Source organism: Capricornis sumatraensis, chromosome 17, assembly GCF_032405125.1.
Source record: "Capricornis sumatraensis isolate serow.1 chromosome 17, serow.2, whole genome shotgun sequence".
NCBI classification, from domain to species: domain Eukaryota; kingdom Metazoa; phylum Chordata; class Mammalia; order Artiodactyla; family Bovidae; genus Capricornis; species Capricornis sumatraensis.
The window spans coordinates 15,535,069-16,111,784 of record NC_091085.1 but is presented as its reverse complement, the minus strand read 5'-3'; the positions used below and the strand labels follow the sequence as shown (position 1 = coordinate 16,111,784).

General features: G+C 38.6%; 1 protein-coding gene across 1 annotated transcript; it reads right to left on the bottom strand.

Annotated features, from left to right (window-relative positions):
• Positions 1-204,812: 204,812 nt before the first annotated feature.
• LOC138094050 (IQ domain-containing protein M-like) lies at positions 204,813-478,006 on the bottom strand. The gene is given in 7 exon segments (XM_068990216.1): positions 204,813-204,928; positions 287,773-287,934; positions 418,132-418,266; positions 425,081-425,225; positions 435,055-435,253; positions 477,121-477,302; positions 477,929-478,006. Coding segments are annotated over 7 exon segments (1,017 nt in total).
• Positions 478,007-576,716: the final 98,710 nt, after the last annotated feature.

Below are 576,716 nucleotides of genomic sequence, written 5' to 3'. Positions count from 1 at the left end.
AGAGTTTGGGGCAAGTTATTTTGAACTTACAAATGGGAAATGCAGAGTGATTTTTACAGGATTATTGTATGGCGTTAGTGAGGTTTATGCTGTGCTTCACACAGTACTAGTACAAAGAAGGCATTTAAAATTCTCTTTCTTGCAGTTTGTTACTTTGAGGATATGGGGTTTACCGAATAGAAAAGATAAAATTAAAATATGAGTGTTTTGAGTTTTTGACTTGAATTTGTTACACGTCATACCTTGCTCCCTACGATTAAAGATATTTAACCAAATATTCTCACATAATTTTACTTCCATTTATTCACTCGCTAATCAAAGCAGAAAGAATTGTAGTTGAAGAAACATGATCTTAGAACAAAGTATTATGTGAGAACAAAATGTGATCTCAGGAAAGGCAATGTCTTTCCTTCCAAATGAATTTGGAAAATATAAGGAAAATTTGAAAAAATTAGTACTAGCTGCCAGAAGTCATGGGACAAAATTTGTAGAATTTACCCACAAAGTTTCCTAGGAAACAATGATCTGGAATGTGAACATGGAAGACTGAATTATCTTATATAGGCAATAACACACTGTGATCTTTCATTCTTGATATTGAAATCATTCTCTGGTGACTTCATTATTTGACATTATTACCCTTTTTATACACAGAGCATCTAACAGGATGGGTTCTGAGGAAATGCTCAAATTATAGTGTACCTAGAAGTCTCCGTATGCCTGAGATACTCTCTTTTTAGGTTTGTTATATGACACCATCCTAATGGCAGAAAACAAAGAGGAACTAAAGAGCCTCTTGATGAAGGTGAAAGAGGACAGTGAAAAAAGCTGGTTTAAAGCTCAACATCTGAAACTAAGATCATGGCATCCCATCCATCATTTCATGGCAAATAGATGGGGGAAAAATGGAAACTACAAGTCTGTATAGGCAAAGGTATGGTTTTTCCAGTAGTCATGTACAGATGTAAGAGCTGGACTATAGAGAAAACTGAGCACCAAAAAATGGATGCTTTTGAACTGTGGTCCTGGAGAAGACTCTTGAGAGTCCCCTGGACAAGCAAGGAGATCAAACCAGTCAGTCCTAAAGGAGACCAACCCTGAATATTTCATTGGAAAGATTGATGCTGAAGCTGAAGCTCCAATACATTTGGTTACCTGATGCAAAGAGCCAACTCATTAGAAAAGACCCTAATGCTGGGAAAGATTGAGGGCAGGAGGAGATAGGGGCAACAGAGGATAAGATGGGTGGATGGCATCACCTACTCAGTGGACATGAATTTGAGTAAGCTCTTGGAGATAACGAATGACAGGGAAGCCTGGTGTGCTACAGTCCACAGGTCACAAAGAGTTAGACACTGCTGAACAACAACATTGGGCCCTTTGGTTATGATTCCAAAGAAGGTTTTCTGTTAGAATGTTCCTGAGAAAACTAACCATATATCGTGTCACTTCAATGTAATCAGTTTTTCGTCTTAAACTCTTGGATCGGATAGATTAACTCCTGCTTATACTAGTTGAATTGTTAGGTTGAACCATTTGAAATCATTGCTTTTTAACCATTTAGATCTAAAACTGGATTCCGTCTGGTTTAATCTAATACAGTCCTAGTAAGATAGGAAAAGGGAGATAGAAGCTTAATTTAGCCTGATAATGACCCTGAGGTATAACAGAGTGACAGAGAGAGACAGGAGGAAACGGAGAATTCACTTAAATATCATATTTATTTACTTATTTACTTTTAACTGAAGTATAGTTGATTTACAATGTTTTGTCAGTTTTCAACAAACAGTACTGAGCGCCTGTGTCTTCTACACGTCAAGGAATGGTGCCAGGTGTTTGGGGTCACACTGGGACTAAACTAAACATTTACTCTCCCCTCATGGTCTGTGAGGAACACAAGGTATGTTCTGAGGTATGGTCTGTGGGGAACATGGGGCTTCCCAGGTGGCACTGGTGGTAAAGAAAGTGCCTGCCAATGCAGGAGACGTGGGTGGTGAGGCTTCAATCCCTGGGTCAGGAAGATCCCTGGAGGAGGAAATGGCAGTCTCTCTTATTCCATTATTTCCACTCCAGAAGGAAATGGCAACCCACTCCGGTATTCTTGCCTGGAAAATCCCATGGACGGAGGAACCTGGTGAGCTACAGTCCATGGGGTCACAAAGAGTCGGACACGACTGAGCGACTTCACTTTCATTCTCGCCTGGAGAATCCCATGGACAGTGGAGCCTGGCGGGCTACAGTCCATGTGGTTGGAAAGAGTCAGATAAAACTTCACTACTAAATCACCACCACCACCACAAGACAAGACCGCGTGATCTCTGCTTCTTGGATTTTTAGTCTGACAAACGAGCTGAACCTGTCCATGGGATTCTCCAAGAATAACTGAGTTCTAGTAACAAGTTCTGCTTTGGCTCCTGGAAAGCACTATAAACAGATCTTTATTTAGAGCAGCAATAGTCTGACTCTAAAGGGGTTTCTCTCCTCCTATGCCATGCACTCACAGAGGCCAGCAGAACCCGTGTGTGTCTTGTCTGCTCTGTGGCTCTGGGCACCACGCCAGGACGTGGCCCAAAGTATGTTACTAATGATTGATTGTGAGTTAAATTTACCTCCATGTAGAAAACAAGTCAATCTTAATTTTCATTATAATCTTGAATTAGCTTTCCATCTCCCTGAAGGAGAGAAAGATGATAAATGGAGCGAAAGAAGAGTAATGTGAGAGGAAATAAGATCATCAGGTTTATAATTATTGCAGTCTGGTCTAATAATTGCTAAGTGTTTATTAATAGTCCAGACAATTTCCTAGACAGGTAGGTACCCTTACTTATTCCATTTGACAGATGAGAAAACTGAGGCATGGAAAACTTAAGTGATTTGCCTCAAGTCACAATGCTAGTAAGTGGAAGAGTCAGGATTTGATTCAGGTAATCGAATCACAGAGCCACAATTACCCTGTGGCTCAATGGTAAAGAATCTGCCTGGAATGGAAGAGATGCAGGTTTGATCCCTGGGTAGGGAAGATCCCCTGGAGGAGGGCATGGCAACCCACTCCAGTATTCTGGCCTGGAGAATCCCATGGACGGGGGGATCCTGGTGGGCTACAGTCCATAAGGTCTCAAAGAGTCAGACGCGATTGAAGCACTCCACCCAAGGCTCAGCTCCCTATGGAGCACTGTTATCAAACTAAGTTGTCAAGGTCACTAAAGGGGGAAATTTTCAAAGAAGATTCAAATTTTGCAAATGTGTATAATTAAGAAAACAAAATAAAAATAGTCTAGGATTTGATGATAGCAACTCTGTTTAAGTGCTTTATACTGGAGTTAATCAAGTATAACAGATTTAGTACTACAGTGAACTACATATCAGCTAGCATTTAATATGAGCACAAGAGTATATTCATTCAACAAATATTGACCAGCAGCCGTGTACAAGGCAACATGCTGGTGATGTGGTCGGGGCACACTATGGCAATCAAACCACTAACAGACCTCCAGGACAGGCAGAGGCGAATGAACGGCTGCCTCATAACTGACCGACCCAGACTCTGTGATGTGACCTGGAGAAAGGGCACAGTTGTTTGGATAGATCTTGGGGGACAACTGGCACCAATAATGCAAGACAGCTGGAGGGGAACCAAGAGTGGCGTGGTTCAACTGGTACATGAAGTGCATGAAACCAATGAGGGATTTACAAAATACTGGCCCTGTGTGTGGAGGCCTTGAATACCAAGATAAACAAAGAAGGCGTGTGTGTTTATGTGCATGTGTGTATATGAGAGAGAGAAAGAGAGACACCACGTTATATCCTACGCTTCAGTTCAGTTCAGTCACTCAGTCGTGTCCGACTCTTTGCGACCCCATGAATCTCAGCACGCCAGGCCTCCCTGTCCCTCACCTTCCTTCCATTATCCAGTCGTCTATCTATTTATTGCGGTTTAGTTGCCAGGTCATGTCTGACTCTTGCAACACCATGGACTGTAGCCCGCCAGGCTCCTCTGTCCATTGGATTTCCCAGGCAAGAATACTGGAGTGGGTCACCATGGTGTGTGTGTAAAGACAAACACATCTGTCTGTGATAGAAAGGACAAAGAATTTGGCATGAGTTGGACCTCAGTTTCGAACCAGGCTCCACCTTGCTCTATCTCTGAAATCTCAGGAAAATCATTTGATATCTCTGGATCTAGATTTTTTAGGATGAACTAACCTGTAGAATTATTATGAGGACTGCATTAGTTCCAACCTCAGTGCTTTGATCCATAAATATTAAATCAATATATATTATTTATCTAAGAGTATCAATGTCATCCTTCAAGCAATGCAAAGCTACTGCAGATTTCTAGGTGAGGGAGAAGCATAGTTCATATTATATCTTGGTTCTGATTTTTGTAAAGAACAGAATAGAGACTTGGATTTTTTTTACTTAACTAAAGAATTCATCAGTAGCTAGTGATATGTATTATTTAGTGTTCTGTTTCTATGCTGCTGCTCAAATTTGAGAAACATAGGCCACTCTCAGCTCACAGTCTATGCATTAGGGATTAAGATCTGGTTTGATCTATTCCTTCCCCTGAACACAGGGCCAGCTGGACTTCAGAGACTTTCAGTGGATTGAGGGATCACTAAATTTTGCCCTGTTACTCAGGCACTCTCTTCTACTTTTTTTTCCTGCTGTTTCTTACTAACAAAGATGCCCATAAAAACTGTGGAAAATGATGAGTGAAATACCCTCAGGCCACCTTGAAAGTGAAAGTGAAGTTGCTCAGTCCGTGTCCAACTCTTTGCAACCCCGTGGACTGTAGCCCACCCGGCTCCTCCACCCATGGGATTCTCCAGGCAAGAATACTGGAGTGGGTTGCCATTTCCTTCTCCAGGGGATCTTCCCGACCCAGGGACTGAACCCAGGTCTCCCGCGTTGCAGGCAGACGCTTCAACCTCCGAGCCACCAGGGAAGCCCCCAGGCCACCTTGGTGGAGCCTTTTTGTTGTTGTTCCATGCGCACTCACACACACACACACACATATATTCAGGATGGATGGATGTTCACTATCTATCCTGAATAACACTCTCCAGAATATCTAAGGAAAAACATAGGGACAGTCTCATCATTAAGCATTGATTGCAGGTTAGGCAGTCAAAGGGAAAAAAAAGTGTCAGGGATGAAAAATTAGGATATATGAATATTATGGCAGAAGTAGAATTTTCTGTGATACTGATATAATTTCCATACACTGAATGCCTACTTTTCTATCCCCTCCCTATTTTTTTTACTTCTACGCATAGCTTGAAAGATTTCCTTCAATGTATTTCTTTCAGAGCTTAATCCTCAGGAGACTTTGGGGAGTATATATTCCTTTTTTTTTTTTTTTAATGGCTTTAAGTTCCTGGAATTTTTCCTTCAGAATTGAATTGAGTAAGCCACTTATCACTCCATGCTTTTAGCCTGTCCAAGTCAGTCTAAGCAGTCTTTTGTGACTGCCCCTTCAACACCCCAACTATCCTTATGTCAGCAGATTTTATACTCTTAATGCATATGCCCTCTTTCAGGTCACTGACGTATAAAGTGAGCAAAACTCTATTCTAATATTTATCCCTGTAGCAGCAGTCCATTAGTTAGCCCTGACCAGTTACCACTCTCAATTACTTTCCATCTTAGTTATTCAAGCTCTCTCTTCCCTTCATTCAAATATCTCATTGCCTCACACCATAATTGCTGACCTTATGAAGTCTATTATATTAAGAAATGTCTTAAATTTCAGAGAAAGTATCCGTTCATCACTCTTATTCACTCTAAGACTTTATACCGCTTGTTCAAAACATTTTTATCAGTCTTATAATGCATTCCCTCTTTTAGCTAATCAACCTTATCTCTCCATTTTAATTTGCCAATTTCGTATATACTTTTAGTCTCTCCACTCTCATTTCCCTTTTATAAAAAAGTACTCATTTTTTATTTTATTGTATCTGATTTGCTATACATAAACTTTATAATTTAAAACCTAAGCATATATTTTAAATAGTTTAATATATATTGATTTCTTATTTCAAATGAAAATTAATTTTACATTAATGATACTTGTTTGAATTGGCTATCAGGTCATGGAAATTAAAATGCTTTCTGAGAATCAAAACTCATGTACCATATGAGTGCTTTTATCAGTGAGCTTTTGCCAAAAGTTAATGTATAATTTAACATTTTCAAATTGTTTGAATAGCTAGGAAACATTTTAGAGATTTTATTAGTGACAAGTTTGAAGTGTTAACTTAGTTTTAAAAGACTATACTTTACCAAGTGACTGATCTAAGCCTAATAATTGGTGGTCAAATTTTTTTTTTGAAAATTTGAATACAACAGACTGCTACCAGTTGCAATTCTCTTGAATCACAGGACCCACTATCGACATCTTGAGGATCAAAATTACAGATCTATGCCACAAAACTTGGGGCTTACCAGGTGGCTCAGTGGCAAAGAATCCAATTACAATGCAGGAAATGCGGGTTTGATCCCTGAGTCAGGAATAGCTCTTGGAGAAGGAAATGAAAATCCACTCCAATATTCTTGCTTGGAAAATCCTATGGACATAGAAGCCAGTCCATGGAGTTACAAAAGAGTCGGACATGACTTGGCGACTAAGCAACAACAATGTCACAAAACTTACTTTTGACCATTAATTATAATTAATAAAAACTCTGCAAAGATTGCTTGTATGCATTATATAAGATGATGCTATCATTGTCATGTAATTACCACAATGAATCAAATTGAATTTAATCGCAATGATTCTAGTTGTAAAGAAATACAAATTGCAGCCATTGCTAGAAGACAATTATATTTAAATTTCAGGTAATAATCAGTGAATGTCTACTGCTGGAAACTCATAATATTGACAGAGGGGTGAGTTTTTAAATTATGATTGGATTTTTAAAAAATAATCAGAATAAGTTAATTCATTTTCAGGGTACAGTGTCATTCTAAAACTTTAGGATTAGATGCCCAGAAAGCCTGAAACCTTGGGCTTCTAGGGAAAGTGTGAAAATGGCCTTTCAGTCACTCATCATGCAGGAGCTAGTAACATGCCATTGCTGTCAGTTGCTTATATCTCATGGATAGACAGGTCCACAGCCAGGTCTTCCAATGTGGGTAAAAGGGCCTAGCAATGGATTTAAATTTAAAAACCAAGAAGAATCGTGAAGGACTGAATGGGATCCCATTCCTGATCAGAGAGGGTTATTAGTCTAAAGACTTACATTCCAGGGAAACATGAATCTAGGTCAGGAATGCTGCTAGTGATCCTTGCATTGTAGGGCTAACTTCAATGTGATGAAGTCTATGTATCCTTATAGATTGCTATTGTTCAGTCACTCAGTCATGCCTGACACTTTGCTTTCCCATGGACTGCAAGATGCCAGGCCTCTCTGTCCTTCACTATCTCCTGGAATTTGCTCAGACTCATGGCCATTGAGAAGGTGATGCCATCCAACCATCTCATCCTCTGTTGTCCCCTTCTCCTCCTGCCCTCAATATTTCCCAGCATTAGGGCCTTTCCAGTGATTCAGATCTTTGTATCAGGGGGCGAAACAATCGGAGCTTTAACTTCACCCTTAGTCCTTCCAATGAATATTCAGGGTTGATTTCCTTTAGGACTGACTGGTTTGATCTCCTTGATGTCCAGGGGACTCTCAAGAGTCTTCTTCAGTGCCACAGTTGGAAAGCATTAATTCTTTGGTGCTCAGCCTTCTTTATGGTCCAACTCTCACATCCATACATGACTACTGGAAAAACCATACATTCAGCTATACAGAACTTTCTCAACAAAGTGATATCTCTGCTCTTTAATATGCTGCCTAGGTTTGTCATATCTTTTCTTCCAAGGATCAAGTGTCTTTTAATTTCATGGCGGCAAACACTACCCACAGTGATTTTAGAACCCAAGAAAATAAAATCTGTCACTGTTTATTTTTTTCCCCTATCTATTGGCCATGAAAATATGGGACCGAATGCCACAATCTTATTTTTTTGAACATTGTGTTTTAAGCCAGCATTCTCCTCTTTCACCTTCATCAAGAGGCTCTTTAGTTCCTTTTTGCTTTCTTCCATAAGGGTGGTGTCATTACATATCTGAGGTTATAGATATTTTTCCTAGTAGAAAAAGATGGGAATATCAGGCCACCTGACCTGCTTCTTGAGAAATCTTGTATGCAGGTCAGGAAGCAACAGTCAGAACTGGACATGGAACAACAGACTGGTTCCAAATAGGAAAAAGAGTATATTAAGGCTGTATATTGTCACCCTGCTTATTTAACTTATGTACAGAGTACATCATGAGAAACACTGGGATGGATGAAGCACAAGCTGGAATCAAGATTTCCAAGAGAAATATCAATAACCTCAGATATGCAGATGACACCACTGTTATGGCAGAAAGAAAAGAAGAACTAAAGAGACTCTTGATAAAAGTGAGAGAGGAGAGTGAAAAAGTTGGTCTAAGCTCAACATTCAGAAAACTAAGATCATGGCATCCGGTCCCATCACTTCATGGCAAATAGATGGAGAAACAGTGGAAACAGTGGCTAACTTTATTTTGGGGGGCTTTTTGGGCTCCAAAGTCACTGAAGATGGTGATTGCAGCTATGAAATTAAAAGACACTTGCTCCTTGGAAGAAAAGCTATGACCAACTTAGACAGCATATTAAAAAGCAGAGACATTACTTCGCCAACAAAGGTCCGTCTAGTCAAGGCTATGGTTTTTCCAATGGTCATGTATGGATGTGAGAGTTGGACTATAAAGAAAGCTGAGCACCGAAGAATTGATGCTTTTGAACTGTGGTGTTGGAGAATACTCTTGAGAGTCCCTTGGACTGCAAGGAGATCCAACCAGTCTATTCTAAAGGAGATCAGTCATGAGTATTCATTGGAAGGACTGATGTTGAAGCTGAGACTCCAATATTGGGCCACCTAATGAGAACTGACTCATTTGAAAAGACCCTGATGCTGGAAAAGATTGAAGGCGAGAGGAGAAGGGGACAGCAGAGGATGAGATTGTTGGATGGCATCACCGACTCAATGGAGATGGATTTGAGTCAACTCCTGGAGTTTGTGATGGACAGGGAGGCCTAGTGTGCTGCAGTCCATGGGGTTGCAAAGAGTCAGACATGACTGAGCAACCGAGCTGAAATGACTGGGAATAAGTTATATATTATTATCCATTCCCACTGACTTCTTTCTGTCAATCACATTGCTACTTCCTTCAAGAGAAACTTGCAAGTAGTTTTTCTCCTTTTCAGCAAAGGCATGGAGGCATGGGTGTCTTTGGCATCATATTGAAACCAAAATTATTTGTGACCAGTGAAGATAACTAGCCATTCTCCATGCCATGCCTTAGGGAATATCCTAATCTAAAGCTTCCTACAGAGTCCACTTGTTCTTGAACAGTATCCTTAGTGAATCTTAGCGCTAAATAGATACTAAATGGCTAAATCTGAATTGACGTCATATAATCTCTTTCCCTTCAATGGCTGCAAAAGTCTCTAACTGCTGAGTAATTCATTTGTGCTTGAAATCAGCCATTCTCCATCAGCTACACCCTATTTATTTACCATCCATACCTTTCCCTTCCTATAGACACCATTTCTAAGAGACAATCTCATAAATATCACAACAATGGATGTTTAACAGTGGCTGATTCACCTTTTGATATAAATATTAATCTATTATATGAATTTGTACATTTTTGATGCTAGAGAATTTAATTTTTCACTCTAATGAAATTTTATATATTCTAATACTCTGTAAATGTGGTATACAATTATTATTAGGATATCAATTGTAATAGAAATGATCTCACTGTAATATTGTCCTGTGTATTAAACAGACCTATGGAATCATAGGCGGTTTCCCTGGTAGCTCAGTAGTAAAGAATCTGCCTGCCAACACAGGAGATGTGGGTTTGATCGCCGGGTCAGGAAGATCCCCTGAATAAGGAAATGGCAACTCACTCCAATATTCTTGCCTGGGAAACCCCATGGACAGAGGAGCCTGGCAGGCTATAGTCCACGGGGTCGCAAAGAGTTGGGTATGACTTAGCAACCGAGCATGCACACATGGAATCATAGACCTTATGTCATAGTGCCACTAGGACTGAAGCTTTGTTTAAAATCTTTTATTTTCATTCATTAACCAAATATTTATTAGTAAATATGAACTATGCATTCAGGAACTGTTCTAGACACAAGGACACAACAAATGAGGTACCAGGCCCCACGGGGCTTAGAGTCTAGTGTGAGGGTGAGAGATGCAACAATAAATGGACAATTTGATACTGTCATTTCATATTCAGAAGAAAATAAAGATAGGATGAAAGGAGAGAAATTCACTGGGGCCCATATATCACTGGGGACATGACATTTAAGCAGAGATTTTAAGGATTAGAAACAGCCAGTTATGTGAATTTTCAGGCAAAGATATTTGTGGGTGACGTCATAGCCAAAGCAAAGACCTTGAGTTATGACATAGTCAAGGGGTTCTGAGGCATAGTCAAAGGGTTTCAAGTAATTTGGTTGATGGGGAATGTTTTAAACAAAGGGGAAATGCAGGCCATGAGGCAGGCAGGGGGACAGGGGTCGAGTGTTGCAAGGTCTTCTAGGCTCTGCCAGGAGTTCACATATTATTCTAAGAGGAAGCCACTGGAAAATTATACATATGAGAAAGGTCTGATCTTATTTATGCTTTCAAAAATATTATTCCACAGATATTATTTGTGACCATTCTCCACAACTCTTAGAGAGTTAAGACTCCTTATATTCAGGATAGTCTGAGATTCATTGAAATGTAAACTATATCTGTTTATAACTAAATAGATATAAACTGTATTTCAGAAGTGTAATACAATAAAGATTTATTTCTCCCTCAGAGAAAGGCACTGAAGTCAGGAATCTCTCCTTCATCCTGTAGCTGGGTGACTTAGAACATGCACTCCCCAAGCATTGTCCTTTCCAATGACAAGGAAAGAAAGAAGATTGCAGGACCCTGTAATACATATTGAAGGGCTAGACCTAGACACGGCTTATATTGCATCTGCAAACATCCTGCGGATGTGAACTAAGTCAGATGACACGAAAGGTCCAACAAGGGACATCAGAAAATTTTGCCTTCTTGTGTGTCTGAGAAGAGAAAACAAATGTTTCTACCAAACTTCTTGAGCCATGATAACTCTGACTTACTGCTTTCTAGAAGCATAAGAATATGGTAGATTTTTTTCTCCTCTTCTTTAGGAGTAATGAAGCAAGAACTCCAGGGTTTTGGCATCCACTAGTGACCAGAAACTTCTTTAATCTGACATAGTTTTAACCCCCACAGACTCACAGACTTAAGTGATCTAGGCTTTTCAAAAAGTGATGGTAGTTCGCTGGCCATTCTGGATAAGACTTGACTTACTACTCCAAACTGGAATCACCTAGCTCAAAAACCTTCTCCAGGACCAGGACTCAGAATGGTATACATTTCATACAACTCAGAACCCACAGAACGAGGTGCCTGACATGGCTGGAATAAGCTGTGAGCAACTGAATCTTTGCCCTTTTTAAGTGGGAGAACTGGTCTAGTAAGTACTACCGAGGGAAACTGTTGCTCTAACTTTTCTTAGTAAAGTTGACTTCGCCATCTTTTATTTACAACTCTTCTCTTTCTCTGCGAGAGTGGAAAATTTCTTATTTCAGGACCAAAAGGGAAAGTTATAATTATTTGACTTATGAGACCTTTGCTTCTAAGCCATACAAATACTGGGGATATACAGAGTATTTATTAATTTTCCTTTTTTCAGCCAGTCATTGTGATTAATTCTTCCAAATCCTTTTTAAACCTCACTACAAATGTATGAAGCTGGAACTGTTAAAAGTTGGTAAAACTGAGCAATAGAAAGAGTATGCCCTCTTTCTGGTAATGTAGCTAATAAACAGTGAGCTGAATTCAAACTCATGACTTTCTAACTTCTGACCCCATGCTTCTAAAACAAGAGAAAGTTAAAATTGATCCTCTGCTTATTCTGAGTCATTAAGATACAAATGTTCAGTTTAAAAATTTCATGGCCATTTACTACTTTCCCTAATACCTAGAATTATAGAGTCTATAGTTTGTTCTTTCATGATATGCAAATTGAACATATATTAACCTTTTTCCATTATATAGATATTAAAGATAAAAGTTCTAAAAAATTATAAGTTCGATGGAAGCATGAGGATATGCACAGTTTCTCCGATAACATCCCCTCCCCTAGACGGTCGCCACCGGTTATCAGCCTCCTATGCCGTGTTTGTGTTTCAATCTCTTATATTGCTTTGGCAATAGTATGCTTTCAACAAATATTTGTTAAATGAGTAAATTCATATTTCCATAAGTACCTCCATGGATGAAAATATTTGTAGGAACAGCAAATATTGATATTTTTTGAAATTATAACATGATGTGTGCTTTTGTTTGTATTGAGAGCAATTTTTGTTTTACTTTTCTTGTTACATATTACTATATAATGCATGACAATTATGTTACTGAATTGGTCAACCAGACCTGCACTGGGGTCCTAGCCTGGACCCCTTATTTTTCCAATCAGATTCAAGCTGTCAAGAGATACTGAGACTGGAACAGCACCAGCTTTATTCAATGGCCAAAGAATGAAATGGGAAATTAGTTTACAAAACAATTTCGCAAACAAATTCAGGCAGAGAGAGATATCAAATATATAGGAAGGTCAAGGTAAAAGGGGCTTCCTCAGGGGCTCAGACGGTAGAGTCTGACTGCAGTGCAGGAGACCCAGGTTTGAGGCCTGGGTCAGGAAGATCCCCCGGAAAAGGAAATGACAACCTATTCCAGTATTCTCGCCTGGAGAATTCTATGGACAGAGGAGCCTGGCGGACTACAGTCATGGGGTGGCAAAGAGTTGGATGAGACTGAGCGACTAACACTTTCACTTTCAAAGTAAACGGGAGGGAATTGAAAAGAGTAGGAGGAATATTCATGACTTATCTGAGTAAAGGCCTGTAGCTTGAACCCAGAACCCAATGCAACTTTCCTTTTCAATCCTTGCATGGGCTTTTGCGGCTGTTGTCATGGCAATCGGCAACTGTCATGGGGTTGATGGGTGTGTCAGTTAGCACGCTAATGTATTACAGTGAGCATATAATGAGGCTAAAGTTCTATTAAGAAATCCCTGGTGGCTCAGCAGTAAAGAATCTGCCTTCAATGCGGGAGCCTTGGATTCAGTCCCTGGGTTGGGAGGATCCCCTGGAGAAGGAAATGGCAAACCACTCCAGTATTCTTGCCTCAGAAATCCCGTGGACAGAGGAGCCTGGAGGGCTCCAGTCCATGGGGTGGCAAGAGATCTATTGACAGTCAAATCCTCTGCCGTCTTGAGTCTCTTAGGTTGTAATCAGTTCTCATTTTCCTTTCTGCAGCTTCCTCCTGAAACTTGCACAAAAGCAACTGGTTTTTGTTTGAGGGAGAGGCAGGGGTGTCATTCTGGGGCAACAGCTTCATTAGTAGCTAAAAAGAAAGAAAATACTGATATGTTTCATATAGAATATATATGTATATATGTGTAAAATGGGCTTATGCGGGTGCACTATTTTTTACCTTTTTAAATTTTTCATTTGATGACATATCAGCTTCTGTTCAAGTAAGAAAACTTTCCAGGGCTTCCCAGGGGCTCAGTGGTGAAGAATCTACCTGCCAATGCAGGAGAGAAGGGTTCAATCTCCGGTCCAGGAAGATCCCACATGCTGTGGAGCAACTAAGACCGTGCGCCACAACCACTGAGCTTGTGCTCTGGAGCCCAGGAGCTGCAACTTCCGAGACCACGTGCTGCAACTATCAAAGCTCAAGTACCCGAGAGTCTGTGCTCTGGGTAGAGGCCACTGCAAAGAGAAGCTCCTATGGCACAACTCGAGAGAAGCCCCTGCTCGCCGCAACCAGACAAAAGCCCCCGCAGCCGTGAAGAACCAGCACAGTCAACAATAAATAAAAAACGTTATTTTCACCAACTTTTTAAACCATGTGGACTACTGTCTGGCTAATCCATAAACTTTTCATAGTCTTTTCTTGCTGCAGTCTGCTGGAGAGGAGTATGTGACATTAGGTCTCAGCCACCCTGAGAAATAGCATAATAAGTTTTACTGTTGTGCCAGTAAAATATTCTTGCCTCAAAAATCAACAAGGCAGCCCCAAAGTGAGATTCTTTCTTCACAGTAATACGTACATAGTAGATTGATGCAAAAATTGTATTGGTAAATAGCCAAACAAAACAAGGTCCCTTCATTATGAATGCAGACAAAACTAAGAAAAATAATTAAACAATCATTTAAAAACCTATAAACACAGTGCTCGTGCACACACACACACACACACACACAGAACAGTCTCATAAACTGCAAACCATAAGAAATTAATTACAGATTCACTGCTAATGAACATATGGGCCAAGTACTGACTCTCAACTGGCTTCAGTCGTGAGCACAGAGACAAAGCAGCGCTCACAGACGGATGGTGGGGGCGCGTCAGGGAGCGGGGGCCAGGAAGCGAGATTCCTTCTGAACTATGGAAAGCAGTTCCAAAATACTCAGACAGAGAAAAACGGGCTCCAAAATCCATCCCATCCTGAGTAGGAACAGACCTTCTCCCTCACTACCACCTGCCGTCTCTACTTATAGAGAAGCTGAAAGGTTTGATGGGAAGAGGTTAGAGCAGAGGGGAGGGTCAAGGCAGAGAGGCACCGGCAATAAAAGAGATGTAGGTATGCTTGCTAAGTTGCTTCAGTCATATCAGACCCTTTGCCACGCTATATCCTGTAGCCCACCTGGTTCCTCTGCCCATGGGATTCTCCAGGCAAGAGTACTGGAGTGGGGTGCCATTTCATTCTCCAGGGGGTCTTCCTGACCCAGGGATTGAACCCGCATCTCCTGCATTGGAAGGAGGGTTCTTTAACACTAGCACCACCTGGGAAGCCCCCCAAAAGAGATGCCTACTCCCCTAAAATAAATAAAAAGGAAATTAAGCAAAAAAGAAAAGACCATGTCTAAAGAGTCATAAGCCAGAATCAGACAGCTATCTATTCCAACAGATCATGAGCTAAACCAGAGAGTAAATCACTCAGTGATTGCAGAGAAGTTAAGATGGTGACATTGTGTCCTTTTCCATTTAAATATGCTGACGATTTGAAACACCGTCCTTAAAGATGCAGATCATGGAGCCATTGCCTTTTCATACCCAGAGTTACAATGTGGAGCTCAAAAGAAACCACAGTGACAGAATTTGCATGGCTTTATCATCAGGATTCTTACCTCACTGAAAACAGAAGTCAGCTACGTGGGACTTCATCCCCATCAGCAGGATGTAAGAGCAAGTGGTACCGCCTGGAGTTATAAAAGGGTGATTGCCACCTCATTCCTTGGGATGAACAAATTTCTCTATTTCTATTCGTGTCCAGAGTCATCAGTTCATTATTCATCACCTGTGATGTATGCATTATTCATGATTAAGTAGTTATCAATTCACATTGGTGTTTCTTCCTCTTGAATCACTTTCTTATTCTTACTCATCTGTCTTTCGATCCATTGAAAATGTCTTGTCGATGAGATGGGACAATCCTAAACATTTTGTGTCTTTGTGCATTGCCTATCTTCTTACTTAAAATTATTTTAAGAAATTATTCTCCAGATGTTTTAACTTCCTTTGGAGTTAGGTCACTTAAATATTCTTGCTCTTAGTTCTAGGATCAAAATCATCAGTTTGTGTGATCTCCAATTCTATACTGATGAAGATATCCAGTGTAATGTGGATACAAATGAATTCACTTAGCTTCTTCTAGATAGGAATTTTTCCTTCCTGTCTGTAGAAACTGTACCAATATTGAAAAACAAATCAATTATAAAGCTAGGCAATAATAATAGAGAATATAATTTATCAAAAAATTCTATCATTTTTGCCAGAATTTATTAATACACAAAAGCAAGCCTAGCAAACCATAATTTCAATAATGTAAATGGACGGTAAATAAGACAGCATGATAAATTCCACACTACCCTTTAATGGGCAGTTTGAACCTTTTGTTTATTTTTCTAGCTGTAGAAAAGAAATCCATCTCTAGCTAATGCACTTCCCCAGTAAATCTCCAGCCCATGAAAGAGTATAATTCTATGCAGATAACTATCATACTAGATAGATACATTTTTTATAAATTTCAGGGACCAGTGATTGAAAGTGTGTTTAATCATTACTTTGAGGACATTGAGAAATTGTAGTGAGTTGATGAAGGGCATAGTCTTTAAAGGTGAACTTCTTGAACCTGTTGATCCTTTCTGTAGTTGTGGCTTTAACATCTGAAGAACTTGCTGAGGTCATCAGGGCCTGGTTTTGTTTCTAGGGACCAGACCATGCCAGGCCATGAGAGGGGTCCTGAAACCTCCAAGGTCACTGGTACTGTCTGCCTCTGACCATCTAAGCATCACTTGTGTGTCTCTCCTCTCTGGAACTTCACATAGCAGCCTGACACTGGGGTCAACTTGCCCTTATTTTCTATGATAAACACCTGGAGAAACTGTGACAAATCTATCGACTCTAATATTTTGTATTATTGGAGTCTTGTTGATTTTCTATGAATAATTTCCATTTGATTGTACTGTGTAGAGTTAATACCTACTAGTAATACGTTAATAAAACTATAAATGCCTAGTGTAATATAGAATAGCAATCTTTTTTGTGAGCAATTTATATAGAAAAGTAAGTTGTTTTTTAAGTATTAGGCACATTTCTTTTAGGAACTTAAAATGCTATGAGTTTTTTAAACATTCAATATTTTTAATTTTAAGAAACATTTGTTACTAGGGCCAATTATTTCAGGTAATATTCTAATTGGAATATAGATTTTATTACCTCATATACCTCTAGATTGCCATGTTCTGTTGGAGAAAATATTGCACGATAAATGTGGTCTCTCTTAAGTGTTAAAAATAAAAATAATAAAGCTGAGCTGCTTGCATTCAAATCCCAGCTTCTCCACTTGCCAACTACGTAACCGTGTCTGGTGCTGTGTGCTCCGACTTCGTGTGACCCCATGGGCTGTAGCCCACCAGGCTCCTCTGTCCATGCAGATTCTCCAGGCAAGAACACTGGAGTGGGTTGCCATGCCCTCCTCCAGGGGATCTTCCCCACCCAGGGACTGAACCCAGGTCTTCCACAGTGCAGGCAGATTCTTTACCATCTGAGCCACCAGGGAAGTTCAACCGTGTCTTGGTTTCCTTTTATGTAGAATGGGGAATAAATACACCTGTATCTATGATGCTATATCTACATGTAGGATAGAGGTATTTCAGATTTTTGAAAGCTCACTTTACACCATTTGGCTTTTATAAAAGACGTACTTTAGTACCTGTTTTTGCTAAGTGAAAGAAATCAGAATTGAACTTTAGCTTTTACCAAAAAAAGTCAAATCAAGAATACAGTTCTGTTTGTTTCACAAGGAATCTTGATAGGGGCAGTTGACATACCTTGGCATCACCAAGCTTCCTTCCCAGGAACTACACTCAGTGTCTCAGCATCAAGCTACTAAAACTTTTGAACAGTGTCTGTGAGCAGCTGCACTTTATCTTGATTGATTTTGTGTGTATGTCCGCAGAATGGGCCCTAAGATAATTACCTCTTAGCTTTACACTCCTTAGGCTTAGGAAAGGTTTCATAGGAACACTCTCCTTTTGGAGAGTGAAGGAAACCTGTATCTACAGATGTATCCATTTTGTGATACAAATATCAGTGCATGTATTATACATACATGAATAGATATGTACATATACACATATATCATAGACATAAGACCATCAATACTGCTAAAGACATTTTTTTATGATGTGTTATATATACATGGACAGATATGTATATATACACATATGTCATAGACATGTAAGACCATCAACACTGCAAAAGATTTCGATTACAGTTTGGGAAAGCATTAAAAGTGTTCTCATCTTATTTGCATATTCATTCAGTCATCCATTCAGCACCTATTCCCTTAGTGTCTCTTCAATGCCTTCATGATAAAGTTCAAGCTCATTAGTATTGTCTACAAGTGCCTTCCTGAACTTCTCTCTGCCTCTCTCTGTAGCTATATTTTCTGCTACTCATTCATCTTCTATATTCCAGTCACAAGTTTAGCATGCACTATAATCTTGCCTCCTACTTGAAATTTGGTTTTTCTCTCCTTGCTACCGGGAATATCCTTTCCTGCCCTACTTGGGGAAACTGGAACTCACCTATTCAGAGTCATTTATCTTGACCCACCTGACCTTTCAGATTGTTAGAGACCCCTCATCACACATAAATCTATACCATCAGCTGTCCAATTGTATGATAGTTGCTTATCTTCCAAGCTCCCCGGGGAACTCCCTAACACATCACCATCGCAGTGGGTTTCTTACACAGTGGCTGGCACATAGTAGCAATTCATGAATGTGACTGAGTAAATGGCAGAACGAATAAGTAAACCACCCCACAAACCTTTGGGTCACATGCTGCAGAAATATTCAGGACTTTGTTAACCAAAATACTTTTATTTCTTCCTTTCTTCTAGGGAGCTCTGGAATGGCAGCTTAAAGAGACTGTGAAAGCTTTCCTAAATTGAGATTCAATTTAGCAGCAAAACCACCTAAATTCCAACCAAATCTCGATCTTTAGGTGTATCTAAAGATCTACATGACAACAAAAAATACCAAAACCAGTTGGAGATAACCAAGTATTTTTCTTAGACCTTTTGAGCATAACTTTTTATTGTAAATAATGACACCTACACCTTTTGAAATCTCTTCAATTTACTCCAAGGGCAGTGTGTCTCAAGAAATTCACCTTTATTTCATCTACCTGCATGAAACTTAAAAGTTCTGAGAAATAAAAAAATCTCCTTATGCATACTTTCCCTCACTCATTTCTTCAAAATGGGAGGTTCCTGAAAGCACCAAACACTGACAACAGGTATAGCTATTGAGACTGCCTCCTCTGTCCATTCATTGTGAAAACAGTGGCTGACACAATCAGGGTGCCTGGGGTGCAACGTTAAGAGCTCCCTGGTCACTGGGCTGGAGCCTCACTCAGGTACTACCAACTCCAGCTTTTAAAACATCCCAAGGCTCTTTCTATAAATAGAATATACCTAGCTTGCTTTCTTTGACGATTTTTCCAAAAATCTAACTTAAAAAATCAGGATTCTTCAAATAAAGGATCATTGAGCATCACCAGCTTCTCAAAGCCTGATTCTATTGCAAATTACAAATAAAGCCAAGCACAATGAATGTGCTTGAGAAAGACGCTTTGTCATAAGTCAATAAATACATGAATCTTAGAATAAAAATTATAGCTTCATGCAGGAAATGGAAGATTTTATGCATGCATTCATATATAATTTTATGTATAAGATATTTTATATGTATCTATTTAAAGCCAGATGACCAAATAGCATAAATAATGTATGGATTAAAATTCAATTTGACTTTAAACAATTATGTAATGTTCTGAAATCTTCTGAAGCTGTAGGGAAGTTAAATTTCCATTAGCAAGGCTATTCTACAATATTGCATTGTTCATTAATTGTTGCTTGAAGACTGAGTATGAAGTAATGGAGTCTATGGCACTTACATAATATTTTATATTTGCAAAGTGCTTTGCAATTGTGTGCCAGTTAAATGTTAACTGGCTTTATATCCATTATGAATGAGAATGAAAAAATCCTATATGCAGAAGGACAGATTATTGGAACCTTAAAAATGAGACCAGAAGCCTTTTTCATTAACTACATATGTCCTGTAAATTATTGACCTGTCTACATCTTCCATTTTATGAAGAGCATTTGAAGTTGAAAGTTTAAAATACAACTAGTCATACCTCAATAATTTTCATTCAGATTTTGGAACAGAAACAGCACTGATTCCAACAGCCACATATTTCTCTCTAATCAATATCCATCCTAAATTGCCAATCTACCCTGGATTTTGGTGCATTTTGGCATGAACATTTCTTTTCTTCAACTATACTATAGAAAATCTTTAACAGTTAGAAGAAATATAAAAAATTTCTCCTATTTTATTGATCTTTGTGTTTTTTATGTCAGTCTTTCAGGCTCCTGCTTATTATTTAAATGTGCTCATCCTTCAATAGGACTAACCAATAGTTTTAAAATATATCTTCTACCTTCATATCATATCTTATAAAAATAGTCTTCACAAATTGCATTATTTATTCTTATTAGAGATAACGTTTCTTAAAATCTTATATTAGAATGATTTTTTTATTGGATTTAATTTTGCTTTAAATGAAATTAGTAAAGTGAAATGAAAGTGAAAGTGAAGGTCACTCAGTCGTGTCTGACTCATTGCGACCCCATGGACTATAGAATCCATGGAATTCTCCAGGCCAGAATACTGGAGTGGGTAGCCATTCCCTTCTCCAGGCTATCTTCCCAACCCAGGTATAGGGCATGTCAAATTTACCAAGTGGAAGAAACGCTTTAAGAACTGATATAAATCACATCTTGAAACTTCCTAACTCAAAGTAGTTATTTGTTGATAAATAATTGTAAATAGAATCTATGCTGAGCCACTATATACCAGTAAAAATTAAATTTAAAAAATCTATGCTGATACCTGCTTTAAAAATAGTGATTATAAAATGCATATACAGTTTAATTATATAGTAATGTACCTGATTCTTTAATCAAACAAACCAGGACATTCACATCCCTCATCTGAGTCAGGAGGATTGAATAGGATGCACTGGGATAGTTCAAGGACCCGAAATGGGGGTGGGAGTGATGTGGCTGAGAAAGTGAAGGCAAGACAAGGGGAAGGTTGCTGTAGAACCACCACAATGAGACAGCACACAGTGGAGATGTAGCTGAGGAGAGGTCCAAAGCATTGCAGCAAAAGCAGGCAACAGAGGAAAGACGCGAGCTCAATCTGAGACATTTCAGAATTGGCAAGATGTGTCGGAGGGGGTGTATGGAAGACTAGAGCTAGACTTTGAGGGAGTGGCACGGTGAGGCTGAGGCAGGGCCTATGGATTTTGCAGCCATCTGGACAGTCATTTCTGTGGGGCTGATTTTAAACAGAGATTTGAGTTTGCAGACTCAAGATGCAAATTCGGCTTATTTCTTTCTGCATGTTTTACTAAGCTTAGGTACAGGTAACCTATCAACTATATTATATGATTATATTTCTAATAGAGAAAGATTGAAAGAAATAAAATCATCAAGTACAGCAGAGCTGTTTTATTAATCCTTAACTGTCATCACCTGTTATGTATGTAACTTAAGCTTTTCCACAGAAAATGTCTCAGATACAATCATTTTGGGGTGTCCAACCCCTCCTTCTGGGGCAGGGGTCGGGGGAAGGAATTTAGGGTTGAGGTTAGCCTCAGAGTCCAGAGTATCCTGGCTCTGGAAGAGTGAGTTTTAAAAGTTCTTCTTTTTTCTGATTAAGCCCTATCTATAAGACTTCATCTGGTACCTCAGACGATAAAGAATATGCCTGCCATGAAGGCACCCAGGTTTGATCCCTGGGTCAGGAAGATTCCCTAGAGATGGGAATGCGAACCCACTCCAATATTCTTGCCCGGAAAATTCCATGGACAGAGGAGCCTGGCGGGCTACAGTTCATGGAGTCACAAAGAGTTGGACACAACTGAGCAACTAACACCTTCACTTTCCTAAAACATAAGGTCTTTTTAGATTGTGTGCCTGCTCTGCTGTACCCAAGGGCTGTATAGCCCACCAAGCTACTCTGTCCATGGAATGTTCAAGGCAAGAATACTGGGTTGGGTTGACATTTCCTCTTCCAGGGGATCATCCCTACCCAGGAATCAAACCCACATCTCTTGTATCTCCTGCATTTGCAGGCAGATTCCTTACCAACTGCACCACCTGGAAAGCCCCAAGGTTGTTTTAACTACCCATCTAAACCCATTTAAGGAGAAGTGTTGTGGTTTTTTTGTTTGTTTTTTGTTTTTTAGTATTCTCTCTCTCTGCTCCAAGGGTTCTGTCTTGGGCTCACTTCCTAGAGCTTCTTACATTTTTTAGACTTGGGGTAAAGAAGAAATACAAAAATAAAAAGTTAAAACTCAAAACATGATCTACATTTTTGTGACCGTAAGACCATAGAACTCTACCTAATTAGACAAAATCGTTGTTTCTTTTCAACTTCTACTTTTTAACCTTTGCAGCCATATATAGGTACCCCTGATGGTTCAGTGGTAAAGAATCTTCCTGCTTGCCAATGCAGGAGACCTGGGTTCATTTCTCTGGTCCGGAAGATCCCCTAGAGAAGGGAATAGCTACCTCCTCCAGTATTCTTGCTTGAGAAATCCCACCAGAGGAGCCTGGTGGGCTACAGCCCATGGGGTCACAAACATTCTGACACAACTTAGTGACTAAACACCACACCAGTCTTATCTAACTATTGCTCGTTTGCACTGGATACTTCATTCTCAGCCAACTATGACACATGACTGATTTCAGGTATAAAATAGCTTTCTGAATATTAATATTTATCAATTTCCCTAAAGTATTTTACATACTTAAATTACATTTAAACAGAGCCTTACATTTTAAATATAAAACTCAAGAGAAAAAGAAGTTTAACACAGGTAATTAATAAGGTATGCTGAATGTCCGTTGGTAGCATATGCATATTTCTAAGTAAAATGTTTAGAAATGAGAGTTTCAAAGTAAGTAACTTGATTCTTTTCTGTTAGCAGACAAGTGAAAAAGTTTTCAACTTAATTTGTAGGGATGAACTCTAATGAGAAACGCCAGTCTTAGGTGAAAAATCTGAGAAAAACAAAAGTAGTTACTGATACCTTTGGGGCAGCCTGACAAATAAGAAATGAATAAATTCACATAAAATTAAAAGATAACTTAAAATTAGATAAAATTATATTTGAACATTAAAGACATCCATATAGGCTATATTCCAAGTCATAGTAAACAGCCAAATATACATGCATTTTTCACTATAAAATAACTAGTCTCTCTTTGAATGTATTTAGAAAGAAAGTTTATTGGCAGATTTACTAGCAGACTTGTGATATATTTGTCTCACCACTTGGAAGATGTTGCTTCCCAACCTACAAAGTAATGTTTATTTTTCTAGGATGTGGAAGTTTCAATATCTGTCTTATAGCTTGCATTTCTAGGTGTGTTCTGTGTTCCATATATGATCTGTGGAGTCAGGATGAAAATGTAACACTTGGTGTGTGAGCAAGAACTTTTGTATTTCATGCAAGTTATTTATATAATTCACTGAGTCTAAAACAGATACGATACATTGCCAATTGAAATCTTTACATAAGAATGAAAATATGTGCAATGTGTAAGATAGTGCTCGAAAGCTGTTACATCTGACACATTTCCATGGCTTCATCAATCAATTGTGGATTCTTTGGTGCAAGAGCTGTTTTACACTTTCTCAGTGAGTACACAGCAATACATAAGGCTTAATATCTTTTTTCTTCTTATAGTTCTCTCATTAAACCAGTTTATTTGAAAACATTTTTCTCCACAGTGAGTATGTGAGAGCAGCAACACAGTAATGTTTTCCTCTTTATCCCAAGAATCTACTTAATATCCCAAGCATTCATATGCAAACATTTGTGAGCCAAAGCAAGTGGCTGATTTAACAGGGGTATTTACCAAAGGTTCTACTGGAGAACAAAAAGCCTGGAGGCTGAACCTAACAACCTCTGCCACCGAGCAGAAGTGTCCCCCGTGGATGGTGAAGGGTCCTCACCTGGGACAGCTCTCCAGTAAGCCATTTCCCCACTCCATCCAGCATTTAACCCAAATCATTAACTTCAGGGTAAATCCACTGGTGCTGGAGCGGGAGGCCAGGGCTGGGATGAACAGAAAGCCCTGAACAGAAAGGCACGTGGCAACTGTTTCATCAGTGGAAAGGGGCCTCTAAACAGCCAGAAGTTCCAAGGCCAACCATTTCATTTGGCCGTGTTTTCCTCGGCCACTACTATTAATTACAATCCTTTCCTCTGTTCTCTGCTGTTAGACTCCAGTGGGATGGGCTGGATGGAACACAGATAGGATTGCCAGACTTAGTAAGTAAAAGTGCAGGGTACTCGGTTAAATTTGAATTTCAAATATATAATGTATGTATTTTTTCCATGAATTTTAAGAAACAAAAATAGACTATGTATTATTTGTTGTGTATCTGAAATACAAATTTAATTGGCCATTCTGTATCTGATGAGGCAACCTTAGATCTGGGGAGAAATCATGGAAAGAAACAAACATATGGAAAAGAAGGGAAGAGGGGATGCAGGAGAGCCCAGGTCATATTAGAAGAGCCTCTCATTAATCCTAATCCTCTGGGGTCCTCTCTCTGTCTCTTCTAGAGGCCCATGCTGAGTTTTCCTTGGGAGTTCTTTTCTACTTTCAGAAATTTGAAAGCCTGCTTTGAGATAAGAGCCACAAATATATGTTACTACCTTTATTTTCCTGGTTACTTCTTTGTGAGCCTCTGCCTTGTTAAAACCTCCTCCTGAAGATCACACATTTGAATTCTTCATTTGACTCTTGGAAGCATACAGTTTGTCTCCTAAAAAAACCTAGAAATAATTGGAGCCAATGAGAATGGAAGCCTCCAAAGCACCTTGGGACCCATGATTTCACATTTCCAGATGATTTTATAAAAAATCTCGAGGAAATTTTACCTCTTCTCCTGAACCAACACCTCAATTCAACTTCATACCTAAAACTTGCTTGTCGCTATCATGGGCAATAAACATGTTTGGGACGACTCCCTCAAGGCAGATGCTATGTATGAGGCAGGACCCCTGTGATTCCCTGACATTCTAAAACTGGTGGGCGGCAGCCAAACTATAAAACTGGAAACCTTTAGTCATCGTGGCTGATAAGATGATGGTGCTAAGAAGAAGAAGGAAACGTCGTCCGCCATTTCAGTTCTACAGGGATAAAGCCGTGAGCCATTGCAGTGCACCCTAAGAGGAATTGAGGATAGAGAAAACTATGAAACATTCTGTGTTTTGGATATTCTGGTTCCTAGAGAATTAAGTCACATAGCTAAGGGAAATTTTCAATGACTCTGAGTTCTGACATCTTTCCCTACATAGAAAAGCACCCAAATCATTAACTTGAGATAGCTATTCTTTGTGATTAGCTGTAATCTTTGGATGTTCAACTACATGTTTTTTCCCTAGCAAAAAAAAAAAAAAATTATTTATACATATATATCCTGGTTCTCCCTTCTTCAATGCAGTTTCTCAGAGCTGTCTGAAGGCTGTTCCCATCTACAGTCCTCAATGAGGTCCCTGGATAAAATTTCACTCACACCTTTTAAGTGTGCATTTTCCTTTCAGCCAGTAGGGCACTCAGGAGTTTTAGTCCAATCCCTAATCCGAGTTTGATTTGTACGGTATTCTCCATGTGTCTGTTTTATCGTCTATCATTACTATGTGATACAGCGTGAAACCAGGGGCATCTGGGGTGGAATCCACTGTCATTTGGAGCTGAACCTTCCAGAGGGTTGAACCTCTGGAAGCTAGAGGGTTAAGGGGAAGCACTTCACCATCCCTTCAGTGAACTCATGCCTTGGCTCTCCCCCACGCATATAGAATGAAGCTCACACGGAGAATGAGCGCATGACGCTGTGATCTCATCCTGTAGAGGGACATTACTTTGCTGGCTCCCCCACTTGAAGCAATTTTAATTTCTCAGCAGCCATACATCACCCATTCTGACAGAATTTGCAGGTTTATTCTTTATTCCAAGCCTAATGGATGAAATGAAACTTGGTGAGCTCCCAGAGTTGGACAACCTTCAGGATGCTGAGACAGACCAAATGAAAGAAGAAAGTCCTTGTTTGTGTTCTCCAAAACACAGCATGCCCAGAACCTGTGGTGGGATCCTATTGTTTCAGTGAAAACCCAAGAAAGTTGTAAACCAGCAAGTGGTCTCTATAATGGCAAAAGTTCTGAGATTCCAGAAACTTTGGTTCAGCCTTCTTGTTCCTCTGGTCAAAGAAGATGGCATTTAAAGGACAAACAGTACCTGACCCTCACCATTTAGCAAAATGACTTCCACATGCAAAGTAGATTCTCAATACAATTGTCTCATCCCTGACTATCTCCAAGAGAAAAGATGCATTATAAAGTCTGTCCAAATTGTTAGAGTTAGGTTTCTTTGTTTTGGGATTTGTTTTCTACTTGTTTAATTTAAAAATCATCTCAATTTTCTTCGATTAAGATTGTATTTAGGATTGATAGCCCTAAATATAGTCCTGTTGTACTTGTTTCTTTAACATCGAATAACGATTTTTAATGAATGGACCTTCAGGTGCATCTATTAAGTGTACCATTTCAGGTTCATTTTTTTTCTAAACCTACCTGAAATATATGGATTTCTTATGTAAAGTTATAAGCATATTCTATTTCTTCGGAGAAGGCGATGGCAGGATTTCTTATGTAAAGTTGTAAGCATTGTCTATTTCTTAGCAGGCCATAAATAGGATGAAAACATCTCATATATGTTTTATACATTATAATTCTGACACTGCTTCTGATAATGATTGATATGTGCAAATAGATAAAAGTCTTTGACCTAGATAAAACAACTTTTTAAAGGCTGAGTTAGATTTTTAGATCAGAGTCTATCTTTTGCTTCCTCAAATAAAAATCATATTCAATGGGAAATCTCATAAATATCTGAATGAGTGAAGATATTGTTTCTCTTCACTGAACTTTGCTTTCTTTACTTGTTAGTTAATCTCAGCAAGGATGGAGGGCAGGACCGGAGTGGAATTGATGTGTATTGATGTATTATGAAGCATTACAGCTGAGTTCCATGGCCCCTGGGTTGAGGTCAAGTGAAGGTGGAAGAGATGACTTCATTCAAGTTCCTGCCAGGAGCTTGATACCCGATGTCGACTGCTGACAACAAGCCAAGTGAATTCACTAACATTTGGACACTGTACAATAAGTTTGGTGCCTCATGTGGCTGCCTAATTGCTCTATACACTCTAGATTAAACTACTTATGAAAGCTAAGGAGTTGTCAGGAGGATTCAAATTTTACTACAAAGGAAAAGAAGTGCTTAGTTTTATTCACAGACAACCTTGTTGGCCTGACTCAGGTGTATGTCTGAATACTAACAAATATAACGGACCCATGCATGCACTTTATGTGAAGATAAACTTTAGACCTAAAGTTCCTTTAGATAAAATGATCAGTTCTGTCCACATAATTTGCTTGTGTATTTGCATGTTGCCCACCCCCTCCCATATTTGAATAAAAGGTCCCTAAGCACACTCCAGTGTCCTTGCCTGGAGAATCCCACGGACGGCAGAGCCTGGTGGGCTGCCGTCTGTGGGGTCGCACAGAGTCGGACACGACTGAAGTGACTTAGCAGCAGCAGCAGCAAGCACAGGAATGGCTGTTTTGTTTACAGCTGTGTGTATTCCACATATGTAGAAGAGTCCAAGGCTCATAAGGGGCACTTAATAAATATTTACTAAATGAATTATAAATGATGGAAATAAGAAACATTAAACTCAGGTTCCTGGGTACCACTAGGTAGAAAAAGGTTAAAAATAAACTGTGAAGGGTTACGGAATGGTATCACCAGTAAGTGGAATATCACCTTCAGAAAAGATATGGTATAAATATGCCAAAATGCCCAACTCTCAAAACAAACAATTTTTAAAAAACCAAAACAGAGAAAAGCCTTCAACCACAGTTAAACAGTTGTGGGATATGATATAATAAATATTTTTCACAACTTGTTAGAGCACACACCATGCAATTAAAAATTATAAATGACTTTGATTCACATAGAGAAAAATATAAAATTGTTTTCCTTCTTGTTTTGTCTTTTAGGTTAGTTCTTTTAAAGCTAACTCTTTGCTGTCTTATCAAATAAGTCTGTGTCTCATTTTAATCAGAAATGGTCCTAAGAACCACTTTATGTTACTGTTGCTTAATTCATATCGCACTGAAAGCTATAAATGACAGTTTCAGATTATACAATGCACATAGGCAAAGGTTTAATATATAATGATATATTTGACTAATTTATTCAAGCCCATCCTGATTTTAGAGTCCAAATTACTTAGACAAAAATGCTTTATTAATTAAATTGACCAAACAATTCTAATTCTTTATTTTATTTAGCTTCTTTTTATAGACTACATCCGTCGCAGACTATAGAAAGTGTCCTGACACATATTATATTCTAGATCTTATTCACTGACAAAAATATATTTTCTGTCTCTTGTACTATAAATTAAAAATTCAAAAGTTGAACTTCCATTGATTTTTCTGAATACATAAATGGCAATGCCAAGCAAATAATAAACAGACAAAATATCAACCCTTAATCTCACGTGTTGACACTGACACCTTTAGAGCTAAATTATTTCATTGGCAACTATTTGGCAGGTGGAGATTTTTGCTGTTGTTGTTCTCTATCTTAGACTCAACATGCTTCAAGCTACCACTGAATCCATGGCCTCTACAGGAAGTAGTATAACAGAGCAATGAATACCCAAAAGCATTTTTTAGTTTTTAGTTTCTAATGGAGTATAGTTCAGATGGTAAAGAATCTGCCTTCAAGGCAGGAGACACGGGTTTGATCCCTGGGTCAGAAACATCCCCTGGAGAAGGGAATGGCAACCCACTCCCATAGGAGACTTGCGGGCTGCAGTCCACGGGGTCACAAAGAGTTGGACATGACTGAGCACACGTACACACAAGCACACATAGTTGATTTATAATTTTGTGTTAGTTGCAAGTCTGCAGCAAAGTACTTGGTTATACATAAATATTCTTTTTCAGATTCTTTCCCCATAGAAGTTACTACAGAGTACGGAAGAGTGTTCTTGAAGAGATTTCACAGTGTAAGAATCTGGGACATTTTATAACCCATTTCTAAAATCTTTTCCCTAAACCTTCCTTACACCATAAACAAGGGTCTGTTGGTCTCCTCTCCGTTCACTTATTTATCCACTTATTACTGATAATTATGTGGACATTGTCCTTGGAGAGAAACATTCTTCTCTCTACATAAAGTCATAAGGCAAGTCTAAATATAACTCTTTAGTGCGCTGAGGGTTCTGTTTTCCTCCAGTGGGATGATAAGTGAGGAGAAACAGGTGTCCCAAAAATCATACAGAAAAAGAGTATGAAGATTCTTAGAAGGCTGTCCAACTCAGATGTTATTGGAAATACCTAGGGAATTTATAAAAGAAAAAAAATCCTATCTAAGGCTTTTCTCTAATGTTTTTGGATAAAATTATTCTTCCCCAAACAGGCTTGGTGTACTTTCTCATTCCATGCCTTTGTCCTAACGTGTCCTCTTTTTAGACTGCCTTTGTATCCTCTGCCTGATGGAATGTGGTCCCTCATTGTCCAAGGCTCAGTGCAAAAGGGATCAAACTCTCTCTCCAAAGCTTTCTCTAATCCTTCTGATTCAAGTCATTTCTCCCTCCTCTGAGTTTCCTCAGCATCTTTATTTGGAGATCTAATGACCTTTAAGCATTTCCAACATATTTAACAGCTTTCTATGTACTTTAGGCAATAAACATTTGGAACATTGTGGGTGTTATCTACTTTGTAGCCTCCAACTTAGCCAGATGAATGTTTTGTATGCAATAGGCTGTCAATACATGCATGGTGAATACAAACTGAGTAGTATCACTCTCTACTCTGTAAGGAAGGAAGAGCTAAAAAATTATAGTTTAGCAGAGTATCTTTTTTCATATCTAGCCAGTCTGTCTCCTTTATAAAGTAAAAGTCTGGAGATTCAGCCTATCTATAACTGAAAAAAAAAAAAAGAAATTGAGAAAAAAAAAAAAACTGATAATGGCAGCTATAAACCAGCTGTTATACCTTTTAAGCTCCAGGAATTCAATATAATCTGACTTCCCCAGAATCTCAGAGCTGTTGAATATGTGATTCCACAATATAATTCTGAACATCAGCACTGAGGCTGGTTAGTTAACTGATCATTCAAATTCTACTTCTCTTCATATTCTGTTTGGCTCTTAGCTAAGAAATAGCAACAAAAAAGCTGAAACTAGAGCTCTGGCCAAAGAAAATAAAGGAAAGGGGAATTTAAAGATAAGATTATCACTTGAAAGTATTTGTATCTTTCAAATGTAAAGGCATATGACAAATATCCCAATCAGATCTTTCCCTTAAGTAGTCTGAATTTACCTAAAATTCTTATATTCTTGTTTTTCTGGTCATCATTATCTGAACCTGATATAATTTTGCTGTCTAATATACCTTACTAGCTATTACCTGGGCTTCCCCAGGTGAAGCGAGTGGTAAAGAACTCGTCTGCCAGTATAAGAGGCATAAGAGATGCTGGTTTGATCCCTAGATTGGAAAGATCGCCTGCAGGAGGGCATGGCAACCCACTCCAGTATTCTTGCCTGGAGAATCCCATGGACAGAGGAGCCTGGCACGCTATGGTCCACAGGGTCGCACAGAGTCCGACGTGACTGAAGTGACTTAGCACGCACTGCAGGCAGCCATTACATATTACGCTAGATAATGTGTTTTAAGAGAATTCCTTCTTTCTTATGGGTTAATAGTCATATCCAGGTCACAATGAGTTAATGTTAAAGCTCAGCTTTGGAATCCAGGTTTTCTGCTTCCTAATTTAGAGTTTTGTGTAAGTGAAAATGTTAGCCGCTCGTCATGTCTGACTCTTTGTGACCCTATGAACTGTAGCCCACCAGGCTCCTCTGTCCATGGAGTTTTCCAGGCAATGATACTGGAGTGGGTTGCCACGCCATAAGTTTTAAAAATCCAGGTACCATTAAATATCAAGCTTCCTTTGTAAAACCTGATTCCATTAACAAATAATTCAACCCAAATGGAATTTTTCCAGGAAACATCTATCAGCCAAAGCAAGAGATGGAATAATAAGACAAATGTAATAAAATTTAAAATAAAGCTAAGGAAAACAGTTTGGCCATTCATCAAAAGGTTAAAAATAGAGTTACCGTATGTCAATTCTTTTTTTTTTTTAACAGTTCATATTTTATTTATTTTTTTGCTCTTTATTTTATTTTATTTTATTTACTTTACAATACTGTATTGGTTTTGCTATACATTGGCATGAATCCGCCATGCATGTACATGAGTTCCCAATCCTGAACCCCGCTCCCACCACCCTCCCCATATCGTCTCTCTGGGTCATCCCAGTACACCAGCCCCAAGCATCCTGTATCCTGTATTGAACCTAGACTGGCAATTCATTTCTTACATGATAGAATACATGTTTCAATGCCATTCTCCCAAATCATCCCACCCTCTCCCTCTCCCTGTCCCACAGAATCCAGAAGTCTGCTCTATACGTCTGTGTCTCTTTTGCTGTCTCACATACAGGGTTTTCATTACCATCTTTCTAAATTCCATATATATGTGTTAGTTAAGTGTTAGTTAAGTGTTGCTCAGTCTTGTCTGACTCTTTGCTACCCCATAAACTGTAGCCTGTCAGGGCCCTCTTTCCATGGAATTCTCCAGGCAAGAATACTGGAGTGAGTAGCCATTCCCTTCTCCAGGGGATCTTCCCGACCCAGCAATTGAACCCTTGGCTCCTGCATTGCAGGTAGATTCTTTGCCGTCTAAACCACCAGGGATACTCCCAATATATTTGAAAGAGCAGAAAACATATTTTCATGCAAAAATTTGCACACAAATGTTCATTGCAGCATTATTTAAATAGCAAAAATAGTGGGAATAACTCAATGTTCATCAACTGATAGACACATAAAGTACAGTATATGCATACAACTGGATACTATTCAGCTATAAAAAGGAATGAAGTATTGATACCTGTCCCAGCATGGATAAATCTTGGAAACTCTCTGTCAAGAAAGAAGTCACTCACTGAAGATCAATGTTGTATGGTTACAATTACATGATGTATCCAGAATTCTACAAATTTAGAAAGCAGTTAGTGCCTGCATGTGGCTGGTGGGGGTGGAATAAACAAGTTCCAGGGAAATGTGGAATGACTGCTAATAGGGATGCATTTCTTTTGGGAGTGTCAAAAATGTTCAAAGATTGATTGCAGTGAAGGTTGTCCAACTCCATGAATATGTTAAAAACCCTTAAATCACACCCTTTAAATAGGTGAATTGTATGGTATATAAATTCTTTATCAATAAAGCTATTATATATGTAGATAACTATATATTATATACCTATAAAAGATAAGCCTTAGGGGTTTAAAACCCAACTGATTCATTTATCATTACTATTCTTTCATTCACATCTATTATATTCACTTCCCTAGACTAGCCTTTCCCGACATTGCTGCGTCTCTACTTTTCTGTCAGCGTCTAGACTGACGATATCCTCATAGCACTCCTTAATTTTCCTTCAGGGCACAATTCGCGTTTGTAATCATCCTGCAGTCTTTGTTTATTTATATTTAATTAGAGGATAATTGCTTTACAGTATTGCATTAGTTTCTGCCATAAACGAACTGGAATTAGCCATAGGTGTACATACGTCCCCCCTCCCTCTCAAACCTCCCTCCCGCCTCCCGCCTCATCCCACTCTAGTTGGTCACAGAGCACCGAGGCTGAGCTCCCTGATTCATACAGCACATTCCCACTGGCTGTCTGTTTCGCATATGGTAACGCGTATGTTTCCATGCTACCCTTTCCTTTCCTCCCACCCTCTCCTTTTCCCACTGTGTCCACAAGTCCTTCTCGATGTCTGTGTCTCCATTGCTGCCTGGCAAATAGCTTTATCGGTAACATCCTTCTAGATTCCATATATATGTGTTCATATACAGTATTTATTTTTCTCTTTCTGACTTACTTCACTCTGTATAATAGGCTGTAGGTTCATCCACCTCATTAGAACAGACTCAAATGTGTTCTTTTTATGGCTGAGTAATATTCCACTGTATATGCGTACCACAACTTTTTCATCCAACCATCTGTCAATGGCCAGCTAGGTTACTTCCATGTCCTAGATATTGTAAATAGTGCTGTAACGAACATTGGGGTACATGAGCATTTTCAATTATGGTTTATTCAAGTTATATGCCCAGTATGCTCAACATTGCTCATTATTAGAGAAATGCAAATCAAAACTACAATGAAATATTACCTCATACCAGTCAGAATGGCCACTGTCAAAAATCCTACAAATAAATGCTGGAGAGAGTGTGTAGAAAAGGGAATTCTCTTGTACTGTTGGTAGGAATGTAAATTGATATAGCTACTATGGAGAATAGTATGGAGATTCCTTGAAAAACTAGGAATAAAACTACCATGTGTGTGCCTAGTCGTTCAGTCATGTCTGATTCCTTGTGACCCCATGGACTGTAGCCTGCCAGGCTCCTCTGTCCATGGAATTCTCCAGGCAAGAATACTGGAGTGGAAAGCCATTCCTTTTTCCAGGGAGTCTTCCCAACCCAGGGATTGAACCTGGGTCTCCTACACTGCAGGCAGATTCTTTACCATCTGAGACATCAGGGAAGCCAAAAACTACATTGTGACCCAACAATCATGCAGTCCTTATGACTAAGGCATGACGCCTGTTTGGGTTATAGATGGTTTTCAGGAGGACCATGATGTTCCTGATGTTACATGCAAAGTTCTTTATGTCTGTATGCATTTTTTGGGAGACTATAGCTGTTATCATAATATTTTAATGCAGTCCATGAGCCTCCAAATGACCATTATTAGCCTTTGATCTTAAAGCCCCCAAATGCTAGTGAAATTTAAAACAGGGACTGTTTACTTTCTCACTGTCCCCATCTAACCCAGCATCAACTCCTATTGATAACAATCCTTAAATATTAACTGAATGTGCCCTCATGTCTCTAATTCCATTTCTATTGCTTTGGATATTGCATTTGTAATATACTACCTGTACCAATATAATAGTAGAGAAACTACTCTTCCCACCACCAGCAGAGAGGTGCTTACACTCTTACTCAGCAAATTAGTCGTTTGTAGATATTATTCAAATAACCCTGGGTTGACTATCATACGCATATCTGCAATTATTAGTTTTACTTTCTTCCTTTTCAGTTAGTACAGGCGAAAGAAGCAATCAGATTCCTATGAACAAAGACCATGGTTAATCATCTCTATACCCATGCCGGGAATATTTTAGATGTTAAATAGTTTTTGTTTAATTGAATAAAACTTAACTCTAAAATATCAAATATGTGCTTTGCATAAGGGAGAGATTTAATAATGTAGAGCAAATACATAGCATATTTCTGTGTGCTATGTATTTATGTGTATTCTATGTGTTCATTATTTAGGCTTTCTTCAAAGCTCTCCTGGAGGGGCAGGAAAGGCAAAAGCCTTGAAAACAGCAGGGGTTAACTTCTACATATGTTGCTTTAAGAAACTGATGTGTCTTAAAACCAAAGCCAATTCTCTTAGCACAGAACAACCCCAACATACACACAGTGCAGAGTGGATGAAATTTAATGTAGTGCTGGAAGAAGCTACCCTGAAATTGCGATCTTGTTCCATGGAGATTTCTAAATTATTTTAATATTTTATGTAAATATATAGTATCTTGAATGCTAAAAGTAGTTTTAACAAGAATGTTCCCACTATGTAGAATTAGCCCACTGAGTTTATTCCATTTTGCTTTTTCTTTAAAATCTTTAATATATATTTAGTTATGACCTGATAAAGACCTTGTACAATAGAACCATGGATGCTCATAGCTGCTCTACTGTGGTGCCACAAGCAGCATGAAGGGCTTATTTTGTTTTTGCTTCAGGTTTCACATTGACTAATTTCTAGAGGTGTTCAGTTCCAATAGTTAGATTTTACTGTGTATCCTTTGGTACACAGTACATTTTCAAACTAGGAGGTAAATGCTTAGATTTGAAAAAGTCCAACATATTATTTTAACTGAATATGGGAATAAAAAGACATTTTATATTTTTAAAGAGCAAACCAGTGTTAGATGATCAGTGTCTAGTCACTTTGCATTATATAGATATTACGCACAATAAACCATGGTGCAGCTCCAACTTCCCAAACCATGTTTTACAAAATGAATCCCAAGCCATCCATCATCCCTGGAAGTGTGTTCAGCGTATTTTCCAGATGGCACTTTCCTTCCTGACACCTGGTACTTTCCATCCAACCTTTCACTAGCTATTTGTTTTGGGCAAATCTTTGAGGCCTGATTACATTATCTGTGAAGAGCTTAATGTCGTAACTTGTATCAAATCATGGAGGCTGAAGTAGGTCAAGAATTGAGGCTCTTTGAGGTTTCAGGGTTTAGAAATCCAGAATATATTCAACATTCTCAGGTTTAGTACAATAAAGCAGGTTTCACTAAGATAAAAAATAAAATGGAAAAATTAGTGGAAGGAGCTGGTGACCACTGGGAACTGAACATCTTCAAAACAAAATCTAAAGTCTGTCCCTTTCCCTCCATTCCAACTGCCATTGATTTAGTTGTCCTAAAGTTGCTGGGGGAAAATATCACTAAACTCTGGTTGACATCCCCCCAAAAGATTACCTGGCTTCTCAGCTTGTTCCTGGTAATCACTTAAATGTATTCCACTCTTCTGCCATTTTGACCCTTGATACTCACACAGATCTCTAAATAACTCCTAAGTGTCTCAAAGATAATATTATCTCTTAGAGACCATCCCAGGGGAACTCCCACTACTCTCCACCTGGCATAATCATCAACACCTACTTTATGAAAATTCAGCCACTTTCACTGTCTTTTCTCAAGGCTTGGAGGAGGAGGAAGACAACTTCTTTTCTCATTTCAAGGACTGTAACCCCTGCTTAATTATGAACCTATTTGGGTCTGCCTCCTTTAAATATACGCCTTTGTATGGATAAAGATGATGTGGTATATATGTATATATACACATATACAATGGAATACTACTCAATGATGAAAAAGAATGAAATAATGCAATATGTAACAGCATGGATGGACTTAGAGATTATCATACTAACTGAAGTACGTCAGACAGAGAAAGACAAATACCATATAATATCACTCACATGTGAAATCTAAAATAGAACACAAATGACTTAGTTACAAAAAAGAAACAGTACTGTGTATGCTAAGTCACTTCATCTCTGTCCAACTCTTTGTGACCCTATGGACTGTAGCCCACTAGGCTCCTCTGTCCACGGGATTCTTTAGGCAAGAATACTGGAGTGGATTGCCATGCCTTCCTCCAGGGAACCTCCCCAACCCAGGGATCGAACCTGTATCTCCTACGTCTCCGACATTGGTAGGCAGGTTCTTGACTCACAGGCATAAAGAACAGACTCGTGGTTGCCAAGGGGGAGGGAGGGAAGGGAGTTATGGATTGAAAATTTGGATTAGCAGATGCAAAATATTATATATAGGATGGACAAGTCCTACTGTATAGCACAGGGAACCATATTCAATATCTTATTATAAGCCAAAATGGAAAAGAAAAAATACATACTTTTCTAAGTATTCCCTTTCTTTAATCTATATATGTATTAATATTATTCCTTGCATTCTATAAATATGGTCAGATCTCTTATATCTTAAAAAAGCAAATCAAAAGCCCCTTCAAACTTAACTCCCCTTTTCGTTACTATTGGGGTTCCCTGGTGACTCAGATGGTAAAGAATCTGCCTGCCATTCAGGAGACCCTGGTTTGATCCCTGAGTCAGAAAGATTCCCTGGAAAAGGAAATGCCTACTCATTCCAGTATTCTTGCCTAGAGAATCCCATGAACAGGGGAGCCTGGCAGGCTACAGTCTATGCTGGTGGTGGTTTACTTGCTAAATCATATCTGACTCTTGTGACATTGTGGACTGTAGCCCACCAGGCTCCTCAGCCCATGGGATTCTCCAGGCAAGAATACTGGAATGGGTTGCCATTTCCTTCTCCAAAGGATCTTCCTGACTGAGGGATTGAACCCAGGTCTCCTCGATTGCAGGCAGATCCTTTACTAACAGTCCATGGTGTCAAAAAGAGTAGGACAAGACTGAGCAACTAACACTTTCTCTTTCATTTGGTTGCTATTCTCGTGTTCTCATCCTCTCTCAGGAGGCTCCTGGGAGGAAGAGTCTATGTAGTGTTCTCTCTGCTTTATTTTGCACTCATGTTCACGACTGCTAAAATTTGACCATAGGCAATTTGGGTAAGGTCACCAAGAGTCTCGTTTCTTAAAGTCTAGTGGAAACTATCTGTGTTTAATTAACCTCCACTTGTTCTAGGATTTCTGAATATTTGAGCTTGTTTTACACTTCTTCTTTCTCAGGATTCCAGGATATTTCACATTCCTGGTTTTCTTCCTTTATTTCAACCTCTCATTTTAAACCTTGTTGTTTGTTTCTGTCCCTCCCTCGGCTATTTGGGTAACAAAGGCATCAAACAAGTCAATGCTAAAAGAATTCAACCTTGAATATTCTTTGGGAGGACTGATGCTGAAGTTCAAATACTTTGACCACCTGAGGTAAAGAGCTGACTCAAATGAATGAGCTTAGATTGCCAAGTTTTATATTTTGGAATGGGCCAAATGAGATTAGTTTGCAGAAATAATGGGTGTGTCTGTAAAATCCTTTTGTATCATTGGATGAAAGGATTTAGAAATGTGCTCCACATGAGTTTTAATGGAAAAGGTTATGTGGCTGTATACATAAAATAACTCTATAAATAAAGAAGTCATGGTAGATGGAAAAAAAAAATAAAGAGCTGACTCATTGGAAAAGACACTGATGCTGGGAAAGATTGAATGCAGGAGGGAAAACAGGCAACGGAAGATGAGATGGTTGGATGGCATAAGCAACTCCATGGATGTGAATCTGAGCAAACTCCCTGGGAAATAGTGAAGGAAAGGGGAGCCTGGCATGCTGTAATCCATGGGGTCACAAAGAGTCAGACATGACTTAGCAACTGAATGAAAACAAACAACCAGCCCAGGACCTTGGCTTTTCCTCTCTTCATTTCAGATGTGATTCCTTTGGGATGATATTCATTTCCATAGCTGACTTGAACTACCCTCAATCAGTATTGCATAGATAGTTTCAAGTCAACATGTACAAAATTAGATGAATCCTTTCTCCCACACATGGACCTATTAAGAGGGACAGTGTTCAGAATAAGTGAAAAGAAAAGGTCTTTTGTGTACTCCATGCTTTAAAAAGTAGCATAGCTAAACAATTTTGAAAACTTGGAACAGATTTACAAATGAAAGAGCTAAAAATGGCTGCTTTCAGAAACTTGAGTATACCTAAGCTGATATTGAGAGAAACTGTCATTGTCTTCCAGTGGGACAATCTTAAAACCACTGTTTCCAGAACACTAGATGGGTGAATCTTTTAGGTTTGATTCAAGGTTGAAATTCTTGGACTCACAAAAATGGGGAGAAAATATTTTATGTAGTATGGAGCAGTGAGGGCTTCCCGGTGGCTTAGACAGTAAAGAATCTGCCTGCCAAGCAGGAGACCCTGGTTTGATTCCTGGGTAGGGAAGATCCTCTGCAGGAGGAAACAGCAACCCACTCCAGTGTTCTTGCTTGGGAAATCCCATGGAAAAGGGAGTCTGGTGGGCTACTGTCCATGGGGTCGCAAAGAGTTAGATGTGACTGAGTGACTAACATGTGCGTGCATGTGAACACACACACACACACACATATGGAGCTGTTGAATTTTCAACCCAGGATCCTGGGAAAGATACCATTCCCAGGCACAACATGCTAGATTCTTGTAGCTGGAATAGAAATAAAGAGGGAGGCACTTGGGTCTCTGGCTCTAGCTTGAAAAAATGCTTCAAATATTATGATGATGTATTATAAGTGAAAAACAAGTATATTTATTTTACAATTTCAAATAACATTAAATGAATACTTCAGATTTCATATTTAACAAATTGGGCCTGGATTTCAAAGGTGTGAGAAATATCTGTCTTTTCTAACATGTAGACACATTTTTCAAAAAGGAATCTCATTGTTAAACCAATTTTTATTGCTATACCAATAAATAGGGAATTTTTGAAAATTGGTTTAACCTGAGATTATTTAAAAAGAGAAATATAAGTATTTTTAGTTATTCAATGAAGCAGTGTTAATTCCTATTAGAACTTGAGATTGGAAAACAATCTCATACAGAACTGACTTCCATAATATTATTTGTTAAAACAAAATTCCTTCTTAAAGGGATCTTGACAAGAGACTTTCAGGTTCACATGGAACCTGAAAAATTTGTTATAATCCCTGACCTAGAATATTCACGGAGTTCTCATGATGTCATTTTTCAGAAAGCTCTGTAATTGTATCTAATCTTATGTTTTCATACCTGGTGTCCACAGGCAATAGCATATTTTAATATTTACAGGATTGTTGTGATTTAAAGTGTTTTACTTTTAAGCAGCTCTAACGTGACCTTAATTTAGATAATTTTTAAAGCAACTACAATAAAAGCATTCCAACAAGACATTTGGGTGAGCAGATAAAGAAGAAGGTTAAAGTAGAGAACACAAGTGCAGGAAAGTGTAAGCATATATGGAAAATATTTATAAAGTATTTTTAATTAGGTTAAGAATTTATAGTGGGCAGCAGTGTAACTCATATTTCTAATTGTTACAATATTATGTCCCAAGATGACTCAATCTGCATTTTTGTTCTTAAAGGTATTGTGCTTGAATTTAATTTTTTTGGCATTGAATCTGCTTTCTTGAAAGCTTCCTTAATCAGCAAGACTTCAAAATAGAATTAATTCTCAATTATCTGTACCAATAAAGAGAATAAGAATAGAAAACAAAAATCATACCAGCAAAAGTAAGTAGCATTATATAAAAAGGAGCTAGTAACTCCAAATGGATTACAGTGAACCATAAAACTTCAGGAAAGAAACATAGGTGTAAATCTTCATGACTTTGAATTAGGCAATGATTTTGTAAATATGATGCCAAAAGAACAAGAAACAAAAGTAAATATAGATTAACTGGACTTCAATAAAAATAAAAAATTTGTGCATCAGAAGACACTATCAAGAAGGTGAAAAGACAACTGGTAAAATGGGAGAAAACCTTTGCAAATCATTCATCTGACAAGAAATTAAGTACTTGGAATATAAAAAGTGCTTGGCATATATAAAGAATTCTTATGATTCAATTACAAACAATCAACTGAAAAATGGGTCAAGTATTTGAATAAACATTTCTCTAAAGAGGAAATACAAATAGCCAATAAGTACATGAAAATATGCTTAACATTGTTAGTTATTAGGGCAATGCAAATCAAAACCATAATGAGATACCACTTAACACTTGCTATAATAGCTGCATATTTTTTACAAAGGAAAATAGCAAGCACTGGTGAGGATGTGGAGAAACTGGAAATCTCATACATTGCTGGTGGGATTATAAAATGGTGCAACTACAGTGGAAAACAGTTTGACAATTTCTCCAAGAGTTAAGTGCAAATTTACCAGATGACCTAGTAATTTCACTCCCAGATCTATACCCAAGAGAACCAAAAACATATGCACATGTAAAAATTTGTACACAAATATTCACAGTGGTATTATTTAGGGTAGCCAAAATGTGGAGACAATCCAAGTGTCCATCAGATGATGAGTGGATAAACAGAATGTGTTATAGCCATATGATGGAATATGATTCACCCATAAAAGGAATGAAGCGCTGATACATGCTCCAATATAGATGAATCTTGAAAACATTATGCTAAGGAAAGAAGCCAGTCACGAAAGGCCACATATGGTATATTTCCATTTATAGGAACTGTCCAGAATTGGCAAATCCACAGAGAAACAAATTAGCTTAGAGACTGCCAAGGGATAGCAGGGTATGGGGGAGTGGAATATGTGTGGGGTTTTTTGGGGGTGGTGATGAAAATATTCTGAAATAGGATAGTGGTGACGGTTGTAAAATATTGTGAATATACTAAGAGTCACTGCAGGCCTTAAAAAGGTTAAACTGGTGAATTTAGGTTATGTGTTTTATATCAATATAATTTTTAAAAAGTAATTAGAATGTTGTCTTCATTCATCTTTATCAAGGCAAGAAGAAACACACATTTAAATGGTCATTACTTTGTAATTAGTACTCTGAAATTCCTAGTTAGGCCTCTGATAAAATGATTCATTTAAGACTTTGCCCTCCAGCATATGGGGTGTAGGTTTGATTTCTGGTCAGAGAGCTAAGATCCCACATGCCTCATAGCCAAAAAGGAAAAAAACAACAACAACAAAGAACATAAAGCAGAAATGATATTGTAAAAAAAAAAACAAAAAAAAATTTAATGAAGATATTTAAAATGGTCCACATTAAAAAAAAGTCATTTTTGATAGATCATAGTGTACTCAAGTCATAAGGACTATTTTCTAGTAAAGAGTTCCATCAGGAAAATAGACATATTTTAGATACTAGAAGTAGAGAAGGCATTAATATAAAGAACTTTATGAGTTTACAAAAAAATGAAATATTGAAAAGACTAGGGTGAGGATATAGGAAAGCCATAACTGTGTCTCTAGAATGCCACTGGTTTCTATTGAGTTGGGACTTCTCTGGTGGCTCAGACAGTAAAAGACTCTGCCGCCAATGCAGGAGACCTAGGTTCCATTCCTGGGTTGAGAAGATCCCCTGGAGAAAGGAATGGCAACCCACTCCAATATTCTTGCCTGGAGAATCCCATGGGCAGAATAGCCTGGTGGGCTACAGTCCATGGGGTCGCAAAGAATCAGGCATGACTAAGCGACTTTCACTTTCTATTGAATCAGGCAGTCACTTGGGACACCCAGGTCAGGAACTGTGGCAAATTTCAACCACTTGTCCCAGTTTTCTGGAGTCCTTGGGCAGGCAATGTCTGGGGGCTGCTACAAACCTCCTGGTTCCCATGGCCCAAGCTTCTGCCCAGAGCTGAGCATCTTTCTTTAGCAGAACGTAAATTGCAACTAGAATCCTTGTGGCAAGAGAATCTGACAGATATAGTTTATAACTTGCAGGTCTTGTAAATAGGGAGAAGAAGAAAGAAGTAGGGTTATACTGTAATCTCAAAAAAAAAAAAAAACCTAGTACATTTTCCTAGAGTTAACTGTAGTTAAAATATTTAAATCCTCACAAATGTGATTACTGAATTGTCAGGTATTAACCTCAGTCAATATGGATGCTAATTTCTCACAAGAGCTATGATATGAATATAACCATTTAAGTCCATCTGGGAGCAAGTTTTCCTTTTACCAGTTCTTATTCTTCTAAAAGAAATACCATTTTCCCCATAGCAGTGGACCAACAAGTTATCAAGAAGGTAGATGTTTCTAGAAGACAAAAACTGAAATGAAAGCTAGATTTCTTTAGTTCATTTCAAGCTTACTATGCAAGGTCTTTATTTTGTTCTGTTGTTTTGATGATAATTGTTCTCAGTCTAAATTTCTGGAACAGCCTGACTAATCTGAATTATGTAGGAACCTGATATCTGAAAGAAAAACAAATATATATGGAAGAGATAGGGTTTGAGTCAATATTCAAATATAAAAATTGTTAGATGAATTCCCTAAAATGAGTTTTGGTTTGGAAAGATTCACTTCCAGAATAGCTTAAGAGTTACTATTTTTATGATTTTCTTGAGGTATATGTTAAATGAAATCAATTTACAATGTATTAAATTAAAAACTAAAAAACCAATCTCTTCACAACAGATATTGGAAGGCAGAATTATACTATTAATAGATTTTAGACAAAATTGGGACTAATTCTTTTAAGTTACAACTGTAAAGATAATAATTTCTGCATGAGTTTTCTTGACAATATAACCTAGTTATAGTTGCAGTATTTCCCTTATGTTTGGAATAGAATGTTTCCAAATTATTTTGGACAAACTTTTAAAGGATGAGTTGGTTCCAGTTTACTTAGGCCATAAATAATAGAATCAAGAAAACTTATCTGCTTTGAACCATGAATCCTTAAATCAGCATGAGTGCTAGCTAATATTTAGAATTTTATTTTAGTCTCTTTGAAGAACCTAGGATAATATTTTGGCTTTTTTCCTCTACAGAATGACCTCACTGTTGGCTTATGAAGTAGGTGAAATAATGTTAATAATTCATTGAAGCTATTTTAATATAAATTTATTTGAATTGGAAAACATTTCAGGTAGATGAATTTCTTGTTACTAAACATGTAAAAGAAGTTTTGTAACACAGAGTAATGTTACTGATGTAGTATTTGTTTTTATCTTACACTCTAAGACTTGCTACCACAGAGTAAATTAAAAAAAGAAAAAAGATCAAAAGAAAAGAACAATTAAAAAATATATATCATGTGAAAATTACCTCAAAATGGATCATTAATTAATTAGAACATTTCACAAATAATTATCCACCTTGAAAATAAAAGCATTTTAAAGTCTATGCCAAAGTTGAAAACTTAGACAGCTAATTATTTATGTAATTAAAGAGTGTCTAAAGACTGTCATAGGAGTTTCTACACAGCAAGGATCTGAAACATTTGTTGACTATATTCCAATACTAGTCTAGGATGTTCAATAAGAAATGTGTTAACCAATTGTAAAGTATAAATATTGATAATGGGTGCAGTGTCAATGAAAATATACCACTCAAGATCATAATGATGTTTCTTGAAAAAATTTAAATGTCTAGAAAATTATCATATGTCAGCCTTCCAACAAATGGTAATGTTGCCTACTTTTACTTTACATTTAATATAGCATTTCTTTCTAAAGCATAGACTCTGTCTTAATAAGGATTATGGATTATTACATCTTTGGATAATATGTACTATTTTCTCTTCCATGGTGTTTATTATTTCTTTATGTAGTCTTTATTATGGGGAGAAACAGATTAGTGCACAGGCAAAGACACATAACAAGTGTGAGAAAGAAGGAGAACTTCTGTACCCTCTTTCAGCATGCTGCTGCTGCTGCTGCTGCTGCTAAGTCGCCAGTCAGGTCCGACTCTGTGCGACTGCATAGACAGCAGCCTACCAGGCTTAGCATGAGTGAATCACTAAGATTTACAATTAGTACCCATTCTTTTCAAAGATCTCGCTCAGAAGCTCAGAAGCTCCTTGAGGATTGTGTGAGACTCTGCCCTGCTGGTAAGGAATTTCTTCCACGAATATTCCTATCTTTTGTCAGCCCCTACTGTTAAAAGGAAACAATTTTTAAATTGAAAGGCTTGAGAATTTAGTCAAACTCATTCCTGACAATTTAGAAACTGTCATTAAATTTGACTACCTAGCTAGCACACAAACAAAAATAATGTGACAAGACAGGAATAGACAATGGAATTATTAAATATCAATCTGTCTTTTGGAAGATGGCTTGGAACTAATGTTTGTCAGGTTTTAGCACTGAATGAAACAAACCTTTTTCTGCTTGAAATTGTCACTACTGCCCCTGCGTACCTCACGGGACTTTGATGAGACTCAGTCATGAACCAGACTCAAAATTGAGAAAAACAGCATGACTCTTTATTTAGAAATAGATGTAGAGAGAGTGGGGGTCACAGAAATATTAGGGAGATGTTTTAAAGAAAGAATTCAACAGTGTCAGTAGCTGTTGAGATGCCAGAGAAAGAAAGAGCAAGCTGAACAGTCCCTTTTGGTTTGGTGACATGAGGACTGCTGATGATGAGGGAAAGAGTGGTTTCCATTGCAACTGAGGATTAATGGAAACCAGATTATTGAATGAAAGAGTAAGGAAGCGATGAAGAGGTGGAGAAAGCAAAAATCAAAAATGGTTTGTGAATGCTTGACGAATGAGAGGAAGACAGACAGCAACATAATTACAGCCCCTAATTCCTTTGCCTTTTCTCCATTGAGAGCTGGGATCTACATCCCTTCCCTATAACTGTTCATTCTAAGAATGCTTGACAAAAAATATGCTGTGCCAGTTTCCAGAACTGAGCACAGTTCTGTGAGAAAACCAAAGCCATCCTGTCAGGTGGTATAGTGAGAGGTGATATCAGTACTCAGCGCTGCCCAAGTAGCAGATTTGTGAACAAGATAAGTGATTACGGTTCAAGCCATTAAGTTTGGGGATGGTTTGTTATGCAGTGATACATAGCAGGTGTTTGTGCTGGAAGTGAAATGCTGCAGTAACAAAGGCCGCTCCTCCCCCCAAACCATTGAGTTTAGAATTGGATGGTTATCAGAAACAGGGAGGACATTGAGAAGCCTGTTCAGAGAAGCCTAGAAAACTCAAGAAGATCAAAAAGTAGTGGTTTCTTAAAGGTTAGTTGTAATACGGAATCTGTAACTATAGTGATAACTTTCGTACTCCATACCTTTAAAATTAACTGATTTGGGAACTTTCCTGGTGGCCTATTGGTTAGAATCCACCTTCCAGTGCAGGGGACTCAGGTTCAATCCCTGGTTGGGGAACTAAGACCTCATATGCTGTAGGACAACCAAGCTCACACAGTGCAATTACTAGCCTGCACGTATCACAGCTAGTGAGGCTACGTGCCATGGCTACGGAGTTGCTGCACTCTGAAGCCTGTACACCACAGGTGGAGAGGAACGCATGAACCACAAGAAAGAGGCCAAGCACTGCAACGAAGACCCTATACAGCCGAGTACATAAATAAACGTTTTAAAAAATAAAATTTACTTATTTATCTTTAAAAAAATAAAAGTCAAGGAGAATGCTAATGCAAACCTCAAGGGATAAGGAGAACATTAGTGGAAGTCTGAAGGGCTTCACAATACTGTTGGTAATGTTTTAAAATAAATAAAATATTGAAAACTAGAAGAAAAAGGACCCTTTTATAGTGGCAGAAATTTCCTAACTGTCGCTTGCAGAAATGTGTAAATAGGAACACACTCACTGTATTCAATTACACACTAGCTCAGGAGATTGTCCAGTGTTGAAAGTCCAGCCTGGCTTCTTCATATTATTTTTTATAAAATTAAAGAGGAGAAAAATGAGCTAAAAAGGGAACTGCTAGATTTTGGAGAAAATCTGGAGGAAATATAAATGATTCAGGATATGCTAGTCTCAGAAATAAAAATGTCTTATTCTCAGGGTCATTAGATGACAAAATATTCTCAAGTTAAAATATGGCTTCCACATAAAGGTCAGATCCTTGAATAGCCTCTAAACCCCTTCCTTAACACATTATGAAGATTTAGGACAATGCCTTACAGAAACTTTTCAACAGACAAAAGATTTTCTAAAAGTGTTAAAGGCATGCTTCACAGACCCTCCCTATTGAACAATAGGGCCTCTAAGAATATTTAAGATATGGCTCCTCAGTAGTGCATGATAGAGCAGGGTTTATCTCAAATACATTTTGGGTTGATTTTTTTTTTTTCCTGGTGGAGTGAACTGCAGTAACGTTTATAGAAAATCTGGAATGCAAAGTCAAGTGGGCCTTAGGAAGCATCGCTATGAACAAAGCTAGTGGAGGTGATGGGATTCCAGTTGAGCTGTTTCAGATCCTAAAAGATGCTGTGAAAGTGCTGCACTCAATATGTCAGCAAATTTGGAAAACTCAGCAGTGGCCATAGGACTGGAAAAAGTCAATTTTCATTCCAATCCCAAAGAAAGGCAATGCCAAAGAATATTTAAACTATTGCACAATTGCACTCATCTCACACGCTAGTAAAGTAATGCTCAAAATTCTCCAAGCCAGGCTTCATCAGTACATGAACCATGAACTTCCAGATGTTCAAGCTGGTTTTAGAAAAGGCAGAGGAACCAGAGATCAAATTGCCAACATCCACTGGATCATGGAAAAAGCAAGAGAGTTCCAGAAAAAACATCTATTTCTGCTTTATTGACTATGCCAAAGCCTTTGACTGTGTGGATCACATTAAACTGTAGTAAATTCTGAAAGAGATGGGGATACCAGATCACCTGACCTGCTTCCTGAGAAATCTGTATGCAGGTCAGGAAGCAACAGTTAGAACTGGACATGGAACAACAGACTGGTTCCAAATTGGAAAAGGAGCACATCAAGGCTGTATATTGTCACCCTGTTTATTTAACTTATATGCAGAGTACATCATGTGAAATGCCAGGCTGAGTGAAGCACAAGCTGGGATCAAGATTGCCAGGAGAAATATCAGTAATCTCAGATATGCAGATGACACCACCCTTATGGCAGAAAACAAGGAAGAACTAAAGAGCCTCTTGATGAAGTGAAAGAGGAGAGTGAAAATGTTGGCTTAAAACTCAACATTCTGAAAACGAAGATCATGGCATCTGGTCCCATCTCTTCATGGCAAATAAATGGGGAAACAATGGAAACAGTGACAGACTTTATTTTGGGGGGCTCCAAAATCACTACAAGGTGGTGATTGCAGCCATGAAATTAAAAGATACTTGCTCCTTAAAAAAAAAAGTTATGACCAACCTAGACAGCATATTAAAAAGCAGAGACATTACTTTGCCAAAAAAGTCCATCCAGTCAAAGGACTATTGTTTTTCCAGTAGTCATGTATGGTTGTGAGAGTTGAACTATAAAGAAAGCTGAGCACCAAAGAATTGATGCTTTTGAAATGTGGTGTTGGAGAAGACTCTTGAGAGTCCCTTGGACTGGAGGGGGATCAAACTAGTCCATCCTAAATGAAATAGCCCTGAATATTCATTGAAAGGACTGATGCTGAAGCTGAAACCCCAACACTTTGGCCACTTGGTGCTAAGAACTGACTCATTGGAAAAGACCCTGATGCTGGGAAAGATTGAAGGTGGGAGGAGAAGGGGATGACAGAGGATGAGATAGTTAGATGGCATCACTGACTCAATGCACTTGAGCTTAAATAAACTCCAGGTGTTGGCAATGGATTGGGAGGCCTGGTATGCTGCAGTCCATGGGATCACCAAAAGTCGGACACAAGTGAGCGACTGAACTGAACACATGTTTAAGGATAATGGTTCTGGAAGAAGTGCCATTATTAAAAGTGATAGAGGTAGTACAAAATAAAAAGAATGGAGAACCTCAACCTATGCCTTCTTATGGGCAAGAAGCAGGTGAGGAAGCAATTCAGTTGCAACCTCTATGAAAAGAGAAGAATGATTAAGTGATTGGGACCAAGAGCTAGGAGGATAGAGCTAGGTGCAACAAAGAATCATTCCCAGGACTGGGAGGACTGACTCTAATCTGGGACCTGGCTTACTTCACTCTGTGTAACACTTTCATTGTATATTAACCCATACATGTGGAATCTAAAAAGCGGTGTGAAAGGGCTAGTCACTCAGTTGTATCTGACTGTTTGCAATCCCCTGGACTGTAGCCCACCAGATTCCTCTTTCATTGGGATTCTCCAGGCATCACTGACTCAATGGACATGAGTTTGGGTAAACTCTGAAAGTTGATGATGGACAGGGAAGCCTGGCATGCTGCAGTCCATGGGGTCGTAAAGATTCGGGTATAACTGAGCAACTGATCTGATTAATTTATTTAGCGTATATGTGCTATATCTTTGTTTAATTATTCTCATTGTTTTATGTGTGCATCTCCTAAAGAGATTACAGTGGAGTTTTTCTATAAATTAATATTATCTGGATTATATAGATCAATTTATTTCTGTATGATTATTGTAGTTATTAATATGTTTTATACAATTTTACTCAAAAATAGTTCATATTTTTATGAACTATTATGAACTATTAATAGTTTTATAAACTATTAAGAAATAGTTCACTTCAATATTTCATAACCAGTTGTTACCTGGTATCATTTTTCAGTCACTCAGTTATGTCCAACTGTTTGTGACCCCGTGGACTGCACCACACCAGGCTTCCCTGTCCAGACTCCTCCAGGAGTCTGCTCAAATTCATGTCCATTGAGTTGGTCACTCCTCCAACTATACCGTCCTCTTTTGTTAATCTGGTAAGCTGCTGCTGCTGCTAAGTCGCTTCAGTCGTGTCTGACTCTGTGCGACCCCATAGACTGCAGCCCACCAGGCTCCCCCATCCCTGGGATTCTCCAGGCAAGAACGCTGAAGTGGGTTGTCATTTCCTTCCAACGCGTGAAAGTGAAGTCGCTCAGTCGTGTCCAACCCTCAGTGACCCCATGGACTGCAGCCTTCCAGGCTCCGCAGTCCATGGATTTTCCAGGCAAGAGTACTGGAGTGGGGTGCTATTGCCTTCTCCTAACCTGGTATAGTTATGTCAAAATTTATTCATTCTACTATTTATGGACTTTCGGGTTGTTTCCTATTTTTACAGTTTCAAGCCAGTATATGGTTCTTATCCGTGTTTTCTTGATACATGCTTTTGGGAGTACAGACACTAGGTGACAGAATAGGTGCAGTTTAATTTCACAAAATGAGCCTCGTATTTCTGTGAAATGGCACCAAATTATGTTTCTGTTAAATAGCATATTAGAGTCAATGTTTCTTCTCCTCCTCCTCACCAATGTCAGACTTTTTTTAACTTTTGATGTTGCAAAAGGGTTTGATAAAATTATAAGAAACACTATTGTGGTTTTTAATGTAGAATTCTCAGTTACTAAGGAGACAGAGCAACTTCTGGACCATTCTGGTCTCCCCTCAAGGAAAATGTCTTTTAACAGTCTTTTAATATCTTTTATTCATTTCTTTTCCTATCTGGATATTGTCTTTTTACTGATTCATGGGAATTCTTATATAAATTATATATATTATACATATAGCCAATTTGTTCTTATATAGGTTTATCTATCTAGTTTTTCTTTTTATTTGATTTTCAAATTTTTTTAAAAAATATTTTTAATTGGAGGATAATTGCTTTATAATACTGTGTTGGTTTCCGCTATACATCAACGTGAGTCAGCCATAGGTATGCACATGTGTCCCCTCTCTCTTGAATCTCCCTCCCACCTGCCACGCCGTCCCACTCCCCGGGCTGTCACAGAGCACTGGGTTTGAGGCACCTGCATCACAGAGCAAATTCCCACTAGCGGCCCACTGTGCATATGATGACGTGTGTGCACATTTCCATGATACTCCTTCACGTTGTACCACCCTCTCCTTCCCACTCTGTCCACAGGCCTGTTCTCAATGTGTGCTCTTGAAACAATTTATTAGTATATCTTTTTAGATTCTACATATATGTGTTAATATACAATATATGCTTTTCTATTTCTGACTTATTTCTCTCTGTATAATAGGCTCCAGGTACATCCGTTCATCAGAACTGACTCCTTCCTTTCACAGAAATGCCTTCCTTTCACAGCTGAGTAATATTCCATTGTATATGTGTACCACAGTTTCTTAATCCGTTCATTGATGAGTGGACATCTAGGTTGCTTCAGTGTCTCAGATATTGTAAATAGTGTTGAAGTGAACATTGGAGTTCATGTGCCTTTTTAAATTATGGCTTCCTCAGGGTATACGCCCAGTACAGGGACTGTTGGGTCATGGAATTTTGAGCCATGCTACACAGCATACAGAATTTCAGTTCCCCAACCAGGGATCAAACCCTCACCCTCTGTATTGGAAGCACAGACACTAAAACACTGGACTACTAGGGAATTCCCTTCCAAGTTTGTTCTCATATTTTTATTCTCATATAGTGTCTTCTAATGATCTAAAGTACTTACATTAATGTATTTTAGTGTTTTTTTTAGTATCTTTTGCATTTTGTTTAAGAAATCTTATATCACTATAAAAATACAAAGAACATCCCACCCTCTCCCTCTCCCTCTGAGTCCAAAAGTCCGTTGATGATTTGGGAGAATGGCATTCTATCATATATACTATCATGTAAGAATTGAATCGCCAGTCTATGTCTGACGCAGGATACAGCATGCTTGGGGCTGGTGCATGGGGATGACCCACAGAGATGTTATGGGGAGGGAGGTGGGAGGGGGGTTCATGTTTGGGAACACATGTAAGAATTAAAGATTTTAAAATTAAAAATAAAAAAAAATAAAAATAAAAAATACAAAGAACATCTTCTCTGTTTATTTTAAGAACTTACATAAATTGGTTTATATAATGGCCTTCATGATCTCAGAATTTATTTTTGTATAGTGTAATATAAGAATGCAAATTCATGTTTCCATGGGCATAATTAATGTTCTATTACCATTTATTTAGCATTCCAAATCTTCCACATGGATATTCAACTCGTCCTTTCATTGAAAAATCTTTATGTCAACTTTATTACAAATTAAATTTCCACAGGTGCATGAATGTCATCCTGGATTTTTATTTTGCTTCCTTGCTTAGTTGACTAACTGTGTACTAATATCAAACTGTCTTAATAATATAACTCTATGAAATCTTATTTCATAAAGAAAGCCTCATCCCCAACTCTACCTTGTTCAGAAATGCCTTGGTTATTATTGGCCCATTGTCCTTCAATGTATGTTTTGGAAATGTCTTATACAGAATATGTAAAATAATCTTGTTGAAATTGTTTTGAAAGCTTAATTAATATATAGAAACTTTTGGTAGAATTTATACATTTCTACATATATGAATGCCATCTCTCTTGATCTATTTAGACAGTCTCTCGTCTTTTAATAATATATTACAATATTCTCTACAAAAAGCTTACCCTTTTTTGTGTACTAGTTTTAAAGTATGGCATGTATTTATTGATAATGTAAATGTTACCATTCTTGTTTATGGAATTTCAACTTAATAACATAAATACATAAAATTCACAATCGTACATAAAACAATGAATTCTGGAATTGAGAACACATACATTTAACTAACAAACTGATATAAAAATTGAACATTATCAGAACTGCAGAAAATTCACTCAAGATGCATCTCAAAACTTTCCCATTGTAAAGTACCACTACCCTCTCTAATTCATACATTTATTTACTTGGTTTTTTTAACTTTAATTCAATAAAGTCATATAATGTGTGTCTAGTTTCTTTAGCTCCACATTATGTTTGTGAGATCCATCACATCAAAGTGTAGCATTAGCTGCTTTGTTTTCATTGCCATTTGGTGTTACAGTGCAGTGACATTCCACCACTTAATTTTCTATTCTAACACTGATGTGTAGTTTTTGGCTATTAGTAACGCAGTATGGTTATGAACTTTTTGGTATACATACTAGCAAACATATGTTTGCATTTCTAATTAGTATATACTTGTTAGATCTATAATTTTAATCTACCCCACTTAAAAACTAGTAAGTTAGCCTATGACCCTTTACTGGATGCTAGCAGAAAACAAATAACTGAATCAGAGGCAAATAGTTTATTTCTCATGACACAGTGAGCAACATGCATATTATTATGTCTGTGTTACTTTTCTTTCCTCCCCAGCAACACTAGGCCCCAAATCTCATGGGAATGAGGCAGAAGCCCAAGCTGGATGCCTGTACACATTAAGTGCATGTTAAGTAGCAGTGGAAATAACAAGCATCTTTTTCTTCTAGATAAAGTAGCAAGCTTTCAAAACGTTATCATTAAATACAATGTCTGCTCTATGTTATTACCATTTCTAATATTATTATTGTTAGAAAGTGAAAGTGAATTGCTCAGTCATATCCAACTCTTTAGGACCCCATGGACTGTAGCCTACCAGGCTCCTCTGTCCATGGGATTTTCCTGGCAAGAGTACTGGAGTGGGGTGCCATTTCCTTCTCCAGGGGATCTTGTTGACCCAGGGAGTGAACCCAGGTTTCCTGCATTGCAGGCAGACACTTTACTGTCTGAACCACCAGGGAAGCCACTATTATTGTTATTGTTGTTGTTATTGAAACATAATTTAAATATAATATAGATGTTTTCACAAACGTACACAGACCTCAGTAAGTCCCTGTGGTAGACACAATTCCAAGGTCACCCCCAAGTTTTCCATTCTCTAGGACACACACCTTCTATTATTCCCTCCCCCTGAGACAGAGTGACTCCTATGAATATATTAGGATTTCACTCCCTTGATTATGTTATATTTCTATAGCCAAAGAGATTTCACAGATTTAATTACTGTCCCTTACCAGCTTGCTCCCATCATAAGGGAGGTTATCCTGAGACAACTTTACCTAGTCAGATAACCATAAAGAAACAAGCAGCAGCAGTAGACACCTGTTCTGGTCCATAAAAAGGTAATGAGTCATATTGTGAACTGCCTTTTGAGGGAGTCATGAAGCTAGAACCTGAGGCTGACCCTTAGGTATTAATGATGATTCCTGGCTGAAGGTCAGTGAGACACAGGAACCTTAGTTCTATGGGTGCAAAGAACTAAACTCTTTGAACATCCCAGGAACTTAGAAAAGGGCTTGGGACTTCAGATGAGATGTCAGCTCCAGCTAACATCTTGACTGCAGCCTCCTGTGACCCAGAGTAGAATGCCCGTGATGCCAAGCCCACACATCTGACTTACAGAAAGTGAGATAATAAATGGATGTTGTTTAAGCCACAAACTTTGTGGTAACTTGGTATGCGGCACTAGACAACTACTACACTCCCTTCTGCTGTTTTTCCAGGTAATTTTCATATCCTAGAGGGTGTTCTCATTTCAATCACTCTATCTTAGTCTTATCTTTTCTAGAATTTCATGAAGTTGCTACATATGGATATATATAAAATATAATATATATATATAATATTATGTGTCTTTTTGCTTCGTATTTTAGTGTATATCAGTAGTTTGTTCTTTTTACTGCTAAATATTTTATTATGTGAATACACTGCAATTTGATGATTCATTCACCTAATTTTGATGTTTGGGTTGTTTTCAGCTTGGGGATAATATGAATAAAGTTACTATTTTGAACATTCTTGCCCATAAATCTGGATATATGCTTCACTTCTTTGAACTAATTGCCTACCGTAAAATTGTTGAGTCATACGGCAGGTGGATGTGTATATGATATCACCAAATTGTTTTCCAAAGGATTATATTGTTTTTCACTCCCGCCAGCAAAGTACAATCATGCCAATTCCTCTACATCTTGCCAACACTTATTATTGCCAGTCTTTTTAATAGACTCTGGAGTAAGACTACCAGAATTTGACCCCTGGTGTCAAACACTTAGTGTATGACTTTGAACAGGTTATTTTCTGTACCTCAGTCTTCTTTCTTTTCTTAAGTTATTTTTAATTAGAGGATAATTGCTTTGCAATGTTGCATTAGTTTCTGCCATAGATGAACTGGAATCAGCCATAGGTATACATATGTGCTCTCCCTCTTGAGTCTCCCTCCCACCCCTTACCCCATCCCATCCCTCTAGACTGTCAAAGCACTGGGTTTGAGCTCCCTGCGTCCTACAGTAAGCTCCCACTGGCTAACCCTTTTACTTAAGGTGATGTATATGTTTCCATGCTATTCTCTAGGCTCCTCCCACCCTTTCCTTCCTCCACTGTGTCCACAAGTCTGTTCTCCAAGTCTGTCTCCATCACTGCCCTGCAGATAAGTTCATCAGTATAATGTTTCTAGATTCCATATACATGCATTAATAAACAGATTTTGTTTTTCTCTTTCTGACATGCTTCACTCATATAATCGACTCTAGGTTCATCCACCTCACATTAGAACTGAGTCAAATGTGTTCCTTTTAATGGCTGAGTAATATTCCATCGTGTATATGTACCACAACTTCTTTATCCATTCATCTGTTGTGGACATCTAGGTTGCTTCCATGTCCTAGCTGTTGTAAATTGTACAGCAATGAACATAGGGGTACATATGTCTTTTTTCAATTATGGTTTACTTAGGGTATATGTCCAGTAGTGGGATTGTTCGGTCATATGATATTAGATGTCAAGCTCTAGGTTTCATTCCTAGTTTTTATAGCAAATCTCCATACTGTCCTCCACAGTGGCTGTATCAATTTACATTCCCACCAGTAGGCAAGAGAATCCCCTTTTCTCCACACCCTCTCCAGTATTTATTGTTTGTAGATTTTTTTGATGATGGCCTTTCTGACTGGCATGAGTAATACCTCATTGCAGTTTTGATTTACAGGTATCTAATAATGAGTGGTGTTGACCATCTTTTCTTGTGTTCATTAGTCATCTGTATGTCTCCTTTGAAGAAATGTCTGTTTAGGTCTTCTGTCCATTATTTGATTGGATGTTTGATTGGTTGTTTTTTCTGATATTGACCTGCATGAGCTGCTTGCATATTTTGGAGATTAATGCTTTGTCAGTTGTTCCACTTGCTGTCATTTTTCTCCCATTCTGAGGGAGAATGTCTTTTCAACCTTGTTTATAGTTTCCTTTGCTGCGCAAAAGCTTTTAAGTATAACCAGGTCCCATTTGTTTATTTTTGGTTTTATTTCCCTTACTCTAGGAGGTGGGTCATAGAGGACTGTGATTTGTGTCCAAGAGGGTTCTGCCTATGTTTTCCTCTAAGAGTTTAATAGTTTCTGGTCTGATATTTATATATTAATCCCTTTTGAGTTTGTCTTTGTGTGTGATGTTAGGAAGCATTCTAATTTCATTCTTTTACACAGAGCTGTCCAGTTTTCCCAAACTGGGAATGTTAGTATCTGATCCATAGTCCAGGAGCACCCGATCCCCTTGGGTTTTGCTGGTGGCTCAGTGGTAAAGAATCTGCCTGGGAGACCCAGGTTCAATCCCTGGGTCAGGAAGATCCCTTGGAGAAGGGAATGGCAAATCATTCCATATTCTTGCCTGGAGAATTCCATGGACAGATGAGCCTAGCAGGCTACAGTCGCAAAGAGTTAGACATGACTGAATGACTAACACTCACATTCACACTCACACTCACACTCACACTCACTCACACAGTAGTAAAGAATCCACCATAATGCAGAAGACACAGGAGACACAGGTTCAGTCTCTGGGTCAGGAAGATCCCCTGGAGGAGGGCATGCAACCCACACCAGTATTCTTGCCTGGAGAATCCCATGGACAGAGGCGCCTGGCAGGCTACAGCCTATAAGGTTGCAAAGAGTTCAACAGTAGTGAAGCAAATGAGCATGCACTGATCCACAGTTGTTTTAATGACTAAAAGAGTTTATACATGCAACATCCTGAGAACTGTGCTTGACATCTAACATCATATAAATTAAAATTATTGTTATTTACAATTTTGCACTTGTATTCATAATAAAAATTGTTCTATAATTTTCCTTTCTTCTACTCACCTTCTAAGAGCTTTGCTGACAATAAATTAGTAGTAACATTATGTTCTTACTTTTTCTGTTCTCTAGCAAATTTTATAAAATATTAGAGCTATCTAAATTTTATTAGTGTTTCATTTTGAGAAGAATTTTAACTCCTGATTCTATTTAATTGTCATGAGAAAATTCTAATTTTCCATTTCTCTTGGTATAAGATTGATAAATTATATTTTTTCCATAAATCTATTTTTGTATCTAATTACTCATATTCATTGGTTAATTTTTTCTACAGTCCTTTAAATTTTCATTGCATCTATAATTATGAACTCAATTGTTTCCTAATATCTCTTGCTTTTCTTTTTTTAATTTTTTGGTCTTGCCATCATTTTGTCTGTTCTTTCAAACTCAGCTGTTAACTGTGTTGATCTGCCCCAATGTATCTTTATTTTCCTTGCCATTCGTTTATGCTTTTGTCATTTGTTTTTTCCTATTCTTAGGAAATTCTTTTATTTCTTAGCTTCTTAAATTTGATGTTTGATTCTTTAATTCTCAGCCTTTCTTTTAAATATGTCAGCGTTTAAAACTAAATTAACATTCCCTCTATGCACACTTGGAGAAGGAAATGGCAATCCATGTCAGGATTCTTGCCTGGAAAATTCCTCGGATAGAGGAGCTATGGGGTTGCAAACAGCTGGACACAACTGAATGACTAACACACTATGCACACTGGGTCACCCTTGTAGCTCAGCGGGCAAAGAATCCACCTGCAACATGGGAGACCCTGCTTTGATTCCTGGGTCAGGAAGATCTGATGGGGAAGGCATAGGCTACCTACTCCAGCATTTTGGAGTTTCCCGAATGGCTCAACCAGTAAAGAATCTGCCTGCAATGCAGGAGACCTGGGCTCAATCCCTGGGTTGGGAAGACCCCCTGGAGAAGGGAATGGCTATCACCCCAGTATTCTGGCCTGGAGATTTCCATGTACTGTATAGTTCATGGGGTCTTGAAGAGTCAGACATGACTGATCGACTTTCACTTCGCTGTGCACACTATTAGCTGCACACCAAAAGGTTTGGTATGAATTGTTTTCATTAAAACTTAATGCTAAATATTGACAAATTTCCATTATTGTTTATTTTTTAATATGTGGTACACATACATATGTTTTTCTAAATTCCAGTATGACATCTTTTCTCATCATCTTTTTTGTTATTGAATTTTATCAAAAGATTTTCTGCATTTTTGAGAATATATGATAAAAAGAAAATAGTATTATGTATCTCTATTTTGACAGTAAGGTGAATTTTATAGTTGTTTCTCACATGGTGGAACATTTATTGAAACAGATTTTTTACCTAGGTTATGGTTAAGTTTCCTAAGTATGTTTCCTATATATGTTTGAAAAAGTATTTTTTTTTATTTTTATTTGTGGAATGTAGTATTTTGTATTTTATATATGTATTGATTGATTTTGCTAATCAAACTTTTCAAAATCGTGATCTTACTGATTTTTTTCCTGTCTGCCTGATCTATTGATTATCGAACATTAATTATTTTATTCACTTGTGAACGTGTGAGTGTTAGTCTCTCAGCCATTTCCTACTCTTTGTGACCCCATGGATTGCAGCCTCTGTCCATGGAATTCTTACCTGTGGTCAATTATAATTTGAATTCAGTAATAAACAATTATTATGGAAATTATGACTTTGTAAAATTGAAATTCTTATTTGTAATTTTTTTAACCTGTTTTGAGACTATATCACTAGTCTCATACAATTGTATCTTTCTGGTATCGAACTTATCAGTATATGGTGATCTTTTTCGTCATTCGTTATCTTTTTATGGGTTTCGCTGGTGGCTCAGACGGTAAAGCGTCTGCCTGCATTGTGGGAGACCCAGGTTCAATCCCTGGCTTGGGAAGATCCCCTGGAGAAGGAAATGGCACCCCACTCCAGTACTCTTGCCTGGAAAATCCCATGGACGGAGGAGCCTGATAGGCTACAGTCCATGGGGTCGCAAAGAGTCGGACACGACTGAGCGACTTTCTTTTTTCTGTTACTTATAAAACTACGTTAGCTTCTTTTGGTTAGTATTTATCTCGTGTACCTTTTTTATATTTCATCTTCAACAATTGCATATTTCTATTTTGTAGGAGTACCTAACTAAAAAGTCTAATCTGATAGTCTTTGTCCTTAAAAGTTAAGAATTTAGTCCATTTATGTTATTGTTAATACTTTTTAATGTGTTTATTTCTGTCCTGTTATTTTGTGCTTTTCATTTTGTTTTTCTATAACTAAGGAAGATTTTCTTTGAATAATATAATTTTCCTCCTCTTGCTACTATCTATTTATAGAAAATAAATAAATCTTTCTAGGCTACTTTTTGAATAACTTCTAACTTCTAACCCAATTTTTTAATTCCCTTTTTAACTGAGTTTAATATATAACTTAACATATCCATTAAGTTAAAATTGCTGCTTTTGTGAATAGAAGCTCTTCCTGATTGTTTTCCAAACTTCCTCAAAAAGTTTCATATGCCCTTTTTCTTTGTTTATATACTTAATCTCTTTTATTATTTCAAATTTATTAATGATATTTAATTTTTTCTGTCTTGCAATTTAAAATTATCATGGATAATTTTATATGATTGTTTGTTTTAACTCTGAACTTGTGTTCATTGGAACATTTTGTTTATAGAATTCTTTGAGGCCTAATCTGAGGTGCATTTTCTAGAGAGGAATTGAGTTTGTTTCTGCTTACTCCTAGGAGCACCACTAATCTGGATTCACTTTGCATGAGTTGGCATGAATTTGTGCTATAGACTCACAGGATAGGAGTATTGTGTTGTGATATCTCCAAGGAGAATGTTTCATGATCTTCTGATAACATAATCAATAGAAGAATGATTCTTCTATCCACTTCTGCTAGGCAACCTAACACTGCCCATATAACCTTGGGGGCGGAGGTTTCTGTAAGGCAGTTGTATTAGACTCCGTATTAGTGTGCAGCCATAGGCTGCATGTTGAGTTTCTCCCATATGCTGTAACCAATGGAATTAAAACTCAAGGTCACCAGGGTTTGGCAAGCATCATCAGAGTGGCTTAGGCACTGGCTTACCTCCCAAAGTTCCATCTTTCACTTCATTTTTTGACCTTTGTTGATTCCAACCTTTTTTTTTTTTTTTCCTACCTCTGTTGTGTAATAAAAATTTTATATTTAAAAAAGTTGTAATTTTGCCCAGGTTATTAGTAACCTGGTTATTCTGCAGTATTTTTTTTTTCCAGAGAATCCAGTCTACTTTAGTAGTAGAAATAGAAAAAAGCTATATCTTTTAAAATATTTATAGAATCTGCCCCTTTTCTCTGTCCTACCTACAGTATCTTAAGTTCAGCCCTCAACTGGGTTCTTACCTAGGTCTTAGTTTCACTTTCCTTCACAGTGTGGTACTGTCAAGTTTTTATGGAGTATTTTTCGGGCTTGGCATAAGATCCAAATTCCTTGGTGAAAACAGAGAAGGGATGGTAAATAAGATGTGACTTAAACTGAAGAGTGTGCTTTTAGCAAACGAGACAGTTAAAAATTGGGTTAATCAATAGTGTATCTTGCAGGATATAAGGCCACAAAGTTATTTCACTTTACTTTTTAGTATAAAATCATAGATGTCTACTTTGCAATGAAGAAAATAATCAGAGTTCCCAAGTTCATCACTTGTACTTCAAAGCACATAAAATTATTGGCTTAATCTAAAAAGCTCTTTGACAGCAAGTTTCAAGTACTTAAGAATGCATGGAGCTTCTTGGCCATGAACAGAATGAACAGAAAGATGGATATATGCCTCAATATGGAAGTCTTCCAGCATGAATAATTCTATTGCAGATGGATAATGATATGTTGTCTCTCTTTGTTGTTACTGAGCATTAGAATGTTATTAACACTTTGTTTCTTTATCTGTTACCTACAAAGTAGAGATGAAGGGAGAACCAGGTTCTTTTCAAAATGAATTTTCACAGCTTATTTTTATTAGAGTTTAAGATACTGTGATTTTTAAATCATGTGATCAGTTCCTCCACTCAGTTAATTGAATACTAATTTTAAAGCTTAAAATCTTTAATGACAAGAGAGTTCAAGGAAATACTGAATCAGATAATGCTCTATTTTATTTTTCATTCTCCTGTGCAGTATACAAGGTACACACTCTGTTTCACACACACACACACACACATACACACACACATACACACACACACACACACACACTTTATCAGTAATCCAGTGAAAAAGTTCCTGGCACTTTAAGTTCTTGGACAGAAGGGGGAAGTTTTGTTGATAATATATCAATACATCTAATATATTGGCAAAATGTCATTTAGTAAAAATCTTTAGATAGTGAAAAGCAAATTTCATGAAGAATATTACCATGGTTATAAACAGAATAAGAAACACAGCTGTTCAAGTAACAGTGTTGATGTAGATGTTTCAGAGAAACAATATGCAATCAATAATTCCCTGCCAAAGACCTGAAATTGATAGCACACACTTAGCTACATAAGCACTAGACTTGAGTGGGATGAGAACTATTTTCAATGCAAGTGGTTTGCTGAGATGGATAACTGACTTCATAAAACTTAATCATTTTCGGCCTACGTGTCTTCATACCTTTTGCCTGTTCTTCCCTTATAACTGATGTACAGTTAAAACTGGGCCACTCTGTCTCAAGATATCAGGGTCTTGCTGATTTCATTGTCTTCCTAATAATCATTCCCTGTGTCACAGTAATCAAATGCAACAGAAACCTGACAATTCTGTTCACTGCAGCCCAGCACTGGCCAGTAGAAACAGGACAAGCCAAAATGTAACATAAAATTTTTTCTACCATATTTATAACAAAGGAGAAGAGACAGAGGAAATATTTTAATAATCTATTTTATTTAATCCAATGTCCAAAAATAGTATCATTTCAAATACAATCAAATTTAAAATTATTAATCAGATAGTACACCTTTTTTTTTCAAACTAAGCCTCCAAAATCCTTTATGTATTTTAGACTTCCGGCACATTTCAGTTTGGACTAGCCACATTTCAATATTCAGTATCCAAATGGGACTTAGTTGCTACTGCATTGACGGCGTGTGTGAGCTCAGTTGCTTCAGTCGTGCCCGACTCTTTGCAACCCCATGGACTGTAGCCTACCAGGCTCCTCTGTCCACAGAATTCTTCAGACAAGAGTACTAGAGTGGGTTGCCATGCCGTCCTCCAGCGGATCTTCTCAACACAAGAATAAAACCTGCATCTCTTGCATTGCAGGCAGATTCTTTACTGCTGAGCTGCCTGTAGAGTAATAGACAACATTTTTTTAGAAGCACAAAAAACAGGTTTAATGAGTATGAACTCATCCACCTCAGTGATAATGGAAGTTTGAGAATACACTTAATTCTCATTTTTAATTCCCTAAGATTGAAATACACATCTGTTTATTTAACAAATATTTTTTCTTTGTTGACTGCATTTTATGATGGACTTAGTGGTAGCATTGTAATTGTAAATCATCCCCTCTCCTGTGGATCTTACATTATCATAAGAAGGGACTGACAAACAATTATTGAATATATATTTTGTGCCCAAAACTCCTCTAAGTGTTCTTTATTTAGTATCTCTGGCATGTTATCAGGAAGGTACTAACTATCATTCTTTCCAGTTTACAGATGAGAAAATTATAGTCATTTAGCTCATTGCAATAATGTCCTGTCTCCATAGTATTGAAATTCCCCAAATGAAGTAACTGATTCCCATCTAAAGAGTCCTAGGGCAGTTGTGTTCAACCTTGGCAGCACATTGGAACCAATTGGTAAGCTTCTTAAAATTACCAAAGCCTGAGAACATTCTTCAGAAATTCTGATTTAGTTGGTTTGAGCGTCAAAAAAAAAAAAAAAAGACCCAAATGATTCTAATATGCTGCCCAGGTTGTTTAATCAAGGAGATTTAATCCCATGGTCATGGGAAATTGCTGCCAGTGACCAATAATAGTGGTCCCTTTCTAATTTTTGCTCAGCACAGTATAATTAAGCTTTGGCTTTGTCATTGATACCAAGTTTCAAAGCTTTTACCCAAGTTCCTTTTGTTAATGGCATCTTCTGCTCACTTAAGAGATAACAAATATTTAGCTCTTGCTAAACTTTCTGTTGAGTCTGGAGTCCTTCTCTAAACTGCTACCTCAAGGCAGGACTAAGTTTGCATTTCTAACAATACACAGAAGTCTCTGATGGTGTTTATCCAGGAGGTATACTTGGAGAACTATGGTCTGCTTCATTTCCAGCAGATCACTAGAGGTGAGAGCTTCATCCAATTGGTCATCTGTGCACATCAACAGAAGCCATTCCGTGACTGCTAAAGTGAAAAAGTTGCACGCCCTACTCTGCCCCGGGTACAGGAACCAACATGATCTAGCTCAGAGTCCTCAGCTTGAGCACTGCCCAATATCCCACTCTGGTGCTGCCAGGGGGACTTTGCGCAAATGTGACAGTCATTTGGAAGAGATCACCAGAAAGAAAAGAAGACAATACCACTTGATCCCACAGCAATTTGCAAGCCATTTTCTGACAATACTTTCTAAAGTCTTTCTTGACTCACAAAGGAACAAATACTGCCCCTGGCCACTGAATATGCAGAGATTAGGTCTTTCTAGAGCTACCAACATCACAAAAGTAAAGACACGCAGGCATACTCGGACAAAACTGCAAACTGGGTCATGACTCACTCTTTGTGACCCTGTGGACCATAGCCCGCCAGGCTCCTCTGTCCAGGGGATTCTCCAGGCAAGAAAACTGGAGTGTTGCCATGCCCTCATCAAGGGGATCTTCCCAACCCAGGGATGGAACCTGGATCTCTTACAGTGGCAGGTGGATTATTTACCACTGTGCCACCACAGAAGCCCAGAGAAATGCATGTACGCAATGCTAAGTCACTTCAGTTGTGTCTGACTCTTTGCAACCCCATGGACTATAGCCTGTCAGGCTCCTCTGTCCATGAGATTCTCCAGGCAAGCATACTCAAGTGGGTAGCCATTCCCTCCTCCAGGGAATCTTCCAGACCCAGGGACGGAACCCATGCCTCTTACGTCTCCTGTATTGGCAGGCCAGGTCTTGACCACTAGCGCCCCCTGGGAAGCCCAAAGAGACGCGTGGAACCACATAAACTTGAAGGCTAAGTTATTGTTAACCAAAAAGAACTTAATGTACTAGGGAGGAAAGTGTTGCCTCCAACAGTTTAAACCCTTTTAGTCTCTGTAATAGCAGGTTGTATAGTGTTTTAGGTTGAGATTAGTTGCTCATAAAGTTGTCAAGATAAAGAACCTTTGCCCAAAGTCTGTTTCTCAGCTGCTTTATGATTAGCAGTACAACAGCTGGAGAACCACATCCTGTGCTCTCCTACCTGCTAAACAGCCTCACAACACCAGATTTTTACATCAAATGAAAAGGGCTATTAAAATGGATTTTAGTTTCTGGTGACTGAGGCTTTTGCGGTGTGACATGCCGAGCAACTCTGAAATATCTGATGACTTATTCTTATTATAATTTTGGTATGGTATGTTAGCATTCTGAGCTTGAAAACACAAATTTTAACATTCATAGCATCCTTTTCTTAACAAAGAGAAATGCATTTCTTCTAAAACGAAAAAAGTATTACAAAATTACCTAGACGCAAATATATTTCAAGTGGTTATCCAGGCCCTATACAAAAACATTCCAATGGAAGCAAATCACTCTTGGTAGCATTCTTTGCATTTTTAATTCCTTGCATTATTCCTGCAACTTCAATGGTTTCATTATTAAGTCAAAATGAAGGTCTTGGCAGCAATGTCCTTTGAATGGTGAACAAAGCAGGTTAATTAGAAGCATTCTAATTTTTCTTATGTTACAAATTGTCATGAGTAAAAGAAATGGATTAGAAGTCTCATAAGGCAAGAAGAAAAATGACATTGCATGCTTTCTGTTGAATAAGCTACTCTAAGAAAAAGTATTGTTTATGGAAAGTCTGTAACAATAGTGGGATTTTTTCTTTTAAAAGAAGATTGGCCCCTTGCCATCTTTTTCACTAAGCATCTATTCCCTGTGGTGACCACATCATCAACATTTTATGTAATAATCTATTCTCTCTTCTTTTTCCCTATAGTCATGAACTCCTGTCTTCTAGTCCTTCTTGCCCTGCGTTTGGACAGAAAGAGGATCTTTTTGTGATCACAGTGATCTATGGTTGCCTTTCAATTATCATCACAGGCATTTTCCATTTCCCAGATTCCCTGGGGCACCCTGAGCCAGCTTCTCCCACTGTGCAGCATGCTCCAAGGATAAATTCCCTGCCATCAGTTGCTGTGTGGGCAGGAAATGCAAACTAATTTTAACCTTAGCTTCACCAAACCATTATTAGAATCTTTAAACCAGAGAAAATAAATCCTACAGTATAGGCAAAAGGCATGTAAGAACGATATTTGGAGAAAATCTGGGGCTATTGGGCATTAGGGCTTATTGTAATCTCTGATTCTCTCCATGAATACCAATCCTTGAGAGCGGAGTCTATAGATTTGCATATTTATTATTCTCAAGCACATGTCAGACAGACAATATTTATCTGGGTCAGTGAGCTCAGTTGGTGTGGAGCTAATAAGGCCAAAAGCATGGACTCTTTCCCCTTAGAAACCAGGAAAATGGACTCAGAGAAAAACCAACCTACTCTACATGCACGAGTTGTGTCTCTAAACCTGGCCAGACATCCTGCGAGTGCATGCTGTGGGTAACAAGCAGCATGGGTGAGGAAAAATGTGCTGACTCGGAATGACTCCAAAGTAAGCACTTTAGAGTTGACTCAGAGTTGAGGTCCTTCAGGAAGCAAAGCTGGATGGCGACCAATTAGGAGGATTGGGATTCATATGCTAGATGATATAGGCATATAGAGGCAGGTCACCGATCCTTTTCATAGCGGACTCTTTGGAAGATAGCGTTATCTCTGCTGATGTACACATTGATTGTTCTAAGGCACTGATCATGCGTTTTTGATGGCTTCCAATACTTTCAGTGTTCATCTTTTTCATGTAGCTCTGCCTCTTGGCCACATAGGAAGACACTGCAGAAGTGTCATCTACTTTGAAGTCGAAGACCAGACATCACTTCCGTCGTTTGCATCACTTACTTCTTGCATAGTGCAAAGATACTTGAACTCTCTAAATACTTTCCTCGTATGCAAGAGAACTGTTGGGAGGATTCAGAAAGATAAGGTATGTAAAGCTATTAACTTGGTGCCTGGGACGTAGTAAACGCTCCACTAATGATGATGGGTGTTATTAGTATATCAGCGGATTTGAACAATGAGTGGCGTAGTATCAGGTTTATGATAAGAAATAAGTAAAAATTAATTCCCATCCTTCTTCCCCAGTTTCTGTTGTCTTTCTGTAGGTAACTCCCTTTCTCCATTGTGTTGCATTTCTTTTATCTTTGTGGGGCAATCTCTCTCCCTGCCCAGAGCCTTCCTGCTCCATGAGTGCACAGAAGAGGTACTTGAGGGTCCTGCTGCGACTATCTCAGGAGTGCCCCATCCTGCATCTCTTCATCCCTGCAATGATTCTGTCTCAAAGTCCTCCTTAGAGCAGCCATCTTTCTATTTAGTATTCTCTAAGGCTTACTCATGGGGCTTCCCTAGTGGCTTAGATGGTAAAGCGTCTGCCTGCAACTCAGAAGACCTGGGTTCGATCCCTGGGTTGGGAAGATCCCCTGGAAAAGGAAATGGCAACCCACCCTAGTACTCTTGCCTGGAAAATCCTATGGACAGAGGAGCCTGGTAGGCTACAGTCCATGGGGTCACAAAGAGTTGGACATGACCGAGTGACTTCACTTCTTCACTTTAAGGCTTACTCATGGGAAGATTTGTTGATGCATCCAAAAAATGTATCTAAGTGATGTTATTTAGGAAGCCAGGTGTGATGTATTTGGAAGGTATAGGCCACTTCATTTCCAGAATGTTAAAAATTTGCCTATCTATAGACCATTTCTTTGCCCAAAAGCTGGAGTCTATTTGATTGGTTCAAAAGTAATTGTGGTTTAACATATTGAAATTTGCCATTTGATATTAGAACACATTCTTATATAAATGTGGTAAGGTTATATATCATTTTAATGCACATTTCTCAGTTTATGTTATTTTGGTTAATGATATTACTTGCTGTTTATTTTATATTTATTTCAGACTATGGAAATGATGTTAGATAAAAAGCAAATTCAAATGATTTTCTTAGTTGAGTTCATAATAAGTTGTAAAGCAATGGAGACAACTTGCAACATCAACAATGCATTTGGCTCAGGAATTGCTAATGGCTAAATGTAGAGTGCAGTGGTGGTTTGAGAAGTTTTGCAAAGGAGATATGAGCCTTGAAGATGAGGAGTGTAGGGGCCGGCCATTGGAAGTTGACAAAGACCAATTGAGAGGATTATTGAAGCTGGATCCTCTTACAACTACATGAGAAGTTGCTGAAGAACTCAGTGTTGACCATTCAATGGTCATTCAGCATTTGAAGAAAATTGGAAAGATGGAAAAGCTTGATAAGTGGGTACCTCTAGGGCTGACCAAAAATAAAAAAAAACGTCATTTGGAAGTCATCTTCTCTTATTCTGTACAACAACAGCAATCAATTTCTCAGTCAGATTGTCATGTGTGACAAAGAGTGGGCTTTATACAAATAGCAATGATCAGATCAATGGTTGGGCTGAGAAAAAGCTCCAAAGCATGTCCCAAAGCCAAACCTGTACCAAAGAAAGATCATGATCATTATTTGGTGGTCTGCGGCCTGTCTGATCAGCTACAGCTTTTTGAATCCCTATGAAATCATTACACCTGAGAAGTATGCTCAATAAATCAATGAGAAGCACCAAAAATTGCAATGCCTGAAACCAGCATTGGTTAACAGATTGGGCCCAATTCTTCTCCATGACAAGGCCTGACTTCACTTTGCACAGCCAGTGCTTCAAAAGTTGACCAAATTGGGCCACTAAATTTTGCCTCATCCATCATATTCACCTGACCTCTCACCAGCCACCTACCACTTCTTCAAGCATCTCGACAACATTTTGCAGGGAAAATGCTTCAACAACCAGCAGGAGACAAAAAAATGCTTTCCAAAAGTTTGATTCCCAAATCATAAACAAAAATAAGTTTGTTTATCAAACTTATTTCTCATTGGCAAAAATGTGTTGATTGTAAAGTTTCCTATTTTGATTAATAAAGATGTGTTTGAGCCTACTTAAAATGATTTAAAATTCATAGTCTAAAACTGCAATTTTGTTTGCACCAAACTAATATATTGGCATCATGTTCAACTTACTTGAATTAAGCTCTTTTTTTACCTCCTCTCAATGATACAGAGAGTGAACTTAATGAAAATAAACTGGTAGGCATGAAAGAAATTTATAATAAACCTTAACTCTAGCCTTACATGCTATGATTCTCAAAATTTAACTTTTGTGTAGGGACTCTGATGTTGTTTCTATATTTCAGTGATTAAAGTGGTAGAAATAACTGCACTTAATTTTTTCATGTACATCTGAGTTATTAGTCTACCTTATTGCTTAACTGATACTGTGATATAGAGGGTGCCAGAGATCACTTCAACTCTGCCATGAGAAACAGATTCCTTTTTAATATTCAAGAAAGTGCATCTGTGGGAGAAAAAATTTCATCAGAGCAACCCATAATTCAAGGAATTTCCCCTGGGTTTCCTTGTTCACCTCCAGCTGGCTCTGAGAACAGAGCTACCCTCACTCTCTTTTGCCCCCTTTTTTCATGATGTGTCGTGATCAGATTTGATGTCTTCTACTATTCAAGTATGATCTCAGCTTGTCCTCGATTGTGACTTATCTATACTTTCTGGACTTTGATGACCCATGCATAACCTTGTAGATACATTTGACCTACATTTGTGTTTTGTGCTGGTTTTAAAAACTACTGGCAGGAGTCACAAAGAGACAAGATATTGGATGCAAGGATCTCTGTAGAGGCCCAGTCAGATGAACAAAGACCAATAAATTACATTCTTCTAAAGCAGAATTCCTGCAGATGTGTGTATTTTTTTGAACTCAGTTTTGAATATATTATCTAGTTGGGTCTAAAACAGATTACTCCTCCTTCATTTCTTCATAATGTGGTCCTCCAATGCAAGAACAACTCTCGAGTGTTTATTTTCTCAGATACCTTCCAAAGAATCCTTCTGAAAATGGAAGGAGGCACCTTGGGAGACGAGTGTCTTTAATGTGGGCTGGGAGGCTGATGGTTTGTCTATGACTTATGAAGCCATGCTCCAGTCTTTCCTCAGTACTCCATGCAAAGGGCAGAAGACATATGGCCAAGTTAACTCATTCTTTAAACTAACACATATTAAGCACTTACAGATAAACACTCAAAACATGAAGATGAAGAACACGTTGTCCCTGTCCCCATCTCATAGGGAAAGATAGATATATAACTTAAATCCAAAAACAAAAAGGTTTACTTATGGATAATGGGCATGATTATAATGCTTCATTACCTTATAGGCAATTGATGTGCTTTTCAATACCATTGAAATATTGTAACTTTTGGGAGTAGAGTTAGCAACACAAGTCTCCTATAGCTTCACCATATTTTCTATCCATATCTATTTTTCCTATTCCCTTTTGGTTTTTAATTTCCTGTCCTTCCCCAAGATCTCAGGCCCTCAATCCATCAGTTTCATCCAGTGCCCCTTTGATAAACGGCAGGGCAATGTTATGTTTTGGTCTGTCTGCTAGTCCCCAGATCACTGACTAAATGTACTAAGATTTAAAATCACTTGGAAAAGCTGTTGGTTGAATCTCCAATAAAATTATGCACTGAAATGTACTTGAATTGAAGACAAGTATGGAATGTTTTTGTCTGTGTTACTTTTTACTGAAGTACAGTTGATTTAAGCATGGTATTAGTTTCAGTTGTACAGGGGTGTACAGAATGTATATTCATATACATATATATTCCTTTTCAGATTTGTATATATTATTACAAAAGATTAAGTAGAGTTCCTTGTGCTACATAGTAGGTTATTGTTGGTTATCTATTTCATATATAATAGTGAGCATATGTTACTCCCAAACTCTTAATTTATCCTTCCCCCTACTTCCCTTTCCCCTTTGGTAATCATAAGTTTGTTTTCTATCGACATTTTTTATTGATACATTCCCTTGAATCAAGGACTCAAATTTTAAAACCAAATATACCTAAAAGGAGGGTCATTTATAGTGTATTCATTATTTCAAATTGCTTTCACTTTTTTCTTTCAAAAACCCATAGGACCCAGAGTATTATGTATATTCTTTAAAAGGATATATTTTAACCCAATTTCAGAATGTAAAGAATTTCAATTAGTCAAACTCAACTCATGAATATTCATAAATTTTTACATGTCTTTCCTCCCAAAGACTACCAGGAACCCACAATTCATTTTCTCTTCCCTTTCTCTTTAAAAAAAAAAAGAACCTATGAACAGTAATTAAAATGAACTGAAGTGAAATGTTTAACAGAGCTGACATTTAGGTGCTCATAATTAGGTTCGAAAGTAAACAGATTATTGAGATGGATAGAAGTTATTGTGTCACTTTCTTTTGTTCTAGTGGGCACCATTCCACTGGCAAACATATGTCACCATAGGGAGGTTAAGAAGTCCATAAAGTTTAAAAGAGAATCAAGTAGAAGCTTTACAGAGGACCATCAATTTTCAAAATCATAGACTGAGGACACTCCAATTTGTGTTGTTTCTGTATAAGCTGGGAATTATTCTTTGCCCGTAAACCAACTAAATGTTTGTATGTCTACGTACTTTTCCTTTTACTCCCTTTTGTTGCAATTATATCTGTATTTGCATCTATGTTTTTACTTTTCTTTTAGCCTTTAGAAGAGATTGTTTCTTGATAAGGTGCTATAATGTAAGGAGTACTTCTAAATCTAACGCGTTCATTCTGTGTACCAGAATCCTAACAGAAATTTTCAGTTGTCTCATTATTTAAGCACTGATTTATAAAAATAATAGAATGAAACTTTACTAAATATTAAATCACTGAGGGATAACTGTGGAAGGGCTTCCCGCATGGCTCAGCAGGTAAAAAATCCACCTGCAATGCACAAGACACAGGAGAGGCTGGTTTGATCCCTGGGTTGGGAAGATCTCCTGCAGAAGGGAACGGCTACCCACTCCAGTATTCTTGCCTAAAAAATCCCATGGACAGAGGAGCCTGGCGGGTTACAGTCCATAGGATCACAATCACAAAGAGTCAGACAAGACTGAGCGATTAAACACTTACTTTGTTGAGGTTAAATTACAAATAAAGCCTGGTTCTAATTTCAGCATCCAGTTGGAGCCGTCCTTAAACTGGCTACATTCTTAGAAAATTTGGCTGAAGGATTGACGTTAGCCTCTGTAAGCTTATACCCTCTTCTTTAATTTTTCTGGCACTGCTCTGCTCCCTCATTAACACATAAGTTCTATGAGCCGGGGCTTCTTTCTGTTTTGTTTACTTCTGGACTTCCCGCTCCTGGATGGAGTTAGATGTTATTATTGTGCTCTGTCTATCCATTTTATATGATGGTGGTAACTCTGAGCTTTTCTGTTCAGTCGTCACAGGTTGGCTTTTTCTTTTTTTCCTATTTTAGCTTTTTCTTCTAATGTGGGCCATTTTTTAAAAGTCTTTATTGAATTTTGTTACAATATTGGCTTTGTTTTTATGTTTTTGTTTTTTGCTGCAAGGCATGTGGGATCCTAGTGCCCCCACCAGAGCTCAAACCCTCACCCCCTGCATTGGAAGGTGGAGTTCTAAACCACTGGCCCATCAGGGAAGCCCTATGTGTTCGCTTTTATGTAGCCCACAAATAAATATGTATATATAAATTAAATATATATAAACATACATACAACTAGCATTTCATCTTTTCTCTTTTTTTACTAATATTCCATCATTGTGTTTATTCTAATTTTAAGAAGGAATTTTGTTTTGTATAGTAGAAAACATTTTGACTTAAAAATAATTCCCACAACTTAGCAGAAGATAGCATGGGGCAAGATAATTAACCTCTTTAAGATTAAATTTCCTTACTTGTAAATTTTTTTAATTAATTGATTATCTTTTATTGAGGTATAGTTAATTTACAAAGTTGTGCTAGTTTCAAATATACAGCAAAGTGATTCAGTTATACATACATATATATCTATGCTTTTCAGATTTTTTTCCTTATAGGTTATTAAATAATAATGTCTATCTCACAAGTTGTAAGATTTAAAAATGATAATATACATGAAGTGTATAGTACAATGTTTGGCATCTAGTATATGCTCAATAAATATTATCAAAATAATGGACCTTATCTTATTCTCTCTTTGAGACTGAGGTGCATGGAACAAGACAATTACAAGGTTATGGAATTGCTTGGTGACAAATGGAGAATGCCTGGCCAGAGTCACTGACTGTGAGATTAGGTATGAATGACAAAGCCTAATTAGCCACAGTGTAACTGAATTGCTTGTTTTGGCTTTATTTAACAATCAGTTCTACACAATTAGTTACTATCAATCTAGTCAAAATTAATGGAGCTCCTCCTAGCGAAAGACTTATTATGCAAGCTACACCTTTGTTATTTAAAATTCTGTAGTGTAATTTAATGTAATTTCTAAATCAAAGTGTCTTCTCCCAAGTCCAAAGTAAAAATATTGGTTAAAAAAAATTGATTGTATCAAAGCAAGCAATGTGTCACTGCATGGCAATACCCTGGTTTCACTGAGTTTTAGGTTTTAAGCATTAATTAAGTGTCACTTGATTATAAGTTATTTTCTCATGACTACATGGGCATATGGGAAACAGTTCTAGAATTATCTTTTTCCCACACGTTGCTTCAAAGTTTCAAAACACATTGGTGTCAATCAAGTCTACAGTTCTCTGAAAAGTCAATGAAAAAAGAACGCTGGAAATCCTCAGTTCCTTGCTCTATGCACTGTGAAGTTGTGTCCCACAAGTTCACTAGGTTCTAGGGAGAAGACTTGGATTCAGAGTCCATGTCTCCCATGTTACTAGGGGCTGGAGCTCAACGGTGGTCCCTTCTGACAGGCATGCCTTTTCAGTTCCCATGGGCCACCTTGTCCTTACTTCTGCCACTTCTGGTGAGCTTTTTTGCCCCTGAGACACTGGATTTGGAGATTCTACACTTACAAAGAGTGGGACAAAGTGAGCTTACACAGGAGAGGAAGTGCAATTTATTCAAAGAGTGAGCTGATGAGTGAAGAAAAAGGGACATTCACCAAGGCAAGGTGGATGATACAGCAGGTAGGCACCTAGATGGAGGAGAAGGGGTGTGGGAGAAATGAACCAAGGACTGTGGTAAGTGTAAGAGAAGTGTCAATGCTCATAGCAGTCATGGGTTTGAGAGATTGACCCTTAGCCTGCGCACGAGTACGGCAGCTGTGATGGTGCAGGACCGCGGATAAGAGGAGCTACCCTGCGCCCGAGGTCAGGGGTGGTGGCCGAGAGGAGCTACCCCGCATCTGAGGTAAGGAGCAGCGGCTAAGCTTTGCTGGAGCAGCCGTGAAGAGAGACCCCGCTTCCAAGGTAAGTGAAACCCAAGTAAGACAGTAGGCACTGAGTGAGGGGATCAGAGGGCAGACAGACTGAAACTACAATCACAGACAACTAGCCAATCTAATCACATGGAACACAGCCTGGTCTAACTCAATGAAACTAAGCCACGCCGTATGGGGCCACCCAAGACGGACAGGTCATGGTGGAGAGGTCTGACAGAATGTGGTCCACTGGAAAAGGGAATGGCAAGCCACTTCAGTATTCTTGCCTTGAGAACTCCATGAATAGAATGAAAAGGCATAGGACACTGAAAGATGAACTCCCCAGGTTGGTAGGTGCCCATTATGCTATTGGAGATCAGTGGAGAAATAACTCCAGAAAGAATGAAGGGATGGAGCCAAAGCAAAAACAATACACAATGGTGGACGTGACTGGTGATAGAAGCAAGATTCAATGCTGTAAAGAGCAATATTGCATAGGAACCTGGAATGTTAGGTCCATGAATCAAGGCAAATTGGAAGTGGTCAAACAGGAGATGGCAAGAGTGAACATTGACATTCTAGGAATCAGTGAACTAAGATGGACTGGAATTGGGTGAATTTAACTCAGATGACCATTATATCTACTACTGTGGGCAGGAATCCCTTAGAAGAAATGGAGTAGCCATCATGGTCAACAAAAGAGTCCAAAATGCAGTACTTGGATACAATCTCAAAAATGAATGCTCTCTGTTCGTTTCCAAGGCAAGCCATTCAGTATCACAGAAATCCAAGTCACTGCCCCAACCAGTAACACTGAAGAAGCTGAAGTTGAACAGTTCTATGAAGACCTACAAGACCTTCTAGAACTAACACCCAAAAAAGATATCCTTTTCATTGTAGGGGACTGGAAAGCAAAAGAGGAAGTCAAGAAACACCTGGACTAACAGGCAAATTTGGCCTTGGAGTATGGAATGAAGTAGGGCAAAGGCTAATAGAGTTCTGCCAAGAGAATGCACTGGTCATAGCAAACACCCTCTTCCAACAACACAAGAGAAGACTCTACATATGGACATCACCAGATGGTCAACACCGAAATCAGATTGACTATATTCTTTGCAGCCAAAGATGGAGAAGCTCTATACAGTCAACAAAAACAAGACCAGGAGTTGACTGTGGCTCAGATCAAGAATTCCTTTATGTCAAATTAAGACTGAAATTGAAGAAAGTGGAGAAAACCACTAGACCATTCAGGTATGACCTCAATCAAATCCCTTATGACTATACAGTGGAAGTGAGAAATAGATTTAAGGGCCTAGATCTGATAGATAGAGTGCCTGATGAACTATGGATGGAGGTTCGTGACATTGTACAGGAGACAGGAATCAAGACAATCCCCGTGGAAAAGAAATGCAAAAAAACAAAATGGCTGCCTGAGGAGGCCTTGCAAATAGCTGTGAGAAGAAGAGAAGCGAAAAGCAAAGGAGAAAAGGAAAGCTATAAGCATCTGAATGCAGAGTTCCAAAGAATAGCAAGCAGAGATAAGAAAGCCTTCCTCAGTGATCAATGCAAAGAAATAGAGGAAAAATATAGAATGGGAAAGACTAGAGATACCTTCAAGAAAATTAGAGATACCAAGGGAATATTTCATGCAAAGATGGGCTTGATAAAGGACAATGGTAAAAAAATGGTAGGGACCTAACAGAAGCAGAAGATATTAAGAACAGGTGGCAAGAATACACAGAAGAACTGTACAAAAAAAGATCTTCACGACCCAGATAATCACGACGGTGTGATCACTCACCTAGAGCCAGACATCCTGGAATATGAAGTCAAGTGGGCCTTAGGAAGCATCACTATGAACAAAGCCAGTGGAGATGATGGAATTCCAGTGGAGCTATTTCAAATCCTGAAAGATGATCCTGTGAAAGTGCTGCACTCAATATGCCAGCAAATTTGGAAAATTCAGCAGTGGCCACAGGACTGGAAAAGGTCAGTTTTCATTCCAATCCCAAAGAAAGACAATGCCAAAGAATGCTCAAAATACCACACAATTGCACTCATCTCACGTTAGTAAAGTAATACTTAAAATTCTCCAAGCCAGGCTTCAGCAATATGTAAACCGTGGACTTCCAGATGTTCAGGCTGGTTTTAGAAAAGGCAGCCAAACCAGAGATCAAATTGACAACATCCATGGGATCAACAAAAAAGCAAGAGAGTTCCAGAAAAACATCTATTTCTGCTTTATTGACTATGCCAAAGCCTTTGACTGTGTGGATCACAATAAACTGTGGAATGTTCTGAAAGAGATGGGAATACCAGACCACCTGACCTGCCTCTTGAGAAACCTATATGCAGGTCAGGAAGCAATAGTTAGAACCAGACATGGAAGAACAGATTGGTTCCAAATAGGAAAAGGAGTACATCAAGGCTGTATATTGTCACCCAGCTTATTTAACTTCTGTGCAGAGTACATCATGAGAAAGGCTGGGCTGGAAGAAGCACAAGCCGGAATCAAGATTTCCAGGAGAAATAGCCATAACCTCAGATATGCAGATGACACCACCTTTATGGCAGAAAGTGAAGAACTAAAGAGCCTCTTGATGAAAATGAAAGAGGAGAGTGAAAAAGTTGGCTTAAAGCTCAACATTCAGAAAACAAAGATCATGGCATCTGGTCTCATCAGTTAATGGGAAATAGATGGGGAAACAGTGGAAACAGTGGCTGACTTTATTTTGAGGGGCTCCAAAATCACTGTAGATGATTATTGCATCCATGAAATTAAAAGACGCTTACTCCTTGGAAGGAAAGTTATGACCAACCTAGACAGCATATTTGGAGAAGGCGATGGCACCCCACTCCAGTACTCTTGCCTGGAAAATACCATGGACGGCAGAGCTTGGTAGGCTGCAGTCTGTGGGGTCGTGAACAGTTGGACATGACTGAACAACTTCACTTTCATTTTTCACTTTCATGCATTGGAGAAGGAAATGGCAACCCACTCCAATGTTCTTGCCTGGAGAATCCCAGGGACAGGGGAGACTGGTGGGCTGCCATCTATGGGGTCGCAGAGAGTCGGATATGACTGAAGTGACTTAGCAGCAGTAGCAGCAGCAGCAGCAGCAGCAGACAGCATATTAAAAAGCAGAGACATTACTTTGCCAACAAAGGTCCATCTAGTCAAAGCTTTGGTTTTTCCAGTAGTCATGTATGGATGTGAGAGTTGGACTATAAAGAAAGCTGAGCACAGAATTGTTGCTTTTGTACTGTGGTGTTGGAGAAGACTCTTGAGAGTCCCTTGAGCTGCAAGGAGATCCAACCAGTCCATCCTAAATGAGATCAGTCCTGGGTGTTCATTGGCAGGACTGATTTTGAAGCTGAAACTCTAATACTTAGGCCACCTGATGCAAAGAGCTGACTCATTGGAAAAGACCCTGATGCTGGGAAAGATTGAAGGCAGGAGGAGAAGGGGACATCAGAGGATGAGATGATTGGATGGCATCACTGATTCAATGGACATGGGTTTGGGTGGACTCTGGGAGTAGGTGATGGACAGGGAGGCCTGGTGTGCTGTGTTTCATGGGGTCGCAAAGAGTGAGATATGACTGAGCGGCTGAACTGAACTAATATTGTTTCTACATAAATCATGCCTTTACCATTTGTTAAGGGTGAAATGCATTAATGAAGTAGACCAACACCTTATTTTTTCTACCTGTTGCTTGTATCTAATGCATCCCTATGTCTTATTTTTATCATTTACTTTTGCAATGTTGCTATCAGTTCATTAGTAGCTTTATTTGACAAATATCTGCGTAGCAATTACTGTATGTGGCGCACCACTCTAGGTATTCTTGGTTATTCTCAACCAAGGACAATGTGTGGAAATAATTTCAATTGTCTTAATTTGAGAGGGGATAGCTTCCCAGGTGGCTCATTGGTAAAAAATCCACCTGAGATGCTGGTTCAATCCCCGGGTTGGGAAGATCCCCTGGAGGAGGGCATGGTAACCCACTCCAGTATTCTTGCCTGTGGAACCCAATGGACAGAGTAGCCTGATGGACTATAGTACATGGGATTGCCAAAGAGTTGGACATGTCTTAACGACTAAACAACAGCAATTATCACATCATTTAGTGGGTAAAAGACAGAGATGGTGCTAAATATTCTGTAATGCACAGGACTACCCCTCTCCCTGAACTAAAGCTTAATCTAGCCAAAAATATCAATAGCACGAGTTTTGAAAAATCCTCTATTAATTCCTTAACCTTTATAATAACCCTATAGAGTAGGTACCATTCTTATCTTCATTTTACAGATAAGGAAAATTAAACACAGAGAGGTTAATGAAATAGCTCAAGGTCACACAGCTGATGAGTGGCAAGGTTGATGTGTAAGACTAAGAGGTCTGTGTCTAAAATCCACGCTCTATCAACACACCAGGCTACCTCTGGGTTGTATGAGAAGTATTTTTACTCTTTTGAAATCTCACCAAGAAAGGCCATATTTCATCTCATCCTATTTCCTGACCTCAAGACCACAGAGCTTAGACAATACTAGCTTTGTTCCTGTTACCCATACCTTCAATGGATGTCTTGTCATTCCACTGGAGTGGGTATGTCAGATACAGAGAAGTTTCCCCTCTCCTAAACTGGACTCAGGTCACAGAGCATCCTTAACCCTTCAAAAGTGAAGTGAAAAAGTGTTAGTCGCTCAGTCATGTCCAACTCTTCACAGCCTTATGGACTGTAGCCCACCAGCCTCCTCTGTCCATGGGATTCTCCAGGCAAGAATACTGCTGTGGGTAGCCATTCTCTTCTCCAAGGGATTTTTCTGAGCCAGGGATCAAACCCAAGTCTTCTGCGTTGCAGGCAGATTCTTTACCATTTGAGCCACCAGGGAAGCTCTAACCCTCTTCAGGGATATACTGTCCTGTGGTTTCTTTATCCTCTTCTTCATGATTTCAGGCCTTTTGACTATTTTAAAGCTAATTTATGTAGGCTTCAGAAGGTAGGTAATGGATAATGAAATTCTAATGAATCTATTTTGTGACAAGTGAGCATTACTGAAGAAGGTGTGAATACACAGTTTGGAAAATTATGACTAAAATTAGTGCACAGCTCACTACCTGTGCATTCTTTATAATAAGACTTCTTAGGTCCTTATATTTCTTTTGACACTCATTAAGTATAAATGTGATATTTAATAATTGCAAAAATGGATGTGAAATTGCATGATAAATCCACCCTTATCTGAAAAAATAAAGCAGAACCATGTACTCATATTATCTCTTTGCTGTATTGTGTGTATATTCACTGATGAAACATAGGATTTCTAAGCAATATGTGAGTACTAACATAAAAGATCTGAAGGAAAATATGTCAAAGTGTATGTTTCTGAAAAGCTACTCTTAAGTTTGTAAAACACTTGGCGTCCATTGAATAAAGTGTGGGTGAACAGTCTTGCTGTCAGTAAGTCAGAAAATTTTCCTCAATAATGTTGGTTCGGTATGTATGTTAGGAAATCATGACCCTTGAACTGCCTGGATGTTCAGAAGCCATGTCACAGCTGGCCTGTACCCTGGAATCACCCAATGTGACATACTGATACTGAATAAAACTCTCTTTTCTTTAAACATCTCATGTCTGTGCAAGTGTCATTACCAACCCGGGCTGTGCACATGGATGCTGAAGGAACAGGGGAATACACAAAGGGGCAGAAAAGGGAAGAAAGGAAGAAAACTAGTGAAGGGAAATTGGTCAAAGCTTGAGTCCTCCAACATGAAAGAAAAAGGGATGCAGTCAAGAAGAGAAAGAAGTAGGACAGAAGAAAAATTAGGCAAGTGCCCACCAGACTCCTCTGTCCATGGGATTTTCCAGGCAAGAATACTGGAGTGAGTTGCCATTTCCTACTCCTGGGGATCTTCCCAACCCAGGGATCAACCTCGTGTCTCTTGTACCTCTTACATTGCAGGAGGATTATTTACCACTGTGCCACAATCCCCCTCAAAGTTTTTGGTCCTTTTTTTTTAAATTACCTCTCTCTCTCATCTCTTCCAGTCTAATGTTATCAGCATATAAACAAACTGTATTACTTCCAAGGTAAACTACAAAATAAAACTAGCAGACCTCACTTCCCCCTAGGGACCCCGCTAGCTCTTGCCCATACATTTTCCCCCCTTTATAGCAAAAGCCCTTCAAAGAGATGTCTATGCTCAGTTTGCTTTTCCTCCCTTATCGTCCTACATCTGCTTACCCCAATACAGAGTTTATCTGCAAGATTCCAGAGAAATAACTCTTCTTAACTTTTTGTCCTCCTCTGACAGGAGGAGCAGGGGTTAACATTAGATTCAGGATGTCACAGAATGAGAGATTTTATTTTCTTGGGCTCCAAAACAATGCAGAAGGTGACTGCAGCCATGAAATTAAAAGACATTTGTTCCTTGGAAGAAAAGCTATGACAATCCTAGACAGCATATTAAAAAGCAGAGACATCACTTTGCCAACAAAGATCTGTATAGTCAAAGCTATGGTTTTTCCAATAGTCAGGTATGGATGGATGTGAGAGTTGGACCATAAAAAAGGCTGAGCACTGAAAAATCAATGCTTTTGAACTGTGGTGCTGGAGAAGACTCTTGAATGTCCTTTGGACTGCAAGGAGATCCAACAAGTCAATCCTAAAGGAAATCAACCCTGAATGTTCACTGGAAGGACTGATGCTGAAGCTCCAATACTTTGGTCACCTGATGAGAAGATCTGACTCATTGCAAAAGACCCTGATGCTGGGAAAGACTGAAGGAAAAAGGAGAGGATGGTGGCAGAGGATGAGATGGTTAGATAGCATCATCGGCTCAATGGACATAAATTTGAGCAAACTCTAGAAGATGGTGAAGGACAGGAAAGCCTGGCATACTGTAGTCCATGGGGTTGCAAAGAACTGGACATACTGACTGAACAGCAACAGCAAAAGGGTGAGAGGGCCGGGGGCCCTGCCCACCCTGGTGGCCCAGACTCTGCCCCTGAGCTTCGTTCCGAGATCTCTCCCCCATAAATGAAATGGCCCCAGGCCATGTCTTCAGTGTCTTCTCTCTAGTCTAAGCTGATAATTGGGGAAAGTGAATGTTGTCTTTGCTTCCCTTTGAGAATTGGGACTTTGAAATCAGCCACTGTTGGTCTCTATTCACATTTTGCTGCAGAGGGAAAAACAAAACAAAACAGAAAACACTGAATGTAGTCTTTGCCTTTTATACATTGAAACTTGCTACCTACAGACCACCATTCATCAGTTAAGCCAGGCCAGTGACAAATGATAGAATTACTAAGTCTTTGTCAACAGTCATTCTGAGGTCTAAATTCTCATTTTCCTTTGGGAGGTGATTCTCTGCTAATGGGCATGTGTACAGAAGTACTGTGACCCTCATCTGGGAGAAGAACGTGCCAGAAGGCCAGGACACTGATCTGCTTTTTGGTTGGCTAGAGAAAATTTGCCACTACAGTAACTTTTCACCAAATATAATTGTCATTTACCTTACATCATTTTGAGTGCATGTCTCCATACATTAAGTAGAAGTGGCCTGTGGAATTCATTGTATGACTGTGAAAACGTGTAGATAGGGAGACTCAAAGCCAAACTAAAAGCATCTTAGAACATGGCCCTGAAACACATAAGGGATTCTGTGTAGTAGAGGTTCTCATTGCTGAATTTATTGGGGATTTTTTTAAAAAAAATCCTTTTTAAAATAGAAACATTAAGAAACAACTTGCTAAACTCATTTTTAAAATGTTAAGTTTGTTTTTGGGAAGTGAACATCATTGCTGGTTCCCAGACAACAGCAAACTGAGTTAAAGACAGTGTCAAAGGAGAGAGGCTTTGAGGTCCTAGCATTGGATCTATTCTAATGTACTTGGAAAGAATGAAGAATGCAGTTCTATGCTGAGGGGTCTTGAGCCACTATGGTGTCCCAGCCACACAGAACAACCCAGTGTATTGTGCCTGGGTCATAATGAGCTGAATAGGACTTATAAATGAAAGCACCAGAAACAACACAATAAAAGCAATGGTTTGTAGGCGAACAAGGAGAGAAAAGCAGAAGTGATGCCATAGCAAGAATATCTTGGTAGAATTATGTGACCTGGTTTAGCTTCCAGCTGTGTGACTGCAATTACACTCTGAGCCTCTGTGCTCTGATCTCTACACTGGGAGTAACAACATTGTGCCCACTCCCCATCTGCCCGCAGTGCTTCACAGACACAGCAGTGATCTGTGTCCCACCAAGGGGATCACTCCTATGGGGGTGAAACATAGTGGTTAAGAGTGGAAACTCTAGACGTCCACCACCCCCCGTGCATGGCAATCGTCTAGGCACTCACTGCTTTGCCACTTACCTTTCTCATCTATAACATGAGGAAAACAACAGTAACCACCTCTCAGGATTTGAGGATCAAATAAATACTTTTTTAAAAAATTAATTTTCATTGGAGTATAGTTGCTGTACAACGTTGTGTCAGTTTCTGCTGTACAGCAGAATGAATCAGCCGTACGCACACATACATCCCCTCCCTTTTGGACTTCCTTCCCATTCACGTCACCAGCGTGCATAAGGTAGAGCTCCTTTTGGTATACAGTAGGTTCTCATTAGTTTTCCATTTTATGAGTGAAGTCGCTCAGTCGTGTCTGACTCTTTGCAACCCCATGGATTGTAGCCTACCAGGCTCCTCTGTCCATGGGATTTTCCAGGCAATAGTACTGGAGCGGATTGCCATTTATCAATAGTAATCAAATCAATCAATAATATCGATGTATTTTATCCATAATCTATCAGTTTATAGGTGTCAGTCTCAATCTCTGGATTCCTCCCATACCTCCCCTTTGCCTCTTGGGAATCCTTAAAAACGGTTACTTTGGCGCCTGGCACACAGTGAGTGTTGGCTGTTGACTCCAATGTCCCTCCTGCCCCTCCACCGACAATGGGGAAGAAGACACATTGGCCTCATATTTGCCTCTGTTTGAGGTGGAGTTATCATCCATACAGGCAACTCTATAGACTTGTTCCAGGCATCAAGCAGCAGAATAAAGGGGGAAAGCTTTATAAGTTCTTTACAAATACAAGGCATTGTTATTGTTTGAATTCAGCACACCCCCAAGGAAGAAAAACAACTTTAATGATGCACATTCAACTAAATAATGCAGAATTTAATTAGTTTAAACTGTGGGATTTGGTATGAAAGACTTTTTAGGTGGGTTGTAGCATTGCCTTTAGAAAATAATTAGTCCATTTTAGGGTATGAAATGAGTTTCTAATGCCTTCAAGAATGAATGCACCCCTTGAAGAGCCCTTCAAAAGACTGGCTGGTGCTAGGGCAAAAAGAATTCCTTGTTATACAGACTAATATTCACCCTCCCCATAAACTACCTTGGGCCAGTCATTGAGTGAATCCATCTTGTTATTAATTTCCATTTCACTTTTTAATAAGTTTAAACCTTTCAACATTTTATTATGTAACGTGAGTGCTGTCCATGTACTTTCCGTGTAAAGTTTAAGTTATCTAGACTGGCACAAGAAACTATTTTTTTAAATGTAAATTTGATTCAAACATTGGTGCACTCTAGGTCCATTATTGACTTGACAGCTGAACTCTTGAATCTCTTGACAATTTAAATATTAATGTAGACTTTCAATAGCATTACAGGTGTTTTACCCAATACAATCAAAAGGGAAACTGATGCCCTTCAAGAAGCTGGCATTTGTTATTGTGGACTTTCTGAAGGGCCTGACAGAGGTGCTCTCAAGGGAAAGAGACATCCAAAATATCTGCCATAACTTTTTGTCTGCCGCAGAACTTCTTCTCCACTCCTAGAAAAGGTGAGTCTAATTTTATAGAAGTTCCTAGGCACCCAGCTGCTCCTAGATGTAGGCAATTTGGAGATTCATGGGTAGAGCTTGAATTAAGCAGCATTTTTCTTTGAAATAAAATCTTTATCACTTCAAGAATGATCCACTTTCAGAAAAATGGCTCCCAGGTTTCATCCCGTCATCATGAAAAGTAATCCTGGAGGGGGTTGTTAAATCAATGTTATGTTTTTGATAGATATTAAATGACCAGATGATAGTCTTCAAAGTAAAATATATTACAAAATACAAATGTAAGCTAATTGTCCATGTTTAAAATCAAGTAGCACTGACATATATACGCTACCAGGTATATATAGACAAATGTACACTACTGCTGCTGCTAAGTCACGTCAGTCATGTCCCACTCTGTGTGACCCCCTAGATGGCAGCCCACCAGGCTCCCCCGTCCCTGGGATTCTCCAGGCAAGAACACTGGAGTGGGCTGCCATTTCCTTCTCCAGTGCAGGAAAGTGAAAATTGAAAGTGAAGTTGCTCAGTCATGTCCGACTCTTCGCGACCCCATGGACTGTAGCCCACCAGGCTCCTCCATCCATGGGATTTCCCAGGCAAGAGTGCTAGAGTGGGTTGCCATTGCCTTCTCCAGCTAGCTTAAAACAGATAGCTAGTAGGAAGCTACTGTGTAACACAGGGAGCTCAACTTGGTGCTCTGTGATGGCCTAGAGGAGTGGGATCTGGGGCAGTGGGCGGGAGACGCAAGAGGGAAGGAATATATGTATACTTAGAGCTGATTCACGTTGTTGTACAGCAGAAACCAACACAACCCTGTAAAGCAATTATCCTCCACTTAAAAATCAATTTAAGAAAACAGAATGCACATACATGTATAACTCACTGTGCTGTATAGCAGAAGTTAACATATTGCAAATTAATTATACTTAAGATAAATGTAAAAAATAAAATCACAGGCATTATGTAACATTCACTAAATTTTACATTCTCCATTTTTTAATGAGGGATAAGTAGTGATAGGATAAGCCCCAAGAATTTGCATAGACAATTAAGTGGATAAAATGTGAAACAGGACAGTGATAAATAATCAATTTAGAGTAGAAAAGCCAGGGATTATCTAGTAATATCAAGTCTGCCATAGTTTGTCTTTATACAAAATGATGGATCAAGAAAGTTTTTCAAGAGAAAGTTTCAAGAATAAATTTGCAGCGTCATGCTTTGGAGTTAGTTGCATCTGGAACTGAATCTTGCTTCTAGTACTTATTGGTGCAATGGACAAATAACTAAACAAACACTCTGTGTTTTCCCTGGAGAAGGTGTATGTCTGCCTTTTAGAATTTAGAGGGAAGAATGCAATAATATATTTATTAAAAGTATCTGGCTAATAGAAAATACATATAATACATACTTATATGATAATTTATCCATTTCGTGTGTATGAATGTGTATTTCTGTGGATGTGAGTATATGTACTTTTCTCCCTACATATGTAAAAATTGAGACCCTGACTCAAGAATTTACTTTCCAAGGAACACATACCTCTCAATAGCTTAATAATATTTAAATCTGAGACAGATATTTTAATGTTCCTTCTAGTTAATGTGATCCTCATAATCCTCAATTCTGAAAACAATCAAGTTGTTCTAATTGATTAATTCTATATCTGATTAAGTACTATGGTGAAAACATATATATATATATATAACATATATGTGTGTGTGTGTGTGATTCCCTAGTAGCTCAGCTGGTAAGGAATTCACCTACAATACAGGTGAGCCTGGTTCAATTCCTGGGTCGGGAAGACACCCTGGAGGAGGGCATGGTAACCTACTCCAGTATTCTTGGGCTTCCCTGGTGGCTCAGCTGGTAAAGGATCTTCCTGCAATGCAGGAGACCTGGGTTCAATCCCTGGGTTGGGAAGATCCCCTGGAGGAGGCCATGGCAACCCATTTCAGTATTCTTGCCTGGAGAATCCCCATGGACAGAGAAGCCTGACAGGCTACATTGCATGGGGTTGCAAAGAATCAGACATGATTGAGTGACTAAACTCAATACAGTATATATATAATTGATCTTTCTTAACTACATGTATATATGTGTATGTGTGTGTGTGTGTTAGCATTCAAGTGAAATAAACCACAGATGAGCACAATAGGAAACTGAGCAAGTATTCGAGATGCTAAAACTAGAAGAAAACCAATTAACTTGGGTAGCAGGTTAAAGGTAAGCCCAACAGACAACCTGCTGGGTCTTTATTTAGTATTGGTGAATGGGAGAGAAATGTCTACCCCATTCAGAGTGTAAGCCAAACCTTGTAATAGACATCACAATATTCAGTTCAGTTCAGTTCAGTTCAGTCTCTCAGTCGTGTCTGACTCTTTGTGACCCCATGAATCACAGCACGCCAGGCCTCCCTGTCCATCACCAACTCTCGGACTTCACTCAGATTCACGTCCATTGAGTCAGTGATGCTATCCAGCCATCTCATCCTTGGTCATCCCCTTCTCCACCTGCCCCTAATCCCTCCCAGCATCAGAGTCTTTTCCAATGAGTCAACTCTTCGCATGAGGTGGCCAAACTACTGGAGTTTCAGCTTTAGCATCATTCCTTCCAAAGAAATCCCAGGGTTGATCTCCTTCAGAATGGACTGGTTGGATCTCCTTGCAGTCCAAGGGACTCTCAAGAGTCTTCTCCAACACCACAGTTCAAAAGCATCAATTCTTCGGCACTCAGCCTTCTTCACAGTCCAACTCTCACATCCATCCATGACCACTTGAAAAACCATAGCCTTGACTAGACGGACCTTACTCAGCAAAGTAATGTCTCTGCTTTTGAATATGCTATCTAGGTTGGTCATAACTTTTGCTATCACAATATTAGCATATCCAAAACTTTATTCATCACTCTCAGTTTTACTTTCCTTTCCCCCATTTTTGCTAAGCTTACATGTTTTTCTAGGCAGTAATAATGATCATTAATAATACCTCTTCCTGAAATTCTTCAAACCTTGGAAGAATTTATAAGAATTCTCTTTTAAATTGGTAAAAATGCAAAAGGTAACAGTGTCACTAATATTAACACATGCACACACATTTTCTTTTCTTGTGCACAGGAGAGATATAAATAACTATAAGCTGCAATCTTTGATTTTAAGATGTTTATAATACAGTTTGGGAAAAGGTTGTTTAGAATTAGGTTACTTTATGAATGACAGAAAACTCAAAATATAGCAGTGCAAATAAGGATATATGTTTCCTAGCACTGCTGCACAAAATTGTCACAGACTTCATGACTTAAAAATAAAACACAATTGTATTCTCTCTCAGTTCTGGAGGCCAGAGGTCCAAAATCAAGATGTTGGCAGGGCCATGCTCCCTCTAGAGGTGCTAACAGAGATTTCTTTCCTACTTCCAACTTCTGGTGGCTTCCAGCCTTCCATGCAACTGGGTCATTCCGATTTCTGCCCCTGTCTTCACCGCCTCTTCCCTTCTTTGTGTCTGAGCCTTCTCTTCCTCTGTCTGTGTGTCTCTCCTCTTTGTCTGCAATGAAAACACTTAAAATCGAATTCAGGGCCCACCCGGGCCATTCAAGATGATCTCATCTTGTGATCCTTAACCTAAATATATTTGCAAAGACTATGTCTCCCAATAGGCTTCCATTCACAGGTTACAAGGATTAAGATGTGGACATGAGGGCCATAATTCAAGACACTACAACTGGATTGAAGTTCATGTCTCTCATAAAATCTAGACAGAGAGTCAAAGGCAGATAGGATTCTCCACCATGTGTCTGGAACCCAGACTCCTGTTATTTGCTTTCCCTGCTCAAAGTAGCTGCCTTTCTGAGGACCACCTTATATTCCAAGAGAGTGGCTCAAGCCACCACATCTACTGTTGATCCAGTAGGAGGAGTAGGGTTCATGATAGAGTTTTCCTGGTGAATTGCTGAACTGCTGCCCCTGGTGACCTTATTTTATAAGAACTCTATATTTTAGTACTTGATAAATTAGACTAGCTTTTCCTAAACTTATGCATATTAAAGGATATTGAATCTTGTACAGCAGCATTTCACAGAGTCCAGAAGAAGGGGGATCTCTGCAGCTTAGGTGGTCCACAAAGAGTTGACTCCTGATCATTATAAGGATTGGTGAGATTCATCAGTGTGGGAAAAATGCACTTCCAGATGACTTCAAGACTCAATTGATCTCTCTTAACCATAGCATTAAACCACTTGGATTTTTAAAAGTACTTGTTACCTGTAACTACATGGACTGCTTATTAGGGACAAAAATATACCATTGTTAGAAGAATCCAATGGCAGAGAAGGCAATGGCACCCCACTCCAGTACTGTTGCCTGGAAAATCCCATGGACGGAGGAGCCTGGTGGGCTGCAGTCCATGGGGTCGCTAAGAGTCAGACACGACTGAGAGACTTCACTTTCACTTTTCACTTTCATGCATTGGAGAAGGAAATGGCAACCCACTCCAGTGTTCTTGCCTGGAAAATCCCATGGACAGAGGAGCCTGGTGGGCTGCAGTCCATGGGGTTGCTAAGAGTCAGACACGACTGAGCGACTTCACTTTCACTTTTCACTTCCATGCACTGGAGAAGGAAATGGCAACCCACTCCAGTGTTCTTGCCTGGAGAATCTCAGGGACGGGGGAGCCTGGTGGGTCGCACAGAGTCGGACACGACTGAAGCGACTTAGCAGCAGTAGCAGCAGCAGCAGAAGAATCCAAGACTACCTCTTAGATTCCGCAATGCTGATGGAGTTTAGCTAGGAAAGAAGAACAAGAAAAGACCTAAGATTTACCTAAGAAACAGGGCACAATCCAAGGAACAGCAGCAGCAAACAATGAAAGAGATTTGAAAGGTAAGAAAGATGTGACAGGGTCAAAATTTTGAGGAGGACAGAAAAGAATCTGGGGCAGCTGTTTTTAGTTTTTAAAAACGCTGTCCACCTCCTGTTGGCACCACATTTGCTGCCGCTTAAAGAGAATTCAGAGGAGACATAATATTATCGAAGGCTTTGGGGAAGCACTGTAAGCAGCAAGCCTTAAAGCAGGCATGGGGGAAATAGTTGCACCTCTAAGGTGAAAACAACGAAACTCAACAAACACTATGTAGTGCAGATCTCCACTATAATCACTCAAGATTATCCTGGTTGTAATCATTATTTCTACTCAAGGCAGACACCCTTGAGAAGCTGGGCACTGATCTAGCCACAGAAATATTCACTCCCCTAAAGTCACAGAAAGATGGATAAGTCACACATACAGCATTAGATGTCGGTTGTTTACATGTTATTACCAATAGCCTTAAAAATATCGTGCACATTTGCAAGTAACCGTCAGGAGTACTTTTCCATAAATTATTTTACTCTGCTGAAAGGAGCACAGGCAACTCCTTACTGGAGACAGAGGCACTACGTGTTCACTTGCTACACAGCGCCATCTGGTGGCAAATACTACAAATTTCAGACACAGGGTCCCTGGGTTCCGGAGAGACTCCACCCAATGGAGAATGAGGAAGTATACTATCTTTAGGAACACTTGTCAAAGTTGCAGATCAAGTTCTTTGTTTATTATTCTTATTGATATTCCTAATATCCATAGTTAATAGTTTCCCAACAAAAATGAACTGCTTTATGTACAAACTGATTCTGAATAGTAACAATTCTCAACGGATGTAACACTGTCATTTACAAAGTTTGATTCTAAAGAGGGGTATGGATACTATGCCTTCCTCCAAATATAAAATGAAGCTCATGTAGGTAATAGAAATCGCTCAAGTTCAAAAAGTTGGGAAAAATAACGGTGCTGCTGAAGCTCCAATAAAGACTCTCACTAATCTACGTAATGTCTTCACAATGATCCTGTTTCTTTCTGCTTAAAATGAAGTGAAACAGTTTCAGCTGAAGCTAGATTGAAACTTTAGCTTTAGCAGTAAGTAGTGGTCTTTTAAATTAGGAGGTACTTGGTGGCTTTCCTGGTGGCTCAGATGATAAAGAATCTTCCTGCAATGTAGAAGACCTGGCTTTGATTCCTGGGTCAGGAAGATCCCCTGGAGAAGGAAATGGCAGCCCACTCCAGTATTCTTGCCTGGAGAATTCCAGCGACAGAGGAGCCTGGTGGGCTACAGTCCATAGGATCACAAAGAGTTGGACACAGCTGAGTAATGAACTCTTTCACTTTTTTATAAAAACATAGTTTCTCCTGTAGAATCTAGAGGAAGGCTTGGAAACCTTGGTGGCAATGGCAGTGCATTCCTAAAGTCTGGCAATTTTTTTTTCTTGTTTTCTCCCCAGAACTTGTATTTACTTGCATACAATACCATCTCTGTTTTGCTCTGCTGCCCTATCTTGATATTCACTCTTTATAATTTTTCATCAAAGGCACCGCCTACTTCTCCATAGACCTTCAGGTAACCCTTCACTGCTTCCTAGTAGATGTATTTCTTTCAGAGTTAATCAAAGGATGATATTTAAGGTGGCATCTCTCCCTAGGCATCTAGATGACTTATGCCATTCATATCAGTGAGACCTTTTCAACCCTAATATCTATTCCAGTGAGCTATGGAGCACAGCCTTGAAATTTAATTACGGGGATGTTTCAGAGGCTGATGGACAGCATTAAGCATCTTGCTTTAACATCATGAGACAGTCCCAAGTTTCAGCGTTATAAAAGATTGAAGACCAGCCTACTGCAGGTCCTACCTGCATTTTGATCTGTAGGTATGAGCTGACATTTCTCAGACCCTGTCAGAAGGTTTTTTATCCGATGGCTGTGATATTCCACCTTGTGAAAAACTATTCAAATTTAATGCTATTTTTTAAGAAGCCTATTTAAGTCTTTGGATTTCATCCTGATTCTGGCAGTAAGTATTTTGGTCATTGCTATACAGTTGCTTACATTCTTAGACTTGGGCAAGGAGTTCTGGAACCATTCCAGAAGCAAAACTGAGACTTATTAATGTTGCATTAATCTAAAATAACCTCTTGGGGAAAATGGTAAGTATGCATTTTTATAAGGTATAATTTTTATTGGTTCATCAAAATAATTTAAAATTTTATTTTAGAATGTATCTCAAAATGCAGAATGTTTTCTTTCCCACAGTTATCAGACCACTGAAAACTTCAAATTTCCTTTTTCCTTTAAGCCATTTATCTTCAGCAGCAATAAAGATTGTGGAATTAGAACTTAGGTAGCAATTTTGGGATGATATATTAGCCCTTCTTCAGCTATGTTTGCTTTAGAGAGCTGATTAATATAAATGTCAGTTTATTTGTAAATTAGGTGTATGTAACACAGAAAAGAAGACAGAGGAAATAACAGATAATGCCATTTCCAGAGCTACATGAACTTTAGCTGGGCCAATAAACACTAGAAGTAATATTGCCTAAAATGACAGAAAACACAGAGGCATCCATCTCTTTTCAAGGTTAAGAATTTGCTTATTCTGTTTCAAGAGCTCAGCATATAAATACAGTTTACAACGAATTTTAAATTGATCAGTAAAACCTATGTATCTTCAACTGTTATATCAAAAAGGAGCCTGTGGTGTTGATCAAGCCCAATAATCACTCTTTAATATCACTGGGGGAGACGGCAGCATGACGAAAAGGATAAGGACAGTATAAATCAACTGAAGAAGTTCTGAGCCAAAGACCTTCATTTTTAAAAGGCAGAGATTAAAATCACCAAGCTAATAAGATCTGCTCAGGGACCTAGAAATGTCAGCCAAAAATATGGAAAATGTATCCCCCAAGAGTAAGCTTGACTCAGGTCGGTTTACAAATAATAGTTATCTGCTGAAAACAGACCATTAAGCTTGCTGTTTAACTTAAAAGTTGTATTTTGTTACAATTCTATATACAGAATATCTTATTCATATGTTAATGTTCACATTTTAATGGACAGGAAAAGAAATAAACATTACAAGTAGACTTTGCATGAGTCTCCTAGCTGTTCCCTGACATCTGGCATTCATGTCTCTGCTCTCAATAATGTTGCTTTGCAAACATCTTCCTCGACCCAAGACCCTCAAAGGATCCTCTTTGTCAATAGGTTACCTCCTTCTTACTAAGATATTGATACCTTAGATATTGATACTACCTAAGATAATATCAGTTCCTAAGATATCAATATTATCTATTGGCTGGGCAGTCATTCCCAACAGACTTGAGGTTAGTATATTAGTATATCAGTAATGTTTCTTTCTCCAGGGCCTAGTGCTATTCCTGACAAAAAAACCAAGTGCTCAATACAAAGCACTGATCTTTATTTAATTCTCATTATAAACATCTCAGCATAGACATATCTTGAACCCAGATGGTCAGCTGACATCCCCAGCCACTGAAAATCCCCTCTATGCTTTGGCTTCTACTCTATCCCCTTCTAGGAGGCTCTGATCCTTCTCTACCTTTTCCCTTTTCTTTTTTTAAATAAAATACAGCCTGTGAGACGTTGTTTTCCAGAAAATACAAACTTTCTCTCCTTTCCTTCCCTTCCTAGAGCATTTACTGTTTTCCCCAATTCTTCTAGTTCTTATTAGGACATTATCTTATGTCTTTAGTTACATTTTTAATTCACAATCAAAATTCCTAATCAGGGTAATGTTTTTTGAAGAATAGGAGTCATATATGGATTTTGTCATGGAGCAGTTACCCAGAGCACTGTGTTAAGGCACCCAGGTATTCAGTAAATTTGAGTTTAAAGAACACTGTTTCAAAGTTAGTCTAATGATATGATAGTGTAATAAAAAAAAAAAGCCCAGTGCCAACAACACAAGTACAAACTATGAACAGAGTCAGTGATAAGTGAAAGTTCAGGCTGAAACATGTAATGCACCAGAATTTGAAACAATTAATTTTTTAAAGATGATTTGAACCATTAAGTTGAAAAAGTTGTATACAACTCCTACTCATCATTCAAGAGGCAGAGGAAAATGCCACTTTCTCTAGGAAACTTTTCCTTACCCAATCCCCTTCCCTCCCTAGTGAGTCTTGAAGCAATGACTTTCTGAGATAAATATCCAAAACATAGTATTTATTTCTCAAGCTTTTTTTTTTTTTTTAATCAACCACACTTGGGTACTTATCATCTCCACTTTGAGACTGAACAGAATATATATTGTCTTTTTCTAAACCATAAGGTATATGAGGAAAGGCGATCAGGTTTAATTTATTTTTTAATCACTCCCAACGGTTAGAGCATGGCTTACCTACAGAAACGCCTCAGTGTATGCATGCATGCCTATGTGAGTGAATAAGGATCCATGTCATGAATATAGGGGCATTCTACTTAAAATTCTGTATCTGGAGATTAACAAGAAGCACACTTTTATTTGTAACATTTTCTTTTATATATATATATCATTTTAAAAAATATAGTATAATTGCTTTACAATGTTGTGTTAGTTTCTGCTGTGCAAGGAAGTGAATCAGCCATATGTATGCATATATCTCTTCCTCTTGAGCCTGCCCCTGCCCCTCACCCAATTCCACCTCTTTAGGTCATCACAGAGCACTGAGCTGAGCTCCCTACTCTCTGTAGCAGCTTCCCACTAGCTATCTATTTTACACATGGGAGAGAGCACATTTTTAAATTATAACATTTCTGAAATCAGAATACCTCTTACATTATGTTGATTACTTCTTGCATTGGGTTACTTCTGGACTGTGTTGGGGAAAAAAGCAGTTATTCATCAATAACACATCTTAGAACAAAGAGCATCTTTGAATTGGGAAACTAGTATGCAGGCCCAAACTTCTAAATCCAGGCTAGAGGGGGCACATGTGTCCATGAGAGAGTGCATGGTTAAATGTGAGAAAAAGACATTGCCATCTCCCTAGAGAAGTATAGGGTTTTTCTCCACGCTTGCCTTCTTGGAGTGAAACTAACATTTGCTTTCACTAGATGATATTCTGATCTCTGAAAAACTCTAAGCGACTGTTGAAAGAGTGCTGGCCACTTGTTCCCTGTGCTTCCTTCTCAGATGTGAATCTGCTGGCTTCCCAGTGCCCTGGTATCACTGGACTCATGTCCATCTTTAGGCGTAGTTGCACCTCTTAATAATCCCTGCCGTTCCTCTCTGTTTTCATTCATCCTTTGCCTGAAGCTTCTCATTCACAAAAGGACTAGTTACTTCAGATGTGTATAAAATCATGGGTCCACAACCAAACAGTTGGCCAGCTTGAAAATTACATCCTTGGGTACAAAGAGGTGCAGGAAAGAACAAGACATACATACCACTAAGTGTACCTAGAATTCTACTTCTAGAAACACATGCCCTGGCACTAGATGTGCTGACACTGTGAGGTAGCTCAGGCAGGAGGCTGAGCTTCAGGGCAGAAAATCATCAAGAATAGAGAACCTTCTCTGATCCCCTGTTGCCTGCTTTGAGATTGTCCTTAAGGCTTATAAAAGTGAATAGACATCACACACTGCATTAATTTTGGATAATGGCCAGAGCAGCTGCTTAAGTATATATGTTCAGTAATCTCTGATAGAACAAGAAGACATTATTATTTCTTAGGAATATATGTGGGAAATGCTGTTTATTTTTCCTTTTTCACAGCAGAGCAGTCCAATCCCTGCGTGTCGTGTGTGTGTTCATGCGTCTGAGTAGGGATAAGCAGGCAAATGATCAAGAGCATGTATTCAGTGGAATTGTATTTTGAAATGTAATCATTGCTATGAAAGACTGTAATTGTCTCTACGAGCCTAAAGAGTTAATTTTTTTTCCTAGCATCATTTCATTTTATATCCCAAAGAATCAGATTACTCCCAGAAAAATGCCACTTAAACAGGAAAAATAAAAGGAGGCAAGAAAGGGATTGACAAAAAGCAGGCTTTGAATGCATAATGAATGCTTTGCAGCTCATTGATAGACAACCCTTAAAACAAAGCATTGTTGTGTGAAATGTTCTAGAGAAAAGAACTCAAGAGTTTATCAAATGAGTTATTAGAAAAGAATTTTTTTTTAATCTGCCAGAAAAGTACCAGGCCATTATTGCATCTTATAAATTATTTATTATTCTTAGATATGTCATAAAGTCCAACACAAATAAAGGAAAAATGCTGACAAGACAGAAATATCATTGTGAAATAGAGATAGCTGCCTGAAACCTTGCAAAAAAGTTCTGAGAATTTTTGCACCCTGCCCACCACATTTTCATCACTTAGATATTTTGCTTTTCTGTATTTGAGGGCATCAGCAGTTTCTTTTTCCAACCAGACCACCCATTCCCGTCTTTCTTTGCATGACTAAGCTAACAGACCCTAAACCCTTTTTGCTCTGTATATGTGTGAGAAAGACACCAAGAGAGAAAGAAAATTAACCATGAAAAATTAAGTAAAATATGATAGTGAAGAGAAATCCAATTTTAAAAGCATCTATTCATATGATCACCTCGTTTATATGCATCTCTGAAAGATTATGCTGGGGACAGCCTTAGCTATTCTGGAGTCTTACTTAATAAAGCAGCCAAGTTTATTAAGAAAGACCCTAGTCTTTCATTCTTATGAAGCAGGCTAATGAAATATCATAGAAATGGTTTCATTTTAACACTGAGAAGATATTGCCTATCTGACTGTAAAATATTTTTCTTCTTATTCACTTTTAAGAGTCTTATGAGAATGACTGGTTTAAAGTAAAAGCAGCAATTTCAAAGTTGCCTAGTCACACAAAGACACACCGACACTCACCTTCTTTGCTCTTTGCCCATTAATTATTTCAGAATCTGGAAACACATATTTACTTCTCATGGCTTTTCTAGTGAATCACAGGATCCTCCAAGGCACTTCACCAAATGTTTCACAGATTACCAGGTTCCAAAAATGTTTGTTGATTTGAACAAGTATGTGTTTGGAGTTAAGTGCATGGAATCTTTCACCTCCTACCTGCTGGGTGCTTAGGAAATTCTAGGACACTGAGGGTCACATGACTTTATCTGACCACGGCAGGTGTTTGGGAGGTCACAGCTCTATTCTTTTGTATCTGCTCTATTATTTTGTATCTTAGAACCCCATTAAATGATGTAGTTTTTTTCCAGTTAACTCCTTGTCATAAACACAACACGTCAAAGAAGACAACTTGCCTACTGTTAACTTCCAGCTAAATGGCTCAATACTTTCCTACTTTCATGTTCTTAATTTTATATCTCAATTAAATGCACTTTTTAAATTTTATTTTTAATTAGAGGATAATTACTTTACAGTTCTGTGATGGTTTCTGCCATACAGTAACATGAATCGGCCACAGGTATACACATGTCCCTTCCCCCTCAAACCCCACTCCCACCTCCCTCCAATCCAACCCAACTAGGTTGTTACAGAGTTCCAGCTTTGGGTTGCCACACTACTTACAATAGCTAGGACATGGAAGCAATCTAGATGTCCATAAACAGATGAATGGATAAGGAAGTTGTGGTACATAAACAATACACAATGGAATACTACTCAGCTATAAAAAGGAACATATTTGAGTTAGTTCTGATGAAGTGGATGAGCCTAAATGCACTTTTAATCCTTACATATTTTTCAGAAACATTCCTCTGTACTTTGTAAAGGATTGCTCTGGAAATATTCAGATGATACCAACTAAACTATAGATGGTCTTCCTTAGAGGAAATGGAGTAGCCATTATGGTCAACAAAAGAGTCTGAAATGCAGTACTTGGATGCAGTCTCAAAAATGAATGATCTCTGTTCATTTCCAAGGCAAACCATTCAATATCACAGTAATCCAAGTCTATGCCCCAATCAGTAACACTGAAGAAGCTGAGGTTGAATGGTTCTATGAAGACCTACAAGACCTTTTAGAACTAACACCCAAAAAAGACGTCCGTTTCATTATAGGGGACTGGAATGCAAAATTAGGAAGTCAAGAAATACCTGGAGTAACAGGCAAATTTGGCCTTGGAGTATGGAATGAAGCAGGGCAAAGGCTAATAGAGTTTTGCCAAGAGAAAACTGGTCATAGCAAACACCCTCTTCCAACAACACAAGAGAAGACTCTCCACATGGACATCAGCAGATGGTCAACACCAAAATCAGATGATTATGTTCTTTATAGCCAAAGATGGAGAAACTCTATACAGTCAGCAAAAACAAGACCGGGAGCTGACTGTGGCTCAGATCCTGAACTCCTTATTGCCAATTCAGACTTAAATTGAAGTAACTAGGGAAAACCACTAGACCATTCAGATATGACCTAAATCAAATCCTTATACAGTGGAAGTGAGAAATAGATTTAAGGGCCTAGATCTGATAGATAGAGTGCCTGATGAACTATGGAATGAGGTTCGTGACATTGTACAGGAGACAGGGATCAAGACCATCCCCATGAAAAAGAAATGCAAAAAACAGCAAAATAGCTATCTGAAGAGCCCTTACAAATATCTGTGAAAAGAAGAGAAGCAAAAAGCAAAGGAGAAAAGGAGAGATATAAGCATCGGAATGCAGAGTTCCAAAGAAAAGCAAGAAGAGATAAGAAAGCCTTCTTCAGCGATCAATGCAAAGAAATAGAGGAAAAGAACACAATGGGGAAGACTAGAGATCTCTTCAAGAAAATTAGAGATACCAAGGGAACATTTCATGCAAAGATGGGCTCGATAAAGGGCAGAAATGGTATGGACCTAACAGAAGCAGAAGATATTAAGAAGAGGTGGCAAGAATACACAGAACTGTACAAAAAAGATCTTCTTGACCAAGATAATCACGATGGTATGATCACTCACCTAGAGCCAGGCATCCTGGAATGTGAAGTCAAGTGGGCCTTAGAAAGCATCACTATGAACAAAGCTAGTGGAGGTGATGGAATTCCAGTTGAGCTATTTCAAATCCTGAAAGATGACTCTGTGAAAGTGCTGCACTCAATATGCCAGCAAATATGGAAAACTCAGCAGTGGCCACAGGACTGGAAAAGGTCAGTTTTCACTCTGATTGCAAAGAAAGGCAATGCCAAAGAATGCTTGAACAATTGCACTCATCTCACATGCTAGTAAAGTAATGCTCAAAATTCTCCAAGCCAGGCTTCAGCCATACATGAACTGTGAACTTCCAGAATTCAAGCTGGTTTTAGAAAAGGCAAAGCAACCAGAGATGAAATTGCCAACATCTGCTGGATCATGGAAAAAGCAAGAGAGTTCCAGAAAAACATCTATTTCTGCTTTCTTGACTATGCCAAAGCCTTTGACTGTGTGGATCACAATAAACTGGAAAATTCTGAAACAGATGGGAATACCAGACCACCTGACCTGCCTCTTGAGAAACCTATATGCAGGTCAGGAAACAACAGTTAGAACTGGACATGAAACAACAGACTGGTTCCAGATAGGAAAAGGAGTACGTCAAGACTGTATATTGTCACCCTGCTTATTTAACTTATATGGAGAGTACATCATGAGAAACGCTGGGCTGGATGAAGCACAAGCTGGAATCAAGATTGCCGGGAAAGATATAAATAACCTCAGATATGCAGATGACACCACCATTATGGCAGAACGTGAAGTGGAACTAAAAAGCCTCTTGATGAAAGTGAAAGAGGAGAGTGAAAAAGTTGGCTTAAAGCTCAACATTCAGAAAACAAAGATCATGGCATCTGGTCCCATCACTTCATGGGAAATAGATGGGAATACAGTGGAAACAGTGTCAGAATTTATTTTTGGGGGCTCCAAAATCACTGCAGATGGTTACTGCAGCCATGAAATTAAAAGATGCTTACTCCTTGGAAGGAAAGTTATGACAAACCTAGATAGCATATTAAAAAGCAGAGACATTACTTTGCCATCAAAGGTCTGTCTAGTCAAGTCTATGGTTTTTCCACTGGTCATGTATGGATGTGAGAGTTAGACTGTGAAGAAAGCTGAGTGCCGAAGAATTGATGCTCTTGACCTGTTGTGTTGTAGAAGACTCTTGAGAGTCCCTTGTACTGCAAGGAGATGCAACCAGTCCATTCTAAAGGAGATCAGTCCTGGCTGTTCATTGGAAGGCCTGATGCTAAAGCTGAAACTCCAGTACTTTGTCCACCTCATGCGAAGAGTTTGACTCATTGAAAAAGACTCTGTTGCTGGGAGGGATTGGGGGCAGGAGGAAAAGGAGATGACAGAGGATGAGATGGCTGGATGGCATCACCGACTCAATGGACATGAGTTTGAGTGAACTCTGGGAGTTGGTCAAGATGGACAGGGAGGCTTGGCGTGCTGGGATTCATGGGGTTGCAAACAGTCGGACACGACTGAGCAACTGGACTGAACTGAACTGAACTGAACACAAAAATGTAGAAAAGTTGAAGTATTTTGGTAAGAACTGTCATAGTCATTAAGCAGTAGTGGAAGAATATCAAAAAACACTGAAATTGTCTGTGAAAGATGTTGAAGGAAAGGGACTTGTTTCAATTTTATACTCTTCTTCTTACCACCTCCAAGATAGTGTAAAAACTAGATTGGTCCCTGGTTGAGCCTGAAGCTCTCTAAGACTTTAACATGAATATCGAGTGGGAACATGGCTGGTGCTGAGGAGGCCTTCCTACTAAGAGACTGGAAGATTCCATATATTTCTTTTCTCAGCTACAGCTTATGCCAATGTAAAGTGAGGACATTGGACTAGTTTATTTAGTTTCTCTACCATTCCTGCCGTATTCCATGTAGTCAGTCTGGATTCCTGCTTTTTCCAGGACCCAATAATAATCACAAGGACTCCTGATATTATCTATCCTCCTATTCAGGCCAGTCTCTTGGTCAAACCCTCCTCAATGCAAAGTTTTGTTATACATTTTTTATACATTTTTGTTATACATTTTTCCTACTTTTATCTTTAATGACTAATGCATCCTGTACATTTGGTCTCTTCTAATTATGATTAAATTTCATCTGCTCCAGCTCCAGCAACTTCAAAGATGCCCCATGATCACAGAAGACAGTTCACCCATCTGAGTTCATGTCCCGCTTTAGTCAGAGTCTCATCTGTTTTTCATCTGTTCTTTACTGAGAAGTTAGTTATTAGCAGACTTCCTATCTCTTCTTTCTAATTTATATGTCCACACACTTCATGTCTTGATTTCAAACACTTGTTAATGCAAGGTTAGGCCCCCTTTCTTTCCTTAGATCACTCCACTGCACAGTGAGCTCTGTGTGTGTGTGTTAGTCACTCAGTTGTGTCTGACTCTTTGCGACCCCATGGACTGTAGCCTGCCAGGCTCCTCTGTCTATGGAATTCTCCAGGCAAGAGTACTGGAGTTGGTTGCTATGTCCTTCTCCAGGGGATCTTGTCTCTGCTGCTGCAGGCAGATTCTTTTCCATTTGAGCCTCTTGCAAAGCCCCATGGCACAGCGAGCTCCTTCCTTCTAAATCTCTACGGCACTGCTGTTTACACTCTTTTCTTCCTTGCCATTTGTTGCTTCAATATCAATAATGTCCTCTCACAGTTATTAGGTTGTTACAAAAGTAATTGTGGTTACTGACCATGAATTTTAAATCCTTATAACTAGTCTCCAACACAGTATTTTAATCAAAATAGGAACCTTTACAATCAACACACTTTTGGCAATGAGAAACAAGTTTGTGTATTCCTGTAGTGTAAAAATTCTGGGCCTTGGGACTTGATGAACTCTTGGAAAGCATTTTCTGCCTCCTGCTGGTTTTGGAAATGCTTTCCCTGCAAAAAGTTGTAAAGATGCTTGGTAGTCACATGAATATGGTGGATGAGGCAAAATTTCTCAGCCCAGTTCGTTCAACTTTTGAAGCATTGGTTGAGCAATGTGCAGTCAAGCATTGTTGTGAACAACTGGGCCCTTTCTGTTGACCAAGGCCAGCTGCAAGCATCACAGTTTTCAGTTCATGTCATCGATTTGCTGAGCATACTTCTCAGATGGAATGGTTTCACTGGGATTCAGAGAGCTGTAGTGGATCAGACGGGAAGCAGATGACCAAACATTGACCATGACACTTTTTTGGGGCAAGTTTGGCTTTGGGAAGTGCTTGGGAGCTTCTTCTCAGTCCAAACACTGAACTGGTTGTCCCTGGTTGTTGTGTAAATCCACTTTTCATTACACATCAAAATTCAATTGGGAAATGGATCATTTTTGTTGCACAGAATAAGAGAAGATGACACTTCAAAATGATTTTATTTTAATTCTTCAGTCAGCTCTTGAGGCACCCACATATAGAGCTTCTTTGCCTTTCCAATGCTGAATGACTGTGGAATGGTTGGCATTGAGTACTATGCAACTTCTCATGTAGTTGTAAAAGGATCAGCTTTGATGATCCTCTCAACTGGTCTTCATCAACTTCCAATGGCTGGCTACTACACTTCAACTTCAAGGCTGTCACCTCCTTTGCAAAACTTCTTAATTCACCAGTGCACTGTACGTTTGTTAGCAGTTCCTGGGCCAAATGCATTGTTGATATTGTGAGTTGTCTCTGCTGCTCTAAGGCCCATTGACTGTATATTGTCACCCTGAAATCCCATGGATGGAGGAGCCTAGTGTGCTGCAGTCCTTGGAGTCGTGAAGAGTTGGACACGACTGAGTGACTTCACTTTCACTTTTCACTTTCATGCAATGGCAACCCACTCCAGTGTACTTGCCTGGAGACTCCTAGGGATGGCGGAGCCTGGTGGGCTTCCATCTATGAGGTTGCACAGATTCTGACATGACTGAAGCAACTTAGCAGCAGCAGCTTATTTAACGTATATACAGAGTATATCATGAGAGATGCTGGGCTGGAGGAAGCACAAGCTGGAATCTAGATTACCGGGAGAAATATCAATAACCTCAGATATGCAGATGACACCACCTTTATGGCAGAAAGTGAAGAAGAACTAATGAGCCTCTTGATGAAAGTGAAAGAGGAGAGTGAAAAAGTTGGCTTAAAGCTCAACATTCAGAAAACGAAGATCATGGCATCTGGTCCCATCACTTCATGGGAAATAGATGGGGAAACAGCAGAAACAGTGGCTTACTTTATTTTTGGGGCTCCACAATCACTGCAGATGGTGATTGCAGCCATGAAATTAAAAGACGCTTACTCCTTGGAAGGAAAGTTATGACCAACCTCAGTTCAGTTCAGTTCAGTTCAGTCACTCAGTTGTGTCCGACTCTTTGCGACCCCATGAATCCCAGCATGCCAGGTCTCCCTGTCCATCACCAACTCCTGGAGTACACTCAGACTCACGTCCATCAAGTTGGTGATGCCATCCAGCCATCTCATCCTCTGTTGTCCCCTTCTCCTCCTGCCCCCAATCCCTCCCAGCATCAGAGTGTTTTCCAATGAGTTAGCTCTTAGATAAGGAGGCCAAAGGATTGGAGTTTCAGCTTTAGCATCAGTCCTTCCAATGACCAACCTAGACAGTGCATTTAAAAACATAGACATTACTTTGTAAACAAAGGTCCATCTAGTCAAGGCTATGGTTTCTTCAGTAGTCATTTACAAATGTGAGAGTTGGACTATAAAGAAAGCTTAGTGCAGAAGAATTGATGCTTTTGAACTGTGGTGTTGGAGAAGACTCTTGAGAGTCCCTTGGACAGCAAGGAGATCCAACCAGTCCATCCTAAAGGAAGTCAGTACAGGGTGTTCATTGGAAGGACTGATGTTGAAGCTGAAACACCAATACTTTGGCCACTTGATAGGAAGAGCTGACTCATTTGAAAAGACCCTGATGTTGGAATTGAAGGCAGGAGGGGAAGGGGATGACAGAGGATGAGATGGTTGGATGGCATCACCAACTCAATGGACATGAGTTTGGGTAAACTCCGGGAGTAGGTGATGGACAGGAAGGCCTGGCATGCTGCAATTCATGGGACTGCAAACAGTTGGATAGGACTGAGTGACTGAACTGAACTGAGCTTGAATTTAAAAAAATCGTTCAAATTTGTGTTTTGTCTAACATCATTTCTATAGCCTAAATAAATATAAGATAAACAGAAAGTAATGTCATTAACAAAAAGTGTAAATCGAGATTAAAATGATGTATAACATAAGCACATTCATTTAAGAATGTATTCCAGAGAACAAGATGGTGGAGGAACAGGTGGACGTGGAGTACATCTCTCTCCAAGGCTACATCAGGAATACACCTTCAGACACAGAAGTGCATGCAGAACAAAAGCTGAGAGTGGACAGGAGGACCTGACCAGTAGAAAAGAATATATAGAACCACGCAAAACTTGGTAGGATGAAGGAACTAGGGGGAAAAACAGGAGTGTTAGCAGGACTGGACCTGCCCAGGCGGGTGGGGGAACTGAAGCAGGGGTCCGTTCCCCACATCGGGGCAACTGTCTCAGTCAGAGGAGAAACATTTAAGGCTGAGAGTGAAACAGCTGACCTGTGGCAGCCTAAGTGGAATGAGAATCAGACAGTCCTTGCCATAGCCATATATACCCTGGACAGGAACGCTGTCCCCTGGAAGGTGCAGCGGCTGGGAGATGGAGTTTAGGGATTACAGAGCAATGCCAGGGTGAGGGCTGCTGTTGACTTCAGAGAGACGGATTGAGAGGATGTCAGGGAGGAGATCGTGGTGGGAAATGCTGGTGGAGGAAAGCAGGCAGCCATGGGAGCAAGGCCATACTGCTGAGTCATGCTAGGGGGTGGAGCCGTCACCATAGCCTCAATCACCCCACAGGCCAGCATGGGCAGCTGAACAAGAGAGAGGCTGGTCCATCAAATGCCTGATGTATTGAACAACAAAGCAGGACCCAGCCAGGGTGCATCTTTCAGTGACTGACGCACCAAAATACGGAGTAGGACCCACCCAGGGTGCCCCTTTAAGTGCCTGACGCGCCAATCTTCAGAGCAGAACCCCAGTCAGGGGGGACCCTCTGTGTGCCTGATATTCTGAACAACAGAGAAGGACCCCAGGCAAGGGAGCCCTCTAAGTGCCTGAACAGGCAGAGCTACAAAGACTGGCCAAAGAGGCCTTCTGGTCGCCTGCTACAAGAGGCTCGAAAAAAGACTCTGCTAGGGACATAACTCCTGAGGCAGAGGCAGTCCATGTCCCTGCACACTTGGTGCCACCAGGGTCCCCCCAAAGCCAAGCAGCTGCACCACCTTCACGCTCAACTCTCACTGGGGCAGAGCTGCCACAGGCAAAAAAACTCTCACATCTATGCGCGCAGGGTCACTTCAGTCATGTCAGACTTTGTGATCCTATAGACTGTGGCCTGCCAGGCTTCTCTGTCAGGGAGGGGGGTTCTCCAAGCAAGAATATTGGAGCGTATTGGCCAATACTGGTTGCCATCCCCTTCTAGAGCACTGTATTTCCTGCTGCCATAGCTGTCAAGCCCTGAGTACCTGGTGCTGCCAGAACCCCTGTGACCCAAGCAGCTGTACCACCTCCACACCTGGCCTTCACAGGGGCAAACCCAAGCCCTCCAGGTCAGCCTCAGGAGCAAACCCCAGTGGACAACCCACAGGTAGACGTGGAAATTCACAATTGAAACCCAGGGGGCAGTGTGGCTAAGGAAGAAGACCCAAAACCTTCCCACCAGGTGTACAAGTTGCAAATTAAATACACACAATCAACTAGGCAAATTCTGTCTATGGACTATACAAAAGGCCATTGAGAGCTCCCACAAAAGAAGATGCGCTAGTTTTGATAGCTGTAGACATGGGGGGCAAGAACACACAGGAGTAGGACCAGATTAAAATCTGAGCTGCCCCCACAGCAGGTCCAAAGATCAGCACAGTGTTGGAGGGCATCCTAGGGAGGTGAGGTGGACTATGACTCCAAGCGAGGGAAAGGACTCTGACAGCAGTGACTCAAGAAAAACATTTGTTACTCTTATTTTTTGACTTGTTCTGTAGATTCTTTTGGATGTTCTTTTCTTTTTTTCCCTATCCCCTGCCCCTGTTATAGTTGTTGATTTCACTGGCACTAAGAAATCCAATTAAGCTTGTGAGCTTTTTTTTTTCTTTTCTCAGTTATATCTCTTATTGTTGTTATGAACCTCTGCCTCTGTGTTGGGCTTTTGCAGTTCTTCAGAGTTTTGGGTATTTTTTTTTTTCTTTTTCAATTTTTTTTTCTCATTTTTATAATTTTAAGTTTTATTTTTTTAACCTATTATACTTTTGTACATTTATTCCTTTGTTTGCCTTTCCTACTGTTCTTTCTCCCTTGCAGTTAATCTTTAATGTATATACATCTTCTTCATCTACCTCTGTATAACTTTCATATCCATTCTTTCTTTCCTTTCTTCTCAATATATTTGTTAGTTTCGTTTTCATTGCTTTATTCCCACCTTGGCACCTTGTTTTAGTTTTGTTTTCCAGTTTGTGCTTTAGTTAGTTTTGTTTTTAACTGGAAAATATAATTTTTACTTCCTTTGTTCACCAGGTGAATCTACTGTACTTTATTTTTGTTGGGCTGTTTTGACTTTGCTCATGGGTGTATATGCATATGTGTATATTCCATTATTTTAATTATTATTTGCCTGATTTTGTAACTGCCATTTGCCTGGGGTTCATGTTTGGTTTCTCATTGTTTGATATTTGTTTTAATCTCACTTAATGCCATAACAAACCACTTGTGGAGCCTTTGTTCCTGACCAGAGATCAAGCCCTGAGCCTTTGGAGTCACAGCATTGACTCCAAGACCCTAGACTACCAGAGAACTAACCCTGCTGCTGCTGCTGCTGCTGCTGCTAAATCACTTCAGTCGTGTCTGACTCTTAGCGACTCCATGGACTGCAGCCTACCAGGCACCTCCGTCCCTGGAATTTTCCAGGCAAGAGTACTGGAGTGGGTTGTCATTATCTTCTCTGAACTAACCCTAGGGAGTACCAATAGTGAGAACTCACACACATGAAACCACTTGAATGCAAGACACTGCATCACCCAACCACTAGTAGCACCCTGTGCAGGATGCCTCATCTAAACAACAAACACAACAAAAATACAAATCCAATCATCAGCAGACAGGATTACCACCTCACTCAGCCTTGCCCATCAGAGGAAAAACAAACAAAGGAAAATTCAGCACAAATATCACCCTACATGACACTTATACAAACCACTGGACCAAGCTTAGGAGTGCAAAAACCGAAGGAATAAATCCTTCAACCTTCTTCAAGGAAAGAATCCAACTTTCCTTGAAACCTGGGAAAAGGAGACCTCAAACACAATAAGTTAAAAAAAAATAATGAAAAGGCAGAGAAATACTACACAAATGAAGGAACAAACTAGAAACATAGAGGTCCCAATAAATGAAGAGGAAACAGGCAAACTACCTGAAAAAAAAATTCAGAATAATGATAATAAAGATGATCAAAAACCTTGAAAACAAAATGGAGAAAATATAAGAATCAATTAACAAAGACCTAGAAGAATTAAAGAATAAACATACACAGGCAAACAACACAATTACTGAGATTAAAAATATTCTAGAAGGAACCAATAGCAGAATATCTGAAGCAGAAGAACAAATCAGTGAGCTGGAAGATGAAGTGGGGGAAATAACTTCTGAAGAGCAGAATAAAGTAAAAAGAATGAAAAAAACTGAGGACAGTCTCAGAACACCTCTGGGACCATACCAAATGCACCAACATTCAAATTATAGGGGTCCCAGAAGAAGAAGAAAAAAAAGAAAGGGTATGAGAACGTTTTTGAAGAGATTATAGTTGAAAATTTCCCCAACAGGGAAAAGGAAATAATCAATCAAGTCCAAGCGGCACAAAGAGTCCCATACAAAATAAACCCAAGGAAAAACATGCCAAGACACATACTAATCAAACTAACAAAGCCTAAACACAAAGAAAGAACATTAAAAGCAACAAAGGTGATGTAACAAATAGCATACAAGGGAAATCCCATATGATGCTTAACAGCTGATCTTTCAGCAGAAACTCTGCAGGCCAGAAGGGAAAGGCAGGAAAAATTCAAAGTACTGAAAGGGGAAAGTCCACAATCTAGATTACTGTACCTGGCAAAGATCTCATTCAAAACTGATGGAGAAATAAAAAGCTTTTCAGACAAGCAAAAGTTAAGAAAATTCAGTACCACGAAATCAGCTTTACAAAAAATGTTAAAGGGACTTATATAGTCAAGAAATACAAGAGAAGAGAAAAGATCTATAAAGCAACCCCAAGCAATTTAAAAAATGGCAATAGAAACATATATATCAATAATTACTTTAAATGTAAATGGATTAAATGCTCCAACCAAAAGACACAGACTGGCTGAATGGATACAAAAACAATACCCATATATGTGCTGTCTACAAGAAACCCACTTCAGACCTGAAGACAGATATAGACTGAAAATGAGAGGATGGAAAAATATATTCCATGCAAATGAGAAGTAAAAGAAAGCTGGGGTAGCAGTCCTCATATCAGACAAAATAGACCTTAAATTAAAGAATATTACAAGAGATAAGGAAGGACACTACATAATGATCAAGGGATCAATACAGAGGAAGACACAACAATTGGAAATATCTATGCCCCCAACATAGGAGCAACTCAAAACATAAGACAAACACTAACAGACATAAAAGGAGAAATTGCCAGTAACACAATAATAGTAGGAGACTTTAACACCCCACTCACACCAATGGACAGATCATCAAAACAGAAAATTAATAATGAAACACAAGTCTTAAATGATATATTAGATGAGATGGATCCCATTGATCTCTTCAGGACATTCCACCCATATGTAGAAGAATATACCTTCTTCTCAAGTGCACATGGAACATTCTTGAGGATAGACCACATCTTAGGCCACAAATCAAGCCTCAGTATATTTAAGAAAATTGAAACCATATCAAGCATCTTCTCTGATCATAATGCTATGAGACTAGATATCAGTTACAAGAAAAAACTGTAAGAAACATAAACATATGGTTTCTAAATAACCAAGAATTTACTGAAATCAAAAGGGAAATAAAAAAATTTCTAGAAACAAATGACAATTAAAACATGACAACTCAAAACCTATGGGATGCATCAGAAGCTGCAAACCCCAAAATTAATAGAAGGAAGGAAATCATAAAGATCAGGGCACAAGTAGATGAAAAAGAAATGAGAGAAACAATAGGAAAGATTAATAAAACTAAAAGCTGATTCTTTGAAAAAATAAACAAAATTGACAAACCTTTAGCCAGACTCATCAAGAAAAAAAGAGAGAAGAATCAAATCAACAAAATTAGAAAGGAGAAAGGAGAGGTTGCAGCAGACAATTCAGAAATGTAAAGGATTATAAGAGACTATTATGAACAACTATATGGCAATGAAATGGATAACCTGGAAGAAATGGACAGATTCTTGGAAAAGTTCCATCTTCCAAGACTGAACCGGGAAGAAATAGAAGTTATGAACAACCCAATTACAAGCACTGAAATTGAAGCTGTGATCAGAAATCTCCCCCAAAAAACAAAAGCCCAGGACCAGATGGCTTCCCAGGAGAATTCTATCAAACATATAAAGAAGAGCTAATACCTATCCTTTGAAAACACTTTCAAAAAAATTGCAGAGGAGAGAACACTTCTGAACTCATTCTATGAGGCCACCATCACCCTGATACCAAAACCAGACAGAGACAACACAAAAAAAGCAACCTACAGGCCAATATCACTGATGAACATAGATGCAAAAATCCTTGACAAAGTTTTAGCAAACAGAATTCAGCAACACATCAAAAAGCTCATACACCATGATCAAGTTGGGTTTATTCCAGGGGTGCAAGGATTCTTCAATATACACAAATCAATCAATGTGATACACCATATTAACAAATTGAAAGATAAAAACCACATGATAATCTCAATAGATGCAGAAAAAGCCTTTGACAAAATTCAGCACCCATTTATGATTAAAACTCTTCAAAAAACAGGCATTGAAGGAACCTCCCTCAATATAGTAAAGGCCATATATGATAAGCCTACAGCAAACATTATTCTCAATGGTGAAAAACTGAAAGCATTCCCTCTAAGATCAGGAATAAGACAAGGGTACCCATTTTCACCACTATTATTCATAGTTCTGGAAGTCCAATGCAATCCCAATACAGATTCAATGCAATCCCTATCAAATTACCAATGGCATTTTTCACAGAACTAGAACAAAAATTTCACAATTCATATGGAAACACAAAAGATCCCAAATAGCCAAAACAATCTTGAGAAAGAAGAATGGGGCTGGAGGAATCAACTTCCTGACTTCAGATTATACTACAAAGCTACAGTCATCAAGAAAGTACGATACTGGCACAAAGACAAAAATAGAGACCAATGGAACAAGATGGAAAGCCCAGATATAAACCCATGCACCTATGGGTACCTTATTTTTGACAAAGGGGGCAAGAATATACAATACAGCAAAGACAGCCTCTTCAATAAATGGTGCTGGGAAAACTGGACAGCTACATGTAAAAGAATTACATTAGAACACCTCCTAACACCATACACAAAAATAAACTCAAAATGGATTAAAGACATAAATGTAAGACCAGAAACTATAAAACTCTTAGAGGAAAACATAGGCAGAACACTCGATGACATAAATCCAAGCAAGATCCTCCATACCCATCTCCTGGGGTAACAGAAATGAAAACAAAAGTAAACAAGTGGGACCTGATTAAACTTAAAAGCTTTTGCAGAGCAAATGAACCTATAAGCAAAGTGAAAAGACAACCCTCAGAATGGGAGAAAATAATAGCAAGTGAAACAAGTGACAAAGAATTAATTTCCAAAATATACAAGCAGCTCATTCAACTCAATACCAGAAAAACAAACAATCCAATCAAAAAGTGGGAAAACGACCTAAGCAGACATTTTTCCAAAGAAGACATACAGATGACTAACAAACACATGAAAAGATGCTCAACATCACACATTATTAGAGAAATGCAAATCAAAACCACAATGAGATATCACCTCACACCAGTCAGAATGGTCTTCATCAAAAAAGTCTACGAACAATAAATGCTGGAGAGGGTGTGGAGAAATGGGAATGCTCTTGCACTACTGGTGGGAATGTAAATTGATACAGCTAATATGGAAGACAATATGGAGATTTCTTAAAAAACTAGGAATAAAGCCACCATATGACCTGGCATCCCACTCCTAGGCATATACCCTGAGGCAACCAAAATTGAAAGAGACCACATGTATCCCACTGTTCATTGCAGCACTATTTACAATAGCTAGAACACGGAAGCATTTAGATGCCCATCGACAGATGAATGGATAAAGAAGCTGTGGTACATATACACAATGGACTATTACTCAGCCATATAAAAGAATGCATTTGAGTCTGTTCTAATGAGATGGATGAGCATAGAACCTATAATACAGAGGGAAGTGAATCAGAAAGAGAAAGATAGATAGCGTATTCTAACGCATATGTATGGAATCTCGAAAAATGGTACTGAAGTATTTATTTACAGGGAAACAATGGAGAAACAGACATAGAGAATGGACTTACGTACATGGGGAGGGGAGGAGAGGGTGAGATGCATGGAAAGAGTAACATGGAGACTTACACTACCATGTGTAAAATAGATAGCCAATGGGAATTTACTGTATGGTTCAGGAAACTCAAACAGGGGCTCTGTATCAACCTAGAAGGGTGGGATGGGGAGGGAGATGGGAGGGAGTTTCTAAAGGGAGGGGATATATGCATACCTGTGGTTGTTTCATGTTGAGGTTTAACAGAAAACAGAAAAACTCTGTAAAGCAATTATCCTTCAATAAAAAATAAATAAATTAAAAAAGAATGCATTCCAATATCAAACAGCAAATTTCAAAAATACAAAACTGCAATATTTGCACCCACCTAATACCCTATGGCAGAAAGTGAAGAGGAACTAAAAAGCCTCTTGATGAAAGTGAAAGAGGAGAGTGAAAAAATTGGCTTAAAGCTCAACATTCAGAAAACAAAGATCATGGCATCCAGTCCCAGCATTTCATGGGAAATAGATGGGGAAACAGTGTCAGACTTTATTTTGGGGGGGCTCCAAAATCACTGCAGGTGGTGATTGCAGCCATGAAATTAAAAGACGCTTACTCCTTGGAAGAAAAGTTATGACCAACCTAGATAGCATATTCAAAAGCAGAGACATTGCTTTGCCGACTAAGGTCCGTCTAGTCAAGGCTATGGTTTTTCCTGTGGTCATGTATGGATGTGAGAGTTGGACTGTGAAGAAGGCTGAGTGCCAAAGAATTGATGCTTTTGAACTGTGGTGTTGGAGAAGACTCTTGAGAGTCCCTTGGACTGCAAGGAGATCCAACCAGTCCATTCTGAAGGAGATCAACCCTGGGATTTCTTTGGAAGGAATGATGCTAAAGCTGAAACTCCAGTACTTTAGCCACTTCATGTGAAGAGTTGACTCATTGGAAAAGACTCTGATGCTGGGAGGGACTAGGGGCAGGAGGAGAAGGGGACGACCGAGGATGAGACGGCTGGATGGCATCACTGAGCCGATGGACGTGAGTCTGAGTGAACTCCAGGAGTTGGTGATGGACAGGGTGGCCTGGTGTGCTGCGATTCATGGGCTCGAAAAGAGTCAGACATGACTGAGCGACTGAACTGAACTGAATAGCATCCATGTGGTTTTGGGCTAATCTCATAGCCTCCCAGGTCTTCAGTTGTCCTATCTGTTAAATTGGACAACAGCTAGGTGTCTACACAGGTGAGTTTGGGTCCCACAAATAATGTGTACAAAATACTTTTCACCGTGTTCAGTTCCTAATGGTGATAACCATTATCACCTAGAAAATAGGTATATTGTCCTGTTTTGTTACAAGAAGTTTAATGTTTTAAAAAACTTAATTTTATTGAAGTATAGTTGATTTCCAGTGTTGCGTTACTATCTGGTATGCAGCCAAAGTGATTCAGTTATACATAACTGTCTATCTATCTATATTCTTTTTCATATTCTTTTCCATTATGGTTTGTCACAGGATATTGAATATTGCTCTCTGTTCTATATAGTAGGACCTTGTTGTCTACCTGTTCTATGTAAAATAGTTTGCATCTGCTAATCCCAGACCCTTAATCCAAACTTCCCCATTCCCCTTTCCCTTGGCAACCACAAGTCTGTTCTCCGTCTGGGAGCCTGTATCTGCTTCATGCTACTGCTAAGTCGCTTCAGTCGTGTCCGACTCTGTGCGACCCCATAAATCGCAGCCCACCAGGCTCCCCCGTCCCTGGGATTCTCCAGGCAAGAACACTGGAGTGGGTTGCCATTTCCTTCTCCAATGCAAGAAAGTGAAAAGTGAAAGTGAAGTCGCTCAGTCGTGTCCGACTCTTAGCGACCCCATGGACTGCAGCCTACCAGGCTCCTCCACCCATGGGATTTTCCAGGCAAGAGTACTGGAGTGGGGTGCCATCGCCTTCTCTGCTTCATAGATAAGTTCATTTGTGGCTTCCCTGGTGGCTCAGACGGTAAAGCGTCTGCCTGCATTGCAGGAGATCCAGGTTCGATCCCTGGGTCGGGAAGATCCCCTGGAGAAGGAAAGGGCAATCCATTCCAGCACTCTTGCCTGGAAAACCCCATGGACAGAGGAGCCTGATCAGCTACAGTCCATGGGGTCGCAAAGAATGGGACACGACTGAGCGAATTCACTTCACTTTTAGATTCCACATATAAGTAATATCATATGATATTTGTTTTCCTCTTTCTGACTTACTTCACTTAGTATCTCTAGGCCCATCCATGTCACTGCAAATGGCTTTATTTCATTCTTTTTTATGGCTGAGACGTATTCCATTGTATATATACCATATCTTTATCCATTCATCTTTTCATGAATATTTAGGTTGTTTCCATGTCTTGGCTATTGTGAATAATACTGCTATGAATATAAGGGGTGTATGTTTAAGAAATTTACTCTAAACCACAACAAGGAAAAATAAAAGTAACCTATATCTGGCTTGTGTGTACAAACATATGAATGCTCTTCCATTCAAGAAGAAAATGACCAAAAGTACAAAAAATGGAGAGTATGAGGCACCTGTTGCAAAAAAAAAAAAAAAAAAAGACTTGAGAAAGATATTGTACTCATTGAATTTTCAAGATTTGATAGAATTAACAGCAAGAAAATCTTATTGGCAAAAGATGCTCAGAGGTATATGGCAAGTAATTTCCCCATGTAATAGAGGTGGCCTCATGGGACCTAAGAAGAATAGCTCAGGGATATAGCCCATCAGCTTAATAGCTGAATAGCCCATTAGCACCATTTATTTTGGAGAGCAGAGGATTGGAAGCAAAGGTAAGTTACAGGGCAAAAGGCATTTATTCTGGCAGATGTGGATTGAAGATATTTGAAGGACACTAAGGGGGAATGCCCAGGGCTATGGGCATTTATACACAGCAGGAAGACTGTGATGGGCTTTTCCTTAAAGCAGCAGGACTTTTGTTGAAGAAGCAGTTGATGAGCCATGAGCAGCCTCTCCCAGACCACATTGGTGCCATCGACTACGATGAAAGATAATATCAATAAGTTTATCTATTGTAAAACAGAAGTAGAGACATAGACACAGAGAACAAACATACGGACACTAAGTGGGGAAGAGTGAGGTGGAATGAGCTGGGAGATTGAGACTGACGTATATACACTACTGATGCTATGTATAAAAATAGATAACTAATGCGAATCAACTGTATAGCACCGGGAACTCTATGCAGTTCTCTATAGTGACTTAAATGGGAAGAAAATCCGAAAAAGAGGGGCTGTGTGTATACGTATAGCTGATTCACTTTGCTGTACAGGAGAAACTAACACAGCATTGTAAAGCAACTATACTCCAATAAAAATTAATTTAAAAACAAAGATAATGCTGAGACCACACTCCTCTTTAGGAGACTGTCTATTACTTATACAAGAAAACAGAAAGTAAATGATGAGTCACAATTTAAACTCAACTCTGTTTGGCTAACAAATGCTAAAATAATAGATTTTAAAAATGGGAAAATTGTGTATAACTAACGGTGTGCATCAAATCCATTTTGAGATGTTTGAATAATTATTATACCTGTGGTTGCAAAAGTGGCAACCTTAATTTTGAAAATACAATATGTAATATTGTGAGTATTTTAAAACTTGTAGCTAAAAACTTAGATAATACAAAAATAAAACCAGGATGTGAGAAGATAGATTGTGGTAATGTTTTCATTTTGCATCACAGGAAGCCAGTGAATACCATTTTGTTCTTGATATTGATGAAACACTGGCAATTAAATACTCTTCCAGATAAACTGTGGGTTATTAAATACATCAAAACTGAATTTATCAAATGCATCAGGAATGAAAATGACAACACTGCCTATTAAAAACCATGGAACCTGGCCAAAGCTGAAATTAAAAGCAAATTTACACCATAAAATACTATGATTAAAATAAGAAGGAATGAATATATGCAATAAACAAAATAATAAAATAGTTCTAAAGAAAGGAGATATAGAAAGGATTAATGAAAATACAGACAGAAATGAATGTAAGCAAAAATGGTAAGAATATAAATGAAAGATATTCCTCCTATTATATCACTCAGAATGATCTTAGCGATGTTAATAAAATATGGAATTATGTTTGAGATTGCCTGATTTAAAATATTAAATATGTGAAAACTTCAACTTAATTTTAGAGATTTCTGAGCAACTCAAAGAAACATGCTTCATATTTCAATATAGCTAAAACTTAAATGAAGTTTTCACCTAATCTTGAGAATAGCTGAGATGGTCTGCTAAACAAAGTTCATGAGAGAATCATGAACTTCACTTTGGGAGCCCATGAAAGTGAAAGTGAAAGTCACTCAGCTATCTCCAACTCTTTGCAACCTCATGAACTGTAGCCTGCCAGGCTCCTCTGTCCATGGAATTCTTCAGGCAAGAATACTGGAGTGTGTAGCCATTCCCTTCTCCAGGGGAATCTTCTCAACCCAGAGACTGAAGCCAGGTCTCTGGCATTGCAGGCTGATTCTTTATCATCTGAGTCACCAGGGAAGCCCCTTGGGAGCACATGGGCACAACTAAAAGAGGTCATAATCTTACAAACAACTGGGACTGAGGCATACTGAATGATTATCAGATTTCAAGCTAAAAGATGTATTACCACATGTCTTAAGACATAATAGAGAAAGAAATAGGCATTTCATTATCAGTACAGAAAAATCAGCATCAAGATCTATGAAGGAGGGGAGATTTTACTCATCCTACTTTCGAATTCACAAGTCTGCCCACCGCAATTGCATGGATGCTGACAGAAGATACAGAACCCATGGGTCAGAGGAACAGACTGTGAATGTCATGTTTATAGCAGTTCTTCTTGCACCTCAAGTCCTAGGTGGGTAATGCGGAGTGGCCCACACAGTGGATTCCAGTACGAGGAATCCTGAATAAGAATACAAATCTGTGGCAATGGACTGCACGCAAACCTGCCTGACCTTTGTGCCACAGCGAGATGTTATCTTTATCATGCTAGGCAGGAAACGCATCCGCCCTCTGCTCCAGAGGGAGGCATCATCTCTGTCTTCCAAGGCTATTTGCCCTGCAACATCCTTGAAAAGATAGCCCAGGACAAAGGCTGCCTGTACCTTTGCTCACAACGTATACAGAAGTGAGGGAAACACATGAAGAACTGTCTCTAGACACACGTAGATGCTGTAAATTGTAGGTGTTGACTTGTAATTGCTTTGCATCTTACCTGAAAAATGATGTAGCAGGCTACAAAGTAGAAGTCAGCATTTATTTTAAAACATTTACTGATCCTTCCAAGTGACTCAGAAGAGTTCAGCCAGTAAGTCCAAGGGTTGATTATTTGAAATAATTTTTTAAGGAAAAATTATAACTGGACAACCTGTATCAAAAATGTAAATATACAGAAGATTAGAAATTAAGAAAGGTATAAAACACAGATAAAGAGTTCACAAAAATTATAATACTATATTTAACTAAATTATAACATTAACTCAACATATAATTTTCTAAGAAAACAAAGATTACCTAAATTTTTGACATTTAACTCTGTAATAATATTTCTGGAATAAACTTTAGTACATGATATGATAGAGGCATTGAATTTTTACTTTTGAATATCAATACACAAAATTTTTATAAATACTGATACAAATGTATTGTAAATATTAATATTTTTCACTATTATTTAAACCTTTTACTTTGTATTGAATGAATGAATGAGTGCATGCTCAGTCATGTCCAACTCTGTGATCTCATGGACTATAGCCCTCCAGGCTTCTTTGTCCATGGAATTTTCCAGGCAAGAATACTGGAGTGGGTTGCTATTTCCTTCTCCAGGGGATATTCCCAAGCCAGGGATTGAACCTGTGTCTCTGTGTCTCCTGCATCTCCTGCACTGGCAGGCAGATTCTTTTCCCACTGAGTCACCCGGAAAGCCCCTTACTTCGCATTGTGTGTTAGTCACTCAGTCGTGTTCGATTCTTTGCGACCCCATGGATTGTAGCCCACCAGGCTCCTCTGTCCATGGGATTCTCCAGGCAAGAATACCAGAGTGGGTTGCCATTCCCTTCTCCATACTTTGTATTGGGGTGTAGCCAATTAACAATATTGTGATAGCTTCAGGTGAACAGCAAAGGGGCTCAGACATATATATACAAATACCCATTCTCCCCCAAACTCCCCTCCCATCCAGGCTGCCACAAAATACTGGGTAGAGTTCCAATGTGCTATCCAGTAAGTTATTGCCTATCCATTTTAAATATAGCAATGTGTACATGTCTATCCCACACTCCCTAACTATCCCTTTTTCTGTAATTTCTTTTTAGTATAATTTCTTTTCAGATTCCACATATAGTGGATGTCACAGGATATTTCTGCTCTGACTTACTTCACTTGACATTCTCTAGGTCCATCCATGTTGCTGCAGATAGAATTATTTCATTCTTTTTGAGCTGAGTTGAGTAATATTCCATTAAAACATGTTTTTCTAATATGTATTAGTATTAATATTTAAAATATTTTTTAAATATTATTTTATCAACTATCTCTAATATCTGATATTATAAGTATCATTTTCTTATAAAGCTCATCTTTAACTTATTTATTTAAATAATAAAACCCTAAAATAAATGAAAATAGCATAACATTAGAGATAGCAAAAAAAAAAAGGTCACTAGTTTTATTTTGTAACTTTATTAACTGTCCATTCTGCCATAGAGGATGGACAGCCCATAAGAATTCAGGCCCAGGAGCCTGAGTTCTGGGTAAGAGATCTGGTCTCTAGATTTGAATGATTTGGGTCATGTTACTTTATCTCTAAACATATCTGTACCCCAGTTTCATTCACTGTAAAATAAAGAAAACTGTTTGCATCTCTTATGAGAATTAAATGAGTTAATAAATTTAAAAGATTAAAACAATGTTTGGGACAAAACAAATACTCAAAAGTATAAACTGTTATTATTGTCTTACAATTTTTTATTTAGCACACCAAAACATAAATAAATATAGATGAGAAAAAAGGCAACCTATCTGAGAGGCTGAGTATACGGCTTTAATTGATGAGATACTTAGAAGCCTTTTAAGAAAAAACAAAGACCCTAATGGAAAAAATTCTGAGGGACATAAGCAGGTGATACACCTACAGAAAAATGCAATGAAAAATAAAGTATTGAAATATTTAATACGACTAAACAGTGAAAATATAAATGATCAGTTTTTTTTATCATACTGCAGAGATTAAAATAGATAGAAAATATGTATGAAAACTCTCAAATACAGAGTACTAAAAAAAAATAATAATAAGCATAGAGGCATCAACTTCCTGGTGGAAATATGTCAATCTGGATCAAATCCTCAAGCCTTTTAAGAAAATGTTCAACTACTCTAAATGTATTCCAATGATGAAATCAAATATGTTTGTATTACATGTACATGTTCATCAGAATGTTATTTGAACAGGTGAACATCAAAAAGAGCCTAAATGTCCAACAATGAAGCCTTGATTACATGTGTTATGGTGCATCAATAGTAAACCAGGTGCAGGAACTGGGATGAGGGGAAACTCAGGGCACCTGATTTAAGGAGTCACTCACTCTCAGGGTTGTGTCAATGCCTACACTGCTCCTGCAGACCTCTGAGAGTGAGAGCTTCCTTAAATTTTGCTACCAAGGTGCTTCTTTTGCCCCAGCCTAGGCCAGATTCTACAGATAGACATCATTTAAAACCATGCTATTAGAAACCATCTGATAAATTAGTTCAAATACTTATATATTTCTAATTCAAAATCCAGGCTACACATAGGTGCAGAAATATTGTACAAGGATAACCATACTCTAACTCTTGACCTATTATTTCTTTTACATCTAATTTCTTGCTTTTTATTTTATTTTTTTTACTATTTTGAACAGTGTCCTGATGACCTGCCTTATATATAATTCTTTCTGTCTTTTGTCCATTATTTATTTTTGTTTGGTTTTTGGAATTGTGATTATTGGTCAAGTAGTATGAACATTTTTAAGACCCCTGATAAAAAGTGATGATTACTTTCCAGAAAGACTCCCCATCTTTACACCCTTAGGTGGGCAATGCAGTTCTCTAAGATCTCCAGACACGTGTCACTTCCTCTACTTAAGCTCAAATACCTGATGAATTTGAATTAGTTTTCCAACTCACCAACTATAGAGCCTTCCACGAAGGCAAAGACTTGACCATATGCATCTTGGTTTTCCCTTGTGTGCTTTGCATGTGTGGCCCAAGTTAGAATATTACTAAGCTGGAAAATCCCATGGGCAGGGAGCCTGGTGGGCTGCTCCATGGGGTCGCGAAGAGTCAGATACGACTGAGCAACTTCACTTTCACTTTTCACTTTCATGCATTGGAGAAGGAAATGGCAACCCACTCCAGTGTTCTTGCCTGGAGAGTCCCAGGTATGGGGTAGCCTGGTGGACTGCCATCTATGGGGTCGCACAGAGTCGGACACGACTGAAGCGACTTAGCAGCAGCAGCAGTTCAGTTCAGTTCAGTTCAGTAGCTCAGTCATGTTCAACTCTGTGCAACCCCATCGACAGCAGCACGCCAGGCCTCCTTGTCCATCACCAACCCACAAAGCCTGCTCAAACTCATGTCCATCATGTCAGTGATGTCATTGAACCATCTCACCCTCTGTCGTACCTTTCTACTCCCACCTTCAATCTTTCCAGCATCAAGGTCTTTTCCAATGAGTCAGTTCTTTGCATCAGGTGGCCAAAGTATTGGAGTTTCAGCTTCATCATGAGTCCTTCCAAAGAGTATTCAGGACTGCTTTCCTTTTTGATTGACTGGTTGGATCTCCTTGGAGTCCTAGAGACTCACAAGAGTCTTCAATACTACAGTTCAAAAGCAGCAGTTCTTCAGTGCTCAGCTTTCTTTATAGCCCACCTCTCAGATCCATACATGACTACTGAAAAAACCATAGCTTAGACTAGACAGACCTTTGCTGGCAAAGTAATGTCTCTGCTTTTTCATATGCTATCTAGATTGGCCATGGCTTTTCTTCCAAGGAGCGAGCATCTTTAAATTTCATGGCTGCAGTCACCATCTGCAGTGATTTTGGAGCCGAAGAAAATAAAGTTTCTCACTGTTTCCATTATTTCCCCATCAATTTGCCATGAAGTAATGGGATGGCAACTAAGAGGCCATGATCTCAGTTTTCTGAATGTTGAGTTTTAAGCCAACTTTTTCACTCTCCTCTTTCACTTTCATCAAATGGCTCTTTAGTTATTCTTCAATTTCTACCATAAGGGTGGTGTCATCTTCATACCTGAGGTTATTGATATTTCTCCCAGCAATCTTGATTCCAGCTTGTGCTTCACCCAGCCCGATATTTCTCATGATGTACTCTGCATATAAATTAAATAAGCAGGGTGACAGTATAAGCCTTGACATACTCCTTTCCTGATTTGGAACCAGTCTGTTGCTCCATGTCCAGTTCTAACTGTTGCTTCTTCACCTGCATACAGATTTCTCAGGAGGCAGGTCAGGTGGTCTGGTATTCCCATCTCTTTCAGAATTTTCCACAGTTCATTGTGATCCACACAGTCAAAGATTTTGACATAGTCAATAAAGCAGAAGTAGATGCTTTTCTTGAACTCTCTTGCTTTTTTGATGATCTCACAGATGTTGGCAATTTGATCTCTGGTTCCTCTGCCTTTTCTAAATCTAGCTTGAACATCTGGAAGTTCCTGTTTCATGTACTTTTGAAGCCAGGCTTGGGAATTTTTAGCACAGCTTTACTAGCATGTGAGATGAGTGCAATTGTGCTGTAGTTTGAACATTCTTTGGCATTGCCTTTCTTTGGGATTGGAATAAAAACTGACCTTTTCCAGTCCTGTGGCCACTGCTGAGTTTCCCATATTTGCTGGCATATTGAGTGCAGCACTTTCACAGCATCATCTTTTAGCTCAACTGAAATCCATCACCTCCATTAGCTTTGTTTATAGTGATGCTTCCTAAGGCCCACTTGACTTCACATTCCAGGATGTTTGGCTCTAGGTGAGTGATCACACCATTGTTGTTATCTGGGTCATGAATACTTTTTTTTTTGTACAGTTCTTCTGTGTATTCTTGCCATCTCTTCTTACTATCTTCTGCTTCTGTTAGGTCCATACCATTTCTGCCCTTTACTGTGTCCATCTTTGCATGAAATGTTCCCTTGGTATCTCTAATTTTCTTAAAAAGATCTCTAGTCTTTCCTATTCTATTATTTTCCTCTATTTCTTTGCATTGATCACCGAGGAAGGCTTTCTTATCTCTCCTTGCTATTCTTTGGAACTCTGCATTCAAATGGGCATATCTTTCCTTGTCCCCTTTGCCTTTCACTTCTCTTCTTTTCACAGCTATTTGTAAGAACTCCTCAGACAATCATTTTGCCTTTTTGCAATTCTTTTTCTTGGGGATGGTCTTGATCACTGCCTCCTATACAATGTCACGGACCTCCATCCATTTTTCTTCTGGCACTCTGTCTATCAGATCTAATCCCTTGAATCTATTCATCACTTCCACTGTATAATCATAAGGAATCATTCTTAAAACGTATTGATTTCTGCCACAATTGTATAGACATTTTAATCCAATGAGTTCTTCTTCTTTTTTTTAATCTCTCTTTCTATTTTAATCTTCTGATAGCAGTAATATGAATGAAAGCTGGCCAGAAGTCAAGGGAACACAAAGGGTCTCGCTGGCTTTTTAGCAGCTCCCATCATTCTGGACCATCACAGTGTGGGGGATGCTGAGAAATGGTGAGTTATGTAGAAGGTCTTTGGGAGAACGTCTCCTCCCTCCACTGACTGCTGTGCTTGACTCCCATGTCGTGGAATTACAAGCAAAGTTTACTGCACAGGTGATATTGGGAATTTGCTAAACTAAAACTAGAGAATCAGGACATTAAAACTTAGTTGAAGAAGAAGAGAAAGGGATAGTCTTATTTCCCATTGTCAGGGTGTATTATAGAAAGAGGCATGTCTCTGAAATGTTTTCAGGAGGATGACCTCGTGTCCAGGCAGCCATGTGTGTGCTCTCAGCCCCTGTCTCCTGACACCAGGGATCCCCTTTTCCCCTTTTTATTTTCCTCCTCTATTACTGAGAATGTCCACCTAACTGGTCCCATCAGTAGTTCAAGTCTGTTGTTTAGGGCAGGTGAGAACACAGAATCCATAGTGTAAAAGTCAAGATTTTCTTAGTCACAAGGACATGCCTGGAAACCTGCATGAATACCTGGGTCTTCCTGTGAATGGTGACTTGGAAGCAGATGACAATAAACTCTGCAGGAATTTGAAGTGAGGGGCGAACTGATACACAAAAGGAAAGGCATCTTATTGTCACCTCAATTTCCTAGAGAATTTGTCTTTAAGACTTTGACATTTCTTTCTTGGTTCCTTCCTCAACCTCTATTTCTGTCTCACTCTTATATTTATATTTATGAGTTGATAAGGGAACTTTCAATTAATCCAAGAAATCTGCCTGTGCTTTTGAAACAATAGAAGGTCATCAACCTTATTCTGAAAGGAACACTAATTAGTGGGCACATTTGCAATGAGCCTTGCATTTTACTGATGGACACTGTGAAATATTTTAAAATCCTGATGTCTATTTGAGCAACTGACCCAGAGACAGCAACTTATGTTCTGCCTCTCAGCTAACATGAAATGATACTTACAGTTATCAGTTTTGAAATTTAAGCTACCGGCTACAAACATGCTAGAATATTCAACCCTCCTTCAGCAGTTATGATATTGAAAATAATGATACATATGAAACAGGAACAGATGCCCAGACATAGAGAACAGATTTGTGGTTGCCAAGGGGAAATGGGCGTGGGAGAGAAGGATTGGAAGTCTGGGATTAGCAGATGCAAACTAGTATATATGGAATGGATAAACCACAGGGTCCTACTGTATAGCACAGGGAACTATATTCAATAATCTGTGATAAACCATGATGGAAAAGAATATGAAAAAGAATGTATATAACTGAATCACTTTGCTATGCAACAGAAATTAACACAACATTGTAAATCAACTATACTTCAACAAAATACATTAAACAAAAATAAATTGGGACTTCTCTGGTGGTCCAGTGGTTAAGACTTTGCCTTCCTATGCGGGGGGTGTGGGTTCAATCCCTGGTCAGGGAACTAAGATCCCACATGCTTCCTGGCCAAAGAAACCAAAAGATAAAACAGAAGCAATATTGTTACAAGTTCAATAAAGACTTAAAAAATCATAATAGACTTTAAAAATCTGAAAATGACTTTTGATAACAGAAAAAAAAGGAAGCAATCATAAGGGATTTCTCTCTTGGGTTCCTGAACATGTGATGGGCCAGACTTTCTTGGCCCCTGCTGTGCCCAGCTGTGGGGACCACAGTCTGGTACATCATCAGCTGTTCCGCGTCTTGCCCTCCAGGTACCATTCTGACTCCCACTGACCCAAATGCTAGCAGGGCCAGTGTTCTGAGCATGCATTATGAATGGCATGCCCTGCCCTTCCATCATCCGCATTCTGCAGGCCACCTCTACGGGTCAAAAGTAAGCAGCTTGCCACATGCAGAAAACAACTGTACCCATCTGCGTAGAGGCTGGCATTCAGTGCAGCTATGGGCCTTCACCTCATCTTGTCAAATGCAGCTTCCCTTCCTTCCAGCCAGCAAGGAAGTTTTGTAGTTGGAAATCTTCTGATAAACATTACATGCAACAAGAGAGAAAGAGTCAGAAGTCTTGATTCAGAGTTCTACTTGAGGATGTGAGCACATTTCTGCAATCTGGACCTGCATATTCATCTAATGAATTCAGTTGGGAAATTTGGCTCCCACTGCTACTTCCTAAAAGAGATGGAGTGCCAAGAGGGTGGCAGCTGACAGGGGAGGGACAGAAGGCTGGAGAGTGGGCGAGACTAATTGGTCTTGTCACATACACAGATTAGATTATGTCTGCTGAAAACGAGGAGGGGGCAGGGGCCCCGAGTCACTGTTTATGCTGAAAAGATATACAGCCAAGTGTCCTCCTAGAACCAGAAGCAGGGATAGAAGCACAAGCCTCCTGACAAGAAAACAGGGGAAACTAAGTGTAAGGCAATTAAAAAAAAAAAAAGATACAATATTTTGCTTGTCAACTACATAAGGGAATTGAGACCCAGAACAGCAAAGTACAACCTGATTAGAATTCCAATAATTTGTGCTAATTCACAAAGGTCAGGATAGAGCTTTACTTTGCTAAACAAGTCAATAGATTTTTAAAAAAGAGGGCAAAAATTGCTGGAGTTGTGAGGGGTATTCTTTAAAGAAAGATTAACTTTTCAAGAAATTAGGAGTCACTTTTTAAAATGTAAATAACTAACATGATTAACTGTTTATGATTCTTCTCTGTCAAAGACTAAGGGAACTTAGACTCTCTAATATAAAATTATTGTTGTAATTCAAATTACTGTATGTTCTACAACGTAAAACTGCATTTTTAAGAGAGTACTCTGCAAATGAAATTTATAGAACCCAGGCCTAAGGGACCACTCTGTGCTGGTTAGTGACCAAAATTCCTAAAATGAAGAAAACCAGTGCCTTTTTTTTCTAACCTATTTTATTTTATTTATTTATTTATTTTACCTATTTTATTTTTTACCTTCCTTTTTTTTTTTAAACTTTCTTCTTACCTATTTGTCCTCCTGCCCCATTCCTTCCCTTGTATCTTTCTTTTTTAATTAATTTATTTTTTACTGGAGCTTAGTTGCTTTACAATTTGTTAGTTTCTGCTGTACAGCAAAGTGAATCAGCTATATATATACATATACCTGTCATTCTTCTTTTCCCGAGATATTTGGTCCCCTTTGGCATATTCCAGTTCTTTCAATAAGAAAAATTATGAGAAAGAAGTACAAAGTGTTGATGTGTGACTAAAATATTCCCTTAGATTAGTGTAGTTTCTATAACATAGCCTTTTCCCTAGGCTCTGGAACTCAGAGGAAATACATATTTCCCCAAAGTCTTCATCTGTTGCCTCTGGCCAAGGATGACAGTGAAATCAGTCTTCCTGGGTTTGTCTTAACATTCTACATCGGATATCCCAAACTCCCTCATTATTAAAACCAGCTGTGAGCTAACTGATAGTCGCAAAATAGAATTTACTCTCTTTACTGTTAAGAAAGCATACATAAGAGTCACAGCTTCCTGTAAGTAGCCAAGTCTGTTCTGCAGTGTTAGTAAATAACCTGTGGATTTGTGATGGGAACTTCTTACTTAACACCTGGACCTGTTTGTCATATTGCATGGCATCCAATAATTAGTCTTTTGGACTCTGTGGGAGAGGGAGAGGGTGGGATGATTTGGGAGAATGGCATTGAAACATGTAATATCATATATGAAATGAATAGCCAGTCCAGGTTCGATGCATGATACTGGATGCTTGGGGCTGGTGCACTGAGATGACCCAGAGGGATGGTTCAGGGAGGGAGGAGGGAGGGGGGTTCAGGATGGGGAACACGTGTATACCTGTGGCAGATTCATGTTGATGTATGGCAAAACCAATACAATACTGTAAAGTAATTAAAAAAAAATTAAAAAAAAAGAAGCTTTTCCTCTATTTTTTTAAAAGAAGGTTTCTGAGGGTTTTCTCTGCTCAGTGAATCTTTCCAATTTCCTTCTACTTTTAGTTGCTAGATATTCATTTTCTGTGAAATTGTAATTAGTGATATTCCTAGAAAGAATACTATTGAGTTTTGGATTACACCTCTCACACTCAAGTTCTCCACAGATGTTTCTAGAACGATGAATGCTACAGTTACACAATGACCATGAAGGTAAAGTAGCACCAATGATTGAATGTTGAGAAATGGCTCACCTGTGAGCTCAAATGGGAACATTTCTTTCTGAAAGGGTATTGGCCAGGAATCTTTAGCAGGGAAGATGCTTACATCTGCTTTTAATGCAAGAGGGTAACTCTAGCTCCTAACCTTACATTTACAGGAGCAGAGATGTTAAGAAGAGGATGGGAAAGAGTGTTCAGAGAAAGGTAAGGACCCTGAGGGTGGACAGGGAAGGGTCTTTGAATGGCTATACAGCCATGCCGAAAAGCAACAATTACAGGAACCAGATAACTTTGACATAAAACATGTAATTCTGAACTCATAGTTACAGAAAACTCTTGGGCAAGATACAATAAAAACTAGTCTTTTGATTTTTTTTTGTTTTGTAAATTATTGGAATTGTTTGCAGACACTGTTGCCAGACACTATTCGATTTTAAAGGTATCAGAGCTCTCTCAGAGACCTGAGTTTAGGAGAAGTTAGTCTCCCCTGTCCTGTGGTCTGGTTGTCTACTAAACTGGGGACAACACTCTAATCAATTGTTCTGAAAGCCCCAGCTGAGTGCAAAGTGAACAGCCCATGACCTGTGTGGTCCCTTGTTCTGTAAAACTCACCAGCGGTCATCCTGGTCATTATTCACATGGACTCATTTTTTGCACCCCAAAATAACATCATTAGATTCCACTAGAAAAACAGTGGTATTTACAAAGAATGATGATTGCTGCTAATACTATTGACCACTTATAATTGTGATAGTCTAATACATATCTATCTATATATCTATCACCTCACTTGATTCTCATGACAACTTTATGAAGGTAGCTATTGTTATTGTCTCTATAGTACCATGAGAAAACTTACTTTCAAGGGCTGAAAACTCTCCAGGGTCATAAGACAAACAAGAGATACACCAAGATTTGAACCATCATCATTTTGACTATAAAGTTGTACAACTACCTTGTTTAACCCACTATTTTAGTTTACTTTCAAGGTTATTACATTGCCATTGTTTATGTCTAATACACAAAAAGGCAGAAGTTATAAAAATATTGGAATAAAATGAGTTATTCTTTGTTTTACTATTATTCAGTTGCAAATTTTTCCATTCCTGGTTACTTGTTGATGAATAGGTTTTTACCCAGGTAATGAAATCAGGTAAGATACCAATAGGGTCATAGGATTTTGCTTTGGTGCTGTTCTGTTTGTGTTATTCTCTAAAATATTCTGTAATATTTTAATTTTGTAATGTTCTGAGGACATCCTTCAGAGCTGTATTTTGTACTAAATTCCTACCGTTGTTTGTCTGAAGAAAGGCAACTTTAGTCTTGATAAAACTCATAGCTAGGAATAGTTGTCAAAGTAACAGCCTAAATGGCTGATCTCATGGCCTCCGGATCCTGTTCTTGTGATGACTCTGCATTGTATGCTTTTTCTACATTGAAATTTTTTGTCTTCTTCTTTACAAAATGATTTAAGTCAGCTCAGAGAAAAGGCACAATAGCAACCATAATAATATGATGGGAAAAGAATCAGCAAATAAGATATACAGAAAAGAGAAGAATGCAGGTAGCCAAATGGCAGGATTGACTTCATTGTACAGTTAAACTATAAGTTTGCCTCTGAACTTCACTGACACCAAAGGAAGCATGATGAATTGTACTGTTATTATCTCTGGAAAGCATATGTTTTGGGAAATACAATTGATGTTTAGGAAATACAGCTGTATTATGCTGCTGCTGCTAAGTTGCATCAGTCTTGTCTGACTCTGTGCGACCCCATAGACAGCAGCCACCAGGCTCCCCCGTCCCTGGGATTCTCCAGGCAAGAACACTGGAGTGGGCTGCCATTTCCACTCCATTTCCACTGTACTATGAACTCTTCTTCATTTTCACATTTTTATTATGCCCATTCCTCCATTATTCTAATTTGACGGTGGGGGTGAGAAAATTGTTAGATAGGACTTCTACTTTTACAATCTCATATATTGCTGGAATTTCATGAACAGAAGAGTTGTTATAAAATAAGTGTTTTTGTAGATATAATGGTCATCTGAGTTAAATTCACCCATTCCAGTCCATTTTAGTTCGCTGATTCCTAGAATGTTGATGTTCACTCTTGCCATCTCCTGTTTGATCACTTCCAATTTGCCTTGATTCATGGACCTAACATTCCAGGTTCCTATGCAATATTGCTCTTTACAGCATTGAAGCTTGCTTCTATCACCAGTCACATCCACAACTGGATATTGTTTTTGCTTTGGCTCATCCCTTCATTCTTTCTGGAGTTGTTTCTCCACTGATCTCCTGTAGCTTACTGGGCACCTACCAACCTGGGGAGTTCCTCTTTCAGTATCCTATCATTTTGCCTTTTCATTCTGTTCATGGGGTTCTCAAGGCAAGAATACTGAAGTGGTTTGCCATTCCCTTCTCCAGTGGACCACATTCTGTCAGACCTCTCCACCATGACCTGCCCGTCTTGGGTGGCCCCACACAGCATGACTTAGTTTCATTGAGTTAGACAAGACTGTGGTCCGTGTGATCAGATTGGCTAGTTTTCTGTGATTATGGATTCAGTGTGTCTGCGCGCTGATGTCCTCTCACAACACCTACCATCTCACCTGGGTTTCTCTTACCTTGGACATGGGGTATCTCTTCACGGCTGCTACAGCAAAATGCAGCCACTGCTCCTTACCTTGGATGAGGTCACCCCTCCTGACCTTGAAGATGGAGTAGCTCTTCTCAGCCCTCCTGCACCGGCACTGCCACCACTCCTTGGACGTGGGGTTGCTCCTCTCAGGGAGGAATCCCTTAGAAGAAATGGAGTAGCCATCATGGTCAATAAAAGAGTCCAAAATGCAGTACTTGGATGCAGTCTCAAAAATGACAGAAAGACCTTTGTTTGTTTCCAAGGCAAATCATTCAATATCATGGTGATCCAAGCCTATGTCCCAACCAGTAACACTGAAGAAGCTGAAGTGGAATGAATCCATGAAGACCTACAAGACCGTTTAGAACTAACATCCACAAAAGATGTCCTTTTCATTATAGGGGACTGGAATGCAAACGTATGAGGTCAAGAAACACCTGGAGTAACAGGCAAATTTGGCCTTGGAATACAGGATGAAGCATGGCAAAGGCTAATAGAGTTTTGGCAAGAGAACTCACTGGTCATAGCAAACACACTCTTCCAACAACACAAGAGAAGACTCTACACATGGACATCACCAGATGGTCAACACTGAAATCAGATTGATTATATTCTTTATAGCCAAAGATGGAGAAGCTCTACACAGTCAACAAAAACAAGACCAGGAGCTGACTGTGGCTCAGATCATGAACTCCTTATTGCCAAATTCAGACTTAAATCAAAGAAAGTAAGGAAAACCATTAGATCATTCAGGTATGACCTAAATCAAATCCCTTATGATTATACAGTGGAAGTGAGAAGTAGATTTAAGGGACTGGATCTGACAGACAGAGTACCTGATGAACTATGGACGGAGGTTCATGACATTGTACAGGAGACAGGGATCAAGACCATCCCCATGGAAAAGAAATGCAAAAGGGAAAAATGGCTGTCTGAGGAGGCCTTACAAATAGCTGCAAAAAGAAGAGAAGCAAAAAGCAAAGGAGAAAAGGAAAGATATGCCCATTTGAATGCAGAGTTCCAAGAATAGCAAGGAGAGATAATAAAGCCTTCCTCAGTGGTCAATGCAAAGAAATAGAGGAAAAGAACATAATGGGGAAGACTAGAAATCTCTTCAAGAAAATTAGAGATACCAAGGAACATTTCATGCAAAGATGAGCTCGATAAAGGACAGAAATGGTAGGGACCTAACAGAAGCAGAAGATATTAAGAAGAGGTGGAAAGAATACACAGAAGAACTGTACAAAAAAGATCCTCATGACCCAGATAATCACGATGGTGTGATCACTCACCTAGAGCCAGACATCCTGGAATGTGAAGTCAAGTGGGCCTTAGAAAGCATCACTATGAACAAAGCTGGTGGAGGTGATGGAATTTCAGTTGAGCTATTTCAAATCCTGAAAGATGATACTGTGAAAGTGCTGCACTGAATATGCCAGCAAATTTGGAAAACTGAGCAGTGGCCACAGGACTGGAAAAAGTCAGTTTTCATTTCAATCCCAAAGAAAGGCAATGCCAAAGAATGCTCAAACTACAGCACAATTGCACTCATCTCACATGCTAGTAAAATAATGCTCAAAATTCTCCAAGCCAGGCTTGAGCAATACGTGAACCATGAACTTCCAAATGTTCAAGCTGGTTTTCAAAAAGGCAGAGGAACCAGAGATCAAATTGCCAACATTTGCTGGATCATGGAAAAAGCAAGAGAGTTCCAGAAAAACATCTATTTCTGCTTTATTGACTATGCCAAAGCCTTTGACTGTGTGGATCACAATAAACTGTGGAAAATTCTGAAAGAGATGGGAATACCAGACTACCTGACCTGCCTCTTGAGAAACCTGCATGCAGGTCAGGAAGCAACAGTTGGAACTGGACATGGAACAAAAGACTGGTTCCAAATAGGAAAAGGACAATATACGTCTGCTGTATATTGTCACCCTGCTTATTTAACTTCTATGCAGAGTACATCATGAGAAAGGCTAGGCTGGAAGAAGCACAAGCTGGAATCAAGATTGCTGGTAGAAATATCAATAACCTCAGATATGCAGATGACACCACCCTTATGGCAGAAAGTGAAGAGGAACTACAAAGCCTCTTGATGAAAGTAAAAGAAGAGAGTGATCATTTCTTGATCACTAATGAAGAAGGAAAAAGGTTAGCTGGAAAAAGAAGATTCTAAAAAAGCATAAAAAATGTTTTCTGATCAGACATGCTACAATGTAGAGGAGGTGCTGGATTTGATCTATATTGCCCAACCAAATAAGAGGTTGTTAGAAAGAGACTGCTTTCCACTATCTACCAAAACTGGATTCCATTTACAACTTCATGAAGGCAGGAACATCTGTCTTTTTTAGCATGTATCCAAGCATGGGCACAATGCCTGAAAAATAATAGTTATCCTATCAGTAATATTTATAAAGGAATGAAATTCAGACTTTGGAAAGTGAATGGAAGGACATTCCATTACTCTGGAGGATTTTCTCTGCATAAAATATGCTTCTGTTGAGAGATGGGAGGTCAGGGAATCCCAAGATAACCATGATGATCTATACCTTATGGTTTAGATCGTCTAGTTCAAGCTTTGTCTGTAAAGGTCAGATAATAAATATTGCAGGCATTGCAGGCCAGTCTTATAACTACCCCACTCTGCTGGTATAGTATAAAAACAACCATAGACAATAAATGAAAAGATTGGTATGGCTGGGCTCATTGGTGGGCCATAGTTTCCCAACTCATGATCTAATTATGTATCACTTTCTCCCTACTACCTTTATTTAACAATATACTTTTAAAAATTTAAACAGTTTTCACATTTTATTTTTGATTGTGGTAAAGTATTCCTAACAAAAATTTACCTTTTAAACCATTTTTTAATTCAGCATTTCCAATTTTTAAAGTTTTATTTATTTATTTTAATTGGAGGATAATTACAATATTGTGATGGTTTTTGCCGTACATCAACATGAATCAACCACTGTTAAGTACACAATTCAGCAACATTAAATGCATTAGCATTTTTGTGTAAAGACCATCCTTATTCATTTCCAGAGCTTTTTCATCATCCCATACTGACACTCTTTACCAGTTAAACAAATCCCCATACCCATCTCCCTCCAGCCCCAGGTGACCACTGTTTTACTTCTGTCTTTATGAATTTGCTATCTGTACTTCATGTAAGTGGGCTCGTACAATATTTGTCATTTTGTATCTAGCTTATTTCACTTCATATAATATCTTCAAGATTCCTCTATTTTGCAGCACACATCAGAATTTAATTTTTTCTGTAGGATTTATTTTTTAGAGAAGTTTTAGGTTCACAGCAAAACTGAGAGAAAAGTATAGCAGTTTCCTCTACACCCCTGACCCTGCATAGGCACCGCCTCCTTCCTTATCAACATCCCCTAGTAGAGTGGTACATTTGTTACAATTGATGAATCTACGCTGATGCATCATAATCACCCAAGAGAGAAATAATGATTTCTCTCTTGACCTTACACATTCTATGGGTTTAACAAAGTTGGGATAATATGTGTCCAGCACTTTCACTGCAGTAAAAATCTCCCTACTCTGCCTATTCATCCTTCCCTGTCTCATTCCCTAGTGACCACTGATACTTTCCCTGCATCCATAATTTTGCCTTTTCCAGAATGCTATATGGCTTCCCTGGTGGCTCAGATAATAAAGCATCTGCCTATAATGTGGGAGACCTGGGTTCAATCCCTAGGGCAGGAAGATCCCCAGGAGAAGGAAATGGCAACCCACTCCAGTATTCTTGCCTGGAAAATCCCATAGATGGAGGAATCTGGTGGGCTACAGGCCGAGGGGTTGAAAAGAGTCGGACATAACTGAGTAACTTCACTTTCAGAATGTTATATGGTTGGATTCATAAAATATGTGTCCTTTTCAGACTCGCTTCTTTTATTTAATAATGAGCATTTAAGGTTCCTCCATGTCTTTCCATGACTTGATAGCTCACTTCTTTTAGTGCTGAATAATATTCCATTGTCTAAAGGTACCAGTTTATTTATCCTATAACCTACTAAAGGGCATTTTGGTTGCTTTCAAGTTTCAGCAATTGTAAGTAAAGCTGCTGAAAACACCTCATCTCACATGCTAGTAAAGTAATGCTCAAAATTCTCCAAGCCAGGCTTCAGCAATATGTGAACCATGAACTTTCAGATGTTCAAGCTGGTTTTAGAAAAGACAGAGGAAACAGAGATCAAATTGCCAACATCCATGGGATCAACAAAAAAGCAAGAGTGTTCCAGAAAAACATCTATTTCTGCTTTATTGACTATGCCAAAGCCTTTGACTATGTGGATCACAATCAACTGTGGAAAATTCTGAAAGAGATGGGAATACCAGACCACCTGACCTGCCTCTTGAGAAACCTATATGCAGGTCAGGAAGCAATAGTTAGAACTGAACATGGAACAACAGACCGGTTCCAAATAGAAAAAGGAGTACGTCAAGCCTGTATATTGTCACCCTGCTTATTTAACTTATATGCAGAGTACATCATGAGTAAATTCCTGGGCTGGAAGGAGCACAAGCTGGAATCAAGATTGCTGGGAGAAATATCAATAACCTCAGATATGGCAGAAAGTGAAGAACTAAAGAGCCTCTTGATGAAAGTGAAAGAGGAGAGTGAAAAAGTTGGCTTAAAGCTCAACATTCAGAAAACAAAGATCATGGCATCTGGTCCCATCACTTCATGGCAAATATATGGGGAAACAGTGGAAACAGTGGCTGACTTTACTTTTCTGGGCTCCAAAATCACTGCAGATGGTGACTGAAGCCATGAAATTAAATGATGCTTACTCCTTGGAAGGAAAGTTATAACCACCCTATTCAGCATATTAAAAAGCAGAGACATTACTTTGCCAACAAAGGTCTGCCTAGTCAAGGCTATGGTTTTTCCAGTAATCATGTATGGACATGAGAGTTGGACTGTAAAGAAAGCTGAGAGCCAAAGAATTGATTCTTTTGAACTGCGGTGTTGGAGAAGACTCTTGAAAGTCCCTTGGACTGCAAGGAGGTCCAACCAGTCCATCCTAAAGGAGTTCAGTCCTGGGTGTTCATTGGAAGGACTGATGCTGAAGCTGAAACTCCAATACTTTGGCCACCTGATGCGAAGAGCTGACTCATTTGGAAAGACCCTGATGCTGGGAGGGATTGGGGGCAGGAGGAGAAGGGGACAAACGAGGATGAGATGGCTGGATGGTATCACCGACTCAATGGACATGAGTTTGGGTAAAGTCTCGGAGTTGGTGATGGACAGGGAGGCCTGGTATGCTGTGGTTCATGGGGTCTCAAAGATTTGCACATGACTGAACGACTGAACTGAACTGAACTGATAAACACCTATATTCAGGGTTTTGTGCAGACATAAGGTTTCAGCTCCTTTGCTGGATCACATGGAAGATATACATATAATTTTGTAAGATACTCCCAAACAGTCTTCCAAAATAGCTGTACCATTTTACATTCCCTTCAGGTATAAATGAGGGTTCCTCTTGCTCCACATCCTCACTATTATTTCATGTTTCCAATGTTTTGGATTTTAGCCATTCTAATAAGCACGTAATAGTATCTCAGTCAGTCAGTTCAGTCAGTTCAGTCACTCAGTCGTGTCTGATTCTTTGCGATCCAAAGAATTGCAGCACGCCAGGCCTCCATGTCCACTACCAACTCCTGGAGTTCACTCAAACTCACGTCCATCAAGTCAGTGATGCCATTCAACCATCTCATCCTCTGTCATCCCCTTCTCCTCCTGCCCCCAATCCTTCCCAGCATCAGAGTCTTTTCCAATGAGTCAGCTCTTCGCATGAGGTGGTCAAAGTCCTGGAGTTTCAGCTTCAGCATCAGGCCTTCCAGTGAACACCCAGGACTGATCTCCTTTAGGATGTAGGATGGACTGGTTGGATCTCCTTGCAGTCCAAGGGACTCTCAAGAGTCTTCTCCAACACCACAGTTCAAAAGCATCAATTCTTCAGCACTCAGCTTACTTCACAGTCCAACTCTCACATCATTATGTGACCACTGGAAAAACCATAGCCTTGACTAGATGGACATTTGTTGGCAAAGTAATGTCTCTGCTTTTTAATATGCTATCTAGTTTGGTCATAACTTTCCTTCCAAGGAGTAAGCGTGTTTTAATTTCATGGCTGCAATCACCACCTGTAGTGATTTTGGAGCCCCCAAAAATAAAGTCTGACACTGTTTCCATTGTTTCCCCATCTATTTCCCATGAAGTGATGGGACCAGATGCCATGATCTTCGTTTTCTGAATGTTGAACTTTAAGCCAACTTTTTCACTCTCCTCTTTCACTTTCATCAAGAGGCTTTTTAGTTCCTCTTCACTTTCTGCCATAAGAGTGGTGTCATCTGCATATCTGAGCTTATTGATTTCTACTGGCAATCTTGATTCCAGCTTGTGCTTCTTCCAGCCCAGCGTTTCTCATGATGTACTCTGCATATAAGTTAAATAACTGTTGTTTTAAGTTGTATTTCCCTGACAACACGTGATGTGGATTCTCTTTTCTTATGCTTGTTTTCCAGCTCTGTGTATTCTTTGGTTAGGTGTATGTAAAGTTTTGAGTGCATTTTTTATTTGAATTTTTTCTTATTGTTGACTTTTAAGAGTTATTTGCATATTTTGAATATGCAAAGATGTATCTTTTGCTAATATGTTCTTTAAATCTGCAGTTCATCTTCCCATTTTCTTGATCCTGGACTTCTCATAGAATTTTACATAAATATTCCAAATATGTTTCAAGTGTCCAATGAAAAATTCAGGGAAAACGCACTTTTGGTGAAGGGTAGGACACTACTCCCCGGAGAAGGCAATGGCACCCCACTCCAGGGCTCTTGCCTGGAAAAGCCCGTGGACGGAGGAGCCTGGTAGGCTGCAGTCCATGGTGTCGCGAAGAGTTGGATATGACCGAGTGACTTCACTTTCACGTTTCACTTTCATGGATTGGAGAAGGAAATGGCAACCAACTCCAGTGTTCTTGCCTGGAGAATCCCAGGGACGGGGGAGCCTGGTGGGCTGCCATCTATGGGGTAGCACAGAGTCAGACACAACTGATGTGACTTAGCAGCAGCAGCAGCAGCAGCAGCAGCAACAGGACACTACTCCAGAGCCAGTACAGAGAGATCAGTAATGACAAATGAAGATCACATATGAAAACAGAAGTCACAAGAGTAAACTCAGGTTGCAATGTCCAACTGTCACATTTTGCTAATGCCAGCTTTGAAGGTTTTCCTTGCGCATATCAGCACTCTGATGTGATTGCAGAAAAGTTTATTAGGGTTCTTGGGTCTAATGAAACTGAATAAGCACATTTTTCCACTGAATGCAGCCATAAAAAATAGACAGAATGCATGAGCAGCTATTTGGGAAATCTGAAAAGTAAACAGTAGCAGGCAAATTAGAAAGATCAGAAATCTAAGAACCACTAAACCACCAATAACTTATTATTTTCTGTCTCTGATATTTCCAAACCCAGTCTCAATGCAGCCTGCAAGCCAGAAGCAGGAATTCTTGCAGGCTGATAGAGCTTCAGAAGAAGCTCTCAGATCTATACTTGCAAGATGAGAGAAGGATCTTCTAACAGTTGGAGGGAATGGGATTAAAAGCAAACAAACAGGCCTCATGTGTTGTTTTCTTTTTATCTTTCCTTCTTCCTGTAGTCCTCAAGTGATCTAGAACAACTGAGGATGACAATGAAAACAATAGCTACCATGATGGTTTGCCTGTGTGTGTACTAAGTCGCTTCAGTCATGCCCGACTCTTTGCGACCCCATGGACTGTAACCCGCCAGGCTACTCTGTCCATGGGATTCCCGAGGCAAGAATACTGGAGCGGGTTGCCATGCCCTCCTCCAGGCGATCTTCCCAAACCAGGGATGGAACCCGACTCTCTTGTGTCTAACTTGCATTGGCAGGAAGGTTCTTTACCACCAGCACTAACTAGGAAGCCCAAAATGATGGTTTGGAGACATACAGTGGGAAATTTGAAGCTTCCTTGCAAATCAGAAGACCTGAGGACCTAAGAGTGTGGGCGGGGGGAGCGCCTATTGCTTTTCCCTCTTTTTTTTCCTGCTGCATCTAGACTCAGGACATGACAGTTGCAAGTTGTACATGATAGAACTGGTAAGATAAAGTCCAAGCTTTCTAGCTAAACTAAAAAGAGGAATCACAGAGAAACAGAAAACATTCCAGGGATGTCAAAGAGAAGAAAGAGTGGAAGGGTAACCAGAAAAAAAAAAAAAAAAGTTAGTCAATTAACTATTGGGTATATTCCCAGTACACCCATGTAGAGCTTTGACAGAAAATAGTGTTCCGTTAACTTTGAGAACTGAACTATTAGATAGATCACTACCCAGAAGTAAGAATGGCCACTTGGTGGCATACACCATGAAGTGAAGTGAAAGTGTTAGTCACTCAGTCCTGTCTGACTCTTTGCGATCCCATGAATCCCACCAGGCTCCTCTGTCCTTGGAATTCTCCAGGCAAGAATACTGGATTGGGTAGCCATTCCCTTCTCCAAGGAATCTTCCCAACCCAGGGATCAAACCCAGGCCTCCTGCACTGCATGCAGATTTTTTACCATCTGAGCCACCAGGGAAGTCCACACACATAGGACAAATACAAATAATATTGCAAAGGAATTGATGACGGAAGTGACATTGGGACCATAATTCCCATAAGGCTCGTCAGAATTTGCAATCTGAAAAAAGTCAGTTCAACTGCCTGCTAAAACAAAAAAATAGCAACAGTCTCCAGAGAGTTAAACAAGACCCAGAGAATCCTAGAATGATATTCAAAATGCCCAGGATACAATCCAAAATTACATGGCATATGAAGAACCAGGAAATGTCAATTTGTGTGAAAAGGCAACAAAGGGATGCCAACACTGAGATGACACAGATGTTTGGGATTATCTAACAAAGACTTTAAAGCAACTATTCAAAAAATTCTACAGGAAGTAAGGTCAAAGACTATTAAAATGAATGGAAAAAGATAAGTCTCAACAAAGAAATAAAAAATAAATAAATAAAACCCAGGAAATTCTAGACTTGAAAGAAGGTATTTAAAGTTTGAAACTTACGGGACAGACTCAATACTGAAAGGAAATAACAAAACAAGAAGTGAACTTTAAGACGAGTAATAAAAATTTTCTAATCTGAATGATAAAGTGGGAAATGATTGCAAATTATGACCAGAGCCTCAAGGATTTGTGGTGCATTGCCAAAAGCTTTACATTTTGTATCATTAGAAACATAAAGGGAGGAGGAAGAAAGCATTATTCTGGGAAATATCTGAAGAAATAGTAGCAGAAAACTCCCCGAATTTAGGGAAAGACACACCCTTACAGATTCAGGAAATGCAACCATCCTTAAACAGAGTATACCCAAAGAAATTCCCACACAGACGTAGCATACTTAAATTCTTCAAAACTAAAACAAAGAAAAAATCTTGTATTTTTATAGAAAATATTACATTACTTATAGGACAACAATGATCTGAATGATCATATTTCTGATAAGAAAAAATTGGAATCTGGAAGGAAGTAGAATAGTACTTTCAAAGTGCTGGGAGGAAATAAAACACCTAGAATTCTGTATCATGCAAAAATGTCATCCATTATTGAAAGTGAAACAGAGACATTAACAGATAAAGGAAAATTGAAAGAATGCAGTGTCAACAGACCTGGTATAAAGGCTCTGCTAAAGGAAGTTCAACAAAGTAAAGGAAGTGATATGAGAGGGGAAGTTGGAGGGTAAGGAGTAAATTAATCACAATAGAAGGAAAATAGTTTGGTAAGGATAACATACTGTTCTTCTCTTGAATTTTTTAAAATATGTTTGATAGCAGAAAGCAAAAATTATAACACTGACTTATATGATTTTCAGTGTAAGCAGAATGTAATACATAAGATATTATATCATAACTGGGAGGGGAACACAGGACCCTAAATGGCTGTTAAGTTTCTACATTCTACTTGAAGTAATAAACTACTGATTTTAAGATGACTGAGAAAAGTTAAGCATGCATATTATAATCTCTAGAGCAACCACTAAAATCCTGTACAAAGAAATAGGTTGAAAAAGAAAGTAAAACAGAATACTGGAAATATTCATCAAATAACTTCAAAGAAGCTGCAATTGGAGAAACAGAGGAACAAATAATAGAAGAAATAAATATAAATCAATTAATAAAATGCTAGACCCAATTCCAAGCATACCAAGAACTATACCCAACAAAAATGGCCTTAAAATGCTAACTAAAAGAAATTAGGTTTGCAATGCTGGAGAAGACTCTTGAGAACCCCTTGGACAGCAAGCAAATCAAAATAGCCAATCCTAAAGAAAATCAACCCTAAATATTTATTGGAAGGACTGATGCTGAAGTTGAAGGTCCAGTAATAATTTGGCCACCTGATGAGAAGAGCCCACTCATTGGAAAACATCCTGCTGCTAGGAAACACTGAAGTCAAAAGGAGAAGGGGGCAGCAGAGGCTAGATGGGTGGATGGCATCACTGACTCGATGGACATGAGTTTGAACAAACTCCGGGAGATAGTGAAGGACAGGGGAGCCTGGTGTTGCAGTGCATGACGTCACAAAGAGTCAGATGTGACTTAGCAAATAAACAGCAACAACAAACATAGAGATTAGAATGTATTTTTTTAATTAATTAGTTTTTTATTGAAGGATAATTGCTTTATAGAATTTTACTGTTTTCTGTAAAACCTCAATATGAATCAGCCATAGGTATATATATATCCTCTCCCTTTTGAACCTCCCTCCTATCTCCTGCCCCATTCCACCCCTCTAAGTTGACACAGAGCCCCTGTTTGAGTTTCCTGAGCCATACAGCAAATTCCCCCGGCTATCTATTTTGCAATGGTAATGTAAGTTTCCACGTTACTCTCTCCATACATCTCACCCTCTCCTCCCCTCTTCCCATGTCCATCAGTCTATTCTCTATGTCTGTTTCTCCACTGTTGCCCTGTAAATAAATTCTTCAGGACCATTTTTCTAGATTCTGTATAAATGTGTTAGAATACAGCCTGATTCATTTCACTCCATATAATAGGTTCTAGGTTCTTTTTCTTTAAAAAAAAAAGGGAAGAAAAACATGACCCAACTTTATGCTGTTTATAAAAAATTACTTTAAATATAATTATAGAGATTGATTAAAATTAAAAGGATATGAAAAGATACACCATACAAGTATAAATGTAAAGGAAATTGGAATGACTATACTGATATCAAACAAAATAGACTTCAGAGCAAATAACCTTACCAGACACAAAAAGGAACATTACATAACAGTGAAGTAAATTTACCAAGAACACATAACAACCTAAAATATTTATGTGCCAAAGCACAGCCTCAGAATGCATGAAACAAAAAGGAGAGAACTGAAGGGATGAGAGGACAAATTCAGAACTGTAGTTTGAGATTTCAAGACCCTTGTCTCAGTAATTATTAGAATGAGTAGGCAGAAAATTAGCAAGGATACAGAAAACCTGAAAAGATCATCAATCACTAGATCCATTTGACTTTTACAAAACCCATGATAATACTTTTTTTTCCAAGTTCACTTGGAACATTGACCAAGATAAGCCATGTATCCCAGGGATTAAACAAGTGTTAACAAATACAAAATAATTAAGACCAGATAGAGTATGTTCTCATAATCTGCCTGTAGTGCAGGAGAACTGGGTTCTATCCCTGGATCGAGAAGATCCCCTGGAAGAGGAAATTGTAACCCACTTGCCTGGAAAATCCCATGGACAGAGGAGCCAGGTGGGCTATACTCCATGGGGTCACAAAGAATCGGACACGACTGAGCAACTAACAGTTTTGTTTTTTCAGAGGATGTTCTCAAATCAAAATGGAATTAGATTGGAAATGGATGACAGAAAGCTAACAGAAAAATTTCAAAAGACTTGAACATTCAGTAAGACATCCTAAATAATCCATGCTTCAAAGAAGAATTCCCAAGGAAAAAAAGATAATATTTGAACATATCAAAATTTGTGAGAGAGAGAAAATAGTGCTCAGCTGTACATTTATATCATTCAGTGCTTGATTTGAAAAAGAAGGAATGTTTAAAATTAATAATGAACTTTTACTTTAATGAAAAGAGCAAAATAAACTCATATCAAACAGAAAGAATAAAATAAGAAAGAGAAAAAATCAATAAAATTGAAAACAGCAAGCAATAGAGGAAAACAAATGAAACCACAAGGAGTTTCTTTGGGGAAAAAAAATCAGTTAAGTTGATATAACTCTACTAAGACTAACAGAGAAAGCACAAAGACCCAAATTACTAACAAGGTTGCAAAGACGTTATATCACCATAGACTGTGAAGACATTAAGAGAAAACTGTAACAAGTCTGTATATATATGACTTCGAGAACTTATATGAAATTATACAAATTCTTGAGAAACCAACTCCCAAGAATTATCAAGTGGAAACAGATAAGCTGAGTCACTCTAGAACTATTGAAGAAATTAAATTCATATTTTAAAACCTTCCAGAAAGGAAATTTTGGGGCCCAGATGGTCTCCCTGCAGAGTCTTACCAAACATTTAAGGAAAAAGTAAAACCAATTCTGTACAATCTCTAAAATAAAATAGAAGAGGATAGAATACTTCATAACCTGTTCTGGAAGGCCAGAACCTCCCTGATGAAATTAGATGGATCGCAAGAAAAGACAATTACAGAAAAATATCCCTCATTAAATAGATTTAAAATCCTCAGCAAAGTATAATACAAACACCACACCACAACCTTGCAGGAGATCAGGGCTGTTTCTATATTTAAAAAGTGATTGGTATAATCCACGTTACAGTCTAAGGAGAAAACCAATATGATTATTAATTATTGAATAAAAAACCTTGGACAAAACTCCATGATAAGAACTCTCAGTGAACTGGGAGTAAATGAGAACTTTTTGCATCTTGATAAAAAACATCTACAAAAGACCTATACTAATTGCATATTTGGTAAAAGACTGACTGCTTTCCCTCCAAGACTGAAAAGAAAAGAATTTCTACTCTCTCTAATGACATTTAGTATTAAACTAAAAGTCATAGTTAGCTCAATAAGAAAAGAAAAAACTTAAAGCCACGCAGATAAGGAAAAGAAAGAAAGAAAATTGCCCCTATACTCAGATAATATGATTGCATATGTAGAAAATCCCAAGGAGTATATATTTTTAAATTTCCTAAAAATAATGTTTTTAGCAAAGTCACAAGCCAGAAGGCAGCACAGAGAACAACTGTATTTCCATATCTATGCTGCAGCCCATAAGGTTGCACAGAGTCAGACACACGACTGAGCGATTGAACTGACTGATGTAACAGTTTGTTGTTGTTGCTGTTGTTTAGTTGCTTAGTCATGCCCAACTCTTTTTCGACCCTGTAGGTTGTAGCCCCCAGGCTCCAAGGCCCATGGATTTTCCCAGGCAGAAATACTGGAGTGAGTTGCCATGCCCTCCTTCAAGTTATCGTCTCAAACCAGGGATCGAACTCACATCTCCTGAATCGGCAGGCAGATTCTTTACCACTGAGCCACCCAATAAACAGTTAAAAATCATAATTTAAAAATTAAAACATGAGCTCCAACACCAATAAATCAAATGCCTTAAAGTGGGCTTCCCTGGCGGACACCTCACCCTGGGTCCAAATATCAGTTCTCTACGTCTGCGTTTCTATTCTTATGCTGCAAACAGGCTTATCCGCGCCGCCTTTCTAGATTCCATACATATAGGATGCTTGTGTCTCTCTTTCTGATTTACTTCACTCTGGATGACAGACTCTGGGCCTATCTACATCTCTACAAACGACCCAATTCCATTCCCTTTTATGGCTGAGTAATATTCCATTGTATATATATACCACATCTTATCCATTCATCTCTCTGTTGATGGGCATTTAGGTTGCTTCCATGTCCTATGTTCAGAGCCCTTTCTTTTCATAATGGCTCCAAACTGGACTGGAAGCAAACAAAAGTCCTTCAACAGGTGAAGGTGAGTGAATAAACAAATGGAGGAACATTGAGAATCTATTATCAATGAAAAGGAATGAACTCTCAACACAGACTATATAAATATATACCAAAGGAAATATGTTGAGGAAAAGCAGTCTCAAAAGTTTCTATGTAGTATGATTCTGTTTATATAGCATTCTCAAAAAGACAAACTAGAGTCTTTGAAGAGGTTTGATCTTAGAGGGATAGGATGATGGTATGTTTTAATGCTCAAAATCCTTCAAGCTAGGCTTCAATAGTACATGAACTGAGAAATTCCAGATGTATAAGCTGGATTTAGAAAAGGCAGAGGAACCAGAGATCAAATTGCCATCATTCATTGGACCATAGAAAAAACAAGGGGATTACAAAAAAAAAAAATATCTGCTTCTGCTTCATTGACTACACTAAAGCCTTTGACTGTGTGGATCACAACAAACTGTTGAAAATTCTTAAAGAGTTGGGAGCACCTTACTTGCCTCCTGAGAAACCTGTAGGCAGGTCAAGAAGCAACAGGTAAAACTGGACATGGAACAATGGACTTGTTCAAACTTGGAAAAGGAGTACACGAAGGCTGTATATTGTCACTCTGCTTATTTAACTTACATGCAAAGTATATCGTGTGAAATGCCGGCCTGGATGACTCAAGCTGGAATCAAAATTTCTGGGAGAAATATCAATAACCTCAGATACGCAGATGATACCACTCTAATGGCAGAAAGTGCAGAGGAACTAAAGAGCCTCTCAATAAGGGTGAAAGAGGAGAATGAAAAAGCTGGCTTAAAACTCAGCATTCAGAAATGGAGATCATGGCATCCAGTCTCATCATTTCATGGCAAATAGATGGGGAAACAATGGAAACAGAGACAGAATTTATTTTCTTGGGCTCCAAAATCACTGCAGATGGTGATTGCAGCCATGAAATTAAAAGACACTTACTCTTTGGAAGAAAAGTTATTATCAACCTAGAGAGCATATTAAAAAGCAGAGCTATTACTTTGCCAACAAAGATCTATATAGTCAAAGCTATGGTTTTTCCAGTAGTCATGTATGGATGTGAGAGTTGGACTATAGAGAAAACTGAGCACCAAAGAACTGATGCTTTTGAACTGTGGTGTTGGAGAAGACTCTTGAAAGTTCCGTGGACTGCAAGGAGATCTAACCAGTCCATCCTAAAGGAAATATACACTGAATATTCATTGGAAGGACTGATGCTGAAGCTGAAGCTTCAAGGCATTGGACACCTGATGTGAAGAGCTGACACACTGGAAAAGCCATTATGCTGGGAAAGATTGAGAGCAGGAGGAGAAGGGGTCAGCAGAGGATGAGACGGTGGGATGACATCAACAACTCAATGGACATGAGATAGAGCAATCTCTGGGAGATAGTGAAGGACAGGGAAGCCTGTCATTCTGAAGTCCATGGGGTCACAAAGAGTACAACACACTTAGCTTCTGAACAAAAAAGACCGGTTAACAGGAGAAAAACAAACAGAAGTTTATCGACATGTACACAGTGTATGTACACATAGGAACATCCAATGATGAGTAACCCAAAGGGGTGTTTAGATCTTGGGTTAATATATCGTAATAAGCTAAATAATAGAAAAGGGGCTTTGCATTCTGGGTGGGGTGGGGAAGACAAGCTAAGGAACATGTGGGGAAGAAAGATGGTCCCCAGGGGCTGTTTAAATCAGTGCCTTCCCTATTAGTAAGAATTGTTGAGTCCTCCCCTTCTTGCAATGGGAGAAAGAAACACATTTTACAGAGAGGTGTCCTTTAAAAAAGGAAATCTTGTACCCTGTTTTTAGAGCTTTCCCTGCATCTGCTGGTTCTCAATGACTTTTAGCTCAAAATAATTTATATGTCAGAGGAATATTTGGGGATGGCATATTCTGCTGGCCTTCAGGGTTGATGTTCTATATGAATGTGTGTGTGTGTGTGTGTGTGTGTGTGTGTTAGTCACTTGGGTATATCCAACTCTTTGGAATCCCATGGATGTTGCTTGCCAGGCTCCTCTGTCCATGGAATTCTTCAGGCAAGAATACTGGAGTGGGTAGCCATTACCTTCTCCAGGGGATATTCCCAACCCAGGGATCAGACCAGGGTCTCCCACATTGCAGGCAGATTCTTTACCATCTGAGCCACCGGAGAAGCCCCACTGTGGTCAAGTTGAGAGGACTGTAAACGAGTAAAGTATATTTTTATTATATTTTAACTTGAGCAATACAACTTTCATAAATATGAAAACTCGTTGAGAAAAAGTAAAAAATGTGAAAGGAACTGTGACTTAGAAATTCATTCTATATCATCATCTATTAATAATAAACCACTTCCATCAAGTGAATTCATTTTTAATTCTTCTCAACCCATTAAATGGATATAGTACCTGACACAACTTTCCAGACAGTAGTCATTCTCAATGTTCTTTTATCTCCATTTTAAATTCTTAAAAATATTAAAAATGCCAAAGAATTTTTACTTACATGTGTTTATCAGTATTTACAATATCGATAAGTATTGTATTATTTACAATAATATTGTAAATTCTTATCAGTATGTACATTTAGATATTTAGAAACATTTACAGTATTTAGAAACTAAAACAGAACAAATGCAAATATTTATTAACTCCTTTTAGAAGAGCAATAGCAAACCTATTACATATTAACACAAGTAACATTCTTATTAAAACTATTTTCCAAATAAATAAAATAGTGAGAAGAGTAAAGTTGTTTAAAATATTTTCAAATGTCCTAATATACTGCTCAATGGAAGACAGCTGGATCTTTTATCGTTGTTTCTGGCCTCTGAGACCCCTGGATCTCAGACCAGACTTTAAGAACTACTGCTTTTTAGAAGGAACAGGAGGAATGAGAAATAAATATTTGATATGAAAATTTCCCCTATCAGTGAATCTGTATATATTATTAATATGTTTTAAAATGGTGTGTGTTATAGATTTAAAAACACAGTTGAGAGATATTTATTTCTCTGTATGTGAGAATACAGGAAAATTATTGTCTTAGCCAAAACTAGAATCAACTTCCCTTGATTCCAAATCTATTTTTTCATTGTCATTTCCTTCCCAAATGCTTACTTAGCAAATTCAGTTCAGTTCAGTCACTCAGTCATGTCCGACCCCATGGACTGGAGCACGCCAGGCTTCCCTGTCCATCACCAACTCCCGCAGCTTGCTCAAACTCATGTCCATCGAGTTGGTGATGCCATCCAACCATCTCGTCCTCTGTTGTCCCCTTCTCCTCCTGCCTTCAATCTTTTCCATCATCAGGGTCTTTAAATGAGCCAATTCTTCACATCAGGTGGCCAAAGCATTGGAGTTTCAGCTTCAGCATCAATCCTTCCAATGAATATTCAGGACTGATTTCCTTTAGGATTGACTGGTTGGATGTCCTTTCAGTCCAAGGGACTCTCAAGAGTCTTCTCCAGCACCACAGTTCCAAAGCATCAATTCTTCTGCATTCAGCTTTTTCTTACAGTCCAACTCTCAAATCCATACATGACTACTGGAAAAACCATAGCTTTGACTAGACAGACCATTGTTGGCAAAGTAATGTCTCTGCTTTTTAATATGCTGTCGAGGTTGCTCATAGCTTTTCTTCCAAGGAGCAGTCATCTTTTAATTTCAGTGGTCAATTGGAGAAGGGAATGGCGAACCCCTTCAGAATTCTTGCCTTGAGAATCCCATGAACAGTATGAGAAATGCCTAGTGAGGGACAGTACAAATCCTTCATTTCCTATCCTCCCCATCCCAAATCTATTGGAAGGTATGTTAATTTTTCTGGGATCATTAGATATTTTAAAAGTCTAAAAGTGCTATTCTGACTTATCTTACTTTCTTTCCCATTTTTCCTTTCTATTTTTCCCTTGAATTATATCTTTGCAAATATTGTCTGAACTTTTCTGAATAAGAACAGCTGCTCATTCCCAGGTTGGCTATGACCCCAAAGCAGCAATGGCACCAAGCCAATGTCCTCTTCTTGTCAGCATCAAGAAAATTAACATTTTATGGATTCTGTTCACTTGGAGATCCTCTTCAAACTTGAACTCACAAGAGATGTTAGGAAGAATGAAGTTAAATGAAAACAGTACACCTTCTTGACTTTTTGTTTTGGCATAATTAAAAATATTGGGATGTTTCAAACATCATTGATAAAGAATACATCTGTATGTTAAATTATTAAAAAATTAAAAGAAATTTATATGCCCTGGAAAGCCTTTTATTTTGCATCTTTTATTCAGTAGCACACTGATGTAAGAATTACATTGAAGTGCTACAAATATCTCTCATAGTAGCCCATTTTAATAGTAAGTTTTTGCTACATAAGAAACCACTTCAAAATGCATTATTTAGCTTGTGAGTTTGCCAGGATTTTGAGGTAAACTGGACTGGCTGTTTCTTCTGGGTTCAGCTGCCTTAAGTATCTACAGTCAGCTGGGATGACTCACTTCTACAACACACGTTCTTATCCTCTAGGAAGCCAGCCCACATATTCACTGGTCATAGTTTTGCAACAGAGCAGATAATCGACTCTCTTGAGACTTGGACTTGAATTTGCACACTGTCACTTCTGCCACATCCTGTTGGCCAACACAAGTCACATGGCCACCTCAGATGGAATGGGTAGGAGGGTAGAATTCACCTCTTGATAGGAAGGACCTCCATGTAACATGGTAAGAGTATGTTTATAGAAAGGAGAATAATACAGCCAGTTTTGCACAATCTACTAAACCCATTTTAGGAGATCCAGAAAGGTACTCTATGTCAATTTTCAGTTCAAGAAGGAGATTATACAAGTTTGTAAGAAGTAAGAAAATGTATGGGAAAATACCTAAATACACAAAGAGGGATACTTTTGTCAATGGTGACAGGGAGCAATGGAAAATGCTGAGTACTAAAATTTATAAAGAGCACTTCAATCTCCACTGTGTAGTTCTGTAGGGTTTAACTAGGAGTAATGAAGAGTGAAATTAAGAAAAAGAAAACTTGGGCAGAATTCCATGAAAGTTCTCAGAGTAAAGATTATTATTCTATAGAATAATCTTGCAGATAAAGCAATTTATTATGCATTACATAAGCATTTGAAACTTGTTAGAAATGTACTTTTTCATTCTATAAAGAACAAACATGTCTTATACATCGCAGGACTGACCAGTTTGTTTAGCATTCTTCCTGTCTTCACCTATCTGCTGATGTCACCAATTTTCAAAGTATGTCATCATTTTCTGCTCCATGTTCACAATATTTGGACTAGCTGTATTCGCATCACAACTGGTGCTATAACAACACCACGGTCAGGCACCCTGTTGCTTTCATTTCTCTTTCCTATGCAATATTGAGAACTGAATTCCAAAAGTATCATCTTGGAATTACAGTCTCCTTAAAAAAGTTGTGTTTTGTTTAGACTATCATTTTTAGCCAATGAACAATTTATTTGGCTCTGATCATATGCTAGATGTTAGATTAAAAAGCAGTTTGTTTATATAAAATATTACATTCCAACTGGATAATTTCTTTTTAACCATTTCAAAGAACTTTCTCACCTATTATTTCATTGAATCTCTGTGAATCGACTAAGCAGATGCTTTCTTCCTTCTGTACATGTAGAAACTAGGGTACTATGAACTATGTGGGGACCACGAAGCAGTTAATTATAGAGTTCAGTTCAGTTCAGTTGCTCAGTCGTGTCCGACTCTTTGTGACCCCATGAATCGCAGCACGCCAGGCCTCCCTGTCCATCACCAACTCCTGGAGTTCATTCAGACTCACGTCCATTGAGTCGGTGATGCCATCCAGCCATCCCATCCTCTGTCGTCCCTTCTCCTGCCCCCAATCCCTCCCAGCATCAGAGTCTTTTCCAATGAGTCAACTCTTCGCATGAGGTGGCCAAAGTACTGGAGTTTCAGCTTCAGCATCATTTCTTCAAAAGAAATCCCAGGGCTGATCTCCTTCAGAATGGACTGGTTGGATCTCCTTGCAGTCCAAGGGACTCTCAAGAGTCTTCTCCAACACCACAGTTCAAAAGCATCAATTCTTCAGTGCTCAGCCTTCTTCATAGTCCAACTCTCACATCCATATATGACCACTGGAAAAACCATATCCTTGACTAGACGGACCTTAGTCGGCAAAGTAATGTCTCTGCTTTGGAAGTAGTAGAAAAAAAAAAAAGATCAAGATTGAAAGCCCTGAGAAAGAGACAGTACGTGCATTTGTCACTATTTGGTCTGTTTAGCTGTCCAGTCCATTAATTTCATCTTTTTTATACCCCTTCCTCGAAAAATACTTACCTTATATACATCCTCCCATGGAAAATGCACTGTTCCTCCTCCCAGCTTTCTCCTCTCCTCCAAATGTTCTTCAACACCCACCTCCACCAAGGTATTGCCTCAGAGACTCCCCAGTTATCCAATAAAAAGTCTTTACAGTTACAGCTTCCATTAAAAAAAAAAAACTAGAGATTTGATTTGATCCTTACACGATGCTTCAGTGACAGTTTTTATCCTACATCACAGAGAAGGCTCTGGTGTGACTTCAAGAAGTTAAAGGATTTCCAGGATCATAGTGAGCAGAAGAACCAATATTGTGATTGAATCAACCAGGGAGTTTCCTTCTACAAGTCGCTGACTCTAATCGGTCATCACAGCTTCTCCTTAGCACCTGTGAGCATTGCGGCACCTTTCATATTCATATGTACCTTTCCAAGGAACGTATTTTCTCCCCAGTTATGTGCTGAATTGCTCCTCCCCATTCTATGTTGAAGTCCCAACTCTCGGTACCTCAGTTCAGTTCAGTCGCTCAGTCGTGTCCTACTCTTTGAGACCCCAATGTGACCATATTTAGAGATAAGGTCTTTCAAGAGGTCGTTAAGTTAAAAGGGGGCCCTTAGGGTGGAGCGCTCATCCAATAGGACTGGTGTCCTTATAAGAAAAGGGCACCAGGGAAGTGCATGTGAAGTCACAGCAAGAAAGCAGTCATCTTCATGCCACAGAGAAATCAAACCTGCCAATGCCTTGATCTTGGACTTCTGACCTCTAGAACTGTGAGGAAATAAATTTCTGTTCTTTAAGCCACCTAGTCAATGGTATTTTGTAATGGCAGCCCAAGCAGACAACTGTTGCTATTGTTGCTGTTCAATTGCTAAGTCATGTCCATCTCTGAGACCCCATGGACTGCAGCACACCAGGCTTTCTTGTCCTTCACCATCTCCTGGAGTTTGCTCAAACTCATGTCTACTGAGTCAGTGATGCCATCCAACCATCACATCCTCTGTCACCCCATTCTCTTGCCCTCAATCTTTCCCAGCATCAGGGTCTTTTCCAACGAGTTGGCTCTTTGCATCAGGTGGCCAAAGTCTTGGAGCTTCAGCATCAGTCCTTCCAAGGAATATTCAATGTGGATTTCCTTTAGGATTGACTGGTTTGATCTCCTTGCTGAAAAAGAGACCCTCAAGAATATATTCCACTGAAAAAGAGACCCTCAAGAATATATTCCTGCACCACAGTGTGGTCATGCTTCCTATTCATTCAATATTATTATGCTACTCATAACAGGACTGTTGTAATTTCTAGGTAGTTTTTGTCTCAACCTGGAAATTTCACAGTTGGAGTGTTTTCCAAGAAATCTCAAGAAATCATAAAGAAAACATATAAGCCTTTGCCATGTTATTTCTCCAAGATAAATCCATCAAATGACCTCTGCACTAAAACAACTGTTAAGGATGTCAGGTAGGAAAATGAAAAAAAAAAAAAGGAAATTTGAGAGCAAGGTGTTTTATCTTACCACTCTGAAGCTTATGGCTCTCAGGTCATCAAAGATAAAATCTTAGGAATCTCTGCACTATTTAAATGCTTATCAGGAGGTAGAAAATTGTTGTGTAGAACATGGCATCTGCTGTGTGACCACAATAACAAAAATGTGTTGCTAAAATAGAATTTGTTCCTTCCTGCCTATGTGTCTTTTCTCTTTCATCCTGGAAGCACACAATTCCACCAGCAGGTTAGTTGCCAAAACTAAAAACAGGCAGACTATGCATGGCAAATGCTAAGCTAGGCTTGGTAAAGTTTCTTTGGTTCTCCTCTTCCATGCCAGTGGCTTCATTGTTTCCTGGTCACGTCTGAAGTGCAGGATTGACTTTTTCCTAGCCTTGGAAGGATTTGGTCATTCTAGAAGCATGAGTTTTTGAAATACAGGGAACAGATGAGACATGGTGTAATGATTCTTACAGTATCAGAGCTTGGGCAAAGGATGAGAGGGGGAATAACTCAAACCGGCGCCATTCGCACCTGCTGGATTTTTGGTCAATCAATGTGCCAAATATTTGACAGAATAGTGATGAATGAAAAACAAAAATCTTTAGAAAACCCTAAACACCGTTTGATTCTGAGAGCCACTCAGCACATGGACAAAACATAACACCATAAATGACAGTCACAGTCTAGAAAATAGACAGTCACAGAGCTGCTGGTCCTCAGTGGCACAGCGGATGCAAGTACAGGCACATTTGTTTTTAGGAAACTATGAGATTCTGGGTGTGGCCTGGGCTTCACCTCTAGTCTTTTGTGCTGCTCACTTTCAGGAGAAATGAATCACCCCAGGGGACTGGATCCCTATGAGTGCTTTTTGGAGCTAACTCCACGAGAACTAGCCAAAATAAATCCTGTATTCCTTTCTCACAATGAACAAATTTCTTGGGTTACACAAAAAACCAAACGGACCTCTAGATCTAGCAGGAACTAGGACAAGAGACAGATCTCTTAAAGACGTATAATGAAATCCCAAATTTCCCCAAGGACCAAACCAGCCTGATAAGGCTAGTGGGTAGAGGCGGGTTGCAGGAGAAGCATCTCCTGGAATTGCCAAAGCAGGAAAAAAAATCTTTAATCCATCAATATCTGTAAATGTACTTTGCTTTGCTTTGTTCCTATGAAATCCCGGAATGGCTAAACATTTGTGAGCCAAATGCAGTTCTGCGGCCCCTCATCATTATTGTGTGGAAGGTAGCAAATAAGAGGGCAGGTCACACCCTCCACCTGAAGTGGAACATTCATTCTGCTCTCTGCACCTCATCAATATGGAGAAGACTGTGGTACGAGGGAGGATTATGATCTGAAAGGGAGGAAAATATGGAGCTGCCCTCTCTGCCTGAAAGCTTCCAAACTGCATATAAATAATTCAGAACTTAGATTATTAACTTGTTCATAAAGTTAACTTTTACCAGGAATCCAGCATGCCCGTATGAATAAAAGAACTTTCTCTCAAAGAGAATTGGAAAACATGGAAAACACAGAGGGCTATTTTCAGATTTATTTTCCATGAAGAACTTTTAGATCTTTGTAGATATTTTATCTTATAAAAGTAATGTATGCTTCCTATAAAAGAAATTTGAGACAATGCAGAAGGATATAAAGGAGAACATATGATACTCTCCCTACTCTGGTTTTTAATTCTGAATCTAATTCTCTAGGGACTAACTGGTAACCATCTGATGTATAGCCTTATGCAAATGTCCCTGTGGATTTACAAATATATACCATATCCAATTGAATTACTGTGCTTAGATTTATACTAGAAAACATATTATTACCTTTTCATTTAGTAATTGACCATGGACCTTTTCCAAAACAGAATATGTAGAGACACTTCAATATTTTTAACCACTGCAGAATACTCTAGTATATGCACTGTAATTAAGCTAGTTCCTAAAGATGAAAATGGGTTGCTCCAATTTCCGCATTTAACGAACACAAGTACTGTGTTTGCGACCCCATGGATAGTGGCCTGCACCAAGCTGCTCCGTCCATGGGATTTTCAAGGCAAGAAGTACTGGAGTGGGTTGTCATTTCCTTCTCCAGGGAATCTTCCCAACCCAGGGATCGAACCCATGTCTCTCACACTGTAGACAGACGCTTACTGTCTGAGCCACCAGGGAAGTCCAAACATGCATTACTTACTCTTTTCTCTTATAGACTTATTCCTAACATTGCAATTTATAGTTGAAAGGGCATTAGCAGTTAAGCTATTGATTTATGTTGACAAATTGTTCACTGAAATGTTATATCGAGGGAATTTCCTGATGGTTTGGTGGATAGGACTCTGGGCTCTCACTGCCAAGGACCTGTGCTGGATCGCTGAATGGGGAACTAAGTTCCCGCAAGTCTCACAGTGGATTAAAAAAAAAAACAAAAACAAAAACAGAAGAAAGGTTAGACTGAACTCATTAACCATTCAAGCATTATTCTGACTGCTCAGTTCCTCTACTTTCACCCAAGTTACAATGTACATTTCTTTGCTGTTTTAACTTTTATTTATCCAGTGAAATTGACCTTATTTTATTTGATGTTCGGTATTTGTACCTACTATTCTGTGCATATAGCCTTTTCCCATTTAAAAATGTTTTTATTATGTGAATATATAAAAGCTCCTTTTATCTGAAGGACATTAAGCTTATTTAAAGCACTATGTATTGCTATTAAGATTTAGGGAGTTTCTTGATTCATGTGGAAGTTTTAGATTGGGATGTACTAAAAATGAAACAGTTTTCTTCTTTATGATTTCTAGATTTTATGCCAAACTTGGGAAATTTTTCCCTAACCCAAGATTATCATAATATTTGATTGCATCTCATCTCAATACTTCTGCTGGTTTTTAAAGAACATTTAAACCTATAACTCATCTGGAATTCATTCTGGTGTTAACTTGAAGGCAGAAATCCAGTTGCGTCATTGCTATTTTTAAGTGGCTATGTTGCTGTACAAAGCATCAGAGAATGAAAAATCATTTCCCCAGTGGTTTGCAACGCCATCTTCATCACACTGTGAATTCCAATAAAGGTTTTCATCTGTTTGTAGATTATTCTGCACCATTGGCTTGTCTGTTCTCTTACTATTACCATACTATTTTAATTAATGTAGCTTTATGAAAAAAATTACAATCTGACATAAATAGTTCCTTTGGATTATTCTCTTTCCAGCATTTCTCATCCAAGTCTTAGATATTTATACTTTTAGATGAAATTCATGAAGTTTTAAAAAAGCTATGTTGTGATTCACATTGGGATTTTATTTACTTTAGGGATTAATTTAAAAAGAATTTTTATCATGACAGTATTGAAACGTACTGTACAAGAACAGGAGTTGTCTCCTGTTTTAAAAGGCATTAATTTCTCACACTTGAAGTTTATCATTTTCTTAAAAGAGGAGCTAAGTAATTTTTTTTTCTATATTCCTAGATATTTTTGTTGTTTCTTTACTGGAACAAATGACTAGAATACTTTTATTTAATTATCATTGCTAATTGCTTATTGACACACATATGGTAATTTTTAACTGGAATTCAACTAAATTTTTAAAATGCAGTTGCTGGGAATTCCATGGTGATCCAGAGATTAGGAGCCTCTGGTGTCACTGCAGGGGGCCCAAATTCAATTCCCCCTGGTCTGGGAGCTAAAAACCCATAAACCATGTGGCACAGCCCCCTCACTGCACCCCCCCACACAAAAAATGCAGTTGATACTCTTCTGTTCCTTCCAAGCATGCAGTTATAATATAATCTGCAAATAATCTACATCACTTGAATATAAACTACGAGAGTGCAATCATTCCTTCTTTACATGGCAGTAGAGTCAGTCCTCAGTATCTGCAGACGATTGATCTCAGGACTCCCATTTGTGGGTACCAAAACCCACAGATGGTCAAGTCTTTATATAAAATCGATAGTACTATTTGCACATAACCAATCTGCACCGTCCCATATACTTGTATACTTTAAATCATTACTAGATTACTTATAATACCTAATACAATGTAAAAGCTTTACAAATAGTTGTAAATACAATATAAATGCTATGTAGATAATTGCTGGCATGTGGCAAATTCATGTTTTGCTTTGGGGAACTTGCTGCATTTTTTTCCAAATATTTCTGATTGAAGTTTGGCTGAATTTGCAGATGTACAGCTCTTGGATATGGAGGACCAACTGTATATCCAAACAGCCTTATTATATGGCCAACATTTAATGGGCTGTCAATCAGTATTTGTGGAATAAATCAATGAGATAACATTTTCTCCTTTGTGCCAAACTTTCATGTTTTTTTTGCTATTTGTAAACACTGCCAGTAATAATAGGTATTACTTATATTTCTGAGTTTAATTGTAATACTTCAAGTGCTTCATTGTTGCTCATCATGACCCATTTAGTTGGCATCTACATTTTTTTTTTATGTGAAGGAAATTTCTCTGTATTCCTATTTCTCTAAGATTTTTTCTTCCGGAATCAGGAGTGAGTAATGGAACTTTTCAAATGTCATATCAGCATATGTTGAAGCCATCCTTTGCTTTCTTTCTCTTTTAACTCATTAATATGCTGAATATTATTAAAGCATTTAAAAACATTGAATCAGTTTCAGTTTCTGGGTTGACTTCCAATTGGCCATGGTTAATTATTCTTTTAATGTACTGCTGGATTCTATTTGCTAATATTTTACTTAGAATTTACATCAATATTCCCAAGTAAGATGGGTCTATAGTTTTCTTTTTGGTACAGTTTTTGGATATCAGCATAATGGGCTTCAGACAGAGAGGTAGGAAGTTGACTTTCTTTATGTTATAAACATTGTATTTTATTTTTCATTTCACATATGATATTATACATGTTTCAATGCCATTGTCCACAGCCAATCATTTTGGTCTTAGAGCTCTCCTTCTTCTAACTCTGCTAATCTGAAGAAAAAAATCAATTTCAATTTTTGGGGGGGAAATCCTTGCTTTCCCATGTTTGTGTTATTGTCCAGGAATCTGGCCCTTTCAGGTTTGGCAAAGTTTTGGATCTTCTGCCTGCCCTCCCACCTCCAGACAAGAGAGCTTTTAAAATGACTATGCGTGTAGATACACTTGGGTACTTGAGAACCTTTCCCTTCCTAAATCATATTAAATTTGAGTTTTGTCTTTGATTCTCCTTTCTGAGTGCCACATGTTTATTTCTATAGCTCTGACTAGTATAAACACATGTTGAATTTTATTAAAGATCTTGATTAAACACTATACTTTTGCTATTCCTAAACATTCAAAGAGCTATCTACTAGAAAAGACTGTGTCTCATTCAATTTTGGTATATTCACTGCAATAATTTTGAAACACTATTGCTTATCATTTGAGAGGTGCAAGGCAAAACCAAAGTGGAATGGCCAAAAAGACGCTGGTACTATGACACTTCAAATTCTGACACTGTGACAACATCTACAGACATTGTTAAACAGACCAGACCATTTAAATCTATGTTTTGAGATAAACTCTACTCTATTCTTCCCTGCTAACAGTGCCAATAGATGGGGTGGTGCTGGCTTCTAGTATTCTATGATGCCAGAATATTGAGATGTTATTAAATATCAAATGCTTTGTTGCAGTAATATCATTACTCTGCTCTTTTTAAAAATATGAAATCTAGATCATTTCTGCCTTAAAATGATTCAATAACATTATATACATTTTCAACAAGAACAAAAGTATATTCCCCCAAAAGCATCTTTCAGTGTTTAAAATCTATCCAATGCATCTTATTATTTTTATTCCAAGTAATTATGTTACCAGTGAAGCTGAGAAAATTATACTTATTGTCTATTCCTATTTTTTGTGGACCCAGTTTGCATTTCTTTTACATTTGGAGGATTAGAAAGCCATTTAAAGAGGTTGGGAGAAGCCCATGGAAGAATCAGGGAGGATAGTGTAGGCAAGGGCTAATAGGAGCTCCCCAGGCCCTGGTTCAAGCCTTTGTCCCTGTTTCTTGACCACCTTTGTCCCCCAAGACTGAATTCCTGCTATTCTCATTTTTTCCTAATAGGATTAGGTCTAATATCTAAGTTTTTCCCTTACTATGATCATTTATTTTTACATTATAGGCATACATTTCTAATCATCCAACTGAATGAGACTCAGGTATGCAGGACAAAGAAATTCAGCCCTGAATCCCGTTTTTCTTAAAGGGAATAACTTTTGAGAACAGAGTATAGAAGACTGTGACAGTGGTATCTCACTATTTAAAATAAGTATCTAAACAGTAATACATTTTGTTCTCATTCTGAAATCACTAAATACTTTGATGGGCAAGGTCAAATATTAAGTCTTTGAATGTCTCTTGCTTGTATTTTCTAAATCGTGTATATTCATGGGTGAAATCTTACAGTGATTCCAGTGAGTCTGAGAGCACTTTAGGTGCTAAGATATTGCTGGCAGATGCAAGCACAAAGGATAGTCAAGAGCCAAAGCATTAATATCAGACAAGTATATTTAGCAAGGGAGACGTGTAACTCTCCTGCAACTTTGTGCATAAATGATGTGATCTAAATGGAAGATGTGACTCTTATGTGACTTCAATAAATTCTTAAAGTGAATAAAAGGACATTCAAGATACAGGAAAAAGTGTTATCAGAGCCAAGGACTATGATAGAAAAAAAGAGAAGTGAAGAAAGAGAGATTAAAATGATTGAATGAGAGACCACAGGGTCAGTGGACTGGAAATCTCACTACTTTGACAACCGCCTGGTGGCTGAATTTTATTTGGAGAAGAATGCAACTGGTTGCCCATATGTACAATGAAAGAGGATGACTTGACCTGAGTACGAAAGACAAAAAGTTGGAAGAGGGAAGTGTCACATGTAAATGTTCGAGTGTAGGGTAGTGGTTGGAGGTGTCAAAGGAGAGCAATAACAGAAGCAATGAGGGAATAAAGTGTGGGCGGGAGAGACCACCCACAAAGGCTAGGTCCTCGGGACACAGGTAGGTTTACTAAACCAGATGGAGAAGGACCATTTGGAGAAACATTTGAGTTATGAAGTCAGGTTGATAACTATGGAAGGATAGTTCTAGGACACACAGAAGAAGCCACTGAGAGCTGCAGGAAACCCAGCAATCATTTGGAAGACTAAATGTAATTTCAATTAACTCTCTTTTACTTATCATTTATCCATTTGATTTATAATAGGTATTCTGATATCACAGAAATTTACATAGTCTTTGACCTTGATTCCTTGTTACCAGCTCCTAAAACCCTTTGAATTTCTTGAGTGATAAGGGCAATAGAATTGTCTGATCTTTTAATGAGGTGGGCCCTTGATGGCTTCAAGATGAGGGCTAGTTATCAGAAAGACCAATGCTTGATTAGAAATTTTGAACTTGCCATCCCATAGTCTCCAACCTCTGGAGAGGGGAGAGGGCCTGGAAATTGAGTTAATCATCAGACTAATGATGGAATGGGGCTTCCCTGGTAGCTCAGTTGGTAAAGAATCTGCCTGCAATGCAGGAGATCCTGGTTTGATTTCTGAGTTGGGAAGATCTGCTGGATCTTGCACTTCACTCCAATATTCTTGGGCTTCCCTGGTAGCTTGGCTGGTAAAGAATCCATCTGCAATGTGAGAGGCCTGTGTTTGATCCCTAGGTTGGGAAGATCTTAGCATATTAAAAAGCATATTAAAATCCTGAACAGCATATTAAAAAATGGAGACATTACTTCACCAACAAACATCCGTCTAGTCAAAGATATGGTTTTTCAGTGGTCATGTATGGATATGAGAGTTGGACTATAAAGAAAGCTAATTGCCAAAGAATTGATGCTTTTGAACTGTGGTGTTGAAGAAGACTCTTGAGACTCCCTTGGACTTCAAGGAGGTCAAACCAGTCAATCCTAAAGGAAATCAGCCGTGAATATTCATTGGAAGGACTGATGATGAAGCTGAAGCTCCAATACTTGGGCCACCTGACGTGAAGAACTGACTCACTGGAAAAGACCCTGATGCTGGGAAAGATTGAAGGCAAGAGTAGAAGGGGACAACAGAATGAGATGGTTGGAAGGCATCACTGACACAATAGACACGAGTTTGGGTGAACTCCATGTGTTGGTGATGGACAGGGAAGCTTAGTCGCAAAGATTCAGACATGACTGAGCAATTGAAGTGAACTGAACTGAATGATGGAATCAACCATGCCTACCTAATGAAACCTCCATTAAAAATCCCCCTGCATCAAGGTCTGGAGGACTTTGGGGTGGGTGAATGTTTCCGTGTACTTGGAGAGTGACACATTCCAGTTCTATGAGATCCTGGAGACCCTTCTGGACATCACCCTATGTACCTCTTTACCTGGTTCATTTGTGTTCTTTATAATAAACTAGTTAGTGTTAGTAAAGTGTCTTCATGAGTTCTGTAGCCATTTTGACAGATTATTGAGCCTGAGGTAGGGGTTGCAGGAACCCCTGGTCGGTGTTGTGGGAACCCCTGACTTACAGCCAGCCAGTCAGAAGTACGGGTGGCCCAAACTTCCCACTGGATTTTGAAGTGAGAGCAGTCTTATGAGACTGAGCCCTTCAATTACGGGGTCTACATTAGTTCCAGGTAGTGTCTGAATTGAGTTGAATTGATGGCCATCCAAATAGTGTCCAAAAGTTAGAGAAATCATAGAGGGAAAGCACCATGTATCTAGTGCCAGGAGGAAAGATAAAATTCTCTCTCAGGTACTGTTTTATTACTAGCCTGAACAATAACAGAATGAAGAAAATTGAATAGAATACCAATTATAGTGAGATGAACTTTCTGGTTCTCTCTATATTGAAATTCAGCCATAGGCTCTATTAATAGTTCCAAGTCAAATAGCGGTAATTGTGAGCACAATAGAACTGGGCCTTATGTGTGCCTAGCATTTTTTAAGAAACTGCAACCTTCCTTCCTCTGCTTCATCCCTATAGTTTTGGTTCTATTTCCAAGATTAGAATGTAATTATTTTATTTAGCTTATAAATTTCAGGACCACTCTGAGGTCAAGCTTGTTAGATGTTTCTACTGAAATGGATAAAATTCCTAGACGGTGCTGTAATCCCCCCAACACTCTGTGTGAGGGAGGAGACTCGGGATACATGCCAACCATATAAGCCCCACGTGAAATAAATGTGTCATTGGTTTTTACTGCAATTATGGTGTGAATTTCAACTGATCAACAAAGATAGCTGCTTGAGATCCTGAACATCTTTCTGAGATGAAATTTAAAGTAATGAATCACCCCCTTGGAGTCAAAAAGTATGACAATTCAGAAATTGAAATACTTCCTCATACAAAATCCTTCTCTCTAAATTATACTGTAGGTTTTCCTTGCAGCATACATATGCTGTAGAAGTAAAGAAGCATCTCATCTTTGTTCTCTCTCAATTCAAATAAATATTCTGAAGCAAATCTCACTCTCAGATACTTTAGTAAAGGTTTCCTGATATATTCATGGGTTATCCTGTGTCCCTTGAAAGTAAAGAGCATGACAGTTTCCGTCTATAATGCTAATGTGAGATAATATTTTGCTCAATAATTTTCCTATGCAGTAAATTTGGACTAAGAGGGGAAAATTTTAACTCAGTATTATTCAGTTGACAATGAATTATTTAATATAACACACAAATGCCAATGTGAATCTCCTGTGTTCATTAGATGATTTTAGAGAACATTTTAAAAAGTTAAAATTAAACCTGTTGTGATTTTATCCAATCAATGCACTGACAAAAAATTTCCATATGGCAAGTTAATTATATATTTGAAGATAGAAATCTTTAGCATGTATAATTTTAAATAATGAACTCTATTATCTACTCATGTTATCAGCCAATAATACACTGAATTGTCTAAGCATTGGTCAGAATCAGTGGATATATCTCAAAAGAAAAATATCGTGTTCATTAGTGGTGGTTTTACATTGAAGAAAGCTGAAGTACTGGTATAACTTTCTTAATAAATTATGCTCTCTCTCCAATTTCTGTCACCTAACTATTTCTCCTCCCCTATTCTATACTGAATTTCAATCTGTAACATATGCACTTTAAATGGGATGCCAGAGATATGTGAATATGTGAACAGGTGTTGCTGTTAAAATTAGAACAAGAAAATGAAAAAAAATTTTTAAAGTGTTTATCATATCTCAACTCACATTAGCATAAAAACACAATGAAATTTATTTTTTGTTTGAAGTGGAAGGGTCATATGGAAATTTGACCTATGACTGCATCACTCACATCTATATAAATTAATAGAGTTTAAAACTTTAATGTACATCTGTGGGCATATATCTTCTCTACGAAAAAAGAAGAGGTACTGGTATTTTGAAAGGTACTACTAAATACACACACAAACAAAAAACAAAACCAATAACAGCAACAAAAAAGCTAACACCTAAACACTACTTAAAATAGTAATTGTTTCTCATTAGCAGTTTGTGTTGTATTATACTAAGAAGTGAATTAGTTTCTCTGGAGCTCTCTGTAAATACTAACTTACCAAACACAAGGTAATCCACCAACCACTGAATATACACCCAGGTGCTTTTAGAGGGCTATAGAACTCTGAATATAAGAAATAGCAATGCAATCATGGTAATATAAAACTTTGCAGGTTATAAGAATTTAAAATGAAATACAAATTTAAAATCAAACTAAAATTTTCTTAAAAACACCACAATATAAAACCTTTTTTGTCTTCCTGCATATTGACACATTTTTTTCATATACAATTGTTGTTATTTCTGTGTAGTATGTATGCTACTCTAAGGAGCTTTAAATAAGGTTACACCCATTTTTAAATGTCTGATTGAACCCTAGAGGAACTCTATGCTTTTGTTAGTTTTCAGAAAGAAAATTAATACAGTAATTTTAATATACAAAAGGAAACTATTTAGTTTTTCTCAGAACCGCTGAACAAAAAATAAAAATCAAGGTACTAGGGATGGTCCCATCTCAGTGGACGATGGCTGTGTTTTTTTAATATATAGTACTACCATTGATACTGGATCTGGCAGCTTTTCAGAAATGCATGGACAATTCAACAAATGTGAATTGGGTTTTCTTGTAGATCTCCCTCAAGCTTGGACCACCTCCAGGCTGCAATCTAAGGTTAATGGAAGTACTATACTATATCTGACAGCAGACACTCTTGCTCAGCCAAGCTTGCTGAATTTTTGCCTTATGCAAAATGGCAGAAACATAGCTTGCATACGTCCCCCTCCCACCCCTACCTTATTGAATGACTAGCTTAACAGCACTGACTCCTCTTAACCTGTTCCAATCACTCAACAGCCAAGTCTTAGGACTTTATCAATCATGCTGAAATGTTTTTGTTCAGTACTATTTTAGAACTTTTCCAAAGAGACATTTGTTTTCTTTTTTTGGTGGGAGAAAGGAAGGGGTGACTACAGGATGGTGAAGAATAGAAGAAAGTATCTCTATGACTGTATTCTCTCAGCAAGTTTGATGAATATCTTCATGACAAGACAGTGAATAATAGATATCTTCAAAAAGTGGCATTTCCCACCAGATAACCCCAGTTTAGGACAGGATATCCTGGTCTCTCAACTGCCTGACAGAAACTCTTTTTGGATGAAATAGACCATCTGTTTTCCAAGATGGAAACAAAGGCTTAAAGTTTGGAGGGAAGTTACTAGACATTCCTTCAAAGGACGAAGGAAAGCAACAGAAGCATCTTGGAGCTGCCCTCTGAAGGAGCATGTCGAAACAGATTTAGAAAATGTTCATCCAAGCCACAGAGAAGTATTTAGCTAGTGGAAAGGAGAATTCATTTTCTAACCATGAAGATATTTAACATTTAGTTCTGTGGAGCGAAGAGTTTATAGGGGAAATTCTTTTACTTTCCTGCTAGGATAATTCCCTGAGGAGGTCTCTTCAACTCTTATCTTAAAACACATCACTGAATCCTAGAATGGTAATGATTTTCATTGCTTTTCTGGAGATTTGTCAACTTTTTTTCAAGTCTGAATGTGTGAATTATTTATTTCCTCAAAATAACTAGGGAAATATTCACAGATACTATTTAACAAGTATTCTTTCATCCTGAATTCATTTAGAAATATTTGCTTGGTACCACTGCATATGTAACTATAAATGGGAAAGATGTTAAAACACTAAAAATGACTTACATACCCTGAGCACAAACATGATGGTATAGTGATTCTCATTAGAAATCTTGGTCTAGTATCAGTGCAGTGTGCTTGATGCCATTAATAATTGATATCATAAGATCTTATTTTCTTAAGTTAACTATTAGTAACATTTACCAAGTACCTTCTACATATTCGCCACTGTACTAGGCACTGATGATCAAAAAAAAAAAAAATCCATAAAATGTGGTATATTGTCTAAACTAAGTTTGTGAAAGAGCTAAAGGTAATAAATAGCCTTTTGATAAGCAGACATCTAAGTATAGAGTATGTTCCAGAAACTGTGGCTAGTTGCTGGAAATTTTAAAGTGAATTGTTCAGTCTCTCCGTCATGTCTGTCTGTTTGCGACCCCATGGACTGCAGCACGCCAGGTTTCCCCGTCCTTCAGTATCTCCCGGAGTTTGCTCACATTTATGTCCATTGAGTCAGTGGTGTCATCCAACTATCTCATCCTCTGTCACACCCTTCTCCTCCTGCCCTCAATCTTTCCCAGCATCAGGGTCTTTGCAAATGAGTCAGCTCTTCACATCAGGTGGCCAAAGTATCGGAGCTTCAGCTTCAGCATCAGTCCTTCCAATGAATATTCAGGGCTGATTTCCTTTAGGATGGACTGGTTTGATCTCCTTGCAGTCCAAGGCATTCTCAAGAGCTTTCTCTAGCACCACAATTCAAAAGCAGTAATTCTTCAGCGCTCAGCCTTCTTTATGATCCAACTCTCACATCCATGCATGGCTACTGGAGAAACCAGAGCTTTGACTATAGGTAGAAGGATGTGTGCTTATAGTGAATAAGAAAGTCAAGATTTCTACCCCCACAGATCATACAGTGTACTATAAGAGGAAGTCAGTTAAAAATAATTACACTGAAATATGATAAAGACTGACAGGGAAGTAAAGATTACTAATAGGAGTGCACAACTGTCTACCAAACCACTTAAGATAAAGAGTGAGGACTTCTGGGAAGAAACATCTATGTTGGTACCTAAAGAATTATTAGCAGTTACAAGGGCTTCCCAGCTGACTCAGTGGTAAGGAATCCTCCTGCCAATGCAGGGGACACTGGAGACGCAGGTTCAGTCCCTAGGTCGGGAGGATCCTCTGGAGAAGAAAATGGCAACCCACTCCAGTATTCTTCCCTGGAAAATCCCATGGACAGAAGAGCCTCTATACAGTCCATGGGGTTGCAAAGAGTCGGACACGACTAAGCATGCACGCACACAAGGTCAAGGCAGAGTGGGAAGGGAAAGGGAGTTTTACAGGCAGAGAAAACGTGCGAAAATGCTGAATCCCAGTCTTGAGGAGTGGAAATGATGAGGAATAAGGATTGAGGATCGGGAGAAGCAGGAGTTAGGTCATAAAATGCCTTGATCACTACCTTCATTTGAAGGTCAGTAAGCAACCATTTCAGGTTGTAAGTGCAGGAAGAATTTGTCAAACTTCCCCTTGGGAATATTGCCGTGGCTGCACTGGAGAAAATGGATGGAGCAGAAAGCAGGCTTTTGTAACAGTGAATCAGGTAAGAATCATGATGGTCTGCCCTAGGGCAGTGAGGGTAGAGGGGAAAAGGAATTTAGAAGATATATGGGGACTTCCCTGGTGGTCTAGTGGCTAAAACTCCATGGCTCCAATGCAGGGGGCCTGGGTTTAATTCCTGAACAAGAAATTAGATCCAATATGCCACAACTAAGACCCAACACAGCCAAATAAATATTAAATAAATATTTTTATAAGATAGAAAACACCTCAGCAGTTCCAAGTGACTGGTAAATGAGCAAAGGGAGTATAATGGACAAGGCTAGAATAACCTTGATTTTCTGACTTAAGTAACTAGGCTGAAGGTGCCCTTCATACATTCAGGGAATACAGAGGGAAGAATCATTTGAAAAGGTGGGAAGGTGGGGGTTGAGGTTTGGATGTGCTGAATTTCAGCTGCACCTGAGCTCTCTAATACCAAGCAGGCCAATGGTCTAAGGAGCATGAAAGAAGACTGAATTTGAAGAATAAATACAAGAGTCAGTGCCTCCAAACCAGTGGAGTGTGCTATCATAGAAGCCAAGGGAAGAAAGTGCTTCAATAACAGTCATTATTAGAGACCTTCTAGTCCCCAGCCACGCTATGAGCAGGCAATGGGTCAATATGCAGAGCTACTCTAGAAGTATCTAGGAAGTAACACCCACCAAAAAGTCCATCATCCAGTGATACATAGGAAAATAGTGGAATAAATGCCCCGGCTTGTTAGTGCTTCTAACAGCTACCCCTGCAGAGGTGGTGGTACCTGGGAACCCGTGGACACATTGGGGTAGCAAAGCAAGGGGTGGAGAGCTCTGCAGGGAGTCAGGGGTCAGGTGGAAAATGGGGCTTGCCTTCTGAGTACATAAGGGATAACACGGAAAAATTCTGTGAGACAGAGAACAGGCGACTTGAGGAGGCAAAATTCTTCTCCAGGTAAGGAGAGGTTTACGATTATCTTATTTCTGTTATTTGAAGGAAGCTAACTCTTCTGTGAGATCTTCCTTGGTGGCTGAGATGGTAAAGAAATGCAGGAGACCCGGGTTCAGTCCTTGGGTCAGGAAGATCCTCTGGAGGAGGAAGTGGCTACACACTTCAGTATTCTTGCCTGGGAAATCCCATGGACAGAGGAGCCTGGCAGACTACAGTCCATGGGGTCACAGAGAGTGAGACACAACTGAGCAACCAACACAACTATTCTGTAGTCCAAGCTGTTGAGGCCAGGGCTATTTGAGTTTTTAAATTAAAAGTATTTAGAATGCAAGAGTTATGATAAAGTGAAAAAATCACTCAAATTGTATCAGAAAAAATTAATTTTAGATGTTTTGAGAAAAATACTGACAATAACTTACAACTTATCAAAGCTTTATAATATCTCTCCTTAAAGATTTTTTTGTTTTTGTTTTGAAGCAATACATTCCATAGTTAAGAAAATGAGCTAGCTGGTATTTTCATTTGTCTTAAAGTTTGTTTATTAAAATATGTGAGCACAGGTTTCAATATATTACACATACAAACTCTGCTCACATACATGTAAAGACTTTAAATGATTTATTTGATAACATATAAGACATGTGTCCATTTCCACGTTGATGGGAAACTACATTATACTTTCAACCTAGACAAAATAAGAACCTGTCACTGATATAAATCACATACTTTAAAATTTTTTATAAGCCATTTGACAGATTAACTTGGGCATATAAACACAAATCAGCTTTCACAGATAGACACCAAGATAATAAGAGGTATTTTTATATTTTACTATAGAACACATGAAAATTTTTTAAGTTATCCATTACTCTTAATGCCCTATTTGAAAACATTTATTGAAATAAATCAAAATATATACTATATTTTACTTATACAAGTTTAAAATTTTTAAATATCAGAAAAGTTTTCTTAAGCAATGTGACACATATTATGCTAAAAAGATACCCATGTGTATAGGTACACACATAAACACACGCAACAGGGCACATACGGTGTTGATGCACGTGTTACTCAAGGTAACAAAGACTTCTTATGTGTTTTTCTCAGACAGAGGGATTCAAAACTTTTTGAAGTGATGCTAAAGAATGTGACTATAATGTACATTGTGTGTGTGTGTGTGTGTGTGTGTGTGTGTGCTTAGTCACATCCAACTCTTTGGGACCCATGGATTGTAGCACATCAGGATCCTCTCTGTCCATGGGGATTCTCCAGGTCAGAACACTGGAGTGAGTTGACATGCCCTCCTCCTGGGGATCTTCCCAACCCAAGGATTGAACCCAGGTCTCCCACATTGCAGGTGGATTCTTTACCAGCTGAGCCACCAGGGAAGCCCAAGGATACTGGAGTGGGTAGCCTATCCCTTCTCCAGCGTATCTTTCTGACCCAGGAATCGAACTGGGGTCTCCTACACTGCAGGAAGATACTTTACCAGCTGAGCTACCAGGGAAAAGTAAAAGTGAAAGTCGCTCAGTCATCAGACTCTTTGCGACCCCATGGACTACACAGTCCATGGAATTCTCCAGGCCAGAACACTGGAGTGGGTAGCCTTTCCCTTCTCCAGGGTATTTCCCCAACCCAGGGATCGAAGCCAGGTCTCCCGCATTGCGGACAGATTCTTTACCAGCTGAGCCACAAGCGAAGCCCAAAAAAAACTGGAGTGGGTAGCCTATCCCTTCTCCAAGGGATCTTCCCAACCCAGGGATAGAAGCCAGATCATGGAATCTCTAGGCCAGATCACTGGAGTGGGTAGCCTATCCCTTCTCCAGCAGATCTTCCTAACCCAGGAATCAAACTGGGGTCTCCTGCATTGTAGGCGGATTCTTTACCAACTGAGCTATCAGAGAAGCCCAAGCTACCAGGGAAGAGAAGCTATATATATATAATAAACATGTGTATATATATGCATATGTATATACACATGCATCTATGCACATATATACACACATTTATTAAATTACTGGTTAGGCTAAACACTTTTTCTTCAGTGTATGCCCAGTTACAAGATCCCTAGATTCAAGAGTCTACAAACTCTAATCTCACACACTGGAAAATTTTGAATACACAGATTAGAAAATTTATTAATATTATCAATCAAAAGATATTTATTTCATCCATATTAATTAAAACCAATATTGCACATACAAGTGAAACATTTATGGGCTTTTTAAGAATGAAATTTGAAAAGTATCAGGAAAAGACAAAAATGGTGATTTTCTGCAAGTAGTCTTCTTTTATGTAAAATAAAAACAATGAAATGTGTGAGAAATCTAATTTTGGAAATGGAAAGCATAGAGTAATTTTGGACATTTTATGAAGTTGTAAGAATACAAATTTCTTGAGTTCCTATGGCAAAGAGCTCCAGGAGGTCTGCTTATGAGAGTACAAGGAAGTGTCAATAAATGTTATTATTACATATATTAGTATTCTATATTAACAGAAATGGACCTTAGAAGGGATATAGCCACATGTGAAACATGTAAATTTCCTCCATCATTACCAATAAATATTTTACCACTTGATACATATTTTATTTAGCATAATTAGAAAAATGATACAGTACAGTTATATAATTACAAAATAATGCAAAACGCTTTACTACAATCATATGTTAAGTCTGGAGGCAATGAATATGTATCTCTCAAAAGTAAGTTGTGAAAACAACTTTAAATTTAAAAATTTCCATGCAATTTTAGTAGATTAGTGGGTAGTATGAATATTTTCATGAAAGACTAAAGTTGTGAATATATTCTGAGACCAATATACAATCTATTTTTTTTAATTCCATGATTTTCATGTGTATACAGAATCAAATCTGAAAGCTGTGCATGCATGACTCTTTGGAACCATACCAAAGTTAATCACATCGACATGATATAATACATTGGAAAAATACCAAAACTTTATACAATACTAAGATGCTACTTTTATATAACCATATAATTATAGTAATCTGGAGAGTTGCTGAAAATCACTTAGATGACTTCTGCATGAAAATGTCCTTTTTAAGTGCTCTTGTTCTTGAAAGTTCCATTGCATTTATAGATTTTTAATGAAAACTGTAAGATTTGTGTCCTATTAAAAAATGATAATCAATAAATAAGTTCTGTCTATCTCAATCAGATTATTTAGTTTTGGGCTATTTTTTTGGTTATTGAGTTGCTTGAACTCTTTATGTATTTTGGATAATAAGCCCCTAACTGATAATAATTTATAAGGATCTAATATACACTAAGATGAATAAAGAAAATAATACTATGCAATAACTATATTAGGTAATAAATATCACTACAGTGTCAATCATATCAAGATGTATAAATGTATTATTATAAAATGCTGTACCTTAAACTTACACAATGTTAGATAACAAATTCACTCAATAATAAGTAAATGTCATGTGAATTAATTTAGACCACATGTCATGAAACATTTAAAATAGAAGATGTCTTAGAGATCAACTGAGCTAAACTCCTTATTTTACATGAAGAGAAAATGAGGCTCAAAGAGGTTAAATAATTTGCCTCAAGTCACTCCATTAGTTAATGATAGAAATGGGGCTTGAAGCCAGCAGACATTACATATTTGTTCAATAACCACCCAACCTATCACACAAACACATCCCCCCAGAACTAAGGCTATTTCATGCATTGTCATTAGCTATAGGGTACCTTAAGAAGTTATTTCATGTGAATAGCCCTTGTTTTCACAAAATTATAAACTTTTGCTCTACTGTCCCTCATAAGGGAACACAATGCTCACTAATAAGTCTGTTAGGCTTTGATGACTTTGCTCAATGTTGCTGCGTAAACCTCATCACTGAGTTTTAGTGGGGCCTCCTAACTTGTCTTACAGACTCTCCCCTTGTGTCCCCACGGTCCACACTCTCCTCTGCACCCACAGTGATCCCCTTGAAGTATGAGGCGGGCCATATTCCCCTTCTGCTCAGGATCCTGTCATGGTTCCTGTTTAACCAGGGGTAAAGGGTCAAGTGCTCATGACGGTCCGTCCATGACGCTGCCTCCACCTGCATCACACACCTCCACCTTCCTCACCTACCGTCATCCCACTCCACTCCTGCCTTCCTCCCCACTGTACACATCCATGATCACAGCCTTCCGCCTTCTGGCCTCTACCCAGAATACTCTCACCAAATGTCTCCAGAAATATTGTCTTAGCATTTTAAAAAAATGCTGAATATCACCTTCAAAATGAGGTATATCTGATGACACAAGGGTCTACTTTCCTTCCACTCAAATACTATTTAACTAATGATAAAGCCTTACAAATAGCTGAGAAAAGAGGAGAAGCTAAAGGCAAAGGAGGAAAGGAAAGATATACCCATCTAAATGCAGAGTTCCAAAGAAGAGCAGAAAGATGAGAAAGATGAGAAAGCCTTCCTCAGTGACCAATGGAAAGAAATAGAGGAAAATAATAGAATGGGAAAGACTAGAGATCTCTTCAAGAATATTAGAGATGCCAAGGGAACATTTCATGCAAGGATGGGCAAAATAAAGGATAGAAATGGTACGGACCTAACAGAAGCAGAAGATATTAAGAGAGTTGGCAAGAATACACAGAAGAACTATACAAAAAGAAGATCTTCATGACCCAGATAATCATGATGGTGTGATAACTCACCTAGAGTCAAACATCCTGGAATGTGAGGTCAAGTGGGCCTTAGGAAGCATCACTATGAACAAAGCTGGTGGAGGTGATGGAATTCCAGTTGAGCTATTTCAAATCCTAAAAGATGATGCTGTGAAAGTGCTACACTCAATATTTCAGCAAATTTGAAGACTCAGCAGTGGCCACAGGACTGGAGAAGGTCAGTTTTCATTCCAATCCCAAAGAAAGGAAATGCCAAAGAATGTTCAAACTACAGCACAATTGCACTCATCTCAAGTGTTAGTAAAGTAATGCTCAAAATTCTCTAAGCCAAGCTTCAACAGTACATGAACCATGAACTTCCAGATGTTAAAGCTGGATTTAGAAAAGGCAGAGGAAACAGAGATCAAATTGCCAACATCCGTTGGATCATCGAAAAAGCAAGAGAGTTCCAGAAAAACATTAACTTCTGCTATATTGACTACGCCAAAGCCTTTGACTGTGTGGATCACAATAAACTGTGGAAAATTTTTCAAGAGATGGGAATACCAGACCACCTTACCTGCCTCCTGAGAAATCTGTATGCAGGTCAAGAAGCAACAGTTAGAACTGGACATGGAACATTGGACTGGTTCCAAATCAGGAAAGGAGTACATCAAGGCTGCATATTGTCACCTTGCTTATTTAACTTATATGCAGAGTACATCATGCAAAATGCCGGGCTGGATGAAGCACAAGCTGGAATCAAGATTGCCAGGAGATATATCAATAACTTCAGATATGCAGATGACACTATCCTTAAGGCAGAAAGTGAAGAAGCACTAAAGTGCCTCTTGATGAAAGTGAAAAGGATAGTGAAAATGTTGGCTTGAAATGCAATATTAAAGAAACTAAGATCATGGCATCTGGTCCCACCACTTCATGGCAAACAGATGGGGAAACAATGGAAACAGTGATAAACTTTATTATTCTGGGCTCCAAAATCTCTGCAGATGGTGACTGCAGCCATGAAATTAAAAGACACTTGCTGCTTGGAACAAAAGCTATGACCAACCTAGACAGCATATTAAAAAGCAGAGACAAAGAGACATAAAGAACAGACTTTTGGACTCTGGGAGAAGGCGGGGGTGGGATGTTTTGAGAGAATAGCATTGAAACATGTATATCACCATAAGTGAAATAGATGACCAGTCCAAGTTTGATGCATGAAGCAGGGCACTCAAAGCCAGTGAACTGGGACAACCCAGAGGGCTGGGATGGGGAGGGAGAGTGGATGGGGCTTCAAGACAAGGGAACACGTGTACACCCATAGCTGATTCATCTCAATGTATGGCAAAAAACCACCACAACACTGTAAAATAATTAGCCTCCAATTAAAGAAAATTTTTTTAAAAAGCAGAGACATTACTTTACCAACATAGGCCGTCTAGTCAAAGCTATGGTTTTTCCAGTAGTCATGTACGGATGTGAGAGCTGGAGTATAAAGAAATCTGAGCGCTAAAGAATTGATGCTTTTGAACTGTGGTGTTGGAGTAGACTCTTGAGAGGCCCTTGGACAGAAAAGAGATCAAACCAGTCAATCCTAAAGGAAATCAACCCTGAACATTCATTAGAAGGACTGATACTGAAGCTGAAACTCCAGTACTTTGGCCACCTGATGCAAAGAACTGACTCGTTAAAAGACCCTGATGCTGGGGAAGATTGAAGGCAGGAGGAGAAGAGGACGACTGAGGATGAGATGGTTGGATGGCTTCACCGACTCAATGGACATGCATTTGAGCAAGCTGCGGGAGTTGGTGGTGGACAGGGAAGCCTGGCATGCTGCAGTCCATGGGGTCTCAAAGAGTCGGAGCACACATACATAGCATGTATTGGGCCTCGCAGGTGGTGCTCACTCAGACACGACTGAGCACACACACAGCTGCATCAGTTCAGTTCAGTTCAGTCGTGTCCGACTCTTTGCGATTTCATGAGTCACAGCATGCCAGGCCTCCCTGTCCATCACCAACTCCCGGAGTTCACTCAGACTCACATCCATCGAGTCAGGGATGCCATCCAGCCACGTCATCCTCAGTCGTCCCCTTCTCCTCCTGCCCCAATCCCTCCCAGCATCAGAGTCTTTTCCAATGAGTCAACTCTTCGCATGAGATGGCCAAAGTACTGGAGTTTCAGCTTTAGCATCTTTCCTTCCAAATAACACCCAGGGCTGATCTCCTTCAGAATGGACTGGTTGGATCTCCTTGCAGTCCAAGGGACCATTAAGAGTCTTTTGCTCACGTGCATATTCCCTGTGCCAGGAACTGTGGGTGGCTAATAGTAGATGCTTAATATGTTATGCTGTGCTCAGTTGCTGCAGTTGTGTCTGACTCTTTGTGATGCTATGGACTGTAGCTCAACAGACTCTTCTGTCCATGGGATTCTGGAGTGGGTTGCCATGCCCTCCTCCAGGAGATCTTCCCAACTCAGGGACTGAACCTGCATCTTTTAAGTTACATGCACTGGCAGGCAGGTTCTTTACCACTAGCATCACTGGGAAGCCCAATAAACATCTGTTAAATTGAAGTCAACCACACTTTCCAATAAAAGATTACTCATTCCTTTACAGCACAGCATGTTTTTAAAACATCTCAAATAATTGCATTCACAGTAATGACTGTGACAAAGCTGTCATAATTTCAGATTGGGCAAAGTGCCTATAGAAAATAGTAAATCAGGTGGACTATAAAGATTTTGCATCTAATTCTGAATTTTACATTTTCAGTGTATAAGCTTTTCCTGAATATAAGTTGATCCTCTTTGAAAGCTATGTTAATACTTTCAGGTGACTAAAGCACTATTTAAAACCCAACAGATAAATGAGAGTATACAAAGTAGTCAATACAAGTCTACCTTAATCTATTATCTTTGTAACTTAAAAATCATATAAACCCAGTTTTGTTTTATCATTCAGTAATTCTTATTTTGTCAGCATCTGAAAACCTCATCGTAAGATCTGATCTCTTTTTGTCAGATGGAAACATATTTGACCACATACACGAGCAGGAACCTATAGACGGTGATGATACTCATTTCATTCTAGTTGACTTTCCTTTAGCCCAATTACAAATGCATTTTTTTCTTTCATGTCATTTACTACAATGCCTTCTGATAATTAAGTTCTTCCCATGGGAAGAAGTAGTACATTAGAAAACATTTATTGAGTAAAAAGCCTTGCTTTGAAAAATCTACCAATAGCTTTAGGTCCTCTCAGCAAGAGTTAATTGTAAGATGAAATTTTCCAAACATTTTCTTTTTTATAAGAATAAAATTTGCTAATTGAAGCAGAGAATCTGTTGAACTTTTGTTATCCCCTGTAGAGAAGCTAAAAATGCATGAGTTAATATACTGTGACTATGGAGCTTAGATACTATTAACAAGGGGAAAAATAAATATGATTCTAGGCCACCAACCACTTTTAGTAACTATATTTCTAGCTATTATTTTCCCTGTTGAAAAGGTACATTAGGATTTGATGTGCTTGGCATGCTGTACAGAATGGTAATACTTGCTAATTACAGACTACTTAAAAAAAATCAGGTAGATCTACAAATAATGTCCAATTTATCTGCACTTGCAGGGAAGGCAATTCAATATTGCTGAGAAAGTAAGAGGCCAGTGGAAGATACCATAAACCATGACAATTTACCTTAGCTTTGATTCTCTTTTCATATTTTAAAATTGGGCTATAGTTGCTTTATGAACTTGGGCTTTCTGTTGTACAGCAAAGTGAATCAGCCATCAGTTCAGTTCAGTTCATTCGCTCAGTTGTGTCCTACTCTTTGCAACCCCATGAATTGCAGCACGCCAGGCCTCCCTGTCCACCACCAACTCCCGGACTTCACTCAAACTCACGTCCATCGAGTCAGTGATGCCATCCAGCCATCTCATCCTCTGTCGTCCCCTTCTCCTCCTGCCCCTAATCCTTCCTAGCATCAGCGTCTTTTCCAATGAGACAGCTCTTTGCATGAGGTGGTCAAAGTATTGGAGTTTCACCCTCAGCATCAGTCCTTCCAATGAACACCCAGGACTGATCTCCTTTAGGATGGACTAGTTGGATCTCCTTGCAGTCCAAGGGACTCTCAAGAGTCTTCTCCAACACCACAGTTCAAAAGCATCAGTTCTTCAGCGCTCAGCTTTCTTCACAGTCCAACTCTCACATCCATACATGACCACTGGAAAAACCATAGCCTTGACTAGACAAACAATTGTTGGCAAAGTAATATCTCCGCTTTTGAATATGCTGCTTAGGTTGGTCATAACTTTCCTTCCAAGGAGTGTCTTTTAATTTCATGGCTGCAGTCACCATTTGCAATGATTTTGGAGCCCCCAAAAATAAAGTCTGACACTGTTTCCACTGTTTCCCCATCTATTTCCCATGAAGTGATGGGACCAGATGCCATGATCTTCGTTTTCTGAATATTGAGCTTTAAGCCAACTTTTTCACTCTCCTCTTTCACTTTCATCAAGAAGCTTTTTAGTTCCTCTTCACTTCCTGCCATAAGGGTGGTAATCAGCCATAAGTATACATATATCCGTCCTGCTGGGGCCTCCCTCCCATCCACTTCTCCACATCCCACCCTCTAAGTGATCAAAGGGCACTGACTGAGTCCGTGTGCTACACAGCAGCTTCCCACCTAGCTATCTGTTCTAATCCTGGCAGTGTACATACATCAACCCCAATCTCCCAGCTGAGGCTGCCTCCTATCCCCTCCACATGTCCAGCATCCATTCTCTGTCTGTGTCTCTATTCTTTCCCTGAAAATATTAATAGGTTCCTCTGTGCCATTTTTCTAGATTCCACATATATGCAATAATATATGATATTTGTTTTTCTCTTTTTGTCTCACTTCACTCTGCATGAGAGTCTCTAGGTCCATCCATGTCTCTACAAATGACCCAATTCTGTTCCTTTTTATGTCTTTTCAATGTATTCCTCTGGCTGAAACTTTTCAACCATCTTTTTCTCAAATTCAGATTACTCTTCAGATTCAGGTTTAAAGAGCTCTTAAAAATTTCAAGTAGGGACTTCCCTGTGGTCTAGTGGCTAAGAACCCACCTTGCAATGCAAGCAAACTAAGATCCCATCTGTTGCATAGCAACTGAACCCACACTTGGCAACTACTGAGCCCATGCACCATAACTAGAGAGTCTGTGCATTGCAGTGAAAGATCCCGCATGGCACACTGAGACCATGAAGCTAAAAAAAAAAGAGTCTTAGACTATGTCTCCTTGAATACAACAATCTCAGTGGCTATTCATGAGAAATAAGAGTAAGCAAGTAAAATTGAATTAGCTGAAACAGTGTGTAGGCAGATGATCATGGCAGGGAGGCAATGCACATACTGGAAAAAACACTAGGCTTTGGGGGCCAGCTCAATCCCAATTCTAATCCTGCTTTGGGTACTTTAAGTTACAATTGACTCTTTTCTTGTAATGGGGTAATAATGGCCTAAACCATAAGATTTGTGAGAAGAGAAATGAGATAGCTTAAAGCTTCTAGTGTAATTTTTGCACATGTTTAATTTTCAGAGAATAGCAGCAATTAAATCAATTATTTTCTTGAGTTTACTTATATTTTTGTTTTAGATGACTAGATCATCCTAAAATCAATATTCCAGTAGGAAAAGAATATCATACAACTATCCAAAGTCAACTTACTATGGTGTTGACAGATATTTATCTTGGTTAAATGAAACAAAACAGTGAGGTTTCTGTTGAAATTTTTACTACAAAAAGTTTCAAGTGAGGTTTTGCAAGATGTTGCAAATGCCTTGCCTTATGGCTAAGAGTGGAAAAATAATTCTGAAATTTTAGCCTCAAGGTATAGCTGGACTGATATTGCTAAAGGAAATGGGAGGCAGATGGTGTCACAAGAGGCTTCATGGGGAGACATTCACAACCCCTGACTCTTCAGGGTGCAAGGGACAATAGTCTGATTTTCACACTCACACATATGCCCATTAGGGTTAAAACGTTGGAGAGTCACAATTATTGAGATATAATGATGGTAAGCAGAAAGGTTTTCTTTTTTTCCTCAGAAGTTGTTTTTCCAATATCACAGAACAAGGAGGACTGACTCTATTGCTGGTGATGTGTGTAACTGACTTACTGTCCTTTGAAAATTCAGTACAGTACTGAGCGAGCTCTGCAAAATTAGATATCTCCCCTCCTTGTCACTAAATTGTGTATGACAGAAACGTTTGATTCTTCTCTCAAATGTAAAATCACATATTAGCATGAAACTGAAATGCCAACTCATTAATTTACAGTGAATAATCTCTGTGATCCTTTTGAACTGTGGTATTGGAGAAGACTCTTGAGAGTCCCTTGGACTGCAAGGTGATCCAACAAGTCCATCCTAAAGGAAATCAGTCCTGAGTATTCACTGGGAGGTCTGATGTTGAAGCTGAAACTCCAATACTTTGGCCACCTGATGTGAAAAGCTGACTCACTGGAAAAGACCCTGATACTGGGAAAGATTGAAGGCGGGAGAAGAAGGGGTTGACAGAGGATGAGATGGTTGGATGGCATCACCGACTAAATGGACATGAGTTTCAGTAAACTTTGGGATTTGGTGATGGACAGGGAGGCCTGCCATGCTGAGTCCATGGGGTCGCAAAGAGTTGGACACGACTGAGCAACTGAACTGAACTGAATATCTGAAATGAAACCAAAGTAGTCAAAGCCTGAGATGTATGTCCACATGGAAGCCAAATAAAAATTTTCTTTGGAAAGCAGAAATCAGACCAAGAGTAGTTCTGTGGAAATAGATGAGTGGACATATACCACTCCAATCCAGTGTTTAACAACAGGTTTCCTTGACTATGTATATTCCCTCCTCCCATTATCCCATGGCTCTGCTCTCAATCCCTAATAAACTCCTCAGAAGTGTTTCCTGTAATTGCTGTGTCTCCTGTAATTGCTTTTCTCTCCCATATTTCTGTCTTTATTTTCCTTGTTTATAGGGTATAGTTGCTTCACAACATTGTGCTGATTCTGCTGAATAGCCAAAGTGAGTCAGCCACATGTATACACAAATGCCCCCTTCTGGGTTTCCCTCCCATCTAGGTCGCCATAGGGAATGGAGAGTAGGGCTCCCCCTTCTATACAGTAAACCTTCACGTAATCTATTCCATGCATAGCAGTGTGGTGGTGGTGGCTTAGTTTCTAAGTCGTTCTGACTCTTGCGACCCCATGGACTGTAGCCTTCCAGGCTCCTCTGCCCATGATATTCTCCAGGCGAGAATACTGGAGTGGGCTGCCATTTCCTCCTCCAGAGGATCTTTCTGACTCAGGAATTGAATCGGGGTCTCCAGCACTGCAGGCAGATTCTTTACCAACTGAGCTGTGAAGGAAACCCAATGCATAGCAGTGTATACATGTCACTTTCAATCTCCCAACTTATGCCACCCCACCCTCTTCGGTGTACCTATGTTCGTTCTCTTTATCGGTGTCTCTATTTCTGCTTTGCAAACAGGTTCAGCTGTGCTATTTTTCTATATTCCACATATATATGTTAATATAAAGTATTTGTTTTTCTCTTTCTGCCTTACTTCACTCTGTATGACAGCCTCTATATCCATCCATGCCTCTACAAATGATCTAATTGTGTTCCTTTTGATGACCGAGTAATGTTCCATTGTGCATACGTACCATGTCTTCTTTATCCGTTCCTCTATAAATGGATATTTAGGTTGCTTCTATGTCTTGGCTATTGTAAAAGTATTGCAGTGAGCATTGGGGTGGATGTGTCTCTTTTTAATTATGGTTTTCTCAAGGTATATGCTCAGTAGTGGGAATGCTTGGTCATAGGGTAATTCTATCTTTAGTTTTTTAAGGAACTTCCATTCTCTTTTCCATAGGGGCTGTATCAATTTACAGTCCCACCAACAGTGCAAGGGGCCCCGGTGGCTCAGCAGTAAAGTAAAATGCAAGAGAAGCAAGTTTGATTCCTGGGTTGGGACGATCCCCTGGAGAAGGAAATGGTAACCCACTCCGGTATTCTTGCCTGGAAAATCCCATGGACAGAGGAGCCTGGTGGGCTACAGTCCATAGCATCACAGAAGAGTCGGGCATGACTTAGTCACTAAACAACAACAATAGTGCAAGAGGGCTTCCTTTCTCCACATCCGCTCCAGCATTTATTTTGATGGTGGCCATTCTGTTTGGGGCTTCCCTAATAGACCAGTTGGTAAAGAATCTGCCTGCAATGCAAGAGACCCTTGTTCGATTCCTGGGTCAGGAAAATCCCCTGGAGAAGGGAAAGGCTACCCAGTTGAGCTATTTCAAATCCTAAAAGATGATGCTTGTGAAAGTGCTTCACTCAATATAGCAGCAAATTTGGAAAACTCAGCAGTGGCCACAGGACTGGAAAAGGTCAGTTTTCATTTGAATCCCAAAGAAGAGCAATACCAAAGAATGTTCAAACTACCCCACAATTGCACTCATCTCACACATTAGTAAAGTAATGCTCAAAATTCCCCAAGTCAGGCATCAACAGTATGTGAATCATGAACTTCCAGATGTTCAAGTTGGATTTAGAAAAGGCAGAGGAACCAGAGATCAAACTGACATTTGTTCAATCATCGAAAAAGCAAGAGCATACCAGGAAAACATCTATTTTTGCTTTATTGACTATTCAAAAGCCTTTGACTATGTGGGTCACAACAAACTGTGGAAAATTCTGAAAGAGATGGGAATACCAGACCATCTTACCTGCCTCCTGAGAAATCTGTATGCAGGTCAAGCAGCAACAGTTAGAACTGGACATGGAACAAAAGACTGGTTCCAAATCAGGAAAGGAGTACATCAAGGCTGTATATCGTCACCCTGCTTATTTAACTTATATGCAGAGTACATCATGAGAAAGGCTGGGCTGGATGAAGCACAAGCTGGAATCAAGATTGCCGGGAGAAATATTAATAACCTCATACATGCAGATGACACCACCCTTATGGCAGAAAGTGAAGAATAACTAAAGAGCATTTTGATAAAAGTGAAAGAGGAGAGTGAATAAGTTGGTTTAAAACTCAACATTCAGAAAACTAAGATCTTGGCATCCAATCCCATCACTTCATGACAAATAGATGGGGAAACAATGGAAACAGTTTTGGGGGGCTCCAAAATCATTGCGGATGGTGACTGAAGCCGTGAATTTAAAAGATGCTTGCTCCTTGGAAGAAAAGCTATGACCAACTTAGACAGCATATTAAAAAGCAGAGACATTACTTTACCAACACAGGTCCATCTAGTCAAAGCTATGGTTTTTCCCGTGATCATGTATAGATATGAGAGTTGGACTATACAGAAAGTGAAGCGCTAAAGAGCTGATGCTTTTGAACTGTGGTATTGGGGAAGGCTCTTGAAACTCCCTTGGCCTGCCAGGAGATCCAACCAATCAATTTTAAAGGAAATCAATCCTGAATATTCATTAGAAGGACTGATGCTGAAGCTGAAGCCCCAGTACTTTGGCCACCTGATGCAAAGAACTGACTCATTTGGAAAGATCCTGATGCTGGGAAAGATTGAAGGCATCACCAACGTGATGGACAAGACTTTGAGTAGGCTCCAGGAGTTGGTGATGAACAGGGATGCCTGGCGTGCTGCAGTCCATGGGGTCGCAAAGAGTCAGGCACGACTGAGCAACTCAACTGACTGAATCTATCTGTGTGGGGTGATACCTCACTGTAGTTTTGATTTGCATTTCTATAATAATTAGTGCTTGAGTGGATTCCGATTAGCCTTCCACGTGGCCAGATCCAGAGGTCATTTCTCAGTCCACACTAACTTGATCTTTGAGCAGTGTAAAACCATGTAAAATGTTATTGATGACTTCCTCCTCTTTGAAACATTTCATCACTTGTTTCCTAGTCATAATACACCCAGTACCATATTCCCTTGGTTTTCCAACACCACATTGGTTCTTAAAGATTTTTTTTAACTTTTATTTTGAAATAACTTTATACTTAGAGAAAAGTTGCAGGAATAGTGCAAAGAACTTCCATAGACCCTTCACCCAGATTCAACAACTAATATTTTGCCACAGGGTATCATTTTATGTCTCAGTCATTCAACTTTTCCCCTGAACCTTCTAAGAGTAGATTAGAGTGGTCAGGATCCTTGACCCATTTACTTCTCTGTGTATTAATTTAACATAATTACAGTACAGTAATCAAAATTGGAAAATGTTACACTGATATGATATATCAATATTATCAATATCATTATTAGAATATCATTATTAGAATTAATCACATTTGACCAATTCTCCCAATAATATCCTTCTTAGGATATTTTTCTTAGGATCCTTCTTATTAAACTTCTTAGGATATTAGAAAAAAATATCCTTCTTTTCTAGTCTGGGATCAAATCCGGAATCATGACTGCTTTTATGCTTTTAAATCACTTTTAATCTGAAGTTCCTCAGACTGTATTTGTCTCCCATGACACTGGCTTTTGAAAGAATACCAGACAATTATTCTGAAGAATGAGTCTTCCTCACGATTGCATTCAGGTTTACATGTTTGGTAGGAATACAGCATCAGTGCATTTTCATCAGGAGGCGCACAGTGTTGGTTTGGCTTGTCCCACTACTGGTAACATTACCTCTAATCATTTGGTTACAGTGATGTCCTCTGGGTTTCTCCCTGAAAATTACAACTTTTCCATTTACAATTAATATGTAATTAATGAAGTGATATGTTGAGGCTCTGTGTATATTCCACGTCTCATTAACTTACAACTACTAGTCTAGGTACATGCTGATGATTCTTGCCTTAATTATTATGATAATGGTTGCAAAAATGATGACTTTCTAGCTTCAGCTTTATTTCTTGGCATCCTATTCACAGTAAGGCAAAGTTTCTCCCCCCACCCCCATTTATTTGGAGAATTATTTTTCATTCAGTATGAAGCCATTGATTCATATTATATTCAATATTTTGATTCAATGAGTTTATTCAATCTATCACATTCATCATATTTGTCGATGCTGAAATTGCTCCATTTTTGAGTCCCTTTTGCTTTTTTTCTAATTTCCTGTCCTGCAAACATGGAATAGTCTAGGGCTTACCCACACTTCTCGTTTCTTTTCTACGCACTCATTCTGGGTCATCTCATCCAATCCAATAGTTTAATTATTGTCTCTATACTGAAGGCTCTAAACTTATATCTTTAGTCTACTCCTTCCGCATGAACTAGATCTGTGTTCCCAGCAGCCTGCTTTACCCTGTGAAGTTTACTACACAGGCCAAATTTAAACCACTCTCTCTATATATGTACCTCCCCTCCACATATCCCATCCCAATTAAGTAAAATTCACCTGAGCCAGTGATCAAGTACAAATTCTTAGAGTCCTGCTTGATTCCTCTCTCTTTTCTCACCCCCCTCAAGTGATCTGCCAGCAAGTTCTTCAGCTTCCAGTTTCATAAATAATCTGGTATCTGACTGCTTCATATCACTTTCACTGTTACCATGTAAATCCAAGGTTGTTACTCTTCACCTGGATTATTGCAATAGACTTCCACTCCTATTTGCTTTCCAAGATCTACACTCCAATCGCCAACCAGACTGTGTCTTTAAAACCATATATTATATCATGGCATTCTTCTGTTCAAAACCTTCTAACATCTTCCTAGCCTTTTAAACTAAATTAACAAATCTGGTTATGGCCTGAAAGGTTTGGCACAGTCCGGTTAGTAATCTATCTGCCTGGCTTCCTCTCTAGTCCTTGTTTCATCTCATCCTATCTTGCCCCCTTGCTCTTCCTCTAGCTTCCTCGGCCTGTCCCTGCCTCAGGACATAATTCTGGGCAGATTTAATTTTCACCTACCTCTGCTCCCATTTGTAATGGATTGACTTGGGCAGTGGTTCTCAACTGGGGGCAGTTTTTCTCCCCAAGATTATCTAGCAGTGTTTTAAGACATTTGGCTTTCACGACTGTGGAAGTACTACCAGTATCTATTAGGCAGAAGACAAAGATGATGCCAAAGGTACTATAATGCACAAAACAGCTCTCTACAACAAAAACCTGATCTGCCCCATATCCTGAGGTTGAGAAGCATTGATCTAGGGCAAACATGATAATTCAAAAAACTCAGATACTAATGATAGACGGATTTGAGGTCCATACCCTTTCATCTACTAGCCTCCCTAACTATCAATTATATATCCGCAAAATGGGAATAGTAATATATAGCTCACATAAAGTATTGTTAGGTTTAAATGAGATAATGTTATATAAACAACACCCACCCTTAGGGTAGATGGTAAAGTTCCACAACTGCCACTCCAGTGACCTCTAAATTAAGGTCAGGATTAAAGTAATTAAAAGAAACTGAGCCTTTGGGTCTCACCATTCCCTTTGGATTCTCTTTTTGTTTTATTTTCATAAAACTCTAAATATCCTGAGAACACGGCTTTACACATGGCGAGCACTCTATATATATTTGCTTTTGCTATTATTAGTATTGTTGTATTTTTTACCTGTATACTGAACAAGTAAGCATTTCTTAGTTGTTGCTGGTGTATTTTTTTTCATGAGAGATACACCTAGTCTTTCCTCCACCAAAAAAATGCTTCTTCAGTCTAGAGAAATACTGAATTTTAATGGGTGCGATGCATACTCCTTCTTTTACACCACACCATGTCTGCTCTGACAATTGAGCATCTGTGATCACTTTACACTTTCTCTGATCCTTTCTGTGAACTAGCAGATTGATTTTTAAGCTTATCCTGTTGACATTTTCAGTTCCTAGGAAGTAAGACGTTTGTTTTGCTCTAAGCTTTGTCCCTGTGGATAACTCTACCCTGATGGCACCCATCTTTTTGGGATTTCAACAATCCCCCCAATAAACCCAAGTCCATCTGCTAAAGGACCTAAAAAGAGTCTGAAGTGTGATTAAAGGAAATTGAGGCTTTTGGTTTCACCATCCCCCCTAGATTTTCTTTCTGTTTGGTTTTCATGAAACATTAAATTTGCCAGGGAGTAAATACTGCTTCCCGCAGGTTAATGCATGTGTTCTCAGTAACATGAGAAATAAGTGGGAAAGGTGTTGGATGGAGAAAGTTATGCTGCGGAATGTGGGAGGATTAGCTACAATGAAGGAGAAAAGATATCTCAGCCTAATGGATTTTTTTAAAGTTTATGTTTTTGTATGTGGGGAATCACATTTCCATGTAGGAAGGCAATTTGGTAGAAATGCAGGCACAGGTTAGGCTCAGGTTTAGGCACTCCTGAATATCTCCATTGGTTCAGCCTGGACTAACTGCATGCTCTGAGCCCCATTAGTTTCTTCATCTATATAGTGAAGACAATAATATACCCACTGGGTACTTAGAGAATTAAGGTCATATGCCTGCAAGGACCTGATGCATAGTGAGCACTCAACATTACTATTGTTTTATTTTCCTAACACCCTTGCTTGTGTTTCAGAGTCTCTGACCCCCTTTGGGAAGAGGAATGCCTGATCTGTTTCAACATGGAGATTTTATCAAAATGTTCTAATCACCTAAAATCTGATTTCTCAAGTTCTTCTTTGCTTGCTGATTTTCCTTCCTTCTTTTCTCACAGTTCTCTGATATAGAGCATGATAAAAGATTTCAGTCGTTACTTTGTAAACTAATTCTTCTTATATGCAAATATATTTAAATGTGTCTTTCTATGATCTACTCTAGTTCAGTTCAGTTCAGTCACTCAGTCGTGTCTGACTTTGCAATCCCATGAACTGCAGCACGCCAGACCTCCCTGTCCATCATCAAATCCCAGAGTCCACCCAAACCCATGTCCATTGAGTCGATGATGCCATCCAACCATCTCATCCTCTGTTGTCCTTTTCTCCTTCTGCCCACAATCTTTTCCAGCATCAGGGTCTTTTCCAATGAGTCAGCTCTTTACATGAGGTGGCCAAAGTATTGGAGCTTCAGCCTCAGCATCAGTCCTTCCCTTGAACACCCAGGACTGATCTCCTTTAGAACGGACTGGTTGGATCTCCTTGCAGTCTAAGGGACTCTCAAGAATCTTCTCCAATACCACAGTTCAAAAGCATCAATTCTTTGGCACTCAGCTTTCTTTATAGTCCAACTCTCACATCCATACGTGACCACTGGAAAAACCATAGCCTTGACTAGATGGACATTTGTCGGCAAAGTAATGTCTCTGCATTTGAATATGCTGTCTAGGTTGGTCATAACTTTCCTTCCAAGGAGTAAGCGTCTTTTAATTTCATGGCTGCAATCACCATCTGCAGTGATTTTGGAGCCCAGAAAAATAAAGTCAGCCACTGTTTCCACTGTTTCCCCATCTATCTGCCATGAAGTGATGGGATTGAATGCCATGATCTTAGTTTTCTGAATGTTGAGCTTTAAGACAACTTTTTCATTCTCCCCTTTCACTTTCATCAAAATGCTCTTTAGTTATTCTTCACTTTCTGCCATAAGGGTGGTGTCATCTCCATATCTGAAGTTATTGATATTTCTCCTGACAATCTTGATTCCAGCTTGTGCTTCTTCCAGCCCAGCATTTCTCATGATGTACTCTGCATATAAGTTAAATAAGCAGGGTGACAATATACAGACTTGACACACTCCTTTTCCTATCTGGAACCAGTCTGTTGTTTCATGTCCAGTTCTAACTGTTGCTTCCTGACCTGCATACAGGTTTCTCAAGAGGCAGGTCAGGTGGTCTGGTATTCCCACCTCCTTCAGAATTTTCCACAGTTTATTGTGATCCACACAGTCAAAGGCTTTGGCATAGACAATAAAGCAGAAATAGATGTTTTTCTGGAACTCTGTTGCTTTTTCCATGATCCAACGGATGTTGGCAATTTGATCTCTGATTCCTCTGCCTTTTCTAAAACCAGCTTGAACATCTGGAAGCCTAATAAGAGTTCTGCCAAGAGAACTCACTGGTCATAGCAAACACCCACTTCCAAGAACACAAGAGAAAACTCTACACATGGACATCACCAGATGGTAGACATTGAAATCAGATTGATTATATTATTTGCAGCCAAAGATGGAGAAGCTCTATACAGTCAGCAAAAACAAGACTGGGACCTGACTGTGGCTGGATCATGAACTCCTTATTGCCAAATTCAGATTGAAATTCAAGAAAGTGGAGAAAACCATTAGACCATTCAGGTATGACCTAAATCAAATCCTTTATGACTATACAGTGGAAGTGAGAAATAGATTTAAGGGACTAGATCTGATAGACAGAGTGCCTAATGAACTATGGATGGATGTTCGTGACATGGTACAGGAGACAGGAATCAAGACCATCCCCATGGAAAAGAAACACAAAAAAAGCAAAATGCTGTCTGAAGAGGCATTACAAAAAGCTGTGAAAAGACAAGAAATGAAAAGCAAAGGAGAAAAGGAAAGATATAGCCATTTGAATGCAGAGTTCCAAAGAACAGCAAGGAGAGATAAGAAAGCCTTCCTCAGTGATCAATGCAAAGAAATAGAAGAAAACAACAGAATGGGAAAGACTAGAGATCGCTTCAAGAAAATTAGAGATACCAAGGAACATTTCAAGCAAATATGGGCTCGATAGAGGACAGAAATGGTATGGACCTAACAGAAGCAGAAGATATTAAGAAGAGGTGGCAAGAATACACAGAAGAACTGTACAAAAAGGAGCTTCATGACCCAGATAATCATGATGGTGTGATCACTCATCTAGAGCCAGACATCCTGGAATGTGAAGTCAAGTGGGCCTTAGGAAGCATCACTATGAACAAAGCTAGTGGAGGTGATGGAATTCCAGTTGAGCTATTTCAAATCCTGAAAGATGACTCTGTGAAAGTGCTGCACTCAATATGCCAGCAAATTTGGAAAACTTAGCAGTGGCCACAGGACTGGAAAAGGTCAGTTTTTCATTCCAACCCCAAAGAAAGGCAATGCCAAAGAATGCTCAAAATACCACACAATTGCACTCATCTCTACTCTAGAAACAAGTCTTAAACATTCATTCATGTGTTGGAGTTCAGATAATGCTACAAGTTCAAGTTGTAAACTACCCTCTCTAGTCAAAGCACACAGAAGTGATAGAATATGTGTGTTTATATGATGTATATAAGTATAATAATATATATTAATATATATGTATATATATTTTAGTCACACTTTGAAAAACAGATCAACATCTGAACGCACCACAAATTGCACAGAAACTACACAAAAAATCAAGGGCTACAGTTCTGCTGGTTTCTAAGCCTGAAAATATTCAGGGATAGCTAAGAACTGACATTTGAAGGGTAATAGACGCTGGAGTAGGGTCATTTGTAATGGGGGATTACAAACTACAGAAGCCTCCTGAGGTGCTAGGTTATAGAAAGCTGTACAGTGTGTGTAGACTGGAGCTAAGCTTCTACTTAGGTAACTGACTAGACCTGTGATAACTCCAAGACCCTTCATATTCTTCTGCCACTATTAGCTCAGATGCTACACTGGAGGAAGTGGCAATCAAGGGAGGCAATCACAAAACCCAAAGTAAGTAGGAATGATTTAGAACAAGGAAGAAAAAGAGAAAGAAACAATATGCAATTTGAAACAATTCTTACTAAGAAGAGTCTATATTCTGCAGAGATGAGTAGAAAACTAACATTTTGGAACAAATCAACAAGATCAGTAAAAGACATGGATTTATTAATAAAATTCTTTCAAATGATTGTAATTGAGGTAAAGGGAAAAGGAGCAAACAGATTTTTAAAAATATACTATAAAACAAAATTAGGCAGGTATGAATCAAGAACCAGTTGGATACATTTTGCAATAAAAATATGTTAATTTTTTAATTCCACGCACAAAATAATACTCTAGAAAGACAATCAAAAAGAGGAGTATTGAATTGAAATATAGCCTTGAGGAATTCTTTTAGAACATGGCTTTAAGAGGTAAAAAGAGAAAAAAGTACAACAGAGAAATTAAGAGACACGAAGGGTAGAAAGAGGCACCAATAAACTTGGTTTCCAAAGCTGAAAATAGAGGTAGTGACAGGAAATATTTATTCAATATGGTGGAGAATTTCCCACATTTGAAGACAATTTAAAAGATACATATAAAATCCAGCTAGATTAATGAAAACAAACTACTCCATGGACACACATTCTAGTGAAATTTCAGAATACGAAGTAAAAATAAAGAACCTTACAAGTCTTTGGGAAGAATATTAAAAGGTACCTACAAAGGATGACATTTACACGTACAGCAGTGAACTCATCAGCAAGAATGAATGACAGAAAATGATGGAATAAAATCTTCTAAGTACTGGAGGAAAATAGCTTGCAATTTCAAATTCTAGATCCAGCCAAATAAAGTATCACTTTAAAGCGTGAGAAGTAAAGCTATTCTTCAGCTATTTAAACAAGTAAGAGAATTTACTTCCCACAGAACCTTATTGGAAGACTTACTAAGGCACACAATTTAACAAGAATAAAAGTTAACCCAGAAATAAAAATACCACAAACATTCAAATGTGTACCATAAGTTACTATTTTTAATCAAAATATGTACAAATCTAAAATTCTAAAAGTAAATTGTTCAATGAAGAATGCACTTGCTAAGTTTTGTTTCTCATTCAAAAGAATAATGAAAATTTAGATTCTGATAGAAAAATATATTTGAGTATATTTTAACATTTGTAAAGGCAGTAAATAAGTAGAGTGTGAAAGAGCAAACAATACAAATTTATCAAGCCAACAGAAGGCAGACAAGGAGAAACACAAGCAAAGGCAAAGCATATAAAGCAGAAAGCACAAAATGTTCACAATGATTCCAAATTCAATAGTCTAAGATGTGAAGTTAGAAATCGTGTAGATGGAAGTTTTAGACAAATGCATTTTTTAAAAAAAACAAGAGACATTATAAATAAATTGACTGTAGAAGCTGTTGAAAGGGAAACAGAGTATTTCTTACAAAGGTAGAAATAAGGAAGCAAAAGAGACACGAACTTACAATGATAAGACAGAAAAAATACATAATCACAAAAGCAAGAAAATGTTTCTTTAAAAGACTAATAAAATAAACAGTCCTCTAGCAAGGCACTGATGTGAGTACTTTACATTGCATTAATTCGTTTAATCCTTACAGGAACCCTGTATGGTAGGTTTGATTAAGAGTCAGTACAAATAAACATTAACATAGAAGGGAAAAGGAGAACATGGCTATTAATACAACAGAGATTTTACAAATAGCAGTAAGATCTGAAGACAGTTTTTGCCACTACATTGAAAATTTGTCCATTTCAATTACCCAAAGTAACTTAAGAAGAAAAAGAGCTCAATAACTCTGTATCTATTTTAAAATATGGAACTGGCAGTCTAAAACCATTCCCTCTAAAAAGCTATTAGTAAGCTCAGGCAACTTTATAGATTTATTTTATTAATTTCAAATCCTATCTTAGAAAAAGTTTTATATAACACAATTAGGCAGTAGGTTAACAAATTAATGTTAGGAAGCTAATATTTTGAAAATGAGACCTGACAGGAAATTCAAGAAAATCTAAAATTAGAGATAATCTCACATGGTATCATAGATTAGAAAGTCTTAAACATATTTTTCTGTAAATCAAATCTAGCAGTGTTAATGTACACCTTATACCTAAGAAAGATTTATCACAGGAAATCAAGTGATTCAATATCAGAAAATATTGCAATGTAATTAATACATTGACAAATGAAAACTATGGAAAAAATAGGTATATACAGTAAAACTTAAGAAATATTCCCAGTCTACATCAATAAGACATTGGTGCTCATCATTCATCATTATTCATTGTTGTACTAAAGCTCCTAGCAAAAGCAAGCCTAGAAAAATAAATAAATAAAGCATAAGGATTGGTAAAGAGTATATGAAGCAATAAGTATTTATACAGAGCACATTTATCAATAAAGAGAATGTATGATAATTTCCAAACAATTAAAACACATAATAAAGTTTTGCAAGATGGTTGGGTATAGTATCAATATTAAATTCAAAAGGAATGTTTATATTTTAATATAGTAAATATACAAAATAAAAAATAATCAATTAAAATTATAATAGAGAATAATGCTAATCTTAATGGCAATGAAAATTGTAAAGTACCTAGGAAAATAAAGTACCTAGGTTTATACAAAAATATAAACCCTGTATTCATTTCCTAGGCCTTGACAAACTAGCATAAGCTGAGTGGCTTAAACCAACAGAAATTTCTTGTCTCATAGATCTGGAGACTAGAGATCCATCAGGTCCAGGCCCATCAGATCCATCAGGTCCGTCAGGATGTTGCCTGGGCCATTCTATCGTCTAAGCCCTCTAAGGAAGGGTCCTTCCTTGTCTCTTCCAGCTTCTGGGAGGCCCTGGGGCTCACTGATTTGTAGGTGTATCACTCCAGCCTCTGCCCCCATCTTCACATGGCACTCTCCCTTTTGCGTCTGTGTCTTCACACGGTCCATGGTCATATTCTTATAAAGACAACAGTCATAACAGCTCAGGGCCCCGTTCTATTCCAGCATGACATCATCTTAACTAATTACATCTTTGACAAAGTGTTTGTGACCCCATAGGCTGTAGCCCACCAGGCTTCTCTGGCCATGGAATTCTCCGAGCAAGAATACCGGAGTGGGTAGCCATTCCCTTCTCCAGAGGATCTTCCTGAACCAGGGATTGAACCTGGATTGCCCACATTGCAGGCAGACTCTTTACCATCTGTGCCACCAAGGAATCCCATGTGTAATAAACCTATTTCCGAATAAGGTCACATTCTGGGTACTGGCAGTGAAGACTCAAATGTGTCTTTTGGAGATCACAAATCAGCACATAACAATTCCTAAATTCAAGCTATTATTTAAGGACATACAAGACCTGTGTCACTGCCCAAAAGACAAAGACCATTAGGAATATCTGTCTTCAAAATGAGCTGTCATCAATTCTACAGGTTGTTGGACTCAGTGGGGAGAACTGCGTGCCATAACAGCGGGCCATCTCAGAAAGATGAAGGTCTGTATAGGGAGCTTCTGATAGGATTTGGACTGGTATGGATGATTTGGGGAGGGCTGAAGGCAGCGAGATTCTGCTTTGGACTGGATGATGTGAGAAAGCAAAGTAATTGCTTAAGGATTACAGGTTGTTGGGAATCTTAACAACTTTATCCAAGAGGTATGAAGAATAGAGTGGATTTCATTCCCTAACTGGCAAAGTAGCAACATTCCCTCGTGTTAGCTGGGAAGTGGATATTTGGTCATCCTTATGCCTTGCATGGCGCTCTTGCTTTTGTCTGAGTCGTTAGGTGTTGGCCTTGTTTTAGCGTTACTCCATCACACTCTCAGGGACCTTATCTGGTGACCGGTTCTCTGATGCTATATTCACCCATGTCTAGCTGCCACCAGCCCATTAACAGCTAACAGTCATTAACGGGACCTTCCCCTATCTTACCTGTATTAGTAATGAAATTTACCATGATTATGAATGAGAATATTATAAAGATGTCAATTCTACCCAAATTAATTTATAAAATCACTTTGTAGAATTAGAAGACGTAGTAAAGTTTATGGCAAATTTGAAAGTGCCCCTGGCTAAAGGTATTAACAGACAATTCTGTTTTCCTTGAAGCTGTGCTGGCTTATATGTATTGCCCCCAGATTTTTAAATTTTTAACAAAGCAGTAATTTTATTAATGACATTAAAAAATAAGCCAGAATTAGTTTGGTAACATTCCTCTGTGCGTGTCCAGCTTCTATCGTAGTTTCATCTAGCAGTATGTAATATATGTGCGCAGTGAACAGTTTTCATTCAACATGAGCTTAATTCAGGAAATCAGTCCTCAGTAGCCCACCTCCCTTTTCCCCAAACTCTTCATAAATATTACTGTTTATGCCTTCCATTAAAGAAAAACATGCAGAGCAACCGGTGATTATGCATATACCACCAAGAGCAGCTGGAGACAGCAAACTTCTTTTGGTCTCCAGTTACAGTGGAAAATGTATCTATTTTTTATTTGAGAATACTTTATTTATTAGGAGTTCCCAGGTGGCTCAGTGGTAAAGAAGCTACCTGTAATGCAGGAGACGTGGGTTCGATCCCTTGGTAGGGAAGACCCCCTGGAGTAGCAAATGGCAACCCACTCCACTATTCTTGCCTGGGAAATCCCATGGACAGAGGAGCCACAGTCCATGGGGCCCCAAAGAGTCAGACATGACTGAACAACTGCAAGCATCATCATTATTTACAAAGCATTCCCATCAAGATGGAAGCTCCTACCATTTGTCTTGGGGATAGAAATGTAAATTAAGCTCCATTCATTTATCTTAGCAATATCCTGGCTTTTAATAGATTTTCCCCAGTTTTATTGAGGTACAACTGACAAATTGTTCTGTGTTAACATTTAAAGTGTGTGACATGATGATTTGATATAAAGGCATGCCTCAAAGGCATTGCAGCTTTGTTTTGGCACCAGACCACCACGATAAAGCAAATATTACAGTAAAGAGAATCACAATTTTTTGATTTCCCAGTGCATATAAAAGTTAGGTTTATACAATATTGCAGTATATTAAGTATGCAATAACATTATGTCTAAACAGCAATGTACATATCTTAATTTAAAAATACTTTATTGGTAAAAATACTAACCATCACTTGACCCTTCAGCAAATTATAAACTTTTTTATAGATTATAAAAATCTGTAATTTTATAGATTATAAAAATCTATAAAAATCTAAAAACCTGGTGGAAGGTCCTGCTCATGTTGGTGGCGGCTGACTGATCAGGGTGGTGGTTGCTGAAGGTTGGTGTGTCAGTGACAGTTTCTTAGAGCAGGACAACAATGAGTTTTGCTGCCTCAATTGACTTTTCCTTTCATGAACAATTTCTCTGTAGCATGCAAAGTTGTTTGATAGCATTTTACCAACCAGTTCACCCATCTTTTAATTTGGGGTCAATCCTCTCAAACCCTGACATTGCTTCATCTACTGAGTTCCTTGTAATGCCTCTAAATCTTTTGTTATCATTTCAACAGTCTTCACAGCATCTGCACCAAGAGTAGCTTCCATTGCAACTTTTCTTTCCTCATCCATAAGAAGCAACTCCTCATTACTTCAAGCAGTATCATCTTTTGGAGCAATTTGGTCACATCTTCAGACTGCTTCAACTATATTGAGAATCTGTGTTTTAGTGCATCCACATTCCTTAATTATCTTAGCTAGATCTTCTGGATAACTTGCTACAACTTTTACAACAGCACTTGCTTCTTGCACTGTCATGTTATGGAGATGGAATTTCTCCATAAACCTCATGAACCAATCTCTGCTAGCTTCAGACTTTTCTTCGAAGCTTCCTCACCTCTCTAGGCCTTCATAGAATTGAAGAGAACTGGGGCTTGTTCTTAACTGATGTTTGCACACTGTGGTGCTGGAGAAGACTCTTGAGACTCCCTTGGACAGCAAGGAGATCAAACCAGTCAATCCTAAAGGAAGTCAACCCTGAATATTCATTGGAAGGACTGATGCTGAAGCTCCAATACTTTGGTCTCCTGATGCAAAGAGCTGACTGTTTAGAAAAACTCTGATGCTGGGAAAGATTGAAAGCAGGAGAAGGGAACAGCAGAGGATGAGATGGTTGGATGGCATTACTAGCTCAATGGACATGAGTTTGAGCAAACTCTGGGAGATGGTGAAGGACAGGGAAGCCTGGTGTGCTGCAGTTCATGGGGTCGCAAAGAGTCAGACATAACTTTGCAACTAAACAACAGCAAGGGCATTGCTCTGCATTTGGCTTCAGATTAAAGGAATATTGTGGCTGCTCTGATCTTTTATGCAGGCCATGAAATCTTTCTCCATATCAGTAATAAGGCTGTTTTATTTTCTTATCGTTTGTGATTTCTTATTTGTTTGGTCACTGGAGCAGTACTTTAAATTTCCTTCAAGAACTTTTACTTTGCATCACAACTTGGCCAACTATTTGGTATAAGAGGCCTAGTTTTCAGCCTACCTTAGATTTTGACATATCTTTCTCACTAAAGGTGATTATTTCTAGCTTTCATTTTGGAGAAGGCAATGGCACCCCACTCCAGTACTCTTGCCTGGAAAATCCCATGGATGGAGGAGCCTGGTAGGCTGCAGTCCATGGGGTTGCTAAGAGTCGGACACGACTAAGTAATTTCACTTTCACGTTTCACTTTCATGCATTGGAGAAGGAAATGGAAACCCATTCCAGTGTTCTTGCCTGGAGAATCCCAGGGACGGGGGAGCCTGGTAGGCTGCCGTCTATGGGGTCGCACAGAGTCAGACATGACTGAAGCGACTTAGCAGCAGCAGCAGCTTTCATTTTAAGGCAAAAGACATGCGACTTCTCCTTTAACTTGAACACTTAGAGGCAACTGTAGAATCATTAATTGGCCTAGTTTCAACTCTCTTATGTCGGAGGGAAAAGGAAGGTCTCAGAAAAGGGAAAGAGGCAGGGGAGCAGCCAGTTGGTGGAGCAGTTAGAACACACACGTTTACCAGTTAAGTTTGTCATCTTATATGGGTGCAGCTGGTGGCTCCCCAGAACAATTACACTAGTAATATCAAAGACCCCTGATCAAAAAATTACCATGACAAGTGTAATAAATGAAAGAGTTTGAAATATAAGAAGAATTGTAAGAATGTGAAACTGACAAAAAATGAGCAAATGCTGTTGAAAAATGGTGTCTATAGATACTTGCTCGATGCAGGGTTGACACCAACATTCACTTCGTAAGAAATGCAGTGTCTGAGAAGTGAAATAATGTGGGGTATGCCTGTACATACACATGATGAAAGGATTCCCACAATCAAGTAGGAGATGTCTTTGATGCTGCTATCCGGGCTGGCCACATGGCATATGAGGCAGCTGTGCTGCTGTTCCTCCCAAGGTTCACATGATGCAGGGAACTTTCAGACTTTGAGCTGATGAGCTACGTGGGAGACACGGCAGATTACAGGTTAGATGTATGTGGAATATGTGGAGGAAATGGAGGCTGAGCACTCTTGCATACATACATATATACATACATCAAACATAAGGTGTATCTAAACGGTCCTGCACAGTGGATCTATATTTTACACTTGCTTTGACAACATTTTCTCTCTTTTCCCCTTTTACTTTTTCAATCCCTTGTTTGCATGATTACGGGATCATAGTTCTTTTGTTTTGTTTTCATCTGTTTTGATTTTGGTGGTTAAAATCCAATAGTATTAGAATCTATTCTAGCACTTAGAAACTTTTATTCTAGAAAACATTACATTTTGATTATGTGTAACTTCTCAGAAAGTGAGAATCTTAGGTCTCATTATCTAAAACAAATTCACTTCTTTATCCAAGCCTCATTTAAGTGTAGTTTCAGACTCGTTAGCCCATATCTTGTATGGTAACAGTTTAATTTTGCAACCAACACTTTCTAGTAACCATGAACTCAAGAAAACAATGTCTACATTCAATTAAAAATTAAGAAATAAATTTATTTCTTGAAAAAAAATAGTATTGAAATTTTCCAATAGTTATTTTAATAAGACTATGCCCGAAGATTGATGACTTAAAATGTTCAGATCCAGAACATGCCTTTAAATATAACTCTAAAGTATGGCACTGTTTTAATTACTAAAAGGTTTTTGCTTATTCTCAATCTCAAGCTTTCTTTTATTAATCTCCAAGTTAAGTGGTTGTTGTTAATGTACTAACTCTATCAGCAGAGAAAGACAATTACACAAACTATATTATATTAATGCCATCAAATCCTACAAAAATAAATACAAATTAAGCTAAAACTAATAATAATATGTCTTTTTTCCATATACTTCATGGCATTCAAGTAAAGGTTTGGATTTTCATTGTTTGAAAGATGAGAAATCTGATATTTTTATAAATGCTTAATTCAGATAGTCACTTAAAAAGTTCAACATTGAAAATATAATTTTTGTTTTTTGTAGTGGTAATGTCATTGTAAATTTTATTAAGAATGAGATTATGGTAAAAATGATGTTCTTACAAAATTAAAAAATCTTTGGGGCAGAAATATCCTTGGAATTGGTTGTAGTATACACAGAATTCATAATCACATACAAACAAGCTGTAGAATCTGAAATAGAAACTGCAGTTGCTACACATCATACACACACACACAATGCCTATTCACAGACACACAAACACACACACACACACACACCTCTGTAACCAGACTGAGAATAACTTTATCACTGATACAAAGTTCACGGGGTGAAGATGTCACTGAAAATAAAGCAATACTTCCACATAGCAGTGTTCACTTTCTCTTTCTCTCTTTCTTTCTCTTGTGCTTGCTGCCCATTGCACAAATGTTTTCTTTACACTATTTTACAAAGAAACATTTTGTTGGGGCTTATTTTCTTCAGAATCAATATGAAATTTTTAGTAAACATCAATGATGGGGGTTCTCAAAATGCCATTTTTTAAAAAGTTTTCATTGCATTGCCATTATTGAAAAACAATACTAGTTAACATGACGACTGGGTTTTAGCTGTATCTTGTATTTATCTATATAAAAGCAAGAGAGGGAGTGAGCAAATTAAACAATAGGCGCTTAAATAGTATATAAGATTTACTAAAATTCTATAGTTTTACGTTGGAGTATCTTGACTAGTGGGAACACAATGTTATTGGAGTTTTAATACTTTATTGGATAAGTTATGTTATGGAATGCAATGAAATTAACATTGTGTGTCATTTTGTACCATCTAAAGTAAATAAAACATTCAAAAATCATATTGAGAACATACGTAGGTGATATATTTTTTCATGTAAAAATAATAAAGAATGGCTTGTAACTGGAGGCTAAATATGATTATCTGTTGTTGACCTGAAATAAAATGACTGCCAGATATTTTTCCAACAACGAAGGATTTATTTGGAATGAGCAGAAAATTGTAACCATATGATTGAAGTCTGCAACCATGGTGAACCACATGCAAGGACTCACAAGGAAAGAATATCCTTTACTAGAAAGGGAAAAGTGAGCTGAGAGGGCTGTCATAAACTCAGAGTCCACGGCCTTTCATTGACTGAAGACTTGACAGGAAAGAAGAGGAATCTTCTTCCTTCCTCTTGGGCTCTGCTATTGCCATGCGGAGTGAGTGCTCCCACTGTGGTCTCTTGACTCCGAGATTTCTGTTTATTAATTTTTTCTACTGTGAAAATATTTGAGTTACATCAATACATCAATTGTACAGTTGAGAATAGTCTCCATTTGGCAGAATTTGCTCTGAGCTTACCTCAGCACATATAAAAAGTGTTCTCTCAATTCCAAACAATATAATCTATGGAAAACCTTCAATGGAAGGTGTCAATTTTTAATCTGTTAAATATAAAACACAATTTAGAAGACTACTACAGGCAATTTTGTGAAAGACTAAAACTGATACCATATTTGAGAAAAATACCAATGGCATTTTATTCAAGAGCTATATCTAAGTAATTCACTAAAGTATGTGATTTTAAGATGTGATTTAATACCAAGAACAAATATTCTGCTTATCTTATTTCTAATCAATAAATCAGTAATCAATAAAAAGATGGTTTGGTATGTTACATTAAGGGATATATATGTATGTTGTTTTCATTTTTTAAAAAGAATTTCATTTCTGAAGAGTTCAATAGACATTTCACAGACAGACCATTTAAAAAATGAATAATTTTAAGTATTTTTAGTACCATTTTTTACTCCAAATTATTTTAGTTTGGATGATACTTTTTTTTTTTTTTTTTGATTAGCTTTTTTGTAACCTGCTTCTGTCTATACTTTTCCCACCATTTGCTGTAGATGCCATTTATTTCTTGGTAAAAAGCTTGCCAGCCTCTTCTGCTGGATTGAGCAGTTTACTTTAAAACTCTCTTAATAAAATGAGTATGTCTCAAAAATATCTGATAGGTTTAGGCATAATGGCATTATCCTTGCTCTCAGGGATTTTTTTTCCCTCTGTTTTTGGTGAGTTAAAAGTTATGCACATGAAACCCTGATAGAGACCAGTATAAACTGGTGCAAAATAACACCATCAAGAAGACAAAAAATGGTGCAAGTTCCCTCCGGCAGAAGTGTAAGAAGGGACTAAAGGATGACTGAGCTTTCTGGGAAAGGTTTTAAGGCAACTCTAGGACCAGTTGCTAAGAAGACTAGCTAAACTCTGAGTGGACAGGAAGAAAATGAAAGTGCCATGAACTAGGGCAGGAAGACAGTTTTCTTTGGGTGGTCAATAGATTGGGCAATAAGGTGAAAGTATACTGCAAGCAGCGTAGAATCCAAGGGTGAAGACCGAATTTCACCGGAGGGTCTGGAAATTCGTGGATGAGGGACTTGAGTGGGAGGTCCGTACACTGCCACATGGATTTGGCGGATGGGATATTAATATCTGAGAAAATTCTGAGATATATTAAGAAGTCTAGATCAAAACAGATACGGTTCTGGACCAGCAGAATGAATGAGAGTGAAAAAGAAAGGGACAAATTCAAGAAGCATTTTGGAAAAAAGGAGAATTGGTAAAGTATCTTACCTAAGAAACTGAAAAAAAAAATGTAACTCTTTGGTTCTTTACCTCAAAGACTTTGCATTGGCTAGCCCAGGAAGAAGGATCCAGCAAGGACTTTATATATTTGTACAGCACTGGGAATATAGCCAATATTTTATAATAACTTTAAATAGGATATGATCTACAAAAATTTGAATCGCTGTTGTACACCTGAAACTAATATAATATCATAAATCAACTATACCTCAATAAAAAGGAATACACTTGATAATTCAACATGTAATTATGAACACTCTGCACTGATTTTTTTCTTTTTTATAAGAAATGTATGAGATTGAATTGATCAGAATTCCTGTACTCGTGAGGTACAATCCACTAGAAGCACTATAGATAATCAAGATGACAGCGTGTACAGGTTGTACGCATTCAATTATCGATAGTAAAATCCAAATTCTGATCAGTCATGCTAGGAAAAACCTGACAACTTTCTATATTCTCTACAAAAATATTGCAAGATCATTGATAAATAAAAATGCAGTTAACGTATGGAGCCAAAAAATGGAGAAAAAAACAGAAATATGTCAAATAGTTACTTAATAAAAACATCATGCTTTTTCTGGGGGGAAAGAATCCTGAAATAATACACTGTATTGATAGAATCATCTAGTTACAGATGCATAACTAGGAGGCTCACTTAATAAAAGTCATAACAAACATCCAAGATAAAATTTCTAGAAAGGAATGTTTTTGTGTTTCAATTCCTGTCAGTGGTGACAGGAATGTTACTAAGATGCTTCTCGAATAGTTTACAGAATGTCCAAAGCTCCCAGCATTAGTCACTCAGTGTTGATAGCCCTTGTTAAAATGCCAACAAGGTAATACATGAAGCCATTAGGATCCATTAACACCTTAAACCAATTTAATTGATCACATTAGCTGACCTATTATAAAGGGGGAGGAAATGGGAAATGGAGCAAAGATAGCAGGGAAGAGAATCCCAGGAGTCACAGAAGTTACCGTAGAATGGGGTAGGTGTAGCTTCTTTGGTGTTGCCTAGTTTGGGCCAGCATTTGTGAATCCTCCTTTCTAGGTTTTTAATATCCACTCATTTTGTCTTCTGGGGAGGTGACACGGGCATAGGATAAGAAAGACTGCACTGGGGATCACAAGACCATCAGTTCAGTTCAGTTTAGTCGCTCAGTCGTGTCCGGATCCTCAGCCGATCCCAATTCAGGGACTAAATCGCCAGATGGCCCCATGAACCATCCACTTCAAGTTTGGGGTTTTTTTTTTTCTAAATGGGGGTATTACAGATCACACAAATGATGCTTGCTCCAGCTACTTAAGTCTATAAAATAGTTGTTGTCATTTTAATTTTTCAGTTGCTTAGTCATGTCTGACTCTTTTGCGACCAAATGGACTGTAACCTGCCAGGCCCCTCTGTCCATGGGATTTCCCAGGCAAGAATACTGGAGTGGGTTGTCATGTCTTTATTGAGGGGATCTTCCCTCACATTTTAATTTTTACAGGCTTTTTTTTAGTTGATATTTTTCTCTTAGTGGAAAGGAGTTTTATAAATAAGCTCACACGTTTATCAAGAAAATCACCTATTTGGGATTCTGAAGCACTGATGATGTTTCAAAGACATATATCTTCAGACTGTTTTTACAGGTTAGCCAGGTAGCTTGGCTCATGATGAAAATCTGTTTAAGTCCTACATTTATTGCCATAAGGCAATATCAGTTTCTTATAATCATACCTCATTTACTACAATGTTCCAATATATATGTTCCATTAGTCATTTAACTATATGAGAAGTTTTACTTCCACTAACCATGACATCATCACTGAAAACTACCATATTTACAAATGGTTTAGTCTTTATATACATGTTGTCAAAATGCAGAAAGATTAAACTGATAAATCTCTTCCTATTACATTCCTTTCATTTCTGTGGATTATAAACAACTGTCAAGCCTCTGGAGTTTCATAAAATTATCATCCTGCTATCAAAAAATAGTTACTTTTCTGACATCCTTGGCTTTTCTTCTCTACAAAATTACTTATAGCAATATTATTTAGGATATCTAATATGCTTTCACCCAAGATGAAGCTGCAGTTATACAGAGAGGAAAAGTGAAACTAGGATTATTTGGGACAATGTGACCTGCCAGGAGATCTGATATTTGGGATTTATGCCGTGGAGTACATCCAAAATCTCCATTTTGAAAAAATTAAAAAATGCACCTTAACTGTTCCATACCTTTATACTGCTAGAGTCTTTACTGGGAAGAATAATTTAGCTAAGGCAGAGGGAAGAAGGGAAAGAAGGACAGAAGGAGAGAAAGGCAGGAAGGGAGAGAGAGAGAAAGGAAAGAAGGAAAATGTATGGGTCAGGCTTCTCAGCTGAAGATGACAGGGGAATGTCAGCGACATTAACCAAAAAGAGATTTATTTCTCATTTATTTTTAAAATGTTCTGACTGTGGTGGACCTTTGTTGCTGCCCACGAGCTCTCTCTCGCGGTGGTGAGAGGGGCTCTCCCCTAGCTGTGGAGCGCAGGCCCCTGACTGCACCGGCCTCTCCTGGGGCAGACCACGGTTTCAGGTGCCTGGGCTTCAGGGCTGGCAGCGCAGGGACTCAGGAGTCTGGCTCACGGGTTTAGCTGCTCTGCAGCATATGGGGTCTTCCCAGACCAGGGGTCAAATCCGTGTGCCCTGCAAGGTGATTCTTCACCACTGGACCACCAAGTAAGCCCAAAGAGAGATTTATTAAGAGATTTAGACCACTGAAAACACTGTTGAGATGGCAGACAAGAACAGGTTGCAAGGATTCCATGAGCTGGTCTTTTTCATCATATCATCTCAGGAACTGGCTTAACAAAATCAGGCAACTCTGAATCAGAAATGTGCTCCGTACCTGTGGACCCCAGTCAAGACAGGGGCATGAACTATTCGAGTAGGTTTCATGCCTTACCCTCACCTTTATCCCTACATAACTCATCTCCTGAGCAAAATGTTGCTTGGAGGAGGCTGAAAATTCGCATTATTATTATTATGGTTAAATTGTAAATGTATGTATTACAATGTGGAAAACTAGTAAAATGTAAAGAGACTTTTAAAAATAACTGGAGGAAACACAAATAGAAGTTCAAAGTAGAATTTGTTTAACAATCTGCAAACTTGAACGTTTTAAGCATTTATTCTAGAAAGAAAGTGCAGTCTTGAATGCACCCAAATTAGCACGTGTGCTCAAAACTTTAAGCAAATTTAGAATTTTGTTTTTTCCAGTTTTCTTTTCCTTTTCCCTTAGTTGTTTTTTTTAAAGGCTTTGAAAATAAGGCTTTTTAACCCCTCAATATTCTTGCTATTGAAATAAAGAATTATTTCTGAGATGGTGACTCAGTCTTGGCGTTAGTACCATTTTATCATCCTTTCTTTTCTTGATTATTTATATAGAAAACCATTCCTCCATGGTTCTGCAAACATTCATTTTTGATAGACTGCTTCCAATTGGAAATAGGTGTTTATTTTTAAATATAAAAAGAATTATTGTTATCAATATATTACTGAAGATTATTTATTTGACATGATGTTTATTCGAATAAATAAAACACAAAGTTCAATTTCTAGAAAGAAAAGCATATATGTAAGACATAGAAAAATGGTTTCCCTTTAAATTAATGTGAGACATTTCAAGATTCTTGATGAACTATACAAAGAATTAGCATCAAAATGCTAGAAAATGAAAAAAAACTGAATTATTTAAAACTTTTATAATAAATTATTTTTGCTGGTATTTTTCTATTGAAGTATACAGTTGACCTACAATATTATATTAGTTTTGAGTATACCAGAGTGTTTTGACATTTATATACTTTATGAAATAATCACCACAATGAGTCTAGTAACCATCTGTCACATTATCAAGTTATTGCAGTTTTGTTGACTATATTCTCTGTGCTGTACACTGCAGCCCCAGGACTGATTTATTTTATGACTGGAAGTTCGTATCTCTTAACCCCTTTTGCCATTTGTCCCTTCCTCCACCTCCCTCCCCTCTGGCAACCTCCAGTTTCTTTGCTGTATCTATGAGTCTGTTTCTGGTTGGGGTTTATTGTTGTTATTCACTTGTTTTGGTTTTTAGATCCCACATGTAAGTGAAGTCATATGGTATTTGCCTTTCTCTGACTTACTTTGCTTTTCATAATATCCTCTAGATCTCTTCATGTCGTTGCAAAAAAAAAAAAAGATTTCATTCTTTTTTATGCCTGAGTAATATGGAATATTACTTTATCTATTCACCTATCAATGGAAATTTAGGTTGCTTCAGTGTTTTGGTTATTGTGAATAATGCCACAATACATAAAGGGTGCATATATATACTTTTAATTAGTGTTTTCACTTCTTTCGATGCATACCTAGATGTGGAATTGCAGGGACATATAGTAGTCGTATTTTAAATTTTTTGAGGAACCTCCATACTGTTTTCCATAGTGGTTACACCAATTTACACTCCCACCAATGGTGCACAAGGTTTCATTTTCCTCTACATCCTCGCCAATTCTTGCTATTTTGATAATATAAAACATTGTCTTTTGATAATAGCCATTCCGATGGGTGTGACTTGATATTTCATTGTGGTTTCAATTTGCATTTCCCTGAGAATTCATGATATTGAGTGATTTTCATGGGCATCTGACTATCTTCCTCAGAAAAATGTTTGAGTCCCCTTTGTTCTTCTTTTTCAAGATCCTTTGGCACATCAAGGTTTTCTGTGGTTCCCAGGTGGCACAGTGGTAAAGAATACACCAGCCAATGCAGGAGATGCAAGAGACACAGGTTTAGTCCTGGGGTCAGGAAGATACGCTGGAGAAGGGAATGGCAATCCATTCCAGTACTCATGCCTGGAGAATCCCATGGACAGAGGAGCCTGGTGGGCTATGGTCCACGGGGTTACAAAAGAGCCAGACATGACTGAACTACTAAGCACACACAAATTTCAGGTTTGTTTCAGCTATGTGAAAAGTGTCATTGGTGTTTTGACAGGATTGCATTGAATCTGTAGGTCTCTTTTAGTAGTATAGACATTTTAACATTTTGAAGTTTTCTATTTCCTAAGCACAGTATATATTTCTATTCATTTGTATTATCTGAAATGTTACCTCATCAATATCTTATAGTTTTCAGAGAACAGGTCTTTCATTGACTCAGTTATTCCTAGGATTTTAATTCCTTTTGATGTAATTGTAAATGAGATTGTTTTCTTAATTTCGCTTTCTGATCGTACATTGCTGTCACTTCAGTTGTGTCCGACTCTGTGCGACCCCAGAGACGGCAGCCCACCAGGCTCCCCCATCCCTGGGATTCTCCAGGCAAGAACACTGGAGTGGGTTGCCACTTCCTTCTCCAATGCATGAAAGTGAAAAGTGAAAGTGAAGTCGCTCAGTTGGGTCCGACTCTTCACGACCCCATGGACTGCAGCCTACCAGGCACCTCCACCCATGGCATTTTCCAGGCAAGAGTACTGGAGTGGAGTGCCATTGCCTTCAAAGCACCAGATTTCTGTAATTAATTTTGCACCATGCAACTTTACTGAATTCCTTGGTTAACTCCATTTTTGAGTGTGTGTGTGGCATCTTATGACTTTCTGTATGTAGTAGTATCATGTCATCTGCAAATGGTGACAGGTGTACACCTTCCTTTCCCACTTGGATGCCTTTTATCTCTTCATCTGCGTGGCTAGGACTTCCAATACTATATTTTAAAAAATAGCAATAAATGTGTGGGCAGAATGGCATCCTTGTCTTATTCCTGACCTTAGAGGAAATGCTTTCTGCTTTTAACTGTTGGGAATGTTGTTGGCTGACTACCACTAGCTTTTTGGTCCCCAGGTGGAGTCGCAGCTACTTCCTGCCTCTGCAGGAGGCTCTCCAAGATCATGAGTGAGTCTGATCCAGGCACCTTTCAAACTACTGCCTCTGCACTGGCTCTTGGAGCAAGTGAGGTTTTGTGTGCAACCTTTAAGAGTAGAGTCTTGGTTTCCTAAAGCCTTCACTCCAGTATTCTTGTCTGGGAAATTCCATGGACAGAGAGAGTGACTAACACTCTGCTCTCCTGAGCCTAAGCCCTGTTGCCTTTCAAAGACAGACTTTTAAAGCCTTGTCTCCCAGTGCAGGACCCTGGGAGGGGAACCTGATGTGGGGCTTAGACCCTTGCCATGTTCCTCAGAGAGGAACTCCTCAGTTATGTTATCCCACCAGCAGCAGGTCATCATGCTAAGGGTCTGGTCCCAAGGAGACCATGTCTACACTGCTCATACCCATTTCATTGTGGCCCCCTCTTTATATCTTTAGATGTGGAAAATCTTTTCTACTATTCTTCAGATCATTCTCAGAGATGGCTGTTTGTATTTAGCTTGAGTTCACTTTTCACTTTCATGCTTTGGAGAGGGAAATGGCGACCCACTCCAGTGTTCTTGCCTGGAGAATCCCAGGGACAGAGGGGCCTGGTGGGACAGGACTGAAGCGACTTAGCACATAGAACTATTGGAGAAGGTGAGCTCAAGATCTTCCAAAGCTGCCATCTTGATCCAGACTCCTTATAATGTTTTAAACTAGAATGATGACCATTCAAGTGAAAGTGTTTGAAATTTTTCCTGTTCCCTAAAATAATGAGGAATGCAATTTACTCCTATGTCCCAAAATGGCATATTCTCTTTTTTGATAAAACTAAACAGCATTTCCTAGTCCCACTTCATTTAGATGGAATCAGTTAACAAATTCTCTTCAGTAGAGATAAGTAATATGTTCCAAGCTCAGATTGAAGCAGTTAAGAAGAGGGTGTGCTTTCTCTACACTCTCTTTTTTATCTGCTGCCTGGCTGTGAAGATTGCAGGTGAAGCCCCAAAGAATGTCAAAGCTATTAAGATGGAAAAAACCCGAATGTTTAAAATAATGCATGGGGCAGTACCTGCTGGCTTATGTTGAATTATGAAGTGAGCAAAAAAGAAGTCATTATTTTAAGCGAATGGGATTAGGAGGATTGTTTCTCAAAGTTATTAACCTACGCAGAATTAGATACTTCTCTCAACATAATATGGGCTTCTCTGGGGCTCAGTGGTACAGAACTTGCCTGCTAAGCAGGAGACTCCAGTTCAATCCCTAGGTCAGGAAGATCCCCTGGAGGAGAAAATGGCAACCCAGTGTTCTTGCCTGGAGAATCCCATGGACAGAGGAACCTCATGGGCTACAGTCCACGGAGTCGCAAAGTCAGACATGACTGAGCATGCACACATGTGCACACATTCCCAAATTCCCTTTTGTGTGAAAGTATCCTGCAAATTCTAAAGTATTTTGCAAATTTAATATATCTTTGTTATTAACAACATTAATAAAAGTTGTACAGAATTCAGTATTTCAATTGTGTGTTCTAGAATGGAAGCTGAGAAGAGGAATGAATCAACAAGGAATAATTCCCTTAAATCTGAATTTTCTGAAAGGTAGTCCATGTTTCAGGGTCGTGGAAGTTTGGCTTTCAACTATTCTGATAGCTGCATTTATTTAGAAAAAATATAGATTTATAATAAAATGTAAGACATAAGACAAAGATCATTTAAGAAATATAAGAAACCTACATCTTGACCTTCTGTTGTTTCTGCTTTCTTTTCTTAATGCACTTTTATTTAATTTGGCTTAGCTATTTTAAAGATTGTATTACTCTAGTCAAAAGCAGTGTTTTAGAACTCAGCTGGGTCACAGGAACTTTTCTCACCACTCCATTCTAATTTGCAGTTTTGCTATAATAAAAGCCCTAAATATATTGCTACTGTCTAGACGTTTTATCTGAAACAAGTGTCCTTTGTAGTCTCAGAGGACTTTTCTATTTTATTTCCAGTAAATCAAAGTCTGTGAAGAGCTTCAGTTCTTATTAAGACATACCCTTCACAGTCCAGTAATCGCCAACAGTGGCAAGCCATTGACAGTTCATTTACATATAAGTGATGACTTCCATCAGGTAGTTGGCTCAAAAACACAATGGACATTTAGAGCATACCCTATATTTCTTGTTCTTTGATGAGCACCAAATGCCAATTTTTATACAGAAATTGACTATTGGAAAGTGAAGGCTCCTTTTCACTGACCTTACACTGTCTTCTAACTCTGGAGTGGCACGTCAGTGAACTTAATGAAGGATCACACCTCTACAAGGCATTTAGGAGCCCGGCTTCAGCTAGCTAAAAATCAAGAGGAGTCAAATGTAGAAAACATGAGACAAGAACAATCACACTTTTTTAAAGGAAAAATAAATTTCTTCGGCATCTTGCTCCCAGTTGTCATCATCATAGCTTAGTTTTCATATTTTATGTTAATAGGTAGTTGTGATATTGTTTTTATATTAATTGTTTTCTCCTATAAATATATTTGTCATTTGAAATAGTGGCATTCATTACATAGCACTCATTAGGATATCTTATGTTTTAGTTTGTAAGTACCTTTCCTTTTATTCTATGCTTTTGCTCTCAATTTTTCCGAACACTGGAGGCAGAAATCTAGCCCATTTTTACCTTAATAATGCTATAAAAAGGAGCAAGCTGATGATCTGTTACCATGCTGGGACTCAACTCGTGTGATTATTTAACTGTATATTTTTCAGCTATTTTTCAGTATTGAAGTAAAATGTTTCTGTTTAAAGTGAAGCTTTCTCAATTATTAGCAGGGATAATACAGATCATCTAATTTCACAGATAAGCTAACCTCTCGGTTTTAGCTCTAGCAATCCTTTTCCCCCCAGTCAGATGTCTTACTGTTAACATTTTCTAATTAGAGCATTAGCGTGTGTTTTCATCCATCTTGGTTCTGGTTTTAGTGGGGCCCTGACTTTACATGATTCTTGTAATTAGCTTTTCTGAAGATTTCATTCTAGTGATTTCCATATTTACAGCAAACTCCATTGCATGAAGTAGTCTGAGGGATTAAAAACAAACAAACAAACCCTAAGTGTGTGTTGCAGAGTAACAGATTAGGGTGAGGACTGGGAAAATGGAGCGCCTGTCACGCAGCCCCTGCCTCATTCTTCATGCCAAGTCACTGTGCTGTGCGTGGATTATGTTCCTCTAGGTTCACGCCTTCACTTATTCCTCCAATCTCATTCACAGATGAAAGAAGAAACAGAGGGACGGGGGAGGAATGATGGACAGATGGATGGATGATGGACGGATCGACACATTTAAATGCAAGGTTCTTAAGGGACTGGCGTCAGCCACTGTGCATCAGAGCTTTTGCAAATAAGGCAGGTAACTCAGGAATACTACATATTAACTCTCAGTTGTTCACTTTCAAGAGAGCAGTAAGATAGGGGAACCATAATATGATAACTACACTAATAAAATAATATATTTTAAAACACATTTTGAGAAATCACTTCTAAAAATGGAAACAAATGTTTAAAAATAAGAATTTTAACTTTTTTATAGCATTTATTGGTTGGTACTGGAACAAACCAAATTTGAGTCCAATGAAAGGAATACTTGATACTACATGATTTCAACTCTATTATGATCAAACAGATGTTATTTATAAAAAAGATCCAATGAATGTTTCATCTGAAGACGTTTAGTAATTATAGACCGTCTTGTTGAAGTTCTTCTTTGGATGTTCGGAGATACTTGTCCTTTTTTCCAGTTGACACAGAATTAATCCATGGCCAATGCTAATCTGTGTCTTTGGGAAGATAGGTTCAACTCTCAAGGTAACAAAATTGTTTAGAAAACACTATCTTACTTCTCATGATGAATACCATTGTCTCATTTTCCTTTCTCTTATAGATGCGGCCACCAGCTTTCCAACAATCTGGATGTTAGCTCTTTTGAGTACTGGATGCCCACTTACTGTCAGACAAAATATATAATTACATTAATGAATTTTAAATTCTATAATGGAATGTACCATGCTTTTGAAATCATCAAATGTTATAGGAAATCAGTTATGGTGGTGCTAAGACAGATTTGACTTTGGCACGTCTCCTTCAGGTGCATTCATTACATTATATATCATGACATGAAATTCAGCAAGAATTACCATTGAACCAAAAAGTTGAGAGAAAGGATGGCAGAATCTAGATTCCACCAATACACAGCATACATGAAGTAAGTTAGGTGCAACATATGTATGACCTTAAGAACAACAACACTGAAAACTTTTGCTTTACAATGAAATCAGTTCTGATTCTGATATTCAAATCAATATAAAGCATTCTTTGTAGAGATGGCTTGTACTTGATTCATCTTTATGAATGAAATGAGTTCAAATAAGAAATAAAAGGGACTTCCTTGGTGGTCCAATAGTTGAGAATCTGCCTCCTCATGCAGGGGACATGGGTTCCATCCCTGGTCAGGGAATTAAGATTGTACAGGCCATGGAGCCACTAAACCCACACACTGCAACTACTGAGCCCACACCTCAGTTAGAGAACCCTGCATGCTGCCACAAAGACTCAGTGCAGTCAAAGAGTTTTTTTAGAAAAACAAATAAAGCCACAGGTTTACTGCAGACACCGTTACCCACAGGACTCATTTACAGACATGGTAGTCTATTTTGCCCTGTAAGAACTACTGTTGTTCTTAAATGAAAGTATAAACAACTACCCAAAAGAATATTTAAAGTTATGAGAAGAACACTCCTCATTACTAAAAGAAAATAAAGGACGATGTGCTGTTAAAGAAAAAGCAGAGCATTGTTGTTTTCATGTTTATCTATATTGCCATTAGATAAAGAGCAAGGCTTATACTAAAAAAACTAAATTAGACTACAGAGTATTCATAGAACAATTAGTAATAGTAATTTTCATTGCAGGTGTGATCACAGGAAAAGGCCATCACCAACCGGTGTCCTAATATCGCATTTGGGCTTCCCTGATGGCTCAGAAGGTAAAGAATCCACCTGCAATGTGGGAGACCTGGGTTCAGTCCCTGGGTTGGGAAGATCCTCTGGAGGAGGGCATGGCAACCCACCCCAGTATTCTTGCCTGGAGAATCCCCATGGACAGAGGAGCCTGGTGGGTCCACAGGGTCACACAGAGTCAGATACGACTGAGTGACTAAACACAGCACAATATACTAGTTATACAAGAGAAGTGTGTTCGTTCTAAAGATGAGATCTCAAAATACAATGATTTTCTATGGAAATTTTTTAATATTACACAATACTAAGCATACATTTCAATAAGCAAAAAACAGCTGAGATATGGGATTACTCAAAGCAGGTAAAATAGAAGAGAAAGTAAATATAATAATGGTCGAAGCTCTTGTTCTTAAACATTTGTGAGTGAATCAAAATTTTAAATTTAATACTCAATCTTAGCTTCATTTTTTTTGAAATAGGGATAACATACATTTTGTCTGATTGCTAAAAGGATTCCAAAACATATATCAAGAGATACATATAAAACAGAATGAAGTCAGAAAAACAAATACGTATATTAGTGCATATGTGTGGAATATGAAAATATTGGTACAGATAATCTTATTTACACAGTAGAACGAGAGACACAGACACAGAAAACAAACATATGGATACCAAGGGGGAAGGGGACGTGGGATGAATTGGGAGATTGGGATTGACATATACACCCTACTGATACTACGTATAAAACAGATAACCAATGGGAACCAAACGTATAGCTCAGGGAACTCTACTCAATTCTCCGTGGTGACCAAAATGGGAAGTAAATCCAGAAAGAGGAAAAGGGATATGTGTATGCTGTGCTGTGCTAAGTCTCTTCATTCATGTCCAACTCTTTGCAACCCTGTAAACTGTAGCCCACCAGGCTCCTCTGTCTATGGAATTCTCCAGGCAAGAATATTGGAGTGGGCTGCCATGCTCTCCACCAGCAGATCTTCCCGACCTCGGGATCGAACTCATGGCCCCTGCAGGTCCTGCACTGCAGGCAGATTCTTTACTGCTGAGCCACCGGAGAAGCCAGGATATGTGTATATGTATAGCTGATTCACTTTGCCATGTTTACAATGTTGCTAAAACAACATTGTAAAGCAACTACACTCCCATAATCTTTTTTTAGAAAAGAGACTTATTTGCAACAACAATGTATTAATATTGACTCATCAGTTATAACACATATACCACACTAATGCAAGGTGTTAATAACAGGGACCAGGAGGAGGGAGTGGCAAGTGAGAGTATAAGGGAACACTGTACTCTCCACTAATGGTTCCATAAACTTAAAATCCCTCAAATACAGAAAGCCTATTAGTTAAAAATGTGTCTGACAATTCATAAGTATTCAAAATATAGTTGCTGAATTATTATTTATACTGAAATTATAATATAGGTAGGCTTTATAAAGAAATTCCACTAACAATTGCATGACATAATAAAAAATGTGTATCGATTGGTCTCTGCCCCCAGTTCCTGGCACAAAGCTCGTAAAACACAATTTCCTAAGTGATAGCAGCGTTGGGAGCACCTTTGGTTCTAATGAGGTGCCTGGGTGGGCTCCAGGAAGGGCGCTGGTCACCAGCCATGATTAGAAGTTTAGAGCTTTTAGTCCCCCCACCAACACTTCTCCAGGGAGAGACAAGGGCTGGAAATGGAATTAATGGTCCATCACGCCTACGTGGTGTTCTTCCCTGGTGGCTTACAGGGTAAAGAATCTGCCTGCAGTGCAGGAGAATTGGGTTCAATCCCTGGGTCAGGAAGATCCCCTGGAGAAGGGGATGGCAACCCACTTCAGAATTCTTGCCTGAAGAATCCCATGGACAGAGGAGCCTGGCGGGCTACAGTCCATGGGGGTTGCAAAGTGTCCCACAAGACTGAGCGACTAACACTTTCACGCCTATGCGATACAGCCTCTGTAAAAATCCCAGTAGTGTGGGGTTCAGAAAACTTCCAGGTGGATGAAAACTCAGACTGGAAGGGTGATGCCACAAGGACAGAAGTAGGGGGCCCTCCCAGATCTCACCCTCCTGATCTTGCCCACTGGCTGTTCTTTGGTATCTTTTATCCCCTCCTTCAATAAAATAGTAAATGTAAGGAAGTGTTTCCCTGAGTTCTGTGAGCTGCTTTAGCAGATTAATAAAACCTGAGGAGGGGGTCATGCGACTCTCCGATTTGTAGCCAAGTTGAGCACAAGTTGTGGGTAACCTGATGATCTACTACTTTTTAAAGAATATTTCTTTATTCGGCTGCCCTGGGTATGAGTTGCAGCATGCAAGATCTTCATTGTTGCACATGTGATCTTTAGTTGCAGGATGTGGACTCTTAGGTGTGGCATATGGGATCTAATACCTTACCCAGGGATAGAATCCAGCCCCCTTGCATTAGCACAGTGAAGTCCTGATGACCTACTATCAATTGGCATCTAAAATGGAAGATTGTCTCCTGGGATGGAGCCCTGAGCCTAGGGCATCTGATTGGGAGTTGACACTCCCTCCAGGTAGACTCTACCAGAACTGAATAAGACTGTAGGACTCCCAGCTGGTGGCAGAGAATTGCTTGTTGACATGGGGAAAAAATCCCACACTTTGAAATTGCCTACCAGAATCTTAGCTGCTGACCTGAAGTGGGACTGGGAGCAGAATCCTAAATTGCATAATTTGTTATTTCATAAATATTTCAATTAAATAAAGGATCATTCATATTAGGGAGGATAAAAATGTAAGTATACATGATATATTTTTAATCATTCAAAGTAAATAGTCTTGACCTTCATTTTTCTTATATAGTGAGACAGATTCAGAAAGCAATCGCTTTGATTAAATACTCAAATCTTAAATAAAATATTAAATATATTTTAAGCTGTATTGCTGAACTGGCAGAGAAGGAAGAAAATAAAGGCCAAAAAGAAAAAAGAAAAAGTAAAATGAGTAACCTTAGTGGATATTTCGGCTTCCTAGGTGGTGCTAGTAAGCCTAGCTAAAGAACCTGCCAACGCAGGTAGACGTGAGAGACTCGGGTTTGATCCTTGGGTCGGGAAGACCCCCTGGAGGAGGGCATGACAACCCACTCCAGTGTCATTGCCTGGAGAATCCCATGGACAGAGGAGCCTGGGGAGCTACAGTCGGTAGGGTCGTGCAGAGTTGGACACGACTGAAGCAACTTAGCATGCACCCACAGTGGATATTGTCAAAGTGCTAAAGCCAGCTTACTTCTGGTGTTCTGAGGTTTTCTGCTGAGCCCTGGATGTCTGAAAAGGAAATTAGAAAAAAGAAAGAAAGAAAGCTGAGCACCAAAGAATTGATGCTTTTGAACTGTGGTGCTGGAGAAGACTCTTGAGAGTCCCTTGGACTGCAAGAAGATCCAACCAGTCCATCCTAAAGGAAATCAGTCCTGAACATTCACTGGAAGGACTGATGCTGAAGCTGAAACTTCAATCCTTTGGCCACCTGATGCGAAGAGCTGACTCATGGGAAAAGACCCTGATGTTGGGAAAGATTGAAGGCAGGAGGAGGAGGGGATGACAGAGAATGAGATGTTTGGATGGTATCACCAATTCGATGGACATGAGTTTGAGCAATCTCTGGGAGGTGGTGAAGGACAGAGAAGCCTGGCATGCTGCAGCCCATGGGGTAGCAAAAAGTCAGACATGACTGAGTAACTGAACCGAACTGGATGTCTGAGCTACAGCTTTGTGAGGGGAAAAGCATCAAGAGGCAAAGCTTAGAGTTCACTCAAAATGGGGAGCCCAGCAGGAGACCACAATGGAAGGCATGGGCCCAGAGGGTTACACCATCAGAGTAGGCGGGATAATATCAGAAAAAGAAAGACAGTGAGAGAGAGAGAGGAGGGAAGGAAAGGGAACGGAAGAGAAGAGAAGAGAACATTTCAAAGAAGGGGAGCAAGGAAACTTTCCCTTTTTCATGAGGCAGGGTAGATGGAGCAGAGCCTCAAAGCTGCCATTGGTTTGAAGCCCCAGTTCATGGCACCTGTGTGGTCCAAAATACCTTAAATAAATTTAGAGTTTGCTGGGTCTCAAGGGCAAATAAAAAAACTTCTCTAGATGAAAACAACTTCAACCAAGACCTTTAAACTATGTCATAGAAACTGCAAGCAAAGGACTCAAATCTCTGGGCCTGGATTTCCTTATATAGAAAACAGAGATGGTAATTGTATCTACTCTATAGGATAATAGTGAGAATAAGTGAGATGCCAGAAGGAAAACACCTGGCCCACAGGAGGTACTCAGTAATTAGGCCATCCTGTTTCTTTTTTTTGGCTCTGCGAAGTCTTCTACAGAGATGTTCACCTATTGTATGACAGGAACCCATTTCAGGAACATTTGTAATTTTTTAATACCTTCTGGAAATCTCTTTTTATCAACACTTAAACTTGGTCCTCAATAAAAAGTGCTGATCAATCTTGTCCAAAAAAAAATAATACGTCATAGAAACATTTTTATAAACCCCTATATGTGATAATTCATTTCAAATAAAAAAGCAGGTTACAAAGCAACATCATACAGATCCCAGGTTTTTGTGTTAAAGTTATACACATAGGAAACCATGTACAGTATTAAATACCAAAATATTCACAGTGGAATTATAATTTAGCTTTAGTCTTTCTGCTTATCTATATTTTCAACAGAATATATTATTTATATAAAATAACAATTAGACATTGTCAAGTTTCTAGATTGGAATATGGAGAAGAAATTGGCAACCCACTCCAGTATTCTTGCCTGGAGAATCCCAGGGACAGAGGAGCCTGGTGGGCTGCCATCTATGGGGTCACACAGAGTCGGACACGACTGAAGCAACTTAGCAGCAGCAGCAGCAGATTGGAATATATGGTAAAAGTCACTTTTATTATAAATAATGAATAAGTAATCAGAAGTTAGATCTTTGCTGATATTCAATAATTTGAATAAATGACTTCAACTTGAGAAAATAATCCAATAAAAACAGACAACATGCTTAATACTCACTTAATAGGCTGTCTTTTCAGAAAACAGAAACTAGATTTTCCCCAAAGGCTCAAAGTAAGCTTTTGCCCTCTGTTTTCTTTGAAACCACCTCCATGTTTTTATGTTCACAAGTCTGTTTTACGATTTTTCATGCCATTTCTCTGACCCAGCTAAGGTTATATATTATTCTACATTATTGGCTACTTTTGTTAGTGTTTCAAAATGAATGTTTGTAGAGCAACTTGGAAAGAAAACAAACATAGATTGTGTTATAAAATAAAACACACATCTAGGGCACTGAGGATCTGTTTAGTCCTATCTGTCTGGGTTCATGCTAAGTGTTAGGAGGTGGTGTAAACAGCATGAGTTGAGCCCTTTCTGGGCCTTCATTTCCTAATCCAGAAAGAAAACAAAAAAATTGCAATTATTATGCTACTCATAGACATTTAGTTTAAAGAATGAAAGTATCTACCTAACATAGTATAATGGCCCTGCCCACCAGAAAATTATCATAGTCAATATAAAGCAAAAATATAGTCTGGGAGTATAATTGCTCTATAATGCTGTGTTCCTGCTGTACGATGAGGTGAATCAGCTATACACAACATACACCCCGTCCCTCTCGAGCTCCCCTTCCACCCCCCATCCTGCTCCTGCAGATCCTCACAGAGCACCGAGCTGAGCTCCCTGTGCCAAACAGAAGCTCCCCACTAGCTAGCTATTTTACACATGGCAGTGTATATATTTCAATGCTGCTCTCGCAATTTATCTCACCCTCCCCTTTCCCCTACTTTGTCTACAAGCCCATTCTCTATGTCTTGAAAGGATAACCAACAAGGACCTACTGTATAGCATAGGGAACTCTGCTCAATATTATGCAACAACCTAAACAGGCAAAGAATTTGAAAACAATAGATACATCTACCTGTGTAACCGAATTGCTCTGCTGTACACCTAAAACTATCACAATACTGTTAATCAATTATGTGTGTGTGTGTTTCAGTCATGTCCGATTCTGTGCAACCCTATGGACTGTAGCCAACAAGCTCTGCTCTCCATGAGATTCTCTAGGCAAGAATGCTGGAGTGGGTTCCCATTTTTTCCTCCAGGGTAATCTACTATATTGGAAGGAAATGGCAACCCACTCCAGTATTCTTGCCTGGAGAATCCCAGGGATGGGGGAACCCGGTGGGCTGCCGTCTATGGGGTCGCACAGAGTAGGACATGACTGAAACGACTTAGCAGCAGCAATCAACTATACTCAGATATAAAACAAAAGTTTAAAAATATAGTCCTGGATGAGAAGCCATTAAGGACATTGTTATATTTGCATATCAGAGATCCAAATTTGAACCTTGGTTTCGTGCATCTTAGAATTTCAAACAGAAATATATCCAAGAAGATTGGCTGAATAAATTCTCTAGGCATCTCTGCAATGAGAGACCAAGATATCTTCTTGGGGAAAAATCCTTAATACGAGAAGAGTGAGCTGAATATTTTCATCTGGGTCCAATAAGACAGAGGCCATGACAGGGATGATGGGTGGTTTTACATGCTCTGAGCTGTCTCTTAACTGAGAAGACTTTGCCTTGTGTCCCTGACTTCCTTCTTCCTCACCCTCCCACCACCCCAGGGAGAGGCCTCGTGAAAGGAAGACCCAAATGAGAGCTATTGTTTCCTACACCATGCTGTCAGAGCGCCAAGAGTACAGGGCATCAGTGCTCAGAGATTGAGGGAACTGGGGTGCGAAAGCCAGGAGAGGAGCTTTTCTCTTCAGCAGGTCGGCCTGGGCCCATGTGGGACCCACACAGCGTGGCCTGGACAGGCGCTGGCGGCTGCAGCAGCAGCAGGACACCCCCATCAGGCTTCCTGAACTTCAGAGTGGCAGCAGCACATGGCACTGCCAGGGGCTGGGGCGGGGACGAGGGGGTCCATGCTGTAGCCCAGAGGGTAGCGCAGGTGAGACATCTTAGGAGAAGTGCCAGAAATAGCTTCCGTTATGGGGGCTGCCTGCAAAGAGGCCAGAGGCTGCCTAACAGTAGGTAGAAAATTCTATAGGCCACTATTTTGGGAGTATATATGTCTGTATGCATGCTGCATGCTAAGTTACTTCAGTCATGTCTGACTCTTTGCGACCCGACTGTAGCCCACCAGGCTCCTCTGCCCACAGGATTCTCCAGGCAGGAATCCTGGAGTGGGTTCCCATGCCCTCCTCATGTATGTATCTATATATACATATATGCGTATGTCATGTATACACATATATCTGGCCATCTGACCGAAGGATGCCTAAGGTCAACTACAGACATGCGTATATGTAGTTGGGTATTGTTTTGAAATATCCAAGTTGGACAGAGGAGCCTGGCAGGTAAAGTCCATAGGGTTGCAAAGAGTCAGACACGGCTGAGAGACTTAGCACACAGGCACACACCAATGGGTTCCTTGAGGGTGACTAAAAGTAATCACCTCATTTCTGATGAGTATCAGTCTTGAAATAGTGAAAAAATTATAAAAACTAATAAATATTCTATTCTGGAGGTTTTAAGTAATCAGCTCTCTCATTAGTTATCTGTAAAGAGAAATGGAAAACATATAGCTATTTAATAAACATAGCCATTTAAAATGAGGTGAATAATTTTGTGACATTCCAGATATGTATTACCCTCAGGCAGAAAAATCCTAGAACAAAAAACACCACTGCATTTCAAGAAGGAGGTTTTAAGCAATAGCAATATTTTCTAAAGGAGGACTTCTACTTGGAAGAGTATGGCTTTGCTCAGAATGTGCAGCATTTGGGGGATTCAAGAAACTGGAATCTGAAGAACTTGGCACGTGGAGCCATATGGTAAGGAAAAACGTGTGATTACATGAGAACGCTTTCCAGCTTAGAGACGTGAACTAACAGACTGGTGCGGGAATGAAAGAGGAAATATCCACGAACTCTTGAGACAGGGCCAGACACCCTCACTCTTGTATCTTGCCCTAGGGGAAGAGAAAATGGGAATCCTCAATGGTAGAAAACATGAATAGGTGGTGGGAAAATCTGGGAGTAAAGGGTTTTGTTTTGAAGGGGGCAGCAAATCACTTAGGAAACATCATGGCCCAATATGGCACCAGAGCAGTGGTTGTGGGCAGCGCCTAGGTGACGGCTCTGCAGCCTGATGTGCTGTGAAGAGAGCTACAGGGAGCCGGAGCATTCCAAGGGGACACGGGAATTCTGGGCAGGCTGTCTGACTGAAGGATGTCTAAGGTCAGGATAGGGAGCAAACAGAATACATGAACTTCACTGCTGAGGCTGTGGCAGATATGAATACTTGGGGCCAATGTGTGGTTCCTGAGGTACAGTTGGTGTGATTCACACTGTAAGCGGCCAGCAAGGAGGAAAGATCACATTAAGGATGTCTCTCAAGATGAAAGGAAATGAGAGAGCAGGCTTGTTATAAATGGGCTCCTGACACAAAGTAAGAATAAATGATAAAATTAGATGGCATAATATAAACAATGACTAGCATAAAAACAGAAAAGATAGAAAAAGAGCTTACAGAAACATTGACATGAAAGAAACCAGTCTGGGAAATATTTTTAATTTTAATCAGTCTGGGAAATATTTAGCAGGGAAATATTTTCCATGTGAAAGAGTTGACTCTGTATACTATGCAATCAGGCAATACAGGTTTCACCAAAAGTCATGTCATCTCCCTGAAAGGGGTGGGGCGAGGGGAAAGGAGCTTACCTAAGTAACTTTGGAAAACAATGCTTTGACCAAATTTCTGGAGGCTAAAGACAAAATGCAGATGGACTGACACAGAAGGAGAGATACAGACATGATTACAACTATGTGTACAAACAGGGGTTTGCATTCGTATGTGTGTTTCCTAGAATTGTCCACTGGGAGAGCCTGGAAACAGTGATACCTCAGTAGCAATGAGCACACCCAGTGCCCAGATTTTGGTCTCTAAAGATTATTCTCCAATAAAGGGAACCAAGACTCCTGCAAAAATGGTTGGTTCTAGGACTAGGGCAGGTACTACAAGATGAGTCTGCAGAAACTTGTGTTGCCTAAGGAAGCATTAAAATAAAGTAAAAATAAAAATTAAAAATAAATTAAAAAAAAATAAAAAACTGAGAAACCAACCTGACAAAAGCTCCCAATGTCTAATGCTGGAACAATTTGAACAATAACAACAGAATAATGTAGTTTTAGATTATAACTCGTATTAGGAAATAACTATACATAAGTAAAAATTGATGAAAATATCTAGTAATTCTTAACAGTTTATGTAGAAACTCCCATCTCCAGGCAAAAAGCTTTATTCCTCCATTCCTCCCCACTCCCTCCCCCAGCGTCAGTTGGACTTAGTTACATGCTTTCAATAAATAGACTGCAGAAGGTGGTTGAGAAGAAAGTTACTAACGTATGTCTATATGTGTCTCCCTGTTTCCATAAATAGTAGAGAAACCTGACAAACAATACCTTGATCAGGTGATTAAGGATAATATCACTGCAGATAAGTCATACTGACAACATGTTCCTGCTGATATGACGTGGTGAGAACGGCACGTCACCTCTGTGAAATTCTTCCAAAAAATGTATGATTTCAGCATTTAAAAGAGAATAAGAAGAACAAGGATAACAGATGTCATTTTAGTGTACGTTTATTCCTTGCCAGGCAATGTGCTGAGTGCTTTATTTATATTATCTTACTTTCTCTTTGTACCAATACCTAATGCGGACATTATTACTATTTTATGTAAGACTCATATCAATGACATGTTTTATCAGGCTATAAGTAATTCTTGATCCATATACGGATTGCAGAACATTTGATAGCAACTCATTGGAAACCATAGTTGTTTAAAAAATTTCAACCCATAAATTATTTTCTTGTTATACATATGTATTGTGAAATCCTTATCACAATCAAGTTAATTAACATACATGTATCCTCTCCCAATTGAGCATCCCTCTCACACCCCCATCCCACCCCTCTGGGTCATCACAGAGCTCACCACAGAGCTGAGCTCACCACAGAGCTGAGCTGCCTGTACTATAGAGTAGCTTCCCACTGGCTATCTGTTTTACACATGGTTGTGTATATATATACGGGACTTCCCTGATGGCTCAGTGGTAAAGAATCCACCTGCAATGCAGGAGCCGCAGGAGCCGCAGGTTTGATCTCTGGGTGGGGAAGATCCCCTGGAAGAGGGACTGAAGTGACTTAGCAATTTTAATATATAACTGAGGTCATTTTTCCTCTGTATTGTTTTATGAGTACTATCTTGCCTGCTTCTACCTTAAATATGTAGTTTTCTAGATTTCCTCTTAGATTTATTTATTCGCTCATTTTTATTTATTTATTTACTTTAATTACTTAGAGTTTCCCAGGTGGTGCGCGTGGTAAAGAATCCACCTGCCAGTGCAGGAGACGCAGGAGATGCAGTTTCGATCCATGGGTTGGAACTATCCCCTGGAGTAGGAACTGGCACCCACCCTTCTCCAGTATTCTTGCCTGGAAAATTCCATGGGCAGGAAAGCCTGGCAGGCTACAGACCATGGAGCTGCAAATAGTTGGACACAACTGAGCACATAGTTACTTATTTACTTACACATCTATTTATTTATTTAGATGCTTGTTCAGTCTTCACAATTGACTCTTTTTGTATCTATCAATATTATATGATTTTTCTCCCTTAAAGTCTTGATGTAATAAACTATGGAAGTAAAATTCTTAATTCTTAACATGGTATCATCCTTCTTTTTGGAACAGAATGTTTAATAGACAGCTAGAACAAGTTACTTGTCTCCAAGTACTCTGGACTCATGACTAAGTACATGTCAAAATGGCAAAGAATGCCACCCTCTTCCACCTCGTCTGAAACTTTTTTGGATCTTTCAGACCCAATTACAAGACATCCACTCTCAGTAGGAGCCCCTCAGCCAGGTTTATATAAAAATGGCCAGGATGGCTTCCACGACCTGGCTTTCATTTTCTGACCAGTGCTGTAGCAGTGAGGCTTTGAACAAAGACACTACAGATGGAAACACAAGAGCAATTTTAGAGTTTTCAAATGGAAATTCATCATCGTATTTCTTTAAACGGGTGATAGAAAAAGACAAGGAAATATAAGCAGAAGACTTTAGAATCTATATAAAACATATAAGTAAAAAATTCCTCTGAACTGATGTAGATCCTAATATTCCAAACAAATATATGAGATGAACACAAAAAGGAGGTCCATCTAAAGAAAACACATTTTGAATCCTAGGGAAAAAATGGATACAAATGCATTTTATCCCAAGTGTTCTCCTTAATTTAGCATATCCCTTGACCTTCCTTGGTTTTCTATCTCCTTGTCATAAAGTGAAAGTGGTATGGTATTACTATAGGAATCTACTTAGAAATAAACATGTACATCATTATTAATTTTAGTCTACGTTAGGACAACACCAGAGTGAAGACTCAGACTGCTGATTGTCCTCTGAGAGGAAAAAAAAATCAAAATGTTTCAAGATATGTGCATATTGGAAAAAAAGGTTCAAACCATTTGTGTTATGTAATCTATTGAGGTCTTACTGAAATCCAATTGAACTTAATGGGATTTAGATAAGGACAGACTTTTCAAAGCAGGATGGTCTATATCTCACCAGGAAGTGATTAACATTCCTGTGATATTTTTGGTGTTCAGTTGCTAAGTCCTGTCTAACTCTTTGAAACCCCATGGACTGCAGCACAACAGGCTTTCCAGTCTTTACTATCTCTTGGAGTTTGTTCAAACTCATATCCATTGAGTTGGTGATGATATTCAACCATCTCATCCTCTGCTGTCCCCTTCTCCTCCTACCATCAATCTTTCCCAGCATCAGGGTCTTTTCCAGTGAGTCAGTTCTTCACATCAGGTGGTCAAAGTATTGGAGTTTCAGCTTTATCATTAGTCCTTCCAGTGAATATGCAGGGTTGATTTCCTTTAGGAATGCCAGTCCTTGCTGTCCAAGAGACTCTCCAGCGTCTTCTCCAGCACCACAATTTGAAAGCATTATTCTTCAGCACTCAGCCTTCTTTATGGTCCAACTCTCACATCCATACACAACTACTGAAAAAAACCATAGCTTTAACTATACAGACCTTCGTTGGCAAAGTGATGTCTCTGCTTTTTAATATGATGTCTAGATCTGTGACGGCTTTCTTTCCCTGGTGGCTTAGATGGTAAAGAATCTGCCTGCAATGCAGGAGACTGAGTTCAATACCTGGGTCAGGAAGATCCCCTAGAGAAGGGAATAGCTACCACTCTAGTATTCTTCCTGGGGAGGATTCCATGGATAGAAGAGCTTGGTGGGCTACAGTCCGTAGGAGACACAAAGAGTTGGACGTGACTGAGCAACTAAGACAACATTTTTGGAACAAAGCAATTTGGGGAATCAGAAAGACCAGAATTCAGATACTGGCACTACTAGCTTAGCATTTCTGTGTTCTTAGGAAAGATGAGTTTGCTTTTCTTTAACTGAAAAATGAAGATAATAAGAGTACCTACCTAAAAGGATTAGTATAGGAATTTAATGAGAAAATACATATAAAGTACTTGATTTAGATTCGAATGCACCATAACTTCTTGATAAATTATAGCTGCTATCATTGCCATTCTCTCTCTCTCTCTCTTTTTTTTTTGGTCATCCTTCACTGAGATAGAGGTTAGCTTACCACCATCTGCCTTAGTACGTATGTATTTATTTATTGGGTATATATATATTTTTAAGTAGTATGCTTGCTATATGAATGCAACTTTCAGACAAGCAAATGACCTCCTCTAATGGATTAGCAAATTGTTTCCTCTAACCCTTTCTTAATATTCTCCATTTACCATAGATGTGTCTATATTCTGATGTAAAGATCATGAAATGTGTAATTTTCCTCCATTCTGATTGTTTTCAACACACAACGCTAGCTCCCCTGGCCACATACATACCCCAGGTTAAATTCTGAGGAACAGAAATTCTTCATTTTGTTCAATCTTCTTTGATCAATCAGATAGGTACCTCTCTCTGGTGTACTCACTTCCTGCCGTCTCACCTCTGCCTTCTATTATGAGCAAAACTCTGGAAATACTGAAAGACTCAGGCTGGTAGAGTTCCATTAGTTTCCTTCACCCAGATCTTGAATCTAGGCAATGACAATTTCTCAGCAAGCATATTTATTAAGGTATTTAATCCCTTTCCATACGGGATCCACGTTCCTGGAAAGGCTTAGGGCAGGATGTTCACAGGGTAAGTACCCTCATGGTCACACTTTACCACTAGATGGCACTCCCTTTCACATCAAAGTAAATATGGGGCCACTTCCTACTTCCAAAATGCTCAGGCACTTTTCCTGCACCTGATAAACTTCTAACAGCAACAATGACTTTGTCACACTGGAAGCAAATAATAATTTCCAGTGTAAGACCAAGTTTAGGCTAGATACAGATAAGAAAAACCCATTTATCTCCACCAACAAGGACCTTATTTGGTGGGAACCCATCCCCAGTGTGCTGAAGTCTACCTGGAGTTTTTCTGTTTCCAAGGGTATCCAGTTCTCCAAACCTCGTCATTCTAGAGTATATAACATCACCTCCTACCTTTACAGACTGCGTTGTCACTATGGTGTCAGACTGGGGTCACCAGCAAGAACTCAGATGGGCTTCCAATTTTGTGATGAAAATCAAGGTTAGTCAATACATCTTTACCATGCAAAACTCCTTATGTAAACACAATCAAATTGTTCCTGAGTCTGCAAGATTCATTCTACTACTGCTGACGATTCATGGAAGTTAATTTTCAAGCTGAATATCCAGCATTTTTCTTTCTCAAAGATGCACAGGAACTGAACAGATAAATTCAAGTGATCCACCCCAGAAACATTTTTGTGGAGCTGAATTCATAGAAGAACCCCAGTTCTAAACAATCTAGATCATATTAGCATTTAATGCTTCCAAAGACATCCATCCCTAGAGATTGAGTGGCACGTTCTCATCATGACCAAGTCCTTTTTCTTTATTTGATGCTTCTTGTACTCTTGCCTGGAAAATCCCATGAAAACAGTCTACAGGGTTGCAAAAAGTCAGACACGACTGAGTGACTTCACTTCATTTCACTTCATGAATTTCTCAAGTATCTTTTAATTATTATAATTATTCTGAATCAAGAAAAGTATTATCTTGCTGTGCAAGTTCCACAGCACTGGGCACTTTCTCACATTCTTAGGGGTCCACGTTTGTCTGATATGAACATCCTCTGAACAGAAGAATTTTAAACCTTTCAAAAATTAGGTCTCCATTGAGGCTTGGTTAAAACTCATATCCAGTTGAAAACTTTAAAAAGTACTTCTTTAGGCTTCCTTATTATACTAAATTTAAGTGATGCTGAATAGATGTGTTTTCTTTCTGGCATTTTGTGTCTTAAGTAGGTCATCCTAAACACAACTGTGATTAGCAAAAGTTGAGTTTCTTTGATGTCTTTCTCCTTTACAGCATCCTTTGACAAAAACAAACAAACAAACAAACAAAAAACAAGTGAAATGTACTCTTGGCTCAATTATAGAGTAATTTTAGTTTTTAGAATTTTATTTATTTATTTTTGGCTGCACTGGGTCTTCATTCCTTGTGCAGATTTTCTCTAGTTGCAGCAAGCAAGGGCTACTCCTTGTTGCTGTGTGCGGCTTCTCGTTGAGATGGCTTCTTGTTGCAGAACACGGGCTCTGGGCAAGCAGGCTTCTGTGCCAGCAGCTTATGGGCAGTAGTAGTGGCGTGTGGGCTCTAGGGTGCATGGACTTCACTAGTTGTGGTTCACAGGCTTAGTTGCTCCACAGCATGTGGGATCTTCCTGGACCAGGGATTGAACCCGTGTCCCCTGCCTTGGCAGGTGGATTCTGATCCACTATGCCACCAGGAAAGTCCCCTACAGAGTAATTTTAATGCTGAGTATAGCAATTTGCTTTTAAAATTCTAGATTATAGATCCCACAATCTACCCAAATATAATTCATGGGTGCTAGTGATCCCATTTCTGACATAATCTAAGGTAATGAGAAAGAATTCTAATTTTTACTCACCATAAGAAAATGCCCATATACACACTATTGTATAAAATAGATAACCCACAAAGACCTATTGTAAAGCACAGGGAACTCTGTTCGATGTTCTATAATAACCTAGATGGGAAAAGAATTTGGGAAAGAACAGATATATGTATATGTAATATATAACTGAATCACTTTGCTGTAAACCTGAAGCCAACACAACATTGTAAATCAACTATGTGTTTAGTCACTCAGTCATGTCTGACTCTTTGCAATCCCCTGGACAATAGCCCACCAGGCTCCTCTATCCATGAAACTCTCCAGGCGAGAATACTAGAGTGGTTTGCCGTGCCCTCTGCCAGGGGATCCTTCCAACCCAGGGACGGAACTCAGGTCTGCTGCACTGCAGGCAGATTCTTTACCATCTGAGCCACCAGGGAAGCCCAACTATAGTCCATTATAAAACAAAATTAAAAAACAACAAAATAAATTAAAAAAAGAAAATGCCCCAAATGTAGCTTCTTAAAAATTATTTAAAAGTAATATTTAGACATCTTTTCAGCACCCACTAATATGGGCTTCCCTGGTAGCTCAGCTGGTAAATAATCCGTCTGCAATGCAGGAAACTCCGGTTTGATTCCTGGGTTGGGAAGATCTGCTGGAGAAGGAAACAGCTATCCACTCTAGTATTTTGGCCTGGAGAATTCTATGGACTTTATAGTCCATGGGGTCACACAGAGTTGGACACAACTGAGCAACTTTTACTTTCAACAGTCACTATTTTTAATTATCATCTGAAGCTCACTTTAAAAATATTAACTGTTTCTCTGCTCATCAATGCTATGATCAATCATTTCGGTTACTATCTTAAAAATTTAACCATTCATGGCAGTCGCTTACAAATAAAAATTAAAAAAGCTTTTCTCTAGCTTTCATCCAAACATCAAGAAGTGTCTCCAGTCATCCCTATCTCCTCCTTTTATTCCTGTGCTGTTAATATGCATGTGCTCCTGAAATCTGTCCTCACCCTAACTCTCTACTTCTGTAATGATATCTAGAAGCAAACACAGTAGGAAAAAAATGGTCATATCTGGAAAGACAATTTTTTTCCTACTATGATTGATTCTGGGGTAAGACTCAATCTATTTCTACCCCCTTGAATTCTAGGGGATAAAATTCGCTGTTGTTCTAACTACTAGTGTTATAATGGTTGAATAGAAGAGGAAACTCAGGATTGGAGGAGCTAAGTAACTGGCTGTGGTAAGCGGTGAACTGTGAGTGAAAAACCAGGCCTGCATTACTCCAGGGCTTGTTAGTCAGGTAGCATTGAATGGCCGGTTATGAACAATTCTGGGCCATAAAACCTAGGTTCAGACCATCACCCTGCTGCTTCCCATCAGTGTAACCTTGAAACAAACTCTCTAGGCTTCAGTTTTTATATTTGTAAAACGTGGAGAATGACTGTATTGCTATCTACAGTTGTTGTGATGATTAGATGAGTTAATACATGAGCAAAATACACACGGCAAAACTGTTTTAATGATTTATCATTAATTTTTACACTGTAGGGGTCAGGAAGATGCCCTAGAGGATGGCACAGCAACCCACTCCAGTATTCTTGCCTGGAGAAACTCCTGGACAGAGGAGCCTGGTGAGCTACATTTTATGGAGCTGCAAAGAGTCAGATACGACTGAAGTGACTTAGCACATGCACACACACATTGCCTTTCAAATTGAAAAATATTTTTTTAAAGCGCAAATTTATTAGTGAAAAAAATATAGATTACTAGTCAATGGCACCCTACTCCAGTACTCTTCCCTAGAAAATCCCATGGACAGAGGAGCCTGGTAGGCTGTAGTCCATGGGGTCACTAAGAGTCGGACACGACTGAGCGACTTCACTTTCACTTTTCACTTTTGCATAGGAGAAGGAAATGGCAACCCACTCCAGGGTTCTTGCCTGGAGAATCCCAGGGACGGTGGAGCCTGATGGGCTGACACCTATGGGGTTGCGGAGGATTGGACACAACTGAAGTGACTTAGTACCACTAGCAGAAGTCTCCAATTCAACTTATAAATATGGAGATAACTTGACTTGTTTAACAAAGGAATAATTCACTGATCTGACTATTCATGTCAGATACTTGGTTAGTTGAACCCCAATCAGAGTTTGAAATACATAATAGGTACTTAATGGTGATGATGAGGATGATGATAATAATTGCTAGTATTTACGGAGAAGGCAATGGCACCCCACTCCAGTACTCTTGCCTGGAAAATGCCATGGACGGAGGAGCCTGGTAGGCTGCAGTCCATGGGGTCACGAAGAGTCAGACACGACTGAGCGACTTCACTTTCACTTTTCACTTTCATGCATTGGAGAAGGAAATGGCAACCCACTCCAGAGAATCCCAGGGATGGGGGAGCCTGGTGGGCTGCCATCCATGGGGTCACACAGAGTAGGACACGACTGAGGTGACTTAGCAGCAGCAGGAGCACTGAGATGGGGCAATAGGTGCTCACTGGAGGCTGTGACAAGTACTTTCATTATCCCTATTTACAAATGGAGGTCTGAGGAGGCCTTACAAAAAGCTGTGAAAAGAAGAGACATGAAAAGCAAAGGAGAAAAGGAAAGATATACCCATTTGAGTGCAGAGTTCCAAAGAATAGCAAGGAGAGATAAGAAAGCCTTCCTTGGTGATCAGTACAAAGAAATAGAGGAAAGCAACAGAATGGGAAAGTCTAGCAATCGCTTCAAGAAAATTAGAGATACCAACGGAACATTTCATCCAAAGATGGGCTCAATAAAGGACAGAAATGGTATACCCAACAGAAGCAGAAGATATTAAGAACAGGTGGCAAGAATACACAGAACTGTACAAAAAAGATCTTCACAACCCAGATAATCACGATGGTGTGATCACTCACCTAGAGCCAGACATCCTGAAATGTGAAGTCAAGTGGGCCTTAGGAAGCATCACTATGAACAAAGCTAGTGGAGGTGATGGAATTCCAGTTGAGCTATTTCAAATCCTGAAAGATGATGCTGTGAAAGTGCTGCACTCAATGTGCCAGCAAATTTGGAAAACTCAGCAGTGGCCACAGGACTGGAAAAGGTCAGTTTTCGTTCCAATCCCAAAGAAAGGCAATGCCAAAGAATGCTCAAACTACTGTACAATTGCACTTATCTCAGACACTAGTAAAGTAATGCTCAAAGTTCTCCAAGCCAGGCGTCAGCAATACATGAACCATGAACTTCCAGATGTTCAAGCTGGACTTAGAAAAGGCAGAGGAACCAGAGATCAAATTGCCAACATCTGTTAGATCATCAAAAAAGCAAGAGAGTTCCAGAAAAACATCTCTTTCTGCTTTATTGACTATGCCAAAGCCTTTGACTGTGTGGATCACAATAAACTGTGGAAAATTCTGAAAGAGATGGGAATACCAGACCACCTGACCTTCCTCTTGAGAAACCTATATGCAGGTCAGGAGGCAACAGTTAGAACTGGTCATGGAACAACAGACTGGTTCCAAACAGGAAAAGGAGTACGTCAAGGCTGTATATGGTCACCCGGCTTATTTAACTTCTATGCAGAGGACATCATGAGAAACACTGGGCTGGATGAACCACAAGCTGGAAACAAGATTGCCGGGAGTAATATCAATAACCTCAGATATGTAGATGATACCACCTTTATGGCAGAAAGTGAAGAAGAACTAAACAGCCTCTTGATGAAAGCGAAAGAGGAGAGTGAAAAAGTTGGCTTAAAGCTCAATGTTCAGAAAACAAAGATCATGGCATCTGGTCCCTTCATTTCATGGGAAATAGATGGGGAAACAGTGGAAACAGTGGCTGACTTTATTTCTTTGCACTCCAAAATCACTGCAGATGATGACTGCAGCCATGAAATTAAAAGACGCTTACCCCTTGGAAGGAAAGTTTTGACCAACCTAGATAGCATATTAAAAAGCAGAGACATTACTTTGCCAACAAAGGTCTATTTAGTCAAAGCTGTGGTTTTTCCAGTAGTCATGTATTGATGTGAGAGTTGGACTGTAACTAAAGCTGAGTGCTGAAGAATTGATGCCTTTGAACTGTGGTATTGGAGAAGACTCTTAAGAGTCCCTTGGACTGCAAGGAGATCCAACCACCCTAAAGGAGATCAGTCCTGGGTGTTCACTGGAAGGACTGATGTTGAAGCTGAAACTCCAATACTTTGGCCACCTGATGTGAAGAGCTGACTCATTTGAAAAGACTCTGATGCTGGGAAAGATTGAGGGCGGGAGGAGAAGGGGAAAACAGAGAATGAGATGGTTGCATGGCATCACCAACTCAATGGACATGAGTTTGGGTGGACTCCAGGAGTTGCTGATGTACAGGGAGGCCTGGCGTGCTGTGGTTCATGGGATTGCAAAGAGTAGGACACGACTGAGTGACTGAACTCAACTGACAAATGAAGAACCTGATGCTACCAGGTTAAATATTTTTCTCAAGGTCATGAAGGCAGCACATGCCTAAGCTTGAGCTTCAACCCTCTGGAGTAACCACAGAGCCCACAGAACCTATAGCTGACAATCAAGACATAATTTAATATATTTTCACATAAATATTTCAATTTTTCATAGTATAGTTGTATTTCTTCAGTTTGTCTTTTCATTGCTTTTACATTTGGTATAATCTAAACTTGTACTCTGGCCATAGACTCATAGAATCTGCTAGTGATAATAAGTTTTAGGTACAAAAAATTATCATTTAGTATAAAATGTTCACTGAGTCTTAGAATAAAAAGAACTCCAGAAGATGTACCTATTAAACCAATGGGCATGAAGATGAATAAACTTTAAATGTAATTTCCCCAAGAACCCTGTAAGGTAGCTCCATATGGAAATAGAGTGCAGAGAGGTTAGGAGCAAGTCTAAATTCACAGCGACAGTGAGTGTGAATGGGGATTTGCCACAGATTAGTTTTCCTGAGCTCAAAGTAATTTCCACTAAACTGATCAAAAAATGAGTACTATTTCTTAAGTTTGTCAGATAGGACTTTAATTTTTTTCTTGTAATCAAACCTAACTTTATATAAAATCAATCTGTAATCATACTCTCAAAAGCATTCTCTTCAAAATTCTACTGTCATTATTCACTGGTTTTGAGAGACAAACTCAGTGGTGTTATACTCTAGAATTTGTATCATTTGGCATCTACTGTATTGCTAGTAAAGATTTTACATAGATCATCCATCATATCATATCTAGATAGCACATGAACTCTGTGTACCAGTCTAGACTGCTTCAGGCTTGAGACAGGTTATAATGCAATCAGTGTCCATAAGATATAATAAACAGAATAGGTTTATTCTGTTTCTCTTTAGAAGAACTGCAAAAACAAAGACCTTGTGTTAAATCTTCAGAAAGAAAATGTTCACTGGAGGATGTTGTTACAGTAAATTCAATAACTAAATGTAAGATGTTTTAAAAAATAACCTGGATCTTATTTTGTGTCAGATATTCTTCAAAGCACTTTATATGTAGTATTTCATTTATTTCTTATCACAGCCCTGTGACAGGTACCATTATCATCTCAATTTTATATGTGAGGATACTGAGGCACAGGCATTTAAATAAATTTCCCATAGTCACAACATTAGTAAATTTTATAACTGGGCTTCAAACCCAGCCCAAGTAGGTGAGGTGTCTTGAGGCCAGCATACAACAATAGTAAAACCAGTGCAATAATAGCAGTGACTCAGCCACTATATAAGTTCTTTACATGTGTTTTCTCATTTATTGTTGATATCGACCCTATGAGATACAACTATTGTAATTGAATACAACTAAAAGTTGGCTTGAAGCTCAACATTCAGAAAATGAAGATCATGGCATCCGGTCCCATCACTTTATGGGAAATAGATGGGGAAACAGTGGAAACAGTGTCAGACTTTATCTTTTTGGGTTCCAAAATCACTGCAGATGGTGACTGCAGCCATGAAATTAAAAGACACTTACTCCTTGGAAGAAAAGTTATGACCAACCTAGATAGCATATTCAAAAGCAGAGATATTACTTTGCCGACTAAGGTCTGTCTAGTCAAGGCTATGGTTTTTCCAGTGGTCATGTATGGATGTGAGAGTTGGACTGTGAAGAAGGCTGAGCGCCAAAGAATTGATGCTTTTGAACTGTGGTGTTGGAGAAGACTCTTGAGAGTCCCTTGGACTGCAAGGAGATCCAACCAGTCCATCCTAAAGGAGATCAGTCCTGGGTGTTCATTGGAAGGACTGATGCTAAAGCTGAAACTCCAATACTTTGGCCACCTCATGCAGAGAGTTGACTCATTGGAAAAGACCCTGATGCTGGGAGGGATTGGGGGCAGGAGGAAAAGGGGACAACAGAGGATGGGATGGCTGGATGGCATCACTGACTTGATGGACATGAGTTTGAGTGAACTTCAGGAGATGGTGATGGACAGGGAAGCCTGGTGTGCTACGATTCATGGGGTCACAAAGAGTCAGATACGACTGAGCAACTGAACTGAACTGAACTGATTGTTATTTTATTGATGAGACAATCACAGTTCACAGAAGTTAAAGAACCTGTACATATCACATATTTAATGAATGGTATGATCAGGATTTGAATCCAGCCAGTCAACAGACTGCACTCTGCCTTCTGTCTGCATATTAATTACGTGCATATGTATTTAAATGATATATATATTTATGCAAGTGTGATAAGTCACTTCAGTCGTGTCTCTTTGTGACTCTTTGGAATGTAGCCTGCCAGGCTCCTCTGCCCATGGGACCCTCCAGGAAAGAATATTGGCGTGGGTTGCCACGCCCTCTTTCAGGGAATCTTCCCAAACCAGGGATCGAACACTCGTCTCTTATGTTTCCTGCATTGGCAGGCAGGCTCTTTACCACTAGCTCCACCTGGGAAGCCCGAGATACATATTCATATGTTACACAATTATTTTATCCACATTATGATCTTAGATCTAGGAACTTAAATTTAAAATAATTATACAAGCATTTATAAACATTTTCTAATCTCAGATATTGACTCTGCAGTGGATATTGTGAACTGACTCCTCCGTTCAACCTAGAGTTAGAGTAAGTAGAAATGCAAAAACTTTGTTTCCGAGATGCCCATGAAACTGATGCTGGATGTCAATTACTTCTATCACCTAGCTACTCTTTCCTAAGATTTGGAAGGCAAAGGCGATGTGGAAGTCTTTTTTCCTACCCCTCTTTTTTTCTTTATGCTAGCAGATAAGAAAGAAAGGCAAGCTTGTTCTGCTCAAGTATTTCAACGACTCTTATCTAAACTCCTAGATGACTTGAAGTATTTGCAACAGCATCAACAATAACATGTTCGTGGCTTCACGCCCTGATTTCTGGATCAGCTCTTGGGGTGTGTTCCTGCATTCCTAGCTCCAGTGTCCGCCATCAAGACGGTACCTTCTTCCCGCACGTGTCAGACCTTCACTGATCTGAGAGTCATCCTTAAAAGCCCAAACTAGAAACCGCCCCTTCACCATTTGACATTTTTTAAAGTGTTAATTTATTGTATCAAATTTATTTATTCTTAACATTTCTAGCATGCTCTTCATTTCCTGAGCTGGGTCTTGACTGATAAAGTATTCATTGTTTGAACTGTATTATCGCTCTCTGGTAGAAGCTCTTGGAGCTGATGCCTTTGGAGGCTGTGGGGATGCTGCGTCTTGCAATTTTGTCTCTTTGTATATTCTGGTTCACCTTCCTGACCTAGCCCTCCTCTCCTTACTAACCCTCTCCACCCACTACTTCAAAACCATTGATGAAAACCATCTTGTCCGTCAAGCTGCATGAATTCTTTGGTTCCAGTTTAGGAATGTTAATATCATTTTGAAAGATTAAGAAAATTCAGAAAATAGAATGTTTTAAGGCATTTAAAATGAAGATGTTCCTAATGAAGGGAAGGAAGATCCCCTGAAGAAGAGAATGGCCACCTACTCCAGTATTCTTACCTAGACAATCCCATGTACAGAAGAACCTGGTGGGCTATAGTCCATGCGGTCGCAAAGAGTTGGACACGACTGAGTGACTAACACACTTTCACTTTGCTTGTTTCCTCTTCTCTACTTTATTTAATTTAGGAAATCGGTCCTGGTCCCTAGTTCCCAGCTTCCTGACACTTTCATCACTGATGCTACACATCCTGCTACTATTGCTGCCTAACCCTGTTTCAAAAAGGAGTGTAACTGCCATACTTGACACATTGCATTTGACACAAAATAGAAATATTTTCAAGATCTATGGGCATAACAATTAGCAGTCAAGATCACGCCTAGTTCCTTGCCTCTGCCACAGGTTTGCACAAAATCCTTCATGCAAAAAACCAAGTTTTGAGAATTCCATTTTTTAAGGATATTTTAAAGGAATAGCCATTATGGAAGTCTGAAATCCATTCAGTTAAAAGGCTCAATAAGTTCATATCAAACAATAAATATTGGTACCAGAGCACCTTGCTGAATTTGTTCTCAGCTGCACACTAAAATAAATACCATACATATTTATATGTGATGGTTGTTGGGAAGAATATCAGAAGGGTAAACAACATTTGGGGAAACCAACAGCCATTTGTTTCTTTGTACCTGACCAGAAATATGATCAGCTGGTATTTGTGCTACTACATAGATGGGCGCCTACAGCCCATCTGATACTTCTGCTTTCATCCTCTTCTCTGCGGAAAGGAAGGAAAAAACAGAGAGACCCAAAACTGTGCCCAGGTCCCAGAATGCCATGGCTGATCCAGACAAGTATCCTAACAAAGGAGGAAGCCCTTGTCACCAGGAGCTAAATTAGCTCTTACTTTTTGGTTTTTGGAGGGCAAAGATTTTGTATAAAGAGCACATATTAAGTAAAATACAATTTCTACTCTCAAATTATTTTAAACTTTTGTTTGAAAGTTAATCAGGATAATGCACTTCTGTCGAAAGAACTGGGACTTTTTGTACTCTGATTTCTTTCCAGATCTTTTACAAAACATAAATACAATTTCCCATTTCCATTTTCTTATGGGAAATTTCTCATCTCCATATTCAGTTGTGTTTTTCCTAAATATTACAATTCATTGATCGTTCCTCCCAGTTAATATTTCTTTAAATTTAGATTGGAAGTATGGAATTTCCTTAGCAAAGAGCATTAAATGCTGCAAGATTATTTTAATTTAAATTTACTATAAATAATCATTTAATTAAACAAACAAATGTCTATTCCATGTTCATTGACAGGGCCAAAGGGGAATATTTGAGTATTTTGTTTACAATAATTTATTATGAATATTTTCAAGCATACTAAAAATGAGAATGAACTGTACAATGAAAACCACTTAGATTCTACAATTAATATTTTACTGTGCTTTCTTTATCATATAGTTTCTGTATCTTCACCTATCTGTCCTATTTAAGGATTCTGTAATCAAATAATAGGAAGAATCAGCTGAAAAACATGGGCATGACTGAATGGAAATCTCCCCACCCTTAATATTTTCAATATTTTGGCTTTGCTTTTTTTCTACCTAAACACTACTACAAACATTTTTTAATGATTGAAAAGAACACTGGGATTATGACTCATATCTCAGTTTTCAGCAGGTTTTCCCATGTTTTCCAATAAAGCAGGGTTTGTTGGGAGGTAGAGGAGAAAGGGTTATCATTGAGCATCAGACTAATATATAAAGCTTCTTACATGCCATCACTCTTCCCTCTATTTTTAAATAATGGGATTTTATAAAAAGCCTGAATAAAGCACTCTAAAGCGATAAACCACAGAGATACAAGATGCTGTTGCCAAAACCAGATAGCACTCAATTAGTTTTTTAAAAGGCATTCTTATCACATCTCTTCCTAATATTAGCTTTCTCAATAAACAATAGCCTGCTGCAATATTGCCAGGGTGGCCCAGCTGAGATGACAATGTGCAGTGACAGATGATCGGGACCATCCAAAACTGCTGATGTGATTCACAAATGACACCCACTAGCCACTCAGTCTTTAAGATCATTCTGATTCTAACAAGACACCGGATTAATATTTACATGGTGAGAGAGACAAGAAATGCATTTTTCTGCAATAAAAAAAAGAACTAAAAATATTTTGTGGGTCTGTTTCACTTACTAACTTTTATTTAATTGAATCTAATGTGTACATAAGAAGCAATAAACACCAATCTTTCTGCTTTTTTAAAAGGCTTTAAATATGGTGTGTCTATTCAAGACCTTGGTTAAGATTTTCATATTATGCTTGCTATAAATTAAGAAAAAAATAGGTAGGGGAAAATATTTCTACAGTTTAACATAATAATGCTACCATTCACACTAGCTTATGTCAGTTTCTGTTTTTTAAACTTATGAATTAGTATATTAAACTACTGGGCCAAATTAAAGGTTAGAATAATATTTTATAATCTGTTCTTTTTTCCAGAAATAGACATTTTTAAATTTAGAAAAAATTCATTATTTTAAATCATCTAACTAAAAATTATATTTTCATATTTTGGCACTTTGGCCAATTTGATAGAACTTAAATAGCTGACCTTTTGAAAGGAAATATTTAGATATTAGAACTAAAGTAAGACATCTTGAAATCTTTGTAACATAATATTTTAAATTCAAGACATAAAGCAATTACTGATTTATATTAAACAAAAACTGTCTTAACATTATCTATGAAGTTCTGAAAGGTCTGGCCCCTTCCTATCCTTCCAGTCTCATCTGGGATAAAGTTCACAGGTTTCTAGTAAGTCAGCTCTCTAGCTCTCTCTCACCTTGATGAGCTGCTGTTTGTCAGTCTTTTAAGGATTCTCCCTCCTTCACTCTGACTTGGTATAAATTCTGTGCCCTGAACACTCCTCTGTATTCACCCTCCTTCTGTCTTTATCCAATACCACACTCTTAAAGATCATAAATTTATTAATGGCTATCAAATATATGTCTTCAGTTTCAACAGCTCTCTAAGCTCCAGATTTGATGTGAAAAAGGGCCCCCAAATCCACTGCATATAGGGGTAAAAAATGAACCTTTTCAATGATAATCCTGGATTGACCAGCGCCAATTTTACACATCTCTTCCCAATTCTGTGTTTAGTAGTGACACTACATTGGTAGCTTGAATGGCCATCTTGGGAATATTTAGTCCATGAAGATCAGCAAATGCTACAAATTCCTGACCCTTCCAGAGCCACTTGAGCAGCACACAATGACCTGTAACATCCTGAAGAGGCCCAAGAAAGCCAGGTCCCAGAAGACCCTGAGTTATTAACATGCTCTTTTTGCATATGGGGAAAAAGTTATTGTTTTCATTAATCCTGAAGGTCATTTTTAAAATATATTGTTTCAGTTTCTTTGAAAAATTTCTGAACACACAAAGCTCCAAATCCTGATCAGCACCTAAATTTGGAATAACAAGACAAGAGCAATATGGAAAGTTAGAGGACACAATTTAATTACTTTAGGAACATTTTCCTAATAATTATTATCCAGTGTAAGAGTTTATGATGCTGACATCTCTAACCCCTTCCCAATACGGATTATCTGGGAGGTGATACTTAACACATACTAGCTAATCAGAATTTTTCTTCTAGAATTTGTAGGTCAGTTAGCTATTGACAAGTTGGAAAGTCAGAAGTATATATTCTGTCTGACATTACTGCTGTGAAGAGTAATGTGTTATAGGACAGAGGAAGAGAGACAGCAATGGACAGAATAAAGCAACTGTGCAAACAGCAATAGTGCTAAGAGATCTTGTGATTCAGGAAAAAGAGAGGGTAAGAAGGCAAATTGTCATTCCATAACCCATAAGTCCGGGGCTTCTCAGGTGGCGCTAGTGGCAAAGAACCCACCTGCCAGTGCAAGAGACAGGCATAAGAGATGTGGCTTCCATCCTTGGGTCAGGAAGATCCCCTGGAGGAGGGCATGGCAATCCACTCCAGTGTTCTTGCCTGGAGAATCCCATGGACAGAGGAGCCTGGTGGGCTACAGTCCATAGGGTTTCAATGAGGTGGACACAACTGAAGCAACTTAACACATACACACAGCACAGCATGGCTCTCCTGCTGCAACTGAGCTGCACGCACTTCCATTCTGTTCTTAAATAAACATTCTTTTCGCTTAAAAGTTCTTATTAAAAATTGCCATTAAGACATAGTTGAGAAAAAAATAATACCTCATTTACATCCAGATACTGACATCCAGATTGACCTATTGCCATCACAACTTAGATGTGTAATAGTCATATCAAACAGAGAAGGCAATGGCACCCCACTCCAGTGCTCTTGCCTGGAAAATCCCATGGATGGAGGAGCCTGGTGGGCTGCAGTCCATGGGGTCGCAAAGAGTTGGACACAACTGAGCGACTTTCCTTTCACTTTTCAGTTTCATGCACTGCAGAAGGAAATGGCAACCCACTCCAGTGTTCTTGCCTGGAGAATCCCAGGGACGGGGGAGCCTGGTGGGCTGCCGTCTCTGGGGTTGCACAGAGTCGGACACAACTGAAGCGACTTAAAAGCAGCAGCAGTCATATCAAAATTCATTTATCTAAAATGGAATTCCTGAATTTCCCCCAAAGCTGCCTCATTCACATTTCATATTCCTCCTCAGTTCAGTAAATCCATCTGTTTTTTGTTGTTGTTTAGGCTAAAATCATTAGACTTGGAGTCCTCTTCTCTCACATAACTACATCCACTCCCATAGCATATCCTGCTAGCTCCATCTTCTGAACATATTCAGAATCTGAATATTTCTTATCATCATCATCTCTGTTGTTACCACCCTCTTTCAGGCTCTTATTCTCTCCTACCTGGTTTATTGCAATAGCTCTTAATAGTCCCTGCCTCAGTCTCTCTCCACCTCCCTGACCTACTTCCCAAGTATATTTTCTACCCAGCAGCTAGAGTAAATCATGTCACTCTTCTGATCAAAACTCCATTAAGTTTCCCATTTCCCTCAGGCTAAAAGCCAAAAACCTTATAATGACCCCTCCTCTTTAGCTCTGTAAACTCACCCCTAACTAGGCACTTCCTCATTTATTTCCTGCCATCTACACAGTCTCCCTTGCTGTCCAGAAACACGCCAGACACTCCTCTCAGGATCTTTGCTGTTTCTTTTGCTTCTCAGAATTTCTCCTCGATGATCCCTTTGGCTCAGTTCCTCACCACTTTCAGGTATTTGCTCAAACAGTACCTTCCAAATGCAGATTTTCCTGCTCATTGCATTTAAATTGAAGCACCATCTACCCTTAGGACATCTAACCCACTTCTAACCCCTTTCTGCCATACAGTTTACAAGCATATATATATAGTGTGTATTTGATTCATTTTGTTTCTTTTCTATTTCTCTGCACTAGAATATAAACTCTTGGCTGGCAGATTGCTGACTATTTAAGTCACAGCTGCTTCCTCATGTGCCCAGAATGATGCCTATCATATAGTAGATGCTCAATAAATCCTTGAATAAGTGAATGAATTCAACTAATAAATAAAAACACTTGTGGGGGTGAGGTTGGAAAAATGGCTGAATTACACAATCTGTTTGCCTCCACTGCCCTGATTCAATGGAAGATTGCCAACTCTTTGTTTTGTTCTATTTTGATTCTGCATCTGTGTAGAGTTTGTTTCCAAAATTTGGGGATGTATAGTAATTTAGTCAGGGAAAAAGTTGTTTCCATGGAAGCCTGGTAAACTGATTAGAATGAAATTGGCAGTGGGTCTTAGTTTTAATATGATACCATGGCATATTATAATTCTAATTTCCACTATAAAGTTTTTCTAGAGGCAGAATGGGTACTTTCCCAGGTCCTTTTTATTTTTATTTTATTTTATTTTTTTACAGAACTTAGATAAAAAGCTCATGTTTTATTTGGCATCCGATTGTTCACAGCAATCATCCCAGATAAAAACACAATGTCGGTGAGAAGAAAAGAAAAAATCTCCCGCAGACTAAAAGGGAATAATCCCTTGTGATACTGTCTCTGGATGCTAATGAACCAACAATAAAGGCCCTATTATGGGATTGTTTTGAATGAAATTGTTCACATTAAGTTTCAGGGATTCAAAGGCAGAATCATCCCGAGGCTTGGATACATCAGTTAGGACAATGACACATACTTGACCTCATCAATATTAACAATGGCTGCTGCATCTAGTTTAGATCAAAATGTAAAAATGGAAACTTGAGTTTTCTTTTAGTTTTACATGGACATTTTGATCATATTCTTGTACAGAAAAAAAAAAGGGGGTGGAAATTATATTGAGGTATCAGTATCCTGTAATACACACCAACATTTACTCTAATGGGACAACACAAGCATTAAAAGTATGTTGAGTCCCCAGTTTCTTTTGTCCTCAGACTCCAAAATTTTAAAGTCTGGTTAGATTGATAATTGCTTCCATTGCTATATGTAGACATTTTAAATAATGATGTAGGTGATAGAAACTGGAGACAAATGCATTGTCTATATATTTTGACTGACTCATAAATCTAGGAAATTTAGAGGCTCTCTAGTCATTAAGTTCTGTTTGAAATCATATGTGGAAAATGAATATCTCTATGGTCCTCCAAGGATAGTAAAGATTCAAAATTAGACACTAGAATTTTTCACCACATGAATGTGATACTGAGATCAGATGGTCAGCATTTTGGCATATTTAATAAAACACATTTGACACAATTGTGTTTTTTAGTATACAATTAAAGTTATGTCACAAACTTTATAAGTAGTTGATTTCAGAAAATTTTAAATATTTTGATATAAAGTTGACTATTAAGTCTGAAGAGCTGTATCTTTTTGGCCAACTGTCTACTGAAAGAATGGGCTAAAGTCCTCCATTATCAATCCTCACATTCTGTATAACATTCTGTAGCATGCACCTTAGAATTTCTTATGAATTTAGTTGCTATGAATGTGAAGATCATGTAAGACGGATGATGGAAAGCATGTCTTCTAATGAAATTTGAGACCTGAGAAGAACACTGGAGACTACCTCAGTTCATTTCTTTTCTTTTCTTTTTTCAGATAAAAAGCTTTGATCCAATAAGCAAAGTAGCAAAGTGATACGGAATCAATTAATAGTTATAACTGCATTATGTGACTAAAGGGGATCCAAATATGCCATCCCAAAATACATCTCTTTAGTAAAAGAATTATTTTGAATTGAAGGCAAATGAGAGGCGGCAGATGCAGGAACAACTCTCTGCTCTTCCACTTTCTGCCTAAAAGCAAGGCAAACACTTTGTGAAGGTGTTCCTTTTCCTTTTCCTGTAACGGGAAGAGGAAAATGACTTCTAATATTGCTATGTAGTTAGAATAGGAAAAAGGAGTCCAGAAGGGTAGTGGCTAAAAGACAAAGAAGGAAAAAGCCCAGGAAAATAGAACAAAGGATGGTCTGAGGACCGGAGTGAGAACCCCAGGTAAAACAAACAGCCCACCTGGTTAGTCCAATTTACAAAGGGCAGACCCAGGGGGAGGAGAAAAAAATGTATAAAAAGAGGAGCCAGGGACTTCCCTGGTGGCCCAGTGGATAAGACTCTGCTCATAATGCAGGGGGCACAGGTTCGAGCCCTGATCAGGGAACTTGATCCCACATGCCACAACTGAGAGATGGCTCAGCCTAAATAAATTAAAAAAAAAAAAAGAGCAAAAATTGGGCCGGGGGTTTCTCTTCTGTTTGTGTCTTTTAGGTTGGCCCACCCTCATGCCTAGAGGATGTATTTTCCTTTGCTTTCTAAATAAACTGAGCTGTAACACGGAGCTGTAACACTGGCCCGTTCGAGGAAATTACACGGGACTATAACACTGGTCCAACAGAGGAAATTACATGGGGCTGTAACACTGGTCCGTCCTTTGCTTCAAATTTTTGTTGTGATAAGACAAAACTAAGGACATTGCAAACTCCCCCGACAATATCACTGCAGAGTCATAGACTTGAGCCTGCATAACAAACCTTACTAAACAACCCGTGTATTTCACTAGTTTCCCCATATATTCACCTTCCCCAAATTCCCTACATCTAGAAGCCCAGACCCCCTTTCCTTTGTCTAGTTAATTCTTCACAATCGATTTCCCATTTGTTAAAATGGTACATAAGCCCCAGGTCTAACTGACTCTTTGGGGCTTTTACTTCTTTTTTGGGAACCCCTCCCCACAAACTGCATGTAAAAATATTAAAACCCATAAAATATGCATGACTTTTGTCTTGTTGATCTGTCTTTTGTCAGCTTAATTTGCAAGCCTCATTTATAAACCTAAAAGGGTAGAGGAAAAGGTTTTCCTCCCCTACATGACAAACGATTATTTGCCATTCAGTTAAATAGCTAGCATTAAGAATTTACTCAGAATTAGCTATTTTCATAGTGTGTTTATAATCCAGCTGTGGGTGATTTAGCTTTATTACTTAAAAAACTGTACATCCTACACTATCCACTTCAGAACTCCATCCCTCTATTCTCTCCTTGTGTTGTAGGAGAGGTGGGGATGAGGCAAGCAGGTACAACTGCCATTCATTCCAAAAGATCAGTTTAGAAAACCAGGAGAGGGAGAGGGGACCTACTGTTTTAAAGTTGTCGCACTAGCTATATTCCAGGGTTTAATTTTTAAACAGTCTTAATTTGCCTCCTTATTAATACCTTTAACACCACTAAGTGCTTAAAAAACACTAGAAATTTGTTAAAAATGAGTAAGCCATGATACCTATCCTTAAAGGTCTTACAATCTAACATAAGGAGACAGTTAAAACATAAGGCGTGAAATGAAGAGGCCATAGGCACCACGACAACAGCCTGTGTGAGAATAACGAACAGTGTGAGGGCAGATACTGTAACACAGCACGGGCTGACAACCTTGAATAGAGAAGATGGCCCTTGAGCTCACGGAAAGTACCTCGTTAAGAGAACAATGCCAACGCAGGGGACACGGGTCTGATCCCTGGGTTGCGAAGATCCCCTGGAGCAGGAAATGACAATCCACTCCAGTATTCTTGCCTGGAAAATCTCATGGACAGAGAAGCCTGGTGGGCCACAATCCGTGGGGTCGCAGAGAGCTGGACACAACTGAGCGCCTGAGCACACACACCACTTTTATATTGATGTGTCATTCACAAGTCCATCTCAAAGATTTCTAGAAAGCCAAGACACCCCCCTCCCCGAATACAGACCCAAATATCCAGCTGACTTGACAAACCCATCAAATTCACCATGTTTTACACACAACTTAGGATCTTTCCTTACAAACCTGGTCTTCACCATAGATATCCTACCTGTTCCTCAAGAGAGAAATCTGAGTCCAACTTGACTCCTAAGATCAAACCATTCATTGTCAAGTCCTTTCCTATTGATTTTTACCCTCTGAATGTCTTTCAAATTCCCTGATATTGGGAGAGACTGAGGGAAGAAAGAGAAGAGGGAGTCGGAGGATGTTGATAGCTGGGTGGCATCACCGATGCAATGAACATGAACTTGGGTAAACTCAGGGCAATGATGAGTGACAGGGAGGCTTGGCATGCTGCAGTCCATGGGGTCACAGAGAGTCAGACATGACTGGGCAACTGTACAACTACAACAGCCTTTCAAATAAGTTCAGTTTTTCCATTTTCTCCATCACTACTATAATTAAAACTATGATCATCAACCACTTCTACTGTTGCATTACTTGAGAACTTTTAACCTCGAAGAGGCTCTGTCAAGCCCAATGAAGTAAAAACAGAGAGCCATGGCTTGAAACCACCCTTCCTGCACTTCAGGTCCCAAGAAGCCCATGGTAGGGCATGTGCATTTCTGAGAGTAATGAAGATGGGCAGAGGGAGCATGTTTATTAAGCACATATTTTATGCCAGGCTCATATTCAGCTTTATATATATGTATTAGCTCTTGTATCTTAATGCTAACACTTCGACTTCTAAAAAAATAGGAGACTCAAAGGAGTTCAACAATAAAGGTCTTTTTTTTCTCCTAGTAAATGATGGAGCAGGGTTCAAACCCAAGCGTGGGTGACTCTTAATTCCTGAGCTATATGCATAACCCAGTCTTCCCCAATGTGATTTGTTTGGTTGGGTCTAAAAAGCAAGGAGGCTTAAATGACATTGTTTTGATGCTTGAATTTGACTGCCTGGAATTGGGAACTGATTGTGGGAGATGGCATTGGAACAGACCTCCAGATGTTGTAGAGAGATCACCAACAAGCTGAAGTGCAATTGAGAGGCTGATAAATATGACAAGACACTGGTTTGGCAGTACCATGTAAAGTTCTCTATTGTGACCTCTCTGGACCATAATGGTTGGAAAATATCCAATTGGGTTTGAGTCAATGCTTGGAGATAAGTATGGGTAATTGGAATCTATCTAGAATTACCTTCTAAATTGACTTTGACCTTCCTGGTACTGTGATGTTGGACTGTCTGAACTTCTTACATAGAAACTACCCTGGAACTGCAATCCATTGAGGTGGGTTGTTATATGGATGTTTCAGTTCAGTTCAGTCGCTCAGTCGTGTCTGACTCTTTGTGACCCCATGAATCACAGCACACCAGGCCTCCCTGTCCATCACCATCTCCCGGAGTTCACTCCGACTCACGTCCATCGAGTCCGTGATGCCATCCAGCCATCTCATCCTCGGTTGTCCCCTTCTCCTCCTGGCCCTAATCCCTCCCAGCATCAGAGTCTTTTCCAATGAGTCAACTCTTCGCATGGGGTGGCCAAAGTTCTGGAGCTTCAGCTTTAGCATCATTCCTTCCAAAGAAATCCCAGGGCTGATCTCCTTCAGAATGGACTGGTTGGATCTCCTTGCAGTCCAAGGGACTCTCAAGAGTCTTCTCCAACACCACAGTTCAAAAGCATCAGTTCTTTGGCACTCAGCCTTCTTCACAGTCCAACACTCACATCCATACATGACCATTGGAAAAACCATAGCTAGACGGACCTTAGTCAGCAAAGTAATGTCTCTGCTTTTGAATATCCTCTCTAGGTTAGTCATAACTTTTCTTCCAAGGAGTAAGCGTCTTTTAATTTCATGGCTGCAGTCACCATCTGCACTGATTTGGGAGCCCAAAAAAATAAAGTCTGACACTGTTTCTACTGTTTCCCCATCTATTTCCCATGAAGTGATGGGACCAGATGCCATGATCTTCGTTTTCTAAATGCTGAGCTTTAAGCCAACTTTTTCACTCTCCTCGTTCACTTTCATCAAGAGGCATCTTAGCTTTTCTTCACTTTCTGCCATAAGGGTGGTGTCATCTGCATATCTGAGGTTATTGATATTTCTCCCACCAATCTTGATTCCAGCTTGTGTTTCTTCCAGTCCAGTGTTTCTCATGATGTACTCTACATAGAAGTTCAATAAGCAGGATGACAATATACAGCCTTGACGTACTCCTTTTCCTATTTGGAACCAGTCTGTTGTTCCATGTCCAGTTCTAACTGTTGCTTCCTGACCTGCATACAGATTTCTCAAGAGTCAGGTCAGGTGGTCTGGTATTCCCATCTCTTTCAGAATTTTCCACAATTTATTGTGATCCACACAGTCAAAGACTTTGGCATAGTCAATAAAGCAGAAATAGATGTTTTTCTGGAACTCTCTTGCTTTTTCCATGATCCAGCAGATGTTGGCAATTTGATCTCTGGTTCCTCTGCCTTTTCTAAAACCAGCTTGAACATCAGGGAGTTCACAGTTCATGTATTGCTGAAGCCTGGCTTGGAGAATTTTGAGCATTACTTTACTAGCATGTGAGATGAGTGCAATTGTGCGGTAGTCTGAGCATTCTTTTGCATTGCCTTTCTTTGGAATTGGAATGAAAACTGACCTTTTCCAGTCGTGTGGCCACTGCTGAGTTTTCCAAATTTTCTGGCATATTGAGTGCAGCACTTTCACAGCATCATCTTTCAGGATTTGAAACAGCTCCACTGGAATTCCATCACCTCCACTAGCTTTGTTTGTAGTGATGCTTTCTGAGGCCCACTTGACTTCACATTCCAAGATGTCTGGCTCTAGATGAGTGATCACACCATCATGATTATCTGGGTCATGAAGATCTTTTTTGTACAGTTCTTCTGTGTATTCTTGCCACCTGTTCTTAATATCTTCTGCTTCTGTTAGTTCCATACCATTTCTGTCCTTTATCGAGCCCATCTTTGCATGAAATGTTCCCTTGGTATCTCTAATTTTCTTGAAGAGATCTCTAGTCTTTCCCATTCTATTGTTTTCCTTTATTTCTTTGCACTGATCACTGAAGAAGGCTTTCTTATCTCTTCTTGCTATTCTTTGGAACTCTGCATTCAGATGCTTATATCTTTCCTTTTCTCCTTTGCTTTTCACCTCTCTTCTTTTCACAGTTATTTGTAAGGCCTCCCCAGACAGCCATTTTGCTTTTTTGCATTTCTTTTCCATGGGGATGGTCTTGATCCCCATCTCCTGTACAATGTCCTGAACCTCATTCCATAGATCATCAGGCACTCTATCTATCAGATCTAGTCCCTTAAATCTATTTCTCACTTCCACTGTATAATCATAAGGGATTTGATTTAGGTCAGACCTGAATGGTCTAGCAGTTTTCCCTACTTTCTTCAATTTGAGTCTGAATTTGGTAATAAGGAGTTCATGATCTGAGCCACAGTCAGCTCCTGGTCTTGTTTTTGTTAACTGTATAGAGCTTCTCCATCTTTGGCTGCAAAGAATATAATCAATCTGATTTTGGTGTTGACCATCTGGTGATGTCCATGTGTAGTCTTCTCTTGTGTTGTTGGAAGAGGGTGTTTGCTATGACCAGTGCATTTTCTTGGCAAAACTCTAGTAGTCTTTGCCCTGCTTCATTCCACATTCCAAGGCCAAATTTGCCTGTTACTCCAGGTGTTTCTTGACTTCCTACTTTTGCATTCCAGTCCCCTATAATGAAAAGGACATCTTTTTGGGGTGTTAGTTCTAAAAGGTCTTGTAGGTCTACATAAAACCGTTCAACTTCAGCTTCTTCAGCGTTACTGGTTGGGGCATAGACTTGGATTACTGTGATATTGAATGGTTTGCCTTGGAGATGAACAGAAATCATTCTGTTGTTTTTGAGATTGCATCCAAGTACTGCATTTCGGACTCTTTTGTTGACCATGATGGCTACTCCATTTCTTCTGAGGGATTCCTGCCTGCAGTAGTAGATATAATGGTCATCTGAGTTAAATTCACCCATTCCAGTCCATTTTAGTTCGCTGATTCCTAGAATGTCGACATTCACCCTTGCCATCTCTTGTTTGACCACTTCCAGTTTGCCTTGATTCATGGACCTGACATTCCAGGTTCCTATGCAATATTGCTCTTTACACCATCGGATCTTGCTTCCAGTCACATCCACAACTGGGTATTGTTTTTGCTTTGGCTCCATCCCTTCATTCTTTCTGGAGTTATTTCTCCACTGATCTCCAGTAGCATATTGGGCACCTAATGACCTGGGTAGTTCCTCTTTTGGTATCCTATCATTTTGCCTTTTCATAGTGTTCATGGGGTTCTCAAGGCAAGAATACTGAAGTGGCTTGCCATTCCCTTCTCCAATGGACCACATCATTAATGTTATTTCCACAACATTTAAAACAGCATTAATAAAAATTTTCTGTGTGAATCATTTAAAGATTAAAAAAAAAAAAAACACACACACATTGGCAATATGCTTCCAAGAGACACAGACGTAGAGAACAAATGTATGGACACCAAGGGGGGAAAAGCGGGGTGGGTGAATTGGGAGGTGGGGATTGACATCTATGGAGTCCTATATATAAAACAGAAAGCCATTGAGACCTGCTGTATAGCACAAGGAACTCCACTCAGAGCTCTCTGGTGATAAAGAAGGAATACATCTATACACAGAGCTGATTCACTTTTCCGGTACAGCAGAAACTAGCACAGTATTGTAAAGCAACCATACTCCAATAACAAATTCTTAAAAACCATAGGCTTTCCATTGCTTCTAAAGAAAAAATGAATAAGCCTTAAAACATCCGACATGAATGTATTGGTTAATGTTCGATCTTGTATAAAATAAGATGAGAAATGTGTAACTGTGCACTTGTAATTGATTACCACTGTAAGGATTTGCACTGTGATATCAACCTCCACCTTGAATAATTGGAAACTCTCAGTTTGCCATATTTCAATGGATGCAAGAGAAGGGAATAGATTGGGGAGAATATGGTGAGTCTACATGGCACACACTTCTTCCAACAAAATTTTTGATTATAAATATTTTCAAATACAAAGTGGAGAGAATATATAACAAAGTCCATATACCCATCACAAACATGGAAAAATTATCAATATTTTGCACTCTATTTTTTTTTGTAGCTGAATTATTTTAAGGGAAATGCTAACCCTCATGTCACCTCATTTCAGCATGTTTTAATGGGCATCTTTAACATGTACACAACTTCTTGAACACTACAATGTCATTATCATACATAGCAAAACAGCAAGAATTCCTTGGTATTATCTAAGTCAAAGCCATATTTTAAATTTTTACATCTTCTCCAAAAATGTCTTTTTCACATATAAGTTATTAAAATTGGAATCTAAACAAGGAGTTATCTAAGTAGTCTTCCCATCTTTTAAAACTTTCATCCCTTTGACTTTAAGAAACTGGTTAGTTGTCCTATCAGTTCAGTTCAGTTCAGTAGCTCAGTCGTGTCCGACTCTTCGCGACCCCATGAATTGCAGCACGCCAGGCCTCCCTGTCCATCACCAACTCCCGGAGTTCACTCAGACTCACGTCCATTGACTCAGTGATGCCATCTAGCCATTTCATCCTCTGTTGTCCCCTTCTCCTCCTGCCCCCAATCCCTCCCAGCATCAGAGTCTTTTCCAATGAGTCAACTCTTCCCATGAGATGGCCAAAGTACTGGAGTTTCAGCTTCAGCATCATTCCTTCCAAAGAAATCCCAGGGCTGATCTCCTTCAGAATGGACTGGTTGGATCTCCTTGCAGTCCAAGGGACTCTCAAGAGTCTTCTCCAACACCACAGTTCAAAAGCATCAGTTCTTTGGTGCTCAGCCTTCTTCACAGTCCAACTCTCTATCCATACATGACCACAGGAAAAACCATAGCCTTGACTAGACGGACCTTAGTCGGCAAAGTAATGTCTCTGCTTTTGAATATGCTATCTAGGTTGGTCATAACTTTTCTTCCAAGGAGTATAGAATATCCTATATTGTGGATGTCTCAGTTTGATCCCTCTGTGGCCTCATTTAACTTATTTTACCAGGAAATTTTCTGTAAATTGGAAGTTAGCTTGAAAGATTTACGTAAATTCAGGTTTAGCGTCCTTCCATATGTCACCAAGAACACTTAAGCATGTGTGAAACACTTGGCATCACAGAGGAGGGGCATGATATCTAGCTGTCTCCTCTGTGAAACTGAAATAGCTATGATGGTGGTGACTGACTGGCTCCTCCATTATAAAACTTCCAGTAACTTCATCGAGTTTTACCTAATAGCTTCATTCCTTGATGATCTTTGCTCTGAGTTCATTTTTTAAGGATGACAAAATGGTGATTTTCTAACTATTTCATTTCTTCCATATTTATTTGTTGGAATTTCTCTTTATGAAAAACTTTCCTTGTCAATGAAGACTCTTTGTTAACCCTAAAGCTTAGTTCATAGTTCTTCATTGTTTTCCTTTAATTGACAATAGATGCTGCTCCAGGGCCTAGTCTGTGGTTATGTATGTACCAATGACTTCACTGAGAGACTTACATATCATAAATTCACCCATTTAAAGTTTACAATTCAGTGGGGTTTGGTACATTTAAAGAGTTGTGCAATCATCATCACAATAAAATTTTAGAGCACTTTCAACATCCACCCCTCAAAAAACTCATACCCATTAGCAGTCACTTCCCATCATCCCCACTCCCTAGTCTTAAGTAATCACTCATTCAATTTCTGTTTCTATGGATTTGCCTGTTTTGTGTATTTCACATAACATAAATGGAATCATGCAATGCGTCACCTTCTGTGACTGATTTTTTTCACTTAGTATAATGTTGTCAAGGTTTATCTATTTTGGACCATGTATTAGTACTTCATTCTTTTTTTATTGATGAATATTTTTTTTTGTATCTATATACCATATTTTGTTTATCCATTCATCAATTAATGGACATATAGGTTATTTCCATTTGGGTGTTTTATCAATAATAATACTATGAATATTTGCATATGAGTTTTGATATGGGCTTATGTTTTCATTTCTCCTGGGTAGATAGCTAAGAGAGGAATTGCTTGATCATATGATAATGCTATGTTTGGTCTTTCGAGTAGCTTCCAGACTGTTTTCAAAAATGGCTCTATTATTGTACATTACCAGAAGCAATATATGAGTGTTACAATTTCTCCACCGCTTCATCAACACTTGATACAGTTATCTTTTTATTTTAGCTATCCTAGTATGTGTGTACTCTTGCCTGGAAAATCCCATGGATGGAGGAGCATGGTGGGCTGCCCTCCATGGGGTCCTAACAAGTTGGACACGACTGAAGCAACTTAGCATCAGCAGTATGTGTAAAGTACATTTTAATTGTGCTTTTGATTTTCATTTTCCTAATGACTAAAATTGTTGAGTATGTTTTCATATGCTTACTGTCCCTTTGTATATCTTCTTTGGAGAAAAGTTTATTCCAATTCTTTGCCTATCTTTCATCTTGCCATAGTCCCATAGGATTATGGCCCCTGTTATAACTTCATTTAACCTTAATTACTATTAAAATTCCTGGGCTTCCCTGGTGGCTCAGATGGTAAAGAATCTGCCTGCAATGCAGGAGACCAGGGTTTAATCCCTGGGTTGGGAAGAACGCTGAAGAAGCAAATGGCTACCCACTCCAGTATTCTTACCTGGATAATTCCATGGACAGAGGAGCCTGGTAGGCTATAGTTGATGGGGTTGCAAAGAGTCAGACACAAGTAAGCCACTACACTTTCACTATTAAAGATCCTATCTCCAGATATAATCACATTAGGGATTAGGACTTCAACATATGAATTTGGGAGGAACATAATTCGATCCAGAACAATCACGCTGTTTTGATTACTATTGTCTTGTAGTATAGTTTTAAAACCATGAATCTTGCAACTTTAGTGACTCCCCAGCATTTTTCCATTCTTTATTTCATTAGTCCCACTCTAAACCTTATTTTATTTATGTTTTCCCTTCTTTTACTAGGATAGATAGGTTGCTGATTGGAGAGCATTCTTCTTCTTCTTTTTTTTTTTAATATAGGCATTTTCAGCTACAACTTCCCCTGTAAACACTACTTCAGTTGTATCCCCTAAGTTTCAGTATGTTGTGTTTTTATTTTAATTCATTTCTAAGTATTTTCTAAAATATCACTGGTGTTTCTTCTTTGATCTAGTGACTATTTATGCAGCGTTGTTTATTTTCCATATATTATGAATTTCCCAAATTTTCTTAAATACAGTGCAGTCAAATAACATACTTTGTATAAATGTTAACACCTATTGATTTATTGGGTCTTGTTCTATAGCCTAGCATTTTCTCTATCCTGGAGAATGTTCTAAATGTGCTTGAGAAGAATGTGTATTCTGCTCCTGTTGAGTCGTGTGTCCTGCAGATGTCCATGAAGTCTAACTGGTTTTCAGTCTTCTATCAGTTTTCTATTTCTTTGTCGACCTTCTGCCTAGTTTTTCTATCCGTTATAGAAAGTGGGGAATTGAAGGATCCCACTATTAAATACTATTGTTGAATTTTCTATTTCTCCCTCTAATTCTTTCACGTTTTGCTTCATGGAGTTTGGAGCTCTGTTAGGAGGCAAATATATCTTACACATGTTTGGCACATATTCTTGGCACTATCTAATCAGCCAGTAGCTTGTTTTGCTAAAATCAATGACCTTGTATTTCCTATTAGATTCTATTAATATTTCTTGTTGACTTTGACCACTTTCTTCTGAATTAATAAAAATTAGTGAGATTTTGTTATATATCTAAAACTGATATACTCAAATGAAATAAATTTCATTAGGATTTGTAAAACAAGCTAATTTCTGACAAATATGATACCACAGTTCCACTGAGCCCTTCTCTTTCAAAATAAGTTCTTTAAAATAATCAAACTAACATGTAAGTATAAAATATCACTATCATATAAATGTGTTAGAAATGAGGTAGTACAATGAATGGTTTTAGCTTCTCATGTATAAAGATTAACCTGGATAAAATCATGCAAAAATTAAATATAGTCAACAAGTGACCACAAAATAAAGGATAGACTACCTTTAAGAGGAATCCATACCTAATAATTGAGTTTGGAAACATGGCTCTAATAAGACTATGCAAGTGTGATATATTAAACCATTGGAATTAATATATGGAGAATGGGAGATGCCAGGTAGAAAACTCATATCCCTTACAAACTGAAGAGTCTGTGACCTCCTATTAAGATAATTAAAATGCACATAGGGCAAAAATTAATAGGAATATATAAATAGGGAAATAAAAGGCTGAAGACATAGTACAGCTTTATAGGGGTCACTTGTTAAGCTCTGTCATCTATAATAGACAATATCCATAGCTGTGAACAAAAGGCAGGAGACAAGCTTTGAGCTTGCATAAAATGAAGAATTGGAGTTACTATCTCCATATAATTTTCTATATATTATCTCCATATATAGTTCAACCTCAGTGAAAAAAAGGGCTAGACAAAAATCTGCCCATGGGGAAAAGAACCACGTCTGACACAACCTGGACACTGGGCAGGAAAAAAAGAGAAGAAAAAACCCTTCATTGAGAATTTATAACCACAGTTTTCTCATGGGTTTAGGATTAAATTTACACTAACTATATTGTTCCAAAAACTCCAAACTCACAAATTAATTTATTGTTGTTCCATGATAGGGATGTCCCAGAAACCTGGAAAGAAACCACAACAAATCTTTTCTAAGATATTTATAGAATCATAATCCAAAACTTACATAATGGCCCAGAAAATAGGCAGCCATCAGTGAAAGTAGAAAAGCATACTGCAAATTTTGACTGCTGAGAACTTTGAATTTTAAAAATTTTTTAAACCTTTTTTAAAATGAGGTAAAATGAAAATTAAAGTTTAATAAGATTAGATCAAAAAGATGAGCAAGTAATAAAATACTATTAAAACATCAAGTGAGGTGGAAAATAACAAACAAATTTCTAGAGACTGGAAATACAATAACTGAAATTACACACTTCAATATTGGTTAAATAGCAGAATAGGTAGTGTTGAAGAAGGATGAATAGATCAAAAGAAAGGCTGAAAACTTAGCCAGAAGGTAGTGAGTGAATGAGTGAGTGAGTGAAAGTTGCTCAGTCGTGTCCGACTCTCTGCGACCCTGTAGACTACACAGTCCATGGAACTTTCCAGGCTAGAGTGCTGGAGTGGGTAGCCTTTCCCTTCTCCAGGGGATCTTCCCAACCCAGGGATCAAACCCAGGTCTCCCGTATTGCAGGCAGATTCTTTACCAGCCGAGCTGAAGGTAGCGCATATCAAAAACATGAAAGATAAGTTTTGAGATATGAAGAAAAGAACGAGAGTTTCCATTATAAACCTGATGGGAGCTTTATAAGAAACAAGTATAATGGAAAAGATGAAATCTTCTAAAGAATAGTAGGTGAGAATTTTAAGAACATAATGAAATATAGAAATTTAAGATTTTGGAAACTGAAACAGACAAATAAAATTTATTTTTTTAGAAATTAAAAATATATAGTTTTCACATCTAAACACCTCTTACTCAAGTTGTGTGAATCAAAGACCAAGATTATATTTTAAAAGAATGAAGGGAGGGCAATATACTTATATAAAAATGAGTGACAATAAAAATGGCAGCAAGAATAGACCAAATTGACATCACTGAAGTACTGAGAAAAAATTACTATAGATGAAGAATTAAATGTCCAGCTTAATTATCATTCATAACCAAAATAGAAATAAAGATAATTTCTGAGAAACAAAAATGAAAATGTTTACCATCAACTAAAACATTTCTAAAGGATATATATCTGGAAAAAGAAGGATCCCAGAAGGAAGTTGGAGATGCAAGAAAAACTGAAGAATAAAGAAACTGGTTAAAAAAAAAAAAAAAAACCTACACAAATGTTGAATAAATTAGTAGGTAGGTGAAGACCTAAAATATACTGAATAATAGTTTCCAAATTAGGAGGCCCAATCTCAAATGCATTTCTCCATTGTCTTTACATAGTCAATGTTGTTCTTGGCAAGTTTTATGTCATTTTTGTTCAGGTTGATTTGAATAGGAATCCTTTTGCCTGTTTTATTTTCTCATTGTAAGCTTTTGAATCATTTAAAGTAACTTATTTTGATGGTTGTCTTACTGTAATTATTTTCATGGTTACTTTGAGGGCTCTTAAATGTTTGGAAAGTTTTCTTCCATTATTTCTTTGATAATATTCTCCCTTCATTTTTCCTATCTTTAGTTTTCAAAATTCTAATATTTAAGATTGGACCTTACAGATTAATCCTCTAATTTTTCTTACACATTGTTCTCATTTTTCATTTGTTTTTTGTTATGTACTTCATCCTTTTCTTTTGAGATTTTTATCTTTCAGGTTCTTTTTTTAATGCTTATTATATTATTGGTTTCTAAGCTATGTTTCAGTTCTCTACTATTTGGGGCTTGCTTAATCTGCATACCTCCCTAAATTTGCTGAGTCACATATTCCTCCAGGGGCTTGATTATTTACTTTATAAAAAGCCCTGCTGGCTCAACTCACTTTCTTTCCTAGTACAACCAGTTGTCTCGGCCTCCTTTGGAGGGAAATCAGGTTTCACAGTCTTCAGGCTGAATGCCAAGGTGGGAGTACCTATAGTTTGGATGCTATAGGTTGGGTCCTGCTCAACTAAATTCAATTCCACTACTTGCAAACTAACCCGAAGCTCATAGAACCTGGCTTCTGCAGCAGCAATTACACACTTGGAAGACTTAATATGAAAGATCTAAATAGTTTTGTACATCTAATCTCATCATGACTAAAGACTAATTTGAATACTTTTACCTAGTTGCCCATTAACTTAAGTCAGAGAAAGAGCTTTGTAGCGAATTTTAGAGAATTTGCTTGATTAAACAATTACACTGCCTACCTGCCTCTTGAGAAATCTGTATGCAGGTCAGGAAGCAACAGTTAGAACTGAACATGGAACAACAGACTGGTTCCAAATAGGAAAAGGAGTATGTCAAGGCTGTATATTGTCACGCTGCTTATTTAACTTCTATGCAGAGTACATCATGAGAAACACTGGACTGGAAGAAACACAAGCTGGAATCAAGATTGCCAGGAGAAATATCAATCACCTCAGATATGCAGATGACACCACCCTTATGGCAGAAAGTGAAGAGGAGCTAAAAAGCCTCTTGATGAAAGTGAAAGAGGAGAGTGAAAAAGTTGGCTTAAAGCTCAACATTCAGAAAACGAAGATCATGGTATCCGGTCCCATCACTTCATGGGAAATAGATGGGGAAACAGTGGAAACAGTGTCAGACTTTATTCTTTGGTGCTCCAAAATCACTGCAGATGGTGACTGCAGCCATGAAATTAAAAGACGCTTACTCCTTGGAAGAAAAGTTATGACCAACCTAGATAGCATATTCAAAAGCAGGGACATTATTTTGCTGACTAAGGTCCGTCTAGTCAAGGCTGTGGTTTTTCCTGTGGTCATGTATGGATGTGAGAGTTGGACTGTGAAGAAGGCTGAGCACTGAAGAACTGATGCTTTTGAACTGTGGTGTTGGAGAAGACTCTTGAGAGTCCCTTGGACTGCAAGGAGATCCAACCAGTCCATTCTGAAGGAGATCAACCCTGGGATTTCTTTAGAGGGAATGATGCTAAAGCTGAAACTCCAGTACTTTGGCCACCTCATGTGAAGAGTTGACTCATTGGAAAAGACTCTGATGCTGGGAGGGACTGGGGGCAGGAGGAGAAGGGGACGAAAGAGGATGAGATGGCTGGATGGCATCATGGACTTGATGGACGTGAGTCTGAGTGAACTCTGGGAGATGGTGATGAACAGGGAGGCCTGGTGTGCTGCGATTCATGGGGTCGCAAATTGTCCGACACGACTGAGCGACTGAACTGAACTGAAATGAGCTCCATCTCATTGCCTCCAAACATTATTTTGCTTTATTGGCCTATAATTTAACGGACGTGGAAAATATCTTGAAAACCCCACCAAATAAAACCTAGCTAAGGGAATAGGAAGAGCACATGTCCACAAATAGGTATCTAAAGCTGTCCCAGTGAAATCTAAGAATTTAAAAGAGGCCAATTCAAATGGGAAAGATGTCGCAAAGCAAAACATATAAACATATCTATAGCTAACATTTGTTTTGATCACACGTTCCTCTGGGAAACACATGGCAACTAGGAAGAAAATCTTATTTTCATTGCCAGCAGTTAAAGGGCTAACCTGCCTTGGAATCCAAAGTATTAGGGGTGTTTTACGTGTTTTAAAACTCAGCAAGTACCACTTTACATGAATGATAGAGATTCACTTTTACAATAATGATAACTATTTCCAGTATAGAAATATCATTTGCTGAATATATATATATATATATCTTTCAGGCAAAAAAAAATCACTATGTGAATAAATAGACCTTAGGATAGACCTCAGGTCTAATTATTTGCTGCTCTTTGGAGAATGGTTTACATATGCTTACCTTGGATTTAATGTTTTATTTAAGCATAGTTTGTTTTGTATAACAAAGGATGGAAAATATAAAAGCATAAAGGGAAAGTGACCCCAAGGGGTTACACATTGCTTCTCTTTAGCCACTGGAGAATTCTACAACCCACCTGTCATGAGGTTGTCTGTTTTCTGCCCCAGAATGAGGCAGAAAAGAATGAGGGTGAATCATAAATTATTCTAAGTAGCTAATTCGGTTTCCTACCACCATTAGGAGACAGAAAAGTATTTTGGGAATAATAGAGTGCTATGCAAATGCAAGTTTTTATAACTAGTATTAAGACCTGTTCTCTATTCCCAGAAGGCAAAAATGACTAGACATTTTGCATCTTATAAAAATCCTTGTAACCCTGAAAACACTAAGGTTATTTTTGGATTCTTCTACATAAATAAAACTCACATTTTACTTTTTCTTCATTAGCCTTACTTCTCAGTCTGATTTAGTAATCTGATTTATTGGACAATTGCCAAACTTACCATGCCATGAATTTAAAGCAAGTAGTAAATTAGCAAAAGCTGGTGTGACTTTTATTAAAATTTTTGTATTTTTGAATAAAAGGCAATATCCAGTTCAAGTCAATCATGCATAATAATTATATTTTACTTTTTATCAATACTACTTTTAATTATGATTATTTTTAACATGAAAATCCAAAGAATACTACAAGGAACAAAGGAACGCTTGCATTACCAGGTAATCAACTTGATTTAGCATGATCAACTTTTTCTCATAGTTGATGATCTACCACACACCCACATGCACACATACACAAGTTACCACATTGTTCAAAAGCTGCAGAGGCTACCTAACAATAATACTATTATCCCCAACAAAAATAACAATGTCTTAATCTTATGCAATGTCCAGTCCATGATCCAAAATTGGAGCCACAACTGCTCTCCAAATGCCTTGCACTATTTATAGATAATTCCTTTAATTAGATTCTGGTTTAGTGCTCCAATTTTTACTGAAAAAAATACATATATTCTAATGAGAAAGGAAGCATGTCGTAGGCAGTTTTGCTCATTTAAAGTTGTAAGACAAGTGATCTGTGTATATCAGTATACATTGGGCATCTCCATTTCTCTTACATCATGGGTTACTCTGAATATGAGTGAATACTTGTTAAGTGCTTATTAGCACAATGCCTATAAAACTGAAAGCTGCCTATAACACTGAAAGCTATCCATAAATGCTAATTGTTGTCCTTTTAGTGAGGTTATATAAGAAGCCTGTATATGGAGAAAAACACTCTGTTGATTTTCAGGAAAGGTACTAAACACACCTGTGTGTAAATTGATTCCAAGATATTTATTAATTTGATGAAATAAGATTATAAATTCTGGATTGGCTACCAAACTGCAGTAGCAACACTTTGTTGCCTATCTGTTAAATTTTAGAGGCTGAAAGACTGTTACTCAATTCTCTATTCTCCACTCCAGCTCTTGATGTTCTGAAACATTATTACAGTCAGTAAGAGTAGGTGAGCATCCCAGACCTTCTCATCCTATAAAGAGGCCACCTGTCACTGGGACACAGGGGAATAGGGTTTTTTGTTTGTTTTTAGTTTGTTTGTTTGTTTCCTCCTCCCTCCCTCTTTCTAGCTAGAACTCAGACCTGTGGTCTAACGGTACATGAGCTCTTTTCAGACCTTACAGCAAGAAGCTTGAAGACAAAGTCTTTCAGGTTAGGGGTAGAACGCTAAAAAGTAGCAGAATGCCGAGTTCCTTAGGGCACCATGAAACTGCTGCACTCTCTGGGATGCTTTTGTTGTTTTGTTTAAATTTGTCTATATTTGTGTTTCACTGTGTTGAGTCATTGCTGCAAGCAGACTTTCTTAAGTTGCAGTGAGTGGGGGCTACTCTCTTGTTGCAGAGGACAGGCTCTAGGCGCAGGGGCTATAGAAGCATGGGCTTCCGTAGTTGCAGCAACTGGGCCCAGAATTTATGGCTCACGGGCTCTAGATCAGGGGCTCAGTAGTTGTGGCACACGGGCCTAGCTGTTCCGTGGCATGTGGAATCTTCCTGGAATAAGGATCAAACCCATGTCCAAAGCATTGGTAGGCAGACTCCTATCCTCTGTGCTACCAGGGAAATCCTTTAGATTATAATGAGAACAATTTTTATTTTTTTGAAAGCCACTTTTTGTCTGGTTTCTTCTCTTTTTAACTAAATGCATCCCTAACTGACAGAGACAGAAATCAAAATATTAACAAGATTTTTTTCTGAAAACAAGATGCTTTTATTTTAAATTCCACTTATGATAATTTGTTGTTGATTATGTGAAAGAATATTCAGAAAAAGAATGAGGAGTACTATGAGCCCTTCTGTATATTAAAATACATTTAAAGCAAAATTAGCTAAATTAGTATATCACTGGGTGACAAATAATGATAGATCAAGGGAGGAGTATTAAAGTCTAGTAAATATCACAAAATATAATATTTGATAAATCAGACATGACCAAATGATGAAGACAGAGAGAATTCAATAATGGCACCCCACTCCAGTACTCCTGCCTGGAAAATCTCATGGATGGAGGAGCCTGGTACAATGCAGTCCATGGGGTCACTAAGAGTTGGACACGACTGAGTGACTTCACTTTCACATATTGGAGAAGGAAATGGCAACCCACTCCAGTGTTCTTCCCTGGAGAATCCCAGGGACGGCGGAGCCTGGTGGGCTGCATAGTCCAGTCTATGGGGTCACATAGAGTCGGACACAACTGAAGTAACTTAGCAGCAGCAGTAGCAGTAAGAAGTCATTGATTTGAAAAAAATCAGACTTGTCCAAACATGTCCATGGGTAAAGCTTTAAGATTAACCCTGTGGTGGACCATATCTGCGGAGGGAATCCAGGGATCCTATTCTGTGTTGGGCCATACCCTTTGTTCTGGCACTTTTCCCATACATTAGAAATATTGATTTGCTTATCATTTAATCAGTTCAGTTCAGTCACTCAGTCGTGTCCGACTCTTTGCGACCCCATGAATCGCAGCACGCCAGGCCTCCCTGTCCATCACCAACTCCTGGAGTTCACTCAAACCTACATCCATCGAGTCGGTGATGCCATCCAGCCATCTCATCCTCTGTCGTCCCCTTCTCCTCCTGCCCCCAATCCCTCCCAGCATCAGGGTCTTGTCCAATGAGTCAACTCTTCACATGAGGTGGCCAAAGTACTGGAGTTTCAGCTTTAGCATCATTCCTTCCAAAGAACACCCAGGACCAATCTCCAAAAAGTAGCTATGGGCTCAGTAAATATACAATGCACAACTGAATACATATCCCTTTAGGTATTCCTGGATGTACAAAATGTATGTTAACAGACAGACCCACTCTCTGAAACCTCACAACCTGAAAAGAGCATATGAGAACTTGACTTCTGAAAAAAATAATATGAGCAGAAAGCTGTGACTATCTTAATACAAATGAAAAACAGAACATTCTGGAACCCACAGTATTCAAATAAAATCCGGAAGACAGAGGAAAATAATTATGATTTTGTCAAATACATGAATAAGTATAATTTTAAAATTCATATATTATTTAGAAAAGTGTTTTTATCTTTCAGTGGGTGATGGACCACATTGGGCATCCAATTCTTACCAATAAAGACTCCAATGTACATTGATAACAGTCTCGTACACAATTTCAGGAGATTCAAGGACTCCCCTGAAATTTGGCCACAAGCACTTGGTGAAGAACCCTTGATCCATATATTTGTAGCTAAGCTTTTACCAGTATTTGTGCAATAATTATCCTGACTGTGTCCCCATACAGACTAGCAACCAAACTATTTTTAATAAGACAGGAATAATGCTGCAGATCGTGATACAATGAATGCATGTTTTAAAATGCACGTTTAAACATTCCATTTCCAATGGCAACTTTAGAGTGATGAAATTTTCTAAATAATCACAGCACTGTTAATGAAAACCACAACCTTCTAAAGATTGTCATAAAGACCTAGCATAGTTAGAAGATTCTTTTACAAGGGTTGATAGTTTCCAGGATATTGAAAGCATCTTATATATTCAATTCTGATTGAACAGGAATTTTATTTTAGTGCAAAACTACAAATGTTCAGTTGGATTATGAAGGAGCTTTATGTTCAGATATGTTCAACTTAAAATGTGTCTCAGAAATTAGCACTTGCATGTCTTTAGATCATTTTGGTGGACATCTATTGGTTCTGAAAATGCTTTTCAAAATACATCACCAAGATTAAACTCCAGGCCATCATTGATTCCTTTGTCCATGAAGGCAAAGTGAGGAGAAGCTTGGGTCACAGAGGACTGAGGCAGAACAAGGTCACTTATTCATGTTCAGGAAGAGAGATCTCTTTTTTTCATGAAATACCTATATGAGGATCAGTACACCATAAATAAAATCTAAAAAGTTGTCTAACAATGTTTTAATCAACAGGTAGAACTTTGTGGTTATAATATATTTCTTAAGCACTTATTAGAAACTTTCTCTATTTGGAAAATCCCAGGTCATACAGTGTTTTAAATAATCCTGCTTTTGTTAGTATGGTGTAACATAATTTACACAGCATTTTAATAAACATGGTTTTATTTAAACTTCTTAATTTTTGAGTAGTTCCTTTTATTTATAAATGAGGAAACCTAGGGTTTTTTGATGGCTTATGCCTAAAATGGCCAAACCAGGAGTGAATAAAGGTCTTTCAACTCTATCTCATGTTATTTCCATGGTTACTTACATTTTGTGATACATAACATGTACTGGTTTTTACATTTTTCATTATGATATAATTTATCATAATCCTCATACCATTCTTCTTTGAAAATTCATCAAAAATATATACAGTATAAGCACTTTTAAGTGAATGGAATATTTTGATCTTAAGCATTTTATTTCTTGAGACTGAATTCAGTTGGTGCTCAAATCTCCTTAAGAGAGATATTTATAGATCAAAACTACCTTTCCAGACTGCTGGTTTCTTTCCAAATAAAATTTCTTTTTACTTTTTTCCCCCTCTGGCACAAGTTTCTGCATGTAACAGCAGGAATACAAATTATGTCCAAAGCACTTACGTAGTTGGCAGAAGTATTTTCTCTTCTGCTATAAATTTATCAAACACTTTTCAAAACAGTAAATCCCTGAAAACAAGGGCTGAATTCCAAATACAATCATCATAGTTATGCCATTTACAATGTTGTAGTTAAGAGACTCTTCAATTATCTATTGTAAAGATCCTAAGTTTGAGAGCAATAACCATTTACTATGGGTCTAAACTGGCAGACTAATTTTCAGCTTCAGCAACTCTATTTTTTTCTTGAAAGTTTAGGCCAATTTTTCACTATGGGAAATGCATTGCTAATTAGTGATGAGTTCCTGCATGAGTCTTTTCACTCAACCTACAAATATGCATGCCTCTCCAGACAGTAGCATCATCATCAAATTGAAGCATAATGGGACAGATGGAGGAGAAAGGAAGAGCTTTCAGGAGTCAGAAGACAAAATTGAGTGTGTGTGACATCATTTATAATGTCCTCAGCATGCACATTCAACTAGAGGTAAAATATTGATTAGGTAGCTGATGTCACAGATAATACATTATGGAAAAGTAATTAAACATTTTCAATTTTTCATCTTTTAAATATTCACACACTAGAGCCGAATTAAAGATGAGTTAGTTAGGAAGTAAATGGTGCGGATGAAGGAGAGAAATTAGTCAGGTATGGACAAACCAAGTGAGCATTTTTTTTTCATCAGAAGGGTTCAACAAGCAGTTATTAAGAGGCCAATATCTGTCAGGCACTCAGTTACGCAAAATAGATACAGAAGTGGACACAATGAGTAAGACACAGTTTCTTCCATCAAAGCGTTCTCACATCTTGAGGGCAGGGAACAGACACCTGTCCTGCGGATCATCTCACACCATCACTTAACTCTGGAGTTACAGGGATCAACTGAGTACACTGAGGTAACTCTAGCTGCCACTGGTCAATAAATGCAAAACACTTTACAAATGGCCACCATCAAAGCAAGGATTTATTATGACCTTTTCAGATTATGGATAGTTGATTTTATCCTCTATTTATAAACTGCTTGGAAATATTAACTTGATGGACCCTCAGAGAAGAGCTTCTGAGCTCTTGACTGTTTATCTACTGAAAAGGTGCCCTAAGAGAGTTTGAATAAACATTTCTAAAAAAATACGGAAAGACACAGGTCTTGGAGGTGTTATGAAAAGTTTCAATTTACAAATACAGAGGCAAAGAGAAGATAAGAAATGCACAGAGAAAAGGTAGTGCTTATTTCTTGGGGTACAAAATCAAACCCAGGAGCTGGTGAAAACTCAAGCAAAAAAATTCAACTCAGATATGGAACAAAAATCAGTACAGTTAAGAATGATAGACAGGAAAGTGTTTGAAGAGTATAAAAGACATAAAAGAATACAGGTGCCAAAGGCAAGGACAAAAGCAGTATTATGGACACAAATATAAGGTTTCTTAGGGCTTACGGGAAAAGATGAATTAACCTGTTAACAGCAACATGTGTTTCTGTAGAGAAAGCAGAGGAATATATTTGAGTAGTACACTGTATATTTTCTGTAGAAGGATATTCTGAATAATCTAACAAATAGACTTTTTTTTTTTTTTTGCTAATGCTTCCCATAATGAAGAAGCAGCAATTCAGGTAACATATAAATACAATCCACCTTGAGAAAAAAAATTGTGTTTTGGAATAAAATGTGTCATTTAGGGATCTCTGTGTGGCAAACTGGCATGTTCAGAAGAGAAAGAATATTAGGTCATAAAAGAAAAGAAAAGGGAGAAGGAAGAACAAGAGGAAGGAGGCAGGGAGGGGCAAGAGACATCAAACGATAGTCAAAATGATGTCTAAGAGACATCTTCTTAGAGAGGTCTAAGAAGTCAAAAGATATTGCAGGATTGCATACAGTCATTGCATACTCAGTAAAGTCTTCCTAGCCATGCCTGACACATTGACCAGTGAATTAGTCCAAAAGGAACTTCCTGGGTCCTTTTATTCTACAACCATTTAGCTTTATTTTAGACATTTTTCCAGCTTTGCCATCCAATTTACTAGCCCCAAAGAGATTAGAGATGAAGATAAGTAAATTGAGAAGAATAAGTAAGAGCTGACCTTCAGTCACTGAAGGAGGGGATAGGAAATAAAACTAGAAAAAGCCTCAAGAAAAATCAACATCAATCACTTAATGTTGGAATATACACCTGAAATAACTCAGGAAAATTATATGCAGGTTAGAAATCACTGTTTACAAACACTAGATTGTTTTAGTCACCCTTTATTTCAATAAATATCACTTATCTTCAATGGTTCTCAACCCACCTTTTCATTTTCCCCTTAAAAATTTTTTTTAGATATTTAGTTTTTCTGAGCAACCATTTGCAATCTTTGCCATGAAAATGTAATACCTCAAATATACTATTTATATTTTTATATACTGTGGACATTTGGAGGATGTCAAAAAATCACTGTAATAGCTAGGATTTTTTCCACCCTTAGAGAACCAAGCTTTGCTCCTTTGAAAGCAATATCACACCCACTGAAAATGCATGCTCTCATCTGAGCCAGGCACCGTACCAGGCACTGAAGTGTTTGACGGTGAGTAAAACAGACAAGGCCTCTGACTGTATGGAACTCACTGTTTAGAGATAATTAACATAGGTTCAGTACAGTGGCGGAGAAGGCAATGGCACCCCACTCCAGTACTCTTGTCTGGAAAATCCCATGGACGGAGGAGCCTGGTAGGCTGCAGTCCATGGAGTCGCGAAGAGTCGGACACGACTGAGTGACTTCACTTTCACTTTTCACTTTCTTGCATTGGAAAAGGAAATGGCAACCCACTCCGGTGTTCTTGCCTGGAGAATACCAGGGATGGGGGAGCCTGGTGGGCTGTCGTCTATGGGGTCGCACAGAGTCGGACACGACTGAAGTGATTTAGCAGCAGCAGCAGTATAGTGGCAAATGCTAGGGGATAGTTCTGGGTTCATTTTAATGGTTATGGAAATAAGAACAGCCTTGTTTGAGAAAGTGGCATTTGAACTGTGATCTGAAGATGGAGAAGATGCTCTAGGAAAGAAAGGAAGGAAAAATATTCAAGACAGTGATGACAGCATATACAAGGCCCTGTGGCAGGAGGGAATACGGCATAAGATTTAAGAAGACCAATGTGAGTAGAGCATGGAGAACGTCAGAAAGCCTAAGGTACAATGAGGCTAGAGAAGCAAGCAAGGGGGTTTCAGGTCATACTAGAGACTTAATCTCTATTCTAAGAGCAAGGTGAAAAAAATAAAAGGTGTTTTAAAAACAGAAACCGAGTCTGTGACATGATCAGATTCACAATAATCACACGTACACATAGAAAAACTGAATTATGTTCAAGGTACTCTGCTTATGAATGCTTGGAATTACGGAAGTTGTACACATTTTCAATGTTTCCATTAAAACAACTGTATTTTAAAAATTAATGCATCCATGGAAGATTTTAGTTACTTAAAAAATGAGAATGCACGAAACAGTTAATTCTCAACTATGCCAGGAAAAGCAGGTATTTTTCTGTTTAAAATTGGACTAACTCATTGTGACATATGGAGTAATAAAGAAAATGAATAATGAATGTATGCAACAGACGATTATTCTGCTCAAAGTATGACAAGTAACTGGTTACAAAATAATTGATGAAGAGTAAATGCTGATAAGATATGCCACGTTAAAAGCTGTAAGAGCTTCACCTGGACTGATACACTGTGCCAACCGTACTCAAGTAAACAACAGAACTGCTTCTTTTGTCTTTGAACACAATTGTTTCCCATCATCTAAGAAATTCCCACTAGAAACCAGGCAATTTTAAGAAATGACTTTAGCAGTCACTCAATTCCTGCTCTTTGCTACTATAACAACAGGAGGTGAGTCTTAAAGAACTTCGTTTAAATTCATTCAGATGTAAGGTTCCATTTAGCTCCAAATACATCTCTGATTACTAGCTGCAGTATATCTGGGCTTGTGCAAGTGCGTGTGCATATAACGTTGTTATAAAAAGATTCCTTAAAGGCTTTTTCTACATTTCAATTTTATTTTCTCAGATAATACCAACTATTGTTCTTTAAGTGGAGCCTGTGCTCTCAGTTGATACTCTCAGGCTAACCAGGAAGAACATACTAGAAAGAAGGGCAGAGAGGTCTAGGAGTTTGTTTTTCATGCCATTCCAGAAAAATCTAACCTTGCTCCAACCTAGCTATCCAATGGTTAGCACATCAGATATGCTCACACAACACCACCTTTGGCAAAATTCCTTCCTGCAGTTACTTTTATTTTCCAAATGAGGTAGAGTTATAGAAAGCGATCAAGAACTTTCTGCAACCCTTAAGAAGATGGCAGACATACTTCCCCAGCCATCCTGGAAAAGAAGGGTGGGTTCTCACACCAACAGGGGCCCTGAGCCAGTTCCAGGGCCCTTGCCCCTATCCAGTGGGTGAGAAGCCAGATCGGAAAACATTTTCCAAGAAGATTCACAAAAGGTCAGTCAAGACGTTACAGATGATGCTAAGATGGGTCCGTGGAGACATGTGTGAACTGAAGCGTTGAAAGATCTGGCAAGGGTCAGACCATCATTCATGCCAGTCAACCCCAAGCCCAGAAATTCACGGCTCACACCAGAATGGTCTCCACTCAGACATGCTGGCAGTCTCAGTGGCTGCACGCTGAGTCATAGGACATGGCAGATCACCCAGCAATGATCATTCTGGCATTCCACAAAGAAAATCTCACGGGGCTGCTTCTGTTCAGTTTTGAGAGGGCCAAGCTGACAAGAGGACAGGAGACGGCCGCAAACTATTTTTAAGTTTCTTCACCAAATCCCTTTTTGAAGTCGATTAGAAATTTGTGTGTTGGCATAGAGTAGAACTTTTTTTTTAATTATGAAAAATCAAGGGTAGTGTGTTAAAGGGCTTATGATCAGCTCTGAGTGTTGTTTTATAATCTGGGATCATGAAAATGGCCCTGTTCTTTCCTGGGGAATGGACTCCCTCTGCTTATAAAGACCCTCTGCCCTTTTTCTAAAAGAATTATGCACCTCTGCAGTGCAGCAGTAGCAGAGAGAGGCTATGAAGACGGTAGCAAGAGTCTGTCATTGGGTTATACCTTCTCTGCAGGCTGGCAGCACCCATGCTGCATCGGCAGCATATCAGTACTGGAAGAGAACCAGCTCTACAATGAAAGACACCGAAATGCTCACTTCTGCACCCTAGCGCTCCTTGAAATCACAGCTTAAGATAACATAGTTTATAGTGTTATATTTTTTACAGATTTTTTTGATGTGGACAATTTTTAAAGTCTTTATTGCATTTGTTGCAATACCGTTTCTATTTTATGTTTTGTTTTTCCAGCCACAAGACACAGAGGAGCTTAGCTCCCAGATCAGGGATCAAACCCACACATCCTGCTTTGGAAGGTGAAGTCTCAACCACTGGACTGCCAGGGAGGTCCACCATAGTACTATATTTCTACAGCATCAAATGGAGCCCTAAATTATTAAAATATGCTTGCCCTCCTGTGGCAAAGTTGTTCTACAAATACACAGGTGGTTGCTAGATTCTTTTAAACATAATATTTCCATGTTATATATCAGCACATATGATATCTTGTCAATATATAAAAATAAAATTTATGTAATATTTTCCCTTTGTAATTTACAAACAAGTGGCTGGTGATGGGAGATTTATGTTTTCATAGACTGATTCAAGACCTACAATATTAATACTGCTGCTAAGTCGCTTCAGTCGTGTCTGACTCTGTGCAACCCCAGAGATGGCAGCCCACCAGGCTCCCCCATCCCTGGGATTCTCCAGGTAAGAATACTGGAGTGGGTTTCCATTTCCTTCTCCAATGCATGAACGTGAAAGGTGAAAGTTAAGTCGCTCAGTCGTGTCCGACTCTTAGCGACCCCATGGACTGCAGCCTACCAGGCTCCTCCGTCCGTGGGATTTTCCAGGCATGCGTACTGGAGTGGGGTGCCATCGCCTTCTCCATAGTAGTACTTAAATTGTCTACAATTATTTTTTTTTAAGGCAAGCACATTGCTCATGTTTTTCTGCCTTAAAAAGAGCTATTTTCAATTACATGTAGGCTAAAACTAGCCAGATCGGACTTCTATTTGTATCTAGTGATATCTGATGCAGGGGAAATTTTGTAGCTGTCACCAAAAGTATTAAGAAAGATATCTTCCAGTTGTCTGGTAGTTCCCATGGAACAAGGACCTATTCCCCAACTCTCCACAGAGTGAACTTTACTGATTTATTTTACTTCACTAGATTTTACTTTTTATATTGGAACTGTGTATAATATCCTGGTGAACAAATGGGCAAAACTCTCCATTGTTGTTTTTAAACTATAGAGGAAAAAAGAAATAAAGAACACTTAATTATCTTAGTATGTCTTGAAAAGCTAAGAGGCATCCTCCCAGTTACCATGGATATAAGTTTCCTATTTATAATAACAGTCTTCTCAAAGAAACTGAAACTCATTAAAATCGCCAGTTACAAAGTAGCCCTTTTATTGTAATGTCCCATTCAATTTATAAAATTATGCATCCTCAATATTTCACTTTCAATAGTGTCTTTAGTAGCAGTTTTTTCATACAATATGTTTTTTCAAATGTCATTTTTAAATGATTGTATTTTAATGTATTTTAAACAAAATATGTATTCTATTCATTACAGTTCTGTTGGATAAAACAATTATTTAACAGTTAAAAATATGTTTGGAGTTTTACACATACTGAGGCCATGAAAAATAGGTTAATCTGTCAGTAAAAAAGTCAACTGTAGCTAACATTTTTTGAGTGGTTACCATGTGTCAAGTTTTCTTTAAGGTAATTAGTATGTATTAACTAGCTTGTAGTTTGGAATGAAAATTTATTTGGCAGTTTTAACAGAGGCTGAAATGAGTAAATCACATTTTGACTCTGTAGAAAAAAAGAATCTGTTGTTTAAATATCCCACCCAGAGAAAGAGGAATGGAAGGAATTCCCAAGATGTTTTTCACTAGGTTAGTACGTTTCTAGTTCACCTTAAAATCCATTTTATCAGGTTAAAAAACTCAATTATGCTTACTAGGAAGTAGAATAATGAAGGTGGCTAAAAATTACCAGGTGTTTTTTTAATCAGGCACTATGAAGAATTGATGCTTTTGAACTGCAGTGCTGGAGAAGACTCTTGAGAGTCCCCTGGACAGCAAAGAGATCCAACCAATCAATCCTATAGAAAATCAACCCAGAATATTCATTGGAAGGACTTATGCAGAAGCTGAAGCTCCAAAATTTTGGCCACCTGATGCAAAGATCTGTTTTATTGGGAAAAAAAAAAACCCTGATCCTGGGAAAGATTGAGGATAAGAGAAGAAGGGGGCAACAGAGGATAAGATGGTTAGATGGCATCACTGACTCAATGGACATGAGTTTGATCAGACTTCAGGAGGTGAAGTCTTTCAATAATAAAGGACGGGGAAGCCTGGTCTGCTGCAGTTCATGGGGTCTCAAAGAGTCTGACACAACTTAGCAACTGAGCAACAACAATGAGTCTATGTTAGTTAAACACCTTACATTACTCAATCCACATAATACTTTTTGCAGACTTTTTTTTTATGGATATAAAAACTGGTGCTGAGGAAAGTAAAGAATTTGCCCCAACATATATAACTGATAGTGATAAAGGCAAGAATGAGTCCAAGTTGATCTATTGTTATACTCAAGAAACCAAGGTCTCTACTACACTATGTATTTTAATTATCATAAATATAATAAAACTATATAGTCTTATTTTATAGATAACTTTATATTATATATACCTTCATATATATCTTACATATAAAATTTAGTTAGATGGCTTCCCAGGTGATCAGTGGTAAAGAATCTGCCTGCAATGCAGGAGACATAGGTTTGATCCCTGGGTTGGGAAGATCCCCTGGAGGAGGAAATGGCAACCGATTCCAATATTTTTGCCTGGGAAATTCTATGAACAGAGTTTTGTGGGCTATCATCCATGGGGTTGCAAAGAGTTGGACACAAATGAGCTACTAAACAAGAATAACTATTTTTTTTTAAGATCTGTTTTTTTCTTTTTTTTTTTTTTGGAAGTGGACCAAAAAAAGGCTTTTTAAAAAAGCCTTCATTGAATTTGTTACAGTATCGTTCCATGTTTTGGTTTTTTGGCTAGGAGGCATATGAGGTCTTAGCTCCCAGACCAGGTGTCCAACGCATACCCCAGGGAAGTCCCTATACTTGCTGTTTGTTTTTTCTTTAGCCTCTCACTCTGAAACCAGACCTAGAGTATAGAATGAGAAAACAATGAGGGTGACCACAGTGCATATGATAGTCTAATCTGCCGGGATCCATGGCAAGAAAAAATGCAAGCCCAGGTCACCCTAAGCCTAAGAAATTCCTCAAGACTTAAAAATAACAGGGCTAGTCATAAATTATCATGTGTTTATTTTTCGACCCTTGAAAATACAGCTGTGGACACCTAGAGCCCTCCCAAAGAAACCTCTTACATTTGCATTCTAACATTTTCCTGGTGTCAGCGAACATTGACTAAATTTACAGCCATATATTGACTTGCCTTAGTGTTGATTATAAGCAGTAACCTATCTGTAATGCATGCCCACAGTTCTATACGCTCATTCAAAAGTATATATTGAGCACCTGTGATGTACCAGACGGCCTGCAAGGCACTAAAGATGGAAAGATGAATAAGAAATGACTCCCATCTGATGGAGTGCAAAGTAGAACTTGGGAGACAGATATATGTAGATTTGAATTATTGTGCTAGGTATTTTCAACATCTCTGAAAAAGTGGCAATGGGCAGTCAGGGGGCAGTGACTGCAGAACTACCAAGGGTTCAAGCCATGGTAGCACTGAGTTAAGGTTTGTAAAGGGGATTTTCTGCACAAGGGAATCTGTACTGGGGCAGGGCCAGGGAAACGTGAAAAGTTCAGAATGCCCAGAAGGTAAGCAGACAGCAGGTGACCCAGTGGAGAGGACAATATCAGGGCCAGACTGTGAAGGAGCTTGAACTTTGTTCTCCAACAGAGTGGTCTCTAAAATCATTCACTGCGCATCTCTGTTAGTATGAATCCCTTGGTAGTCTTACATAATCTACATACGTGTATATTTATCTATGTGTACAACGTACACACATGAAGTGCAAATCCTAAAAATATTGTGTGAAAAATAAAATCAGATAGAGGTCCTCTGATATTCTCCTCCCAACCCTGTAGATCCCCCTGTGTCTGCACTCCACTTTAGAAGCAACTTTTTTAGGCAATGGACATTTGAAAGATAACTGAAAACCATCAGCTTTACTTTTTTAAATTTATTTTTGTTATTTTTTTTCACTGGGGGAAAATTGCTTTACAATGTTGTGTTGGTTTCAGCCAAGAGTAACACAGATAGCTGGTGAGCAGTTGCTCTGTAACACAGGGAGCCCAGCCTGGTGCTCTGCGATTACCTAGAGGGGTGAGATGGGAGCGGGGGAAGGGAGGCTTAAGAGTGAAATGATGTATGTTTAATTACGGCTGATTTGCGTTGCTGTAGGGCAGCTTTGACTTTTTTGAGACTAACTCAGGGAGATGCACAGAGATTAGGCTGAAAGAGATGAGTGGAGCCTAGAGCGAAGGAAGGAGCAGGGTCGCTGATGGGAACCGGAGTTCAACCTGAAGCAGGAGCAAAGGCAATGATTGCTAAGGTCCTTGCAAGGGATGGTGTGGGGGAGGGGTGAGTGGGATGGCGGGGGAGCAGTGTCAGGCCCAGCTGTGGGTCTAGGGCCCCATCTGCCAGGGCTGCTCAGAACCGCCTACACACAGCTCTCAGGAGAGGTCTTCTGCACATCTTATATCAAGACCGCATTAAAGAAAGATAGAGAAATGAAAGAGAGAGAAACATACAGAGAACTATATAAACAAAGTCTTTGTGGGTAATGAATAAGTGAGCACTCATTCTATTAGCTGGTGTACTTCTTTATGTTTGGAAAATATTTTAAAATAAAAATAGATTTATTTCCATTGCTTACATGCTTAAATCAACTTCATTAGCTAACAGAGAATTTTGAAACCTATGATTATTAAACACTACATTCTCCTTACAGAAACAAAGCAGTTTTGCTAAATTCAGTGAAATGTTGACATGTGAGAATTTCTTACCTTAAAATGACTAAACATTTCATATATCTGCAGATAGATGCAAAATTGCTATCAACTCCCCTCTTCTGATATAAAATTAATGAGTATTCAGTGAAGCCATAACAAAGAGTTTTCCTCCAGGCACGTTATAAAAACACTTCTGGTTCTGGTATGAATGCAAAGTCTTGCCTGAAACCCAGTGATTTAAAATATGCACATTTGTGAAGCTGATGAATGCCACACAGAGTAATTCTTTTGATACTTCTCATATTTAAAATCCCTGTCCTACCTTATCAAGTCCTATCTTACAATGAATGTTTTCCTAAGGAGACTTGAAGAACAATTAATGATTAAATTCAGAGCATTTTCATTTCACCCAACTACTTAAGGATATGAAGCCCTAATAAATTCTGAATATCACTAAAGTACTCAATCGATACTACTGTTTCTTTTTCATAAAGGATAATACTGTCCATAAAGGATGATACCTCGAACTATCTCAGGAGTAAGGGAATTGCTTTCATGATGATAGCTTTTGTCTGCTATATAATAATACTGGGATCTGAATTTTAGTCTCTGATTCATGGAAATCATTTAGCCCCAATGCAAGGGAAAAGCAGTATTGGAAAGTGAGGTATGAAACTACTTAAAGTGCATAGAGTCACAGATTCATGAAATAAATAATCACCGATGCACTCAAGAGTCAGTCCATTATGATCCTTATGATAAAAATTTAATACTTTCATTTTATCTTTTCCCTCTCCCCTTTTAAAAGGCTTCATGAGAATATTCTATATGTGTAGATATTTCTCAATAATAAAATCCAAAATAATAATCCAAAATATTAACAAACTGATGACTTCTCATATCAATACTCCTATCTAAGAATTTTATTCTCACATTTATGAAATAATAATCTGAGGTTTTAAATGTAAAATTTAACAAAATAGAAAGTTGCTCCTATAGGACAATAAATCTCATGGGAAAAAACTGCAAATATCAGAAATATTAAAACAAATCTTTTATTTTGTAGATTTATGGAGAAAATTATTTGCATCAAATCTAATAAAATATATTTTATAGCATAGACTCAACTATGTTTTGTTTTATAATTCTTATTTTCCACTTATATTCTATAATATTTGTATCTAGTTGAAAAGAAATTCATTTTACACTACTTCTAAAAATGTCAGTTATGTTGGAAAAAGTAATGGATACTTCAATCTTCAATTAAAATGCCATCATGCCACATTTTCATCCTGTTTTAAAATGCATTGGGAAAGGACAGCCTTGAACACTTGAAGTTTTGAGGTTACCTAGAAAAATTATATTGCAGGCATTGGTTTGTGAAGAAAGTTTTTCCTGCTCATCATTCTTTATAATTGATGATACAACCATATGTAAAAGAGCCTGCCGTAAACTGACTGTGGCTACTTGGGCAAGATATGATTTTCTTAAAAGCTCAGTTTTCTACCCTGCTAGATGGAAAAAGGCCTATCTATGTCTATCTCTATCTGTCTACCTGTCTAATACTTGCCTCAGTAGTATTGAAAAGATCATAGTGACAGTGGTCAGCGAGTTTTATAATGTTTTTTTGTGAACCACAGAACAACTGCAAACGTTCACAAGGAAGAGGTAGGGAGTTTCAGGCCTGTCCTTGCCGAATGACTGTTACTCTGTTTTGTGGCTCCTGATTTATCAGACTAGCCAGAATACTTTTCTAAATTTTCCAATTTAACAGCAACGTGCATCCTATAACTATTCACAGATTGCAACTAAGCTAGAAAAAAAAAAAAAAGTCAGGGAAGGGATTAATGCTAGCATCTTCCATTCTTGGATTCTTGCATTCTTGCATTCTTATGCAAGACTTTAATGCTGCTGAGTCACTTCAGTTGTGTCCGGTTCTGTGCGACCCCATAGACAGCAGCCCACCAGGCTCTCCCATCCCTGGGATTCTCCAGGCAAGAACACTGGAGTGGGTTGCCATTTCCTTCTCCAATGCATGAAAGTGAAAAGTGAAAGGGAAGTCGCTCAGTCGTGTCCGACCCTTAACATGGACTGCAGCCTACCAAGCTCCTCCATCCATGGGATTTTCCAGGCAAGAGTACTGGACTGCAGTGCCACTACCTTCTGAAAGGCAGCTTTTCCCAAACTTACCTATTCCAAGAGCTGGGCATTAAGAGCCAGGCTGGGGAAAAGCCTGCTAGTAGAGTTAGTTTGAAAGTGAAAGTGCTAGCCAACTCTTTGCAACCGCATGGACTGTAACTAACCCACCAGGCTCCTCTGTCCATGGGATTCTCCAGGCAAGAATACTGGAGTGGGTTGCCATTCCCTTCTCCAGGGGATCTTCCTGACCCAGGGATTGAACCTGGGTCTTCTACATTGCAGGCAGATTCTTTACCATCTGAGCCACCAAGAAAGCCCCTGGTTAGTTTAGAAGCCTCCTAATCAGCTGGCTGAATGCTTAAGACCCATGAACAGGTGGTTAACACTAGTACAAGAAAAATTTTTCTTCACTCAGGGATGAAAACATAGGAAACACATCAATCTCCCTCTCTCCCTCTCTCTCACTCCCCCGCACCAACCCATGCTTACCGCACCCTCATTCACACTTCTTCTGTCTCTCTTTGTCTCTCTCTCCCAATATGGACTTAAAAATACATACTGCAGAACCAAAGCGATTCTGAAGACTCAGAGGAATAACATATTCCTGATAAATTATCTATTGCTGTATTTAAAATATAATTTAGGTAGGAGCCAAGCCCTCATTCATTTAATTAAAAGGTTACTGAGTATCTTGTATGTGCCAAGCATTTTCATAAGGCAGTGTTTCTTAGCTCCTGGTAGGCACCAGAATCACCTGGGGTGGAGGGAGGGTCTGAAAAACACAGTGTCTAGGTCCCACCCAGACTGTATTATTCAGTGCTGCCCAGGTGCTTATAAAGTGCCAACAGGGCTAAGAACCACTCGGATAGAGGTGGAGGAGAAAGCGGTGAACCTGTGGACAAGATTCCAGCTGTCCTGGAGACAGGTTCTCCAGCTGTGAGTTGGGGCATCAGTGGAGAAATAATAGAATTTTAGATAGTGATAAAAGCCATGATGAAAATAGAGCAGCTTGTTGTACTAGGAGAGGGACAGAGACTGGGGCAAGACGTTTTTGATGGGGTGGTTAGGGACACCTCCACTGAGATCAGAAAGCTCCCCAGGTCATGATGAGTGTTTGGGATCTTTAAAATTTAATGAGAAGGCATAAGAGACGTTAGGCATGGGAGTGGTGAGATCTGATTTACTTTTTGACTTTGTGTGAAAGTCAAAGAGAAGCATGGGTTGGTGCAGGGAATGAGAGAGAGGGAGAGAGAGATTGATGTGTTTCCTATGTTTTCATCCCTAGAAGGTGAGCCTGGAGACGATTATTAAGAGACTTTAACTGGTCCAGATCAGAAATAATGTGAATTGAACAAGAGTGAAGAAAGTGAAGAGAGCAAAGAATGTTCTGAATGTTGAGAAAATGCTGATAGCTGAGGAAGCTGGGTGGTGAGGCTCACTGGGTTTTTCTGGCTATATCTGTATACGTTGAAAGATAAAGGATACATGAAGAGCTGTTATACACTTTTGAGGGAGAAGATTTTGACCTGAGATTTCATATGCTTTCTAGCTTTATGAAGGGAATAGACTTTCACAAGTAGGTGAGGATTTAAATAATTTTCAAAATCGTTTAGATGGACTTTAACAGAAGGAGTGCTACTGCTGCTAAGTTGCTTCAGTCGTGTCCGACTCTGTGCGACCTCATAGAGGGCAGCCCACCAGGCTCCTCTGTTGTCCCTGGGATTCTCCAGGCAAGAACACTGGAGTGGGTTGCCGTTTCCCTCTCCAATGAATGAAAGTGAAAAGTGAAAGTGAAGTCGCTCAGTTGTGTCCGACTCTTAGCGATCCCATGGACTGCAGCCCACCAGCTCCTCCATCCATGGGATTTTTCAGGCAAGAGTACTGGAGTGGAGTGCCATTGCCTTCTCCAAACAGAAGGAGTAACTAAGACCAAATTTAAGGATGGAAATGTCATGAATTATGGTTTTTCCTTATTCAGCTTGGAGCCCAGACTCAGGGGTCCCGTTGAATTGGCATCGTCAGCACACAGGCGCAGCCTGATTTGATTCTGCCCTTCGCGGTGCTCCGCTTTTGCTCTCTTCCCTGTCTCGGGAATCGTGTTTCTTGTGCCACGACCTTTAACCCATTACTTAGATGGGTTTTTTATTGCCAGGTTGATGTCTGCTAAGATCTTTTAGAATTCTCTCTAAGACTTGCATTTCAGTGCTGCTCTCTTTGCAAGTGGGTTATTACCTCATGTCAGATCAGAACTGCAACGCAATTACGCTCCGGTGGAGCTCAGCACTCTGCCGCCAGTTGTTCTGGGGCACTTTGGTTACACTGGAACTGATCTTATCTGAAGATATTTCTGAGTGTTGCCTCGTTCTGTCATCTTAAGAACCCTGGAATCTAATTTAGCAGTTTTCTAGTGTGACTAATAGGGAACGTAATTCATTATACATTACAGTGGATACTTTCGATGGGTGTATCATTGTTTCATACCCAAAACCTGCTAGACTCAAAATCCATAATCTAATATTTAAAGTTCTACAACCGAGTCATCCCCTCTCTGCTCTACAGGAGAGAGACGCACTTTGCTGTCCCCTCTATGGTGATTCGCCCTTTAGGCTAGGCTCTTCCACGCTACTGGGTGTATATGTGTTCAGATGCTACATGCTAGACAAGAATTCCCTGTTCCCTTTTTCACTTTGTTTCTCATTGAAGGCACTTTAAATGTGCAAAAACACAAACTTGAAGATTGTGGGAGTATATGAATAGTGACTTGGGGTTGTGGGATGAGTGAGGGTCATTATCTACACATATTGAGCCTAGCAAAAGCAATGATGGGCTCTGTTATCTTCTAGAACTTCTTAATTGGCTGAACGATTTACACAGTTGGATACTGTGATGGGAGTAGTGTTAATTTTTTCCATTTAACGTTAGCAGAGGAGCATAGAGAAACAGATTGGCCGTTTTCTTTATGATCGATGCTCTTCCGTGTCTTTTAGACTAATGTTGAATGGCCCAGATCGCTCGATTACTCAATCAAGAAAGATGACTAAACTTTCCCAAGCTAACGGTATTTTTCCATCATTCTCTTCATTATCATTTTTCATTCAGACATATGAATATTCTTGAGTTCACTGTGATAAAAATCAATACATGTATATATGTTTAATTGTATTAACCTATACAGTAAGTGAAATATCTTATAATTCATTTTACAATTCATGAAGTACATATAAATAGTGACAGAGATTATTTTGTGGAGATGAATATTCCAAGGACTTAAAAAAAATTATTTTACTTTCTTTTTCTAAACTTTCCATAATGAGTATATATTATTTTTATAATCAGAAAAATTGATTTAGAAGTTCATGTGTGTATGTAACTTTTATATTTCCCTGTGATCACAATTATGTATTGTAAAAAGCCAAACATTAGAAAATACAGCAGCAAGTTAATGGTAGTTATCTCTTGGGGCCTATTTTATAGGTGATTGTAATCACTCTATAAATATCTGTTCAGTAAATGAATAAATTTTCTTCTTCATCTTTTCTTCAAGCAGTTTTTGGTAATAAACAAAAGGCTTCCCTGGTAGCTCAGACAGTAAAGAATCTGCCTGCAAGGCAGGAGACCCAGGTTTGATCCCTGGGTTGGAAAGATCCCTTGGAGAAGAGAATGCAACCCACTCCAGTATTCATGTCTTTATAATCCCATGGACAGAGGAGCCTGGTGGGCTACAGTCCATGGGGTCGCAAACAATCAGACACCACTGAGCAACTAACACCACTACTACTAGCATCCTTTTTAGGAAAAAAGCAATAAAATGCAACACTGGTCATTGGTGTAAGTCCATAAGAACTAATTTTGCACTCCCTCTCCCCAAAAGAATATATTGACTCTTACATAAAATTACCAATAAAAAATTATATCTATTTACAATATTAAATAGTTACCATCCATCCAAACAATTGTGTGTAAGTGTTGGCCTTTCTTTTGAACTGTTGTTGAAGCTTTTGTTCTGATTTACGACTTTTATGGGTTATGCGTTGGAGAGCCTACATTTCTTGAAATATTTTGGAACCAAGGGCTGAAAAATCAGAACACTGTGGTTTCATGTCACAGCTCTGCCACTTTCTAGCTATGCATTTTAGATATATTGCTTCTTTGTGACTTAGTGTTCTTATGGTGTATGGCCTACTGGGTTTCTATGAGGATTAAATACGATTATTTAAATAAATCGTTTTGTAAAATCCTTTGCATATAGAAAGCATTCAATATATGTTAAGTGCAATTATTATTATTTTTATTTATTTACAAATAATACAGTATCTGGAGACAGTTCTAGTTTATTAAACAGATGTTGATTTGTTTTGACTTTAAAGAATTCTTATTAACTTCAAAGTTAAAGCCAGAAATCCAAGTCATAATACCAGATTATTCTTAAACAGTGAACATATATTAAAGAGCACACTTGCTGTTTCTACAGTGTGGAAAAACTGTTTTACTACTTGTATACATAGGTTGTACATTATGTAAGCACTTCTTTAAAAAGAGAGAAATAGTTCTCTTGACTTCTGCCCATATCTATCACAGAGTATAGTGGTGTAGTGATGTTTTGGGAAATAACTAGGGGGGAAAAAATGAGGGATTTCCCTATAGCTCAGATGGTAAGGAATCTGCCTGCAATGCAGGAGACCTAGGTTCAGTCCCTAGGTCAGGAAGATCCCCTGGAGAAGGAAATGGCAACTCACTCCAGTACTTTTGCCTAGAGATCTCCATAGACAGAGGAGCCTGGCTGGTTACAGTCCATGGAGTCACAAAGAGTCAGACATGACTAAGAGACTACACACACACATAGGGAAAAAGATGAAAATAACCAGGAGCAATATCTATTATAAAATTCATCTCCTTCTCATCTCTTCTATACTTTCCCCCTTCTGCCTTTAAACTTTATTCTTAAAATGTCAAATAAGAACACACTAGACAGTCAGATAGAGGTTAATATACATAATTATGAAAAGCACAAAGGTTTGTTTGATGGTGCCAAACCATCATCAATATTTTAGCTGAAAGGTCCTGAGAATCTTGACTCTCAGGAGTCAACCATATTGACTAGAAAGAATTCGACTCAACGTTCAGCTTGCTCCATGATCCTTTTATGTCTCCACCTTGCGACAGGTTCCTGGTATGTAGTTACCACGCATGAACTTCAGAGTATTTACTCAATGCATGAATATATAAATAGATGAAGTTTTGAGTGTTTCTTTTAAATAAGGTGAGTTGAAATAGTTCATCTTTCAATAGATATCTGTCAAAATTATTCTGAAAAAAGCAGGCCATATCATCATAAAATGGACAGTACGTAATCGTGATGTGAAAGTTTAGAAAGCTATGTGTGGAAGTCACAGTCACTGATTCCTTCCCATTCATGGATAAAGGAATTACAGTTAAAATCATTGGAAGACCTATATTATTTGCAACATGACACAGGAAGTAGTTTTCAAAATAAAGTTAACAAGTAGCTATCAATGTAGATGTTTTAATAGCAAATAAAATCTGGGAGCATCTAAAATTTTTAAACTGCATCATTCACTATGTTCCCACAATATGCAAATAATTAAAAGCTAAATAATCTTGTTCATTGGTTGATTTTAAGTTTTAAAAAAATCTATATTTATATAGAAATATCTATTCTCAAAATTGTGAAGGCTTTGAAGAGGAAACACAACTGTAGATTTAGCAGCACATGATTTATATACTTCTTTAAATTGAGGTTAACTTTAAAGACATTTAAAATATGCTGTGCCCTCTAGGGTAATCTTATTTAACAGGTTAATTTATTCTAATATTATATAATCAAAATAAAATTCGGGCAAACTATATTTGAACCAAGATTAACATAATGACATACCTTTAATAGAAAGTCTTATCAACTCCCTACAATTATCACACGTTTTAATTTAACTGACAGTCAAACAATACAGAGGACAATTATAAAAATTCCAAAGTATTGTGAAAACATTTTTACCTCATTATATTGCAGTCTTGGGGAGAAAAGTCATCATTGTCTCCTGGGGATATGAAATGATTTTCAGCTTAAACAAAATCTACACCTAAAAAGGATCAGTTTTTGTTTTATGTGAAGTTTCATGATGAAATACTATTTCCTACACTTTAATCTGTGTGGTTGGAAAAGGAAAGGAATTGAGCTTAAAATAGTCATGCAGAGTGACATATGGGCCAAAAATGCAGTCAGAGCTTTCCAAAGAGTTTGGAATCCAACCTATCCACAGGCAATATGAGTTTTTGCAGGACCAGAGTGCCTTGACTCCAGGACTCTCTTCACCTCCACTTGAAAGATAGAACAAAAGGGGGAGTGAGTATATTCCTTTTGGTTTTTGATTCAGAAAATATTAGAAGGACAAAAGTAGCAGCCAGTTGTAAAACTTGAGGGAAACAAAGAAGAAAATAAGACTAGTACAAAGACAGATACAATGTTACTTATTGGGTTGGCTAAAACATTCCTTGGGATTTTTCCATAAGATGTTACTTTGTCCAGAAAAATTAGTTTTGATAAGAAGCCAGGGTGGTTTGGGAAGCATGTGTGTGTGGTGGTGGAGGTGGGGCGGTGATGCGCCTGATGTGACTCTGAACTTGAATCATCATCGTTGTCACAGTAACAGTTAAGGTCATGACCTTGAGCAGGCTGTTTAGCCTCTGCACCCTCAGATCCTCAATTCAAATGATACATTTTTAATACCTCCTAAATGACTGGGATAACAAGGGAAAGGGAATTGGGCAACATGACACATAGTGTTACTTCCAGGGCTTAAATGTTCTTACAAGTGGTGGTGGTGGGTGCAAGCTCAGCGTGTTTGACTGAGAATCCATAGACTATAGCCCACAAGGCTCCTCTGTCCATGGAATTTTCCAGGCAAGAATACTGGAGTGGGTTGCCATTTCCTACTCCAGGGGATCTTCCCAACTTAGGGATCAAAACTACATCGCTGGCATCTTCTGCATCAGCAGGGGGATTCTTTACCGCTAGCACCACCTGGGATGGCAAAAATATTCTAGTTACAAGTGATTTTATAAATTGCTGTAAAAAAATATGCCAAGGTAATAAAAATTGCTATATTAAAGAAACTGAACTCTGAGTAATATTTTCCTGTTTTATAACTTTAGATTTTCTAAAAATCTTTATGTTCAGATTATACATAAAAATATAATTGTCTAGTACATTGAAATTGATCCCTATATAATGAAGCAGTGCATACTTCTTAGTAAACAAGGGGAATGTTTTGTCAGTTATACATACATATACACTCTTTTTCAGATTCTTTTCCATTATAGGTTATTACAAAATATTGAACATAGTTCCCCATGCTATGCAGTAGGTCTTTGTTATTTATCTATTTTATATATAATAGTGTGTATATGTTAACTCCTACATCCTAATTTACCCCCTCCCCCCATCCCCTTTGGTAATTATAAGTGTGTTTTCTATGTCTGTGAGTCTATTCTGGTTTTGTAAGTAAGTCCATTTGTATCTTTTTTCTTTCTTTTAGGTTCTACATATAAATGATATCACATGATATCTGTCTTTCTCTGAATTCAACAAGTGTACTGTTTTTGATTATTATTATTTTAGAAGGACTGGTTATGTGTATTGTGAATGTGAGCATATCATAACTTTAGAGGCATCCTCACAGTTCTCAAAAGATGTCAGGAGTGTCTGCACTTCAGACACTCAGAGGAGCTCAGGCTCCTCTCACTTGAAAAGCCCCTTCTATGCCCTCCTCTCAAGACTGCTTAGCAGAGCAACTGAGAACTCAGCATGTGCTTCTTGTACACCACTCACTGCTTTATATTTTCTATTGTAGTTACTGATGTACATGGATCATTTCCCCAGCATAAATCATAAACACACAGGAGGGAAGATACTTTATTTACTTTTGAAACATCCTCAAATTTATCAGAGTATTGAACACAAGGTACTCAATAAAGATTTGTGGAGAGACTGAATAGGCTCTTATTATCTTGGGTTTCTGCCTCCATTCTGGTTAAATTATATTTTATTACATTAAAAATGTTAAATATTAAAGAACAGTGCCATACTATGTTACATCCATATCATGGTGATCTCTGAATGAATCCAGAGGGGTAAACAAAAGGTATGAAAGTGAAAGTGAAGTTGCTCAGTCGTGTCGGACTCTTTGCGACCTCATGGACTGTAGCCTACCAGGCTCCTCTGTCCATGGGGTTTTCCAGGCAAGAGTTCTAGAGTGGTTTGCCATTTCCTCCTCCAGGGGATCTTCCCATCCCAGCGATCGAACCCAGGTCTCCCACATTGTAGCCAGATGCTTTACTGTCTGAGCCACCAGGGAAGATCCCAAAACAAAGGTATGTTGATAAGTAAAAGATAAAAAAATGATTCAACTGCTATAGTAATACTTTGCATATACATTTATAAAGCAAATAGTTATGCATAAGTGCTTACTATATGATAAAGAATTTTAGTGTGGAAATAAGGAATATGCTCTCAACAGCTAATAGCACTACCAGAGAAAAAGATAATGAAGGTTCCTGAAAAAGTTAAAAATAGAATCAATGTCTAGAAATTCCACAGCTTGGTATTTATCTGAGGGAAAAAAAATACTAACTCAAAAATATGGGTACCCCCATATTCACTGCAGTACTATTTGCAATAGCTGAGACATGGAAATGCCCATATGCCCATCAGTGGATATAGGGCTAAAAAATTCCATACAAGAGAATATTGTGTGTGCGCTCAGTCATATCCGACTCTTTGTGACCCCATGGACTGTAGCTCACCAGGTTCCTCTGTCCATGGAACTCTCTAGGCAAGAATTCTGAAGTGAGTAACCATTCCCTTCCTCAGGGTATCTTTCCAACCCAGGAATTGAATCAGGTCTCCTGCATTGCAGGCGGATTCTTTGCCATCTGAATCAATATTATTCAGCTATCAAGCAAAGGGAATTTTGCCATTTGCAACAATATGGTCATAATACTGAGAGGGAGTGACATAAATCAGACAGAAAATGACAAATATCATAGAATTACACATTATATATGGAATAAAACAAACATTAAAAAAAACACTGAAGTCATAGATAAAGAGAGTAGATTGGTGTTTGCCAGAGGTAGAGAGGTGGGTAAATGGGAGAAGGTAATCAAAGGTACACATTTCTAGTTATAAAATAAATCATGGGGATGTAATGTACAGTTTGGAGATTATTCTTAATAATACTATCCTATACATTTGACACTTACTAAGAAGGTAGATCTTAAAAGTTCTTGTCACAAGAGAAAGAATTTGTAACTGTGTTGTCATGATAACTAGATTTATTGTGTTAATCTTTTCACAATATATATAATAAAAATATCAAATCATTATATTATACTCCTGAGAATAATATAATATTATTTGCCAATTATATCCCTGTAGGGAAAACATAGTCTTGTACTAAGTTGTGCAGGAGAATTCAGTGAAAAAGAACTTAAAGTCAGTTCCCACCTCTGGACTCCTTCGTGCTCTCCCTGTTGCCTTACACTTTTTTCTATTCTGTATTCCGTAACTGTCACCTATCCTGTAAGAGTAAGCTGATAGATCACCATCTTTATAAAGTCATCTCTAATACTGCCAGACGCAGTCATTCTCTTTTCCGAGGTTCATGTTCCTGTTGCCGCTATTCAGTTGCTCAGTCATGTCCGAATTTTGTGACCCCGCGGCCTGCAGCACACCAGGCTTCCCTGTCCTTCGCCATCACCAGGAGCTTGCTAAAACTCATGTCCATTGAGTCAGTGATGCCATCCAACAGTCTCATCCTTTGTCATCCCCTTCTCCTCCTGCCTTCTATCTTTCCTGGCATCAGGGTCTTTTCTAATAGAGTCATCTCTTCGCATCAGGTGGCCAAAATATTGGAGCTTTAGCTTCAGCATCAGTCCCTCCATATTCAGCACTGATTTCCTTTAGGATCGACTGGTTTGATATTATTGCTGTCCAAGGGACTCTCAAGACTCTTCTCCAACACCAGAGTTCAAAAGCATCAGTTCTTTGGCAGTCAGCTTTCTTTATGGTCCAACTCTCACATCCATACATGACTACTGGAAAAACCACAGCTTTGACAATATTGATCTTCGTTGGCAAAGTAATGTCTCTGCTCTTTAATATGTTATCTAGATCTGTCATAGATTTTCTTCCAAGGAAATGATCAAATACAAAATGGCAATAGTGAACATCAACATATTAGGAATCAGTGAACTAAAATGGACAGGAATGAGCAAATTTAATTCAGATGATCATTATATCTACCAGTGTGGGAAAGAATCCCTTAGAAGAAATGGAGCGGCCCTCATAGTCAACAAAAGAGTCCAAAATGCATTACTTGGGTGCAATCTAAAAAACGACAGAATGATCTCTGTTCATTTCCAAGGCAAAACATTCAAAATCATAGTAATCCAGGTCTACGCCCTAACCACTAATGTCGAAGAAGCTGAAGTTGAACAGTTCTATGAAGACCTACAAGACCTTCTACAACTAACACCAAAAAAATATGTCCATCCCATCATGTGGGATTGAAATGCAAAAGTAGGGAGTCAAGAGATTCCTAGAGTAACAGGTAAGTTTGGCCTTGCCTTAGAGTGAAAAAATGAAGCAGGGCAAAGGCTAAACAGAGTTTTGTCAAGAAAATGCACTGGTCACAGCAAACACCCTCTTCCAACAATACAAGAGATGACTCTACACATGGACATTGCTGAATGGTCAATATCGAAACCAGATTGATTATATTCTTTACAGCCAAAGATGGAGAAGCTCCATACAGTCAGCAAAAACAAACATTACTTTACCAACAAAGGTCTGTATAGTCAAAGCTATGGTTTTTCCAGTAGTCTTGTATGTATGTGAATGTTGGACCATAAAGAAAGATAAGCACCAAAGAACTGATGCTTTTGAACTGTGGTATTGGAGAAGATTTGAGAGTCCATTGAACTGCAAGATCAAACCAGTCAATCCTAAAGGAAATCAGTCCTGAATATTCACTGGAGGGACTGATGCTGAAGATGAAGCTCCAATACTTTGGTCACCTAGTGTGAAGAGCTGACTCATTGGGAAAGACCCTGATGCTGGGAAAGATTGAAGGCAGGAAGAGAAGGGGACAACAGAGGATGAGATGATTGGATGGCATCACCGACTCGATGGATATGAGTTTGGGTAAGCTCCGGGAACTGGTGATGGACAGGGAAGCCTGGCATGCTGCAGTCCGTGGGGTTGCAAGGAGTCAGACACAACTGAGCGACTGAACTGAACTTCTTCCAAGAAGCAAGCGTCTTTTAATTTCATGACTGCAGTCACCATCTGCAGTGATTTTTGGAGACCAAAAAAAATAAAATCTGTCTCCGTGTCCACTGTTTCCCCATCTATTTACCATGAAGTGATGCTACCAAATGCCATGATCTTAGTTTTTTAAATGCTGAGTTTTAAGCCAGCTTTTTTACTCTCCTCTTTCACTTTCATCCAGAGGCTCTTTAGTTCCTCTTCACTTACTACCATAAGGGTGGTGTCATCTGCATATCTTAGGTCATTGATGTTTCTCCCTGCAATCTTGATTCAGCTTTTGCTTCATCCAGCCTGGCATTTCGCAGGATGTACTCTGCATATAAGTTAAATAAGCAGGGTGACAAGATATATCCTAGGTTCATAATTATGCTTAATTGCTTCCAGTAAGTCAACTACCACATACCTTTGTTTCTTTCTGCGCCTATGCTGAGAATAACTTTTCCCCATAATTTTGCTTCCCTGGTGGCTCAGATGGTAAAGAATATGCTGCAGTGCAGGAGACCCAGGTTCAATCCCTGGGTTGGGAAGATGCCCATGGAAAAGGGAATGGCTAACCATTGCAGTATTGTTGCCTAGAAAATTCTATGGACAGAGGAGCCTGGTGGGCTACAGTCCATGGGACTGCAAAGAGTTGGACGTGACTGAGCAACTCACACTTTTACTTTCAACAGTTCTACATCTATGTAACAATTTTAAACTAGAACTTTTTATACCTCTTTAACGAAGCTGTTACAGTTCTATAGCCATGCTGATGGCTCCATAGGTAAAGAATCTGCCCGCAATGCAGGAGACACAGGAGACGCAGGTTCAATCCCTGGGTAGGGGAGAGACCCCGGAGGAGGAAACGATAACCCACTTCAGTATTCTTGCTAAAAGATCCCATGGACAGAGAAATCTGATGGGCTGCAGTCCAAAGGGTTGCAATGGCGTGTATAGGACTGAGTGACTAGGCATGCAGCCATGCTGGCAAGCAACCCCCAGAACCGATATTAAACCTGTTTCATCAGCCAGTGGAAACTCACCTCAGTAAACACACTTCTGAAAGCCAACCAATCAGTCAGAGGTTCTACTTTTGATAGTTAACCAAAGAACAAAAGTTTCACTCTAGTAATACGTTCTCTGAAGGCCAGTCAATCAGCAGCCCAGTCTTTCCTGAGGAACCACACTCAATCCTATGTCATTTTGCTTCCACTGCTAAAAACTACTAATCACTGACTTGTATGCTCTGTAACAAACTTCCCCCAAACTAGAAGCTTAAAGGAACAGACTCACACAGTGAGACAGGAGTCTGGAGTGGGCTTTCTGGGTGGATCAGGCCAGGGTTTCTCATGAAGTTACAGTCAAGCTCTCACTGGCGCTGCAATCAACCTTGCAGAAGTTATAATGGTGCTGGAGGTTTCACCTCCATGCTGCTCTATGCACACAGACCTCAATTCCTCACTGGCTACAGCACAACACCCAACTGAGTTTTGACAAGAGCAATAAATGTTCATATTCTAAATAAGTTAAGTGAAATCAGGACAAGTCAGGGTACAAAATTTAAGAAGGCAAAATAAATTACACATGTCTAATAGTTACAAGAAAACATGCCATAAAAAGGAGATTAAAAATGATTATTAGAAATCCAAGTAAATGCTGAGACATATTTTAAAAGTCTAAAAAGGTGAAAAGATATAAGCAGAATTCATAGTAACTAGGATTATATTCACAATATATCAGATTTATGGATTATTAAATCTTAGTCTGAGTTCCATCACTTAAAACAAATGAAAAAATGGGGGAAATGTTTAGAGAGAAGTGCCAAAAGACATTACGGATCAGAAGGAGAGCTTCTGAGGAACAATATTTTTAAAAGAATATTTTTTAGAACAAAGAAAAGGTCTTAACATCCAGGCATAGCATCTATTTTGTGGAGAGTGAAATAGTTACAACTGCAATAAGGGATGTAAGAAAAGAAAGTCTTATGTTGCAACGTAGACAATTCTGAAAGAAGATCATCAAAAACCAGACTTGACTGTCAAGGACAACTGAGTAATTGCCACGGTCTTTAAAAAATAGGAAAGATTCTCATTTGGCTAATGTACATTAGATCTTGCCTGAAGGCTGTGGAATAAACTGAAGGACATAAAAAGATACCTTGTTCTCATAATAGCATAACAGCGATTCAGCCAGGAAGTCAGGTTCCAATAGTACTTATAAAACGTAAATATCCATATGTTATCAAGGTAAGTAAAATTTACAACACGAAGGGCTCAAAATGCGGTGTGGAGTAGGAGCAGAGGTGGAGGTCTTTGCTCATTACTTGGAATCTGAACTAATTAGAAATCTTACATTAATATAACAATATGATTTCAGTTAAGAATGGACCATTGGCTTGAGAAAGTAGCTTAATCATTCATTTGTATTCCCTAAATTATTTCCTGGAAAGACAATGGCTAACCTACCCCTTTTAAGGTATTCCCATTAGAATTCCACAAGCTCTTCAATGTAAGCTACAGCTTCCAAGTTGGACATTCACCAAAGTCACAGAAACTTAATGAAGGAGAGGAACACGTTCAGTGTATCTGTGACAGGCCAGAAGGTCAGGTGAGCTCAAGGACAGACAACTCATAAGGAAATATAATCAAAAGCATGGTAAAAGACTAGCCTTCCAAAATAAGCTTTCTGAAAACAAGTTTGACAAGACATATGCTCCTGAAAAAAGATTTAGACTTTTTTTTTTTTACTTCATTGATGTTGTAAGACTACAAAATTATGATTCAGAGGAAATAATTTGTGCATATTAAGCAATTTGAAATTATGGCTTATGCAGCATTCCAGTTACATTCAAGCTACTTTGCTAGGAATTCTGGGATGTAAAATACGGAAATACCAAATATTTTTAGAGTATGTGTGATCTTTATATTACATAATTTGTTAGCAGCCCATGCCATTTATAGAGCATTCAGTAACTCTATTAACTACTCCTAAGTTCTTGCTGATGATACATCTCTAAATGTACAGTGTGAAAACAATAAACAGGAGTGCTACATTGTGGAGTATTAATGTTGAAAAATGTAATAAATTCCCAGAGTTATCTTCCCTAAAATGTTTATAGTCAAGGAGTTACTGAGTTTTAGAAGGCACTTCTGTAACAGACTAATCTTTTTCAAGGTAAATGCTGCAAACTCTACTGTCAATCAATTTAATAACAACTGTAATTTAAAAAGATACAAGGCCCTGGCCACTCACTAAGAAGGGGAACGACAGCATAAAACTTCAGAAGACGGAGTCTTCAACTTATAAGGCCTCTTGCATATCTCCTTTCTGTTTGTTTTATTTGGACCAAATGTTCACAAATGGACTCTAAACAATGAACACAAATCTTTCAGAATGATAGGCTCTAAACAATGATGGGAATTTTTTAGAACAATAGGCTAATTTTCAAGGGGGAAATTGCCAAGATAAATTAAATTGCAATCAGGATCTTAGTTCATCTCATAGAACCTAAAGCCTCAACTTTCTTTTTCATAATTTTCTTTCTGTTTCCTCTTCTTTCTCCAGGCTATCTTTTAGAACTGAACACTTAAATACACCTTTATATGCACAAGCCAAATGAGATCGCATTTAATTTGTGACTCTCTGTAGATATCTCTAACATACTAGTTTTAAAACTTAAAGAGAATCACCTTTCAAAATAATTCCCCAAATACCAATTTCACTTTTTTGGTTCTTTAAATTTATGCTTTCAACTTAATTTTTATAGCTTCATTGACATGTAAATGAAAAACTACACATACTTAAAGTGTATAATTTGACAAATTTTGACATATGTTTACACCCATGGGCCCATCCCCCATAACCACAATCAAGTTAACAAGCATTTCCAGTCTCTATTGTAATCCATCAGGTCTCACTTCATTTCCCACACCCATTCCAGGTAGCCACAGATCTGATTCTGTCATGGGCCTAGTTTATTTGCAACTTCTAGACTTTTATATAAACAGAATCATTCTCTTGTACTCTTTTTTGTCTGACTTTTTTCAGCATAACTCATTTGAGATTCAGTCATTTGCTTGTTCAGAGAAGGCAATGGCGCCCCACTCCAGTACTCTTGCCTGGAAGATTCCATGGATGGAGGAAACTGGTGGGCTGCAGTCCATGGGGTCACGAACAGTTGGACACAACTGAGCGACTTCACTTTCACTTTTCACTTTCATGCACTGGAAAGGGAAATGGCAACCCACTCCAGTGTTCTTGCCTGGAGAATCCCCAGGATGGAGGAGCTTGGTGGGCTGCTGTCTATGGGGTCGCACAGAGTCGGACACGACTGAAGCGACTTAGCAGCAGCAGCAGCATGTTGCTTGTTAAATGCATTATACACCATCAATGGGCTTCCCAGGTGACCCTAGAGGTAAAGAACCTGCCTGCCAATGCAGGAGACCTAAGAGACATGGGCTGGATCCCTGCGGCAAGATCCCCAGGAGGAGGCCATGGCAACCCACTCTAGCATTCTTGCCTAGAGAATACCATGAACAGAGGAAGCTGGCAAGCTATGGTCTACAGTGTCACAAAGAGTCAGACACAGCTGAAGCAACTTAGCACACATGCACACACATAGCCTTTGAGTCTGGCTTCTTTCACTTAACATGATGCATTTAAAATTCATCTATGTTATGGAATCAATAGCTCATTCCTTTTTATTGCTTGATAGTACTTCATTGTATAAATGTTAACAAATTTTGATTATTCATTCACTAGCTGAAGAACATTTGTGTTGTTCCAGCTCTTGGCAGTTATGATTAATCAGCTACATATATTCATTATAGGTTTTCATGTGAACAAATACGTTCATTCCTCTGGCATAATTACCTTTGTGTAGGACAGCCGGGTTTTATGGTTAGAGCTTATTAATTTGTAAGAAAGTATCAAAATCTTTAGAAACCCACTGTACTATTTAGCATTTCCACTAGCAATGTATGAATGTGCCAGTTTTTCCACATTCTTGCTAGATTCGGAATTATCAGATTTTTAAATTTTATTTTAGGCATTCTAATAAATGAGTGGTACTATGACATTTTGGCTTTTATATGTATTTTCCTATTGACTAATGATTCTGGTTATCTTTTAATGTGCTTATTTGCATCTATATATTTTCTTTGGTATATTTGGTTTCCCAAAATATAAAGTAATCATTGAAAGATAGTCTTTTCAACAAGCAGTGCTAGCACATTTGAATATCAATATGTTAGATATCTTGAGTCATGTATGAAATATAATTCAAAAAACCATACATTGAAATATAAAATTTAAAACTATGAAGTTTCTAGAGGAAAATCTTTTGACCAAAGGCCTAACTAATATTTCTTGGATGACAGTGAAAGCATCAGCTATAATTGTGATAAACTTGACTTTATCAAAATTAAAATCCTCTGCTGTTCAGAAGAAAGAGAAAGAAAAAAACAAGTCACAGACTGGGAGAAAATATTACAAAGCATATGCATATTAAAGAGTTTATATTTAGAATATTGAAACGTCTCGCAACAATTAAGGACAATAGCAAAAACGGGCTGCCGTCTATGGGGTCGCACAGAGTTGGACACAACTGAAGTGACTTAGCAGCAGCAGCAGCAAAAAATATAAATATGGCAAAAAGCTTAAACAAGCACTTCACCAAGGAAGATACAGAAATGACAAATACATGAAAATATGCTGTCTATCATTGTCTACTTGTTGTTCGGTCGCTAAGTCGTGCCAGACTCTTTGTGACCCCATAGACTGTAGCATGCCAGGCCTCCCTGTCCTTCATCGTTTCCTGGAGTTTGCTCAAACTCATGTCCATTGAGTCAGTGATGCCATCCAACCATCTCGTCCTCTGTCGCGCCCTTCTCCTCCTGCCTTTAATCTTTCCCAGCATCAGGGTCTTTTCCAATGAGTCAGCTCTTCACATCATGTGACCAAAGTATTGGAGCTTTGGCATCAGTCTTTCCAGTGAATATTCAAGGTTGACTTATTTTATGATTGACTGATTTGATCTTGCTGTCCAAGGGAATCTCAAGTGTTTTCTTCAGCATCACAATTTGAAGGCATCAATTCTTTGGTGCTCAGCCTTCTTTATAGTCAAACTCACATTCATACATGACTGTTGGAAAAACCATAGCTTTGACTATAGGGGCCTTTGATGGCAAAGTGATATCTTTACTTTTTAATACACTATCTAGGTTTGTCATAGCTTTCCTTCCAAGGAGCAAATGTCTTTTAATTTCCTGACTGCAGTTGCCGTCTACAGTGATTTTGGAGCCCCCAAAAATAAAATCTGTCACTGCTTCCACTTTTTGCCTATCTATTTGCCATGAAGTGATGGGACTGGATGCCATAATCTTAGTCTTTTGAATATTGAGTTTGAAACCCATCCCCTTCCATTTTAGTCCACTGTTTCCTAAGATGTCAATGGTCACTCTTGCCATCTTCTGCTTGACCATGGCCAATTTACCTTGATTCATGGACAAATTAATGTTCCAGGTTCCTATGCAATATTGTTCTTTACAGCATCAGACTTTACTTTCACCACCAGACACATCCACAGATGAGCGCTGTTTCCCCTTTGGCCCAGCCATTTCATCGTTTCTGGAGCTATCAGTAACTGCCCTCTGCTCCTCCCCAGTAGTATACTGTACTCCGACCTGGGGTGCTCATCTTCCTAAATGATGAGTGTCATATCTTTTTGCCTTGTCATCCTGTTCACGGGATTCTGGTGGCAAGAGTACTGGAGTGATTTGCCATTCCGTCCTCCAATGGACCATGTTTGGTCAGAACTCTCCACCATGACCTGTCCGTCTCAGGTGGCCCTGCATGGCATGGCTCATAGTTTCACTGAGTTATGCAAGCCCCTTGGCCATGACATTGAATCACTGTCTATTAGAGAAATACAAATTAAAACCACAATGGAATTCATATCACTTAGAATGGCTAAAATTAAAATAACTGATTATAGTGAGTAGTGATACAGCTATGGAACAAAAGCCACTCTCTTATTTCCACTGATAGGAAATATGAAATGGCATAACCACTTTGGAAATAAGTTTAGACAAGAGAAATGGCAAACATATGTCTATCCACAGCCCTGTACATGAATGTGTATAGCAGTATTCCTTGTAGGAGCACATTAGAAAAAAAAAAAATATCCATCATCTGGTGAATGGATTAACACAGTATTTCCACTATTCTAATGGAGTCACCAAAGTATAAAACAGCCACTTTTTAAACTGCAAGTATAATATTTAAAGACAAAAGGGAATATTCTATAAGGCCAATGTATCATCCCATATCATCTAAGTGATGAATAAGAGTTATATAAAGTACAAGTTTCTTCCTTATTTATAAAAAGAAATAATAAGGTTCAGAATCTTACCCATATACTTATATCCTTCTTCCCCATTTACAATGGGTCTCAGCCAAGTTGACCTAAGCCTCAAATTAGTAGACACATGAGCACCTTGAGGAGGGTAAAGTGTAAATAACATTTCAATTGCATTGTGCTTCTTGATGACACCAGAGTATTTTTCATGGTCTTCTGCAAAAAGAATAAAAAACAACATTCTGTTTTAATTTTAGACCTTTTACAAAATTTCATATCCCTTTCTTTTAAGGGATGAAAATTAAAAACTATTGAAACTTTTGAATGCTAATGGTTATGCAACATAGTTAGACAACATAGCTCTCTTTAGCCAAAAATACTTTACCAAAAATCTACTCTTTCAGATAATTCCTAGCAAAAATTAAGGAGTAAAGGCTTACACGTAGAATCCTCAGATACTATCAGTCTAAAGCAGTGCTGTTAATAGCTCTGAAAAAAAGTAAGATAACCAACTAATAGCATTCATATTATATATACTATAGCATAATCATATTTTAGTTGCCATTAAACAATAATCTGAGAAAAAATATTGAGTAAATATGGAGTTCCATAAACTAGAACTACCGAATCAATATTCTTAAGCTATGGTCTTTAAGAAAATGTAACATCACCTATACAAATATTTATATAACACTTACTATATGCAAGAAACGGCCCCACGTGCTTTTGAACATTAACACATTTAATTCTCACAGCACACCTGTAAGGTCAATACTGTTATTATCTTCAGTTTACATGAGGAATTTGAGGTCCAAAGAAATTAAATAACTTGCCTAAATCTTAGAGTCTGCAACTGACGCAATTAGGACTTGGATTATCTGAGTAGATGCTTTGGCCATATTTTGGCCACCTGATGGAAAGAACTGACTCATTTGAAAAGACCTGAAGCTGGGAAAGATTGAAGACGGGAGGGAAAGGGGAAGACAGAGGATGAGATGGTTGGATGGCATCACCGACATGATGGACGTGAGTTTGAGTAAGCTCCAGGAGTTGGTGATGGACAGGGAAGCCTGGTGTTCTGCAGTCCATGGGGTCACAAAGAGTTGGTCACAACTGAGCGACTGAACTGAACTGAACTGAACTGAGGAGAAGCTCTCATTTGCAAACAAATGTTTGTCAAGTGAATATGACCTGCATTAATTAGCTTTCAAGTTGTGGTGCTGGAGAAGATGCTTGAGAGCCCCCTGGACTGCAAGGAGATCCAACCAGTCAATACTAAAGGAAATCAACCCTGAATATTCACTGGAAGGACTGATGTTGAAGCTGAAGCTCCTATACTTTTGCCACCTGATGCAAAGGGCTGACTAGTTGGAAAAGACCCTGACACTTGGAAAGATTGAGGGCAGGAGGAGAAGGGCATGGCAGTGGATGAGATGGTTAGATAGCCATCACTGACTCAATGGACATGAGTCTGAGCAAACTTCAGGAGATAATGAAGGACAGGAAAGCCTGGTATGCTTCAGTTCATAGGGTCAAAAAGAGTTGGACACAGCTTAGAGACTAAATAACAACGACTAGTAGATGAGAAAGCTGTGATTAATGAATAATTTGAATTGTGGAGTGAAAAATCACTTGTTACGGCCCTTGCGCCTTCAGTTTGTGTTTTCAGTTTTTGGTTGATAACCCAATGTCCTAAAATTCAATGAGGCAGTCTACTGAGCAATTGATTCAAAGCAATTCTACCTAGAAACATTTCAAAGAGAAGATACTAATATAAATCTTCATTTACAATCCTGTTACATTTTTTTCTTTTTTTCCCAACTACCTTCTTTTTTTCTCCCCTTTATTTTTTTTAAATATCATATTTCATAGTACAGTAAGTATAAGGCAGTACAACATAATGAGTAAATGAAAAAGAAAGTAGATTTTTGGGTAGATACTGTGCCAGGTAGCCATCTTTTACACCCTAAGTAGCTTCAACCATGTCCGACTCTTTGCAACCCTATGGACTGCAGTCTGCCAGGCCCCTCTGTCCATGGGATTCTCCAGTCAAGCGTACTGGAGTGGGTTGCCATGCCCTTCTCCAGGAGCTCTTCCCAACCCAAGACTGAACCCGTGTCTCTTACATCTCCTGTATTGACATACAGGTTCTTTACCACTAGCATTCCCAGGGAAGCCCCATCTGTTGCCTCACCCAAAATCCATCTTCACTGTCCTATTTGTGAGACTAGAATATTTCCCCCTTGCCATCTGGCAAAATTTTAAACATCCCTGATAGAAGGCAATCTAGGGAACTAGTGGATAAAGGGGGTTCTTCCTGGTTCTGGGGGATTGTCTCCTGTAGTAAATAGTGACCAACTGTGCAGGGCTTTCTGGGCCATGCTGTCTGGAACCTCATAGGGCTCCTGAGACACACACACTGGGAACTTGTGGGCATGTTCCTTGTGGCACCACCTTCCCTTGAATGGTTTCCACACCGAGACACTTCCCTGAAAACAGCTTCCCCAGAACCCCAGTAAGTAACTTCCCTGGGAAATACACTAGCGTGCTACTTTCGTGAGTGTCTCTATTTACTGGGTCACAGCTGTGTCCCCTCCGAGAAGAGCTGGATCCAAGTTACAGGAAGAAATACGGTAAGGGGCACTGTTTAAAATTTGTTCTTTCCCGAAGTGCTCTGTCCTCAGACTGAGAGTTAGCGTGACTCCTTTTCTCAATACATTTTTTATAATTAAATTTATTTATTTTTAACTGCCGGATAATTGCTCCACAATATTGTATTGGTTTCTGTCAAACATCAACATGACTCAGCCTTAGGTATAACTATCTCCGCTCCTTCTTGAACTTCTCCCCCACCTCCCATCCCAGCCACCCTGCTAGGTTGTTACAGAGCCCCAATTTGAGTTCCCTGAGTCATACAGCAAATTGCCATTGGTTAACTATTTTATTTCACATATGGTGATGTATATGTTTCCATGTTACTCTCTCCACACATCTGACCCTCTTCTTCCTCCCCCCTCCCTGTTCCCATGTCCATAAGTCTGTTCTGTATGTTTTCTCAATTCTTTAAGGTTCCTTTTACCCTTAATAGCCAATCTTGGGCTTCCCAGGTGGCACTAATAGTAAAAAATCTGCCTGCCAGTGCAGGAGACATAAGAGACGTGGGTTTGATCCATGGGTCAGGAAGATCCCCTGGAGAAGGGCATGGCAAGCCATTCCAGTATTCTTGCCTGGAGAATTCCATGGACAGAGGAGCCTGGTGGGCTATAGTCCATGGGGTCACAAAGAGCTGGACACGATTGAAGCAACTTAGCACACGCTCACAGTCTATCTCAGTTTCCCTAATCTCCATCAGAGTTAATAATTCTTTACGTTAAACATTTCCTGCTCAAATCACCATGTAGTTTTATTTTCTAATTGATAAAGCAGACCTGGGTTATATTTCATTTTCTTTTAAAATTTTTATTGGAGTGTGGTTGCTTTACAATGTGTTAGTTTCTACAGTAGAGCAAAGTGAATCAACTGTATATGTGTACACATATATTCCATCTTTGTTTGGATATCCTTCCCATTTAGGTCACACACAGCACTAAGTAGAGATCCCTGTGTGATACAGGTTCTCACTAGTTATCTATTTGAACATTGTATCAATAGTATGTGTCAATCTATGAGTTCTAATCTTTGAACCATCATAACAGGCTTTGAAATATTAGACAAATCACATTCATCTCCTGGTGATAGTACTGACCTCTTAGGATTATTGTTAGGATTAAGTGATATAAGAAATATATAAAAATTCATAGCACCATGTCTATAAATACTACATGAGTGTGTTAGTATATGTAACCCAGTATTACTTCAACAGTAATGAAAACCACAAGAGAGTCAGGAAATAATAAGCTATTGCATCTTTTAATTATAAACACTTTAGAGAATTTTCTGCTCTTTTTAAAAGACAAAGTTCAAAATTATTCCCTTCTAACTCAAAAAAAGCAGACATCTTTATATGTGCTCAGATATGCGAACAGATATTAGGGATACCTCACCTGCGTGCTGTGGGCTAAGTTGCTCAGTCATGTCTGACTCTTTACAACCCTATGGACCATAGCCCACCAGGCTCCTCTGTCCATGGGATTCTCCAGGCAAGAATACTGGAGTGGGTTGGGATCAAACCCATATTTATATGTGCTCAGATATGTGAACAGACATTAGGAACATCTCACCTGTATAATTTTAAGCCCCTTCTCATCTGTCAACAGAAGAAAGAAAGCCAGAACTACTACAAAGTAGTGCTAAAGAGTCAACCCTGCTTTACTTTTTCATTCAGGTTGTACTTCAAGAAGTTGAGCTGGGGACTTCCTAGGCAGTAGAGGTCTCTTGGAGTTGAGAAGGAGGCTACGGATGCAGCACTAATTACATTATAAGAAATCAAAGTGAAATTAAATACAACCCTGAAGTTTTACTTCCCATACAAAATGAGGAAGCAAAAAAGATCAGGTTTTTGTCTTTGAAACCATAAAGTAAGAAAGTAAAGTAGGGAAAGCTAGCAGTAATAGCAGCCTTTTAGTGTGAAGGGCCAGGTTGCACCTAAAGTTTCTCTCTTCCCTAAGATTGATACCTTTCTAACTCCTTTAGCTTGAGCAAGATGTTTAAGCAAAATAGCTTTATGCTTATTAGTTTTAATAAAGCATCTTATTTTCCATCAAGGCCAAATGTTTCCATTTTGGGCAAAATAAGATGCCTATGCTAAATTCTAAGCCGTGGTGGATGTAGAACTGCCACTTTCTCTTCCTGGATTATTCTGATTAAACACTAAGTAAAACACATGAAGTCTGTGGAATGTTGAACTCGCCGTGAAAATGGGATGTCCTGAGAGCTATAGAAGCAGGCACACGTTGGAGATGTCTAGTTCAGAGTCTTGCTATTGCCACCATTTGCCATCGAGTAACACAAATGGCAACCCACTCCAATATTCTTGCCTGGAGAAACCCTTGGGCAGAGAAGCCTGGGGGCTACAGACCACAGTGTCACAAAGAGTCAGACACAACTGAAGCGACTTAGCACACACGCAGTACAGATGGCGCCTTGGAGCTTATATAATATAAACAATGCATAACGACTTTGGAATAACTGTACCTTCCTTCATGATATCAAAATTGATTACAAGCAAGCATGTGTCATTTTAGAAAGCATATGGCTTGTAAAATATGCCCTCTTCTTTTTGTTTTATTACATATGTCATCCTAAGACAAAACAGGAATTTAATTTTTGTTGCTGATATTGTTAACTGGTTATTTAGGGAGTATCTGCCTTTTAATATACTGCTAAGTCAATATTGCCACATTACATTTAGGTGTAATAATATGGTTCTCAGAACTCAAAAGAATAAGATCTCTTCCTTACTCCTTCTTCCCCAAGCCATACGTGTAATAACACTCTGAAGATCGCAGGCGTATGTGTCTAGGCCTGGTCTATGGCGGAGGCCCGCACAATATTTCCATGAGTCTCTGCTGCTCCCAGATCACCAAGTAGTCACTTGTCTTCCTTAGAGGGAGCAGCTGAGGCTGAGCTGTGGCCCTGGAGCTGACCACCACTGGGGAATGGACCTGACCTGCCATGTATGAGATGAGTGATCTGAAGCAAGTTAGTTACCCTCTTTCCAGCTAAACAGTAAAACTATTTACATTATAGTAGAACTGTTAACATTAGAGTGTTGCCATGACTTGAAATAAATAAAGTCCTTAGAAGAACACCAAGTCGATGGCCAGCATTGTTACTACTATTATTATATGCTCTTGCCTGAGCAGATGCTGGCACAGCCTCTGTCCTCCTGAGATAATAATGGCGGTCTCCTGTCTCCTGCCCCATCTTGTTTGTCTTCTGGATGGGTGAGTGGAGAAGTGGACAGTTATCCTGAACTCGCTGCCCTTTTTGGTCACTCTCACATTATTTTGGATGTTCTAAGGCTCAGTGGTTCCCATTGGATACTGATCAGAAGTTTTGTGTTCATCAGTACTCATGAGTTACTAATCGATGTTGTGGTAGTCTTCCTTGTTGCTATTATTAGCAAAAACAATAAGCTCATATTTTGTTGACTCTAAGACAATATAGATGTTGATTATCCCATTAGTTTATCATCATTAAGAAATATAAGACTGAAAATTTAACTATGGCATGCAATTGATTATAAGATATAGCTCTATTTTAGAGACATTGAAATATGAAAATATATACCTTAGAGTTAACAGAATACAGCAAAATCAAGATATCTAATTGACAACTCCATTTGGCTAACAAACAGGCACTCAATGTCTGTCCAGTACCCAGATTTCCTGCCTCAGTAAATAGCTTGCTTTTACTGGCACAACCTAGGAAAAAAGGAAACCTCCTTGACACCTCACTACCCCCTCCTACCATCCTTGAAAAATTGGCAACTACCTTTTAAACTTTTACAAAAACTCTTTTTATTTAATGAATTTATTTGGCTGTGCTAGTCTTAGTTGCAGCATGTGGGATCTTAGTTCCCTGACCAGGGATCGAACTCAGGCCCCTGCATTGGGAGCTCAGAGTCTTAGCCACTGGACCACCAGGGAAGTTCCTATCATCTGCTGCAGCTAAGTCACATCAGTCATGTCTGACTCTGTGCGATCCCATAGATGGCAACCCACCAGGCTCCCCCGTCCCTGGGATTCTCCAGGCAAGAACACTGGGGTGGGTTTCCATTTCCTTCTCCAATGCATGAAAGTGAAAAGTGAAAGTGAAGTCGCTCAGTTGTGTCTGACTCTTAGCAACCCCATGGACTGTAGCCTACCAGGCTCCTCTGTCCATGGGATTTCCCAGGCAAGAGTACTGGAGTGGGGTGCCAATGCCTTCTCCTATCATCTATTTTTATACAAATACTTTTGCCTCCTAAATAATCTTCTTGGCCCTTTTGACCTTGCCTCTAAGCAGCAACCAGAATAGTATTTTTTATGTATCTTTAATACATTTTCCTAGTCATTGGTTTCCTAATTCATATATTTCCTTATTGAGTAGGTTCCTGATGCTCTTAAAATAGTATCAAGTACTGAATAAGTCCTAAAAGATTCTGAACATTCTGGTCGCTGCCTCCTCCTCCATCTCTACTCTAGGAACCTGGGCTTTCTTTCTGTTTCATAAACACACCCTGAATCCTCCTACTTCAGACCTTTGCATAAGATGTTCTGTGTCCTGGCATGCTCTTCTCCCACATGCTGCCCTCCACTGACTCATTAACTTAAACACCACCTTCATGCCTCTTTTCAAAGTCTCCCCTGACTCTCACCAAACTGGATCAAGCATCCACAGTATATTATCTCAGAGTGACTGTTCTCTGTAGTTTCCTCCCTTACACATACTGAAGTGTGTAATCATATGACTTCTATTTTTCAGATCTGTCTCCCTCACATGACTATAAGTTACAGGCAGACAAGGTCCATGATTGTTTGCTAACTACTGAATCTCCCAGTATCTAGTCACTGTGGCTGATACTTGGAAATGGTTAATAAAAGGCTTTTTAATTAATAAATAAGTACAGCATAATTAATATTATTCATTGGGAGCTAAGTATATAGCAGGCAGTGTGCGACACAGGTTATGGACATTATCTAATTTAATCCTAAAATCACAAATGTGTGACTTGCTGACAATCCTATGAATTCAATACTATCAGACTCACTGAGCCTATGTTATGAGTCTGATAGCAGTGAACTCATAGGATGCATGCACAGGGAGAAGGGCTACTGAGCACTTCATGGCCTCAGAGTAAGCGGTGAAGCCAGGATCTAATCTTCATTTGAACTTTGAAGCCTGTCCTTTCAACCAAGGATGCCACATTATTTTAGACACGCAGTTCCTGTGCCATGGAACAGATGGCATTTCCACATGTTGCCAGTTGTCTGGTAGCCTCCCTTTGAAGTCTTCCAATCTTTCTAATGGAGAAAGCAATGGCACCCCACTCCAGTACTCTTGCCTGGCAAATCCCGTGGGTGGAGGAGCCTGGTGGGCTGCAGTCCATGGGGTCCCTAGGAGTCGGACATGACTGAGTGACTTCACTTTCACTTTTCACTTTCATGCATTGGAGAAGGAAATGGAAACCCACCCCAGTGTTCTTGCCTGGAGAGTCCCAGAGACGGGGTAGCCTGGTGGGCTGCCATCTATGGGGTTGCACAGAGTCAGACACGATTGAAGCAACTTAGCAGCAGCAGCAGCAATCTTTCTAAAATCCTTCAGATGACCATGAATAGTCTTCAATACAATTTTTCTCACAACTGTAGGTCTTCCCAGGCCTTTTTCTGATATTAGTTTTTTCCACAAAAACTTATTTTATAGAGCTGTTGACAAGCCCTCGGGTCAAAACCATGGTTCATCAGCTGATTATAACCCTCTTAGTTTGCTAAGGATGTAAGCCAGGATAAAAGTCCACAGAATATAACCTGAGACACCTCTCATTTCCCCGCTGCTGCTCACATAAGTGAGGCTCATTATGCTTAATATTCAGAGTAGGTGGTGACTGTTCAGAGAATCCAAAGGTGCCCTTCCATTCCTCTCCCTCAGAGGACGCTGTATCATCAAGGACTCTTCCTCCCTCCTGCAGAGCCTCAACCTAAATATTTAAGGTAGTGGTCCTCAGACTTGTATTTTGAGATATGCAGTGACTTAAAAAAAATTATAAGTGGGATCATACTAAAAAGTTATTTTTGTTTTCCCAATATTTTGATTCCATGATAATTTTACAATTATTTAATGGTTTAAAAACACTATGTGTTCATGACAGAAAATTCTGGAAATACAAAGTATATAGGAATAATTATTACTCTTAATATTTTCCAGTTCTAACCCCATATGTGTGATTTTCCTCCTCCCACAACCCCTAAGAAACTACAGTAGAGTGTAAGTAGTTAATAGGACGCTTGGCGGCGGATCACTCTTAGCACTAGGAAACAGGCCTAAAGCCATCAGCCCTACATTATAGAATGTTGTTGTTGTTGTTGTTGTTGCTCAGTTGCCCAGTCATGTCCGACTCTTTGTGACCCATGGACTACAGCACGTAAAGCCTCCCTGTCCCTCACCATCTCTCAAAGTTTGCCCAAGTTCATGTCCATTGCATTAATGCTGCCAACCAGTCATCTCATCCTCTGACAGCCTTTTCTCTTTCTGCCCTCAATCTTTCCCAGCATCAGGGACTCTTCCAATGAGTCAGCTCTTCACATCAGATGACCAAAATATTGAAGTTTCAGCTTTAGCATCAGTCTTTCCAACGAATATTTAGAATTGATTTCCCTTAAGATTGACTGGTCTGATGTCCTTATTGTCCAAGGTACTTTCAGGAGTCTTCTCCAGCACCACAGTTCGAAGGCATCAGTTCTTTGGCATTCTGCCTTCTTTAGAGTCCAGCTCTCACAACTGTACATGACCACTGGTCCCTATTGCCTTGGCTATACGGACCTTTGTTGGCAGAGTGATGTCTCTACTTACCAACACACTGTTCAGATTTGTCATAGCTTTCCTGCCAAGAAGCAATCGTCTTCTGAATTCATGGCTGCAAGCACCATCCACAGTGATTTTAGAGCCCAAGAAGAGGAAGTCTGTCACTACTTCCACCTTTTCCCCTTCTATTTGCCATGCAGCAATGGGGCTGGATGCCATGATCTTGGATTTTTTAATATTTAGTTTTAAGCTGGCTTTTTCATACTCATCAAGAGGCTCTTTAGTTCCTCTTTGCTTTCTGCCATTAGAATGGTATCATCCACATATCTGAGGTTGTTGATGCTTCTCCTGCCTATCTTGATTCCAGCTGGTAACTCATCCAGCCTGGCATTTCTCATGATGTGCTCAGCGTGTAGGTTAAACAAACAGGGTGACGGCAGACAGCCCTGTCTTACTCCTTTCTCAATCTTGAACCAGTTGGTTGTTCCATACAGGGTTCTAACTGCTGCTTCTTGACATGCATACAGGTTTCTCAGGAGACAGGCAAGATCAGGTAAGATGGACTGGTATTCCCATCTCTCTAAGAGCTTTCCACAGTTTGTCATGATCCACACAGTCAAAGGCTTTAGTGTAGCTGATGAAACAGAGGCAGGTGTTTTTCTGCAATTCCCTTTCTTTCTCTATGATCCAGTAGATGTTGGCAATTTGGTCTCTGGTTTCTCTTCCTTTTCTAAAGCCAGCTTGGACATCTGGAAGTTCCTGGTTCACATAATGCTGAAGCCTAGCGTGCAAAGGTTTAAGCATGACCTTACTAGCATGGGCTTCCCTGGTGGCTCAGAGGTTAAAGCGTCTGCCTGCAGTGTGGGAGACTCAGGTTCGATCCCTGAGTCGGGAAGATCCCCTGGAGAAGGAAATGGCAACCCACTCCAGTATTCTTGCCTGGAGAATCCCATGGAGAGAGGAGCCTGGTAGGCTACAGTCCTCGGGGTCGCAAGGAGTTGGACACGACTAAGCGACTTCACTTTCACTTTACTAGCAAGGGAGATGAAAGCAATTGTCTGATGCTTAAGTCTTTAGTACTATTCTTGCTACCCATCTTGGAAATTGGGATGAGGATTCATTATAAAACAGGAGTGATAAAAAAAGAAAAACCATCTATTATCACAACTCTTCCCTCTCTAGGATTATTATTAAAAGATATTTTAACACTAAAAATGACTGAGGGACACAATCTCAGGTGTGTTGCACACAAAGCAAGTTTTGGATTGAATAATGAGAAACTGGAGGTTCTAGGATTTTTGAAAGTGCTAACTTCTTCCTAATGGGCCAGTCCTCAACACAAATTCCAGCATAGACTTAATATCTGAAAAGGGCTCATATGTAAATCATTAAGTTTAGGATCAATCCTAAGTGTATCAAGGGACTTTACAACTGACCCTCATTTATTAAACCAGAATAGAAGACCTCATTGTGGAAGTCAATTGTTAAGAAGTATTTGCAACTATGGGGCTTCCCGGGTAGCTCAGTAGTAAAGAATTCTCCTGCTAATGCAGGAGACGCAAGAGCCTAGGGTTTGCTCTCTATGTTGGGAAGATCCCCTGGAGTAGGAAATGGCAACCTGCTTCAGTATTCTTGCCTGGAGAATCTCATGGACAGAGGAGCCTGGCAAGCTACACCCATGGGATCGCAAAGAGTTGGACATGACTGAGCACAGTGCCCAGTACACTTAAGACTATGAGTAAAAATAGTCTAATCAAATGTGAGTTTAAAGCGGTGGTCAAATTATCTATAACCCAGAGTGAATGACCAGTTTCTAAATGCTTTACTTTTAATATAAGGCCACTGTTAAAGCACTTTATACTTTTATGTTGCATTCATTTTCTTTTATTTGAATTAGATGAATGTCATACTTTTTTATCATGCTGCTTTTATCTAAGCTTTCTCTATTAATTAGTAAATTTAAAAGAATATCAATCTATCAGTATAAAAAATTACATGTCGTGAACAAGGGAAAGTGAATTTAAAGCATTCCCATTCTGAAATTAATGAAACTTTCCTACATTCAATTTATCTTAAGCTGATATATGAAATCTTAAAGATCACTGATGAAGGAGCAAAACATTTAAGAATCAAGGCCACAGGGCAAAATGGTTAAGAAGGCAGTTAAGTAATATGCCCTTGGATGATATAATCAGCAAAAATAAATTCAAGGAACATAGATCTCTTGTATTATAATTAAATACCAACATTGTTTAACTTAAAGGAGAGCAAAAATGTTCATAACACTTCACTCAGAGTAAATAAAGGACATGAATTAATTAAAAATTTATTAAAGTGCAGCAATATTAATTTAAAAAAAATTTAAATATAGCAAGAATTACTACTTTTAAGTCCTTTCATTTCATGACCATCATACATGTTACAAATTTCTCCAGAACATTCTTGCTATATTATTCAAAGATTAAATTTGGGAACATTGTGTCATTAATACATATGTATCTTTATAAATCCAACCAAATTTCCAATACAAAATAGAAAATTAGAGGATTATAGTCATTTGATTGTTGAATAATCAAAGTAAAGTTATTGCAAAAGGTTCACTTCTTCAGTGGAATAAGTATACAGAATTCATAATATGCTAACATTTATTTTTATTTCCATGCTGTTGTTAATTTTTAGACTTAAAGCAAATTAAACACATTCACAAGTACTGGATTGCTGTTCAGTAACTCAGTCATGTATGACCCTTTGCGACCCCATGGACTGTAGCACAATAGCCTTCCCTGTCCTTCACTGTCTTCTGGAGTTTATTCTAACTCATATCCATTGAGTCAGTGATACCATCCAACCTTCTCATCCTCTATTGTCCCCTTCTTCTCCTGCCCTCAATCTCTCTCAGCATGAGGGTCTTTTCCAATGACTTTGCTCTTTGCATCAGGTGGCCAAAGTATTGGAGCTTCAGCATCAGTCCTTCCAGTGTATATTCAGGGTTGATTTCCATTATGATTGACTGGTTTGATCTCCTTGCAATTGAAAGGACTTTCAAGAGTATTCTCCAGCACCATAGTTCAAAAGCATTAATTCTTTGGCACTCAGCCTTCATTATGGTCCAACTCTCACATCCATACATGACTACTGGAAAAACCATAGCTTTGACTATCCAGACTTTTGTTGGCAAAATGTCGTCTTTGCTTTTTAATACACACACTTTGCTTTTTAATATGTCTCAGTTTGTCATAGCTTTTCTTCCAAGGAGTATCTTTTAATTTCACGGCTGCAGTCACCATCTGCAGTGATTTTGGAGCTCAAGAAAATGGTCTGTCACTGTTTCCACTGTTTTCCCATCTATTTGCCATGAAGTGATGGGACTAGATGCCACAGTCTTAGGTTTTTGAAGAAAGTAAGGAAAACCGCTAGACCATTCAGGTATGACCTAAATCAAATCCCTTATGATTATACAGTGGAAGTGACAAATAGATTCAAGGGATAAATCTGATAGACAGAGTGCCTGAAGAACTATGGAAGGAGGTTCATAACATTGTACAGGAGGTAGTGATCAAAACCATCCCCAAGAAAAATAAATGCAAAAAGGCAAAATGGTTTTCTGAGGAGGCCTTACAAATAGCTGAGAAAAGAAGAGAAGCAAAAGGCAAAGGAGAGAAGGAAAGATATACCCATCTGAATATAGAGCTTCAAAGAGTAGCAAGGAGAGATAAGAAAGCTTTCTTGAGTGAACAAGGCCAAAGAAATAGAGGAAAACAATAGAATGGGAAAGACTAGAGATCTCTTCAAGAACATTAGAGATACCAAGGGAACATTTCATGCAAAGATGGGCTCGATAAAGGACAGAAATGGTATGGACCTGACAGAAGTAGACTATTGGATAAAGAAACCTAAAAGACCTTTCCCTTTTTCAGTCTTCATGGAATTTTGACAAAAATACAGAACATATTACTGTGCATAAATAAGTCATATAGCTACATAAAACACAAATAACTTTGGTTAATAATTTTTATAAAATTAAGAGAATTCCTTATGAGGGCCATTTTCTTTTATTCTAAAAGCCTATGTTAAAAAAAAGTATGTTAAAACCTATAGTAAACTGCTTAAGAAAAGCTTATTGATATATCTGCATTTTTAAAAAGCATCTTTGTCATTAAACAACAAAGATGAAAATAACTTTATATCTAAAAATCCTAAACTAATAATAGTATGAAAAATCCAAGAGCATAATTAAATAATAATACATAATGAGGAACCAAGATTTAAGCTGGGAATGCAACAGGTCAAATAAGATTTAAACTGTCTCCATAGATATCAAAAGATATTTAATAAAGCTGAAAAAACAATCTCTTCATACAGACATCTAATAAATAGGAAGAGAAGGACACAACTTCAAATAAGCATCAATATTACATAATAACATTAAAATTAGTGAGAAAATAATAATGCCCATCATTGACATTATTATCTAAGGTCATAAACATTCCAGCTATTGCAAAAGTCATCTTAAGTTGTATTGTACACAATAAAAGTAGAATTGTAAAAATTTCATATCGTTTTCAGGTGATACAACTGCATATTTATGAAACTCAAGAGAAGATGAAAATTATTATAATTTAGGAGAGCAAAATACAATTACTGATTATAAAATAAGCATATAAAAATTAGGATTTCTCATATACAAGAAGAATTTGCTAGAATACATACTAGAAAAAGAGTAAGATTAAAAATCTTTAAATCACAAACAAAACAGCTGGAAAGAAAAAAAAGCCTATGTGTGCGTGTTTGTGTGTGTTTCTGTATGCTGGAAGGAAAGCAAACATTTTCTCATAAATGATTAGAGTCTTATGATTAATTTTAAGTACTCTGTTTTTAAAATATGCCTTTCATTTTTCTCTGAAGGTCTAAGTCTTGTGATAGCCAGATTAAATCCATTAACATGACTTTACTCTGACAGGCTAAAGACAAATGCCCCTCTCACCTTAGTTAAAATGCTCTCACTTTGAGAGAAATACAATAGCACAAAAAGTTCTTAAAACATAAGAGCACAGTGGCAGTCTTTACTGGGTTTACCATACAGAATTGAAAAGCTGTTTCTTTTCTCTTGGTTTGGAAGAGTGCCTTATAATGAAAGTTATATCTTAATAGGAAGCATAGAATCACAAATAAGTGCTGCTATTCTAAACTATTAAATTTAAATTACATAAGTGTCTTGTATTTCTTGCCATGTATTTCCTTTTTTTTTTTTTAATTTTCCTGTATGTATATATATCCTTAAGGGTTGAGAGAAATTCAACCAATCTCTAGGTTATTTCCCAGTAATATGAGTTTTAAAAGGTATACTGAGGGGAACTTTGGAGTTAATCATGCAATTCAATATTATAAGTATTATTGTCCCAGATTATCTCAACTGCTTAGCAAAAAAATTACAGTAACTGGCAGTTGACTACAACAGGCTTAGCTCTATACCTTTACTCAACAATTATGTCAGCCTGCATGAAAAAAATATTCTCAAAACACCCAGAAGATTTACCTTCCCTTTTATGTGGTTAGGATTTCCTCTAAATTCTAGAGACAAAGCTAATAATATCATGCTATTTCATAAAGCAAAACATGAACTCTAAATCAAAGAGCATCTTCCCTGATGCATTTTGCAAGTGAATATCAAACACCAAATGGTATTCACCTGCAAAATTATTTGGTACTAGTTTTTTAAACAATAAATGCTGTCTTTTAGAACTAAACCATTCTCCAGCTTTTTGGAGATCATTCACCAAACTAATTCAGGTTTCTCAATACCAGCCTGAGACCTGTTGACTGATTATAGAAAAGTTAAAATTAATTGTAGTGTGGAGAAGACTCTTTAGAGTTCCTTGGACAGCAAGGAGATCAAACCAGTCAATCCTAAAAGAAATCAACCCTGAATGTTCATCGGATGGACTGATGCTGAAGCTGAAGCTCCAGTACTTTGGCCATCTGATGCAAAGAGCCAACTCTTTGGAAAAGACCCTGATGCTGGGAAAGACTGAAGGCAGGAGGAGAAGGGGATGACAGAGGATGAGATGGTTGGATGGCATCACTGACTCAATGGACATGAGTTTGAACAAATTCTGGGAGATCATGAAAGACAGGGAAGCCTGGCATGCTGCAGTCCAAGGGGTCACAAAGGTCAGACACGGTTTAGAGACTGAACAACAATGACAGGATTAATCTGGATTCTTTATGGAACAAGGCTGCATACTAGCTAATCATTAAAAGGAAAAATTTACATATTTAACAAACGTCCAATTTCCCGGCTCAGTTTGTTTCCTGGTATCATTGGGCTTCCCAAGTGGTTCTAGTGGCAAAGAACCCATCTGCCAATGCAGGAGGCATAAGAGATGTGGTTCATTCCCTGGGTTGGGAAGATCCCCTGGAGGAGGGCACGGCAACCCATTCCAGTATTCTTGCCTGGAAAATCCTATGGTCAGCAGAGGCTGGTTGGCCACAGTCCATAAGGTCGCAAAGTCAGACATGACTGAAGCAACTTAGCTGAGGTAAGAGCTGAAGGCAGGAAGATTCCTGTCTGTCTCACGTGCTGACTTCATCCACCTTGTCCCAATGTCCCCGAAAGTCTCTATCACTGCGAGCATCAAATCATTCCAAAAATCCCCTCAGCTAAAATGTTCCTAAATCATCTAGATTTGGTTAGAGATGAAGCTGTCTGTATAATCTATCTTGGGGAACAATTCCTCTAACAATTCCTCTCTACCCAACAATTCCTCTCTAACAATTCCTCTAAACTTAAAAACAAGTTGCCTGCTCCTTTAACCTTTGTATTTTGGGGGCAGACAACTTGTTCTTAAGTTTCAGAGGTCCACAGGTAGAGAAGAATTGATAAGCATAAGTTAAAATGTTTCCATTTCAAAGGGAGAAAAAGGAAAGAAAAAACCACGGTGTTTTTGAAATCCAGTTGGATAAACTCCATTAGATTCAAGGGCTGGAAATAATCCTCTGCACTTTGCAGCTCCCTCTGAACCATCTTTCCTCTTTTATGAAGGGGAGCATGGAGTCGTAGCTGAATAGTTTGATCAGTCTCTCCTGCCTGTAAACATCTGGGTGTCCAGCAGCCTTCTTTCATTCCTTACTGTCTCTGTTCCTCTTCAGTGCAAGCGGACAGTGTTCTCCTGGTATAAAATCCTCAAGAATCTGGCAATTCTCATGTAGGTTATGGAGATTCACTCCATTAAACAAGAAACTTCTCCACACATCTTTTCCTGGAAAGTCCCATAACCAAGATGACTAAAAGGTTCACATATTTTTTTTCTCTTCAGAAAACCTCTTTGTGACTGCGCTCTCTTTTTTCATCTTTTTGATGTATTAGCAAAAGATGGTCCAGTTACATTTTCAGCTTTTCCCCGAGAGCATGTTTTCCTGATGGTGAACCTTGTTAATTTGAGTATCTTTCAAAATTGGAATGAATTTAGAATTCCCCAAATCATCTAGTCTTGTTTCCTTTTTTGTTTGTTGGTTTGTTTACCAGTTTTTTCCTCAATTTATAAGCAGCAAATAGTAACCAGGTTGCACTTTCAACTCTGCTTGGAAATCTCCTCAGCTCAAGGTCATAGTTAAAACATTCTGCTTTCCACATAACTGTAAGACACAATTCCACTGAACTTTCTGCCACTGCAGAACAAAGATCTCCTTTTCCCCTAGTTTCCCAGAGCATATCCATTTCCTTCTGAGCCCTCAGTAGCAGCAACTTTAACGTTCACATTCTTAGTAATCACAGTTTGTGATTTGGGGAGCCTCCAAAGTGACTTGGGATTTCTCTCTGATCTTCATTTCCCTCTGAGTTCTTATTAGCAGAATCATTAGCATCCATAATTCTACTAACAGTCTATTGAAGGCTATCCAGGCTTTTTCTATCAAAATCCCCAGTGTTTTAACCTCCACTTGCCCAATTCTTTATTTTTAGACAATCTTTATCAGTTGATGTTCAACTAGAGAAGCAGATCTGGTAATATATATATATATCTTAAATCTTGGAATCCATGGAATTGTCCAGGCAAGTATAGTGGAGTGGGTTGCCAATTCATCCTCCAGGGATTTTCCCGATCCAGGGATTGAACCCAGGTCTCCCACATTGCAGGCAGATTCTTTTACCACTGAGCCACCAGGGAAGCCCCCTATATATACATATATATCTTATATCTGTGTGTGTGCTCTGCTCAGTTATGTCTGACTCTTTGCAACCCCAAGGAATGTAGCCCATCAGGCTCCTCTGTCCATGGGATTCTCCAGGCAAGAATCCTGGAGTGGGTTGTCATTTCCTTCTCCAGGGGACCTTCCTGACCCAGGGATCGAACCCACATCTCTTGTGTCTCCTGCATTGGAAATTAATTCTTTACTACTGTGCCACCTGGGAGGCCTATATATATATATGAGATTTATTGTAAAGAAAGTTAAGTCGCTCAGTCGTGTCTGACTCTTTGTGACTCCATGGACTGTAGCCTACCAGACTCATCCATGCATGGAATTTTCCAGGCAAGAGCACTGGAGTGGGTTGCCATTTCCTCCGGGGATCAAACCCGGGTCTCCTGCATTTCAGGCAGATGCTTTACCATCTGAGCCACTAGGGAAGCTATTGTAAAGAATTAGCTTATATAATTGTGAGCAGTGGTTAGGCAAGTCCTAAATCTACAGAGCAGGCCATCAGGAAGGGCAGGCTGAAAGTCCTGGGCACTATTCACATTCTGCATTTCTTCTTCAGAGAAGCCCCAGATCTTTTGTATTAATAAAGTCTTGTCATCTGACAGTATCAGGCCTGCCCAGATACAGATAATCTACCTTACTTAAAATCAGCCAATGATGTACTTCATCATATCTATAAAATACCTTTGCAGCAACATCTAGATTAGTGTTTGACTGAATTAGTAGGAAACCTTGAAAGTAGTTTCAAAAATCATAAGATATAATTCTAAATTTGGGAGAGGTTTGAGAGGAGAAGAAAAGGGAAGTTTAAGTGTGATGATTTTCTCATTATACCAGTAATGTGTCAGTAGAGAATTTTGACCAACTGGCAAAATCTTTAAGTATTATGTTTAAATTCCCTTTTGTAAAATTAAGGTATAGTTGACATATAACAATATTTTAGTTTCAGACGTACAACATAATATTCAATATCTGTATACACTGTAGATTTGGATGCTGGGAAAGATTGAAGGCAGGAGGAGAAGGGGATGTCAGAGGAAGAAATGGTTGGATGACATCACTGACTTGATGAACATGAGTTTGAGCAAGCTCTGGGAGATGGTGAAGGACAGGGAAGCCTGGCGTGCTGCAGTCCATGGGTCACAAAGAGTTGGACATAACAGCAACTAAACAACAACACTGTAGAAATGGTCATCACAATAAGTCTAGTTATTCTCTGTCACCATATAAAGTTACAAAATGTACAATACAAACTGTTATACATGTTGCACATTATATTCCCATGACATTTATTTTACAGCTGGAAGCTTGTACCTCTTGATCCCCTCCACCCATTTTGCCCAACCTCTCTCCCCTCTAGCAACTATCATTCTACTGTCTATATTCATCTAGAGCTTGCTTTTGTTGTGTTGTGTTTGTTTGTTTCAATTGTTGGATCCACATATATGTATACTCATATTTCTCTGGCTGATTAATTTCACTTAGCATATTTTCACACTCAAGGTCCATCCATGTTGTCTCCAATGGCAAAATTTCGTTCTAAAATATGGCTGGGTAGTATTTCATTGTGTGTATATCTAGATGCATTTGTTATTCACACACCCATTAGTGGACGTCCAGGTTGTTTCCATAGTTTGGCTATTATGAACAATGCTGCGGTGAGTGCAGGGGTGCACATGCAAACCAGTGTTTTCATTTTCTTTGGATAAATACCCAGAGTGTAAATGTTGGATTACACAGGCCACACACGCTAAGTCGCTTTAGCTGAGTCCATCTCTGGATCTTCCTGACCCAGGGATCGAACTGCATCTCTTATGTCTCATTGGCAGGCGGGGTCTTAACAGCTAGTGCCAACCGGGAAGCCTGGATTATACGGAAGTTCTATGTTTAGTTTTGTGAGGAACCTCTAAACTGTTTTTCACAGTGATTGCACCAATTCATATTCTTATCAGTTTCAGTCTGTTTGTGTCCTTATATTTGAAGTGAACCTCTTGTAGACACCATATACATGGGTGTTATATTTTTATACATTCACAGTCTATGTCTTTTGATTGGAGAATTTAGGTCATTTGTATTTAAAGTAACTATAGGCATGCATGTATTATTGCCATTGTAAAATTATTTTTGGCTATTTTACATTCCTTTCTTCTTCTCTTGCTCTCTTCCCTTTGACAATTTTTTTAGTGCCATGTTCAGATTCCATTCTCATCTTTTCGGTATCTACTGTAAGATTTTGTTTTGTTACATTGCACGCATGCTCAGTCATGTAGTCATGGCCGACTCTTTGCGACTCTATGGACTGTAGCTCTCTAGGCCCCTCTGTCCATGGAATTTTTCAGGCAAGAATATTGGAATGGGTTGCCATTTCCTCCTCTCAGGGATCTGAGGTCCACATATAACAACCTATATATTTAGCAGTCTATTTTCCTGGGATTTCTTTGGAGAGAATGATGCTGAAGCTGAAACTCCAGTACTTTGGCCACCTCATGCAAAGAGTTGACTCATTGGAAAAGACTCTGATGCTGGGAGGGACTGAGGGCAGGAGGAGAAGGGGACGACAGAGGATGAGATGGCTGGATGGTACCACCGACTCGATGGACGTGAGTCTGAGTGAACTCTGGGAGTTGGTGATGGACAGGGAGGCCTGGCATGCTGTGATTCATGGGGTCACAAAGAGTCGGACAAGACTGAGTGACTGAACTGAAGTTAAGTTTGGACACATTCTAAAACTATAATTCTACCCACTCAGCATTTTATGTTTTTGATGTCACATTGTACATTTTATTGAAATTATAGTTGTGTTGTGTGGTTTTTTTTTTTTTTTTTACTATTTTTGTCTTTTAACCATCATACTAGCTTTATAAGTGATTTGTTCAGTAACTTTACTATATATTTTTCTTTACCAGTGAGATTTTTATATCCATATGCTTTCTTGTTAATTAGTGCTTTTTCTTTCACCTTAAAGTTCTTTCAACATTTCTTATAAGACTGGTTAGTAGTGGTGAACTTTAACTTTTGCTTGTCTGGAAAACTCCTTTTTTCATATCTGAACAGTAACTCCAGACACAGTTTCCTTGGTGGAATTTTCTTCTGCTTTTAGCAAATTCCTCCCTTCTGTCTTACAGAGTTCTCACTAAAAAGACTGCTGATGGTCTTACACAGTTTTCCTAGCATGTAACAAGTTGTTTTTCTCTTGCTGCTTTTAAGATTCTCTCTTTAAGTGTTAATATTTTAGTTATGTGTCTTGGTGTGACTCTCTTTGAATGCATCTTATTGGGAACTCTCTGGGCTTCTTGGATCTGGATGCCTGCTTCCAGGGTAGGAAAATTTTCAGCCATTATTTCTTCACATGAATTTTTTGTCCCTTTTTCTATGTTTTCTCTTTCTGAGATTCCTATAATGCAATTGTTCTGTTTGATTTTGTCCCATAGGTCTGTTAAACTATCTTCCTTTTGTAAAACTTTTTTTCTTTTTGCTGCTCTGTTTGGGTAAGTTCCACTGCCCTCTTCAGATTATGGATCCTTTTTTTTTTTTTCACTTCATCTAATCTGCTCTTGAAACCTTCAGTATATTTTTCAGTTCAGTTACAGTCATCTTCAGCTCTGTGACTTCTCTTTGGAACTTATATTTTCTGACTCTTTGTAGAAGTTCTCTCAGGTTCATCCATTCTCTCCCAAGACTAATGAGCATCCTTCTGACCATCACTTTTAACTCCTTTTTTCTCATTATCCTTTTTTAAAGAACATGTATTTTATATAGACGTATCATTGATTAACAATGTTGTGTTAGTTTCAGGTGTAAACCAAAGCAATTAAGTTATACATATACATGTATCTATTACTTTTTAGATTCTTTTCCCATTTAGGTTATTATAGAGTATTTAGTAGTGATTCCTGTGCTATATTTGTTGGTTTTCTATTTTAAATATAGCAGTATGCACATGTCAATTCCAAACCCAAACTCTCAATCTATCCCTCACCCTCACTCTTCCCCCCTGGTAACCATAAATTCATTCTCTAAGTCTGTATGTTTCTGTTTTGTAAATAAATTCATTTGTGTCAATTTTTTTATATTATCCATATAAGCAATATCATATCATATTTGTCTTTCTCAGTCTAATTTATTTCACTTAATATGATAATCTCTAGGTCCATCCATGTTGCTGCAAATGGTGTTGTTTTATTCTTTTAATTGATGAGTAATATTCCAAAAGCTTTTGCACAGCAAAAGAAATCATAAACAGTGAAAAGACAATCCACAGAGTGGGAGAAAATATTTGCAAATGATGCAACCAACAAAGGATTAGTCTCTGTTAGGGAAATTAAATGACTAGTCTTGTTTAGGCTTTAGAGGCAGAACAGAGCAGGCCTCTGACCTTGCTTCTAACCTGCCTGGACGCTGCCCTGACTGGGAGTGACTGGGAGTGACTGCCTGCTGTGAATGCAAGACTTTCAGCACCTTAGATAAGATGGGGGAGAAATCCTGAGATTATTGAGACCCTGGAGGGGGCCAGGTCAACCAAGCCCCCCGCTTAACTACATTCCAAGTTTTACAGGACAGAACAAACAGCATTAAAATGAAACCAGAGCTGCAATTTGGTCACAGATTGATGATGATACCAGTTTGTGACCTTCCTGGGATTGTAAGCAGGAACTCAGAACTTCAGTCTTTGAAGTCTCACCCACTGAGGGATGCACTGCCTGGGATCCCCAGCTGGGACTCCAGGTGTGCTGTGACACAGGACATCCCAGCGCTGTTTAAGTCTGGATGTTGGTCAGAACCCAGTTTAGTGATGTATCCTCTGCTCTTTGTTTTCTCCTTTCTTTTAATGTTAGTATGTTGAAAGTAGGCTAGATAATTTTCTAATGTCTGTATTATTTATTTGTATATAACGAGTCACTTATTTTGTTAACAAATCCTCCGAACCTGAAACAGAAGTGAAAACTTTCAGCAAAACAGTCTCCAAAATTTACAAGCAGCTCATTTGGCTCAATATCAAAAAACAAACTACCCAATCAAAAAAATGAACAGATCTAAACAGACATTTCTCCAAAGAAGACATATAGATGGCCAAGAGACACATGTAAAGATGCTCACCATCAACAAATATTAGAGAAATACAAATCAAAACTACCAGATATTACTTATGCCAGTTAGAATAGCCACCATCAAAAAAACCTACAAACAATACATGCTGGAGAGCGTGTGGAGAAAAAGGAACCGTTATGGGAAGGGAACCACTGATGGGAATGAAAATGGGTAGAACCACTGTGGAAAACAACATGGAGTTTCCTTCAGTTCAGTTCAGTTCAGTCGCTCAGTCGTGTCCAACTCTTTGCAACCCCATGAATCACAGCACGCCACGCCTCCCTGTCCATTACCATCTCCTGGAGTTCACTCAGACTCACGTCCATCAAGTCCGTGATGCCATCCAGCCATCTCATCCTCTTTCGTCCCCTTCTCCTCCTGCCTCCAATCTCTCCCAGCATCAGAGTCTTTTCCAGTGAGTCAACTCTTTGTATGAGGTGGCCGAAGTACTGGAGCTTCGGCTTTAGCATTATTCCTTCCAAAGAAATCCCAGGGTTGATCTCCTTCAGAATAGACTGGTTGGATCTCCTTGCAATCCAAGGGACCCTCAAGAGTCTTCTCCAACAACACAGTTTAAACGCATCAATTCTTCGGCACTCAGCCTTCTTCACAGTCCAACTCTCACATCCATACATGACCACAGGAAAAACCATAGCCTTGACTAGACGGACCTAAGTCGGTAAAGTAATGTCTCTGCTTTTGAATATACTATCTAGGTTGCTCATAACTTTCTTCCAAGGAGTAACCATCTTTTAATTTCATGGCTGCAGTCACCATCTGCAGTGATTTTGGAGCCCAAAAAAATAAAGTCTGACACTGTTTCCACTGTTTCCCCATCTATTTCCCATGAAGTGATGGGACCAGATGCCATGATCTTCGTTTTCTGAATGTTGAGCTCTAAGCAAACTTTCACTCTCCTCGTTCACTTTCATCAAGAGGCTTTTTAGTTCCTCTTCACTTTCTGCCATAAGGGTGGTGTCATCAGCATATCTGAGGTTATTGATATTTCTCCTGGCAATCTTGATTCCAGCTTGTGCTTCATCCAGCCCAGTGTTTCTCATAATGTACTCTGCATAGAAGTTAAATAAGCAGGGTGACAATATACAGCCTTGACGTACTCCTTTTCCTATTTGGAACCAGTCTGTTGTTCCATGTCCAGTTCTAACTGTTGCTTCCTGACCTGCATACAGATTCCTCAAGAGGCAGGTTAGGTGGTCTGATATTCCCATCTCTTTCAGAATTTTCCACAGTTTCTTGTGATCCACACAGTCAAAGGCTTTGGCATAGTCAATAAAGCAGAAATAGATGTTTTTCTGGAACTCTCTTGCTTTTTCCATGATCCAGCGGATGTTGGCAATTTGATCTCTGGTTCCTCTGCCTTTTCTAAAACCAGCATGAACATCAGGGAGTTCACGGTTCACATATTGCTGAAGTCTGGCTTAGAGAATTTTGAGCATTACTTTACTAGCATGTGAGATGAGTGCAATTGTGCAGTAGTTTGAGCATTCTTTTTCATTGCCTTTCTTTGGAGTTTCCTTAAGGAACTAAAAATAGAGCTATCACATAAACCACCAGTTCCACTTCTGTGCATACGTAGTTCAAAAGGATACATGCACCCCAGTGTTTATTGCAGTGCTGCTTACAATAGCCAAGATATGGAAGCAACCTAAAAATCCACAGACAGATGAATGGATAAAGAATTCTTTTTCAAGTAATGTACTCATCTTCATTTCATTAAGGATTTTTTTTTTCCTGAGATTTTAGTTTGTTCTTTCACTTAGAACATAGTCCTCTGTTGCCTTATTTTGTCTGACTCTGTTTGTTTCTGTGTATGAAGTGAAATAGCCAGCTCTCCCAGTCTTGAAGGGTTTGTCCAGGAAGTCCTGGGAGGTGTGTTTCTCTCAGTTGCCTGTGCCATGCTCTAGGGGTGGCAGCCTTCCAAAAACTGTCTCTCCAATTTTTTCAGTCCCATGGCATTCAGAGCTAGGCATTCAAGGGGAATCTCATAAATGACTTGTGCATACCCCTTGGCTTTAGCCAGGCCATAGGGCAGTGCCAGGCCAGGGCAAACCCACCTGTTGGCTTTGATAGGGCTTCTGGTAGGGTGGTCCAGGGCCAGGGAAAACCTGCCTGTTGCCTTTGGTGAGGATGTAGGAGGGCACCAGGAAGCAGAGAGCTTGCTGGCACGGGCAAAATAAAAGGAGAGTGTAAAACATCACTCACCAGAGCCTCCGTGCTCGGAGAGAGTTCCAACAGACCCCTGCCTCTGTGGCAGACACTCTAAGATTAGCAGGTTAATCTCCTACACATATGATCTAGGCACTTTTCAAACTGCTGATTTTGCTCTGAGTCCCAGAGCAAGTGAGTTTGTATACTAGTCATTTGATAGCAGAATCTCCATTTCCCACAGCCCTTTTGGTTTCTTGGATGTAAGCCTCACTGGTTTTCAAAGCCAAACATTTGAGGGCTTCTCTCTGATACAGGTCTCAAGGTTTAGGGCATGTGATGTGGAGGTCAAATCCCTTGATCCACAGGGAGAAACTTCGTATTTGTGAGATCCTTCCCAATTATAGTTTGCTACACCAGGGGTGTGGAATGAGGGTAGCCTGTATTTCTGCCTCTCCTACCCATCTCATTGTGACTGTGGCCCTTTCATCCTTTATGTGGAAGGAGATTTTCAGCTACTTTTCAAGTATTTTTCAGAGGGAATTGCTTAATATACAGCTGTATATTTGGTGTGTCCATGGGAGAAGGTGAGCTCAGGAACTCCCTGCACTGCCATCTTGAATTGTTCCTCCTAAATTTCTTAAGTGAAAGTGTCAGTCTCTCAGTCATGTCTGACTCTTCGCAACACCATGGACTGTAGCCCACCAGGCTCCCCTGTCCATAGGATTCTCCAGGCAAGAATAATGAGTGGGGATAATCCCCTTCTCTAGGGGATCTTCTCAACCCAAGGATCTAACCCAGATCTCCCCCACTGCAAGCAGATTTCTTAGAAGTGTTCTTTGTGCTGTGCTGTGCTTAGTTGCTCAGTCGTGTCCGACTCTATGTGACCCCACGGACTGTAGCCCACCAGGCTCCTCTGTCCATGGGGATTCTCTAGGCAAGAATACTGGAGTGGGTTGCCATGCCCTCCTCCAGGGGATCTTCCCAACCCAGGGATCGAATCCATGTCTCCTGCATTGGCAGCTGGGTTCTTTACCATCTGAGCTACCAGGGAAGCCCAAGTATTCTTAAAAAAAAAAAAAAAAAAAGGAAAAAAAAACATTGCAGGATAATTCCTAATAAAGCTAAATTCCCATTAAGTAGCATACATAGTTTTTAGTCAGACATGTTGCTTCCTCTAACAATTTAAAGGTTTGGTTACCAGTGAAAAGGGGAACAATCACACACACATATATATTTATGGCATCTTCACCCCATTCAATAAATGAATTAATGGCATTTGGGGAACAAACTCTCATGAGATATTTTTTACAAATACATAACTATCACTTTTTCTCTCATATGTATTTTATGCTCTTAACCTAAATCTAAGTAAACATTTACCAATCAGGTTATCTAGTAATTGAATTTGGGAGAAAAGTGATGTTTAATGATATATTTCTTACATTTGAAGTTGGGTAAGTAGAAAAATTTCAGTGTTTTATGTATGTTGTTTCTTAGAAATATAAGACAACTTGGGTTATTTTCCCTTGGGTTTTTCCCAAAAGAGCAAGATTAATTGCTGGAATCAAGATAAGCTTACATAATTTATAAATGTGTATGTGGTCCACTGTGCTGTATTTAATTTTTTTCATGGGATAACAAGCTTAAAGGATAAAGTAAATTAGGGACCTGCTATCTATTTTAATGGGGCTTTAAAGAATATTTTATTTAAAAAATTAAATGGAAATTAAAGAAAAACAGATTAGCAAGGATGAAGAGCAAACGGATTGGCAGAAATAATAAACAGATTGTTTTCAGTGTTCCATGGCAAACTGACAGCAGATATTAGTTAAATTGATAACAAATATGAGCCTAACATATTGTATTATCTTGAGGGAAAGGGAGAAATGTTAATTTAATGTAGTTCAGAAAATGCATTGAGATAATCTTCAGAAATAGCACAAAGTAAAGAAGATAGATGAATTTGACTAAATAAAAATTAAGAACTACTGTTTACCAAAAGACCATTCCCCCTTAATCTCCACTTCCTTTTGGACTGAAATACACTTTATAAGCACAATCTAAAAACATGACATATAATACACTGTGATTGTATCAGAGTCACAATGTGCATTTTTCACCTTTTACCCTGAAGCACAGTTATGAGATTTTGGTGGCAATCAGCTTGTCCTTATGAAAAATATAACCTGTACACAGGCCTTCAGGAGCACTTCTGGTCTGCATTTCAGTGTAGTCATCTGCTTGGCTTAAAAACTAGCATCCACTAGATATAAGTGACTGAGAGAACGGTAGCTAAGAGCTCAACATGGCTGTCAAAGGAGGGTAATCTCTATTCTTGCAAAAGTTCATGTAAATGTGTGTATGTCTATTCAGTTCAGTTCAGTCGCTCAGTTGTGTCTGATTCTTTGTGACCCCATGAATCACAGCACGCCACGCCTCCCTGTCCATCACCAACTCCCGGAGTTCACTCAGATTCACGTTCATCGAGTCAGTGATGCCATCCCAGCCATCTCATCCTCTGTCGTCCCCTTCTCCTCCTGCCCTCAATCCCTCCCAGCATCAGAGTCTTTTCCAATGAGTCAACTCTTCGCATGAGGTGGCCAAAGTACTGGAGCTTCAGCTTTAGCATCATTCCTTCCAAACAAATCCCAGGGCTGATCTCCTTCAGGATGGACTGGTTGGATCTCCTTGCAGTCCAAGGGGCTCTCAAGAGTCTTCTCCAACAACACAGTTCAAAAGCATCAATTCTTCGGCGCTCAGCCTTCTTCACAGTCCAACTCTCACATCCATACATGACCACAGGAAAAACCATAACCTTGACTAGACTGACCTTAGTCGGCAAAGTAATGTCTTTGCTTTTGAATATGCTATCTAGGTTGGTCATAACTTTTCTTCCAAGGAGTAAGCGTCTTTTAATTTCATAGCTGCAGTCACCATCTGCACTGATTTGGGAGCCCCCCAAAATAAAGTCTGATACTGTTTCCACTGTTTCCCCATCTATTTCCCATGAAGTGATGGGACCAGATGCCATGATCTTCGTTTTCTGAATGTTGAGCTCTAAGCAAACTTTTTCACTCTCCTCGTTCACTTTCATCAAGAGGCTTTTTAGTTCCTCTTCACTTTCTGCCATAAGGGTGGTGTCATCTGCATATCTGAGGTTATTGCTATTTCTCCCGGCAATCTTGATTCCACCTGGTGCTTCTTCCAGCCCAGTGTTTCTCATGATGTACTCTGCATAGAAGTTAAATAAGCAGGGTGACAATATACAGCCTTGACATACTCCTTTTCCTATTTGGAACCAGTCTGTTGTTCCATGTCCAGTTCTAACTGTTGCTTCCTGACCTGCATACAGATTTCTCAAGAGGCAGGTCAGGCGGTATGGTATTCCCATCTCTTGAAGAATTTTCCACAGTTTCTTGTGATCCACACAGTCAAAGGCTTTGGCATAGTCAAGAAAGCAGAAATAGATGTTTTTCTGGAATTCTCTTGCTTTTTCCATGTTCCAGCGATGTTGGCAATTTGATCTCTGGTTCCTCTGCCTTTTCTAAAACCAGCATGAACATCAGGGAGTTCACAGTTCACATATTGCTGAAGCCTGGCTTGGAGAATTTTGAGCATTACTTTACTAGCATGTGAGATGAGTGCAATTGTGCTGTAGTTTGAGCATTCTTTGGCATTGGCTTTCTTTGGGATTGGAATGAAAACTGACCTTTTCCGGTCCTGTAGCCACTGCTGAGTATTCCAAATTTGCTGGCATATTGAGTGCAGCCCTTTCACAGCATCATCTTTCAGGATTTGAAATAGCTCAACTGAAATTCCATCACCTCCACTAGCTTTGTTTGTAGTGATGCTTTCTAAGGCCCACTTGACTTCACATTCCAGGATGTCTGGCTCTAGATGAGTGATCACACCATCATGATTATCTGGGTCGTGAAGATCTTTTTTGTACAGTTCTTCTGTGTATTCTTGCCACCTCTTCGTAATATCTTCTGCTTCTGTTAGGTCCATACCATTTCTGTCCTTTATTGAGCCCATGTTTGCATGAAATGTTCCCTTGGTATCTCTAATTTTCTTGAAGAGATCTCTAGTCTTTCCCATTCTGTTGTTTCCCTCTATTTCTTTGCATTGATTGCTAAAGAAGGCTTTCTTTTCTCTTCTTGCTATTCTCTTGAACTCTGCATTCAGATGCTTATATCTTTCCTTTTCTCCTTTGCTTTTCACTTCTCTTCTTTTCACAGCTATTTGTAAGGCCTCCCCAGACAGCCATTTCGCTTTTTTGCATTTCTTTTCCATGGGGATGGTCTTGATCCCTATCTCTTGTACAATGTCATGAACCTCATTCCATAGTTCATCAGGCACTCTATCTATCAGATCTAGGCCCTTTAATCTATTTCTCACTTCCACTGTATAATCATGAGGGATTTGATTTAGGTCATACCTGAATGGTCTAGTGGTCTTCCCTACTTTCTTCAATTTAAGTCTGAGTTTGGTAATAAGGAGTCATTGCAGGCAGATTCTTTACCAGCTGAGCCACAAGGGAAGCCCGTATGTCTATTAGTAATGTGTATTTATACAAATGCCTCAGTTCAGTTCAGTTCAGTTGCTCAGTTATGTCCGACTGCGTCCCCATGGTCTGCAGCATGCCAGGCTTCTCTGTCCATCACCAACTCCCAAAGCTTTCTCAGACTTATGTCCATCGAGTTGTTGATGCCATCCAACCATTTCCTTCTCTGTCATCCCCTTCTCCTCCTGCCTTCAATCTTTCCCAGCATCAGGGTCTTTTCCAATGAGTCATTTCTTTGCATCAGGTGGCCAAAGTATTGGAGTTTCAGCTTCAGCATCAATCCTTCCAATGAATATTCAGGACTGATTTCCCTTAGGATTGACTGGCTTGATCTCCTTGCAGTCCAAGGGACTCTCAAGGGTCTTCTCCAACACCACAAGCACCTCAGTTTCAGACTATTTAACAGAGGACATAGAATATATATAGTTATAACATTTCATTAATTTTATTTTTTATTGAAGTATAGTTGATTTACAATATCATGTTAGTTTCAAAGTGAAAGACAGTGTTAGTCATTCAGTCATGTCCTACTCTTTGAGACATCATGGGCTGTAGCCCACCAGGCTCCTCTGACCATGGATTTCTTCAGGCAAGAATACTGGAGTGGATAGCCATTCCCTTCTCCAGGGGATCTTCCTGACCTAGGGATAGAACCCAGGTCTCCTGCATTGTAGGCAGATTCTTTACCATCTGAGCCATCAGAGAAGCCCCATGTTAGTTTCAAGTGTCCAGCAAAGTGATTCAGTTATTACAGATTCTTTTCCCTTACAGATTATTATAAAATACTGAGTATAGTTTTCTATGCTATACAGTATGGCCACGCTTATCTATTTTATATGTAGTAATGTGTACATGTTTTAATCTCATAACTCCTAATTTATCCCTCCCCTATCCTTTATCTTCAGTAACCATAGTTTGTTTTCTATGTCTCTGAGTCTATTTCTATTTTGTAAACAAATTCCATTGCATGTTTTTTTTTTTTAATTCCATATAAGCAATATCATGCATTTGTCTTTCTCTGTCTGGCTTACTTCACTTAGTGTGATAATCTCTAGGTCTATCCATGTTTCTGCAAAAGGCCTTATGCCATTCTTTTTAAAGACTCAGAGATATTCATATATATATGTATATATATATATATACACACATACATATATAAACACACATATACACACACACACATATATATACCATATCTTCTTTATCCATTCATCTGTTGATGGACATTTAGGCTGCTTCCATGTCTTGGCTATTTTAGGTAATGCTGCAATGAACATTAGGCTCCATATGTCTATGAATGATGGCTTTCTCCAGATATATGCCCAGGAGTGGGATTGATGGATCATATTTGTTGTTGTTCAGTCACTCAGTCATATCAGACTCTTAGCGACCCCATGGACTGCAGCTCACTAGGCTTCCATGTCCTTCACCATCTCCCAGAGCTTGCTCAAACTCATGTCCAACGAGTCTGTGATGCCATCCAACCATTTCATCCTCTGTCACCCCTTTCTCCTTCTGCCTTTAATCTGTCCTAGCATCAGGTTCCTTTCTAATAAAGTCAGCTCTTCCCATCAGTTGCCCAAACTATTGGAGCTTCAGCATCAGTACTTACAATGAATATTCAGGATTGATCTCCTTTAGGATTGACTTATCTGCAGTCCAAGGGACTCTCAAGAGTCTTCTCCAGAACCACAGTTCAATAGCATCAGTTCTTCAGTGCTCAGACTTCTATATGATCCAACTCTCACATCCATACATGACTACTGAAAACATCATAGCTTGGATTATATGGACTTTGTCAGCAAAGTAATGTCTCTGCTTTTTATATACATTATCAAGCTTTTTCATTTGCACATTTGATATACCAGATATCTAATTTCAAAACTGTGAAAGTGTGTTCGTCACTTAGTCATGTCAAACAATTTGTGACCCCATGCACTTGCAGCTCACCAGGCGCCTCTGTTCATGGAATTCTCCAGGCAAGAATGCTGGAGTGGGGAGCCATTCCCTTCTCCAGTGGATCTTCCTGACCCAAGGATAGAACTTGGGTCTCTTTACCAACTGAACCACCATTGATAACCAAAATTAATACATTAAACCAGTCAAATGGTGGTTAAAAATACGATTCTAATAAAAGAGGATAAGATAAACTATACAGCCTAAATTTGGGGTCAAAATGGTAAGTTACAGGGTCCTGACTTAATGGTTCTGTTAATGATTGCCTGTGTTTATATAAACTTATTACCATTAAGTAGTAACACAAAAACTTTCATGAGTTCAGAATTTTTATCTGTATTGTTATTCTCTACATCCCTTCATAACAGGCTAATGCTGTTTCTCTGATGATTTATCCTCAAATCTGGTATCTTGATTCAAATATTTAAAGGAAAAATTTATGTTTCAAGTAGCATCAGTATGCTTTACTTAGGATATCAGTTGGAACTATAAAAGGGAGTATCTCTTTTTTTTTTTCCCCTAAGAAATACAGCTGCCCATTAATTTGGGTTGTCATATGATCTGTTACTGATCTGGTTTTAAAAAATATTTCCCCTGTACTCCCATGAGATTTAGATCATGACTACAAACTAAAGAATATTTTCTATTCTCTATAATATTGCCATGACTGTGTTTCTCCTGCCCATACCAAATTTTTGACACTTTATCTAACTTCTAGAGAAATAACCAAGGAATAAAAAATGAGAAAATTATAAAAATTATTATATTCTGACAAGTAATATTTTGGATAAAATTATTGTTACTGAATTAAAATACTAAAAGTTCAGTTTAAAGACTGTTTTTCTTTATTAGCTGTCATAAGAAATCTGGAATGGGCCATTCATGCCTTTTTATTTGGTGACTCTTCTAATTCCTGAGATATACTTATGAGAAAGCTGTCTTTAAACAGGATTTAATTCTTGTGCAGTTAAACACAATGGATTGATTCTTCATGTCAAGCTGACTGGCTCATGAATCTATATTGCTAATATGCTCCATTCAAAGGAGCTAGCTGGCGGCGGCTGCTGCTGCTGCTGCTGCTGCTGCTGCTGCTGCTGCTGCTGCTGCTGCGTCGCTTCAGTCGTGTCCGAATCTGCGCGACCCCATAGACAGCAGCCCATGAGGCTCCTCCGTCCCTGGGATTCTCAAGGCAAGAACACTGGAGTGGGTTGCCATTTCCTTCTCCAATGCAGGAAAGTGAAGAGTGAAAGTGAAGTCGCTCAGTCGTGTCCGACTCAGCGAATCCATGGACTGCAGCCCACCAGGCTCCTCCGTCCATAGGATTTTCCAGGCAAGAGTACTGGAGCTAGCTGGCTAAATATAAATAATAGTAAACTTTTGACCAATAACAAAGATATGTGTCAAATATATATTTGCTTCTTTAAAAAGTGATTGGATGTAATGTGTCATTTTACTGGACAGCAAATTGCACAGGCATGGGGGAAAACTTGAGAAATTATTATAGCAAACTGAAATAGAATTTTTTACACAGCACCAAAAACCTTAATTTTAATAATCTCTGGAAGCAGCTGAAGAAAATAATGGGCCTTACACTTATTCTTTATTAACTTCACAGTTATAGATTTCATGTTAAAAATTCAAATTAAAGACATACGTTCTTCTAAATTGTACATATAAATGATTTCCATGAGGTGTTTATTTTAGTAGAACATTTCATTAGAGAAATTTAGGGCAAAATACACTATTTTAAATTCTTTTAAAATAAAGTCAGGATAATGAGTAATAATTCCTTAGAATCAAAGTTATGAAGACTGAGGATGGTTTATATTTTATACTTATTAAGTGAAATTCACATGTTGCCAAAATGTTAAGTTCCCAAACCCAAACATTAATCTAAAGCATTAACATAGCAGAAATCAAAGACCGTTCATTTATTTATTGAGCAATTATTATATGTTAGACACTGTTAGGTACTAGGGATAAAAAGAGAACAAAGTGGCACTTTCCTTCATAGACCTGATGTTCTATTGGAATATGAGACTGACAATAGAAGAGTAAATGAACAAACATTAATACATACAAATTACTATTCATATAATAAAGGAGAAGATATATGAAAGAAAATGACATGGTGAGTGGTAGGAGGGATTGAATCACTTCCCCTAGGTTTTAAAGAAATTTCTTTATAAAGATCGAAAGTATACTAATATTTGTAGAAACTGAATTATCAAATACCAATAAAGTAAAATGTAAAATGTCTGTCATCCAGTAAAAGTTATGAGGCATGCAAAGAAAGAACCCATACTGAGAACAAAATCAATCAGTGCAAACAGACTCACAAATAACTTCAGTGACAGAAATAATAGACAGTTCCATGAACTGGCAACTCTTTATGTAGCATTTCATTGTATTCATAACTATTTACAAAGAATTTGTAATTCGGGGCTTCCCTTGTGGCTCATCTTGTAAAGAATCCACCTGCAATGCAGGAGACCTGGGTTCGATCCCTGGGTTGGGAAGATACCCTAGAGAAGGGAGAGGATACCCACTCCAGTATTCTGGCCTGGAGAATTCCATGGACTATGTAGTCCATGGGATCCCAAAGAGTCGGACACGACTGAGTCACTTTCAATTTCCCTTTTCTTTCAGGTATTATTAGTAGTCTGGAGACGATTTAAAGTATACAGGAAGATGTTCATTGGCTATATAGAAATATTATGCCATGTTATATAAGAAACATTGAGCATCCTTGGATTTTGGTATCTGCAGAGGGTTTTGGAATATCAAAGGCTGATTGTACTTTCCTCTTTAGGTTAAGCAGAAAGAAAGGATAAACATTTCCGACACTTCTAACACACTTGTGGTTCAGTTAATGTCATAAGATCAGAGAGATAAGCAAATGAAAGGCATCCATCTTTAGAAGAAAGCAGTAAAACTGCTTTTATTTACAGGCTACATGTTTGTCTATGTTAAAAATTCTATAGACTCTACAAACACTACTGGAACTAGTAAGGGACTTTAGCCAGCTTGAAGATTACAAGACCAATATGGAAAAATCAATTATATTTTATGTGTATGCACACACAACAAAATATCTGATTTGATATTAAAACCTGTATCATAATATAAAAGTGTGTAAAGATAAATTAGCTATATGTAAGACTTGAAACTGAAAGCTATAAACACTGCTGAGAGAAATTAAACAAAATCTAAATAAATGGAGAGATACATCATACTTAGAGATTAGAACACTCAATATTGTTAAGATGTCAGTTCTTCCCAAATTGATCTATTGATTCAATTCAATATCAAAGTCCTAATAGGTTTTTTTTAATAACAGAAATTGACAAGGGGATTCTAAAATTCATATGGAAATGCAAAATATCTAGAACAGCCAAAACAATGTTGGAAAAAGAGAAAATTGAAAGATTTATACCATCCCATTTAAGGCTTATTATAAAGTTACAGCAATCAACACAGTGTGGTATTTACGTAAAGATACACATATATGATCAATAGAACGGAGTAGAGAGTCCAGAAATAAACCCATATTTATATATACATATATGGTCAAGTTGATATTTGACAAAGATACAAATCGTTTGGGAAAGACAGTCTTTTCAATAAATGTCAAAACACCAAACTTTAAGTCTATTTAAATATGTACCCTTTATTGAATGTCAATTAGATTTCAACAAACCTGTTTAACTTAAATGAAATGGATTATTTTCTATAAAAGTTTACTTTGAGAAAAAATTGGAAACCAAGTTATAAAAGAGAAAGGGTGGTTGGAAAAGCTTGAAATAAACAGGAAATAGGATGCAATGAACTGGAAATAGAAGACCGAGGTGGCTGAATCATAGAGATTGTGGGCAGAGATTAGTGATGAGATTGGAAAGACAAGCAAAGCCCAGAAAACATCTAGCCAATCATTGGTTAAACATATAATGGAAGGCCATAATAGGGTTTATTCCAGTTATTGCTATGTGAATTTACATAGTTAATAGACCACTCTGATTCCTATGTGCTAAAAAGCAATAGAAGGGTAGAGGTTGGCTAAGAGGCTTCTTGCAGGCAGAAGACACCGATTCAATTCCTGGGTCAGAAAGATCCCCTGGAGAATGGACAGCCTACCCACTCCAGCATTCATGGGCTTCCCTGGTGGCTCAGCTGGTAAAGAATCTGCCTGCAATGCAGGAGAACCTGATTCAGTCTCTGGGTTTGGGAAGATCCCCTGGAGGAGGGCATGGCAACCCACTCCAGTATTTTTGCCTGGAGAATCCCAAGAACAGAGGAGCCTGGCGGGCTACAGTCCATGGGGTCACAAAGAGTCAGACACGACTGAGCGACTAAGCAAAGCACAGCAAGAGGCTACTTGCAGTAATTCAAGCACAAAATAATGAGTTTCGTAAAAGCAGGGCAGAGATGGACAATCCAAAAATGACTTTTAAGAAACCAATCCCATTCACAATAGCATAAAAAAGAAGAAAATAATTAAAAATAAAGTTAACCAAAGAAATTCAAGATGTGTATACCAAACACTGCAAAAGAAAGGCTTTGGATGCCTACCTCACATCATATACAAAAACTAACTCAAAATGGATCATAGATCTAAATATAAGCACTAAACAGTAAAACATCTAGGAGGGAAACATAATAATTCATAATATGGATTAGACAATGGTTTCTGAGAAAATAAAAAATGAGCAACAAAAGGAAAAAATGATAAATTGGACTTCAGAAAAATTAAAAACTTTGGCTTCCAAGGACATTATCAAGGAAATGAAAAGACAATCCACAGACCAGGAGGAAATATCTGCAAATCTTATTTGTGATGATGGACTTGTACCTAAAATATATAAGGAATTCCTACAATGCAATGATAAAAAGACAAATAACTCAATTCTTAAAAATCTGAATAGATTTTTCTCCAAAGAAGATATACAATGAAGCAATAGCAGCACACAGATAGATAGATCATTAGCCATCAGGTACGTGTAAATCAAAGTTACACTGAGATACCACTGCATATCTACTAGAATGACAAAAATCATAAGACAGACAGGAAGATGTGTCAACAAGATTATGGGGAAATTAGAAAACTCATACATTATGGGGTTGCAAAGAATTGGACACTACTGAGCAACTGAACTGAACTGAACTCATAGATTATTGATGAGATTGTAAACTGACACAGCCACTTTGGAAAAAAATTGCTCAAAATGCTAAAGATAGAATTATTATATGATTCAGAAATTTTACTCCTAGGTATTTACCTGTGAGAAATGAAAACATATGCCCATACAAGAACTTGTACATAATTGTTCATCACAACATTAGTAAGAATAGCCACAAAAAGGAAATAACCTAAATGCCTACCAACTGATTAATGAATAAACAAAATGCTGCTTATCCATACAATGGAATACTATTTGGTAATTTTAAAAAGTATAAAGTGCTTACACATGGATGAACTTCTAAAACCTATGCTCAGTGAAGAAAGTCACTTAAGAAAGACTATATTGTATGGCTCCATTTTTTGCAAAACATCTAACATGTGTGGGTGTGTTACTCATTCAGTTGTGTCCAGCTCTTTGCAACCCCATGGACTATTGCCAGCCAGCTCCTCCGTCCACGGGATTCTCCAGGCAAGAATACTGGAGTGGCTAGCCATTCCCTCCTGCAGGGGATCTTCCTAACCCAGGGATCAAACTCTGGTCTCCTGCATTGTAGACAAATTCTTCACTATCTGAGCCACCAGGAAAACCCAAAATATCTAATATAGGTACATCCATAAAGGCAGAAAGTACTAATAGATTAGTAGTTGCCTAAGGCTTGGGATTGAGGGTAGACAGCAGTCAGGTAGGGCATGGGGAGTGAGTGCTATGGGTACAGGCTTTCTTTTGGAGATCATTAAAGCACTCTGAAATTAGATTACTAGAAACCACTGAATTATACACTTCAAAAGGATGAACTTTCTAATATGCAAATTACATTTTGTAAAATATTTAATAAAAAGCAGGAAAGAGAAAAATTATTTCAGATATAATACACATATTATAGGGCTTCCCAGATGGCTCAGTGGTAAAGAATCTGCCTGCCAATACAGCAGATCCAGGAGACCAGGTTCAATTCCTGGGTCAGAAAGATTCCCTGGAGGGAGCAATGGCAATCCACTCCAGTATGCTTACCTGGGAAATTCCATGAACAGAAGAGCCTGGTGGGCTACAGTCTACGGGGTCACAGAGTCAGACTTGACTGAGCAAGCATGCACACACACACACACATATTGTAAGTAAAAATAAGATTTGGTGATGGATTACATGTGGGGCTGAGAAAGAGAGAGGAGCCAAGTATAACTAACTTCTGGCAAAATTATTGACTCATCAGTGAAACTGTCAAGTAGTAAGTAAGATGTCCTGGGCTGTTTTTATAAATATGACCTAGCATTCTCTCTCTCTCCATCTCTCTCCATAAATGTGTGTGTGTGTGTGTATATATATATATATATAGAGAGAGAGAAATAAAAATATAAAGTTATATATAATTATATAAATTATATATAACTTTTATATAACTATATAACTTTTATATAACTATATATATAACTATAACTTAAGTAATTAATCATGAAATTAGCTGAGTATTTAGACTGAGAGCAGTGTAGTTCCCTTGGCCTGGAATCCTCTTTTCCACTATCTTCAAGTTACAGTGCTCCCCTGACCAGAAAATAGAGACCGTGCATATCTTGCTCTACTTTATATCGTCAATGTCAAGTTCACACCTGGATTTAATGAACTTTTGCTGAATGCCTTAATGAACAAATGACTATAGTTCTATTAAAGCCATCAGTAAAGAAAAGCAAATGACCTTCCCAAGTAGCACAGCGGTAAAGAATCTGCCTGCCAATGCAGAAGACATGGGTTCGATCCCAGGGTTGGGAAGATCCCCTGGAGTAGGAAATGGCAACCCACTCCAGTCTTCTTGCCTGGAAAATTCCATGGACATAAAGCTTCCTATAAGCCCACTGGTATAGCAGGCATTGCCACACATGAGATCTCATGGATCACAGAGATCTTATGTTTTTACTGTAAGTCTCATTTAAAGATTTTTTTTTTTTTTTTAAGGCACAGAGAGATTGTATCTGCCTAATGTTCTACGACTGCAAATGAGATCACGGTGACTGCAAACTCAGAGTTGTCTGATTTCAATTCTTTTCCTTATTCCATAATGAAATGAATAGCAATCCTTTTTTTTTTCTCCTTAAAATTGGCACAGTTCTTCCATGTCTCACTTGGTTATAACTAAATTTGTGGGAAAACACTGAGAAACATGTTCTGCTCTAGGATTGCACTGTAATTAGGGCTTTCTGGAAAAGTAGTGCTCTGCTGCTACTGCTGCTGCTAAGTCGCTTCAGTCGTGTCCCACTCTGTGCGACCCCATAGATGGCAGCCCACCAGGCTCCCCCGTCCCTGGGATTCTCCAGGCAAGAACACTGGAGTGGGTTGCCATTTCCTTCTCCAGTGCATGAAAGTGAAAAGTGAAAGTGAAGTGGCTCAGTAAAGTGAAGTTGCTCAGTCGTGTCCGACTCTTAGTGACCCCAAAGACTGCAGCCTACCAGGCTCCTCCATCCACGGGATTTTCCAGGCAAGAGTACTGGATTTGGTTGCCATTGCCTTCTCTGAAAGTAGTGCTCTATTTGTCCACAAATAGATATGCACTGGCCCTGGAAATCTCTTTATCTTCTCTAGCCTCCTGTGAGTTCCTCTAGTCACTAGCATTAGAAAAACAAAGGCAGGTGATACAAAGGTTCCCTGTAATAGAAAGGATAAACAGAACAATGTGTTCTCTTTGCGTACACATTTTCAGAACAGGCTTTAGCAAAGTCTCACTCACTCTGGCATCCTTGATTTTTCAAATTTATAATAAATCTGAGGAAACCCAAAACAAGGCCATGGAAAAACATTACTTGTTTTTTGCTATTAGCTTGACAAATGAAAAAAGACATATCAGAGGTTGGCTGGGTGAAAAAAAGAAAAAAGACAGAAAAGTGTGACTGAAATTGTGCAACAATAAAATGAAAAAGAGATTTGGAAAAAGTGTACCATGATGCCAGTGCTGTGTTTTAGTAACAGAGTTAGGGATACATTACAAATTTTACTTTTTTTAATAACAGTTTTCTATTGCAACTGCTTCTTTTTAAAAATAAGGATAAAGGGTTTGCATGGATATAAAGAGGAAGAGTGAAAAACCAAAAATGTATTTTGACTTGTTACTTTATTTCCTTTTGCCTGCCTGTCTCAGTTACAATGAGTTTAGGAAATGTAAATTCAGTTCAGTTCAGTTCAGTCGCTCAGTTGTGTCTGACTCCTTGCGACCCCATGAATTGCAGCATGCCAGGCCTCCCTGTCCATCACCAATTCCCAGAGTTCACCCAAACCCACGTCCACAGAGTCAGTGATGCCATCCAGCCATCTCATCCTCTGTCGTCCCCTTCTCCTCCTGCCCCCAATCCCTCCCAGCATCAGGGTCTTTTTCAATGAGTCAACTCTTCGCATGAGGTGGCCAAAGTACTGGAGTTTCAGTTTTAGGCATCATTCCTTCCAAAGAAATCCCAGGGCTGATCTCCTTCAGAATGGACAGGTTGGATCTCCTTGGAGTCCAAGGGACTCTCAAGAGTCTTCTCCAGCACCACAGTTCAAACGCATCAATTCTTCGGTGCTCAGCCTTCTTCACAGTCCAACTCTCACATCCATACATGACCACAGGAAAAACCATAGCCTTGACTAGACGGACCTCAGTCGCAAAGTCATGTAAATTAAGCACTGCTATATGCCATAGGTGATCCCAGAGAAAAAAGAAGGAATTAAAAAATAGGCATGCCATGAAAAAGGCAATAAATGTCACACAAACAACTAACACAAAAGTTAAAATCCACAAGAGAAGACTTACAAAATTTAACTGGGAAAGCAAAAGTGGAAGTTTAGGAAAATGTTTAATTTTGTGCTGAAAAGTACTTAGTAACTCAAGCACTGTGCTCATCACTTAAATTATCCTGGCCATCTGAGAAATAATGTGATTTCACCACATTAAAATAAGATCAACAAAATGTACTATGTTTAGTAAATAATTTTGAATACACAAATAAAACAATTACCAGAAAAATAATGGCAAAACTTATCTAAAATTTATAAATAAATATATATAAATTTATAAATAATATATATAAATGTATAATAGAATATTTATTGATAAATATATATACATGTACATTTAAAAATATATATGTGTGTGTGTGTGTATGTATATATATCCTGTAAGTAAATTCAGGGGTCAAGATTAATGAAAAGCAATTAAAAAATGAATGAAAATATTGAGAGCCTTTAAATTCTACAGTGTAAGATCATTCTATAATCGTCTTAATATTTTGTTTTGTTTGTTTGTTTTACTTTTTAAAATTCCTTTATAGTAGTCCTGCTGTGTTAATTTCATAACATCTAGTTTGAAAAAGAGGAAATCAATTTAAGAGTTAAATTTCTTATAGAAAAGACAGAAACAAATTATTTTATGCAATGTTCTTCCTGGTAGATCAGCTGGTAAAGAATCTACCTGCCATCCAGGAGACCCTGGTTTGTTTCCTGGGTGGGGAAGATCCCCTGGAGAAGAGGGATAGGCTACCCACTCCAGTATTCTTGGGCTTCCCTCGTGGCTCAGCTGGTAAAGAATCTGCTTGCAATTCAGGAGACATGGGTTCAATCTCTGGGTTGGGACAATCCCCTGGAGAAGGGAATGGTTACACACTCCAATATTCTGGCCTGGAGAATTCCATGGACTGTAAGAGTCAGACAGGACTGAGCAGCTCTCACTTTTCTTCTTAGAGACAAATTAGTTTGGTGTCAAATATTTTGAATGTTAATTCATAATTCAATATTTTAGGTACAAAATCTCCAGTGGCAAAAAGAGAGAAATTTAATAGTTATGGGTGGCAAACAAACAAATCAAACCTACAAACACTGTTTATTTTCCATGATCTTCTGCAAAGTACTCGAATTGGGGATTATGCTTTACCACAGATTAAGTGGTTTATCCTTTTGGTGCCCTAGGCAGCCATCCAGTGTAGTAAATGTCTAACATAAGTCATAACCATAAAGCTAGATAGAGAGTGTCTGTTATTGTTATTTTACTTTCAGCACCACTAGATTATAGTGCAGTGGGAGTGTGAATCCCTGAATGATGCCTTGAAAATGTTTCCATATGTTTCATAGAGTGGTTTCACTACACTGAAACAAACAAAAAGGTCTAAATAGGCAAGAAGCATTTTCCTGCCTATTCTAATATGCACTAGCATGATCATATGTTCAAGATGAATGTGAAATAATTATTGCTTCTTTGCTTTCAGTGGGAACAAACAAGACTTCAGCACGAAAGTAAAAGATGCTCTGTGTTAAGGTATTCATCACACTTTCTCCCCCTTAGGTCGGATATAGCATTTTTGCCCATTCAGCCCTGTCTTGTCAATATTTGGCACTTAGCTACAAAACAAATGTAGACTATTGGACGAACTGAGAAGAAAACCATGAAATAGTTGCAAAAACCAAACTGAGAAATACTTCCCCATAATCTTTTCTCAAGTAACTTGGTTTCAAGTTTTAGAAATGGGTAGGTACATATATTTTATATATATGTATATATATATATATGTATATATATATATATATATATATATACACATATTGCTGTATAAAAAGTCCACTCTAGAGCTACCAAAACAAATGTTTGAATTAGCTTGAGTAATATAATTATATTGCCTCAGGTTAAAAAAAAATCTCTAAGATCAAAGGTGGAAATTTTCTGGTACCACACACAGTGTCAGCTAAGAAAATCAATACCAATACACTGAAAAAAAATGGGGAAAAAAGAGAGGAAAAGGAAGGAAAAAAGGATCAAATGACTGAGAGTATAAATTAACCCATGTCCACAGAAAGGTGTAATGCTTTATAATACTCGCCACAGCCGTGCAGAATAAAAGGCACTGAAAGTCACCTGAAAACATTTCAAATGGAATAAAGGTGTCTCCTTTTTAAAAAAGCAAGTATTGATTTTCAAAATTCCTCCTGGATCCCTTGACATAGTACTATTACACTACTTTGAAATTTTTCTCTGTTAAAGAAATCATTGTCAAAAGATGTCATTAAAGTAAAAAGTAAAGGGGTATATGGACTGCTACTGTTCATGGTAAGGTGACATCTAAAGACGACTTTTACCATGTTATACTATCAAGAATCATTTCTCCATGATAAGAATTTTAAAATACCCATTATGCTTATAAGCCTCTAGCTTTATTTATATTAGACTAGATTCAGTTCAGTTGCTCAGTACTGTCTGGCTCTTTGTGACCCATGGACTGCAGCACACCAGGCTTCCTTGCCCATCACCTACTCCCGGAGTTTACTCAAACTCATGTCCATCAAGTCAGTGATCCCATCCAATCCTGTCATCCTGTCATCCCCTTCTCCTCCCGCCTTCAATCTTTCCCAGCATCAGGGTCTTTTCTAAGGAGTCAGTTCTTCGCATCAGGTGGCCAAAGTACTGGAGATTCAGCTTCAGCATCAGTCCTTCCAATGTATATTCAGGACTGATTTCCCTTAGGATTGACTGGTTTGATCTCCTTGCAGTCCAAGGGACTCTCAAGAGTCTTCTCTAGAACCACAGTTTAAAAGCATCAGTTCTTCGGTGCTCAGCTTTCTTTACAGTCCAACTCTCACATCCATACATAACTACTGGAAAAACCATAGTCTTGACTAGAGGGACTTTAGTCTGCAAAGTAATGTCTCTGCTTTTTAATATGCTGACTAGATGAGTGTTGCCAGTGTTAGTCATTTCTGTCGTGTCCATATGGAGGGTAGTGAAAGTCACTCAGTCATGTCCAATTCTTTGCGACCCCATGGACTATATAGTCCATGGAATTCTCCAGGCCAGAATTCTGGAGCAGTTAGCCATTTTCTCCAGGGGCCTGGAGTGGGTAGTGATTCCCTTCTCCAGGGATCTTCCCAAGCCAGGGATCAAACCCAGGTCTCCTGCATTGCAGGTGGATTTTTTATCAGTTGAGCCACCATGGAAGCCCACTGGTAACACAGGGCCAATAAAACTAAAGGAATAACTGATGTACATCCATCCTGAGGCTAAATGTGACATTTTGGCTCATTTTCAAGAGATGAACTTTCTGTAAAAATGACTAAATTTATCAAAAGTTGGATTAGTCTCATTAGGAATATGTTGAATCATCCAATACTGTCTAGAAAAAAAAGTGATAAATAACTAAACAGTGAAGAGATTCTGAAGAAAACATATGCTCAGAATATAAGTGGTCAAAATGACTGTGACTTGGATTAGAAGATAAATGTCAATTCCCTTAGAACTACTTTAAGAAATACCAAAATCTAAGCTAGAGGGAAAATCTAGAAGCCTGAGAACTAAAGCAACTTCTATTCCAAAATGAATACAACTAACTATGTGGTAGTTTGAACATCTTTAGCACTGCCTTTGGGACTGAAATGAAATTCTTTTCCAGTCCCATGGCCACTGATGAGTTTTCCAACATTGCTGGCATATTGGGTGTAGCACTTTCACAGCATCATCTTTTAGGATTTGAATTAGCTCAGCTAGAATTCCATCACCTCCACTAGCTTTGTTCACAGTGACACTTCCTAAGGCCCACTTGACTTCACAGTTCAAGATGTCTGACTCTAGGTTAGTGATCACACCATCATGGTTATCTGGGTCATGAAGATCGTTTTTGTACAGTTCTGTGTGTTCTTGCCACCTCTTCTTAATATCTTCTGCTTCTGTTAAGTCCATACCATTTCTGTCCTTTATTGTGCCCATCTTTGCATGATATGTTCCCTTGGTATCTCTAACTTTCTTGAAGAGATCTCTAGTCTTTCCCATTCTATTGTTTTCCTCTATTCCTTTGCATTGATCACTGAGGAAGTCTTTCTTATCTCTTCTTGCTATTCTTTGGAACTCTGCATTCAGATGGGTTTATCTTTCCTTTTCTCCTTTGCCTTTAGCTTCTCTTCTTTTCTCAGCTATTTGTTAGGCCTCCTAAGACAATCATTGTTTCTTTTTGCTTTTCTTTTTCTTGGGGATTGTTTTGATCACCACCTATACAGTGTTATGCACCTATCCATGGTTCTTATCAGATCTAATCCCTTGAATCTATTTGTCACTTCCACTGTAAAATTGTAAGGGATTTGATTTATGTCATACCTGAATGGTCCAGTGGTTTTCCCTAATTTCAGTCTGAATTTGGCAATAAGGAGCTCATGATCTGAGACACAGTCAGCTCTCAGTCTTGTTTTCGCTGACTATACAAAGCTTCTCCATCTTCACCTGCAAAGAATATAATTAATCTGATTTTGGTATTGACCATCTGAGGAGGTCCATATGTAGAATCATCTCTTGTGTTGTTGGAACAGGGTGTTTGCTATGACTAGCACATTCTCTTAGCAAAACTCTATTAGCCTTTGCCCTGCTTCATTTTGTACTCCAAGGTCAAACTTGCCTGTCACTCCAGGAATCTCTTTACTTCCTACATTTTTTTTCCACTCCCCTATGATGAAAAGCATATCTATTTTTGGTGTTAGTTCTAGAAGGTCCTGTAGGTCTTCATAGAACCATTCAACTTCAGCTTCTTTGGCATCAGTGGTTGGGGCAGAGACTTAGATCACTGTGATATTGAATATTTTGCCTTGGAAATGAACAGAGATCATTCTGTCGTTTTTGAGATTGCATCCAAGTACTGCATTTCAGACTCTTTTGTTGACTATGAGGGCTATTCCATTTCTTCTAAGGGATTCTTGCCCACAGTGGTAGATATAATGGTCATCTGAATTAAATTTGCCCATTCCGGTCCATTTTATTTCACTGATTCCTAAGATGTTGGTGTTCAGTCTCGCCATCTCCTGTTTGACCACTTCCAATTTACCTTGATTCATGGACCTAACATTCCAGGTTTCTATGTAATATTGTTCTTTACAGCATCGGATTTTACTTCCACCATCAGACACATCCACAGCTGGGTGCTGTTTTCACTTTGGCTTAGCCTCTTCATTCCTTCTGGAGCTATTTCTCAGCTCTTCTCTGGGAGCATATTGGATACCTACTGACCTTGGAGGTTCATCTTCTGTTGTCATATCTTTTTGCCTTTTCATACTGTTCATGAGGTTCTCAAAGCAAGAACACTGAAATGGTTTGCCATTCCCTTCTTCAGTGGACCACATTTTGTCAGAACTCTCCATCATGACCCATATGTCACGTTATATGGCATGGCTCGTAGTTTCACTGAGATTTAGACAAGGCTGTGGTCCCTGTGATCAGTTTGGTTAGTTTTCTGTGATTGTAGTTTTGATTGAGCAGTCAAGATAGTGGAGTAGAAGGATGTGTGCTCATCTTCTGTGAGTGTTGTAGAGTCTCCACCAAAGAAGATATATACAAGTATATGGTTATAAGTGGAATATCACTTTACATAAAAAAGAAATAAATAATGTCATATGCAGCAACATGGATGGACCTAAAGACTATTATATTAAGTGAAATAAGTCATGCATGCATGCTAAGTTGCTTCAGATGTCTCCAACTTTGTGCAACCCTGTGGACGATAGCCTGCCAGGCTCCTTGGCAAATGGGATTCTCCAGGCAAGCATAGTGGAGTGGGTTGCCATGTCCTCCTCTGAAGTAAGTCATACAAAGAAAAATATCATCTGACATTGCTTATATGTGGAATCTAAAAAACATGATTCAAAGGAACTATTTACAAAACAGAAATAGACTCATAGACCTAGAAAACAAACTTGGTTATCAAAGGGGAAACGGGGGATAAATTAACGATTTGGGATTAGCAGATATAAACTGTTGTTGTACTGTATGTTAAACAGATAAACAACAAGGACCTACTGTATACCACAGGGAACTATTTTCAACATCTTATAATAACCAATAACAAAATAATCTGAGTAAGAATAGAACTGAATCACTTTGCTATATACCTGAAACATTGTAAATCAACTACTCTTCAATAGTTTTTTTAAGAATCTAAATTGAAAAATAAAGAAAATAAACCTCAAAAACTAAAGCATTAGTAATTGAGAAAGAGATTCTTCCTACCCTATAAAATCAAATGCTTCTAAAGGATTTATTGCATATATATTATGTGCTTCCCTTCCCTTGTAGCTCAGTTGGTAAAGATTCGCATGCAATGCAGGAGATCCAGGTTTGATTCTTGAGTCAGGAAGATCCCCTGGAGAAGGAAATGGCAACCCACTTCAGTATTCTTGCCTGAAGAATCCCATGGACAGAGCACCCTGGCAGGCTACAGTCTATGGGGTCACAAGAGTCAGACATGACTGAGCAACTAAGTACAGCGCATGCATGCGTGCACACACACACACACACACACACACACACACACACACACACACAATGTACCTCTCTAGATACTTAGTATCTAAAAGGGTTTATGTGCTCAGTTGCAACTGACTCTTTTTGTCCCATGGACTGTAGCCCACCAGGCTCTTCTGCCCATGGAATTTTCAAGGCAAGAATACCAGAGTCAGGTGCTATTTCCTACTCTAGGGTATCTTCCTATCTCAAGGATCAAACATGCGTCTCTTGCATCTCCTGCACTGGCAGACAGATTCTTTACCACTATTGCCACCTGAGACACCCAAAAGGTTAATATGTACTATCTACTAAGTCACCTGTGAATACTTTGGAGATTGTATCAAGTGATGTTCTATATCTGTGCTACCCAAATGTGCATCATGATTTGATAGATCCAAACTGGAGCTTGAGGTCATGCATTTCAAACATAAGCCCAAATGACATCAGGTTGCTGATATCAATGAACATTGAGTGGAAAGGTCCTCATAGGCTAACTAGACAACACAATGGAATGGTCTTTCTCAGGGACAGACCAAAATCAGAAGGACACTTCTTCAGAAAGTGACCCAATCAAAACAGTGACAAACAACAGTAGAGAGGGGTAGGCCAGCCCCATTGTCTCACTGCATGTGTTTCCTTGATCATTATAAACACATGGGGGAGAGTAGTATTAAAGGGATGAACACAAATGAAAAACTACTCATCTTTTTCCCATCTCTCATCTGCACATACCACCTACATACAGCACACTGAAGCTCATCTTCAATAAAGCAACAGGACTATTTCCTACTGTTTGAATTTCTATCTTTTCTTGTTTACCTTACATGTGTCTTTTTCTCCATTCTCCACTTAGACCCCATTAGTTATCATGGAAACAATGATCCTGCTGTGCATGAGGAATAGAGACATTAAGCATTTTCAACTGAGGCAAAATGCCACAAGTTACATACAATTCTCAGAGCTGGCTTTACAACACAGTTGGACAGCAACAAAATTAAATCAGAAATTAGACTGCTGAATTATTCTAGATTCAACTTTAGAAGGCAGACTGCTAGTCTCTGCAGGAGAACATATGAATCTGAGCTGAAGAGAATGATTAGGCAATGAACACCACACTGGGAGAAAATGGATTTGTAGGAGGAAGGGATAAATAAAAGTTCTCCATCTCTTTTCTACAAGTTTCAAAATACCCCTTCAGTGTGAGGTGTTGCAATTACTGCATTAAAGAAAAAGAAAAAAAAAAAAAACAAACTGTTAGAACTTAGGGAAATAGCATGATTTCCATCACTGAAGGGAACAGCCTCCAGTTAGGAAATATAGAAAAGACGTTATATAAGAATTCCATTTATATACACAGGCAAGGTGAAGACTACTAAACTGGAGGTGTCCAGTGAAAATCTAAACCTGATTCATTAAGTCATGAAGACAAATGACGATCAAACAGAACACTTTAAAATGAACTGCCATAAACAACAGGAGTACAGCTTACTGCTGCTATTAGCCATAATTGGGTTCTGGAAGGAAACAGAAGCTGAATGCAGTATAGGTAATTAAAGAACAAGCTTTTGTTAACACTGGCAATCAAGGGGTTGTGATTTTACAGACTTGGAACCTATTATGGTATCCTTAAACTAGTCTATTTTTAAATAGTGTATTTCTCCTTCTTACAACACTAAAGTATAACTCTGGCTAACAGACAGGTCGTTTTCTATTCAAACTATTTACTATCCATTTAGGGAAATGATGATCATTTTTAGAATCCAGAATTACCATGGAAACCATATTCTTAATCCCTGAGGAATGGAGAACAATTGGTTATGAAATCATGATGGCTAAATTACAAGTCCCTAAATAGTGCATTATTGTAACTGCTATATAAATACTAAGCATATGGATTTTTATTTTATTTCCCTTTAAAATGAACTCATTGTTCTCTTATAAGATACCTATAACATTTTGACTAGGTAACTTAAAGCAACTATGGCATTTCAAAATATGATGACTGAGAATCAAAATTAAAATCACAATGAAATAAAAGAATGATTACAATTGTCACGCCAGATGTTCAGCATTTCTGAAGAAATAACACACACTAAGCGTTCAAAATAAGTTCAGAAGTAAAACATGAAAATAACACCAGCAGACCTGATAAGTAGGAATCTTTTTAGAAAGTTTCTAATCACAGTACTTGGAAAGGAGATCTGAATCTCAAAGTAGCTCACCAGATAAGAAATTAGTATAAGCTGTATGTCTTTCTAGGTTGAGCAAAAGGTAGAATTATAGAGTATGATGGTATTCCTCATTTTCCTCTTTTATTGAAGATGTAATATTGCCCCTCAGCTAATTAAAGTGAACTTTCAATTTTAGACTATCCATACCTACGAACCCACAAAAAGAACACTTAACTCTAACTCAGGGTTTACACCATATTCTTAATCAGGGCATTGAATTGCTCTCAAATCAGCCCTATTCTGAGATTATAATCTATTATAATCTAATTTTACTAACTTATTTCCAGACTGCTCTGCTGCTAAGTCACTTCAGTCGTGTCCGACTCTGTGTGACCCCATAGACTGCAGCCCACCAGGCTCCCCAACCCCTCAGATTCTCCAGGCAAGAATACTGGAGTGGGCTGCCATTTCCAGACTAGGTCCTTATAAACAAACCACAATCTTCCTCTTAAAATTATTCCAAATCCAGCACCCAGGGGATTCTTCCTGTTCCCCTAACTAAATTCTTAACACATATCTTGTGTGTCCAGTCCCATCTAAGATTAGAACCAATCCTGCCTTGATCGTGTAGAGCTCTCTGGATTAGGTATCCAGCCCCTAAAGCCACTCTCTTGCTAGACTGGTCTGCTTTCCTTGTGTTGACCTCTGACTATTGCCACTCAGAGAGCATACCTTTCTTACCTACAGCAAACCACTAAGGCTTTCTGGTGCAGACTTCAGTTCAGTTCAGTTCAGTTCAGTCACTCAGTCGTGTCCGACTCTTTGCGACCCCATGAATTGCAGCACGCCAGGCCTCCCTGTCCATCACCATCTCCTGGAGTTCACTCAGACTCACGTCCATCGAGTCAGTGATGCCATCCAGCCATCTCATCCTCTGTCGTCCCCTTCTCCTCCTGCCCCCAATCCCTCCCAGCATCTAAGTCTTTTCCAATGAGTCAGCTCTTCACACGAGATGGCCAAAGTAGTGGAGTTTCAGCTTTAGCATCAATCCTTCCAAAGAAATCCCAGGGTTGATCTCCTTCAGAATGGACTGGTTGGATCTCCTTGCAGTCCAAGGGACTCTCAAGAGTCTTCTCCAACACCACATAAATTCTTCGGTGCTCAGCCTTCTTTACAGTCCAACACTCACATTCATACCAGAGGAAAAACCATAGCCTTGACTAGACAGACTTTAGTCGGCAAAGTAATGTCTCTGCTTTTGAATATAGGTTGCTCATAACTTTTCTTCCAAGGAGCAAATGTCTTTTAATTTCATGGCTGCAGTCATCATCTGCAGTGATTTTGGAGCCCCAAAAAATAAAGTCTGACACTGTTTCCACTGTTTCCCCATCTATTTCCCATGAAGTGATGGGACTGGATGCCATGATCTTTGTTTTCTCAATGTTGAGTTTTAAGCCAACTTTTTCACTCTCCTCTTTCACTTTCATCAAGAGGCTTTTTAGTTCCTCTTCACTTTCTGCCATAAGGGTGGTGTCATCTGCATATCTGAGGTTATTGCTATTTCTCCCGGCAATCTTGATTCCAGCTTGTGTTTCTTCCAGTCCAGCGTTTCTCATGATGTACTCTGCATAGAAGTTAAATAAGCAGGGTGACAATATACAGCCTTGACGTCCTCCTAACTTGGCTAATTGTACCTCCAATTATTGTTTTTGTTGGGACCTTTTGAGATTGCCTTGCCTGACACAGGAAATCTACATCATCTCAGGGTTCTAGTTCTATGTGATCAGTGCTACTTAACAGAACTTCCTGGGATAATGGAAATGTTCTATATCTATGTTGCCCCAAATGGTGGTCACAAGGAACTTGTAACTCTTGAGTTTTATAACTGTGGTTAGTGTGACTAAGGAGCTGAATTTTAATTTTAAATTTTTTGATTAGTTGAATAACATATCGGATACCTCAGGTTCTCCCCTAAACTCTTAGTAGTTTACAAATAAAAATCAAAATATAAAGTTAGACAGGAATAGTTATGAAGTCTAGATGTAGGGTGTGCATGTAGAGAAAAAGGGAGAAGAAAACCATGTTTTATTATTTTGTTTTTGTCCTTCCTCCATTTTCATCACATCTATAGTATTCATCAACATACGCAAGTACACAAATCATTAATTTAAGAACTGACAACATATTCAAGATGATAATGAAGAAAAAGAAGAAATGACACTTAAATGCTAGTCTTTGTGTACCGTTTCTTAAGCTATTGGATATAAATAAGGAGAAAACTTCAATGATGAGAAAGACAATTTTATATTTTTATTTTTAAATCAATTAGCTAACAGAAAATGTATCTTAAAAAGCACAGTTTATATCAATAATGCACAAATTTTATCGTTAAAAACATAATGTTTCTATGTATAATGGAATGATACTAGGAGCCAAAGAACGAAATATGTAAGTAAGATCCCAGATAAGTATAAGAAGCTGAGACACTACATTTTAAGTGTGAAATGAAAGTAAAAGTGTTAGCCAGTTAGTCATGTCCTATTCTTTGCAATCTCACAGACTATAGCTTGGCAGGCTTCTCTGTCCATGGGATTCTCCAGACAAGAATACTGGAGTGGGTAGCCATTCCTTTCTCCAGGGGATCTTTCCAACCAAGGGCTCGAACCCAGGTCTTCTGCATTGCAGGCAGATTCTTTACCATCTGAGCCACCAGGAAAGTCCCACATTTAAAGTTTAGAAAACTACAAACTATTGAGGCACAATCTTCCATGAGGGTGTGTTGAGTGATGCATACTACAGAACCAGTTCTAACTCCCTTAAGACTCACCTCACTGCACAACCACCACCCCCACTGGGAGAAATAAAAGTGCCTCTGAAGGAAGACCACTGTAGGCAAGTTGTCCCTTCTCACCTCCTTGTGGGAACTTTACCAAAGTCAAACGAGAAAGATTCCAAAGAATTTGTTTTAAATAATGGTGGTCTCTTCAAGAAGGGAAAATTGGCTTTTTGGTTTATAGCTGGCTTTCTATCAGGCATTATACTTTCAGACCTATTCTGTATTAATGGATCAGGGAAAAAGAATATGGGGGAAATAAAATACTAGATGATAGAGAATATGTAGGTGGCAAAAGAAGGGCTGCTCTTTTATGTCCCCATTTTCTGCAAGATCAAGGAGCACAGATAGATTGGGAGGGAGGAGGAAGAGAAATGTGTGGCCAGGTTTTGCCTCGGACATTGAAAGAAACATGCAAACACTTCTGAGGAATATATCAAGACATCAACAACAGAAGATGTAGGGCATCCTAGAAAAGGACCATCAATGCGTAGTGCAGGGAGCCAGCGTGAGGAACTCTGCCCATGGCAAAGGTCATGAGGAAGGAGGCTTCGGCATACGCAAAGGCAGGATCGAGCCTCAGGAAACCCCCTGTCCCCCAGCATCTACCCCCAAAACCAGAGTCTACCTACTTTACTGTTTCATGCTCTCACCTACACCTCTGACTTTATGGGGGGCTGTTCCCCACTGCTTCTCTCAGAGAAGGAGTAAACTTGCAGCTCCAGTCAATAAAAATTCCTGGGCGTGATAAGGGTGTCTCAGGTCAAACCTCTCTGCTGGCCAGACTAGCTTGTGTGACAGGATTATCACACTCCTGCCACTACGCAGATGATTGTTTACTACCTCTCAACCATAAACAGCACAGAGAGTTTGGAGTATTTTGAAAATCTTAATTAGCATAGGGCTTTTCTCATTGTTGAGTCAATGATTGCCGCAGGCCTCCATATCCTTAGGTACCTAGGAATATATTAATGTATTTGGAATATAGAAAAGGAAATATAGTAGTTTTTGATGTTAGCAATACTAGACTTTTTGAGTTAATGAATTTTCTCTTTTGTTATAGATCACTGTACTTTGTTATAAATCACTGTGCCCTTGCTATGTCAAAATGTAACTTTACCACTATCTTAAGACTAAATAGATCTAAAGGGGAACATTGGTGAAGAGTTTTCATTTGTTGAGCTGATGTTTGCTGCTAAATCTCCATATTCCCTGCCCTTATAATGAATATAACTAGCATATAGGAGAAATAAGTATTAACCTTTAAAATTAATCATGTTAACCTTAGGTTAAATAAATTCCTTACTTAGTTGTAACCCACTACACCCTCACCCTATAGGAATGCAACTTTATCTGGTACCTTCAGAGGGTGGCACTTGGTTTAAGAAAAAACATCCTTGGAAAAAATAAGTTTTCTGGTTAATTGACCGTTATCAGAAAGGGTTGTAAAATGTCAGCAGGCCTCATGGGAGAAGATGATGTAAAACCCCTAAGACCTTTTTTTATACATTTATGTGAAGCACCTGATTTTGATAAAGGTCAGGACTGCTGACCCCCACGTGACTTTGAAATTTCCATTTGTCTCTATGTGTAACAAAAGGTATATAAGCAAACCTGAAAATAAAGAAAATGGATCAGTTTCTGGAAAGACTGATTCCCCCGTGTCATTCTTTCTTGTTCCCCGTTTTTCTGGCTGAATTCCCATCTGGAGCGTGGTACTCACCAAGGCTGCTAATTTTGCCCTGGCATTTAAGTTCCACGCGAGAGGGAGCCCAAGGCGGGGCACCCTCCAATATTCAAGTGGGCGCCGGTGGCCTACGTATGTGGTGCAAGCTTCTTGTCTCGAAGCTTTTTGGTATCCCACGTAAACCACAGCCTCTTTTTCTCCACTAATATTTCCTACTACACTATCCGTTTCTAATCTCTCTCTATATCTGTAATTAAGTAAGTTTTTTCCTAGGACGCTGATTCCATCTCCCCTTCGAATTACCCTGGATCCACAGGGGCTGAGGAATGTATCAAGACATCAACAACAGAAGATGTAGGGCATCCTAGAAAAGGAGCATCAATGCGTAGGGTTAGGGTTAGGGTTAGGGTTAGGGTTAGGGTTGGGGTTAGGGTTAGACCATCAATGCATATGCTTCTTGGGTGTGAGCCCTTCTTCATGGGGTCTTTGTGAAGCTCGTACCACAGTACAGAATCTATATGCAACAAATTAGAACAACAGATAACTCCAACTTTGGCACAGGTAGGTAAATAAGGTATGTAAATTATCTCCTAACCCACTCCTGCCCAAAATCAGGATATTAATTGCCTAGGAGAAGGCATGGAAGAGTAAAAGTACAAACCAAACATCTTTACCAGTTTTCATTACAAGCCATTATAAGCTCACAGGTCAACCTTGTGTGAGAAAGGAGGGGGGTTACTTTCTAAGACTGTAAATATAAAATTACTTTGTGAAATACATAAAATATAAATATAGTTATAAATATATGTATATATATTTATGTATGTTCACTAAATATAAAATTAGTCTTACCAAATGAAAATGAGGGTGGTTAATTAACTGGGAGTGACAGAAAAGTTATTGAATTATACATGAGATATAATTAATATAAACATATTTCCAGCTAGAAAGGGGTGGTGGAGGCTGAAACAAGATACCTCGAGGTTGTTATTACAATAAATTATTTCACTTTATTCCCAAATGAGATGACATCCTTATGTAAATCACTGCATTGAATCAGAAAAAAATATATTTGTATAGGTGTGTGTGTGAGTGTGTGTGTGTGTGTGTGTGTGTGTGTGTTTGCATTATAGAAAATATGTACCCAGTTAGCAAGATGAACAAAAAAAAACTAAACTCACAGAAAAAAAAAGTATAGGAATATTTGGGAAAAATGCAAAAGTGTAACACATAATAATGAAATCTCAGAAGGAAAGAAGAGAAAGAATGAGAAACTCAAAACAATCTTTAAGACTAAATTTCTTTAAGCCCAGAGCTAATGACTGCACAACAAAACAACACATCTTGCTCAAGGATATGTTTTTTCTTAAGCTCTGTACTAATGATTATATAAAAATCTTTACATAATTGGATATACAAAAGCTGGCTTAAAACTCAGCATTCAAAAAACTAAGATCATGGCATCTGGTCCCATTACTTCACGGCAAATAGATGGGGAAACAATGGAAACGGTGACAGAATTTATTTTCTTGGGCTCCAAAATCACTGCAGATGGTGACTGCAGTCACGAAATTAAAAGATGCTAGCTTCTTGGAAGAAAAGTTATGACCAACCTAGCCAGTATATTGAAAAGCAGAGACATTACTTTGCCAACAAAGGTCCGTCTAGTCAAAGCTGTGGTTTTTCCAGTAGTCATGTATGGATGTGGAGAAGGCAATGGCACCCCACTCCAGTACTCTTGCCTGGGAAATCCCATGGATGGAGGAGCCTGTTAGGCTGCAATCCATGGCATCGCTAAGAGTCAGACACAACTGAGCGACTTCACTTTCACTTTTCACTTTCATGCACTGGAGAAGGAAATGGCAACCCCCTTCAGTGTTCTTGCCTAGAGAATCCCAGGGACAGGGGAGCCTGGTGGGCTGCTGTCTATGGGGTCACACAGAGTCAGACACGACTGAAGCGACAGCAGCAGCAGCAGCATTGGCAGCATGTATGGATGTGAGAGGTGGACCATAAAGAAAGCTGAGCACTGAATAATTGATGCTTTGGAACTGTGGTGTTGGAAAGGACCCTTGAGAGTCCTTTGGCCTGCAAGGAGATCAAACCAGTCAATTCTAAAGGAAATCAGTCCTGAATATTCATTGGAAGGATTGATGCTGAAGCTGAAGCTCCAATACTTTGGCCACCTAATGTGCAGAGCTGACTCATTTGGAAAAGACCTCGATGCTTGGAAAGATTGAAGGCAGGAGGAGAAGGGGATGACAGAGGATGAGATGGTGGGATGGCTTCACAGATTCGATGGACATGCCTTTGAGCAAGCTCTAGGAGTTGGTGATGGACAGGGAAGCCTGGGGTGGTACAGTCCATGGGGCTGCAAAGAGTCAGACACTACTGGGCCGCTAAACTGAATGATTATATAACAACAATGTGTCTTGCTCCTGGACATGTTTGTTCTTCTTGATGGGAACCTTCTGACTAATTCCATTATCTTAAGATGTATGTTGTGGAGTAGGTCTGGTAACACATTTCCATTATTAGTTCTAATCCTGTTACCTTAAGATGTATGTGGTGGGAGTGGGCCTGGAAAAAGTATACAAGGTTTTCATAAGCCTCGCCAGTGGGGCGCTCTCGGCCTCATCCTGATGTCTGTGTCAGAAGCTTTCTCTACCCATTTTTCATTGCAAGAAATCTTTCCCACATGAAGCTCTGAGTGCCTGAAGCCTTGTCTCTGGTCACGAGTCTGACACCGTTCATTGTAAGCTATCAAAGCTACAGTCATCAAGACAGTATGGCACTGGCACAAAAACAGAAATATAGACCAACTGAACAAGACAGAAAGCCCAGAGATGAACCCACACACATATGGGCGCCTTATCTTTGACAAAGGAGGTAAGAATATACAACGGGGAAAGATAATCTCTGTAATAAGTGCTGCTGGGAGAACTGGACAGCTATGTGTAAAAGAAGAAAATTAGAACACTTTCTAAAACCATGCATAAAGGTAAACTTAAAATGGACTAAGACCTAAATGTAAGACAAGAAACTATAAAAACAGAGGAAAACATAGGCAGAACACTCTTTGTCATAAATCACAGCAAGATCCTATATGACCCACCTCCTAAAGTAATGGAAGTAAAAACAAAAATTAAAAAAGAAAAATAGGACCTAGTTAAACTTAAAAGCTTATTTTTCATAGCAAAGGAAACTATAAACAAGGTGAAAGGACAACCCTTAGAATGGGAGAAAAGAGCAAATGAAATAATTGACAAAGGATTAATCTCTAAAATATATAAGCAGCTTATGCAGTTCAATAGCAGAGAAACAAACAACCCAGTCAAAAAGTAAGCAAAAGACCCAGAGAGACATTTCTTCAAAGAAAAAACTACAGATGCTCATGAAAAGATGCTCAACATTGCTCATTATTAGAGAAATTAAAATCAAATCTACAATGAGGTATCACCTTACACCAGTCAGAATGGCCAACATCAAAAAATTTACAAACAACAAATGCTGGTGAGGGTGTGGAGAAAAGGCAATCCTCTTGCACTGTTGGTGGGAATATGAATTGATAACAGCTACTATGGAGAACAGTAGCAGGATTCATTTTAAAAAACCAGGAATATAACAACCATATAATCCAACAATTCCACTACTGGGCATATACCTTGAGGAAACCAGAAGTGAAAAAGACATACATACCCCAGTGTTTACTGTAGCACTATTTACAGTAGCTAGGACATGGGAGCAACCTAGCAGTTCAATGACAGACAGATGGATAAAGAAGTTGTGGTACAAATATACAATGGAATATTACTCAGCCACAAAAAGGAATGCATTTGAGTCAGTTCTAGTGTAGATGATAGACCTAGAGCCTATTGTATAAAGTAAGTCAGAAAAAGAAAAATCAGTATCATCAGTTCAGTTCAGTTCAGTTCAGTTGCTCAGTCATGTCTGACTCTTTGCGACCCCATGAATTGCAGCACGCCAGGCCTCCCTGTCCATCACCAGCTCCCAGAGTTCACTCAGACTCACGTCCATCGAGTCAGTGATGCCATCCTGCCATCTCATCCTCTGTCGCCCCCTTCTCCTCCTGCCCCCAATCCCTCCCAGCATGAGTCTTTTCCAGTGAGTCAACTCTTCACATGAGGTGGCCAAAGTACTGGAGTTTCAGCTTTAGCATCATTCCTTCCAAACAAATCCCAGGGCTGATTTCCTTCAGAATGGACTGGTTGGATCTCCTTGCAGTCCAAGGGACTCTCAAGAATCTTCTCCAACACGACTAATGCATATACATGGCATCTAGAAAGATGGTACTGATGAGCCTATTTGCAGGGCAGCAACAGAGACGCAGACACAGAGAACAGACTATGGACACAGTGGGACAAGGAAAGGATGGGACAAATTGAGAGACTAGCATTGAAACATACACCTTACCATATGCAAAATAAATAGTCAGCGGGAATCTGCTGTATGACACAGGGAGTTCAAGCCTGGTGCTGACAACCTCCTGCTCCTGGGATGTGGTACAAGGTTTCAGGGAGGTTCAAGAGGGAGGGGACATATGTATACCTGTGGCTGATTCACGCTGATGTATAGCAGAAATTCACACAACATCATAAAGCAATTAACCTCCAATTAAAACATCAATTAATTAATTAATCAAAAGAAACATGAATAACCAGGAGGTCGGTATTTATTGAGCACTTGCTTTGTACCATACACAGTGCTGGGAAACTGGGGTATATAAGGAAGTGAACGTGGACATGCTTCTTGGCTTCAAAGTGTTTACTGCCCCAGTGGGGGCTAGGAGGAGACATATAAAATAAAATAGAAAACACATAAAATCAAATAGTCCCACAGATCAAATATCAAACAGAAATGGAGCAGTTAAGATAGAAGGTAAGAGTTGCGATTTCGAGGCGGGGGCTATAGTGGCAAAAAAAAACATTGTGTGTGCTGTGTGGTGTGAGTGGCATGATTAAGTGTTAGAGACCTTTTAAAACAGAATCTTTCATGAGAAGCATTTATCCACAACTGAAGCCTGTAGGCCACAACGAAAGAAGCCACTGCTATGCAAAGCCCATGGACCACAATGAAGAGGAGCCCCCACTCCCCACAGCTAGAGGCAGCCCGGGCAGAAATGAAGACCCAGTGCAACCAAAAAATAAATAATTTTTGAAACAGTAAAGAGAAATTAATTTTTTTTAAGTATGTAGAATCAAAGAAGTGAGACTTCGTTATTGGGCTGGTGAGCTTGAGGACTAATGATGGGAAGTGACTCACCAGTCACATGGCTATTAGCTATGACTCTTAGTTTCAAGCAATAGAAGATAATTTTGACTCAAATTGAAGAAAGTAGGGAAAACTGCTGGACCATTCAGGTATGATCTAAATCAAATCCCTTATGATTATACAGTGGAAGTGAGAATTAGATTTAAGGGACTAGATCTGATAGATAGAATGCCTGATGAACTATGGAATGAGGTTCGTGACACTGTAGAGGAGACAGGGATCAAGACCATCCCCACGGAAAAGAAATGTAAAAAGGCAAAATGGCTGTTTGGGGAGGCCTTACAAATAGCTGTGAAAAGAAGAGAAGTGAAAAGCAAAGGAGAAAAGGAAAGATATAAGCATCTGAATGCAGAGTTCCAAAGAATAGCAAGAAGAGATAACAAAGCCTTCTTCAGCAATCAATGCAAAGAAATAGAGGAAAACAACAGAATGGGAAAGACTAGAGATCTCTTCAAGAAAATTAGAGATATCAAGGGAACATTTCAAGCAAAGATGGGCTCAGGAAAGGACAGAAATGGTATGGACCTAACAGAAGCGGAAGATATTACAAAGAGGTGGCAAGAATACACAGAAGAACTGTACAAAAAAGATCTTCATGACCCAGATAATCATGATGATGTGATCACTAATCTAGAGCCAGACATCTTGGAATGTGAAGTCAAGTGGGCCTTAGAAAGCATCACTATGAACAGAGCTAGTGGAGGTGATGGAATTCCAGTTGAGCTGTTTTAAATCCTGAAAGATGATGCTGTGAAAGTGCTGCATTCAATATGCCAAAAAATTTGGAAAACTTAGCAGTGGCCACAGGACTGGAAAAGGTCAGTTTTCATTCCAATTCCAAAGAAAGGCAATGCCAAAGAATGCTCAAACTACAGCACAATTGCACTCATCTCACATGCTAGTAAAGTAATGCTCAAAATTCTCCAAGCCAGGCTTCAGCAATAAGTGAACCGTGAACTTCCTGAGGTTCAGGCTGGTTTTAGAAAAGGCAGAGGAACCAGAGATCAAACTGCCAACATCCGCTGGATCATGGAAAAAGCAAGAGAGTTCCAGAAAAACATCTCTTTCTGCTTTATTGACTATGCCAAAGCCTTTGACTGTGTGGATCACAATAAACTGTGGAAAATTCTTCAAGAGATGGGAATATCAGAACACCTGACCTGCCTCTTGAGAAACCTATATGCAAGTCAGGAAGCAATAGTTAGAACTGGACATGGAACAACAGACTGGTTCCAAATAGGAAAAGGAGTACATCAAGGCTGTATATTGTCACCCTGCTTATTTAACTTCTATGCAGAGTACATCATGAGAAACACTGGACTGGAAGAAACACAAGCTGGAATCAAGATTGCTGGGAGAAATAGCAATAACCTCAGATATGCAGATGACACCACCCTTATGGCAGAAAGTGAAGAGGAGCTAAAAAGCCTCTTGATGAAAGTGAAAGAGGAGAGTGAAAAAGTTGGCTTAAAGTTCAACATTCAGAAAACAAAGATCATGGCATCCGGTCACATCACTTCATGGGAAATAGATGGGGAAACAGTGGAAACAGTATCAGACTTTATTTTGGGGGGCTCCAAAATCAGTGCAGATGGTAACTGCAGCCATGAAATTAAAAGACACTTACTCCTTGGAAGGAAAGTTATGAGCAATGTAGATAGTATGTTCAAAAGCAGAGACCTTACTTTGCTGACTAAAGTCTGTCTAGTCAAGGTTATGGTTTTTCCTGTGGTCATGTATGGATGTGAGAGTTGGACTGTGAAGAAGGCTGAGCACCAAATAATTGATGCGTTTGAACTGTGGTGTTGGAGAAGACTCTTGAGAGTCCCTTGGACTGCAAGGAGATCCAACCAGTCCATTCTGAAGGAGATCAACCCTGGGATTTCTTTGGAAGGAATGATGCTAAAGCTGAAGCTCCAGTACTTTGGCCACCTCATGCGAAGAGTTGACTCATTGGAAAAGACTCTGATGGTGGGAGGGATTGGGGGCAGGAGAAGAAGGGGACGACCGAGGATGAGATGGCTGGATGGCATCACAGACTCTATGGACATTAGTCTGAGTGAACTCTGGGAGATGGTGATGGACAGGGAGGCCTGGTGTGCTGTAATTCATGGGGTCGCAAAGAGTCGGACATGACTGAGTGACTGAACTGAGTTATGAAAACAAAGAGGATTAATTAGAAATCAAGTGATGTTGCTCTTGGAACCCCTAAAGAGTTCTAGGTGTTGTAGTATCTCACTCTGCAGGGTGAGAACTGACCCTGACAGTTCTGACAAAGGTATGGTTTCCTTTTTCTACACAATTCTATTATCCTCAGAGTTACTAAATGCTTTGTTTTTCCCAAAAAAGAGAGAAGGATTTATGGTCTGCAAGACAAAAAGGGATGTCAGAAGCATTTCAATTCCATATCTTATCCTAAGGTTTCTGGATAGAAAACAGAGTCGAGACTTGCAAACAAAAGCAAACTGCTATCTTCAGGGGAGAGGCACACTTACAGTCAGGCGGGGAGCTAAAGAAACTACATATGAGTAAGGACAATGTAGTACCCACGACGGGAACAGCAGCTCCCAGGGCACAGTGCTATTATGAAGTGAGAGGAGATGATCAGTGGAAGAAAAGCAAAATATTATTATAAGAGTTAGGGCTTACACTTAGGCTGTTAACTGATGAAAAAGTAGATTAATTCATTTACAGCAGTTTAACAAATATTAAGCATCACCATGGGTTACAGGGCTGATGAGGCCATGAGACCTTAAAGTAGCAGGTCCCTCCCTTCAGTGGGAAGCAGTAAATGCTGAATGGTTAATAGCATTGACTCTGGAGCCAGGCTGCATGGGTTTAAATTCTGGCTACAACAGCTATTAGCCATATGACCTTGGAAAAGATACTTTATATTTCTAAGCTTTGACTGTCACATCTGTAAGATATAATACACCTCTCTAATACACTTGAGACTTTTATGAATTTGGCCATGAAGCATATAGAATATTTTCTGGAACTTAGTACTATATGCACATTAGTTAGTAGAAAACTTTCATTTTTAAGCAACAAAAATGTGGCAAACAATATCATTCCAGATACTGTGTTGATATGAAGGGAATAGAGAGAAAGAGTTGGCCATGCAAAAAACCATAGGCAGCTTATAATGTGGAACGGGCTCTGGCTTCTCACCACCTGGCTTCAGATCTGGACTCTACACATTCTAACGTGTGACCCTTCTTAAACTATGTTTCTTTGTTTATTAATCTCTCAGTGGTTAGTAACATTCATTTCACGGAGTTATCTTGAGGAATTAGACAAGTAAATACCTGTAAGTTACTTAGAACAGTGCCAGGAATAGAGTTATGTACAAAAGTATTGGCTATTAGTATGATAATTGTTTATTTTAGATAGTGTAAGAAGCATGTGAAAAACTTCCACGGCCCATGCAAAGAACAGAAAGAAAGCCACTGTGATTGGAAATTAGTGAGCAAGAGTTTTAACAGTCTTTGACATGAGATGGGCAGCAATCTTAGCCATCATAGGACTTGTCTTTCTTATCTGGGTAATGGCAGGTGGGAGATTATAACCACTTGAGAGTTTGCTTCCCTGATGGCTCAGCAGGTAAAGAACCCATCTGCAGTGCAAAAGATACAGGAGACACAGGTTCGATCCCTAGGTTGAGAAGAATCCCTGAAGGAGGAAATGGCAAAACCACACCAGTATTCTTGCCTAAAAAATCCCATGGGTATAAAAGCCTGGTGGGCTACAGTCCAAAGGGTCACAAGGAGTCAGACACGACTGAGCAACTAAGCACACACAGAAAGGATGTAGACCTCGCAGTCCCCTATATTCTGGCAGCCTGGATCAATTCCCCAGCCTGGAACAAGAGTTGGTGGACCTGGATATAGACCTGAAAGGGACACAGGGCATTATGATACATGGGTTACAATCTCAGCAGCCTAGGTACCAAGACACAGGGATGTAACGATACATACTTTGCCAGAGAGACAGTCTTCCTGTTAAGACACCAAGGCCACAAAGTTCTGGTTCAGTGAGGCATAGAAGGAACATAGCATGTTTGGTTCCTCTAGAATTCTGCAGCTTTGGACCAGCAGGAGACACACTTGTGAACAATTTCATGGAGAATACAACAGAAAACAGCATAACAGCCTGAGCCTCCCTCAAGGGATCTGAGGACAAGAAGAGCGCCCAAGTGCTCTCATGCATGAGAAGAGACCCTATAAGAGTCCTTCTAGGGTCTTCTAGGAATGTATGGGGTGAGAGTTCCTGATAGGTATAGGATTCCCTCCAATTAGTTCAGGTTATGTTGTTCTGTAGTTGCTCCATCGTTTCTGATTCTTTGGGGACCCCGTGGACTGTAACCTGCCAGGGTCCTCTGTCCATGGGATTTCCCAGGCAAGAATACTAGAGCAGATTGTCATTTCCTCCTTCAGGGGACCTTCCTGATCCAGGGATCAAACCTGCATCTCCTGCACTGCAGGCAGATTCTTTACTGCTGAGCCATCAAGGAAGCCCAGTTCAGGTTGTAAGTAGGCGAAATTTGAGTATTAACAGTAATTTGATTTCATTTGTACCTACAGCTTGATAATGACTGGGGAAGCTTGGAATATATAATGCTTGTTATTTTTCCAAGATTACACACTGTGTCTCCTAAATTCCTAATAAAATATCCAATTAACAAATAATTGATGATGGTAATAAAGGTATCTTATTTTCAATAGAATCAAAGAAGGCAAGAATTCCAGATCTTAGAAGTAAAGAATCATTCAGTTTCTCTTTGCTTCAGAATATGGACAAGTGTTGCTGGAGAGAAACTATAGCAGAAATAGAAAACTCTTTAGAGTATAATAGGACCAATTCATATTTGAGTCACTTAATGCCAATGACTGATCATATTGACACTCTTAGCTTAAGTATGGGGTAAAAACTCAGTAAGATAAACTAGGTATTTTTCAAGGGTTCAGCTCAAATGGCCTGGTGTATAGAGGGGAAACCTTGTTCCAGGAGTAGATGTCTTAGGCCCTGCTCTGCTACATGACCTAAGTTATGATACTTGGAGTATGTCACAAATTTTAAAATAATAGTGGTGATAATAATTATAAACCTCTATCTTTTGGGGGGTATTTACAACTTGCCAGTCACTGTTCTTTTTTTTTTTTTTTTTTTTGCCTGTCACTATTCTAAGGGTTTGACACCTAGCAATGCATGTGAAGAGTTGACTCATTGGAAAAGACCCTGATGCTGGGAGGGATTGGGGGCAGGAGAAGAAGGGGACAACAGAGGATGAGATGGCTGGATAGTATCACTGATTCGATGGACGTGAGTCTGAGTGAACTCTGGGAGTTGGTGATGGACAGGGAGGCCTGGCGTGCTGCAATTCACGGGGTCACAAAGAGTAGGACACGGCTGAGCAACTGAACTGAACTGAATGCATGTGATCCTCCTTGAAACATTCATAGGTCACATCCATTTTAAGTGGCATAGCCAAGTTAAGAATCCATGGACTCCCAGAAGGACTAGGGCTCATCTCCTCCTGAGAGAGCACCAAAATCACAACTAGCTGTTGAGCAACCATCCACAGGAGGATGCTGGAACCTACGAAGAAAAGATACCCCACATCCAAAGACAAAGAAGAAGCTGCAGCAAGATGGTAGGAGGGGCACAATCACGATAAAATCAAATCCCATACCTAGTGGGTGAACCACAGATTGGAGAACAATAATACCAAAGAAGTTCTCACACTGATTCCACGTCAGGTTTCCCAGCCTGGGGATCCAACAAAGGGACTGGGAATCCCCAGGGAATTTGACCCTGAAGGCCAGTAGGATTTGATAACAAGACTTCCACAGGACTGGGGGAAACAGAGACTCCAGTCTTGGAGAGTACAGACAAAACCTTGCGTACACCAAGAATCAGAGGAAAGGAGCAGTGACTCCGCAAGAAACTGAACCCAAACTACCTCCTAGTGTTGGAGGGTGTCCTGTGGAGGCGCAGGTCAGCAGGGGCTCACCACAGGAGTGGGGGTGCTGGCAGCAGCTGTCTGGGAAGGTCCCCTTTGGCATTAACCCTCCTGGAGGTCACCATTAACCTTACCATAGAGTCCACTGACCTGAGGGCTGAGTCACCTCAGGCCGAACAACTACCAGGGAGGAGGGTAACCCTACTCCATCAGCAGATAATTAGATTAAAGCTTTATTGAGCATGAGCCCACCAGAGCAAGACCCAGTTTTTCCCACCACCAGTCCCTCCCATCAGGAAACTTATACAAGCCACTAGCCTCCTCCATCAGAGGGCAGACAGAAGAAGGAAGAACCACAATTCCACAGGGACAAAAACAAAACCATGTTAATCAGCATGAAAAGGCAGAAAGCTATGTCCCAGATGAAGGGACAAGATAAACCCCCAGAAAAACTAAATGAAGTAGAAATAGGCAACCTTCCAGAAAAAGAATTCAGAATAATGGTAGTGAAGATGATCTATGATCTCAGAAAAAGAATGGAGGCACAGACTGAGAAGAGGCAGAAAGTTTACCAAAGAACCAGAAGAACAAAAGAACAAATAAACAGAGATAAATAATACACTAGAAGGAATCCATGGCAGAATAATGAGGCAGATGCACCAATAAATGACCTGGAGGACAGGATAGTGGAAATCACTGCCACACAACAGAATATAGAAAAATGAATGAAAAGAAATGAAGAGAGCCTAAGAGACCTCTGGGACAACATTAAATGCACAAATATTCACATCATAGAGGTCCCAGAAGAAGAAGAGAGAGAAATGACCTCAGAAAATACCTGATGAGATAACAGCTGAAAATTTCTGGAACATAGAAAACAAAATAATCAACTAAGTCCAGGAAGCACAGAGAGTCCCAGGCAGGATAAGCCCAAGGAGGAACAAACTGAGACACATACTAATCAAACTGACAAAAAGATAGAGATGAAATATAAAAAGAAACAAGGGAAAAAGAAAAATAACATCCAAGGGAACTCTCATCAGGCTATCAGCTGATTTCTCAAGAAGTTTCTCAGAAGGGAATGGCATGATATATTTAAAGTGATGAAAGGGAAGAAGTTACAACAAAGAATACTCTACTCCAGCAAGACTCTCCTTCAGATTTGATGGAGAAACTAAAAGCTTTCCAGATAAGCCAAAGTTAAGAAAATTCAGCATCACCAAACCAGATTTATAACAAATGCTAAAGGAACATCTCTAGGTAGAAAACAAGAGAAGGAAAAGCCATCTGTATAGAAAATAAACCCAAAACACTTAAGAAAACGGTAATAGGATCATTGTTGTTGTTGTTTAGTCACTCAGTTGATTCTACTTGACTTAGTATGAATAGAATGCTAAATTTCTAATTTAAAAAATAGATATGCAACAAGCAACAAGGTTTATTGTATAGCATAGGGAACTATAGTCAATATCTTATAGTAACCTATAAAGGAAAATAATTTAAAAAATAATATATGTGTATAATTGAATCACGCAAAAAAAAGAATTCTACTTTATGAAATTTAGTAATGTTTATCTTTTTGCCAATTTTCCCAAATGTCCTATCGACATTAATAACTACATATGAGAAACAAAATTTTAAATATAGTTGTGTAGGATATGATTAATATAAATTAGTTAAATATAAATCTATTACACTTAAATTATTAATGACATCATTTAAGATGCTCCTATTCTCATTTTTTTGTACTTTATAAAATATTCTCAATGAAATGTTAATATATCTCACTATGATTATATATATTTCCCTTATATTTCTTCTGATTTTTGATTTATGTATCTTTGCTTCTTTGTTGTTAAGGTATCTAATGTTATGATGTCTATCTTCTATGTGAATTATACCTATTATCTTTAAAAATATTCATCTTTGTTTCATTTAAATAATTTTTTTAAAGGATTAAAAAACAATAAAACATGATTAGTTGACCAAGGAATTAAAAAATAAAAAGAATTCTTGGATTCCCATCTTCTTTATCTTCCTTTCCTTTCCTGAATAAGGCAGTCCTAAAGTCACTAGATGAGACTGAGCAGGAGGGGCCCCAGTCTTCTGGCCTGGCATAGAGTGATGGAGTGAAGGTCTGGCCAGAACAAGGAGGGGTGTCCCTGGAGAGGAACAGCCTGCCACAGTGTACTGGATTCCAAGTGGAGTGAGGAAGACAGCCAAATGCAAAGAGTTCCAGATGAAACCCAAGAGATTGTCCCAAAGCTTAATATCAAATAGTGTGCTTCCATGAAAAGATGCTCAACATCCTCTTATTAGAGAAAAGGAAATCAAAACTATAATGAGGTACCACCTCACACCAGTCAGAATTTGTTGCTGTTCAGTTGTTAAGTCGTCTCTGACTTTTTGTGACCCCATGGACTTCAGTGGGTCAGATTTCCTTGTGCTTTATTGTCGCCTAGAGTTTGCCCAAACTCACATTCACTGACTCAGTGGTGGTATCCAACTAACTCATCCTCTATTGCCCCCATCTCCTGTGCTCAATCTTTCCTAGCATCAGGGTCTTTTCCAATGAACCAGCTCATCACATCAGAATGGTCATCATTAAAAAGTCTACAAATGTCTGTGCCACATCTTTATCCATTCATCTGTTGGTAGACACTTAGGTTGTCTCCATGTCTTGACTACTGTAAATAGTGCTACCATAAACACTGTCATGCCTCTATCTTTTTGAATTATAGCTTTGTCCAGATATATGCCTGGGAGTAGGATTTCCAGTCAATTTTTAGTTTTTGGAGGAAACACTATATTGTTTCCCATAGTTGCTGTACCAACTTACATTCCCACCAACAGTGCAGGAGGGTTCCTTTTTCTCTAGACCCTCTCCAGCATTTGTTATCTGTAGACATTTTAATGATGGACATTCTGACGAGTATGAGGTGGTACCTCATTGTAGTTCTGATTTGAATTTCTCTAATAGTGTTGCTGAGCACCTTTTTATGTGCCTGTTAGCTATCTGTATGTCTTCTTTAGAGAAATGTCTACTTAGGTTTTCTGCTCATTTATGATTGAGTTATGCTGGTGAATTGTATGAGATGTTTGTATATTTTTGAATTTAAGCCCTTGTTGATCACATCATTTGCAAATATTTTTGCGCAGCCCATACATAGGTTGTCTTTCCATTTTGTTTATGGTTTCCTTTGCTCCACAAAACCTTGTTAGTTTGATTAGATCTCATTTGTAGCAACATGAATGGACTTACAGATTACCATAATAAGTGAAGTAAGTCAGAAAGGACAAGACAAATGCCATATGATATCACTGATATCTGAAATCTAAAATATGACACAAATGAACCTTCTACAAAACAGAAACAGACTTACACACACAGAGGATATATATAGACTTGTGGTTGCCAGGAAGTGGGGACGGATGGATTGGGCATTTTGAGTTAGCAGACATAAGCCACTATACAGAATGGATAAACAACAATGTTCTGCTGTATAGCATGGGGAACTATATTCAATATCAATAATGGAAAAGAACAAAAAAGGTGTATGTATATGTACAATGGAAAAACTTGGCTGTACAGCAGAAATGAACACAACACTGTACATCAACTATACTAAAAAAAAATAGTTTACAAATAACAAATCCTGTTGTTGCTGTTCACTCAGTCATGTCCAACTCTTCTGCAACTCCATGGATTGTAGCCCACCAGGCTTCTCTGTCCCTAAGATTTTCCAGGCAAGAATACTGGAGTGGGTTACCATTTCCTTCTCCAGAGGATCTTCCAGACCCAGGGATCGCACCTGCATCTCCTGCACTGGCAGGATTCTTTACCACTGAGCCACCAGGGAAGCCCCAACAAATGCTGGAGGGGGTGTGAATAAAAGGGGACTCTTACACTGTTGATGGGAATGTGAATTGGTGTGGCCACTATGGAAAAAAGTATGGAAGTTCCTCAGAAAACTAAAGATAGAGTTGCTATATGATCCAGGAATCCTTTCTACTGGGCATAGATCCAGAGAAAACTCTTAACTCAAATAATAATGCACTCCAATGTTCATGGGCTTCCCAGGTGGTGCCAGGGGTAAAAAACCTGCCTGACAGTGCAGGAGATGCTAATAGACTCAGGTGCGATCCCAAGGTTGGGAAGATCCCCTGGAGGAGAACATGGCAATCCACTCCAGTATACTTGCCTGGAGAATGTCCATGGACGGAATCTCCATGGACTACAATCTATGCAGTCACAAAGAGTCGGACAATGTTCATAGCAGCACTCTTTACAAAAACCCAAGATATGGAAACACTCTAAATGTCCATTGACAGATAAATAGATAAAGAAGATGCGGTACATATACACAATGAAATACTACCCAGTCATAAAAAGAATTAAATGCCATTTGCAGCTACATGGATAGACCTAGAGATTATCGTACTAACAGAAGGGAGTCAGAAAGAAATACAAATGCCATATGATATTACTTACACGCGGAATCATGTAACAATTAACTTATCTGCAAAACAGAAACTGACTCACAAACATAGACAATAGATTTGTGGTTGCCAATTGAGGGGTGGGGAAGAGTTGAATTGCAAGTTTGGGATTAGCAGATGCAAGCTATTATATATAGAATAGATAAACAAGGTCCTACTATATAGCCCAGAGAACTATATTCAATATCCTATAATAAACCATAACAGAAAAGAATATGAGAATATGAGAATCACTTTCCAGAAGAAACTAACACAACATTGTAAGTCAAGTATACTTCAATTTTTAAAAATTTTAAAAAGTACTGGTCTGCATGTCTGGACCATTTGGAACAATGACTAGCACAGAGAAAATAAGATGATACACAGAAAAAATGTATGCAGAAATATTAGATAATGTGTAAACAACCAAGAGCAACAGACCTGTAATTTAAAGCAATTGTCAGATATTAAAGGATGATGTTAATATGATTACTAACATGTAAAAGTCTTCTGTTCAAACAGCATAAACATAGTTAATATGCCATCTGTAGATTCACACTAATCATGGTGATTTTTAAAACAGTGTTTTTAAAAGATAATCAGATACATAAACAGGAGAAGGCAATGGCACCCCACTCCAGTACTCTTGCCTGGAAAATCCCATGGACGGAGGAGCCTGGTGGGCTGCAGTCCATGGGGCCGCTAAGAGTTGGATATGACTGAGCAACTTCACTTTCACTTTTCACTTTCATGCTTTGGAGAAGGAAATGGCAACCCACTCCAGTGTTCTTGCCTGGAGAATCCCAGGGACAGGGGAGCCTGGTGGGCTGCCGTCTATGAGGTTGCATAGAGTTGGACACGACTGAAGCGACTTAGCAGCAGCAGATACATAAATAAATGGGTATAATATATTGTATAGGTTTTCTCCTTCATAGTTGTTTTTAAAGACATAAAACAATTTTATTGATATTGCTATACTGTTAAGGATTTCAATGCCTATACTGACATGTGAGAACTATACAGTTACCATGCAATATTTATTGACTCAAAAAAGGTACCCAGAAATAAATATTTTAATTTTACCTTACGAATATTTACCAATAATCCAGTACCATAAGAAATATCCTAGTTTTAAAACAGGCATTTAAAAAAGCAGTTATGCCAAAATTATTAAACAAATTTCAAAGATGATAAAAATGCTCCCCATGAAAACACCATTCAGTTTTCAAAAATATATTTGAGATAGACTAGTAATTGGAAACAAACAAGTTTTGAAACTTCTAAATTTATTTTCATATGCATTTCACTTCAGGTCTAGAACATAAATACATTATGAAAAGTTGTTAATAGAATCACACCAAATACATTGTTTCCATGATAACAAACTCCATGCTGCTATTGTTGAGGTTGTTCCTTAATATACAGATTCCAGATTGCATTCAAAAGTGTAAAGTGAAACGTGATAAATCTCTTCCTAGGTGCTGAAAGGGTGCAAATATGACCCCCAAAGGACATTTCATACTTTAGTTTACAGTGCTTTATGAATTAAGTATAAACTCTAGAAAAGAAAATAGATGAGGCTGAGTAGGAAGACTCATTTCCAAGAATAGAAAGGGTAATTGCAGGCACTTCATCTCAAAAGGTAACCTCAGCTGATAATGAATGTGGAAACTTGAAACCTTGGGTGGTCTTTGTATAGGACAGTGAAAAGTTGGACTTTTTGATGGCATGAATGGCGATGTAAAAAGCAGAGATTTAATTTAAAATATTTTTACTAAAACTATAGATCAAAGAAAGTCTAATGATTTATAATGAATGTCTAGGGATCTCATCCAGCTAAAAGACTTCAATGATCTAGCCTCTCCAAATACGTTTGGAATGGAGACCTAATTGGTTGTTCTATTTAGAGTCTGTGCTATTGAAAAAGGCTTTTATCAACATCAAATGGGCATAGTAACATAATTCAACAAGCAAGCAAGTAATGGAATGGAATTAAACAAAGGAAAACATACACCCACAAAGGTGAACTTAGCGTTGGAGGGCTTCAACAGTACTTGTTTTAAAAATTCTGAACTAAAGACAAAATGCCTAACATGGTTTTCCCAGCAAGTATATTATATGTTGGAAGCCAGAATAGTGCTTCAATGTATTCTGATTCCTTATTTTGTTACATAATAATATGCTTAAAAAGCAGCACATTGTGAGCTTGGGAGTTGTTAGGCATTTATTTACCATGGTGGGTTAATCTCATTCAGTGAGGTATAGAAACTCAATAATGAGTGCTACAGTATATAAGCTAATTGCTAGGATAAAACCAAATGAATAATTACTTAACTCCAGAATGAGGCCTGCGGGAATTTTTCTTTAATAAAGGTTTAATTCACCAGTGATAATGAATGCAATCTCACATACTACTGAATAACACCATTAGCATAATGGCTGTGATACAAAAACTATAATTAGAACTAAACAGAAACGTTAATTACAACCACCAAGGTACTGAATGAAATACTGTCGTTTAAGAAATTGACCTGCTTCACTGTCATGTTTTATGGGCTCAAGGATATCTCTGTAATTAAATATATATGTATATAAATATATATGCATATATATAAACATAAAATAGGGATTTTTTATCAGTCTACCTGAAACCTCTTAAGTGTAACAAATATATTAATGAGAAATTGCCTAGAATTTAAAATACAAGTTAAATATGAAAATGATTAGAACTTTTGTTTTTTATTTGGTTAAATGCAAACATCAATATTTGTGCTAAAAAAAATCCAGTATTAGAGAGAGTAGGCATTTTCAATTTTACATTTTATTGGTGTTAGGTCTCTGATCACCAGAAAAACAGTTACTAAAAATGAACAGATTAATAAAGTATGAAATATTATTATAATCAGTTGGAAAAATAAATTGCATAATCCATGAAAAATGTCAAAGATACTAAACTAATGGTTCTAAAAAGACTCAGCTGTGATTCTTAAAATTCTTTGAATTTCACTTACCAGCTATATAAATATATACATAATATTTAATGGCATTCATAATAGGAGATTTATGTATCTAAAAGACATGTATTGATAAGCATTTTGAAGCCAAGTGTCACACTCTATTAAATATCAAAAACAATAATAACCATAATAGCCCACTATTAGTGCACAGACACTTTCCATTTATCAAAAAGATAAGCCATGCACTTCAAATATGTTTTATTGCCAACTCTAATGGTATTAAGTTTTCATAATAAAAGATTCTTCCTTTTTAAGATAGAACTTCAACACAAAATAAAAAGATCCTATGAGTCAAAGCAGTAAGACTGGCTTATTAGCAGTGTATCTCTGGCTACTTCTTATCCTTTTACTCCATTAGTCTGTTTTAATAGAATATATATATTTCCCACTATTTTTCTATGAATCACCTCCCTGCATTACAATGCATTTTTCAATAGCTGAACACAGTTTTTGAGGTCTGAAATTTGTAGCATCTCCAGTAATGCAGCTCGAAAGTGTCTGTCTCCTCACTATCAGTCATCCCATGAAAACTCCATTCTTAATGAAATGTTACCTGCCAATAATGCACACAACAGATGTATTTATCCTTCGTAGTACTGACTGCAATTTTCTGTGACCTAGATGATGGCTTTCCCCAAGCAGATTGCTGACCATAGCACCCACCCTGACAATAGCCCATGAGAAAAGAGGAGGGAGGAAGCATTAGCTTAGACACATCCACTCCCACGCTGCTCTCATGTCCTCTTCTGCTAATAAACTGGTTGACTGATTGCTGTCTGCAAGTTTTTCTTCTGCTATCCACTATCCTGTGGATTGTTCCTGAAACATTTATACCTAAATGGACACCTTTGACTTCTGAACGCCACACATGTGTTGAGGGTTCTAATGGATGACTGTAATGCCTAAATAGGTCTTTGACCAAAGAAAGCTTCTCTTATATCAGGGAAGGTCATCCTCTGCACAACTTTGGATAGGTTAAAGAATGTAGCGTGGAAACTGAAGAAAGACTGTGTATGATGTAGCAAATTAGATGAGTGAACTCAATTCTGGTGATGAGATAAGCAATCACCCTTGTTACTTAAACCCTTATCTAATTTGACTGGTAGGCATCTCCAACTCCATGATCTACAAACTAACCCCAGTCTGGAATTAGTCTGTGTAAGGAGTACATCAAGGCTGCATATTATCACCCTGCTGATTTAACTTATATGCAGAGTACATCATGAGAAACACAGGGCTGGAAGAAGCACAAGCTGGAATCAAGATTGCCGGGAGAAATATCTATAACCTCAGATATGCAGATGACACCACCCTATGGCAGAAAGTGAAGAAGAACTAAAGAGCCTCTTGATGAAAGTGAAAGAGGAGAGTGAAAAAGTTGGCTTAAAGCTCAACAATCAGAAAACTAAGATCGTGGCATCTGGTCCCATCACTTCATAGATGGGGAAACAGTAGAAACAGTGGCTGACTTTATTTTTGGGGACTCCAAAATCACTGCAGATGGTGATTGCAGCTATGAAATTAAAAGAGGCTTACTCCTTGGAAGGAAAGTTATGACCAACCTAGACAGCATAGTAAAAAGCAGAGACATTAGTTTGCCAACAAAGGTCCATCTAGGAGAAGGCAACCCACTCCAGTACTCTTGCCTGGAGAATCGCATGGATGGAGGAGCCTGGTGGGCTGCACTCCATGGGGTTGCAAAGAGTTGAACATGACTGAGCGACTACACTTTCACTTTCATGCATTGGGGAAGGCAATGGCAACCCACTCCAGTGTTCTTGCCTGGAGAATTCCAGGGACAGGAGCCTGGTGGGCTGCTGTCTGTGGGGTCGCACAGAGTTGGACATGACTGAAGTGACTTAGCAGCAGCAGTCAAGGCTATGGTTTTTCCAGTAGTCATGTATGGATGTGAGAGTTGGACTATAAAGAAAGCTGAGCACTGAAGAATTGAGGCTTTTCAACTGTGGTGTTGGAGAAGACTCTTGAGAGTCCCTCAGACTGCAAGGAGATCCAACCAGTCCATCCTAAAGAAGATCAGTCCTGGGTGTTCATTGGAAGGACTGATGTTGAAGCTGAAACTCCCAATACTTTGGCCACCTGATGTGAAGAGCTGACTCATTTGAAAAGACCCTGATGCCGGGAAAGATTGAGGGCAGGAGGAGAAGGGGATGACAGAGGATGAGATGGTTGGATGGCATCACCGACTCAATGGACATGAGTTTGGGTAGACTCTGGGAGTTGGTGATGGACAGGGAGGCCTGGCGTGCTGCAGTTCATGGGGCTGCAAAGAGTTGGACGTGACTGAGCAACTGAACTGAACTAAAGTCATCTTTCACTTACATTCTCTCCCTCAGTTAATACTATACTGTCAGCTCAAGTAGGAAAATCACCCAAGTAGGGAAACAGAAATTTTTCTCTACATTCTTATATTCCATTAGTTAACAACCGTTAAATATGTTAAATTTTTTATTCTTCTCATCATCCAGAATAATTCTCTTATTTTTTCTCATTGAGAAACCTGAATGAGCTTTAATATACCTTGAATTAAAAGAAATATTTTTATTAAAATAAAACACTAGGATTTTCAAAATAATATTGAGTGTGCCAAAAAGGTTGTTCAGTTTTTTCCATTATGGAAAAAAATAAACTTTTTGGCCAACATAGTATTTTAACATGGGCAGTATAATGTTACCATTTTTTGGAAAATGTGTCACCAACTGATGATCACAAATGCGGATGCAAGTAGATCTAGAATTGCCTGTTATCATATACCAACTCTTCATCAAGCCCCATCAGAGCTTCCCTGATGGCTCAGCAAGTAAAGAATCAAAAAATCCTCCTGCAATGCAGGAGACACAAGAGATGAGGGTTTGATCTCTGGGGTCAGGAAGATCCCTGGGAGAAGGCAATGGCAACCCACTGCAGTATTCTTGCCTGCAGAATCCCATGGACAGAGGAGCCTGGTGGGCTGCAGTCCATGGGGTCACAAAGAGTTGGCCACGACTGAGCACATGGCACATATCACATTACACAGAACGCGCATGTCGAAACTGCCCATGACCATGTGGGTCAGAGAAAGAGCTCCTGGTTCAGGCAGTACGCAACGCTTTTCTAAAGGGAGCAAAGGAAGAGGGTCCCAGTGGCTTGCAGGAATTGGTACCTTTGCCCTTGGGTGATCTCTGCAGTTAGAGAACGCATGCACAGTCTGAGAAAAAATTCACCTTACTATGGACCTTGAACCGATCTGCACACACACAGAAAAATAAATTAATTCAAGTGCTCTTGATGCTGCTAACATTGTCCTTCACTGAGGAGAAAATAAAATAGGTGGGTGCAGATAGTGGGGAGGACTGCAGAGAAAGGAATTTGGAAATGGCACAAAAGCCTACATTCTGCCTAGGGCTTCCTGGAGTATACATTTATGAAAAGGAGACATAATCAAACACGAACCACCTATTCTGTTGCGTAATAATTAGCAACCCTGGTCCAAGCATGTGGCCCTATTCAGATATAAGGCTTTTCTTCTTCTTTTTTTTTTCTACTTCATAACATATAAAACCTCCTGTCCAAACAGAGCCTGATGCTACACCCACAATAAGATTCAGCCTCCTCTGTAGTTTTAATTAACTCAGGCCCAGCAGTTGTTTTTAACAGCTAACAGTTTGCATGAGTTACAGTATGCACACTGCTGAGACATAAATGCAAAGTAATCACTCTAATAAGTAGATATAAACATTTACAACAATTGCAACAAGTCTCTGCAACAAATAAGGGATATAAAGAAAAATATCCAGCAGAAAGCCAGGAAACAACTCTCAATACAACGGCATGAGTATGAATATCATTCAAAGCTCTGATCTTTTGTTGCCTTTAGTAATTTCAATAACCCAAAGTCACTAATGAGCTTGTGCTTTCAAAGCCAAAAAATGAGAACTCTGATTAAGCAACAAAAACCAAGACTTCAATTTTCATGTTTGTGCCAAGGACACCAGGAGAGAACTCAAGGCACTTGAATGACTACATCATTTCCACAACAGAAAGAAATTTGAATGCCTCAGCTGAAAACAAACAGAGCAAACCTTCAGCACTCTACTCTCAAAGAACAATATGCCCTAAGGCGAGAAGAAGCAAAATGCATATGAAGACTAGGGAAAATGCCACAGGAGCAAGGTGAGGCTGGAAAAGCAAGCTGTAGAACGTTAGGTAGGTCACGGTAAGAGGAGTGGACATTGTTCTAAGTACAATGAGGATATGAGAAGCTTTTAAACAAGGGAGCACCATGATCTTACTTATGTGTCTTGAAGATTACTTGAGCAGCCAGTTTGAGAATAGATTGTATCGAGGTCAAGGATGAAACCAAAGAAACCACCTATGGACTAAGGGAGTGGCTTGTTGTTATTCAGACATGGGATGATAGAGACAGAAAGAAGACAGATCGAGAGCAGGTATTAGAGAAGAAAGGATGAGGAAGAGATAAAGAATGAGTCCCAGGGTGGGACTCCAGCACAGGGGAGAAGGAGGATGCCATTCATAGAGACAGGGAACACAGGGAATGGAGGAAGCCTACGCAGCATGGAAGTTTATAGGGAATTTAAGTCAGTGATGTTCATGTTTCTGATCTGTTCAGATCAGTTCAGTCACTCAGTCATGTCCAACTCTTTGTGACCCCATGGACTGCAGCACACCAGGCCTTCCTGTCCATCACCAACTCTCGGAGCTTACACAAACTCATGTCCATTGAGTCAGTGATGCCATCCAACCATCTCATCCTCTGTTGTCCCCTTCTCCTCCTGCCTTCAGTCTTTCCCAGCATCAGGGTCTTTTCCAAGGAGTCAGTTCTTTGCATCAGGTGGCCAAAGTATTGGAGCTTCAGATTCAGCTTCAGACTTTCCAATGAATATTCAGGACTGATTTCCTTTAGGATTGACTTAATCCTAAAGGAATCTCCTTTAAAGTTGGATCTCCTTGCAGTCCAAGGGACTCTTGAGAATCTTCTCCAACACCACAGTTCAAAAGCATCAATTCTTTGGTGCTCAGCTTTCTTTAGAGTTGACCTCTCACATCCATACATGACTACTGGAGAAAACCATAGCTTTGAATAGACAGACCTTTGTTGGCAAAGTAATGTCTCTGCTTTCTAGTATGCTGTCTAGGTAAGTCATAGTTTTCTTCCAAGGAACAAACATATTTTAATTTCATGGTTGCAGTCACCATCTGCAGTGATTTTGGAGCCCAAAAATATAAAGTCTCTCACTGTTTCATTGTTTCCCCATCTATTTGCCATGAAGTGATGGGACCGGATGCCATGATCTTAGTGTCCTGAACGTTGAGTTTTAAGCCAACCATTTCACTCTCCTCTTTCATTTTCATCAAGAGGCTCTTTAGTTCTTCTTCACTTTCTGCCATAAGGGTGATGTCATCTGCATATCTAAGATTGTTATTTCTCCCAGCAATCTTGATCCCAGCTTGTGCTTCATATAGCCCAGTATTTTGCATGATGTTCTCTGCATAGAAGTTAAATAAGCAGGGTGACAATATACAGCCTTGATGTACTACTTTCCCTATTTGGAACCAGTCTGTTGTTCCATGTCCAGTTCTAAACTATTGCTTCTTGACCTCCACACAGATTTCTCAGGAGGCAGGTCAGGTGGTCTGGTATTGCCACCTCTTGAAAAATTTTCCACAGTTTGTTGTGATCTACACAGTCAAAGGCTTTGGCATAGTCCATAAAACAGAAGTAGATGCTTTTCTGGAATTCTGTTGCTTTATCGATAATCCAGCGCATGTTGGCAATTTGATCTCTGGTTCCTCTGCCTTTTCTACATCCAGCTTGAACATCTGGAAGTTCACAGTTCACGTATTGCTGAAGCCTGGCTTGGAGAATTTTGAGCATTACTTTCCTAGCGTGTGATATGAGTGCAACTGTGCAATAGTTTGAGCATTCTTTGGCATTGCCTTTCTTTGGAATTGGAATGAAAACTCACCTTTTCCAGTCCTGTGGCCACTGCTGAATTTTCCAAATTTTCTGGCATATTGAGTGCAGCACTTTCACAGGATCATCTTTTAGGATTTGAAATAGCTCAACTGGAATTCCATCACCTCCACTAGCTTTGTTCGTAGTGATGTTTCTTAAGGCCCACTTGACTTCACATTCGAGGATGTCTGGCTCAGGTGAGTGATCACACCATCATGGTTATCCGGGTCATTAAGGTCTTTTTTGTACAGTTCTTCTGTGTATTCTTGCTACCTTTTCGTAATATCTTCTGCTTCTTTTCAGTCTATAATGGTTCTGTCCTTTATTGTGCCCATTATTGCATGAAATATTTCCTTGGTATCTCTAATTTTCTTGAAGAGATCTCTAGTCTTTCCCATTCTATTGTTTTCCTCTATTTCTTTGCATTGATGACTGAGGAAGTCTTTCATATCTTTCCTTGCCATTCTTTGGATCTCTGCATTCAGATGGGTATATCTTTCCTTTTATCCTTTGCCTTTAGCTTCTCTTCTTTTCTCTGCTATTTGTAAGACATCCTCAGACAACCATTTGTCTTCTTGCATTTCTTTTTCTTGGGATGGTCTTGATCACTGCATCCCGTACAATGTCATGAACCTCTGTCCATAGTTCTTCAGGCACTCTGTCAATCAGATCTAATCCCTTGAATCTATTTCTCACTTCCATTGTGTATTATCTAGTATAATACAGAGAGACAAATATAAGTAATCATTGGGAAAAAATAGCTAACACACAAAATGTGAGCTAAGGACTAGTCTAAGAGCTTTACTTGTTTAAACCTCACACAGACTCATGTTATAGGTGAGAAAATTGCAATCCAAAGAATTAAAGTGACAAGTCCAAGGTCATCCAGTGCTAAATATTAGAGGTATAATTTAAAACTTAACCAGTCTGTCTCCAAAGTGCATGCTCTTAACCTTTCAGAGCATACAATTTTCAAAACACATGTGTGTGCACATGCCTATACACACACATTGAAAGTTCTATGATAAAAGTACAACAGAACAAAGATTGATGCCAACTCTAAACATGTGAGACTCTTGAAAAGCCACTGAGGAAGGCTGTGCAAAACAACCTTGATGGCTAGGCAAATTTTTGACAGAAAGGAAGAGCGTGCTTGCTAACACCACAAAAGGCAAGATGGTTAGTATAAGTATAAAATGGGTAAGATGAAGATACCTTAGTTAAAGAAACAAAGGAAAGCTTGAAAAATTATTTCTCTGATATAATTTTGTCTTGAGTCATGATTTGTCGAAAACTGTCAACATGAAGCACGTGACTATAATAGGCTGGTAGAGTGGTTTGTTTAATTCATTTTATAACGGTGAGAATCTGATGGCTCATTACTGACATAAGCCCTGAGCACTGAGTGTTCTACCATCTCGAGGGGAGGAGATGTTTAGCTGCATGAGATTAAGCAAATAAAACAGGTTTCTGATAACCTGGGACCTGGCAGTCCAGGTCCAAATCTATAGACCTGTGTATGGGGAAGAAAAATGATCTCTGAAGAAAGGCCAGCAAGATCTTCTCTAAAGGGAGAGTCAGACTGCGGGGGAGAGTAGTGGGGGTAAGCAAGATGAAGAGCAGAGAGCAGAGCATTCTCACCCTAAGAATAGCAATGTCTAGACCAATTCAACATGGTTCTTACTTACCCTTGGTGGGGTCAGGCATTATGAATGCTAAGAACCTTGCAATTCTTGTAATTTAGGTAGAATAATGATTCCTCGAATATGTCCATAATTTATCTCCAAAACCTGTAGATATGTTACCTTACGTGGCAAAAAGAGATCTTACAGATGTGTTTAAATTAAGGCTTTTGAGATGGGGAAATTATCCTGGATTACCTGGGTGGGCCCAATGCAATCATGGGGTCTTTATAAGAGGCAGGAGGGAAAGTGAGAGTCAGAGGAGATGTAAAGATGAAAGCAGAGAGGAGAGACACAAAGACGTAAAGTTGGCCTTGAACAAGAGAGAAGGGGTCACCAGCCAAGAACTGCAGGCAGCATGTAGAAGGTAGAAAAGGCAAGAAAGTCGATTTTTCCTCTAGAGGCTTCAGAAATGATGCAGCCTCACTAACATCTTGATTTTAGAAATTATGGTCTCCAGAAAGCAAGACAATAAATCTGTGCTGTTTAAACAACTGTTTGTGGTTATTTGTCAGAGCATCCAGAAGAAACTGTTTAATAGTCTATAAGTTTTGTAGCCTGCTCATTTTTTGTTGCTCCTTTCATTCAACATTCATTTCATTCCTTTTGTTTCCAATTTTATTGGGGACAATAATATACTGATATATTTAAATTATACAGTGTGATGGTTTTATGTATGTCACATATATATATATATATATATTCATTGTAGAATAAGATCAAAACAATTAACATGTCCATCATCCTACAAAGCTAAAGTGCGTGTGTGTGGTAAGAACATTTAAGATTTACTCTTAGCAAATTTCAAATAAACAATGCTGCATTATTAACTATGCTATTAATTATAGTCAGGATGCTGTACATTAGATCATCAGCATGTATTCTTCTTTTAACTGAAAGTTTGTACCATTTGACCTACATCTCTTCAGGGGAGTGCCCTTCCCCCTGGCTTCTGGCAACCGTCATTCTAATCTGTGTCTATGAAACTGACTTTCTTTTTGTTAGTTTCCACATATAAATTATACCATAGAATGTTTATTTTTCTTTGGCTGGCATATTTCACTTAGTATAATGGCCTTCAGATTCACCCATGTTGTTTTCCAGATGGCAAGATTTCTTTCTTTTTTATGGCCGAATAATATTCTATCTAGAGATAAAGATATATTGATATATTGAAACACAGATATATCACATTTTTTAAATCTTGTTGTGGTTGTTTAGTTGCTATGTTGTGTCCAAGTATCCAACTTTTGGTGAACCCATGGACTGTAACCCACCAGGCTCCTCTGTCCATGGGATTTCCCAGGCAAGCATACTGGAGTAGGTTGCCATTTCCTTCTCCAGGGGACCTTCCTGACCCAAGGATAGAGCCTGTGTCTTCTGCATTGGCAGGCAGACTCTTTATCACTGAGCCATTAGGGAAGCTCTGCTTTTCTTAATCTGTTCATCCATGAAAGGGCACTTAGGTTGCTGCCACATCTTGGCTATTGTGAATAATGCTACAGCAAATGTGAAGGTATAGAAATCTCTTTGAGATATTAATTTCCTTTCCTTTGGACACATACCCAGGAGTGAAACTGCTGGATCATTAAAAGTTCTACTTTTAATTTTTTAGGATCCTCCACACTGTTGCTAGGAGTTGGATACAACTGAGCGACTTCACTTTCACTTTTCACTTTCCTGCACTGGAGGAGGAAATGGCAACCCACTCCAATGTTCTTGCCTGGAGAATCCCAGTGATGGGGGAGCCTAGTGGGCTGCCGTCTATGGGGTCGCACAGAGTCAGACACGACTGAAGCGACTTAGCAGCATCAGCAGCAGTATACTGTTTTCCATAGTGGCTACACCAATGTACATTCCCACCAATAGTGTATTAGAGTTCTTCTTTCTCTGTAATTTTGCCAACATTTGTAATCTCTGACCCTTTTGATAATAGTCATTCAATGATATAAAGTGATATCTCATTGTGGTTTTGACGTGCATTTCCCTGATGATTAGTCTTATTGAACTCCATTTCGTGTACTTATTAGTCATCTGTATATCTTGGGAAGATGTCTATTTGGGTCCTTTTACCCATTTTTAAATCAGGTTATTTTCTTGCCACTGAACTCTTTGAGTTCTTCATATATTTTGGCTATTAAGCCCTTCTTAAATGCATAGTTTAGAAATACTTTCTTCCATTTGATAGGTTGTCACTTCACTTTGTCAACTGTCCCTTTGCTGTGCAAAAGCTTTTTAGTTTGGTGCAATCTTTTGTCTGTGTTTGCTTTTGTTGCCTTGTTTTCAGGATCATATCCTGCCAGAGTCCAGCTCCAGCAGCCAGGGTCAGCCTGAAGGGATGAGCGGTGTCGCCGAAGAATGATGTAGCCTCTGACTCGAGGTATGGGACTACCTGTTTATTTCAAGCATCAGGTCTTCTTTTATACTTTGACAAAAGCATTAGGTCAGAGGTTTGACATTTTCAGTTCCCCATTACCCAGATTTACTGTCTCATTGTTGCCCTTCAAACAGAGTTCCTGCTTCAGCGATTCTCTAGAATCATATTTACTTGTGGTTACATTTTAACTCATGCTTATGTCTGTGCTGCATACTGAATTCCTCAGTTTATTTCTTATCTTTCTAAATCCTGATTGCCCCTAGTATCCTAAGCTCACTATCTCCTAAAAAGGCTTATAACTATTCTTAACTATTCCAAAAACCTAAACTTAGCAAACTTTCTTTGCCATAAACATTTCCCTCACAAACAGGTCTCAGATAACAATCCTTCCCATGGCCTCAAGCTGTGGCCTACATGCTTATCCTGGGACATTCTTTGTAAAAATCCTTGAACAAATGTCAGTGGTTACTTTGTAGACTATTTTCTGGGCACAACTGCAGAAGGCTTTGTGCTGTCTCATGTTTCTCTCAAGAACAATAAGCACCTTAACATTCTTTCCAGCCAACTCAACCGAAGAAACGAAAGAACAAGTCAGAATCACAAAACCTAACTCCTTCATCCTGAGACCGTGCCTGCAGGATGAGGAGAGGGGGTTGGGACCGTGCCTCCATTTTGTCAGTAATGCCTAACGTGGCTCCTGACAATATCCAAAAAAATAATTGCCCAAACCAATGTCAAGAAACTTTTCCCTTGTGTTTTCTTTTAGAATATTTCAGCTTCAGGTCTTATATTTAAGTTTTTAACCCATTTTGAGTCAATTTTTATACTGGGTTGGCCAAAAAGTGTGTTTGGGTTTTTCTGCAGCATCTTATGGAAAACACAAATAAGCTTTTGACAAACTCAATATATAAGTTCAATCTCATTCACATGGATATGGAAGTTTTCTCAACATCTTTTACTGAAGAGACTATCCTCTCTCAATTATATGTTCTTGACATCTTTGTTAAAAATCAACTGAATGTAAATGTGTAAATTTATTATGTTTCTTATATTTCTCCTCTGCTCCATTGATCTATATGTCTATTTGTATGCCAATGCCATACTTTCTGATCACTTAGCTTTGTAACATAGTTTAAAATTAGTTTATGTGATGCCTTCAGATTTGTTTCTCTTTCTCAAGATTGCTTTGGCTATTTAGTGTCTTTTGTAGTTCCATATAAATTTTGGAATTTTTTTCTATTATAGTGAAAAACGTCATTAGAATTTTGATAGGAATTGCACTGAATCTCTAGGATATATTCTAGATATATTCTCTAGGATAGAATTCTTTGGATAGGATGTATATTTTTAACAATACTGATTCTTCTAATTCATGAGCACATAATATCTTTTTATTTATTTATGTCTTCTTCAATTTCTTTCATTGCTGTCTTATAGTTTTCAGTACAGATCTTTCACCTCCTTGATTAAATATTTTCCTAATTATTTTTTGATGCTATTGGAATGGAATTGTTTTCTTAATTTCTTTTTTGGATAGTTCATTGTTCATGTACCAAAATGCAACTGATTTCTGTATACTGATTTTGTAACCTGCAAGATTACTAAATTAATTCATTAAACAGAATTTTGATGAAGTCTTTAGGGTTTCCTATATATAAGATTATGTCATATGCAAACAGGGACAATTTTACATCTTCTATTCCAGTTTGGGTGTGTTTTATTCATCCTGCCTAATAGCTGTTACTAGGACTTCCAGTAATACATTGAATAGAAGTGGTGAGAATGGGTATCTTTGTCTTTTTCCTGATCTTAGAAAAAAGGCTTCAAATTTTTCACCATAGAACATGATGTTATGTGTGGATTTGTCATAGATGGTCTTTATTGCATTGAGGTACCTTTCTTTAATACCTAATTCCTTGAGAATTTTTATCATTAAAAATATAAAATTTTGTCAAATGTTTTTTCTACATCTGTTGAAATGACCTTAAGGTTTCTGTCCACTCTGCTAATGTGGTGTACTGCATAGACTGATTTGCAGATGTTGACTGATTTGCTTGGTGTATGATTCCTCTAATGTGCTCTTGAATTCAGTTTGCTAGCATTTTGTTGAGGACATTTGCATCTATGTTTAGGAAAAAAATAGATAATTTCCTAGAAAAATACAACATACCAAGCAATGAATCATCAAGCAATGGAATATATGAAGAGACCAATAACAAGGGAGGAGATTGAATCGGTAATCAAAGCTCTCCCAACAAATAAAAACCAAGACAAGATGGCTTCATGGGTGAGTTCTACAAAACATTTAAAATTAATACCAATCATTCTCAAGTGTTTCCAAAACTGAAGAGAAAGAAACACTTCCAAGTTCATTTTATGAGGCCACCATTGCCCTAAAACCAAACCCATCAGAGTCGGGTATTTAGAGAAGAGCTTTCACAAGTGATAGCTGGCTAGAAATAAAGATTGGGACTTGATTTATTCCTTTCAAATGAGTGAAGAAAAACACATATTCAATTTTCTCAGTCTCTAAAATATAAATACAATTCTGGCTCCTGAGAAACCAGACAGGGGAAGGTAGAATGTAATAGAGAGAATGGGAAATGTTATTTTAAGTGCTCATCTATCATATATTGCTCTGTAAGTTAAAAATACAGAAACATGTGCATATACCTGCTACTTTTTCTAGAAAAAAACATAGAACAATCTCCAGAGCTTTATTTAACTTCTTTAATTTTCACAAGGAGACAATATATTTTCATTAAAATATTAGGAAAAAATAATTTGCCTTAGTAAAGGTAAACACAAACATAGTAACTCTAATTTGGAAAGATACTGAACCTATATTTATTGGCTAATCAAATATATTGTAAAAGCAGAAAATCTCAGCAATATTTAAAATCTAGCTGATTACCCTTTGGAGGCAGATGACAAGCAGCTTACCTCAGCAAGGCAAAAACTGCTACCAGAGACTTAGACATAGTCCTTATTAATTATCTAAGTAACAGCTGTATACCCCATACACAAGAAATAAAAGCTTTCAAAGGCATGGTTTTTGTTAAAATTCAAACTCTATGTTATAGTAATGCGATATTAATTAAAGTGGTGGCTTGGAAATAAATTCAAGATGTTTACTCCATTATCCATTGTAATGAAGAAAGAAAGTGTAGACTGATCAAAATAGTGAACAGAGATTCAGTAGCATTTACTTCGGGATGTAATTTTTATTTGAACATTTGAGCCAGAAGGATTTAAAAACTGTGGTAGAAATTGCCTTAAAGACTATGTAAGTTCTTCCTTCTGAACCTTCTTTGCTCAACCACTTCTTGAAACTCACTTCATCCTAAGAACAGGCTGCTTTCTTTTCAATTGACCTAGGGCAATAGCCTCAATGTAGCAGACCTTCCAAACCCTCTCTGGGGAAAGCTGGTTTAAATGAACAACCAATTAATAAGCTCTTGCCTTATCCAAACATAGCTGTACTAATGCAATTTCCTTAAGAAATTTTGTTTTAATGACCTTTCTTTCCATTTGAAAGGTAAAGAATCCAAGATAACAATAAAGAATGATTAAATGAGAAAGGTCTCAACTATCAATGAAGGGAGATAGCCCTGGAGAGGAAACACTTTTCATCTTGCCCTTGTAGAAGTCTGTATGAATATTTATGACTTAAGCCAGGGAAGTGCCAAATGCAGGCTTGAGTCAGTATCTTTAAGATAATATAAACCTTCTGTCTGTATTCAGCGAGGAAGGAGTAAAAACAATTTCCTGTTAGATATAGTAAATTGAAGCTTAAGATAACTGAGAAAAAATTGAAACATTTAAGTACATAAAAATAGTTTAAATACTCAGATCCAGATGAATGAATTAGAGATGGCTAAAAGCATCATCAGATATGAATACACACTATCTTGAAGTAATATTTAGAAGCCATACAAACTTGAAAAGGAACAAAAAGACTAAGGTAGACAAAAGGTGCCTTGTTCCCGTGTTTTAAGGATGAATTTCAAAAACCACAGAAATGTTGACATTAATCTCAAGATAAAATTATGACACAGGTTTTTTTGTGTAAATGGCGTGTATATATTTAGGAAAAAAAGGTGAGAAATGAAAGGAGTCCAGCTAGGGTCATTGTGCGTGTGTGTTAGTCACTCAGTCGTGTCCAACTCTTTGCGACCCCACGGACTGTAGCCCACCAGGCTCCTTTGTCCATGGGATTCTCCAGGTGAGAATACCGGGATGGGTTGCCATAGGGAAATTCAAATCAAGTCAATCCTTCCTTTGATACTATTTCTCAGAGGAACCTAGCAGGCTACAGTCCATGGGATCCCAAAGTCTGACATGACTGAAGCGACTGAGCACACAGCACAGCAGACCTCTACTAAAAGAGCAGAAGAGTATCTCAGACATACACGCCCTGAATAATACAAATATTCAACAAAATTACATGAGATCATGGGACATGACATAGAAAGACACAGAACAATGAAATAACAACCCAGAGTGCTGTACTGGTCTATGCCGCTGAGGTTTTTTCCTATGGTGATTCTGTTTCATAGTTATCCACATTTAGAAGATAAAAATCTATCTAGATTTATTTTGCATGAGATCCTTGAAGTTCTTTCACCTTCATACTTGGGGCTTCTGCATTGGCTATTACTTCTGTTGGCAATGACTTTCTCCTGTCCTCTCTGGTTTGTCCCAAAGAAAAGCCTCCATGTTTCCATCAAATCTGTTTGATTAACACTTACATCCTCTAGCATGCCCTCGCAAAGGGTTGCTTAAATATTTTTCCTATAACCTGAGTGACTGAACTAATCTCATCACATTGTCATTGTTATTCAGTTGCCAAGTCGTGTTTGACTCTCTGCAACCCAATGAACTGAAGCACACGAGGCTTCCCTGTCCTTCACTATCTCCCTGAGTTTGTTCAAACTCATGTTCATAGAGTCGGTGATGCCATCCAACCATCTCATCCTCTGTTGTCCCCATTTCCTACTGCCTTCAATCTTTCCCAGTATCAGGATCTTTCCTAATGAGTTGGCTTTTTGCATCAGGTGGTGAAAGTATTGGAGCTTAAGCTTCAGCATCAGTCCTTCCAATGAATTTTCAGCACAGATATTATTTTGGATTGACTGGTTGGATCTCCTTGCAGTCTAAGGGACTCCTAAGAGTCTTCTCCAGCACCACGGTTCGAAAGCATCAATTCTTCAGCACTCAGCTGTCTTTGTAGTCCAACTCTCACATCCATACATGACTACTGGAAAAACGATGGCTTTGACTATACAGACAAAGTGCTGTATAGGCAAAGTGCTCTGCTTTTTAATATGCTGTCTAGGTTTGTCATTAGTTTTTCTTCCAAGGAGCAACTGTCTTTTAATTTTGTGGCTGCAGTCACCATCCACATTGATTTTGGAGCCCAAGAATATGAAATCTGAGAGTTTTCACTTTTCCCCCATCTATTTACCATGACGTGATAGGACTGGATGCCATGATCTTAGTTTTTTGAATTTTGAGTTTTAAGCCAGCTTTTTCACTCTCCTCTTTCACTTTCATGAAAAGGCTCTTTAGTTCCTCTTCACTTTTTTCCTAAAGACGGTGTCATCTGTGTATATGAGGTTGTTGATATTTCTCCCAGCAATCTTGATTCCAGCTTGTGATTCATATAGCCTGGCATTTAGCATGATGTACTCTTGGTTCAGATGGTAAAGCATTTGCCTGCAATGCAGGAGACCCGGGTTTGATCCCTGCATTGGGAAGATCCCCTGGAGAAGGAAATAGCAACCCACTCCAGTAACTCTTGCCTGGAAAATTCCATGGACTGAGGAGCCTGGTGGGCTACAGTCCATGGGGTTGCAAAGAGTCGGACACGACTGAGCAACTTCACTCACTCACTCACTCTGTATGTAAGTTAAATAAGCAGGGTGACAATATACAGCCTTGACATACTCCTTTCCCAATTTTAAACCAGTCCATTGATTCATGTCTAGAACTAACTGTTGCTTCTTGACCTGCACACAGGTTTCTCAGGAGGTGGGTAAGGTAGTCAGCCATTCCCTTCTCTTTAAGAATTTTCCATAGTTTGTCATAATTCACACAGTCAAAAACTTTAGCATAGTCAATTAAGCAGATGTTTTGGGGAAATTTCCTTGCTTTTTCTATGATCCAGCGGATGTTGGCAATTTAATCTCTGGTTCCCCTGCCTTTTCTAAATCCAGTTTCTACATCTGGAAGTTCTCAGTTCACTCACTGTTGAAGCTTAGCTTGGAGGATTTTGAGTACTACCTTGCCAGCATGTGAAATGTGTGCAATTGTGTGGTTGTTTGAATATTCATTGACATTGCTCTTCTTTGGGATAGGAAAGAAAACTGACCTTTTCCAGTCCTGTGGTCACAGATGAGTTTTTCAGATTTGCTTGGATATTGATGCAACACTTTAACAGCATCATCTTTTAGGATTTAAAATAGGTCAGCTGGAATTCCATCCCCTCCAAGAGCTTTGTTTGTAGTAATGCTTCCTAAGGCCCACTTGACTTAACACTCCAGGATGTCTGGTTCTAAGTAAGTGACCATACCATCATGCTCGTCTGGGTCATTAGGAACTTCTTTGTACAGTCCTTCTGTGTAGTCTCACCACCTCTTCTTAATCTCTTCCACTTCTGTTGTAGCTCCTTGTCGATTCTGTTCTTTATTGTTTCCAATTGTTGAATGAAATTTCCCTTGGTATCTAATTCTCTTGAGGAGATCTCTAGTCCTTCCCATTCTATTGTTTTCCTCTATTTATTTGCATTGTTCACTTAAGAAGGCTTTCTTATCTCTTCTTGCTATTCTCTGGAACTCAGCATTCAGATGGGTGTATCTTTCCCTTTCTCCTCTGCCTTTTACTTCTCTTCCTTTCTCAGCTATATATAAGGCATCCTCAGACAACCACTTTGCCTTCTTGCATTTCTTTCTCTTGGGGACGGTTTTGGTCACCACTTCCTGTGCATTAATATAAACTCCATCAATAGGTCTTCAGGCACTCTGTTTATCAGATTTAATTCCTTGAATCTATTCATCACCTCCACTGTATAATCATACGGGATTTGATTTAAATCACCTGAATGGCCTAAGGCTTTTCTCTACTTAATTCAATTTGAGCCTGATTTTTGCAATAAGGAGCCAATGATCTGTGCCACAGTCTGCTCTGGGTCATCTTTTTGCTGAATGTAGCAGTTTCTCCATCTTCGGCTGCAAAGAATATAATCAATCTGATTTCATTATTGACCAGCTGGTGATGTCCATGTGTAGAATCGTCTCTTATGTTGTTGGAAGAGAGTGTTTGTTATAAGAAGCGCAGTATGTTGGTAAAATTCTGTTAGCCTTTGCCCTGCTTCATTTTGTACTCCAAGGTCAAACTTTCCTGTTACTCCACATATCTCTTGATTTCCTACTTTTGCATTCTAGCTCCCTATGATGAAAAAGATATCATATTTTTATTGATAGTGTATGTTATAAACTACTAATAGTGTTTACTTGCTTTTCAGCCTCTAAACAGTGACTATCTTGAAAAAAGGATATTTATCTAAATTCCTGTTGGTATCCTGTGAGTGTCTGAAACATAATAAATATTCAGTATTTGATGAATTAAGCCAATTTTCATGATTCTAGAAGTTAATCAGGATAGTGAAAAACTCCTATCAATATTGGAGAAGAAGCTGCAGTAATCTAGCTGTTAAAAAACAGAATTCCTAGTAACATGAAGAGTATTTACGCATTCATTATGCCAGATTCCTACTGAAAGAATCAAGTGACTGCAAAAAAACAAAACAAAAAACAGGTAGAAAACCAGCAATAATGTGAAGGCCCATCAACATGACAACAGTTGTTAGTACAATATATAGTATCAGTTTAGTTCAGTTCAGACTGAGTTCAGCTCAGTTGTGTCCAACACTTTGTAACCCCATGAATCGCAGCAAGACAGGCCTCCCTGTCCATCACCAACTCCTGGTGTTCACGCAAACCCGTGTCCATCGAGTGGGTGATGCCATCAAACCATCTTATCCTCTGTCGTCCTCTTCTCCTCCTGCCCTCAATCTTTCCCAGCATCAAGGCCTTTTCAAATGAGTCAGCTCTTTGCATCAGGTGGCCAAAGTATTGGAATTTCAGCTTCAACATCAGTCCTTCCAATGAACACCCAGGACTGATCTCCTTTTAGGATGGACTGGTTGGATCACCTTGCAGTCCAAGGGACTCTCACCAACACCACAGTTCAAAAGCATCAATTCTGCGGCACTTAGCTTTCTTTCCAGTCCAACTCTCACAGCCATACATGACTACTGGTAAAACTATAGCCTTGACTAGATGGACCTTTGTTGGTAAAATAATTTCTCTGCTTTGTAATATGCTGTCTAGATTGGTCATAACTTTCCTTCCAAGGAGTAAGTGTCTTTTAATTTTATGGATGCAGTCACCGTCTGCAGTGATTTTGGAGCCCAGAAAACATAGTCAGCCACTGTTTCCAATGTTTCCCCATCTATTTGCCATGAAGTGATGGGACAGGATCCCATGATCTTAGTTTTTTGAATGTTGAGCTTTAAGCCAACTTTTTCACTCTCCTCTTTCACTTTCATCAAGAGGCTCTTTAGTTCTTCTTCACTTTCTGCCTTAAGGATGGTGTAATCTGCATATCTGAGTTTATTGATATTTCTCCAGGCAATCTTGATTCCAGTTTGTGCTTCCTCCAGCCCAGCGTTTCTCATGATGTACTCTGCATAGAAGTTCAATAGCAGGGTGACAAAATACAGCCTGACATCCTCCTTTTCCTATTTGGAACCAGTCTGTTGTTCCATGTCCAGTTCTAACTGTTGCTTCCTGACCTGCATACAGGTTTCTCAAGAGGCAGGTCAGGTGGTCTGATATTCCCATCTCTTGAAGAATTTTCCACAGTTTATTGTGATCCGCACAGTCAAAGGCTTTGGCATAGTCAATAAAGCAGAAAGAGATGTTTTTCTGGAACTCTCTTGCTTTTTTGATGATTCAGCAGATGTTGGCAATTTGATCTCTGGTTCCTCTGCCTTTTCTAAAACCAGCTTGAATATCTGGAAATTCACGGTTCAAGTATTGCTGAAGCCTGGCTGGAGTATTTTAAGCATTACTTTACTAGAGTGTGAGATGAGTGCAATTGTGCAGTAGTTTGAGCATTCTTTGGCATTGCCTTTCTTTGGGATTGGAATGAAAACTGACCTTTTCCAGTTCTATGACCACTGCTGAGTTTTCCAAATTTGCTGGCATATTGAGTGCAGCACTTTCACAGTGTCATCTTTCAGGATTTGAAATAGCTCAACTGGAATTCCATCACCTCCACTAGCTTTGTTCATATTGATGCTTCCTAAGACCCACTTGACTTCACATTCCAGGATGTCTGGCTCTTGGGATCATATTGAAGATGTGAATTGAGAGATGATGCCCAAATTCTCCTCCTGTAAAAGTTCAGAATCAACAGGAAGGAAGAAAACCCATGCAGAAACCCACTAACACCACTCAACTTTGAAGAGGAAATACTGGATTCATGGACAAGGCATGTCAATATGGAGTACCCATATAGACTGCCATCTGCCATTAGGAATTCAATGGCCTTAGCTGCACCATCAGCAGGTGAGTGCAGCAGTGGCAGTACTAGGAAGGCTGATGTGGGTATAAGGCTAAGAGCCAATGGAAAAAAAAAAAATGTCATCTGGAAGCCAGTTCCCAACAGAGGAGATTCATTGTAAAGATGAAAATGCTCTATAAGGAAGTTCTTTTGTTAGTTACATGCAGAAATCCTTATAATAAAGTTGTTGAACTTCCTATCATTTTAATTCCCTCTCAGTTCACTTTAGTCTGTTATAGCACTGGTTAAGTATAGTCCACCAGTCAAAAATAGCAAGATATGATAAAGTATTTTAATGGTACGGTTTAGACAATGAGAACCTATTAAACTCTTTATGAGCAATTACTATCCATGAATAGCCTTATGGATAATTTTAAAGATGTATAAATAGATAAAGAAATAAATATATGTGAGTATAGAGAGACAGACAGAGAGGGACTTTTGCCAAAATAACTTACTGTTGAAAACAAAAGTCAAATTTGTAAATATATCAGCTTTGTGATCACAATAAAAATCAAGGAAAAAAGTGGGTTCTGAAACCAGAGATGAAAAATAAAATGATAAAGCAATAGGCTGAAAAAAAGAAGAAAAAAGATCACATGAGTTAAGAGAAGCTGGAAAAATTAACTCAGAATTGAAATATGCATCAAGAGCAATGTACAGTAAATCCAGCACTACAGAAAATTTGAATTCACCATGTGGAGACTAAAGGCAGAAAATTTCTCAATAAGCAGAAAGACTCAAAATATTAGTATTCAATAGACATCTATGTGGTCTTTCCAGGTGGCACTAGCAGTAAAGAACTCATCTGCCAATGCGGGAGACATAAGAGATGTGGGTTTGATCCCTGGGTTGGGAAAATCCCCTGGAGGAGGGCATGGCAACCCATTCCAGTATTTTTGCCTGGTCAGAGGAGCCTGGCGGGCTACAGTCCATATAGTCACACAGAGTCGGACACAACTGAAGCGACTTAGCACACAGGCACACAGATATCTACGTGTTCCTAAAAAGTATACTAGGGAAAATCTGAATAAAAATGAATAATTACATTAAAAATAACTTTCCTGATCTAGGGAAATGCTTGAATCTATATATATCTATAAGGCTTACTAACCCCCAAAATTAGAGAAGGCAATGGCACCCCACTCCAGTACTCTTGCCTGGAAAATCCCATGGATGGAGGAGCCTGGTAGGCTGCAGTCCATGGGGTTGTTGAGAGTTGGATATGACTCAGTGACTTCATTTTCACTTTTCACTTTCATGCTTTGAAGAAGGAAATGGCAACCCACTCCAGTGTTCTTGCCTGGAGAATCCTAGGGATGGTGGAGCCTGGTGGGCGGCCGTCTATGGGGTCTCACAGAGTCGGGCACGACAGAAGCGACTTCGCAGTAGCAACCCCCAAAATTAATGCAGAAAAAAAATACATACTATATGTCAATGAAATTTTTAAATTTCAGAGACAAAGACTCACTAACCATCCCAGTTGAAATAGTTTGGCAGAAGGCAATCAAAGTAACTTCAGAATTTTTCTACTAAATATTAAGTACTAAAATGAAATGACACAGCATCTGCAGAGTTTTTAGAGAAAATAACTGTAACCCAAGATTTTGATGTGCAGCCAAATTGTAGGTCATATGTAAACACAAAGGAAAGATTCTCTCAATGCTACAGTTCAGAATCTTAAATATTATATATTTTTTCTATAAATATTATTTGAAGGCCTACACCAGCCAACCAAGAGATGAACCATGGGAAAAAAAATAAACAAAAAACTGAAGTAATCACCAAAATATAAAAAAAGAATCTGTATCTGGCTAGAAACACCAAAGAACTATAAAGAATAGACTGGAGAGAACTGAGAGATATGCTTACTTCAAAACACCTACGGCATCTAAATTTTAAAATAAACATCAAATTTGAGGAAAGTGCACCTGGAATTCTGACAGAAAAAGAGCTATTATTCTTAGTATATAAAAATATAGCCAAATTATCAAGAAAAAAGACAATCACATAAATTAAGCAAATTAGCAAATGACGCGAATGGACCATTTAAAAAGGAAGAAATTCGAATAGCGTATACACCTATGAGAAAACATTCATTCTTACTAGTAACCGAATAAGACATTTCAAAACAGTGCAGTGAAATCATTTTTAATCTATCAGATTAGAAATAATAAAAAAGTATGAAAGTACCCCAAGATGGCCAGGATGTGAAGAAATGAATATTCTTGTACACAACTGGTGGTAATGTATGAATTGTTAGTCTTTCTAGAGAGACATTTGACAACAAGAATCAAAACCCTAAAAATGACTCACTCAGTGACCAAACAATTCCACACTAAAATTGTTAAACAAAACGACCACAAAACAGAATGTAAGAATAATATAGAAAAATCATCCATTTATTCACTGAACAAACATTTATTGATTACCTATTGTGTCAGGTACTATTCTAACTGGGGACCTATACCAATAATTATGTCAATCAAGATTCCTAATCTCATGTAGTTTAGACTGTAATTGGAGAAAAGGGGACAATAGGCACATCACTGAAATTTCTGCACATATTACCTAAAAGATATGTAACAAAGAAAACAGAAATTCCTAAATTCATAGAACACAATGACTTAGATATAATACCAAAATAACTTTCTTTGACACATCTATTGACAGAGCATTTCTTAAAGACTGGTCATACTGAAAAGGGGAAATTCTATAGCCCCTAGCAAATACTCTTGTGCATGTGTTAAGTCACTTCAGTCATGTCCAACTCTGTGTAACTCTATGGACTGTAGCCCGTCAGGCTCCTCTGTCCATGGGATTCTCCAGGCAAGAATAGTGGAGTGGATTGCAATGCCCTCCTCCAGGGGATCTTCCTGACCCAGGGATCGAACCTGCAACTCTTATGTCTCCTGCATTGACAGGCAAGTTCTTTATCATTACCTCCACCTGGGAATTCCCAATTAATAGATTATCACCCAGCTCTGAAAAGTTCTAAAAGTAAGATACCTGTTTCATTTTCTTTAAGCTTTCCAAAATGTGTTTTTTGCAAAAATGCAGCTCTATAGTTTTTACCAGATCGTATAATAGTATTTCAACTACTATCACAAAGAACAAATAGAGAAGCAAATATAAATCATCTGAAATCACACCGTCCTGCGATAACCACTATAAACATTTTGCTTCTGGCCTTCCTTTCTTTCATCTCTCCCCATTTATATAACCACACAGTCAAAATGTGTTCTAAGAGACTGTTGTAAAACTACACCTTCATTGCATATTAACTTGTTTTCTTTTTTCTCACCTCTCCATCTTCCATCCTGGAAATCAATATTAATGATTTGCTTGTTACTTTTTTCCATATTCATATTATCATGCTCACATTTTTGTGTAACAGGATGTTAAATGGAATAGTTCCTGTACTCAGAGTGGGGTGAAATTCTATACAGATGATGAATGATAAGCATCAAAACACTCAACATTTTTAAAGAGAGATCACTTATTAAAAAGTGAACAAAATTGGGCCTATGAACCTTAGTCACCTGCTCCAATTTGAACCTATGTGTGAATCTTTATACGAATGTTAGCTTGAAAGTGAGCCAGCATTTTCTCTTCCTAATAGAGGAAGAAGGCTGAGCGCCAAAGAATTGATGCTTTTGAACTATGGTATTGGAGAAGACTCTTGAGAGTCCCTTGGACTGCAAGGAGATCCAACCAATTCATTCTAAAGGAGATCAGCCCTGGGTGTTCTTTGGAAGGAATGATGCTAAAGCTGAAACTCCAGTACTTTGGCCACCTCATGCGAAGAGTTGACTCATTGGAAAGGACTCTGATGCTGGGAGGGACTGGGAGCAGGAGGAGAAGGGGACGACAGAGGATGAGATGGCTGGATGACATCACTGACTCGATGGATGTGAGTCTGAGTGAACTCCGGGAGCTGGTGATGGACAGGGAGGCCTGGCGCGCTGCGATTCATGGGGTCGCAAAGAGCCGGACATGACTGAGCAACTGAACTGAACTGAACTGAATAGAGGAAGGGATGCTATCTTCCCAGGTACCAATCCAAGTACAAGAGTGGGGAGTACAAGAGGAGGGCAGCAATAAAATCCTTGGGAAGATTAAAGGAGGCTGCATAAGAAGATTCTGCCATGTTACTTTCTGACTGGATGCTTATTGAGCCAAGGGAACTCATCAGCCCAACCAGTACATTTACTTCTATTACAAAAGAATTCTGAGAATAAGATACAGTCCTATAAGAGTTTGTGAGAATGCACCATAAAAATAGAAGCCCCTCGAATTCCCCTGAGAGGGGGGTGAAAAGGAGAGAAGACTGACACAGGAGTAAAGTACATTTCCATGGATATTGGGGCAAGCGGCTACAGTTTCCACAAGTGATGCCATAGATGTAAGTAGACTAAATCTGAAAGGATTTCCCTTTCAGGGAAAGAAGGAAAGAACCAAAAGTATAAATTCCTTGGAAAATAACTAAGAGAAAATAGTCTCCCAAGCGGCACTAGTGGTAAAGAAGCCATCTGCCAACAGAAGAGACCACAAGAGATGTGGGTTTGATCCCTGGGTTGGAAAGAACCCCTGGAGGAGGAAATGGCAACCCACACCAGTAGTCTTGCCTGGAGAATTCCATGGGCAGAGGAACCTGGCAGGCTACAGTCCATGGGGTTAAAAAGTTGGACACGACTGAGCATACACACATATACACACAGACCAAAAGCGTATCACTCAAATTAGGAAAAGGTGGAATATGAAAAGCCATGGCGCCAGGGGGCTTGGGGTAGGGGTGCCAGGAGAATCTACAGTGCATTCTCAAGAGCAGCTAGCAGCAGCTGGATGTCTGTTATAACGAACAGCACCGAAGAGCCAAGAAAGAACTCCAGACAGCAAAGCTTTTGCCTGCTTGTCTCTCATCTCTCCTCCCTGCTCTGACACTAGAAGCATCCGAAGCGGCAAGAAAGTGAGGAAGACAGGCAAGAACAAGATGGAAGAAGAGTGTGAAAGAATGGATGGCACTACAGCATCACTGTGCACGTGCTCCCTTCTCACCTTGCTCACCACTGCTTTGCAGACGCAAGAATGCAGCCGGAGCTAGAGGTGAGGGAGAAGGTTTGAACTGGCTGAAAGACTGAAGTTTTGCTATTAGGTTAGACTGCAATTTTTGTTATCTTAAAAAATGGCTGGAACAGCCAAGAGATCTGGGATCAATATGTAATCCAGGGACAATAAATATCCAAGAAAGTCTGTCTGTCCTTTAGTGGAGAAAAATAAACGGTATTTCTTTTTTTTGCATTCCCTTGAGACTATCAGAATTAATAAATAATATATAGATATCTTATATGAATATATAGGTTGTGTGTATCACTATTAAATTTATAAATGCAATCATATTTTACATATCTTATATATTTTTTCATATATTCCTTTTGTTATTGAATAACACACTCTGGAAAACCTTCCAAATTTATTTCTAATTCACTCATAATGGTCAGTTCTGAAACCATGGTGTTGAGGTACCTCAGCTCTTTCATCATTCCTGTTATAGATTTTCATTTCAGTATTTTTCGCTATACCCCTGAAATATTCATTTTTACTTTATAATAACTCATATTTTTATGGAATCATTTTCTGGGAGTCCACTTGCTAGGAAAATGTATGCATATTATATTCTAATATATTGCCAAAAATAATTCCATAAGGAATATAACAAAATTTCCAGCAGCAATATAGAAGAATGTCGTGTTCTTGGAATCCCCATATGCACCAGATATTACCACTTTTTAGTTTTTAACAACCTAATAAGTGAAAGAGATATCTCATCATTATTTTAATTTGCATGTCCCTGACAACCAGTGAGGCTGAGCATATTTAACTGGTCATGGAACTAGCTCTTCTAGGAAATTCCTTATACATAATATTATTTGCCTATGTTTCTACTCAGTTATTTGTCTTTTCCATATCAATTTAAGACTTTTTGTATAGTATAGAGTTTAAATTTATTTCCCAAGTATTATTTGCAAATCAATCAAAACTTAGCCATAAGTTATTTTTCATTCTTTAAAAATAACCTTTTCAAAATAAATTTTTAAATTTTGGAATAATTTTAGATTTACAGAAAAGTTACAAAGTACAGAAAGTTCCTGAGCTCCCTTCACCTAGTTTCAGTTTCCTCTGCTGTTATCACCTTCCATCATCAGAGAATATTTGTCAACTTTAAGAAACCAATATTGGTCTGTTAATAGTAACAAAACTTTAGACTTTATTTGAATTTCACTAGTTTTCCCATTGATGTTCTCTTTCTGCTCCTGAAACTAGTCTAGGATAACATACTGTATTTATTTGTTGTCTCCTTCAGGTCTTAATCTTTGGTTTTTTTAATGACCTTCAGAGCTTTGAGCAGTACTGTCAAGTATTTTATAAAATTTCCCTCAATTTGGATCTGTCTGATAATTGTCTCATCAAACTAGGATGATGAGTGTTTTGGAAATAGTATCATAAGGGTGTTCTTCTCATCACACATTGTCAAGCAGTATCTGGTGCCACGCGACATCACTGATGATGGTAAGCTTCATCTCTTGGGTACCACAATGTTTGCCACTGTAGTTACCATTTTCCCTTCCCATCTCTATTCTTTGGAAGCAAGTCATTAAAGCCATACAGTTTTTTTTTTTTTTTTTTAAATAATCAAACACTATAGCTTAAGCCCTGACAGGTTTCTTTTTTTCTTTTTTATAATGTAAGAGCCTGATTTAAATTTGGATTGACAAGAGATTCATTTCAATGAAGCATCCACTAAGGATATTTTGAACAAACACATCAGCAGCCATCAGTTCAGTTCAGTTCAGTCGCTCAGTCGTGTGTGACTCTTTGTGACCCCATGGACTGCAGCACACCAGGCCTCCCCGTCCATCACCAACCCCTGGAGTTCACTCAAATTCATGTATATCGAGTCAGTGATGCCATCCAACCATCTCATCCTCTGTCATCCCCTTCTCCTCCTGCCCTCAATCTTTCCCAGCATCAGGGTCTTTTCAAATGAGTCAGTTCTTCACATCAGGTGGCCAAAGGATTGGAGTTTCAGCTTCAACATCAGTCCTTCCAATGAATATTCAGGACTGATCTCGTTTAGGATGAACTGGTTGGATCTCCTTGCAGTCCAAGGGACTCTCAAGAGTCTTCTCCAACACCACAGTTCAAAAGCATCAATTCTTTGATGCTCAGCTTTCTTTATAGTCTAACACACATCCATATATGACTACTGGAAAAACCATAGCCTTGACTAGACAGACCTTTGTTGGCAAAGCAATTTAATGACTCTGCTTTTGAATATGCTGTCTAGGTTGGTCATAACTTTCCTTCCAAGGAGTAAGTGCCTTTTAATTTCATGGCTGCAGTCACCATCTGCAGTGATTTTGGAGCCCCCCAAAATAATGTCTGTCACTGTTTCCAATGTTTCCCCACCTATTTGCCCTGAAGTGATGGGACCAGATGCCATGATCTTAGTTTTCTGAATGTTGAGCTTTAAGCCAACCTTTCCACTCTCCCCTTTCATCAAGAGACTCTTTAGTTCTTCTTCACATTCTGCCATAAGGGTGGTGTCATCTGCATATCCGAGATTATTGTTGTTTCTCCTGGCAATCCTGATTCCAGCTTGTGCTTCATCCAGCCTGGCATTTTGCATGATGTCCTCTGCATATAAGTTATGCAGAGTACCTGTACTCTGCAGGGTGACAATATACAGCCTTGACATACTCCTTTCCCAATTTGGAACCAGTCTGTTGTTTCATGTCTGGTTCTAACTGTTGCTTCTTGACTTGCATACAGATTTCTCAGGAGGCAGGTCAGGTGGTCTGGTATTTCCATCTCTTGAAGAATTTTCCACAGTTGGTTGTCATCCACACAGTGAAAGGTTTGGCATAGCCATACAACCAGATAAAGCAGCCATACAGCTATATAAAGCGCTCAGCCACCATCACCACTGAGGCTCCTTGCTTTAGGGATATTGATTGATTTTGCTAGTTTGCCATTTGGGCCATTATTTTTTTTCTTTACTCACACTTTAAATTCTGGCAGATTCATCAATAATGAGTGAACCCACAAAACTGCAGGCCTCCATCCTCCACCCCAGCAAAAGCTGAACCCCAGACCCACACACACTATCTCTACCAGCAATCTCACTCTGTGGCCCTTGTGTGCTATATAATTTTCCAGTTCCATAAGTAATAAACCCTTATTTTTTTCAGTTTCCTTGTTGTGATGCTGAAAGGTGTCTTACAATTATAAGAGCCACAAAGGCTGGTACATCCCCAAAAACTGGTTGTTGATAGGCTGAGAGCAGCACAGAACAGACATAATCTGCATTAAAACTTCTGGGTTTCCTACCTAGAACATTTCCTCAAAGCCCATGGGATAAGCCCAGCCTTTTCAACATGACCCACAAGTCCACAGAGGATGTGAGCACCACTGTCTTCCTCAGTCATATCAGACATGCCTATTCTTTTTTTCTCTCCCACACATCTGGTTTCACTGAGGTTAACCCCATTCTTCCCTCAGACGTCAATTTATATATCACATTTTTACAAATATATTTCATGACATTTCCAGTTTGGGTCTGATGACACATCTCTGGGCTTCCAGGGCATGCTGTCCTCCCCTGGCACAAATCTTATCATTTTGTGCCAGGAGCTTCCCTGGTGGCTCAGATGGAAAAGAATCTGTCTGCGATGTGGAAGACCTAGGTTCGATCCCTAGGTTGGGAAGATCCCCTGGAGAAGAAAATGGCTACCTACTCCAGTATTCTTGTTTGGAGAATCCCATGGACAGAGGAGCCTGCTGGGCTACAGTCCATGGGGTCACAGAGTCAGACGCGACTGTAGCAACTCAGCAAGTACACATAATCCTCTGTGCCCTGCACTGGATTATACTTATATCACAACAGGGCAGTGATAGTATCTTTCCTCTTTCCTTCATGTCTCTGGGGCCTAACATAGTGCCTGATACAAAACAGGTACTCAATAAATACTTAATGATCAATAAATAAATTCTATTTACCATGGTCTTGACCATGTGTATGCAGGTGTTAGTCACTCAGTTCTGTCCAACCCATGGACTGTAGCCCGCCAGGCTCCTCTGTCCCTGGAATTCTCTAGGCAAGAATACTGGACTGGGTAGCCATCCCCTTCTCCAGGGGATCTTCCCAACCCAGGACTAGAACCTGGGCCTCCCATAGTACAGGCAGATTCTGTATTGTCTGAGCCACAAGAGGAACCTGGTCTTGATTACAGTGTCTCTCAGTAATAACTGTTTACTGCTCTTAATTTTCATTCATTCATTCATCCATGTATGTATTCATTCATTCAACCAATATTTACTACACTTTCTTTGTGCCAGATACATGCTGGGTGCTAGATGCCTAGTGTATAAGCATACCTAACCTCTACTCTTACAACTTTATAATTATACATCACAAGAAATTATACAGTTTTGGGGGGCACTGCCCCAATAGTCCATTGGCTAAGACTCTACACTCTCAATGCAGGGGACCCTGGTCAAGAACTAGATCCCACATGTCACAACTGAGAGTTTGCACGCCTGTCTGACTCTTTGTGACCCCATGGACTACACAGTCCATGGAATTCTCCAGGCCAGAATACTGGAGTGGATAGCTGTTCCCTTCTCCAGGGGATCTTCCCAACCCAGGGATTGAACCCAAGTCTCCTGCATTGCAGGCAGATTCTCTACCAGCTGAGCCACCAGGGAAGCCCTGCAAAGCACAAGGAAGTAGTTATAGGGGTTGGGAAGGCAGAGTGGGACTGAGGAATAGAAATGTGAAAGGAAGGAGGGGAAATGGCTCAGAAGTTGGAGAGTTCCACAAGGTTCTGCAGTGATATGCAAAACCTAGACCCGCACATTTTATTAATATTTCAAATGCTAAACTAAGAAATTTGACAATAGAAATGACAGTGGCATTTTAAAACCCTTTATTATAGATATTTATTTAGCTTAACTTTAGAGGATTCACACATATAAATTTTAATGGAGTGCTTTTGACCTTTCATATTAGGTTTAATTTATTTCTCTTTTAAATTGCTTGAGTATTTTCATTTGATTCTGTGTTGCCACTTGAATTATTCTACTATGTCAGAGGTAAAGCTTACAATTATGGAATCCAAGCATACTTCTGACTTATGACCCAGCCACCTTACATTACTGCTGACTGGGCGAACCCCAGACCTCCTAAAATATTAATTGTGTAATTTCTGCTGAGGTCTTTTCTATTTCTCATAAATAGGTTTCAAAAAAAAAAAAATGAAGTCCCTATGGTCATCCAGTGTTCTGAATCGCTTTTATCTCAGAAAGTTGAAGTGTTTTTAATAAAGATACCTGATGCTTTTGAACTGTGGGTTGGAGAACACTCTTCAGAGTCCCTTGGACTGTAAGGAGATCCAATCTGTCCATTCTAAAGGAGATCAGTCCTGGGTGTTCTTTGGAAGGAATGATGCTAAAGCTGAAACTCCAATACTTTGGCCACCTCATGTGAAGAGTTGACTCATTGGAAAAGACTCTGATGCTGGGAGGGATTGTGGGCAGGAGGAGAAGGGGACGACAGAGGATGAGATGGCTGGATGGCATCACCGACTCGTTGGACGTGAGTCTGAGTGAACTCCAGGAATTGGTGATGGACAGGGAGGCCTGGCATGCTGTAATTCATGAGGTCGCAAAGAGTCAGACACGACTGAGCGACTGAACTGAACTGAACTGAACCACGTTCTATGGTTTGGATTGCTATATGCAAACAATGAGAGGGATTTAATTGAAGTTTGAGATACCTTGTTTAGATTTTTTTTTTCTCGCTTATAAAATACTTCCAATTTTTGCACTACACAAATAAGCCAGCCATGTCCTAGGTGTCCTGCTTAATTACAGAGCCGGTGGTGGCGGTGCTTTAGTCGCTCAGCTACGTCTGACTCTTGCAACCACCAGGCTCCTCCGTCCATGGGAGTCTCCAGGCAAGAGTACTGGAGTGGGTTGCCATTGCCTTCTCCAGGGGATCTTCCCAACCCAGGTTTCAAACCCAGGTCTCCTGCATTGCTGGAAGTTTCTTAACCAACTGAGCCACCAGGGAAGAGCTAATACAGACAAATGAACTCCCAAACCCACTTGAGTTAGTAGAGAAAATATATCTATTCTCTTTTTTCCAAAGAGAATCTTTGAAAGATTTACAATTTCCCATGTTATATTTTGCTTCTAAAGGGTATGAAGTGAGGTGAAGTGAAGTCACTCAGTCGTGTCCAACTTTTTGCAACCCTGTGGACTGTAGCCCACCAGGCTCCTCCATCCATGGGATTCTCCAGGCAAGAATACTGGAGTGGGTTGCCATTTCCTTCTCCAGGGGATCTTCCCAACCCAGAGATCGAACCCGTCTCCCACACTGCAGGCAGACGCTTAACTTGGACAACATACTTAGTGAGGAGAGGGAGCTGAATATTTCTTTGTATAAGGAGCCAGTTCCTAAAGGTGAATGACTTCCACTGTTAGTGTATTCGCTTATAGCACCCAAGGCATCCTTAAGTTTTTGTCAATGTAGCTTTAAGAGCTATTACTCACTCCCTTAAAAAAAGCACAAATATATAAAACAAATATTCTCTCTGAAAGAATTAGTATAAAATGAAAAGGTAGAAAGAGGGGCCACATGTATCTATTTAGTTGTAATAAGTAATGCAAGCTTTCCAAATGGAAGTACTAGAATAATGAAACTAATTTTCCAAAATTATTGTAGTATATTCAATTATGGATTTTAATTATTTTAGAGAAGAAACTCAGAGTGTTAATGAAAGAGGCAGTAGTAAAAATCATGATGGAGTTAGGTTTCATGTTTCTGCATTCTATAAGCTTTATTAGATGATGTTAATCAAATATTTGATGAATACTAAGAGCCTTTTGGGATAGTACAATGAATATTTCCATCATAACTCTGAGAACCAGGTTGAAGTATAATCATAGTCAGTTAAGGTAAGTAGATTTTGCTGCCAAAAAGAACATTGGTTGTTGAAAAGAGGCCTCTGGAGAACTGTTTGGTATCAATTATAAATAATAGTAAAATAAAAATTAAAGCATACTGCTTATGATGTAAACTACAGGAAATAAAAAATAACAGGGCAATCTTCAACTCATAATGAATAAACAGATTCATGAGGATATAAGAGAATAGAACAGATCCCTTATCATTTTATTTCTAATACTTGTTCCATAAGTCACCCAACTATGTCTTATACTTTGACCTATAGGGAACTTTTAAAAAAGAAGAAAATGAAATGAATATAAGAAAACAAAATAAATGTATCAATGTTTCTTAGCCTATCTAGGAGTGGTACCTAAAGGTCCCAAATCCTGGTAGTTACACCAAATCTAATGAATTAATTGCTAATCTTAGAGTCAGGGATTTATTTCTTAAATAATCTACCCAAGTGATTTTTCATCACGTTAAGTTTGAAGACCCACTGAATTAGACTGCTGAGTGAAAGGACATGCTGAATATTTGACTATTAGGATTCCTCTCTTTTCCTCCAGCATTATTTGAATTTATTTCCTCTCTCTTAATGAGTGCCACATACTAAAATATTTTGCTTACTTGAAGTTACGTTTCTTTTCTGGAAACATGTCAGGGGATGATTGCCACGAAACAAACAGCATAGAATATTAGTGGCATACAACGAGAAGCACCTGTTTGGCTAATTATCAATGATAAACATTTCACTAGCTCAGGTGAGTCAGCTGAACTAAGCTAGGCTTATCTAGCTATAAGCTGCAAGTGGCTTGTTCAGCCTCCAGGTCTTATTCTCCTTGAACTAGAGGGCTAGTTGGGGCATGTCATTCTCATGCAATGAGACAGAGAGAAAAAGGCCAGCACACGTCAAGTCTCTGCAGGTATCAAATTCACTTGTATCCAGCTGGCCAAAGCAAACCACCTGGCCAACCCAAAGCCAAAGTGTGGGGAAGCACATTCCATCCATTGTGAGGCTAAAGCTAGTTACATGACCAAATCCAACATCAGGACTGCAGGAAAGTACATATACTCCTACCATGGAAATGGTAGGGAGGAAATGGCTGTTTAACAATCCTAAAAGTCATAATTTACTTTAATAAAATTAGAGCAGATCACTGCTAAAGCTTCCCATGTGGTGCTAGTGGTAAAGAACCCGCCTGCCAACACAGGAGATGTAAAGAGATGCGAGTTTGATCCCTAGGTCAGGAAAATCCCCTGCAGAAGAAAATGGCAACCCACTCCAGTATTCTTGCCTGGAGAAGCCCTTGGACAGAGGAGCCCGGTGGGCTACAGTCCATGGGGTCGCAAAGAGTCGGACATGGCTGAAGCAACTTAGCACACATGCATGCGTGGGTGGATGAGGAAGACCTGAGAAGGAGTGTTATCCTACTCACCAGCACCTACCTAAAATGTCACTCAAGTTTACTCTTTTCAGAAAAGGTTCTGTGATATATAGGACTCGTGAAAGAAGCAGTATATTTTGAACAAAATAATACATTTGATGTCTTTTTTTCCATTAAAGAACATTTAGGGGAGTGTCTCAGTAGCACATTCATAAGTTAAATGGGTCAGATATAGAGTAGCAGCCAAAAAAATAGGAAGGAGAAAGTAAGAGATACCAGGACAAAAGAATCAAGGGAAATTGACAACTAATTGGATGATGTGAAACAAGTCGAAAGAATCACAATGAATTTTAGGTTCCAGTGGGTATCACGATGGAAATGACCCACAATTCCACACTGAAAGTGTGAGAAGACAATTCAGCCAAGAACACGTGGATACATGAGAGAGAGAGAGAGACAGAGAGAGATGTGGAAGTCTTGGATATAGAAACGACAATGAAAGGGGCTTCTCTGGCAGTCCAGTGGTTAAGACTTCACCCTCTAATACTGGAGGTGCACGTTTAATCCCTGGTAGGGGAGCTAAGATCTCACATGCCTCATGACCAAAAAATCAAAACATAAAGCAGAAGCAATATTGTAACAAATTCAATAAGGACTTTCAAAGTGGTCCACATAAAAAAAAAAAATCTTAAAAAGAAATGACAATGAAAGTTGTGAAAGGTGATGAAGTCACCTAAGAAAGCTCTGAGGAAAAGTACAGAAATCAATTAAAGGGACACTTTTGGGGAGTTCCTAAGTTTAGGGAGGAGCTTGAAAAGGAAAAGGAAAGAGAGAGAGCACCTGAAGTAAGCTTTCTTGTCCAAGACAAGTCAACTATACAATAAGCAGTAATGGTTCCCATCATTTGATCTAGAGAAGATAGCAGAGAAATGAGATTAAATCCCTCTACTGTGGTTTCTTGCCAAACAGTGAAAGAGGACACTTACCAGGCACTGCTGCTGTTTTGCTACACAGAAAGCATCTGCCTGGATCCAGTAAAATAAATATATAAGAGCAGTTTGACACTGTCTGTAACACAAAGGATTATACAAATGTGATTAGTTTTCTACTAGTATTTGGTGATTACTTGATTCTGTACAAGATTTTGGAAAATTGAAAAATCAATTCTAATTACTTAACATGCAAAGAGAATGATATTTGCTCTTCCTTGAATCAGACAATACACCCGAATTTGCTTTCTTAAAAATGTGCCATTTCATATATGTTTAAAAATGCTGTCATGCTTGATGTCTGTTAAGCAGTATTTAGTAGACTTGGCTGGAACATTCCCACCAAATGGTGAAGCTATGGTAATGACAGGTAACCCTTGGAAAGCACACCACTATACTCCAGGCACTGCTCAGAATGCTTTCTGTATATCAACCTGTTTTTTCCACACAATATCCCAATAAGCTGAATTACCTTAATCATCTTCTTTTACAGGTAAAAAAATAATACCAAAAGGAGTTTGAGTAGTGAGCTCAGGCTCTCAAGGCACATGCAGAACTCAAACCCACACAGTCTAGCTCCAAAGCTCAGCTGACAACATGTCCTTCTCTACTCAAAGATTCACGGTTTTTCCTATTATCCCAGTGGCATTATTAATTATATGTCCTCTAATTCTCAAAGTGTCCCATTTAGGATGATAAATTATATGGCTAGCCTACCCAGAGCCCAAACCCTTATCAACTACACAGTGCTACCTCTCTGGCAGAAAGCAAGCAGTGCTGAGAAAGAAAAAAGGGAAAATAAAGAAAGTGCTTCTAAGAGCAGTAGACAGATTAGTTCAAATGCACCACCCCAAAGGGCTATAGAATACATAAAGTGTTCCTCTCCTTACTATAGATATGTAATTTGAATGCTCTGTCACTAACCTGTCAGCATAAATATAGTTCCATTAGCTTTAGTGTATAAATTCTAATTGCTCTTAACCTCATCCGAATGATTCTAAAACACCATGCTTTCCTGGAAGTCTTCCTCAGCTTTATTAGGGTCTCCAGAATATTTACTACATACCTGTAGACTCAGTGCATTCATGCTCTCCCACCTTGCATCACTGGTGGAAGTCTGCCCTACCTACACTTAATAGAGACATCTTCCCTAGCAAATATGCCCCATGAGAACATCACTCTCTCAAGTGCCCCCAACTCTCCTGTCGCTCTATTGGGCCCATCAACTCTCTGCTGGTGGCCACTATGATGAAATGGGGTCCCAAGATGCCCTGACCTCTGTGATGAAGCAGAGCTAGGGGTAGAATGGCTCCCTAACCCACTGTGGGTTGGATTGAGGCTTTTCCTTATTTGGGTCCATAAGAGTCAGCTTTTACCCAGATCTCCTGAGTTCTTCATGAACATTACTTTCAGTTCATGGGCATAAATCCTCATTACACAAGGCCTCGAATTCATCTACCAGTTGGAAAATAAGACATGGAAAAGAAGGGAATAGTCTGTCACCTCAGTTTTCCCTCTTCGCCATATTTCTTTTTTAACTTTTTATGTTGGAGTATAGTTGATTAGGATTCTTGGGTTAGTTGTGGCTGTAGAGCAAAGTGATCTATTCTTTTTCTAATTTTTTTTTCCATTTAGTTTCTTACATAATATTGAGCAGAGGTCCCTGTGCTATACAGTAGGTCCTTGTTGGTTATCCAATTTAACTATAGCAGTGTGTACAGGTCAGTCCCAAACTCCCTAACTGTCCCTTCCTCCCACTTTTCCCTACTGATAACCATGAGTTCATTCTCTAATTCTGTGAGTCTGTTGCATTTTCACAAATAAGTTCATCTGTACCATTTCCTTTTAGATTCCACATACAGGTGATATCATATCATACTACATTTGTCTTTCCCTGATTTACTTCATCTAGCATAACAGTCGGTAGGTTCATCCACGTTGCTGCAAATTTCTTTGCCATATTTCTTAGTATCTTTGTGTTCAAAAGAAGAGGAGAATGAAAAGAAAAAGGAGAACAAGAAATGGAAGGAAGGAAGGAAGGAAAGAAGGAAGGAGGAGGAAGGGAGCATGGAAGGAGAGAGAAAGAGAAAGGAAAAAAGAATTTTAAAAAACTTTTCCCCTCATTTTTCTCACCATGTAAATAATTGCCTCGTGATGTTCACAATTCCCATAAAGAATAGCTTACTTTCAGTGTCAGAAAGAAAAATTATCCTAATTTTCATAATTGTTTAATCCTATTTAAATATGTGAATCTTTCAACCTCCCTCAGAAAGAGTCAGAGGTTTTAGGTTAAAATACATTCAACTGAATTGAATTAAACTGCAGAGTCTCTAAGTCAGTTGACCCTTTAGGCAATTATTTGACTGAGTTTTTTCCAAAGATGAGCTATTATTTAACTATCTTTAACAACAACATGAAAGGCTTCACTAGATTAATTAGGTATGACTGATACAAATACCAAGTTTCATTGCCTCCATTTTTCCAATATTGGAGACAAGATAACAGTTGCTGAATTAATCATCAGGCTATACTGGCCCTTTGGACTCTCACCTGCTGCCCCCTCTTCCACTACAGTTCTGCTGGTAGGAGTAATTTGTTCTCCAGACTGGATGAGCTTAGAGGGTCTGAGACAGTGGCATTCTGCCAAAGATCAGTACATCTGAGCTCTTCTTGGCTATAAAAAATATAATGTAGGCTGAGGTTGAGGGTTCATGGGCAAGAATCAGTTCTGAAAGTGTTGGGACCAAGAGTGAGAAGAACCTTGGAAACAAAGGGCTGCCTATCCTAAAAAGCATATGATAGCCTCCCTTTCTGGAGAAGGCAATGGCACCCCACTCTAGGACTCTTGCCTGGAAAATCCCATGGATGGAGGAGCCTGGTAGGCTGCAGTCCCTGGGGTTGTGACGAGTCGGATGCGACTGAGCAACTTCACTTTCACTTTTCACTTTCATGCACTGGAGAAGGAAATGGCAACGCACTCCAATGTCCTTGCCTGGAGAATCCCAGGGACGGAGGAGCCTGATGGGCTGCTGTCTATGGGGTCGCACAGAGTCAGACGCAACTGAAGAGACCTAGCAGCAGCAGCAGCATCAGTCTCCCTTTCACTGAAAGTGTTACAGGGGACCAAACAGGTGAGCCTAGAGCTTCTGACACTAGAGGCTGAGACAGCCTCTGCTGTTGAAACCACTTGGGAGCAGACAGGATTCTTTAAAGGCTTTCTGGTACCTCACCAGCTACTGCCAATTTGTTGGTCAGTCCCTAAAATACCACACAGTCACAACTTCAGGTTGGCTAGCCCCAGACATCAAGATGTAATGAACCATACCTATCAAAGAAAATTTACTTTATTTTCTAGGAACCCCAAAACCAGGCAAAAGAAGGAGAAATAAAACACTAAGACAGATGGCTCCTAATAGAACAGAATTGCTGATGTAAACAGAAAACCACTTAAACAAGATAAGGTAAGAAAATATAAGTATTGTTAGAAACACAAAAAACACTTTTTGTAACAAGAAAATTATGTTTCTAACAAGGCGAAATCTATGAGAATTATAGAATAACTAACTAAAACTGACAAAAATTAACAAATTTGATCATTGATGACCAAACCTGCCAGATAATCTAATAGACAGAAATAACTACTTTAATAATTCAGTGGGTAAACTGAAAAAGAGGACAATCACTTTTAAAGTCTGATTTAGTAGCTAAGAAGATTCATGGAATAATTTAAGACACAGAGAGGAGAAAAGACATGACAATAGACCCAATAAGTACATGAGATGGTGATGGTCAGGGAGGCCTGGCGTGCTGCGATTCATGGGGTCGCAAACAGTCGGACACGACTGAGCGACTGAACTGAACTGAACTGAAAACCCAAAATCCAGTTATATCTAATTTACAAAAAAAGAAACAGAAATTTAAATGTGATAGAGGAATACTGAAAATAAAGTTTTGGACAAATAGATACCAAGACAAAAATAAAAAAATTTGGAGTCACAAAAGTAATTTTAGAGATGGTGACACTTGAGGATAAACTCATTAAACAGAATAAAGAGCTAGAATAAAATGATGAAAAAACTTTAGGGATAAAATATAATAATCATAAATATATATGGGCCAAACAACACAGCAGAATCTACTAGAATGTCAAAATCTACTAGAATTACAGACTAACGAACTAAAGTTGACAAAATTAACAAATTTGATCATGGATGACCAAATCTACCAGAAAATCTAATAGACAGAAATAACTGACAAAGATATAACAAAATTTTGTTTTAAAAAAATAAAACAACTTGGACATAGATTTTACCCCATATTCAAAAAACATCCTGTATAAAGCTTATATTTTACATATCCTCTAATCATAATCCAATTACATCAGAAATTTAAAATATACAGATGAATTAAAATATTTAACTACTTGGAAATTTTAAAAGTAACAATTGGTTCAATCTAGTTCTTCCATTCCTTCAAATATACCCTAAAGAAATGTATATCTTTATCCATAAATATCCACAAAAAGATTTGCACAAGAATGTTCATAACAGGTTTGTGTATAATAACCTTAAACAGAAAGTAAACCAAATTTCTGTCAATGGGAGAATGAATAAATAAATAATGATACATTCATACAAGGAAATTCTAAACAATTTAAAAAGAACTATACTGCTACACAGGACATACAAATGTTCAGTTCAGTTCAGTTCAGTTCAGTTGCTCAGTCGTGTCTGACTCTTTGCGACCCCATGAATTGCAGCACGCCAGGCCTCCCTGTCCATCACCAACTTCCAGAGTTCACTCAGACTCACGTCCATCGAGTCAGTGATGCCATCCAGCCATCTCAGCCTCTCTCATCCCCTTCTCCTACTGCCCCCAATCCCTCCCAGCATCAGAGTCTTTTCCAATGAGTCAACTCTTTGCATGAGGTGGCCAAAGTACTGGAGTTTCAGCTTATATGTTAAATGTGTGTGTATGTATACATATATAGATGCACATATCTCCCAGAGTTCACCCAAACTCATGTGCATCAAGTCAGTGATGCCATCCAAATGTTACACACCCTACAAATGTTAAAAATGAAGGAGTGAAAGTATTAGTCACTCAGTCGTGTCTTTGTGACCCCATGGACTGTAGCCCACCAGGCTCCTCTGTCCATGGAATTTTCCAGGCAAGAATATTGGGGTAAGTAGCCATTCCCTTCTCCAGGGGATCTTTCCAAACCAGGGGTCAAACCTAGGTCTCCTGCATTGCAGGTGGATTCTTTACCATCTGAGCTACCAACTACATGCTGTATGATACTATTTAAATAAAGATGTAAAACTAACCTTAGGTGATAGAAATCAATCTGGTGATATATTGAGTGAGAAGGGGCACAGGCAAACTCTCTGTAGTGATGTAAATGGTCTTTATGATGAGAAGAGCTACCTCATTGGAAAAGACCCTGATGCTGGGAAAGATTGGGGGCAAGAGGAGAAGGGAGCGACAGAGGATGAGATGGTTGGATGGCATCACTGACTCAACGGACATGAGTTTGAGGAAACTCAGGGAGATAGTGAAGCACAGAGAAGCCTGGTGTGCTGCAGTTCATGGCATCACAAAGAGTTGGACATGACTTAGCGAATGAGCAACAACCACAGACATGCTGACCTATCTGTAGTTACACAAATGTGTAAGTTGTAAAATCCATCTAGCTGTATGCTTAATATGTGTTCACTTTAAAGTTATTCAAGTTAAACCTTATTAAATAAATCTTTTAAAACAAAGAAACTGAAATCACCCCCGCTAAGAAAGGAGTGAAAAGGAAACAGCTGGAACAATTAGGACATCTAAAGCTATAATTAGATCAGATTTATAGGCTTGTAGTCCTTCATTATTAAGGGAGAACAACAACAAATTAAGGAACTTATACTCATTTTAAAATATTTTAAGAATAATAAAAATGTATTAAAGTTAAAAGCTAGTATTAATGAAACAGATCTAAAAGGAATGTTCTAAGTCCAAACTTCGGAGCTTCGCAGTGACAACACAGAAACCCTTGCAATTTCAAAGACAAAGATGAGAAAATGTATAAAATATAGTCATTTGTAGAGAAACTATTTTTTTTAATTATTGGCAAACATTTAAAAAATTAGATTGCAATATGCTTGTAAACCTAAAATAAATCAATAATTTCCTAAAGCTAATATAAATTACCACCATTAATCCAAAATATGGGAAATTTGAATACAGTAATTCCTTTGGAGTAGATTGAAATGTGATCAATAATCCTTTTTTCAAAGAGGAACCTGGATCAAGTATCCTATACCTAGGTTTTACCTAACCTTTCAAAAAGAAATCATTCCAATATTTTAATTAAACTTTCCATAACCACAGAACATGACCAAAAAAATCTTTATTTTGTAAAACCAACATGATCTTAACCATAAAACCTGATGAAGCTATTCTAAAATATCTACAGATCACTCTTATTTATGAAAATATCTGAACTATTCTAAATAAAATACTACCAAATAGAAACAGCAGGATTCCCACTGTTAAAATGTATGGTTATTCTAGAAAAGTCATTACAATGCCAACTAATTTATCAATAAAATATATTGAATCAATATAATAAAACAGAGAAAGAGGTCAAGATAAATACATCAAAACTACGACTACATATAGAGCAACTTTTGCTGAAATCAACTTGGGGACTTAGCAGAACAGCTCTTTCACAACCAAAGTTGTAAAGAAAGATCCACATGGAGTTGGGAAGGAAGGGAGACGTAATCTGGTTACGGGGAGGGACCAACCCCCCTGGTTGCGGATAATGAAGTGGAGGGAAGTATGACCGGCCAGAAGATCCTCTCTGAGGAACAAAAGGTTTGGGCTACATATTAGTCACCCTAACCCTGGGAGAGCACAAATGCATGAAGAACACCTAAATGTCACAGATAAAGAAATGTATGTTAAGTTTAAATCATGTCTCACTCACCAAATTGGCAGTTCAGATAAAAATTATACTCAACCTTTTCGGGTGGGAGGGTTGCGGCAGTGGGGTGGGGGGAGGGTTTGAATGTGCCTTTTTGAAAATGTAAGAAATTTATGTCTTTTGTTTGAATAATCTCACTCTTGGAAATCTATCCCATAGAAATAAAAGCACCAATATAAAATGATGTTTGTAATCGTTCCAAACTATAAACAAATTCTAATCAACAGGAAAATCACTAAATAAAGTGGAGTGGATATATATTATGGAATATTATCAAAGCATTAAGAAGAAAAACAAACATCATATACTAACCCATATACATAGAATCTAGAAAAAATAGTACTGATGAACCTATTTGCAGGGACGGAATGGAGATGTAGAAAATGGACTTGTGGGTGCCGTGGAGGCAGGAAAGGCTAGGACAAATTGAGATATAACACTGACATATATGCACTGCTGCTGCTGCTGAGTCACTTCAGTCGTGTCCGACTCTGTGACTCCATAGACGGCAGCCCACCAGGCTCCTCCGTCCCTGGGATTCTCCAGGCAAGAACCCTGGAGTGGGTTGCCATTTCCTTCTCCAATGCATGAAAGTGAAAAATGAAAACGAAGCCGCTCAGTTGTGTCAGCCTCTCAGCGACCCCAGGGACTGCAGCCTACAGGGCTCCTCTGTCCATGGGATTTTCCAGTCAAGAATACTGGAGTGGGTTGCCATTTCCCATTCCAGGGGACCTTCCCAACCCAAGGATCAAAGCCACCTCTCTTGTGTCTCCTGCCTTGTCAGGCAGATTCCTTACAACTGCACCACTTAACCTTTCATATAAGTGCTTACACATATGTTAAGTTATAGGACATTTACAGTTGAGTACAGCAAGGGGAATTCTAGTTATATGCCAAAGTACTTTCCTATCTAGTTATATGCCAAAGTACTTTCCTATCTGGCTCCTGGAATTATAATCTCAGCAATAAATAAATTATAACAGTGATATCAAAGTGAGAAAGGGAATCACCAGTTCAGCTTACTCTGAATAGATCATGAGAATCACTTCCCTCAAGTAGGCAGCCCTAAACTAAGCATGAGTTGGCCGCACCAACCAAAGCAGATTTAATAGTTGAATCCTTTCTCCAGAACAGAGAGAAGAAAGAACATGAAGTGACTGACATTTATGAACCTGCAGATGTGTTGCTTTATGTAAAATATGCATCCTTCTGTTGTTATGGATTGAATGTTTGTGTCTTTTCCAAATTTCATATGTTATGACATTAGGGTGAGGACTTTGGGAGGTATTAATAATTAGGCTGAGATAATGGCATGAAGGTAGCATTCCCATGATGGAATTAATGTGCTTATTTGAAAAGAAACTGACATGACAGCTAACCCTCACCCCAAGATTAGGATTCAGTGAGGGGACTGTCACCAAGCACCAAATCTACCAACACTTTGACTTCTGACTTCCAGCCTCTAGAACTGTGAGGAAAAATATCTGTTGCTGAAATATCCAGTATATGGGAGCCAAAGCTGACAAAGACACTAGGTTTGTTGGTGAAATAAATCTGTATTTTCAATTGCAATGCATTTGTCTGCAGAAACTATTACAAACAATAATTTCTTGAATGTAAGCTGGTAGCTACCAGTTTTAAAAATTCATTACATGCAGCACTATCAGAACCAATTCCACAGAGGAAACTGCATACTAGTTACCATTCTGTCTTATTTTTCTTTTAACAGTAAGAATAATGCCTTTAATATTAAACATTTGTCCTGATTACACAGTCCATTCCTGTTGACTCATAACAGACACTGGCCTGGTTCTGTTTATTAACCTTCCTATGAACACAGTGTTTACAGCAGCTGTCTGATTAACATAACTGGTCACTCAAGCCCCATGTTGGCCACATAAGAAAGTAGCTTTGCCTGGCAGCAAGGCCAGCTCCTTTATCACCTCATGCATTTGAATCCTAATCAGATTTAATCCTCTTATAACTTTCCCTTTTGTTGGGTGACTCACATTTGGCTAGCTATGAACGCATGTCCTCAAGTTCACCAGATCAGTGCAGAAAACTATTTGAATATGCTTTATTAGATATGGCCTCAGGATGCATTACAGCTGTTTTCACCTTAAAAACCTTAAAAACACCATACAAACTAAATAAATAAAACAGGAGCAAGTTGTCCTTTTGAAACCTGGTAAACAAAGGTGATGCTAGTGTGATACCAGGAGCCAGACCATGCTCAATCCCTATGAAGTGACACACACGGTAGACCTGAAAGAGATGCCCCATGCTTAAAGTCGTATCTGTCAACAGACCAAACAGATTGCTCCCGAAGAAGAAACTATAATCTGTGTATTACTCGAGGATCTCCACAGACTTGCCCGGAGAAGAGTTTTGCAAACTTCTGAGAGGAGCAGACTTTTCCTGAAGAGTAACTAATAAGGTATGTGAACTAAATCGTCTACTTTCTATCATCTCTAGGACTATATGGATATAGGCTACCTTTTTCATTTTTTCCTAATCCACTAACTTTAGAGGAAATTTGGGAAGATTTCCTTTTCACCTTAGTACTGGCATAGGTCCTACATCCTGCTCTGGCTGATGATACCATCTCTCCCCTCCTTACTGTAAACAAGGTTCTCTTCAGTGAACTGGATCATCACAGTGAACAAGATAGATAAGAACCCTGTCAAGTTCAAATCAACAGCATGTTGGAGGACACAGACCTAATTAAGAAATAAAGTGTTTAATATAATACCAGATAGTGATAAATAGAACAAGAAAAATAAATATTAAACAGATGGAAGCCACTAATACCTGAGAACCTTGTATGCAGGTCAAGAAGCAGTAGTAGAACCAGATGTGGAACAATGGACTGGTTCAAAATGGGGAAAGGAGTTCATCAAGACTGTCAGCCTGCTTATCTAACTTATATACAGAGTACATCATGCAAAATGCCAGGCTGGATGAATCACAAGCTGGAATCAAGATTGTAGGGAGAAATATCAACAACCTCAGATATGCAGATGATACCACTTCAATGGCAGAAAGCAAAGAGGAACTAAAGAGCCTCTTGATGAAGGTGAAAAGGAGAGTGGAAAAGCTGGCTTAAAACTCAATATTCAAAAACCTAAGATCACGGCATCGGGTCTCATCACTCCATGGCAAATAGATGGGGAAAAAATTGGAAACAATGACAGTCTATTTTCTTGAGCTCCAAAATCACTGCAGATGGTGACTTCAGCCATGAAATTAAGACATTTTCTCCTTAGAAGAAAAGCTATGACCAATTAGACAGCATATTAAAAAGCAGAGACATTACTTTGCTGACAAAGGTCTATCTACTCAAAGCTATAGTTTTTCCAATAGTCAAGTATGAATGTGAGAGTTGGACCATAAAGCAGGCTGAGCACTGAAAATTGATGGTTTGAACTGTGGTGTTGGAGAAGACTCTTTAGAGTTCCTTGGACTGCAAGGAGATCCAGCCAGTCAATCCTAAAGAAAATCAGTCCTGAATATTCATTGGAAGGACTGATGCTGAAGCTGAAACTCCAATACTTTGGCCACCTGATGCAAAGAGCTGACATTGTGAAAAAGACTCTGATGCTGGGAAGGACTGAAGGCAGGAGGAGAATGGGACGACAGAGGATATGATGGTTGGATGGTATCATTGACTCAGTGGACATGAGTTTAAGCAAACTATAGGAGATAGTGAAGGGCAAGAAAGCCTGGGGTTGTGCAGTCCATAGGGTTGCAAAGAGTCAGACACAACTTAGGGACTGAATAATAACCAACAAAGCAATGGAGGAGGACAGATGGCAGAGGACAGTGGGAGGAGAACGGGACATTTCAGAGAAGAAAATCAGGAAAGGCCTTTCTGAGCAAATATTTGAGTGGAATGTGAGTTAAAATCCTAGAAGAGTTATCCATGAGGAAAGAAAATTGTAAATAGTAGAAATAGCAAATGCAAAGAATTTTCTGTATTCAGAAAAGTAAATGTCATTAGCCTGACTGGAGTAGAGCAAGCAAGAGAGAGGGGGTAGGACCTGAGGTTGGAAAGGTAGAAAATATATCATTGCTTGGATGTTTGGAGTTTATTCTACATGTGATATGAAGGAACTGGAGATTTTTTTTAATTTATTTTTAATTATTTCAGACATATAGAAAAGAAATCAAGGGGGAAAATGAGCTCTGTATACCCAGCACCCAAATTAACAAACATTAAAAGACTTGACTCTCCTTCACTCCTGAACAGCAACAAAAGAAAGTACCAAACAAGATAAGTAAACCACAGAGATCCAACATAGTATTTTATACCTATATTCAATAGCACTGTTGTTGTTACCATTGTTTAGTCACTAAGTCATGTCTGACTCTTTGCAACCCTATGGACTGTAGCCTGCCAGGCTTCTCTGTCCGTGGGATTTCCCAGTCAAGAATACTGGGGTGGGTTGCCATTATATTGTGCATTTAAAAATGCATTAGTAGGACAGATCTCATGGGATATATTCCTACTACAACATAAAATAAAAAGGGAAATAATTCAAACAATAATTTATAAGATCTTTAGAAAGGAAACCACTGAAAAACATATAATGTGTAAATATAAAATATGTGATGTAAAAATATGTAATTTTATAATTTTTGTACAATTTATAAAACATAAAGACTTAACCTATTAGCAAAAAAAGGTAATTTTAAAAAGAAGTCCATGGTCTACAAATCATCTCAACATTAACTGAATTTTTAATGGAAAGAAAAAATTCTCACATTTCTATAAAAGTAAAAAATTTTCAAGAAAATCCAAAGGAAAAAAAAAAAGGCAAAAGAAAGAAAGTGGTAAACTCTCCTTGCCAGGTATGGCTCATTATAAAACTATACCACTTTGGGTGTTGGTGTAGAGACATACCAGCTTCCCAGGTGGTGCTAGTAGTAAAGAACCTGCCTGCCAAAGGAGGAGATGCAAAACATAGGGGTTTGATCCCTGGGTCAGGAAGATTTTCCTGGAGGAGGGCACGGCAACCCACTCCAGTATTATTGCCTAAGGAATCCCATGGACAGAGGAGCCTGGCAGGCTACAGTCCACAGGGTCACGAAGAGTTAGACACAACTGAAGCGACTTAGCACACACACACATAAGGATATACAGAGATAACAGAATTAGAGCTATTTCTAACAGAAATGAACCCAGAAACAGGCCCAGATTTAAGTGGAAGTTTGACATCTGGTAGAAGTGGCATATCATTCCCCTTATCTTTCCCTCTATTTCTTTCTCTCCCAGACCCACAACCTAACGTGGAGCTCAGATTTTCCTGTGCCAGAGAGCTCTCCCTTTATGCAAAAATCTCATTATTTTACCAGCAGCTTCCAGAGAAGTTTCATCTGGGCTAAATTCGCAGCATATCTCACTGCTAGGTTATTAAGAGGGAGGTTTTAGTTTCACACTTGGTATTTTGAATGCTACATTCTTACTCTGTACCAATGTTCCCTCTCTTCTCTGTAACTGACTGGGTTCCCTGACATGCCTAGACTCCTTACAGAGCTGTTTTGTCTTTGGTGTGAAAAAAGAAAAAGGGAAGTAATCGTTATTCTGAATTTGCTATCTTCCTTTACCATTTATGTCTTTATGATTTTACTACATATACAGGTACTCTCAAGCAATATAAAATATAATCTTGAATATCTACAACTTGTCCATATAATAAATTATGTGTCTCTGAAACTTTTTCTTCACTTATAACTTTTCCTTTTACAAATATTTATCTAGTTGATGTATGTAGCATTAGCCCACTACTTAATTGGTGTTTATTATATATTTTACGGATTCTTTTTATACATCCGAAGTACTTTCATGTGTGCGTGCTAGGTCGCTTGTCATATCCAACTCTGTGACACTATGGACTGTAACCCACCAGGCTCCCTTGTCCATGGTATCCAGGCAAGAATACTAGATTGGGTCACCACGCCCTTCTCCAGGGGATCTTCCTGACTCAGGTATTGAAGCCATGTCTCCTGCATTGCAGGCAGATTCTTTACCATCTGAGCCACCAGGGAAGACTAAAGTATTTCATAATATGTCTTAAAAAGAAGAAAGGTATGGGAAGTAAAGAAGGAAACAGACATGACAAATAGACTCAATAGTTTGAGGAATTTCTTACAAAAGAGAGCAAAGAAATGGAATGGTAATTGAAGAATGAAGAAACAGTAGATTACATAGCATTCAGGGAGGGTGTTTGTAAGGTGGAAAATTTCTTAGCATGTTTGTATGCTCTTAAGATACAGTTCACAGAGAGAATAATTGATAGAGGTAAGACAGAAAATAATCTGGAGCAAGAAAGTAAAGTGAAAGTGTTAGTCACTCAGTCATACCCGACCCTATGAGACCCCATGGACTGTAGCCCTCCAGGCTCCTCTGTCCATGGAACTCTCCAGGCGAGAATACTGCAGTGGGTAGCCATTCCCTTCTGCAGGGGATCTTCCTGACCCAGAAATCGAATTCAGGTCTTCATTCCAGGCAGATTCTTTACCTTTTGAGCCACCAGTAAAGTCCAAGAAAGTCAAGGCAGGAGTAAAATCCTTGAGTAAGTCAGAGATTAACAGAATACTGTGGTCAAGAAAGGATGAAAGGAAAGTTCATCCATTGCAAGAGGAAGAAAAGCAGGCTCTGAGGCTGAAAATGCTGGAAGCCTGATGGGTTGGGAGGTTAGAAGATAAGGTAGTCCTTTCTAATGTGTCTATTCTATCAGTTTCATTAGAGACAGGTCATGAATAGAAAGGAGGAAGATGTTTAAAGTTTGAGGAGGGCCAAGTTCATGTGCAATATTAATCAAGGAGAGGAGGAGTCTTAATTAACTTGAAAAGTGGAATAAAACTGCTTGGCATTTCTGAGGGTCCACTTGACATTCGTGATCAGAAATTGAAAGTGAAATAAATCAGCATAGTTATATTTTTCTCCAGCCATGCCATGTTTATCTGTATGAACTAGGCAGAAAGTTGGTTCTACCAGATCCAGCCTCTTGGAAAATAAGTCTGAGGAGGGTAAGGAGGTTTAAAAAGGATGCATGGGTACCATGGAATAAATCTAAGATGAGTAAGGAGAAAGGTAAAAACAAAAATCTCTGCGGTTATGAATACTGTATAAACAGCCTCTTGATGAGGGTGAAAGAGAAGAGTGAAAACGCTAGCTTAAAACTCAACTTTAAAAAAACTAAGATCATGGCATCTGGTTCCATCACTTCATAGGAAATAGAAGGGGGAAAACAGGAAACAGATTTTATTTTCTTGGGCTCCAAAATCACTGAGGATGGTGACTGCATCCATGAAATTAAATGACACTTATTCTTTGGAAGGAAAGCTATGACAAATCTAGACAGATTATTAAAAAACAGAGACATCACTTTCCCAACAAAGGTCTCCATAGTTAAAGCTGTGGTTTTCCAGTAGCCACGTACAAGGATGTGAGCCTTGGATGACAAAGATGGCTGAGTGCCAAAGAACTGATGCTTTTGAATTGTGCTGGAGAAAACTCTTGATAGACCCTTGGGCTTCAAGGAGATCAAACCAGTCAATCTTAAAGGAATTCAACTGAATATTCATCGGAAGGACTAATGCTGAAGCTCCAATCCTTTGGCCACCTGATGCAAAGAGCCGACTCACTGGAAAAGACCCCGATGCTGAGAAAGATCTACAGCAAAAGAATAAAGTGGAAGAGGATGAGATGGTTAGATAGCATCACCTACTTAATGGACATGAATTTGAGCAAATTGTAGGAGATAGTGGAAGACAGAGGAGCCTGCAATCCATGGGTCACAAAGAGTTGAGCACAACTTAATAGACAGAACAACAACAAAAATCAATACTGTAAATATAGGAAAATTAACGGGTTGAAAGTCCCCATGGGGATGCAGATTTATTGAAAGGATCTAAGAGCCAAAAAGATAGCAAGATGTGATTAGAGAGTAAGAGGCTAAAAAGAAAGATGAAAGACATTACAAGGAACAAGAAAACCTAGTTACAACCCAAGAAGTAATTAAGTAGCTATCAGAATGCAAACACTAGAAATGAAGACTCTAGAAAATGAGAGATCAAGATCATGAAAACTGTTTTATGCAAGCACCTTCAGAAGACTGAGAACATAAAACCACTGGAAGTAAACAGCAAAAAAAATCTTCAAGATATTTCAAATGCTATGTCCTGCAAGTGGATATTAAGGAGATGGTTATCATCTGCAGACTAACCATTTAGAATATGGTAGTTATAGTAATAGGCCTCTTTGTCTTTTACTGTAACTGAAACATCATGGAGAACTATGGTATTAGGAGTATTCCAAACAACGATTGGTTCTAGGTGTCCTCCAAAAATACAAAAGTATGCCATCAGCAAGAGGTATGCAGTAGTTATACTAACAATCATCTCATTCCTGAGAAGCTGTACTACTCCTTATTCTGCACAATAGTTAGAACTGTTTTTCCAAGGGCAGCTTAAGATTTACCTGCTAGAAATTAGTCAGCTGATATGGGATGTTAATGCAACACAAGTGTTCTCGTTCTCTTTCTGGCTCCAGTCACCCAAAGGTGAGGCTCACCTGCACGGCACAGGCATCACAGTGCAGGTCCAGCATAGCAGTCATAGTTCTAGCCTCTCTCTCCTCAACGAATTCTTTGGAATTCCAGAAAGCGAAAGCTATCGGGATTATCATTTAATCCATTCAAATTTATTTCTTACTTTGAAAGTCTGGGTACATTAACTTCCTTACAATCAAAAGATTTAGCATTCACTTTACAACTCATTTAAATACATGAATATGTTATGAAACCTTGGCAAAGAGCTGTGAGTTTAAGTGATTGTTTGATATTAAATGCAAAACTCAATTGCTAGAAAATATGCACAATAAACTGTAGGTGTATAGTTAAACTTATGTTCTCTCCGATTGGTATTATGAATTAAACTCCACGAAAAATAAAGAGAAAGAGGAGATTATACTATCTGCCTTGCTTATAGGCAGTTATTAGTGCTGGTGAGCGTTACTAACTATTATACACATCCCATACAAATGTGCTTATATATGTGTTCCTATTTTTACCACAAAGGATTATAAGTGCATTCAAGGACATATATGAAAATCAAGTCCTCTCTATCCAAACCACTAAGCGGCCTCATCTAAAAGGATGCTTTGGTCCTTCATCACACTAAAAAATATATAAGCTTTGGGAAATACAGAATAATTGGCAGAAATACTTCAAAAGAATAGAAACATGACATATTTACAATAAAATTCCTGGAAAGCTATGTTGTAAAAGAAGCTTGCTCTATAAACATCTTGCGTAACAGGCCAACATGACTCTGATTAAAAAAGTAATAATAACACTTCCACACAACAGTATTGGCATGTTGATTTCAACGTGGCAGCAGTCGCAGAAGTTTAAATTTTGGAAACAGAAATACCAAAGTGAAACTCTGATGGGCTTATAATACCTAAAGAAGTAAATTTTAAGGAAACAGTCCTTTAGCATTAACTTTTGGCCTCTAAGCTGCCAAACTCACAGCATTCTGTGAGAAGCTTGGTTTTATGAATCTGAATCATAAGCTTTCATTACAATAATACTTATAACTTAGATCAGCGTGATAGACTTCACATCATAGCAGTATCATGGTGCCTTACTGAGCAGAGCTTAATTCTTTTTGAAAGCTTGATTCAGAAATGCTAGAAAACGTTCATTCCTAAAGGAGACTTAAGAAGTAAACTGAGAACTGTAAAACTTACTTGACTGTTAAGGTCTGAGAACCATTCTAAGTCCTTTCGAAGTTTTTACTTCACTGTGGGAAATCACAGTATTGTGGATCAAGTGAAATGCCAGAAAAAAAAAGTTCTTGAATACCATGTTTATGATGTTGGACTAATTATACTATATCATAAAATTTTGCATTTCACAAGAATTTCTGATGAAATATTTTATATTAATGTTTCTTTCATTTATCAGAGCCTTGCAGAGCAAAGTTGCTCTCGCCAGGGAATTTATATTCCTGATATTATAGTAATTCAATCATATAAAACAAAGGCTTTTTGGTGGATCTCTGTGTGTTAGGAAGACTGGGTGTGTAATCTTAATAAACAGTCATCTAACAAAAGAAACCTAAAGCCTTGCTCTCAAACAGACTTATGAAAGTAATTATACCTTTATTGAAGTTATTACATTCTCCAACCCCTGCTGTTCCTGTTGTTTCTTAAAGATGGTTTTTTTCTACTTAAAGAAAACAGGCTTTAGAAGAAGAGCTGGTGTTAAGTACTATTACACAATTTAATCAGATTCTCTGTGCAGCTTATAGAATAATAGTACAAATATTTCAACCTAAACAATAAAAGATTCAAAGAAACCCAGAATGGTTAGTTAGGGTAACCTAATAATTGGAGTAACAACTCACATGACTGCAGGATAGCAATGAGGGGGAAACAAGCCTTCCAAAGGCGATGACCATGCTCAGGGTATATCATTAGCACAGGATTGCATAGGCTTGGCACAGCCATGGATGAAGAGATAGAAGGCATTAGCAGTGTTAAATAATGTAAGATGAGACAAAATGTCAAGAGCCATCTTTTTTAAAGTTTTAGAGGAGAAAGCAGGAGGAATTTTAGGAGCAGCTGCTTGGATTAGGTAGCTGAAGCAAGGTGATGACACATGTTTCAGGATTGCTCTTTGCCCCTAGGGTTTGGTCTCTAGTTTCTTCAGTGGGTATTTGAGCTCTAGGGAAGAGTGTTTAAATAGCTCCTACTGTCACATAACTGATTTATAACCAAAATCTAATTTGCATTGTGAATTTGGAAACAACCATTTCCCATAGGCAGATGACAGGTGGATAAGGGACATAAAACAAGGAGAATGCTATAGGGAAAAGCAACCACAGTCCAACTAGATCTCAGTGAATGATCTGGCATCTTTTTTTTATTCAGCAGTTTTAGTAACATCGTGCCTTCTCCAGGTACCCACCCAGCAGACACATGCCTCCTCTATTCAGAGTTACCAGCAGTCCTGTAAATTCTAATTTTCTTTGTACACAATCCTTTATGCATTAAACCTTGTCTTTTTTCTTTTTATCACCTTGTTAACACATCCTACAGTGATGCTCTCAAGTCTTAAGTACACTCTGTAACTTTCCCTGATTTCCAAACTTTAGCCATAATTAATATCAGTATCATCTTAGCACTTGATATATATGTGAATGTATAAGCATTTACAACACTGTATTTATCTAGTTAAACATGTGCATGTCCCTCCAGTTATTATGGAGACTGAGACTTCTGAACCATATTACATTTCACAGCCCATATTAAGAACTCAAAAGACGTTTGTTGACAATATTTGCAATGATTTTATCAAAAAAAATTCTGGATTGTCTCAACTAAGGAAGGCATCCATATAATATGCTCTAATGAATTTCCTTTCACTGTATGACTTGTACCAGAAATTATCCATTGGATAAGAGAATGTGCTTTTACCTCTCAAAGCATCAGAGAGTACCTACTAAAATACCAGGGGAAAAAATGGCATCCTGCTACAAAAGGGTTACAGACACCACTGACAAAACCTTTATATATTTGTAGTCCACAGAAAGAGTCTGTAGATTCATGAGACGTTAGCAGGAAACCCATCAGAGCAGGTGGGATAAACATCAAACACTTCTCAAGTTATCCAGTGTTGCATAACAAAATTCTTAATCGCTAAAAAATGTCATGGCGGTACAATTCAGGGAACTCATTGGTGGAGGGGAGGTGATATTAGAAAGTCTTCCTGTCGTTCAGTCAGCATAGCTGCCAGGCTTTCCTAATGGTGACCACATGCCTAAATCATCTTTAGTGCTTCATTTCTGATAATGTGATCTTGTGCTAGGAATTATACTTATTTATCTGCCTCTGCATTTTTTGAGCATTTTGTCCTCCTCTAGTGAATAAATGTAGACCTATATAGGTCACAGGCTCTACTCAACTAGATGATGACAAGGATCTGAAGACCTGACCAATATCAATATGTGCAAAATGAGAATTATTTTCTCCACATAACAAGGCATCAAAGGAAGCTCAATTGACTTGAAGGGGTGAGAAAAAAGTCAACATCCATGGACATTAACAGTGTACATAACACACTTCATAGGAAATGTAAGAAATAAACTGCAGCTCAGTTGGTCAGGACACCCCACATGCTATGTCGCTCACTACATAGCCCTCAGTTGCTATGTGGTCACAATCTCATAAAAAGAAATTCAAAAGCCAAATAGATTGAAACTGAAGCTTGACAGATGGAGGTTAGAAATAAAAATGAACTCCTTGTGAGAAGCAGTGAGCTCACGGCCTGAGATTTGTTCTAGCAACATAAATATATAGTGTATTTATTTTATTTTATAAAATTACATTAAAAAGGATTATTTTTATTATATAAAAAGAAGACAGATTGCCAGACACGTTCCCCAACCTTTACAGTCCACTAAGAGATCTCTGTAAGACCTGGCGACCCTCTAGTCAGTAGCCACATGTCATTCTGAAACATAAAACTGCTAGTATTTTTCATTTCATCTTTGGCTTTAGTTTGTATTTTCAAAAAGCTTTATGCTACTAATGTGTTAAATTTCTTTTTTAGAAGTTTTTTAAAATAAGGTTTTTGTAGCACATTACTTCTGATACTTCTGCATTCTTTCATCGTTAGAATTTCTTTGGCCCTAGAATACTCTTACTATCTATTATCTTTTTAAAATCCTCTTTAATTCCTTTTCTGCATAATCAAAATCTTATTGCTAAAGAGCTTGCTCATATGAAAAAAAAATAGGGGGAAATCAATTATATTATCCCCAGTTTATAAATAAAGTCATATTTTGAAAATATAACAGGAAATCCAGTGTTGTCTGCTTTTAATGAACAAGCTGTGCCCTAAGGAGCAGGGGGCCCAGGACGCAGTTACGATGTGCCACCAACTTGGGAGCCTGAAATAATCCATATCCTACCTCAGACCATTGTTTCTTCAGATGCAGAGAATGTCTTAGGTTTTAAGACTTTTCATCTAGGGCTCCACAGTGAAAGTGGACTTGTCTTCATTATTGAGGTAATTTTAATCGCTGAAAACAAACTAAAGTTTCTATTCTCATGTTGAGAAAATGCTGGAAAATTTTCCAAGTTCAAACTTCTAAAAATTAGGCAGATGTGAGAATATAATGTATTATTTTCTTTAATATATGTCATTCTGTTGTTACTAGTTTCACTTGTTGAGATGTAAATAAACATCAAGGAAAGGTTCTCATCTCTGCATAGTCTTCAGCTTTCAAGATCAGCCTCTACATTCAGTCTGAAGTTGCTTCATTCTCCCAAAGAAAGATTTTCAGACAAAAATCATATCCTCAGTTACAATTTTTGTTACCATAGTGATAAGAAGAAAAAAAAAAGAAAAAAAAAAAGCTAAAAATACCTGAACGCAAAGACAGTTTTGAAACTTTGACCTACTTGGTGTCATACACTGAAGAAGTTAATCAATTGAATTAAGTACACATGAGCTGGTGAAATATGCTATTGGATGAAAAAATGTGTAGGTTGCACATCTGGAGCTATTATCCACAATCAAAGAAGTCAGTATGAATGAAGATGACTGACAATCCAAAATGCATAAAATCAGATTCGCTTACCAGAAGCAAGCAGAAAACACTAGCTCCATTTCCCACAAATTTTTGGTTTTCTTTCTATTATTTTAGAATATCTCTATTCTAAATTAATGATTCTTATGAACTAGAATTGTTTAACCAGATGTAGCAACATAATTGGATATATATTTTAAATTATGTTAGAGTGGCTTCTTCTATAAAGGAAAGTTTCCCAATTTTAGGCATTATAATAAAAAGAGTATGTTTTTAAGCTAACTGTTCTTTTGAAAATTCTAGTTTTAATAAGAAATTTAATAGAGTGAAACATTTACAGAAAACCTGCTATATCATAAGGCATTATTTAGTTTGTGAAAGATCAATAAGAGGAAGTACTTGCTGTCAAGAACATTTCAATCATCCATCTAATTATGTTTTTGTAATACTGAACTTTTAAATTTTACTCCACATAGTGAGCATTGAACTTGATTTTAAGAGAACAGGGTTAAAGTTTCAGCTCTCCTAGTAAGCTTTAAAAACTCTTTAAGTCTCAGCTCTCTCATCTGTAAAATGAGTATAAATGAGCATTATCTCCTGTAGTACACAGGTCATTATGATAATCAAGAAATGATATGGGTAGAAACCAATGGATGACATTCAATACAAAAATATCTATAGAAATAAGTCATTCAACAATTAGGCTCAATATTTTAAAACCTTCAAAATTAAAAAATTATGAAAGTTAATTTTCATTACTATATCAGTATACTAAAGAATTATTTAATAATAATAATAATAGACATTTATTGGTACTTAAAATGATCCACAAGTTTTACATGAATTATTTCATTTAAATGTCACAACAGCCCAACTATTTTGATAGTATTATCTTGCTTTAAACATATATTAATAAAATAAGAAATAGCATAGATAAATAACTTGTCCAAAGACATACAGCTAATTAGTGATTAAGTCAGGAATTAAATCCAGGCAATCTAAAACTAAGCCATGCTCAAAACCTAAGCCTCTATGATACCCTCTAAAATAATTAGTAAAGGAAAATATCACTATGAAAGTTAATTTGAAGAAAAACTTATATTTTAAATTACTAACACTAATCAGAATAAGTTTCTGAAATCTCTAGTTGATTCTACTTCGCTGCATTCAACTTTTTGAATTTTATTATTTATTATAAAGAAAAATGGTAAGAATTTAAATGTACAATAGAAAATGCTTTACAGAATTCCTTTATGATAGAGTTATTACTCAGTCATAAATAATGCTATAAAAGGTATTTATGGCTTGGGAACTAAGGAGTATTGGAGCAAAAAATGTAGATTTTGCAACACGTGTGTGCTCAGTTACTAAGTTGTGTCAGACTCTTTGTGACCCTATGGACTGTAGCCCACCAGGCTCCAAGGGATTTTCTAGGTAAAAATACTGCCATGGGTTGCCATTTCCTTCTCCAGGGATCTTTCCCAGCCAGGGATCAAACCCATGTCTCCTGCATTGGCAGGCAGATTCTTTACCAGTGAGCCCAACATGTAGAAAATTCCAATTTTCATAAAAATGTTCTATGTGAAGGAAAGAGACTGGGAGTGATAAATATCAAATGTTAATTGCTATTTATTAGTAATTTTATATATTTCTATATTCTCAGATTTTCTATTATAAATGCTCAATGTCTTTGTCAGTGGGAAAAAGTTGCTCAAACATTCAAAGTGACCTGGATGCTTCTCCAGTCTGCGAAAAAATTTACCAAGAGCCTAGAAAACTTTTCTGGGTACTAAGAACACGACAGTGGCAAAACAAAGCCCATACATAGGTAAAGTATTAGGTCAGTTTACACTAGGAACTAACAAAGAGAACTTCAGCCCACAACGAAGCTTCCACCATGTCACTCCAACATTAATCATACCTTCCTACTGGCATGTGAGCCCTTCTCCTCTACTAGAAAAAAAGATCTTGAAATATTTTGTTTTGTTTGTTTGCCTTTTCGTCTCAATTACATTTTGGGTACCTCATTCATCATCTCTAAACATGGTAGAAAGCCAAAGCATTAGAGTGGACATAGAAAGAAATGTTGAGAAAGGAGTTAAGAAAAATTCATTGAGACTTCCCACACCTTGGTGACAATTTCCTTACCAAATATAAAGAAAGGAGAAATGTTGCTCCATTTAACTTATTAAATATTCCTATACAATGCATGCTATCCTTTTGCTTACTGTTAAGAAACAATTTTATTGTGTTAGCAATAATTTATAATGTTTAAACATTCAAACTTGACTATATTTTTTGTACCAAATATATTTAGGAGAAATCATTGTAGCATCAGTATTTAAAATATGGTGGTTTTAAATGTATTCAGATACAACATACTGTATCAAAAATACATTAAAAGCTTTTTAAAAGCTAAAATCATCTCCTCCACTCCTTTAAAGGTAACTTTTTTCTTAATTTATTTTTTATTGAAGGATAATGGCTTTACAGAGTTTTGTTATTTTCTATCAAACCTCAATATGAATCACCTATAGGTATACATATGTCCCCTCCCTTTTGAAACTCCCTCCTGTCTCCCTCCCCATTCCACCCTCTAGTATCAACCCCTCTAGGTTGATACTGTATTAACTCTTAACCTGTTATTTAAACCTTCTTTCATATGTATATTAACATTAGGTTTTAACAATTTGAAAAAAGGGATTTATAAGAAAAATCTGGTCCCATCACTTCATGGCAAATAGATGGGGAAACAGTGGAAACAGTGGCTGACTTTATTTTTCTGGGTTGCAAAATCACTGCAGATGGTGACTGTAGCCATGAAATTAAAAGAGGCTTACTCCCTGGAATGAAAGTTATAACCAACCTAGATAGCATATTAAAAAGCAGAGACATTACTTTGCCAACAAAGGTCCATCTAGTCAAGGCTATGGTTTTTCCAGTGGTCATGTATGGATGTGAGAGTTGGACTGTGAAGAAAGCTGAGCACTGAAGAATTGATGCTTTTGAACTGTGGTGTTGGAGAAGACTCTTGAGAGTCCCTTGGGCTGCAAGGAGATCCAACCAGTCCATTCTAAAGGAGATCAGTCCTGGGTGTTCATTGGAAAGACTGATGCTGAAGCTGAAACTCCAATACTTTGGCCACCTGATGCAAAGAGCTGACTCATTGGAAAAGACCCTGATGCTGGGAAAGATTGAGGGCAGGAGGAGAAGGGGATGACACAGGATGAGATGGCTGGATGGCATCACTGACTCAATGGACATGGGTTTGGGTGGACTCTGGGAGTTGGTGATGGACAGGGAGGCCTGGGGTGCTGCGGTTCATGGGGTCCCAAAGAGTCAGACACGACTGAGCAACTGAACTGAACTGAACTGAAAGAAAGTAAGAGAAGAAACATAGGAAAGATCAAGGGAGGAAAACAAGGAAGAAAGAAGAAGGGAGGAGAAACCAAAAGAAAAAAAAAAAAAGAAATGAAAACGACTTACCTCTATGGACCAGGTCCCAAACCTCATCAATTTGCTGGTGGGTTGGGAAATGACCACAATCGTTGAAATACTTAAGGAGTTCACTTCTTTCTAATCCTTGCCAATCTTCTCTTTTAGAAAACATTGTTTCATAGACTAAAAAGGAAAAGATATTGAAAATATTTTCTTTGTAAATAATATATCAAGTATATTCCCCACCTGAAAGTATCATTGGGATTTAAAAATACTTTCAGTCCAGTTTTATTCTGATGTCTCGTAGAAGCCTTAGTGATGAGCGCAGCACCAGATCAGCCTCCTGGTGGGGGTGAGGAGAGGAAGTGGGCATGCGTCTCCCTCCCCAGGCCCACAGGAGGGAATCTGGACTTGCTTCCCCTCAGAGAACACAGGCAGCCTCCACTCAGGTTTACAGGACAGTCGTCCATAGACTCTGCAAACATCACTGTTCAAACCACATCATAAGACATAGCGCAGGGTTTCTGGGGACCTGACTTTTGTTGATGTATTTCATCATTTCTTTTTTTTTATTATCATTACTTTTGATTCCTGATTTTTTCATCTCTTTTTGACTTCTACCCACATTTTAACTACTTGGTGATTCCACTTTGGACTGTTTACGTTACTGCTGATTTTGCCCTTACGGTGTCTACTTTTTGCTGACATCATGCACTTCTACTTCCTATTTTAACGTTTTTTGTGACTCCTGGCTCAAGACTTCCCCAGAAAACCATTCAGTTGACCCATCCCTCACCTACTTCCCATACTTGATGTTAGACAAGGTTTAGATAATGCCCAAGAGAATTAACACACATGATTTTTAAGTGTAGTTCTCCATTTTTTCTTTTCAAAAAGGTGAAATTGAGTCTCCATTCTGAAGTATATGGATTAACCCCTTGAAACTGACTGTTAATCAACATTTATAAGATGAGAAGGTCTGTGCTCAATATAGGTTTAGCTCTGAAATATGGGCTCCAAATGACAAAAGGCACCAGAGTGGTTTCTAAGTGAATATACCACCCTGATAATCAATAATATGGACTTCAATTTTCAATCCATTCATGTATCCAGTCAGTTGAGGTGGACAGTCCTGAGATATCAACAAGGTCAAGAAATGTTTAGTGATTGTAAAGGCTAAGTTCTTCAGTCCTCTCCTTCTCTGCGACCAGTCTCTGTCCTTCTATGGACCATACCCCACCAGGCTCCTCTGTCCACGGGATTCTCCAGGCAAGAATATTGGAGTGGGTACCCATTCCCTTCTCCTGGGGATCTTCCCCACCCAGGGATTGAACCTGCATCTAGCTTAGGTCTCCTGCATGGAGCAGGCAGATTCTTTACCACTAGCACTGCTTGGGAAGCCCATTGCCTGAATACAAGTGGCTATTCCAGATTCTGAAACACAGCTGAAAATAAACATAAATGTCTATTAAGTATCTCTATGACTGTCTCTCTATATCCAAACAAGCAAACTAGAACAGTTGCTATGTTTTCTCCATTCATATTGCCTTGTCCCTTACATGTCTGTGCAAACTAACCTGACTTTTTAAATTGCCAGCACCTACATTTCATTGCCGAAGGGCTCCCTCTGGCTGCAGGACTCTATTCCAGCCACCTGTGCAGTGAGTCAAAAGTGCCAGGGAATCAAGGCTCCTCTTGGAGTGGCCCTTAATCTCTGACTGGGGGAGTCGGTGGATAAACACAGCCCTTGTGGCAAGATGGCTCCATTGTTCCCTAGAGGGATTAAGCTCTGGTTGCCCACATTCTCTGGGGGAGAATGCACTTATGTTCTTCCTTCATTCTCTTCTCTGTCTTCTCTTCTCATCTCTCCATTCTACTAACAATATTTCCTGGGATCAACTCCCCAATAAGATAGCAGTATTCCCTCTCAAATTTTAAAGGATTTTTAAGTAAATGGAGTCCCAGGAGTTTCTTTTTATTTAATCAATTAATTTGGCTGCACCCAGACCTAGCTGCAGCATGAGGGACCGTTGATCTAGGTTGTGGCACGCAGGATCTTCAGTTGAGGCAGGCGAACTCTCGGCGGCAGCACTTGGGATGCAGTTCCCTGATCAGGACGGAACCCACCTCCCTGCGTTGGGAGCACAAAGCCCTAGGCCCCTGGCCCACCAGGGAGGTCCCTCTGTAGTTCCTCAGTGAGCAAAGAGTTTTCTCTTTCTCTGTCTCCCTTACTTGTTTTCTCTTTCTTTTTGCCTTTCCATCTCTCAAACGCTTTGCTCCTTCATGCTTTTTTTTTCCCCCTGAAAACCAAGCTGCTGGATGGGGGGGAACTGATCGGAGTCCCATGGCTAGAATCTCTCTTTTTCTCTCTCTGATCTCTTTCTTCCTTTAACCTGAAGCCACAGAAAGTGAGGCATTCTAGCTCAAAGAATTCTGGTTATTGGTAAATATTTTTGATACATAATTTTAGCGTAATTAATAAAGTTAATGAAATCTATTCTCTCAAAAATATTTTCGAGCCCTTCTGATAAACTGGTATTTGTTAATAGTGAGTGTGTACTATTGAACAAAACAATCACAGTCCTTGTCTTCATGGAACTTACAGTCCGCTGTAAAATAAACATTTTATGACTAGCTAAAACTATCAAAAATGTAGCATCTTTACATTATAAGGCAATAAGTTGCTGATTCTGATTAAATATTTACTCACATCATTTTGTTATTACTGTTTCAAATTTTTTAAAGAAAAGTTACAAAAGCAGTTTTATATTGAAAACAAAATTGAGATGGAGGTACAAAAATTTCTCTTAAGCCCTTTATCTCCACTTAAGCATAATTTGCCTGCCCCTAGGGGCTTCCCTGGTGGCTCAGAGGTTAAAGCATCTGCCTGCAATGCGGGAGACCTGGGTTTGATCCCTGGGTTGGGAAGATCCCCTGGAGAATGAAATGGCAACCCACTCTAGTATTCTTGCCTGGAGAATCCCATGGACGGAGGAGCCTGGAGGGCTACAGTCCACAGGGTCGCAAAGAGTCGGACACGACTGAGCGACTTCACTTTCACTTTCACTTTCATTATCAGTTACCAGTGGATGCACCAAGTGGTGCCTCTGTTACCAAGGATGAACCTACACTGACCTGACGCATCCTGATCACTAAGGTCAATAGTTCACCTTATGGCTCACTCTTGGTTTTGCATACATTCTTTGGGTTTGTGTATCCATCACTGGAATAATGTACAAAATAGTTCCATGGTCCTAAAACTCTGTGCTTGCTAATCCATCCTTCTTCCCACCCCAAGCCACTCCTAGCAACCATCAACCTTTTCATTTTCTCCACAGTTTTGCCTTTTCCCAAGTATCTGGTAGTTGGAATTATATAGTATGCAGCCTTTTCAAATTGGCCCCTTACACTTAATAATATGCAGTCAAGTTTACTCCATATATTTTCATGACTGCTTCATTTCTCCTTAAAATGAAATATTTCATCTTCTGGATGCACCAGTTTATTTACACATTTACCTACTACTGTAGGTTGACAACTTGGAAGCCCTTCCAAGCTTTGGCAATTACAAAAAAGCTGCCATAGATATCCATGTGCAGGTTCTGTGTGGATATAAACCTCCTGTGGCTAAATACCAAGGAGAATGATTGCTGGATTGCATAATAAAAGCATGTTGAGGGGTTCCCAGGTGGCACTAATGATAAAAAACCTGCCTGCCAATGCAGGTGACATAAGATATGTGAGTTTGATCCCTGGATCACGAAGGCCCCTGGAGGAGGGCATGGCAACCCACTGCAGTATTCTTGCCTGGAGAATTCCATGGACAGAGGAGCCTGGCAGGCTACAGTTGACTCACAAAGAGTTGACAATGACAGAAGCAATTTAGCATGCACACACCAAACTGTATTTCATAATGGCTGTATTGTTTTGATTTTACACCAACAATGTGAAATAATACTCCACATTCTTATCAGCATTTTGGTATTGTCAGTGTTCTGGATTTTGGTCATTCTAATAGATGTGTAGTGATATTTCTTTTAGTTTTAATTTTCATTTCCCTGAAAACAAATGATGTGAAGAATCATTCCATGCATTTAACTGTTTTCTGTATATCTTCTTTCCTGAGGTCTCTGTTGAGACCTTTGGCCCATATTTTAATCAATTTGTTAACTTTATTGTTGAGTTTTAAGAGCTCATTGTATATTCTGGATAACAGTTCCTATTCAGACATTTCTTTTCCAAGTATTTTCCTTCATTAAGTTGCTTGCCTTCCCATTCTCTTGCGACCCCATGAATCGCAGCACGCCAGGCCTCCGTGTCCATCACCAACTCCCGGAGTCCACCCAAACCCATGTTCATTGAGTCAGTGATGCCATCCAGCCATCTCATCCTCTGTCGTCCCCTTCTCCTCTTGCCCCCAATCCCTCCCAGCATAAGGGTCTTTTGCAGTGAGTCAACTCTTCACATGAGGTGGCCAAAGTATTGGAGTTTCAGCTTCAGCATCAGTCCTTCCAATGAACACCCAGGACTGGTCTCCTTTAGGATGGACTGGTTGGATCTCCTTGCAGTCCAAGGGACTCTCAAGAGTCTTCTCCAACACCACAGTTCAAAAGCATCAATTCTTCAGTGCTCAGCTTTCTTCACAGTCCCACTCTCACATCCATATATGACCACTGGAAAAACCATAGCCTTGACTAGATGGACCTTTGTTGGTAAAGTTACATCTCTGCTTTTTAATATGCTATCTAGGTTGGTTATAACTTTCATTCCAAGGAGTAAGCATCTTTTAATTTCATGGCTGCAATCACCATCTGCAGTCATTTTGGAGCCCTGAAAATAAAGTCTGACACTGTTTCCACTGTTTCTCCATCTGTTTCCCATGATGCGATGGGACAAGATGCCATGATCTTCATTTTCTGAATGTTGAGCTTTAAGCCAACTTTTCACTCTCCTCTTTCACTTTCGTCAAGAGGCTTTTTAGCTCCTCTTCACTTTCTGCCATAAGGGTGCTGTCATCTGCATATCTGAGGTTATTGATATTTCTCCCAGCAATCTTGATTCCAGCTTGTACTTCTTCCAGTCCAGCGTTTCTCATGATGTACTCTGCATGTAAGCTAAATAAGCAGGGTGACAATATACAGCCTTGACGTACTCCTTTTCCTATTTGGAACCAGTCTGTTGTTTCATGTCCAGTTCTAACTGTTGCTTCCTGACCTGCATATAGGCTTCTCAAGAGGCAGGTCAGGTGGTCTGGTATTACAATCTCTTTCAGAATTTTCCACAGTTTATTGTGATCCACACAGTCAAAGGCTTTGGCATAGTCAATAAAGCAGAAATAGATGTTTTTCTGGAACTCTCTTGCTTTTTCGATGATCTAGCAAATGTTGGCAATTTGATCTCTGGTTCCTCTGCTTTGCTAAAACCAGCTTGAACATCTGGAATTTCACAGTTTACGTATTGCTGAAGCCTGGCTTGGAGAATTTTGAGCATTTCTTTACTAGCATGTGAGATGAGTGCAATTGTGCAGTAGTTTGAGCATTCTTTGGCATTTCCTTTCTTTGGGATTGGAATGAAAACTGACCTTTTCCAGTCCTGTGGCCACTGCTGAGTTTTCCAAATTTGCTGGCATATTGAGTGCAGCACTTTCACAGCATCATCTTTCAGGATTTGAAATAGCTCAACTGGAATGCCATCACCTCCACTGGCTTTGTTTAAGTGATGCTTTCTAAGGCCCACGTGACTTCACATTCCAGGATGCCTGGCTCTAGGTGAGTGATCACACCATCATTATTATCCAGGTCATGAAGATCTTTTTTGTACAGTTCTTCTGTGTATTCTTGATTAGGCTCTGCTAATACCCAACAGGTTAGGTTCTGGTTAATTAGTTTTCCCTGAAGGCAGTCCTTATTAAGAAGAACAGAGTGATCTGGCATATTTCAAAATGGTTCATTTTCTCATAATTACCTTGGGAATCTGATTGAGCTTCTGTAGGTAAATATCACACTACTGTGGAGGTCCATTTATGACTGGATCCTCCTGGAATTTTTAACTCAATGTTGTCCACATTGAGCCAGCAGCCATTTGTCAATTACAGTCATTTTTCTTCACCAAGTGCCGGTTCCCACATCAGATTCTGCTCATGAGTCTCTGCTCTGGTAACCTGAGACTGCCTGTATTTGCAAGCCTGTCTCTCCAGTTTGCCCTGTATCCTCCTCCCCTCTCTTAAAGGTCTAAGAAGAGTTGTTGATGTTTTACTCTGTTCAGATTTTTTATTTGTTGTTAAGTTGGAATGATGACCTCCAAGCTCCTTACATGCAAAAGCAAAAACCAGAAGTCTTCATTTATTTTTAAATCAAGAAACAAACTGTAATATTCATCCTAATCCTAAGCAATACTAAATATAATAAAAATCAGGATCTCTGAAAATTAAAATAGAAATTGGAAAACTGTTGTTTCATCTCCTCAGTGTCCATGAACTGCTATTCTGTTATAAATACATAGTTTTTCCTTTGGGAGCTCCTCCCTCCTGCCAATGAATATAGCCCCTATGCAACTCCCAATCAAATTTCTTTGTCCTGCACCAAGGCAAGGTGTTGAAGATATAACTCATGCTAAACCAGCCAGGAGTTCTCTCCCTAGAATTTAAATTTAAAGCTCAAGAATAAAAAGTCATAAAGTGATAGCATCTTTTGTATCCCCCCAGAGGCAAATAAGAGATGGCCCCTTATTTTTTGCTCCCTAGATCTCTGGAGCTACTCTGGTTCATGTTCCATCTGAAATCTGATTCTTCAGCTATCTTTCTTTTAAATTTCTTTTTTTTTTTTTAGCCAAAATGGAATCCTAATATTAATCCTCATATGTCACCTTAAAATGCAAATAGCTTGCATCAATAAAAATATTGTCTACTTGTGTTTTCTATGTGTAATTATATGTAAGGTTTTAATGGTTAAATAAATTCCAAACCTAAAATCAAATCAGAAAGGACAGCATCACTCACATTTTTTTCTGTCCATCCATTCCTCCAACTCTGTGAGGTTTATAATTTGTCTTGTCCTCCAAAGACCGAGTCGATATTTAACACGATGGATTTGTCTGCAGTACATATTTATAACTGTCCTCAAATCTGGTCCATGATAGAAAGCCTATAAAATAGCAATATAAACAATTGAACTCCTTATATATTTCTGTTATTTATACTGAATCTGCTTGTGTCCTATTCATTTCATCTATTTCACCCAGTTTCTTAGAGCATTTATTTATGTTTCTAAATAAGGTTAGCAAAGTACCTGCATCATAGAGTGGTACAATCTAGAGAACATCATTTTGAATTGCTTTGGCATCACATACTTATGCTTGCCATAACGTAGAAGTTTCAGTATTGAATAATTTCATAGAAGCTTTCTAGGTTGGTATAGAGATTTCTATAATATGTAGCCCACTTAGCCAGAAAAAATAAATAAATAAAAGTTTATTAAGGCATTACTCTGTAATGGATGATTCTGTCCACTCTGGGTGCTCAAATCCTTGTATTTTCTTTCTTTCAGAAACTGTATATTTATGTGTTGTACCTATTTTTCACTGGATTTTTTCAGGTTTTATCATATGTACATACCTGTTCTATCAGCTTGTATTTTATTTGTGACTATATTTTTCTGTATGCACATTTTCTACCTTCTACTCAAATAAACTTTTAAAAAAGTATAAAACTTCATCTATTTCATTTTTTTCTAAATAACCAGTTCCATCTTATTTATCCATTCAATTATTTTTACATTTTATATTTTCTAGCTCATTACTTTCTCTACTTATCTTTATTAATTCCTTTTTTAAGGTTTCTTTTCTCCTTCTTGACTTCTTGAATTAAAAACTTCATTCACCAATTTTCATTGTATTTTTAGGAATCTATTTAAGTTCATGAAATTTCTTCTGAGTCTGCTTTCCTTTGATATGCTTTGCATACTATTACACAAATAAAAACCCTAAAGCATAAAATCTTTAGCTTTCCCAAGGTCCTATAGTTAGTAAATTACAGAATTGGTTCTAAATCCACAACAAGGATCCGTCACAGTCCACACTTTTAATTATATGCTATAGTCCTCTTAATTTACTTGAATTTCATATTTTTCACCCATTCTGTACATTTTTGTTCTAGTTCTTTCCTAGTTTATTTATTATTACACTTATGATCGATTGTTCTTGCTCTTGTCATTTATTTTCTGTTTTGTGTGATTCTTCAAAGGTTGGTTTTATTATATTTTTCTTCACTTTTGTTTAGTTTTATGGTTCTTCCCTGACATTTTTAGACACTATGTTTAAGCCTATATTTCTTAATTTGTCAAATTTTTCAATGAAATAATATTTCTTGATTTACTTGAAAAAAAAAAAGCATAATTTCACTACTTTCCTTTTCTCCTTCCACCTGAATTCCATCAGAATTGGGCAGATTCTTAATGTTTGCTAGTGTCTTTCAACATTTAATTACATTTTCCAATGTGTAATTTTAATCTCCCTTTTGTTCAATAGAGCTTTGTCACTTTGTTCGTTGTTGTTGCCTTGTTTTGTTTTAAATAATGAATGGGTCACACTTTAGGAGCACTCCCCACCATGTGAATCTTAGTAGAAGGCAGAGCTCCTGTCCTTCGATTTGAAGCCACAAATCAGATGCTCACGACCAAACCTCCACTGTTGCTAGGATGCAGACATGTGACAAAGCCTCATCCATTATCTACACAAGCCTCAGGTTTTGACTAGAAACTAATAATGCTTTTAAAAGGGAAACAGTGGGAAATCTATTTGTCTGGAAGAGTCACCTTGGCACAATATCCATTTTCCAAGTGTGGCATTTGCGGAGGGAGTACAGGATTCAGCGGTTGCATCAGAATTTGTGCAGGATTTGACTGCAGTCCAGGGAGCTATCTAGGCTAGCCTTCATCATTCCTCTATGTTTCTGAGCTTACTTCTTCAGACTTCTGCCAAAAATTTTACTCGATACCTTTCCGCTTAAATCTGTCAGTAGGTTTCTCTTGCTTAAATAAAGAATCAAGCACTGTTTTAATTGTATTCTTAGAATATAAACCAAAAGGTCCCTGCTTAGAGTGCTGCTTAGTTGAATGGTGACATTTGCTAAGGGAGAAGGAACGTTTGGGCAGTCACCAAACCCAAGCTGAGTGTTTTTTCCTCCAAATTTAATAAATACTCTTTTGTGGACACAACCTATCTCATGAAGAAACCCTTCTCAGATCTAAGGCATTCAGAAGGCTACCTAGGAGGTTTTCATGGTTAAGAAGTTGGTCAGAGAAAATGGCAGTCGTCCATCTGTGTGCTTCTTATTATAGCATGCCTCTCTGACAGCCTTCTGCACAGAAATATGCCTTAGTTACGATGCCATGTCATCTCAGTATGCAAATCTTTCACTATATTCCTAAATTTTTCTGAAGATAGAATTAATCAGAAAAATGTACAAATTGATACAACAGAAATATTTAAATAATAGACAATGCAAAGTATTGATTATAATTTTCCAATCCATGTTGACTTTAACTGTAAATGTATCATGCTTATCACACAACAGGATTAATCTTTTTTTACAAATAAAAGTCTGCTTTGTATTTGATACGATCATGTTTTTTGTTTCTAAGTAATGAATTTATTTCTAGTTTAGTTAATTCCACTACTATATGATTCTTAGTGGTACTCAATTTCTTTGATTACTAGCAAGAGTAGCCTCTTTCCATGTTTACTAACCATTTATGTTTATTCTACTGTGAAGCACTAGTTCACATTTTCTACCCATTTTTGCCTAGGCCTTCATTCCTAGAAGCATTGGGAACACTGACCCGACCCTCTTTATCACACCGTGCCTGAACTTTCCTGATCTAACACGTTTCAGTTTTCTTCCTATGTCTCTAGCTATTGTTTCATTGTTTGTGAAATCCTCACCTCTGGCTTCCCCTCTGAGCATTGGTCTTTCCCACTTTTATCTTTATATGCCTCTATCCTTACTTTTGGAGAAGGAAATGGCAACCCACTCCAGTATTCTTGCCCGGAGAATCCCATGGATGGAGGAGCTTGGTGGGCTACAGTCCACGGGTCGCAAAGAGTTGGACACAACTGAGCGACTTCACTTTCACTATCCTTACTTTATATACTCTCTGGACAATGACATAAATTCCAATGGCTCTAGACAGTACCACTAATACTGATTCTCAAATCTATGGATGAAGGCAGAGTACAGGAGGGCATCCTTGGGTGGGGAGCTGAATAAAATTGTACATCCTCTCACCCCTCCTCCATTGTGTTGAAAATAATTTATTCAAAAACATGAGCTCTGAATATTCTAGACCTTGGGAATAGATTAATGAACAGAAAAAATTCCCGATAGAAGGGACGATAATCCAATGAACAAATATGTATTACATGGTAGTAAGTAGTGCAAAGAACGATAGTGTTTTTAACAGAATAGGAATGATCAGAGTAAGTGGTTTTTTTTTTTTTAATAGGGTAGTATTGGGCAAGGTTTTTGATAATGTCACAGTGAGCAGAGACATGAATGAAGTAAGAAAGCGATGCAGGCATCTGGAGAAAGAGCTTTCTCAGAGATAAAGTGATAATCATTGCCAGATTGAACCATTTAATGTGTGGGAGAGTTTTGTATTCTTCAAGTGTGTTAGTAGAAAAAGTTTTAGAACTTCTCATGAATCCCAAATGCTTCCCTGTGGCCCAGTCATCTTTCTGAGCTTTAGATTCATATACCCAACTGCTTCCCAGACGTCTCAAGGATGTTGCACAGGCACTTGAAGCTCAGTGTTGAAAAATGGACGCTACCTCCCTTCCTTTCCCTCCACCTCTCCTACTCGCTCCTCCTAAGTTCTATGTTTCACAACCATTCATCATGTTGCTCAAGACAAAAGCCTCAGAACCATTATTGACTCCTCCCACTTCCTCATCTTCAAATCCAATCAATTTCAATACCCTATCTCCTGTCCATTTCTCCAGCCGTGCCCCAAGTCAACACCATCACATACCATGGATTACTGAATAAGCATACTAGTGGTTCCTTCTCTAATTTTGTCATTCTCTTTACTCAATTCATTGTTCAGAGCCAGTAATTTCCCTAAAATAGCAAATCTCTTCCACATCATTCACCTCCTCTAAAGTCATCCATTCTGATACACAAAGCATAAACTCCTTACTGTGGTTTTAAGAACATTGTTCATCTGCTCCTACCTTCATGTCCTTCTATTGCCAATGCCCTCCCAACCAGGTCTCCAAATATTCTGTCTCACCTAAGGCCACTGATATTTTCTTTTCCTGGGCCTACACTCTCTCAACTTCCCAGTCTACACAGACAAAACACACTTTCCAGACAAAACACAATTACTCTTCATCCTCCAGTTCTCAGTTTCGTGGGACTACTCCCAAACCAGACAGAGGCCTTTGGGTTAAATGGTCCTTCTAAGTTCTCATTATTAAATACCTGAGACTTCCTCCATTTCTGTCTGGACTATTTGCTCTATGCACCAGGCAAGAAATCAGGTCAAGTAAATAGCAACTATGATCAATTTTTTAAAGTATTCTAGAATATATTAATATAGTTCTCCCTGTTTGTGCATGCGTGCTTGGGCACTCAGTCATGTCCAGCTCTTTGCGACCCTTTGAACTGTAGCCTACCAGGCCCCTTTCTCTGTGAAATTTTTCAGGCAAGGATCCTGGAGGGGGTGGCCAATTTTTCCTCCAGGGGATCCTCCCAACCCAGGGATCTCACCCTTGTCTCCTGCATCACCTGCACTGGAGATGGATTCTTTACCACTGTACCACCTAGGAAGCCTGGAAATAAATAATGCTGATAGTTAAATGCAGCAATCTCTGTAGTCTCCTTATGGCTGATATAATAAAATGCGGCCTCATTATTTCTAAATAAACCCAAACTGGAGTATTTCACAGAAAAGATAGAAATTGTACAGTCTCTTGAGGTACCTTAAAGTGACATTCTAGCAGATAGTGTCAACAGTCATAAGCTCTGAAGTGCCAGCCAAACAATATGACTATGGAAGTTTCCCAGTGGAGGGATTGCCACAGTCCTGACAATTATCCAGTGATACGTTGTGTGGCCTCTAGACCAGAAAGTCTATCAAGAATTCCCCCAACAGCAACACTGCACACAGGCTCAACCCTGGAACCGGACTATGTATGCATTACCGGCCTGCCATACAAGTGTTTCAACAGTGAGCAAAACAACATTAACTATACCAACAGAGCAGCCATCCAACATACAAAGCAGCAGAAATTAAAATTTTTCTTTGTCAATCTCTCTCTTTCATTATCATCTTGGGCCCATTCCTGCTCTCTACGTTTTCTAGACCTATTTTGTCCCAAATGTTATGGATGATGGTAAACATTAGGAACTGCTGTAATTGAGTTAAATTATGATATAACTGGGCGTCCCTGGTAGCTCAGCTCGTAGAGAATCCACCTGCAATGCAGAAGACACTGGTTCGTCCTGATTCCTGGATCAGGAAGATCCCCTGGAGAATGGATAGGTTACCCACTCCAGTGTCCTTGGGCTTCCTTGGTGGCTCAGCTGGTAAAGAATCCGCCTGCAATGTGGGAGACCTGGGTTCACTCCCTGGGTTGGGAAGATCCCCTGCAGAAGGGAATGGCAATTCACACCAGTATTCTGGCCTGGAGAATTCCATGGACTGTATAGTCCATGGGGTCGCAAAAAGTAGGACATGAATTACATTATCATATGTATAATGCCATGCATATGACATGCTATATTTATTTATACATGCTTATATATACATCTTATATATATATGAATCTTTAGTGCCCTGACAAACTTCTATATTTTGTTGTATTAATTAATTCATTCAAAAAGTCATTTGTTGAGTACCTGTCACATGCTAAGCACTGTTCTAGGTATTGAACACAGTAGCAAACATGACAGAAAACAACATAAACAAACATACACAAACAAGTAAATAAACATGAAAAGCAGCAAATAAGTGAATGTAGTTAAAATGAGAGAGACTCTATGTGTCAAAACAATATGTGGTATTATAAATAAAAATAGTGCGTACTCCCAAACAGGTCATACAGACTGTAGTGTCCATGACAGACATCTAACAAAAGGTCAAAATGTAGTGTCACTTGCACAATAGTGACCAGAAACGGAGAAATCAGCTCTGCTTGATGGACCAGAGAAGGGGTCTCAGTTCAGTTCAGTTCACTTCACTCAGTCGTGTCTGACTGTTTGCAACCCCACAGCCTGCAGTACGCCAGGCTTCCCTGTCCATCACCAACTCCCGGAGTCTACTCAGACTCATGTCCAATGAGTCAGTGATGCCATCAACCATCTCATCCTTCTCCTCCCACCTTGAATCATTCCCAGCATTAGGGTCTTTTCCAATGAGTCCAGTGAGTCAGTTCTTTGCATCAGGTGGCCAAAGAATTGGAGTTTCAGCTTCAGCATCAGTCCTTCCAATGAATATTCAGGACTGATCGCCTTTAGGATGGACTGGTTGGATCTCCTTGCAATCCAAGGGACTCTCAAGAGTCTTCTCCAACACCACAGTTCTAAAGCATCAATTCTTCGGCACTCAGCTTTCTTTATAGTCCAGCTCTCACATCCAAACATGACTACTGGAAAAACCATATCTTTGACTAGACAGACCTTTGTTGGCAAAGTAATATCTCTGCTTTTTAATATGCCATCTATCTTGGTCATAGCTTTTCTTCTAGATGTGGACATTTAAGTTCTTAAAGAAAGAATTGGAGTTTATTAGAAAATTAGGGAGGAAGAGTAATCCACTCTGAAAGGTCAGCATTAACACATAAAATAATAGTAATCAAACAGGGAATGAAATTATTTGGGCTTTGCTGAGGCACAGGGCATTAACGAAGAAGTGTCATGTGATGAGACTGGACAACGGGAAAAGGCCAAACCAAGGAGCTCACGTGTGCTGTTTACTAGAGAATTCATAGTTCATCTGATAAGCAATATGGAGCCATCAAAAGACTATAAGGAATAGAATAAGGTCATCAGAGTGCAATTTCCTCCATTGCACATGACAGATTAGATGGGAATAGGTCTACAGGCAGGGAGACCAATTAGGAGACTACTGCAGCTCTCCATGCGAGGGGGTGATGAGTAGGAGATCTGGCAAGAGCCCCATGAGGAAGAGTAGCGTAAGAAATGCTAAAGAAGTGGTGACCAACTGAATATGGAAGTGAGCGAGTTGAAGGAGACTAAGAAAACTCCAAGTGTATAGCTTGGACAATGGGTGTTGGGTGAGTTCACCAAAATAGGTAGTACAGGAAAGGAATAGGTTTGTGGAATAAGAAAATGAGTTCATTTAAGGCTCTGTGGAGTCTGATTTAACTATGGACCTTGCAAACAAGCAATTAAATGCCTCAATCTGGATCTAGAGAGACCAGTCTGGGATACGGCTTTAGATTAGATTAGGGAGCAATTAGCCATAAAGTAGGTCAATGATATAATATATAGAATAAGCATGGGCTTTGGGGTCAGACAAAGGTTTGAATTCTAGCCTGGTCACTTACCAGCAGTGCAACTCTTTTCAAATGACTTAATTTCTCTGAGCATGAGTTTCTTTACATATAAAATGAATACAGCAGCTATTTCACACAATGAGTGAAAGATTAGCTATACGGAATGTTTTATTTCAGAGTTTTACATGCTTTTTCCTATATAATCATCAGAACTACAAATGTATGTTATATGTATATATTTGCTCAAACTCCGGGAGATAATGAAGGACAGAGAGCTGTTGTGCTACAGTCCATGGGATCACAAAGAGTCAGACACAACTTAGCAGCTGAACAATAAAATGTACATATTAATGAATGTATACATATACATACAGAGACAGGCAAATGGATTATGTTCTAACAGCATCTCAATGTTCTCAGAGAAATGTATTCAGGATATATAGTACAAGGCCATTTGAGAGAGCTCCTCACAGAAAATCAAGCAATTCAGGTGGGCACTCCTGACCTATTCTTTCATTTCTAGTTGGTTTTCTAAATTTCATTATTGGTAGACATCAGGTGAGAATAAGTTTGGAGTTTTCTCAAAGGTTCACTAAAATCCATCCATTCAGATTCTCCTGCATTTGCCCAACCAAAATAGGTCCTTATGATTTATTTTGAATGTCAGGACTGCTGTTTATAAAAGTTGCTAGGTGGATATGTGTAGTTTCTTTTTAAGTTAAAGGTTTATGCTCTGCAAGAGTACCCAGGAGTAAGAGAAGTGGAAAGTTGCTTTAAACAGAGAATTAGAATATAGCATAGGAGAAACAAAACCAATGCATAGATAGGTGCTCTGAGCCTTAGGGTAAAAGAAGTCCCAGGACTGTTGGGTTAAGGATAAGCCAGGCCTTTGTTCACGGTCTCCAGCTTGACACAATCTGCAACTGTCACAAGAGAAGATTATTCATAACAATTTTTTAAGCCAAAGAACTTTATTTTGGAAAAATCATAGGTATATTGACCAGGTTACTATTCAAAAGTCTGTTAATTGAATGTAAACGTACACTGATGAATGTATGGATAAAGAAGATATGGTTTATACATAATGTATGTCCTCACTCACTCAATCATGTCGGACTCTTTTTGACCCCATGGACTATAGCCTGCCAGGCTCCTCTGTCCATGGGATTTCTCTAGGCAAGGCTACTGAAGTGGGTTGCCATTTATTCCTCCAGGGGATCTTCCCGACCCAGGGATTGAACCCATGTCTCCTGCCTCTCCTGCACTGGCAGGCAGATACTTTACCACTGAGCCATGTGGGAAGCCCCATACATATAATATTTTATATTATATATATATAAAGCATATATAATATATTTATGCTTATATATTATATACTATAATTATATAATCATATATTCATATGATTATATATTTTATATAATTATAATTATACATAATCATATATATAGTTACATGATTGTATATATAATTATATATATTCTGTTCATATAATATATACTATATTATATATATGAAGCATATATAATATATAAAATCAGACATTAGTGGAAAAAAAATGAAATTTTGCCTTTTCTGACAACCTAGTTGATATCAGGATGGAACTAGGGGATATTTTTTCCTTTTTTTCTGACCTAGAGGATATTATGCTAAGTGAAATAAGTCAGACAGAGAAAGACAAATACTATATGACTTCACTAATGAACAAATAGAACAGAAAAAAAAGTCATATATACAAACAGGTTTTTGCCAGAGGAGAGAGAATCCAAGGGAGAAGAGAAACAGATAACAGAGATTAAGAGGTATAAACTTACAGTTGTATATGAGTCATGGGTATGAAATGTACAGTATGGGGAATATGCTCAATAATTATATGATACCTTTGTATGGTGACAAATGATAAGTACACTTGTGGTGATCAGTTTGAAACATATAGAAGAATCAAATCCTCTGTTGTGTAACAGAAATTAACATAGTGTTATGTTAATAGGCCAATTACACCTCAAAAACAAATAAAAAGGCAAATAAACAAACTCATAGTAAAAGACATCAGATGTGTGGTTACCAGAGGCAGGAAGCAGGGGAAGGGGAAATCAGCTGAAGGCAGGGAAAAGTACAAACTTCCACTTATAAGACAAATGAGTACTAGGGATATAATGTATGACATGATAAATATAACCAACACTGCTATATGTTATATATGAAAGCTGTTAAGAGAGGAGAACCTAAGAGCTCTCATCATGAGGAAATTTTTTTTCTATTTCTTAATTTTGTATCTACAGGAGATGATGACTGTTCATTAAACTCATCATGATAAATCATTTTGTGATGCATGTAAGTTGAATCATTATTCCTTATACTTGAAACTAGTACAGTGCTACATGTCAGTTACATCTCAGTAAAACTGGGAGAACAAAGAATTCTTAAACACATTATAATACTCAATATATGCTTTACCTTGGCCATTATTCTTTGGAATCTTTTGCGTTCGAGCCACCCTCTGACACGTGCCTGCACGATGGTGACCATTTTAACTATGTTTTTGGTTATTGCAAATTTTTTTCTTCCCCGGAACACTTGGAAGATCTCTATGTGTGGTCCAATTCTTTTAACTTTATTGTCAGTTTTGTCACTTTTACTAAGAATGGATTTGGGGCTAAAAATAAAATATAAAATTTCTTATTATAGTTAATAAGAAAAACAATCTTCTAAAAAGTCTTAAATCCAATTTCATAATGAGTATAATGAAATAGAAAATACACTGTAATTAGCACATAGAATTCATGTGTTTGTATATATATATATGTATATCGTCTGAATATTCCAATAGGGTTCTCCAAAGAAAGTTGAATACGTCAAAATCAATATAACATGCATAAATTGACCTTCTGAAGAAATGAAACCTAAAAGAAAGTAAATCTGTCAAAGTTTATCCATAAGTATTCAAAAGGGAGATACAGTATCTAAGGAACAAAATATTTTCATATGACAAGGCACATTAGTAAAAATAACTTTCCTGTCCCAGAAGCTATTTTAAACTAAAGACTGCTGCAAAATTATTCAACACTGATTCTCTGCTTACCAAACTCCTCTGAAAAGTAATTTTATTTTCCAAATGCTTCCAGTTGAGAGGCAGGGTATGTATTGATAGAGCCATGGTCTACAGGATCACAGAAGTGAGTGATCCTACTGGAAAACACAAGCTTTGCAAACTGATATGGATGGCCTTTGCATCTGTGATGACCACGTGAGAAGACTTTCTGCATGAACAGCCTGTGACCTTGGCAATCTTCTGTCTGCTTTTTTCCCTCGTATATCTTTTGTATTTTTAACATGGTAGTCAGGTTTTTCAAAGCCTTCCAAAGTTCAAAGTGTAGTTTCCTTGCAATTTTTAGCACACAAACATCTTTTTGTCCTCTTAATTGCTTTTGCTTCTGCATCTGTCACAGCTGGAGTTCCAGTGAGATAGCCAGGTCGTTTCACACACCAGACCTGAGTCTTGCCCTACAAAGTGCACTGTGTATAGACTTCTAAATCCCAGACCCAACTTTCTTGATTCCCAGAGTGAATATCATTGACTGTTTCTACAATTTTCTTCTCCGGATCTGTTTTGATATTTGCATTAAGCTGGCTCTTATAGACTCCTGTTCTAGTCTGCACATGATCATTATTTTTCTTCCCCTGGTGACTAAAATATTGGAAGTTTGATTTTGATTATTGACTCCAGCCATCTAGTCTCTGTCGGGTGGTAGATGGTACATAACAGGGGATCTTGTTTCCATTTGTTTCTTCTGTTAGTTTGTCTTGAAACTTGTGGTATCTTCTAATATGCCTTGTATTATCAGTATACCTAAAATTAAGTTTCCCCTGTGGCTCAGTGGTAAAGAATCTACCTGTAATGTAGGAGATGCATTCCTGGGTCAGAAAGATCCCCTGGAGAAGGAAATAGCAACCCATTCCACTATTTTTGCCTGGAGAACCCCATGGACAGAGGAGCCTGGCGGGCTACGGTCCATGGGGTCAAAAAGAATCAGACACAACTTGGCAATTAAACAACTACAACAAAACCTAAAATCATTTGAGATACTTTTGTATAACAAGTATTCTTTGGAGATCCTTTTTGACTCTTGGACCTTCCTATACCCAAGTAGCCACTACTGATCAGTAAGATTTGCTCAAGCACAGAAAACTGTCCTCTGGATTTACTTTTGATCTAAAGCTGAAGACACAGAACTGAGGCTAGCACTTCTCTCTGTTTGTGTATACAAATACACATTGTCCTGTCTTTGCAAAAGAAAGGAAGTTAGCCTGGTATGATGTTCATATAACAGTAGTTCTTTTGTATCTTTGGTCGGTTCTTTCATTATCTCTCTTGAGAAAATTTCCGTAGACCGAGTCAAAAATATATCATGTTGTGCTGGAGAGAAATATTTAAATAGACAAAGCTACCAGAAAAGGCATAGAAAATAAAGCAAAGTTTTCTTTTTGGTTGTTTAAATTAAGACTGATTTTGAATAGCTCATAAAAGAGGGAGCTCTGCCTTCTAAGAGTATTTTTGCTCTGTTATATCAATTTTTATGAACAGGCCTCCATGTATGAGATAAACTGGGAATGCAAATAAAATAGAAATGGTTACTTCTGACTTGTTCGGAGTTTTAAGACCTACTGTGAAATCAAAAGGATTTTGAGCTCATGACTTTTTTTCCTTTTTCGCAGAAGAAATAAGAGAAGTCTTCTAGAAACACATACATGAGCCAACTTTATGGTCAAACTTATACGTTCTAACAGTAATGTGTAAATAAATCTTAAAGGGACATATACACCTGACCATAAGGTGATGTGTGATGTGTATTGTTAAAGTACCAGCAGTGGTCGCTGGTTCTCTGCTATTCTCCTAAGTTGCCTTGAATGGCACAGAATTCTTTGTCACATACTGAAAACTCTCTGTGGTGTGGAAATGTTAGGGGAAGCACAGTGATTGAAACCATCCACCCTGGCCAAGCACCATAGTAACCATTTGTATGAGTTGTTTTACGACAGGAGGTCCTGGTAAGGAACACAGAACTAATAAGCCTCCACCAACTGGAAGAGATCAGGAAAAGTCAAAAGGAGACACCACATTTCTGACCACCTCCCAGAATCCTTCTCTCTGGCATCTATCTTGGCTGAACAAGGTGTGCACCACCAGGAAGGACTCTGAGTCAGAATGATTGGCTAAAGACAATCCGGAAACTAATCCCATCACCATAACACCCAAAACTAGCCAAGTGGCAGAGCTGTTCTCCTGGATTCCCTTACCCTCCTGCTCTCCGCCCAGGTGCCCTTTCCCAGTGAAATCTCTTGCTTTGTCAGCACATGTGTCTCCTCGGACAATTCATTTCCGAGTGTTAGACAAGAATTCAGTTTGGGGCCCTGGAAGGGGTCCCCCTTCCTGCAACAGAAGGGGCTTTGGGAGAGGAAGGGGTAGAATTGAAGTTAGTTATTTTGGTTAAAGGCTATAGTTAGCATGACTCATTAGAATGAGTGAATAAAAGCTATAGTTAACATGAGTGATTAGAATGACATTAATTAAAAGAAAAAGGAAATGCAAAAATGTTTGCAAAATGATGGATATGTTTTGTCTGCTTTTTAATCAATTGAAAAAGAAAAGGATTTATCTTAGGCCTTAGTCATATGGACTTTGATCAACAACACGTCTCTAAACAATTGGAATGTTAAATGGAAATTTGAAGCTGAAGAGTAATTTATAGAAGACTTGATGGAAAGTGAATTATATTTACAAATAATGGGTTTGAAAAGAAGCTATGAAACACACCAAATTTTGATAATCAGTTCAGTTCAGTTCAGTTCAGTTCAGTTCACTCAGTCGTGTCCGACTCTTTGCGACCCCATGAATCGCAGCACGCCAGGCCTCCCTGTTCATCACCATCTCCCGGAGTTCACTCAGACTCACAATCCATCGAGTCCGTGATGCCATCCAGCCATCTCATCCTCTGTCGTCCCCTTCTCCTCCTGCCCCTAATCCCTCCCAGCATCAGAGTCTTTTCCAATGAGTCAACTCTTCGAATGAGGTGGCCAAAGTACTGGAGTTTCAGCTTTAGCATCATTCCTTCCAAAGAAATCCCAGGGTTGATCTCCTTCAGAATGGACTGGTTGGATCTCCTTGCAGTTCAACAGACTCTCAAGAGTCTTCTCCAACACCACAGTTCAAAAGCATCAATTCTTCGGCGCTCAGCTTTCTTCACAGTCCAACTCTCACATCCATACATGACCACAGGAAAAACCATAGCCTTGACTAGGCAGACCTTAGTGGGCAAAGTAATGTCTCTGCTTTTGAATATACTATCTAGGTTGGTCATAACTTTTCTTCCAAGGAGTAGGCATCTTTTAATTTCATGGCTGCAATCACCATCTGCACTGATTTGGGAGCCCCCAAAAATAAAGTCTGACACTGTTTCCACTGTTTCCCCATCTATTTGCCATGAAGTGATGGGACCGGATGCCATGATCTTCATTTTCTGAATGTTGAGCTTTAAGCCAACTTTTCACTCTCCTCTTTCATTTTCGTCAAGAGGCTTTTTAGCTCCTCTTCACTTTCTGCCATAAGGGTGCTGTCATCTGCATATCTGAGGTGACTGATATTTCTCCCGGCAATCTTGATTCCAGCTTGTGTTTCTTCCAGTCCAGCATTTCTCATGATGTACTCTGCATAGAAGTTAAATAAGCAGGGTGACAATATACAGCCTTGACATACTCCTTTTCCTGTTTGGAACCAGTCTGTTGTTCCATGTCCAGTTCTAACTGTTGCTTCCTGACCTGCATACAGATTTCTCAAGAGGCAGGTCAGGTGGTCTGGTATTACAATCTCTTTCAGAATTTTCCACAGTTTATTGTGATCCACACAGTCAAAGGCTTTGGCATAGTCAATAAAACAGAAAGAGATGTTTTTCTGGAACTCTCTTGCTTTTTCCATGATCCAGTAGATTTTGGCAATTTGATCTCTGGTTCCTCTGCCTTTTCTAAAACCAGCTTGAACATCAGGAAGTTCACGGTTCACGTATGGCTGAAGCCTGGCTTGGAGAATTTTGAGCATTACTTTACTAGCATGTGAGATGAGTGCAATTGTTAGGTCAATTTGGATAAGTTTAATCCTCAAATAGAGAAATGCTTGTGAATCCTTGACTATGAAATGTTGCATGGGTGGTACAAACAAAGAAGTAAAATCAAAATTTGATTTTCTTTCTGCTACACTGAAAAAACTGATTTTTGAATAACAGTCTGCTCCTAATAGGAGAGGGGGAAAATCATTCAGGGCGTTTATTACAGTTTTAGGAAGCAAAAATTCCTTACATCACACAAAAATATTTCTTATAAATACTTATACATTTTTTTCTCTTCTTTGTGATCTACTTCTTACAAAATCTGGTATTCCTAATATTTAATGTGATTTGTGACAATGTTACTTTTTTTTTTACTCTGAGGTCACCTATGACTTTTGTTGATACTTTGCAGCCTCTCAAAATTCTTTGCAATTCAAATTTAAATCCTATATTTAGAAACAAAAGCCTGCTGGTCCAAAACTGAAAATTCTTAAAGACCCAGCTGTTTTAAATATGCCCTGAATAACCATAATTTTTGGCCATTTAGAGCCTGCCTGCTTTGCATTTCCTATAAAACTATAACCAACATTTATTAGCCAAAGATAAGACAAACTTTGAGGCTATGAAAGACTTCAAGCCACTGCTGCCCATCAGAGTTCACTGACCCAGAGACGCCCCTTCTTGCTGTGAGTGAAATCACCTAGACATGTAAGCTCCCCCTCCTCCACTCCCACAGGAGGTCCCTCAATCTCTTCCCCTTCTGAATGGTGACTCTACATCATAGTCTCCAGGTCTTCTGCGGTGAGGGCCTTCCTCTCTCACAGCTGTCCATGTGAGCCACAGAAAGTGTGTTATGTGCCATTGTCTCCCACGACCATATCTTTTCCTTGATTATTCTCATGATCCTTGAGCTCATTATAATGTCCACAGTTTGTCTTGACTCAGCACTACTATATTGAAAGTTGTCTGATGTATGCAAGTCCACACCACAAAAAGATACCAAAGAAAAATCTCCTTAAGTTAAATATATAACAGCTAAAATATTGTTAATATAAATATGTTAGGAGCACACTTTGTGGTAAGCTGATTGCACTGATGGCTAATTAATGCCTCTTTATGCCCCTATCTTTGCAATGTGATTTTACAGCCTCACCCATCAGGTGGGGAATCAAGCTACCCACCCAAGAATCTAGGTTAGCCCTATGAATTTCTTTGACCAAAAGAAATCAATGAAAGTCATGCTATGCCAGTTCTTAGCATGTGCCGCTAGAGGCCTTACACAGTTCCATTCTCTTAGAACTCGTCATGTACATGAGAACAAGCCAACAAGCCTCTAAAGAATGAGAGACCACAGGAGAACCGACAAGAGGGACTCATTTGAGTGATCCCCGATGATATCAGCTAAGTACGGACCAGATCATCGGAACTGCCTCATGAGAAATAACAGTTGCTGTTTTCAATTACTACATTCTGTGATGTTACTGTAGCAATGAATCACTGATGCACATACTCATGTTTATACACACAGGGTAATACAGTAACTGTCGAATTGATTTTTTTTTTTAATATTTTATTTCAGAGGTAAATTATCTCTGTCAAGTAGTGACACTCATGACAAAGATTTTATGCGATGACTTAAAAAAAAAAAACTTGAGGGTTGCCAGTGTAAATAGCATGTTCTTATTTTAAGATGTATGTGTGTGTGTGTGTGTGTTAGGGAAATAAAATAGAAGTGGTCTTGTTCAGGCTTCAGAGACAAGGAGCAGATCAAGCCGCTTACCTTGCTTCTGACCCACCTAGACACTGCCCAGACTACCACTGTGGGTGTCAGCCACAACTTCCCTGAGTGTTGGAAGAGAAACACAATAGATAGGAAGCAGATCTTGGAATTTGTTAAGTCCCTGGTGGAGGTCTGGCCAACCACTTCCTGGATTTAGCAACATTCCAAGATCTGCAAAACAAAGAAAGAAAGTGAAGTCGCTCAGTCCTGTCTGACTCTTTGCGACCCCAGGGACTGTGGCCCACGAGGCTCCTCCGTCCATGGGATTCTCCAGGCAAGAATACTGGAGTGGGTTGCCATTTCCTTCTCCAGGGGATCTTCTGGACCCAGGGATCGAACCCAGGTCTCCCGCGTTGCAGGCAGACGCTTTAACCTCTGAGCCATAATAGCAGAGCTGCTGGTTTTTTCTTTTTTGTTTTTGCTCCTAAACTAATAATTGGCTTGTGGCCTGGGGATTATAAGTGGGGCCAAGAAACAGCAGTCCAAAGACTCACCCACAGAGCTGACACTGCCTGGGACCTTCTCCCAACTGGAACTCCGGACTGCTGTCACACAGAACCTCCCAGCGCTAAGTCTATTGCTGCTGCTAAGTCGCTTCAGTCGTGTCCAACTCTGTGTGACCCCATAGATGGCAGCCCACCAGGCTCCGCCATCCCTTGGATTCTCCAGGCAAAAATACTGGAGTGGGTTGCCATTTCCTCCTCCAGTGCGTGAAAGTGAAAAGTGAAAGGGAAGTTGCTCAGTCGTGTCTGACTCGTACAGACCCCATGGACTGCAGCCCACCAGGCTCCTCCGTCCATGGGATTTTCTAGGCAAGAGAACTGGAGTGGGGTGCCATTGCCTTCTCCGGCACTAAGTCTGGACGTCTGTAAATCCAATATGGTGATGTATATACTACTGCTCTCCTCTGCTGTTTCTATTTCTTGTTTCCTTTTAAGGTTAGTATATTGAAAGTAGACTAGATAGTTCTCTAATAAATATTTGTATTGTTTACTTGAATATAATGAGTGGCTTATTTTGTTAACAAATCCTTTGAACCTGAGGAGAAAGTGAAAACTTTAGACAAAACCTCATGCTAAGTCACTTCAGTCTGACTCTTTGTGACCTCATGGACTATAGTCAGCCGGGCTCCTCTGTCCATGGGATTCTTCAGGCAAGTATACTGGGGTGAGTTTCTGGGCCCTCCTGCAAGGGATCTTCCCAACCCAGGGATCAAACCCATGTCTCTTACATCTCCTGCATTGGTGGGTGGGTTCTTTACCACTAGGACCACCTTTAATGAAGGTCGTTTGGCCGTGTCCCCTCTTTGTGACTCCATGAACTATACAGTCCATGGAATTCTCTAGGCCAGAATACTAGAGTGGGTAGCCGTTCCCTTCTTCCCAACCCAGGGATCGAACTCAGGTCTCCTGCACTGCAGGCGGATTCTTTACCAGCTGAGCCACAAGGGAAGCCTAAGAATATTGCACTGGGTAGCTTATCCTTTCTCCAGCGGACCTTCCTGACCCTGGAATTGAACCTGCATTATAGGCAGACTCTTTACCAACTGAGCTATCAATGAAGTGGCCACCTGGGAAGCCCTGTTTCAAGGTGATCAGTGACTAAATCCTTATGCAATGAATATGTATGTCTTCAATAGAGGATTCCTCTTCTCTCCACTCTGATATTTCTGTTTATTATATCAAATACACACTAGACATATATTATTCCACTCAGACATAACTTCAACAGGTGGCTTCGACCTTTCTCTCACACTTGCCCAAAGTCCCTAATACAACTTATATGGGACTTATGTCCCCTGAAAGAAACATCAAAAAAAAGACAGCCTTACAAAGAATATATTTTCTTAACAATTTATAGTAGAAGGAGAAGACTTAGAGTACAGGCTTCTCAATTTATGATCTGTGTCATATGTATGATACTACGGCGTTCCTCAACGTTTGTTTTGGGGGGGGCACTAGGGACTGGTTTTATGGAAGACAACTTTTCCACAGACCAAGTAGGGGATGGTTAGGATAATTCAAACAAATTACTCTTATTGTGCACTTTAGTTCCATTATTATTATATCAGCTCCACCTCAGATCATCAGGCATTAGATCCCAGATGTTGGGAACCCCACTATAAAACCAAGAGAGGACAAAATTATGTCATGACTTCAGAAAGGTTGTCATTGGCAATCTCCAGTCCTCAATGGTTTGGATAATTTGGGTGACTGACTTCAGGGTTTTTTTTTTCTTTCTTTGTTTCAGGGGTACTAAAAGGCAGTCATACCACATAAACTGAGTCTACTACATAAATGTTCAACTTCATGAAAATTACAAGCATCAGTAGCAAGCAGATGAGATGGGGAAATACATTATGACTGTCAGGTAGATGGAGGCTCAGTAACCACCTCTGAATTAGAGAATCAGTATCCCTTGCTTACTTCTTCAAATGTAATTTTTAAATTAATTAGCCTTCATAAGGTCTTAAAACAGTTCTGATATGGAGAGAATTATCATTTTATAGATTTTACAGTTCTGATATGGAAAGAATTATCATTCTACAGATTCTTAGTCACTAAAGAGTATCTGTAAAACTCTTGGGCCAAAAGATATACAGTTATTCCAGTTATAAAATAAGTAAGTTCTACAGAAGTAATGTCCAGCACAGTTAGTAAATATAGTTAATAATATCATACTGTATATTTGAAAGTTGCTAAGACAGTAGATCTTAAAAGTACTCATCACAGGGAAAAATTGTGACTATATGAGATGATGGATGTTAACTAGACTTTGTATGATCATTTTGCTATATATTCAAATATCGAATCATTATGTTGTACACCTGAAACTATACTGTATCATTACATGTCAACTATATCTCAATTTTGAAAATTCTGTTAGAAAGTATTTATAAACATAAGTCATTAGAAACTAGGTATGAAACTAGTTACCACCATAAAAGAGATTACACTTTGTCCCCAAGCCACCTCTTTTGAAAGCTACCCTATAAAGGTTGAGAAAGACCAGAGCTGAATAGCTGAACTGAAATCTTTCACTTGAGGTTTGACAAATCTATGATCAAGGTGTCAGATCAAAGAGTTTTCAGTGAGAGAAGAAATTAAGCAAGATTACATGTGAGAAAAGATACAATAAGTTAATTAGTAAGTTAATCATGTCTGAATATTAAGACACTGAGCTTGGCAAACATTTGAACAGGGAATTTCCTTTCAACTGCTAATGCTTATATGATAATATATATTAAACACTAAATCAGTTTTAGAGTTTGGTTCAGATATTGCTACTAATTAGTTTTGGCTGATATTGAAGTATTTTGTATGCTCCATTTATAAAAGCACTCTTCGCCCATCTGTTCATAGGGTGAAAGTGATTAAAGGATACTTACTTTGGCTGCTGTAAAAGTCAAATACTTTTTAAGCTGCAAATATGTGACAAAACCAGTTCAGGTTGCCAAGTTCAGAAATACATCAAAAAAGATTTGCAATGCCTCCCTGCCCCCAATTCCTCTTCCAACCTGCATTATCAAAAAGTAAATATCACCGCTTTCCTGATTAGACTAGCATGCCTGCTTTGTCCAAATGCTTTGCAATTTAGTTATAATTTACACAATTTGCTCTGATTTGGATCCTCTGCTACCAAGCTGTGTTGAGGGCTTTCGTTTCCTGTACATGCAGCCTTGAAGCAGAAGCATGTGATGCTTTCGTGCTTTGAATGCTGGATCTGAAAGCAATTTGGCTAACAAGTGAAACAAGTTTGTGGCCTACTTTAAAACCCTATATGAGGTCTGTTCAGTTTAAAAACAATGCATTATATTCAGCATGGGTGATAGAGATTTTTAAGAACAGGAAGGTAATACATTTCCACAAATGATAATGTCTCAGTATTATTTAGTACTCCACTGGCAAATCTTCCCAAGGGGTTAGGACTTCATGCTAGCAAAACCTGCTCAATTCAAACATCAGAACAGAATTCCTGGCACTTTTAAAAAAGATGCAATCCTTCTGAAGTGGAAGATAACATCACTTTAATTGAGGCAAAAATTTTAAATAATTTAAATATCTGAATGAGATGTGTTTCCTTCTGAGCTCTCCACACTCTTGTGTTCTGATCATGCCTCACAATGCTAGCCTGCCCTGACACAAAAAAATGAAGAACCTTCCTTTTTGGATGTTGTTCAGTCACTAAGTCATGTCCAGCTCTTCACAACCCCATGGACTGCAGCATGTGAGGCTTCCCCATTCTTCACTATTTCCTGGAGTTTGCTCAAACTCATGTCCATTGACTCAGTGATGCCATCTCATCCTCTGTTGCCCCCTTCTCCTGCCTTTAATCTTTCCCAGCATCAGGGTCTTTTCCAATGAGTCAGTTCTTCACATCAGGTGGCCAAAGTACTGGAGTTCAGCTGCAGTATCAGTCATTCCAATGAATATTCAGGGTTGATTTCCTTTAGGATTGGCTGGTTTGATCTCCTTGCAGTCCAAGGGACTCTTGAGAGTCTACTCCAGCACTACAGTTCAAAAGAATCAGTTTTTCAGTACTCAGCCTTCTTTATGGTCCAACTCTCACATCCATACGAGTCCCTTTGACGAGATAGACATTTGTCAGTAAAGGGATGCCTCTGCTTTTTAATATGCTGTCTAGGTTGGTCATAGCTTTTCTTCCAAAGAGCAAGCGTCTTTTAATTTCATGGCTGCAGTCACCATCTGCAGTGATTTTGGAGCCAAATAGTCACTGTTTCCATTGTTTCCCTATCTATTTGCCATGAAGTTTAAGGGACCAGATGCCATGATCTTAGTTCTTTAAATGTTGAGTTTAAGCCACAGCAACCTCTAACTAGATCATATTAAAGGGTGGAGGCTGATAGTCTATTTAGAGCCTCTGAGGATACTTGTCTTCAACAGTTTATTACCTAAAGTGCTCTAACCAGCACCTATCCAGAAATGCAAATGACACAGTGGCCTCGGAGGGTTTCTTCTGCCTACCCCACACCTGACTTTCTTAGGAAGACATTCTCCCAGTCCATCAGGCCATATCTCTGGAAAGATGAGTTTTATTTTTGCTGTTGCTGCTTAGTTTCAATTTTCCAACAGCTCTTCCTCAAAAAAAGAAAATTTTAAATCCCAAATTCAGTTCAAAAAATGAAATTATTCCTTCCTGCATGTATTAACTTTTTGGAGAAGCACTATTTCTTATGAATTAAACCAAAATTATCATTTCACATCACACACAGCCAAAAGGAAAAACTGGATTTGTTCAAATTTAATTGATTCTGCCTATATGGGCAAGATAATCATGACACACTCCCAGGGAATTCTCTCTGATACAAGCATTAAAACACCATTTTAATGTACATACATGTTTTTATCTGTAGGGCACTTAAAAAAATTACCCTGGAAGATGTCATAATGACTAGGGTGTTTATGCCAAAGGTGTAATGGGAGCTGATTTTTCTGTGACAGAATGACCAGAGTTGTCCATTTATCATGAGCTTATCTATGCAAAAGGGAACATAATGAGTTGTCTAGTCCTTCTCCCAAAATATTCATTTATTCCTCTTGAGGTAGCCCTTTGCTCTCAATCCAAACTTTAGTCAGTTATGGAGGAGAGCTGAATCTATCCACTGCCATCTGTCTCTCTCATCTTTGATCAGAAAGAACAATGAAGATCAGTGCCTGTCCACAGATTTGTCCCTAGAATCGAGTTTTAGGTAATGAAATAAATCCGCACAACAATTCAGGTGATTTTTAAAAACAACTTACAATATTATACTGAACCTGTTATTGCCAAACACCTATGTCTTTCAGAGACTGTCATTTCCAGGAACTGGGGAGACCCTCGAGCAAGCACACTCGGTGGATCAGAAAGCAGGTCAGCTTTTACTAGAAAATCAGGAAATGTGGACAGAGCAATCTGGAGAGGGATGGGGCTTGTAATCCCTCTCCCCAGGCTTCTGCTTCCCTATTCTCCCTCTGGATGAGTTCTTCCATGGAAAAAGTAATTGAAACTCTGAATTTCCTGTGAAATGAGACATCCATTCGTCCTCATTTCCCCTTTTTGAGTCAGATTACTGTGATTTAGAGATGAGAACTTATGCGATCCCTCTCTCATTGTTCCTCTTGCCGTTTCTCGGGTGTTTTCTTTCTGACTCCACACAGGAACTGTTACCAATAAAGTCTGCTTCTTTCCCTGACAGGTTGTTAATGGCATCAACAAGGTGAAATTAGTTTTTATAACAGTAGACGGAAAAAGTATTCATTGACCAAGGAACGGAGAAGCAGGAGGTCTTGCTCTAAAAGCACCTTCTCCCATAGACAAGGACAAGCTTTTCATAGGAAAAGGGGCTAAAGGGACAGAATGGGGCAGAGGTCATGGTCACTTAGGTTCATGGAAATGGGTGGTGATTTCCTGGATCAGGGTCAGTGCCTCTTTTCTGCCCTTTTATGGTCCTTTAGAGTTTGCGTCAGAAGCAGATGGAACCAGAATGGTGACCTTGGGCAAGGATTATAGCATTAAAGTGAAAGTGAAAGTGAAGTCGCTTAGTCCTGTCTGACTCTTTGCAGTCCCACGGACTGTAGTCTACCAGGCTTCTCTGTCCATGGGATTTTCCAGGCAAGAGTACTGGAGTGGGTTGCCATTTCTTTCTCCAGGGGATCTTCCTGACCCAGGGATCGAACCCAGGTCTCCTGCATTGTAGGCAGACGCTTTACCCTCTGAGCCACGAGGGAAGCCCTATAGTATTAAAAGGAGATGATAAAGAGTTGCAGAGCAGCGGTACTCAGCTGTTTTGGCACCAGGGACCGATCTCATGGAAGATAATTTTCCCATGGACCAGGCGGCTGGGGGAGTGGAGTGGTGGTTTGGGGATGATTCTCATAAGGACCATGAAACCTAGATTCCTCACAAGCACAGTTCCAAACCATTTTACTCCTGAGAATCTAATGCTGCCATTGATTGGACAGGAAGGGGAGCACAGGCAGCAATGCAAGCAACGGGGAGCAGCTGTAAATACAGATGACACTCTGCCCACTGCTCATCTCCTGGTGCGTAGCATGGTCCTTAACAGGCCATGGACTGCTAGTGGTCCATGGCTCAGGGGTAGGAGACTCCTGTTATAGCAAGATCTCCATCCCAATTTTGAAGTTCAGACAGCTTATACCACTTTCTTATTAAACTTCTTGTTCATGTCATGTAAAAACAGCTAGAAAATACAGTCAGTTTGGTTTTCTGCAAGTTTTCTTAGAAATGAGTTGGGAGTGGATGTTTTCTTGCTTCCTTGATGAAAGCAGGTGTTCTTATGTTGTTTAATATCAGACTGTATCAGTTATCAATGGGATAGTATGTGAAGAACTGAAGAAAGCAGTAGTGGGGCCAAGAGCCAGAATGTGTACAAAATGAATGTCATGCCATTCTGAATTCACTTCCTTTATTTTAATTTTATGATTATTTTTGTTTTCACCAGATTGCTATACCATGGAATGATTTATAATGTTTCTGAATTTCAGGAGGCTAAATTTCAAGCTTTTCATAAAATCTTTGCAAATAAGGTAGGGAAATACAGGCTGACTGGCTGATCTTGAGTGGTCCACTGAATAGTGTCATTACTAGCTGAGATGGTGAATAGACGACAAAGACACGGGAAAGGGAATACACGATAATTTCAGCTTTGAGAGATGGTTATTATGGGATAATCCAGTGGAGATATTCAGGAAGGAGTAGAAAGTCTGAGATAGGAATTATAAATGCCTGTAAGGGAAAAAAAATTATAAAAAGGCAGAGAAAAGATCCAAAATTTTAACTCATGCATTGAACATATATATATTCATTTACTCATTCACTCATTCAGTGTAAGTTGCTCTTTTAACACTGGGGATACACTAATAAATAAAATAGAACATTCCCTTTCCTCATTAAGTTTATGTTTTAGTAGGAGAGACAGATAGTAGTCACAGTAAATAAGTTAATAATAGAGTCTGGTAGAAAGCAATGTATGCTATCATAAAAAATAAAGCAGGGTAAGGTGATTGGGAAGTGCTCTAGCAGGAGCAGCAGCAGCAGCAGGGGTAGAAATGGCAATGTTAGTGTATGTTTTGCAAATAAGATCATCTATAAATGTATGGACACCAAGTGGGTAAAAAGTGGGTGGGGTGAGTTGGGAGACTGGGATTGACATGTATATACTGTTGATACTAAGTATAAAATAAACAACTAAGGAGAACCGACTATCTATCTCAGGGCATGCTACTCAGTGCTGTGAGGTGACCCAAATGAGAAAGAAATCCAAAAGTGAGGGGATATACGTACACAGGTATGTGTGGCTGATCACTCTGCTATACAACAGAAACTATCACAACACCATAAAGTGTGAACTAATCATCTCAGGCAAAGGTAACACGGAACTAAACCCAGTGATGAGATGTGACAGCTGTACTTGTAAAGCTCTGTAGCTGGTTAATGTATACGACTGTACAAATAATTCCTCAGACTCATGAGGATGGTTCATACATTTCCTGCAGCATCATAGGTACCACATAACAGTTCTCTGGGTCATCACATCTCTATACTCTGAATTCCTTGAGAGAGATTACTTTTCCTTGTGTGCCTGGCAATATATAATAGATGAAGGGAAGGGAAAGAAAGGAGGGATGGCAAAAGAACAGAATGGGGACCTATCAGAATCTAAGAAAGTTTGAGGGTTTGCTTGTTTGGGTTTTAATTTTTCAGAGTTGAAGTCAGTGTGACTATTTTCCTTAAGAAATGGAATCACCAAGCTGACAAATGACAGGCTTCATGAATTGATCTAGGCTACTACAGTTTGGTTCCACTGAACACTGTATTCATAAAATTACATTTGAAACGCTGTATTCTGCCCCAAGCATCACATTTCAAGAGGGATGCTTTTCAGGATGGTAAGCACCCATGCCTTTCCTCTGTTTTTATCTCATCTCCCTTTACGGAATTGCACTTCTCCTTCTCCAATCATATGACTCCTCTATGATTTGCCTGCTCATGCCATCCAAGCTGGAAGCTCAGCCAGAATATTTCTACGTGAAGTGTGAATGTGTCTGTGTCTGTGTCTGTGTAATAAGAGCTTTTTCTTTTTGGTAAGACCAGGAAGTAACTCAGTTACAAACAGCTGGAAGCCAGTCATTTTCCTTACCACATGGGGAACAACCCTGTAGTAAGAGACTTTAATTGTTCCAAAGAGGGACAAGCAGAGATGTAAAATGAATGAAAGGAGAGCACATCCTAAGACATTACTTGAGTCTATTGAATCCACTGAGTCTAAGATGCCGAACAGATTCCCCACTATACTCTACACTCTTGTAATTTCTACTTACATGAGCAAACAGCTAAATACCATTTTGCTTAAGCTAATTTGAATTAGTATCCTAATAAAGATATAGATAGTTAGATAAAGAGAGAGACTCTAAAAAGAGAAAATTGGTAACTAGAGTGGTTTCAAAAAGACTGACTCAGGAGCAGTGGTTACCATTTCAAGGTAGATAGGCGCTGAGCCGCACAAAGAGAACTGTCAAGATCAGAGCACTACTTAGAATGAAATGGGATTCCACTTGAACAGAGTCATTACTAGTCCCTGGATTCTTCAGCAAGAGGCTATGTAAAAGACTCGCCCTTTGGATAGCTTCCATAGGAAATCTCTACGGTTTCTTAAACTCTGATATTCTATAATTTCCCAAAGACAAAACACACTAAAGGAACCATCACTGGAGAAATATCATCCACTATAAATTTATTTTCAGAAAACTCTTAGCCTCTACTGACCCAGAAAAAAAAGTTGTTCACAGAAGATACTATGAACAAGCTAATATTACATTGAGGGCATGTGTGCTAAGTCGCATCAGTCATGTCCAACTCTTTGAGACCCTATGGACCGTTGCCCTCCAGGCTCCTCTGTCCATGGGATTCTCCAGTCAAGAATACTGGAGTGGGTTGCCATGCCCTCCTCCAGGGGATCTTCCCGACCCAGGGATCAAACCCTGTGTCTCTTAAGTCTCCTGCATTAGAAGGTAGGTTCTTCACCACCAGTGCCACTATTAGTAGATAACAAATTTCAGAAGAGATCACAGGAAAGTCATTAGGTGGTAAATTGTAAACGTGTTTTGAGATAAAATGGGTGGACTTGACCCATTTCAGGAAAAATGATGATGGACAAGCGTAGTAATTTTAGAGACATAAAGGAAAAATTTTAATGGCTAAATTTCCAGACTTTGAAATGTGAATTTCATACTTAGATATGCCAGGAAATGTACAGCATTCTATAATATCAAAAAAGAGGAAATTTAGAATTCTTAGCACAATTTTGTCTTTTAGTAACACATTGGTGAATCATATCCAGCAACTTCTACCCTTTTAGTTCAAGCATGCTACAAAATAGAAAGGGAAAGCATACAATTATTCCTCATCTACATATTTACACGAACTATCTGGATTCTTGGGATCCTAATGAATGGAAAAAAAAGAGAAACAAGATTTATAAAATGGTACACTTCATTGATGGCATATACAAAAAATAATGTTTACATCATCCAGAATTAATAGTAAAAACGTGGAAGGCTGATTACCACCTTTTGAACTTCTTACAACTTGAACATAATGAGTCAATAACAGAATGTTTTTCCTCTATGAATTTAAAACTCATCAATTGTTCTATTCGATGCTTAGAAATCAGTCAGTCATTTTCAAAAGCAATTATGTACTTCAGAAATTCACCAAAAGGAAAATTCATCGCTAAAGTCAGATGAACAGCTCACTGCAGAAAGACATCAAAAGAGAATAAGTGTTTTATTTATGGAATACCATAGTATATCTAAATGAAGTTGATACTATTTGCAAAACAGCCAGAGTAGCCACAGAAATTCAAGTGGAGCTCAAGAAAGATATATGAAGAATACCTTTCGCACAGAAAATGAAAGTACAATGTCACTGTAATACTATAATAGATTACAATCCTGGTTCACAATTTTTGCTTAGATATTGAAACCAGTTCTATTTGCCAACTGTAGAGGGTTCCCCCAAAGCTTGTGGCTATGGGTAGAAGAATTCCATCATGTTTTTCTTTCCTATAACTAAGAAGAGGGGAAAAAATCAATTCATATTTATTGTAGCCTGGCAATGATAATATATGTATGATGTAGTTTCGCCCTTTAAATGAAAAAGTACTTTAGAAATTGAACAGTACCCTTCTAAAATTGATTGATATCTGATGAAAGGTCATAACATACTGTGTCTTATGTAGACTTTAAGGAAAACTCTAGCTGAAAATATATGAGAAATTTCTAACAAGAAAAAAATTTAAATACAAGCTTAAAGGGTTTCAACATTTGGATTCTAAGGGCTTCTCGGATAGCTCAGCTGATAAAGAATCCGCCCGCAATGCAGGAGACCCCAGTTTGATTCCTGGGTCAGGAAGTTGCCCTGGAACAGGGATAGGTTACTCATTCCAGTATTCTTAGGGTTCTCTGGTGGCTCAGAAGGTAAAGAATCTGCCTGCAATGCAGGAAACACTTGGATTTGATCCCTGGGTTAGGAAGATTCCCCTGGAGGAGGGCATGGCAACCCACTCCAGTATTCTTGCCTGGAGAATCCTCATGGACAGAGGAACCATGGAATTTCTGATAGAAATGGTATAGGATTTCAAATAAACAAGAAAATCTTAATAGTGTTTCACTTAAATATTTTCAATGAAATATGTCAGCATATGCAATATTTACAGTTTTATATCATTCACTTGTGTTTGTTGTTGTTCAGTCACTAAGCCATGTCCGACTCTTTGCCACCCCATGGACTATAGCCTGCCAGGCTCCTCTGTCCGTGGGATTTCCCAGGCAAGAATACTGGAGTGGGTTGCCATTTCCTTCTCCAGGGGATCTTCCTGATCCAGGGGTCGAATATGTGTCTCCTACACTGGCAGGAGGATTCTATACCGCTGAGTCACCAGCGGAGCCCATATTGTTCACTACTTCACTTCATCTTCACATTGCTTCACTTTTATCTCTCTCTTTTTCTCCAGAAGCACTCTTATACATGCTAATTCATTAGTTTCAGTCTACTTCTCTTAAGTAATCATCAGAAAGGCTGTTCAAATTTAAGACACAAACAACATAAAAGCAGCATGACTGAGTAAGAACACCATAAAATGAGGGTTGGATTCTAGTAACAGTTTTTGTTTGTTTCTTTCTTTTTATGTGTGACCTTTCGTGACCTTAAAGAAGTCACTTTAATCTTTTTAAATCTTCATTTTCTCAACTGAAAGTTAAAGAAGGATTGAATCAAGTGCTCTCTAAACTTCCCTTCAGCCATCATCCTCTAAAACGTTCATGATATCCCTGCAAAAATTAGCTAGATGTCCCTTCAAAACTTTGCCACAGCTTTTTATGCGGCAACAGATGGCAGACGGTACAGGAAAATGTTTCGCATTCAGAGTAGCTGCTTGGCTTCAAGAAAATAAAAACAGTAAGCACTCACATTTCAGACTGTACAATTTTTATCATTGAAAAATTGGACTAAATTTTAATTTAGCAATACCTATGAGGAAAAGAAAAAGACTTCCCAATCAAACTAACCAGATAAGGATACTTATAGGAAAAAGCCTTACACAAGAAAATAAGGTAACACTACCAACTAGTTTAAAAATGTACATATAGTATTTTTTTCTTTAAAGCTAATCCTTTTGTGAAAAGGGTTTTGATGACAAATTCAATTTAATAGACATGAATTATTCAGATTTTCAATTTGCTCTATGTAAATTTCGGTATGTTGTCTTTTTTCAAGAATTTTTCCATTTCATCCTTGTCTTTGAATGTGATAAGCAAGAAGTTACTCATATAATCTTTTATCTTTTCACTGTCTATAGAATATATAGTGATTCCACTTTTTCCATTTTTAATGTTGGTAATTTGTCTTTTATCTCTTAGTTTTGTTAGGAGTTTACAAAATGTATATTCTTAAAATTTAATATTTTCAAGAACCAACTTTTGGCTTTGTTAATTTGGTTTATTGTTTCTGATTTCTATTTCATTGCTTTCTGTTTTTATCTCTATAATGAATGTTACATATGCATCTAAAAAATGTATATTCTACAATGGTTGGCTATAGTCATCTATAAATGCCAATTATATCAAATAAGTTGAAGGTTTGTTAAAATATGCTATATTGTTATTTATTCTTTTTGTATTTTACTAATTTTCCTATCAATTACTAAAAGAGGAATGTAAAAAAATTTCCAGTCATAATTATGGAGGTGTCCATTTTATTCTTTAATCCTGTCAGTTTCTACTTTATCTATTTATGTTGTTCTGTCACTAATCCATCTTTGACTCTTTGTGACCCCATGAACTGCAGCATGCCAGGCTTTCCTGTCCTTCACTATCTCCTGGAGTTTGCTCAAACCCATGTCCATCGAGTATGTGATGCCATCCAACCATCTCATCCTCTGTCATCCCCTTCTCCTGCCTTCAGTCTTTCCCAGCATCAGGGTCTTTTCCTATGAGTCAGCTCTTTGCGTCAGGTGACCAAAGTATTGGAATTTCAGCTTCAGCATCAGTCCTTCCAATGAATATTCAGGACTGATTTCCTTTAGGATGGACTGGATGGATCTCCTTGCTGTCCAAGGGATTCTTAAGAGTCTTCTCCAACACCACAGTTTGAAAGCATCAGTCCTTTGGCGTTCAGCTCTCTTTATAGTCTAGCTCTCACATTCATACATGTCTACTGGAAAAACCATAGTTTTGATTAGATGGACCTTTGCTGGCAAAGTAATATCTCTGCTTTTGCTTTTTAATATGCTGTCTAGGTTGATCATACCTTTTTTCCCGAGGGGGAAGTGTCTTTTAATTTCTTGGCTGCAATCACCACCTGCAGTGATTTTGGAGCCCCCCAAAATAAAGTCTGTCACTGTTTCCCTTCTTTCCCCATCTATTTACCATGAAGTGATGGGACCAAATGCCATGATCTTCGTTTTCTGAATGTTGAGTTTGAAGCCAGCTTTTTCACTCTCCTCTCACTTTCATCAAGAGGCTCTTTAGTTCTTCTTCGCTTTCTGACATAAGGGTGGTGTCATCTGCATATCTGAAGTTATTGATATTTCTCCCAGTAATCTTGATTTCACCTTGCACTTCATCCAGCCCAGTGTTTCTCATGATGTACTCTGCATATAAGTTAAAGCAGGGTGACAATATACAACCTTAATGCACTCCTTTCCTGATTTGGAACAAGTTTGTTGTTCCATGTCCAGTTCTAACTGACCTGCATACAGATTTCTCAAGAGGCAGGTCAGGTGGCCTGGTATTCCCATCTCTTGAAGAATTTTCCACAGTTTGTTTGGATCCACACAGTCAAAGGCTTTGGTGTAGTCAATAAAGCAGAAGTAGATGTTTTTCTGGAACTCTCTTGCTTTTTTGATGATCCAATGGATGTTGGCAATTTGATCTCTGATTCCTCTGCCTTTTCTAAATCCAGCTTGAACATCTGGAAGTTCACAGTTCGTGTACTATTGAAGCCTGACTTGTAGAATTTTGAGCATCACTCTGCTAGCGTGTGAGGATTCTTTACCAGCTGAGCCACAAGGGAAGCCCTCTCCACTCCTTAGGTATTGGCATTCTAACATTCCCGTGGAAATCTGAGGTTTTTACTAAGTCCCTGTCATTTGGCAGGAGTTGAATTCCAATTTCTGCCTCTCTCCATGGTGAAGAGCAACCGAAAATTCTGCCTAGGCTTTACATTCCAGAATGTTCAAGGAGTTTGTCTCATTCACCCTGTCCTTAGCATCTAAAATAGCAGGTTCTTAATGTGTGTTGTCAAGTTAATAAACTATGAAAGACTGAAAAATAATTTCTCAACAGGACAAGATACAAATCTGTTTTTCCTTCTCCTCTGGAAATTGTTCATCAATTCAATTATATTTTCTGAGTATCCACTATATTCCACAGATTGTGCCATGAACTGTATATTTAAGCATTTTTAGAATCAACCATCCCTGCCCTCGCAGAACTTAAAATTTTAGCCAGGTATCATTCTGACATAGCCATGACTCTGCAATTAAAGGACCTACATTTGAACCCAGTTCCCTCACTGACTAGCTGAATGGCCATAGGTAAATATTCAACATGTTTACCCATCAGTAACATAGTGAAAATAAAAATACATCATGTGTTGTTATGGGCGTTATATACAAGTACCTTGTACAAGATAAACACAGAATGATTGCTATTACTAAATTCATTATGAGACTAGCTCTCAGAAAATATCTAATCTTAAATTGGATATTTATTTATTAGATATTTAAATAATTGCACTGTATTATTTCACAGTCATATTTGGCTTAGATTCACCATATAGTGCAATTCTATAGTGCTTGAACTTTAGAGTCAGATGTGTTTTGAAATTCAGATTTTGTTTAAAAGTCTAGACAATTAATATAGCATGTATGCCATATATTATATAACATTGAAGTATAGTCTGTGGCATGTCCCACCATTAAATATATTATTAATTAATATAACTAATGTTCATATGTATGCAACAACGGAATATTCACATGAAGTGGGAAAAGTGTAGACTATGAGTAGTCATAATCACTTGTTATTTCAGTCAGGTTTTGACGCTAAAGTTTTGGCACCCTCTGAGGTGACATCAGCTTTCAGTTTCTGGAGCTTCCCAGATTTGGCATTATGAATGAGGGATTATGGACATTGTATAGCCACACCTTAAGAGTAATTGAGAGAAGGAATTAAGCAGGATGTCTGGTAAGAGAAAGTAGCCTGAAAAATATATTTGAATAAACCTGTATTTACTAGGGGGTTAGATTTCCAAACTGGTTGCTTCTGGCAAGTTGCAGTCTCCTGGGTTTACCCTTCTACTAGCTGCATTTCTATGGTTTGACACAGAGCTTTGCATCGGGGTGGTACAAAAACAATATCAGGTGAATTAATAAATGAATGTATTACCAAAGCAAAAGAAAGCACAAGTTTGAAACCTCTCCTTTTCAGAAACTTCACTATTAGCTTTCAACAATCCCTTCTTTCCACGTCACTCTCCAATCTATCTCACAAAATCAGTTAGTTTTTCACAAAAGTCTGTCAACAAATTTGTTACACAGAGAAGCAGAACAATCTTAAGACTATCTCAGAGTGACTGAAAAGCATGCTGTACCATAGCGGATTGTAGTGCATCAGTTCAGTTCAGTTCAGTTCAGTCGCTCACTCGTGTTCGACTCTCTGTGACCCCATGAATCGTAGCACACCAGGCCTCCCCGTCCATCACCAACTCCCGGAGTTCACTCAGACTCACGTCCATTGAGTCAGTGATGCCATCCAGCCATCTCATCCTCTGTCGTCCCCTTCTCCTGCTTCCCTCAATCCCTCCCAGCATCAGAGTCTTTTCCAATGAGTCAACTCTTCGCATGAGGTGGCCAAAGTACTGGAGTTTCAGCTTTAGCATCATTCCTTCCAAAGAAATCCCAGGGCTGATCTCCTTCAGAATGGACTGGTTGGATCTCCTTGCAGTCCAAGGGGCTCTCAAGAGTCTTCTCCAGCACCACAGTTCAAAAGCATCAATTCTTCGGTGCTCAGCTTTCTTCACAGTCCAACTCTCACATCCATACATGACCACAGGAAAAACCATAGCCTTGACTAGACAGACCTTAGTCGGCAAAGTAATGTCTCTGCTTTTGAGTATGCTATCTAGGTTGATCATAACTTTTCTTCCAAGGAGTAGGCACCTTTTAATTTCATGGCTGCAATCATAGCTTCTAATAAACCAAACTATTGAGACATCATGCGGCACTGTTTATAGAGTGCTTTACTAGCCACTGTAAACCATAGCCTGGTCTACTGAATGAGCAATATATGCTCAAAAAAAAGAACTGTTTTCCCTTGCTTCAGTCAAATTAAATGGGAACTTTGAAAAAAATATGTTCATACTGTGAGCTTTCAACAACCTACACTTCTTTAAACCAGATACTTAAGTCAGGATAAAACCAAAGCAAGCACGTTAATTTAAACATTCATGCTATCATATAAAAGGTATACCTGGGTTGTGGCTTTGACTCTGGCTTTACAGATTGTTGTTCTTTTTTAATAAAGTTTTTCTAGAAAAAAAGAAAGAATTGACACAATTAGGAAAACAACTTCACTGTCAATAAAATTTTGATTCCATTGATGTTCTATTATATTAATCAAAGGAAAAAAAGAACTGTTCCACTATACTAAATATTAAAAGCCTGATTATACTATATATTAAAAGCCTGAACAATGATATACACACATATGTCTAATGTGTTCATGTTAATTCGCTTCAGTCATGTCTGACTCTTTGCGACCCTATGGACTATAGCCCACCAGGTCCCTAGGATTTCCCAGGCAAGAAAACTGGAGTGGGTGGCCAAGCCCTTCTCCAGAGGATCTTCTTGACCCAGGGATCGAAGCGTCTCCAGCATTGCAGGTGGAGTCTTTACCACTGAGCCACTGGGGAAGCCCCAATTATGAGCCTAAAAACATATATAAATAAGTGTACTCAGCACCATATGATCATAGAACCTCCTCCAGCATCTTTTGGCCCCCAGGAACATACCTCCTACTGATTATTTCAGTGAACAAATATCCATAAAGATCTACTACAGATAAGAATTTATTTACTTACTTATTTGTCCTTATAAAAATATTAAAGTAACTTCCAAAAATACAGTATGTATTAAAAAGAAAAAAAGAATATCATGTTGAAAGGAAATATGAATAGAAAAATAATGTCAAGTGTTTCTGCTTTTGCTTAATGTGTTACACAGATCTGCCTCTCAAATTTCTAGCTATCAAAATATTGTGGCCTAAACTGTGTTCCCCTAAGATTCATATGCTAAAGTCCAAATCCCCAGATGTGATTCTATTTGGAGATAAGGCCTTTTAGGAGGTAACGAAGATTAAATGAGATCATAACGGTGAGGCCCTAATCCAATAGGACTGGTGACCTTTTAAGAGGAAGAGGGGCCACATGTGTGCACAAAGAAAAGGCCATGTGAGGACACGGCAAGAAGAAGAAATCTATAAGTCAAGGAGAGAAGCCTCAGGAAAAATTCACTCTGTCCCAGAACTAAAAGAAAACTAACTTCCACTGTGTGAGCCACCCAGTCTACAGTGTTTTATTATGGCAGGCCTGGCAAACTAAAACCCACAGTAGCAAAGAAAGCACAGTAGTTCTAACACTCACAATGTCTATAAGAGAAGCAGGCATTTTCTGTAAATATTTTTTCCATTAGATTAACTTTTCCATTAGACTAACTTTGAAGATTAACTTTTCTTCTAAAATTTCTTCCACGAGTACTTTAAAGGAATCCTGGGATAATGGCATGGTCAGCTTCAAGAGCATCTCTTCAATAATGACACTGGAGTGCTTAATACAGATCTTTTATACAATCCTTCAGTACCAGACAACAGGTGAAAGAACAGCTCAGAAAGATAATTTTTCCAGATCTCGAGACTGGGCCATTCCCTCTCTGGTCATTAGGTGTGACTCAAAGCTTAAACTGATGCCTAGAGGCACTGCATACCCAATTTATAATCTGCTATGACAATTACTGTGCAAAAATAGCTTTTGAAAAGATGGCCTTGAATGGGAGGAATCTGAGGCAATCTTGTTAATGAGTGAAGATTAATGGATTTTGGATTGTTGGCATTGTCTTCCCTCTCAGACTCTAGAAGAAGTCAGTACCAGAAAGTGTCTTGGCTATGGATGTGTTTCTGAAACCACAAGGAAAATACTTATTTTAGTTTTGCTTTTAAAGTTTCAAGAATATATATTTCACCACTGTTTGGCAACTGGAGTCAAAGAAGTCTCTTCTATAAAACCTCAGGATATATAGAGAGTAAATGTAAACATGAAATATGGAAGAAATTTGTATTTGTATTGCAATAGCAATAGCAAATGGCAACCCACTCCAGTGTTCTTGCCTGGAGAATCCCAGGGACGAGGGAGCCTGGTGGGCTGCCGTCTATGGGGTTGCACAGAGTCGGACACGACTGAAGCGACTTAGCAGCAGCACTCAGTTTTAAGACACAGAGTGATTATTTTAAATATATTAAACAAATCATAAACCTCTCCTTCGGAGTCAAGCTTCACTCTATCCTATAGTGAATATTCTCCTGAATGCAGTCTGACTTGTATGTGTAAATTTTTATTTCATGCCATTCACTTTTTAAGTTTGAAGATTAACTTTTCTTCTATAGTTGCGTTAGAATACAATAACAACCTTGAGAAGCACTTTGGGTCATCTCTTGACTACCTGTTACTTTTAGAACTCCCTGATCATGTTTTCTATTTCAAAGCAAAAAATCCTCCTCAAAAGTAATATTGTACTTTTAAAAATGTATGTGCACATATAGGTGATAATAAAACATGAAACAGGATCTATATTTTAAATATCACCCTCAAGCTGTTCCATGACACATATTCATGGCTAGAAAAATAATACTCATGGCTATACAAATTATTTTTTAACCTATATATTCCATACTTTGGCACAAAACAAAGTGCTTGGCTTGAAACACACTGTCCTTATAAGATACTACTATTTACACTTGCCAACCTGATTTTTTAACTGCCTCCTTCTGTGGCCACATGACATACTCTCCATTATGAAGGGTGTCAGATATGAAGGTCATTCAGCAAAGCAGCCTGACAACCATTCCTTTTTTTTAAATGGTGGTTGTAAGACACAGACTAAAAGGCAGCCACCCCAACTTCAGGATTTTTAAAATTTATTTGTCTGTTCTGGGTCCTAGTTATGGTATGCAGGATCTTTATCAGTGGCAGGCAAATTCCTAGTTGCAGCATGTGGGATCTAGTTCCCTGACCAGGGATCAAATCTGGGCCCCCTGCAGGGGAGTGTGGAGTCTTGGCCACTGGACCACCAGGGAAGTCCCTCAAACAAACAGTCTTGAGGATTTTTCTTACTAAAATGTTCTCTGATTTTTTTTCCAGTGACATCTATTGTTTCTTTTTCTTCCTACTTAACATAATTAGAACTTAAGGGGTTTGGGGTCATCTTTTTTGCAAAGTCACTAGCAGTCCTTTATTTAAGGGTTCTTGGTTTTTTACCTAAGTCTTCGTTTTCTCCATACCTAAGTTGCAAGTCCATTTTGCCTTGATGTTTCTATTCCATTCTCTCTCAAAATGTTTCTTTTACCACAGCTGCGTCCTGTTTCTCAAGACCCCCTCAAGGTCCTAGTCTCTTTATGGCAATGCATTTCAAGCGACACATTCTAAATACTTGGTTGAAGATGTAAGTCACTTATTAAATACTCATGTCAAATTTCCAATGTTTTTAACTACCTGTATTGATTTATTTCAAACCTTTTTTCAGACTCCTTTCCCACATATTTTCTCAAACCCCACAATTTAACTGGCACCAACGTGTGATAATTCACATATTATTACATCTCAAACTTCCTTTCAGAAGCAGCTGTCTAATCTACCAATTCCCCCTTCTTTCCAAATCTCATCTGGAATTTGTGTTTTCCTGTTGACAATGCTGCTAATTTCTCTCATAGTTTAATGATTAAATGTTTGCACTGATTAACCAGAGATGCAATATGGAAAAAAGCCTTTCATTTTGTACCTTCACACTAGCCATGTTTCTATATTACTACTATTAGCATCAAATTCTGCAATATGTTTGCAGTAAAACGGTAATGTATAATTGGCACATTATGCCTCCAATACTTTACCCTAAAATGTAGTTAAAGGGTATTTTCTAAGTAGCAAGAAATTTTCATAGTTTTAAACAGCTTTGTGACCCTACCAAAATCATATATAAACACGCATTTAAGGTAAATGAAATGTTTGTTTAAAAATAGGTAACTGTGAACAGAAAATCACTAATAGCATATACATGTAAAATTACAAATTACACATTAAAACATGTGAAGTAAACTGAAAAGCTTTTTCTGCCAAGCTTGAATATAAACATTCCTGTTTCCCCAGCAGAAGTCAGTCATGTCACCAGCACATTCTGTGAAAGAGCAGTGAGCTGCATTCCTTACACTGCTACTGCTTCTTGATAAGAAATATTAAAAAAAAAAAAAAAACTGTCAATAAGTTGCACACATGCAGAACCAGAAGGCACAAAACACATGATTTTGGAATTTTTCAGAAGTCATTTTCTTTACATTGTTGTATTTAAGCGTTTCTTTCTAAAAACACACAGAAAGAACAGGAAAGTTTTCAAGCCACAGAATCACCCCCAGGAAGTTGCGATAGGCCCAGGTAACCCCTAGTTTCTCCGAACTTGCTCATGGAGCCATAGTTGCCTCCACTCTGAAGGTGTTCTCAAGTGTGGTGTTTCCTTTACTTTCCTTATGAGAAGTCAGGGGAATGCCACAAGAATGCTGGTCACTTGGTCATAGCCATGGCCTCAAAAAGTCATTCAACTTTCAGATGAAGAAAGACTGAAGACGGCAGCCCAACAAAACATAGGTTGGTCCTTTACCAATCACTAGACAAAATGTCTTTAATCTCCAAGGGAAATCAAGACTCTTTGATATTAGGACTTTATTCTTGCCTGGAAAATCCCACGGACAGAGGAGCCTGTTAGGCTGCAGTCCATGGGGTCACTGAGTCGGACACGACTGAATGACTTCACTTTGACTTTTCACTTTCATGCATTGGAGAAGGAAATGGTAACCCACTTCAGTAATCTTGCCTGGAGAATCCCAGGGATGGGGGATCGTGGTGGGCTGCCATCTCTGGGGTTGCACAGAGATGGACACGAATGAAGCAACTTAGCAGCAGCAGCAGCAGCAAGGCTAACATGGTAGCAATACAAAGATGGTAAGAAAGAGAAGTTTACATCCCAGTATAAGTCCCTCTCAGGGTTGAAACTTATTTGTAAAAGATATAATATGACTGTTATTTCTTGAAGCATGTTCATAGCAACAAATCATAGGATACTACTACAATACATTCTAGAAATAAAAATCAAAGATATTTTAAATGCATATGATGAAGGGAAAGTAATGGAATTCCTATCTGGTCAAAAACAAGAAGAAATGTTGAATTTACTGTTGTATGAGTTCTGAGACTTGTCTCTGCCTCAGGGGTTGTGTGGAAATTTTAGACAACCTAGACCCTGGGTTTTAAAGAGTTCTGTACCTCCTGAGAAATCTGTATGCAGGTCAAGAAGCAACAGTTAGAACCAGACATGGAACAACATACTGGTTCCAAATTGGGAAAGGAGCATATCAAGGCTGTATATTGTCACCCTACTTATTTAACTTATATGCAGAGTACATCATGTGACATGCTGGGCTGGATGAAGCACAAGCTGGAATCAAGATTGACAGGAGAAATATCAATAACCTCAGTTACGCAGATGACTCCACCTTTACGGCAGAAAGCAAAGAACTAAAGAGCCTCTTGATAAAGTGAAAGAGGAGAGTGAAAAAGCTGGCTTAAAACTTAACATTCAAAAAGTGAAGATCATGGTATCTGGTCCCATCACTTCATGGCAAATAGATGGGGAAATAATGGGAACAGTGAGAGACTTCATTTTCTTGGGTCTCTAAAATCACTGCAAATGGTGACTGCAGCCATGAAATTAAAAGATGCTTGCTCCTTGGAAGAATGACAACCCTAGACAGTGTATTAAAAAGTAGATGTATCACTTTGCCAACAAAGGTCAATCAGGTCAAAGCTATGGTTTTTCCAGTAGTCATGTATGGATGTGCAAGTTGGGCTATAAATAAAGCTGAGCACTGAAGAATTGATGGTTTTGAACTGTGGTGTTGGAGAAGACTCTTGAAAGTCCCTTGGACTGCAAAGAGATCCAACCAGTCCATCCCAAAGGAAATCAGTCCTGAATATTCATTGGAAGGTCTGATGTTGAAGCTGAAACTCCAATACTTTGGCCACCTGATATGAAGAACTGCCTCATTGGAAAAGACCCTGATCCTGGGAAAGATTGAAGGCAGGAGGAGAAAGGGCAACAGAGGATGAGATGGTTGGATGGCATCACTGATTCAATAAATATGAGTTTGAATAAACTCCAGGAGTTGGTGATGGACAGGGAGGCCTGGCGTGCTGCAGTCCTTGGGGTCACAAAGTCGGACATGACTGAGTGACTGAACTGAACCGACTCAATGGACATGAGTTTGAGCAAGTTCCAGGAGTTGGTGATGGACAGGGAAGCCTGGTGTGCTGCAGTCCTTGGGGTGGCAGAAGTTGTACATGACTGAGCAACTGAATTGAACTGTGCCCTCTAGTTGAAAGCACTGGAACCCAGAGCATGAAAAAAATGTAAGACTTGAAAACACCCTGTAAAAGGCTAGGGACTAGAAGTGCAATATCTTTATCATATAACTGGGATTTTTAAATTTCTATGGGGTGAGAAAGAAAGAGAAACAGAAAGAGAAGGAGATATCATGAGTCTACCTGTCTGTCATGGCCTTGGCTCTGGGTAAAGAGGGGGCAAAATCCCCTCCTAGGAATTTCTCAGGGCAACACCTCATTCATAAGGATTTGGTGCCTCACTTCACACTATCTGAAATTCCCTAAACTTTTCCTCCACCCCAGAAAAAAAGGCAGCAAATTTAGAGTAAAAGGGTCCCAGGTTGGTGGTGGTGGTTGTTCTGTCCAGTCACTAAGTCACGTCCGAATCTCTGCAACCCCATGTACTACAGCAAGCCAGGGTTCGGTAGTTGGCAGTCCTCTAAAAATGTACCTGGTAAAAGCAAATATCAATCATAAAGAAAAGTGTAGCTTAAAGTTTCAAAGAATTTTCATAACAAAATACCAAGAAAAATGAGCTCCCAGTCAGAAAATCATCAAATATAAGAAATATTAAAAAGCAGAGACATTACTTTGTCAACAAAGGTCCATCTAGTAAAGGCTATGGTTTTTCCAGTGGTCATGTATGGATGTAAGAGTTGGACTATAAAGAAAGCTGAGCACTGAAGAATTGATGCTTTTGAACTGTGGTATTGGAGAAGACTCTTGAGAGTCCCTTGGGCGGCAAGGAGATCCAACCAGTCCATCCTAAAGGAGATCAGTCCTGGGTGTTCATTGGAAGGACCGATGCTGAAGCTGAAACTTCAATACTTTGGCCACCTGAAGTGAAGAGCTGACTCATTTGAAAAGACCTTGATGCTGGAAAAGATTGAGGGCAGGAGGAGAAGGGGACAACAGAAGATGAGATGGTTGGATGGCATCACTGACTTAATGAACATGGGTTTGGGTGGATTCCAGGAGTTGGTGATGGACAGGGAGGCCTGGTGTGCTGCAGTTCATGGGGTCACAAAGAGTTGGACATGACTGAGTGATTGAACTGAACTGAACTGAAGCAATCAAGGTGTCAGAAAAAAAGAACAAGCTACACATTCAGAAATTTTAGGACTACAATACCCTAATTAAGGTAAACAGAATACAAAATAAGAATGAGTTTCCTTTTCTATATGTTCAGAGATATATTAAAGGACCCCAAGTTATCAAAGTTGGCCAAGTTAATTTGGAAAATAATGACTAGACAGTGTAAAAATGAAACATATGATTGAAATAACTGAGAGCTAAATGAATAGCAAAAGACAAGAATGGATACAGAAAACTAATCTAAAAATAGAAATCAGGAAGGGAAAAAAAAAAAAAAAAAAGACCCAGGATGCAGCACTGAGAGGCAGAGAGATGGCAAATATGAAAAAGAGGGAAAACAAGAAAGACAACTGAATCGAAGACAACATATATGTAAGGAGAGTTTCATAAAAAGTTTTAATCAGAGTTTATACAGAAAAAAAATGGAAGAAAAATATCACTTAAAGAGATAGTGACAGAAATTTTCTTTTCCCCATACTGCAGAAAGACACTGATTTTAGGAAGCCAAATAGAAACCAAGCAGAATAAACAGAAAACCACACTTATACATCTCATAATAAAACAGCAGAACAACAATGAAGTCTTTAGAAGTAGAGAACAGAGACACATTACTCACAGAAGAAAGATAACTGGATAAACATCTGATATTTCAATAGAACAGTGGCAGTCAGAAAGCATGGAAATGATAACCTCAATGTTTGGAGAATGTATTATTGAGGATAAAAGTAAATATAATATGAACAGAAGCTTTCTGCCAACTGACCCTTACTGAAAGTGAGTGAAGGTCACTCAGTTGTGTCCAACTCTTTGTGACCCCATGGACTGCAGCCTGCCAGACTCCTCTGTCCGTGGCATTGTCCAGGCCAGAATACCAGAGTGGGTAGTCGATCCCTTCTCCAGGGGATCCTCCCAACCCAGGGATCAAACCCAGGTCTCCCGCATTGCAGGCAGATTCTTTATCAGCTGAACTACCAGGGAAGCCCTTACTAAAGGTACTTCTAAAGGACATAGTTCAAGAAGGAAAACCATCTGATAGGCTTGTGATGCTAGATATAAAGTGAAAGTGTTAGCTGTTCAGTCGTGTCTGACTCTTTGCAACCTATGAACTGTAATCCACCAGGCTCTTCTCTCCATGGAAATCTCCAGGCAAGAATACTGGAGTGGGTAGCCATTCCCTTTTCCAGTGGATCTTCCCAGGGATTGAACCCGGGTCTCCTGCATTGCAGACAGATTCTTTACTGAGAGGGCAGGTAAAAAATTGGTAAGCATGTACATAAACTTAAACAGGTAGAGAAGTATAAAACAATATAACAGCTTCTAAATAATTTGTGAAGTTAAATAGAATAAAAACAAGAGAGAACTAAACACTAGTAGTTAAAGCAATCTAAGATTTCTGTATGAGATGGGAAGAGGATAAGTATATTTTAAGTTTAAAGTATGTATTAAAATTTATAATTTAACCACTTAAAAAAGTAAAAACAAGAACATAAATGTCAAATGAGTACAAGGAAAACTAGTACAATGTCAAACTTGTACTAGGGACAAAGGAACAAGAGGGGAAACTATGTCAATTTACCAAAAAAAAAAAAAAAAAAAAGATAAAATGGAAAGACAAATGGAGAACACAAAATAGAAAGGGTGTAAATGCACCTACATACATTTTTTAAAATACCACTCTATGGTGTTCACAAAGAAGAAATAATAGTGGCCTAGAAATGTGTGAAAAAAAATTTTCAGCCTGATTTGTCATTAGGGAAATGCAAATTAAAATTGCAAAGAAATATTTCACACCTTCCAAATTGGCAAAGGTTAAAATTTTGACATAGTAAGTGTTCCCAAGCATATGAAGCGATGGGGATTCTGATAAATTGCTGCTGAAAGTGGAAAACTGTTCACTGTATTGTCTGGTAACACTGAACATACATGCGCCCACTGACCAGCACAGCCAGTCTACTCCAGGCTGCTTGTGGCTAGAGGCAATCAATTATCCAGGTAGTTAATAATCAGTTACTGACTTCCTACTCCCCAGGCCCTATCCACTTGCCTCCCAGGCTAAAGGGATCAATATTCTAGCATCTACATAACCCATTCTCAATGCAATAGGGTGCAGGTTCATATTGACGCTGGGAATTCTTACCCTAGAGAAACTCTTGCACCTAACACTTGTTAAAGAATGTAGCAGAATTGTTCACAATAGGACATAAGCTTTTAAAAAGACAAATATCTCTCAGCAATGGAGAGGATAATTAAATTTCAATGTGATTATTCAATGGGATGGTGTGCATCCATGAAAATGAATAAACCATGGGGGCAGAGGTCAACATTTATGAAGATTGACAGTTCTTAAAAATACATTGCTGGGAAAAAAAAATACATTGTTGGGCAAAAAGAGAGAGAATACATTATAATTTCATACACACAAAGTCAAATACAAGTAAAATTAAGCAAAATACTAATTGGAGATGTGTCTAGATGTGCTAAAATTATAAAGAAAACAGGGAAACACTTGACATAAAATTAAGAAGATTGGTTTCTTCAAGTTATGAAGGGAGTGAAAAGACACAAAGAGTTCTGGTTCCTAAGTTTTATAAGTATTTGTTTAAGTTTTATTCTTTAATATATATAGAGAGAGAGCTACATATAGATATATATATATATGAATAATACACTGTTTTGCATTATTGACACATAAAACAATAAAATTTTTAAAACCGTGTGATAGAAAAGTTCCCTAAGTTTAAGGTGAATGTCAGTCCTCCAAGAAAGAAAAGATTTTGGAAACCTATGTGTTTTCTAAGTTTATCGAAACCCCCTAGGAGTATACGTGGTTCCAGATCTACCCTGTATGTTCTTGGAAATTTCAAAATTCAACAATGCCAAGCAATGGAAGAGCTGCTGCCAGGAATGAGCTATCATATTCTGAAGTTTTAACTGTATGAACCTATAAATACATATGACTTCGCTGGTGGCTCATTTGGTAAAGAACCTGCCTGCAACGTGGAAGACCAGGGTTCAATCCCTGGGTCGAGAAGATCCCATGGAGAAGAAAATGAAGGCAACCCACTTGAACATCCTTGCCTGGGAAATCCCAGGGACAGAGGAACTAGGCAAGCTACATACAATCCATAGGGTCACAAAAGAGTTGGACACAATTATTGACTAAACAACAAAGAATTGAATGCATGGGGAGCTGTTAAAAGCTGCCCCAGCCACTGACTAAAATTTGGCTAACTACCCTTGTTTGAAGCACTTTTATGGGGAATTACATAAAAGTATGCTTCTCAAACTTTATGTGTTTATAAATCACTAAGATCTAATTCTTCGAGAGTAAGGATACACTTGGATGTATTGGCTTACTGAAACTGTAAAGATTACTTTATTGGGGTGAAAGGTCTATTACCTGGCATATTTTCCCAGGCCAATTTTGATATTCACTATTTTTATTTCATTATTTGAAAATGTGTTTCTCAGATCATTGATTGGTTATAATCTTACTCATCAACATTCACAATAAAATGCATTCCTATCCTACCATGACTCTAAATTAAGCAGAGAATAGTTGTTATATAGTTGGTTAAGTCATGTCTGACACTGTCTGTGACCCCATGGACTACATCAAGCCAGACTTCCCTCTCCTTCACTATCTCCCAGGGTTTGCTCAAACTCATGTCCATTGAGTCGATGATACCATCCAATGAACTCATCCTCTATCATCCCCTTCTCCTCCTGCCCTCCATCTTTCCTAGCATCAGGGTCTTTTCCAATGAGTCGGCTCTTTGCATCAGGTGACCAAATTATTGGAGCTTCAGCTTCAGCATCAGTCCTTCCAGTGGTATTCAAGGTTGATTTCCTTTAGAATTGACTGGTTTGATCTTTCTGTCCAAGTGACTCTCAAGAGTCTTCTCCAGCACCACAATTCAAAACCATTAGTTCTCCAGTGCTCAGCCTTCTTTATGGTTCACATTCTTGTACATAACTATGGAAAAACCATAGCTATGACTAGACGGATCTTTGTTGGCAAAGGGATGTCTCATCTTTTTAATATGTTGTCTATGGTTGTCATAGCTTTTCTCCCAAGGAGCAGGTGTCTTTTAATTTCATAGCTGCAGTTACTGTCCACAGTGATTTTGGAACCCAAGTAAATAAAATCTGTCACTGCTTCCACATTTTCCCCTTCTATTTGCCATGAACTGATGGGACTGCATGCCATGATCCTAGTTTTTTGAATGTTGACCTTTCTTGCTGCTGTTGCTGAGTTTTAAGTCAGCTTTTTCACTCTCCTCTTTCACCCCCAATCAAGAAGCTTATATGTGTGTGTGTGTGTGTGTGTGTGTGTATATATATACACACACACACATACTATATATAAGAGAGATAAACAACAAAGACCTACTATATAGCACAGGGAACTGTGTTCAATATTCTGTGATAGCTTAGAACGGAAAAGAATCTGATAAAGAGTGTGTGTGTACATATACAATTGAAGAATAAAACAGTTTACTTGTACTAATGAGTAAGCACTACTTCATTATATAGTGATCAATAGTAGTGTATTACACATTGGTATTTTTATGTATAAACTTAAAAAGAAGAGGTGGCAAGAAAACTGACCTTTTCCAGTCCTGTGGCCATTGCTGTATTTTCCAAAGTTTTTGGCATATTGAGTGCAGTACTTTAACAGCATCATCTTATTAGGATCTGAAATAGCTCAGCTGGAATTTCATCACCTTCACTAGCTTTATTTGTAGTAATGTTTCCTAAGGCACATTTGACTTCACACTTCAGGATGTCTGGCTCTAGGTGAGTGATCACACCATCATGGTTATTTGGGTCATTAAGATCTTTTTTGTACAGTTTTTCTATGTATTCTTGCCACCTCTTCTTATTGTCTACTTCTGTTAGGTCCATACCATTTCTTTCCTTTATCGAGCCCATCTTTGCATTAAATGTTCCTGTAGCATCTCCAATTTTCTTGAAGAGATCTCCAGTCTTTCCTATTCTATTGTTTTCCTCTATTTCTTAGCATTGCTCACTTAAGAACACATTCTTATCTCTCCTTGCTATTCTCTGGAACCCTACATTCAGTCGGGTATATCCTTCCCTTTCTCCTTTGCCTTTCACGTCTCTTCTTTTCTCAGCTAGTTGTAAGGCTTCCTCAGACAACTGCTTTGCCTTCTTGCAATCTTTTTCTTTGGGATGGTTTTCATCACCACCTCCTGTATAATGTTACAAACCTCTGTCCATAGTTCTTCAGGCACTCTATCAGATCTAGTCCCTTGAATCTATTCATATCCTCCACTGTATAATCATAAGGGATTTGATTTAGGTCATATCTGAATGGTCTAGGAGTTTTCCCTAATTTCTTCAATGTAATCTTGAATTTTGCAATAAGGAGCTGAAGATCTGAGCCACAGTCAGGTCCAGGTCTTGTTTTTGCTGACTGTATAGAGCTTCTCCATCTTTGGCTGCAAAGAATGTAATCAATCTGATTTCAGTATTGACCATCTGGTGATGTCCATGTGTAGAATCATCTCTTGTGTAGTTGGAAGAGGGTGTTTGTGATGACCAATGTGTTCTCTTGCCTTTGCCTTGCTTTCATTTTCATTTCCAAGGCCAAACTTACCTGTTACTCCAGGTATCTCTTGACTTCCTACTTTTGCATTTCAGTCCCCTATGATGAAAAGGACATCTTTTTTGAGGTGTTAGTTCTAGAAGATCTTGTAGGTCTTCATATCTGTACTTCAGGTATTTGTCAGGAAAAATTACATTGAATACTGTCACTATTTATCAAAAGCTCACTTAAAAGGCAAAATATTATGGGGAATTGCCTAAAGAGTATTTCTCAAACATTTATATACTTATAAATCACTATTGTTCTTATTCATACAACATATTTTGAGTCAGTAAATTTGGGGTGGGTCCTAAAAGCCTACACCTTTAACCAGTTTCCAGATGATAATAATTCTGTTGACCCATGGAGTGGCAAAGAACTAGAGGATATTGCCCCACTCCACAAAATATCCTAAAATCTAACTCTGATTTAAACAAAACCTGCAGAAAATTATCTAATTTTAGTTGATTATTGTGTTTTTTTTCTTTGCACACTTTTGTTTTTGAGGAAGAAGCAGCAATGGAAATCTATGTGAAAATTGAAAACCAACACTTCTTTGGAAGACAAAATATCAATATATAATAAAAACAAATAAGAAACATAACAACAACTTCACTAAAAGGAATTTATTCTAAGGAAATTAAGAATATGCACAAAGATTTAACTACAAATATAGTGCACTGAATCCCATTAAAGCAATCAATTGCCAAAATAACCAAAAATGAGCTATGTCCCTAGAGTTACATTCAATGGAATAGTGCCGTCATTGATTTAATGTTACAGAATATATGTTAATCAATAAGATGTTCAGAATATATATTTTGAATGAAAAAATAAGATTATAAAGCATTGTTGTTGTAATAAGTGTGGTTGATTTTTTCATTTTTGGCTCATTGGAGTTTCCTTCAAAATATACGTATTGCAAGCATATTTGTCATTGCAATTTAGTATAACATCTCATTAAGCTAAAAGTGTATAATTGAGTAGAAAATTTTGCACCTAATCCATCTATTGTTTAATGAGTACACTTGACTTTTTAGACTTTTTTCTGATCATTTAAAAAAGCAAATCTAAATTAATGCAATATTAACAGCCACAGCAAGATCCAAAGCCTGTGGCCATAACCCTGGATATCAGCACTTTCTACTTCCCCTGGCACTTTCTGTGTCTACTTATTATTACTACTGAAGTTTTCATTCATATTCAACATCCATGTCTGGTGCATTTTGTTTGATGAAAACAAGCTAATTAGTGCTGAACCTTTCCTAGTTCATAAATTTATTCCTAAGAACATTAAAAGGAAGTCAAGTAAGACATGTTCAGTAACAGATGTTTGCCTTTTTTGGCTGCCTTTTTACAGTTTGTTCTCTTTCATTACTTTTTAAGAAATTTAGTTAATGTTCCCTTTCCTAGAGAACAAGCGTACCTAGCTTCCCAGGAGGGTAGGGGTGGGGGGATTCCCCAGGGCAGGCACAGTCTGTTCACTCCCTTAACCTAATAGTTGTTCCAATGTTCTCTGCAGCCAGCTTTTCATTTTCTTCATCCAGGTTTTGGTAACAATCACACTCCAGCTTATTTCAGAAAGGATGAATATGTGGACTGGGAGATTATCATAAAACTAGAACTGTGGTGAGCACTATTATTAATGACCAGGGTCCTAGAGTCTCTCAAATACCTTTCGCACAAGAGGATATCTGAGAATAAAGGGTCAACATGATTGACAGAATTTGAGTGAATCCTTTGGTTCTATGGTAAAGAAAGATTGTGAAGTGAATTCTGAAACTAAAACCCTAGTGGTCTCCTACAATCAAAGAAATGAGAGGTGTAGATCAAGATTCTTCTCTATAAAACTGTATCAGTCCCAAAATACAAATTTAAATTGTTTCTATTTATCTGCTGCTGCTGCTGCTAAGTCACTTCAGTCGTGTCCGACTCTGTGTGACCCCATAGACGGCAGCCCACCAGGCTCCCCTGTCCCTGGGATTCTCCAGGCAAGAACACTGGAGTGGGTTGCCATTTCCTTCTCTAATGCAGGAAAGTGAAAAGTGAAAGTGAAGTCGCTCAGTTGTGTCAGACCCTCAGCGACCTCATGGACTGCAGCCTACCAGGCTCCTCCATCCATGGGATTTTCCAAGCAAGAGTCCTGGAGTGGGGTGCCATTGCCTTCTCTGTTCTATTTACCTAACCTTCCATTTTTGAATATTTCTTAGTGTGAGTGGTATTGTGATGTAGTTTAAATTGTGGTACATTGGTAAACCTAAGTAACATTATAATCCAAAGCATGCATTCATCAACAGTGCTTTCTTTTAAAACTTTGTTAGAATAGTTTTAAATATATATGCCAACCAATTTATTGTGACTGTACATCTTAAACTATTGCCAGGGGAATTCTACATAAAGTACGTCCTGTATTTTTCCCCCAAAGTACTTTAAGGCAACAGCAGAAATTTTTATCTAGAAAGAAAGATTCAAAAAAATAAATAATGTTCATAAAAATACCTAAGACCATATAAAATATATGATATAAAAATATCAGGTTCAGATAATCCTGCTGCAAGGCAATATAACCACTGAAATGTAGAGTTTTAGCTGCAAGTACATACATTAAAATAATAATTATATATATATATATACAGGAGTATATCAAAATAAATATCTGCATCATTCTATCACAAAGATTCAAAATTTTATATGTCATAAGAAAATAAATATGCATTTCAAAATTAAAATGTGAAATTTGAAGATAATGTACAGTATTAAATATCACTATTCCTTGTAACAGGACTATAACAAATAAATTAAAAAATTAGAAAAAAGAAAACTGTTGGAATGTTGTTCAACATGTCAAATCATAGTCATGTAGTTAACTCAAGGCTTAAAGCAGTCCCAAGCCTACTATAGGATTTTCAACATATTATTTCATTAGTATCCAAAATGATCTTTTTAAATATAAGAAATTATTTGAATAAATAGAAATTTTAAACTTAATAGTCACAATGATTTCTGTTAATCCTTTGAAATATCAGCAAATCAAATCAGATGTCCTTTTTATCAAAGATAGCCCACAAGATGAGAATATCATGAACATGAAAATAATTAAAATATCTCTCAAATATGTGGTGGAGGGAAGGAAAAGAGCAGAGAGAAGAGATTATGATGGAGGAGGAAAAAAAGAGGAAAGATGTTTTACCTATTAAAAGTTAATTGACTACTTTTTATTATGTAGTAACATCTTTCAAGTGAATGCCCATAGTCTTTTGACAGCACAATTTGGTAAAGAATCACATAAAAATATCTAAATTTCAAAGAAGAACATCCCCTAAGATTCTTACAGTTTTCTTTCCCCAAAATTGTATACAAGAAAATGCTCCAGAGAAAACTGATAAGAAACTTCATTAAAATCTAGTCAACCCATTTCATGGTCAAAATTAATATAAAGAATAATGCTCTATTTGACATGTTTTCATTTCTAAAAAATGTTTCTTATAAAACTTATTTTAGTTGTGTTTATGTGATGACCCTACATGTATGTGTAAAATATGACAGTGACTCCTGGTTTCTCTCACATAGGACTGTTCTCTTTGGGAGGTGCTGTGCTTAGCTGCTTCAGCGTACGACTCTTTATGCCCCCATGGACTGTAGTCCACCAGGCTCCTCTGTCCATGGAATTTTCCAGGCAAGAATACTGGAGTGGGTTGCCATGCCCTCTTCCAGGGGACCTACATGACCCAGGGATCGAACCTGCATCTCCTGCATTGCAGGTGGATTCACCACTGAGCAACAAGGGGCAATCCAAAGTGATGATGAAACTATGCTTATGTTTTAAAACATGACCAGTGACTCCTGGTTTCTCTCATACAGTACTTGTTCTCTTTGGGAGGAGGGAGGTCGAAATGCCCAGAGGACTCACAGTGTGTTATTTGAGACACAAATCAACAACGTGGAATGCAACCAGTTATTAAACCAAATTCTATTTGCTTGTATTCCCTTACTTCCTAGTGTCATGGTTAGGCAAATTCTTTTCACATAAAGACAGTATGGTACTGGCCCAAAGACAGAAATATAGATTATTGGAACAAAATAGAAAGCCCAGAGATAAATCCACACACCTATGGACACCTTATCTTTGACAAAGGAGGCAAGAATATACATTAGAAAAATGACAATCTCTTTAACAAGTGGTGCTGGGAAAACTGGTCAACCACTTGAAAAAAGAATGAAACTAGAACACTTTTTAACACCATACACAGAAATAAACTCAAAATGGATTAAAGGTCTAAATGTAAGACCAGAAACTATAAAACTCCTAGAAGAAAACATAGGCAAAACACTCTCCAACAAATCACAGCAGGATCCTCTATGACCCACCTCCCAGAGTAATGGAAATAAAAGCAAAAATAAACAAATGGGACCTAATTAAACTTAAAAGCTTTTGCACAATGAAGAAAACTATAAGCAAAGTGAAAAGACAGCCTTCTGAATGGGAGAAAATAATAGCAAATGAAGCAAATGACAAAGAATTAATCTCAAAAATATACAAGCAACTCCCACAGCTCAATTCCAGAAAAATAAATGACCCAATCAAAAAATGGGCCAAAGAACAGACAGTTCTCCAAAGAAGACATACAGATGGCTAACAAACACATGAAAAGATGCTCAACATCACTCATTATCAGAGAAATGCAAATCAAGACCACAATGAGGTACCATCTCACACCAGTCAGAATGGATGTGATCCAAAAATCTACAAGCAATAAATGCTGGAGAGGGTGTGGAGAAAGAGGAACGTTCTTACACTGTTGGTGGGAATGCAAACTAGTACAGCCACTATGGAGAGCAGTGTGGAGATTCCTTAAAAAAACTGGAAATAGAACTCCCATATTACCCAGCAATTCCACTGCTGGACATACACATTGAGGAAACCAGAACTGAAAGAGACACATGTACCCCAATGTTCATCGCAGCACTGTTTATAATAGCCAGAACATGGAAGCAACCTAGATGTCCATCAGCAGACGAATGGATAAGAAATCTGTAGTACATATACACAATGGAATATTACTCAGCCATTAAAAAGAATACATTTGAATCAGTTCTAATGAGGTGGATGAAACTGGAGCCCATTACACAGAGTGAAGTAAGCCAGAAAGAAAAACACCAATACAGTATACTAGTGCATATATATGGAATTTAGAAAGAAGGTAATGATAACCCTATATGTGAGACAGCAAGAGAGACACAGATGTTTAGAACAGTCTTTTGGATTCTGTGGGAGAAGGCGAGGGTAGGATGATTTGAGAGAAGAGCATTAAAACATGTATATTATCATATGTGAAACAGATCACCAGTCCAGGTTCGATGCATGAGACAGGGTGCTCGGGGCTGGTGCACTGGGATGACCCAGAGGGATGCAATGGGGAGGGAGGTGGGAGGGCGTTCAGGACGGGGACACATGTACACCCATGGCGGATTCATGTCAATGTATGGCAAAAACCACTATAATATTGTAAAGTAATTCACCTTCTACTAAAATAAATAAATTTAAAAAAAAAAGAAAGAAAGAAAGAAAGGGCTCAAATGATGTCCTCTGGAAGGCACTAAGGAAGGCACTTCAGGGTGATGAGACTTTTCTTAAATTCATTTTCTTGCCACCTTCTCACTTGAATGTTCTGCTTTTACCACACTCAATTTCTTTTACTTCCGGAAATGCACCCTGTTCTTCCATCCAGACAACCACAATTGTTCTTTCCCCTCTACTCCTCTGTCCCTGAACCTTTTCACCACCGCAATAAGTAAACAAGCCCACACACCCGGGCACTCCCTTGCTTATCTCATCCTCATTCTAGAGTGTCGTCAAATGGCAGAGTTCCCATCAGAGAACGTTCTGATCCCAGAGCCACGTAACATAATTTTAAATTGGCCACTCACTGAGGAGAGTTCTGCCTTGTCACTTGTAAGAGACATGGATGGACCTAAAGACAGTCATAAAGAGTGAAGTCAGTCAGAAAGAGAAAAGCAAATATTGTATGCTGCTAAGTCGCTTCAGTCCTGTCCGACTCTGTGCAACCCCATAGTCGGCAGCCCACCAGGCTCCGCCATCCCTGGGATTCTCCAGGCAAGAACACTGGAGTGGGTTGCCATTTCCTTCTCCAGTCCATGAAAGTGAAAAGTGAAAGTGAAGTCACTCAGTCGTGTCCGACTCTTCGCAACCCCATGGACGGCAGCCCACCAGGCCCCTCCGTCCATGGGATTTTCCAGGCATGAGTACTGGAGTGGGGTGCCATCGCCTTCTCGGAAATACTGTATATTAACACATATATGTGAAATCTAGAAAATGGTACAAATGAACCTATTGTCAGGGCAGGAATACAGAGACACACAGAGAGACACACAGGGCACCGACCTATCGACACAGTGGGGGGCGGGGCAGTGGGATGACCTGGGAGACTGGGATTGACGCATATATACTCTACCGTGTGTGAAACAGCGAGCCAGTGGGAAGCGGCTGTGCAGCACAGGGGGCTCGGCTCCATGGTCTGCGACCATGGTGACCCAGGGGCATGGGATGTGGGGTGGGGGGTGGTGAGGAGGAGGCTCAAGAGGGAGGGGATAAACGATACATAGAGCTGATTCCCTTCACTGTAGCGCTGAAACTAACACAACATTGTAAAGCAACTATACTCCAATAAAAAAGTTTTAAGCTCATTCTCCTATGTTTTTAAACATTAACTAGAAATTAACTTCTTACACAAATTTTTGTCAATATTTGTTTTTATTCTAGATTTTTTGAGAGCACTATTGATACTAATTTTTCATCTCAGAATTTTGATAAATACCAGGGTTGTTTTCCACACTTACCTTCTTTCAGATTGTGGGATTCCAGATTGCTTCATACATTATCATAAAGTTAGCAAACCTTGTAAAGAAGAGTTGTGAAATGAAATTGCAGAAACAAAGTTGGAGGTGGTGGTCTCTCCTATGTTATTCTAACGTAATACTACATGTTTATGTTATGCAAGGGATCTTATTGACAGGTGCTCAATTATTTGGATAAATATTATCTTTCAAGATAATTAAGAGTTTAAATATCTCAGGACTGCAGACAACATCTTTAACTTAGTGCAAAGAAGTTTGGGAGCCTATATGCCATTGTTTAAAATAACTGGAAATTCTAATACAATAAGTTTGCAGTTGCAGAAATGAAACATTAAAGCTAAAGACATATAACATTATTGTATTATCATCTAATTAGAACTAAAAACATATAGGATACACAATACTTTTAAAAGAAAATTAAAACTTAGGCTTAAAGGGGATATTTTCTTTTAGCCTAAAGTAAGTATATCCACATTAACTTTCTTCTTTGAGAGAATTACAATTTGAGAGGAACTAACCTCTACAGAGTGTTTTGAAAGCAAAATGTGTTATATTTTTCTCTCCTTCCACAAATTCAAATACAGGATTTTCTGTACCCTGTCATCACTCCTCCTAACAATGCAAGCTTCTTTCTACATTCTCAATTTTTCTAGTTCCTTTTTGTCTTCTGGACCTGATTGAACAAACTCACATCAAGATTACTTAACACTTCACACCCATTAGGATATATTAGAAAAACAAAATATAATCAGTGCTGATGAAAATGTGGAGAAACCACAACACAGGCACATTACTAGAGAGAATGTAAAATGGTGTGGCCAAGGTACTAAATATAGTACAGCGATTCCTCAAAGTGTTAGACATAGGGATACAACGCTGAGAAACCTCACTCATAAACCATCAGTATGTGGTCATGACAGTGTGCTTGGATTTTTAAAACTTCTTAGTGCCACACTCCTTACAAACATCTTTATTCTCCTCTGGTCTCCACTGTATTTTTCTGATAAGTTAGATACCATTACAAGAATAGTTGCTATCACATTGGGGGAAAACCACTGTTATGAGCATTTTGGCTATTAGCTCTCTTTAAACAAAAACTAATCCATATATTTAGGAGTTAAGGTGATCAGCAAGATTGGCACAAAATAACAAAAGCATTGCTTCAGGGAAAAAAATGAATTTCAAAGGGGAATCATTTTAGGAATGAATTATGCTCATAGTAACATCGTACATGTCATACCAAAATTAACTCAATCATTTGCCAGAAAAAAACAATGGTAATTCAACTCTATGTCAGGTTTTACAAATACTTACACTAGGATAATCCTGAAACGCTAATGATGATCCAGAGAAACTAGGCCAACTGGAATCATGAGTCAAACGGGAGAACCTTTTTGACACAGATCCTCTCCAGTCATAGAGTGTCCTGTCTGTTAAAAATATCAATGCGGGTTAAAAGAATATTTATTCAGGAAAAATACACAGTGATCATACTGCTTAGTGTTACAAAGATGAAAGTAAATCATCTGTATAGCCCCACTATTCTGTATTAAAATCACATCTTGTCATCTAATCATAGCAAGATGAAGAAGTGATAGCAATGCATAGAGAGAGGCTTCAATTAATAGGCTTCCTTATACCATAAAGCTCTCGTGTTTTTATTACATACAGTGTGCCCATCAGAAAACTAATAGGTTCATTCTTTTGACTCTTCAAGAGCACTGACTTCTTTTGTAAGAGAGGCTTAAAGCAAAACCGTATTTGTGAATAGCACTTAACAGAAACAAAAGAAAACCTCCTCTCCCTGTTACATAAGCCCTTTAAAAGAGAATTTAGAATTATCTGAAGGCAGAACTTTTGATATTGAAAGTATTTAAGGGAAATAGGTTGGAAGAGCAAAAGGTGAACCAGTATATACCCGCATATTTCTTCTGGCTCACAGTAGTTATTATGTAGGATTTCTGCACACAATTTTTAATAAAGAGGCAGAGATTCAAGATTTATTTGTTCACTTATTTCTCAGAAATACAATTTAATCCTGCCATCCAAATGAATCAAACTAGTTTTACATTTCCAATCTTCTAATACTTCTTCATAGACATATACTCTTTACTGAAACTTTCAATTTAAGACAGTCCTCCATGGACCAGTTAGTTCCATATAAATTTAGAGGAAAATCAAAAGTAATGTAGTCTCTCATTTCATTGCTTCAATTTATTTACAGGACCATAAACTAAGTGCACTATATATGGGGAGGTAGAATAGCAATATAAAATAATGAAATGTGATATTATCTCAGAGACATTCTAATCAGTATACACACACACACACATCCTACCACATCTTAATTTTGCATGTATTTCCTCCATTTCAGTCAGTTTCTGCCCTCTATCAAAAAGGAAAATTCTCTAGGAGAGGCAACATATAAATGATATATTTCATTCACAACACAATATGAAGAAATGAATTTCTTTAATGGAAGCAATGCCAATAACGAGTAGACCATAGAGAACCTGAAAATATTATCTGAGAAGAGGATAGCAAAGAAAAGGCCATACACATCATAGTTTACTTGGGAACTTTTATAAATTCAGAGGGACATAAAAGGACAGCATGAGAGTTATTGAGATGTGTAAGCCCCCACATTTCTTACGAAGCTTTGTTGACTAATTTGAAGTATTTAAATCATTAGCACTATTCCTATTCCACCCACTTGCTTCAGTGCACTTTGACAGCAAATATTCTATTCTAGATAACAAAGCATCTCTTTCCAATCTCCTTTTAAAATGTATAAACTCTTCTGGGGCAAGGACAATATCTAACTTGGAATTGCTCTATGATTCTGGTTCATTAGTAATATGATTAAAGTCACTATGTAAACACTGATAAATTAGAATTAGCCTCATGAGGTTAAATCTCACAGGGAAAAGAGAATCTTCCTGATTACTGAGGAGCACAGCTAAATATGAAACTTAATGCTGTATGACTTATTTTTCCAAGAGATTCCAGAGCATTTCAAATATTTTATCTTGCCTACCCACAAAACAGATCCATGTAATCAAGAAGTCATACATTATTTTCTTCAGTATACAGGTATCACACTGGAAAATACAGCTATAACTTTTCCACTTCAGGAAGCAGTAAAGCCTCCACTAAAATCCTCAAGGTGATCATTCACACACTGATCTATGCTAATGACTCCTCCTAAGAAGCCAGACACAGAAGGTGACATGCAACAAATTCCAGTTTATTCCACAAAGTCAGATGAAAGTTATAAGCTGATAGTTTGAAGAAGACCGAAGTCATACATCAGACTAAGTCTTCACAAACCCTTCACAGAGCCAATAAGCTTCAAAGGTAATGCCACAGGGAAGTGAAGATTCTGATTTCTAGCATGTGTGTATGAAAGAGAGACAGCATAAGAGTAGGCTGTACATTCATATGTGAAAAAAAAAATTTTTGTCAGTACCATGAGCCAGAATGAAATACTCTGAAATTAAACAAATGTAGGCTAAATGCAATAGCAATATTTGAAAAGAAGCCCAAATGGTCCCACCAAGTTGCGTGCACGTGCTTAGTCACCCAGTCCTGTCCAGCTCCTTGCAACCCATGGACTACAGCCTGCCAGGCTCCTCTGTCCACAGGTTCTCCAGGCACAAATACTGTAGTGGGTTGCCATGCACTCCTCCAGGAGACATTCCCAACTGAGGGATAGAACCCAGGTCTCCCATGTTGCAGGCAGATTCTGTACTGGCTGTGCTACCAGGGAAGTCCCCCATCAGGTTAACAAAGAATTATTAGCTAATTGTTAGTTTCTTAGTCGTATCAAACTGTTTGTGACCCCAGTGACTACAGCCCTCCAGGCTCCTCTGTCCATGGAGTTCTCCAGGTAAGATTGGAGTGGGTAGTCATTCCCTTCTTTAAGGGATCTTCCCAACTCAGGGATCCAACCCTGATCTCCTGCATTGCAGGCAGATTCTTTACTGTCTGAGCCACAGGGGAAGCCCATTATTAGCTAAATAGCAGCTAAATCTGAACAGTAAAAAAAAAAAAAAACTGTCAAATATCCATACCAATGTCTTCCTGTCTTTACATTGCCTCAATAGTTATTTAGGCCTTTGAAAAATGTTTATACCACTAGTTCGTGTTATTTTGTTGGTTTCTTCATATCTCATCTCTCTATCTAGACTTGCGAGTCTTTCACTTGGTTTGTATTCTCCATAACATTGAACACAACACTGTGCCCCAAGAATAAGTTCAGTATGTGCTCCTGGGCTGACCTGGCATTGGCTGAAACGCCCATCAGCAAACTGCTAAGAGTGAAAGGTCCCATCCGATATAAACATCTGATTCAATGGAAGCGTCTTTAAAGGGGGGCTTTTAAAATTCTATTTTTTTTCAAGACCAAGTATTTTTCACCAGATCATCTTATCTCTCTTGATTTGTCTTGATGTGTATAATGGTAATAGATTTCAAATACGTATCTGTTGGAGACGGCTTTTTATTTCATTTCCCATTTTCATTCAAATTCATGCAGTTAACAATAAGCCAATTATTTACACAGGTGAGAGATACTATTAAAATCTAATAGGCATAATTATTTTAGAAACCTAAATTACCTAGATGACTCACAGAAAACTGATAAGATTGCATCCAGTGATATAACCAAGAGAATGAGGAAATAAAACAGGAAATAGGGTAGAGGGAAGAAAAAAATCTCTAGCTAGTTAAAACATTTATCATTTTTCTATGACCTTTGCAGTGACAAGCATTTCCTTCACATTGCATATGGATAGATTTGTCCCCAGGGGCTTCGCTGTTGCCTCAGTGGTAAAGAATCTGCCTGCAATGCAGGAGACATGAGCTCGATCCCTGGGTTGGGGAGATCTCTGGAGGAGGTCGTGGCAACCCACTCCAGGATTCTTCCCTGGTGAATTCCATGGACAAAGGAGCCTGGTGGTCTACAGTCCATAGGGTTGCACAGAGTCGGAAATAACTAAGCGACTAAGCAGCAGACTTGTCCAAACTGTCCGAATATCCGTACAAAATCCAAAGACAACAGCAGTGTAAACTTTTCAATTATACTCTTTCAGTCAACCAAGAAACCAAATGTTCGTAAGAAATAATCAGTGCAACTGCCTCCAACAGAGCCAAAGTCCAGATGCAAGCGCAATGTATCTTTATGAGGATGTGACAGAGCCCAAGACACGAGTGGGTTCAGTGGTCCTGTGCCCTAGAGCCTTTTTTATGCCAAGCCCATTCTGCTTCCCTTTTATCAATTCCTATCAATTAATTCTTTGAGTTAATTGCACATGCAGTTTTAATCTGTAGGTAATTACAATCAATTAATAGTTAGGAGACAGAATTAGCAGTTCTTAGTTTGATTATCTATATAATTAAAAGGGGTGGGTAAACTAGAGTTGACAAACAGCATCTTAATCAGTTGAATAATCAAACCCTAGAAACTTGCTTGGGCAGCTGAATTCTATCTATTGCATTAGTTCAAATTTTAGAATCAATGACTGAAATGTCCATTTGAATCAATTTTTTTTTATTTAATTTTAAAATCTTTAATTCTTACATGTGTTCCCAAACATGAAACCCCCTCCCACCTCCCTCCCCATAACATCAATTTATATTGTCAATTTATAGTCAAAAATGAATATATTCTAAAATTACTTAAATTATTTACCTTCTTTTATTTATAATGAACTGCTTCCAAAAGAATTCAGTAAAAATAAAGATCCAACAAACTAACTTATTTATAATCTACTGTATATCCATGGCTCCCAAGTTGTATGTTATGAAACATCTAAGGAATATGACTAACTCCTTTTGTACTAGGTTCTACTTAACAGTTCTATTTAAGTGTGCTGAGAGATAGCAAATATAACATAGCTTTCATCTTTCTTTTTTTTTTGGCTATCTAATGGAAATAGCTGTTTGTAGATACAGAGGAAATAACAAGATGCAAGATAAGCTTCAGGTAATTTAGAAAAATATGAGAACTTCATTGTGATTAGGATATAATATAATGGAACAGCATCATCACTGTTGCATAATATCTTTCTGAATTATCAAGTATTTGAACAAGATGGGCAGATACTTCCAAGTTTATAGTAAATAAAAAATATTCAAAAAGAATCATGATTTCTGGTTCAATATGGTTTGTTACCTTTGACTGAGGCAGCCCCTTTTATAGTCCAAAATAAAATTCTATAATAAAAAAGACAAAAATTTCAAGGTCACAAAAAAATAAATTTAACCATTCACTTAGTGTCAGCTGAGAAAAAATTTTTTTTCATAATTAGGGTAATGGAACGGACTTGAGGAAAGCAATCAGTGATCGTTACATAATAATAAACCCCTAGTCCATCTGAAAGCCATTAGACAGAGGCTTAAGATCACCTTTAAAAAAATGAACAGAACAACAAACCATCTCTCTAAAATGTGGGTACACCTATTGAGGACCACTTTCCTCTCCATACCCCATCCATCAATCCACTTGACACCACAACTGTAAGAAAACAACTAGGAATGAAGTAATCCTGATGCTGGGATTTGATACAGTCCTATTTTAAGGAAAGTACTCTGAGCAGAGGGTGAGACAGGCAGGTCTCAATAACAATGTACAGTGGGGACGGTAATTTTCATGTGCTGAACAGCTGAAAAGAATAAAGAACAAAGGAGTGAAATAGGACAGGCCCCACACTGGCAGAACCAAACTATATTCCATGGGTAAGTGGGTACTGACACCTGCTCATCAAGTGTAGAACTGAAAGAGGCGACCAACACACCCAAGTGAACATGGAGTAGAGCTGAGATAAACCCACCATGTTCTCCATGTGTAATCACTCACTTTGCGTAGATTGGTTTCTCCTTATTCAGGGTAAACACACCAGGGCCTACATTAATCATGGCAATGATAGTTAACATTTAATGAGGGCCTAGTTGGCTAAACACTTAAGGTATATTGTATGTGTGTGTCAGTCACTCAGTTGTGCTACCGCAAGGACTGTAGCCCGTCAAGCTCCTCATTCCATGGAATTTTCTAGGCAAGAATACTGGAGTGGGTTGCCATTTCCTCCTCCAGGGGATCTTCCTGACCCAGGGATTGAACCCATGTCTCCTACAGCTCCTGCATTGGCGGGCAGGTTCTTTACCACTGTGCCACCTGGGAAGCCCTGAACATACACTACTTGATCTATCCACAAAATTAACCTACAAGCTCCATGGTGAGTTTATCCCAGCTTAACAGCAAAAAAAAATAATTAAGTCACTTGCCCAAGTTCAGACAATTGCTAAGTGGTTGTGTGAACCCAGGCCATTCCAAATTTGAAGCCCACGTGACTGTGCCACAAGGGGAAAGTTCCCTGTAGTAGACTGAACAAGGTCCCAAAGATATCATATCCTTATCCTTAGCTCATATGATTTAAAGGGTTTTATGGGTGAGATTCGGAGAAGGCAATGGCACCCCACTCCAGTTCTCTTGCCTGGAAAATCCCATGGACGGAGGAGCCTGGTAGGCTACAGTCCACGGGGTCGCGAAGAGTCGGACGCGACTGAGCAACTTCGCTTTCACTCTTCACTTTCATGCATTGGAGAAGGAAATGGCAACCCACTCCAGTGTTCTTGCCTGGAGAATCCCAGGGGTGGGGGAGCCTGGTGGGCTGCCATCTATGGGGTCGCACAGAGTCGGACACGACTGAAGCGACTTAGCAGCAGCAGCAGCAGCATGGGTAAGATTAAATTAAGACTCCTAAGAAGGGAAGATTATCCTGGATTATCCTGAGGGACTACACGATAGTATCCTTACTTGGGGGGTTGGGGGTAGATGTGACTAGACGGGGAAAAGGAAATATGATGACAGAGGCAAGAAGCCAGAGTGATCTGAGAAAGAGGTCATGAGCCAGGAAATGCAAGCAGCCTTCAGAAAGGCAAAGTAGATTCTTCCCTAGGGTCCTCAAAGTCTTAACTGAGTCCATACTCTTGATACTTGGACTTAGTCTAATGCAATTAATTTTGTATTTCTGGCCTCTAGAGAATAATTTTTACTATAGAATTCTCCGTGGAGAATAAATTTGTATTAGTTTAAGCTAGCAAGTTTTGGTAAATTGTTAGAAGAGCCATGGAAAACTAATGCAGTCTGCTGCTGCTACTGCTAAGTCACTTCAGTCGTGTCCGGCTCTGTGCGACCCCATAGGCGGAAGCCCACCAGGTTCCGCCGTCCCTGGGATTCTCCAGGCAAGAACACTGGAGTGGGCTGCCATTTCCTTCTCCAATCCGTGAAAGTGAAAAGTGAAAGGGAAGTCACTCAGTCGCGACCCCATGGAATGCAGCCCACCAGGCTCCTCCATCCAATGCAGTCTACAATTCTGAAAATCTAGTAAAATATTTCACAAGACTGAGAAGAAAATTTTAGAAAAGTGTTGGCATTCCCACTACATTGTAGCAAGCCAACTCTTCAAAATAAAGGCCAAAATATGGGGGTGCATGTATCTTTCTGAATTAGTGTTTTATACACCAATTGGATAAACACCAAGGAGTAGAATTGCTGAGTAATGAGATTGGTTTATTTCTAGTGTTTCGAGGAACGTCTATACTGTTTCCATAGTGGCTGCACCAATTTACATTCCTATCAACAGAGTACAATGGTTCCCTTGTCTCAACAGTCTCACCAGTATTGTTATTTGTAGACTTTTTGATGATAGTCATTCTAACCGGTGTGAGGTGATATCTCACTGTGATTTTGATCTGCATATCTCTGATGATTAGCAATGCTGAATATTTTTCATGGGCCTGTTGGCCAACTGTATATCTTCTTTGGAAAAATGTTTATTCGTATCCTCTGTCTATTTTTAATCTGGTTGTTTCGGGTTTTCTTAAATATTGATTTGTAAGTGCTGTTTATTATTTTGGATATTAACCCCTTACCAGTCATTTGCAAACATTTTCTCCCATTCATTAGGTTGTCTTTTTTATTTGTCTATGGTTTCTTTTGCTGTGCAAAAGCTTTTAAGTTTAATTAGGCTCCATTTGCTTATTTTGCTTTAGTTTCCTTTACCTTAGGAGACAGGTGCAAAAAAATATTGCTCAGATTTATATCAAAGAATAGTCTGCCTATGTTTTCTTCTAGGAGTTTTATGGTTTCCAGTCTTACATCTAAGTCTTTACTCCATTGAGTTTACTTTTGTATATCAAATGAGAGAATGTATCTGAAGAAAATTAAAACACTAATATGAAAAGAAACATGTATCCCAATATTCACAGCAGCATTATTTAACAATTGCATTACTTATAAACACTTGAAATAACCAGGAGCAACCTAAGTGTCCACCAAATATGAATGGATAAAGAAGATGTAGTAGATACATATATATACAACTGAATATTACTCATCCATATAAAAGGATGAAATTCTTCCATTTGCAACAACGTGGATGGAACTAGAGAGTATTACATACAATTTTATGCTTAGTGAAAATAGTCAGACAGAGAAAGACAAATATGCTATTTTATTACTTACATGTAATACCTGAACAACAAAACAAGTGAATGAATACAGAAAACCAGAAACAGGCTCAGAGAACTGAGATTAAACTAGTGGTTACCAGCTGGGAGAGGGAAGTAGGGAGAGGCAGGGTAGGACTAAAGGAATAAGAGGCACAAACTACTATGTATAAAGTAAACAGGCTACAGGATGTACTGTACAGCACAAAGAATATAGCTAATATTTTGCAACTTTAAATGTAGTAAGATGTATAAAACATTGAATCACTATGCTGTACACTTGCAATTAATATACTATTATAAATCAACTAAACTCCAATTAAAAATAGAAGTCAAAAGCAACAAGGATAAAGACTTAAAAATAAGATTTGTAAGGTAAATGAAAATGGAAATAAGTGTTTTTTAAAAGACAAGAAATACAAGGAAACGAAAAACTTAATGGCAGAATCATAACGTACTTCAGAGTTAGTGGGGATGTAAAAGAGAGTGCAGAATATCAAACGACTGGATTTGGCGAGCACTCCTAGAATGCAGAGGAAAGGTATCCAAAGACAAAAACACCAAGAGAGAAGATTACAGAGGACAAAAGATAAATCTACTTGAAAGAAATCATATACTTTACCAAAGACGAAAACAGATCAATCAGGAATGAAGAAAACAACACTATTGAATTACAATTTTCTGAGCTGAAAACAAAATTTGCATCTTCTGAGTATCGGGACTCATTGTGTTTTAGGAAAAGTTAATTAAAAGGGATTTGTATGCAAGTGCATTCTGCAAAAGTAAAGGAATAAAAAAATTTTAATTATAAGATTAAAGAAAAATTCATACATATTTAGAAAGAAGAAAAATCTCAAAGTTGCAAAACTCAGGCTCTTTCCACATTTCTTCTGTGAAACAGCAAAAGAACCCATACATAATAGAATACCATCAACAGAATTTCTAGAGAAAAGCAAAGGTGTGAAACAGAAATTTTGTGACAAAATTGTTTTCAATGTATGAAGGTCAGCAAAAAAAAAAAAAATCATTTTCAAATATACCAATGCCCTGAAAAGCTGCTCAGAAAAACACGTGTTTTTAAGAAAATAAACACTTATCTGAAGACCAAGACATGAATCAAAATCAAGGATGAAAGAATTTAGAAATCATGGTGTAAGAGTCCCAGAAGTTTTTCCTGTAATCAGTATTCTCATTTGTGGTATGTGAATGCTGTGACTCTGATGTAAAGATTGGTCCTGCCAGGCTTTACCTCATAGTTTCTTTTGCTATTCTACTTTCCCAGGAACCAAAAGATTAGTTTCCTAGGGTATACACTTGAACTCACTCAGAGTTCCAATGAAATGTTCTTTTAAATGGAATCTTGCTCTATAAGCAATAACCAGTGTTGTTCTGTCAGGCACTTACAATGGCTAAACGTTTGGAACAGGTACCCAGAGACCCAGTAAACCAGACAAGAATAACAACAATATAATGACGATTTTCAGGTTCACAGAACTTAAATATGACTTTTCTCCTTTTAAAAGTTCAAACTGAATTGCCTGAGTCAGGGCATCACCCCTCACAAAGATCCTCTTTATATCACAGAAACACTCTCTGAGTGTTCTTATGGAGCTTTGCTGTTTAACTAAGGATAAAAATATACCTGGAAAACAGATTTGACAAAATATACCAGAATTTAGCAGTGAATATCTCTGGGTGGTGGAATACTAGAGGTCTTTTTTTTTTCTGATAGTGGTCTGTATTTTCCAAATTTTCTGAAATTTATTACAATTAATAGTAAGTTTCAGGAAAAACATATTTTAAATGAAGCCATAAAAATTTAGGTAAAAATAAGTGAAATTATGTAAAAAACTATGAACAAAGCAAAGTATCACAGAACTTTAGGAATGGTTTACCTTTCAGGAGGCAACACACTGAGACTAAATTTTAATCCTTTTTTTTCCTAACAAGGACATGTTGTATTTATAAAGGATAAAATACAATTAGTTTGAACTTCTTTTAACAAAACATGCATACAAAAGTGTTTCCTTTAAATTTGCCTTCAATGATCAACACATATTTTGAGAGCAGGGGCATCACAACATCTTGAGAGTCAAAAGTCTTATTCCCCTCCCAGGAAGTAAAAGACAATCTGCTATGTCCTACAGTTTTGGAAAACGCTGGTCTCAGGCTTAGAACCTAAAGACTCTTGATTAACTGAAGCAGGTGTCAGGGACCAGGTCTGTCACAAATTCATTCTTGCAAAGCAGGGGCAGCTATCCGAATATGTGATTTGAAAATGCCACTTATTTTTAAAGGTTTTTTTTTTTTTTTTTAATTCAGACTGTTTTGAAAGTTTTTATTGAATTTGTTACACTATTGCTTCTGATTTTTATGTTTTGGTTTTTTGGCCATGAGGCATGTGGGATCTTTGCCCCCCAGCCACGGATGGAACTGGCACCCCCTTCATTGGAAGGACAAGTCCCAACCACTGGCTCCCCAGAGAAGTCCCTGAAAATGCCTCTTGACTGCAATTTACCTGTAATCTTTTCCAAGAAGCAATGTGACAAATATAAGCGCATGTTGGTAGCAGCCTGCACCAGCAGGAGGGCAGGGACTGTGCCCAGTAGCACTGTTTTATCCTCCACACAACTGAAATACCTGGTACAGAATATGTGCTAATTGTTTATAACAAATGAATGTTAAAATTAACTGGATACAGTGTGGTTTACAGGTGACAATGATGTCATAGGTCTCTAGACTAAAAAATGACAAAGGTCTAGGAGAAAACTGCATATTGGGTGATAATTTAATGGGAGTGTTCTTGGTGTCTCTGCCTCCCGCAAATGGAAGCAATGACTAGTCTTCTGTTCATCTCGTACAACTCTTTTTTAAAATAAATTCTTTCAAGTTTGTTGTGTACTGCGGTTTGGGCCATATGGATCTTACCTATTTTGGTGTCCACACTCATACATGTTTGGTGAAAACGAAAATTTGAAGAGACTTCTGGGAAAGTAATTATCAGTAAGAGGAATCTTTTAAAGTTCATATTTTTAATGTAATATTAATTTCTAGGAATCTTTCATAGGGAAATAATCTGGAATGTGCCAAAAGATTTATTAACAAAGATGCTTATTACAGTATTATTTATAACTGTGCAGAAATCAAGTTAGTTTCTGAGTTAGCATAACACTGCTATTCTTAGAAAAAGATGCTTGCAAGGTTGAGCCTCAGCTGGCATCTAAGCACTTAGAGGGTAAACAGTTCCCTAGCCCCTGATATAAAATTTTCCCTGAAAGATAAGGGCATCTCACTATGCCTAAATTGTACAAACAATATGATTTAGGCAGAATATCAGCTTTCCTTCTGAAAGTCTGGAATATTGGTACATGCTAAGCAGATGGTGCCAATGTGAGCATGTCCCATAAAAAGTTTTGGGTGCTGAGTCTGTAATGAGTTTCCCCAATATATAACCCTTCACATGTGTCACTCATTACTGGAAGAATCAAGTACCTCCATGTAATTTCACTGGAAGAGGACTCCTGTGAGCTTGCTCGTGATTTCCTCTGGACTTCACCCCATGTGCCTCTTCCCTTTGCTGATTTTGCTTTGTATCCTTTCACTACAGTAAACCTGAGCTGTTGATAGTGGACTATATACTGAGTTCCGTGAGTCGTCCTAGCAAATCACTGAGTAGCCCTGGGGTGGTCTCAGAATCCACAACACAATAATCAAATTAGAAATAAGATAAAATTCCAGTAATGGGAGATTGGTCGAGAAAATTATAATATATACATACATTGTATTATGTTTTGATAAAAATTTTACCTATGAATTTTTTTACATTACACAAAAAATTAAAATATGATATACCTTATTCCTTTAATTATGAACAACAAAAAAAAATCTTTAAGCTAAAGGACTGGACAGAAATATGCCAAACTGCTGAAAGTGGTTTGGTCATATTTTTGTCTTTATTTTCTTTTGTTCTGAATAAGCTGAATGTGAGGTTCATAAATTCTTAAACCTCATTCACCACTTTTTGAAGAAAGCTATCCTAACTGTGTTTTCCTCATACTCACAGGTTATGCATGAGTTAGAATTATTGTGCAAATTCTGGAATGAGAATTAAAAATTCTGGAATGGAATTAGCAAATAAAACCAAGAATCAAATCCCCTAAGAAAGACTGTTATTTTTTTTTATATTTGCATCTGTGTTTGATGATCAACTTGTCAGAACATTGAAGTTCATTAATACATCATTATCTTTATTGAAAGCTTATTAAAGCAACACATTCAATGTAAGAAAAAAAGACTCTGGTGACAAAAACAAAAGGATAATAATGGAACAAAATCTTAGCCCTGCTTATGCTTTTATCTTTATTCCAAATGTTTCACTCTGTTCTTTTCTACTCTCCTAATCATAGTTGGTAGTGAGTGAGATTATCACTAGCAAGGTATAGACCTTTTATGATTAGTGAAAATTTAAAACCCAACTACAGGCAGAGAACCGTAGAAGACTATATTAAAACTTTGTGTAAGTACAAAGTGATTTGCAAAGCCCAAGTCTATAAAGCTACAGCAAATATCATACATAAATATAACAAACAAGATTTTGTGAAACAAGCTAACGATGAGGACTTTCCATTGTTATGATCAACACTTACAATCTAGTTTTAAGGATTAGTCAGTTTCAACCAGTCCTTTTCAGTCCTTTCAACCCTCACCAGAAAGGAAGCAAAGATAAAACACAAATCAAGGTTTCTACTTGTTGTGACTATTAAAGTCTAAGTTCTGATAAAAATTCTGAATATTAATATATTAAATGTTATCTATGAAGTAATAATATTAAATGTTATCTATGAAGTTCAGTAGTCATGTGGACCCAGTTTCCATTATTACTAATAAATTAAAATTGACTGTACTAATAAAATATTTCACAGATGCTCTGTCTTCTTACTCCTACACATTCAAAGATCAAATTCAACAAAATTTGGTTCTTTCGAGAAACATATTATGTATCATTTTAGCAGCAATTTTAAGAATAATTAACAAAATTATGGGCATTTCTTAGTGATTTTACTAACTACTATGCCTATATATGATTTTTTCCTCTAGTTAAAGTGCTCTACTTGCATTAATCTAATAGAGTATTGAATTCCATAGCCACTTATTTGCTTATGCCACGGTGCCCACTTGTGACGGTTAATTTTAATGTATCAACTTGTCTAGGACATTGTGCCCACATATTTAGTCAAACATATCTAGATTCTTCAGTGAAGGTATCTGTAAATTATTGACATTTAAATCTGCTTTGTGTAAAGCACATTGCTTTCCAAAAGGTGGGTGAACCCCATCCAGTCAGCTGAAGGCCTTAAGAAAAAGACGAATCTCCCCTGAGGAAAATTCTGCCAGCAGACTGCCTTCAGACCTGAGACACGACATCAAGTTTTCCATGGGTCTCAGTCTGGAGCCCACACTACAGATTTTAGGCTTGCTAGTCTCTGCAGTTGTATGAACTAATTCCCTAAAATAAATCTCTCCATATATGAGGAGGAAGGGTGAGAGAAAGATTTACTTTTAAAAATCACTTACGGAGAAAGAGAAACCTATCTATCTGCCTGTCTATGTATCCTCCATTTATCTAGATGTCTATGTAAATATATTGATCAATAGATATATATATATCTGTATCTATACCTATAGAGAGAGATCCTACTGATTCTGTTTCTCTCAAGAACACTAGCTATGATCCCTGACCAGTTTTGACCTTCCCAAAGCACATCCAGCTTTCCAGGCCAACTTGTAATTCCATCCTTTTACTTATCACTCGTAAGAACATATTGAAATTCAAAGGAATGTAGCTGGCATGATCACAAAAATAATCCTGAATCCATTCTAATTATTCAAAAGTTAGTTTTCAAAGTTTTGTCTTCTCAGTATGAAGAAAAATATGCCTTGCAACCTCACCCATATGATATACCAATGTGAATAGTCATGGAGGCTGAAAACCATCCATATCTCCATCACTGGGACAGAACATAACTTGTATGAACATAACTTTTATGTTTTAACTCAGCCACAATATTATAAACTTTATAAGATATGGCTGATGTCTAAAAGCTTTTTGTATTCATTATATACCTATCATGGTATTGTGTATAGTCAACTTTTTAAAAATTAAAAAAAATTACTCAATTTAATTGCCTTTAAATTCGGATGACATCTTTACTTCTGTGATGGATACTTATACCAAATGTCTTTATCCTTATAAAAAATGAAAGCAAAAATAATATAATAACTATATCTCTACTTGAATGTAGTTTTATAAAAATAATCTAAAAATGTGGAATTTGAACTACTGGTAATAATAAAATTTTTAGATGAGACCATGATATTTTGGTATGCTTTAAGAAATACCTTTAGATTTTATAATAAAACTAAAAAATATTTGTGGGTAGATGGCAAGGAATTTGCTTCAGGTAATCCAAGCTAAGAAGGAAATTGAGTTGGTGCATGGATCAGGCAGTACTGACCATGAGTTCATAATTACTAAAGCCAGGTGATGAGTACATGCGGATCTATTATCCTACTCTATTTTTGTATATATGTAGATTTTCCATAATAAAATGACTTTTCACCTATTTATTCAAAAATATATAAACCTTCTCAATGCCAAGAAAAGTTTTAATTAAATAGCTAATCATCAGAAAAAGAGAGCAGACAACAAAGCAACACATAAAGAATGATACTTTTCTATCTGGCAAAATCTGGTTTAGAAAAGAAGGAATAAAACTGAACAATAAGGTATAAGGGACTCAGCTAAATAGTAAAATCCCCAAGTCCTCATATGGTGACTTTGCTAAAAATATTCTAAAATCCTATGTCAGAAACTCTGTTTCTGAGAATCTCTATCTGCATCTCTAAACAGCATCACAAATTTGTTTATGGTCCATCTTTTCCACTAGAATATAAGCACTACAAGGTCAGTAGCTTTTGTCACGTTCACCAGTGCCTCTCCAGCAATGAGGAGAGCACAGATTGTAGGGTGCTCAATAAATATTTGTCAATTATTCCTGTATATAAAATATGCTGTCTTCTGATTACCATCTGATTACCATTATTCCTGTATATAAAATATGCTGTCTTCTGAAGACCATATAGCATTAACTACAGGTTTTAAACCATTAGCATAAAAATTCACTTCAAAGATTCAAGCTTTATTCATGTATGATTCTTTCTGAAAATTATTTATTGGTAATTCATATCTACTTATTATTTTAAAAATAATTTCTATATATACCATCTCATTTTAGCCTTATATCCAATGAGACATAAAAGAAACAGGGATAATCTTTCCACTTTAGAAAATAAAAAACTGAAGCTCATAATATTGATCTGCTGAGATTTTAGCTCTGGTTTTTTTTTTACTCATGATCATTCTTTCAATTGTAGAACTATCCATATAATTTTTAAATTTAAGATATCTCTAAAATTAATCAAGCCCTTTCACACAACACTATTCATTCTAGTAAGGAATGAAACAGTGTCTAAGAAGAAGTTGGCCCATGGCCAAAGGATAAGAGAGAAAATCATGCCCATTATGTGAGTTTTACATTCAATATTAAGGAATATAATTTCAAAATCTTAAAAAATACGCAGAGTTCATCTTTTACTTTAAATATAGAAAGTCAGAAAAAGTCTTTCCAACTCTAACAATGAGAACAACTCAGACAGTTGATAAAACAATAACTTTTTGAGCTTATCTGAGAGCTGAGGTCACAAGGCAACCTGATGAACTGCAATATGAGGTTGCCAAACTCTAGCAGTGAGAGTCAAAACAAATCAGCTTGGGCAGAACATGAAGAGATGACAAGCATAGAAGCAGGCCAGGAGAAAACAAATGGAATTTTAACAAATATTTTAAAGGCCAAATGTGGAATCACTTGATAGTATAGTTTTCGCAGAAGCCCAGACACCTGGGTCATCTGCATCCACTCCCCTAGTCTTTTCTAAAGGCTTCCACTGACTACTGCTGAGATAGACAGGAATAGGGCAGGGGATCTAAGAGAGAGAGCTCTTCTGTGGTACGGCATGCAGGACCAGAAGAACCCAAAGAAGCCTGTTTCCAAACCAGACACTGCATGAGTACAAAGTGGTGTCTGGCTGCTGCTGGAGAAGGAGCAGGGAACTTATGAAGCCATTGGAACACTGATAGCAAAGTCAGACAAAGGCATTAGAAGAAAGAAGAAGTATAGCCCAATGTCATTAAACACAGATGCAAAAATCTTTAATAAAATATTAGCAAATCAAATTCATCAATATATGAAAAACATAATATATCATGGTCAATTAGGAGTTGCTCAAGAATATAAAGTTGGTTTTATATGTGAAAATTAATCAGTGAAATTTATTATAGTAATACACTAAGAGAAATCAAATAATATTTAAGGACATGCATAAAAAACATTTTATAAAATTCAACAATTAGGAATAAAAAAATTGTTCCAGAGCCAACTACCAAAAAGGAAACTTCCAAATCCAGACGATAAGAACCTACAAAAACTGTAGCTAATATTACACATGATGGTGAGATATTGAGTGCCTTCTGCTTAAGATGTGAAATAAGACTGGATATCTATAATCAGCATCATGCTAGGATTCATAACCAGTGCAAAAAACATAAGACAGAGATTTTTCAAAAGACAATTAAACAAAAAAAGTATAAATACCTTTATTCAGAATGCCATGACTGCGTAGGTAGTAAATTCTAATGAATCAGAAATAAAACTAGTAGAACTAGTAACAAAACTTCGTACTCTCGCAAAGTACAAAGTCAATAAAAATATCAACTGTATTCTATAGAGTATCATAAACAATTAGAAAAAGGAGTTAAAAATCGGCATCATTTGCAAAAGCTTCAAAAATCAAAGCATTAAGGATAAATTTAACAAATAGCAGGTAAATATAAATATAAAATGTGTATTTTATAAAAAGAAAATATTGACGAGATATGAAAGATTTAAATAAATGAAGTAATACACTATGTTCAGGGATTGAAGATAGAACGTTAAGATTGTTGCTCTATATCCCACAACTGATTTCTAGATTGAAAGCAATGTCAATTATAGTCACAGCCATCTTTTCTTCTGTAAATTGAAAATATAACTTAAAATTTACTTTGGAAAAGAAAAGTAATAAGAATAGTAGAAACAATCTTGAAGAGAAAAAATGGGAGGGTATATACCACTTAAAATTTACAATAAAGCTGTAAGAATAAGGTAATGAGGGAATGAAACAGAACAGAGTCCCAAAATAGATGTACACAAATAAAATCAGTTTTTGACAAAAGTACCCAAGCAATTCAATGGAAAAAGAAATCTCTTCACTAAATGATACTACCATAAACTACACACAAAATTTAATTTGAAATGGGTCATAGTGTAAAACATAAAAGTTAAACAACATAGCTGCTAGAAAAAAAATATAGAAGATCTTTACAATCTTGGGATCAACAAAGATTTTTAAAGAAGAGACAGAAAGCACAAGTCACAAAGGGAAAACAATGAAAAGAATTGTACTTCATCAAAAATATAATCTTCTGCTCATAAGAAAATGAAGGGAAAAAAAGAAAACTACATACTGTGAGTAAATATTCATAACTCATGACAAAGGATGTAAATCCCAGAATAAATATAGATTCTTGCAGTTCAACAATAAAAAGACAAATCACTCTATTTTTAAAAGACAAGCTGCTTCACAAAAGGAGATCTACACATGTAAAACATGCATATGACAAAGTGCTCAGCATCATTAGTCACCAGGCAGAGGAATGCAAATTGCAGCCCCAATGAGCTAGTCCCACTGAAATGACTAAAATGAAAGAGACGGACAAAAACAAATGTTGGAGAAAGTGGAGCAACTGGAAGGCCAATGGAAACGCAAAATGGTACCACGACTTTAGAAAATTATCTTGTTTCTTAGCTAAACATACATCTATTTTGTGATCCATCAGTTCTGCATCAAGATATTAATGCAACTAGCCCACAGGCTTCTCAGTCCATGGAATTCTCCTAGCAAGCATACTGGAGTGGGTTGCCATTCCCTTCTCTTCAGGGGAATCTTCCTAACTCAGGGATGGAACCCAGGAGGCCTGCATTGCAGATTCTCTACCATTTGAGCCACCAAGTCTCCATGCATCTTAAAGGTATTTTTAAATTTTAAGTTCATTTTGAGAATAAATAATTCACGAAACAAATTAGAGCATTTCAAAATCTAAACAGCCAAGTATTTTCCCTGGACTAAGCTCCTGTTTTTCTCACTGACAAATGAATTAAATTTAAGAACAATTTTATAAATGTTGCACTGAGGTGATTTTCTGTTGAGGAGAATCAGAATTTCTGTGGATATTTTAAACTTATTAGTATAAGGCCTCTTTAACTTAGATCTTTTATAATATTATTTATTGATTCAAGTATTAATATTCCATTCTAAAAATAGTCACCAAAGTCCAGTACTTCATAATTTATAGCTAACTTCTACATAAACAGTCTCATCTGATTGTTATATCCACCAAGAGAAATAGATAAGCAGGGATTTCCCTTGCTCAATATAACTAAGATAAAACTACATTTTTTTCTTCTTTTACTCTTCTTCTTTATCATACTTGAAAGGCCTATTTGTTTAACTATTTTCTTCTTTGATTTCTTAAATTCTAACCACATTTTTCAACTCCATACATCTCCATTTAAAGCTTTTCTCCTAGTTAAGATCCTCACTTTTCCTAAGTAAATTATCCATTCTATCCAAACTTTTTTTTTTAATTTAAAGCCAATCTTGGAATACAAAAGCAGTTTTTAATAGAGCTAAGAATATGGGAAAAGTTTTTTTAACAGATCAATATCATCTTTCATGTATCCTTCAGAAAATATGTGCTATCATTTTCATTGATTATTAAGAACCTAACTGGCAAAACAATACAAAAAGAAAAAGAATTATAACTATGAAGAATAATATAAAACAACTATGATTTTACTTAGCCATTTTGCTTATTATTTTCTTCTACAATAATTTACTAATTCTAATGAAAATCCCAAAGAAAGGAAATGCCAAAGAATGCTCAAACTACTGCACAATTGCACTCATCTCACACGCTAGTAAAGTAATGCTCAAAATTCTCCAAGCCAGGCTTCAGCAATACGTGAACTGTGAAATTCCAGATGTTCAAGCTGGTTTTAAAAAAGGCAGAAGAACCAGAGATCAAATTGCCAACATCTGCTGGATCATGGAAAAAGCAAGAGAGTGCCAGAAAAATATCTATTTCTGCTTAATTGGCTATCCCAAAGCCTTTGACTGTGTGTATCACAATAAACTGTGGAAAATTCTGAAAGAGATGGGCATACCAGACCACCTGACCTGCCTCTTGAGAAACCTATATGCAGGTCAGGAAGCAACAGTCAGAACTGGACATGGAACAACAGACTAGTTCCAAATAGGAAAAGGAGGACATCAAGGCTGTATATTGTCACCCTGCTTATTTAACTTCTATGCAGAGTACATCATGAGAAATGCTGGGCTGGAAGAAGCACAAGATGGAATCAAGATTGCCAGGAGAAATATCAATAAGCTCAGATATGCAGATGACACCACCCTTATGGCAGAAAGTGAAGAGGAACTAAAAAGCTTCTTGATGAAAGTGAACGAGGAGAGTGAAAAAGTTGGCTTAAAGCTCAACATTCAGAAAATGAAAAACTGCAAATAGACCTGCCTTATGACCCAGCAATCCCACTGCTGGGCATACACATGGAGGAAACCAGAATTGAAAGAGACACGTGTACCCCAATGTTCATCGCAGCACTGTTTATAAGAGCCAGGACATGGAAACAACCTAGACATCCATCAGCAGATGAATGGATAAGAAAGCTGTGGTTCATATACACAATGGAGTATTACTCAGCCATCAAAAAGAATACATTTGAATCAGTTCTAATGAGGTGGATGAAACTGGAGCCTATTATACAGAGTGAAGTAAGCCAGAAAGAAAAACACCAATATAGTATACTAACACATATATATGGAATTTAGAAAGATGGTAATGATAACCCTATAGGTGAGACACAAAAGAGACACAGATGTTTAGAACAGACTTTTGGACTCTGTGGGAGCAGGAGAGGTGGGATGATTTGGGAGAATGGCATTGAAACATGTATACTATCATGTAAGAAATGAATCGCCAGTCTAGGTTTGATACAGGATACAGGAAGCTTGGGGCTGGTGCACAGGGATGATCCAGAGGGATGATATGGGGTGGGAGGTGGGAGGGGGGTTCAGGATTGGGAACTCATGTACACCCGTGGTTGATTCACGTCAATGTATGGCAAAACCAATAGAGTATTGTAAAGCAAAATAAAGTAAAAATAAAAATTAAAAAAAAAAAAGAAAATGAAGATCATGGCATCTGGTCCCATCACTTCATGGCAAATAGATGGGGAAACAGTGGAAACAGTGTCAGACTTTATTATTTTGGGCTCCAAAATCACTGCAGATGGTGATTGCAGCCATGAAATTAAAAGACGCTTACTCCTTGCAAGAAAAATTATGACCAACCTAGATAGTATATTCAAAAGCAGAGACGTTACTTTGCCAACAAAGGTCTGTCTAGTCAAGGCTATGGTTTTTCCAGAGGTCATGTATGGATGTGAGAGTTGGACTGTGAAGAAAGCTGAGCACCAAAAAATTGATGCTTTTGAACTGTGGTGTTGGAGAAGACTCTTGAGAGTCCCTTGGACTGCAAGGAGATCCAACCAGTCCATTCTGAAGGAGATCAGCCCTGCGATTTCTTTGGAAGGAATGATGCTAAAGCTGAAACTCCAGTACTTTGGCCACCTCATGTGAAGAGTTGACTCACTGGAAAAGATTCTGACGCTGGGAGGGACTGGGGGCAGGAGGAGAAGGGGACGACAGAGGATGAGATGGCTGGATGGCATCACTGACTCAATGGACGTGAGTCTGAGTGAACTACAGTAGTTGGTGATGGAAGGGAGGCCTGGCGTGCTCGATTCATGGAGTGGCAAAGAGTCGGGCACAACTGAGCGACTGAACTGAACTGAACTGAATGAAAATCATTTTTAAAAGACCCATGGTATTAGGATCACACAGAAAATCTGTTTTTAATTATGTATTATTTCAGAAACACTAAAAAATGAAAAAAATTGCCAATATTATTTCAAAAATTCATGTTCTACAGATTAATTGCAGAAAAACATTTTTATTCACATACAATTAGATGAAATTGTGGCAATTAAGATCATGAAAAACAAGAATTCTTTCTAAAAGTGTGTTTTCCTTTCTTGTAAATTAATGAATTAAATCCTTTTTAAAATACAATAAGAGAGAATGCATGTCATTTAAATATTTTTTCAATACATTTCCAAACTAAATTTTGCCCCAGAGAAATTTAAGCCAAAAATTAGAAACCCAGAAAAAAGAGTTTCTAACATTGAATTTACTTTATTCCCATGCTTTCCTTATTCCCTGCATTAATATTCTTTAAGTCAGATAAGCTTGCAAAATACATAATGACAAACATGTAATTTACTTTGGTCATAAATTATTAATTCCAATTTTCAAAACTTATGCCAGAGAAGAATATTTTAGGTATAAAAAGATATCATAAATCTAGTTGGAAAATTGCCTTTTAAAGCAGGGGAAGGGGAAACTTTAAAAGAATAAGATTTTGCTTTTTGTATTCTAAAAATTCACAGTCATTATAAGGAAATGAACCAACATTAAGATTTTGGTTGTTTATGGACAAAGTTTAGTTTACAGTGTATATATTCAAGAAGAAATATCCCAAACAGAAAATAAGAGAAAAAAATACTTTGAGAAAACACTCACAAATATTTATTTTATGGGTCTTGATGGTACAAGTAATTACTCTGACATTTAATAAATGGTACTTTGAAGAACTGCTGCTGCTGATAAGTCACTTCAGTCGTGTCCGACTCTGTGCGGCCCCATAGATGGCAGCCCACCAGGCTCCCCTGCCCCTGAGATTCTCCAGGCAAGAACACTGGAGTGGGTTGCCATTTCCTTCTCCAATTCATGAAAGTGAAAAGTGAAAGTGAAGTCGCTCAGTCGAGTCCGACTCTTAGCGACCTCATGGACTGCAGTCTACGAGGCTCCTCCATCCATGAGATTTTCCTCCTAGTAAACCTTCAAGTCGAACCACCTTGGCTTTTATTTGTTTTTAAGCAATAGAATTGTAGCATATTTTGTAAGCATAGGTTCAATACCTCATGTTTAAAAGATACATCTGCATGAAATGCTTCAAAGGCACATCCCTTATATACACTATATTTCCCAGTGGACACAGCTTAGCACAAACTGATAAAAATGAAGGGCCATAAAATAGGAAATTCATTTTCATACCCATCAGTGTGTAATTGAAAGGAATCTTTGAATACTTGCTATAAATTAGTTCCAACTTAAAAGCAATGAAACATTTTACCTTTTGCATAGTCAGGAATGACAAAAAGTATCCTTTTCTCCCTTTAGCAAAGAAGGGATGTTCTGTGATCTCAACAGTTATTGCCTTCATCTGTCTCAACTATAAACCCACCTCATGGACTGCACAGGAAAATTTGGAATTCCTTCAAAATTCAGTCATCCAAATATCAATACAACAGAGATTCTCATTAGTTTAAAGTACATTTTAGAACACTAGAATGTTGTTCCAGGAAATTAAATTTGAAGAATGACTGACTTTGGTTTCCCTGTGAGTTAGGACACAGCAATAAATAGTATTCCTCAGACTTAGGATAGACTCAAAAATATATGAAAGGATACAAACATGTTTTCTGGTCCATAAAATCTATATCATCCTTTGCCATATGTATTAGAGAAAACATATCAAGTATTTGTCTTAATTAAGAATAATAAATGTGTCAGTTACCTAGCAGAATTTGCACATAACATAGTACCTGTTCTAAAGGGGCATATGTTCGAAGACATTACTTAATAGGAATAAGTAGCCTATAGATAAGGTCTTGCCTTTTCTTTTTATTTTCTTTTATAATTACAAGGGCTTTCCAGGTGCACTAGTGGTAAACAACCCGCCTGCCAATGCAGGTAGACATTAAAGACATCACATATTCAATCTCTGCACAAGGAGTATTCTTGTCTGGCGAAGAGACTTGTACGACTCAGAGAAACTAGGAGCCATGCCGTGTAGGGCCACTCAAGTCGAATGGGTCATAGTGAAGAGTTCTGACAAACTGTGGTCCACTGGAGGAGGAAATGTCAACCTACTTCTGTATTCTTGCCACGAGAACCCAATGAACAGTATGAAAAGGCAAAAAGATATGACACCAGAAGATGAGCTCCGCAGGTCAGAAGGTTTCCGATATGCTACTGGGGAAGAGTGGAGGGCAATCACTAACAGTTCCAGAAAGAATGAAATGGCTGGGCCAAAGCAGAAATGATGCTCATTTGCAGATGTGTCTCGTGGTGAAAGTAAAGTCTAAAGAACAATACTGCATCAGTTCAGTTCAGTCACTCAGTCACGTCTGACTCTCTGCGACCCCATGAATCGCAGCACGCCAGCCCTCCCTGTCCATCACCAACTCCCAGAGTTCACTCAGACTCAAGTCCATCGAGTCAGTGATGCCATCCAGCCATCTCATCCTCTGTTGTCCCCTTCCGCCCCCAATCCCTCCCAGCATCAGAGTCTTTTCCAATGAGTCAACTCTTCTCATGAGGTGGCCAAAGTACTGGAGTTTCAGCTTTAGCATCATTCCTTCCAAAGAAATCCCAGGGTTGATCTCCTTCAGAATGGACTGGTTGGACTCCTTGCAGTCCAAGGGACTCTCAAGAGTCTTCTCCAACACCACAGTTCAAAAGCATCAATTCTTCAGCACTCAGCCTTCTTCACAATCTAACTCTCACATCCATACATGACCACAGGAAAAACCATAGCCTTGACTAGACGGACCTTAGTCGGCAAAGTAATGTCTCTGCTTTTGAATATACTATCTAGGTTGGTCATAACTTTTCTTCCAAGGAGTAAGCGTCTTTTAATTTCATGGCTGCAATCGCCATCTGCAGTGATTTTGGAGCCCCAAAAAACAAAGTCTGACACTGTTTCCACTGTGATTCACAGGGTCACAAGGAGTCAGACATGACTGAGCGACTGAACTGAACTGAACTGAAGCAGGATATGGCAAGATTGAACATCAACATCTTACAAATCAATAAACTAAAATGGATAGAAACGGGCCATTTAAATTCAGATGACCATTATATCTGCTACTGTGGGCAAGAAGCCATTAGAAGAAATGGCGTAGCCCTCATAGTCAACAAGAGCCAGGTAAAACCTTATAAATGTCAGAATGACCATTTCCAAGGCAAATCATTCAACTAAACAGTAAACCAAGTCTATGCCCCAACTACTAATGCCAAGCAAGCTAAAGCTGACCAGTTCTATTAAGACCTACATACCTTTTAGAAGGAACATCAAAACAAGATGTCCTGTTCATCATTGAGGACTGGAATGCAAAAGTAGGAAGTGAAGAGATACCTGGAAAAATAGGAAAGTTTGGCCTTGGAATACAAAATGAAGCACAGCAAAGGCTAAGAGAATTTAATCAACAGAACATGTGGGTAAAAGCAAACATCCTTTTCTAACAACCCAAGACATGACTGTCTATGTGGACATAACCAGATAGTCAATACTAAACTCAGATTAAGTTCTCTGTATTCAAAGATGGAAAAGCTCTATACAGGCAGAAAACACAAGACCTGGAGCTGACTGTGGCTCAGATCATGAACTCCTTATTACAAAATTCTGGCTTAACTTGAGGAAAGTAGGGAAAATCACTAGGCCATTCAGGTATGACCTAAATCAAATCCCTTGTGACTATCTAGTAGAGGTGACAAATAAATTCAAGAGATTAGATCTGGTAGACAGAGTGCTTGAAGAACTATAGATGGAAGTTCATAACACTGTACAGGAGGCAGTGACAAAACCATTTCAAAGGAAAAGAAATGCAAGAAGGCAAAGTGGTTGTCTGAGGAGGCTTTACAAATTGCTGAGGAAAGAAGAGAAGTGACAGGCAAGGGAAAAAGGGAAAGATATACCCAACCGAATGCAGAGTTCCAGAGAATATCTAGGAGAGATAAGATCTTAAATGAACAATGCAATGAAATAAAGGAAAACAATACAATGGGAAAGACTAGAGACCTCTTCAAAACACTTGAAGATATCAAGGGAATATTTCCTGCAAGGATGGGCACGATAAAGGATAGAAAACGTAAGGACCTAACAGAAGAGATTAAGAAGAGGTGGCAAGAATATACAGAAGAACTATATTTAACAAAAAAGATCTTAGTGACATGGATAACCACAATGGTGTATCTCACATAAAGCCAAACATCCTGGAGTATTCTGAAGCATCACTATGAACAAAGGTAATGGAGGTGATAGAATTCCAGCTGAGCTATTTCAAATCCTAAAACACAATGTTGTTAAAGTGCTCCTTCAATATGTCAGCAAATCTGGAAAACTCAGCAGTGGCCACAGGACTAGAAAATGTCAGTTTTCATTCCAATCCCAAAGAAAGGCAATGCCAAAGAATGTCCAAACTTCATACAATTTTGTTCATTTCACATGCTAGCAAGGTTATGTTCAAAATCCTTCAAGCTAGGCTTTAGCAGTCTGTGAACTGAGAACTTCCAGATGTACAAGCTCAATTTAGAAAGGGCAGAGGAACCAAATTGCCAACATTTGTTGGATCTTGGACAAAGAAAAGAAATTCCATAAAAACATCTACTGCTTCATTGACTATGTTAAAGCCTTTGACTGTGTGGATCAGTACAAACCATGGAAAATTCTTTAGAAGATGAGAGTTCAGTTCGGTTCAGTTCAGTTCAGGTGCTCAGTCATGTCTGACTCTTTGCGACCCCATGAGTTGCAGCATGCCAGGCCTCCCTGTCCATCATCAACTCCCGGAGTTCACTCAGGCTCATGTCCATCGAGTCAGTGATGCCATACAGCCATCTCATCCTCTGTCTTCCCCTTCTCCTCCTGCCCCCAATCCCTCCCAGCATCAGTGTCTTTTCCAATGAGTCAACTCTTTGTATGAGGTGGCCAAAGTACTGGAGTTTCAGCTTTAGCATCATTCCTTCCAAAGAAATCCCAGGGCTGATCTCCTTCAGAATGGACTAGTTGGATCTCCTTGCAACTCCTCAAGAGTCTTCTCCAACACCACAGTTCAAAAGCATCACTTCTTTGGCACTCAGCCTTCTTCACAGTCCAACTCTCACATCCATACATGACCACTGGAAAAACCATAGCCTTGACTAGACAGGAGTACCAGACTACTTTGTCTCCTAAGAAACCCATATGTGGTTTAAGAGGCAACAGTTATAACTGGACATGGAACAACTGACTGGTTTAAAACTAGGAAAGGAGTATGACTAGGTTGCATTTTATCACCCTGCTTATTTAACGTATATGCAGAGTACACAATGGGAAATGCTTGGCTGGATGAGTTACAAACTGGAATCAAGACTGCCAGGAGAAATAGCAACAACCTTAGATATGCAGATGATACCACTCTAATGGCAGAAAGTGAAGAGGAACTAAACAGCCTCTTGATGAGGGTGAAAGAGGAGAGGGAAAAACCTGGCTTGAAACTCAACATTCAAAAGACTAAGACCATGGCATATGACACTATCACTTCATGGCAAATAGAAGGGGAAAAGTGGAAACAGTGACAGATTTTATTTTCTTGGGCTCCAAAATCGCTGTGGACAGTAACCGCAGCCATGAAATTAAAAGACGCTTGCTCCTTGGAAGGAAAGCCATGACTAAACTAGACAGCAAATTAAAAAGCAGAGACATGACTTGGCTGACAAAATCCGTATAGTCAAAACCATGATTTTTCCAGTAGTCATGTACAGATGTGAGAGTTGGAGCATAAAGAAAGCTGAGCACTGAAGAATTGATGTTTTTGAATTGTGGTGCTGAGAGTCCCTTGGACATCAAGGAGATCAAACTAGTCAATCTTAAAAGAAATCAACCCTGAATATTGTTGGAAGGACTAATGCTAAAGCTCCAATACTCGGTCCACTTGATGCAAAGAGCTGACTCATTGGAAAAGACCCTGATGCTGGGAAAGACTGACAGCAAAATGAAAAGGGGAGGCAGAGAATGGTTACATAGCATCACCAACTCAATGAACATGAATTTGAGCAAACTCTGAGAGACAGTGGAGGACAGAGGAGTCTAGCGTGCTACAGTCCATGGGGTCACAAAGAGTCAGACATGACTTAGCAACTGAAAAACAACAAATCACATTTTATAGTCTTAGTATTGATAAAAGAGGGCTTCCCAGAGGGTGCTAATGGTAAAGAACCTGCCTGCCAATGCAGGAGGCAGAAGAGATATGGGTCCAATCTTTGGGTCAGGAAGATACCCTAGAGGAAGGAATGGCAACCCACTCCAGTATTCTTGCCTGAAGAATCCCACAGACAGAGGAACTTGGCGGGCTTACAGTCCATAGGGTCACAAAAAGTCAGACACGACTGAAGTGACTTAGCACACACACACTGATAAAAAGTAGAAATATATATACACACTATGTAAACACAAGTCAAGAAAGCTGAAAAACCTTTAACTTTTTAGATTCTATATTTTAAATGTGTCTCAAATACATTACATAGTTAATATTTTCCCCTTATACCGTAAAATTCTTTGACTTTTCCTGGAGTATTTTGTTCATTTTTGCTCAGTGTATGTGATAGCAATTATAAGTGAATATAAGCAATAGTAAGTTTTTACTTGTATTTACCTTCTCATTGTCATTTTCTATTTTACCAAGGGCTCCTTTCCTTGCTCCTCTTGTCCTCATTTGTGTCACATACTATACTTAATGCTATTTTTAATCATCTACCAGTTTAAAAGTCAGATAATAATGTCAGTGATTCTAGATAAGAAAAAGTGCACACTTAACAAAAACTCTTTTGGACTTCTCTAGTGGTACAGTGTTTGGGACTCTGCTTCCATGACAAGGACACGGGTTCAATCCCTGGTCAGGGAACTAGGAACCTGGGTGCTGCAGGCTGTGCAGCCCAGCCAAACAAACAAACAAAAACTCTTTAGGTTTTCTCTCTGCCATTTACCTTAGATGGGACATTCTCCCTCTGGATGGATCATATGGCTGTTAGATGTCTTCACAGTATTTTCCTAGTATCATTCTTGCCTTCGCTTCAAGTATTTTGCTACTTGTCTTTCTGTGTTGAATACTGGATAATTTCTTCTAACCTTACCTATCATTTCATTGGTTATTTCTTCTGTATCCAATATGTTACCAAGCATGCCACTATAGTCACAACGCCTTTATTTTCTAGAAGTTCTGTTATCTTAATTTCAAATGTATGCCACTTTTTGTAATTCCCTATTCTCTACAATTATTTTCATCTTATTTCTTTAAGCATACTAAGTATAATGGTTCTAAATTTGAATCTGATCATTCCAGCACATAAATCTGAATGAGCCTGTTACTACTATCTGTTTTTTTCAGCTGGTTTTGTACCTTTTGTATTGTTTCTTTATGTGCTTAGATAATATGAACCTCTTGACTCTCAACGCCCCTAAAAATTAATTTAAGCTTCTTTCATTCAAGAGGAGGTACACCTCTGTCTGCAGCCTGGGGGCATTACCAGTTGGAAATCATCCTAAACTAAGTTCTAATTTGAGGCTCCCTGCTAAGCTAGGCTATGTATACACAAGGTGCCAATCCATGTAAGACACTGAAAGTGACCATAACTCCTCAGGGAATTTGTTTCTTTTTCGCATTTTTAAAAACTTTCTGCATTTGTTGGAAAAGAAGTGGGATACATCCTAGATTGCTCTTACTAGGGCTTAAGGCGGGGAGGCTCTTTAATAAAAATCTCCAATGTGGACAGGCCATAAACCTTAACTCTGTCCTCCTTACCTGCAAACGTGCTTTTCCCAAGTGTGCAGTATCACAACGCCTTCAGGGCATAAACAAGTTTCCCACTTTAACACCCTGCTTCTTACTTTGGTTATAGGTGATCAATCAACAATTGGCTGGTGGAGTTCTCCATTGTCTTTTTAGTGCTTCACTGAATTTTAAGATAAGTTTTAAAGCAATTTATTTTTTTTTTAATTTCAAAATGGATGACTTATCCAAACAACATTTCTCTCCACTAACTGAAATAAATACCTCAATAGAATCATCACATTATTAAAGTCAGAATTTAACAAATTTTTGTTACTCAAAAACTAAAACAAGATACTATTTCAATGTCCACATTTCCTTGGCTATATGATAACAGTTTTTTACAGTCTCGAAGGTATTTATCTGTCTATAAGTAGATAGCTAAGTAGCACTGGCCCATACTTCTATTTCCTGATATAATAATCATTGGCAGGTCTCCAAACATCTTTTTCCCAGTTTAACAAAGATACAAGACTAAACATAATACTAAAATAAGGAAATCAATATGTCTCAATGGCTCAATATAGCTGCTATAAAAATCACACTGTGTTTTTTTTAGGAATGCTTTAGAGTTGCTTCACAAAAATATTACTTATCTATTAAAAAAAAAACAGTGAGTTAGGATAATCAGCTAATCCATTCTCTACCAAAAGATACTACAGTTATGTTATGAGTTAAATTGTGTCTGCCAAAAATATGTTAAAGTCCTAGACTCCAACACCTCAAAATGTCATCTTTTTGGAAATAGGGTCACTGCAGATATAATTAGTTAAATTAAGATGATGCCATACTGGAGTAGGAAAAAAACACCATCACTCAGTCATGACTGACTCTTTATGAACCCACTGACTGTAGCACGCCAGGCTCGTTGCTCCATGGGATTCTCCAAGGCAAGAATATTGGAGTGAGGTGCCATTGCCTACTCCAGGGGATCTTCCTGACCCAGGGATCGAACGTGGGTCTCCTGCACTGCAGGCAGATTCTCTACTGTCTAAGCTGCTAGGGAAGCCCAGGGTGGGCTCTTAAATCCAGTGTGACTCATGTCCTTATAAGTAGAGGACAAAAACACAGACACAGAAGAAGAGAGCTATGTGAAGTCAGAAGCAGCGACCGGATCATGCTACCACAAGCCAAAGAATGCCTGGAGTATAATAAGCTGGAACAGAGAGAAAGAAAGAGTTGCCCCCACCCCCAGAGGCTTCAGAGAGAGCATGGCCCTGCCTACACTTTAGGCTTGAACTTCTAGCATCCAGAACTGGGAGAGAATAAATTCCTGTTGTTTTAAACTACTCAGTAAGGGGTGATTTGTTATGGCAGCCCTAAGAAACTTATTAATAATACTTAATAATACACCTTATTAAAATGCTATTTTTAATTTTACATCTTATCAGTAACTTTTGAAGAAATTATGACTATCATTTAACATAAAAATTAGGTAATGATAAGAGATTTGTGTTAGACATTAATGTATGAACTATGAATTCTTCAAGGAGGCTTGCTTCTTGGCATTTGCTTTAGTTATTCAAAATATCATGTGCCTTCTCATTTGTAAATTTTAGTAAAAATATACACTTTTCCCCTTATCTTAGACCTAGTCCAAAAATAAGCATAAAAATGAAAAAAAAATCAGAAAAGTAAATTCCTTAGGTGAAATCAGACATCATCCACAACTCAGATGCACAATATACAAGAAAGAGCTTCCAAATATAAACTGAAGTTAAATGAGAGTGGAGGAAGGGAAAGTTAGAGATGCCCATGGTTGCAGATGTCAGACAATGCAGGGAAGAACTCTCTAAAATAGCTCCACTGCCTGAGGAACAAAGTCTTTTGGAAAATCAGAACTGAGGTTCTGTAACAACAAAAGCACTATATTTTTACAAGGTCTCCAGAAGTCGAGAAATGAGGCTGACTGATGAAACACATAAATGAGGCATATTTTCAGGATTCAACCCCCTTGTTGTTAAAGGGGTAAGGAGAGAGAGTCAGCAATATGAGTGGTCCTCAGAGTGGAGATAAAATGATTTTTGGGGGGGATGTAAAAACTAAAGAAAGTGCTAGTCACTCAGTCATGTCCGACTCTTGGCAACTCCACGGACTGTAGCCCACCAGGCTCCCCTGTCCATGGATTCTCCAGGCAAGAATACTGGAGCGGGTAGCCATTTCTCCAGGGGATCTTCCTGACCGAGGGATTGAATCTGGGTCTCCTGCATTGGAAGCAGATTCTTTACCATCTAAGCCACTAGGGAAGCTCTTGTGTACAAACAGGGACCTGTGTCATTAAAGGTGATTCCCATTAACGTGGAACTCTGCTCTGATCACTGAGATATATAAAGCTCCAAGCCTCCTACAAGTGGCTGGTCTAGGAACAACTCACCACAAAGTGAGTAATTAAAAACAGGAGAGACTAGTATAAAAAGTATACAGAAAACACTGTAGAAACTAATAAAATGGGGAAAGTGCTAAAAAGAACTATGACCGATGACTACAACAATAAAAATATTTCCAGGGGGACAAAAAGGAGGAAAACTAGTACCACAAACAATGTGAGCATTCTGACCTAACGTATTACCTATGGCCTCTGGAGGGCAAAAAAAGGGTGATTGTTTCTATTAAAATAACCCCCTGAAGGAACACAAAAGTTGAACAAAGATATGGTCGGATGACAGAAATAACCACTTGAGCTGAAGAAAAATATAAAATCATTTGCATAAATAAAGACATATGTCCTCAATGGCATTACGCTAAGTGAAATTAGTCAGACAGAGAATGATAAATAATGTATGATCTCTCTTATATGTGGAATATATGTGTACATATATATATATAATTTATATACACAAATACTAAGCTTATACATACAAAGAACAGATTGATGGCGACCAGAGGCAGGGGATGGAGGGTGGAAGAAATGGGTGAATGCTTTTATGTTTGTGCAATTGAATTTTTTTAAAAAGAGAAATGAAGACTGACTATTGGACAATAAAAACAGGATTGACAGAGGTACACAACATGAAAATCAACACAGTAAAGAAAAAACTTTAATGGAATAAAAGAAAATGATAGACATAGAAAATAGGCAAAGGAAGAAAAAAGAACAAAATAATAGAACAAAATATACTAAGGACATAGTTTCAGGAGCAATCATTAAAATAAAATTAGGATGTTATAAATTGAAGGATATACTTTCATATCAGGATATGAAACTGAAAATTATCTCAGTTTCATACTCATCAAATCATATCTCAGAAACATTATTAGAATTCAGAAATTAAGAACGGTCTGAATAGCCAGGCAAAAAGAACGTAATGCCTATAGGGAGCAAAGCTTCAAGGTAAAAGACAGTGGAAAAATATCTACCAAATATTCAAGAAAAATGAGCATGACAGAAGATTTTTATCCTAGCCTAGATGATACAGTCAATAAATAACATAACTAACTGAAATTTTGAGAGGGAAAAGAAGTTGGTAAATGTTGTAGGTACTGATACCAAAATCATTTATTCAGTTCAGTTCAGTTGCTCAGATCTGTCTGAATCTTTGCAACCCCATGTGCTGCACCATGCCAGGCTTCCCTGTCCATCACCAACTCCTGGAGCTTGTTCAAACTCATGTTCATGGAGTCGGTGATGCCATCCAACCATCTCATCTTTGTCATCTCCTCTTCCTACCTTCAATCTTACCCAGCATCAGGGTCTTTTCTAATGAGTCAGCTCTTTGCATCAAGTGGCCAAAGTATTGGAGCTTCAGCTTCCACAGCAGTCCTTCCAATGAATATTTAGGACTGATTTCTTTAGGATTGACTGGTTTGATCTCCTTGCAGTCCAAGGAACTCTCAAGAGGCTTCTCCAACACCACAGTTCAAAAGCATCAATTTTTCGGTGCTCAGCTTTCTTTATGGTCCAACTCTCATATCCATACATGACACGACCTTTGGAAAAACCATACCTATGACTAGACGAATCTTTGTTCACAAAGTAATGTCTCTGTTTTTTAATATGCTGTCTAGGTTGGTCATAGATTTTCTTCCAAGGAGTCAAGGGGGAAAAGTATCATTTGGAATTAATAAATTACATGATCAAAAATAGGTATATTTAAAGTATAAGGTATGCAGTAAAAGGTGACTGACTCTGGTAGCTCAGTGAATAAAGAATCTGCCTGCAATGCAGGAGATCTGGGTGTGATCTCTGGGTAGGGAAGATCCACTGCAGAAAGGAATGGCTACCACTCCAGTATTCTTGCTATGCATGATCTCATGAACAGAAGAGCCTAGCAGGCTGCACATGGGGTCACAAGAGTCAGATATGACTTAGCAACTAAACCACCACCAAACAATAAAAGAAAAAAACATAGCAAACACAATTTGGTGATGGGTTAAAGAGAGGGGAAAGTGAAAGTGTTAGTCACTCAGTTGTGTCTGATTCATTGCAGCCCCATCAACTGTAGACTTTCTACATTCTTTCCATGGAATTCTCTAGGCAAGAATTGGATTGCCATTCCCTTTTCCATGGGATCTTCCCAATCCAGAGATGGAACCTGGGTCTCCTGCATTGCAGGCAGATTCTTTACCATCTGTGCCACCAAGGCAGCCTATAAATAGAGGGGTTCAGTTCAGTTCAGTTCAGTGGCTCAGTCATGTCCAACTCTTTGCAACCCCATGGACTGCAGCATGACAGGCCTCTCTGCCCATCACCAACTCCTGGAGTTTCCTCAAACTCATGTCTATCACATTGGTGATGCCATCCAACCATCTCATCCTCTGTCATCCCCTTCTCCTGCCTTCAATCTTTTCCAGCATCAGGATCTTTTCAAATGAGGCAGTTCTTTGCATCAGGTGGCCAAACTAATGGAGTTTCAGCTTCAACATCAGTCCTTCCAATGAACACTCCAGACTGATCTCCTTTAGGATGGAGGGGTTGGATCTCCTTGCAGTCCAAGGGACACTCAGGAGTCTTTTCCAACACCACAGTTCAAAAGCATCAATTCTTCAGTGCTCAGCTTCCTTTATAGCCCAGATCTCACATCCATACATGACTACTGGAAAAACCATAGCCTTCACTAGATGGACATTTGTTGGCAAAGTAATGTCTCTGCTTTTGAATATGCTGTCTATGTTGGTCATAACTTTCCTTCCAAGGAGTAAGACTCTTTTAATTTAATGGATGCAGTTACCATCTGCAGTGATTTTGGAGCCAAAAAAAAAAAAATAAAGCCTGTCACTATTTCCACTGTTTCCCCATCTATTTCCTATGAAGTGATGGGACTAGATGCCATGATCATAGTTTTCTAGATGTTGAGCTTTAACCAAACTTTTTCACTCTCCTCTTTCACTTTCATCAAGAGGCTCTTTAGTTCTTCTTCACCTTCTGCCATAAGGGTGGTGTCATCTGCATATCTGAGGTTATTGATATTTCTCCCAGCAATCTTGATTCCAGCTTGAGCTTCAACCAGCCCAGTGTTTCTCATGATGTACTCTTCATATAAGTTAAATAAGCAGGGTGACAATATACAGCCTTGACATACTCCTTTCCCAATTTGGAACCAGTCTATTGTTCTGTGTCTGGTTCTAACTGTTCTTTCCTGACCTGCATACAGGTTTCTCAAGAGGCAGGTCATGTGGTCTGGTATTACAATCTCTCTCCGAATTTCCCACATTTTGTGATGATCCACACAAATACTTTGGCATAGTCAACAAGGCAGAAATAGATGTTTTTCTGGAACTCTCTTGCTTTTTTAATAATCCACTCAGTGTTGGCAATTTGATCTCTGGTTCCTCTGCCTTTTCTAAAACCAGCTTGAACATCTAGAAGTTCATAGTTAATGTACTGTTGAAGCCTGGCTGGGAGAATTTTGAGCATTTCTTTACTCACGAGTGAGATGAGCGCCACTGTGCGGTCGTTTGAGCGTTCTTTGGCATTGCCTTTCTTTGGGATTGGAATGAAAACTGACCTTTTCCAGGCCCGTGGCCACTGCTGAGTTTTCCAAATTGGCTGGCATACTGAGTGCAGCACTTTCATAGCATCATCTTTTAGGATTTCAAACAGCTCAGCTGGAATTTCATCACCTCCACTACTTTTGTTCGTAATGATTCTTCCTAAAGCCCACTTGACTTCACATTCCAAAAAGAGAGGGGAGGGAAGAGTAAATAGATACAAATTCCATTATTTTTCACAGGAAGGGGCCATAGTTATGTATAAAGAAAATACATCTTCTATTCATATAATTTATTAACTGCTATGGCAATTGACCTCCTGTCACAATGAGAAAGACAGAAGATTTATTATAAACATATGGTGATTAGGAGAGTGCAGCACTATTCCATACCCAAAAACCAGCCTGATGGAACTGAAAGAGAGCACTGAAGCACACCTGTGTATGCCTGGGCACTACTATATGGCTCAGGGTCTTCTGTGTCTTCTGTGTCTTCTGGCGGCCCCTAAGACAGCAGGTTATGAAGGGACTCATCAATAAATATTTCTAGAAAGACTGAGTTTCTCTATGACAGGGAAGTGGGAGAGAATGGGGAGGGATTATAATTTGATCTTTCTCTCACACCTTTCATAAAAATCAGCTCCATTATGCTTAGAAACCTAAGTAAATACATGAAAGCAATAAATAATTTAGAAGCTAGTAATGGATGTTAATTCAATGACCTTCAGGTGACAAAGAATTTCATGTTTTTAAGACAAAAAAAAAAAAACCGTCATAAAGGAAACACCAGGAATTTTCCATTTCTACTTATCAGAAAACACCATAAAAGAGTACATAAAGACAAGCCATGAAGCTGGAGAACTTTTTTCAACACATTCAACTGACAAGGGTACAATTACAGCATTTTACAAAGAGGTTTTTTTTTTTTAACTTAATAAGAAAAAATAGTCAATTCGAAAGAAAATTAGAAAAAAAAAAGCAACAGAACAAGATTTTTTAAAGAGGAAATCCACATGTCCAAGAAGCATATGTTAAGAATGCTCAATATCATCAGAAACTAGAAAAATGCAAATTAAAGAAGTTTTAAAACACCGAATCCCAAATAATGGTTGCAAATTTATGCATTTAACAATTTCAAGACCTGAAGAGGTTGTGAACAATGGGAGTATTTGTTCTCTGCAAGTGTAAATGTGAATTAGTACCACTCTTTTAATAGTATTCAGTTACTCAGTCATGTCTGACTCTTTTAATATACTTTGGCATTATTGAGAAGTTTAAGGTATATACAATCCATAAATCAGAAAATTCTCTCCTTGGTATAAACCCTTGTGTAAGTTTACACATGTACGCCAGGAAATATATACATATAGTTCACAACAGTCCTAAAGTGAAAACAACTCAGTGTCCATCAAGAATAACCTAAAAACTTCATATATTTCTAAAGACCATTCTGTACAGCAGGGGAAATAACAAGCAATATTGTAACAGCATGGACAAATTTTATAAGCAATATTGAGCCAAACAGATAAGGCAGAAAAAAAGCATGCATTACAATTTCACTTACATACATTTTTTTTTAATATGTACAAATACTTCACCATCACTCTGGATGACAGAACTAGAGAGAAAGGCACAGACGCTGTTAACATAAAATTTAAACTAGTGGTTAACTCTCAGGGGTGAATAAGTGTTCTTAGTGGGAAGGGTGAGGCTCAGGGTGATACTAGGTCCTAACAGTGTTCTGTTTTATGAGCTGTTTAGTGTTCACAGAGGCTTTGCCTCCCTGGTGGCTCAGACAATAAAAGAACCTGCATGCAATTCAGGAGACCTGGGTTTGATCCCTAGGTAAGGAAGATATCCTGTAGAAGGGAATGGCTACAAACTCCATTCTTGCCTGGAGAATTCCATGGACAGAGGAGCCTGGCAGTCAACAGTCCATGGCGTTGCAAACAGCTGGACACAACTGAGCCAAGAGGAGCTACCCTATGTCCAAGGAGCGGCCAGGAGGAGCTACCCCACACCCAAGGTAAGGAGCATCAGCTATGCATTGCTGGAGAAGCCGTGAAGAGATAACCACGTCCAAGGTAAGAGAAACCCAAGTAAGATGGTAGGTGCTGAGAAGGGCATCAGAGGGCAGACAGACAGAAACCGCAATCACAGACAACTAACCAATCTGCTCACACGGCTTGTCTAACTTATTGAAACTAAGCCATGCCGTGTGAGGTGACCCAAGACGGATGGGTCATGGTGGAGAGGTCTGACAGAATGTGGTCCACTGGAAAAAGGAATGGCAAACCACTTCAGTATTCTTGCCTTGAGACCCCATGAACAGTCTGAAAAGGCAAAATGATAGGACACTGAAAGATGAACTTCCCAGGTTGGTAGAAGCGCAATATGCTACTGGAGATCAGTGGAGAAATAACTCCAGAAAGAATGGAGGGATGGACCCAAAGCAAAAACAACACCCAGTTTTGTATGTGACTGGTGATAGAAGCAAGGTCTGATGCTGTAAAGAGCAATATTGCATAGGGACCTGGAATGCTAGGTCCATGAATCAAGGCAAATTGGAAGTGGTCAAACAGGAGATGGCAAGAGTGAATGTTGACATTCTAGGAATCAGCAAACTAAAATGGACTGGAATGGGTAATTTAACTCAGATGACCATTATATCTACTACTGTGGGCAGGAATCCCTTAGAAGAAATGGAGTAGCCATCATGGTCAACAAAAGAGTCAGAAATGTAGTACTTGGATGCAATCTCAAAAATGACAGAATGATCTCTGTTCATTTCCAAGTCAAACTGTCCAGTATCATGGTAATCCAAGTCTATGCCCTGACTAGTAACACTGAAGAAGCTGAAGTTGAATGGTTCTATGAAGACCTACAAGATCTTTTAGAACTAATACCCAAACAAAGAGGTCCTTTTCATTATAGGGCCTGGAATGCAAAAGTAGGTCAAGAGATACCTTAAGTAACAGGCAAATTTGGACTTGGAGTACAGAATGAAGCAGGGCTAAAGACTAATAGAGTTTTGCCAAGAAAATGCACTGGTCACAGCAAACACCCTCTTCCAATGACCCAAGAGAAGACTCTACACATGGACATTACCAGATGGTCAACAATGAAATCATATTTATTATATTCTTTGCAGCCAAAGATGGAGAAGCTCTATACTGTCAGCAAAAATGAGACCGGGACCTGGCTCAGATCATGAACCCCTTATTGCCAAATTCAGACTGAAATTGAAGAAAGTGGGGAAAACCACTAGACCATTCAGGTATAACCTAAATCAAATCCCTTATGATTATACAGTGGAAGTGAGAAATAGATTTAAGGGACTAGATCTGATAGATAGAGTGCCTGATGAACTATGGATGGAGGTTCATGACATTGTACAGGAGACAGAGATCAAGACCATCCGCAAGAAAAAAAAATGCAAAAAAGCAAAATGGCTGTCTTAGGAGGCCTTACAAATAGCTGTGAAAAGAAGAGAAGTGAAAAGCAAAGGAGGAAAGGAAAGATATACCCATCTGAATGCAGAGTTCCAAAGAATAGCAAGGAGAGATAAGAAAGCCTTCCTCAGCAATCAATGCTAAGAAATAGAGGAAAACAACAGAATGGGAAAGACTAGAGATCTCTTCAAGAAAATTAGAGATACCAAGGGAACATTTCATGCAAAGATGGGCAAAATAAAAGACAGAAATGGTACAGACCTAACAGAAGCAGATGATATTAAGAAGAGGTGGCAAGAATACACAGAAGAACTATCCAAAAAAGTTCTTCATGACCGAGATAATCACAATGGTGTGATCACTCACCTAGAGCCAGACATCCTGGAGTGTGAAGTCAAGTGGGCCTTAGGAAGTATCACTACGAACAAAGCTAGTGGAGGTGATGGAATTCCAGTGGAGCTATTTCAAATCCTGAAAGATGATGCTGTGAAAGTGCTGCACTCAGTATGCCAGCCAATTTGGAAAACTCAGCAGTGGCCACGGGCCTGGAAAAGGTCAGTTTTCATTCCAATCCCAAGGAAAGGCAATGCCAAAGAATGCTCAAACTACCACACAATTGCTCTCATCTCACATGCTAGTAAAGTAATGCTCAAAATTCTTCAAGCCAGGCTTCAGCAATATGTGAACTGTGAACTTCTAGATGTTCAAGCTGGTTTTAGAAAAGGCAGAGGAACCAGAAAGCAAATTGCCAACATTCTCTGTATCACTGAAATAGCAAAAGAGTTCCAGAAAAACAACTATTTATGCTTTACTGACTATGCTAAAGTCTTTGAATTTGTGGGTCACAATAAACTGGAAAATTCTGAAAGAGATGGGAATACCAGACCACATGACCTGCCTCTTGAGAAACCTATATGCAGGTCAGGAAACAACAGTTAGAACTGGACATGGAACAACAGACTGGTTCCAAATAGGAAAAGGAGTACGTCAAGGCTATATATTGTCACCCTGCTTATTTAACTTCTATGCAGAGTACGTCATGAGAAATGCTGGGCTGAAAGAAGCACAAGCTGGAATCAAGACTGCCGGGAGAAATATCAATAACCTCAGATATGCAGATGACACCACCCTTATGGCAGAAAGTGAAGAAAAACTATGGAGCCTTTTGATGAAAGTGAAAGTGGAGGGTGAAAAAGTTTGGTTAAAGCTCAACATCCAGAAAACTATGATCATGGCATCTGGTCCCATCACTTCATGGCAAATAGATGGGGAAACAGTAGAAACAGTGTCAGACTTTATTTTTGGGGACTCCAAAATCAATGTAGATGGTGACTGCAGTCATGAAATTAAAAGACGCTTGCTCCTTGGAAGGAAAGTTATGACTAAGCTAGACAGCATATTAAAAAGCAGAGACATTAGTTTGTCAACAAAGGTCTGTGTAGTCAAGGCTATGGTTTTCCAGTAGTCATATATGGATGTGAGAGGTGGACTATAAAGAAAGCTGAACACTGAAGAATTGATGCTTTTGAACTGTGGTGTTGGAGAAGACTCTTGAGAGTCCCTTGGACTGCAAGGAGGTCCAACCAGTCTATCCTAAAGGACATCAGTCCTGGGTGTTCATTGGAAGGACTCATGTTGAAGCTGAAACTCCAATATTTTGGCCACCTGATGCAAAGAGCTGACTCTTTTGAAAAGACCCTTATGTTGGGAAAGATCGAAGGCAAGAGGAGAAGGGGACGACAGAGGATGAGATGGTTGGATGGCATCACCGACTCAGTGGACATGAGTTTGGGTAAACTCCAGGAGTTGGTGATGGACAGGGAGGCCTGGCGTGCTGCGGTTCATGGGGTTGCAAAGAGTCAGACTCGACTGAGCGACTGAACTGAACTGAGCTACTAACACTTTGGTTTTCACTTTAGTGTTTACACATGGTTAACTGTGCAACTCCGTAAAATTCTCCATCACATCATACCAGGTTTTCATTTACTTAGCAGTCTCTCTGTCACGGTGTGGTTTAATTTGCTTTGTGACATTGTGCTCCCTTGAGCATGAGGACATTGGCTGGGCAAGTGCAGACCCACATAGGTGTGCTGAGGGCATGCACCCATGGGACCTTTGATCCTGTATGCAGACCCACACCTGGGCTGGAACCTGGAAGTGGGTGCTCAAGAGCCCATCCTGGTAGATGGAGAAGAGAACAGGAGGTGGAACCAATTGGGAACCAAGCCACCAAATTCCCAGTGTATATTTCATTATCTTATCAGACTACTCACAAACCACAAATTTAAAGAAAAAATTATTAAGAATTTCACTATGACAACCACAGACCATCAAACCCCAAGCACTGATGCCCTTCTGAGGATGGCGTCCATCAAGATGGAAAGGATGCACACACATGAGGCCAACCAGACAACACGGATATAATGTTTTCTGTACATTGCCACCTGTGTGTTACATTGTGCGTGCACATTTGTGAGCCCTTCTATTTCCTTCTGCAAGTGCCTGAGCACTGGCTCAGCCCTAAGCAGAAGGGAACTGAGAAGATCTTAAGTGATTGTGCCATTAACGTTTTAAATTGGCTATCAGGCTGAAACTTAGTTACCAAAATTACTCATATATCTAAATGCAGACTTCCGTGTTTAAAGGCTGTTTCATAAATTAAGTATTTATAATTAAGATCACAGGCAATTAATTCCACAGCATGCTAAGCAACTGAACGTTTAATTGTCCTTGGCTTCACATTTGATGCCAAGAACCTCCTACTCTCTACCTTCCTTCCTTTCCACTCACATATAACTGAAAAAAAATGTACTATGTTTGCTGTGATAATTAATATGATCTAATAGAAGTAGATTCAAATAGACTGCCATGTAATACATGACTTAATTAAGATTTCAGACAAGAAATAGTATGGAAGGGAACCAGCAAGGTGCTCTATTTATGTTACCTTAACACTTTCACAATAATTTTGAAAGGCAGATACACATATCTCATTCCTACAAAAGGACTCTGAGGTTAGAAACAGTAAATATCCTAACCAAGGATATCCAAGTGGTGAGTGAGTACACACAGAGTTCTATCTTACTACAAACTTGTCCTATTACTTTTCTTTGCTTCCTTTTCTTCTTTTTTCTAAACATTTACTGTCCATGTGCCAAGCATTATCAAAGAAGTGTGTGACCAAGATCTGGTGCAGCCCCAAATCCAAGGCTGTGCTGTCACTATGGTGACATGCAGCCATGCGCATATGAAACATAGCTAATCTGAAATGAGATGTGCTCTGTGTTAAGTACACACCAGAATTCAAAGACTTTAGTAAGAAAAAAAAAGGATGTTAAACATATTAATAATTTTTCATAGTGATTACAAATTGAAACGATAGATTTTATATATATGTTTTGTGTGTGCTCCTCTGCCCATGGAATTCTCCAGGCAAGAATACTGGAGTGGGTTGCCATTTCCTGCTCCAAGGGATCTTTCCAACCCAGGGATCGAACACGCATCTCTTGTGTCTCCAGCACTGGCAGGCAGATTCTTTACTGTTGCATCACTTGATATATGTTTTAGGTTAACTAAAAAATGTATTTAAAATTTATTTCATCTGCTTCTCTTTGCTTGTTCAATGTAGCTACTAGAAAACTTTTAATCCTAAGAATCTCACCTTTTACTTCTACTGTACATCACTGGCCTAAAGATAGTCTCTCAGTCTTACTTTGGATATACAAATGAATTGCCTACCTGTAATTCTTAAATTGAAAATTAATTTCAAGATTATTTTGAATAAGAAATTTCAGATTTGAATATACTATATTTCAAGATTAAGTTTGAATAAGAAATTTCTTGTAATTCACTAAGAAATACATCTTCCGCCCACCATCAATATTTATTAACTATATATCCAATCTCTCTTGAAATTTTAAAAACTGGCCTAAAATTAACTAAACCTTTTTTTTTAAATCCTGACAGAGTGTACAGGGAACTGAAAAGTACCTGGATTCAAGACACAAGTACTCTTATAATGGATCAAAACAGTATTTAACCCCAAAGTATCTTTTATAAATATGCTGAACATTTTTAATATCATAGCATCCAACCTACAACATGAAAAAATTTTGCTGTTTAGAATTTGGTATATCAAAAATATTTCTCACATTTTCCTAAAGAAGATGAGGCAAGATATGTTTTCAGACAATAAAACACTTGTGTTTTTATGAAATGTGTATTAACGTGAGCAGAGGGAAATAATACAAGACAGCTCTCTTTCCTATTATATTTTTACCTACTGAAAAAGCAAAACAAATCAATTTATAATGGAACATAAAGGCTAATAATCTAAAATTATATCAGGTAGAGTAACATTATTGATAAACTGATGAAACTGAATGAAAATGTAATTTTTAAAAATATGTAAAAAAACACCAAATTTAGACTGTATGGGACCAACTGAAGTAAAATGCTCAAAAAATCATATAAATTTACATGAGTCTTTATAACATTGGATAAGTGAAGTTGCTCAGTCATGTCCAACTCTTTGTGACCCCATGGGCTGTAGCCTACCAGGCTCTTCCATTCATAGAATTATCTAGGCGAGAGTACTGGAGGGGTTGCCATTTCCTTCTCCAGGAAGATCTTCCCAACCCAGGGATCAAACCCAGGTCTCCCGCATTGCAGGCAGACGCTTTACTGTCTGAGCCACCAGGGAAGCCAGGGAAGTTTATAACATTATATGTACCACAAAACACCCAATTTATAAGCTCATCTAATATCAAATGATTCTGTTTTTCTTTGAAATACAGACTTCAGTTCAGTTCAGTCAATCAGTTGTGTCCAACTCTTTGTGACCCCATGGACCACAGCACGCCAGGGCTCCCTGTCCATCACCAACTCCCAGAGTTTACTCAAACTCATGTCCATCAAGTCGGTGATGCCATCCAACCATCTCATTCTCTGTCGTCCCCTTCTCCTCCTGCCCTCAATCTTTCCCACCAGCAAGGACTTTTCAAATGAGTCAGCTCTTCACATCAGGTGGCCAAAGTATGGGAGTTTCAGCTTCAATATCAGTCCTTCCAATGAACACCCAGGACTGATCTCCTTTAGGATGGACTGGTTGGATCTCCTTGCAGTCCAAGGGACTCTCAAGAGTCTTCTCCAACACCACAGTTCAAAAGCATCAATTCTTCAGTGCTCAGCTTCCTTTATAGTTCAGCTCTCACATCCATACATGACCACTAGAAAAACCATATCCTTGACTAGATGGACCTTTGTTGGCAAAGTAATGTCTCTGCTTTTTAATATGCTGTCTAGGCTGGTCATAACTTTCCTTCCGAGGAGTAAGCGTCTCTTAATTTCATGGCTCCAGTCACCATCTGCAGTGATTTTTGGAGCCCCAAGAAATAAAGTCTGCCACTGTTTCCCCATCTATTTGCCATGAAGTGATGGGACCAGATGCCATGATCTTCGTTTTCTGAATGTTGAGCTTTAAGCCAACTTTTTCACTCTCCTCTTTCACATTCACAGGGAGATATACTCAATATTTTATAATAATCTATAATGGAAAAGAATCTGAATATATATATATATATATATATATATAAAGATTGAGGTGCAGGAGGAAAAGGATGAGACAGTTGGATGGCATCACCAAATGAGTGGGCATGAATTTGAGCCAACTCTGAGAGATGGTGAACGACAGAAAAGCCTGGTGTTCTGCAGTCTGTGGGGTTGCAAAGAGTCAGACACGACTGAGTGACTGAACAACAACAACATATATAATATATATGTGTGTGTGTATGTACTTATAACTGAATCACTTGAAAGTAACACAACATCGTAAATTGGTGGCTCAGAGGCTAAAGCGTCTGCCTGGAATGCGGGAGACCCAGGTTAGATCCCTGCGTCAGGAAGATCCCCTGGAGAAGGAAATGGCAACCCACTCCAGTACTCTTGCCTGGAGAATCCCATGGAGAGAGAAGCCTGGTAGGCTACAGTCCATGGGGTCGCAAAGAGTCGGACACGACTGAGCAACTTCACTTTCACTTTCACTTCAGTTAAATAGGTAAGTATACACAAGGCAAGCATCAGCTACTTCTCACCCCACCTGCTATGATATAGTGTCATTCTGCATAAAACAATCTATTTAGAGATTTTACTATTTTAAATTTTGCTACATAAAAAAAAATCTGTCTTCTGCTTCCAAAATGAGTTGAGATTCCATCCCTCCCTTCAGCTGCCTTCACACAGTGTCAGAAGGCAGGAAAAAAGAACATGTTATTTTCCTCCACTGAGACTGAGTGCTGTGAACTGAACTGTGTCCCAACAAAACTTGCATGTTGAAACCCTGTCCATCAACATGACAGTATTTGGAGATGGCTCCTTTGGGAGATAATTAGGTTCAGATGAGATCATGAGTGTGGGGTCCTCATAATGGGATTACTGGCTAGGAAGGGACCAGAGACCTCTTTCTCTTTGAATGTATGGTCTGAGAAAAGGCCAGGTGAATAAAACAGCTACAAGGCTGCTGCCTGCAGTAAGGAAGAGGTCTCACATCAGTACCCAACCAAGCTGGCTTGCATGGTGGCTTGCAACCACCTTGATCTCAGATTTCCAATGTCTGGAGCTGTGAGTAAACATATGTTGTTTAAACCATGCAGTCCATAGTATTTTGTTATGGTAACCCAAGCTAACTAGTACACTGAATAAGCCCTAGAGTGGCAGGCAGACAAAGAAGGCTACGCATGTACATGGAAGAGACCTCTCTGACGATCATTGGGGGAAAAAATGAAATGGATATTTACATCCAATTAATGAAAGGTAACTATTAGACTTAACTAAAATAAATAATGGGCTTCCCTGATAGCTCAGTTGGTAAAGAATCCTAGGTTTTAAAAAGATGCTAAGGGAATACAATCGGAAGGAAATAAACCAAGTTGTTAAATATGGGAAGGGTGGAAGCACTAATGGACAAGTTTTTCTTTTCTCTAAACGTTCTTTAATATAACTGATTATATTTATAACAAAAAGAAATGGAAACTAAAAATTTGCTATTGATCTTAATATGAGTCTAATGGCAAGGGTTTTATCTTAAGGTATCTTCACAGGGGAACAAAAACTACTTATAAAGCATTTTTTGAGATCTCATATGTCTGACACTTTCTATGGGCTATTTTTAAAGGGGGACTGATGTCCTCAAAAAAAATCATTCATTTTACTGAGAGAAGACTGCATCACACTAATTACATAATAATACCATATATAATTCCCAGTGGCTCAGCGATAAAGAATCCACTTGCAAGGCCAGAGATACAGGAGACATGAATTCAACCCATATCTGGAGCTTCCCTGGAAGAGGAAATGGCAACCCATTCCAGTATTCTTGCCAGGAAAACCCCATAGACAGAGGAGCCTGGTAGGCTACAGTCCACTGAGTCACAAAGAGTCGGACATGACTTAGCAACTAAATGCACACACACATGATATATAACAGAATTTAGAAACTGTTCATTATTAGGAAGAACTTCAATGAAGGTTTTTCATCAGAGTTGACCAATATGAAGATCAGGAAAATATAGCAATTAATTATAAATTCATGAAATAATAATGCACTATAGAGAAAATTGGTAGGGCTAAAAAGTTGGTTTAAATTTAAAAAATAAATAAATAAGGTGGACTGACTTTTAGCAAAACTGACTGAAGAGAAAGAGTGAGGAAGGGAAGGAGAGAAAAAGATCACACATGTGCCTAAATAATTAATACCAAAAATTAAAAAGAATATATCAGCAAAAATGTTACTATGGACAACTGTATGGCAATACTCTTGACAATTCAGACATATCCTTAAAACATAACTTACTAAAACTGAAAGAAGATGAAAATAGTTTCATAAAGACATTATTCATATAAAGAAATGTCCAGGTCAAGTGATTTTACTAGTGAGTTTCTCCCAACATTTAAGAAAAATATAGCAGTCTTACACAAATTCTTACAGACACCAGAAAAAGAGGAAATGGTTTCCAACTTACTATATATAATGTCATCACCTCAATACCAAATCCTGACAAGATCATTACAAACAAGGAAAATAATAGGCCACTTCTCTCTTCAATAAAATTAGAAATCTCTGAACAGAATCTTACCAAATTGAATTTGTATTAGGTTTATTCCAGGGTTAAACATTAGTTTGACATCTGAAAACCAATAAGTTAATTCACTACATTAAAAAACAAATGACAGAAATCATATAATCATCAAGAGATAAAAAGATAAGTTGATAAAGTTCAAAATCAGTTCATTATAAAAACTCTTAGAAACCTAGGAACTTTTAGTATAATAAGGAGAGTGTATAATAAACACTATATATACATTATACTTAATGCTAAAGTATATAATACTTCCTTTTGAGACAGGGAATGAGACAAGAAAGCTTCTCTTCACTTCTATTTTACATAGTACAGGGGGTGTTAACCAACACAATAAAGCAAGAAAAAAATAACAGCTCTAGAATAGGAAAAAAAGAACAAAAACACTCATCATTTGTGGACAATGTAATTGTGTATATAGGAAGTCTAAAATGATCAATGTATAAACCAGATAAACTACTAGAAGTAGTAAGACAAGTTTAAAAATGTCACAGGGACATAAGGTCCACACATAAAGATGAACTGTATTTCTATATTTCAGAAAAGAGGGTGGTGGTGAAATAAAATTTTAAATACCATATAAAACAGCATCAAAAATATCAAATGCATAAAAATACATCTTTTTCAAAATGTAAAAAACTATAAAATACTACTGAGATCATTCTAAAAGGCCTAAATAAAAGGATATTTCACATCCATCTGTATTTCATTCTAAAAATTTCTAAGGTTTTATTAAATCTTAATTTACATAGAATCAAGTAAATCTTGTGTGGATCACAATAAACTGTGGAAAATTCTGAAAGAGATGGGAATACCAGAACACCATAGCAGTCTCTGGAGAAATATGTATGCAGGTCAGGAAGCAACAGTTAGAGGAACAACAGACAAGAAACAACAGACTGGTTCCAAACAGGAAAAGGAGTACGTCAAGGCTATATATTGTCACCTTGCTTATTTAATGTATATGAAGAGTAAATCATGAGAAATGCTGGGCTGGAAGAAGAACAAGCTGGAATCAAGATTGCCGGAAGAAATACCAATAACTTCAGATATGCAGATGACACCACCCTTATGGCAGAAAGTGAAGAAAAACTAAAGAGCCTCTTGATGAGTATGAAAGAAGAGAGTGAAAAAGTTGGCTTAAAGCTCAACATTCAGAAAACAAAGATCATGGCATCCAGTCCCATCACTTCATGGCAAATAAATGGGGAAACAGTCAAAACAGCGACAGACTTTATTTTTCTGGGCTCCAATTACTGCAGATGGTGACTGCAACCATGAAATTAAGAGACGCTTACTCCTCGGAAGGAAAGTTATGACCAGCCTAGACAGCATATTAAAAAGCAGAGACATTACTTTGCCAACAAAGGTCTATCTAGTCAAGGATATGGTTTTTCCAGTGGTCATGTATGGATGTAAGAGTTGGACTGTAAAGAAAGCTGAGTGCCGAAGAATTGATGCTTTTGAACCGTGGTGTTGGAGAAAACTCTTGAGAGTCCCTTGGACTGCAAGGAGATCCAACCAGTCCATTCTGAAGGAAATCAGTCCTGAGTGTTCCTTGGAAGGACTGATGCTGAAGCTGAAACTCCCATACTTTGGCCACCTGATGTGAAGAACTGACTCATATGAAAAGACCATGATTGAGGGCAGAGGAGAAGGGGAAAGAATGAGGGAAAGATTGAGGGCAGGAGGAGAAGGGGACGAAAGAGGATGAGATGGTTGGATGGCATCACTGACTCAATGGACATGGGTTTGGGTAGACTCCAGGAGTTGGGATGGACAGGGAGGCCTGTTGTGCTGTGGTTCATGGTTCGCCAAGAGTCAGCCACGACTGAGCGACTGAACTGAACTGAAACAAATTTTAGCTTTAATAGTTAATGATAATTATGGTATGGTTTCTGAGATTAAAGTTTTAAAAAAGACAAAATTGAAATAATGGGCAATAATAGTATAAAATTCAAAATGGAGGCATAGCAAATTTAAAGTCCTTCATAGCCCTGTTATTACCCCAGAGAAGATAACATTTTTCCTCATTTACTGTATTTAAATAAAACATCATTTGGAAAAAAGAGTAAGATGGCAGAGGAATAGGATGGGGAGACCACTTTCTCCCTCACAAATTCATCAAAAGAACATTTCAACGCTGAGTAAATTCCACAAAACAACTTCTAAATGCTAGCAGAGGCACCCAGAAAAGCAGATCATTGTCTTCAAAAACAGGTAGGAAAAAATATAAAAGATGAAAAAAGAGACAAAAGAGGTAGGGAGAGAGTACCATCCCGGGAAGGGAGTCTTAAAAAGAGAGAAGTTTCCAAACACCAAGAAACACTCTTGCTGCCGAGTCTGTGGCGAGCCTTGGAAGCACAGAGGGCAACATAACAGTGAGGAAAAATAAATAAATAATTAAAACCAACAGATTACGAGCCCAACGGTAACTCCCCCAGCGGAGAAGCAGCGCAGATGCCTGCATCCGCCACCAGCAAGTGGAGGTTGGGCAGGGAGGCGTGGGCTGCAGTGCTTTTTAAGAATCAGGCGGGAATGCCCCAGGTGTAACCAGAGCAAACTAACTTGGGCTAGCAAACCAGACTGTGGGATAGCTACCACGCAAAAAGCTCTAACACAAGACACCACCAGGACCGTAGCCGGCTGCAGACCATCCCCCTCTGGTGACAGGCAGTCAGAGCCGGAAGGGCCAGAAGAGGGCAATCGCACCCCCAGAGAGACATTAACTACCAAACTGCAAGCAAGCTTCTTTGCTAACTAAGACTTCTTGGGGTTCTGGATAGTCACCATCTGCCTGACAAGGGGCGCCAGCTGTACACCCAGAAAACTGAGCAGCAGGGATGGGAAAGGCGATAAGTCGCAGCAACCACGTTTGCCAAACACCCGAGCTACTCAGACCTGGGAAGGGCACAAAATGCAGGCCCAGCTGAGTCTGCACCTCTGAGGACTACCTGAGTGCCTGAGCCTGAGCGGCTTAGGCCGGGCAGGTGCATGCAGCCCAGGGCCGGCCTCAGACGGTTCCCGGCGGAGCAACCTAGAGCCTGAGCAGTGTGCGCCTTGAGCGTGGGTCAGGCCCAGTGCGGCTGAGACACTGCGGGCACATGCCAGTGTTATTTGTTTGCAGCATCCCTCCCTCCCCACAGTGCGACTGAACAAGTGAGCCTAAAAAAAAAAAGTATCCACCACCACCCCCCTTGTGTCAGGGTGGAAATTGGACACTGAAGAGACCAGCAAACAGAGGAAGCTAAAACAGAGGGAACCACCTTGGAAGTGACACGTGCAATAGATTAAAACCCTGTAGTTAGTACTGACTACATAGGAAGGGGCCTATAGATCTTGAGAAGTATAAGCCAGACCGAAGAACTATCCGAAAATGAACTGACCCCACACTGCCCACAACACCAGAGAAAGTCCCAGATATACCTTTACTATTTTTATGATCATTCTTTTTTGTTTGTTTGTTTTTTCTTCTTTTTTTTAAACATTTTTAATTTTAAGTCCTCTATTCCTCCTTTAATTTTTATTTTTATAATCTACTATTACTTTTCAAAAAAAAAGACCCTATTTTTAAAGCAAACACCATATATATTTTTTTGTGGTTGTTGTTGTTTTTTAATAATTCTTGTGACTTTTTTTTTCCTTCTTCTTTTCTTTAATATTGTATTTTTGAAAATCCAACCTCTACTCTAGATTTTTAATCTTTGCTTTTTGGTATTTATTATCAATTTTGTACCTTTAAAAACCCAATCTTCCATATCCATTTTTACTTGAGAGTGAGATTACTGCCTTGACCTCTCTCTCCTCCTTTGGACTCGCCTTTTTCTCCACCAGGTGGCCTCTGCCTCCTCCCTCCCTCTTCTCTTCTCTACCCAACTCTGTGAATCTCTGTGTGTTCCAGACAGTGGAGAACACTTAGGGAACTGGTTACTGGCTGGATCTGTCTCTCTCCTTTAATTTCCCTCTTTTACCCTCCTGGCCACCTCTGTCTTTTTCCTTCCTCTCCTCTTCTCTGTATAACTCCGTGAACATCTCTGAGCGGTCCAGACTGTGGAGTGCACATAAGGAAATGATTGATCTCTCCTCTTTTGATCCCACCTTATCTCATTCCAGTCACCTCTAACTATCCCCTCCCTCTTCTCTTCTCCATGTAACTCAGTGAACCTCTCTGGGTGTCCCTCAATGTGGAGAAACTTTTCATCTTTAACCTAGATGTTTTATCATTGGTGCTGTATAGATGGAGAAGTCTTGAGGCTACTGTAAAAATAAAACTGAAAACCAGAAGCAGGAGGCTTAAGTCCAAAGCCTGAGAACATCAGAGAACTCCTGACTCCAGGGAACATTAATCGATAGGAGCTCATCAAACGCCTCCATACCTACACTGAAACCAAGCACCACCCAAGGGCCAACAAGTTCCAGAGCAAGACGTACCAGGCAAATTCTCCAGCAACAAGGGAACACACCCCTGAGCTTCAAATATACAGGCAGCTCAAAGTTACTCCAAAACCACTGACATCTCATAACTCGTTACTGGACACTTCATTGCACTCCAGAGAGAAGAAATCCAGCTCCACCCACCAGAACACTGACACAAGCTCCCCTAACCAAGATACCTTGACAAGCCACCCGTCCAACCCCACCCACAGTGAGGAAACTCCACAATAAAGAGAATTACACAAACTGCCAGAATACAGAAAGGCCACCCCAAACGCAGCAATATAACCAAGATGAAGAGACAGAGGAATACCCAGCAGGTAAAGGAACAGGATAAATGTCCACCAAATCAAACAAAAGAGGAAGAGATAGGGAATCTATATGATAAAAAATTCCAAATAATGATAGTAAAAATGATCCAAAATCTGGAAATCAAAATGAAATCACAGATAAATAGCCTGGAGACAAGGACTGAGAAGATGCAAGAAAGGTTTAACAAGGACCTAGAAGAAACAAAAAAGAGTCAATATATAATGAATAATGCAATAAATGAGATCAGAAACACTCTGGAGGCAACAAATACTAGAATAACAGAGGCAGAAGATAGGATTAGTGAAATAGAAGATAGAATGGTAGAAATAAATGAATCAGATAGGAAAAAAGAAAAATGAATTAAAAGAAATAGGAACAATCTCAGAGACCTCCAGGACAATATGAAACGCCCAACATTCGAATTATAGGAGTCCCAGAAGAAAAGGACAAAAAGAAAGATCATGAGAAAATACTTAAGGAGATAATAGTTGAAAACTTCCCTAAAATGGAGAAGGAAATAATCACCCAAGTCCAAGAAACCCAGAGAGTTCTAAACAGGATAAACCCAAGGCAAAACACCCCAAGACACGTATTAATCAAATTAACAAAGATCAAAACAAAGAACAAATATTAAAAGCAGCAAGGGGAAAACAAAAAATAGCACACAAGGGGATTCCCATAAGGATAACAGCTGATCGTTCAGTAGAAACTCTTCAGGCCAGGAGGGAATGGCAAGACATACTTAAAGTGATGAAAGAAAATAACCTACAGCCCAGATTACTGTACCCAGCAAGGATCTCACTCAAATATGAAGGAGAAATCAAAAGCTTTACAGACAAGCAAAAGCTGAGAGAATTCAGCACCACCAAACCAGCTCTCCAACAAATTCTAAAGGATCTTCTCTAGACAGGAAACACAAAAAGGGTGTATAAACCCAAACCCAAAACAATAAAGTAAATGGCAACGGGATCATACTTATCAATAATTACCTTAAACGTAAATGGGTTGAATGCCCCAATCAAAAGACAAAGATTGGCTGAATGGATACAAAAACAAGACTCCTATATATGTTGTCTACAAGAGACCCACCTCAAAACAAGGGACACAAACAGACTGAAAGTGAAGGGCTGGAAAAAGATATTCCACGCAAATAGAGACCAAAAAAAAGAAAGCAGGAGTAGCAATACTCATATCCGATAAAATAGACTTTAAAGCAAAGGCTGTGAAAAGAGACAAAGAAGGACAATACATAATGAGCAATGGATCAGTCCAAGAAGATATAACCGTTATAAATATATATGCACCCAACATAGGAGCACCGCAATATGTAAGACAAATGCTAACAAGTATGAAAGGGGAAATTAACAATAACACAATAATAGTGGGAGACTTTAATACCCCACTCACATCTATGGACAGATCAACTAAACAGAAAATTAACAAAGAAACGCAAACTTTAAATGATAAAACAGACCAGTTAGACCTAATTGATATCTATAGGACATTTCACCCCAAAACAATGAATGTCACCTTTTTCTCAAGTGCTCATGGAACCTTCTCCAGGATCGATCACATCCTGGGCCATAAAACTAGCCTTGATAAATTCGAAAAAATTGAAATCATTCCAAGCATCTTTTCTGACCATAATGCATTAAGATTAGATCTCAATTACAGGAGAAAAACTGTTAAAAATTCCAACATATGGAGGCTGAACAACACGCTTCTGAATAACCAACAAATCACAGAAGAAATCAAAAAAGAAATCAAAATATGCATAGAAATGAATGAAAATGAAAACACAACAACCCAAAACCTGTGGGACACTATAAAAGCAGTGCTAAGAGGAAAGTTCATAGCAATACAGGCATACCTCAAGAAACAAGAAAAAAGTCAAATAAATAACCTAACTCTACACCTAAAGCAACTAGAAAAGGAAGAAATGGAGAACCCCAGAGTTAGTAGAAGGAAAGAAATCTTAAAAATTAGGGCAGAAATAAATGCAAAAGAAACAAAAGAGACCATAGCAAAAATCAACAAACCCAAAAGCTGGTTCTTTGAAAGGATAAATAAAATTGACAAACCATTAGCCAGATTCATCAAGAAACAAAGGGAGAAAAATCAAATCATAAAATTAGAAATAAAAATGGAGAGATCACAACAGACAACACAGAAATACAAAGGATCATAAGAGACTACTATCAGCAATTATATGCCAATAAAATGGACAACGTGGAAGAAATGGACAAATTCTTAGAAAAGTACAACTTTCCAAAACTGAACCAGGAAGAAATAGAAATCTTAACAGACCCATCACAAGCACGGAAATTGAAACTGTAATCAGAAATCTTCCAGCAAACAAAAGCCCAGGTCCAGACAGCTTCACAGCTGAATTCTACCAAAAATTTTGAGAAGAGCTAACACCTATCCTACTCAAACTCTTCCAGAAAATTGCAGAGGAAGGCAAACTTCCAAACTCATTCTATGAGGCCACAAAAACCCTAATACCAAAACCTGACAAAGATGCCACAAGAAAAGAAAACTACAGGCCAATATCACTGATGAACATAGATGCAAAAATCCTTAACAAAATTCTAGCAATTAGAATCCAGCAACACATTAAAAAGATCATACACCATGACCAAGTGGGCTTTATCCCAGGGATGCAAGGATTCTTCAATATCCGCAAATCAATCAATGTAATTCACCACATTAACAAATTGAAAAATAAAAGCCATATGATTATCTCAATAGATGCAGAGAAGGCCTTTGACAAAATTCAACATCCATTTATGATAAAAACCCTCCAGAAAGCAGGACTAGAGGAACATACCTCAACATAATAAAAGCTATATATGACAAACACACAGCAAACATTATCCTCAACGGTGAAAAATTGAAAGCATTTCCCCTAAAGTCAGGAACAAGACAAGGGTGCCCACTTTCACTGCTATTATTCAACATAGTTCTGGAAGTTTTGGCAACAGCAATCAGAGCAGAAAAAGAAATAAAAGGAATCCAAATTGGAAAAGAAGAACTAAAACTCTCACTGTTTGCAGATGACATGATCCTCTACATAGAAAACCCTAACACTCCACCAGAAAATTACTAGAGCTAATCAATGAATATAGTAAAGTTGAAGGATAAAATCAACACACAGAAATCCCTTGCATTCCTATACGCTAATAATGAGAACTGAATAATGAGAAAGTAGAAAAAGAAATTAAGGAAACAATTCCATTCACCATTGCAACGAAAAGAATAAAATACTTAGGAATATATCTATCTAAAGAAACTAAAGACCTATACATAGAAAACTATAAAACACTGATGAAAGAAATCAAAGAGAACACTAATAGATGGAGAAATAGACCATGTTCATGGATCAGAAGAATCAATATAGTGAAAATGAGTATACTACCCAAAGCAATCTACAGATTCAACGCAATCCCTATCAAGCTACCAGCCATATTTTTCACAGAGCTAGAACAAATAATTTCACAATTTGTATGGAAACACAAAAAACCTCGAATAGCCAAAGCAATCTTGAGAAAGAAGAATGGAACTGGAGAATATCAACCTGCCTGACTTAAGGCTCTACTACAAAGCCACAGTCATCAAGACAGTATGGTACTGGCACAAAGACAGAAATATAGATCAGTGGAAAAAAACAGAAAGCCCAGAGATAAATCCACACACCTATGGACACCTTATCTTCGACAAAGGAGGCAAGAATATACAATGGAGTAAAAACAATCTCTTTAACAAGTGGTGCTGGGAAAACTGGTCAACCACTTCTGCTGCTGCTGCTGCTAAGTCACTTCAGTCGTGTCCAACTCTGTGCGACCCCATAGACGGCAACCCACCAGGCTCCCCCATCCCTAGGATTCTCCAGGTAAGAACACTGGAGTGGGTTGCCATTTCCTTCTCCAATGCATGAAAGTGAAAAGTGAAAGGGAAGTCATTCAGTCGTGTCCGACTTCGCGACCCCATGGACTGCAGCCTACCAGGCTCCTCCATCCATGGGATTTTCCAGGCAAGAGTACTGGAGTGGGTTGCTGTTGCCTTCTCTGGGTCAACCACTTCTAAAAGAATGAAACTAGAACACTTTCTAACACCATACGCAAAAATAAACTCAAAATGGATTAAAGATCTAACATAAGACCAGAAACTATAAAACTCCTAGAGAAGAACATAGGCAAAACACTCTCTGACATATATCACAGCAGGATCCTCTATGATCCACTTCCCACAATAGTGGAAATAAAAGCAAAAACAAACAAATGGGATCTAATTAAAATTAAAAGCTTCTACAGAACAAAGGAAACTATAAGCAAGGTGAAAAGACAGACTTCGGAATGGGAGAAAATAATAGCAAATGAAGCAACTGACAAACAACTAATCTCAAAAATATACAAGCAACTTATGCAACTCAATTCCAGAAAAATAAACGACCCAATCATAAAATGAGCCAAAGAACTAAATAGACATTTCTCCAAAGAAGACATACGGATGGCTAACAAACACATGAAAAGATGCTCAACATCACTCATTATCAGAGAGATGCAAATCAAGATCACAATGAGGTACCATTTCACACCAGTCAGAATGGCTGCGATCCAAAAGTCTACAAGCAATAAATGCTGGAGAGGGTGTGGAGAAAAGGGAACCCTCTTACACTGTTGGTGGGAATGCAAACTAGTACAGCCACTATGGAGAACAGGGTGGAGATTCCTTAAAAAACTGCAAATAGTACTGCCTTATGACCCAGAAATCCCACTGTTGGGCACACACACCCAGGAAACAAGAATTGAAAGAGACCCCAGTTTTCATCACAGCACTGTTTATAATAGCCAAGACATGGAAGCAACCTAGATGTCCATCAGCAGATGAATGGATAGGAAAGCTGTGGTACATATACACAATGGTGTATTACTCAGCATTTAAAAAGAATACATTTGAATCAGTTCTAATGAGGTGGATGAAACTGGAGCCTATTATACAGAGTGAAGCAAACCAGAAAGAAAAACACCAATACAGTACACTAACACATATATATGGAATTTAGAAAGATGGTAATGATAACTCTGTATGCAAGACAGTTAAAGAGACACAGATGTTTAGAGCAGACTTTTGGACTCTGTGGGAGAGGGAGAGGGTGGGATGATTTGGGAGAATGGCATTGAAACATGTATACTATCATGTAAGAAACGAATCACCAGTCCAGGTTCGATACAGGATACAGGATGCTTGGGGCTGGTGCACGGGGATGAACCAGAGAGATGATATGGGGAGGGAGGTGAGAGGGGGGTTCAGGATTGGGAACTCATGTACACCCGTGGCTGATTCATGTCAATGTATGGCAAAACCAATACAGTATTGTAAAGTAAAATAAAGTAAAATTTAAATAAATAAATAAACATTATTTATCAAAGACACCTTAAAGTGAAAAAACAAGTCATAACAAAACTAACAAAGGATTAGTAGCAATAATTTAAGGGAATTCCTCCAAATCTGTGGTGAAAGCAAAGGAATAGAATTTACATAAGGTACACTAACTCGTTTCAGTCATGTCCGACTCTGTGTGACCCCACAGATGGCAGCCCACCAGGCTCCCCCGTCCCTGGGATTCTCCAGGCAAGAGTACTGGAGTGGGGTGCCATTGCCTTCTCCCAAGTAGATGATAGTTGCCATCAATATTATAGACTTTTGGCTGTGGGATGATTTTGTTTGTGTTCATTATAATACTGAATAAGACATTATTCTCCTCTCTTCTCTCGCCTTCAATCTATCCCAGCATCAGGGTCTTTTCAAATGAGTTAGCCCTTCGCATCAGGTGGCCAAAGTACTGGAGTTTCAGCTTCAACATCAGTCCTTCCAGTGAACACTCAGGACTGATCTCCTTTAGGATGGACTGTTGGAACTCCTTGCGGTCCAAGGGACTCTCAAGAGTTTTCTCCAACACCACAGTTCAAAAGCATCAATTCTTCAGTGCTCAGAAAAGCCTTCTTTATAGTCCACTTCTCACATCCATACATGACTGCTGAAAAAACCATATCCTTGACTAGACAGACCTTTGTTGGCAAAGTAATGTCTCTGCTTTTTAATATGCTGCCTAGATTGGTCATAACTTTTCTTGCAAGGAGTAAGTGTCTTTTAATTTCATGGCTGCAATAACTATCTGCAGTGATTTTGGAGCCCAAGAAAAGAAAGTCTGACACTGTTTCAACTGTTTCTCCATCTATTTGCCATGAAGTAATGGGACTGGATGCCATGATCTTTGTTTTCTGAATGGTGAGCTTTAAGCCAACTTTTTCACTCTCCTTTTTCACTTTCATCAAGAGGCGTTTTAGTTCTTCTCCATTTTCTGCCATATGGGTGGTGTCATCTGCATATCTGAGGTTATTGGTATTTCTTCCGGCAGTCTTGATTCCACCCTGAGCTTCATCCAGCCCAGCATATCTCATGATGTACTCTGCATATAAGTTAAATAAGCATGGTGACAATATACAGCCTTGATGTACTCCTTTTCCTATATGGAACCAGTCTGTTAATTACTCTAAGGAATATTAAACCTCTATGGAATCAGGCTTTCTTATATTTTCTGGTTTTATTATTTTTTGCCTTTTCCTGGCAGTCCAGCCAAGGTTTTTAAATTATTTATCATATTTAACTTGCATTTTCCAGTGTCCTGTATACAGAATCTTTTCCTTACATACCTTACATACCTTCACCACATACTGAGAAACACAAACACACAGGGGGCTGTAATTTCTTTCAGCTGTAACTTTTTTATTCAAAATGAAAACAGCATATTTGAGCTCTATTGGTGAAAATATTATTCTAATAAATTAGATACATTTCTCACTGAATAGAAAATATATGAAAATTGATACCACTCTTTTAGAAAATATAATAGCAGTATCTTCACTCATCCAACAAAATACAATGAGCACTTTCTATGTTCCAGGAATGATTCTGGGTCCATGAGCTTTCACTTCAGTTCAGTCTCTCAGTCATGTCCGACTCTTTGTGACCCAATGAATTGCAGCACAGCAGGCCTCCCTGTCCATTACCAACTCCCAGATCTCACTCTAACTCAAGTCCATCGAGTCAGTGATACCATCCAGCCACTCATCCTCTGTCATCCCCTTCTCCTCCTGTCCCCAATCCCTCCCAGCATCAGAGTCTTTTCCAATGAGTCAACTCTTCACATGAGGTGGCCAAAGTAGTGCAGTTTCAGCTTCAGCATCATTCCTTCCAAAGAACACCCAGGACTGATCTCCTTTAGAATGGACTAGTTGGATCTCCTTGCAGTCTAAGGGACTCTCAGGTGTCTTCAACACCACAGTTCAAAAGCATCAATTCTTCAGTGCTCAGCTTTCTTCACAGTCCAACTCTCACATCCATACATGACCACTGGAAAAACCATAGCCTTAACTAGATGGACCTTTGTTGGCAAAGTAATGTCTACGCTTTTGAATATGTCATCTAGGTTGGTCATAACTTTCCTTCCAAGGAGTAAGCATTTTTTAATTTCCTGGCTGCAACCACCATCTGCAGTGATTTTGGAGCCCAAAAAAATAAAGTCTGACACTGTTTCCACTGTTTCCCCATCTATTTCCCATGAAGTGATGGGACCAGATGCCATGATCTTCGTTTCTGAATGTTGAGCTTTAAGCCAACTTTTTCACTCTCCACTTTCACTTTCATCAAGAGGCTTTTTAGCTCCTCTTCACTTTCTGCCATAAGGGTGGTATCATCTGCATATCTGAGGTTATTGATATTTCTCCCGGCAATCTTGATTCCAGCTTGTGCTTCTTCCAGCCCAGCGTTTCTCATGATGTACTCTGCATATAAGTTAAATAAGCAGGGTGACAATATACAGCCTTGACATACTCCTTTTCCTATTTGGAACCAGTCTGTTGTTCCATGTCCAGTTCTAACTGTTGCTTCCTGACCTGCATATAGGCTTCTCAAGCGGCAGGTCAGGTGGTCTGGTATTCCCATCTCTTTCAGAATTTTCCACAGTTTATTGTGATCCACACAGTCAAAGGCTTTGGCGTAGTCAATAAAGCAGAAATAGATGTTTTTCTGGAATTCTCTTGCTTATCCATGATCCAGCGGATGTTGGCAATTTGATCTCTGGTTCCTCTGCCTTTTCTAAAACCAGCTTGAACATCTGAGAGTTCATGGATGAGGAGCAATCCCACGTCCAGGGAGTGGTGGCTGTGGGCGCAGGAGGGCCGAGAGGAGCTACTCCATGTTCAAGGTCAGGAGGGGCGGCGGTGAGGAGATACCCCTCGTCCAAGGTAAGGAGCAGTGGCTGCGCTTTGCTGGACCAGCCGTGAGGAGATACCCTACATCCAAGGTAAGAGAAACCCAGGTAAGATGGTAGGTGTTGCGAGAAGGCATCAGATGGCAAACACACTGAAACCATAATCAAGAAAACTAGTCAATCTAATCACACAGACCACAGCCTTGTCTAACTCAATGAAACTAAGCCATGCCTTGTGGGGCCACCCAAGACAGGCAGGTCATGGTGGAGAGGTCTGACAGAATGTGGTCCACTGGAGAAGGGAATGGCCAATCACTTCAGTATTCTTGCCTTGAGAACCCCATGAACAGTATGAAAAGGCAAAATGATAGGATACTAAAAGAGGAACTCCCCAGGTTGGTAGGTGCCCAATATGCTACTGGAGATCAGTGGATAAATAACTCCAGAAAGAATGAAGGGATGGAGCCAAAGCAAAACCGATACCCAGTTGTGGATGTGACTGGTGATAGAAGCAAGGTCCAATGCTGTAAAAAGCAATATTGCATAGGAATCTGGAATGTCAGGTCAATGAATCAAGGCAAATTGGAAACAGTTAAACAGGAGATGGCAAGAGTGAACGTTGACACTAAAATGGACTGGAATGGGTAAATTTAACTCAGGTGACCATTATATCTACTACTGCAGGCAGGAATCCTTTAGAAGAAATGGAGTAGCCATCATGGTCAACAAAAGAGTCCAAAATGCAGTACTTGGATCAATCTCAAAAACGACAGAATGATCTCTGTTCGTTTCCAAGGCAAACCATTCAATATCACAGTAATGCAAGTCTATGCCCCATCCAGTAATGCTGAAGAAGCTGAAGTTGAATGGTTCTATGAAGACCTACAAGACCTTTTAGAACTAACACCCAACAATGATGTCATTTTCATTATAGGGGACTGGAATGCAAATATAGGAAGTCAAGAAACACCTGGAGTAACAGGCAAGTTTGGCCTTGGAATACGGAATGAAGCAGGGCAAAGACTAATAGAGTTTTGCCAAGAGAATGCACTGGTCATAGCAAACACCCTCTTCCAACAACACAAGAGAAGACTCTACTCATGGACATCACCAGATGGTCAACACCGAAATCAGACTGATTATATTCTTTGCAGCCAAAGATGGAGAAGCTCTATACAGTCAGCAAAAACAAGATCAGGAGCTGACTGTGGCTCAGATCATGAAATCCTTTTGCCAAATTCAGGCTGAAACTGAAGAAAGTAGGGAAAACCGCTAGACCATTCAGGTATGACCTAAATCAAATCCCTCATGATTATACAATGGAAGTGAGAAATAGATTTAAGGGACTAGATCTGATAGACAGAGTGCCTGATGAACTATGGATGGAGGTTCATGACATTGTACAGGAGACAGGAATCAAAACCATCCTCATGGAAAATAAATGCAAAAAAGCAAAATGGCTGTCTGAGGAGGCCTTGCAAATAGCTGTGAAAAGAAGAGAAGTGAAAAGCAAAGGAGAAAAGGAAAGATATAAGCATCTGAATGCAGAGTTCCAAAGAATAGCAAGGAGATTTAAGAAAGCCTTCCTCAGCAATCAATGCAAAGAAATAGAGGAAAACAACAGAATGGGAAAGACTAGAGATCTCTTCAAGAAAATTCAAGATACCAAGGGAACATTTCATGCAAAGATGGGCTCGATAAAGGACAGAAATGGTATGAACCTAACAGAAGCAGATGGTATTAAGAAGAGGTGGCAAGAATACACAGAAGAACTGTACAAAAAAGATCTTCATGACCCAGATAATCACGATGGTGTGATCACTCACCTAGAGCCAGACATCCTGGAATGTGAAGTCAAGTGGGCCTTAGAAAGCATCACTGCGAACAACGCTAGTGGAGGTGATGGAATTTCAGTTGAGCTATTTCAAATCCTGAACCATGATGCTGTGAAAGTGCTGTACTCAATATGCCATGGGCTTTAGTAATGAATTAATTAGTCAAAACTATCTGCATTCATGGAGATTACCTTCTACCAAGAGAAACAGACAAAACCAGAGAAGTAAAATAGTAGTAAAATGTCCTAATGTCTTAACTGTTAGAGATCACAATAAAGCAGGACTGGTAGATGGGGCTGGGAGGCATAGCTGCTACTATAATAGGCTGGTCAGGGATGCCCCTCTGATCAGAAGGCATTTGGATAAAGCCCAGAATGGTGGCTCAATGGTAAAGAACCTGCTTGCAATGCAGGAAATATGGGTTCAATCCCCGGGGTGGGAAGATCCCCTGGAGAAGGAAATGGCAACCCACTCCAATAATCTTGCCTGGGAAATCCCATGGACAGAGGAGCCTGATGGCCTACATTTCATGTGGTCACAAGAATCAAACACAGCTTAGCGACTGAACCACCACCACTAGAATCGGTAATGGAGTGATACTGTGATGTCTGAGATCAAGAGCTTTCCAGGCAGAAAATAACACATACGCAGTTACTGAATTGGAGATGTAAAGTTCAAAATGCCTAATAACAACCTAGGCAGAAATGGTGATTTAGCATGTGAATGTGAGCTGGAGTTGAAGAGAATGACCAGGCTGGAGATATAGATTTGGAGTCATCTTCATAAAAATGGTAGTTAAAACTATGGATTGAATAAAATTACAGAGAATGATTTTGGCTGAGAAAAAATTAAAAAAGTGATCTCCAGGCCTATGAACATTTTATCTAGGGAATTGTAGCTAAGAATTACTACTCTATTAAGCACTAGGATGTATGTTATACATTTTTAGGTAGGTATTGTTATTATTCCTCATTTAAACAATGAAGAAACTGAGTCACAAAATGATTAACTTCGATGAGGTTTTCCAGCTAGAAACTGGGAGAGCCAGAATTCTAACCTCATTAGAGTAACTGCAGTAACTCCAATGCCTTCACTCTTTATCACTGTGCTATATGGCTTTAAAGGGCAAGACTTCAGGTGGCACAAGGTACATATATTCATATATATATATATATATATATATAAAACACTACTATTATATATTCTACATTTTATAAGTCAAATGGATTGAAATTATGACTTTGCCTTAATTTCTATGTTTTAATTTCCTTTCCTATTTCCTTTAAGAATAATTTTTTATACTAAAAAAAATTAACTGGGCAACTTTAAGAGCTCAGTAAATTACCATACACCCCAGAGAAACCACAAGTTCTACATTCTTTCACAATTTAAGCAACATTCTGTTATTAAATAAATCTCAATGGCTGTTTTCAGACATTCAGTGAAGCTCTAACTTATAAGAGTTATAATATGTAGAGAAAAAGCTTTGTTGTGCAAATGTTTAGACTATAGCCTCAAAATGAACTAAAAAATTGACAAGCATAAAAATATATTTTTTCATCCAAGACACAAAGCCAGGACCATACCTCAGTTATGCAAAAGAAAATCAACATTTTCCATATTTTTGCTAATAGCTTACATAAAATAAGTTTATGACCACAGGGCTTCAGATATTTCTGCCATTATTTTTTTTTTAATGTTGCAATTATAAAAGAGTGGTTTAGCCTAAAACAAAATAAAACAACAACTTCACATACAACAAAACAGGGATCAAATTCCCATTCTTATTTATTGGATTAAAAATACGTTTCAATTTAAGGGAAAAAAAGAGCTACCCTGCAGCATTTGGAAATTATGATTTTTATTGCAATTTTTACACTTTTAGCCAGTTCAACCTTTAAATTTCCCATGATGTTTATGGGTATTGAGAGACTTAGATCATGAAACTAATAATCTACCCAACAATTTGCTTTTAAAACATGAAAAACACTATGTAACATTCTACTTATTTTTATGGTATCTGTGCAGTCTCTATGTAATTCTGATTAAACAAAAACTGTAGAAGTACTGTGTCCAGTGCTATCCTTTTGCATGTTTATATTCACTGCTGTTATTATTGTATTTTCCCAAGTTCTTCTCTCTTTTATCAGTCATCAAGTTTTAGCCTACTGTGTACAAACAGACACATAGAGATATATAGAAGGATATTCCATTTGAGTAGCTTCTCCTTTTATCTTCACTTATTCATTCATTTAACAAATGTTTGTTAATGCCCAATATGTGCCAGTCTCTGTGATAAGTATAGGAATTCTTTAGCTTCCAAGAAGCAATAGTTCTATTAGTACTGATAAATATTTTAGATATTTCAGCAGAACATTTTTGCACAGATAGAATCTTTAGCAAATCTCAAATCCCATCATGTAGGGATCTGCCCATTCTGCCAACCGTCTAGTCACAATTTCACAATTTATAGCTAGTAACTGGGATTCTCTCAACAAATGTTTTAGAAGAAAGGTCTTCCATCTTTTCTTTAGCACTAAACAAACAGTGGTTGAGCCCCTGTATAGTAAGCTCCACACGTACAGAGAAAGAAGATTCACATTTCTAATTTCTGATTAGAGCCATGAGAATTACTGAACCTTTAAATGGACTGATACACCTCCTACAAATGGAAAGTGACATGTGATTTACCTCGGGTGGATGGCATTTGAAAACAGAGGCTTTCATCAACACTTAGGATGATCCTGCTGCTGCTGCTACTAAGTCGCTTCAGTCGTGTCCGACTCTGTGCAACCCCAGAGACTGCAGCCCACCAGGCTCCCCCGCCCCTGGGATTCTCCAGGCAAGAACACTGGAGTGGGTTGCCATTTCCTTCTCCAATGCATGAAAGTGAAAAGTGAAAGTGAAGTCGCTCAGTCATGTCCGACTCCTAGCGACCCCATGGACTGCAGCCTACCAGGCTCCTCCGTCCATGGGATTTCCCAGGCAAGGGTCCTGGAGTGGATTGCCATTGCCTTCTCTGAGGATGACCCTGAATAAACACTAAAGTAAAGTGAAAGTCTCTCAGTCATGTCCAACTCTTCGCAACCCCATGGACTATACAGTCCACGGGATTATCCAGGCCAGAATACTGGAGTGGGTAGTGGTTCCCTTCTACAGGGGATCTTCCCAACCCAAGGATCGAACCCAGGTATCCCTCACTGAAAGCAACTTCTTTACCAGCTGAGCTACCAGGAAAGCCCAAGAATACTGGAGTGGGTAGCCTATCCCTTCTCCAGCCGATCTTCCCAAGCCAGGAATCAAAGCCAGGTCTCCAGCATTGTAGGCAGATTTTTTACCACCTGAGCTACCAGGGAAGCCCTGAATAAACCCTAAATGTCATACAATTCGTAGAACTTCCACTATGTAGAAGCTTTCAAGGGTTATCAAATCTCAAGATCATTATCTATTAAAACTATTTCACCCACTGGATCCTATACCATAAGAGGAATTTTTGACAGCATTTACCTCTTCACATACATACTCAATTCTAGACTCAGCTGAGACCTACACATTATTCTGCTACTCTGCGGCTTCAAATTATCCGATTGAGCCTTAAAAGAATTTAAGCTATGGACAAATACAACCAAAAAATTTAAATAGGCCTATTATGTGTTAAAGATTCTGATAGTATATTCACAAATACTAACGGTTTGGGTAAACATTAGTTGGGTTAACAAAAATGCATTTGATGAACCTCCAGTTAATGCTTAAATTCTTTCTAAAGTAATTCAAACAAATAAAGGCTACAAAATTATTGTTGGATAAAGCAAATTTTAAACAAGAGCACCTTGAGAACCCAAGAAAGAGTTTATTCTGCAAATTTCAAAAGACTTATTCCAACATCAATCAAAGCCCCACTCTACAAGAAAAGTTTTCTCTTAATGACAGCCTGAAGCTCAAGACATGAGAAACAAATTAAAAAGAGGGAAAACTACAAAATAGCTTTCTTTGAATCAATAGCCCCCAAGTCATCACATAGCTGACCATATTCCAAACAGTTGTTCAGTCACACTTAAGGGACTTTTAGAGGTTCGTCTATATTTTCTTTTTAAGAAATATTAATACATATTTTGGTAAACAACAATAACTCAACTATAGAGAAACATTTAAAATTCTAAGAATATATCCTTATAATTTTCTAAAACCTTCAATATTTACACACATTAAAAAAATCCAACCTCTAAAGTTCAAATAAAGGAGCTGAACATTAGTTAGTACTAGCTGTTTCTGAAATCTCTATCTTGTGATACATTATTTGAAATGAAATATAAAGGAAATGACTGTTCAATACTAGCTGTGTGAGTCTGCTTTTTAAATGAATACTAAACAGTGAAGAATCACCATGTTGCTACTGCACTTAGGCAGTGAGACTCACCATGCTCTTTCAGCTGCCCCATGGAAGAAGAGGTCATGGGTTGTAAATGCAGGTCAAGGTTGAAGACGGGGAAGGCAGAAAAGGAGTCCAGCTTTCTGTTTCCAAAACATGAAGTGAAAGCTTTGAGTGACTGACTAACCCTTATTTTGTAACACAAACTCTAGAATAATGCTGTAAGATTAGATGCTAACCAGAGAGAAGACTACTACTCTCCTATGAACAGAGACTCTGACAATGCTATCCTTGGTGTCCTCACTGCAGAGTAAGGAGCACACAGCAAGCCCTCTATAAACATTCACTATTGAATAAAGACAAAGTAATACCAAATTTTGCTGCCTCTGAATAAGGATAATATGTAACTTTTGCTTTCTAAAAGAAAAACTCTAACAAAAATTAGAAAACAACACACATCACATCTATTTCTTCCATTTTGCAAAGATTTTAAGTAGCATGTTTTCCTATTATGACCTGGAGAGCTTCGACCAAGTCAGCTGAATCAAAAGATGAGTACCATGCAGAAACTTTGGAAAATGGAAATAAGCAAAAGTAAGAAAACAAAAATTACCCCTAATTCACTACCCTAGTAGTGTGAGTAATAATTACAAAGTTTTAAATTCTTCTTATGAGTTGAGCACTATACTAACTTTTTATTTGTCTTACATTTAATACTCAAAACAAGCCTCTGGGTATTTACTATTATTATACCCATTCTATAAAGGAAGAAACTAAAAGATTAGGGGTTAGATAGGCTATAGTTCAGATTACTCCAGTTAGAAATCGGTGGAGTCAAGATTTGAATCAAGGCAGTTGGATTTAGGGAACTAAGTAAACACCTTATTACTATCTATCACCAACTCCATTTGTCACGATTAATGTGTAATATACTCCACACTTATGTTTAGGTGTACATAAATGTACATGAACTTTTTAGCTTATTTCTTATATTTGACAAAATACAATTAATATATTTCCTTGTAAATATACAAAGATGCACATCATTATTTTGGCCTAGAAATTCTAGACCAATTTGAATCCAATTTGAACAGGTGGATTGTTCAAACTCCAATTCAATTTTGAACTGGAATTGCTAGTTCAAAAATTTTAGAAATGTTACACAAAATTTTAGGATTTTAAAACATTCTGCCCATCAAAAAAGTATGGTCTAAAAGGAAAGTCTGTGACTGTCCTATTTTGAGTTTTATAGTTGGCATAGAGGAGGTGCTCAATAAATTAGTAAATCAATGAGTGATTTATAGGTTCCATTAGTCTAGTTGTCACTCGTGTGGCTCACGATTATGCAGTTGGCCAAAGAACTGAGATATCCCTTATATGCCAAAATTATATTGTCAGTGGAAACTATGAGAGGTTTGAGTATGCAGCTTTGCCAAACTCCATTTGAAATTCTAGAATTTTATTTATATGCTACCAAGAATGGGGCCAAGGTACATAATTGTAGTTTGATTTGCTTCCTTAAAACTAGACCCTGGCTAAATATTTTTACATAAATCTCCAAATTAGAACTATTAATTGCATTTTTCAATGATTCTCTATTAACGAAAGATTCTGATAGAAGCAGACTAAAATTCATCCACTAAGCAAAATATTTTATAAACATTAAGATGAAATGCCAGAGTTGTTTAACACAAATGTGAAATGACATGAGGGAGTCTATCATTATTTTATAATATCCTCATTCTGTTATTAATTAGAATAACCTAAATACAAATAGTCATGTAACACATAAGAAATTCCCACTGATCACAAAACTAGGGGAAGAAGTTGAGGCTCATTTGCCTAAAATCATAGAACACATTTACAGAAATGCAGTTGTCATACCTTCAAATGTATCAAATATTATCAAGTAAAAATTAGCTCTAATAGATAAATGCATAATAAATTTCCTTGATGGAAAATTAATATTTAGAAGGCATTCACATTTATCATTGTTGTCATAAGAGTATTTAATGTATAGTTAATCTTTGAAGTTAGGATTCAAAGGTACATTGAAGAACTTCACTTCCTTAAACCTAAATTTGAATATGCCGAAGTATTCAATTTTGTTTTCCTTTGCAAGTTAAACATAGAGAAATTTTTTTTTTGGGGGGGGGAATAGACATTTATAAGATTCTATCATATTTCTTCATGTATTTTATATGGAATTTCTTTTGCTCGGTCAATATTTTTACGGTCCACCTAAAAATATTATGGCTCATCCTTAAAAGTTAGTGTTTTCTAAGGCATCTTCTGGGGAATTAGAAGTAATTCACATACTACTCCTGTCACAGAACTCTGTTTGGAGCAGAAACTTTTCCAGAGTCTTACAAAGGGTTAGACAATTTATACTAATTAGTCCTAGCGCCTTCTCTGCATTGTTAACAATCTCCTACCTGATTTCCTGACTGATTCTGTTTTCTTTTCTGTCCTTTATAGCCTCATGGCTCAGTTACTTCTAACGTTTGTGAATGAAGCTAGCTTCAGCGGGTAGGAAACACATTATCACCATTAGTCAGCTATAAATAAAGACAAGGCAGCCTCCGGTGGATTGATTCAGGGTCTGTGTGTCCCAAGCTGTCACTGAAGTACTTTTAATTTCAAAAGGTGTTGACCTTCCTCACTAACCAGGTCATGTTTTCATTAAACATGGAATGTTAGAATGTCAAGAGACCTTTATCTTTACCAATTTCAGAAGAAACAATTCTTAAGGAAATACTCAACTCTCTTGAGAAAAACATCTGAAAGATATTAAATGATCAGATTTATTGTTAATGAATGCTCCAAGTATCCCTAAATTATTATCCCTCTTCCTTGGATCACAGCTGCATCTAATTTACTAAAAATGGTAGCTTTTCAAATTAGTTCCATTTAGCTTTTCTAGTTTCAAAGTTTACCTGAAATTCTCAACTCTTTGGTTAAATTGCCATATTAACTACTCTTTTATCAGGTAACACGGACTTGGGTTAACTCGAGTAAAGGCAAAAGTTTTTAAACTGGTAAATTTCCTATATAAATCATTTATTTTCTTTTGTAATTCATATCTTCTCTTACCATGGGTAAAACCAAATCCTCATTATTAAAGCTGTACATATATTTCACTATTCCAAATTCCCATAGTATTACCTTTTACTGCTGAGCAAGAAACTTGTAGTGCTAAGCACACCTTGCAGGTAAGTTTTAGAAGAGCCAAGACATTCCTTACAGCCATAGCAACATTTTTTTAAACTTCTATTACCTAATACCCCACATATCTGATCATGTTATATAATGAATTAATGTAAAACAAGCCACTGAAATATACATCTTAACAGAAGAGCATTTACATTCTACAAGTATAAATGTTCTTACAAAATGTGCTGAAGAATCTTTAGAGTTTCTATCTGTAGCTTCAGGGCCAAAACTTATGCACACAATCGTAACATTATCCCAAAGGTGAAGCTGCTATTTAGTGGAATAATTCAGAAAAGTAACTGACCCATCTCCAGACACCTTTGGACAGCAGAAGCAATGCTCAAAATTCCTGCCTTCAAAGTATGCTCTGTAGGATCAGCCTCATCTTCTGTTAGAAAACACACTAATTTTAAATTATTATATTAAAAAGGAAAAATTATCTTAACTCTGCTTCATAATTGCTGCAGATTAATTATTAAAATTCCAAACTTATGTAATATTACCATAAAATATGGCATTTTTCTCAAGAAAGCCACAAACTGGATTTGAGCTTATGCACTGTAAAACCCAGATGGTTTGCTTAACTATTCAGAGATCCTCCAGTTCAGTTCAAAAGTTAATTGAACTGAAAACTAAAATTTTGATAACTGATGTTCTTTGAGGTATTGGAGCAGAAGGATAAATTAGCCTCAGGTATGGGGTGTTAAAAGACTTGAGAAACCATGACAATTGGTCAATACTAGCAAAGGAGAAGAAAAGTGCATGTTGTCTATAGGTTAGCTAACTACACCTTCCTTACCTGGTCTTCCCATGGTGCAATTGCTTTTCTTTCTCCATTTTTTTACTGACTGATTCAATATTAGTCACTATTTTATCCAGTTTAACTTGTTCTTGAATTTGAAAGAAAAAAAGAAAACGTTTTAATTATAGACTATTAGTTTTCAAGGTCTAACTGCATGTTTTGAATTTAATTGCAAATCACAGATTTTTTAATAACAGGTACAATATTTTTCAAAAAAATTACTAATAAAAAGATAGCCTAAAAACACATTTGAGTGTCTTTTTTCACCCCATGCTCCTCAGTTGTTTTGCAATTACTAAAATTTAGGACTGCAAGTATAGAGTAAATGAACTGCATATATCAGAAAGGAGATCACTCCCTTTGTAGAGAAATGTCAGCAAGAATACAGCACAAACTGAGAATACAGTCTCCTTTATACATATCAGTATTATTGTCATCCTTATCTTCATAAGGCTTGGCTTTTATAGGAGAGCCTGCTATTTCAAAATAATTTAGCAATCATTAGTTAATGTAATAGAAACACTGAGAGCTTCAGAAATCTCCTCTCCTCCATTTGCTAGAAAGACTTAAATCCACAAAAGCAAAGGTTCTTCATTAAAAAAAAAAAAAATCAAGTTCTTAGAGTCTAAAAAGAAACTTAAGATAAATATTTTTAAATACCTATTTTTTTCTATTTTATTCAGATAATGGGACTAACAAACATAGTCCTAACATATGGGACTAACATAGTTTGAAACAGTGCAACCCTGTTTCAGAAATATTTACAAATTAGTTGGTATGTCAATGCTAATGAATAAAACAGCACACTGCTGCTGCTGCTGCTGCTGCTAAGTCGCTTCAGTCGGGTCCGACTCTGTGCGACCCCATAGATGGCAGCCCACCAGGCTCCCCCATCCCTGGGATTCTCCAGGCAAGAACATTGGAGTGGGTTGCCATTTCCTTCTCCAATGCATGAAAGGAAAAAATGAAAGTGAAGTCACTCAGTCGTGTCCAACTCTGTGCGACCCCATGGACTGCAGCCTACCAGGCTCCTCTGTCCATGGGATTTTCCAGGCAAGAGTACTGGAGTGGGGTGCCATTGCCTTCTCTGAAAAGAGCACACTAGACAGCATTCTATAATTTAGATTTAAAATGTATAACAAAGACCATAAAAATTTGGATAAATGGAAAACAGAATGCTAATATTTACTATTCATAATATATTAGGGGTGTTGGCTAGCACTCCTGTGGATTATCTCACACTTAAACCTAAAAATTGGATTTTTGGTGAATTTTTGTGATTATTCTCTTTTATACATCAGGAAAGCAGTTTACCCAAGATCTAAGTTTTAAAAGTGCTAAACCAGGGATCAAACCCATTATCCTTGACTGTAAGCTCACCCTTCTTCACTCTGCATTACCACCCCAGCAGATTTCATGAGGGTGCTTAATTATTGATTATTAACAGAAATTATCCTAATTATTAGTAATTATTTGTGTTATAACAATTATTAATTAGGTGCCTACTAATGGGGAAAGGATAATCTCTGCCATGCTTACATTGGAGGGTGACATAGAGCTCAAAAGATACACTTCATATAAAGATATATGGTAAGTTGAGAAATATATTAAGGTGAAAAAGAAAAAATTAAAAATTTGAGTCTTAAAAACAGAACATTTAAAAATATTTGCCATACATCAAGTGTGCTAATTGCTGTATATGGATTATCATTTTTTATTCTCACAACCACCCCATAAGTTAGCTATATTATTATCTCCATTTTTACAGATGAGGAAACTGAAGCAGAGAAATACAGATGAACTTTCCTGAGGTTATACAGCTAGCAGTAGGCAGAGACAATATTCAAACCCAAGCAGGCAGTTCCTAGAGCCTGCATTCTATCCATGGTATCTAATGTGTATGTTTTTATTGTACTTATTTAAGGAAGATCTACCGAGTGTAAATTGCCATACTAACTCATAGATTACTTTGCCGGCTAAGGTCCGCCTAGTCAAGGCTATGGTTTTTCCAGTGGTCATGTATGGATGTGAGAGTTGGACTGTGAAGAAGGCTGAGCACTGAAGAATTGATGCTTTTCAACTGTAGTGTTGGAGAAGACTCTTGAGAGTCCCTTGGACTGCAAGGAGATCCAACCAGTCCATTCTGAAGGAGTTCAGCTCTGGGATTTCTTTGGAAGGAATGATGCTAAAGCTGAAGCTCCAGTACTTTGGCCACCTCATGCAAAGAGTTGACTCATTGGAAAAGACTGATGCTGGGAGGGATTGGGGGCAGGAGGAGAAGGGGAAGACAGAGGATGAGATGGCTGTATGGCATCACTGACTCGATGGACGTGAGTCTGAGTGAACTCCGGGAGTTGGTAATGGACAGGGAGGCCTGGCGTGCTGCGATTCATGGGGTCACAAAGAGTCGGACACGACTGAGCGACTGAACTGAACTCACAGAGAGGTGAGATGTAGGACATAGTGTTAATAAAACACTGCCATTCTCAGTGGACAGCATGACTAACATGAAAATCACTGCAGAAAAGTGAAAGAAAGGAAAGGTCATGAGATGTGCAGATCTAGAGAGTGAATTGTACAATGACGCTAAGGGAACTAAGCCTGTGCTACAATAATTAATAAAGCAAAAGATACGCCTATTTTGTGAAAAAAATATTTAAAACTTTTGGAATTATCCATTTAAATCACTAAAATGAAAGCCTCTATAGTACCATTAAACTAGATCACGTTAGTTCTGCATCCCAAATAGAAAATAAGTACAATTATACTGCCTAAAAAACGTACAGAGTTGTCTCGCTGTTCACACTGTCAGCTACGCCAGTAGCTGTATCTCACCATTCATTTCACCCAGGGTAGGCAAAGCGAGAGGTGGGGACGCTGGAAGAAAATTCAAGGCGCCTTAGAAACTGCAGACATGTTTACTCTCTCCTCACTGGTGTGGTAGCTGTAGGAGCTGCTGCTGCTGCTGCTGCTAAGTGGCTTCAGTCGTTTCCAACTCTATGCTACTCCACAGAAGGCAGCCCACCAGGCTCCGCCATCCCTGGGATTCTCCAGGCAAGAACACTGGAATGGGTTGCCATTTCCTTCTCCAATGCATGAAAGTGAAAAGTGAAAGTGAAGATACTCAGTCATGTCCGACTCCTAGCGACTCCATGGACTGCAGCCCACCAGGCTCCTCCATCCATGGGATTTTCCAGGCAAGCGTACTGGAGTGGGGTGCCATTGCCTTCTCCGAGCTGAAGCAGCAGACATGCTGTATTCTCTCACAGCTGACCCAGAGAACACAGCCCTAACGCAGCCTCAGCGTCATAACGCAGGCTTTCAGGTGGAGCTTATATATGTTTACAGAACAAAAGAGGCCTGTGCCCAAGCGGGTACACCATGATGGCAGTGCTATAAGTGATCTCAGCTGTTACATAACCATGAATTTACAACACACGGGGCGAGAGCGCAAGCCCACGGGGCAAGAGAGCCTCACCACCGCCATCTTGAATAATTTGCCCTTTCACGACAAGCGCTAAAGGAGATTTCTAAAAAGACAACTAAAGCATACGAAAATCCTACATCTAAACCTTTAGATGAGGAACAAGACTTACTGTATGACTTAGGGCAAATTATAACATCTCTGCTGTGCAGAATTGCTTCAGTAGTGTCCAGCTTTTTGTAGCCCTATGGACTGTAGCCTGCCAGGCTCCTTTGTCCATGGAATTCTCCAGGCAAGAATACTGGAGTGGGTTTCCATGCCCTCTTCCAGGGGATCTTTCCAACCCAGGGATCAAACCCACCTCTTCTGCGGCTCCTGCTTTGCAGGCAAATTTATTACTGCTGAGCCACTGGCGAAGACCGTAACTTCTTTGAGTTCATAACTATTCCCTCTATGTAAAATCTAGTCTCTCAACTCTAGAATTTCTGAACTCTGAAACTCTGAATTTCTCAACTCTGAAACAAACTTTAAATCACTTCTGTAAAACAATTAGCAAGAGACAGGGAGACTAGGAAAAGAAAATATCTGGGGTTTCTGTAATGAAAGCAAACAAATGAAATATAAGGCATTAGAACTTACAACCAAAGGCCTCTAGTCCTCAACACTATTTACCCTGCTTTCCTCAGAGTTCACCTGAAATCAATCATCCATTCAATTCACTTGTTACTACTTCACTCAGGGGCTCATTCTTCTTTGACCACAAACAGCTGTTGTGTATGCCCTACAGCTCTTTCTTTGGCTGCCTTCTAACCCTTCACATAAAGGGTATGGTCACTCCCAAGCTCTATTTATCATGGAAACGTGGATGCCTCACAAAATCTCAGTATCCTGCTCAGTATCTCAAGTGCCAAATTTCAATAACTTACCATGTCGATATGCATATCCCAAAGACATTCCAATTGACATGATCCTCTCACGATTGATGACACCACCATCCATCCAAAAACCCAGAAGTCACCTCTACTGTCTACTCTCCCTCAGCTTCCTAGGACAATCAATCATCAAATCCCTCCTACTGTTTCCACTCATATTGCCTCAACATAGACTTTGACCATCTCTTCTCTGGGACACTAATAGCTTTCTCACTTGGATTCCTATCCCAATCATAATACCCTCCAATCCAGCCTCCATCCTTGCCATAAATAAGCTTTGATTTCCAAATAATTGGATTTTAAATTATGATAGCTATTATTTTAAAATTTAATTTTGCTGTAATCAGAGAACATGATTTACATAATTCTAAATTCTTTGAAATGTATTGCCTCTTTGACCAATGTGTAGTCAGCGTCAATAATGTTCCATACTTGTCTGAAAATGAATAGCCTCTCATTGTTGTTCTGTACTCATCTGATAAATAAAGATTCTTAACTTAGTTGTTTAAATCAAATAATTTATAGCCTCACTAATATATGTGTATACACACAGTTATGTAAATATGTGTGTATACATTATTTTTTGCTGGACAATTTGAAAGTAAGTTACAAATAGTATGACATTTCACCCCTAAACACATCATATAGCTCCTAAAAACAAGCACATAAACTCAAATCCAATATGCTTCCCATATTGCATATCCCATAGTATTTTCTCTGCATGCATGCATGCTAAGTCACTTCGGTCATGTCCAACTCTGTGTGACCCTATGGACTGTAGCCCATCAGGCTCCTCTCTCCAGGGATTCTCCAGACAAGAATACTGGAGTGGGTTGTCATGTCCCCAGGGGATCTTCCCGACCCAAGGATCAAACCCATATCTCTTACATCTCCTGCATTGGCAGGTGGACTCTTTATCACTAGTGCCATCTGGGAAGCCCTTAGTATTTTCTCTGAGCTTACTCATATAAAGTCCAATAAAAAATTTTTTTAAATTAAAGCTCAAGGCCACTAGAGATATGCATAAACTGCCTGGGTCTCCCCTAATTACCTCTTTATTCTTCTATTTGTGTGTGTGTTTTTTTTTTCTATTCTTGATTCTCAGTCACTCTATAGAAATGTGGTGAATAAGGAATACCATTTTGCTGTGTGTGAATGTGTGCTCAGATACATATACAGTCATGTCCAACTCTGTAATCTGCCCACGAGGCTCCTCTGTCCATGGGATGTTGCTAGTCATTCACATTTCAAGACTCAACTCAGGGGACACTATCTGGTCTATCTTAATGTTGAAACAATTTGCAATATTTCTTGTGTACTTGGCCCACCTCCCTCTTATTAGTCTGCAAAATCTGTGACCATGCCCCTAGCCAAAGTGAGATAAGTTATACAGATCAATAAATAAAATGTTCAATACCTCTTATTCAGTTACATAGAATTTTGAATATTACAAGTTTATGTTTGCCAGGGACATTGATTAATTTATTTCCATTTTTTTTCAAATATGATACATACTATATACATTCCTCCTTTAACTAATTCCCATTTCTCCCCTGACAGTTATAAAGTCTCCCCCCTTCCACAAAACAAAAACCAAAAAATTAAACAAACAAAGCAGGCACTCTAATCCAGGTTGCTAAAAGCAGCCAATCTTAAATAGTTAAACTGGACCAATGTAAGTTACTAGAAACTAGCTTTCCAGAATTTAGAATTTTAATAATTCTGAAATTAGTTACCATAAAAGAGGTGTGTTCCCCACCACAGGCATCTCCTGTAGAGACTGGACAGGAACTTTCCATAGAACATTATATAGGGGATTTTATATCATGAAAATAGTTGGGCTGGAAGAGTGCTAAGTTCTCTTCTATATAGAGACTTAATGATACTATGATAATGCTTCACAAGGGTAAATCCAGATCCTTTTCATTCAAAAAATGAGATTTTAGACTTATATTGAGTGATTATAAAATACTTTCTCATTTTTCAAGACCTACAATTTAAATTCTACTCAATTTGATATGAAGTAATTAGAATAAAATTTAAAACTTAGTTATAAATTTATAGACAGACTCATTAGTCAAGAATGACAGATTGCAATTTACTGACATTTCACATTCTAGTGTGTGGGCTGGGTGGATGTCATACGATTTTTTACTGTTGGAAATTCCAGCACATGTGTGTTATATAAAATGCCAATTCCTCACTAAATAGTGAGCTCTTTCATGGTCTCTTGAGGACAGGGATTGTATTTTAATCCATCATCCATTTATTCATTCATTCAACCAATATTTACCAAATGCCTATAATGTGATAAGTAGTCTGCTTGGCTTCAGGGATGCAAACCATAAGCCGGTGATTATGGAGGTTATATTCTAGGAAATTAAATTGATTAAATGAAAGTTACACAAATAACTGAGTAACCCCAAGTGCAATGCTATAAAAATTTATTTCCATTATCTCATAAATTTAAGACAAGGAATAAAATGCATCCTTTAGCTTTTGGAATTGGGAGGTTATGGATAGACAACTGAATGAAAATATGGAAATAGAAGCAAGATTTCACTGCTTTGAAGAAATAAAGTTATTGGAGGTAACAAAAGAAGATTCTCTTTTAATGATGTGTGGTTCAAAGAGAAGGAGACAAAACGTTCACTATAAGGACATACATTTCAGAAAGAATGTTTGGGTGTCATTATATTTTAAGACACTTAATATATGAAAGGAGAAGGTGAAGATATAGAAGAAAGCAAATAATATGTAATAGATGAGGCAGGTTTCTGGCAGAGAAGAGAAGGAATGGGATAGAATTTAGCCAAGATTTGGAGAAAATAGGCATTTTCTTCTCAAAGAAGAAGGTAGATAAGGTTTTGCTGATGCTGCTAAGTCACTTCAGTCATGTCCGACTTTGTGCAATCCCATAGATGGCAGCCCACCAGACTCCCCATCCCTGGGATTCTCCAGGAAAGAACACTGGAGTGGGTTGCCATTTCCTTCTCTGAAAAGTGAAAGTGAAGTTGCTCAGTCGTGCTGACCCTCAGTGACCCCATGGACTGCAACCTTCCAGGCTCCTCCGTCCATGGGATTTTCCAGGCAAGTGTACTGGAGTGGGTTGCCATTGCCTTCTCCGAGATAAGGTTTTAGGTGGCTATTAATACATTTCCAGTGAGTTCACCATTCAAGACCTTTATTTTCTCTACAAAGTAGGAACTGAGGTCTTTTACTGAGAGAAGGGGAGAGAAGTTTAAGAAGGGTCTCCAGGAGAGTCGCAGATATTTGAATAAATAGCAAGTAGGGCGGGTAAAAGAACTGACCAAGGTAACATAAAAGGTTGTACTATGATTACCACTTAATGCAGTCACCATTACAGCTAACACTTCAAAACAAAACTTCTCACTTCTGTTCAATTCCTCTCTGCTTTATAGAAAAATGTTTAAACTGATTGTCTATACATCCTATGCATACTTCCTCATCCCATTAACTCTTCTGTCCACTGGCAATCCAGCTTACACAGTCACCACTCTGATCAAGAATACAACTTCCACACAAGCACACACACTGGACACATCAGCAGTACCTGGTGACAATGGTGGCTTTTGTGAAGAGATTCTGTGACAACAGGTTTTCCTGGTCTTCGTCCTATGAAAACCCGGCTGCTGATTTTCAGCTTCCTTTGCTGACTCCCCTCCTATCAGACCTCTGAAAACTGCAGTGCCACAGACCTCAATCATAAGCCCTTTTGTATGGGTTAACTTTTTTTTTAATGTGGGCCATTTTTAAAGTCTTTACTGAATTTGTTGGAATATTTCTTCCATTTTATATTTTTTGGGTTTTGTGCCATGAGGTATGTGTGATCTTAGCTCCCCAGCCGGGGATTGAACCCACATCCTCTACATTGGAAGGTAAAATCCTAACCACTGGACCACCAAGGTAGTCCTTGGGTTAACTTCACTTGTTTGTTAGGAGATTTCACCCACTTCCTCAAGTAAATACATCCACTCACCAGTGACTCTAAATCTTTATCCTCCAAGCCATGCTGCTGCTGCTAAGTCACTTCAGTCGTGTCCGACTCTGTGCGATCCCATAGATGGGAGGCCATCAGGCTCCACCATCCCTGGGATTCTCCAGGCAAGAACACTGGAGTGGCTTGCCATTTCCTTCTCCAATGCATGAAAGTGAAAAGTGAAAGTGAAGTCGCTCAGTCATGCCCGAATCTTAGCGACCCCATGGACTGCAGCCTACCAGGCTCCTCTGTCCGTGAGATTTTCCAGGCAAGAGGACTGCAGTGGGGTGCCATTGCCCTCTCCATACTCCAGGCCATACCTGTCCTTAAAATTTCAGACTCATATATACCACTGTCTTACATATGAAGTTGCATGCTTATAAGTATTTCAAATATAATACATTTAATAGAGATCTTGATTTTATCTTCCAAACACTGTTCTTTCTTGTCTTTCATGTGTCAGTAAATGACATCATCACATAGTCACCCACTCAAACCAGAAATTCATTCAGTTCAGTTCAGTGGCTCAGTCGTGTCTGACTCTTTGCGACCCCATGAATTGCAGCATGCCAGGCCTCCCTGCCCATCACCAACTCCCAGAGTTCACTCAGACTCACATCCATCGAGTCCGTGATGCCATCCAGCCATCTCATCCTCTGTCGTCCCCTTCTCCACCTGCCCCCAATCCCTCCCAGCATCAGAGTTTTTTCCAATGAGTCAACTCTTCGCATGAGGTGGCCAAAGTACTGGAGCTTCAGCTTTAGCATCATTCCTTCCAAAGAAATCCCAGGGCTGATCTCCTTCAGAATGGACTGGTTGGATCTCCTTGCAGTCTAAGGGACTCTCAAGAGTCTTGTCCAACACCACAGTTCAAAAGCATCAATTCTTCGGCACTCAGCTTCCTTCACAGTCCAACTCTCACATCCAAACATGACTACTGGAAAAAGCATAGCCTTGACTAGACGGACCTTAGTCGGCAAAGTAATGTCTTTGCTTTTGAATATGCCATCTAGGTTGGTCATAACTTTCCTTCCAAGGAGTAAGCGTCTTTTAATTTCATGGCTGCAATCACCATCTGCAGTGATTTTGGAGCCCAAAAAAATAAAGTCTGACACTGTTTCCACTGTTTCCCCATCTATTTCCCATGAAGTGCTGGGACTGGATGCCATGATCTTCATTTTCTGAATGTTGAGCTTTAAGCCAACTTTTTCACTCTCCTCTTTCACTTTCATCAAGAGACTTTTTAGTTCCTCTTCACTTTCTGCCATAAGGGTGGTGTCATCTGCATATCTGAGGTTATTGATATTTCTCCCGGCAATCTTGATTCCAGCTTGTGTTTCTTCTAGTCCAGCGTTTCTCATGATGTACTCTGCATATAAGTTAAATAAGCAGGGTGACAATATACAGCCTTGATGTAACCTATGAGTAAAATATACATCAAAGTTGCCAATTCCCCTCCAATTTCACTAACACCTCAACAATAATGCTACATACCAAACCAAACCAAAACTCAGTGGATTACAAGTTTGGAAGATTCTTGCTCATGTTTCTTTGACTTGGCCAGAGTATCTCTGCTTCTCCCCTCTCTACACGGGTCACTCTGGAGTTGGGGACAGCTACCTGGGGCATGGTCTTCTCACGGCAGACCAAGGAGTAAAACAGACAAGTTAAGCCACAAAATATTTAAAACTATTTCCTGTGTTATATCTTGTTACCCTCTACTGGCCAAAGCAAGCATATGGCCAGTATCAAAGTCAGTGGTGCAGGGAAAACTATTCCAACCCACGGTGGGGGACAAAGAGTAGATGTGTCTTGAACAATAACTCAGTCTAAGCCAACATCATCTTCTGCTTGAACTGAAAAAATAGCTTTCTAATCAGTCTCCTGTTTAAGCTCTAGCTTCTGTTTAGTCTACACATACAGTCAACATATCTTTTTAGAGTCTGATAATAACATCTGCCTTAAAAATGTTCAGTGATTTTATATCACTCTAAAAAAGGACCATACATCATCTGATTCTTACACATCTCTTGCACATGATTTCACAGCACTGCCTTACTTTTTCTGCCACTACACTTCAGCCACATTGGTTTCCATTTAGGACCTTGAATAAGCCAATTCCTCCCCCTTCTCAGGGCTTTCTCACTGCCTGGATTTCCCTTCATATTGCTCCCAGTGATGTGTGGCAGTGAGTTGGATCAGCTTTCAAAAGTCAATTCTTAAATTTCTTAAAGTTTTGCAATCTAGATTTCAAACCCTTGGTAGGCTGAAAACACCCACAGTGGAAATATTTACACCATGAAAGTTAGGATGTGTTATGGCAGGCTTTTTTCCCAGAGTACACCACTTTCCTTCAGATCTCAGACCAAATATAAGCTCCCCAGAGAACCCTTCATGACAGTTGCATCTCAAGTATGGTTGTTTCTGCTCTTCAGTCACTAAGTCATGTCCAACCCTTTGTAACTCCATGGACTGTAGCACACCAGTCTCCATAATGTCTTCCATTATCTCCTGGAGTTTGCTCATATTCATGTCCATTGAGTCAGCAATGCTATCTAACTATCTCATCCACTGCTATCCCCTTCTCCTTTTGCCTTCAGTTTTTCCCAGCATCAAGGTCTTTTCCAATGAGTTGTATCTCCCCATCAGGTGAAGTCCAAATAGTACTGGACTTCAGCTTCACCATCATTGCCGGTGCTGCTGCTAAGTCGCTTCAGTCATGTCCGACTCTTAGTGACCCCATAGATAGCAGCCTACCCAGCTCCCCCGTCCCTGGGATTCTCCAGGCAAGAACACTGGAGTGGGTTGCCATTTCCCTCTCCAATGCATGAAAGTGAAAAGTGAAAGTGAAGCTGCTAGGTCGTGCCGACTCTTAGCAACCCCATGGGCTGCAGCCTACCAGGCTCCTCCATCCATGGGATTTTCCAGGCAAGAGTATTACATTATGCCCAATGAATATTCAGGGTTGATTTCCTTTAGGAAATCTAAAGTCAGTCCCCAGTCTATTATATCATTCTGTTTTCTTCATTGTTATCTTCACATTTTGTGATTATCTTGTCTATTTATTTGCTTTTTCCTAGTTTCTCCCAGAAGAATATAAGGTCTATTTTCACAATTATATCATCAGTGTCAAAAAGAGTAACTGGCATATAACAGATGCCTAGTAAATACTGAATGAATGATTTAATTTTTGTTCTGATATGTTATGAGCTATTTAAAAACAGAACATTTTTATTCCCTTTCTAACTCACACATAGCATTATAAATCAGCAGTCCAATACATATATAGTGAATAAATGAAGTAATTAATGTGTTTACTAGGTACACATGTATAAATTTCATATTTCATGTCAGAAAGTGGAATAAAGACATTTGTGATAGGCAAGTGGTCTCAATACTTCAGATTTCACTTATATTTTTCTATGCCACCCTCGTGTAGCTATTATTGTCCAGTATAATACCATCAATTAATAAATTGCTATTAACCACCTCCTATCAGCCATGTGGTCTTATAACAGAGGTTTTGTATCCTATTAATCTCACAGTAATATTAATTAATCTCACAAATTAATCTCACATTCATTCATTGTTGAACATATACCTCAGTGCCTAGCCAAGCATACATTAGGTACTCAATAAATGCTGAATGAACAAACAGAAGTCAGTCAGGCATCAAGAGCAGAGTTGAGTTAAGTGCACAAAAATATGGAACTCCTTACAATGTCATCAGATGAGTACTGGAAATTAATCTATATGTTGCCAGCAAAAATTAACTCCACTACAAGGCCTCAATGTACACAATAGTGTGAAATTATTTTAAAACATTTTATAATTTTTCAAAAATAATGAATAGTTAACTGTTTTCAGGAATATAAAAACATAATAGTAACAAAAGGAAGACAAAAATTACAACTATAATAACCTTTAAGACATTTTACTCAAGTATAATCAATTCAGTATCCACTGGTATGGCTTATTAAATTAACTGATATATTTATTTATTTTATATTTATCCTCTAGGTGGCTATATTGTATTATTTATGAGAGATAACACAGAGACGTGGTTAAGAAAGCAGATACACTCTAATCAGTATGACCTTCAGCAAGTTACATTAATAAGTCACTGAGTTCAGCTTATTCATTTGTAAAAATGTGTATGATGATCTCTTTAAGAAAACTGGAGACACCAAGGGAGCATTTCATGCAAAGATGGGCACAATAAAGAAAAAAAAATGGCAAGGACCTAACAGAAGTAGAAGAGATTAAGGAAAGGTGGCAAGAATACACAGAAGAACTGTACAAAACAGTTCTTAATGATCCAAATAACCATGATGGTATGGTCACTCACTTAGACCCAGACATCCTGAAAAGTGAAGTCAAGCGGGTCTTAGGAAGCATTACTATGAACAAAACTAATGTTGGTGGCGGAATTCCAGCTGAGCTATTTCAAATCCTAGAAGATGATGTTGTTAAAGTGCTGTACTCAATATCCCAGCAAATTTGTAAAACTCAGTAGTGGCCACGGGACTGGAAAAGGCCAATTTTCATTCCAATCCCTAAGAAACACAATGCCAAAGAATGTTCAAACCACCACACAATTGCACTCATTTCACATGCCATCAAGATTATGCTCAAAATCTTTCAAGCTAGGCTTCAGCAATATGTGAACTGAGAACTTCCAAAGGTACAAGCTGGACTTGGAAAAGCAGAGAAACCAGAGATCAAATTCTCAACATCCACCGGATCATAAAAAAAGCAAGAGAATTCCAGAAAAACATCTACTCCTGTTTCACTGACTATGCTAAAGCCTTTGACTGTGTGGATCACAACAAACTGTGGAATTTTCTTAATGAGATGGAATTACCAGCCTACATTATCTGCCTCCTGAGAAACCTGTAGTCAGGACAAGAAGCAACAGTTAGAACTGGACATGGAACAACAGACTAGCTCAAAACTGAGAAAAGAGTACATCAAGGCTGTATATTGTCACCCTGCTTATTTAACTTATATGCAGTGTACATTATGAGAAATGCTTGGCTGGATGAATCACAACCTGGAATCAAGACTACCAGGAGAAATATCAACAACCTCAGATATGCAGATGATACCATTTTCATGGTAGAAAGCAAAGAGGAACTAAAGAGCATCTTGATGAAGATGAAAGAGTGAAAAAGCTTAAAACTCAACATTCAAAAAACAGATCATGGCATCTGGTCCTATCACATCATGGCAAATAGATGGAGAAAATGTGGAAGCTGTGACAGATTTCATTTTCTTGGGCTCCAAAATCACCGCAGATGGTAACTGCAGCCATGAAATTAAAAGACACCTGCTCCTTGGAAGAATAGCTTATACAAATCTAGACAATGTATTAAAAAGCAGAGATACCATTTTGCCAATAAAGGTCTGTGTAGTCAAAGCTATGATTTTTCCAGTAGTCATGTATGGATATGAGAATTGGAGCATAAATAAGGATGAGTGCCAAAGAATTAATTGATGCTTTCAAAGTGGGGTGCTTGAGAAGACTCTTGAGAGTCCCTTGGACAGCAAGGATATCAAACCAGTCAATCCTAAAGGAAATCAAATCTGAATATTCATTGGAAGGGCTTGTTGTAAAGCTGAAGCTCCAATACCATGCCCAACTGATGCAAAGAGATGACTCATTGGAAAAACACCCTGATGATGGGAAAGACTGAAGGCAAGAGGAAAAGGGGGCAACAGAAGATGAGATGGTTGGATGGCATCACTGACTCAATGGACGTGAGTTTGAGCAAACTCAGGGAGATAGCGAAGGACAGGGAAGACTCATATGCTACAATTCATGGGGTCACAAAAAGTCAGACACAACTTAGCAACTGAACAACAACAAAAATGTATATGATGATCATAGATTGCTGTGAAGATTGGATGAATGATACAGGCAAAGTACTTAGCGCAACTGGTACACAGTAAGTGCTCAGTAAAATTAGTTAAGGTAATGTTTACAATGGTGAGAATTATAAGAACATGGCACTGATTACAGTCTATATAGGAGATGGAGCAGACACGTAACATGTTATAAGTACCATAAGATAAAGCACTATCAAATATTATATCAAGCATATAAACTTGCAGTAATGGCACAACATATGGAAAATAAAACACAAAGTCACATTATACTGAATAATTACTCCTATGCCTAAAACATCTCCATCAAGCATTCATTTCTCTCTATCCAGTAAAAAATACAACAGTACTCATCAAGCTTTTGGCAAGTAGCATATACTATTCCCCTGCACAGAAAATAATACCCGTTATATCTTAGTGAAACAGCTGAATCTCTACTAAGTAAATATCATGCCCAAAGGCTTAACAAAACTACCCAGATGAAATGAGTTTATATTGATCGTCCTGGTCCACCCTATCCAACAAACAAACCAAAAAACTAAAAAACCAACAACAAAATTGACTCTCACAAAACAGCTTGATGGAAAGACACTGGTATACAGCCCTAGTCAGTTTATCCCTTGATCTTTCTCTTACACAAAGTTAATACAAGTGTCAAGAAACAATCCTCCATTAATATTTTCACATTTTTGCACTGTCAGGGCTTTCTGAGCAACTCACTCTGGCACCTGAGTTAAAGGATGTTCAAACAGCAAACAAGCCATGGAAGTTAAAGAACCAGGAGAGATTCAGAGTCACTTCTGCTGAGATGACTTGTAAGTAAATGTAAGCCATTTACTTACATTCCAAAGAGTAACAGACTTAGGGACCCCCACTTCTCCTCTTTCCAGAATGGATGCACTTACATTTATAAAGCACCTCTAGAGAAGGGAATGCGGGGAAGGTGACGGCACCCCACTCCAGTACTCTTGCCTGAAAAATCCCACGGACGGAGGAGCCTGGTGGGCTGCAGTCCATGGGGTCACTAAGAGTCAGACACGACTAAGCGACTTCACTTTCACTTTTCACTTTCATGTACTGGCGAAGGAAATGGCAACCCACTCCAATGTTCTTGCCTGGGGAATCCCAGGGACAGGGGAGCCTGGTAGGAGGCCGTCTCTGGGGTCGCACAGAGTCGGACACGACTGAAGCGACTTAGCAGCAGCAGCAGCAGCAGCAGAGAAGGGAACAGCAACCCACTCCAGTATTCTTGCCTGGAGAATTCCAAGGAAAGAGGAGCCTGGCAGGCTACAGTCCATGGGGTTACAAAGAGTCGGACACGACTGAGTGAGCACACACACACAAAGCACTACTCCCTCTTTTCCGCTTCTCCTTCTCTCTCTCTACGGAGGAGAGGTAAATGTGCCAAATACTGTGTGTGTGTGTGTGCGTACACATGCATGTGTGCACACTGTCATGTCCAACTCTTTATGACCCCACGGGCTATAGCCCACCAGGCTCCTCTGTCCATGGAGTTTTCCAGGTAAGAACACTTGAGTGGTTGCCATTTCCTTCTCCAGAGGATCTTCCCAACTCAGGGATCAAACCCATGGTCTCTTGCATCTCCTGCTTTGCCAAGCAGGTTCTTTAACAGCTGATCCACCAGGGAAATCTGCCAAATATCCTACATAAGTGCTAAAATTCCTAATCTCAAAATTCCTCTTCTGTGGCACTTCTTCCCATCTACATGAGGCAATGAGGAAACAGAGGTAAGATGCTCTCTGAATATTAAAAGGTCTGTCTCCAATCCAGAAACTTTATAGGGATTACAGATGTGAATGGCTAAATATATGGGAAATAGACAGACAGATAGATAGATAGAACTTAGGATAAACTGGTCAGACACACTCCTAGAAACTCATCTCTCCTTCCTATTGAGTCTGATCTAGGAAATCTAAGAGATGTGATAACAACTCCAAAACCCTTTGAACATGCCTCCCCAAGGTGAGACATAAAAATAAACCTCAAGAAGCAAGTCAAGCATAAGGACACGCTAACATAGGACCTGAATCAGATTTTGAAAACTCAGCAAATTCCTTCGACCCTGGCTAAAATACTGTCTGAAGAAACTTGGGAAAAGGATGACCATTAGGAGGGGTGATAGGTGTAAAGACAAACCAACATAAAACTAATAATATTCATGTGTCAGGTGGAAAAAATACAAGCACTCCCAGAGAAGCTTAAAGCTTTTATCATAACCATTTAGTAACTTTCCAATCCCAAAGAAAGGCAATGCCAAAGAATGTTCAAACTACCTCACAATTGCACTCATTTCATACAATAGCAAAGTAATACTCAAAATTCTCCAAGCAAGGCTTCAAAAGTACATGAACCAAGAACTTACAGATATTCAAGCTGGATTTAGAAAAGGCAAAGGAATCAGAGATCAAATTCCCAACATCTGTTGGATCCTAGAAAAAGAAGAGAATTCCAGAAAAACATCTACTTCTGCTTCATGGACTACACTAAAGCCTTTGACTGTATGGATCACTACACACTGTGGAATATTCTTAAAGAGATGGGAATACCAGACCACTTTACCTGCCTCCTGAGAAATCTGTATGCAAGTCAAGAAGCAACAGTTAGAACTGTACACAGAACAACAGACTGGTTCCAAATTGGGAAAGGAGTGCGTCAAAGCTGTACACTGTCACCCCGTTTATTTAACTTGTATACAGAGTACATCATGCAAAACACTGGGCTGGATGAAGCAAAAACTGGAATTGACATTGCCGGGAGAAATATCAATGACCTCAGATATACAGATGACACCACCCTTATGGCAGAAAGTAAAGAGGAACTAAAGAGCCTCTTGATGAAGGTGAAAGAGGAGAGTGAAAAAACTGCCTAAAAACTCAACATTCAAAAAACTTAAGATCATGACATCTGGTCCTATCACTTCATGGAAAATAGGTGGGGAAACAATGAGAGACTTTATTTTGGAGGGCTCCAAAATCACTGCAAATGGTGACTGCAGTCATGAAATTAAAAGACGCTTGCTCCTTGGAAGAAAAGCTATGACCACACAGAAAGCATAATAAAAAGCAGAGTCATTACTTTGCTGACAGAGATCTGTCTAGTCAAAGCTCTGGTTTATCAAATAGTCATGTGTGGATGTGAGAGTTGGACCATGAAGAAAGCTGAACACTAAAAATTGACACCTTTGAACTGTGGTGTTGGAGGAAGGCTGTTGGGAGTCCCTTGGACTGCAAGGAGATCCAACCAGTCAATCCTTAAAGAAATCAGTCCTGAATATTCATTGGAAGGATTGATGCTGAAGCTGAAACTTCAATACTTTGACCACCTGATATGAAGAACTGACTCATTGGAAAAGACCCTGGTGCTGGGTAAGATTGAAGGCAGGAGGAGAAGGGGACAATAGAGGATGAGATGGTTGGATGGCATCACCAACTTGATGGACATGAGTTTGAGCAAACTCCAGGAGTTGGTGACAGAAAGGGAAGCCTGGAGTGGTGCAGTCCATGGGGTCACAGAGTCAGACACAACTTGAGTGACTGAACTGACCTTAACTGAATCGCGACATAATGGGGAGGATATTCATTTGTGATTTTATTCCTCACAGCAGATTCTTGTGGGGTGAGAAGGGAGTAATTACTAGGGCAGGGCTGCTCAACATAGAAGGTGGCAACCTGAACATATTAGGGACTATTTGTAAATGGAGATTCTTTTATTTTATTAATTTTTGGTAGTGCTAATCACATTGCATCCTGCAGTAGTGTTGTCATTTCTCTAGCATGCACACAGTGAATTACTGAGCAGCTCTATGCAATGTGTCTCACACGCTCTGGCACTTCCATTTCATACTTCACAGTTTTAGTGTCACTTTGAGGTTTGAAATGCTTCACAGTTATTTGCTATATGTGGGTGCCAGAAAAAAAGTCGGCCTATATCACTGAAATCTCTGAAAAAGATACTGCAAGAATAGAAAATGGCTAGAGTCAGATGGGAATTTTTGTGCCACTAACATTCAGAACTTTATCAAGAATCAATTTACTTTTTATCAAAATCTAATTTATGTTTTACAGGTGCATGAGTGCATACAATTTTTTTGCTCACCACATACAGTTCTTATGAAGTTACATATAAACTTTTATTGATGTAGATAAGATTCTGTAATTAAAAAGAAACTGAAAACGCCATACATCTTTTCTAGCTTACAACTTGCCCATATGCTCTAACATAACAAGTCCAAAAGCCCCCATTCGGTAACCTGATCTAATCCAATATAAATATTGAGTGAATTTCTATGTATATATCTTGAGGCATGTTTCAGTTTAATGTGTTAAAGTGAATCTATTTAAACAAAGATAGAATAAGTTGTATCTGCTGCAAATAAAAATGCATTAAGACTGAGCATACACTGAACAATATATCGATGAATATCTCCAAATATTGACAAACTTTTACCATCAGTCTCTGTAAACACACACTTGATGATCTACTTCTGCCTGTATATCCTTACTAGGCATGACTGACTTCACTCACACCCATAGAAGTTTGGCATTTAATCACCCAAATAATACATGAATATTTTTATTAAAATAATCTATCCAAAAGTCAACCAAAAAATTAAATAAGTACAAAAATAAATAACGATAAACATGTTAAGATGCACAAAAGAGGAAGCTTCCCTCACAAGAGAAGCATCTAGAATGAGCATTTGTCACAAATCAAGCACGAAGTCAAGGTTTATCTTCTTCCTCCCCTTGTCTTTCCAACTGCACAAGATGCATCCTCAAATTTAAATATCTGGTTTGTTTCATTACAAGAAAAACTGAAAGCCACCGGTAAGCATGAAAAGAAAGCAGAAAAAAGAAATAAGCAAATACAGATGGAAATTCAAACAGTGACATGTTCAGGCATGCTCTGAACAAGTTTTTAATATCTGAAATTATTTCCCTCTGACACTTTAAGAGAAGTTTTTCCTTGTGGGAAGAAGGAATTTATGCTTACAATGTGGCAATCTGAAAGATTACAGTTAATTGCTAGAAAGTAAGAGAAAAACTTTTCCATCAAGGACTTAACAAACAAAAATGACCAATAATGCTGACATGTTGCCAGAACTACTAAAAGTTCAAAGGAGCTGCTCTTCAAATATTCCATCAGGAACCTACAGAAATCCTAAAAGGGGGTATGTGGAGAGAGGGCCAACCTCCACAGAATGGGGAGTGGCTGCAGGAAAAGCTATCAAGACAGAATGCTAGCATGATCTGGACCGTTTTACTTAACCCAAACTCTAACTTGACAAAACCACAATAAAAATGCAAAACCATCCCAACGGATTATATTTCACATTTGCAACTATCTCTTTAAATGCACACACAATTAAATGTTTATCAACAACAACAAAAGACTTAAAACATACAACTTTTTAATAGGAAAGATAAAAGTAGGTAACTTAGAAAGCATTAATTTATGTTACATTATTTTAAAGTTTTTTATTTAATTTGGCTACCTATAGTAGCCACTTGTACAATCTGACCCTAGCTTTTATAGCCCTAAAGTCCTAAAATTATGCCAAACATGAAATTGACAAAAAGTTGTCGAAATAAATGAATTGTAATTCATGTTAAGGTTAAAAGTAACACTTCCCAGGAGAGGTTTAAAACCAGATGGGAGAGGACATGGAAGAAATGGACCACAAAATACATGCAAAACTTTCTAACTATCACAACTTCTCCCCAAAAGGTAGGCAAGTATTGGTGTAAACATAGGCCAGCACCTCTAACGGCGGTCTCCAAAGAGATATATAGGGCTTGAGGTCAATTATGTTTGCATATACTTTATTTAAAATTAGGAACGTGTTGCCCTTTGTGGACCAAAATTTTTGTCAGATGCCAAGGTGTGGCAAAAGCTAGAAAAATTATGGTCTGAGACATCAACAGAATTAGAGAATAATACCTTATGCAAATTAAGAAGTCACTGCAATCCTGTTAAGAAAATAAAAATTCAGAATATTCTTGAGACAGCCAAAGAGTAAATGGCTACTGTTACAAGGAAAATTAGACTAACAGTCAACCATAAGTTCACTGAGGCTGTTTCAATAAAAATGTGAGATGATTTATAAGCACCTCAGACAATCTAGAATCCTCTCCCTGTTTCACCACTCCACACTCACCACTTCTTATATTAAGAATGCCTTTTCATTACAGTGGCCCACGTGAAAGGGTTTGCATTACTTTTCCAGTGCAGTACCCCTACCCCCACAGCCCTACGTCTCACCCTCAGGACCATGTGACCCAGTGGATATCAGATTAAATCAATTTTGCTCATCAGGAAGGTTACTTTTCCTCCTAGCTGGGGCGTAAGCAAAAAGGATGGAACAAGAAGCCAAAATTATACTCTGAAATTTTGCTCCTTCCTTTCAATTGTTGCCATTTCGAGGAGGAGAGAGAGGTCAAGTAAAGCTTTCTCATTAACCGTTAAGAGCAGTGATTAAAATTTCCTTCTTGAAGAATTAGTGGTGGTAGAATAACAGAGAACATACATCCAGAGGAGCCTACAAGACATTTTGAGGGGATACTGGACTCCTCCTTCTTTGTGTGACATAGAGGAGAATGGGTGATTCCAGGTTAGAGAATTCAGAGACCACAGGACCACACAAAGGGTAAAAAGGCAACAAAAGAACATTTTGCTTATTGGCAGCTCTGCTATCGCTGAGACACTGACACATAAGCTTTCCTCTGCCTACCTCATCTTCCTGCACCTAGAAAAAGACGCGAAAGATGGCGGAGGAATAGGATGGGAAGACCACTTTCTCCCTCAAAAATTCCTCAAAAGAACATTTCAACACCGAGAAAACTCCACAAAACAACTTCTGTAGGCTGGCAGAGGACATCAGGCAACCAGAAAAGCAGACCATTGTCTTCAAAAACAGTGAACCTCCCTGGGAGTCCCTCAATGTGGAGAAATTTTTCATCTTTAACCTAGATGTTTTATCATCGGTGCTATATAGATGGAGGAATCTTGAGGCTACTGTAAAAATAAAACTGAAAACCAGAAGCAGGAGGCTTAAGTCCAAAGCCTGAGAACATCAGAGAACTCCTGACTCCAGGGAACATTAATCGATAGGAGCTCATCAAATGCCTCCATACCTACACTGAAACCAAGCACCACCCAAGGGCTAACAAGTTCCAGAGCAAGACGTACCAGGCAAATTCTCCAGCAACAAGGGAACACACCCCTGAGCTTCAAATATACAGGCAGCTCAAAGTTACTCCAAAACCACTGACATCTCATAACTCGTTACTGGACACTTCATTGCACTCCAGAGAGAAGAAATCCAGCTCCACCCACCAGAACACTGACACAAGCTCCCCTAACCAAGAAACCTTGACAAGCCACTGATAGAACCCCACCCACAGTGAGGAAGCTCCATAATAAAGAGAACTCCACAAATTACCAGAATATAAAAAGGCCACCCCAAACGCAGCAATATAACCAAGATGAAGAGACAGGCCCACCAAACCAAACAAAAGAGGAAGAAGTAGGGAATCTACCTGAGAAGGAATTCCGAATATTGATAGTGAAAATGATCCAAAATCTTGAAATCAAAATGGAATCACAGATAAATAGCCTAGAGACAAGGGTTGAGAAGATGCAAGAAAGGTTTAACAAGGACCTAGAAGAAATAAAAAAGAGTCAATATATAATGAATAATGCAATAAATGAGATCAGAAACACTCTGGAGGCAACAAATAGTAGAATAACGGAGGCAGAAGATAGGATTAGTGAAATAGAAGATAGAATGGTAGAAATTAATGAATCAGAGAGGAAACAAGAAAAACGAATTAAAAGAAATGAGGACAATCTCAGAGACATCCAGGAAAATATGAAACGCTCCAACATTCGAATTATAGGAGTCCCAGAAGAAGAAGACAGAAAGAAAGATCATGAGAAAATCCTTGAGGAGATAATAGTTGAAAACTTCCCTAAAATGGGGAAGGAAATAATCACCCAAGTCCAAGAAACACACAGAGTTCCAAATAGGATAAACCCAAGGCGAAACACCCCAAGACACATATTAATCAAATTAACAAAGATAAAACACAAAGAACAAATATTAAAAGCAGCAAGGGAAAAAACAACAAATAACACACAAGGGGATTCCCATAAGGATAACAACTGATCTTTCAATAGAAACTCTTCCGGCCAGGAGGGAATGGCAAGACATACTTAAAGTGATGAAAGAAAATAACCTACAGCCCAGATTACTGTACCCAGCGAGGATCTCATTCAAATACGAAGGAAAAATCAAAAGCTTTACAAACAAGCAAAAGCTGAGAGAATTCAGCACCACCAAACCAGCTCTCCAACAAATTCTAAAGGATATTCTCTAGACAGGAAACACGAAAAGGGTGTATAAACCCGAACCCAAAACAATAAAGTAAATGGTAACGGGATCATACTTATCAATAATTACCTTAAACGTAAATGGGTTGAATGCCCCAACCAAAAGGCAAAGACTGGCCGAATGGATACAAAAACAAGACCCCTATATATGCTGCTTACAAGAGACCCACCTCAAAACAAGGGACACATACAGACTGAAAGTGAAGGGCTGGAAAAAGATATTCCACACAAATAGAGACCAAAAGAAAGCAGGAGTGGCAATACTCATATCCGATAAAATAGACTTTAAAACAAAGGCTGTGAAAAGAGACAAAGAAGGCCACTACATAATGATCAAAGGATCAATCCAAGAAGAAGATATAACAATTATAAATATATATGCACCCATATAGGAGCACCGCAATATGTAAGACAAATGCTAACAAGTATGAAAGGGGAAATCAACAATAACACAATAATAGTGGGAGACTTTAATACCCCACTCACACCTATGGACAGATCAACTAAACAGAAAATTAACAAAGAAATGTAAACTTTAAATGATACATTAGACCAGTTAGACCTAATTGATATCTATAGGACATTTCACCCCCAAAAAATGAATTTCACCTTTTTTTCAAGTGCTCATGGAACCTTCTCCAGGATAGATCACATCCTGGGCCATAAATCTAAACTTGATAAATTCAAAAAAATCGAAATCATTCCAACCATCTTTTCTGACCATAATGCATTAAGATTAGATCTCAATTACAGGAGAAAAACTATTAAACATTCCAACATATGGAGGTTGAACAACACACTTCTGAATAACCAACAAATCACAGAAGAAATTAAAAAAGAAATCAAAATATGCATAGAAATGAATGAAAATGAAAACACAACAACCCAAAACCTGTGGGACACTATAAAAGCAGTGCTAAGAGGAAAGTTCATGGCAAAACAGGCATACCTCAAGAAACAAGAAAAAAGTCAAATAAATAACCTAACTCTACACCTAAAGCAACTAGAAAAGGAAGAATTGGAGAACTCCAGAGTTAGTAGAAGGAAAGAAATCTTAAAAATTAGGGCAGAAATAAATGCAAAAGAAACAAAAGAGACCATAGCAAAAATCAACAAACCCAAAAGCTGGTTCTTTGAAAGGATAAATAAAATTGACAAACCATTAGCCAGACTCATCAAGAAGCAAAGAGAGAAAAATCAAATCAATAAAATTAGAAATGAAAATGGAGACATCACAACAGACAACACAGAAATACAAAGGATCATAAGAGACTACTATCAGCAATTATATGCCAATAAAATGGACAACATGGAAGAAATGGACAAATTCTTAGAAAAGTACAATATTCCAAAACTGAGCCAGGAAGAAATAGAAAATCTTAACAGACCCATCACAAACACGGAAATTGAAACTGTAATCAGAAATCTTCCAGCAAACAAAAGCCCAGGTCCAGACGGCTTCACAGCTGAATTCTACCAAAAATTTTGAGAAGAGCTATCACCTATCCTACTCAAACTCTCCCAGAAAATTGCAGAGGAAGGTAAACTTCCAAACTCATTCTAGGAGGCCACCATCACCCTAATACCAAAACCTGACAAAGATGTCACAAAAAAAGAAAACTACAGGCCAATATCACTGATGAACATAGATGCAAAAATCCTCAACAAAATTCTAGCAATCAGAATCCAACAACACATTAAAAAGATCATACACCATGCCCAAGTGGGCTTTATCCCAGGGATGCAAGGATTCTTCAATATCCGCAAATCAATCAATGTAATTCACCACATTAACAAATTGAAAAATAAAAACCATATGATTATCTCAATAGATGCAGAGAAGGCCTTTGACAAAATTCAACATCCATTTATGATAAAAACTCTCCAGAAAGCAGGAATAGAAGGAACATACCTCAACATAATAAAAGCTATATATGAAAACCCACAGCAAACATTATCCTCAATGGTGAAAAATTGAAAGCATTTCCCCTAAAGTCAGGAAAGACAAGGGTGTCCACTTTCACCGCTACTATTCAGCATAGTTCTGGAAGTTTTGGCCACAGCAATCAGAGCAGAAAAAGAAATAAAAGGAATCCAAATTGGAAAAGAAGAACTAAAACTCTCACTGTTTGCAGATGACATGATCCTCTACATGGAAAATCCTAAAGACTCCACCAGAAAATTACTAGAGCTCATCAATGAATATAGTAAAGTTGCAGGATATAAAATCAACACACAGAAATCCCTTGCATTCCTATACACTAATAATGAGAAAGTAGAAAAAGAAATTAAGGAAACAATTCCATTCACCATTGCAACGAAAAGAATAAAATACTTAGGAATATATCTACCTAGAAAAACTAAAGACCTATATATAGAAAACTATAAAACACTGATGAAAGAAATCAAAGAGGACACTAATAGATGGAGAAATAGACCATGTTCATGGATTGGAAGAATCAATATAGTGAAAATGAGTATACTACCCAAAGCAATTTACAAATTCAATGCAATCCCTATCAAGCTACCAGCCATATTTTTCACAGAACTAGAACAAATAATTTCAAGATTTGTATGGAAATACAAAAAACCTCGAATTGCCAAAGCAATCTTGAGAAAGAAGAATGGAACTGGAGGAATCAACTTGCCTGACTTCAGGCTCTACTACAAAGCCACAGTCATCAAGACAGTATGGTACTGGCACAAAGACAAAAATATAGATCAATGGAACAAAATAGAAAGCCCAGAGATAAATCCACACATATATGGACACCTTATCTTTGACAAAGGAGACAAGAATATACAATGGAGTAAAGACAATCTCTTTAACAAGTGGTGCTGGGAAAACTGGTCAACCACTTGTAAAAGAATGAAACTAGATCACTTTCTAACACCGCACACAAAAATAAACTCAAAATGGATTAAAGATCTAAATGTAAGACCAGAAACTATAAAACTCCTAGAGGAGAACATAGGCAAAACACTCTCCGACATAAATCACAGCAGGATCCTCTATGATCCACCTCCCAGAATTCTGGAAATAAAAGCAAAAATAAACAAATGGGATCTAATTAAAATTAAAAGCTTCTGCACAACAAAGGAAAACATAAGCAAGGTGAAAAGACAGCCTTCTGAATGGGAGAAAATAATAGCAAATGAAGCAACTGACAAACAAATAATCTCAAAAATATACAAGCAACTTATGCAGCTCACTTCCAGAAAAATAAACGACCCAATCAAAAAATGGGCCAAAGAACTAAATAGACATTTCTCCAAAGAAGACATACGGATGGCTAACAAACACATGAAAAGATGCTCAACATCACTCATTATTAGAGAAATGCAAATCAAAACCACAATGAGGTACCACTTCACACCAGTCAGAATGTCTGCGATCCAAAAATCTGCAAGCAATAAATGCTGGAGAGGGTGTGGAGAAAAGGAAACCCTCCTACACTGTTGGTGGGAATGCAAACTAGTACAGCCACTATGGAGAACAGTGTGGAGATTCCTTTAAAAATTGCAAATAGAACTACCTTATGACCCAGCAATCCCACTGCTGGGCATACACACCGAGGAAACCAGAATTGAAAGAGACTCATGTACCCCAATGTTCATCGCAGCACTGTTTATAAGAGCCAGGACATGGAAACAACCTAGATGTCCATTCACAGATGAATGGATAAGAAAGCTGGGGTACATATACACAATGGAGTATTACTCAGCTGTTAAAAAGAATTCATTTGAATCAGTTCTGATGAGATGGATGAAACTGGAGCCGATTATACAGAGTGAAGTAAGCCAGAAAGAAAAACACCAATACAGTATACTAACACATATATATGGAATTTAGAAAGATGGCAATTATGAACCTGTATGCAAGACAGCAAAAAAGACACAGATGTGTATAACGGACTTTTGGACTCAGAGGGAGAGGGAGAGGGTGGGATGATTTGGGAGAATGGCATTCTGACATGTATACTATCATGTAAGAATTGAATCACCAGTCTATGTCTGACGCAGGATACAGCATGCTTGGGGCTGGTGCATGGGGATGTTATGGGGAGGGAGATGGGAGGGGGGTTGTTGTTTGGGAACGCATGTAAGAATTAAAGATTTTAAAATTAAAAAAATAAAAAAACTAATAAAAAATAAATAAAAAAATAAAAATAAAGCACCTTAAAAAAAAAAAAAAGAATGCCTTTTCATGTATAAGCATAAGAGGTATATTTCCAAATGCCTAATCTTTGTAAAGAATGAGAAAAGCTGGCATAAAAGTCTCTAATTTTCCAGCCATTAATGTCAGTACAAAATTTCTGAGCAGGTGTTCCAATATGTACCATTCTTTATTATAGATTATATTTATATTGTACACTACTAACATATGTACATTATAAAACAAAAATAGAATTAGACTCTGAAGACAGAAATGTAAACAAGAGCTTTGAACTATTCAACTG